This window comes from Eschrichtius robustus, chromosome 10 (assembly GCF_028021215.1).
Source record: "Eschrichtius robustus isolate mEscRob2 chromosome 10, mEscRob2.pri, whole genome shotgun sequence".
In the NCBI taxonomy this organism is placed as follows: domain Eukaryota; kingdom Metazoa; phylum Chordata; class Mammalia; order Artiodactyla; family Eschrichtiidae; genus Eschrichtius; species Eschrichtius robustus.
The window spans coordinates 27,403,299-27,980,014 of record NC_090833.1 but is presented as its reverse complement, the minus strand read 5'-3'; the positions used below and the strand labels follow the sequence as shown (position 1 = coordinate 27,980,014).

At 38.9% G+C, this 576,716-nt stretch overlaps 4 protein-coding genes, 1 non-coding gene and 2 pseudogenes across 15 annotated transcripts; all 7 read left to right on the top strand.

The window, feature by feature from the left end:
- Positions 1 to 139,835: 139,835 nt before the first annotated feature.
- SLC44A1 (solute carrier family 44 member 1) lies at positions 139,836 to 354,572 on the top strand. 3 transcript variants are annotated; one of them, XM_068552739.1, is made up of 16 exons: positions 139,836 to 139,971; positions 186,807 to 186,896; positions 197,924 to 198,066; positions 230,608 to 230,744; positions 243,241 to 243,334; positions 250,294 to 250,463; positions 252,415 to 252,504; positions 256,974 to 257,113; positions 258,336 to 258,522; positions 259,697 to 259,862; positions 260,868 to 261,024; positions 261,713 to 261,796; positions 285,673 to 285,810; positions 292,451 to 292,687; positions 294,489 to 294,569; positions 354,288 to 354,572. In XM_068552739.1, exons 1-16 carry the CDS (start codon positions 139,936 to 139,938, stop codon positions 354,300 to 354,302), a joined length of 1,965 nt encoding a protein of 654 aa, XP_068408840.1. In that variant the 5' UTR covers positions 139,836 to 139,935; the 3' UTR covers positions 354,303 to 354,572. The 3 variants fall into 3 exon arrangements, with proteins under 3 accessions (XP_068408840.1, XP_068408839.1, XP_068408838.1); XM_068552738.1 differs by lacking the exon at positions 354,288 to 354,572 and adding an exon at positions 297,523 to 299,925; XM_068552737.1 differs by lacking the exon at positions 354,288 to 354,572 and having other exon boundaries at positions 294,489 to 294,779.
- On the top strand, positions 194,485 to 195,681 carry LOC137770430 (Y-box-binding protein 1 pseudogene; annotated as a pseudogene).
- A 7,144-nt stretch (positions 354,573 to 361,716) lies between the features above and the next one.
- On the top strand, positions 361,717 to 426,514 carry FSD1L (fibronectin type III and SPRY domain containing 1 like). Of its 3 annotated transcripts, XM_068552433.1 has the most exons (14): positions 361,717 to 361,884; positions 374,856 to 374,951; positions 377,221 to 377,352; positions 384,997 to 385,098; positions 392,886 to 392,908; positions 398,245 to 398,366; positions 402,900 to 403,109; positions 404,317 to 404,415; positions 408,836 to 408,965; positions 409,878 to 409,910; positions 414,507 to 414,607; positions 415,062 to 415,313; positions 421,031 to 421,119; positions 425,631 to 426,514. In XM_068552433.1, the coding sequence occupies exons 1-14, from the start codon at positions 361,870 to 361,872 to the stop codon at positions 425,751 to 425,753; spliced, it is 1,527 nt and encodes a 508-aa protein (XP_068408534.1). In that variant the 5' UTR covers positions 361,717 to 361,869; the 3' UTR covers positions 425,754 to 426,514. The 3 variants fall into 3 exon arrangements, with proteins under 3 accessions (XP_068408534.1, XP_068408536.1, XP_068408535.1); XM_068552435.1 differs by lacking the exon at positions 392,886 to 392,908 and having other exon boundaries at positions 398,245 to 398,287; XM_068552434.1 differs by lacking the exon at positions 409,878 to 409,910.
- An 11,254-nt stretch (positions 426,515 to 437,768) lies between these two features.
- FKTN (fukutin) lies at positions 437,769 to 523,588 on the top strand. 6 transcript variants are annotated; one of them, XM_068552024.1, is made up of 12 exons: positions 437,769 to 437,796; positions 450,611 to 450,797; positions 461,579 to 461,638; positions 465,368 to 465,571; positions 477,459 to 477,736; positions 478,424 to 478,556; positions 485,232 to 485,361; positions 487,304 to 487,437; positions 489,801 to 489,928; positions 504,552 to 504,649; positions 514,027 to 514,136; positions 523,507 to 523,588. In XM_068552024.1, exons 2-11 carry the CDS (start codon positions 450,693 to 450,695, stop codon positions 514,122 to 514,124), a joined length of 1,368 nt encoding a protein of 455 aa, XP_068408125.1. In that variant the 5' UTR covers positions 437,769 to 437,796; positions 450,611 to 450,692; the 3' UTR covers positions 514,125 to 514,136; positions 523,507 to 523,588. The 6 variants fall into 6 exon arrangements, with proteins under 6 accessions (XP_068408125.1, XP_068408128.1, XP_068408126.1 ...); XM_068552027.1 differs by lacking the exon at positions 514,027 to 514,136; XM_068552025.1 differs by lacking the exons at positions 514,027 to 514,136; positions 523,507 to 523,588 and adding an exon at positions 507,164 to 510,004.
- On the top strand, positions 488,945 to 489,051 carry LOC137771081 (U6 spliceosomal RNA). Its single transcript, XR_011075297.1, has one exon. It is a non-coding gene; the product is annotated as a U6 spliceosomal RNA (small nuclear RNA).
- Positions 523,513 to 539,714, top strand: TAL2 (TAL bHLH transcription factor 2). Of its 2 annotated transcripts, none has more exons than XM_068552028.1 (2): positions 523,513 to 523,612; positions 536,670 to 539,714. In XM_068552028.1, the coding sequence occupies exons 1-2, from the start codon at positions 523,581 to 523,583 to the stop codon at positions 536,995 to 536,997; spliced, it is 360 nt and encodes a 119-aa protein (XP_068408129.1). In that variant the 5' UTR covers positions 523,513 to 523,580; the 3' UTR covers positions 536,998 to 539,714. The 2 variants fall into 2 exon arrangements, with proteins under 2 accessions (XP_068408129.1, XP_068408130.1); XM_068552029.1 differs by lacking the exon at positions 523,513 to 523,612 and adding an exon at positions 531,082 to 531,220.
- A 29,057-nt stretch (positions 539,715 to 568,771) lies between these two features.
- On the top strand, positions 568,772 to 574,336 carry LOC137770915 (10 kDa heat shock protein, mitochondrial pseudogene; annotated as a pseudogene).
- Positions 574,337 to 576,716: the final 2,380 nt, after the last annotated feature.

Sequence of the window (576,716 nt, the reverse complement as noted above, 5' to 3'; positions counted from 1 at the left end):
AATCCATTTTGAGTTTATTTTTGTGTATGGTGTTAGGGAGTGTTCTAATTTCATTCTTTTACAGGTAGCTGTCCAGTTTTCCCAGCACCACTTATTGAAGAGGTTGTCTTTTCTCCATTGTATATTCTTGCTTCCTTTATCAAAAATAAGGTGACCATATGTGCATGGGTTTATCTCTGGTCTTTCTATCCTGTTCCATTGAGCCATATTTCTGTTTTGGTGCCAGTATCATACTGTCTTGATTACTGTAGCTTTGTAGTATAGTCTAAAGCCCAGGAGCCTGATTCCTCCAACTCCAATTTCCTTTCTCAAGATTGCTTTGGCTATTCGGGGTCTTTTGTGTTTCCATACATATTGTGAAACTTTTTGTTCCAGTTCTGTGAAATATGCCAGGGGTAGCTGATACGGATTGCATTGAATCTCTAGATTGCTTTGGGTAGTATAGTCATTTTCACAATGTTGATTCTTCCAATCCAAGAACATGTTATATCTCTCCATCTGTTTGTATTGTCTTTAATTTCTTTCACCAGTGTCTTATAGTTTTCTGCATACAGGTCTTTGTCTCCTTAGGTAAGTTTATTCCTAGGTATTTTATTCTTTTTGTTGCCATGGTAAATGGGAGTGTTTCCTTAATTTCTCTTTCAGATTTTTCATCATTAGTGTATAGGAATGCAAGAGATTTCTGTGCATTAATTTTGTATCCTGCTACTTTACCAAATTCATTGATTAGCTCTAGTAGTTTTCTGGAAACATCTTTAGGATTCTCTATGTATAGTATCATGTCATCTGCAAACAGTGACAACTTTACTTCTTCTTTTCCAATTTGGATTCCTTCTATTTCTTTTTCTTCTCTGATTGCTGTGGCTAAAACTTCCAAACCTATCTTGAATAATAGTGGTGAGAGTGGTCAACCTTGTCTTGTTCCTGATCTTAGTGGAAGTGGTTTCAGTTTTTCACCATTGAGGATGATGTTGGCTGTGGGTTTGTCATATATGGCCTTCATAACGTTGAGGTAAGTTTCCTCTATGCCTACTTTCTGGAGGGTTTTTATTATAAATGGGTGTTGAATTTTGTCAAAAGCTTTTTCTGCATCTATTGAGATGATCATATGGTTTTAATTTTCAATTTGTTAATATGGTGTATCACATTGATTGATTTGCATATATTGGAGAATCCTTGCATTCCTGGGATAAACCCCACTTGATCATGGTGTATGATCCTTTTAATGTGCTGTTGGATTCTGTTTGCTAGTATTTTGTTGAGGATTTTTGCATCTATGTTCATCAGTGATATTGGCCTGTAGTTTTCTTCCTTTGTGACATCTTTGTCTGGTTTTGGTATCAGGGTGGTGGTGGCCTCGTAGAATGAGTTTGGGAGTGTTCCTCCCTCTGCTATATTTTGGAAGAGTTTGAGAAGGATAGGTATTAGCTCTTCTCTAAATGTTTGATAGAATTCGCCTGTGAAGCCATCTGGTCCTGGGTTCCTGTTTGTTGGCAGTTTTCTAACCACAGTTTCAATTTCAGTGCTTGTGATCGGTCTGTTTATATTTTCTATTTCTTCCTGGTTCAGTCTAGGAAGGGTGTGCTTTTCTAAGGATTTGTCCATTTCTTCCAGGTTGCCCATTTTATTGGCATATAGTTGCTTGTAGTAATCTCTCATGATACTTTGTATTTCTGCAGTGTCAGTTGTTACTTCTCCTTTTTCACTTCTAGTTTTATTGATTTGAGTCTTCTCCCTTTTCTTGATGAGTCTGGCTAATGGTTTATCAATTTTGATTATCTTCTCAAAGAACCAGCTTTTAGTTTTATTGATCTTTGCTATCGTTTCCTTCATTTCTTTTTCATTTATTTCTGATCTGATCTTTATCATTTCTTTCCTTCTGCTAACTTTGGGGTTTTTTGTTCTTTCTCTAAATGCTTTAGGTGTAAGTTTAGGTTGTTTATTTGAGATGTTTCTTGTTTCTTAAGGTAGGATTGTATTGCTATAAACTTCCCTCTTAGAACTGTTTTTGCTGCATCCCATAGGATTTGGGTCATTGTGTTTTCATTGTCATTTGTTTCTAGGTATTTTTTGATTTCCTCTTTGATTTCTTCAGTGATCTCTTGGTTATTAAGTAGTGTATTGTTTAGCCTCTATGTGTTTCTAGTTTTTACAGATTTTTTCCTGTAATTGATATCTAGTCTCATAGCACTGTGGTCAGAAAAGATACTTGATACGATTTCAGTTTTCTTAAATTTACCAAGGCTTGGTTTGTGAGCCACGATATGATCTATCCTGGAGAATATTCCATGAGCACTTGAGAAGAAAGTGTATTCTGTTGTTTTTGGATGGAATGTCCCAGAAATATCAACTAAGTCCATCTTGTTTAATGTATCATTTAAAGCTTGTGTTTCCTTATTTATTTTCATTTTGGATGATCTATCCATTGGTGAAAGTGGGGTGTTAAAGTCCCCTACTATGATTGTGTTACTGTCGATTTCCCCTTTTATGGCTCTTAGCATTTGCCTTGTGTTGAGGCGCTCTTATGTTGGGTGCATAAATATTTACAATTGTTACATCTTCTTCTTTGATTGATCCCTTGATCATTATGTAGTGTCTTTCTTTGTCTCTTGTAATAGTCTTTGTTTTAAAGCCTATTTTGTCTGATATGAGAATTGCTACTCTAGCTCTCTTTTGATTTCCATTTGCATGGAATATCTTTTTCCATCCCCTCACTTTCAGTCTGTATGTGTCCCTAGGTCTGAAGTGGGTCTCTTGTAGACAGCATATATAAGGGTCTTGTTTTTGTATCCATTCAGCCAGTCTATGTCTTTTAGTTGGAGCATTTAATCCATTTACATTTAAGGTAATTATCAATATGTATGTTCCTATTACCATTTTCTTAATTGTTTTGGGTTTATTATTGTAAGTCATTTCCTTCTCTTGTGTTTCCTGCCTAGAGAAGTTCCTTTAGCATTTGTTGTAAAGCTGGTTTGGTGATGCTGAATTCTCTTAGCTTTTGCTTGTCTGTAAAGGTTTTAATTTCTCCGTCAAATCTGAATGAGATCCTTGCTGGGTAGAGTAATCTTCGTTGTAGTTTTTTCCCTTTCATCACTCTAAATATGTCCTGCCACTCCCTTCTGGCTTGCAGTTTCTGCTGAAAGATCCACTGTTAACCTTATGGGGATTCCTTTGTATGTTAATTGTTGTTTTTCCCTTGCTGCTTTTAATATTTTTTCTTTGTATTTAATTTTTGATAGTTTGATTAATATGTGTCTTGCTGTGTTTCTCACTGGATTTATCCTGTATGGGACTCTCTGCGCTTCCTGGACTTGAGTTACTATTTCCTTTCCCATATTAGGGAAGTTTTCAATTATAATCTCCTCAAATCTTTCCTCAAGCCCTTTCTTTTCCTCTTCCTCTTCTGGGTCCCCTATAATTAGAATGTTGGTGCGTTTAATGTCCCAGAGGTCTCTGAGACTATCTTGAATTCTTTTCATTCTTTTTTGTTTATTCTGCTCTGCAGTAGTTTTTTCTACTATTTTATCTTCCAGGTCACTTATCCCTTCTTCTGCCTCAGTTATTCTGCTATTGATTCCTTCTAGAGAATTTTTAATTTCATTTATTGTGTTGCTCATCATTGTTTGCTTGCTCTTTAGTTCTTCTAGGTCCTTGTTAAACATGTCTTATATTTTCTCCATTCTATTTCCAAAATTTTGGGTCATCTTTACTAGCATTCTGAATTCTTTTTCAGGTAGACTGCCTATTTCCTCTTCATTTGTTAGGTCTGGTGGGTTTTTACCTTCCTCCTTCAACTGCTGTGAATTTCTCTGTCTTCTCATTTGCTTACCTTACTGTGTTTGGGGTCTCCTTTTCGCAGGCTGCAGGTTTGTAGTTCCCATTGTTTTTGGTGTCTGCCCCCAGTGGCTAAGGTTGGTTCAGTGGGTTGTGTAGGCTTCCTGGTGGAGGGGACTAGTGCCTGTGTTCTGGTGGATGAGTCTATATCTTGTCTTTCTGGTGGGCAGGTCCGCGTCCAGTGGTGTGTTTTGGGGCATCTGTGAACTTATTATGATTTTAGGCAGCCTTTCTGCTAGTGGGTGGGGTTGTGTTGTTGTCTTGCTAGTTGTTTGGCATAGGGTGTCCAGCACTGTAGCTTGCTGCTCATTGAGTGGAGCTGGGTCTTGAGATTGAGATGGAGATCTCTGGGAGACTTATGCCATTTGATATTATGTAGAGCTGGGAGGTCTCTGGTGGACCAATGTCCTGAACTCGGCTCTCCCACCTCAAAGGCACAGGTCTGATGCCCGGCTGGAGCACCAAGACCCTGTCATCCACACGGCTCAGAATAAAAGGGAGAAAAATATATATATATATATAAATAGAATAAAATAAAGTTATTAAAATAAAAAATAATTATTAAAAATAAAAAAGTTTAAAAATTTTTTAAAAAGAAAGGAAATAGAGAGCAACCAAACCAAAAAACAAATCCACCAATGATAACAAGCGCTAAAAACTATACTAAAAAAAAAGAGAGATGGAACCCTAGGACAAATGGTAAAATCAAAGCTATATAGACAAAATCACACACAGAAGCATACACATACACACTCACAAAAAGAGTAAAAGGAAAAGAATATATATATCATTGCTCCCAAATTCCACCGCCTCAATTTGGGATGATTCGTTGTCTATTCAGGTGTTCCACAGATGCAGGGTACATCAAGTTGATTGTGGAGATCTAATCCGCTGTTTCTGAGGCTGCTGGGAGAAATTTCCCTTTCTCTTCTTTGTTCACACAGCTCCCGGGGTTCAGCTTTGGATTTGGACCCGCCTCTGCATGTAGGTCGCCTGAGGGCGTCTCATCCCTGCTCAGGCAGGATGGGGTTAAAGTAACAGCTGATTTGGGGGCTCTGGCTTGCTCAGGCTGGGGGGAGGGAGGGGTACGGATACACAGTGAGCCTGCAGCGGCAGAGGCCAGCATGACGTCGCACCAGCCTGAGGCGTGCCGTGCGTTCTCCCAGGGAAGTTGTCCCTGGATCATGGGACCCTGGCAGTGGCGGGCTGCACAAGCTCCTGAGAGGGGAGGTGTGGATAGTGACCTGTGCTTGCTCACAGGCTTCTTAGTGGCTGCAGTAGCAGCCTTAGTATCTCATGCCTGCCTCTGGTGTCCGCGCAGAGAGCTGTGGCTTGTGGCCGTCTCTGGAGCTCGTTTAGTCGGCACTCTCAATCCTCTCTCCTCGCGCACCCTGAAACAATGGTCTCTTGCTTCTTAGGTAGTTCCAGATTTTTTCCTGGACTCCCTCCTGGCTAGCTGTGGTGCACCAGCCCCCTTCAGGCTGTGTTCATGCAGCCAACCCCAGTCCTCTCCCTGGGATCTGACCTCCGAAGCCCGAGCCTCAGCTCCCAGCCCCCGCCCACCCCGGCGGGTGAGTAGACAAGCCTCTCGGGCTGGTGAGTGCTGCTCGGCCCCGATCCTCTGTGCGGGAATCTCTCGGCTTTGCCCTCCGCACCCCTGTTGATGCGCTCTCCTCCGTGGCTCTGAAGCTTCCCCCCTCCACCACCCACAGTCTCCGCCCACGAAGGGGCTTCCTAGTGTGTGGAAACCCTTCCTCCTTCACCAATCCCTCCCACTGGTGCAGGTCCCGTCCCTATTCTTTTGTCTCTGTTTTTTCTTTTTTCTTTTGCCCTACCCAGGTACATGGGGAGTTTCTTGCCTTTTGGGAGGTCTAAGGTCTTCTGCCATCGTTCAGTAGGTGTTCTGTAGGAGTTGTTCCACATGTAGATGTATTTCTGATGTATTTGTGGGGGTAAGGTGATCTCCATGTCTTACTCTTCCGCCATCTTGAAGGTCTCCTGGGTGATTAGTTCTTGATGTATACCTCAAAGCCTCAGACAAGATGAGCTCTTTTTAAATTCACTTATATAATACCTTAAAGTCCTTGTAATAAACCATTCTTAAAGGTCTTTTATAAAGGTTTTACACTTCAAAGTACAGGCTATCATTTTGGTTAAAAATTAAAACTTTACTGAGTGCAAGTATATTTGAAGGGCAAAACTCTTGGTAGGCTTCTTACCAGCTTTGCAACCCTGGCAAAGCACGCTCCCTGTGGCTCAATTTCCTCTTAAGTAGCTACATCATAGAATTGCTGTGAGGATTAAATATTTTTTTAAGCACCTAACACAGTAAAGCACAAGGGTAGCCAGCAACACCAACAATAATTACAATTTAGCTTTAAAAATTAATTTTAAAATGGATTTAAAAAACTTGAAATCAGTCTTCATGGATCCAATATGTTGGAATACCAGTCATTCACATTTACATTATCAGCCACCAGAAAGGTACCACCCAATGGTAATCCACTACTCTCTATCTTAGTTTGTATTACTCTTTTTTCTGAAATAAGCTTCCCTTCTTTTTCACTTGATGAAATCCTAGCTATCTTTTAATGCCCAGATCAAACGTCATTTCCTCCAGTGTTTTCCCCACCCCCTCTGGGCAAAGAGAAGCTTCCCAGTGCCACATACTTCTATGACAACCATCATCATGTGTCATTTCAAATGCCACATTTCTTTATGTTTAGGTCTCCTCTACTAGACCATGAATGTCTTTGTAAGGATAAGAATGAGCACAAGGCCTGGCTCCTGGTAGGTGCTCAGTATATTTTTTAATTGTTTGAATGAATGAATAAGAACAAATAATTTTTCTGCTTTTAGCTGCTATTTAGTAAATTCACTCATTATTTATAACAAGAAGAAAGGGTAAGTTTGAGGCCTTGTGTAACTCTACAGGCTCAGGTGCAATCTAAAAAAAAACTAATCAGTTTTTTAGAAATTCAATCTCAAATAGAAATAGGAAAGAGTTTAGTGATGGTTACTCACTGCCTCGTGACCAGAAAAATAATTCTAACATAGAATAGTTCCAACTCTACATGCTGTTTTATTGAAAACATCAGAAAAGCTTCCAAACTCTTGGGAATCACATGGCTCATCTTTCTAAGTCAAGGCAAACAAGAATAAGAACAAATCCAGGGTTAGTAGACTGTAAGTGCCACCCCAAGCAGGCTTAAAGTTTCAAACAAGTTTGATTGAAAACCATGATTTGGCCTATTTTTTAAGAAAATTATAACTTCGTTGCTCAATTATGGATATTTGAAAACTTAAGCTGAATCACACATATTTATACTCTGGGATCTATTTTCCCAAAATGTGAGGAGTTCAAAAGTTTGAACAGAGCAGGTTTATAGCCATCACTAATTACCATGGGGACATGGGTAAGTTACTTTATCTTTCTGGGTATTAATTTTGTTCACTGCAAAATGAGAGCATTGGAATGGATAATTTTCAAAGTCCCTTATGACTCTCAGCAAAGTCACAGAAAAGGAGAAGCAAAGGGTGTCATTTGGAATAAGCAGAATTGGCATCTGCCAAGATGACATTTTTTGAGAGTCAAAAAGAAAGAACCTCGATCCAAAAATATCTGTCCAAGTAGGACCAAACCCCACAAGGTCAGCAGTAGGGAAGCAGTGAAAAACACAAGAGGCTTTGAAATCAGCCACACCTGGGCTCCAATCCCAACTCTGACACCAGTTTTCTGTCAGTGAGAAAGTAGCCTCTGTTTTCTCATCTGTGAAATGGTAATGCCCAGTCCACACTCTATGATCCAGGGTAGATCAATGACGGTCAAAGTACAGCAGAGCTCTGAGAGTGGCAGGCTTTCCCAGACTTCAGGGTTAGTAATTAGGCAGCAAATAATGAGTTTGTTTTACCAGCCTCTACTCCAACAAAAAGCAAGATGAGAGGGGACCAGTTGCCTTCTGAGCTTCCCTAGAAGAATGGACTTACTCTGGCCCATCAGAAAACCCAGCCCCACTAGGAAAATGAACCCCTCCTAGGTCCAGCCAACATTACTGTTAATCATCTCTAGATAATAGTTGACTGTAGTATTGTTTTAACTGTGGTTGTAGGTTTTTTTGAAGCTGCCATTTCATCCCTACCTGCTAATACCCTCAATGAATTGAGAGTTGACTATAATCACATGTTAAGAGGTGATTTTATAGGTTATTTTACTTTTGTTCAATGGATGCCACAGAAATACCCTTTAATGATTTTTAGTGCCTGGGAGACTAGAGCTCAACCAGCAATTTTAGAGTTGAAAAGAATCTGAGGCCCAAGGCCCTCACTCACAAGCAGAAGACCCAGCCTTCCAAGCACCTTGAGAAATGTGTTTGGTAGAAATAAAAGGAGATATAGCCATGTGATCCTTCCCACATACGATTTTGGACAGGCTATAATGAGATGATTTCTGCAATGCATCTGACATGATGCCTAGCCCTAGGAGTGACTTATTAAATGGTAATTACTATTATTAAACACAGCTGATCTACGTGGTACCAAAGTCTATGACTGTTTTGCTGTGCCACACTGCCTCCCTACAAACACAATGGTCTCTGGACTTTTTGCATCATATATCACACTATAATTTTTTTTAATGTTAGCATACATACCATACTTCAATACATGTGTGTTTATTTATATAATATACATGTGCTACTTTACATGTTAAACCTTACACAAGATAAACATTTAAAAAGCCAGTAAAGTAAGAAAAAAATGCCTTTAAATACCCTTTATTTCATTAATCTCTGGAACCAAAACAACCTGTAAGCAATGCATTTGAATATGCTTTGTTATTTTTAGAATCTTGGTTTAATATTTTGTGTCACAGCAGTTTGAAGGCGTGCAACTAAGTTCAGCTTATATCAACACTTAATTTTAATGGTTGTCATAGCTGGAAAAAGAACTTCACGTGGAAGTTCCAAATGGAACCAAATAGAAGTCTCTCACTGACTGCACTTATTAAATCATAATACTCTTTTATCAGTTCTAGTCACCATTTATACAGAGATTATTGTTTAAGCTTGGCTAATAAATTTCCATCATTCTTGATGCCAAAAAATTATTCCTGCAAACAAATTAGAAGGAACTGAATATTGATATTTTTAACAAACATACCCAAAACTCACTAAAACTCTTTGGGAGATTATTAAACATATTGGAAAATTCTGTTTACAAGTTTATTAAGCGTGCAGGTGACAAACATATATAATTTCTACAACTGAACAATATAACAATAGAAACATTCCCCAAGAGCTATTTTCAAAAATGCCCTCTGGGTTCTTTTTAAAAGCAGTTTGTTTCTCATTATTAAATGTCATTTTTACCATGAAGAGGCAAGCTATTTAATCTGTGCTTATTTTTCTTTTAATTTATCTGCTGGGTTACACACCACCAACAACTACCTGTCATCACATAAAAGGTCAATAAATTGAAGTCTTGTCTTTAACTTCAACAACATTTTTAAGTGTTTGACAAAAGATAAACAGTGAACCTCTATGTTCATGGCTATTCCTCGCTCTTTACAAAGCAGGAGTCAGCAAACTACAGCCCTTGGATCAGATACAGCCTGTCCCTATTTTTATAAATAAAGTTTTATTGGAACACAGTCACAATCATTCATTTACATATCGTCTATGGCTGTTTTTACCCTACAAAGGCAGAGTTGAATAGTTGTGACAGGGACCATGTGGCCTGCGAACACTGACTATCTTCCTCTTTACAGAAAAAACTTGCCAACCCCTGCTATAGATCATTATAAAAGTTTTACTATTAAAGGCTCTGTTTCACAAGATTCACCACACCTATTTAAAATTCCTGGAATTTTAAACACTATGGCTTTGAGTTCTTTGCTGCAATAGCTGTCTATGAATGATGCAGTGATTAAATTTCTCTTGTGGTTCTGTTCCTCTAGTCTTATCCCTTCTTTTATTAAAGAAGTCATTAATATATTTATAATTAATATATTCCTTCCAGGCTATCTTTCCCTCAGTGAAGACAGAGAGAGAAAATAGTTTTTCATGTATTTCATTATTGGAACAGAATCTAACAAATATCATAACTAAGACAAGTTAGAAACATCTGTACTTTCATCCAGCCATATTACAAATTTCCCACACTGTCAAATCTCTCCTAATGTTTGTTTTTCAGATCTTCAGCAATGTTTCCTATGCACTTTCCAGTGATATTTGCCAACAAAGGAACACATTTTTCTTTATTATTTCAGCCAATTCTTACCATGGCATGTATGTAGCTTTTTAACTTCTGTTCTTAAGCAAAAACTGTAAAGTTAGTAAAATTATATTAAGTGAATTTGAGCATTGCCGGACTATAACATCACTGTAAAAAAGGTGTAGAGATTTGACCTACATGTTCTGGATGCTTTGTTTCTAAATATCATGATAATCATGACAGCTTCATGGATAAAACTCAAGCACAGTGTTTACTTTGGGTCACTGTCTATTGTTAACAGTATTAGATTTAAATCCATAGTTCAAGGCTCCATGAAATTTCTAATTTTTTGGACTACTTCTTGTCAGATCTGACTAGATCATTATTTGTTTTATCTCTTAACATAGCTGACAAGGAACTTGTAACAGGAGCAGAAGAGTATACTTGACTATTTTCTCGTTGTTTCCTTGTGTTCCCATTATAGGTATTATCTTCAATTCACAATTTCTTTACAGATATCTTTTTAAGCCTTTTGTCCACTTTGTGAGAGTTACTTTAGTTAAAACCGGATAATATACTACTTTTGTAATCTACATAGGCCCACATAAACTGCAATATACAGTTGATTCTTGAACAACATGAGGGTTAGGGGCACTGACCCCCATGCAGTCAAAAATCCATGTATAACTTTACAGTAAGCCCTCTGTAATATCCATGGTTCTGCATCGCAGATTCAACCCACCATGGATCATGAGTACTGTAGTACATACTTAGTGAAGAAAATTCATGTACAAGTGGAGCCATCTCAGTTCAAACCCATGTTGTTCATGGATCCACTGTGATGAAAGTATGCTGAAAGCCAACACCCACGAGAAAATAACCTGGTCGAGCCTTCCGTGTTGCAGAAGCCTCACTCTTGCATCAGAGCACTCTGTGAACCACACTTGACATCTGACCTATTTGAAGGCGCCAATGTCAATCCCTATGTTACATGTTAGTAATACTTAATTTTTCTTATTTTTTAGGTAAACATGCATAGAAGCCATGATTTTTTTTCATAACCCAGTGGATTGTTTTGTGCAGTCCTCTTCAGAGACCACTGTACTACACAATGATTCTGCTATTTAAAAGAGTACAATATTCACGGGACTTCCCTGGTGGCGCAGTGGTTAAGAATCTGCCTGCCAAAGCTGGGGACACAGGTTCAGGCCCTGGTCTGGGAAGATCCCACATGCTGCGGAGCAACTAAGCCCATGCGCCGCAACTACTGAGCCTGCACTCTAGAGCCCACAAACCACAACTACTGAAGCCCATGTGCAGAGCCCGTGCTCCACAACAAGAGAAGGCACTGCAATAAGAAGCCTGTGCACTGCAATGAAGAGTAGCCCTCACTCGCCACAACTAGAGAAAGCCCACGCACAGCAACGAAGATCCAACGCAGCCAAAAATAAATAAATAAATTTGTAAATAAATAAGTAAATAAAATAAAAGAGTACAATATTCAGAAGAAGGGAAGTGAAAGTTATTCTGTTAATACTTACTGAGCACCTACCATGTACAAAATATCCCAGCATATCAGGTGCTGTTTGAGTATTACAAAGATGAATCAAAATAAATTAAACATGGATCCTGCTTAACCTCTGGTCATTCATTCACCTATTCATCTAGTCAGCAAACAATTGTTAGATGTCTTCCAGTTCCAGGGATGGGGCCATGTACCTGGGTTTGGTGGCATGGAAACTTTCACTTCAGACATGGAAAACTATTCAGCCAACTGGAACTGACTTGAATATGTTGGTCATTATCATGGAAGTTTTTTCATTTTTTAGCCCAGAATTCATCCTCCCTTCTTAGTAGCACTCCAGTTTCCTTTTGGGTAACTACCTTTCCTCCATTATGAGACACTGAACCAAGCTGAAACTATAGGGTCAAAGACACCAGGAATAAGGAGAAATGCATGCTCTGCAGAGAGAAGACCAGAGTGGACAGAAACAGGAAAAAGAGACCAAAGGGTTCCTTAAAAAGAACAGGTTTATGTCCTTACTCTCTATTTCCCTTTTGCAGACCCTCTAAGGCCCAGCTATACTTCTTTTGTTTTCCATAAACATCCATAGCATTGCCTCACTGTCCAGGACATGGGGTGTTATAACCACACAATAAGCATAACATTGTACTCGAGCTAATTTGAGTGTTTCTCTTCCTTGCAACCAAATAGTCCCTAACTGAGAATAATTTGGTCCCAGGAAGAGGAGATGCAAACAATAAACACTCAGAAGAAATTAAGAATAATTATCATAGAAGAACTATGACACTTTCCTCCCTTTCCATCACCATTCTCCACGTTAGATGAGGAACTGAGGTCTAAGATATACAGTGGAGAATCAGCTGGTTAAACTTTTACCTTGACTCTCCAGGCAACCTTAAGCAAAGTATCATTAGAAAGAGGAAAGAAAAAACTCATTTCCAGGTTACCTGACTGGAAATAGACTGAGGAAAAGATCCACTTATTACTGTCCCAGCTTGGGGCTCTGGTGTGGAAACTCCTTCCATCATTTCTCTGAGGGTCTAGGGGTTGCCTTTAGTCTCATAATTTTAGCAGGAACACCATAAGGGGTAGCTACCCAGTGGCAGAAGTAGACAGTATAAGCTGGTAAGCTGGGCATTGCTTCTGCTAGAAGGAAAGCTTCTGAGGATGTCTGATTTAAAATATAAAATAATCAAGGTTTCATGAAGAGTGAACACTTGATCTTCAGACGTCCTGGGAATAGGTAATGTAATATTTTCAATCCTATGAAAACTGCATAGTCAGCTGGCAATGTTTCTGATACAATATGACTCCAGGGCACAAAGACAAGGCCCATCACAGAAGTCTTCTCAACTTATTCATCCAGAGTTTTTGGGTGGTGGCCACTCTTGAATTACTCTTGTGACTCTGAGTCAGTGGCCCTTCTAACTTTGTCACCATGTTTCTTTCATCCTTCACACCTGAAGTTTTATTCCCTCTTTCCCCACCCCCTTCACTGAAGTCCTTAATGACTAGACTCAGGATCATCAGAAAGAACTTTTACAGCGAATGAAAAATCAAAGCAGGGTAAGAAAGGTAAGAAACCAATAACAAACAGTACCCTCCCCACCTTCCTCAAGAGCATGAAAGTACTTTTGAAACAATAATCTACAAAATAATATTCCCTAATATTATTGCCTAACATTGCCTAATACTGCCTATTTCCTGGAGAGGAATGAATATACACTCTCTCTCTCTCTCTCTCTCTCTCACACACACACACACACACACACACACACACTACCTGGAGGAAGGTGACCACCACTCAAAAATGAGTTGTTGGGACTTCCCTGGTGGTCCAGTGGTTAAGAATCCACCTTCCAATGCAGGGGACACGGGTTCAATTCCTGGTCAGGGAACTAAGATACCACATGCCGCACATGCCATGGGGCAACTAAGCCCACATGCCGCAAATACTGAGCCCGCGCGCTCTGAAGCCCACACGCCACAACTATAGAGAAGCCCGTGCACCACAACGAAGAGCCCACGTGCCGCAATGAAATATCCTGCCTGCCGCAACAAAGATCCCACGTGCTGCAACTAAGACCCGATGCAGCCAAAATTAAAAAATTATTTAAAAAAAAAAAAAGAAAATGAGTGCGAGTCCTTCTAATTCAAAATAGTAAAGACAAGAAAATTTGGGTTTCCATTTTGATACAAATTAAACATTAAACAAATAAATATTTATAAACTATAACCTATTGCAAAGCCCTTTCTGCCTGCACATAATGATTTAAGTTCCACTAACATAAATGTTTTTATCGAAAAAGACAGGGGACTTCTAGATATTGGAATGGGGCTATCTGAGAGGAGCCAGAGGGACTGAGAAAGCTTGACCTCTAGGCCCTGGGTAAGTAGAGTTGACTCTTGAACAACACGGGTTTGAACTAAATGGTTCCACTTATACATAGATTTTTTTTCAATAGTAATTACTGCAGTACTACGTGATCCCCAGTTGGTTGAACCCATGAATCCGGAAGCATGGATGCAGAGGAACACGGATATGGAAGACCAGCTATAAATTACATGAAGATTTCCCACTGGAAGGTCAGCTCCCCTAACCCCTGTATTCTTCAAGAGTCCACTATACTTCACTTTGGTAAGATTCCTTCTAGTTGGGAGAACCTGAAGTCACCATACTTTGTGTCTAAGAAACTCGTTACTTTGCCACAGAGGTGAATCTTTGTTATCCCTGATCAGTAGGAGGTAATATTTAGCATAGAAAAATAACTGTTGCATATTGTGTTTCCTTTTTTTCTTTTCTAAATTGTAGCTTTTCATTGTGGGTATTATATTCCTCAATTAGACATGGGTTGCTGAACCAAGAGAAGTAGCATTCAAAGTCACCTGAGAAGAAGGAAGATCTCCCAGAGATTTGGACTTGGCGTTAAATCAGCTGGTAAAGACTACAAATTGTTTTTGATTTGGGGAGGAGGTGAGTCTATTTTAGGGATCTGTATCATAGCTGTGTTATTTTGGCCTAGAACATTCTTGGAATACTATTTTATGGAAGGAGGGTTTGTGTTAGACTGCACAGTAAGGGGTAGATTGTAGGAGACTGTGGTAAGTTATTTTCCCTCCCAGGAAGCTTTCATATGTTCCTTCTGTTAAGAGATTCTACTACCCTGACCATGTGCTGACAGATGATCCAGATATGGCAATTCCCCTGGCAATAGCAGTGGTTCAAGATGTAGTATGTGACACAAGTAAAACCAATTAAAATCCTTCATCAAGATTGAAAAAGAGACTCTGGAAGAAAGGTAGTTTTTTCTTTTCTCTCGGATTCCTAAGCTAGGACTACCAGCAGCCATGTTCATATGGAAAAGTAGGAAAGAATGACACCAACATGCAAAAATGCAAGTAGAGATGATAATGAGAGCAGGAGAAAGAATTCTGGGTTTATGGAGGCCTTAGTTCTAATCCCTGAGGGCCTGATTCTTGCAGTTTTTCCTTAAATTCTGTGAACTACTCCATCTCTGCTTGTGATCCAATAAACCACCCCCCCTTGCCTGCAGAGGCTTGTTTAAATGGGCTTCCATCACCCTAAAGAGTCCTGACTAATAAATGCCCAGAACTATGTGGTACTTGGAGAAATAACTAAACAGAAGTTTAGTTTTTTGTTGGTGTTATTTTTTATTTTACTGAAACTGTAATACATGCCTAGGGTAAAAATTCAAACAGTACACAAAGGTATATTATATAATTATAAAATAAGTCTTCCTTCTACCACCTTTAGAGCCCCTCTGCAGAGGCAAAAGCTGTTAGCAATTTCTTGTGTATCCTTCTAGGAATTTTCTTGAATTCACTTTACAGCACTCTAATGGGACAAGGAGAGAATGAAGGGAGTGAGATGTGTGGTTCCCAGATCTAGCTCAATAAGCAGAGATGTATCAGTATTATCTCTATTTTTCCCTTTTCTGATTTAATGCACTTAAGTTTGCAGTTGTAAGATTGTCTTACCATGAACTTTTCCATTTTTACATTTTTAAGTAAAATCCCAACAGGGGAGTACTAGCTAATGAGTTTTGTTTTGTCATCATGTCAGGCTTTTACAACATACTTTAAAACATCCAACATCTTGAAACAATTAACAAAACCACTGAACTTCACGGAAAATTGGTTTGTTTTCTTAAGGCCTATAAACACAGAGAGATTTATTTTTAACTCTATTATCTATGCTGCCTGCATTGAGACTTCCCTCCTGCAAAATAGTTAAGAGGTCAGACAATCTGTGTTGTTGCTGTGGTTTCATTTTTTTTGTCTTTAAATTTGAGGGGCAAAAGAAATTGCTGGAAGACCGTATTTAAAGGTACTGCTGATTCAAATATATTTTGGAAGTAGCTACACAATATATAAAAGTATGACCAAAAATAGATGCTGCACAACATTGTGGATGTACTAAATGCCATTGAATTGTTCACTTTAAAATGGCTAACTTTCTATTATGTGAATCTCACTTCAATAAAAAAAAAAAGACAGTGTTCAAGAAAGTTCTACATTTTGTAAAGCAAACCTAAATTAAAAGATTTATTAAACTCAACATCTCTGACAATGCAAGAACTAACCTTTGTTGAGAACCTACTCTGGGAAAGACTCTGTGCTTAAAGCTTTCCCATAAACAGTAGACATAATAAGTAAATTATTACAGTATGTTAGAAGGTGATGGGTACTATGAGGAAAGAAGTAGAATAGAGTAAGAATAATTAGAATAGACAGCGGGGCAGAGGACAGTATTCAAAATGGTAGTCCTAGTAGGCCTCATTGAGAAGGTAACATTTAAGAAAAGACTCAAAGAATGAAAGGAAGCTGGTCAAGAAGATATCAAATTGGGACTTCTGGCAGTCAGTGGTTAAGACTCTGTGCTTCCACTGCAGGGGTCACGGGTTCGATCCCTGGTTGGGGAACTAACTAAGATCCCGCATGCCACGCAGCATGGTCGAAAGAAAAGAAAAGAAAAGATATCAGATTTCTGGGGGAAGAATATTCAAGAAAAGGAAACATCCAGAAAAAATGCCCTGAGGCAAAGACATGTCTGACAGCAAGGGCAGCCTGGCCAGAATGGAGTAAACAAAGGGGAAAGTAATGGGAGAGGAGGTCAGAGGTAACTGAGGGCCTGAAGCCTTTGGAGGCCATGATGAGGACTTTGGTTTTTACTCTGGGTAAATTAAGGAGCCATAGCAGACTTTAGGAGTCATGGCTGAAACCAAAGACTGTGTAGAGAATGAAGTGGGGAGAAGAAGAGGGAGCAATAGTAGAATCAAAGAGACCTATTAGGAGGCTATTTCTGTACCTCAAGTGAAAGACATTGATCACTATGACCAGGGAAGTAAGAGAAGGTAGAAAATGGTCAGATTCTCAAGTTATTTTGAAAATGGAACTCATAGAATTTCTGATAGGCTGGATATGAGGTGTGAAAGAAAGAGAAGCATCAAGAATGAGTTCAAGGTTTGGGACTTGAACAACTGAAAGAATAGAGCTGCCATGCACTAAAGTGAAGATGCTTTGAGTGAAGAAGGTTGTAAAAGAGGCACAGGAAGTGGGAGGGGAGGGGGCAGAAATGACAATCAGAAATTCAGTTTGGGAAAAGGTGGATTTGAAACGTCTATTAGAAAGCCAAGTGGAGATACCTCAGAACTGAGGTGGCTTTTGGAAGTCTGGAGCTATGCAGTTCCTGAGCCTCCTTACAAGGCAATAATATTTAGTTATGTCTGTCAAACCCAATGTTTTCTTTTTCCCTAAAGAGTGAGGTCCTGACCTGATCTATCATCAAATTGTAACATAGTTCTTCTATACTTCTCTTCACTGTGCATCCCCTCATGTGCTTTTCTAGGTGGGAACATTAATTTATTTGAGCCAATGTGTATCACTCTTCTTTAAAAGGTACTAATGCAACTTACTGCTATTTTTAAAAAGCTATGACTAAATCTTTTACAACAATTATGTTAAAAGAGTCTGCAAATAGTGACTGCCAAGGTTTATTTTCCCAGACTGTGTAGGACATATAGCCCAGTGAAGTGTGACTCCCAAAAGGAACCTGGACCCTTATGACTGGGATATATCTGACATGAGTTAGACCAACTATATTAATTTCCTAGTGAAACCAAGAAGAATCCTGCAGGAACCACCAAGTACAAAGGCCCTTCCATGTCCCCTGCCTCTTGTTTATAGAAAAACTGAAGTCTCCCAGGCCTCCCTGAGTCATAAAAGAGCAGGCTCAGTTAATGATTAGCACAATAGAGTCACAGAATCTTTTAGTGTCTGATGCACATTCCTGTAGCCATGACATAAGCTGCTCCATCTTGAGCAGTACTGAATCTATGGCTAGCACAATTCCAAGAACGAGCCTCAAGAGAATGGGATTAACACTATTGCTCATAATCATCTGTATCTTTGTGGGTAACAAAATAATGGTAGCTTGCTCTGCCAGTGTATGTAAACAGGCAACTAAAATTGTCAGCAAAGGGATGCTAGAGACCCATGTCAACAACTTCCACTCTAAGAATACAGTGCCCTACATCAGCATGAAGAAGTAACACAAGGGTAGTGCGACTCCAACCACTCAGGGTCCTGCGATTTACATTAACCAAAGCCTCAGTTTGGCCGCCACCACCCAACACACCGATGGAGAGAGGGGTGCCTTCAAGATGGCAGAGGAGTAAGACGTGGAGATCACCTTCCTCCCCACAAATACATCAAAACTACATCTACATGTGGAACAACTCCTACAGAACACCTACAGAACGCTGGCAGAAGACCTCAGACTTCCCAAAAGACGCCCTCAGGTAACCTACATGCAGAGGAGGGCCCAAATCCAAAGCTGAACCCCAGGAGCTGTGTGAACAAAGAAGACAAAGGGAAATTTCTCCCAGCAGCCTCAGGAGCAGCGGATTAAATCTCCACAATCAACTTGATGTACCCTGCATCTGTGGAATACATGAATAGGCAATGAATCATCCCAAAATTGAGGGGGTGGACTTTGGGAGCAACTGTAGAATACATGAATAGACAATGAATCATCCCAAAATTGAGGGGGTGGACTTTGGGAGCAACTGTAGACTTGGGGTTTGCTTTCTGCATCTAATTTTTTAATGGTTTTATGTTTATCTTAGTTTAGTAATTAGAGCTTATTATCATTGGTAGATATATTTATTGGTTTGGTTACTTCCTTTCTTTTACAATTTTATATATATATATATATATATATATATATATATATATATTTCTTTCCTTTTTCTCTTTTTGTGAGTGTGTATGTGTATGCTTCTTTGCGTGATTCTGAATGTATAGCTTAGGTTTTGCCATTTGCCCCAGGGTTCTGACTGTCCTTTTTTTTTTTTTTTGTATAGTTTGTAGCACTTGTTATTATTCATGGATTTGTTTTTTGGTTTGGTTGCTCTCTTCTTTCTTTCTCTCTCTCTTTTTTTTTTAATTACTTTTTAATTTTTAATAATTTTTTTCTATTTTAATAACTTTATTTTATTTTATAATTTTTTTCTTTCTTTCTTTCTCTTTTTCTCTCCCTTTTCTTCTGAGCCGTGTGTCTGACAGGGTCTTGGTGCTCTGACCAGGTGTAAGGCCCGAGGCTCTAAGGTGGGAGAGTCGAGTTCAGGACATTGGTCCACCAGAGACCTCCCAGCCACACAAAATATCAAAACGTGAAAGCTCTCCCAGAGATCTCCATCTCAACACTAAGACCAAGCTCCACTCAAAAACCAGCAAGCTACAGTGCTGGACACCCTATGCCAAACAACTAGCAAGACAGGAACACAATTCCACCCATTAGAAGAGAGGCGGCCTAAAATCATAATAAGGTCACACCAAAACACACTACTGGGTGCGGTCCTTCCCACCAGAAAGACAAGATCCAGCCTCATCCACCAGAACACAGGCACCAGTACCCTCCACCAGGAAGCCTATACAACCCACTGAACCAAACGTAGCCACGGGGAGCAGACACCAAAAACAATGGGAACTACGAACCTGCAGCCTGTGAAACAGAAACCCCCAGACACAGTAAGGTAAGCAAAATGAGAAGACAGATACACAGCAGATGAAGGAGGAAGGTAAAAACCCACCAGACCAAACAAACGAAGAGGAAATAGGCAGTCTACCTGAAAAAGAATTCAGAATAATGATGGTAAAGATGATCCAAAATCTTGGAAAAAGAATGGAGAAAATACAAGAAACGCTTCACAAGGACCTAGAAGAACTAAAGAGCAAACAAATATGATGAACAAAACAATAAATGAAATTAAACATTCTCTAGAAGGAATCAATAGCAGAATAACTGAGGCAGAAGAACGGATAAGTGACCTGGAAGATAAAATAGTGGAAACAACTCCCGCAGAGCAGAATAAAGAAAAAAGAATAAAAAGAATGGAGGACAAACACAGAGACCTCTGGGACAACATTAAACACACCAACATTCCTAATTATACGGGTCCCAGAAGAAAAAGAGAAGAAAAAAAGGGGCTGAGAAAATATTTGAGGAGATTATAATTGAAAACTTCCCTAATATGTGGAAGGAAATAGTCAATCAAGTCCAGGAAGCACAGAGTCCCATAGAGGATAAATCCAAGGAGAAACACACCAAGACATATTAATCAAACTATCAAAAATTAAATACAAAGAAAAATATTAAAAGCAGCAAGAGAAAAGCAACAATTAACATACAAGGGAATCCCCATAAGGTTAACAGCGGATCTTTCAGCAGAAATTCTGCAAGCCAGAAGGGAGTGGCAAGACATATTTAAAGTGATGAAAGGGAAAAATCCACAACCAAGATTACTCTACCCAGCAAGGGTCTCATTCAGATTCGACAGAGAAATTAAAACCTTTACAGACAAGCAAAAGCTAAGAGAATTCAGCACCACCGAACCAGCTTTACAACAAACGCTAAAGGAACTTCTCTAGGCAGAAAAATAAGAGAAGTAAAAGACCTACAAAAACAAACCCAAAACAATTAAGAAAATAGTAATAGGAACATACATATTGATAATTACCTTAAATGTAAGTGGATTAAACGCTCCAACCAAAAGACATAGACTGGCTGAATGGATACAAAAACAAGACCCATACATTAACTGTCTAAAAGAGACTCACTTCAGACCTAGGGACACATTCAGACTGAAAGTGAGGGAATGGAAAAAGATATTCCATGCAAATGGAAATCAAAAGAAAGCTGGAGTAGCAATTCTCCTACCAGACAAAATAGACTTTAAAATAAAGACTGTTAGAAGAGATAAAGAAGGACACTACATAATAATCAAGGGATCAATCAAAGAAGAAGATATAACAAATGTAAATATTTATGCACCCAACATAGGAGTACCTCAATACATAAGGCAAGTGCTAAGAGCCATAAAAGGGGAAATCGACAGTAACACAATCATAGTAGAGGACTTTAACACCCCACTTTCACCAATGGACAGATCATCCAAAATGAAAATAAATAAGGAAACACAAGCTTTAAATGATACATTAAACAAGATGGACTTAATTGATATTTATAGGACATTCCACCCAAAAAGAGCAGATTACACTTTCTTCTCAAGTGCTCATGGAACATTCTCCAGGATAGAATATATCTTGGGTCACAAACCAAGCCCGGGTAAATTTAAGAAAACTGAAATCGTATCAAGTATCTTTTCTGACCACAATGCTATGAGACTAGATATCAATTACAGGGGAAAATCGGTAAAAACTAGAAACACATAGAGGCTAAACAATACACTACTTAATAACCAAGAGATCACTGAAGAAATCAAAGAGGAAATCAAAAAATACCTAGAAACAAATGACAATGAAAACACAATGACCCAAATCCTATGGGATGCAGCAAAAACAGTTCTAAGAGGGAAGTTTATAGCAATACAATCCTACCTTAAGAAACAAGAAACATCTCAAATAAACAACCTAAACTTACACCTAAAGCATTTAGAGAAAGAACAAAAAAACCCCAAAGTTAGCAGAAGGAAAGAAATGATAAAGATCAGATCAGAAATAAATGAAAAAGAAATGAAGGAAACGATAGCAAAGATCAATAAAACTAAAAGCTGGTTCTTTGAGAAGATAATCAAAATTGATAAACCATTAGCCAGACTCATCAAGAAAAGGGAGAAGACTCAAATCAATAAAACTAGAAGTGAAAAAGGAGAAGTAACAACTGACACTGCAGAAATACAAAGTATCATGAGAGATTACTACAAGCAACTATATGCCAATAAAATGGACAACCTGGAAGAAATAGACAAATTCTTAGAAAAGCACAACCTTCCAAGACTAAGTCAGGAAGAAATAGAAAATGTAAACAGACCAATCACAAGCACTGAAATTGAAACTGTGCTTTAAAATCTTCCAACAGGACTTCCCTGGTGGCACAGTGGTTAAGAATCCGCCTGCCAATGCAGGGGACATGGGTTCGAGCCCTGGTCCAGGAAGATCACACATACCGTGGAGCAACTAAGCCCACGCACCACAACTATTGAGCCTGCGTTCTAGAGCCTGCGATCCACAACTACTGAGCCTGTGTGCCACAACTACTGAAGCCTGTGCATCTAGGGCTCGCACTCTGCAACAAGAGAAGCCACCACAATGAGAAGGCTGCGTGTCACAACAAAGAGTAGCCCCCTGCTCGCTGCAACCAGAGAAGAGCCCGCGTGCAGCAATGAAGACCGAACACAGCCAAAAATAAAATAAATAAATTTAAAAAAAAAAATCTTCCAACAGCAAAAGCCCAGGACCAGATGGCTTCACAGGCAAATTCTATCAAACATTTAGAGACGAGCTAACACCTATCCTTCTCAAACTTTTCCAAAATATAGCAGAGGGAGGAACACTCCCAAACTCATTCTATGAGGCCACCACCACCCTGATACCAAAACCAGACAAAGATGTCACAAAGGAAGAAAACTACAGGCCAATATCACTGATGAACATAGATGCAAAAATACTCAACAAAATACTAGCAAACAGAATCCAACAGCACATTAAAAGGATCATACACCATGATCAAGTGGGGTTTATCACAGGAATGCAAGGATTCTCCAATATATGCAAATCAATCAATGTGATACACCATATTAACAAATTGAAAATTAAAACCATATGATCATCTCAATAGATGCAGGAAAAGCTTTTGACAAAATTCAACACCCATTTATAATAAAAACCCTCCAGAAAGTAGGCATAGAGGAAACTTACCTCAACGTTATGAAGGCCATATATGACAAACCCACAGCCAACATCATCCTCAATGGTGAAAAACTGAAACCATTTCCACTAAGATCAGGAACACGACAAGGTTGACCACTCTCACCACTATTATTCAAGATAGGTTTGGAAGTTTTAGCCACAGCAATCAGAGAAGAAAAAGAAATAAAAGGAATCCAAATCAGAAAAGAAGAAGTAAAGCTGTCACTGCTTGCAGATGACATGATACTATACATAGAGAATCCTAAAGATGTTTCCAGAAAATTACTAGAGCTAATCAATAAATTTGGTAAAGTAGCAGGATACAAAATTAATGCTCAGAAATCTCTTGCATTCCTATACACTAATGATGAAAAATCTGAAAGAGAAATTAAGGAAACACTCTCATTTACCATGGCAACAAAAAGAATAAAATACCTAGGAATAAACCTACCTAAGGAGACAAAAGACCTGTATGCAGAAAACTATAAGACACTGATGAAAAAAATTAAAGATGATATCAACAGATGGAGAGATATGCCATGTTCTTGGACTGGAAGAAACAACATTGTGAAAATGACTATACTACCCAAAGCAATCTACAGATTCAATGCAATCCCTATCAAACTACCATTGGCATTTTTCACAGAACTAGAACAAAAAATTTCACAATTTGTATGGAAACACAAAAGACCCTGAATAGCCAAAGCAATCTTGAGAAAGAAAAATGGAGCTGGAGGAATCAGGCTCCCTGACTTCAGACTATACTACAAAGCTACAGTAATCAAGACAGTATGGTACTGGCACAAAAACAGAAATATAGATCAATGGAACAAGATAGAAAGCCCAGAGATAAACCCATGCACATATGGTCACCTTATTTTTGATAAAGGAGGCAAGAATATACAATGGAGAAAAGACAGCCTCTTCAATAAGTGGTGCTGGGAAAACTGGACAGCTACCTGTAAAAGAATGAAATTAGAACACTCCTTAACACCATACACTAAAACAAACTCAAAATAGATTAAAGACCTAAACGTAAGGCCAGACACTGTAAAACTCTTAGAGGAAAACATAGGCAGAACACCCCATGACATAAATCACAGCAAGATCCTTTTTGACCCACCTCCTAGAGAAATGGAAATAAAAACAAAAATAAACAAATGGGAGCTAATGAACCTGAAAAGCTTTTGCACAGCAAAGGAAACCATAAACAAGATGGAAAGACAACCCTCAGAATGGGAGAAAATATTTGCGAACAAAGCAACTGACAAAGGATTAATCTCCAAAATTTACAAGCAGCTCATGGAGCTCAGTATCAAAAAAACAAACAACCCAATCCAAAAATGGGCAGACGACCTAAATAGACATTTCTCCAAACAAGATATACAGATTGCAACAAACACATGAAAGGATGCTCAACATCACTAATCATTAGAGAAATGCAAATCAAAAACACAGTAAGGTATCACCTCACACTGGTCAGTATGGCCATTATCAAAAACTTTACAAACAGTAAATGCTGGAGCGGGTGTGGAGAAAAGGGAACCCTCCTGCACTGTTGGTGGGAATGTAAATTGATACAGCCACTATGGCGAACAGTATGGAGGTTCCTTAAAAAACTAAAAATAGAACTACCATAGGACCCAGCAGTCCCACTACTGGGCATATACCCTGAGAAAACCATAATTCAAAAAGAGTCATGTACCAAAATGTTCATTGCAGCTCTATTTACAATAGCCAGGACATGGAAGCAACCTAAGTGTTCATCGACAGATGAATGGATAAAGAAGATGTGGTACATATATATAATGGAATATTACTCAGCCATAAAAAGAAATGAAACTGAGTTATTTGTAGTGAGGTGGATGGACCTAGAGACTGTCATACAGAGTGAAGTAAGTCAGAAAGAGAAAGACGAATACTGTATGCTAACACATATATATGGAATCTAAAAAAAAAAAAAGGTTCTGAAGAACCTAGGGGCTGGACAAGAATAAAGACACAGACGTAGAGAATGGTCTTGAGGACACAGGGAGGGGGAAGCGTAAGCTGGGACAAAGTGAGAGAGTGGCATGGACATATATACAATACCAAATGTAAAACAGACAGCTAGTGCGATGCAGCCGGTTAGCAAAGGGAGATCAGCTCGGTGCTTTGTGACCACCTAGAGGGGTGGGGATAGGGAGGGTGGGAGGGAGACACAAGAGGGAGGAGATATGGCGATGTATGTATACGTATAGCTGATTCACTTTGTTATAAAGCAGAAACTAACACACCATTGTAAAGCAATTATACTCCAATAAAGATGTTAAAAAAAAAAGTTACAGAAGATGGATCTTTGCTCATAATCCCATAGCAATGGATTTGTAAGCAGCTTTTTGCAGGCAGCTCTACTTCGGGAAGCAACTCTCTGCAGGAGACCCTTTTGTCTTGTCACTTTAGCAAAGCTATATTTTAACTAACCTGCGGCTCAAGCACACCTTTCAAATCTTTTGATCACAGTGCCTCACCTAACTTTTTGGTTCTTTCCTTAGATCAAAGAAATGCAAATGAAGAATAAGTAATCAACGGATGACTAGATCTTTTCCTCATCTTCCCCGTCAGTAACCTTAAGAGCAAACTGTGTGAACGAGACAGCATCTAAAGAAAGATCACAAGGAGTCTACAAGCCTGCACAAGTGGGAGATGGTAACAAATCTGACCCCCTACCTCAATGATTAACTGAGATTACGTCCCCTTTTTCCCCTTTAAAACTTTCATGGCTGAGCAGAATCTTCATGGCTGAGCAGAATCTTCAGAGTTGGTTCTGGGACATGAATCTGCCTTTTCTCTTGATTACTGGCTTTCTGATTAAAGCAATCTTTCCATTCCTACCAGCACTTGTCTCTCGAGTACTGACTTTCAAGCGTCAAGCAGCCAAATCTCAGTTCAGTAACACTAGGAAGCAATATTCAGTATCTGACTGAATGTGCGTTAAAAAAATTGGTAATAATAGAGACAAAATAAACCAATAAAATCCACCCCAAACATTAACCTTAAATTTATCCAATTAATTTCAAACTTTCCTTCCCACCAAACCTCTCAAAGAGCACATTAAAATGAAGACAAAGGGATTTTTAGCTAGGGTATGCACAGGACACTATGGGTATCTCACAGCCATGCAGAGCAGGCAGAGAGGACAAAGCAAAATCCTGGCCCTAGAAGTATACAGTCAGATCTTTAGCAGGAGAAATAGGCCCAGCTGCAAAGGCAAATACCAGACTGGCAGCCAGATGGGTGAGGCACAGTGGCCAAAGGACATAGCAAGCCCAAGCATGATTGAAGCAACTCTTCCAATTAAATGGGTGGAGCACAATGGAGAGGAATCCAAACATCCTGTCTGCCCTCCCCAGTCAGGCAGACGGAAAGGTGGGGAGTTATTTCTAGACAAATTGTCCATGGGCAGCCATAGGCTGGTATAAAGATCCAGGTTCCTGTCCAGGGAGAAGGTTGGCACTGATAGGATATCAGGACCCAGTCCCAGGCTGAGTTCAGGGCCACTGTCCAGTCCTAAAAGGGAATAGTGCCTTTGGGCAGGAGAACTAGAGACCAGTATAAGCCAGATCTATGGCTTGGAACAACAATGAACAGGGAAGAGAACAAATGTCACTTGGGAAAACATGTCATTAGACCATCAAACCCCAAGTTCAGTCAGATGACTGACCACCAAGCCCTACTAATGGCACTGAGGTTGTTGATCTACTTCCTACCTGAATTGGTTTGGACTCAGAAATGGGAAGTGGGGGACAGGGAGGGAGGGCGACTGAAAGTGAAGTGCATCAGTGGGCCCAAAAGGGAGCAGCTGGGCAACATAAAGACTTGGAAATTGAGGCAGGAGACCAAGAGGTTTGAATTATTTTGCTTGATCATGCACCATGCTCACCCTCTGATAGAGGTGCTAATGGAGAAGAAATGGCTACAGTTGGAAATCTAAGCCATTGGAAATCTAAGAGGGTGCATTAAGAAATAGTCATTCATTCCAAAAACACTCCAACAACATTTATTATAGCACCTACTATATTCATAGCTCTTGCTTTGGAACATGCAAAGATGCCAAAAACATGGTGCCTGCGCTCAAGTATCCTAAAGTAGAGCAAACATAGTAAGAGACCCACAAAAATAACTATACGATAAGTCTTAGCCAAATACTTGGAGCACAGATAAAAAATGAAGACCAGCCAAATGAATAGAAAAGTCTCATAAACTTTTGAGAAGAGACCATAGCCATTTTTGCCTGGACTACACAATTCTAGCCATTACTCTATCAGATATTTCAATCACCTCTGGGTGGTGCCAGCTGCATCTAACTCCAGGTCTGAAGTCACAGCCATTTTGACTTTTTCCATATCCCTTTCAATTATCTAAATGTTGGGCATTGTGGTCCTATAACAAAGGGAACTTAGGATTCTGAATAGCAGGACTGAAAATTCCCAGCTCTGTCATTTACTAAATAAGTAGCCATGTCAGAAAACAAACTTACAGTTAACAAAGTATAAAAGGGGTGAGGGAGGGATAAATTAGGAGTTTGGGATTAGCGAATACAAACTACTATATATAAAATAAACAACAAGGTGGTACTGCATAGCACAGGGAACTATATTCAATATTCTATAATAAACCATAATGTAAAATAATATGAAAAAGAAAATATATGTGTTTGTGTATATATATATTTATGTATATGTATAACTGACTCACTTTACTGTACACCAGAAACTAACACAACATTGTAAATCAACTATACTTCAATTTTTTTAAAAAGTAGCCATGTCCACATTCCCTGACCTGCGTGACCTTCAGTTTTACTCCCCAGAAAGTGAGAATAAAGACAACACGTACTTCAAAAGGCTGCTTCCAGTATTAAGTGAAATAATGTATGTGAAAGAGTTTTGTAAACTGGAAAAACATTTATCATTTTAATGAGGTCCCAACTTGAGCCTAAACTGGTTTCAGCCCTGGGTGGTGTGTTTGAGGAACTGGTATGTAGGGTGTCTGGGAGTCACTCCACGTGAGGATGAGGAAGTGGTTTCATCACAAGCCAGAAAAAGAAACACAGATGGGCGGGAAGCTTCAGACATCTGTGCCTGGCCGACACCATGGCGGGAGTCAGAACTCAGCAGAGAGGGGCTTCCTGCAGGAGCCGAGGGGGCTGTTTTCACACAGGACATTACCACTTCAGGGCCTAGGGACAAACTAAGATGCAAAATGGGGCAGAGTCGGGCTTTGGGGGTACAAGTGGGGAGGAGTGGAAGGGGGAGTGCTCTTCCCAGCGTGGGGAGAACTCCATTTGATGCTGCTTAGTCACCTGAAGAGTTTCCATATGAGGAGAAAGTGTTCTCAGTGCAGACAAGAGCACATAAGGTACCCACCACAACCCACCCCCAAAGCTGCCAGGTGATCTAGAAACACTGCCAACATGGGTGTGAGAGGAAGAATGAGAGGGGTACTTGTGAGCAGCTGTGAAATGCTTCTAGGGAACAAAGTTGCAGGAGCAAGAGAAAGCAAAATATAGGTCATTGCCCCTAATAAGATCCCATCATCGATACTCACAGGTTGGTGAGGCCTGGAAAAACTCAAGTCACTTTATCATTGAGTCAGGCTGAGTGTTTGATACATTGTGAGTTCAGGTACCATTAGACGCTGTTCCCAGTCACTTCTATTGCTTCATTTTTTCATTCTCAGGGATTCTGGGAATGCAGGTGTGTTACCCAGGAAGACTAGAAACCCCTTCTCTTGAGGATGACTGCCCAAGAGTGATCTGAGGCATTGGAAAGCATCCAGCTCATGCTTTCAACAAATGCTGCTCAAATCAGCTACAGCATCCAGTAAACCATTTCCCCTGGTTCCTATCAGTGTTTTCAAGTCTGGAAGAAGAGGGAAGATCAGGTGGAAGGATGTGTAAGATTATGACATAGGAGCTTCATGGTGGGTGGCAAAAGAGGGGAGAGGAGCAAGGACTGTACGCCAGCAAGAAAATGTAAAATTTCCATTTTAAGTGTAGATGGGGGTGGGAGGGCAGTGCAGGGAGCTGGGGGCAAAGGTGAGCCGGAGAGAACAAAATGTACCCCCTCTAAAGATACAGCATCATTAAGTCTAGAATTCTGGCCCAAGCATCTTGAGAAGCGCCTTAGATGTGCCCAGAATTGGACACACCACACAGACGCCTGCATTCACTCAGCAAGAAGAGAATAAATAATTCATCCAAGGTCTGCCAAGACAGCTCCCTGGCACTATAATGCTCTCTGAGGTTGAAGGTTGGCTGTTGCCAGACAGGGAGGAGTTAACAACAGGGGTCTACTTAGCAATTTGGGATCTCTGTCCAAACAGCAGCTCACAGGCCACCCTGACCAGTCCAGCAGTGCCTGGCCCCCAGCAGTGTGCCTCGGTTCAGCTTCAGCAGCAAATCGCTGCCTCTGATAGAGCTGATGCCCATTTCTCCAGCCCATACTGGGTTCTGAGTAAAGGAGACACGGCCCCTGACTGCCTTGGAAGAGCTCAGTATTAGAACAGGCTAGGGTGGGAGGCAGCAGACGCATGGGTCCCAAAATGGACAGTGAGTGGCTAACTGGTGAGTGGACAAGTGTGCGTTTGGGAGAGAGTGGGATTTCACAGAGGGGGAGTTATTTCAGCAGAATTTTAAATAGTAAGTAGGAACTCACCAGGCAAGAAAGGAAGTGAAGAGGAGTAACTAACTTTGTGAGAGCTTACTATGTGCCAGGCAATGTATAAAGAGCATTTTGGGCAGAGAGATTAGCTAGCAGATACAAAGTCTTAGAAATGTGAAAGTGAATGATATATTTACAGAAGGTGAACTCGGTCTAGATAATGTTTAGTGCATTGTGGGAACTGTCACAAGATAAGGTTAGAAAAGGCCTCAAAATCTTTAAATAAAAAAAAAAAAATATATATATATATATATATATATATATATATATATTTTTACACATATGTGTGGAATGATATATGCCAATATATTAACATTGGTTATAGTGGTGAAGATTCTGGTGAGTTTCAATTTTACTTTTTTAGGTATCTATATTGTATCTTATTTTATTTTTCACCAAAAAAAAAAAAAAAGAGGCTGAGGAGGTGGGTCTGAATACAGTCTTAGGAAGTGTGCACTTGATTCTGCAGGCACTGGGGAGCCACTGAAAATTCTTAAGGGAAAAACTGAGCTAACCAGGTGTGAGCCATCAAGAGCTGCTTAGGTGGGAGGCCCTTGGTTACTCACTTTGTTCCTCCTTCCTTGGGACCGGCTTCCCTGTGCCACCTGCAGACCCAGAAGTCAAGCCTGCAGGATTAAACCTCTTAGTCCAGGGGATGGGAGGCCTTTGGTAATGAGCAGAGGCACAGTCAATGCAAGTACATTTCTCTGCCCACGCAGAGCTCCCCCAAACTTGACAGCAGGCACAAAACAACCTGGCTCTGCCCCAAGCATGAAAACAAGGGGGGGAGGGAAGGACAGGTGGTGAAGCATTCACAAAAGCTAGAAAAGAGGCAGATCGGGGTTTTTTTTTTTCCTACAATGTAGGAGCTTTTATTACTAGAAAATAAAATCCTGTCTGAGCAAATGCCAGGAAAACGATTAAGGGCTCAATTTAGACCGGGAGGCTTGGCTGGGCACTGCTGAGCAGAGAGCTAAACAATGTCAGCCCCACTCTTTGTGCACATCACGTTTGGGGTGAGCAGCCCAAGGCCCCGCCAGGCCTCTCGCTGCCAGTTCTGCAGAATTACAGTTAAGTTTTGGCCACTTGGTTTCAGTAAAAAGGATTGTGTAGAAGGAAGGAGGAAAGGCTCTTGCGTGCAGACCAGCTACTGCATCTGAGGATTGAGAAGAAATGCAGCCAGGGTGGTGCCAGGCCCTGCAGAAACTCTTCTTTCCTGTGGTTCTCAGGCTCCCCAGCCTGACCCAGAAAGGGCATGAGATGGTAGAGGAGCGTGGACTGGTTTTGGAGTCAGACAGACATGGGTTGGAGTCCCCAGTCTGCCACCTGTGGGAGCTTTCGGAAAGATTTTAATTTTTCCAAGCCCTGGTGTCTTCATGTAGTGAAGTGGAGATAATAATTTATAAAGTTATTATGGGGATAAAATGACATGATATATATAAAAGCACAAACAAAGTAGGCACTTAGTAGTTGGTAGTTTCTTCCTTTTCCCTTTTTTTCTTCAGGGCCTCCTAAGCCAAAAAACTGTGACATAGTGGGAAAGGCATGAGATTAGAGGTTGGGAAACTAGTGTTCTAGCCCTTGATCAACTATGAGCTGTGGTGACCCTGGGCAAGTCACTCAGTCTCTCTGGACCGTACTTTATCCTGCTGAAAAATGTGGCTCTTGGATTAAATAATCCCTAAGGGCCCTTCTATCACTGACTTTCAATATTAATTATGATAACTACCACTATTAAACAGTTGCTATGTGCCAGGCGTGTTGCTCAGCAATGCACATGCATTATCTTATCACGTATTATTATCCCTATTTTACAAGTGAAGAAAATGTGGTTTACAAGAGCCTGGGAACTTGTCCCAGATTGCACAGCTAGTAAGGACAGGCCAGGAAGTGTTTGCCCTGACTCACTTTTTAAAACTAACTTATCTCCAGGGTTCCAAGTCTTTTTACTGAACAGTTAATAAAATCCAACCACTCGGAAAGTTCTAGGTCAGGTTTAAACAGCTGCCAATTCTTGGAACTATAGTTGGGGTTTCAGGCCTGAGGAATACTGATCCACTTGTAGCAACGTGAAACAGGCCCCACAGAGAAAGAATCTTGTATCAGGAGGTGGGAAAGAGGCACTACAAATAAAAGCCCTGGGGCTTTCAATCAGGCCAGAGAGAGGACATTGTGATGGGGACCCAGGGAGAGCCAGGCAGACAGGTGTGTTGCCAACCAAGTGAACAAGCAGTCAGCAGTAAGGGTCAACACAGCAAAGCTGGCAGAGGCCTCACAGTGGCCAAACTTGAGTTCAAGCAAAGATACAGGCTATTTGGACTGCATCACTGTGGAGTGAGTGGGCTAGAGGGAGAGCTGTGACTTGGCAGCCAGCTGCTATTTCTAGACACAGACCTGAGTCTGACTAGCAACAAGGAAGCTCAGGAAGAAATACCAGAGCCCAGCACTCATGGCCAGGCCATGGAGCCCAGGGCTGAGTTAAGTGAACTGCTATTAAGACCCATATCAGTTATCTACTACTCAAGGAAAAACTGCCCCGAAACTTAGTGATTTAAAACAACAGAGATGTATTATTTCTCACAATTTTGCGGGTTGGCTGGACTCAGATGGGCAGTTCTTCAGCTCCATACTGTGTCAGCTGGGTGGCTACGTTCAGCTAGGAGCTTGGCTGGGGCTAGAATACCGAAAATGGCTTCACTCACACATCTGGCGATGGGGGCTGGCTGTCAGCTGGGACACCTCAGTTCTTTGTCACATGGCCTCTTGTCCACCAGGGCCTCTCTCCACCAGAATACACTGGACTTCTTTACATAGCAGGTGGCTTCCAAGAGGGCAACATCAGAAATAGGTCAGTACACAAAGAATCAATTGTATTTCTTTATACCAGCCATAACAATTTGAAACTGAATTTTAAATTTTACAAACAGTACCACTGATAATTCCAAAACATGAAATACTTAGGTATAAGCTACAAACTATAAAACACTGATGAAAGAAATTTTAAAAGAGTTAAATACATGGAAAGATGCACCATATTCATAGATTGGAAGACTCAATACTGTTAATATGTCAATTCTCCCCATATTTATCTCTAGACTTATGGAAATCCCAACATTATGCCAATCAAGTTTTACAGCTATTTACAAGCTGATTCTACAAAAGGCAAAGGAATTAGAATAGCCAGACCAACTTTGAAAAAGAACAGCAACTGAATGGTTAAACGATCTCTAGTACATCCATATAATGAAACACTATTGAACAATAAAAACAAATGAAAGACTGACATACACAACAACTTGAATGAATCTCAAAGACATTCATTCTTTATTCTAAGTGAAACAAGCCAGACTCAAATTTTATATACTACATGATGCCATTTGTATGTCATTCTGGAAGAGACAAAAGATAGCAACTTACTATGATCAAGACCAGGTGATAACGAAGATAAGAAAGATCAATGAAACAGAATAGAGAGGCCAGGAAGAAAACACATATGGCCAACTGATTTTTGACAGAGATACAAAGGCAACTAAATAGAAAAAAGTTAGATTTTTTAGCAATGGAGCCAGAACAAATGGACACCAATATACAACAAAAACATGAATCTTGACCAACACCTCACACCTTGCACAAAATTTAACAAAATGGATTATAGACATAAATGTAAAATGTAAAATTAGAAAACTTTTAGAAGAAAATATTTGTGACCTTGGGTTAAGCAAAGAGTTCTTAGCAGGACAACAAAGCACAATATATAAAAGAAAAATATTGATAAGTTGGACTTAAATTTTTAAATTTTTGCTCTATTAAATGCACTGTCATATCTTCTGGAAAAAGCAAAAATATAGGGGCATAGAAGAGATCAGTAGTTGCCCAGGGCTAAGAGTTGGTGGAGGGTTTTACTACAAAGAGGCAGCATAAAGGATGAGGGAGAAAACTGTTCATATTCTGATCATCTTAGTTACATGGCTCTGTGTACTTGTCAAAATCACAAAACTATATAACAACAAAAGTAAATTTTACTGTATGGGTATTTTAAAAATAAATAACATAAATAAAATTCAGCCAGAAATATATCTAGTCAATATTCCTCCAGACCTACCCTGGAGAGGATACCAAGTATTATCTCCATAGCAAACAAACATTTCAAAATGTTCATGCCCCTGTTAATTAAAAAAAAAAAAATAAAGATTTAATCAAAGAAATGTCACTTTGCCTCTCCGTTACACATATTTTACAGTTTTTAATAATAGTACTGGTATGATAAAATGGGCACAATCAAATGCAATAAAAGGGCACGTGAATCAGTATGTTCTTTTTGGAAGGCAATATAGCAATATGTATCAAGAGCCTTAAAAGTGTTTTTACCCTTAAAGCCACTTCTAGGAATCAATCCTCAGGAAGTAATCCGAGATTTTGATGAGGTTCATTATCTTCTCTGCACTGAAATGCTATCTCCCTCATCACAGGGACAGACGTGCAGCGGCTTCTAAACAAATGCTGCCGACTATCTGGATGGCAACTGACTTCCATAAAACATCTGCTTCCAGCCAGGAGCCTAGTAGGAAGAGAAGCCTCTTCTGCTTGGGCCTGTTTGGTCAGGATGCTGCATTCTGTGTAACAGTGTTAACGACTGTCTACACTCACTGGGAACCACTGCAGTGGTGGTTACATTCCTAATGAGTTAGCAAGTGGTGCCCCTGGCTGTGCCCATAGAGACAGCAGGGATCCTCATCCGGACTGATGTCTTCATGAGAGAAAAACCTAGGAGACCAGATGGAAGCAGTCAAAGAGACAAGAGAGTCAGTTCAGCAAATGCTGGGAGCTGCTGGGAAAGCCCGGAAACTGGGGCTGAGACTACACTTTAAGAGGAAGAAAGACCCTGGCATAGGACACATGGTCTAGGCCTTGTTTCCAGACCCCACCAGTGATGCCCATGCCCTAAAGAAAATTACTCTCTTTAATCTCAGCTAACGTTCCATTAACCCCCTTGCTCCGTGTTATTATCTGGACACTGCAACTCCACTTCCCAATTCTGGCTGAGTGCCTGCCTGTATATACAACAGCCTCTGTCCTGGCCACGGTGCTCCAGGGACCCCCTCAGTCCTGCTACGTGGGCTCTCTCCTCTTCCCCAAGGCTCCTCAGCACCCCCTACCCACCGTATACCCCATGCACACCTCTCATACTTCCTCAGAGGTTATAACAGGCACTGTGCAGGCTTGGTTGATGGCACCAAGTTATGAGGGAAGCAAGGAATCTTTCCATAATAATGTCTCTTAAATTGGAGAACACTAACTCTGGATGTTGACTCTAACACAGTGACCATTCCTAACGTTTGTTTAGTAAGTGCTCACCATGTACTAGGCACTGTGCCAAGTGCTCTACATGCATTATAAATTGTTACAATTTAACTCACCCAGCAACCCTATTAGGTGGATACTGGTATGGGCTAGATACTGCTATTATCATTATTAACATCCCCATTTTACATATGAGGAATTGAAATCTCAGCAAGGAATCTTCCCAGGACAACAGGGCTAATAAGCAAACCAGAGACTTAGCTCTGAACTCATCAGTTAGTTAAGTATTGACAGAGGCCAGATACTACTAGGCATGGGGGCTGTAGGGTGAACAAGACAGGTCCAGTCCCTGCCCTCAAGAAACCCATTGTCCAGGAGATGACGTAAACCTCAATAGCTGCCCTAATTGGCCACAGAGCAAGGATTCAAAGCCACGTTTTCTATACCAAAGCCCAAGCATATAATTACAATATTTTCTGCTTCTCTCTTATAGGAAATAGTCCCTCTGTGAGAAACAAAGTCCTGGAAGTTCTCAGGCTGAGGTGAGCTACATACCTGTATGACCAGATGTTGATGATGAGTAGATGTTGTGTATGAGAGTACAGGATACATGGAATGCTTTTTAAGGCTTTGCTCAAATGTTACCTTCTCAAAGAGGCCACTCTAACCATGTGCCTCCTATCAGTACTGTCAACCTATCTTTCCCTGCTCACTTTTTCCATCCTACTTATCACCTTCTTTTGTAATATTTTATTTATTTATTACTCCTATTGTTTCATATGAGTTTCCTCACACTTTCTTATAAGTTCCCCAAGGACAGAGAATCCTACCTGTTTTGTTCACTGAGGTATCCCCAGTACCTAGACAGAGCCTGGTACACAGAAAGTACCCAGTAATTACTTTTTGTGTGAATCAGTGAAGGTGAAAATTATGTACAGGTTTAGAGGCAGACGGTACTAATTAGACAGAAGCCAAGACAGAGCAAGAAGAATTGAGCTGGGAACTAAGCTCCCAATTGGTAGGATGAGAGTTAACCTCCCGGCAGACAAGACAGGTGTGCTGTGAGAACTGAAGTGAGTGGCCAAAGCAGATCGCAGCCTGAAAACCAGAAGACCCTGCAGGAGGTAGAGTGGCTATGCTTCTCTGTGCTCAGAAGCACGTCAGAAATCTGACAGCCAGGAAGCCAGGGTGGATCAGGAAGTGTACAGCCATCTGTGTTCTGCAAGAACCAGGGAGCCAGGGGGTCAGATAAGCAGTCAGGGGTTGGGGATCAAAGCAGGCAAAGGCCTAAATCCAGGAAATCTTGGAAGGCAAGATAATGGTACCCATCCACCAAAACACAGAGAAGAACCTAATCCTGAGGCAGGAATTGTGGGAACTAAGGTTTCTTTCAAGTTTTCTCCCAGGAGGCGTGTGGTCCTTAGGACTGCAGGAGTGAGCAGGGCGGGGGGTATGGTTTAATGGCATGCTACAGCTACAGACAGCTGATTGTGCATATCTCTTCCCAGCTTCAAGTTTAGTGGCTTCACATTTATAGCATGAAATTGGCCAGGGTGGAAGTATTGACACCATGGAAATTGGCAAATGCTATAAATCAGGAATTGTTTGCTTGTTTGTTGTGTAGCTGGTTGTTAAACATTTACCAGCACACTACTAGTACAGTTTAGTATGGAACTGAGGCTGCAGGGAGGCTCGGTTCTCAGCTAGAAGATAGAGGTCGAATTGCAGGTAGGTATCAATACTTAGGCTAAGGCATACTCCATGGAAAGTACTTGTGCCCTTTGGCAACTGCAGATAGAGCAAGGAGCCAACTTAATAGCAAGCTTCCCTGGGCTTCTCCTATTCAGTATAGAACTTACACAGGAATTCTGTCTCTTAAATTTGGAAGAGAGAGACTTGTTTGAACCCATTTATTCGTTTATTCATTCATTCAACAAATACTAATCAAGGACCTATCATGTGCCAGGCTAGCACTAGACCGTAAGGATAATGAGACAGATTTGTTCCTGCCCTCATGGAACTTACTACCTAGCACAGGAGTCCACAAATTATGAGCTGATGACCAAATGTGGCTTGTAAACTCATTTAATACAGCCTTCAAGTTAGGGATGGTTTTTGCATTTTTAAAGAGTTGTAGGGCTTCCCTGGTGGCACAGTGGTTGAGAATCCGCCTGCCAATGCAGGGGACACGGGTTCGAGCCCTGGTCTGGGAGGATCCCACATGCCGCGGAGCGGCTGGGGCCGTGAGCCATAATTACTGAGCCTGCGCATCTGGAGCCTGTGCTCCCTCCACAACAAGAGAGGCCGCGATAGTAAGAGGCCCGCGCACCGCGATGAAGAGTGGCCCCCGCTTGCCACAACTAGAGAAAGCCCTCGCACAGAAACGAAGACCCAACACAGCCATAAATAAATAAATAAATAATTAAAGAGTTGTCTAGAAGAAGGAAGAGGGGACTTCCCTGGTGGTGCAGTGGTTAAGAATCCGCCTGCCAATACAGGGGACACAGGTTTGAGCCCTGATCTGGGAAGATCCCACATGCCACGGAGCAACTAAGCCTGTGCGTCACAACTACTGAGCCTGCACTCTAGAGCCCACGAGCCACAACTACTGAGCCCACATGCTGCAACTACTGAAGCTTGCATGCCTAGAGCTCATGCTCCACAACAAGAGAAGCCACCACATTGAGAAGCCTGTGCACCGCAACGAAGAGTAGCCCCTGCTCGCCACAACTAGAGAAAGCTTGTGTGCAGCAACGAAGACCCAACGCACCCAAAAATAAATAAAGAAATAAAATATAAAGAAGAAGGAAGAGGAAGAGGAGGAGAAGCGATAGAGACCATGTGTGGCCTGCAAAGCCTAAAATATTTACAAAGCTGGAGGCATAACCCTCCAGACAATACTACAAAGCTACAGTAGTCAAAACATCATGGTACTGGCACAAAAACAGACAAATGGATCAATGGAACAGAATAGAGAGCCCAGAAATAAACCCACCCACCTACAGTCAATTAATCTTCAACAAAGGAGGCAAGAATATAAAATGGAGAAAAGACAGTCTCTTTAGCAAGTGGTGTTGGGAAAGCTGGACAGCTGCATGGAAATCAATGAAGTTAGAACACACCCTCACACCACATACAAAAATAAACTCAAAATGTCTTAAAGACTTAACTATAAGATATGACACCATAAAAATCCTAGAAGAGAACATAGGCAAAACATTCTCTGACATAAATCATACTTATGTTTTCTTAGGTCAGTATCCCAAAGCAATAGAAATAAAAGCAAAAATAAACAAATGGGACCTAATCAAACTTATGAGCCTTTGCACAGCAAAGGAAACCATAAACAAAAAGGTAAGACAACCTAAATACTGGAGAAAATATTTGCAAATTATGTGACCGACAAGGGCTTAATATCTAAAATATACAAAGAGCACACACAACTCAATACCAGAAAAACAAACAACCCAATCAAAAAATGGGCAGAAGACCTAAATAGACATTTCTCCAAAGAAGACATACAGATGGCCAATAGGCACATGAAAAGATGCTCATCATTGCTAATTATTAGAGAAATGTCAATCAAAACTACAATGAGATATCACCTCACACCAGTCGGAATGGCCACCATTAAAAAGTGTACAAATAATAAATGCTAGACAGGGTGTGGAGAAAAGGAAACCCATCTACACTGTTGGTGGGAATGTAAATTGGTACAGCTGTTGTGGAGAACAGTATGGAGGTTCCTTAAAAAACTAAAAGTGGAATTACCATATGATACAGCAATCCCATTCCTGGGCACATATCCAGAGAAAACTCTAATTCAAAAAGATACATGCACCCCAATGTCCATTGCACTATTTACAATAACCAAGACATGGAAGAAACCTAAATGTCCATCTACAAAGGAATGCATAAAGAAGATGTGAGATATATATATATATATATATATATATATATATATATTTAAAAAACACACACACACACAATGGAATACTACTTAGTCATAAAAAAGAATGAAATAATGTCATTTGCAGCTACTAAACAGAAACAGACTCACAGACATAGAAAACAAACTTATGGTTACCAAAGGGGAAAGGGAGGAAGGGATAAATTAGAAGTTTGGGATTAACAGATAAACAACAAAGTCCTATTGTATAGCACAGGGAACTATATTCACTATCTTGTAATAAACTATAGTGGAAAAGAATATGAAAAATAATACATATACACACATATATATATATTTCTGAATCACTTTGCTGTACACCAGAAACTAACACAACATTGTAAATCAACTATACTTCAATCAAAAAAAAAATTTACTGTCTAGCCCTTTACAAAACAGTTTGCCAAATTTTGCTCTAGCAGCTGAGATAAACCTTACTCTTTCACAGCTCCCCTAATCAGCCATTAAAAGGCCAAGGTTTGAATGAGGACTTGACCTGAAGAAAGAACTGTGAGTAGAGGAGGTGATGCTGACACTTATAAGGAATGAGTCTAGATATCTCCTGGGCTACAGCTCAGTGTCAGCTGATTAGACATGGGTAAATATTTGTAAATATTTGGCTGGCTGGACCAAGGATGAGACTGAGGTACACAAGTTCAGAGCAAGGAGAAAGTAGGTTGGGGATTAGCCCAAGAACTCAAGAGGGAACAAAGTCAGATGACCTTTCCTGAGCTGAGCGGTGAAGGTAGAGAACAATAACAACAGCTAATACTTCTAGAATGCCTGCTGTATACCACACATTGTTCCAAGCATTTACATTACTCATAGTAACACATTTAATCTTCCCAACAGCCCTATGAGATTGATCCTATTACTGTTATTCCCACTTGACAGATGAAGAAACTGAGGTACAGAGAGGCAAAGTAACTGCCAACAGTTGCACAGCACAGCTTATAAGTAATAAAGCCAGGATTTAAAACCAGATATCCTATTGTAGGATCTTCGTTTTTGGGGGTTTTTTTTAACATCTTTATTGGAGTATAATTGCTTTACAATGGTGTGTTAGTTTCTGCTTTATAACAAAGCGAATCAGCTATACATATACATATATCCCCATATCTGCTCCCTTTTGCATCTCCCCACACCCCATCCCACCCCTCTAGGTGGTCACAAAGCACCGAGCTGATCTCCCTGTGGTATGCGGCTGCTTCCCACTAGCTATCTATTTTACATTTGGTAGTGTATATATGTCCATGCCACTCTCTCACTTCGTCCCAGCTTACCCTTCCCCCTCCCCATATCCTCAAGTCCATTCTCCACGTCTGCATCTTTATTCCTGTCCTGCCCCTAGGTTCTTCAGAACCAATATATATTTTTTTTACATTCCATATATATGTGTTAGCATACGGTATTTGTCTTTCTCTTTGTGACTTACTTCACTCTGTATGACAGACTCTAGGTCCATCCACCTCACTACAAATAACTCAATTTCATTTCTTTTTATGGCTGAGTAATATTCCATTGTATATATGTGCCACATCTTCTTTATCCATTCATCTGTCGATGGACACTTAGGTTGCTTCCGTGTCCTGACTATTGTAAATAGAGCTGCAATGAACATTGTGGTACATGACTCTTTTTCACTTATGGTTTTCTCAGGGTATATGCCCAGTAGTGGGATTGCTGGGTTGTATGGTAGTTCTATTTTTACTTTTTAAGGAACCTCCATACTGTTTTACATAGTGGCTGTATCAATTTATCTTCCTACCCACAGTGCAAGAGGGTACCTTTTTCTTCACACGCTCTGCAGCATTTATTGTTTGTAGAGTTTTTCATGATGGCCATTCTGACTGGTGTGAGGTGATACCTCACTGTAATTTTGATTTGCATTTCTCTAATGATTAGTGATGTTGAGCATCCTTTCATATGTTTGTTGGCAAGCTGTATGTCTTCTTTGGAGAAATGTCTATTTACATCTTCTGCCCATTTTTGGATTGGGTTGTTTGTTTTGTTGATATTCAGCTGCATGAGCTGCTTGTAAATTTTGGAGATTAATCCTTTGTCAGTTGCTTCATTTGCAAATATTTTCTCCCATTTTGAGGGCTGTCTTTTCCTCTTGTTTATGGTTTCCTTTCCTGTGCAAAAGCTTTTCAGGTTCATTAGGTCCCATTTGTTTATTTTTGTTTTTACTTCCATTTCTCTAGGAGGTGGGTCAAAAAGGATCTGGCTGTGATTTATGTCATAGAGTGTTCTGCCTATGGTTTCCTCTAAGAGTTTTACAGTGTCTGGCCTTACATTTAGGTCTTTAATCCACTGTGAGTTTCTCTTTGTGTACAGTGTTAGAGAGTGTTCTAATTTCATTCTTTTACATATAGCTGTCCAGTTTTCCCAGCACCACTTATTGAAGAGGCTGTCTTTTATCCATTGTATATTCTTGCCTCCTTTATCAAAAATAAGGTGACCATATGTGCGTGGGTTTATCTCTGGGCTTTCTATCCTGTTCCATTGATCTATATTTCTGTTTTGGTGCCAGTACCATACTGTCTTGATTACTGTAGCTTTGTAGTGTGGTCTGAAGTCAGGGAGCCTGATTCCTCCAGCTCCATTTTTCTTTCTCAAGATTGCTTTGGCTATTCAGGGTCTTTTGTGTTTCCATACAAATTGTGAAATTTTTTGTTCTAGTTCTGTGAAAAATGCCAGTGGTAGTTTGATAGGGATTGCACTGAATCTGTAAATTGCTTTGGGTAGTATAGTCATTTTCACAATGTTGATTCTTCCAATCCAAGAACATTGTATAGCTCTCCATCTGTTTATATCATCTTTAATTTCTTTCATCAGTGTCTTATAGTTTTCTACACACAGGTCTTAGGTCTCCTTAGGTTTATTCCTAGGTATTTTATTCTTTTTGTTGCAATGGTAAATGGGAGTGTTTCCTTAATTTCTCTTTCAGATTTTTCATCATTAGTGTATAGGAATGCAAGAGATTTCTGTGCATTAATTTTGTATCCTGCTACTTTACCAAATTCATTGATTAGCTCTAGTAGTCTTCTGGTAGCATCTTTAGGATTCAATATGTATAGTATCATGTCATCTGCAAACAGTGACAGTTTTACTTCTTCTTTTCCAATTTGGATTCCGTTTCTTTCTTTTTCTTCTCCAATTGCTGTGGCTAAAACTTCCAAAACAATGTTGAATAACAGGGTGAGAGTGGGCAACCTTGTCTTGTTCCTGATCTTAGAGGAAATGGTTCCAGTTTTTCACTATTGAGAACGATGTTGGCTGTGGGTTTGTCATATATGGCCTTTATTATCTTGAAGTAAGTTCCCTCTATGCCTACTTTCTGGAGGGTTTTTATTATAAATGGGTGTTGAATTTTGTCGAAAGCTTTTTCTGCATCTGTTGAGATGATCATATGGTTTTTCTCCTTCAGTTTGTTAATATGGTGTATCACATTGATTGACTTGCGTATATTAAAGAATGCTTGCATTCCTGGGATAAACCCCACTTGATCATGGTGCATGATCCTCTTAATGTGCTGTTGGATTCTGTTTGCTAGTATTTTGTTGATGATTTTCATCACTAATATTGGCCTGTACTTTCCTTTCTTTGTGACATCTTTGTCTGGTTTTGGTGTCAGGGTGATGGTGGCCTTGTAGAATGAGTTTGGGAGTGTTCCTCCCTCTGCTATATTTTGGAAGAGTTTAAGAAGGATAAGTGTTAGCTCTTCTCTAAATGTTTGGTAGAATTCACCTGTGAAGCCATCTGGTGCTGAGCTGTTGTTTGTTGGAAGATTTTTAATCACAGTCTCAATTTCAGTGCTTGTGATTGGTCTGTTTATATTTTCCATTTATTCCTGGTTCAGTCTCGGAAGGTTGTGCTTTTCTAAGAATTTGTCCATTTCTTCCAGGTTGTCCATTTTATTGGCATATAGTTGCTTGTGGTAATCTCTCATGATCCTTTGTATTTCTGCAGTGTCACTTGTTACTTCTCCTTTTTCATTTCTAATTCTATTGATTTGAGTCTTCTCCCTTTTTTTCTTGATGAGTCTGGCTACTGGTTTAACAATTTTGATTATCTTCTCAAAGAACCAGCTTTTAGTTTTATTGATCTTTACTATCGTTTATTTCATTTCTTTTTCATTTATTTCTGATCTGATCTTTATGATTTCTTTCCTTCGGCTAACATTGAGGTTTTTTTGTTCTTTCTCTAATTGCTTTAGGTGTAAGGTTAGGTTGTTTATTTGAGATGGTTGTTGTTTCTTGAGATAGGATTGTACTGCTACAAATTTCCCTCTTAGAACTGCTTTGGCTGCATCTCATAGGTTTTGGGTCATCGTGTTTTCATTGTCATTTGTTTCTAGGTATTTTTTGATTTCCTCTTTGATTCTTCAGTGATCTCTTGGTTACTTAGTAGTGTATTGTTTAGCCTCCATGTGTTTGTATTTTTCACAGATTTTTTCCTGTAATTGATATCTAGTCTCATAGCGTTGTGGTCGGAAAAGATACTCGATAGGATTTTAATTTTCTTAAATTTACCAAGGCTTGATTTGTGACCCAAGATATGATCTATCCTGGAGAATGTTCCATAAGCACTTGAGAAGAAAGTGTAATCTGCTTCTTTTGGACGGAATGTCCTATAAATATCAATTAAGTCCATCTTGCTTAATGTATCATTTAAAGCTTCTGTTTCCTTATTTACTTTCATTTTGATGATCTGTCTATTGGTGAAATTGGGGTGTTAAAGTCCACTACTATGATTGTGTTACTGTTGATTTCCCCTTTTATGGCTCTTAGCATTTGCCTTATGTATTGAGGTGCTCCTATGTTGGGTGCATAAATATTTACAATTGTTACATCTTCTTCTTTGATTGATCCCTTGATCATTATGTAGTGTCCTTCTTTGTCTCTCGTAATAGCCTATTTTAAAGTCTATTTTGCCTTATATGAGAATTGCTACTCCAGCTTTCTTTTGATTTCCTTTTGCATGGAATACCTTTTTCATCCCCTCACTTTCAGTCTGTATGTGCCCCTAGGTCTGCAGTGGGTCTCTTGTAGACAGCATATATATGGGTCTTGTTTTTGTATCCATTTAGCCAGTCTATGTCTTTTGGTTGGAGCATTTAATCCATTTACATTTAAGGTAGCTATTGATATGTATGTTCCTATTACCATTTTCTTAATTGTTTTTGGTTTGTTATTGTTAGTCTTTTCCTTCTCTTGTGTTTCTTGCCTAGAGAAGTTCCTTTAGCATTTGTTGTAAAGCTGGTTTGGTGATGCTGAATTCTCTTAGCTTTTGCTTTTCTGTAAAGGTTTTAATTTCTCCGTCGATTCTGAATGAGATCCTTGCTAGGTAGAGTAATCTTGGTTGTAGGTTTTTCCCTTTCATCACTTTAAATATGTCCTGTGACTCCCTTCTGGCTTGCAGAGTTTCTGCTGAAAGATCAGCTGTTAACCTTATGGGGATTCTCTTGTATGTTATTTGTTGTTTTTCCCTTGTTGCTTTTAATATTTTTTCTTTGTATTTAATTTTTGATAGTTTGATTACTATGTGTCTTGGTGTGTTTCTCCTTGGATTTATCCTGTATGGGACTCTCTGTTCTTCCTGGACTTGATCAACTATTTCCTTCCCCAAATTAGGGAAGTTTTCAATTATAATCTCTTCAAATATTTTCTCAGTCCCTTTTTTTTCCTCTTCTTCTTCTGGGACCCCTATAATTCAAATGTTGGTGTATTTAATGTTGTCCCAGAGGTCTCTGAGACTGTCCTCAATTCCTTCCATTGTTTTTTCTTTATACTGCTCTGCAGTAGTTATTTCCACTATTTTATCTTCCAGGTCACTTATCCATTCTTCTGCCTTAGTTATTCTGCTATTGATTCCTTCTAGAGAATTTTTAATTTCATTTATTGTGTTGCTCATCATTGTTTGCTTGCTCTTTAGTTCTTCTAGGTCCTTGTGAAACGTTTCTCATATTTTCTCCATTCTATTTCCAAGATTTTGGATCATCTTTACTACCATTACTCTGAATTCTTTTTCAGGTAGACTGCCTATTTCCTCTTCATTTGTTTGGTCTGGTGGGTTTTTACCTTCTCCTTCATCCGCTGCGTATTTCTCTGTCCTCTCATTTTGCTTAACTTACTGTGTTTGGGGTCTCCTTTTCACAGGCTGCAAGTTCGTATTTCCCATTGTTTTTGGTGTCTGCCCCCAGTGGCTAAGGTTGGTTCCGTGGGTAGTGTGTAGTCTTCCTGGTGGAGGGTACTGGTGCCTGTGTGCTGGTGGATGAGGTTGGATATTGTCTTTCTGGTGGGCAGGACCGCGTCTGGTGGTGTGTTTTGGGGTGTCTGTGGCCTTATTATGATTTTAGGCAGCCTCTCTGCTAATGGGTGGAGTTGTGTTCCTGTCTTGATAGTTATTTGGCATAGCGTGTCCATCACTGTGGCTTGCTGGTCATTGAGTGGAGGTGGGTCTTAGCATTGAGATGGAGATCTGTGGGAGAGCTTTTGCAGCGTGATATTACGTGGAGCCAGGAGGTCTCTGGTGGACCAATGTCCTGAATTTGGCTCTCCCACCCCAGAGGCACAGGTCTGACACCCAGCCGGAGCACCAAGACCCTGTCAGCCACAAGGCTCAGAAGAAAAGGGAGAAAAGAAAGAGAGAAAGAGAGGGAGAGAGGGAGAAAGGGAGAAAGGGAGAAAGGAAGAAAGGGAGGAAGGAAGGAAGAAAGAAGGAAGGAAGGAAGGAAGGAAGGAAGGAAGGAAGGAAGGAAGGAAGGAAGGAAGGAAGAGAAAGAAAGGAGGAAAGAAAGAGAAAGAGAGGGAGAGAGAGGGAGGGAGGGAGGGAAAGAAGGAGGGAGGGAGGGAGGAAGGAAGGAAGGAAGAAAATGTAAAATAAAGTTATTAACATAAAAATAATTATTAAAAATTGAAAAAATTGAAAATAAAAAAAACTTTGCAAAAGAAGAGAGCAACCAAACCAAAAAACAAATCCACCAATGATAACAAGTGCTAAAAACTATACACAAAAAAAAAACCAAAAATGGACAGACAGAACCCTAGGATAAATGGTAAAAGCAAAGCTATACAGACAAAATCACACAAAGAAGCATACACATACACTCTTACAAAAAGAGAAAAAGGAACAAAATATATATATATCTTTTGGGAAGTCTGAGGTCTTCTGCTAGCCTTCAGTCAGTGTTCTGTAAGAGTTGTTCCACATGTAGATGTATTTCTGATGTATTTGTGGGGAGGAAGGTGAGATCTCCACGTCTTACTCCTCTGCCATCTTGAAGGTCTCTGAGGATCTATGTTCTTAACCACACTGCACTCTCTCAGACAGACTGGTGGGAAAAGGAAAGAGAGCAGGTGGAAAAGGAGAACAGGAAAGAGTGTGGTGATCAGTCACATCTGAACCCAAAGGACAAACAAGGAAAAGCAAGTCCAGGCCACAGTCAGAGGTGACAGTGAGCATTTTCCCAATCACTTCCCAGTCATGGCTCATCCTGCTCTGTGCCAGACTCTGTGCCAGACTCTGTGCCAGATGCTGAGGGTACAGAGATGAGTCTGACTTGAGCTAGAGGGGACACAGTCATGAGTTAACAGGCAATACTAATACAGTCTGAATTAAGCCCTGTATAGCACTGTGGGGGCCCAGCAAAGAAAGAAGCTCCACCCAGTATATTTGGAAGCTATACCAGTAAGCTTGGAGCAAGCTGCCAGGGGGATGTGGAGCTTGAGCTGCCGAGGGTCACCTGGATGAACCATCTCCAGATTATGTCACAAAATGACAAGGGTTCAAAGGACCACTGCAGAGTCCAACAAACATCCATGTGCCAGAAGAACAAAGCAAAGGCATAAATCCTGAAGAAAGTGGTGAGTCAAAAGCCTAGAACCTATAAGAAACAGGGGTGTGGTGGTAGGTAGGCAGCTGGGGAGCCCAGATCAACCAGCAGAAGCCAGATCGGAGGAAGGAGAGATGGAACAAGGGGACCTACACATGTCTGGGTCTTCATGCCATGCCACCTTCCCTACCTCACAGCTTTATCCCTCATCTTATTTCCTAACAGCTGACTCGCCACCAGCCTTATGAATCGGGAACTTACTGACTTTGGTGTCCTCAATGCTGGGGAAGACCTGTCCAGAGTTAAGCATTTTATGCTAATATTCCTCCTATACTCTTTCCTACCATCCAGGATAAGCCAATAGCCTTCCTCTAAAAGGAAGTGTTCAACTCCTTCTCTCACTCACATTCCTCCCCAGAAACATTCCATCTAGAGCTTAAGGCTGTCAGTGACCTGGCAGTGTTGGTGCCATTCACATTCTCCCTCTGGGAAATTAAGTGACAGCAGTCATTAAGACCAAGAAAACAGTGCAAGTCTTCAGTGGTTCTTTGCAGAGCAGAGAAATGTCAGGGCTGTTGGGTATCTGAATGGAGCTGCAGGTCCTGGGGTTAACGTAACAGAAAAAAAAATGACAGTGTACAGAGTTGAAGGTTAGTCCAACAATTATCAAGTCCCCAGGGAGCAAGTCTCAATAAAGACTTGTTGACTCTGTTCTAACAATAGGAAGGGTGGTAAGCTACACCATAGTTCTTCCTTCCTGATTTCCAGCATACTGACTGACATGCCTGTACTGGGCATTACCGTGCATGCAGTTGCTGCTGTGCTATTATATTAGACATCCGTGGGACTGTTTGGCCAAAACCCCCTCCTCATGGGAACTACTCACCCCACCCCTATCCACATGGCAAATTCCTATGTGGCCTTGTCTTCCCTGACACATTTGACTAGTTAGAGGTGAAGCGCTTGACCCTACATGAGTTAACCAGAGCCCTTCTTTGTGATTCTCCTAACTGGAATAAGAGAATTGGTCTCTCTTTGGTGGTAGAAGTTGAAAGATACAAACTTTAGGACACTTTAGTGGCTACATTTACAACCATGTGGAGGAATGCTGCCTGCAGGAGAGAATATTAAAATGCAGAAAGAAGCAGAGATTAGGAAGATTAAAAAAAATTCTTGGTAGCATCCAACTCTAAGCACCCAGTTATTCCTGAGGCCAAGTTACAGCCATGCTTCCTGCAGTTTGGTTATTAGAGTCCATGAGGAATTAAATTTGCATTTTTTTGCCTAAGTTACTTCCAGCTTGAGTTTCTTCTAATTGGTTATAACAGTCTAAATCAACCTGGACTTCTGGTGGCACCAACTATGTGGTAGTATGGAAAAGGAGAGTTGTCCAGAAGGCCCCCAGAGACTCCCTACTTTGCTCTCTTAAAGACAGTGTCAGTGTGCAGTGGTGATCAGTCCCCAGCCCAGCCAGACCACACCAAGTCCAGTGTGAGAGGAATAAGGAGCTACCACCTTCTCTATGCTTATCCACACTGCATGCCCCTCTGCTTGCTCTAGCACCTTTCTAACTGCTCATTTGCTCAGCCACTCCAACTGAGGTCTACTTGGTCTGTTTCTCTGGATTCTAACTCACTGCATCATTCCTAGATATTTCTTCCCTCTCAGCATGTCCTCAAGGTATTCAAACCCTCCAACCAGCAAGCTAAGTTAGCCTCTGCTATTCAGCATCACGGGCTGAGCCTAGGTAAGCAGTGTAAATCAGTAAATATTAAACGGTAAAGTATAGACTAGAAATGCCCCCAGGAAGTCAGAAAAGGGAAAAATCAGTGCAGAGTCTTGTAGAACAGATAGTTTAGAATTTGCAGAGATAGAAAGGACATTCCAATCTGGAAAAAAATAAAGACACTGAAGTAGAAAAGAGCTTGAGGACCAGAGGCCTGGAGATAAGAAATGAACCTGACTGGAGTGAGTGCTACAAGAATGGGACCATAATGCCATTTGCAGCAACATGGATGGACTTAGAGATTATCATACTAAGTGAAGTAAGTCAGAGAAAGACAAATATCATATGACATCACTTATATGTGGAATCTACAAACATAAAATGATACAAATGAACTCATTTACAAAACAGACTCACAGACTTCGAAAACAAACTTATGGTTGCCAAAGGGGAAATGTGGTGGGGAGAGATAAATTAGGAGTTTGGGATTAACATATACACACTACTATCTTTAAAATAGATAATCAACAAGGACCTACTGTGTAGCACAGGGAACCCTACTCAATATTCTGTAGAAACCCATATAGGAAAAGGATCTGAGAAAGAATGGATATATGTATAACGTGTAACTGAATCACTCTGCTGTACACCAGAAACTAACATAACACTGTAAATCAACTATACTCCAATATAAAATAAAAAATTAAATTAAAAAAAAAAATGGGGGGCTTCCCTGGTGGCACAGTGGTTAAGAATCCGCCTGCCAATGCAGGGGACACGGGTTCGAGCCCTGGTCTGGGAAGATCCCACATGCCGCAGAGCAACTAAGCCCGTGTGCCACACCTACTGAGCCTGCGTGCTGCAACTACTGAAGCCTGAGTGCCTAGAGCCCATGCACCACAGCAAGAGAAGCCACCACGACGAGAAGCCCGTGCACCACAACGAAGAGTAGCCCCCACTCGCCACAACTAGAGAAAGCCCACGCGCAGCAACGAAGACCCAACGCAGCCAAAAATAAATAAATAAATAAATTTGTAAAGCAAAAAGAAGGGGACCAACATTAGGTAAATCTGAGAGACAAAACGGGGTCAGATTATACAGGGTCTTAACAATAAGGCAGAGGAGATTAGACTTGATATGCCGGCAGGTATTTTGATCAGAGAAAGAAGGAAAATAATGGTTTAGCTATGTATTTCTCACAGAGGATGAGAATCTCCCTGAATTACAAAGAAGATAAAAGGGGGGATAATGCTTATTCTCCCTACCAAAAACATTCTTCATTGTTAGGGTATTGTTCAATATAGTAATTTAGAAAATACAGACAAACAAAATAAAAAATGAAAGTCTCCCAAAACTTCATGTACAAAATAAGCATTAAGATATTTATATACATCCTCCCAGAATAATTTACAGTATGTATTAATTAAAAATTGATTTATGTTATATAAATATGGCTTTTCTCACTTAGCAATATGTTTTCCATTGGTTGCTTTGAGTGGTAAATTCCTCTATTATATTTAAAATATTACCTGATTCAAAAAAATAAAATTTACATGTATCTTTTTTATAATTTTATTTCATAGCTCAGATCAACATTTTCCTAAATTTGTTCTACAGAACAGTTAGAGCTACAAGATATTCTGCCCCAAGTAACAGGGTTATGTTTAGGAGAGGCTTCATCCCTTGTGGAAATTAAAGGTTCTTAGGTGTTCTACAATGAATTGATGAAAGTTAAATGAAGTTTGATCCAGGAAATACCTTCTCAATGAAAATTCATCAGTATTGCTATAATTCTAATTGAAATTAATGTATTCAGAAAGAGTTCAAAACATGGTCCTGGTCAAAATATCCTACACCCAAGGAAATCATCGAAAGAAGGCCCACTTTCTGCAATAGTGGTGATCGCCCCATTACTCAATGAGGCCAGCAGTGGCCATAGGGCCACTTCACAAGGACTTAGACACCAGAATTCAAGCATCTACTTGAGACTACATATGGAATTGTTAAGGTCCCTTTCAACGCCGAGACTCCATGATTTTTGAGAGCATTAAAAAACCTTCTTTCAGATCCACTCACTCATTTGCCAGCCATTTCTCCTCTCCAAGTCTCAGTTTCGTCATCAATAAAATGAAGGATCTTTGTGTGAAACCAGAGCTGCCATCTGACTGTGGGCCACCATCTGAATTCCCTCGGTGCCCCTTCCAACTATAACATACTCACACCCCCCTGGTCTCCTAACATTTATATTCTCACTGAGGATGTCTATTCTTTCTCTTTGTTGAGGAAGAAATGGTATGAGCAAACAATATCATCAAGAGTTGCTCACATGTGCACACAGAGCATACACTCAACAGCTGGAAAACAAAGAAAGTAGGTGAAAGGTGAAGTTGTTTTGCTGAATGGGTGTCAGAGGTTGGCGTACAAATCCACAGGGAGGATGAGAGCTTCACTAAGGCTAACGCTTGCTCTGAAAAATCTGTTCACAGAACTTCCATCCCAGCAGCCCAGCCTCCCGTCCCCCAGCTGGTTTCTTCTGAAAAGTCTAGAGGCAAGGATAGTCTAGTTTTTTTCTCTCTCTCTCTTTTTTTCCAGGAATACAAATAGAAGTGGTTTTTAAAAATGTTTTTAAGAGACTGAGGTTCAATCAGAAAGAGAGCCTTAGGAAAAAAACTTTCAGCTGTCCCAATGCAGCCCTAGGGCCCCACACGATTTGGCTTCTCTGAACCCTGGGTGGGGGTGGGGTCTTGCTGTTTTGTGTGCTCCTCAGAGCCCAAAGAAACCAATTCTGTGCCACTCTTTCTTCCTGGTGTTGAACAAGAATACAGGAAACTCAAGGGGATTTTATCTGGGATATTTTGCAGTGTGGAATAAAATAGCTTTGAGTGGTGGTCCTTTCTTGAGGTGAACTTCCACTCATCTTCCAGGCAAAATATCAAAAAAGACCAACAAAACCTGAATCTAATTAAGTCTGAGAGAGGCACAGAGCTGATTCCCTGGCTGAACGCAACACCCCTGAGGAAGCTCTAAAACTATCATGGCTCCTCACTGGGTGCAGAACTAAGCCCATCGCCCATGCTTGAATAAAATATACAAATTTAACCAAGCAGTCTGGTATTTTGGGTGTCGTGCCTGAGGTCTAGTGTGCCTTTGGTCCTGTGTCTCTTTCCACAGAGGCTTGTCACTTGAACCACTGCCAGGTCGGCTGGTTCCATCCCTATAATATCCTTATGTTCACTTTAAAGAGAACCCATCATGCTAGTGCTGCTTACAGGGCCTAAGGCAGAGAATGGGCCCCCAAAGCATCAAGAATGAGTTATAGGACTGTTCTTGCACCTTCTGGCTAATAAACATTTGTAGCCTTAGCAGAATTTTGTCTAAGACCTCACCTGGTGTAGAGGTTGTAAAGAAGGGGATGTATGGTCCCCACCCACCTGAAACTATCAGAGCTATGAAGACCAACTCATCCTTGTTTGCCCAGGACATTGAAAGTCCCATGTCCCAGGAAACCCCACAATTCTAGGCAAACCAGGACATTGGTCACCCTACATATCTACCAAAATAATTTACCAATTTACCAATGCCAAATTAGCTTGAGTCAAGGCAAAATATCTTGTTTCCCTTAAAATAGCTTCTAAAGACCTAAGTTCCCCCCACCCAAAAAAAAAAGAAAAAAGAAAAAAAAAACCAAAAAACCTAATAGAAAAACGAGATCTAGAGCCTTGCTACTCAAAGTGTGGTCCACAGACCAATAGCATCTCTATCCCCCAAAGCTTGTTAGAAGTGCAGTCTCAGGCCCCACCTCAAACCTACTGAATTAAGATCTGCAACTTAGCAAGGCCTCCAAGTGAGACCTTGTACAAGAGCCCCATGCACCTTAAAGTCTGAGGTGCACTGGCCTAAAGAAAGATATCTCAGAGGGTGACTTTTAGCTTGGTCTTTAAGTCAGTAGGAGTGAGTCGGCAGAGGGAGGGAGCAGAGGCATCAGCAAACAAAGGCACAGAAGATGGCAACGTGTTCATTCACCACGAGTCATTTGTTGTTTCTGGGGGTGAGGGATGGTACATAACCTGGAAGGCAAACTGGGGAGAGACTGTGGAAGCCCTTGAACATAAGACTGAGTAGCCCTGTATCTTCCCTGTTCTCTCTCCTCTCAAGGCTCAGCTACTAAATTCTGCTTTATTTTCTAAAAGCTATAGCCCTTCCCTCCCCCTGACCTATTCTGGCAGTAGCTGGACTCCTACACTGCTAGCTGAGAGGGGGCAGCAGGCCCAGGAAGACCCTCCCCAAGAGCTGCATTCAGGTTCAAGCTCTTCTCTCTGGGGACCTTTGAAGAGTCAGAGTCCTGTGTCTCTGGTTTATGCAACTCCGTCTCTGATGGGGAAAGGCAGAGGAGAGAGCCAGCAGTTAAAGTGATACAGATCAGGATCTCTATTTCCAAATGAAAAGCTGGAAAACTGAGAAGTCTTGAGCAATCTCTCTCTTTCATTCTGAAACATTCTCCAATTCAACCCAAGGGGCCATCTTCATAGATGCTGGCATTTGCAAATACATTATTCTTTGCTAGCTAACATGATCACCAAATATGGAATGCTAATCAATCAAACACAGGGTGAACTGAGACTTACTATGTACATGAGTCAGGGGACGATCAGAGAAGCAGCGCCAGAACGAGTGATATAGAATAAGATTTATTACAGCTGTTAGACCTTAAGCTAAATAGTACAAAGCCACCACACCGTGTATTCCTATGGTCAATTTTGAGAACTTCACCAAAAAACTCTTAGTCCGTTCTGACTCTATTACACCTCTGTAATAGAACTTGTGTCATTTGTGCTCCAACTATTGTGTCCACCTCCTCCCTGGACTCTGTAAGCCCCTTCAGGCCAGAAGCTGTGCTTCGTCTCTTTTTATCTCCAGCTCCTGGCATGGTTCAGGGTATTCAGAGGCACTGGGCAAATGCTTACCAAATAAGTGAATACAAGACAACCACATACCCACAAATTCTGGTTAAGCATCAAAGAAAGAAAGTATTATACTTGATGTCTTTGTGTGGCCTCTGGGTCCTTATTACATACTCAATTATCTTTATACTCTTGAATGTGGAGGTGCCAATGAGTAAACCCAAACAGGTCAAACACACAGGTTTTGTACCATTTTCAGGTTTCTAGAGCCTGGCAGTGTCTCCACACAGAAGATTAGTGATTCCCCAAGTGGTCAAATACATAGTTTTCTGTACCGTTTTAGTGTTTTCGGAGGCTGGCAGTATCTCCACACAGCTGATAAGTGGCAGACTCTGAGATGGATGAGATTAACTTCTGAGATGGCAAGTGTCCAAAATGGCTCAGGAAGCAGCTGCTGAACTCCGCCTGATTTTCAGTCCCAGCATCACGGGATGGCAAGGAGCTTCAGAGGTCACGGAACCCAACCATATACCACTTGGAACTGAAAAGGAGCAGATGCAAAATAACTGTTTTAAAAAACAAGACGTGTCAGTAAAAGAGAGTTTGAAAAAGTAAAAGGAAAGCAAGAAAGGAAGGAGATAGCTGATACAAACTCTTTACCTCATCCTGCTCTAAGAGGTCTAAAATTGTGAGGTGTGTCAGGCTCCCCCAACCAAATGGACCCCAGTGGCCACCATTTGAAGTTGCACAGAGGCCTGAGTTGGTGGATCATAGAGAGATTGTTCTGAACTTTCAGAAAGGACAAAGCTCCAGAGAAATGTTATCCATACAGACGTGCTCCTGTCTGGGTCCAGCCCTGCAATTCCCTGGATTCTGGGCCTCTTCTCATACCCACTTCCTATTCCTTGGTCCCCAGCTCCCCTATCCATCACTACCCTCTGCCCTTGGTTACCTGACGACCTGACTCTGAACCTCCACCCTGGGTCCTGCCTCTCACACCTTCCCTGGTTAGGAGGACAGAGGAAGTGAGCTAAGAGGAGCTGGTTACCTTATATAGGCTACATCATTTCAAATTCACAACAAAATGCTGAGAGGTAAGGATTATTAGCCTTCTCTTTAAGATGAAGTTAGGTATTCTGCCAAAAGTCACAGAGCTAATAAAGGATGAAAGAGGAATAAAAACCCAGGTGTATCAGACTCCAAGCCCAAATTCTTTCCAACATGCCACACATGCTTCCTTTCCACTTTTCCTGGAGTCTCATATGCATCTTCCCTACCTGTGATATTCATTCTGACTCCTTCTTCAACCCACAATTCATCTCTTAAACTCCAACAACTTCCCCCACTCAGACTTTGGCCAACTCACAATCTTCTTCTAATAATCTTCTAAGATAGAAGAGCTGCCCACCACTTGTAATCCACAAATGAAGTGAGGGCACACCTGCTCACACCTCACCTGCCTTCCATGAGTCCCCACTACTATAGGAAGGGTCCAAATATCTCATCATGGCATAAATGCCATTCACAATGTAGTCCCTACTGGTCCTGCTGCCCTCCCCTCTCACCTGGCCCTTCTATCTTCTCCTTTTTTCACCAGATTTCAACTACACTTAACCTCTTCCCCAAACGTGCCTACTCTAAGATCAAGTAGCCAACAGGTTGGCCTACAGTACTTATTATAATAAGATGGAGAACTTTTAATTATTTTGGCATCTGGTACTAAAATTTCTCTTTGGGCAGAACCACCTTTATTGGAAGAATTCCTTGATAACCCCCACTGGTGCAGAAGATGAGGTCCTAGGGCCCCAAGTGAGGGTAGTTTGCAGGTTATGCTCTTCAGAAGTAGATGCTGATATAGAGTTTGGAGCCCAAGATGTTTATTAGGACAACCCAATGTACATCAACTGATGAATGAATAAACAAAAAGTAGTAGATCTATATACTACACTGTGGAATATTATTCACCCATGAAAAGGAATGAAGTACTGATACATGGTATAACATGGATAAACCTTGAAACAATTATGCTAAGTGAAAGAAGCCAATCACAAAAGGCCACATATTGTATTATTCCATTCAGATGAAAGATCCAGAATAGACAAGTCTATAGAGAGAGAAAGTACATTAAGGGTTGCCAGAGGTTGGGGGAGGGGGTAATGCGGAGTGACTGCTAACGTGTATGGAGTTTCTTTTGGGGATCATGAAAATGTTCTGGAATTAGATAGTAATGATGGTTGCACAACTTTGTGAATATACTAAAAACCACTGAGTTGTACACTTTAAAAGGGTGAATATGTATAATATGTAAGTTATACATCAATAAAGTTAAAAAAATTTTAAAGTAACTGTTAGGGATCAATATCTGTGAAAGGAAGGAGGAGGAAGCAGGATTGGGCAGAGGAAGAACCTGACCTGTGATGCAGGCCCAACAAAGCCTCAGCTAACCAGGCTGGGAGCTCTGGAGTGAGCGGTGCCCATCAGAGTGTCTCACATGAGGCTGAAATAGCCCAGCCTTTAATACTCCCACCTCACTCAGTCACTGGATGTGGGTCACCCTGGGAAGGGTGTGGCCTCAGGTGAGATGCCATCCTGCTGCTGAAGCAGACCCTGAAGGAGCTGACAGTGGGAGGCTGTCTGCTGACTCACTCACTGGAGTTGAGCAACAAGTCCTTCTTAGGAGGAGGTCTGAGTGTAAACAAGGAATTAGACCCTTGTTCCAGAAAGGAAAGAGAAGTTGACAGAAAAAAAAGGAGCAAGTAAGACAGAGTCAGTGAGATGGCAGAAAGCTGTGCAGTATGCAATGGGATCCCACCTTATAACTCCTCACATCTTCACTGAAGATAAGGCACAGAGTATAGACCCTTAACATTTTGCCAAATAAACAATTGTATTCTAACACTCTACTTTTTGCTCTTATATTCTCATTTCTTCCGGAGCCTCAGTTATCTGAAGCATTTATTCAACTAAAATTTGTTTAAAGTTTTGTAGGACAGAAGAGCATCTCTTTTTTCCTTCTCTCCACAGATTTGTTAAAAGTCATTAACACTGCAGTACAATTTATGAATTAGGGTCAACACTATGCTTAAAATCTATGAATAATGATTTAAAAAGGAAGTGGTGAAAGAAAAAACAAGAGGAAGTCTACCACCAAAACCAAGGTGGACTTAGGGGTTTCGTCTATGAGCTTTTCATAAAAAGCATACCTGGAAAAGCTGCAAGAAAGACTGTATTTCACATATTGCATCTGGTTAAGACAAGAGCAATGAGAAAACCATAGTAAAAACTTATCTTTGCAAAGGTGCTTTCCATATATCATCCCATTTAGTCCTCTCAACAACTCCCTATAGAAGGAAAGTCAGCATTATTATTATAATCATCATTTATAATTGAGTCACCTGGCGTTCAGAGTTTAAGTGACTGACTTAAGTTTACATAGCAACCAAGCAATGGTACCAGAACTTCACATAGAGCTAGTGACTCCAAAGGCAATACTCTTTCCGTGACTATACCATCCTGTAGCACAACTACCATCACCTCCTTACCCTCCATGGCCAGAGCTGTAACCACAGGTGGACAGAGAGAAACCTGCATTTCCCATGAGGCAACAGCCATTTGAGGATTAACTTCTTAGAGGAAGTTTTTCATTAATTAGCATGCTTTCATCCAACAAACAGAGCTACCCCAGAGATGCGAGGACTCATTTGTGTGTGGTCTTGAAAAAGTTAAACAGTAAAACTCCAGACAGACAACAAGTGACCATTTTTAACTCCAGTGTGGCAGCAAGAGGAATTTTAGGTAGCAAGACAGAAGAAGAAAATATTGAATAAAGGGCTTCCATAGAACAGAGGAGCATTCAGCCCAGGACTTTTCTTTCCCAACAAAAGTCACTACAACAACACTGGGAAATCAAAGGCACTCATGGGCAGTGATGGTGGACAGGGGCAAAGTGATACATCCAGCATTAATATGGATTGTGCAATTAGCAATGAATAAAACACAAGATCCCTTGGACAAAAAATATGTTTCAGAAACTATGTCTCAACCAAGTTAAGTGGATTTCTTTACTCCAGGACTTCCCAGGAGGAAAATAGCTTATGCAGCAATTTAAGATATGGTGAATTCAAGCAATAAAATACAGTCGGTGTCATTTATAACAACTGCAGAGAGAAACGGATCGTTCTGGACAACTAGTTCAGGTATGACAAGTACATGGCTTGTTTGCCTTCATTTCTCCCTCCTGCCCCCATGGCAAGCATGGCTAATTAGTCACTGCACTCTGCCACTGATTCCAGATATAGCCCCATAATCTTTAAAACAACACTCCAAGAAGCTGCTACTAGTTAATCATAAATGATCAGCTTTGAAACAAAAAAGTCGGGCATTAACCAGCATGGGATGAAGAAATGGACTAGATATTCCTCAGGGTGCAACAGATGTCCAGGGTCCAGACCAGGAAGACTTGCTAGCTAACTCCCACAGGAGGAGTTAAGGGCCAGGGACCAGATCCCATTTGTCATTGTACCCTCAGCACCTAGCGCAGTGCCTGACATGGTAGACTCTCTATATGTTTGGTGAATCAATGGGTTAACACCAAAATCACATGATAGTGATGGTTTTACGTAGTATGTAGTCACTATATTTGTATATTGGCCATTAGGAAAAATGTATATAATTGTTCCCCTATTATGAGTCCAGTTTCTTTCTCAGCTACTCTTTCTGCTATCCTTATAAGGACCCTGATAAAGAACCTCATCCAGTATGGTTTAAAGAAGCACCAGGAACCACAAAGACTATAACACCAACAGACCTTGGTTTGAATTCTGAATCTACATTTATTTGCTATATAACCTTGAGAAAATTACTTGATTTCTCCAAGCCTCAGTGTCTTCAATTGTAAAAAGAGGATAATAATAACTACCTTGTAGTGTTGTTATGAGAATTAGGGATTTATTATGCAAAGCACCTAATACAGTTCCTGGATCTTTTTCTATTTACACCTGTCCTTGTTTCCAAAAGGATTTAAAGTGGTTTAAATAGTTACCTATTTCTGACTTACTTCACTCTGTATGACAGTCTCTAGATCCATCCACATCTCTACAAATGACCCAATTTCATTCCTTTTTATGGCTGAGTAATATTCCATTGTACATATGTACCACATCCTCTTCACTCTGTCATACAGAGTGAAGTAAGAAAGAGAAAAACAAATATCGTATATTAACACATATATGTGGAACCTAGAAACATGGTACAGATGAACTGGTTTGCAGGGCAGAAATAGAGACACAGATGTAGAGAACAAACATATGGACACCAAGGGGGGAAAGTGGTGGTGGGGGGATGGTGTGATGAATTGGGAGATTGGGAATGACATGTATACACTAATATGTATAAAATGGATAACTAATAAGACCCTGCTGTATAACAAAATAAATAAAGTAAAATTCAAAACTTCAAAAAAAAAAGCAAATAGCAACTGAAAAAAAATAGATAATAAGAACCTGCTGTACAAAACAATAAATAAAATTCGAATATTCAAAAAAAATTACCTAAAAAAGTTACCTATGATGAAGTAAATAAATTTAAAATAAAGTGGTGGTGAGGCTGCTCAAGATGGCGGAAGAGTAAGAAGTGGAGATCACCTTCCTCCCCAGAAATACATCAGAAATACATCTACATGTGGAACAACTCCTACAGAACACCTACTGAATGCTGGCAGAAGACCTCAGACCTCCCAAAAGGCAAGAAACTCCCCACGTACCTGGGTAGGGCAAAAGAAAAAAGAAAAAAGAGAGACAAAAGAATAGGGATGGGACCTGCACCAGTGGGAGGGAGCTGTGAAGGAGGAAAGGTTTCCACACACTAGAAAGCCCCTTCACTGGCAGGGATGGGGGGGGGAAGCTTCAGAGCCACGGAGGAGAGCGCAGCAACAGGGGTGCAGAGGGCAAAGCAGAGAGACTCCCGCACAGGGTATCGGTGCCGACCAGCACTCACCAGCCCGAGAGGCTCGTCTGCTCACCCTCCAGGGCGGGCAGGGGCTGGGAGCTGAGGTTCGGGCTTCGGTCGGATCCCAAGGCGAGGACTCAGGTTGGCTGCGTGAACACAGCCTGAGGGGGCTAGTGCACCACAGCTAGCCAAGAGGGAGTCCGGGAAAAAGTCTGGAACTGCCTAAGAGGCAAGAGATTTTTCTTGCCCCGTTGTTTCGTGGTGCGCAAGGACGGGGATTAAGAGCGCCGCTTAAAGGAGCTCCAGAGACGGGCACAAGCCACGGCTATCAGCGCGGACCCCAGAGACGGGCATGAGACGCTAAGGCTGCTGCTGCCGCCACCAAGAAGCCTGTGTGCAAGCACAGGTCACTCTCCACACCTCCCCTCTCAGGAGCCTGTGCAGCCCGCCACTGCCAGGGTCCCGTGATCCAGGGACAACTTCCTTGGCAGAACACATGGCACGCCTCAGGCTGGTGCAACGTCATGCTGGCCTCTGCCACCGCAGGCTTACCGCGCATCCGTACCCCTCCCTCCCCCCGGCCTGAGTGAGCCAGAGCCCCTGAAGCAGCTGCTCCTTTAACCCCATCCTGTCTGAGCGAAGAACAGACGCCCTCAGGCGACCTACACGCAGAGGTGGGGCCAAATCCAAAGCTGAACTCCAGGAGCTGTGCGAACAAAGAAGAGAAAGGGAAATCTCTCCATGAGCCTCAGGAGCAGCAGATTAAATCTCCACAATCAACGTGATGTACCTGCATCTGTGGAATACCTGAATAGACAACGAATCATCCCAAATGGAGGTGGTGGACTTTGGGAGCAACGATATATATATTTTTTTCCTTTTTCTCTTTTTGTGAGTGTGTATGTGTATGCTTCTGTGCGTGATTTTGTCTGTACTGCTTTGCTTTTACCATTTGTCCTAGGGTTCTGTATGTACATTTTTTTGTTTTTGTTTTTTTAGTATAGTTTTTAGTGCTTGTTATCATTGGTGGATTTCTTTTTGGTTTGGTTGCTCTCTTCTTTCCTTCTTTCTTTTCTTTTATTACTTTAAAAAATTTTTGTTGTTTTTGATAATTATTTTTTATTTTAATAACTTTATTTTATTTTATTATATTTTTTCTTTCTTTCTTTCTTTTTTTCTCCCTTTTATTCTGAGCTGCGTGGATGACAGGGTCTTGGTGCTCCAGCCGGGCATCAGGCCTGTCCCTCTGAGGTGGGAGAGCCAAATTCAGGACACTGGCCCACCAGAGACCTCCCGGCTCCACGTAATATCAAATGGTGAAAGCTCTCCCAGACATCTACATCTCAACACCAAGACCCAGCTCCACTCAACGACCAGCAAGCTACCATGCTACACACCCTATGCCAAACAACTAGCAAGACAGGAACACAACCCCACCCATTAGCAGAGAGGCTGCCTAAAATCATAATAAGGTCACAGACACCCCAAAACACAGCACCAGACACAGACCTGCCCACCAGAAAGACAAGATCCAGCCTCATCCACCAGAACACAGGCACTAGTCTCCTCCACCAGGAAGCCTACATAACCCACTGAACCAACCTAAGCCACTGAGGGCAGACACCAGAAACAACGGGAACTATGAACCTGCAGCCTTTGAAAAGGAGACCCAAAACACAGTAAGTTAAGCAAAATGAGAAGACAGAGAAATACACAGCAGATGAAGAGCAAGGTAAAAACCCATCAGACCAAACAAATGAAGAAGAAATAGACAGTCTACCTGAAAAAGAATTCAGAATAATGATAGTAAAGATGACCCAAAATCTTGGAAATAGAATGGAGAAAATACAAGACATGTCTAACAGCAACCTAGAAGAACTTAAGAGCAAATAAACAATGATGAACAACACAATTCATGAAATTAAAAATTCTCTGGAAGGAATCAATAGCAGAATAACTGAGGCAGAAGAATGGATAAGTGACCTGGAAGATAAAATAGTGGAAATAATACCACAGAGCAGAATAAAGAAAAAAGAATGAAAAGAATTGAGGACAGTCTCAGAGACCTCTGGGACAACATTAAACGCACCAACATTAGAATTATAGGGGTCCCAGAAGAAGAAGAGAAAAAGAAAGGGATGAGAAAATATTTGAAGAGATTATAGTTGAAAACTTCCCTAATATAGGAAAGGAAATAGTCAATCAAGTCCAGGAAGCGCAGAGTCCCATAGAGGATAAATCCAAAGAGAAACATGCCAAGACATATTAATCACACTATCAAAAGTTAAATACAAAGAAAAATATCAAAAGCAGCAAGGGAAAAACAACAAATAACATACAAGGGAATCCCCATAAGGTTAACAGCGAATCTCTCAGCAGAAACTCTGCAAGCCAGAGTTTAAAGTGATGAAAGGGAAAAACCTACAACCAAGATTACTCTACCCAGCAAGGATCTCATTCAGATTCGATGGAGAAATTAAAACCATTACAGACAAGCAAAAGCTGAGAGAATTCAGCATCACCAAACCAGCTTTACAACAAATGCTAAAGGAACTTCTCTAGGCAGGAAACACAAGAGAGTGAAAAGACCTACAATAACAAACCCAAAACAATTAAGAAAATGGTAACAGGAACATACATATCAATAATAACTTTAAATGAAAATGGATTAAATGCTCCAACCAAAAGACTTAGACTGCCTGAATGGATGCAAAAACAAGACCCGTACATATGCTGTCTACAAGAGACGCACTTGAGGCCTCGGGAAACATACAGACTGAAAGTGAGGGGATGGAAAAATATACTCCATGCAAATGGAAATCAAAAGAAAGCTGGAGTAGCAATTCTCATAGCAGAAAAAATAGACTTTAAAATAAAGACTATTACAAGAGACAAAGAAGGACACTACATAATGATCAAGGGATCGATCCAAGAAGAAGATATAACAATTGTAAATATTTATAGGAGCACCTCAATACATAAGGCAAATGCTAACAGCCATAAAAGGGGAAATTGACAGTAACACAATCATAGTAGGGGAATTTAACACCCCACTTTCACCAATGGGCAGATCATCAAAATGAAAATAAATAAGGAAACACAAGCTTTAAATGATACATTAAGAAAGATGGACTTAATTGATATTTATAGGACATTCCGTCCAAAAAAAGCAGATTACACTTTCTTCTCAAGTGCTCATGGAACATTCTCCAGGATAGATCATATCTTGGGTCACAAATCAAGCCTTGGTAAACTTACGAAAATTGAAATCGTATCAAGTATCTGTTCCAACAACAATGCTATGAGACTAGACATCAATTACAGTAAAAAAAAATCTGTAGAAAATACAAACACATGGAGGCTAAACAATACACTACTTAATAACCAAGAGATCACTGAAGAAATCAAAGAGGAAATCAAAAAATACCTAGAAACAAATGACAATGAAAACACGACGACCCAAAACCTATGGGATGCAGCAAAAGCAGTTCTAAGAGGGAAGTTTATAGCAATAAAATCCTACCTTAAGGAACAAGAAACATCTTAAATAAACAACCTAACCTTACACCTAAAGAAATTAGAGAAAGAAGAACAAAAAACCCCACAGGTAGCAGAAGGAAAGAAATCATAAAGATCAGATCAGAAATAAATGAAAAAGAAATGATGGAAACAATAGCAAAGATCAATAATACTAAAAGCTGGTTCTTTGAGAAGATAAACAAAATTGATAAACCATTAGCCAGACTCAACAAGAAAAAAAGGGAGAAGACTCAAATCAATAGAATTAGAAATAAAAAAGGAAAAGTAACAGCTGACACTGCAGAAACACAAAGGATCATGAGAGATTACTACAAGCAACTATATGCCAATAAAATGGACAACCTGGAAGAAATGGACAAATTCTTAGAAAAGCACAACCTTCTGAGACTGAACCAGAAAGAAATAGAAAATATAAACAGACCAATCACAAGCACTGAAATTGAAACTGTGATTAAAAACCTTCCAACAAATAGGAACCCAGGACCAGATGGCTGGTCCAGAATTCTATCAAACATTTAGAGAAGAGCTAACACCTATCCTTCTCAAACTCTTCCAAAATATAGCAGAGGGACGAACACTCCCAAACTCATTCTGCAAGGCCACCATCACTGTGATACCAAAACCAGACAAAGATGTCACAAAGGAAGAAAACTACAGGCCAATTATCACTGATGAATATAGATGCAAAAATCCTCAACAAAACACTAGTAAGCAGAATCCAACAGCACATTAAAAGGATCATACACCATGATCAAGTGGGGTTTATCACAGGAATGCAAGGATTCTCCAATATACGCAAATCAATCAATGTGATACACCATATTAACAAACTGAAGAATAAAACCATATGATCATCTCAATAGATGCAGAAAAAGCTTTCAACAAAATTCAACACCCATTTATGATAAAAAACCCTCCAGAAAATAGGCACAGAGGGAACTTACCTCAACATAATAAAGGTCATGTATGACAAACCCACAGCCAACATCATCCTCAATGGTGAAAAACTGAAACCATTTCCACTAAGATCAGGAACAAGACAAGGTTGCCCACTCTCACCAGTATTATTCAGCATTGTTTTGGAAGTTTTAGACACGGCAATCAGAGAAGAAAAAGAAATAAAAGGAATCCAAATTGGAAAAGAAGAAGTAAAGCTGTCACTGTTTGCAGATGACATGATACTATACATAGAGAATCCCAAAAATGCTACCAGAAAACTACTGGAGCTAATCAATGAATTTGGTAAAGTTGCAGGATACAAAATTAATGCACAGAAATCTCTTGCATTCCTATACACTAATGATGAAAAATCTGAAAGAGAAATTAAGGAAACATTCCCATTTACCATTGCAACAAAAAGAATAAAATACCTAGGAATAAACCTACCTAAGGAGACAAAAGACCTGTATGCAGAAAACTATAAGACACTGATGAAAGAAATTAAAGATGATACCAACAGATGGAGAAATATACCATGTTCTTGGATTGGAAGAATCAACATTGTGAAAATGACTATACTACCCAAAGCAATCTACAGATTCAATGCAATCCCTATCAAACTACCACTGGTATGCTTCACAGAACTAGAACAAAAAATTTCACAATTTGTATGGAAACACAAAAGACACCGAATAGCAAAAACAATCTTGAGAAAGAAAATCGGAGCTGGAGGAATCAGGCTCCCTGACTTCAGACTATACTACAAAGCTACAGTAATGAAGACAGTATGGTACTGGCACAGAAACAGAAATATTGATCAATGGAACAGGATAGAAAGCCCAGAGATAAACCGACGGACATATGGTCACCTTATTTTTGATAAAGGAAGCAAGAATATACAGTGGAAAAAAGACAGCCCCTTCAATAAGTGGTGCTGGGAAAACAGGACAGCTACATATAAAGGAATGAAATTAGAACACTCCCTAATACCATACACAAAAATAAACTCTAAACGCATTAAAGACCTAAATGTAAGGCCAGACACTATCAAACTCTTAGAGGAAAACATAGGCAGAACACTCTATGTCATAAATCACAGCAAGATCCTTTTTGACCCACTTCCTAGAGGAATGGAAACAAAAACAAAAATAAACAACTGGGACCTAATGAACCTGAAAAGCTTTTGCACAGCAAAGGAAACCATAAACAAGATGAAAAGACAACCCTCAGAATGGGAGAAAATATTTGCAAATGAAGCAAGTGACAAAGGATTAATCTCCAAAATATACAAGCAGCTCAATATCAAAAAACAAACAACCGAATCCAAAAATGGGCAGAAGACCTAAAGAGACATTTCCCCAAAGAAGATATACAGATTGCCAACAAACTCATGAAAGAATGGTCAATATCATTAATCATTAGAGAAATGCAAATCAAAACTACAATGAGGTATCACCTCACACCAGACAGAATGGCCATCATCAAAAAATCTACAAAGAATAAATGCTGGAGAGGGTGTGGAGAAAAGGCAACCCTCTTGCACTGTTGGTGGGAATGTAATTTGATACAGCCACTATGGCGAACAGTATGGAGGTTCCTTAAAAAATTAAAAATAGAACTACCATAGGACCCAGCAGTCCCACTACTGGGCATATACCCTGAGAAAACCATAATTCAAAAAGAGTCATGGGGCTTCCCTGGTGGCGCAGTGGTTGAGAGTCTGCCTGCCAATGCAGGGAACACGGGTTTGAGCCCTGGTCTGGGAAGATCCCACATGCCGCAGAGGAACTAGGCCTGTGAGCCATGGCTGCTGAGCCTGCGCGTCTGGAGCCTGTGCTCCGCAACGAGAGAGGCCATGATAGTGAGAGGCCCGCGCACCGCGATGAAGAGCGGCCCCCGCTTGCCGCAACTGGAGAAGGCCCTCGCACAGAAACGAAGACCCAACACAGCCAAAAATAAGTAAATAAATAAATTAATTAACTCCAATCTCTTTAAGAAAAAAAAGAAAAAAAGAAAAGAGTCATGTACCACAGTGTTCATTGCAGCTCTATCTACAATAGCCAGGATATGGAAGCAACCTAAGTGTCCATCGACAGATGAATGGATAAAGAAGATGTGGCACATATATATAATGGAATATTACACAGCCATAAAACGGAACAAAATTGAGTTATTTGTAGTGAGGTGGATGGACCTAGAGTCTGTCATACAGAGTGAAGTAAGTCAGAAAGAGAAAAACAAATACCGTATGCTAATCCATATATATGGAATCTATAAAAAACAAATACCGTATGCTAATCCATATATATGGAATCTATAAAACACAAAAAAAATGGTCATGAAGAACCTAGGGACAGGATGGGAATAAAGACACAGACCTACTAGAGAATGGACTTGAGGACACAGGGAGGGGGAAGGGTAAGCTGGGACGAAGTGAGAGAGTGGCATATACATATATACACTACCAAATATAAAACCGATAGCTTGTGGGAAGCAGCCGCATACCACAGGGAGATCAGCTCGGTGCTTTGTGAACACCTAGAGGGGTGGGATAGGGAGGGTGGGAGGGAGGGAGACACAAGAGGGAGGAGATATGAGGATATATGTATATGTATAGCTGATTCACTTTGTTATAAAGCAGAAACTAACACACCATCGTAAAGCAATTATACTCCAATAAAGATGTTAAAATAAATAAATAAATAAGTAAAATAAAATAATGTGGTAAAAATTTCAGAGCAAAGGGAAAACAAGTATAGTAAAAAACAGTAAAAGTAGGAATGTGCCTGCTTGCACACAGTGAGGCATAAAATAAAACATTGTTGTTGGTGGTAACAGTCCGTACTAATTATGTTAGTCGTCATTGCTGCTGTCATTATCTCTGCCTGCGGGGTTCCAGTCATCCTTCAACTCCCAAGTAGAAACTAGCTCTACTAGATAGTAAACATAACGTAAAACCTCAAAAAGTAAAACAGTGTGGTACTGGTACACGAATAGACGGACCAATAGAACAAAACAGAATGCATACGAGATTTAGTATATGATAAAGTTGCATATGTATGTGCATAAAGTTTATGATAAAATTTAGTATATGATAAATTTGCAAAATTTTGAAAACCTCAGATACAGATGTATAAACTAAAGCAATGAGACGTTAAGTAACTTGCCAACTTCCCACAGCTAGTAAATTATACAACTGGGATTGAATGCAGGCATTCTGATTCCAGAGTCCATTTTATTAACCGCTAAACAATAATATTAAGTTTAAAAAGCAAAGTTCAGACAAGTAAATATAATATGCTACCTTTGGGGTAAAAAGGAAGGGAGAAAGAGAAAAAATTATTTATGTTTGCTTGTGTATGCATTCAAAATTCTGGAAGGACATGAGAAACTAATAGCCATAGTTACATTTGGAGAGCATGGGGATGGGCAGAAGAGAAATGGGGGTTAGGAGAGATATATATATTTATCAATTTATTTTAAAATATATACATATATATTTGAACTATATGAATGTATAACCTGATTCAAAATTTAAATACAAAGCAAAATGAAAATGCTCACCCTGGGCAAACCTTTTCAGACCCTTTTCCAAACACAGTAAGTCCACCCCTCTCCCATGTTCCTCTATCACCTGTGCCTACATTTTTTTCTGACACACATCATGTTGCACTGCCCTCATTTATGCTCCACTTCCCTGCTCACCTAGCCCCCTCAAGCTCTGAGCTCTTCGAAGGCAAGGCTCTGTTTCTTTCATTCTTGTATCCCCAGCACATAGTGCAGTCCCTGATGTGTGGCAAGCATCCAGTACATGAGGAAGTGAAAGTGGGAAAAGAGAAGAAGGGGGGCAGGCAGACTCGCCAACTTTGTGGCATTAGCACTCTGGAAAGGGGAATCAACGGGGGCCTTCATGTAAAACTGGGAATTTGAAGAGGAAGTGAGGAGAGAGGAAAATACAGCAACCCTTGCAGAAAAGGTGTAGCCAACCCAACTAAGGCAAAGGGGTAAAAAGGGTACTTTGGGCCAGTGCTAATCAGGGGGGAGTGAAGAAGGTGAACCCCAACTAAGGAAGAGATGAGAGCTGAGACCAGTCCTAGAAGGGCAGGGAACGGAGGACAAGACTGAGACCCAGAAGCGAGTACTCTCAACCACCTGAGGTTCAGCTGAAGACTCTCTACCCCTCTGATAACTGAAAAGAGGGCAGAGGGCACGTGAAAGATTGAGGAGACTGAAGGAGACTCTCAACTTGTATATGCCAACCACACATTTGATCTGTTGCTTTCTGTTCATTTAAACTCTTTGCATACACTTACCTGAGGGTTGAAGAGAGATTCAGGGATTGAGTCATGGATGTATTCTCCCCAGCAGAATAAATCCCAGATTCCATACGCAGGGGAACTGGCCCACTGCAGTCAGACCATTCCCACCCCTGCAAAACTGGGCTTCTGTGGATAACTATGCATATCCTGATACTATGATCCACATAAATATTTCATTATTTGATTGTGTTAATCATCAAAACTGCACAGATTCAATAGTCCTTTTTTTTTTCCTGGCCACACCTCGCGGCTTGCAGGATCTTAGTTCCCCGACCAGGGATTGAACCCAGCCCTGGCAATGAAAGCATCAAGTTCTAACCACTGGACCACCAGGTAATTCCCAATAGTCCTTACTTTAGATATAGGCACTGGAAAAGGTAGAAGTGAAGTGAAACAATGTCTGCAATTTGCTTCAAAAAAATAACAAAATAATTTGTAAAATAAGAAGCTTGCATTGTCCAAACAGTAGCCTTTTAGGAAGGGAATGTGTGTTATGCTAAGGATGCTTCCCCTTAAAGGGCAAACCAGTTAAATGAAAAAGTAAACTCCTTCCTAAGTACAGGAAGTGTCTGCAGAAGAAATTTTATTTCATTGCTTCAGCCCTAACTGGTATTAGCAAATACTGAAAAGTAATGAAAGAGGTCATTAGGAAGGAACTAGAAACACCTTTCAATGTTATGGGGGGGAAAACCTTAACATCTTTATTGGAGTATAATTGCTTTACAATGGTGTGTTAGTTTCTGCTTTATAACAAAGTGAATCAGCTATACGTATACATATATCCCCATACCTCCTCCCTCTTGCGTCTCCCTCCCACCCTCCCTATCCCACCCCTCTAGGTGTTCACAAAGCACCGAGCTGATCTCCCTGTGCTATGCAGCTGCTTCCCACTAGCTATCTATTTTACATTTGGTAGTGTATATATGTCCATGCCACTCTCTCACTTCGTCCCAGCTTACCCTTCCCCCTCCCCATGTCCTCAAGTCCATTCTCTGTGTCTACGTCTTTATTCTTGTCCTGCCCCTAGTTCTTCAGAACCTTTTTTTTTTTAGACTCCATGTATATGTGTTAGCATAACGGTATTTGTTTTTCTCTTTCTGACTCACTTCACTCTGTATGACAGACTCTAGGTCCATCCACCTCACTACAAATAACTCAATTTCGTTTCTTTTTATGGCTGAGTAATATTCCATTGTATATATGTGCCACATCTTCTTTATCCATTAATCTGTCGATGGACACTTAGGCTGCTTCCATGTCCTGGCTATTGTAAACAGAGCTACAATGAACGTTGTGCTACATGACTCTTTGAATTATGAAAACCTGACATCTTAATTATATTCTGCCACCTAGTGACAAAGGAAATTTAACATACTTGCTTAGCCAGGCTCCAAGAGAAGAGAGAACTGCCCTCCACCACCTGGAGGCCAGAGCATGGTGTCCCACAAGCGTCTGGTGCACGGCATCCTCTCTGCTTGGGCTCACAGCTCCAGGAGACACTTGCAAATACGTCAACAGCCAAGGGAGCCGTTCAATCTGAGGCTGACAGACTTCACACGGAGCCCAAAGGTCCACCCTCTGCCATTCAAAACGGTCCACTGGCCCCTTTTCTACCTCTTGACAGGTGCCAAAGGTTTCAAGGGAAAACAGCAGAAGACTGAAAAGGCACGCTGAAACTGGCCATTTTCATCCTGAAGTTCCACCGTCAGGAAGGAGAAGCGGAAATACTATTATCTCCTTCCCATGAATTGCATAACTTTTACTCACAAATCTTTGTGCTCATACAAGATGCGGACACAAAAACTCCTATTAATTCCAGAGTGTAAATTGAAGGAGTGTACGTTTTAAAAGGACATTCGGCACACGGCTGTGCGGACGGTTTCTGAGAAGCTTCTTGTCAGTGAGCTTCGTCCCACAGAAGAAGAGCCCCATAATGCACTGCAAGGCACGCAGCCGGGTGGGGGCGGGGCCAGGGCCGGAGGTAGAAGTGTGGCCCCTCTGGCTCGCTCTGGGACCATAGAGTTTCTATGCAAGTAACAGAATTTCAATGTTTTCTCAGAGGTCTTCAGGTTCTGCTGGCATTCCGTTAGCCGTCTCAGTCCATTTGCGGAAGACTATTGTTACCGCAGTAGCATTTAATAAGGAGCTTGATCCTGTACCGAAACTTTTCGTGGACAGGATTAGAGACTATAAATCTACGCAAGCAGCATCTTGAGGCCCTTCTTGGCCCAGAGGATCAGCAAAAGCTGGAGAGGGAGCTTTTCTCAGCTTTAACATGTTTAAGGTAAAGTAGACACGAATATGTTCCCTAACTTCAAATCTGAAGATCCCAAATTTGAAAGCATCAAAAAGCCCAAGTCCTGAAGAAATAACATAAAATTAATCTTGCTGTTTGTTATGTATGGATTCGTTGTACAACTAATTAGTATCAGTCTAACCTTGTAAAAAAAAAAAAAAATAGTGCGTCCAAAGTTATTCATCTTAGATTTATTTCTGTCCCCCATCTCACCCCCTCCAAAAGATTTAAAGGACTTAAAAGTAAGAACATACATAATGAAATTTCAAATTATAAATTAAAGCAGAAACCAGAACACAAAAGGAGAAACATAGCTGAGATACAATTCCATGGTAAGAATGATCTGCGGAGAATTTATTACCAAAATACTATTGATACTCCAGGACCTTGCTGCTCAAATTGTGGTCCCAAGACCAACAGCATCAACGTCACCTGGGAGCTTTTCAGAAATGCAGAATCTCAGGCCCTACTCCAGACCTGTTGGGTCAGAATCTGCCTTTTAACAAGATTCCCAGGTGTATGTATGTAAAGTTTGTGAAGCACTGATCTAGGGTCCCCCCATAAAGACTGAGATTCAGGAGACCTGGAGTAGAGTTTAGGTGCCTGTATGTTTTAAAGCACCCACAGCTGATTCTCATTAGGCTCATTAGGCAAGGTGGGAGTTATTGCTATAGGTGAATATCAAATATAGTTTTGAGCTTCCTAGTATACAAAGTAAAATCAGAAAAAAGTAAGCATAATTAGTTCCTCAATGGGAAGCCAAGCATTTTAAGAAGTTTTTCCTGTGAGACTTTAAGAATAAAGTACATAATGACCCAGTGGAAAATGTTCTCAGTGTCTTCTATTTGTACCCATTGTTGCAACAAACAGAATTTGGTTATGTCTTATAAATTAATAAATCTGAAGGTATAGTATCAAAACAAAGCCTCAGTGAAGGCAGTTGTAAAATGGGGCTAAGCTAGTAGTCTAAGTCAGAGGTCAGCAAACTTTGTGACCTGCCTTATAAATAGTTTTATTGGAGCACAGCCATCCTCATTCAATTTACATATTGTCTATGAATGCTTTTACACTATAATGGAGGAGATAAGTATTTGCAAGAGAGACCATATGGTCCGCAAAGCCTAAAATATTTACTATCTGCCGTTTACAGAAAAAAGGTTGCCAACCTGTGCTCTATATGCTTACCCCGGGAGAACACAGCTTTCAGTCTTCCCAAGAACATCACTTCTCCTAGCCGGCTTCTGATAGGAATTGGAGATTGTACAGTAATGAAAGCATAAGAATTCATTTTTTGAGTTGGTGGTTGATAAGCTGGCACTCAAAAAAAAATATTCCACACTTATGTTTTCCAATTTCCATGGTATAAATCACACCTCAACCTCAGACTATTGACATTTTGAGCTAGATAATTCTTTGGGGTTGGGGGGTGTCTTTTGCATAGTAGGATGTTGAACAGCATCCCTGGCTTCTACCCACTAGATGTCAGTATCAACCCCCCAGCTGTGACAACAAAAAATGTCTCTAGAAATTGCCAAGTGTCCCCTAGGGGGCAAAATCACCCTCATTGAGAAACACTGGTGTAATTACTCCTGCTCTGATCAATTTCATGCTACCAACTTGACATCACTGACCATGGATATGAGAAGAGATGTGTACAGTCTCACAAGCCAGCGAGAACCATCTCCAGCATACAACTGCGTGAGAACGTACTTGCACAGGTAGTAATGTCCTTGCCTTATTTAAAAAATTGAGGTACCTAGCCAAGATCTCTACCTGAATCAAAAGTTACCCCTTTCCCACAGAGATGAATCTACTGGCAAAATTATTTTTTTCTTCATGAAGTGGCCTGGATCCCGCCACACAAAGTTATGTCCCACAAAGCATGGTTGAGATTATTTTGAAAGAGAAAATATCAAAAGCAGATGTTAACTGTCACCCCAATGCTTATTAAAAACTCTCAATAATATATCAGTGAATCATGTGACTGCCTAGTGGATTTGGCTGAATGAATTAGCCCCAAGAAAACTGAATGGCTGGACTCGTTATATGGACATGGGTCCAGTTTTATTGTGATTGTTGTTTTTGTTTTGTTATTTATTTAAATCGATTTTGGGAAATATCTGCTAATGGTAGTGACATTAGCTTTGGAATACTTTGCATCAAAAGCACTGACAATGGTTAATTATTCAGAACCAATTACTGAGGTCACTCTTTAGCCATGGCATTAAAGCCATATCATCAGCACCCAGGAAGACACTTACCCTCCTGTTCTGGGAGGATAAGCATCCATATTTATCTACAGTTTGAGACTCATTAGGATATAAGACTATTTCTATCAATTCTGAATTCGTTAGGGGTATTAACATACAGATTTTGTAGAATTAGCCATAATGTAGTGTCTGTATTAAGCTCATGATACTTAGAGTGACAGATGAGTCAAAGTCAACAATATTATTCTTGCCAGATTTCTGCACAAGATCATTCTGCACAATGATCAACGTTACCACCTCTGTGATTTCGTTTCACCTTCCTAGCTGTGGCCTCCCTGGGTTCCCTGGATGATTAAAGAGACCAAGAGCAATTTGGCTCACAGAATCATAAGACTTTTGTCAACTTTGTGATAGCCCCTAGTATCATGTGATTGACAGTGTGACTGATCAAACACATCTCTAAATTCAAGATGCACGTGCACACACACATATACACACACCACACACATTGAACCATCTACAAATTTGAACTTCGCCTCCAGGCTGGAGCTACTACTTTTCAAGGGTCTCATCTGATTATTTCACCTTCTTGTGGGATCTTGGCCTCTTGTGACATATTGTTAACATCTGCTGACAAGCATCAAAAAGTATCCAGGTAGATTTAGGTGCTCCCAACATTTTCGCCTCTAGATATTACTTAAGTATTTGTATCTTCTCCAATAGAGAGCAACAATAAATAAGATAAATGCCAAAATTTATACATCAAATTTGGGAAAACTGAAGAATCCCAACTTGAATTAGACAATACAACTGCAAAAAATTGAGAAATTCTCATTATCATAAGTTGACCTTTTACAGTGATTTTACATACACACATAAGATGTAAGAACTATAAATACACTGTAGGTTAGGATATGATTGCAAATGCCCCTTAAGCTGGGTGAGTATAACTCACCTCAAATCCATCGGAAATATCCTTTGAATAGCTTACCTCTAACAAATAATGTGGTAAATATGCCTAAAGCCCATTTGCTCTGCATATAAAATTCTGTCCTGGAAACCCAAACAAGAATTTTCTTTAAAATGAGGCTGGCACAAAGACTAAAGGAAAATACAACAAACCACATAAGTAAAAATGGAATTTTGAGGGCTAGAAGCTTTCCGTTTGTAAAAATCAAATGGCTTCTCTTTTGAGTGTGCCTAGATTGAATTGTACTTGAGGAGTTAATGAAAAGTGTTTAATAAGGATCAGAGGTCACAAAGAATAACAGACTTCGAAAAAATACAGCAAAATAAAACCTTTATCTAGAGCTTTAAAATGGATTTGAGAGGAGTAATTAGCAGACTCTACCAAAAATGTAGTGCGAGGTCTACAAAATCTGAGGTAGTTGTGAGGAATAATTCTTCTAGACATCAGTTGAGATCTTTACTTCCACTCTCCCCATAATTATGTTCATTATAGATTCTCAAGTCCAAAGTCAAAGTCTTACAGAATTTATAATACTCAATTTTTTGAATGATTGTATCAATCAGGATAGGATAGGTTTTATGGAGATAACCCCAAAATTTCAGTGACTTAACATTTCTTTCTCACCCACATGACCAAAAGTGGGTTGGTAGGAGGTCTCAGCCACCATAATCACTTAGATGATAGAAGTTTCATCTCAACGTGTACTTCTACCATCTCCAGAGTAGCAGGAAGGGATCATGCAAATTGCACACAACCTCTTGAAGATTCTGTCTAGAAATGTCCCATGTCACATCCATTTGCATTCCATTCATCAAAGCAAATCACATGGCTACATCCAATGTCAAGGGGAGTGATGAGTGAAAGGGGACCTGGAGTAATGGTAAGCAGCCCTAATGACTACCACAGTGACAAGATGTATTTTAGGATATAAATGTCATGACTCTTTGAGTCATCTCCTACTACTTCCCCCTTCAGCTATGTAGAATTCTGTGTTTGTATAAGGCAGACATAAAGACTTTAGATCCCATAAATCCTAATAAACCTCACCAGGAGAACAATTCAAATTGGGCCCCAGTTAAATGTTCTAGGAAATCCAACACTGAAGTGGAGGGTATTACTCAGGATTCTTTGGGCTCCAAGAGATAGAAATCCAACTCAAACGAGCATGGGCAAAAACATTAACCAAATTCAAAACGAGCTAATGGCGGACTTCCCTGGTGGTCCAGTGGTTAAGACTCCACGCTTCCAGTGCAGAGGGTGTGGGTTCAATCCCTGGTGGGGGAACTAAGATCCCACATGCCGTGTGGTGCAGCCAAAAGAAAAAAAGAGCTAATGAGCTAATGGCATACCAGGCCTCAAAATGAGACTGGATTTGGGGACTTAAATACTGTTAGTCCTCCTTCGCTCTGTTTTTCATCTCTGATGCTCTCTGCTTTGTCAGCATCTCTTTCTCGAGCCAGCTTCTCCAAGCAGGGGGATGGAGGGGAAATATGACCCTAGGGAGCTCTAGGCTTACAACCAGAAAGGAACTGAGGGCTCCTCCTCACCAGCTCTACTTAGAAAGATCCTAGGGAAACTACTGAAGTTGTGCACAACCAACTTTGTGATTTTCAAAGATTACTCTGGCTGCTATTTGAAGAATCAGCTGGACAGAAGCAAAAATTCAAGTACCACATGACCTTGCTGGCCAATTCCTTAATGAAATTCTCTCTTCCCTTGATATCTGTGACACAGAAACATTATGGGTCTCTTGTAGAGGCTAAGAAGCCCTTTAGGTTCATTTCTGTTGTTATCACAGATCATCTCTTGGGTTCTTCATGAACTACAAACATTGGGGACAGTAATCCAGCGTATTACTATTCTGAGCCGAGGCCAGAACTCAAGTGGAAAATTTTCACAGACTGATCCTGGGGTATTTCTACTTTCCATACTTAAATCCTAACCTTATAGTTACAACGTACTTCTCTGCTGAAACTGCTGTTACTAATCTGCTCAAAAACATCCACTGCTTCTTCTTTTTTTTTTTTTAAAGACTTGCTTTTTTTTTTTTAATTAATTAATTTATTTATTTATTTATTTATGGCTATGTTGGGTCTTCGTTTCTGTGAGAGGGCTTTCTCCAGTTGTGGCAAGCGGGGGTCACTCTTCATCGCGGTGCGCGGGCCTCTCACTATCGCGGCCTCTTTTGTTGGGGAGCACAGGCTCCAGACGCGCAGGCTCAGTAGTTGTGGCTCACGGGCCTAGTTGCTCCGCGGCATGTGGGATCTTCCCAGACCAGGGCTTGAACCCATGTCCCCTGCATTGGCAGGCAGATTCTCAACCACTGCGCCACCAGGGAAGCCCCTCCCTGCTTCTTAACATTCATTTATTTAAATAAAAACTTCTCAGGTTCTCCACAATACTGCCTGAAGCAGTTTTCCAAGTTTTCCAAGCAGTTTTTTTCCATTTTTACTACCCAAATATAGGTGAACTCCTTTTCACAGAAGACAAAACTTCAGATGTGTACAGAGGAAAATGTGGTAGCCCCCCTCTAGCCAGTTTGGCAGTGAAATGGAGCAGGACCCGATGGTCCCCCCCACCCCATGTCCTCAGCTTACCTTTTGTCTGTAGAAAAACTTTAGTCAAAGAATAAATTTAATCAGAGAAATGAGAAAATGCAGAAACAAAGAAAAAGCAGTCAAACAGGACAAAATAATAATATTTTAGTCATTAAGCAAAGTCAAGGACCTTTAGTTCCTCCTCAAGGACTATAGATAACATCCTGAGCCATATCCTTTGAGCTGTTCTGTAGATACAGAAACCCACACCAGATGGAAGAAGTTAACTACATGATGACCAGACTGTAGCCATGACATAATCTGCTCCATCTTGCACAATTCCGAGAACTGGCCTCAAAGAAATAGGAACAAACCGAGCCTGGAACTGAAGGTTAACTGTACTTAAAACAATCAAGATGATGTTGATCAGACCACCTCATGACTAAATTGCAAGGTGATTGTCAGAACTGACTGTGCTGTTCTTCACGTGGCCCCCTCCCTACGCCTGTGCACCCCTGAAACTCCCCTTTAAAAGCTCTTGCCCAATGATTGTCAGTGGGGAGTCGGCCTTTGGAGAAAAGTTTGCCCTCTCCCCCGGTTGCTGAGCTCCGAAATAAAGCAAATTTTCCTTTCCACCAACCTCGCCTCGTATTGGCTTTCAAATGGCAAGCAGCTGACCCGACTTTCGGTAACAGCGGGTGTTTTTCCAGTCTCCCTTCGATGCATTTATCCTATATACGTAAGAAAATATGGAAGTCTCATTCTATAAATATAACACGAATTATGTAATATGTATTGTTTGGCCAGTTGCCAAATACTCTAACATATGCTATTATTACTTAACATATGCCTTACCTTTCCATTTCAATATGTATAGCTTCCTCGTTCTTTTTAAAGACAAACTGGTACTCATAAGGTAGATACAGTATGGTTAAAGGTCCACAATCCTTTAAATGCAGTTCCAGATTCCAAAACATTCTGAAAACTGAAAGTTTTTGGAAAGTTGGCAGCAAATTCATTTGGTGGTAAAACTTGACTTGAACCGACATGAAGCTTTTTAGAGTCGTTATTTATCTTACTTAATGAATATTCATAATTTTTATTGCAGAAATAATAATGTGTTTGATTAGGGCATGTTGCCCCAGACCCCACTAGTGATGTTGCATAATAAATAACAAATAGTTCTGAAATATGAAACATCTACCCTAAGAGTTTCAAATAAATGATTGTGATCCTATAGTTTAGGGGTTTGGGTCCATGTGTGTGTGTTTGCAGTTTCTTAAAGGAGTTTATGAAATATGTAAAACTTACTACTGCTGCTAATTAACATTTATTGCATGCTCATTATATACCATACACTGTTCCAATGCTTTCCCTAAACTAATTAATGCAATCTTCACAACAATACTATAAAGTAAGTATTATTATGATCTCCATTTTACAGATAAGAAAAACTGAGTTGCAGAGAGGCTAAGTCATTTGTACAACTTCTACAGTTAGTAATTTAAGCAGCCAAAAATGAATCTAAACCAGTTTGGCCCCAGAATTTGTGCACTCAACCCCTTGGGCTATTTTGCCTTTATGCCCTCTGAGAATAATGTAGCAAACACTTAGCCAGATCTTAACATTTTGCCCCATTTGCTTGACATCGTTTTTTAAAAATGAAACATTACAAATATACTAGAAACCCTTGTACCCCTACCCAATCCCATTCTCCTTCCTTCCAGAGGTAACCACTGTCTTCAACTGGTGTTTATCATTGTATGCATGTTTTTATACTTTTATATAACAACATATAATATTGTTTTACATATTTTAAACTTTCCATATGGTAGGGAGTTGGATGCACCTGAAAAAAAAAAAGGCTCATAGGGCTTCAAACTACTAATATTCTATTTCAAAACAGATAGTGACTGTATGTGTTCATTTCCTTGTCACTCTTTAAACTGCAAATGCATTTGCATTTGGAATTTTATACCTATAATGCTTTTAAATGTTTTTTTAATTAGTATTAATATTAATAATATTGTACTATTAAAAATTATACCCAGTTATTCAATCAAACACTAATCTAGTGTTGCTGTGAAGGTATTCTTTAGATGTGATTACCATCTATAATCGGTTGACTTTACATAAAGGACATTATTCTGAATAATCTGGGTGAGTCTTACCCAATCAGTTAAAAAGTTTTAAGAACAGAGCTGAGGTTTCCCTGAGAAAAAAATAGATATTTCTCCCATGGACTTCAGCATCAGTTCCTGCGCCAGAAGTCCAAGCCTGCCTTTCCTGACAGCCCGCCCTGCAAGTCTCAAACTTGCCTAGCAAGCCCCCACAGTCATGTAAGCCAATGTTCCTTGCAATAAAATTTTCTACACACTCATCCTCCTGGACACATATCCTGCTATATATACTACTGGTCTGTTTCTCTGTTGGAACCATGACTGATACAGGACAGAAGAAATATTGGAAGATAATGGCCAAAAACTTCCCAAATTTGGTGAAAAACATTAAGTGAGAGATCCAAGAATCTCAACAAAACCCAAGTAGGGTAAACAAAAAGAAAACCACACCTAACAGAGTTCAAAGCCAAAGATACAGAAGCACCTTATCAACTCACATTGCTAGGACATACAGAAAAGAATCAGATTTGGAGTGCATTCTGAACTGTCCTGTAGGACTTGGAGTGGCAAGCCCACCTGGAGAGACTTGCAGAAGTCCTAAGGCACTGGTCTAATTTAAATAATCTAAATCTCTAGAGGTAATTAGATCCTGAGATAGGTTCAAATCCTGAGAGTCAGTGGCAGGTGCTTCCCCCCACAAGGGAGGAGATTTAGATATCAAAGGTTTAAATAAAGAAACATACCTTAGGATGGAATCAAGGCTAAGAACTGGTATTACATGTCAAGATACAATGCGCTTTCTACTACTCTCCCCCAGAACTTAACCTACCCATCCAATCACAGAGAAATCTGGACAACCTCTGCTCTCACCCAACACATGCCACCTGAAACCTTACATTATGGCAAAGAGTAGAGAAAGCATGCATTCCCAGTGATCTACTAGTTCAGAAGAGAGAAGAAAAAAATGTGCTAAACCACCATGCTTAGTACCTTTGCCCAAGCTTACCAACCACATAGGTTACTCTCCCTCTCTCAGGAAGAATGAGAAAAGAAATAGAGAGAAATGTTCTACCTTGGTTGTAGAGTAGAAATTTCTTCCCCTGTGTAGAAACATGGGGAGAAATAAATTGGTCTTTTCTCCCAACTAGATTTTAAATTTCTTAAAGTCAGAAAACTGACCTTATACAAACTTCTGTGTCTATCACAGTTCCAAGCAGAGAGCTGGACATATAATAGACAGTGAGCAAATATGTATCAACTTAACCATTCTATATTCAATATGTGTGCGTGTTTTGAAGACTAAACATAATTTTAATATATTCTAATTTTACCTATTATTTGAAGAGTGATCTACAACTTATAAAACATTTACATATACATTATCTCATTAAGTCTTCACAGCAACCAGTATCATGAATGAGGAGAATGAGGCTCAGAGGGGTGACACAATTTGCTTGAAGTCACACAGCTAATAAGAACCAAAGTCGAGACTCAAATCCACTTGATCTGACTCTGATCCAATTCTGCCTCCATCATACCGTTGCTATTTATTTGTTAAGCATCTTGACGTCCTTTAAGAAGAAAAGGATGTTGCCCATGAAGCCCAAGGCAGCAGCTGTATCCCCGGCTGTCAGAAATGCCCCCACCAGGTTTGGCAACAGCTGTCTCAGCTTGACATCTCACTGGGTTCCTGTCAGAGCCCCACCTTGGGGAGTGACAAGTTTAATGAAGAAAAATTTAACCTTCCACCTGAACTCCTAGCTTTGCAAATGCAACTGACATCTGACAAGCCTGGAGACCCTCACTGCAGGGAATGGGGTGACCCCAGCCTCTCAGCTCATAGATTATGTGTTTGGCAGCTTTCTCTGCAATTGGCTGGCAACATGTGTGCCCTCTCCAGATCTTACTTCCTCGTCCCAATGCTAATTTAGATGCAATTCAAACAAACACTTACTGAGTATTTCCTATATGCCAGGTACTGGGGATACATAAAGAGATGAGTAGCACACCATTCCCACCTTGGGGGCACTCAAAGCGCTACAGAAGAGTCAGGAACTTTACACGGCTAGTATTTCTATGGAGAAAATACCTCATTGCCGCATTTCTTTTGAAAGAGAAACTCTAATAAGACTGCTCAAAAAATTAAATACCATGTTGACTGTTTCCTTTGGCAAGAACGACAAATTCAGATGTCAGCAAGAATCTCAGCAAGAACCTCCCCCGCCTCCCCGCCACCAGGCAGAGAGCGCAGAGAGAAGGAAAACAGGTGAAGGAGAGGACAAGTCCCTTGGGAATCCCAACATTTGAGAACCAAGTCAGAAATCAAAAACAGGAACCCGAGACCAGACACAGGAGATACAAGAGACCCAGGAGACAGATAGCAAGGGCAGAGAAGGAAGGGTGAGCCATAGCAGCGAATGCTGCACAGAGATCATAGGAGGTTAGAGCTGAGATGGGACCCCTGGATTCGTTCTGGAAATTGAAAGGTCATTAGGTTTAGAACATAAACAGGAGAGGAAGAGATGAAATAAGATTGGCAAAATGTCAATCATTGTTAAAACTGGGTCATAAGTACCTGGGTGTTTATTATATCTCTACTTGTGTATGTGTTTGAAAATTTTTCCTAATAAACGATGGAAGATTTAAAAGATACATATAAAGAATAAAATAAGATGTCATTATCAGCTTCTAATAACTGGCTTTCAGTTGAATATTGAGTAGCAAATGAGAAACACAGAAGAAGTGCAGCTGGTATCAAATGTCATATTTTGAGCTTTGCTGGCAATGTGATGTAATGTTACGGAAGACCTGGGCCTGGTGCCTATATGATTCACTCAGTGTCACTACAGGAAACAGATGACACTCAAAATAGGGTGACTCCCCAAGGGCTTAATAAAGGGAGTATCTATGGTGTAAGAGCAGGGTGCAGGGAAAGCTCGAGGAATACTGCAGTAACCCTGGTTCTAGTACCAGTAGGGTGTTGCCACCCTTCCTCACACAGTCTTGGTGGAATGCAGCAATTAGCATGTACTTCTCCCAGGCTGTGGGTTGACTGGAGATCAGCTGGCTCAGCTGGGAGCTCTGCCTCAAGCTGGTGTCCAGCTGGGCTTGGCTCCTCTGCAGATCAAGCTCTGGGCTGTTCCACATGGGTTCATTCTAGGGCCCAGACTGAGGAGGCAGCAGTGCCAAGGGGAAGGTCTTCTCATGGAGATGGCAGAGGCCCAAAAAAGGCACACAGAAACACAAGATGCTTCTAAAGGCCTGGCCTTGAAACTGGTGTAAACAATTGGTTCCACTCACATTCCATTGACCAAAGCAAGTCACAGAGCCAAGCCCAGGGGCAGGGAGAAATACACCCCTCCTTTCATGAGAGTAACTGCAAAGTCACATCCCGGCAAAGAGCGTGGATACCAGGAGGGACAAAGAATTGGGACCAATAATTTAATCAATCATATAGCTAAGGTCGAGGAAAGGAGTGCTTAGCAGAACTCAGAAAGAATCATGAGAAGAGGGCCCCCTTGGGAGATGCTCCTACCTTCCGTCAGAGAGAACCTGAGGAATCCCACAGGGAAGGCACCAGGGGAATAAACATCCTGACCTCCCCAGGTGTCCTGCCCAGGCTTCTCACCGCTGGACCAGCTGGAAGCCAGGAAGGAAAGGAGCCCTTCAATGGGGTCCAAACAGGCCCACCTCCCAGGGCAGGGAGGAGTGTGAGGAAGAGTGAGAGTGAGTCTGGAGGGACAAAAAGGGGATCTGTGCACAGCACTGGCCGCTTCTTAAAGAGGACACAGTGAAGGTTGGGGGGAGGCTAGTGGGAGACGCTTTGCACATGAACAAAACCCTCATCTTCCCCCAGTACAGCCCAGGAAAATGAGAATCTGGGGGCTCAGAAGTTGTAGGAGGTCCTCTGCCACCCTGCACTGCCACCCTGGGCATCCGATCCAGGGGGATGAGCGGCACCAAGCCCTAAGAAAGAGGTTTTCCCTCCCACGAGACAGAGGCACAGCTGGAGGTGGAAATGGGCAATTAAGTCTGATTGTCTGACTCAGCAAAATAATTAGGCTAGGACAGATAATGATAGTCAAGGGGAGGCAAGTTGCTGGTGGCAGGTGAGATCAGGCAGTCAGTGTGGAGACTGATTCTTGAAAGGACCAGAGAAGAGGCTCTGTGTCCAAGGGCTCCAGGGAGACACCTCCCAAAAGGGCACCTTTTACTGGGGCTGACCCGCACTCCCCTGGTGGAACATAGAAAGCTCTGAATGTTTGTGCTGATTATGTTATGTTTCTGGAGACAAATTAATGCTGAATGGAGCCAATGTAATAATAATAACAATTGACAGCCATTTTCTAAATACAATAGCTGTGTTATTTTATAAGTAAAGAATCCTTAGTATTGGGAGGGGGAATAAAATGAGTCCCTCAATCTAAGTTCTAGATGTTGTATGTCCAGAGTTTCAAATCAGGGCACACTTGCTTTATTAGACAAAACTTACTGCACAAAAAAATTGAAGTAGTGCCCCAAACCAGCCCTAGAAAGGCAGGTTGTAGTAATTCAGAGCATGGATTCTGGAGCAAGCTGCCTGGATTCAAAGCCCAGCTCAGCTGCTTGCTCCAACTGTGAACCTGGACGAGGACAAGTTACCTAATTCTGTGTCTCAGTTTCTCCATCTGTGAAATGGAGGTGATAATCAGACAGCCTAGAGCTATTGCGAATGTAATGAGTTTATAGATGTGAGCGCTTCCTCAAGTGTTGGGCACGTAGTTTGTGCGACTGGACGATTAACTCTTTCTGTTATTGGCAGACTCAGGAACCATCCCCTGCCCCAGATCCCAACAGCATTCCTACCTTCTGCCACTCCACCCTGCGTCACAGGCGGGAGCCTGGGGTAGAGCTTTCCTGCTTCTAATGAGAGCCTAACTCTCACCTTGATTTCAGCCCACCGCTGAGCCCTTCTGAGCTAGAAAGGCACTCATCACCTAAGGCTGGAACCCAGGGGCAATTTCCTTTCTCCGTGAGAGCTCCGACCATCCCATCCAGCTGCTGACTCAAGGTTGAGGAGAACAATTAGAGGACTGAGAAAGAGGTACTAGCAGCTGGAGGAAATCAGCATTTTAATAACAGACAAAGCAAACCTACTAGAAAGACTTGAGTCCCAGGAAAAGGAGGGTTGGACAGAGACAGCCAGCTCCCCGTGGCACTGCGTGCGCTTCAGAGGTTGTTGAGTCTCCCTGTCTCCCTGAAGCTTCTGCCCCTGTACTTTTGCAGGCTGGGGTCTCTCCCCTCCCTGTCTCTCTCACTCATTCTTTCTCCTTCACCTTTCCCTCTATCCCTTCTCCCTCAGCTCCCTCTCTCTCCCTTTTTAAAACCTGCTTCCCTAATCCAATAAGACTATGTCCTTATAAGAAGAGGAAGAGACATCAGGGGTGTGTGTGCACAGAGGTAATGTTACCCAAAAACTGGATTCACCTTCTGGTGGGCGTTGAGCCAAAAGACACAACCAAAGATCAGGAGAAGGAAGGATTTGTTACTACTTGCAGCCAGTAAGGAGAACATCGGGGATCTTTCCCAAAGATATGTCCCCCACAATAGCGAAATTGGGAAGTTTTAAGCTAAGGGTACACGCATATTCATGAAGGGGCTTGGGCGGTAGGCAGAGTCCAAGCTTTAGCTGATTGAGGTCACCAGAAAAGGTCAACATCATCATCCCTTAGGTTCCAGTTATCTGGTGGTGAAGCGCTTCAGGCTAATCTTTATCATTGGAACAGAACTGGGAGTCCTTACAATTGATATATTACCTTTGCTATTGTTAACTTCTCTTGCTTGTTCCTGCATTCTTTTGTCTGCTTAAGATCCTTAATTACTGAGATCTGTTCAAGGACAAGCATTGTGGCCAGGCTTAGATCACAAAGTGGCTTAGGCCAAAAATGGCTTCTCTTATGTCAAGAAAGCCACGCCTGGTTATCTTTCTCCGGGAACCCCCTACGTTATCTGTTTACAGTAAGGCCAGCAAGAAGGCGCCATCTACAAGCCAGGAAGAAAGGTCTCAACAGAAACCAGAAACCAACCCTTTTTGCAACTTTGTTTTGGACTTCCAGCCTCCAGAACTGTGAGAACATAAAATTCTGTTGTTTGAGCCAAAACAACAACAAACAAACAAAAGTGAAAACATGCTTTGTATTGGTTTTTGGTGTGTTTGGTCCTTGGTTGTCTGTGGATCTGTATAATACACGCAATTTTGTTTTTCCATTCAGTTACAGCACCTGGGATCTATTCCAGCTCTGTCACTAACCCACTGTATGATGTTCAGCAATAATAATAGCAAACACATATTTTGCTTAATGGGTGTCATTCACTCTTCTAAGTGCTTTATGTATAAAATTAACTCATTTAGTTGTCAGGGCAACCCATGAGGTAGGGACTTTTATTACCTTCATCTGTGGTAAATTAGATTACTATCCACCAAATATTTTGGTTTCCCTCTCTGCAGGGCTCTGGCTTATAGCAGACTTAAATAACCCAGCCCTGCTGGACTAAGGAGTGACCATATACAGGATTTTCTTTGGTCAATGAAGTGAGGGCAGAAGTGCCATGTGTCATTTCCAGGAAGAAGCTTTGAAAGCCAGTGTGTGCTTTGCCACTGTTCTCTTTTCACTGTGGCATGATGACTGGCAGTGTCCCAAATAGTGGCTGTTCTGTCAGCCTGGGTCCGAGGATGAAAGTGGCATGGAGCAGAGCCATAGCCGACTCATGAAGGACATGTAGTGAGAACAAGAAGGAACCATTTGTTGTTGTCGGTCATTGAGATTTTTTGGAGTCATTTGTTATTGCAGCATAACCTAGCCTATCCTGACTGACAATTTCCCATCTTCAGGTTAAGGAAACTGAAGCAATTAGAGTGGGTCTGGCAGTCTGGCTCCAAAGTCTGAGCTCCTAACCACTATTTTATATTACCTCCAGGAACCCCAATTCCTGGTTTATGAGGTGGGGCAATCTGCACCCTAGTCGAAGACAATGAATGCTGTTTCAGTCTCATTCATTCCATTGGCTGCTTTCTTTTCAGCTTTAAACATGTTAGGCATGTGTATTTTACAGCTGATGCTGGTTAGGTTCAAGGGAACTGGGGAGTTCAGAGTTGCTACTGATGTTGCCATCAGGTTTATAACCAGAGATCCCTCCTCTCCATGTTCCCAGCTCAGGACGCCCTGAAGGAGAGAATTCCCAAACCTCTGCTTCTCCCTGCCAGGTTTTCTGCCAGGTGTTTTTTTGTTTGTTTTTTGTTTTGTGGGGGGGGGGGAATGATGATAATAATTGCTATCATTTATTAAGTATTTTCTATGTTCTAACAACTACACAAATATGATTTCTAATTCTTAAAGCCATACTACAAAGCAGGTATAATTCCCATTCTTCTTGAGGAGGAAACTGAAGCTCAGTAACGCTAAATAAGGTGTCTAAGGTCACATATCTACTATGCTTTAGGCTCCTGATTCTACTTCAGAGCCATCTGACACTAAAGCCTGGGTTATTTCCTACAGGCTGCTTGTTGTAGCCAGCACTGCTCCAGCTGGCCTTCTGGTACATTCTCCCATCATTTGTGACCTTGAAGGTATCAGAGTCTTTCAGTATATTCTATGCTCAATAATATTTAAGATGCTTCTGGAGAAGGAAGTAGAAGGGCAGTGAGCTGAATGCTGACAAGTTCCTCGGAAAGCCTTAATGTCACAGAAAAACAGAGAGGCTAGAAAAACAAACTGTCTAAGCACCTAGAGGTTTTGTATTTAAATAATAAGTGCTGAGGAGTCTTTGATTCAACGCTTCCTGAGAGCTCAACCGAACCTTAATAAAGCAAACCTCCAAGGGAGGCATCCCAATTAGCCCTATTTTCCAGATGATCAGTCCAGGATCCCTGTCCTATTCCTGTCCCTGGTGCTCATCTTGGAACAAAATTATCCCTATTGAGAAGCTATGCGCCAAATACCACATGTTCAAATAACTGCCTGATTTTTGCACAGGCTTATGTGGAGCCATTGATCGTTACTGTGTCTCAATAAATATTTTTTTCCTGATAATGAGCCAATTTACAATCTAAAGCCAGACATTGTCAGGCCTGGGCTCTTTAAAAAAAAAAAAAAAAGTATCATCATAATTATTATTATTTGGTATTGCCATCTGGGTGGCATTTTAAAAAAAAAATAAAAGGCTTTCTTGTGTTTCTAGAAACAACTTCTTCCGGAATACTGTGTCCTCAAGACAACCCCTCGCAGCATGACCTCACAAATAGTGAGTCATTGGTGCAGGCTTGTCAAAACACTAACCCCCAAACTGTAGTACCTTCTTCTTCACACAGCTGTCTTTTACAGAGCACCTGCACTATGCCAGGCCCAATGCCAGATGCTGTGAAGAATGCAGAGCTATACAAGGCATAGTCCTGCCCTTAGCACTCAACCTAAAAGGCATTGAATAAAAATTAGTACTATTATGTGATGTTAAAATTTGGAAGCCGTGTAGGGTATTTTACTTTCTAGAGTGAAATCCAGTTCTGTCCACTTTGCCAAGCCTCATTGTCTCCCCACAATCAAGGAAAGAGGTCTTGCTATGAATTGATCAGGTTTAATATTTTGTGGACCACGGTGCCAGGAAGTGGTGCTGTAAGAAGGAAATAAACTAAAGTGTTAAGCACCCCCCAGGGCTCTTTCTGGCCTCCCTTTGCAATCTTCTGTCTCCCTAGACTGGAGGCTACCTCCCCTGCAGGAAGGACCTTCTATTTCCTGGAGTGAAACCAGAGTGGAGCCTATAGGGAAGCCACTAGGCCTATGTAGGCTGGCAAAAATGCTTTCCTGTTGTCTCCTACAGTTCCACAGGAGAGGACATTGGGGTATGATTGTTAAGAAAAATTATCCAAAACATGGTAAGTTTAAGAAAGTGCACCTGTCCTTTTAATGTAATACTGAATACTGTTTAACAGACCCATCCAACAATTATTTAATTTCTCATGAGAAGGTACCATTCTATGACATTGCTATTTACTATTAATTAAGGCTCAGGTTCAGTGACATTGCAGTTGACTTGTAGATTTGTGGCTAGCAGAAATGCAAATGATTTCTGACTCGTAGCTACAATAACCCCAAAGGTTGTGGTTTTTATTGCCCTGTAGGGCATTAAATCAGTTTTGTATCTAACCCAGTGATCTTATTCTGATGTTCCTTTTTAAAATTGCCTACAATTATCCTGCTCCTCAGATACTCTTTAAAACCAGTTTTACCATCTTACTGGTTCCCTCACTAATGAATAAGTTAAATAAAATCTCTGACATGTATTTATTCCATATTTTTTAAGAGTCATGTTTTCAACTTTTTAAATTAATATATAATTGATTTACAATATTATATTCGTTTTGGGTGTACAACAGAGTGACTCAAAATTTTTATAGATTATACTCCATTTAAAGCTATAGAAAATTGGCTACATTCCCTGTGTTGTACAATATATCCTTGTAGCTTATTTATTTTATACATGGTAGTTTGTACCTCTTGATCCCCTACCCCTGTCTTGCCCCCTCCTCACTTCCCTCTCTCCATGGGCAATTACTAGTTTGTTCTCTATATCTGTGAGTCTGTTTTGTTATATTCATGCATTTGTTTAATTTTTTAGATTCTACATATAAGTGATAACATACAGTATTTGTCCATCTCTGTCTGACTTATTTCGTTAAGCAAAACACCCTCTAGGTCCATCCACGTTGTCACAAATGGCAAGATTTTATTCTTTTTTATGGCTGAGTAGTATTTCATTGGATATATATACACCACATCTTCTTTTCCTATTCATCTGTTGATGGACACTTAGGTTGCTATTGTAAGTAACGTTGCTATGAACACTGGGGTGCATGTATCTTTTCAAATTAGTGTTTTCATTTTCTTCAGATATATACCAGGAGTGGAATTGCTGGATCATATGGTCATATGGTAGTTCTATTTTTAGTTTTTTGAAGAAACTCCATACTGTTTTCCATAGTGGCTGTATCAATTCATGTTTTCAACTTTTGAAATTTATACTTTGATAGAGGCCAAAGATCAGTCCAGTGATAGGGAGAATTCCTTTACCTGGCCTTGTCCTCTGGCATTTATGTCCCTTGGCAACCTCAAAGGGGTATGGCTGTGGCAGGAAAGGATTCCAGCTCCTGGCCAAATACCACCCCCAGGTCATAGAATCAAGACCACAAGCAATATATTGTAAAAACAAACAAGTAAAAAAACAAAACAAAACAAAACACATAAGGTTAAAATCAAATTATGTACAACAAAATTTAGATAATAACCTAAAACATAGAATAAATATTCATGAGTTCATATTGATATTAATAAACGATTGAATAAATAAGTGAATGGAGAGAAAAGACAAATCTCCTGTGCAGAATTCCAAATAAGTACAATATAAAAAGAGTCAATAAAGAGTAACTGTATAATGGAGAAACCTGGCAAACCCTAACTCAGCCAGGTGATCTGGATTAACATCAACAGTGAGAGCATGCACCCTTGATATGATGTAATGAAAATCCCGCTTTACCTCTGTGGTCTTCCTCCCCAAAACACGTAACTCCAGTCTAATCATGAGAAAACATCAGGTAACTCCCAATTGAGAGACATTCTATAAAATACCCGAACAGTACTCCTCAAAACTTTAAAGTTGATCAAAAACAAGAAAAGTCTGAGAAACTGCCACAGCCAAGAGGATCTTAAGTAGACCTATTAAATGTACTGTGGTATCCTGGATGGGAACCTGAAACAGGTAAAAGGTCCTTAGGGAAAAACTGAGGAAATCTGAACAAACCATGGACTTTAGTTCATAATAGTGTATCAGTACTGGTTTATTAATGTGACAAATGTATCATACGAATGGATGATATTAATCATAGGAAATTCTGGATGTGGGGTATATGGGAACTCTGTATTATCTTCACAGTGTTTCTGTAAATCTAAAACTATGCTAAAATTAAAAGTTTATTTAAAAATAAATCATACTACCACATACAGGTGTTTTTTTTTTTAAATCAAATTGAATCCCAATTCCCACAGCTTATTGACTGTGACCTTGGATAAGTCACTTAACCTTTCAAGTCTCATCTATAAAAAGATAATACTATCTACCTCACAAGATAGTTATGAGGCTGAAATGCAAAAGAACCTGGTTCCATCCACCTTGACTTTAGGTTCTATTAAAATGCACTTGAATGAACCTGGAGCAGAAATGCACTATCATTGGCCTGGAAGCATATCGCCTTTGCACCTTCTTGAAACCCTCTTTAGCAATGCCAGGTGCAGGGCCCACTGAAACCGAGCAGGACCCTGTGGGGCTCCTGGGCATGGAAGCCTTTCAAACAGTTGCTAATCAGGGAAGGGAGGGGATGCAGAGACAAGGGAGGAGCAGCCAGGAAACAACAGTGCAGGCTTGGGGCAGGGTCCTGGTTCCCCCTCAAGGGATACACATAACAAGATCTTTGAGCTCTTTTTTTGTTTGTTTTTAAAATAAATTTATTTATTTATTTATTTATTTATGGCTGTGTTGGGTCTTCGTTGTGGCGGTGGGCTTCTCACTGCGGTGGCTTCTCTTTCTGCAGAGCACAGGCTCTAGACGCTCAGGCTTCAGTAGTTGTGGCGCACAGGCTTAGTTGCTCCATGGCATGTGGGATCTTCCCAGACCAGGGCTCGAGCCCCTGTCCCCTACATTGGCAGACGGATTCCTAACCACTGCGCCACCAGGGAAGTCCCTCTTTAAGCTCTTTTACAGAACTAAACCCCCCCCAAAATGGAAGATGTTAGCATTCCTCATTCCAGAGAAAGTCACCATTTGATAACCTCCAGAAGCACATCAGGAGACATCCTGAGGCCAGATTAAAGGAACCAGAGAAGCTCATCAGGAGCCCACCTGAAGCAGATTAAAGCAGTGCAGGCCCTGCACACACCCTGACCCTTATCAGCAACTCTGCTCTTGAACCATTGCTATAAAACTCCTGGCCAAATCCTCCCAGGTTGGGACACACAGGTTTGAGAGGCATGAGCCCACTGTGTCTTCCTTTGACTGGCAAAACAATAAAGCTATTCTTTTCTATTTCACCCAAAACTCTGTCTCTGAGATTCAGTTTGACAGTGGTGCACAGAGGCCGAGTTTTCGGCATCATCACCCAGCACAAAGCTGAATAAGTGAAACCTCAGCAATTCACAAAATACAGCTCTAGTGCCCTCCCAGTCTCTGAGTTTCTTGGTCTACCAAGAAGGTCAAAATGTGGTTGAGCTAGCCTGGCTTACAGAGAAGAGCAAAGCCTGAGTGGGTTATGGGGGGAGAGGGCTGTCCTCACTTAGAATAAGCCTGAAGGGATTTGGAAGGTGATTAACTAGGGAGACAACCAAGCTTCTTCCTCCAGGAGCTTTTGTTTGGATGCAGGGTGGGAGGGGTGTCAAACAGCACATGGGTCTGGGATTCCAGGGAGCAGGCTGCTGGGTAAAGCTGGGGAGCTCCCAGGCATGCCTCTCTGGACCACAGACTGGGCAGGGGGAAGATGTGAATCTTTGATAAGCTGTCCCTTTTCCTTATCCTGTTATTATTAACATGTCATTGTGTGCATTAGGATTCTCATTAGGGAACTTTGGGGGTGGTAGAACTCTTCAGCTGGATCTGCTTTACTCTCAAGAGAAGATTCCTGTGCTAGGTTGGCATCAATGTTTCCACGGTTATGTTAATCAGGATTGGGACAACCAGATTCTTTCTCAGAAAGGGAAGTTGTACTTACACATGCCTGTTTTACCCGAGATCTACACCAGAGGGCAGTATGGGTGCTCTGTTCTGGAGAAGCCCTTTTATCCACGGGCGCCCAGCTGAGTAATGGGTCTTAATAGTATTTTCCTGAGTAATGAAAGAGGAAGGTAGGTGTATTCATTTTCTATTGCTGTGTAACAAATTAACCGAAACTCAGTAGCTTAAAGCAACACCCATTTGTTAGCTCACAGTTTTGCAGGTCAGAAGTTGATTGCTTTCTCAATCACGGATCAGAGGCAACAGTGCAGTGGCTGGCTAGGAGGAGTGATCCAGGAAACTAGGCCATTTCCATTGGAGTCATAAACTTGGTTAGTGAACTCTCTCATGCTACAGCCACTTCAATCAAGGAAAAGAAAAGGACAGGATTTGTAGTGCTTGTGAAGAGCCTAAGAGAGCAGCTCAGTTGGGATTTTACTAGGTTTACAAACTCTCCTGGGTGTTCCTGAAATCTGACTTTAGATCAAAGTTTCATTTCCTGTGACCAGATAGTTGGGATTGTGTCCAATTTATCAGTGCACTGAATTTTTTCTAAGTCTCAAAAAGGAAAAAATCAAAAACAAAACAAAACACTACTGATTCTAGAACTTTTCTTCTGTGGTCTAAACCCCCTTGAGGCTGCTCTTTAACTATTCTCTTTTCCAAGCTGAGAAATAATCCCCAAACAGAAAAATGCCAGGTATAAGAAAACATCCTTGGCATTCTTGCCTTTCAAAATTAGAACAACCTAAATGTCCAATACTAAAGGAATGATCAGTTAAATTATGATCTGCAATGGAGAGAAATGAAATGCAATGGAATATTGTGCAGCCATTTAATGTTTATCTTGAAGGATGTATTGCAGCAAAGAAAAAAAGTTTATGTAATGATAAGTGAAAAAAAGCAAAACAGAAAGTCATATTGTACTGTAATCTACTTATCAAATTGTGTGTCTATACCAACATTAAACAGAGGGAAGGGCAAAGTTTGTGTGCCAGAGGCACAGTGAGACCAACAAACCAAAACATCAGAGTTTGGATCAGACAAATGTTTATTGTAGGGCAAAGTAAGGAGAATGGGTGACTCATGCTCAAAAACCCCAAACTCCCCAGTCCTTTGGGGGTAAAAGTTTTTATAGGCAAAATCTGGGTGAGGGCTGAAATGTGTGTGACTTTCCTCTGACTGGTTGGTGGTGAGGTAACAGGGCAATGCTCCAGGAATCTTGTGCTCAACCTGAAGTTGCCATCCTCCACCTGGCTGGGGGCCTTAGTTCTGCAGAAGAGCTCAAAGATACGGTCATGTGTATTCCTTGAGGAGAAACCAGGACCCTGCCTCAATGCTGCACTATTATTTCTTGACTGCTCCTCCCTTGTTTCTGTATTCCCTTCCTTCCAGGATTAACAACTGTTTGAATCTGCCCTTTGGAACTCAGGGAAGGTCAAGGAGGCTGAATGATGCCTATTTCCTACAAACAAGAAAACGGGGGACATGGAAAGGTTTTGTACCTGGGAGCTCCACAGAGTCCTGCTCGTTTCAGGATACAGGGGAGTCAGGTCAAGGATAGAACCCTGAAGAACACTGCCATCTATGGCATGTTCCAGGAAGGGGTGCCTTCAAAGGAGACAGAAAAAGTGAAGCAAAGAAACCATGAAAAAGAATGAACCAAGGGAGCTTGAGGTCACAGAAGCTAGGAGAAGATGGCACATCCAAGGTGTCAGGCATTTTATATCCATTACTCTACTTAGTCCTCACCCAAAGTGGAAGATCCCATTATAGCTCTTTTGCTATGAGCATACTTTGAGCAAAGTTTCAAGAGGAACTTAGCAAGTTGGACAACACCCCACTGTAAGGGCAAGATGGGATTTGAGCTGAGGTCTCTCCTTAAGCAAAGCTCATGCTCTCTGTTTTACACTGAGCTGCCTCCCTACCCTTTTAGAAATATCTCCTGTGTCCCCCATTTCTTTGATTACAGGAAACAGCTTTCATTCAGCCTCCATCACCTTCCCTGAGTTCCAATGGGCAGATTCAAGCAGTTGTTAATTAGGGAAGGGGGGGAGGGATGCAAGACAAGGGAGAAACTAACAGTCAGGAGAAACAATAGTGCAGCCTTGGAGCAAGGTCCTTGTTCCCCATCAACGGACACACACAAAGATATCTTTGAGCTGTTTTGCAGATACTAAAACTCCCTCCAGGTGGGAGACGTTAACGATGAATGATGGTATGCTGCCCACAAGCACATAGACCCCAGACCAGTTGGAACCTGAAGGTTGATGATGCTGACTCCTACTTACCTCACCACCAACCCATCAGAAGAATGCAAGCCTGTCACTGCCTTGATCTTTATCACCTACCTCCGACCATGAGCCCTGTCTGTAAGACCTCTCCCTATTCCCCAGCGAGGGGGGCACAGTTCTTGAGGTGCTAGCCTGCTATGTCCCTTCCTTGCCTGGCAAAGAATAAAGCTACTCTCTCTTTCTCCTCCAAAACTTTGTCTCCATATCACATTTTGGCATCGGTTACAGAGAGCCAAGATTTTGGCATCAGTCATGGTTTAAGAGGGATCAGTCAGTTGTATTTTCTATTCTGTGTGCAATAGGTTTACACTTCTGATGCAAAGACAGAGGTGGGAGTAGAGGGTGAGCGAATGGACTCCCAGGCGATGGATTATTATGGGGATTGCGAACTCCATTGCCTACAGGACAGGTAAGGTAGACGCAAAAGCCATGTGGCAAATGGGAGAATGCACACACTGTCTAGAGGAGGCAGGAATATGACCCACAGTCGTCAGATATTTCAGTTTCTTTAGAGGAGCCACAGATCTGGATTTCATCTTTTTCTGTGTAATTTTCCTTTTTTTCAAAAAAATTTTATTATATTTATTTATTTATTTTTGGCTGCGTTGGGTCTTCGTTGCTGTGTGTGAGCTTTCTCTAATTGCAGTGAGCAGGGGCTACTCTTCGTTGCGGTGCGCAGGCTTCTCATTGCGGTGGCTTCTCTTGTTGGGAGCACAGGCTCTAGAGCACAGGCTCAGTAGTTATGGCACACGGGCTTAGTTGCTCATGGTATGCGGAATCTTCCCAGACCAGGGATCAAACCCATGTCCACTGCATTGGCAGGCGGATTCTTAACCACTGTGCCACCAAGGAAGTCCCAATTTTCCATTTTTAAATATTAGGAACTAAATAAAAACATTTTTAAGCACTATGAAGACTAAATAAATCTGTGGAGTCAATTGGGCCCAGGTTAAGACCACTGACTCAGTGCCTCTGAAGGTAATTTGTCTCCAGGAACTACACCTTGAGTTGTGCTGATTCTATGCAGAGCCAATCACTAGGCTAACAGGAAATCCCTGAGCAGGCCTTGGGTGGGGGCACTTCTCTTTCCATCTTCCTTCCCCAGCTGGTCTCATTGGGCCCATCACTCAACTTTCCATGATGAATGCTTTGTTGGTTTCTGTTCCATGGAGTTTAAGGACCATGGAGGGTCTCTCATCACAGCCCTTCTTTTCTAGGAAAATAAATGGCCATCTCCCTGGAGTTGGGGATTTTTTATGCAATGACTTTCCTCTATGAGAGTTATTGCAGCAGCTTTGTGAGAGATTTGTAGTAAGTAGTGTTCAGGCTGTAGGTCTTAAATCCTCAATGCCACAGTCATAACTCTCCAGGAAGGAAATGATAGAAGATCACAGTAGCTAATATTGCATTATGATGATACTGTCTCCGCAGAAATGATTGCCATCTTGCTGCTGCTGTCTTACTTAAGAAACGTGAGCTCTTCAAATGTGCTCTGAGATATCTATTCTGGTGGAGCCTTGTGAGATCCAGAAGAACCTATAAACCAGGGGAAGGAAGCAAACATTTGTTAAATGTCTGTCACTCCCCTTTTCACATATGGGAGACTGAGGCTCAAAGAAATGAAATAATTTTCCTAAGGTCTCTACCTGTAAAACCTCTCTGATTCCAAAGCAGATCTTGTCCACTATCCACACAGAACATATTTTTATGTATAAGAGGATGTCTAATGAATCAAAGTTGATAGGCATAAACGGTGAAATATTTTTTTTATCTTTTTAACCTCCATCTATTTCGCTTTTAGATTTAGTGCACAGTGTATGGGGAGTCCAGAGACAAACAATCTAGATGATATCATGAGGAAACAAATCAGACAAACCCAGACTGTGGAATAAAGGCAATCATCCCAGTCACTTCGAAAAGTCAGTCTCATAGTGAAAAATGTCTGGGTACTCTTCTGGACTAAGAGAGACTGAAAGGCAAATTAACAAATGCAATATGTAAGCTTAATCGGATGCTAGTTCCAAATGGAACTATATGAGATATTTTGGGAACAACTGAGGAAATGTGAGTATGGACTAGATGGTAGATGATATTCGAGATTATTATTGGTTGTCTTAAGTGTGATATTGTATTGCGGTTATGGAGGCAACAACCTTGTTCTTAGGTTCAGATATGTGCTGAAGTGTTCAGGAGTGAAGTGACATGCTGTCTGCCCTTTAATTTCAAATGATTGAGAGAAAAATTATGTGTGTGTATGTGTAAGATATCGTCAATTGCCGAATCTAGGTAGGGAGCACGTAGGTATTTATTACACTATTCTTTCAACTTTTCTGTACATTTAAGTTTTTTCATAGTATTAAGTGAAAATATACAAATAAAAAAACTGGATTGGATTAAGCTGCCTCAGCATAATGGAGAGGGAGCTGCTCTGAAAAGGGTAAAAGCAGTTTGAAATTCCTTTAGAAGATCAAAACTGTGGGCAAACTTACATAGCTTAGAATATGTGTTCATGGGACTTCACTGGCGGTCCAGTGGTTAAGACTCCATGCTTCCACTGCAGGGGGCACAGGATTGATCCCCGGTCGGGGAACGAAGATCCTGCATCCTGCGTGGCGCGGCCAAAAAATATATATATGTGTGTTCATGATAGTAAATGTAAAGAATATTTTTAAAAGGATAGGTACATAATTGCAGCCATGTAAAAATACGTTTGCAGGTAGACAAGAATTAGAAATGTATCTGTTGGGTTAATGGAACTAGAGGTGATCTTTTTTTTTTTTCGGAATTACTCTTGCTGTGTCACCTTTTCTATTAACATAATTAACCAAAATTAAGCCCACAGACCAAGATAGAGAAAGGTCACGGCTGTTTGCCATGGTGTGGGGTTACAGATGAATATTTTCCTTTTAAGAATCATACTTGGGCTTCCCTGGTGGCGCAGCGGTTGAGAATCCGCCTGCCAATGCAGGGGACACGGGTTCGAGCCCTGGTCTGGGAAGATACCACATGCCGCGGAGCAACTGGGCCCGTGAGCCACAACTACTGAGCCTGCGCGTCTGGAGCCCGTGCTCCGCAACGAGAGAGGCCGCGACGGTGAGAGGCCCGCGCACCGCGATGAAGAGTGGCCCCCGCTCGCCGCAACCGGAGAAAGCCCTCGCACAGAAACGAAGACCCAACATAACAATCAATCAATCAATCAATCAATCTTAAAAAAAAAAAAAAAAAAAAAGAATCATACTTGAAGCCCTTTGTAAAAGTGTATTCTGTATTTTTATAATTGGTAAATGCTGCATTACTAAAAACAAATCATTGTGGGAGATCCAACTCCATAATTCTAGCATGGTTAAGAAGATTTGGGGAAACTAACCATAAGTGAAAATTAAATAATTAAAAATGCAAAGCAGCTTCAGAAAGTTAGACGTTTGGTTCATGAATGACTGAACAAACAGTTTCATCTAGATTATCAGAACAACTGTCCATAAAATAGGGGACAACAAACACAAGCTGGCCACCTGTCTTTGTAAATAAAGTTTTATTGGAACAAAGCCATGCTTATTCATTTTTGTATTCCCTATGGCTGCTTTAATGATACAATGGCAAAGGTGAGTGGTTTCAACAGAAACGGTGTGGTGTGCAAAGCCTAAAATACCACTACCTGGTGCTTTATGAAAAAGTTTGCCAAGCCCCAGTCTAAAAGTATATATGTACTATATGAAAAAGGATTAAATAAGAATATGGAAAAATAAAGTTGATTTATTATGGTGGAGGTATTATTGTGATTTTTATTCATATTCAATAATTTTAAATATTTGTTACAATGCAGTTTGTTCATTAAATAAATATTTTAAGAAACAAGAATTGAATGAGACATTACTGTTTTTACAATACATGAAATTGTGATAGGGAAGCAAATAGCAATACATATCACATAGTTATTAAAGTCTGACATGAAAATTCTAACCCTTTAGAGTTGAGCCAAAGAAAATAATCAGAAATACAGGAGGAAATTACCAAGATAATTCTCACAAGATTGTTCATAATAATAAAATAGTGAAAATAATAGGGTAACTATTAAATAAATGATGGTGTCTACATGATGGAATATTACACACTCATAAAAAATACTTTTAAAAAAGCATTTATTATTATTATTTCAAAATCAGAAAAAATAACATAATATTTTTTAAAAGTTGAGGTGTTATTCACTGACGATGGAAAATGCTCATGACAGTGACAATGAAGTAAAATAAATTACAGAACATTTAAAAATATCTATCAACATTATCTATATACACTTATAAATATATAGAAAAATGTCTGAAAAGTATAAACTATACCATCAACAGTGATTTAGGAAGTGATAGGTGGGAAGATTTTTTTCTTCCTTCCTAATACAATTCTAGAGTATTTAATTTTTTTCTGAGCATGGATAACAAGAGAAGAAATTATATATGTATATACATCCATCTTTAAAAATAATACTTACCAAAAGTTTTTAAATGACCTAGTTAAATGTTGTGGAAAGCTGAATACAAAATTACAGAGAAAATATAATCTCAACTTTAGGAATAAAATGCAGACAAGAATAAAATGTACCAAGAAAATGTCAAAATATTAAGTGTTGCTTCTGAGTGAGGCATCGTGGATGATTCTTGCCTTATCTTTTTTTTTTTTTTTTTTTTTTTTTATGGCTGTGTTGGGTCTTCGTTTCTGTGCGAGGGCTTTCTCTAGTTGCGGCGAGCGGGGGCCACTCTTCATCGCGGTGCGGCCTCTCTTGCTGCGGAGCACGGGCTCCAGACGTGCAGGTTCAGTAATTATGGCTCACGGGCCCAGCCGCTCCGCGGCATGTGGGATCTTCCCAGACCAGGGCTCGAACCCGTGTCCCCTGCATTGGCAGGCGGATTCTCAACCGCTGCGCCACCAGGGAAGCCCCGCCTTATCTTTTTATACTTATCTCTTTCTCCCTGATCTTTCTACAATGAACATATATTACTTGAATAATCAGGAAAAAAATTGTAAAGTAAGAATTTGTTAACAACTTTTTAAAGGAAAAGAATACTATTATAGCTGTTACCAATCCATATCCCTAGACTTTTGAATCCTTTTATTTCTCTGTGTCTCTGTCTCTGTCTCTGTCTCTCTCTCACACACACACACAAACACAAACGGTGCACCACACACACGTACACACACACAAACGGTGCACACAGTAATTCCTGACAGTAGTAATGACTTCTATTATTAAACTCTACCAGGTCCTCCATTTGTGTTTCACACTTCCTGGCCTCCTTCCCACACAATTCCCCAAAATCTTGTATGTCACTTGAACTCCACAGGTGAGACAGAAAGGAGGAGGAGGACACAAGCACTTAGGCAAGGCTCCTGACACTATGCAAAGGATAAAATACCTAAGCCCTTACTGTGGCAAACAAGGCACACGTGGCCTGCCTCCCCGCAACCAACCTCCCCCCAAACTCACAGTGCTCTGATCTCATCCTTCACTCTCTCTGTCTCTCTTACATTTCCTTCAGGTTCCTTCTCAAATTTCATCTTACCAGGGACACCTGACTTTGGCCTTCACCAACCCCACTGACTTGGTTTCAGGTCTAATCAAATATGCTTTATGAAACCTGAATAAATTTATCATAAAAATGATAAACGCTGTGCAAGTCAGCTCCCAAGATGGTCTCCTGGTAGTCACACCTTTGGAAAGTCCCTTCCCACACTGAATAAGGCTGACCTGTGTGACCATTAGGACGCTGCAGACACGAGAGGGGGGCTTCCAAGGCTAGTCATAAGAGACATTGAGACTTCTGCGTTACTCTCTTGGATGACTTGCTCTGGAGGAAGCCAGCCACCATGCCAGGAGGACGTTCAAGGAGCCAGACAGGGAGACCCACATAGTGAGGACCTGAGACCTCCTGCCAACAGCCAGCATCAACATGCCTTTTGTGTGTGTAAGCCACCTTGGAAGCAAATTGTCCAGCCCCAGTCAAGCCCTCATATGACTGCAGTCCTGGCCAACATCTTGACTATAATTTCGTGAATGACCTTGAGCCAGAACTACCCAGCTAAGGTGCTCCTGATTTCCTGACCCACAGATACTATGAGGGATTAAAAAAAAATCCTTATTGCTGTTTAATCCACTAAGTGTTGGGGGTAGTTTGTTACACAGAAATGATAATTAATACACTCACTAACCTAACTCTTAAGCTCTTTTAATCTATATGGCTCTAATTCCTTCAAGTAACCCACCACACCCCCCCCCCCCCGACCCACATAAACCAACACAAACTCAGGCAAAGTAGACCACTGCCCCTGGAACTCATCCAATGTACCATTCTACACTTCTGGTCCTCTCTTCCTTGCTGTTCCTACTTCCCTGTGTCTCTAAAGCCCACCTGTCTCTACATCTCAGTGAATGACACCCACCTCAGGACTATTATCCTCTTATAGCAGGTTTGGGGCAGATTTCAGCCTCCACCCTCTCCCATAATTCTGTTACTCTCCATCCAGAACCTCAACCTAAAGTCTGGGGGTGGAGACACTTCTCATTTTTGCCCCCCACCCTTACCTCAGGATTCAGACAATCGAGGCTGGCCACACGTACCCAGCCCTGCCTGCGGAAGAGGATGGAACCATTTATGTCAGAAGCTTATCTGAATGAGGCCCCCCTCAAACTGCTGGGTGGGTCAGATTTTGCAACCCAAAATACTGCTGTGAGAGATGACAGCCGCATCTCCACGGAGAAATAATTTCCAGGGGCTTCCCTGGTGGCTCAGTGGTTAAGAATCGCCTACCAACGCAGGGGACAGGGGTTCGAGCCCTGGTCCGGGAAGATCCCACATGCCGCAGAGCAATGAAGCTCATGTGCCACAACTACTGAGCCCATGGGCCACAACTACTGAAGCCTGCATGCCTAGAGCCCATGCTCCGCAACAAGAGAAGCCACCACAATGAGACGCCCGTGCACTGCAGCGAAGAATATCCCCCGCTCACCTCAACTAGAGAAAGCCTGCATGCCGCAACAAAGACCGAATACAGCCAAAAATAAAATAAATAAAATAAATAAATTTATTACAAATCATCATCATCATCATCTCCGGGCCAAGAGAGTCAGTCTTGCCCACTTGCTCTGTTTCATCACTAGTGTTCTTTAGTTCTCTCTCAGCCCCTTTCTGCCTCTATCAACAAGCTCAAGTTTCATCAAGAAACAATCTCAGGAGGTATAGTATGAACCCCTAATTCTAAGACACAGCATGTGTGTATATCTGTATGTATGATGTGTACGTGTGTCTGTATGTATGGGGTATGTATCTGTATATCTCTGTGTGTGTATACTGTATGTGTGCTGTGTGTTTTGTGTGTGTCTATACACATGTGTGTATCTGTATGTGTGTATATCTGCATGTGTGCTTTGTGTGTACATGCTGTGTTTGTATGTATATTAAGTGTACATGTGTGTTCTTCGTATCTGTATTATGTTTTGTGTGTGTACCTCTCTGTTGTGTGCATGTATGTATGTATGATAGGTGTATGTGCTTGTGCACACATCCAGCTTCACCAGCTTGGGATTCATACAATTTCCCTCCACAAGAACACCTAAAATACAACAGATGCTTGCTTTTGATAAGTGTACCATAGTTGTGTAAGATGTTGGCATTAGGTGAAGCTGGATAAAGGGTATGCAGGGTATACAGGAATGTTTCTGTAAATCGAAAACGTTTAGAAGCTATTGCCTGGATTAGCAGGAAATTTAATCCTCCCCTCTTCCTTAGGTCTAAAACTTCCCAGGGGCACTTATCTTATGTCCAAGGCACCGACCTGGTTGTGACATCCTCACCAGTGGAGTAGAGTCAGGCCTGATGTCTACACAACCACAGCCCAGACCAACAACTCTCTAACTTGCCAAATTGTTATTCCTACTTGCTACGCCTGCAGAGTGATCACCAACAATCTAGATTCCCTTCCAGACTTGTATACTAAAACGTTTAAAAGGTAAAAGTAGGGACTTCCCTTGTGGTCCAGTGGTTAAGAATCTGCCTTCCAATACAGGGGACACGGGTTCCATCCCTGGTTAGGGAACTATGATCCCACATGCCGTGGGGCAACTAAGCCTGTGTGCTGCAATGAAGAGCCCACGTGCCACAATGAAAGATGCCACAACTAAGACCCGATGCAGCCAAAAATAAATAAATATATTTTCTTTAAAAAATAAAAAATTCTTAGAAAAAGACAGAGGAAGGAAGCACAAATTGAAGGGCAAGAGGGTAATTTAGGGCAGAACTGCATTTTTAAGGGACCAGGGGAGAAGATGGGTCTTTTGCCTGACTTTGATTGTCCAAATCTAGGCTGGGTAAAGGTGAGGGCCCAGAGGAGGAGCAGAAAGCTGCTTGCTTAGTGGACTTAGGCCTTAGCTATTCAAATCCTCCCTAAAGCTGTGTGTGTTGCCATGGGCTCAACATTTTACAGATGGCTGTTTGGGGTTTAAATATTCTTCCTCCTACCCCCGCCCCACAAGTCAATTAAGATTTCTTCAGAGAACAGTGGGTCTGCCTTGCCCTGCCCTGCCCTTCCCTGCTAGGCTGGAAACAAAGTGCTCAGCTCCTGGGAGGAATGTGGTCCGTCCTTGCTCTCAGCTCACTAAGCAACCTGTTGACGAGCTTATAATTACCAGAACTGTGTGCTGCACAATGAATGCTCTTGGGGATTTTAATGATCGAAGTGAATGAACATGCTTCAACGTTTGGAAACGTGCTTGAGAAGAATAATTGCTTTAAAGTGTTTCATAAACTGTTGCTAGGAAACCATATCAAGATGGGCCTTTTCACTTTCAAGTTGAAGTTCAACTGGCAGGAAATTCTTCCATTCAAAATACAGGTAAGCAAACAGAACAATACAAGAAAGAAAGAAACACAGAGATCTACTAGCTGTCAGAGAAAATCTTTCACCTGAAACAAAAGGGAGAACAAGAGGCAGGACAATATTGACGGCAGTGATGGACTTGCATCTCAGTTCATACTAGTTATATGATCTCGGGCAATTCTTTTTTTTTTTTTTTTTTTGGCCTTGCTGCGGGGCTTGCAGGATTTTACTTCCCCGACCAGGGATCAAACCTGGGGCCCCCGGCAGTGAGAAAACTGAATCTTAACCACTGGACCGCCAGGGGATTCCCTTGGGCAATTCTTTTAATGATTTATTCTCAGTTTCATCAACTGAAAAATGGGGCTATCGATAACTAAAAGGATTGGAGATAAGGAACATATGAAGCTACTCAGCACAGAATTCTCCATATTTTATTTATTTATTTGTACTCACTTGTTCCAGAAGATTTTAAGGTAGCTTACACATTTATTCCCTGTCTTAGCTTCTGTTCCCCCAAAAGCAGCCTTTTACACAAGAAATTGGGAAGAGATGGCTTATTTGGGAAGTAATCTCAGGAAGTTCAAGTGAAACAGTGAAGAATGTAAGACTGGAGAGGGAGAAAAGTCAGTAAAAGGTGCACCAATGGGCAGGAAAGCCCACTATGGATCAATATTGCTGGGAACCCTCTGAAGGACCATGTAGAACGCATCTCAGAATTCTCCCGCTGAGGGTGAGGGGGAAGTCGAGGTATTTATCCATTGACTTTCATCTTTCAGTGGTTGAGGGTTGCTCCCGGGAGCCTTAAATAACCAGCACCTCCGCAATGCCCTGAGCAGTCTGGTAATTTCTGGTGGAACGAGAAAAAACCTTCAGGAAGAGAAGCAGGGAGCTGCAGGCAAGTGAGGTAGGATCCAGCCAGTTCCTAGAACAACCCCCTTCCAGCTGCATATGAGCTCGGGTGGAGCATCGACAGAATCTGCTACACTTAGGGTTCAACAAGGTAAGGTTAACTGATGAAGAAATTGAGGTAAAATAAAAACAGATACTCTGTAAATGTTGCTAAATCTAATGAAAGATTATTTTGCAGAAAGGCTGGCTGCGATAACTGATAACACTTTTTTCTTTTTTCTAGACACAAAATAGCCTGGAACTTGGGCAAGGGTTCCATATCCATGTGGGCAATAAATGGTTGAGCAAATCCTTTATATACGGCAGTCCTTTGTTGACCAAGGTCTAGGGGATCTGGAACATTCTTATGGGGTTCAACTATGGCTGGACTTCAGGCTTCAAACATTAAATTTGAACTTTGGGCACCAAGTTATATTTGGAAATTATATTCCTACTCTGCATGGGTCAGGGAGAAAGTACTGCAATTACTTCCCTACCTCTAGTAGTCCATCCCCTGACTGACAGCAGTTTGCCATCTGGATCATTAGCAAGTCAAGAAGGGCTCAAATTTGGCACTCCCTAACGTGGAAGAACAAAAGAAGTTCAATGTCATCCTCCGAAGTTTTCGCAGCATGTTTTTTCCCCACCCAGACCTGAGAATATCTTCAGCAGCACCATGATGTCTCGTGGGAATGGAAAGCCACGTTGGCAGCATTGACAGAAAGCAAGGGGATAAGGCAGGGCAATGCCCCAGGTGGGGACAGAAAGGCTGGCAATCCCCTCCCCTAGACCCCCAACCTCCAGGTCCATTGCCAGGAAGCAGCAAGATGAGATATGGAAAGGAAAGAAGGAAGGAAGTCAAGAAGGAGGGAAAAACAAGCAGGAGAGAGACAACCAGACATTATATGCCTCCTGGTGGAAGAATACAACCCCACTTACGAAGTAGGCTGGCTAAAAAATTGAGCCTGGGTTTGATCAAGACCCTAGTTTTAACCACCAATGTACAAGAAAGGCATAAGACGGAGCAACATGGTAAATGCCACCACAGGGTTGAATGCAAAATCCAGACTGTGAGAAACTCTATAGAACAAACAACCAGGTTTCAACAAATAAAGAGAAACCTATAGATTAAAAGAAACTTGAAAGATATACAGGTGACCCTTGACCAATGTGAGAGTTACAGGTTAGGGGCGCTGACCCTTACAGAGTCAAAAATCCACAGTCAGCCCTCCTTGTACGAGTTTCTTCTGTATCTGCTGCTCTCCATCCTCAGATTCAACAAACCTAGGATGATGTAGCATTACAGTACTTACTATTGAAAATATCGGCCTAAAAGTGGCCCTGCACACTTCAAACCCATCTTTTCAAGGGTCAACTGTATTAATTAATTGCAATGTGCAAATCATATTTAAATAATAAGGGTGATTTTAATCTTCATTCAAACAAACTATTTTAAAAGTTATGAGGTTATGAGAAAGGAAATTTGAATATTGACTGAATATTATGATATTATGAGTAATATTATATTGTTAATTACTTAAGTCATGTAATAATGGTATTATAAATTTTAAAACTTCTCATCTTTGACAGATACATAATCAAACATTAATGGTGAAATTATATAAGGTCTGGAATATTCTTTAAAAATATTGAGAGGATATGTATAAAATAGATAACATAAGAACCTGCTGTATAAAAACTAAATAAATAAAATTAACTTCTAAAAAAGAATTGAGAGGGATTGAGAGTGGATGGGCGGGCTTGGTCATGAGTTGATGATGGACACCTGGGGCTTTTAAGCTATTTTTGTCTACCTCTGGGTACGTTTGAGATTCTCCACAATAAAATGGTAAAAATATAAAACAAAACAACAACAAAACCCAGCAGGGAAGTAGGGTTCCTTCAGGCATGACCAGGAGACACATGAAATCTGTTTCAGCAGGAAGTGTATTTTAGATCTGGGCATGTGTTCTGCTTGTGAGGAAGCTTTGGTTTTTCAGCTCGGAAAAGGATCAGGGTGAGGTCCAGAGTGAAGGGACGATGCAACTTCTCAGATTGACATGTGATCTTAGGGGATCCAGGTGACTTAGGGGATCCAGCCCCCTGCCAGGTGGCCTTCTGAGGAGACCTTCCTGGGGTTTTTCATTAAAATTAGTTTTCTACCCCAGACATGTGAGAGTGTCAGGAGTTACTCCTGCAGGCCTGACTACATTCTTTTTTTTTTTTGCCGTGCTGGGCAGCTTGTGGGATCTCAGTTCCCCGAGTAGGGACTGAACATGGGCCACAGCAGTGAAAGCCTGAGATCCTAAGCACTAGGCCACCAGGGAACTCCCCTGACTACATTCCTGATCATGACTTTAAAGAGGAACTCATAAAACAATTTAGAGCCATTTAAGTTTCATTACAGTAGCACTACATCATGAAGCTAAAAAAATTCCCAAGAAACTAATATTATAATAATAACCAAAATAATAATGGCAGCTAGCATTTATTGAGAGCTGACTTCAGGCTAGGCACTAAGCTAAACACATTATATGTATCATTTATCATGACATAGCTCTGATGACTATCTTCATTTCACAGGTAAAGTGAGACAGAGAGATTATGTAACTCACCCAAGTTTGCATAGCTGAGATGCAGCTGAGCCAGAATTCAAACCTGCTATATTAGTTTGCTAGAGCTGCCATAACAAAGTGTCACAGACTCAGTGACTTAAACAACAGAAATTAATTTTCTCACCGTTCTGGAGGCTAGAAGTCTGAAAGCAAGGTGTCAGCAGCATTGATTCTTTCCAAGGGCCATGAGGGGAGGGTCTGTTCCAGGCTTCTCTCCTTTCCAGGCAAAGCCTTTTTGATCTTGGAGAACCTCATCTCCTGCCTCAGTCCCCCTGACTCTCAGGCCTCTGCCCTTTGCACAGGCCAGCCTCTCTGCCTGGAATACCTTTCCTCACACATCTGCCTAACTCCTATTTATCTTCCAAAGCTGACAGCAAGAACCACCTCCTTGTGGAAGGCTTCCCTACCCTGCCAGATTCTTCTGAGCTTCCTAATGCTGTAGTTTTGCTACTGGACCTAAAGGTCTCTCATCTGGAGAAAGGGGGCAGTGTCTCCATCCCTGTGGAATCTCTAACACCGGGCCTGGGTTATCACCGTGCTGAGGAAATGTTTGACCATTTGATCCTCAGCCACACTCAAATCCCACAGCACCGGCAGACCCCTGAGTGGTGATTATTTGCCTGGATTTTGAAAAATCTCTGTGGCCTTGACCCCTAGCCTTTATAAGTCGTTGATTGCTATTGTCTAATCATCCTCTGACTTGGGGCTGCCCAAGCCCTGGGCACCATGCCCATTTCTCCAAGCCCACTCATACCCTCAGCCTGTCATGTTACAGTATGATAGAATAATCCTCCTTTTACCTGCCTCTACCCAGTGTTCCTTCTCTATCACCATGGGGAAGCATAGGACAGTGTGTGTGTATGCTCGTGTGTGTGTGTGTGTGTGTGTGTGTGTGTCTGTGAGTGAGAGAGAGAGAGAGAGACAGAGAGAACCAGACTGGCTTAAGCAAAAGGAAAGGAATATCTGGGTTTATGAAACTAAAAAACCCAGAGGTAGTGTTCAGCATCAGTCCAGATGCCAAACTCAACCTCTTCACCAATCTCCACAAGATAATCGCACATGCTGAACATCTCATTCGTTTAGCATATTTGACCAAGGATCTGTGTATCCCCACAAAGGGTTCCATCGTGCAGCAGACACCTCCGCGGTTGCACTGTGGTTGCACACTCTTCCCTCCACCTCCCTGGCCTCCCCCTTCTCTGCCCTACCCGTTCTCTGCCGTCTCTTAGGAGCAACACAATCCGTCTCCTTGTGTCATGCAAAGCAGTTTAGCAGACATCTTTCCTTGATGGACAAGGCCCTTGGGACTTCACCTTCCACCCCAAATGTCATTGCAAAGTATTTCTTCTAATCAAGCGGAGAGCTCTCCCTAAGAGGGTTCTGGTGACCAACATTTTCTCTACCTCATTACTCACCAGTCCTCACAGTTCTGCCATTGGCTGTGGATAAAGCTTGTATCTCCGGCCCCAAACCCGACGAGTGCATGATTAATAGAGCAGAGGGCTTACTTATAGGAAAGCATCCCTTGGGCAGGGAGCCAGTCCAATTTATCCCACTGAGTCGCCACAGAGCCCAGAACACGCAGAATGGATATCTGATAGTGTTTGTGGAATGGAGAGTAGTTTGAGTGATTAACTAGCAACTCTTATGAGGCAGGGAAAAGATGATTCACAGTGCTTGGAGAAAGGCAGGGCCTAGGAGGGCCAGAGTTCAGGCAAGATGTACACAAAGGGGGCTTCCCTGGTGGCGCAGTGGTTGGGAGTCTGCCTGCCAATGCAGGGGACACGGGTTCGAGCCCTGGTCTGCGAAGATCCCACATGCCGCGGAGCAACTGGGCCCGTGAGCCACAATTGCTGAGCCTGCGCGTGTGGAGCCTGTGCTCCGCAACAAGAGAGGCCGCGACAGTGAGAGGCCCGCGCACCGCGATGAAGAGTGGCCCCCGCTCGCCGCAACTAGAGAAAGCCCTCGCACAGAAACGAAGACCCAACACAGCCATAAATAAATAAACAAACAAATAAATAAATTTTAAAAAAATATTACACAGTTGTTATAAAAAAAAAAAAAAATGTACACAAAGAGAGTCATTTACATTTCCTCCCTTGGGTAGAAGGTGATTTCCTGAACCTAAAATAACGTGTCCATTTCTCTGCATTTGGTGCCTTCTGTAACTACATATTTCCTTTAAATCCTTGTTGTTTATTTCGTTATCTGTATTATAATTATATATATATCCTTGTTTTTTATTTCATTTGTTTTGGAAATATAAACCCGTGGGAACTATTTTAGGAGAAATTCAAAATGTTCTGAACTGACCCAAACTAATTTGGTCAGTCAGCAACTACCAGGCTCTTGGGGTAAATGTCAGTAGCGCTAGTGCACACAGGTGGGCTGTGGCATACATCCTCTACCTTACAACTTCCACACCAGGTGAGGACTCAGACCTAATTCTGCCAAAACTGCAAATGTTTACTAGCCAGCAGGTACAAGAACAGTCCTGTGAGACTGGTTCTTGAGGCTTTGGGGGTCCGTTTACCACAAGCAGCAGACACTACAGGCAATGCAAGCACAATCACTTCTCAGGTAGAGTCTGTCCCCTGAGCTTGCTGGAGCTGTACACTCAGCCCTGCAAGAGCAGTGGGGCTTCTATTTCCTAGTCAACCACATGCCTTGTTCCAGCACTCATTTTACCTGTTCAAAAATATTTCTAACATTCCTTATAGGAATTAAAAACCAAGTGAGATTTTGATAAAGGTATTTGAAGTGTTCCGTAGCCACCTCTGGGGTGTTAATTCCTGGTAAGAGAACTTCAAAAGCTAACTGCCTGTCCCAAGGGTATATATCAGAGTTCACTTGTGCACATATGTATTACAACATGTGTAAAAAGTATTTGTAGAGTAAATGTGACCATGCAGAAGATAACATTAAAAAATAGTGTCTATTCCATGATGGGACAGGAGTTGTAGGGTTATAAGGAGAATGTAAAAGGCCCCTTTTGGTAGGGGCAGTAGCAGGAATCCGAGTGGGAGGACCTCAGGGAAAGGGGAAGATGCACAGATGGGCCTGGAATCTGGCTGAAGGTTGGTTGATGATCTAGAATTTTCCTCTGTTTAAACATTAAATGACTTGTGTTTGTTTTCATGTTGGAGGCTGTTCCATCCTCCCTGAACTTGAAAGAACTAATTTCAGCCCTCCTTTTACAACTCCCTTTTTTAGAAGGGGCAGTTTATTCTCCTGCTGTCAGCACAAATGTAAAAATTAGAAACACATCTGATTGCACCTGTAGTTACTCACTTGCAGCCACAGTTAGCCATAAGCAGCCTCCAAAAATGGCAAAAGCAGTTTAAGCATGCCTGCGATTAAGTAATCGTGGGCATCATTAGTTGCATCTTTACTCACATGAGTAACTTTCATGGTCTCCATGGCTACCTTCTGATACTAAATTATCCACCCAACAAGGGAGCACTTGGGCTGAAATCTGACCACACCCCCTCCCATTTTGTGAAAAGTGTGTGCTCTTTTTCTAATTACTTCATACAAGTGAATGGGGAATGTTTGCAAATACACACTATTCATGTCAAACCAAAATGAAATGGTCATCCTGGGTCCTGTGTGTTATCTGTTCATCATTTTTTTTTCCGTTTGACAGACAACAAAGCCAAACTAGCTTTTTTTTCCCCCTGGAAGAATAACTCACTAGTGGTATCTAGGTGACAATACAATCGTTCATTTGAATATTCTGTCCAATAAAGAAGGTTTATTTTATGCCGTAGTTACCATTTCCCAACTTGAATATCTGCTACAAATTTTCAGTTGGAGAGCCTTACTGCTTGTTTGAATGGAAATGATTAGATCTTTGTTCCCAGAGGGTTTTAATATGAAAGGGAAATGGACCCAGACCTAGGAAGAGAGTTCCTGCTTGGAGAATGATGATCTGTGGAAATGTCATTGAGAAATGTATTCTTAATGAATCACCAGCTTGAGAATGAAATATCATGTTCTTCAAACTCCCAAGAAACGTATAATCACATACTAGATCAGAGCAGGGTAGAGAGATGCATGTTTTTGTTTTTGTTTTTTAATTAATGTATTTTATTTTTGGCTGCATTAGGTCTTCGTTGCTGCGCGAGGACTTTCTCTAGTTACGGCGAGCGGGGGCTACTCTTCGTTGCGGTGCGCGGGCTTCTCATTGCGGTGGCTTCTCTTGTTGCGGAGCACAGGCTCTAGGTGCACAGGTTTCAGTAGTTGTGGCTCGTGGGTTCTAGAGCGCAGGCTCAGTAGTTGTGGTGCACGGTCTTAGTTGCTCCGCGGCATGTGGGATCTTCCCGGACCAGGGCTTGAACCCGTGTACCCTGCATTGGCAGGCGGATTCTTAACCACTGTGCCACCAGGGAAGCCCGAGATACATGTTTTAATTTACATTTATTTATATAATTTCAAAATGCTTGATATAACAACAGATTAATCATCCCTTACTAAGTAGCATGTTTCAGATTTACCCATCCCAGAGGTGAGGGGCTAGGACCTATTCATCCCATCTAAGTGTTTAAAAAGTATGGAATAGATGACTGAACAGCTCATATTTCATCATCTGTCTGTTAGCCTCGTTTGCCATTTGAAGAGTAGAAAGATTCTATGAGGGATTCTGACCCCAGCAACCTTGGCTAAAGAAGGAAATCTGGCTCTAGAGCAATGCTGTCCGTCAGAACTTTCTGTGGTGACATAAATGTACTTTATCTGTATTGTCCAATCTGGCGGTCACTACCCATATGTGGCTAGTGTGTGCTTGGAATGAGACTAGAATGACTGAGGGACTGATTTTAAATTTTATTTATTTTCAATTAATTTGAATTTAAGTAGCTACCTAAGGCTAGCACCTACCATATTGTACAGTGCAGCTCTAAAGTGTATGGCTACAGCCAGAAAAGGGAATCAACAATGGCTCCTAATATGATTTATTTTAATGTGATAAGTGGACAGCAAAGTATTTGAATCCAAAATCCCAGGCCCATGGTTTTGGCTTCACCACCTCTTAGCTAAATGATCTCCGATAAAACACTTGTTTCCTAGCACAAGTTACCTTTTAAAGGTAGCGTGCTGATGGTAGGGTGGAAATTGGAGAGAAATCAGAGAAGATCACGGTGAACCAGCTTGTTTTCCTGTTGCTGGATGTGTACGGTCTGTACTAGAGAAGACTGTTGAGGAGAGAACACTGAAGAAGTGAGACAGGAACTGTTCTTACACAAATTAGGAGCCTCTTGACTACAAGTGGCAGAAAAACCCAACCTAAACCTACCTTAAGCAAAAAGGGATACTATGGGTCCACATCTTTACTGAGAAATCCAGACCTAGGGCTGGCTTCAGGTAAGTGGATTCAGGTTTCAATTGAAATCATCTAGATTTAGTTTCTCTCCAATCTCTTGACTCTGCCTTCCGCTATCTGGTTTCAGCCTTGGGCTTTATATGGTAGCAATATGGCAGCAGCAGGCCAACTCCCTATAAACTCTCAAATCTACCTTCAGTGTAAAGAGTGAGAGTCTCTGTCTTATGTGTCTTATAAAAATCCTTCATTATGGCTCATTGACTTTGCAACAACTAACTAACCATGTCTGAAGTCCATGGTCCCCTCTGGAGCTTGGCATTGGCTTAACCTTGCCCAAGCCACAGGGGCTGAGAATGGAGGAGGGGGTAGGGGTAAAGGAGAGTACTTCTAGAGGGAGGGTGAATTGATGCACTATGGCAGAAAACAATAGATGTCCTCTAGAGTCTTGTTCCCAGGACCTTGAAAGACAAAAACTCTGACCCCTTGAATAATCACAGAAGAAGTCAATCCAATTCAATTAAATTTGACTCATTTCAACAAACGCACCCTAAGACTACCTGGGAGCCCTCTGCTTCTAAACCCATGCCTGTGGTAGCCATGAAAATGTATTTCAGCCATTTTGGAAATGTATCTGGTCTTCCATCTTTATACATGATATCGCTTATACTATCAGAGTTAGTATTTTCTACTGGCTGTGTTCTAGGATTTTGTATCCTTTAGGGATTGTGCTAAGAATGGACAGTAGTTCTTCAGAAATTCAATTTCCACTTGATTGAATTATTTGAGTGGCAGGGATCCCAAAGGTCATTCATTCATGCTGATACTACTTCTTGGAAACCCCAAACACATTCTGCCAATTTGCTTTCTTTACTCCCTGCTATACTAGGGAGAAAAGGAAGAATCAGGGAGTAGAGTAGCTGTTATTGGTTTATTTATTCATCATATTTATTATGACACTACTATGTGCTAGGAATGGTACTTGGTGCTGAAAGAGCCATTAAAAAGTCAAATATTACAAGAGAGAGTTGCCGGTGAAGAAAGCACTAGCCTTCAAGTCAGAAGACCTCAGTTCAAGTTCTGACTTTGCTAGCAATTATCACTGTGATTTGGAGACAAAGGCTTCACTTAAGAGACTTTGGAAAATCCCTTGAGCTGGAAAACTCTCAGAGGCCATGAAAGGTTAGATCTCCATTAACATGACTAAGGCTTGCTGCCTGACCTTTGAGAGCTAAAAGAAAAACACTCCCTTCACCCTCAGAATTCAGCGCACACACCTCCGCTGGGATTCAAGCTAAGAAGATCAAATTAAAGTAGGAGACACAAAAGGAGCTTTTCATTAACTCTTAGAAATTGTTTCTCTCCTTGGGACCAGCTCATTACAAAAGAATCCCTAGGAGCCAGGGCACACCCCTCCTGCAAAGTGGGGTTCAGAGAAAGTAGGGTCTTGCAGGAGGAGCAGGAATTTGACAGGTGGAGAGGCATGGTGAAGGACACTCCAGGCCTTTGACAGTCCAGTGGGGCAAGGCAGAACTGGAGCCAGAGGCTGACAGCAGCAGTAGTGATCATTTATCCCTCTGGAGCTCAGGCCTGGGAGTGAAGGAGGACTGGTTCCCAGAGGTGACCACACTTTCCCAGGTTGGTTTTGTGTATCTACAGTCTCAAGTTTTCTGAGTTCCAGAATCCTATATCCAACTGCTTACCTAAGATTTCTGCAAAACCTCCACCCTGCAAGCAAGCTGGAGAAAGAGTTATCGGGTCTCCAGTGTTCTTGGCCTGCCATGCCTTGGATAGAGACTCCACCTATACATGGGTTTTGGTGAAACTGAGCAGGGCCCTGTGGGGCTCCTGGGCATGGAGGCCTTTTTGTCCCCTGTTTCTTCTAGGCAAGACTAGAGCCTCCATGACCTTCCCTGAGTTCCAAAGGGCAGATTCAAACTGTTCCTAGTCAAGGGAGGACCAGCCAAGAAACCACCTGAGGCAAGACTAAAGGGAACAAAGAAGCTCATCAAGATTAGGAGACCACCTGAGACAAGATCAAGGAAGTGCAAGCCCTGCACACACCCTAATCTTGTCAGCAACCCTACCCTTGAACTATTACTATGAATCTCTTCATCAAATCCTCCCGGCTTGGGGCACGTAGTTCTCTCGAGGGCAGGAGCCTACTGTGTCCCCCTTTGCCTGGCAAAGCAATAAAGCTATTCTCTTCTACTTCACTCAAAACTCTTGTCTCCGAGATTCGAGATTTGATTCGGCACCAGTGCAGAGCTTTGGGCATCACTGGGTGGAGGAAGGAAGCCCCTCACCTCTCAGCCACACTCCCCAGAGCCGCGGCATGAGAGATACTGGTGGCCTGCTCCTCCACATCCCTTGACTGGGAGCTGAGAGGAGAAGGAGCTTCATTTTTCTCGGTGATACCTTCCCAGATCTGAGCTTCTATCATCAAGCTGTGATGGGAAGCAGGGAGGGAGCAGCTTGTGCCACAGACTGTTGCCGTTTTTACCAAAATCTACTAATAGAATTTCTTTAATAAAGGTTTCTTCATTTTGAGAGAGGACAGAAAGGGGCAGGACACAAATGCTAGATAATGGAGAAGGGGCTCAACTGTTGGGATGCGATAAAGACTGGCTGGAACTGGCTGAAACCAAGGTGGCTTTGAGAATAGTCCAGTCATTGACATTTAACTCATTATACCTTCATTGTAATAGTAAAAACCACTCCCCCTTACGCCATGGCAGTTGCAAGGCAGACCATATAAGGCCAAAAAGTGGGCAGTGGCCCAATCCCCACCCTTCCCCAAAATAGCAAGATTATTCCTCCCACTCGTTAGCCTATGAACTTACTTAACCCATAAAAACCTACTCCCCCATGCCTGGGGGCAGCTCTCACTTTCTGAGATGACCCCATGCCCTGGGGCCACTCACATTCTGAGCCTTCTGAGACTGAACCACCTTCGGCCTACGGAATGTGTTTCTCTAAATAAACTTGCTTTCCCTTTGCTAAGGCTCGCTCTTCAATGTTTTCCTACACAAAGCCAAGGACCCTCAGTTGGTGGTCCGTCCTAAGGACTCCTGTGGGTCCCAGGACATGACATCTCCCTCTCCTGCAACACTTTACTACATGGCCTTAGGACAATCTCCAGAGATTTTAATGGTTGGTTTATGTATACATATATATAATAAAAAGATTACTAGTTACGGTTGTTTCTGAGGAGTGGGTCACTGTTCCATAAGTGGAGCTCCTACAGGTTTTAAACAGGAGTTTTAAGCATTATCAAAATGTTACCAAGGCTGTTGCCACAGGATCATGCCCCTTTCCCTCCCTCAAATGGAAACCAATTGCTCTTATCTGAGTTTCAGGAGGAAGCTGCAAAGAGAAAAACAAGAACTGGTTAGAGCCAACCAGGTCCAAGATGGCAGAAGATTTGACTTCTAGTGGACCCTGAGCCTCATTATATGCTTATTGTAATACATTAACATGCTAAATGACACACCCATCAGCGCCATGACAGTTGACAGTTGCCATGACAACAAACTGAAAAGCCCATACAAGGACTGAAAAGGAGTGTTGCCTCAGTTCCAGGTCTGAAGCACACCCCTGTTCTTGGATAAGTCAGGAATATTCCTCCCACTCTCTTCATTTCCCTCCTTTTTACCTCCATCCCCCTATATATGTGGTGTCTCCACCAGAATCAAGTTAAGAAGTTAATTTGCAAACAAGTTCCTGCTTCTCCATTCTTTGGCCATTATAATGCTTGCGCCGTTTCAGTCTCAGCATCACTCTCATTATTGGCTATGCAAATCTGAGCAGAAAAAGAACCTCCCTGGCCAAGACAAGGGGTCTCGGCCCAGGCTAGGACCCAGGCACAGGTTCCAGGTGGCCAAATTAGTAACAGAAAGGTTCTTCTGCCTGGATCAAAGGGAGATCAGAGTGTAAGCAGACACGTCAATGAGGAGATAAACAGAGTTGCCCAAAAGAGACATGTGGTGATGTGGAGATGGTGAAATGGACAGGGACCATATCAATCTTTTGTTCATCATTGTAACCCAAGCACCTAGTACACTAGCACATACTCAGTAAATATTTGTTAAACGAGAGAATGAATGAGTACTCCCAATTTACAGCTTTGGAATTAAATTTATACATTTTCAAACTTGCCACCCCTGACTTCTCTTTTACTCTGATTCTGGAATATGGCAAGACTTGTTTTGTAAAAACGGCTGAAAAGTTAAAGTAACAATTCTGGTCTATTACGAAGCCTTTGTTTAAACTCATGAGACAAGAAAGGGGCAGGGCACAACCTTTAAAAGAATAACAGCCATTGAGGACATGACATAAACTGGTTAAAACCAACTAGGTCCAAGATGGCAGATGATTGACTTCCACTTGACCTTGAGCCTCAGTATACGCTCATTGTAATACATCAGCAAGCTAAATGCACACCCCAGGCACCACGACAGTTCCGAGCTCATTCCATAAAATGTCAAAAAGTGGGTGATGGCCCAATTCCTGGAAATCCCTGCCTGTTACGCAAAATAGTTGGAATAATCCTCCCACTCGGAGAGCAGACAGCAGAAGCAAGGAGAACTACAATCCTGCAGCCTGTGGGACAAAAACCACATTCACAGAAAGATAGACAAAATGAAAAGGCAGAGGGCTATGTACCAGATGAAGGAACAAGATAAAACTCCAGAAAAACAACTAAATGAAGTGGAGATAGGCAACCTTCCAGAAAAAGAATGCAGAATAATGATAGTGAAGATAATCCACGACCTCGGAAAAAGAATGGAGGAAAAGATCGAGAAGATGCAAGAAATGTTTAACAAAGATCTAGAAGAATGAAAGAACAAACAAACAGAGATGAACAATACAATAACTGAAATGAAAAATACACTAGAAGGAATCAATAGCAGAATAACTGAGGCAGAAGAAAGGATAAGTGACCTGGAAAACAGAATGGAGGAACTCACTGCTGTGGAACATAATAAAGAAAAAAGAATGAAAAGAAATGAAGACAGCCTAACAGACCTCTGGGACAACATTAAGCACAACAACATTCACATCATAGGGGTCCCAGAAGGAGAAGAGAGAGAGAAAGAACCCAAGAAAATATTTGAAGAGATTATAGTCGAAAACTTCCCTAACATGGGAAAGGAAATAGCCACCCGAGTCCAGGAAGCACAGAGAGTCCCATACAGGATAAACCCAAGGAGAAACATGCCGAGACACATAGTAATCAAATAGGCAAAAATTAAAGACAAAGAAAAATTATTGACAGCAGCAAGGGAAAAATGACAAATAAAATACAAGGGAACTCCCATAAGGTTAACAGCTGATTTCTCAGCAGAAACTCTACAAGCCAGAAGGGAGTGGCATGATATAATTAAAGTGATGAAAGGGAAGAACCTACAACCAAGATTACTCCACCCAGCAAGGATCTCATTCAGATTCGATGGAGAAATCAAAAGCTTTACAGACAAGCAAAAGCTAAGAGAATTCAGCACCACCAAACCAGCTCTACAACAAATGCTAAAGGAACTTCTCTAAGTGGGAAACACAAGAGAAGAAAAGGACCTACAAAAACAAACCCAAAACAATCAAGAAAATGGTCATAGGAACATACATATTGATAATTACCTTAAACATGAATGGCTTAAATGCTCCAACCAAAAGACACAGGCTTGCTGAATGGATACAAAAACAAGACCCATATATATGCTGTCTACAAGAGACCCACTTCAGACCTAGGGACACATACAGACTGAAAGTGAGGGGATGGAAAAAGATATTCCATGCAAATGGAAATCAAAAGAAAGCTGGAGTAGCAATACTCATATCAGATAAAATAGACTTTAAAATAAAGAATGTTACAAGAGACAAGGAAGGACACTACCTAATGATCAAGGGATCAATCCAAGAAGAAGATATAACAATTGTAAATATTTATGCACCCAACATAGGAGCACCACAATACATAAGGCAACTGCTAACAGCTCTAAAAGAGGAAATCGACAGTAACACAATCATAGTGGGGGACTTTCACACCTCACTTACACCAATGGACAGATCATCCAAACAGAAAATTAATAAGGAAACACAAGCCTTAAATGACACAATAGACCAGATCGAGTTAATTGATATTTATAGGACATTCCATCCAAAAACAGCAGATTACAGTTTCTTCTCAAGTGCGCATGGAACATTCTCCAGGATAGATCATATCTTGGGTCACAAATCAATCCTCAGTAAATTAAAAAAAATTGAAATCATATCAAGCATCTTTTCTGACCACAATGCCATGAGATTAGAAATGAATTACAGGGAAAAAAACGTAAAAAACGCAAACACATGGAGGCTAAACAATACGTTACTAAATAACCAAGAGATCACTGAAGAAATCAAAGAGGAAATCAAAAAATACCTAGAGACAAATGACAATGAAAACACAATCCAAAACTTATGGGATGCAGCAAAAGCAGTTCTAAGAGGGAAGTTTATAGCTATACAAGCCTACCTCAAGAAACAAGAACAATCTCAAATAAACAATCTAACCTTACACCTAAAGGAACTAGAGAAAGAAGAACAAACGAAACCCAAAGTTAGCAGAAGGAAAGAAATCATAAAGAGCAGAGCAGAAATAAATGAAATAGCAACAAAGAAAACAATAGCAAAGATCAATAAAACTAAAACCTGGTTCTATGAGAAGATAAACAAAATTGATAAACCATTAGCCAGACTCATCAAGAAAAAGAGGGAGAGGACTCAAATCAATAAAATTAGAAATGAAAAAGGAGAAGTTACAACAGACACCGCAGAAATACAAAGCATCCTAAGAGACTACTACAAGCAACTTTATGCCAATAAAATGGACAACTTGGAAGAAATGGACAAATTCTTAGAAAGGTATAACCTTCCAAGACTGAACCAGGAAGAAATAGATAATATGAACAGACCAATCACAAGGAATGAAATTGAAACTGTGATTTAAAATCTTCCAACAAACAAAAGTCCAGGACCAGATGGCTTCACAGGTGAATTCTATCAAACATTTAGAGAAGAGCTAACACCCATCCTTCTCAAACTCTTCCAAAAACTTGCAGAGGAAGGAACACTCCCAAACTCATTCTATGAGGCCACCATCACTCTGATACCAAAACCAGACAAAGATACTACAAGAAAAGAAAATTACAGACCAATATCACTGATGAATATAGATGCAAAAATCCTCAACAAAATACTAGCAAACAGAATCCAACAACACATTAAAAGGATCATACACCATGATCAAGTGGGATTTATCCCAGGGATGCAAGGATTCTTCAATATAAGCAAATCAATCAATGTGATACACCATATTAACAAACTGAAGAGGTAAAACCATATGATCATCTCAATAGATGCAGAAAAAGCTTTTGACAAAATTCAACACCCATTTATGATAAAAACTCTCCAGAAAGTGGGCATAGAGGGAATCTACTTCAACATAATAAAGGCCATATATGACAAACCCACAGCAAACATCATTCTCAATGGTGAAAAACTGAAAGCATTTCCTCTAAGATCAGGAACGAGACAAGGATGTCCACTCTCACCACTATTATTCAACATAGTTTTGGAAGTCCTAGCCACAGCAATCAGAGAAGAAAAAGAAATAAAAGGAATCCAAATTGGAAATGAAGAAGTAAAACTGTCACTGCTTGCAGATGACATGATACTATACATAGAGAATCCTAAAGATGCCACCAGAAAACTACTAGAGCTAATCAATGAATTTGGTAAATTTGCAGGATACAAAATTAATGCACAGAAATCTCTTGCATTCTTATACACTAATGATGAAAAATCTGAAAGAGAAATTAAGGAAACACTCCCATTTACCATTGCAACAAAAAGAATAAAATACCTAGGAATAAACCTACCTAGGGAGACAAAAGACCTGTATGCAGAAAACTATAAGACACTGATGAAAGAAATTAAAGATGATACCAACAGATGGAGAGATATACCATGCTCTTGGATCAGAAGAATCAATATTGTGAAAATGCCTATACTACCCAAAGCAATCTACAGATTCAATGCAATCCCTATCAAATTAACAATGGCATTTTTTACAGAACTAGAACAAAAAATCTTAAAATTTGTATGGAGACACAAAAGACCCCGAATAGTCAAAGCAGTCTTGAGGGAAAAAAACGGAGCTGGAGGAATCAGACTCCCTGACTTCAGACTATACTACAAAGCAACAGTAATCAAGACCATATGGTACTGGCACAAAAACAGAAATACAGATCAATGGAACAGGATAGAAAGCCCAGAGATAAACCCACGCACTTATGGTCAACTAATCTATGACAAAGGAGGCAAGGATATACAATGGAGAAAAGACAGCCTCTTCGATAAGTGTTGCTGGGCAAACTGGACATCTACATGTAAAAGAATGAAATTAGAACAGTCCCTAACACCATACACAAAAATAAACTCAAAATGGATTAGAGACATAAATGTAAGACCAGACACTATAAAACTCTTAGAGGAAAACATAGGAAGAACACTCTTTTACATAAATCACAGCAAGTTCTTTTTTGATCCACCTCCTAGCATAATGGAAATAAAAAGAAAAATAAACAATTGGGACCTAATGAAACTTAAAAGCTTTTGCACAGCAAAGGAAACCATAAACAAGACGAAAAGATAACCCTCAGAATGGAAGAAAATATTTGCAAATGAATCAGCAGACAAAGGATTAATCTCCAAAATATATAAATAGCTTATGCAGCTCAATATTAAAAAAACAAACAACCCAATCCAAAAATGGGCAGAAGACCTAAATAGACATTTCTCCAATGAAGACATACAGATGGCCAATACGCACATGAAAAGATGCTCAACATCACTAATTATTAGAGAAATGCAAATGAAAACTACAATGAGGTATCACCTCACACCAGTTAGAATGGGCATCATCAGAAAATCTACAAACAACAAATGCTGGAGAGGGTGTGGAGAAAAGGGAACCCTCTTGCACTGTTGGTGGGAATGTAAATTGATACACCCACTATGGAGAACAGTATGGAGGTTCCTTAAAAAACTAAAAATAGAATTACCATATGACCCAGCAATCCCAGTACTGGGCATATACCCTGAGAAAACCATAACTCAAAAAGACACATGCACCCCAATGTTCCTTGCAGCACTATTTACAATAGCCAGGTCATGGAAGCAACCTAAATGCCCATCGACCGACGAATGGATAAAGAAGATGAGGTACATATATACAATGGAATATTACTCAGCCATAAAAAGGAAGGAAATTGGGTCATTTGTAGAGATGTGGATGCATACGGAGACTGTCCTACAGAGTGAAGGAAGTCGGAAAGAGAAAAACAAATATTGTATATTAACGCATGTATGTGGAACCTAGAAAATGGTACAGATGAACCGGTTTGCAAGGCAGAAATTGAGACACAGATGTAGAGAACAAATGTATGGACACCAAGGGGGGAAAGTGGGGGGTGGGTGTGGTGATGTGATGAATTGGGTGATAGGGATTCACATGTATACACTGATGTGTATAAAACAGATGACTAATAAGAACCTGCTGTATAAAAAATAAAGTAAAATTGAAAAATTCAAAAAAAATAATAAAATAAGTAAATAAATAAAATGGATAACCAACAAGGACCTACTGTATAGCACAGGGAACTCTGCTCAATATTATGTAACAGCCTAAATGGGAAAAGAATTTGAAAAAGAATGTATATGTATAACTGGATCAGGTTGCTGTACACCTGAAACTAACACAACATTGTTAATCAATTATACTCCAATTAAAAAAAAATCCACTCATTAGCTTATGAAATTACCCTCCCCTATTAAAGCTGACAACTCCATACCCTGGCGCCTCTCACCTTCTGAGATGGCCCACACTCTGTCTGTGGAGTGTGTATCTCCCTGAATAAAACTTCTTTCACTTTACTGTGGCTCCCTCTTGAATTCTTTCCTGCGTGAAGCCAAGAATCCACGCTTAGTGGCTGTCCCAGGGACTTGCCTGTGTCCTGGGACGTGACCATCCTCTCCGGCCCCACTTTCTTTCCTACAACACTCAGATGGCTCATCTCACCTGAGGCTGCAAAACTTCACAAAAGAGAGGACATTTGATCAGGGCCTTAAAGAGTAACACTGGCAATGCTATAGAGGGAAGGGGGGAAATCTCAGACTCTGCTGACTACTTTTTTTTTTAGAGGAAGGAATCGTTTTAATTAGCAGAAAGCCTCTGGAATATCGGAGCACAAAGGCTCTAGAATTTATAATCCTAGTAAACTTATCTTTGTCATTTCCTCACTGTCCTTAAATGTGAATTTAGGGGATAAGTGATCTGATCTGCACAGATCCAGCCAGTTCTAACGTTCTAAGAGTCTATACGCATCCATGAATGGAAATCTGCGAGGAATAAATTATGAAGGGAAAAAAATGCTCTTCCTACCAGATACTAAACTTGAACTAGTACCAATGCATTTATTTGGAATATACATATGTTGTTTCCCTCTTACCCTTGAACTTCACACACGTGGAACTTTAGTATAGAAGAGAACAGGGAAAATATGGTTTTATTGAGCAAATCATCATTATTTTAAATCCCTGTCATTGGCAGGGATTTTAAAAACTCAGCAACATCTAAATGAATAAACACTAGACAGATCTGCTGCCCTCTTCCTGTACTTGTTAACTTTCTAATAATAATTTGCACTTTCAATTGCTTTTTTTAAAAAAATAAATTTATTTATTTTATTTATTTATTTTTGGCTGCTTTGGGTCTTCATTGCTGCACACGGGCTTTCTCTAGTTGTGGCGAGCGGGGGCTACTCTTTGTTGCAGTGCACAGGCTTCTCTGTGGTGGCTTCTCTTGTTGCAGAGCATGGACTCTAGGCACGCGGGCTCAGTAGTCGTGGCGCACAGGCTTAGTTGCTCCACAGCACGTGGGATCTTCCCGGACCAGGGCTCGAACCCGTGTCCCCTGCATTGGCAGGTGGATTCTTAACCACTGAGCCACCAGGGAAGCCCTCAATTGCTTTTTAAACATGTTTTGGAAGTCAATGAATCCTTTGAAAATCTTATGAAATTTGTGGGCACCCTCTGACACACACATAGCAAAATCCACTTATCTACAAAGTAATGAATGCAACTTGAGAAGGTTCCCCAAACCTTAAGGGCCCAGGTTTCCTGAGTAAGATTATGTTGTGACTTGCAATTGATGAGGTACAGGGCAGGCTGTCCCAAGATATACCACTCTGGCACACAGAGCTGAAATCAAGCAAGACCCAAAAGACTCAGGAAGAACCTTTGAACTCCCCCCTAACTGCCTAAAAGAATTTAAGACAGAAGACCTGTTCCTGGAAGGAGCTATCACCATAGGTAACTATAATAAAGTATGAACTAGGTGTGGCCGACAGGGAGGAACCTAGCAAGGCCTAGTGATCAAAGTCCTCTCTGTCCCATTGTCTCTACATGTCCCAGCAAACATTTATTTATCAAATATCATTTTCATCTTCCTGTGAATTACCTTATTTCCCTTTGAAGTAAGGAAAGGGAAGACCCCTACCTCATTCTCCTTAGTCCAGAATGACATACATACCTAATCTTACCTTACTGTCTTTGGAATTCATGTTTATGTGAATTCCCCTTTACGTATGTGATAAGTTTGATTTTCTCCTGTTAATTTGCCTTATGTCATTTTCATTGCCATCAGAAAGAACTTAGAGGGTAAAGAGGGGAATATTCCCCTCCCCACAGTTTGCATAGCCGGCAGGATTCAGCTTTACTGGATCCTATTCACCTCAAGACAGCTGCCACTAAGAGATCCTGAGAAAACTGACAAAAGCCAGCAGAAGATAAGAATTCTTACCATGTTAGTCGGTCTCCCAGATCTCTGCCCTCAGGGTCTGTTGGTAAGAATCCTTTCTCTTGTTTCTAAAATTAGATAAGCAGGAGAAAATATTTGTGCAGCAAGTTCCTTGGATTTAAGCAACTCTTGGCAAATTTGATAAACTTTTATTTGATTTTTTCTCCTGCTAATCGTCTCATGTCAATTTAATTCTTAGACCAGCCAGAACTTAGATGGGTAGAGGAAAATTTCTTCCTCCTAACACAATTTACAAAAGGCATTTTAAAATCCTGTTTATCACTTATAGCTCTGTGAGTGAAGCAGTCTCAGCCCCATCTTAAATATAAAGAAATTAGACCTTAGAGGAGTTGACTACTCATCTTTTTCCAGGAAGGTAAGAGAAAACACTGAGGCTGCTTTTTCCCCAGAGTGTTGACGGCAAGGGCGGGGGAAATCAAAGCCCAGGTCCTGTCCAAGATGGACTCTAAGGAGAAGCCTCTTCATCTCAAAGAAAATGGGGCCTCAAAGTGTCACACCTCTCCCCGACTTCAGAGGCTGTAAGAAAATTGTGTTGTTGCTGAACCCCAGGTCAGGGAGGGAAAGACGGAAAAGTTGCAACAAGTTACCTCAGATTTGCAGCCTACATTCACATCACTGAATTTGGTTGGTCCAAAAATGTGCAACTTCTGAATTCATTTTATTTTATTTTTAAAATTAATTTATTTATTGAATTATAGTTGATTTACAATGCTGTGTTACTTTCAGGTGTACAGCAAAGTGACTCAGTTTTATATATATTCATACACATATATCTATTCTTTTTCAGATTCTTTTCCCATATAGGTTATTACAAAATATTGGGTTCAGTTCACTGTGCTATACAGTAGGTCCTTGTTGTTTATCTATTTACATATAGTAGTGCATCTATGTTAATCCCAAGTTCCTAATTTATCCCTCCCCCCCACCCCCGAATTTATTTTTAAATGGTTCCAAATTGTCAATGCCTTTGAGCACCTGGCAAAATCAAATGTATATTCTCCCTAGAGGAAAATACCTCCATCCTAGACCACAAGGGATCCCACATACAATTTTTCAAATGGTGAGCAGCACACAGTCAAATATAATCAAGCACACAAACAAGGCACCATGAGCAAGAACCTTTTAAAACAATAGAACAAATAGACAACATGAAAAGACTCTCACAGATTTCTGATGTCTGAATTATGAGACCCAGGCTATAAAACAATTATGCCTACTATATTGTTGTTGTTTTAATAGCTGGGGTAGAGGTATTAAAAAAAAAATTCCTGGAGAAAACTCACTCCTTTTTTTTTTTTTAAATTAATTTATTTAATTTATTTATTTTTGGCTATGTTGGGTCTTTGTTGCTGTGCGCAGGCTTTCTCCAGTTGTGGTAAGCGGGGACTACTCTTCGTTGTGGTACGTGGGCTTTTCATTGCGGTGGCTTCTCTTGTTGTGGAACACGGGCTCTAGGCATGCGGGCTTCAGTAGTTGTGGCTCGCAGGCTCTAGAGCACAGGCTCAGTACTTGTGGTACACGGGCTTAGTTGCTCCACAGCATGTGGGATCTTCCTGGATCAGGGCTTGAACACGTGTCCCCTGCATTGGCAGGCGGATTCTTAACCACTGTGCCATCAGGGAAGCCTGAGAAAGCTCACTTCTGATTGGAGAAAAAAGAGAAATAAGGAACAGGAAACTATAAAAAGGCACCTAATATATTTGAAGAAAAAACAAAAAGAATGTCTCTGAATAAAAATTGCAATAACCAAAATTAAGTACTCAGTAACAAATTAAATATAATTGAATACACATAAATGAACTAGAAATAAGCCAGAAGAAATTACCCAGAATGTCACATGAAAGGTAAAAATATGAAAAATATGAGCATTAAGAGACATGGAGAATATAAATAAAAGGTCTGATGCATGTTCTATTGAAGCTCCAGAAGAGACAGAATGGTTGATATGCCTCTTATATCTCTTTATTTTTTATTAGAAAATTATTTAAACATACATGAAAGAAAGAAAATAGAGGGAATAATACTATAAACCCCATATGCCCATCATCCAGATTCCACAATTATCAAGATCTTAACACATTTCTTCATTTTCTTTCTTTCTCTTTATGTCTCTCTTTGTTGGTACATTTTAAGGCAATTTCCAGAGTTCATATAATTTTACCCCTACAGGCAATATTTGAATATTGAGTGGCTGAGAATTTTCCAAAACCAATAAAAGATACCATCCACACAGATTCAAAAATTTCTACCATTCCGAAGCAGGATAAACAAAAAGAAATCCACTTCTGAACACTTTGTACAGAAGTCACAGAAGATAAAGACAAAGACAAACTCTGAAAAGCAACCCAGGGATTACATAACTCTCTCACAGCCATATAGCCTCCTTTAGTTCTAAATTCAGCATCTTTCCTCAATACTACCTTAAGCTTCTATACTCTAAGCCCCTTGCTCAGTCACCATTCAGAGAGTTGATACGTTACATCCTCCTTCAGCACTGGGACCAGAAGAACTAATACCCAGTCTTTACTGGTCTGTTTTTTTATTTTTATTTTTTTTAAATGTGACGTATATATATATTTTTAATTTTATTTATTTATTTATGGCTGTGTTGGGTCTTCGTTTCTGTGCGAGGGCTTTTCTCTCTAGTTGCGGCAAGCGGGGGCCACTCCTCATCGCGGTGCGCGGGCCTCTCACCGTCGCGGCCTCTCTTGTTGCGGAGCACAGGCTCCAGACGCGCAGGCTCAGCAGGTGTGGCTCACGGGCCCAGCCGCTCCATGGCATGTGGGATCTTCCCAGACCAGGGCTCGAACCCATGTCCCCTGCATTGGCAGGCAGACTCCCAACCACTGCGCCACCAGGGAAGCCCCCTACTGGTCTGTTTTTATTTAAGGATTAAGACTAGGCAGAGATTTTAGAGCTCAATGACTTTCTGTCTTCATTTATAGATGAGAAAAGTGAGTCTACAGTGAAGAAATACACTGAGGATCCCACAGCTAACATATTATGCCTGGATATCCAGGAAGCTTATGCTTGTAATGAAAACTGCTAACCATGTCCAAAATTTCTGGAGAGATCTTAGCTATGAGGAAGAAATTTTTAAAAGATGGGAAAAAAATATTCCATCTGTTTGGAGAAAGTTAGGCTGTGTAAATATTTCTTTCTTTAATTTCTTAATGAGAGAAAGGAATTGGATGTCTTTTTTAAAAAACAGTTGACACTGTAGAAAAAAAAAAAAAAAAGGAACAAGCTTGATTTGATGCAAAAGCCATGAGATAACTGGCCCAAAGAAAGTGTGGAGGAAAGAGAAATCCTGGGAATTAGAAAGTAAATGGGTAACTGGGTGCTTTTTGGGGTGGAGTGGGTGTGAAACTATGTACCTCAGATTGGGACTTGAACCCACATGCTGGGACTCAAACCCAGCCAAAACCCTGATTGGGACTTGAACCCACGAGGCTGGGACTCAAACCCGGCCAAAACCCACAGTCTTCCAACTGAGATCACACACCTGGTTTCAGGACTTAATGAAGCTCACGTTCTTGATGTCTCATGAAGAAAGAATTCAGTGAGAGACAAAGTGATAGGTAAGAAGTGGATTTATTTAGAGACAAAAACACTCCACAAACAGATTGTGGGCCATCTCAGAAGGTGAGAAAGGCACGAGAGTATGGCGTTGTCAGTTTTTATAGGGGTGTGTAATTTCATAGGTTAATGAGTGGGAGGCGTATTCCAGCTATTTCAGGAAGGGGTGGGGATTTCCAGGAATTAGGCCACCGCCCACTTTTTGATCCTTATGGTCGGTCTTAGAACTGTCATGGCACCTGTGGGTGTGTCATTTAGCTTGCTGATGTGTTACAGTGAGCATACTGAGTCTCAAGGTCTAGTGGAAGTTGACTTGTCCGCCATCTTGGACCCGTTTGGTTCTAATCAGTTTATGTCATGTCCTTGGGCTATGTCATTCTTTCAAAGGTTGTGCCCTGCCCCCTTCCCGCCTGTTTCATTGGTGGGCACATATTACTTAAATGAGGATTACTATGTATGAAGAAAGCATTTTAGAAAGCATAAATCATTATTTAGCCTTGCAGTAAATAAATAAAATTATAAAAAAATAAAAAGCAGTCACAGAAGTAAATGAATGCCATCCCCCTGGGAAGGTTAGGAGCAATAAAGAATTGGTAGAATAAAAGCCACTAACAGCTAAGGATTAAAGGAAATATGAGGGAAGACAACAAAGTGACAGTTAATTCCAGCCTAGTACAGGTGTTGTTGGAAAGTGTGAGCTGTATAGAACATGTTAATCAAACTTGGTATAAAAGATCAGCATTCAATGATTGATCAGTTGAAGATTCACCAAAAATTTATCAGCATTTTCTAAAGCAACATTTTTTCAACTTTTTGGAAGTTACACATTCTTATTATAGAAATTCCAGAAAATATTGAAATATATGTACAATAAAATAAGAATCACCAATAGTTCAGTAACAAAGAATTAACCATTGGTGACATATTATTGTTTCCTTCTCATCTTTCTCCCATGTACATAAATATATGTTTTTACAGCTATCACTCTGATAAATGTCCTCATTCATAAATCTTTGAAAACAATTTTGTTCATTTCCTTTGAATGAATCCCTAGAAGAGAGGTTATAAAGGTATAAAATAACAGAGTTGTTAAGAGATTGGGCTTTTAGTCAAACAGAACTGTATTTGAATCCCAGTTTTGCCACTTATGAGCTTGGGCTTGTAACCTTGGGCTACTTATATAACGTCACTTCTCTAGGTCTCAACTATCGCTTCTGTTTAAAAAAAAAAAAAAGAAAGAAAGAAAAGAAAAGAAAGAAAGAAATTTGAAAAAACAAAAAAAAAAGTGAAAAATGAATCTACTGCCTAAATTCATAGTAAGGATTAGAATAATGGAATGAATGTACAGCTCCTGGGATACAGTAAGGGAATCAATAAATGTGTGTTATTGGTGTATAACATGACTACAGGGGATTTTATTGCTTTTTGTGTTCTTTAAAAAATACTTTTGTGGGCTTCCCTGGTGGCGCAGTGGTTGAGAGTCTGCCTGCCAATGCAGGGGACACGGGTTCAAGCCCTGGACCGGGAAGATCCCACATGCCGCGGAGCAACTGGGCCCGTGAGCCACACCTACTGAGCCTGTGCGTCTGGAGCCTGTGCTCCGCAACAAGAGAGGCCACGACAGTGAGAGGCCCGCGCACCGCGATGAAGAGTGGCCCCCGCTTGCCACGACTAGAGAAAGCCCTCGCACAGGAACGAAGACCCAACACAGCCAAAAATAAATAAAAAACAAAAAACAAAAGAACTTTTGTATATTTTCTAAATTAAAATGCATCTATTGATGTTATTACAGAAGAACATTACTCTTTTTAAAAGATAATGCTACTTCTTTAAGTCATATTTCCATGTCTTTGTTTTTCTCTCTCTGCAACACAAAAATAAGACCCTAGAAATCTTTCTGATTTCAAAAGACTTGCATGCTGGGACTTCCCTGGTGGCACAGTGGTTAAGAATCTGCCTGCCAGCGCAGAGGACACGGGTTCAATTCCTGGTCCGGGAAGATCCCTCAAGCCGCGGAGCAACTAAGCCCGTGTGCCACAACTACTGAGCCCGCATGCCACAACTACTGAAGCCCGTGCGCCTAGAGCCCGTGCTCTGCAACAAGAGAAGCCGCCACAATGAGAAGCCTGTGCACCGCAACGAAGAGTAGCCCCTGCTCGCCGCAACTACAGAAAGTCCGCGTGCAGCAACGAAGACCCAACGCAGCCAAAAAATAAATAAATAAAAATTTTAAAAAAGTACAATATTGTAAAAAGACTTGTGTGCCAAGTATACACTGGAAACTGTGCAGTGGTGTGCCAAGGGTGGGGCAGGGGCAGTGGCTGGCCCTGTTGCAACAATAGAGCATGCACTGTCTGGAGAGAATTTTAAAAACCACTCAAGCCTAGCCTGTCTGCTTTTTATTATCATCATGTGCTCACAATTTTAAACAATGTTGGTGATAAAATGCTCTTCCCTAAAACAGCTTTGGTTGGTCTATCTACTAAACTGCTGTTTTAACAATATGTGTATATATTATATAATATGTATATATGTGTATGTATAATAAACATATACTTATAAATTTATTATATAATATGTGTATATAATACTTATTATAGAATATGTATATGTGTCTGTGTATGTATGTAAACTTCAAATTCTCTCTTTTTTTTTTTAGACATGAGTAGTTTCTATTTGTATAACCAATATTAGTATCTTGAAGCACTACCATGTAGTTTTGTTTATGTTCTATGAATCAAACCATTCATTTATTCATTCATCATTCAAATTGTCTCTTAATCCGCATTGTACTCTACGTGGAAGATAATTGAGAGAACCCCCAGTTACACAGGCCACCCTGACACATGTGGACGCAGCTTCATGGGTTTGCTTCGAGAGTAAGTTCATCATAGCTAGGAATTGTTCAAGCTCACTTAGGGCACTGTTCATGTCTCCAAGCCCTGTGGTACAATATATCCCTACATTTAAACAGTAAATATGAATAAACAATGATAGCACACTGGTTCTAAAGACAAAGAAACAAAACTGGATTAATTTAATTCAATCATTCCACTGACAATTTGATCTTTTAATTAAAGTTTAAAACTTTAAACAGTAGAATGGTGAGCTGCAAAGTGTAATACCTTGTTTAGTAACTGTGTATTTTAGTTCACACAAAACATACATTTTAGTTCTTAAAAATTAAATTTGTTCTTTTTAATTGTAAATTGTTTTGAAACTAAGGAATAAATTAAGAAAATGATTATTACTGATAATAATTTTCGCATCTACAGGAATGAGTTAAAAATGATCTGTTGCCAGTGTCAAACATGCCAGGTATACCACTGTAAACTTGCAAAGTTAGATTTTCCTCATTTAATAATCACGATGCTATGTCACAGACGAGGACACGGGCTCTCAGAGAGCTTATGTAACTTGCACAAGGTTCCATAGCTAGTAGTATGCTATGCTGGTTATCAAATCCACATTTGTCTTGACTACAGAGCCCAATATGGCAAGCAGTGTGTCAGGATGTTTGAGTTGCTAACAAGAGAGGGAAAGTAAGAAATAAAATTTGTTATGCTTCAGGCTCCTTTTGAAAAAGAAACTTGCTTTGGGAAGTTCATTACTTTTGCCATGAACCTTGGAACCAAAAGTTATTAATTATCTCTACCAATACTCTCCTAAACAATCATCCAGGGGCCTGAAAGAGTTAATGCGCCTTTCCGTAGCAAACAATTTACTTTCCTTTCCCAGGAGGAAAGGGCCCAGTAGGTTTCTAAAAAGACATTTTTCCTAACACCTGGTTGCTTTAATAGATGTTTAATTCTTTTTTCTAAGTAACATTAAAATAATATAGAGGACCTATTTTCAGAGTTTAGGAGAGGCTACAATGGTGAACCAAATGGGTTTTCTCAGTAGGTTAATACCTGAAGGCATTGGTGCTCACTCTACATTAATACGACTTGACATTTACTTCCTAGAGAGGCTCCAACATTTCCATTGTTTTTAAATGTGAAACTGCTCTCAAGCCACAACTTTTAATTTTACTGTGACATTATCTTTTCCTTTTACCTGAAGTCATGAATGAGTTGTGCTTGGCAACACATGAAGGAAATCGCCGATGTCAGGAAAAGGACTTGTAATAGAATCAGAACTTTAATGCTGGAAGTGTTTTAGATCAGGTTACTGAAGGCTTTCCTCTGGCAAAATTTCAACTACAACTTTCAGCGAAAGCTCTTACTATGGAAGGACTTACATCCTAGGAAGGCACCTGCGTGACAGAAAGAGGGACAAGAAGACCATTCGTTGAGAGAGTGTTACAGGTCACGAAGGTCTCATGCTTTTAACTTCACAGTGATTTAATGAGTTTTAGTAACTTCTATTTTATAGATGGGAAACCTGCTCTTAGCAGAGAGGCTAAGGGGCTTGCCCAAGACCTCACAACTAGGAAGTGGCAAAATGGTTAGGCAGACCCACCTGTCACAAGTCCAGGTATCTTTCTACTATGCTATATTTGTTTCCTATGCAATGGCTACTTCTATCCCCAAAATGGCATTATGAAGTGATGAAAATACAATGGTTGAGACTCCCCTGGTGGTCCAGTGGGTAAGACTCCACACTCCCAGTGGAGGGGGCCCAGGTTCAATCCCTGGTCGGGGAACTAGATCCTGCATGCATGCTGCAACTAAGAGTCCACATGTCACAACGAAGATCCTACATGCAGCAACTAAGACCTGGTGTGCCCTAAATAAATAAATATTAAAAAAAAAAAAAGAAAAGAAAATACAATGGTTAAGAGCATGGGCTTTGGGGTCAGGCAGCTTAGATCTGGATGACAATCCTGCCATCTAATAGCTATGGGATGGTGGACAAATTATTACCTTATAAAGCAGTGACAGTAGTGCTTACCAAATATTCCATTTCTTCTCCAGTTCCTCCCTCTTACTGTTATGTGAGACATATGACTAGTACTAGTTAATGAAATGCACGCAATGCAATGTATGCCATTTCTGGGCAGAAGCAGTGAAACATCCATGGATAATTATCCAGTTCTTTCTTATCTCTGAGAGATTGAAAGACTTCCAGTTAAACAGGTTGCAGTTACAATATCTTGGAGCCTCTATAAGCCTGGGTACCTGAATGACTGTATGGAATAGACGCTACCACTCATCTCTCTCCAGCCAGGCCAATTGTTGTGCCATACAAACTGTGAAGGAGAAATAAACCCTTGTTCTATGAAACCACTTAGATTTGAGGGTAAATTTATTGTAGCAGCATAACCCAGTCTATCAAGACTAGTTTTTTCGTACCTCATTTTCCTGAACTCTAAAATAGTGATAACAGTTTTGACTTAATAGAATTATTGTGAGGATGAAATGAGACTTTTCAGGTTGCACCTGAATACATTGTAAAACTAGCAAGAGGCAGGAGGAAAGAATGCGATGTGTGGCAATCTTGGTGAATCACTGTCTCTCTGTTTTTTCCAAAAGTAAAGGAAAATAGACTGCATGATCTCCAGACTTTCCTTGCCACCAACTAGGATGTTCTGCTATTTCTCACATCTAAATTTCTCTCTGACCTCAGAATTCAGTCATTCAATTGTTTGACCCAAATTTGTTGGTGACTATTCTGATGTCAAATGCTGTGCTAGGAGCTGGCCTCAGGAACAGATCTTGAGAAGGGGCAATGTGGATTTTCTCGAAATCCACACTGAGGACAGGGCATACACTTTCTGGAGATGGTCTGGAGAACCTTAGCAGAGTCTCTCTTTCCTACTTATGAAAAAGCCATAAACGAAACGCTCCAGCAGTGAGCCTGGGGAGACTGTGATGGCTGTAAGACGGCGGCCCTTCGGGAGGGGAACTGCATGTCATTTTTGCTTTAGTACTCTCTTTAAATGTCTTTCTACATCCCTGCAACTAGCTGAGGGGGAGTAAGAGAGCAAAGCTGTCAGACCAGCAGCATCTTAATTATGGAGATTAGAAATATTTTATGCAATTGACACAGCCTCTTCTAAATTACATAGTATTAGGGAAAATGACTCTGTCTAATGCCAATGAGAAAGGAAGAAAGGAGCTCTGAGAAAAAGAACAGGTGGATTTTGACAGTTTGTCCAATAAAATAATAATAGTTGGGGGGAAAAAACCTTTAAAAACCAGACTAATGCCACAATTTTCATTGCCTGACAGAAATCTCTTAAGAGGACTTGAGGGAAGCTGAGAATGATGGTAGGTGAGCTTCCAATTGCTAGTCCAGCCAGACCTCACAGCCTGTCCCCTCCCCTTTTCCTTCATTTTGTTCTTCACCACCACACTAGGAGACAAACTATTGGAACACTTGGGAAGTGAGTGAGTCGGTGGTCAAATCAGGCTTCATTCCCAGGTAGTATATGTCCTTTGCTCAGTGGGAGAAATACCAGTTAGTATCCCCAAAGTGGTACCTTGGTATTCTCATAAAGTTCAATTACTTCCCATGGCCTAGTTATTTCCTGCCAGGCATAGGAGTATCTAGTTCTATAAGAATTGAGGCCCATTGAGAGCATCCTGAAGACTGAAGGCTTTGGTAAGGATATGGAGGACTCCTGTCAATCATATTTAGGCATCATTTTGCTGAATTGAGCAGGGGAGCTGATGAGTAGGGGCAACAGCTTTAGCACCCACTGTTTTTATTATTTAATCTCTCCTTCCTCTAGACCTCCTTGTAAGATATCATCATAGTGATCTTTTTAAAGCAAAAAGCTCCCTTTATTACCTTTTTGCTCCAAATTCCCTGCTCCTTTTGTCTGTAGGAAGTACAAACTCCAAGGCTTATGGATGCCAGTGGGTAATGTAGATGGAAGAAGCTGACTCCTGTCAAAAAAGACTTGAGAGAGTGTTGGGAACCGTAGTAAATTGGAGAGCTCCTGGCACGGCTTCCCAACTTCCCATCCCACATGCTCTCCTTACAACGTGACATTGATATTTCTTCAGTTGGGGGTACGGTGGTGGTGGCATCTATAGTTTCTTCCCTTGAATCTGACTGGACCTGTGACTACAGCAAAAGTCATGCTATCTGCTGTCTGAGGTTAGGTTATAAAACGTAATGCAGTGTCAGCCTGGTTCTCTTGGGATGCTCACCCTTGGAACCCAGCCACATGCTGCAAGGCAACCCAGGTCACACGGTAAGTATTCTGGCTGACAGCAACAGCCAGCATCAGCTATACCAGACATGTGAGTGAGAAGACTTTGCAATGACTCCTGCCCTGTCCACTGTCTGACTGCAACCACGAGAGCTGCCCAAGAGAGAACTGCCTAGCTGAGCCTACTCAGTCCCCAGAACTATGAGAGGTGATCATAAATAATTGTTGTTTTGAGTCACCAAGTTTTAGTTTGGTTTGTGATGCAACAATGGATAGCTGGAACAGCCAACGGATCTTACTCATTTATTTATTTATTTTTTGGCCATGCCATGCGACTTGTGGGATTTTAGTTCCCCAACCAGGGATCAAACCCAGACCCTCAGCAGTGACAGCTCAGAGTCCTAACCACTGGACCACCAGGGAATTCCCAGATCTTATTTCTAAACCTGCACTTTCGCTTAAGTCATTTTGTGCCTTTGAACCTACCTACTGTTCAAGGACCAGCTCAATACCTTTCCTAAACATTGATTAATAGTGATCTGTTCTTTCTCCATATTTTCTCCATGATTAATAGGTGATTTGTGAGGACCCTATCCCCCTGCAGTTATTTTATTAAAATATTCTAATATAGTTTAAAAAACAATACCTGCTTTTGTCAAAACTACAAACAATACAGAAAACAATAATCCAGAAAGTTATTCTGTCTTGCTCTATCTCACTCCAGTTTACCCCCATCCCCTCTCCAAAGGTAACAGCTTTAACAGAGTGGTACATATTCCTCACAACCTCTTCTGCAAACACATACACACACACGTACAAACTATTCACATAAACAGGATTCCATCACAATACTGTTTTATAAACTGCTTTTTCAGTTGATGGCATATTTTAGTTATCTTTCTGTCAGTAAATACCAATCTATCTCATGCTTTTTAACAGCTGTATAGTATTTCCTATTATTTAACCAATTGTTTAACTAATATTCTCTTTGTAGAAATTTAGGTTTTCCCCAACTTTTCCATATTCAAAACAAGAGTATATTGCTGTTGGATACATTCCTGGGAGAAGAATTGTTGAGATTTTTTTTAAAAAGCCCCTTTTAAGTTTGGTATAAATTCTTAAATTCTTCTTCAGAAAGAGGTAACTATATTCCCATGAAGAGTATATGAGAGTACTGTGACTTTCTCTGACACTGGGTATTATCAAGCTTTTAAATCTTTGCCAGTGTTTCAGGTAAGGAATAATAGCTCCTAAGTTTTTTAACTTACAGTTTTATTATTAGTGAAGTTGAGCAGCATTTCACATTTTATTAGTCCCTGTATTTCTTTCATTGTAGATTTTGTCTGCTATGCCCTTTGCCCATTTTCTTTCTTTTTTTTTTTTTTTTTGTAGGAGGTTTTTTAGTATTATGGATAATAAATGTCTTAATCCATTCAGGCTGCTCTAACAAAATACCATAGACTGGGTGGCTTATAAAAAATTTCTGTGAGAAACAGAAATTTGTTTCTCACAGTTCTGGAGTTTGCAAGTGCAAAATGAGGGTGCTGGCATATCAAGTTTTGGTGAAGGTTCTCTTCTGGGTTACAGATCACAACCGTGTCCTCACATGGTAGAGAGCTTTCTGGAACCTCTTTTATAAGGCACTAATTTCATTCATGAGGGTTCCATCCTCATGAACCCAAGCACATCCCAAAGGCTTATACCTCCTACTATCATCTTTGGGGTTAGGATTTCAACAAATGAATTTTGGGGGACACATTCAGACCACAGCAGTAAACCATTTACATATTGCTTTGCAAGTATTACTTATCTGTTTGTTGGTTGTGTTTATTTACAGAACCTTTTGCATCTAGGAGTTTTAAAAGGGTTATGTAATTGATCCTATCTGTCTTTTACTAAGGTGTTAGGTTAAAGTGTCTTCCAAAGAAAGACACTTTCATACTTCTAGTGTTATATAAGTAAATATTTTTTATTCCAATTGCTTTATAGGAAAAAAAAAAGCCAGTAATTGTTTAATGTTTCAGATAACCTTTTCTTTGAGACATTCTAGTAGGCATTTAATTTACAAATCTAAATTTCCAGGAACTCATACTGAGAAAATTCATTCATTCATTGAAGAGATACTTATGACACATTCCTGGGTACCAAGCTCTTTTCTAGGCTTATGGTACCCAGTGGGAACTTGTCTAGTGGAGGTAAGAAAAAAAGGGGAACGGGAAAGAACATAACGCAGCAATTTTTTTTTTTACAAACAAAATAATCTGTGGCTTCTGAGCTTATATAGCATGTGGACTCATTCTTCTCATTATATTTAAACATAACATACTCTCATTCTTGGCTTAAATGTCTTTCCACCTCACTAAAATGTAAAACGACTTAAGGGTGAGAAATGTCCTTCATTCATCTTTGAATCCTTGGCATCGAGCTAGTATCTGGCTCATTATAATGGCTCAAGAACTACATTGTTAAATAAATGGATTTCCCTATTTTACAAATTGCCTCTTTCCTTCTCAAATGAATATTCATAATCCTGCCTTCCTTCCCCTCCTTCCTCACCCATCACCCCAAAATAAAAACGAACACTAGTTTTATGTTAGGTCAGATCCCTGGGACTCATGTTTGCATACATGATACTTAAACATGCTTAGCTCATAAGAGGGACTCAATAAAAACAAATTGAATAAATGAATAACTACAGATTTAAAAGAAATGTCTTTCAGAAAAGTCATAGGGAAGTGCCACACCCCTGTGAACACAAGTTCACAGCAAGTATTTTTAGAGAACTTATATGTTGTCTGATCTTGCAAAGGAAATCCAAGTGAAAATAAATAAAAGCCAGAGTTATTAATTAACACTGGAGAAACATCAACTTACAAGTGTGGGCAGGAGTAAAGTTGCACAGCTAAGGAATTAAGATTCTCACTGGAGTCTTGCTGGGAACAATGTTGTCTTTTTCTGCCACATGCCTGAGTTCAGGGAAGCTCTTTTCAGGGGTTTCTAACTTCAGGGTTTAACTAGGACGCTGGGATACATTTCAGTCTTCTCAAATAGCGACCTGCTCTTGCATCTCTGGTAATGAATGAACAGTTACAGCCCTTGGTTACAATTAGTTTTCACTTTTGGAGCATTTCCCAGGGGGGATATGCGAATAGCTTGAAGGAGGAGGTTGTGAGGCGGACATGGAAGCTAGGGCTCTGCCGAGGCAAATGTGCTCGTGTGGGATGCGGCTGTGAACACAGTATGCGCTAAAATGTAAATAACACAGCCAAAGCACCAAATGCCATGCTTTAAAAAAATTGTTTTTAATAGAGGACTCTTCTGAGCGATGAGTCGGGCTTTATTAAAATCTCCGGAAAGACCATTAGTTCAGTGTTTTCCCTCGGTGAGTGACCAGCACCAAACCCTCCATTTGAAGCTGGAAACCCTGGAATTCACACGGCCAATTATGCAATACTAGACCACTGGGAAGCATTTCTGGCTGGCTCAGCTGGTGATCTGATTTTACCCTGCAGCATCAAGATTGATAGACCTTGTAATTTTATCCTGGTTAGCGCAGATGCTGTTCTTACATAAGTTTTTTTTTTTTTAACCCCCTTTTTCTTAAAAGAAAAAGAAAAACAAACCCAAGTCTTTCCCAAGTGGTTTGCCTTGATGACACCTCATGGGGGTTAAGATCAGTACCCTGATCACTAGCTAGCGGGAAAAAAATTCCCTCTCAGGATTTCTGAATTTGCTGTAATTTAATTTCATTGAATGCTGTGTGTGCTTGTTTATGAGAAAGAATGAAAAGAAGCAGTAATTTGCCCCCCTCTAAATCATTCCTTTTATGAGGCTTCTTTGGGTAGGGGGAGGGGTGGTAAAGAGACTCATTCTTAGAAGGTACAGAACATCAATTTGGGAGCTGTTAGTTTCTTTCATGCTAATGACAAGGTATAACTTAAAAATATAACATTCATATGCATATATGGTGCATATATACATAATTAGTATATTGACAAAGCACCTAGCAGAACCTTAGAACTCTTAGTTCCATTAACCCTTAAAGGGAAAACTGGAATTCAGATCAGTCAAGCACAGTGGAATGTACTCCCTTTCAATTATATTCACCCATCATCCTTGTCGAGGAAAGAGACCTCCCAAAAAAGTGAAATGCATTTTATTTTTCTGAAGCACTGTCACAGTCTGTTACGTGTTTATCAGTTTTTGCAGTTCTAATTACAAAATAAGCACTAGCTACTACATAGAATAACTACACTAGCCAAAAAGACTTTTATAATCTGAGAGAAATGCTCCCATATTGACTCTGCTAAGAGAAACAACTGCCCTTTCCTTGATTATAAAGAAGGAAGACAGATGGCTTCTTGTTCAAGACTGTAATTTTACTTTCAGCCTCCTCCCTCAGTTAAAAACAAGATGTACTTTGAGGCTTTGAGGGAAAATCTCAAGGGAAAGTTTTTTATTCCTGGCTGCATTGAATAATTCAACAAACATTTGAGAGAGCTGAGAAAGATACAAAGGAGAAAATGCTTTCCCTTGTTCTCAGGGAGTTTACAATCTAATTGTGGAGTTTACAGTCAGAATTGGGACCAGAGCCATTAAAGTTTTATTTTTTTCACTTCTATTTAATGGCCTAATGGTTACTGGTAACACACTTAGGATTCACCAGCCCAGTGGTATGGTGGACCCGCTGATCAAATCTGAAGGGAACATAAGGAGAATGCAGAGGAAGAATAATCTCAAGCAGTACTTACTAAGTCCTTACCGTCCTACTAGCTACTTTCAGGTAGTATTTAATCTTGACAACAACCCTTCCTGGTCATCCTTATTACCCATTTTTCACAGACCAGGGGAAAGAGGCAGAAGTGATGCATCCCTGGTCACAGACCTAGGAAATGGTATTGAAACACACCAACTGGGAATTCTTCTTTGGCCTTTTCTTTGGCTGTCCCTAGGTTCCCATCTTGACTTTCCTTTGCTTAGATTCCCTTTCAAGGCACGTGAAGTTAATTTACTTCTGTGCTATTTTTTTTCCTCTTAGTCTTTAAAACTTGCTGTCTCATTTGGCAAGTCAGGCCTTCTAGAGTCTCCTTTGCAAATACTCTTTCTTTTTTTCTTCTTTTCTAACTGATTTTGTCTTTAAGACATTCTTTGACAGGATGAAAGGAAACATAAAAAGGTGCCTCATAAGTGGTTCTCTTAATATTAAGCAGGATCTTTAGTTTTATTCCTGCCACATTTTAACTGTTCTCATCTCACACGATTTCTCAAGGACTTGGGTTGTACACTTCTTGAAGGTGGTGACCGCACCTACTGTAACTTCTTGATACTGCATAGCGTATTCGTGTTTCAACAGGGACTTGTAAGAGAGCAGAAACTTTGGTTCTTTTGTTCACCTCTTTGTTCCCAGTGCCTGTAAATTACTGGAACTTAGTGTGCCCTCAGTATACATATGTTTTAACATGATGAATTAATACTCGCTTATTGTTTTTTGTGTACTATTCGGTATAAAAAGTTTCGTTTAGATCCAATATGGCTCTGAATTGAAAGACCTGTAGAATTTTTTGCCTTTTCCCTATTTTCGGCCCTTTATAACAATTTCGACCTTGGGTGCGTTCCATTAAGCTCCTGGTGCCCTTCAAGGCTCAGTTTCCACATCAGCAAAATGGGGCGAGTAGCAACAGTTGCTTGTTTCTCGTCTTCAATCAACTACTACTTCTCCAGGTGTTTATTGCGTACGCTTTCCCCTGGATAAAATCAGCCACCTGAGAGGTAAGAAACCAGCGGGGTCCTCGGGTTGCGCGCCTACTGGGGATAGCAAGCAGCTCCGCAAGCCTCGCCCGTGCCTCCCAGGTCCGGAAGCAACCCGACCCCATTTCGGCTGCGAGCCTGTCCAGCCCTCCGGCACCCCAGCCTCAGGCGCCTTCTCGCTCCGAGGTAGCGCTCTGCCTCGGTGCCACCGCTAAATGGGCTCGGCACCGCGCAGGTTCTGACGCGCGCCGAAGGGCCCGGCCTCGTTTTGGCCGCAGCCGCCCGGCCGCCCGCGCGGCGCTGCACTGGGGGCGGGGAGTCTGATGGGAGACGCGCGTGGCGCTGAGAAGGCGGCGGCCCGGGAGAGGGAGCGGGAGAGGGACTGGGCGCGGGAGGCCGGAGGCGGGGTACAGGGGGAGGCGCCGCCGCCGCCGCCCGCCCCTTTCCGCTGGGGAACAGCTGCAGCAGCAGGAGCGGAGCAGGAGCCGCGCAGCCACTACCGCCGCCGCTGGGGGATGTGGTCGGCGCCCGCCCCGAGCCGCGCCGCCTCCTGAGTACCCGCCGCCGCCCGAGCCGCCGCCGACGCCGCCGCCGCCGCCGCCGCCGCCGAGCCGTGCGGAGCCAGGCCGCGCCCTCCCCGGGCGCCCGCCGGCTCGCATGCCGAGGGGCTCCGGGGCGTAGCTGCGCGCCCGGCGCCGCCTCCGGGCTCCTCCGGCCCCGCCATGGGCTGCTGCAGCTCCGCCTCCTCAGCCGCGCAGGTGAGGGGCTCCCGCCTCCCGGCCGCCCGCCCGGATGCCTCCCCGCGCCGTGCCGCGGGCGCCCGCAGCCTCCCACTACCTGCGAGCGTCCCCTCAACCCGCCGTGCACTCCAGAGACCCCCACTCCCGCCTCCCTCTCCCGCCTCCCCCTGTCCCGAAGATGCCCCCGCGCTGGCTCCCAGGGCTGCCGATTCGCAGGCGCCTCTGCGCGGCCCCCGGGGCGCCCCTAGCTCTGCCCAGCCCCTTGCCGACTTGGCCGCCTCCTCCCAGTCACACCTGAGCGGCCCGTCCCGCCAGCCCGCAGGTAGAGGCAATAAGGGCGTCTGCTCTCCACGCCTGGTGGCACCCCCTTCCCTCGTCTTCCGGGCCTGGCTCCTCTCTTCCTACCTCCTTGGAGTCTTCCCCCTCCCCATCCACAGACTATTTTCTGTGCTCCCTGGAGGAGTACCCCCAGTATGGGCTGTTCACCCTTCTCCCACCTTATTACAGTTTCTGCTCTTAGATATTCTGTCCCTTTTCTCTTGCCCGCCGCCCCCCGTCCGGGTTCAAGTGTTTAAGCGGATCCCGGAGCCCTTCTACGACCCGCTTCCCCGATTCTAGCCGCTCGCCTCCCACCCCATCCCATCCCCCCTTTGTGCCTTGACCCCGGGCACCGCGGCCTCTTCGCACCCCGAGGCCCCTGCGGGAGCGCGGGGATTGGGCTGAGAAGGAGATTGGGCACCTGGTGGGTGACGGGATCGTTACGGAGACTCCCTCTTTGTTGCTAGTGTAACAGGAGGAAGAGGTGCCGAATTTAGTTTTTCTGTGTGCACTGGCTGAGTGTTGTCGCTGAGGGCTGAGATGCAGAGATTTCTCCCAGCTTCTACCCTGCCCCCATCCAGATTTCGCTAACCTCCCTCTCTTTTGCCGATCCCAGCCCTTAACCTGGATAGAAATGTTTAGACAACCGTATAAGGATCAAACGTAATAGGACTTGACTGCTGGCCACTAATAACTAAGAGGACCTGTTTGTAAATTACCTAATTTAGTGGATTAGTGAGTGTATTTACAAATACGATAAAAAGCAATCAGGAATACTGCATCAAACTGTCTGGTGGCGGTGTATGAAAAATAGGCTCTGACAACGCCTGGGATGTAATCTCACAGTTTCATTAGTGTAGAATGTAACTGTGGTCTTTGATTTGTTTGTTTTGGGGGGATACAAGGGCTCTTGTTTTTAGAAATAAAGGCTGGTCCGTTCTTGGTGAAGAAAAACGCTAGTTTGGAAAAAAAAAATTCCTTCAGAGATCTAGCATCTGTGATAATGCCAGAAGTGTTTTGCTGCTTCTAAATGACTATATATAAATCAGTTTTAAATAACCTGCATACTTGTTCTGAAAATCTGAGATCTGTTAGAGAGAAAATGACTAGAATTGCAGATGAATGGAGGACATTTATGTTTTATTACGTATCCATCCTATTTGTCCACTTCTTTTTTGGGTGTTTGCTTACTCTTTTTTTGATTTTTTTTTTCCTTTTCCTATTAAGATCGCAGTCAGGCTGACTGGGTTAGTTAGTTAAACCTTCCTGTTCAGTTAGAATAACAGAGAAAAACTATATGTAGTGGTGTTAGGAAGGAGAGGTCGATAGACCACAGTTTTCATATTAACAGATAAAGGTGTGGAATCACACAGTACCTTTCAACTGGTTAGAGATTTTTGGGGAGAGGGAGGAATCTAGTTTGGTGCTATTCGTCTGATATTTACTTAAATATTATTTTCACCAAAAAGGTATCTTTCCTGTTGCCTTTCTTTTAAGAATTGGGTTATTTTGCATCCTCTTTTGGAGATAAAATGCCTTTAAGACAGGAAAGTATTGGATAGTTTATGGATGGCTTGTTCAGTGTTTAATCGATTAAATTTGGAAGGGATGGATGCTGGACCAAAACTCTGCTTAACAGGTCTTGCATTTGACTAGCTCTACATCTTACTTTTCAGAATGCTGTCCCATATATTTTCCTTGCCTCTTCCTCCTCTTGCAGCCACTGTTTCCTTCATGCTGTGCTCTACAGACAAGATGCATGTCATGCACTCCAAAGGGTGCATTTTTTTTTCTGTGGATTCCTATAACCAATCAACAGCTGTCACATGCCTTTAAGTTCAGCTTTAGGGACTTGTAGTGTAAATGGAGCATTGAGGTTTCGTGCCAAAGAGCTGGTCATCATTTTTTTTTTTTTTTCCTTATTTGAGATTTTGGCATCATTCTTCATTTGTGAAATGTTACCAATCTGCTGCATTTTAATGCTCCTTTCAGGAGCATCGCCAGTTAGGATCATATAGTATCTGTATGAGTTGTGTTGAAACAAAATAGGGATGCAGCTGCACATCTTCTCTAAATGTGAACCTTCACATCACTTTGAACTTCTCTTAGAGGCCTCGATTGTATTTTCAGGCAGAATGTTTCTTTCATCCCATCTACTGAATTGTAAACTTCTTTTTTTTTTTTTTTTTTTTTAACTTCTTGAGTATAGGAATTGTTTTTATTTTCCACACGTTTGTATCCATTGCAGTGCCTCACTATACCTTGTACATAATAGTTGCTCAGCAGTAGTCAATGAACAGAATATAGATACACAGATTGGAACATTTGAACATTTGGCTGGCGAGTAACATTTAATATGAATCCAGCCCCGAACTATGTGCTGTTTTACTTCCATGAGCTGGTTGAGTAATGCCACCACACCACCCTCTTCAAAGCTCAAATTTGAACTAAGTTAAAATTCACCTGCTTTTCCCACATTCCTTCCTATTCTGTCAATGGTACCGTCAGTTTGCAAAATTGAGCAGGTTTTTTCTTTTCTCCTGGTGCTCTGCTCAGTGCTTATATTTTAGTTGGAGCAGTGGCTATAACATCTTAAAAGAGCTTGTCTGCAAACTCTAATGATAACCTGCACAGCACATCAAAACAATGCGCTTTGAGGTAATCTGCAGTTCAGCTTAGCTTTTCTCAGTGGTATCGTCAGCAACTTTAAAGCCCTGGCAGGTTTTATCTATGTAAATATCGTGTGTTTCCTCTTTGTAGTAGGAATTCACTTTTGAAATACATATAATTTATTTTCCCTCATAGTCTCTTGCTATGTTGTAGACTCTCATAAAAGAGTTTATTGACTTCCAAACTTGTAGTCTGTTCTGGTATTATTTTCATTTTCTTGGCAGTGTCTGGTTATCATAATTTGCCATCAAAATAATTATCCTGTTTTTGGATTTAGATAAAAGAAAAGCATCACATTCTATACTTACTTGTATTTTACTGTTGAAGGAGGAAATTTTTGGCAAAATTATTTGTGCTGTATCAGATATGTGTTTCTAAGAATCTTAAGAACTCTTAGATATATTTATAGAACTCTTAATTATTTTTTTATCTGTGGCCACTACAAGTTACTTGCTAATATTAGTAATTGCTCAACACAAGCCAATACATGATAGCCTTTGCCTAAAAATCTCTTTGAAGAGAACATAAAAGTGAGATAGTCATGAGTTTCTTTTTACAGCACTCATCCTCCCTAAGATTCTTAAAATTTATTCCCAACTCTCCATAATTCGTTTGTTCTGTTATAACCTGACATAATTTCTATTCTTGTAATGTTAAACTTCAAAGTTCAGTTGTAAATCTTCAGATTTATGAAATGTTCTTTCCCATTGACAAACCAGTTTGAATGAAGGAGGCTTTTGAAAGATTACTTAGCAAATTGCCAAAAGTCTTTGTCGTTAATGGCTAGATCATCATTTCTCACAGCAGCGCTTTGGAGGCCAGGAGATTTCACAAGTGCTCTGAAGTTCTGTGTCCTTTGGTTCTAACCTTAGAAATTGTGAGAGGGATGGAGGAGAATCTTTCTGGTTGAACAAACTGCCCCTCATATCTCTCTGACTTTAGGAGAGATTGGTCTTGTCTCTGGTCTCGTCCCATGTCTTCAAATTGAGAGCTAAGTATTTAACTGTGTTTTTCTAGCTCTCATATCTTGTCTCAGGAGTAATGAAAAACAATCAAGTGGTTCACAAATACTGGTTAACTTTTGAGAATGTTAACTGTTCTTTAACAGAATTTTATTAGTACTGTAGTCTCCTTCTGCTTTGTGAACTTTGAAGTCAGAGGGTAAAAATGAAATTTGAAGAGTGTCCAGCAAAGTAGACCTGCTCTAACTGGAATAAAAAAAAACACAGCATGAAGACAATTTATTTTTTTCTTCTTCTTCTGAATACTATGCTATTAGCATAGAAGATCCATTCCTCCAAATATGTAAATCAAAGTTAATATTAAAATTGGCTGGAAAGTAATGTAAAAATGGTGAGAATTTTTGTATACCTATTTTTCACAGCCATTTTCATGTTTTAATTTCTCTAGTAACTCTGAAGTTGACTTTACTTCCATTTTACAGGGGAGGCAGTTGAGACTTGGACATTAGTTGAGACTTGGCTGAAGTCTCAGAGCTACTAAGGGATCAATCCAAACTTTACCCCAGGTCTTTTGAATGTGAGTCCTGTGCTTTACTTTCTATGTTCACATACATGCTTCCCATATCATAAATTGCAGTTCATTTTATCTTTAGAAAAGGTCCACTCAATAACATTTTGAATTAAGGAATGTCCAAGTTAAAGTCATGCCTTTTTGAACTTGCTGCAGTTACTAGCTGGAGAACGACATAATATAATACAGCAAAACTAGTCCAGTTAGAAAGTTCCCAGGCTTAACATATACTACCAAATACTATTTGATGTGTTAATCCTATCATTTAGAAATGTTATTGGCTTGGAGGATATTTATTTATAGAAATATATTCTCTGTTCTATTACTGGTAATTGGTTAGTAGCTATTTTACTGTCTCCTTCCTCCCCAACCCCCCCCCAAAAAAAGAAGTAAATATTTCAATTTCATAATTTGGCTCAGATTTGGGGGGCTCTAGTTTATCTCTATTAGAGATAAACTAGGCCTACTGTCTCTTTTATATTGAGCTAAACTAGAATGTAGAGATAAGAAGTAGTCTAAGGTCAGAGAGATACATTATGAGGTAGCTAGGACTAGAAACCTACTTAGTCGCTTAATCTCTTGAGCTTTCTATAGTTAGTGTTAATTCTTAATGTCTTAGGTCTTCTTATCTTTGCGACCTTGGCTCCACATAGGAAACACTTAGAGAACTTGAAAAAACACGGATTCCTGGGTCCTCCTTTCAGAGGTTCTGATGTCATTGGTCCAGGGGTATTTTTTAAAGTTCCCCTGGTGATTTTCATGTTCTGCCAAGGTTAAAACCCACTCTTACACACCCTTTCTTTAGATAATTCCATCTCCTTCTATGGTTTCAGTTACAATCCATATGCTGACAATTCCCAAACTGACTACTGAACTGAAACCAATTTTTTCCTGGCTTCTGAGCTATATATCCCCTGATTACTTAGCACTTCCACTAGAATGTCTTGTAGGCAACTCAAGCTCAGCATGTCAAAACTGAACTCAAAATTTGGAGGCACATACACACACATCTTTTTCAGTATCTTTGGTTCACTGAATGATACCAATATCCTGGTGTGGAAACTGGAAACCCGAGGCACATAGGAAACCTGCCTCTCATGATTCCATATCTAGTCACCATATCTTGCCTCTTTTACCTTCTAAACTCCACTACCAACCCCCTAGTTTAAGCTTCTGTCATCTCTGGCCAGAACCTTGCTTCCATATCTCCCGATATTCATTCATGCTTCCTTCTAATTTTTCTCCACACCGCAGTCTTAGTGATCTCTTTAAAACAATCCAAAGCTGTGTGGGGATTGTGTCCCCCACTTACTTGAAACCCTTTAATGGTTTCTGATTGCTCTTAGGACAAAGACCAGAATCACTGACCCTAGCCAACAATGCTGCATGGGCTGGTCTCCATCTCTCTCCAGCATCATTTTCACCTCATACCATGCTTCTCCTTACTCTGTGCTCGCTCCAACCTCACAGATTCTTCAGGAGACTGTATTCTTCTTTTAAAGCTTTTGCACATGCTTTTCACTTGTTTGGAAGGCTCTTTGCTTTTCTCCCTGGCCTTTGGCTGCCTGATACTCATCCTTTAAGTTTCAGCCTCAGAGTCACTTGTTTGGAAAAGGCTTCCTTGATCCTTCAAACCAGGCCATGTCTCCTCATTAAATTCTCACAGCCTTATGTATTTTCCCTATGAACACCTAAAGCAATATGCAGTTAATGTCTAGACTAGGAGTTGGCAAAACTACAGCCCATGGGCCAAATCTGGCCAGCTACCTGTTTTTGTATGGCTTGCAAGCTAAGAATGCTAAAAATGGTATCTATATATTTAAATGGGTGAAAAAAATTGAAAGAAGATCTTTGCATGAGAAATTTATTTCATAAAAATTATATAAATTTGAATTTCATTGTCTGCAAATAAAGTTTTATTGATACAACCACACGCATTCATTTATACATTGTCTATAGCTGCTTTTATGCTACAGTGGTAGAGTTGAGTGGTTAGTTGTGACAGAGACCTTATGGCCTGCAAGTGTAAATATTTATTCTGTGGCTCTTAGGGAAAATGTTTACTAACCCCTGGTCTGGACTGAGTTGATGAGGAGAGGGACCATGACTGCTTTGTTCATTGCTGTTATTCTCTGTGCTTAGTTGGTACCTGGTACCTGGTAGGTGTTCGTGAAATATTGGAACAAATTAGTGAATTTGTTCATATCTCTTTCCTTTCATGGATGGATGTGGATAAACTCCAACCGTAGTGACTCTGATGTTTTAAAATTCAATACAAGGACTTCCCTGGTGGTCCAGTGGTAAAGAATCCGCCTTCCAATGCAGGGCACATGGGTTCGATCCCTGCAGGGAACTAAGATCCCACATGTCGGGGGGCAACTAAGCCCACATGCCACAACTACTGAGCTCGAGCGCCTTAAGGAGAGAGCCCATGTGCCGCAAACTACAGAGCCTACGTGCTCTGGAACCCGTGCGCCACAACTAGAGAGAGAAAACCCGCATGCCGCAACTAGAGGGAAGCCCGCACACTGCAACAAAGACCCTGTGTGCCACAACTAAGACCCGACACAGCCCAAAAAATAAAAGAAATAAATTTTTTAAAAACGAAAAGTAGTTACTTATTAAAAAATAAAATAAAATTCAATATAAAAATTTTTTAGGGACTTCCCTGGTGGCACAGTGGTTAAGAATCCACCTGCCAATGCAGGGGACACGGGTTCGAGCCTTGGTCCCAGAAGATCCCACATGCCACGGAGCAACTAAGCCCATGTGCCACAACTACTGAGCCTGCGCTCTAGAACCCATGAGCCACAACTACTGAGCCCACGTGCCACAACTACTGAAGCCCGTGCGCCTAGAGACTGTGCTCCACAACAAAGAGAAGCCACTGCAATGAGAAGCCCGGGCACCGCAATGAAGAGTAGACCCCACTTGCTGCAACTAGAGAAAGCCCACGTGCAGAAATGAAGACCCAACACAGCCAAAAAAAAAAAAGCCAAGGGCTTCAGTGTAAAAAAAATTTTTTAAGAACAAATACTTTTTTTTTTTTTTTTTTGACGGTGCCTGGCGGCTTGCAGGATCCTAGTTCCCCCACCAGGGATTGAACCCAGGCCCAGGCAGTGAAAGCACTGAGTCCTAACCACTGGACCGCCAGGGAATTCCATAAAAGGACAAATGCTTTCGAAGAAGATTCTCATCAGAAGTTTTAGCAGCTGTCTTAAGCAGCTTGTCTGTTGCAGGTATACGTCTCCTGTGTGAAGCAAGTGTACTTGTAGAGGTGTAAGTTAGGGGGTATTTTTTTTCCCCTGATGGACTCCTCTCTGATTTCATATCAGCTGTATAGTAAGATTTACTTAAAAAAACATTTGGTTGATAAACTACTGGAATTTTTTTTTAATAATATTACTTTTTTTTAGCTGCTCTCTATAACATCCTGCAATCAAATATTTAGACATTTATTTAGTAAGGAAGCCATTAAAAGCTATTTTTATCCTAATCTTTAAGGTTGCGAGATACACTGAAGATTGCTGAACAGACGTGTTTGATTTCTGGATACATCTGTATAATGTAAAATAAGGAAAACAGCAAAAAGATGGAAAAATTGAAAATATATGTTTACTTCAAGATGTTCAAGTAGCAGGGAAGGTATTAAAGTTTGCTTCTTTTTTTTTTTGGTAGCATTATGATAATGGTAATGATAATGATCTTGTAAGATTTTTCATTATGAATCACTTAAGGATGATTCAGCTTTAAGAAATGAAAAACCTTAAATCTAAATAGCTAATACATGAAGGAAAACTTACTATCTCTTACAAGTTGAGAGGTAGGGTGGCTTCCAGCTTGGTTAATTCAGTGGCTTGATGATGTCAACAAGGACCTGAGTTGTCTCTTTTTGTCATTTAAGGAAGTTAGTTTTTCCCTCACTTAGCTCCCCTTGTGATCCCAAGATGGATGTGACTCTCACAGACTCATGCTGAGCTGCCGATCTCCAGTGCTTTTTCTTTCAGTAGGAGTTAGGGAGGGCTGCATACTCATCCCTAAACAATCTCTAGCAAGGGGGAGGCAAGGGCACCCTAATTGGCTTAGACTAACCAGGATTTCCCTCTGAGTCAAGTGGAGGGTGGAGCAATACCAGAGCAAAATTAGGGCTCCGCCACTAAGGCTTGGGGGTGCTGGGGAGAGTGGTGACTGAGTAGGCAGCCAATGGTATCTGCTACATAGCTTGTCATTTTCTTCTGCCTATAAAATCACACTTGTATGGTGTTTCCTAACATTTTGCTTATAGCTCCATTATAAAACCTCACAGTTCGTAGTTGAAAGTCACACAGTTATCTTCCTATTTCCCCAGTGCTACTGCTCTAGCCACTGCTGAAGCCCCGTCTTTCTCTTTTCCCCACCCCTACTGCTTCTTTCCCATTCTGAGGCAAGCATAGCTTCTGAAAAAAGAAGAGCATTTAAGGTTGGAATAATGGTTAAGTAGGTAATCAGTTTTCCCACAACCAGTGGGACCCAAGAGAACCTTGGGGCTTACTATAACCTCTTCCCTTTCAAGCTCTCAATTTCCTTTTCTACCTCTTCTCACTTCTTTGTGTGTTTATCTCTCTCTGTCCGATTGGTACTCATGTTTTCTTTCTTTTTCCCTCCTTTCCCCTAAAGTTTTCTTTTTCGTCCCTTTTCTTTCTACCCCTACCTGATGCACTTAAGGGGCCATAATACTGAGTGGAATATGCTAGCATAGAAAAGGAGAAAGAGAGTGTCTTTTTTTCCCTCCTGTTTAATTTTGGGGTTTTTTGTTTTTGTTTTTTGGTATAGCAATAGTAAAACTGAAGATTCACATCATTATTTAGAATACCTCTATGATGTAAAGAGCTCTCACAGTATAAAAATTGCTTCTTTACAGAAGGAGCATCAGTAAACTAATATGTAAATATGTTCAGTCTTGCTAATAATCAAATCAAATTAAGGGTACATAGACACCACTTTCGTCTGTAACTTTGGTAAAATTTAACAGAATAATATTAATTGCTCATGTGGTTTCAACTCAAGTATACTTTATTGATTTGCTGAATAAATGGTACGACCCTCTTGGGACACTGTTTGATGACATACATTGAAAGCCATAAAAAAGTTGACACCCTTTAGTAATCCAAAGTATGGTAAATGCTAGATGACATTACATGTGGCATTATTTGTAATAGCAAAATAGTTTAATTTTAAACATAATATTGCTGATGTAAAATTTTCTTAATATAAAATTCAGTTGAATTCAGTCTGCTATATGTGTCTCACTTAACCATCCCCAACTAAATGATCCTCCCTTAATGGGTAAGTAGCCTTCTGCCATCCTTTAAAGAAATCCTTTCCCTACTGCTGCTCTAAAAGGATATTAGAATCTGAGAATTAAACACCGTCTTGTACTGGCAGGAGTGTGGGCTGTATAGCCAGACCGTATGGCTCTGTCACCAGCTGGGTTATTTGGGCCAAATTATTTAACATTTTGTGCCTCATTTTCCCCAGCTGTAAAATGGGAACAATAATAAAACCTATCTCACAGGCTTGTAGCAAACTGCACACCCCATGAAAATATCTTAGACATTATGATATTAATGTAAACTAAGGCTCTTAGATGTTCTCCTACCCATTAATACCCCCCTAAAAAAATCCTGTGTTTGGGTTTTGGAAAAGGGACCTCGACTTCCAAAAATTTTAAACTGTGCCTGGAAGATGAGTGTTAAGGGTGAAATGAACAGCAATAATGAGAGGCTAAATTGGGTGGTTAGGAGAAGTTAAGAAAGGATGGACTAGTTGGAGAGTGGGCTTCCTGAAAATCATCCTTGATTTGGCTTTGAAGAATGGGTTTAGAAAATGTGGGAGGATAGACAGATTTTAGTACAAAGCAGGGCCAAGAGAGGACATTCCAGTGAAAGGAACAGCTTGAACAAAGGCAAGGAAGCCTTTAACTGACTGCGTGTCCGTTTGGAAAGGAGACCTGGCCAGAATAAAGAGAAATGTAACATGTAGGGAAGACTACTATTCCAAGGGGAGAGACATGGACTGCCATGGAGGGTTTTTCAGAGCAATGTAAGGAGGAGTAATCGGAACCTTGCCTATGCCTGAAGTGAGAGAAAGGGAAACAGGCCACCCTGGAAACTGTTCAGTAGCTCGAACCAACAGTGTAAATGGGAAACAGAAGAGACATTATAGAATTGAAATAGGACAGATTCTCCTGACTTAATCTGGATATGTGGGATAACGGAGAGGGATAAAACCGGTTTAGAATACTGTATAGTGGAAGAAGGGTATTATAATTGACAGACATGGGAGTTGAAATGGAGACTAGAATATGGGGAGGGGAAGATGAATTTAATTTTGTGTGAACTGAGTTTGAGATGATATTAATACTCCATGTAGCAATTTCCCATAGGCAGTTGAAGATCCAGAACTGGATTTCAGAAAATGTTCTAAGTCATATGCATAAAGGAGATGCTGTAAGGATGGGTGGTCTCCCAGGGGAAGGAAAGGGCATGGAATATGAGAGCAGACCACTGGGTTTTCCCTGCTTTCATTCCCTAGTTGTCTGCCCTCATAGAATAAATTTCATTTTATTCTTGCAACTCTGAGATGGGTATCAGTGTTAGCCCCATTTTACTGATTAAGAAACTGAGGCTCGGGAATTCCCTGGCAGTCCAGTGGTTAGGACTCGGTGCTTCCACTGCCTGGGGCCCGGGTTCAATCCCTGTGGAATCCCTAAGATTCCACAGTGTGGCCAAAAATGAAAAAAAAACAAAAACAAAAACAAAAAAACTGAGACTCCTTTTGCTGCAACATGGATGGACCTAGAGATTATCATATTAGGTGAAGTAATCAGACAGAGAAAGACAAATATCATGATATCACTTATATGTGGAATCTAGAAAAAAAGTGATACAAATGAACTTATTTACAAACCAGAAATAGACTCACAGACATAGAAAACAAATTTATGGTTACCAAAGGGGAAAGGGGGAGGGGATAAATTAGGAGTATGGGATTAACATACACACAACTATAAATAAGATACATTAACAACAAGGACCTACTGTATAGCACAGGGAACTATATTCAATATCTTGTAATAACCTATAATGGAAAAGGATCTGAAAAAGAATATATATATGTGTTCTGAATCACTTTGCTGTACACCTAAACTGACATTGTAAATCAACTATACTTCAACTGAAAAAAAAAAAAGAGAGAGAAACTGAGGCGCAGAAGCTTAGGCAGTTTGCCGCAAGGCCCCCAAAGTAGTGTAAAGCCTGGGGTAGTTCAAAATGTGCGTTTCCTGCTGCACTGCATTCCCTTCCTTCTGCTGTACTGAGAACTATATTTAAATAGTGTATTAAATGTAGCTTAGATACCACTTTTCTGTCACTGAAATTCAGAGACTGTGTGTACTATTTACTCTGGCTTTAAAGTGTATGTGTGTTTGTGGAGGGGGGGGTGTTGGTTTTCAGTCAGTGCACCCTAAACCAGAGGTAAGAATGTAACACTTTGCAGCAGGGTCTGTATAAGTGGTGGCTATAAACTGAAGACTCCTGGGACCCTTAACTGCTGTGCATTTCCTCCTGCGCCCTTCTGCATTTTCTTCTAAGAACTTAAGTCTGAACAAGTCTATCATGGCAGTAAGTTTACTAAAAGTGACTACAATTGTGTCCTTTCCCCATAACTCAGATTCTCAAGAATAAAGTTTTAATAAGGAATATATATTCATATATTTAGTCAGTCTTTGGAGACCCATGGCCTCTGAAAGGGTTAATGTAATTGATACTAACATTATTTAATAGTATCAGTAAGGCTCAGGAGAGCAGTAAGAAAGGAAAGGGTGAAGAAAATGGCCGTGGTGAAGTAGGAGGACTGTGGCACAAATGATTTGCATGCACATGGGGATCAAATTACAAAGGCAGAGATTTTTACCACTGGAGCAAAGCTGGAGTTTTTTGTTTGTTTTAACTAAACTGCGCTTTAAAACCTCAGTTGTTTTCAAACTGATTTTGCATGTGATTTTGTATTTTCATAAATTCTAAAAACTTCAACTGTTGGAAGACAGTTCTGAAAACATCAAGTTTTAAAGTCTAGCATATTAAATATATTTTGAAACTAGCCGTACTTTTACATCAAGAAAAACATTTCGGAATGGACATTGGTGGTAGAAGTAGATTTCAGTTATGAAGGTATGGAAATAGTAATAAGATACTTCATTTTAAAATTAGATGCAGTTCTAGTTTTGGTGATAATTTTTTTTTAAATTTTTTAATTTATTATTTATTTATTATTTTTATTTTTGGCTGTGTTGGGTCTTCGTTTCTGTGTGAGGGCTTTCTCCAGTTGCGGCGAGCGGGGGCCACTCTTCATCGCGGTGCGCGGGCTTCTCACTATCGCGGCCTCTCTTGTTGCGGAGCACAGGCTCCAGATGCGCAGGCTCAGTAATTGTGGCTCACGGGCCTAGTTGCTCCGCGGCATGTGGGATCTTCCCAGACCAGGGCTCGAACCCGTGTCCCCTGCATTGGCAGGCAGATTCTCAACAACTGCGCCACCAGGGAAGCCCTTTGGTGATAATTTTTAAAGGTTTATTGTTTAATCTGAGAAAGTAAACCAAGACCAAGTGGAAACACACGTTTCTGTTGAGGTAGTGACAAGCATACAGGGTAAGGGAGCCTCCGCGGGGGAAGGAACATTTCCCCATCACCTGCTGCTCACTAGGCTCTCTGCTCTGTAGGTGGTGCTGCACATGCCCTCCCATTTATGTAAGAATACTGTAAGCAGGGTTTCCCCAAGTATGTGCTCCCGTAGCACCAGGGCTACAAGATGGTACTCCAAGAAGGGGATCTGAGGTCAGAAAAGTTTGGGAAGTTCCTGCGCATTCCATACCCAACCCACTCCCCCAATTTGTGGAGCCACAGTGCTTATCAGCCTGTTTAAAAGCGCCACATCCCCACACCTGAAACCAGTTTAACTTGGCTTAATTGACCTTCAGTCAATTCATTTGTCCTTAAAATTTATTTTTTTTCATTGCATCTTGAGGAACTGTTCTCCTACAGGACACACTTTGAGAAACAGTGCTTGAAATATTCCTTCTCAATTTCCTCAAGTGAGAACAAAAGTGAGTGTGGTAGCAAGAATGTTGTTCATCAGGTAACCCTTAGTAGGAAGCGCTTAGCAGATTTGAAACTGAGTTTGAGCACATCACAAACTTCAACATGTTCTTTACAGTATTGGCAAAATAATGTAGATAAGTATCAAGTCACTCAAGTATATTAGGAAAATGTAAAAGCCTTTCATGTGAATAATTTCTCAGATTTGTAGTTTGAGATTTCCAAGAAGTTGGGAAGGTTAACAGTTTACAAAAGGATCCTTCAACTTTGGAACTTCAGAATAGAACTGCTGTGAGGCCAGCTGGGCCAACGGCTAGAGAGGGAACCAGCCATCTGCGCTTGGGGTTTTCTTCTCCTTTTGCCCGGGGTCTGCGGTAGAGACTACAGGGGTAGTTGTAGTTATTGCTCAGCATTCCAAATGGACATCTGCAGATGGGACCTGCTCATCGAATGCTGACTATCTTTTGTTAGCGAAAGAATCCAGAACAGAGGTGATATTACAGGGGCTAAGCAAATAATAGATCCCAAATAAATGTTTATTGAATATATGTGGCGGGGGCATGGGGTATTCAGAGACTAGAATTTTAGTTTATGATGCTAATGATTCTTGTCAAAATTACTATTAAAACAAAGGTAACCTGTCAGTGGAAGGAAATGGGAATGAACCTGAAAATTAAGCCACTATTTGAAATGTTTTAAGTTAATTCTGGTGATTTTGAACCTGACCTTGTTAGCATGTTTTCCCACACTATGATGAAGTCTTGGTAAAGACATTAATACTAGCCAGTCAGGAAAAAAAAGAGCATATCATAAGCTAGAGACCAGTGGGCCTCATCAGCCCTGGTCAATAGACTTATAAGAACAGAGGCTTACCTTTCCTGCTGCCACCTGTGCCCCCCTTCTTTTTTTTTTTTTTTTTTTTTAACTGGCCCACAGTACAGGATGTACAGTGAAAGCTCTTCTGGCTCATCTTCTCATGCCTGCCTGGGAGCAGAGTGGGTAGAGCTACAAATCCTGCTTATTTTGTTCAAAGTGCGGCCAGAAGGGTGAAGAGCAGCCTGCAGCAATGGCCCGTGCCTGTGACTGGCACTCAGGGGTGAGGGGAAGGCACTGAAAAGAAAAAAAGAAAATCAAGAATGTTAGTAGAATAAAGAGGAAATCCCAGGCTAGTCACATGCTTTGGTTCGGTTCAGCATTTATTGACCAGTACACTGCTTAGGGTGCTAAGTACTGGATTCAACCAAGAAGGAGACTTTCCATCTAGAAGTGTGCAGTCAGTTAACGGAGAGAAGGTGGAGGGGCGTCCACAGAGTGTCGGGGCTCACCTGAGTCTCTGTTTCTTAAGTAGCCAAAAGTCACACAGTTTACAGGGTACACAGTGCTGATAATTTCTTGGTAGATTCTAAACTAAGTTTTAAAACTAAGAACTAGAAATACAAAAGTGTCCTGAGGGAACATAGACATTTTTTAAAGTATGATCCATGTCGGCTCTTAACTGGTAAGGATGGAGTTTAGTAAACTTTGGGATAAATTTATTGTCTCTGTAGTCATGACAGTATTTTATTAGACAGAGGGAAAGAAAAAATACTGGCCTTGAGTAGAAAATAACATAAAGCTTCCCTGAAGCCTGTGGACCAGTCACACTCTTGAGGTGGTCCCGTAAAAAAGATGGGACCTATAATGTGTTTAATATTTTAATTTCCACGTTGAAATGACCAATGTTGAAGCTGAGGTGTGATTTTTTTTTTCTTTGATAGCACTAGGTTCTAGGAACTTTATTTAAAGTAGAACAGTTCAAGTGTCCCTGTGCTGTTGTTCTCTAATCTCAGGTGGCTCTCTTGCAGCTCGTCTGCATCTAGGGACTGAGCCACAGATCTCTGCCCTTTCACTCTGCCAGGAAGCCCAGGTGCTCTTGCCATGGCCCCAAGGTCTCTTACCTAACTGGGCACTGTGACCTGTTTAATGTCCCACTGCCACCAAACCAGACACAGGACCCAGAGTGGATTCTTCATTTCTTACCACCCATCACACCATCTGCGTGTTTCTTGTCCAGCTTTCTCCCACTCAGACATGCATTTTCTCTTCACTCTTTTTTTATATCTCATCTTCCAAAATATTTTTTTTAATTAATTAATTTATTTTTTATTGTTGGCTGCATTGGGTCTTTGTTGCTGCGCATGGGTTTTCTCCAGTTGCGGCGAGCAGAGACTACTCTTCATTGCGGGCTTCTCATTGCGGTGGCTTCTCTTGTTGCGGAGCATGGGCTCTAGGCACGCTGGCTTCAGTAGTTGCAGCATGAGGGCTCAGTAGTTGCGACTGGCGGGCTCTTGAGCACAGGCTCAGTAGTTGTGACGCACGGGCTTGGTAGCTCCATGGCATACGGGATCTTCCCGGACCAGGGCTTGAACCCGTGTCCCCTGCGTTGGCAGGCGGATTCTTAACTACTGCGCCACCAGGGAAGTCCCTGATTTGTAATGTGTCCTAAGTACCTCAGCTGCTTCACCTACCGGTGTTTCTAGTCCCACTTCAGAAGGTACTAATTCAAAGGAGACGATTACCTGGAATCCTTTTACAGAATCCCCCAGCTGGTGGGGGCTTAGAGGCCTGTATTCCAGCCTACGAGGGTATGACGTCCACTAAGTGGTTTTGTTCAGGCTCTGCTTAAATACCTCCGTCAGCAGAGAACTCACTGCTTCCTGAGACAGTTCACTCTACTTTCAGGTAGTTATGAGAAATTTCTTCTTTGCACAGCTGACCTCACTTGTCCATGTAACTTTATTGTTGGTTCTGATTCTGCACCCACTAGCTATATAGAATAACTGAACAACTGAAGGTGAAACAACTGAGATCAGCCTTCATGTGTGCCAAGTTGCATGTGTGTGTGTGTGTGTGTGTGTACATTTAAACTTAAAAACCCTTAGTTTATATAACCATTTCTAAGTGTCATGATTCCAGATCCTGTACTATTCTGCCCCTCCCCTTTTTTTTCTTCTTAGGCTTTGATTTTTTAAAGTTTATTTAGTTTTTATTTTTATCAAAGCTATACATGCATATATTTTTAAAGAGTCAAACATTAGTAGCACGATTGTTATTTTCTTTTTAAAGCCTTTCCCCCATTTTCTGCTGTCCTGAGGCTATCACTTTTAAATCTTTGAACTGAATCTTTTGCGATTTCCCTCTGTATCTCTAACATGCTTCTATTGCTAGCACCTGATTCTTCAGTTTTCGGCATTAATTTTGGCCTCCGCTATGGAAGATGGAGATTGCGCTCGCTTCCAGATGATTCTTTGCCCTGATTCCGTGTACATGCTTCCAGTCCCCCTTTTCCTACTGCAGAGATAATCACAGTTCTGTCTGGATTGATGTTCAGTCTTTCCATTATGACTATGTAAATGCTCTTCACAGCTGAGTCATGTAGTATTTCATCATTCCTCCGTAATCCCGTGTTGCTCTTGGAGATGATAATTGTCTTGTGTTGCTGTTTACCTAGTTTTCTGTGTACTTAGTGAGGACTAATTGACCTCTACATTCTTGCCTGGTTGTGTGAATTTCTTTGAGTCAGCACAGATGCCTTAGATAATCTTTCAATTTCAGTTTCCTGACCAGACTTTTCCTATAGCTCCAATCTGGGCTGGCCACTTCTCAGGCCTGCTTCAAAGTTATCAACTTGAGATCTCTCTTCACATCACACCAAGGATTTCCTTTGTCTTTCTTATGCTGGTGTCCCGATTATCTGGAACCCATGTACTTAAAAAGAAATTTATAAAAAACTTTTATTTTTGGCTGCGTTGGGTCTTTGTTGCTGCACACAGGCTTTCTTGAGTTGCGGCGAGCAGGGGCTACTCTTCGTTGTTGCACGGGCTTCTCATTGCGGTGGTTTCTCTTGCGGAGCCTGGGCTCTAGGTGCGCGGGCTTCAGCAGTAGTGGCACGTGGGCTCAGTAGTTGCGGCACGTGGGCCCTAGAGCGCACAGGCTTCAGTAGTTGTGGCGTGCGGGCTCAGTAGTTATGGCTTGCGGGCTCTAGAGTGCAGGCTCAGTAGGTGTGGTGCACGGGCTTAGTTGCTTCGCGGCATGCGGTATCTTCCCGGACCAGGAATCGAACCCATGTCCCCTGCAATGGCAGGCAGATTCTTAACCACTGCGCCACCAGGGAAGCCCCTAGAAAACTGCTTTTTTAAAAAAATGGCTAGGTAGCTTTCTTTATTTTACAACTCTGTGTAAGGAAAATGAAGGAAAGGAAGGAAGAAAAAATGGTGAAATAGAATTGGAGGAAGAAAACTTGTATTCTGCCTTCAAACTCGAAGGTCTTGCAAGTTCAAAACATCTGTGTTTGGAATGAGACCAATGAATCTAGTCAACTTGGTGGATTGAACACAGGCACTTATCTCTGCTCCTTCCCCAAACTCCTTGGCAGAGCATAAATACAGACTCAGAACACCAGGAATCTAAGGCCCAGGGATCTCTGAGGGCGTGGGTGAGAAGAGAGGCTGAAAAACCACAGAACTGGCTGATAGTCTGTAACTGCAGTAAGCAGACCCTCAGATCACTTCCGCAGCTAAGCAGCAAGGTGACACACTGCCCTACAATATTCTATTTTCACGTTTGACACTTAGGTCTAGAATCCATTTTGAGTTCATTTTTGGATAAGGTTTGAGGTATAGGTTGGGATCTTGGCTTTGTCTGCATATGGTTATACTTTTTCCATTGAATTGCCTTTGTACCTTTTCTAAATATCAACCATATATGTGTGGGTCTCTTTTTTTTTTTTTTGGCTGTGCCGTGTGGCATGTGGGATCTTAGTTTTCTGACCAGGGATTGAACCTATGCCCCCTACATTGGGATCATGGAGTCTTAACCACTGGACTGCCAAGGAAGTCCCTATTTCTGAACTTTCTATTTCATTGATCTGTTTGTCTTAACTAACACCACATGGCCTTGATTATGGTAGCTTTATAGTATATATTGAAATCAGGTGGTGTGAATCTAACTTTTATCTTTTTAAAAAACTATTTTGGCTATTCTAGTTCTTCTGCCTTTCCTTAATACATTTTAAAATCAGTTTATCAATATCAACCCCAAAAAATCCTGCTGGGATTTTGATTTGGCTTGCGTTGAAACTATAGATCAACTAGGAAAGAATTTGTCAAATAATATTGAGTCTTCCAATCTGTGAATGTGGTGTCCTTCTCCATTTATTTAGCCTTTTCTTTCATCAATGTTCCTGTCCTGGTGTTTTCTTTCTTGGTTTATTCCCTTAATTTGGTAAAATACCTCCTTTAGTAGGTTCCTGAGAAAGGATACATATAATTTTTTTGATACCTTGCATACTTTTATTCTTACTTCATACATATTTAATATTTGGCTGGTTTTAGAATTCTAGATTGGAAATTATTTCCTCTCAGAATTTAAAATGAGTTTTTCCTTTGTCTTCTTTCTGCTAGGGTGGCAGTTGAAGTCTGATGCCATTCTGATTCTTGCCTTTTTTTTTTTGTATTAAACATGTTTAATTCTCTCTGGAACCATTTAGGATCTTCCTTGTGAACCATGTTCTGACATTTTTCAGTGACGTGCCTTTTGTGGATCTGTTTTAATCCATTATGCTGGACACTGTGGGGTCTTTCAATCTGGAAATTTACGTTTTGCAGTTGGGAAATTTCTTCCTGAATTCTTCTTTTATTCCTTCCCGTGTTTCCCCTGTTCCTTAATTTTCTTATCTTTTCTTTCATTTCTGAACACCTTGTCTTCTAATCCATATTTAATCAGATTTCCTCAACTTATCTTTGTCCTTCTATTATATTTTTATTTCTGCAATGAGTTCTTAATTTCATATGGTATTTTACATTGTTCTCTTCAATATTCTTTTTTATTTTTGCACCATCTGTTCTTCTCTCTCTGTGCTATGTGTGTGCATTTGTTTTAAGTTCGCTTCTCTCTGTGTCTGCCTCATCTGTTTCTTCCAACTTAGTTTCTTCTGTTTGTCTCTGCATTCATGTTAAAGATTTTCTTAAATGTCTGGTGATCCTTAGCTATCTGCTCATTACTTAAGTGTTGTGCTCCAAAAGGTTGCTAAAAAGCACTGTATTCATTTGGGGATGGGATTGTTGACTATGGGGTTCACTGTAGGGTGGTCTGGCTGGCCAGTTTCCTTGGGAAACACCCAGGGTAAGTATCTTTTGGTCTTTTCTCTTAGACTGGTCAGATTTTCCCAAAGAAGTCTCATCTAGACTCCTGGTGGGGATTAGTCTGGCTGCCAGAGTTCTGGGACCCAAGCAGGGAAAGCACACTGGAGTGGAAGTTGGTCTCAGTATTTACTATGTACACTCGCACTTATTCCTTTTGTTTTCTGCCCTTCTGTCTGCAACTTTTCTGGGTAGAGGAGGGACAGTTAGTTGCCTACCTGCACAGAGAGTCTCACAACTCTTAATGAATCCTCCCATTGGTAGCTCCACTGTAACCTGTAGTTCCAGAGATATCATATACCACTAATTCCTGAAGTTTGGGGGAGTTTTGTGGCATAAATTGGTTTGCTTCTTGGCTTTTCTCACCTAGGCTCTTGTCTTTATTTACATATCGTATCTGACATGTGCCAGCTTTGCCGCCACCACCCTTTCCAAGTTAGCCTCTTGTGCTTGGTGCCTGTAGTCGTTTCTCCACACAGCAGCCTCAGTGATCAAAAAGCAACTCAGATCCCATCTTTCTTGGAGCTTGGAGCCCTCCAGTAACTTCCAGCACACTTAAATATGATATCCAGGCTTCCGCTCTACCTTTATCTGGTTCTGCCTACCTCTTCTCCTCCCTTCTTACCATTGTTTTAATTCATTATGTTTTGGCCCAGTTCCTTGTTTGCAGGCTTGTCCTTGTCAGGCCCTTCCTCTTCTCTGGCTCTACCCTCAGATCTGCCAGACTTGCTCCCTTGGTTCGGAAACAGTCCTTCCAGCCCAGCTGTGTCATTTTTTTTCTTTACTTGGCTCTATTTTTCTTTAAGCTGATCATCATCTGAAATTATTAATGTATTTTTATTGGCTTTCTCCTTCCATAATCTCCATGAGCAGGGATTTGTGTATTTTGTTGATTGCTGTATCCCCAGTGTTATACTAGGGCCTGGCACCTAGGAGATAGATGGTCAGTCAGTGTTTGTTGAATGAATGATGCGTTATAGTATCAGTTTACATTGTTTCTTCTACCCTTCCATTTTTAGTTCAAGACCCTTCTGTTGAGAACTTCTATGAGATAAGACAGTTTCTGGGCAAAGGCATTCTTCCAGACTTAATCAGGTGCCCTCTGGTAGAGTTAAGTGCTTAATCTTTGCAGTGTCTTAAGATTGTAAAAAACTAAATTCTGTTCTTTTTTTCTTTTTTGGCTGCATTGGGTCTTTGTTGCTGTGCGCAGGCTTTCTCTAGTTGCAGTGAGCGGGGGCTACTCTTTGTTGTGGTGCATGGGCTTCTCATTGCGTGGGCTTCAGTAGTTGTGGCACGTGGGCTCAGTAGTTGTGGCTCACGTGCTCTAGAGCACAGGCTCAGTTGTTGTGGCTTAGTGCTCCGCGGCATGTGGGACCTTCCCGGTCCAGGGATTGAACCCGTGTCCCCCGCATTGGCAGGCGGATTCTTAACCACTGCGCCACCAGAGAAGTCCTGAATTCTGTTCTTTGATGCCATCCGTGTAACCAATGGTTAACTTTCCATATACTTCTTAGTCCTGTTGGAATAATAGATGAAAATACCAACTGTGGCTTTAAGGCCTTAGGTTTCATAATCCCTAGATACATTTCTCAGATTTCTGCTGCTGGGTTTTTTGTCATTTTTATTATCCCATAATCTTGACAGCTTTCTCTTACCTCTTGGATTCTTCATTCCAGACCTTGTTAGACTCGTTCATTTTCTCTTGTAGCATGGGATGATGTTTTTCTAGAAGATTCTGATGAATTTTTAGTCTTATAGTTACCTTCTAGCTCCTTTAGTACAGATTTTGCATTCCTTTCCTTCTTTCTGTTTGTTTCCTGGTATCATTTGTTGTTGTTTTAGTCACCTCCCTTAATTCCAGCTTGTTGTGGGAAAGGCTTTGTGAAGGAAATGGAATGGAATTTGGTCTTGAGGATGAATAATAACCTCAGTAGGAGTAAAGGAACTCTAGCCCGAAGGAGTGGTGTGAGCAAAAGCACAGAAGCATACAATGCTTAATATGTTTGGCAAAAGTGGTTTGGAATGACTGGAGTATTGTTTCTCTATAGTGTGAGATCTGGCTGAAAGGTAGATTGTGACCTTAAATGTTAGGCTCAGGATTATGGAGAGTCTGTACTCTAGTCTCATGATACTTTTGTATTTCTACTGTAGGAATTATTTTTTTTCTTTTTATGTATTGGTTAGTTGGAGGTAAGGGACTTTTAATTTTTTCTCCTGTCTTCAATAGCCCCTATATGGTAGCTTGCATATAATAGGTGTTCAATGTTGAGTTGAATTCTGATAAGAGGATTTAATTTTTTCAAGAATCTAGATGGCCAGACTTTTTCTTTTCTTTTTTTTTTTTGAATTTTTGAATTTTATTTTATTTATTTTTTTATACAGCAGGTTCTTATTAGTTATCCATTTTATACATATTAGTGTATATATGTCAATCCCAATCAGACTTTTTCTATTCAATTAATCTAAAAAAAGACTTGTATAATTTTTTTATTGCATACCTTATATGAGGTTGCACTGTGGATATTCATTTTTTGTCTTCTTTGCATCTCCCACATCATTGTTACCATGTATAATTTGTGATCCCTATACCAGGCAGTGCTGGCAGCAAGGAGGGGCCTGTGGAACATTTGGTTTCCTCGGTATCTCCAAGTCCCCATTCTTGATAAGACAGCTAATATTTTCATAATTTTCAGTGCAGTACTGTGCAGAGGCATCTTCATGCACCCCCTTCCAGTCAGAGAACTGCCTCTGATTCTTATGGGGACACTTTGTGTCCTTCAAAGAAGAAAATGAGCCACCATTAACTGTCCTGTGTTAGATACAACTATCCTATTTACAGATGAGAAAACAAGTCGATAGAAGTTAAAAGTCTAAAAAGATTTAGCTGGTAAGCAGATTGGGAATTAGAACACAGGTCTTATGTTATTTCCTTTCCTCTATTTTTTAGGTATCTCAAATTCCATTGATCGCCTATGGGCCAATTGAAAAACAATGCAATTTATGCAGCATTGGCTAGTACATATGCTGAAAGTATGCCTTCCCCATCTGCTAAGCGATACAGGCAAATTCAAAGCCTCTGGCCTTTCTTGTGACATATGAATGAAAATAGGTAATAAAAAGAAAAATAAACATGATTTTATACCACATTAAATATTATGTTAAAATACAGTAATTCCTTTCAACATATTTAGTTTTTAATTTTCTTTCCGATATTTTCAACGTTAACATTGTAATTCTCAAAAGGGCCTCCTCCATTTGGCATAAATTATTCCTGTTGGCTGGTAATTTTGATTAGAGTAAGAGTTACCCCAAATTTACTTCTAGGGCATATAATGTTGATGAATTAGAGGTAGGGGTGTTATTCCTTATTGTCACTGTGGTTAATATGGACTGCAGAGATGAGTGGATTACATTTTGCTTTATTAATACTTGTCAGGGAATTCCCTGACAAGTCCAGTGGTTAGGACTCCGCTCTTTCACTGCTGAGGGCCCGGGTTCAATCCCTGGTCTGGAACTAAGATCCCTCAAGCTGCGCAGTGAGACCAAAAAAAAAAAAACACTTGTCAGCTAGGTGTTTTCCTTTTTGTTTTTTCAGTTCTGATTGAACAGGTGCCCACTGATTTGAAAAATCCATATGTAAACTCAGGATGCTGGGCTCTTACACCATTTCATGGTGGATGATTTGTGTAAAATTGCAACTGAGTGAATTTCATTCAAGTAATAGGAGTCTTGAAGGTGTGAGTCCATTTTGAAAAAGTCTTATGTTCTGTGTATATTGCCTGATTCTTTACCAGCCATCACAGAGCAGTGATAGTTCATACGATTGTACATATCAATATCATAGTTCATTAACCAGTTTGGCATTGCTTTGTTTTTCCCTCAACAGAATGTGCCTAAATTTTTTGTTCTTAGTAATATTAATAATAAAATACTTTTCCTGGTTCTGATGGTCTTCAGAATCAAACAGCATTTTTAACTTGTAAGGAACCCTCAGCCCTATGTCTTCTGCATTTTATCTACACCCTCAGTCACATGTGAACATATACAATAGTTTTCCAAGTTATTATTTCTCTGTGCATACAAATACATTTCACACCGCTAAAAGACAGGATTGGGTGGGAATACCGACATTGATGTTAGAGATAAAAGTAGTGAATAAAGCTAATAAAAAACAAAGGATCTATCCACTGGTAAGACTTTGCTTATGCTCATTATAACAAACTCTTATTCATGCATTCATTAGATAAACCACTAATTCTCATTTTCCTGCATGTTTTCCTATAAGCAGTATGAAGGTTCTCCTTTCCCACTTTTATTCTGTTTAGCACAATATCCTTTATACCAGCATTATATTCATAGTTCTCTCTGGACTCTGCCCTCGGTTTATTCATCTGGCATTTGCCCACTGAGCAAGAACTGTACTGGAGGCATACTTTTTGAATGAGCATCTTTACTCTGGCCTCCCTGCTTTTACTTATGATTGTCTCCTTTTTGGAATTTTTCTCCTTTCTGTCCAAATCCTATCCTGATGAGCCAGCTCATATTCTTTCCTTTCAAGGAGACTTTCTTTCTTTTCATCTTTCTTCCTTTTTTTCCTTTCCTTCTTTCTTCCTTTCTTTTCTTTCTTTCTTCCTTTCTTTCTTTCTTTCTTTTTTTTCTCTCTTTCTTTCTTTCCTCTCTCCCTCCCTCCCTCCTTCCCTCCTTTCTTTCTTTTAAAGGTTACGAACTACAATGCTAGTTCTTTTTTTTTTTAATTTAAAAAAATTTTTTTATTTGACTGCACCAGGTCTTGGTTGCGGCACCCAGGATCATCCTTGCTGCGCACAGGAACTTTAGTTGCAGCATGTGAACTCTTAGTTGCGGCATGTGGGATCTAGTTCCCTGACCAGGGATTGAGCCCGGGCGCCCTGCATTGGGAGTGTGGAGCCTTAGCCACTGGACCACCAGGGAAGTCCCCAAGAAGCCTTCTTTTTGGTCAACACTGATCATTCCCATCCCTGAACACTTAGCACTTAATCATACACCATCCTGGATCTTGTTATCTAAGTGTTTCACATCATCTCTCTATAGAAATATTGACCCTTTTTAAAGAGGGTCCTGTCATTCTGGGCATGAAACAAGTTCTCATAAGAAACACCTATCAAAAGTTTACTTTGCTATATAGTGCTATGTGTTTTACACATATTATCATTAGTCTCAATGTTACAGATGAGGCATTAAGGACACATTGGTTAACTGAGTTGCCCCCAAGGTCAGACAGTAGTTTCTTTTTAGTAGAGCCGGGATTTGTAAACAGGTTTGTCGAGCTTCAAAATCTGTGTTCTTTGTATTCTGTGAAATTCTTGGTGTCTATAGTTCCAACGTGTGTGTATGTGAACAACTAGGAGAATTAAGTAGAAGTCTAAGTTTCTCTGAACACGATTTCCTTCTTTGATAGACATTTACTCAGTTCTGCTACCCCATGGCATTATCATGAGTCCAAGTTGTGAAGGATAATAATTTAGCTGTTCCTGTTCTCAAAGCTCTTGAATCTAATGGGTAATTTAGACATATATATTGTTTCCTACATATAAGGCAGGATGAAATAAGATCTATAAAAGGAAATTAAACAGGCATGTGGGTCCGTGGAAAAACTTATCACTTCCACCTGGAGGAATTAGGGATGGTCGTAGAAGTTAGCATTTGTTCTGGGACTTGATGGAATGATAGAAGTTGGCAAGAAGATTGTGTTCAGAGTTTGGACTTTGAAACTTAGAGATTGGGGTCCAAGTTCTTACACCACCACTTACTAGCCAGGTAACCTTAGGAAAATTAACTAAAACTCTGACTTTTTTTCATTTAGTAGTAGCACTTACCCCTAGGGGTTGGTGAGAAGACTATAGGGAAAAAATGACATGTAAATCTCTTAGCATTTTGCTTAGCATAAAATAAGCACTCAGCAAATGTTAGTTAAAGTAGGTAATTTTATTAATGAGAAGGGCATGAACAGAGGCTTGGAGGAAGCTTGATGGTGGGTATTGAGTTTGTGGAAGGGTTTTTTCTGCTTTAGTCAATAGGTAGAGCCATTAGAGTTTCTGTGGTTTTGTTTCGACAGAGAAGTGATGTGTTGTGACCTGAATTTTAGGAAAATAGCTTATAAGAATGGGAAAATAGACTGAAGTTCAGTGGAGGAGTGTAGGGAGACTGTTGATGCAGTAGACAAGGGGAGAACTGGTCAGAGTCCAAACCATTGCAGGTGAGAGAGGACAAAAGCGGAGCAAGAGCGTGAGAACTTGCAGGATCAGAAATAGCTTCCTGTTATTTTATCTCAGTATCACGTGGACTAATACCAAAATGTATTATGCTTATTGTTCAGATTTCAAATCTTTATACGGCCATTGTAAAGAAAAGCTTAAAGGATAAGATAATCCTTTATAATTCCAGCACATAGAAACAACCACTGTATGCTTTAGTTCCCTTCCAAATTTACAACGCCCTTCATATCCCACGTTAGTTGAAATAATGGTTTATTCTAATCTTCACTGTCACTTCAAGTCTATATAAATGTGATCGTTTTTGTTATTTTGAGGTGGTTTTCTTTTATGTGTCTTTTATATTTTGTTGTGACAGAGCAATGGAAGATTTTTTGTTGTTGTTCAGTGAATCTATTTTTGACAACTTGCATATTGAGAGTAGCTGAAATTCCAGATTTCTGTAGCCTTTCTTGATTCTGTATCAATAACTAAATGAAACCATCTTTGTGACATTGGCTTTTTTTTTAATAGATCACCCTAAAATGGCTAAAAATTTTTGTTGTGTTTCTAGAGTTTTTAATTCTAGAATTAATTTTAATTTTGAAGTAATTTTATTTATTTATTTATTTATTTATTTATTTATTTATGGCCACACCGCATGGCTTGCAGGATCTTAGTCTGTATTCCCCAACCAGGGTTTGAACCTGGACCGCAGTAGTGAAAGCACAGAATCCTAACCACTAGGCCACCAGGGAACTCCCTTGAAATAATTTTAGATTTACAGAAGAGTTGCAAAGAGTATGAAATTTTCCTATATTCCCTTCATCCAGCTTCTCCTAATGTTAACATCTTACATGATATAGTACATTTATCAGAACTAAGAAATTAACATTGGTACAATACCACTAACTAAACTACAGCCTTTATTCAGGTTTTCCTAATTTTTCCACAATTGTCCTTTTTTTTTTTCTATCCTAGGATTTAATTCCAGATCCCATATTGCATTTAGCCATCATGTTTCCTTAGTTAACTCCTTCAGTCTCTGACAGTTTCTCAGGCAGTCCTTATATTTCATTCCCTTGTCCCTACTGAAAAGTAAGCACCTATGTTTTTAAAGTGATGAATTACATAATTTGAAATCCATATATGTGTGGGCCCATGTGAAGTTTAAATTCTTAACAGTAATGAAATAAAACAGATCTATAATATGATTTCAAAATTAATCAAAGTCAGTTTGAAAAACAATTGAATAAACTTGTTAATCCCCAAAGTGCAGTTACAGGCCTGGAGCTACTCGTATAGTGTTCTTGATCTAATAAGAGGAAAGTGACGCTTAAGAAACAACCATATTCTGCAACTCTAGGTGGATAGTGAGGCATATTTCAATTTATTATGACTCTAGGTTTACATCACAGATGGTAGCTCCAGGGTTGATTTCAACACTTTCATGAAAAAGAATAGGTTTTCACAGCATCAGGGATAGAAAACCGAGTTGAGCACATGTGAGCAGTTTTAGGATTGTTCTAAGCTTTGCGAATTCATCTTCAGAATGTCATGAATATTGACTTTTTGTTGGTCGGATTTTGCTTTCAGCTCTTGCATTTTGTTCATGAAAATGTGAGCCATGCCAGTGGGACAAATGCGTGATGATTCAAGCCTATCCCCGAGGGATGACCTTCAAAGGCAACCACAGATACTGACAGCGTGATTTCTTTTTAAAATGTGTGAATTTCTTTTGAAATTGATTTATAAGATTCTTCACTTTTTAAATGCAATGATTTCGTTGAGTGCGGGGCTGATCTGCTGTGGACAGTGAATGCGGTCTCCAGCTGCTTGATTCACATGTCCAGTTTTAGTCAGAACGCTCGTATTTCCTTGGTCATGTCGGCAGTGCTTCTGGGTTTTCTTTCCCCCTGCAGTCTCAGTTTTGGTGTGTTCAGAAGTCTTGCCACATCATAGAAGAACAATCTTGTGAGTCGCTGGGGTGTCTGACAAGTCGAACCACTCAAAACCCTTTCATTTCAAGTGTCCTTGATCTGAGGAAGCTGCTCAGTAAATCTCTTGAACAAGTTTTCACAACCTAGCCATATGACTGCATTAAAATAAACTTCTGTGCACTGCTCACCTTCTCCCAAGTATTCCTTGAATTTGTGATGGTGAAGGCCATAACCTGGAGTCATCTTTGTCACTTCCTTCATCACACCATGCTGTGAACCTTATTCAGTCACTCCGCAAATAGTTATTGAGCGAGAGCTATTCTAGGTACTGGGGATGCCGCAGAGAACATCAGGCTTCTTTTCTAGTGGACAGGGCAGGTACAGAAATAAGTAAAATACATAGTTTTAGCAGATGAAGATACATTCTGCTGTGGAGAAAATTAAGTTAGGGAAGGGGGATAGGGAGTGTGTGTGTATTTGCAGTTTACAATATGGTGGTCAAGAAAAGCCTCTCTGTGGTGATGGTGTTTGAGCAAAAACCTGAAGGAAGTGAGGGGCAAGCCACCTTGATTACTTAGGAGAGGAGCGTTCTAGGCAGAGGGAACAGCAAGTGCATAAGTCAGGAGATGGAAGCAGGCCTGAGAGGCTGGAGAGGCTACAAGGCCAGAGTGGTTGGAGCAGTGTGTGGAGGGAAGGGAACAGGTCAGAGGTTGTTGGTGCCAGAGCGACTCGGGTCTTGTAGGCCATTCTAAAAACTTTGGCTTTTGCTCTGAGTGAGGTTGGAAGACATTGCGGGCTTTTGAGCAGAGGAATAACGTGATCTGGCTTTCCGAGGAAAAGGGCCTCATCTTATTGAAACTGGTGTTGAGGGGACAAGGATAGAAGCAGAGAGAAATCTATTGCAGTAACTCAGGTGAGAGATAGTGGTGGTAGCTGTGGAGATGTGAGGACACATGGTCAGATTCTGGACATGGTTGGAAGGTTGAGACAGCAGCATTTCGTGATGAATGGGGCATATGGCATGAGGAAGAAAGGCCATAATGAGGCTTTTAGTCTGAACGCCTGAGAAGGTGGAATTACTGTTTACAGAGAAGGGGAAGGCTGTTGGTGGAGCAGATTGTGCAGGAGAATATCAGGAGTTTGGTGACAGATGTTCACTGTAAATGGGACAGTGGAGCCTGAGTGTGGCCAGCCTCTTCACGTGAATATACTTCAGAAATTTGCACACCCCCTCTCTTCACTGCAGGTACTCCATCTATGAAAAATGATTTAAACTTTTTAATACTTAACTCAATTATCTTAGATTCCTTGATGGCAGGTACTTCGTGTCTATTAGCTGCCTGGGTTAAAAAAAAAAAATCTCAAATCTCAAGTGGGCTGCACTGTGATACGCGGGTTGCATTAGACCCGATGGTTCTAGGAGGAATGCAGATGTTTCTCTGCCACCCCCAGGTTCCAGGTGAACCTGGAAAATATGAGAAAGCAAAAACAGCAAGATTAAACCCTCAACAACAATTTAAAAATAAAATAAACTCATGTTGTGCAAATTCAGGTGCTAAAAACAACAGGGCTGATGGAGAAATAGAGTTGGGACAGAACACTTAAAACTAAGGAATTTTGTAACCAAGTATAGTCCTAATAGAAGTACAAAGGGAAACAAACAAACAAACAAAAAACCCAGCACAGTTTACTGGTGTTTGCATCCAGTATCACAGTCAGAAAAACCCTGTAGCCTTCAACCCTGGAGCTTAGTGCTCTCTTCTTTGAGAAGTAGGTCTTGTAGGATATTTCCTTCTGTCAGAGACCTTTTCATCAGAATTAAATATCTGGTCCAGGACAGAGCCTTCTTAATTAATCCATTGTTTTAATACAGGGAGCAATGTCTCTGCAGCTTTTTCAGCTGTATTTGCACCTTTGCCAGGTAGCTTAAAAGAAGGAAAGTGTAATGATTTTTTCGAAGCCACTAAATCAGCCATCATTTAAAAGTAAGTCACTTCTGTAGATTTTTTTAGCTTTTTTCCCCTGCTGAAGGTCTTAGATTGCTAAAGCTTTCTCTTAATAATCATGAGGAAACTTGAGTGTGGCTACTTGGAAACATTAACATGCTGGGGAAAATTGCACGTGAGCCAAAGTGACTTCTCCATTATACTGACATCATTCATCTATTTGCCAGTTGTGTGTGAGGTAATGCATGTCAAAGAAACACATTTTTTGCAGAACAGACCGTACTACTGACCTAGGATGCCTTATAGCTGACATACACACCAGGACCAAACTCAGACCTACCTCCCTATTGGATAGTCTAGAATTTTTCTGTTTCAAATAGGAAGTTGGTAAGAAAAACCCTAAAATTATCTCAGTGGTATGCTCAGAAACATGTGAAAGTTCAAAGTCTCCTCCTTTATAAAGCTATTTTAAAGCTAGGAGGTAAAGACTACAGCTTTAATAAGATCCACTGCCTTGAACCAACAGCCAATATTATACTTGACAGTGACACACTAGAGGATTTTCTCTTTACTTTGGGAGCACATAAGCAAGCCTTCTATCACTATTAGCATTGTTCTAGAAGTTCTGACTGATGCAATAAACCACAAAACAAAAATAAGTATAATGATCAGAAAGGAGACAACATAACAAAACCCAAGAAAATCACCTAAAATTATTAATAAGGGCTATATTTGGTAAGTATACAAAAATCAGTAGCTTTCCCAAGTGTCAACAATAACCAGTTGGAAACATATAATGGGAAAAATATCCCATTCACCTTAGTAACAACCAATACAAAATACCTAGAAATAAGCCTAACAAGAAATATGTGTGATCAAAATGAAGAAAACTATAAAACTTTTCTTGAGATTTATAAGATAAAACTTGAACTGGAGGAATGTACTTTGTTCCTGGAGGCAAAAAATGGAATATTGACATGATGTCGTTTTTTTCCCAATTAATTTATAAAGTTAACATGGTCTGAGTTAAAAATACATATATTTTTAGAGGAGCTTGGCAAAGCAGTAAACATAAAGGAGAGACCAATATCTGATAAAAAAAGCTGTAGCAATCAGTAATGTGTTACAGTTTAGCAGAGTGGCAGTGAGTTTAGGTGTTGGAGGGAAAGTATTTGGATTTCAGTTTTGCCGCTTACCAGACATGTGACCATAGCTCAGTGACTTAATCTCTCCAAGCATGAGTTTCCTCATCTGTAAAGTGTGAGATTAAATGAGATAATGTAATTAAAGAACTGAGCAAATTCTGGTACATGGAAGTACTCAAAAAATGTTAGCTACTATTGTTTTGTTGTTGACACAAGAGTAAAATAGGTCAATGGAAGAGTGTAAATGTAAGACCGTAGTGTAAACAAGGATTTATTATTTGTTAAAGGAGCCATTTTGAATCAACAATTGATTAGCTATGATATTTAGTTAAAAGGTTTTGGATAACTCATACATCAAAGTTAATTTCATGAAACCATAAACAAGTAGAAGAAAACAATATTTATCAAATAATTGAAGAGTTTAAAAGCAGTGAGAAAAGGTCCAAAGTCAAATTTATTTGGCTATGTGAAAACTTATTTCTATATAAAAGAAAAACTCAAATTAGACGACAAACTGAGGCACAAGCAGTGGTGTACTGGTTAATGTTTAACAATCAGCTCTGCAAGGGAAGAAAGAAAATGCCCAGATTTGTCACATTTGCTGATTTCCACCATATAAATACTCCCAGCAGGCTACCAACATGAAGCGGGTGAGCAGGAGTTGGGAAGAGATGTGCTTTGCTGGTGCTCGGGAGCTGGTGCACGCCGGCTGCAGCAGCCCGTACACAGACGTGCCAGAGCATGCTGAGAAACCACCTGGAGATCAACCTCAGGCCAGAGCACATTTCTGCTTGAAGCTCCCTTCCCCAGGAGGCACACAATAGAGACAATTGGGAATAAACATCCACTGTATTGTACCGTGGAGGGTTTCTTGAGCTGGACTTGCCCCAGCACGGGGTGCTGGACCTGCGAAGGATCTCTGGGGTGGAAAGATCCCAGTGGGGTGGTTGGGACCTACTCTAGAAGTAGCCCCTTTGGGGCCAAATCATACAATGGCTGAGGACTAAGGGGAGAGGTGTTACTAGCCAAACGCTTGGCAGAAAAAGAAGAGTTGGACCAGAGCAGAGGGTGTTTTCCCCTTGATTTCTTCTTCTAAAGCCCATGATACTCTTGGCAGTGGTGCATGTGTTTTGCTGTCTCTGCATATTTATATTCTCATCTCTGTTTTTCATTCTCCCTTTGATACTGTTCAATTACTATGACAGTTTTCATAAGTGAAAGCACAAAATCTTGTGTCTAGACAGTGATAAGGTGACCTAAGTGATATTTATAGTACACCAGCAGGCCAAAGATGGGTCTCATTGTGGCCAAGGAGCCATGGTATTGTCAGGATTGGAAGCAGCTAAGTATGGAGCCTTGGAGTCCTATCTCATGTTTGTTGGATGGAGGGATTCTATCAGGGGCTTGCACTTTTATTCCACAACGGATTACTAGCTGGTCATTTTGTAACCCAGTCTTAAATGTACCATCTTAGAATAGGTTGTTTCTTTGTGATCATATCTGTAGTTCTAACAGAAGATTGGTTTATTATAAGGTCGACTTTGTGTAAAGAAGCAGGATTTAACTGGATTTCAGAGAAGTGGCTATCTACTGAAGATGGGAGCAGTGTTGTTAGAAGTTGTATAGTTGTTTGAAGCCTGTGATTGAGAATCATTGCTTTGGGCAGTACAGAAAGAACCAATTGACATAGAGATGGGAATAAAGGTGTGGAGAGAGAGAAAAAAAAGTAGTTACTCTTAAGGGGTTAATAAATAATTAATCTTAAGAGAAAAGTAGCTTTAACAACCACATAGAGGACTGACTGATGGGAAAGATAGTTTGCCAGAACTGGATACAAACCAGTTAAGATATAAATGACGTCTGCCTGAGCTTGAGACTTGGCTTTGGAGGTGGACAAAAATGGTTTCTTATGAGTGGGATATTTTAATGACTCATTGGGCATGGAGATTTACAGATGCTCATGTTTTCAGAGCATTTATTTATTCAAGGTTGGTCCATTAACATTCATTATTCTTGGTTGATTTTCTTTTTTTTAAGAGCAAGTTTAGTATCTGTCATTTATAGGGCTATTAATTTGATGATTCAGTGTTCCTCCTCACTTATTTGGATGTTTCTAGTCTTTGTGTGAGTTTTCTTTAATCACTTTAGGTCTTTAACTGGTTTTCATTAATTCTGCTTCTCCTGGAAACCTTTGCTGATTGTGAAACCATTGTATCTCAGGATTGGAAGGGACTGCAGTAGTCTTCTAATCCAACAGTTAATTTAATGCTTGATTCCCTTGTATTTGTTCTTTTCCATTTCAGACTTAAATAACTGATATCTTGATTTTGAGTAGTTGGATTTACCTAGAAGTAGGATTTGGGGGCTTCGTGACAGCATAGCGTTAACAGACCCAGTAGTCATTTGGAGATAACCAATTGGCCATACTTTGGGGTGGCTGAGGGCCAGCTGGTTATCTGATGATGAAATAGTGGCACCATCCAGTGGCTACTACTACAGGGTACTCCGACCTTTAATTTTAACCCCCCGGCTGAGGATGGGAATGTAGTTGGATTTAGGATCCAGACTCTAGGGCCAGGCTAAACCTAGGACTCTCATGCTCCTAGGGCTTTCTCCATGATTCTGATCTATTCACTCACAGGGAGAGGGTGTTGGTTGGTGGTAGGATAGAACCAGCCTCTTTTCTTTCAAAGTTAGTTGGCTAAGGCCAGTCTGCAGTTCAAGGAGCTGCCTATTTGTAAATTATGCTGAAATGCTGGGAAACATTCTCTAGACGGATTCTAAATTATAGTTCTTTAATATTTTCTGCTTATAGAATTTGAATGCAGGGTCCTTGGTGTAGTTCAGGTTTTACCAGGCTGAACCTGGAAGCTTGGCCAAGTATTGTTTTTAGAATTCACCAAGCCCTGGGGCTTTAGAGGCTCAGAAACTTGATTTTGCTAGTACATTAAGAGTAGATCCTTTCGTTAATAGTAGATTCATGTAAACCAAAGTCTTAAGAGACGTGCATCGACTCAGGAGGCTAATTTATTAAACTGACATACAAACCAGAAGATTTTGTCAGCTTAGCTAGTATTAAGGTAAAGCCAAATTATTATTTAAGAAGTATCATATTTATTCCTAATAGAAAAGTAGTGTGGTTATTAAAAAATCCAATCCACATATGGACATGTATAAGTAGAGAGTCCTTTTTGACCCCACCTCATGAGATAACAATTGTTCACAGCTTAGTCTATATACATTCTTCCCGACTCTCTGCATATGCAATAACCTCTATTGCTCCACTGCTTTATTTTCTATAGCTCTGTAGTTATGTTATGCACACTGCTTGTCAACTTGTGGGAAGCCAGAGGACAGTGAGGAGGTCGCCTAACGTCACGGAATCAGATGAAGGGGAATAGGCTGGATGACTCACAGCACAGCAGCTCAGTATCCTGAATTGTCTATTCAGCATTCTAGAGTCTGCTGCCCTGGTACCCCTTCCCCAAGACAGTTTGGCAGGACAGTGTCAATGTGTATCTTTTAGACCGTTATTTCTCAGTGTAACTGGCCAATTACAAATCCTGGCACCTAAGAGGTGCTAAATAAATAGTAGCTTTGTGTGTACCTTCCCTGTCTGGTCCCTTTTTTCTGACAAGTGCATTCTTTCTGTAGCTGTGTTTATACCACAGTCTAGTTTTTGCCTTGGTGTGTGTGTTCTTTGGTCTCTTCAAAAGATGACTTTCCTCTCTCTGCTTGGTCTATTTTACCTTTTATTTCAGTTTTCTGCAACCTTGTTTCTCTTTTCCCCTTATGCTACCTACAGAGGAATTGAACTATTACATGAAAATCAGCACTTTATCTAGTAATTCTTGTAACTTCTGATTTCTCAGAAAAATGTTTTCTTTCATCAGATTTCATTGTTATCCAACTCTTTACCTTAGTTAAATTATTCTGCTTTTATCTTGTCTATCTAATGGAACTGTATTAAAAGTGTTCGTATGGAGTCTATCATGAAATCAGTAGAACTCCATATGTGAGTGGCCAGAATGACCCCCTTTTCGCATGATTTTTCTCATACATATAACAACTTTATTGAGATGTAATTCATATACCATACAATTTACCCATCTAAAGTGTACTATTCAGTGGTTTTGAGTATGTTCGCCGAGGTTTGATCATCACTACAGTCAATTTTAGAACATTTTCATCATCCCCCAAAGAAACCCCATAACCATTAGCAGTTATTCCCCATTTCCCCTTAACTCCCACCCAATCGTAGGCAAACACTAATCTATTTTCTGTTTCTACAGATTTACCTATTCTGGACATTTCATATAAATAGAATTATATAATATGTCCACTTTGGCTTCTTTCACTTATAAAGTTTTCAAGGTTCATCCATGTTGTAGTATTGTATCACTACTTCATTCCTTTTTATTCCAAAATGTATATTCCATGCTATGGACCTACCACATTGTATGTATCTGTTCATCAGTTGATGGGCATTTGTATGTGCTTTCCTAATAGCAAAGTAGCATTTTAAGTACTATTACTCTTGAAATCCAAACAAGTGTTATGCAAAATATAGATGGAAGTTACAGAAGGCTAGGAGGAAACAACAGTTTGTTTCCACCTGTTAAACACCACTGCAGGTGTTTTCTTCAAATATCAACAGTAATATTTGGACATTTGGAAATTATTTTTGAAATCAAAATACAAAATACGTTAATAATATCTTATTCTTGGTTATGTCCTATAATTTTCCTGTAAGAAGAAATATTAACCATGCAAAACATCAGTTTAGATAAAATAAGCCACAGAATTTACTATAGTATTTTTGCTGTGCATTTGACCCTTGAACAACATGGGTTTGAACTGCGTGGGTCCACTTATTTGCAGATTTTTTTCAACAGTAGATACCACAGTTCTACACGATCCATGGGTGGTTGAATTCTCAGGTGCAGAACCTCGGATAGGGATCCACATAACCTCACATATGGATCCACGTAACCACAGATATGGGGGGGCTGACTATAAAGTTATATGCAGATTTTTGGCTACATGAGGATAGGTGTCCCTGACCTATGCATTGTTCAAGGGTCAACAGTAATTCTTATGCCTCTCATTTTCCTCCTCCCTTCTAACACCCATCTATCCACAGTGTCCATACAGGACAAATATTTTTTTAATTTTTAAAAATTTTTAATTTTTTTTATTGACATGTAGTTAATTTACAATGTTGTCTTAATTTCTGCTGTACAGCAAAGTGACTCAGTTATACATATTCTTTTTTATATTCTTTTCCATTATGGTTTATCACAGGGTATTGAATATAGTTCCCTGTGCTATACAGTAGGACCTTGTTGTTTATCCATTCTATATGTAATAGTTTGCATCTGCTAATCCCAAACTCCCAGTCCATTCCACCCCTCCCCACCCTTGGCAACCACAAATCTGTTCCTTATGTCCACACAGGATGTGTTAACCATAGTAAGCAAGGCAGAGCGGGGTGATCATGGGCCTTAGGGCCCAACTACCTGCTTCACATCCCTGCTTTTTTAGTGCTTATTGGCTGTATGACTTGGGCAATTTACTTAACCCCTCTTTGTCTAGTTTCGTCATCAGAAAACTGGGAATAATATAATAGGATCGACCTTATTGGCTTGTTGTGAAAATTAAATGAGTTAGTATGGGTAAAGTGTCTGGCACATGGCTTATGCTCACTGATACTAGCTATAGTCTGCATTTAGTGTTACAGTCATTAAGTACTCCAGATGAAACAGATTATTTTGGTAATCTTCTTAAGGTTGATCCATGACCTTTTTCTACCTTCAATAAACATACATTTTTGTCTATCATTTCAGCAACCCTCACATGTGAACTCAGATGAATTGTTTATGTATAGAAGGGAGGAGAGAGAAGGTAAAACCTAGAGATGAGGAAGGTAAATTAGCAAGAGGAGAACAGTAGAAAGGTGAAAGTAAACTAATGGGCTCTCGGAGTTCCAGCCTAGTTCTTTTCAGGTGGAACAATTATTTATTGAATGCATGGACTTTTTTTTTTTTATAATTTGGTTAACTGTGGTTTTAGGATTGATGTTTTCTTCAACTCCCTTTAAAAATTTATGATATAAGAAGTCATTTCAGTTGCTCTTATTGTGTTATCATTTGAAAGTTACTATTTGTTTCTTATGTTTATCTCGATTATCTATAAAACTGTGCACTCAATTTCTCCCGGTTGTATTTCCTTTACAACTCATTTTTCACTTTCCAAGCACACATTTTAGAATGTATACAATATGGGAGCAGTTTTAAAATGTTTGAGATGATTGTTTGCAAGAATTCACTTTTTTTTTTTTTTTTTTAAATAAAGTTGGGCTTATACTTTTTTTAAAAAAATTAATTAATTAATTAATTTATGGCTGTGTTGGGTCTTCGTTTCTGTGCGAGGGCTTCCTCTAGTTGCGGCAAGCGGGGGCCACTCTTCATCGCGGTGCGCGGGCCTCTCACTATCGTGGCCTCTCTTGTCGCGGAGCACAGGCTCCAGTCGCGCAGGCTCAGCAGCTGTGGCTCACGGGCCTAGTCGCTCCGCGGCATGTGGGATCCTCCCAGACCAGGGCTCGAACCCGTGTCCCCTGCACTGGCAGGCAGACTCCCAACCACTGCGCCACCAGGGAAGCCCCTCTTTGGGTTTTTTAAATGCATCACCAAATTACTTTCCAAAGTGTCGAACCAATGTACATTGCGTTCAGTTTCAGCATAGTCTTTTTTTTTTTTTTAATTGAAGTATAGTTGATGTACAATATTAAATATTACAGGTGTACAATATAGTGATTCACAATTTTTAAAGGTTGTACTCCATTTATAGTTACTGTAAAATGTTGGCTGTATTCCCTGTGTTGTACAATATATACTTGTAGCTTATTTTATACCTAACGGTTGGTTCCTCTTAATCCCCTACCCCTATATTGCCCCTCCCCTGTCCCTCTCCCCACGGGTAACCACTAGTTTGTTCTCTATATCTGTGAGTCTGCTTCTTTTTTGTTATGTTCACTAGTTTGTTGTATTTTTTTAGATTCCACATATAAGTGATATCAGTATCTGTCTTTCTCTGTCTGATTTATTTCACTTAGCATTAATACCCTCCATGTCCATCCATGTTTTTGCAAATGGCAAGGTTTCATTCTTTTTTATGAGTTTCAGCATAGTCTTAAACAGTGCTACCAGCCTTTACTTCTGAAAGTGTTTTTCAGTGGGAGCATCAATCCTAACCATGAACCCTTATGCTCTGGTTTCCAGAAATGTATTGTGAGAGAGGTTGGCACTGTCTGTATTCACGTCTCCCAGTCAGTGTGTGACCAGATACATTTTGGAGAGTCTCACAATAAGGTCTCAGAGAAGTCCTGCTCAAAAGACTAGATTTCATTAACTAGCATTTCCAAAACCTAGTTAAATCTGGAATTTATTTTTCTTATAGAACCTACTGACCAACATCTTTGGGAAATGTTATACTTTACAATATCTGTGGGAAAAGAAGCCAGCCTGTGATGCAATAGAATGCTTTTTAAGGAAATGGTCTCATGCAGGAGAGGCAGTGAGGATGTTTGCTCTAACATCATGCTACTTGAATGGTAAAAGACCTCCCCTTATTCATTCATCCATTAAATAAATTTGCTGAGAGCCTATTATGTGCCAGACACTGTTCATCTACTGGGGATATAGCAGTGAATAAAACCCAACAAGTCCCTGCCCGAAGTAGGCAGTAAGGTAGGAAGAATGGCCATTATATGTTCAACCACTTAGGGCAAGATTCTAGTTTCATGTGGAATAGGCTTTCACTTGAAGAATATTAAGTACTTACTGATCCCTGATTTAAACAAAAAATAGAAACATTATCCTTACCCTCAAAAAGTTCGTAATCTACTGGGGAAGCAAATAATTATAATGTGAAATAATAATTATGGTGATGGTGGTGTGTACATAGTGTGTTATAGGAACACAAAAGAAAGGAATGTAATCTATATTTTTATAAATTATTTAACTGTAATAAGTATTTGTTCCCTTGAGAGTTCTTGGGCACAGCCACAGAACTGAACATATATTTATTTCTGTGCACAATTGCTATGGACTGAAAACTCTTCATTGGCAAAGATGAGATCTAATTTTGATTTAAGACATAAATTTACTCTTTCCACTCACCTATTAGCTATATATATGATCAGTGTAGTCTTCATGTTTCTTCTCCGTAAGTCATCATAGTCTTCATAAGTCAGTTCTTAGCCATTCCATCAAGGAAAGGAAGCAAGATTGGAATGATAATCCTCTTTTGAGTACCTATGAATTCCTGCTTTAAAAGAAAGGGTTACAGTATAGCAAGAAAAGTCAGTAAATCCATTAGCTATATGGAAACTGGCTGTACTGTAGCAGGTTGGAGGTGCAAAGTACAATTCTGGTGCTTTCGGTCTGCCCTTGGTGTCACCAAGTACTGAAGATGTTCTGACACTTGTAGGATGTGATGGGGGGAATGAAGCCCATGAAAACTGTATAATTAGAATAAAACCAAATAGTAATTTTAAATTAAAAACATTGCTTACAGATGATTCAGAAGAAAGGCAAGTTAGAAATACTATTAGAGCATTACAGACAAGGCTTATCTGTATAACTTTGATCGTGTTTCATTGGTCATGGAGGTAAAAGATGCTATTAGCTATGTTGCAGGACAGGAGGAACGTGGCCTCTGCCCAGTAATTATCATGTGCTTGTGTGCAAGAAAGACAGCCCCTGAGAAGTCTGATGGAAGAAGGACAACTCTAACAGACCCACAGTTATTTTTTTTTAGGGCTTTCAGGGAAAGAATGAAGTCATTGGCAACATATCTCCCATGATCTTTCTGTCACTGTGTAAATACATAACTTAGAGCAGCTCTAGTTGCCATTTCCCCCTTTTTCCTTAAATAGATGAATGTTTGTGATTTAGCATAAAGTTCATGAACTAAGAAAAGCAGTTGGACACAGATGCCTGTATCTTTCCACTCAATGTATCTTATTACCTTTAACTGCCTGTTAAAATCACAGCACTTATTTTTACCTTTCAAATATGAATTGCCATCACCAAGCTTAGCAAATGAAATGGATTACTTATGGTAACTGTAAGTAGTTATGCACTCCAAATCCTTGAGAGAACTTTCCCAAAGGACAGGCAATGTCTTTCAAAATCCTATTACAAGATTTTAGTTTCAGGTGCTATGAACAGAAAGTTGAAAGCCTCCATGTTTTATTGCTACCCAACTTCATCAGGTCTGCTCACTCTATTCAAGAGTGTGGCAAAAATGATACACATCAGCTCTTTTATTTTGTTAATACTCTGCACAAATAAAAGCATTTTGGGGGACTTAATGAACCAGTATGTCCTTGGAGGGAGCTTTGAAGATTTGGAGTGTATGACTATTTGTCTTTAATATTGGAGGCTTTTGTGTAAAACAGATGGGCATGAACAAAATGAAGTCCTCACAGATAGCCCAATGCTTGCGACATATGTACTTAGATCACAAATGTCTGTAGCAGTGACCTTGGAGATGCAGTCAGTGACTGCTTTAGAGGCTTTCTAGTTGTGCCATGGAGTAGCTGGGAAATGAAAACTAAAGTAGAGCCGCTGGACAAGGTACTAGGTAAAGACAGTTGTACTAGGTAAATGACAGGGAGCCTGTAGTCCTTTAGCCCATCAGAAATTCCAATTTACAGCAACTCTGGATGTATGCGACAAGATAGTACTTAACTCAGTATTAGTAGGAATCTCACCAATGACATCAACATGAAATTATTATTCTAGTAGTTTAGTTAAATATAGCCCTGCACTAATTGTGCCAGAAAACAAAGGAAGATACGTTTTCTCTTTTCCAAAGCTGAAAGGCTCCTTTCTAACTGGAGCAGCCATAAAATGTAGTACAGAGAAATTTAATGGGTATAAAGTGAGGAAAATGGCTGATTTTTGTTTTTTTAAACCAACTTAATGTTCTGTTTGTTTACTACTAAACATTTCTGAGTGGAATAATTCTTATTTGGCGGTCAATATTTCCCCATCATAGCTAGCAAGAATTTGTAGTATGTTTTGGGCACAAAAACACATTCTATTTTAGACAACAGAGGATCACTTTTTAGCGTTTGCTTCAGAAGTTTATGAGGTAATTTCAATAAATCTTGCAAATGTTTGCTTAATGGTTCCCTATCTCTATTCCTGCAGTACTTTTTACACATCTCTATTTTGGCATCACTCACATTATCAATCCTTAGTTTGCCTCTCTTGCTAAACTAGAGCTCTGTAAGGGTAGGGGCTGTCGTACATGGCTTTGGATCTCAGGTTCTTTGTGTGGTGCTCAGTATTTATTTGAAGAACCAACAGAATGCTTAAGGGTATTACCTGAAAAATTAAGTAACTTCTTAGTATAACTGACAATACCATTTTGTTTAGCACATTTTTCATTATTTTCAAACCATGTTTACAAAAATCTGGTGTATCAAGGAAAGACTCACAGCATTAGGTAATACTGTTACTAGATTACGATAAGAATCTTTTGGGAATCTTTGTACATCTGTCTTAATTAGGAGAGAGTCATACAGACAGTATGCAGAGTATAAAAAGAGGGCAGGGAGCATTCGATCTTTGCCATTAGGTATCACCTGGATCTTCTGACTTCCTGGATTTTGGACCCCACTTGTTTCCATATTTGAGACCTAGCTGACTCTTTTTGTCTTAACTCCAGATTGTTGCTGTTGCCTCTCTGATCCTTTTATATCTTCCTGATCCAACCAGCCCTGCCTACTTCTGTGAACTAGATTCACATCTGCCAGACCTTTTCCTACCTGATTTGTTCCCTGGCTTGGCCCACCCTGCCAGCCCTATTACTGCTGATGCCCTCCAGTGATGCCTGACTTGACTAACTGATTGTAACATATCACTTGTCAAAATCTTTGTGTGTGACTATTATCTAAAAAAACAGTTACTCAACAACTGTGTGTTCATTAAGAACAACATGGGAATTTAAGACAAAACTTTTTATAGGTTTATTTCCTAAAAAAATACACACCCCTATCATATCAAATTCACCAGAAGGCCTTGGTTTTAGCTATTAGGGTTCATAGTGAATGTGAAGTCTAGGATATATATAGTTGCCTGTACTATGACTTCTGTAAGATACTATGGAAAAAAAAATTTTTTTTTAATCTATGATGTAGAAAATGTAGGAAGGAATGTGAAGATGTTAAATATTGTTCCTTCCTCACTTTAAGGATATGAATATAATACAAACATAAGGCATACATCAGCTGTGGTCTGACTTAGATTTATTTTTTATGGTCTAATACTAGCGTTAAAAATTGTAATCCTGCTTTCTAGGTTATTAATCTTGTAGAGTGTGCAAGAAGACCGTAATGTGAATGTTGTTATACACATATATTCACACCCTTATTTTTAAAATACTTTATTATGGAAAATTTCAAAACTTCATTTTACAAGTCTTTATTTCTTTGTGTATATCCAAGTTTGTCTTGTATCATATTCTTTCGGCCTGAAGAACATTAACATTTTTTGTTCTTCAGGTTTGCTGCTGATAAATTCTCTTAGGTTTTCATTGAAAAAGTCTTCATTTCTGAGAGACATTTTCTCTGAATATAGAATTCTGAGTTAATAATGTTTTTGTTTTTCTTTTTAATTCTTTCAGGATTTTAAACATGTCATTCCATGGTTTTTTGCTTTGCATAGTTTCTGATAAGAAGTTTGCTTAATCGTTGCTTCTCTGTTTATAGTGTGCCTTTTCCTCCCTCTTGCTGCCATCAAGATGATGTCTTTATATTTGGTTTTCAACATTTTGAATATAGTTTGTGTAGGATGTGTTTGTGTGTGTGTATGCAGGCATGTGTGTGTTGTAGTTATCCTGCTTGGGATTCTCTGAGCTTCTTGGATCTGTGCTTTGATTTCTTTTGTTATTTTTGGAAAATTCTCAGTCATTATTTCTTTATTCATTCCCTATGCTCCCTTTAATCTTCTTTTGGGATTCCAATTACACATATGTTAGACCGTTTGCTATTATCCTGTAGTTCTTGGATGTTCTGTTCTGGGTTTTTAATTTTCATTCTCTTTTTCTTTGTGTTTCACTTTGGATAATTTCTATTGACCTATCCTTGAATTTATCGATTCTTTCCTTGGCAGTGTCTAGTCTACTGATGAGCCAGACAAAGGCATTCTTCATCTCTGTTACCATGGTTTTTTATTTTTAGCATTTTCTTAACTCTTATAGTTTCCATCTCTCTGCTAGAGTTTGAGGACTCAGGTTTCAGTACTGAATTTTCCACTTATTTTCTTTGAACCTTGGTTTTCTCTTTTACAGAGCAGAAAAACTGGGAATATATAATAACAACTAACAGAATTGTTTTGAAGATCAAAACAATTGATCTTGGGCAAGTCAAGCAAGTCCCTTCCTTTCCTTTCCCTAGGTCATTTAAAGGCTTAGACTGTATGATTACTTTGGTCCTATTTAGTTCCTGAATTGTAAGATTCTGTGAATGGAAAGGAACCTAACATTGATTGACAGCCTTTATTAACCTCATGTAGAATTTGAGAAAGGGATAAAAATCACATTTAAAAAGTGCTTTCGCAAAACATTTTACTTTTGCTAGGTCTATGTGGATTTTAATTGGAAGAAACAGACAGCATTAAATCCAGTTACCACTTGGTTAAGTCTGTTAAAGAATCATTAAGTTCTTTCAACTGTTGGGTTTCCTGACTCGCTTGAAAAATTTCATGGCTCATAAAACATCTCTCTTTTTCTCTGTGCCTATAGGATTTTAAATTATTGGGTTGGCTCCCAAATTTTGCAGTGTGAGGAAAAACTAATGGAGGTTTTTTTGCTCTTTACTGACTAGTGCAAAATGAACGATAGTCTCATCAGATCTGGTTTTGTGGCCACAGACGTGTGTTCAAATCCTGGTTGCGCAGTTGTGAAACCTTGGTCTGATTACTTAAACTTTTGAGCCTGAGTTTCCTTAGCTGTGAAATAGGGATGATACGTACATCAGAGAGCTAATTTGAAGGTAATGTGTATAAAGCTTTGGGTATCGTGCCTAGTTAATAGTAATCAATAACTGAAAGCATTAAAAACAGTAGCTAAAATGAAAGACGCCACCATTAAGTCAACATTTTCGTAATAGAAGGGGAGAAGGTGAATTTAATATTCTTTCTGTCCTTTCAGTGGAAAGGTCCACCTGGTAAAGGGATATTTTTACAATAGCGAGAAGGTTAACTGAATAGTGAGTATTGATAAATAAGAATTATAACCAAGAATTAGTGCTTACTGTGTGACAGATGCTCATATTTAATCCTCAGAATAGCCTATGAGGTAAGCTGCCCCTCCTGGAGAAGTCTTTCTTTATCTGAGTGAGGTGACTACCTCCTTTTTTTATATTCTTCTACTCCGGGTTGTACTCTGTGACTATTTTTTATATGTAACCCCTACCCCTTCTCCACTTCTCATCCCCAGTGAAAGGTTTCCTATGTATTTGGCCCAGAAGTGGCCCACAGTAAGTTGACTGTTAAGATATTGAATCTTTGTGTTTTTCTGGTCAAAATGAAATTCTACCTTCTTTATGTTATAGGTAAAAATTTAAGCATTAAAAGCTGAATGTTGGTCTGAAGTAAAAATACGAAGAAAATAGTTGTGGATAAAGAAAATGCTCAATCAGTCTGAGACTCGTCCCCCCCACCTTCCCCTAATACATACTGTTTGTTAAGATAAACAAATATAGTATTTCAAAGTAGCCATTGCTCTGGAAATCACCTTAGAGTAAATGTAATGAATTTCAAAGATGTGTCCAAATTCTGTGTTTGTAAGTAATTTTACTATAATGGGTATTATGCAAGCTTGAAATTATTTCATACAAAGAAACATTCTTTATTCATACTATGAACAACTGTCTTCCAAAACACAGACCACAATGCATGCATTCTTATTTGAATAACACAGGGAATGATGTCAAATTATTTTTGCAGTTTTTTGGTCATTGCACAAATTTTCACAAAACTGCATTCCTGACCATAGATTTTTAGAGTTGGAAGGAACCTAAGAGATTTAATCTCACTTCTTCCTGCCACCCAGGGAGATGAAGTGTTTTATCTAAAGTCATGTAGCTAACTAATGACAGAGCCAAGGAGAGGACTGTCCTTTATCCATTTGCCATAGTGTTATATTCCTCTGGAAAACACTGCCTACTCACTTTTGCTTTTTAATGCTAGTTAGAGTCTTGGGGTGAGGTTTTTTCCATGACTAACTAGTGCTCTTTTGTTTTCTTGTGTGGGTGTCTGGGAACAAGCTATCAAGGGTGGTGGTTTCTGTTGTTGTTTGTGAAAAACTAACAGTGTATAAGACACTAAAGAAGGGAAAGGCATTTGTCTGGTTAGCATTTAGGGGTCAGGAAGGAGTGGTTGTAGCTCCAATGCTTTGCCCTCAGTGTCCATAGGCAGGTATTTTAAAGTTGAGTTTCATAACCTGGGGTCTGAATTCCCTAAACTTTTAAGAAAATTATGCAACTGTATGCTTATCTCCTAAGAAAAGAATCTGTAGCTTTCATCAGGTTGTCAAAGTTAAAAACTGTTTTAGAAGGAGAGAAAGCTAAGCAAACCTGATTAAGAACTGGGTCCCCACTCTTGAAATCTATGTACTAATTATACTAGAGGGCTCTCTTATCTCCTTATCACACCTTGTGCTGGTGACCTTTCCGACTGACAAGCCTTCTCCGGATAGCTTCCTGGATCTTGTCATGGAAGCCACTGGAGGCCCTGGCCTTCTTTTTGCAGGAACTTTTCCCATAAGTTTCCCAAGGCTACCTTCTCTCTCCCTTCTCTGCTTACTGTTTCCAGGAAAGGGTGTGAGACTCAGGGATTTTTGTTCATTAGAAAGCTCAAGAGTGTTATTTCAGTTACATTCTGGTTAAAGGGAATTTGTGAACTGACTTGAGAACTTAAGACTATCGCTGTATGCAAAAAAAAAAATGCACTCAATTCCAATCAATACTTTGCAAGTTAACTTTTAGAATGCCTTTAGTTTTTTAGTTAGGGAATCTTTGTGTTTGATCTAAAAACTCTTTACACTTTCTAAAAACAGAATGAAAATCTGTGGATGGTGGTTTAGGAGTTGCCCAGATCTGTCTGTAAAAGTGTTTTAATTTAGTTTTTTGTTCCTGAATTTTATTAGACTTAGAAGAGTCTACCCCCCAATAGGAATTCATAATTAATGAGCTTCCTTCCTAGATGAGAACATGTAGAAAGCACGTTCTACATTTTTAAGTCTAGCATCTGGACACACAAAGAAAAAGCTACCACCAGGATTGATGTTGGAAGAATTCGTTTGTTTATTAATTTAAAAAAGCCCTTACTGAGTATACACCATGAACCCTCAAGCATCACGTTAGACTCTGGGAAATGAGAAGTGGTCTCTTCCCTTGCAAAGCTCATGCTCTGCTAGGGGCACAGCTCAATCAATAATAATTCAGCATGCTAACTGCTCTAATAGAGGTACCAAAAAAGCATTGGAATCAATCCTGGCCAGGAAGAGAGGTGGGTGTTAGGGTAAAATTCACAGAAAGGTGACACATATTTGAGGTTCCTATTGAACTCAAAGGTTCAATAGGAATTTGTCAGGAAAAGAAGGGATCTAGGTATCGATGGTGTATTTGCGCCTTCCTAACTTTAACTAAAATTCACATTTACCACTCTCTTTGTGTTTTCAATTAGAGCTCCAAACGAGAATGGAAGCCACTGGAGGACCGTAGCTGCACAGACATACCGTGGCTGCTGCTTTTTATCCTGTTCTGCATTGGGATGGTAAGAAACTCACAGATCCTCAGAACCTGAACTCATGATCCGAGGGGATGATGGGGAGTTAGTTTAAAGAGGGAACTTGTTATTTATTATTTATTTATTTATATTTGTAAATAAATAAATAACCCCTCTTGAATTGCTTATACCTGGAAATCCTAGGATACCATTGAAGCAGGTTATTTTTCCCCATACAGTTAAGTGGTATTTGGTACCCCTTGACTGTTTTTTTTTTTTTTTTTTTTGGTTTGCATGAAAACTGTGATCAGAATTAAGGAATAATTGAAACTCTATCTCTTTGACTAGCCCATTTCAGAAAGCCACGTCATTTGACCAAAATATCCGTGAACTATGATCTTGATGGGGTGGTGAGCAGAGCAATGGTCATGGAGTCGAGTCCTGAGTATTTATCCAACCCAGTCACACAAACCTGATGGTTATTTTTGTGCCATTCAGTTTCCTTTCTGGGACTTGGTGTCCTTTTCTATAAAATTAGAGGTTTTGCTAGATGATATCTACAATGGTTCCAGTTCTGACATTTTTTAGTTCTTCCTAGAAGGAGGCTGGTTTCTCCCTGCTTCTTCCTCCTTCGACCCATACTAGGCTCCTGCTGCCTGCTGTGTCTACTGTAATAAGTGGCATCTCTCAGTCAGAGGTCACGGGAGCTGGTGATTTTCCAGTGGGTATGGAGGATGGAGGAGCAGAGTGCAAAGTGCTGGGGCTGTGCTTACTCAGATTGCATCCCCGCTCTACCCTGCAGGAGTTTCCACACAGGGTTCAGGGACTTTAGTGTCAACTGCCAGTGTGCTGGGCTGGAAAAAAGGTAGAAAGCAGCTGTTTTAGAGCTAGCCGATATTTCGAGCTAGCAAGGACTTAGAAATCCTCAGCTGGGGCATCACCCTCATTATATACGTTAAGAACATCAGACCCCAGAGATGATAATGACCATCCCAAGGCCACACTGTTAGTGAATGGCAGAGCTGGGAACAGAGCCCCAGGACTCTTTACCTTCCAGGTCAGTGCTCTTTTCTGCCACTTAGTTTCCTCTCCCTTGAGGGGATCAGGGGATCACGCAGACAGTATTGTTCTCTCTTTCCTTAGTCTTTGCAGCTGGAAACAAAATTATGCTACCTCAGGTACCCTTTTTTTTTTTCACTCAAGTGTGAGTGTATTTAACCTCCTTTTTCCCATACCTTTTTTTTTTTTTTTTTAGGAATCTTGTTATTTTTTATTTATTACTACTTTTTAGGTAATCTTATTCTGTGTCTCTCTGCGGCTGCCCACCTCGAAAATGTCATTTGAGAAACACAGAACAACCCTATTCATGGCTAATGGGCATAAGTGTAGGCACCAGTCCAGCTCCTGAATCAAGGAAAAGAAAGCAGTGAACTCTGATGAGATATAATAAATCCAGTAAAATAAAGAGTGTTAGTTTTAAAGATAATAGACAGCTCAGTTTCATCAAATCTAGGATATTTAGAAAACATCAAAATACCCATTTCCTAACTTAGGACTTGTAAGATGTTGTTCAAGAGTCTACTTAGTTTAATGGAGTCGCAACTGAAATGCAGCATCAGAGTGTGGAGAACATTCTTTGCTAACAGAACTAGTCCACAAGCTCTCCCCACCCCCGAATTTCACCCTGGGACAAATAGCAGCTGACCTTTCAAAATTATGTTTATAAAAATATGTACCTGCCACCCGAGGTGCTTTTGATTTTCTGTGCTAAAATAGCTCAGGAAAGTGCAATCATTAATGTTAATAGGCTGATTTGGGAGTGACCAGAGAGTAAGGAGCTATTTGTTTACTGAAACGTTGTAATGCAATGGTAATTAATATAATGCTAATTTCAGTGTGATGGTAATTAAGACCCACTGTGTGTACTTTTAAATGCAGGTGTAGCATTATTTGTTTTGGAATGATTCTTTTTATGGATTACCATCTTGGAGCTGAGCTAACATCAAATTTTTCCATGTGGAAACTGGAGAAATCTCAAAGTTCTGTTGCACACCTTACTGGCACAACAATAGACCAAAGTTTTTTTTTGGTCTTCTGAGTATGCGTTTTGTATGTTTTTTAAAAGTTGTATTTTGTTTTTGCCTTTGGATTTCATTCTATAGTACCTTTAAGAGAAACATTCAACAAATATTTTTTGAGGATTATCATGGGCTTGATGCTTTCATACATGTATTTATCTCACTAAATTCTCCCAGTTACACTATGAAATGGGTTTTATCCCCAGTTTACAGGCAAAGTGTAGTGAGATTAAGTATTAGCTTATCTAAGAATATACTGCTGCCCGTGAAAGGCAAAAATAGAATAGGAACCAGAACTTTCTGCCTATATTCTTTTCACCTAGTGGCCCAGTTGCTCCTGCTTTTATAGTCAATCTTTGCAGCCCATTACTCAAACCATATCTTTACTAACTGCCCTTACTTGCAGTTCTTTGCTCACTCCTTGGTATCTATTCTGTAGTTCTGAAATATTTTAAGATCTTTTCATCTTTCACTCATCTTCACCATTAAATCTTTTTATTTACACATGTTCATCTCGTCATAAATACTTGTACTTCTATTTCTTCCCTTACTTTTAAGGTTTTTCCATGCTTGAATTGTCTAGAACTTAGGGTATTTTTCAAAGTAAATTGCTATCAGCCTTTGTGAGAGCTATCGTCTTCCAGATTCGAACTTATTCAATATTTTGAAATTATTGGACATATGCTTACCCTGTTCTAAAAAATTACATGTAGCATTGTACTTCTAAATTTCTGTTTTCCATTAAGATAGTAAAAAAGTGGTTCTTAACACTAGCTGCATATTGGAATTAGCTGGTATTAGAATAAAAATACTCATTCCTGGGCCCCACCCCAGTGAATCTGATTTAATCTCTGTGATTCTAATGTTCAGCCAGTGTTGAGACCCACTGTTGTAGGCACTGATAAACTACTGAAGAGTTTTAAGCAAGAAATGATATGGCTGGGTTTAGAAACATGGCACTGGTAGCCAAAATAAATGTAAAGTCATTGTAAAGAGGGAAGAGATTTCAGGCCACCAGTTCAGAGGCTGATGCAACAGTTCAGATGAGTCTAGATAAGAGGTGAAAAACCTGAAATAAGGAAATAGTAAAGGAGAGGAGAGAGATTGAAGGAGTGGGATCAATAATATTTGGTGTCACCAGTGTTGCGGGCAAGTGAGAAACAGATAAAGGATGACTGAGAGATTCTTGTTATGGGTTCCGGGTAAGCTTTTTCAGCTCAAATCCTACTCCAGCTCCTTTTGTAGGTTCCAAACCACAGTTTCTGTGCACATGAAGGAATAAGAGTGGGATGGATAAACAAAGTACTACTGTGTTAGTAGCCAAGCAGTGACTTGATTATGCCCAGTAAAGAATTCCTTGGTAAACATGACCAGTGGAATGAAGCTTGGCCCACATGGACTCAAGATTCTTCCCACCTTGGATAGTCTGACTTCATTCTGTCCCAAGCAGAGGTATATGTGAGAAGAGGAAAGAAAAGAGATCCACCTGGACCAAATCTGCCCAGATCATCTTACCTCAAAAGTCAGGAAAAAGAGGAGTCTGGATGGTCCTAACAGGAGTACGTACCTTGGAAAATAGAAGACACAGATACGTCCTCCAACTTACCCCTGATCATTATTGCTGCTTACTTATGGACTAGGTACTGTTCTCTGCACTCGATACAGATTTAATTTTCACAACCGCTCAATGAAGTAGATACTATTGTTATCATCATTCCCACTTTACAGGTAAGGAGGCACAGAGATATGTTGAATAACTTGTCTAAGATTACACAGTGGTGGCAGCATTGAACCCAGGGGAGAAGAGGAAGAAGGCAAGGCCTCAAGAGATAGTCAGTCCCTTCTTTGTTGCCCGGAATTGAGAACAACAAAAGAAGTTGCTGTTAAGAACATGGACCTGTAGGACACAGTAACCTCACCTGCCAGTTAAATGTGGTCTAGTCAAGGGCTTCCCTGGTGGCGCAGTGGTTGAGAATCTGCCTGCCAATGCAGGGGACACGGGTTCGAGCCCTGGTCCGGAAAGATCCCACATGCCGCGGAGCAACTGGGCCCGTGAGCCACAACTACTGAACCTGCGCGTCTGGAGCCTGTGCTCCGCAACAAGAGAGGCCGCGACAGTGAGAGGCCCGCGCACCGCGATGAAGAGTGGCCCCCGCTTACCGCAGCTAGAGAAAGCCCTCGCACAGAAATGAAGACCCAACACAGCCATAAATAAATAAATAAATAAATAAATAAATAAACCCAAAGTTAAAAAAAAAAAAATGTGGTCTAGTCAATATTTCAGACTCTGAGCAAAGAGTTTAGCATTCCTGCTTCCTCTAGTACAGAGTTAGGATGCTAGAGTCTTCTCACTCCATATCCTAGCTGTGCAGTCTAGTCAGGAACGGTGCTGCTAATGGAGATAGGGCGTATGCAGGAAGGGGAAGTGGTTTGGGGAAATGTGGAAGGAGGTGAGTTGTGGACATGTACAGTGTGTGGGTAGGGATAAGCAGTTGGAAACACAGAGCTGGAATTTTGGAGAATGATCTGGACTAGGGCTGGATTTAGGAGCCCTTATAGGTCTGCATAGGTCGTCCCTGCAGACTGCTTTCAAGGACCTTTTCTATTTTATAGCCTTAGTCTAGTTCTTAGCGCACAGTGTTTCTACCTCATTAACTATTGTGGAGTATGCAGCACAAAGTGAAAGACTCAAAGACTCACTGCAGTGTTTCATCACCTGTGTGATGGGCTGTGCTGTGGCAGGATGATAGAATAGGAAGAACAGCATGCCAAAAACTACCTTAAGGTCACCTGATCCAAATGACTACCTACTTTCTGTTAAATCTTTTGGTTTTTCTTTTTTTTTTTTTATCATTGTGGTAAAATATACATAACTTAAAATTTATTATTTTAACTATTTTTAAATGTACAGCTCAGTTAAATCCATTTACTTTTAATCTACATCCCCTCCCGCCCCTTCCCCACTCAGTCATTATAGTGGATCAAAAGGGCCTATACTTCTCCCTGGAAGTATACCTTGAAAAAATTTGCTCTGTGTGTACTTTCCCTTAGAATCATAACATTTTGGAAGTGGAAAGGGCTTTTGAGATTAATCTAGTCCATTCTTAGTGACAGGTAAGGAGACTGAGGCTCAGAGAATTTAAAGTGACTTGTCTGGGATCATGAGTATTTGCAAAAGAGCTGGGTTCAGTTCTCAGTACATATTCTTTGTCTGTGTTTTCTTTTTCATTGCTCGAGCTGCCCATCAAACTGAACCTCTCTGATTTTGCTCCCTCATGCCCCATTATTTTTTTCTTTTGAGAACACTTCCGTTCTTTCAGGGTGAACTTTACGTATTATAACCCTTTGTACCTTGCATGGCATCTTGCGTTTTTATGTGCTCAATAAATGCTTATTGAGTGGATATTTCCTAGACTTCAAACCATTCTTGTTTTTTTCCTCTTTCCTCTTTCTTAGAGTAATGTATCCTATTAAACTTTAAAGAAATCCAGAAATCTGGCAGATTGGCAAAGCTTTTAACTTTGTTTTTGAAATTTGCTTGCATAAGTATTAGTTCTGCATCAGACATTCTAATTCTATCCCATCTGCTGGGTCCTAATAGCCCCCTTGTCTCAGGGTTCTCAGAACAGGAGGAAGAGAAGCCAAGTGTTACTCTGAAGTCTGACAAATTAGTTATTAGCAGACTGACTCCAAGTGTTGATTGAGATAAGAGAGGAAGTCTTTGAGAAAAAAGCCTGGATATATTTTCATTAATCCCCGGGAGAAGGCTGTAAGCCTAAGTCTTTTTCCCCCATCTTTTTATGTTGAAGCATAATGCCATATTCATACCCCATCCCCACCCCTCATGCATGTTTTGTTGACTTTTTTTTTTTTTCTTCAGAGAGAAACTAAGGCCTCTGCCTTGCTCAGTGGCATGGTAAATGCTCCACGTGTGAAATCCAAACATGCTTGTGAAATAAAATATGTCCCTTCTTTTGACTGATAGTGAATGAAACTAAGCCAAAACTCTTACTTAAGTTGAACTAAACCTTGTGATGTGAAGGGGAAATGAGCACAGTTCATTAATTAGCAAATTTTCTTTCTCTGAGGTAGGCAATAGGTACTTATTAGTTGCCAGATCTTGCCTGTGATCTACCATCCCTGTATCCCTTTATCTGATTTGAGTCACCTCCTGTTTGTTATTAGATTTGTCTGCTCCTTCTCTCTCTCTTCAAATAGCAGTTCTGAAAGCACTTCAATAGCTTAGTCATTTTAAGATTTTAGCCATGATTCTCTTCCTTACTAATAGGCTTACTTTCTCTCTAGTGATTGCTCCCTACTATAGGTGTATAAAAGCTTTCCTCATCCCCCTTATCATTTGCTTCGTTAATGTGATTTCCTTCTGTTGAGTACGGCCCCCATCTGCCTCATGGAGCCATTAAATTATTGAGTGCATTCTGTAAAATTTCTCTCAGCCTATTTTAATTTCATGTACCACATTTTTTCTCATTTGAAACTGTATTGCTTCCTGCATTTGGATTTCACATTTTTTAAAAAAGGAGATTGTCTTTTTAATTATATTTGGCCTAGTTCTCCATTGTCACTACTTGTACCATATGGGAAGTCTCTGGAATAACAGTCTTGGTTTCTTTCTATCTTATTAGCTTCCTATTCTCCTTCCTTCTCCCCTGCAGCTCTTCACCCTCTCCACTCTAATGCTTTGGGAAGCTACTAAGAAGTTTAAATGGCCTATGTGAAAATATGTCAGTGTCCCGTTTTACCATATATATGTAACATTTATAATTTATACCCTGCCTACATCCCAGAGGGATACGAGGTGGCTTATGATTTTTTAAAAAAAACAACACACACACACATGCACAAAAACCGCATGTCCAACAGGTATTGTTAAAAATAGTCATAAAGGGAAATCAGAAACCATTTAAGGCAATCTGTAACACAAAGTACTTATCAAACATAAGAAGAACATTTCTATAAAAAGTGAAAGAAGAACATAACCTTTTAATTATGCAAGGGCTTTCCTATTTTAGGCTAGTAGTGAAAGAAGATTGTAATTGTGGTCTGAATGTTTCTGTGTCATAACAAAATGACTGACAATATTTCTCACTTCCCCTGACCCCTTAGAAAGTCTTGTCTAAAATAGAGAACTGAAGGGGTTTTTGGTTTGTCCCCAATTACTGTTGTCAACCTCTTTAGTCTGACTTTCTCACTAACAGGCACCATATATTGACCACCTGCCATGTACCAGACCAGCTAGAAGTCAGAGATGCATTATGTCATTTACTCCTCATCATTAGGCTGTGAAACAGTTGATATTACTTTGTGTCAGAGATGAGGAAACATCTAAGTAGGTAGCTGGATCAAAGCTTTACAGGTAGTAAGTGGTAGAATGAGGGTGTGAATCCAGAACTTTCTGATTCCCTTTCTATTACTCTGTGATCCTTCTTGTTAAAGAACTGTATTGGAAAAGTTAGCCATGAAAACTCCAATATTTACCTCCACCTCCAGTTTTGTTTAGTGTAGGGCTTCCTAATGTGAAGTTCAAGGATATGCTTAAAATGGCATGCTGGGAGAGCGGACCACACAGAGCCCGGACCACCGCCACCGCTGCCACCGGCCTAGTTACCATCACAGCCCGGGAGGAGCCGCAGCTGCCGCAGGGGGCCCCAGTCACCGTCGCCGCAACCAGGAGCAGCGAGGCCGAGACCCGCTGCCGACACCACGCCCTGCACGACGGGCAGCGGCGGCGCTGGGCGCGGCGGCCCGGGCGGCCTCACATCGGCAGCGCCTGCCGGCGGGGACAAGAAGGTCAGCGCAGCGAAGGTTCTGGGAACAGTAAAATGGTTCAGTGTAAGAAACGGGTAGGGCTTAATCAACGGGCATGACACCAAGGAAGATGTATTTGTACACCAGACTGCCGTAAAGAAGGAGAACCCCAGGAAGTACCTTCGCAGCGTAGGAGATGGAGAGACGGTGGAGTTTGATGTCGTTGAAGGAGACGAGGACGCGGAGGCAGCAAATGTTACAGGCGCTGGGGGAGTTCCAGCGCAAGGCAGTAAATATGCCGCAGACCATAACCATTATAGACGCTCTCCACGTCGCAGGGGTCCTCCCCGCAATTACCAGCAGAAATACCAAATTAGTGAGAGCAGGGAAAAGACGGAGGGATCCGAGAGTGCCCCCGAAGGCCAGGCCCGACAGCGGCGGCCCTACTGCAGGCGAAGGCGCCCACCTTACTGCGTGCGGAGAGCCTATGGGCGTCGACCACAGCGTTCCAACCCTCCCGTGCAGAGAGAAGTGATGGAGGGTGCTGACAACCGGGGCGCAGGAGAACGAGGTAGACCAGTGAGACAGAATATGTATCAGGGTTGTAGACCACGATTCCGCAGGGGCCCTCCTCGCCAGAGACAGCCCGGAGAGGACGGCAATGAAGAAGATAAGGAAAATCAAGGAGATGAGACCCAATGTCAGCAGCCACCTCAACGTCGGTACCGCCGCAAATTCAATTACCGACGCAGATGCCCAGAAAACCCTAAACCACAAGGTGGCGAAGAGACAAAAGCAGCCGATCCACCAGCTGAGAATTCGTCCGCTTGTCTGCTCCCGAGGCTGAGCAGGGCGGGGCTGAGTAAATGCAGGTTTACCATCTCTACCATCATCCGGTTTAGTCATCCAACAAGAAGAAATGAATACGAAATTCCAGCAGTAAGCAATGAACGAAAGATTGGAGCTGAAGACCTTAAGTGCTTGCTTTTTGCCTGCCGACCAGATAACTAGAGCTATCTGCATTATCTATGCAGCATGGGGTTTTTATTATTTTTACCTAAAGACGTATCTTTTTGGTAATGACAAACGTGTTTTTTTTTTTTTTTTTTTTTTAAAGCCTGGTTTTTCTCAATACACCTTTAAAGGCTTTTAAATTGTTTCATATCTGGTCAAGTTGAGATTTTTAAGAACCTCATTTTTAATTTGTAATGAAAGTTTACAGCTTGATTTTTTCAAAAAAGCCAACAAACTGCAAGCACCTGTTAATAAAGGTCTTAAATTTTTTAAAATGGCATGCTGATTTGCACATGTATATGTATGTTGGGGATTATACATATTTTTCTCATGTCTTAGTATTGGCTTGAAGTTCTGATGTGGAACTAATTGCCCTGCAGTCTCCTTGGAGGAGTCAGGAGAGAGGGAGAGGGAAACCAGGGTGAGGGTGAATGAGTGAATACTGACCAGCCTATGCCTAACTCCAGTGCTAGCAGTTAGCTGTGCTTTGAGGCAGAAGGGTACTAACATGTACTGAGACAGACATTTTACATTATTATTTTAGATAATTGTCAAGCAGCCTTAGTGGTAAGTGGTTTTAGCCCCAACTTAGAGATGGGTAAAGTGAGGCATGGAGAATTAAGCAAGTTTGTCCAAGGTCACGTGAGTAGAAAATGGACTCATCAGTATTCCACCGATCAGTGCAGGTTTATCTGACTCGAAAGCCCATGGTCTTTCCCTTACAACATGTTCTCATTTCTAGCGACTGTAATAGCCAACATTTATTGAGCTGTTACTATGTGCCAAACAGGATTCTTACCCCCTTACTGGATTGTTTCATTTAATCCTTACAGCAGCCTTAAGAGCGACACTCATTATCTTCATTTTACAGGTGAGTAGATTGAGGCACAGAGAATTAAAATAACTTGGCAAAAGGATCAGAGGGTGAGAGGGTAGCGAATCAGGCATAGTCTCTGCTCCAAGTCCACTTTCTTACAAAGCGTAGTTTCAAGACGTTTTTACTAGGTAGACCTACACTCTCTATGCTTCCCCCTTCATTTTCCTTACCTGCACGATAAACATAGAGGAGCTATTTAGAAAAAAGAGTTTGTTTGCCTTTTTAGGAAAGTAGGTTTAAGAGGGAAATCCTTTGAGGCATTGCATATGAGTACAGTATTTACCAGTGTAGACCTGAGCTCTAGCAGGGCTGCTTAGGTAAGTACTACTCATGATACTTGGCTATGATGAGTGAAACAGTGATCATCTCTATTTTCATTCGTCACTTTAATAAAGATAACAAAAAACTCAGCCTTTTTAATGACCGTGTTGCAAGAATATTTCTTAACCCCCATCCTTTCTCCCAATTCAGTCAGTTATTAGTAGGGACTCACCTTATTTCCTGTTCTTATGCCCAGTAGCCTGAAGTTGAGTGTAGGGTTTTATTGCTTTGCTTTGGTCAGTGCATCCTCAATTTAGCAAGCATGATGCAGTTCTGAAGGAAGTACCATTTGCCTTTGGCACTGTGGCTAAGCATATTCCCATGAAATGAAGTGACCTTTGCGGCACACGGACCCAGTGCCTCACTCTCCTTGAGTCTCCAATATTCAGAGCGTGGTGGTGCTTCATGGTATAATTCTTTGGCTTGTATTCAACTTTACTGCGGGAAGGGAACAGAAGTGTTGTGTGTACTGAAGTGATAGTAATTCAAAACCCACGTACCTATTGTTCTTTGAATTTTTGTCTTTCATCTGTTGCTGTTGTTCATTTAACAGAACTCTTTTACAACCAAATAAAACTAAAGAATGAAGAAAGCTGGGTCTGAGTCTATGCTCTGATCTTTACTAGCTTCTATGGCCTTGGGCAACTTATTTATGCTCTCTGGGCCTCAGTTTCCCCATCATCAGGATTAGAGAAAATGTATGGTAAGCATCTGGTACAGATCCTGGCATTGAGCAGATGTTCAATACAGAGAAACTGCTATTATTATTATAAAATGCAAAGACAGTCTTATGATGTAAAAGCTTGAGATTTGTTATTGTAGTAAATAGTGTTACCCTGTGGACTGCTTTGTATATAGCTTATGTGAAATCCAAGGAGAACAGTGAAACAGTGTTTGCAAAAGGAAAGATAGCTCTTTATTCCCTTCAAGGGACAAAAGCAGCTCATTATTGTATCAAGTAGTGACTGTTGCTATTGAAATGGTTTATTTGTATGTTTTTTTCTGTTTTTTTCCCCTAGGGATTTATTTGTGGCTTTTCAGTAGCAACAGGTGCAGCAGCAAGACTAGTGTCAGGATACGACAGCTATGGAAATATCTGTGGGCAGAAAAATGCAAAGTTGGAAGCAATACCAAACAGTGGCATGGACCACACCCACCGGAAGTGAGTAGACTGGCTGAATGGTGAACACTGGAAACTTTGAAGGGGAGGGGGCATCCTGCTTTTCTTACTGTTATAAAGATAATATCTTACGGAATATTATTTTTGTATGCTTCCTGTTGATGTTTTTTATTTTCTTTTTCACTGTCCACTTGAATCGTTTCTGGTTTTGGTCTATAAATACATTTTCCAGGAAACAAAATTAGGTGCCATGTTAAAATGGGCTACCTTGAGGTTTTAATGAGTAAATGCGTGATTTGAGAGGGTTACTCTTGTACTCTGTTTTCCGACTCACCTTTAGGCTGTACACTAAGTTTTAACACAGAAAATAATATAATATTTTTCTTCCTAAGAGTGTACTTGATGGAAGGCAGAGGGATAATGGATTTTGACACATTAAAGTTACAATGAAGCATTTTGTGCTGCATCATTTATAAGTACACATTGATTTCCAATTTTATAAGAAATATATTTTCTTTGTCAGACTTAGAAATTTCTTTTGGTTCTCAAGGTTCAGCTTTTGGATTTCATGAAATTCCTGACTTAATCGCCTCTTTTCTTCAAAAGAGCTATTTTTCATTTTTAATGTCTGTGAGGAAAATATATTTCATCAAACATTTTATGTATGATAGTATGTTTGTTCAAACTGTGTATTTATGCCCCATCAAACTTTATTAGACAGGTCTAATAAATAAATACAGGTCTTCAGAATTAACCGAATTAATTTTAAGGTAACAGGTTAACCAATTCCATTAATGAACTTAATAGGAAAAGGCTAAAGCAGATAAAAACATTTTTTAGACTGTAGTTCTATTATATTTGGGGGGATATAATAACTATATTTATTGTTAGATAAATCTGTTGGTTAAATCTGGGCCCCTACTTAAGTAGAAGTTTCATTTGATAAATGCAAAGACTTGAAAAAAATCCAAGTAGTTCATCATATCTTAGAGATATTCCTCCATTTAATGAAGGAATAATGCAGTTCAAATAAATAATTCTAAATAATGATAATGAATACTTGTATAGCATGCCATAGTCAAAAAGTATATAATACCAACCTGTGGGGTAGGTGTAGCAGAGGCTTAGAGAGATCGAAATGACTTCCCCAGAAGTCTGGTGGGCAGTGGATGTCCAAGACAGACCATGGGCTTTTCTCTTGATAGGTACCTGCATCCCTTAACAGAAGAAGTGAAAATTGGACTCTTAGAGCATAACTTGGAGAATTGTTTCATTTGTCCTTCTTTTTGATTGCTTCATGAAATTAACACAAATTTTAGGCTTTGTGTTATTTGTTGTAGCAAATCTACCCATACTTCTTATTTTGAAATAATTTTAGACTCATAGAGAAGTTGCAAAAATAGTATAGAGTTCTGCATATATATATATTTTTGAAGGTAGTGTCAAATATTTGTAACTCTTTAATGCTGTTGACATGTACCAAACATGAAATATTTCCATTTAGATAATTGAGACAGGAGGAAAAGGGCTCTACTTCCTCAGGTCTACTGCTGAGATGAGGTCATGATCTTTCTTATGGCTCCCTTTTTAACTTGCTGATAACTCCAAGCATATTCTTACCATGAAGTTTGTGTAACTGTCACTTCATCCTTAAGCTTATGGAGGTTCATTTGGTCAGTTTTTAATTTCAAATCCTCAGATTATTCTATGTACATCTTGGCCTCTTGCAAAGAAAGCCTGCTTATTTTTCCGAAAAAGTGGTTCCCTTTCCTTGAATGCTTAGTACAGTTGAGACACATTCATGGATAGCTGTAGGGTAGTGTCCCAAGTATAGCTACGCCTTAACTCATGTATATATGTTTAAAATTTATTTTTGATCTCTACTTCTTCTTCTCTGCATATGAACATTTTAGCACTGAGCCATCTAAGTATTTCTATCTATAAGTAGTAATTTTTTTAATAAATGAATGGTACTGTTTTGAACGTATCTTTCTCAGGTAAGTCTATACTATTTGGATTTGAGAGGAGGTAGAAAATCTTTGTGTTTGTTACCTATACTCCATCCTTTTTTTTTTCCTGCCAAATGCATTGGTTTCCTCCTTTTTCACACATACATCTTTGGCTTTATTATGAATACCATGCCCTTCCATTCCTATAGAAACTTTTATACCTGTTTTGTCTGCTGTTACCTCAACTTGACCTTGATCATTTTCTCCCATCCCTTATCCTCAGCCCCTAGTTCCTGGTACTTACTAGAACTTCCATACATAGTTGTTGAATAAGTTAATGAATGAATCCTCTAAAATCTTGAATACAACTCTTTCTTGCCTTCATGAATATTGTTTCCTCTATCAGAAAAAAAAAAAATCCTCTTATTCTTCATGTGGCTAAATTCTATTCATCCTTCAGCTCTCAGTATAAATGTTACTTCCCAGAAAGGTCTTTTTTAAGCTCATAATTTGTCTCATTTTATCCTGTAATATGTGCAATTATACATTTATTTTGTGATTATTTGTTAAATGTTAGTCTCTTCTAAGTTCCATGAAAGCAGAGGTGAGGTCTGTTTTGTTCACTGCTGTATCCTCAGTACCTGGAATGTAGTAGGCACTCAATTAAACGTTTGTTGAATGAGTAAATAAATTTATTTATTGTTTTGAATATGTTCTCAAAGTGAATTACTGAGTCTGAGGATCTGAATATTTTAAGGTTATTAATGCATATCACTAAGTGCCTTTCCATACAGTCTGTTCCATTTACATTCCCACCAACAAAGTGTCTGAGATTGCTTTATCTTTGCTAGTATTATTAGTTTTTGTACTAATCTGATCAACCACAAAGTGGTGTTTTATAGTTTTAATTTGCATTCCTTTGATTATTCATGAGTGTGAAAGCCCCCCCCCCCCCCCTTCACAACAGATGAAGACTGTTGTGCCAGCATATCTATTCTTGGTCTTCTTATCTCTAATCTTCTCCATCCTTTATACTGTGATAGGATTAAGTTCTTTGAAGCACTTTTTACTGTCATTTCCCTGCTCAAGAGCCTTTCCTTTTGTGTGATTACCTACAGTACTGAAAATGAGCCCACTTAGCCCTACCGTGACCTAGACCCAATGTACCTCTTCAGTCTTAGCTCACTGTTTCTCAGTGTAGCGATACTATTGTCCATGGTATTCAGTTTATTCTACCTCTGTGCTGTCCCTCTACCTCTCTGCCAATCTGAATTCTTGAAAGAATGTGGGTCTCATACCCTCTCTATGGTATATTTCAAAACTAACTTTATCCCAGAACTTTATACTTGGATTTCTATTGCCTTTAAGTTGTTCTCTAATTACACCGTGCTTCTTATCTGCTTGTATTAATGATCAGTTGCTAGGTAACAATATTTCCATAAACTTAGTGGCTTACGACAGGAGACATTTATTATGTCACAGTTCCTGTGGGTCAGGAATCTGGATTTGCCTTAGCTGGACTCCTGCTTCAGAGTCTCTCAGAAGGCTGCAATCAAGGTGTTGGTCAGAGCTGGCGTTCTACTGGGGAAGTTCCCCTTCCAAGCTCAGGTGGTTGTTGGTAGCACATACCCCTTGAGGATTGTTAGACCGAGAGCCTTAGCTCTTTACTGGCTGTCAGCCAGAGGCCACCTTCGTTGCATGCTACGTGGGCCTGTCCACATGGCAGCTTACTTCAAAGCCAACAGGGAGGGAGTCAATACAGAGAGCCTGCTAGCAAGATGGGAGTTACAGTCTTATGTAATGTAACTATGCAGGTAAGATCCCCTCACCTTTGCCATATTCTACTGGTTAGAAACAAGTCACAGGTCCGACCCAAACTTAAGGGGAGGGGTCTGAATTATAGGATGTAGGGATAATTAGGGCATCTTAGAATCTGAGTGCCACACTACCCAACTCTGTCACCCTGGAGCACCATGTTTTGTATGACTCCCAAATTTCAGAAACCAAGTGTTGTTTCATAAGGGCTTATTGAATTGCAATAAAATAGGAAGGAGGTAAGTCAAGAGAGTCATGGGAAGGGAAATGTCTTTGACCTGTTCTAACCAGAAAATTTAAGATACCAAGACGACCGTAAGAATTCTATAGTAGTAAAGAAAAGGCTGTGTTTTATTTTTTTAATCATTCTAATTATAATTGTTCTTTTTCTCCAAATAATATTTACTGTACTAATAAAGATGTATAGGAACATGGCAGACAATATTTTATGAGATACTGGAAGGCCTCAACTTCAAATGGATTATGTTCCCAAAGTTGATTTTTAAGTCAGTTGCTTGAGATGTATAAAACTTTTCTGCATAGAAACAATGCTATAAATAAAGTTCTGACTCTGGGTCAATGTAGAAAAGATCATTTATCTTAGAACCATAAAATGCCAGAGATGAAAGGGATCTTTAAGATTATCTAATAGGTAACCTCCTTAAAGCATTGCATCAAATATTTGTGAGTGCCAACTAAGGCCCGGAGAAGAAAATGACTTGTATTTATAGCTGAGCTATGGTATTAATGGTACTGTAAAGCACGGGTGTGGCTTATAGCCATTTTTTTTTGGTAGTGGGGATTGGAATGGTAATAATATATTTTGAACTCTGATTGGCAATTCCCAAAACATATCTCTTCCGCCACATTCTAGATTGCCTATCATTTTCAAAACCATAAAGCTAGTCTTAGGGCTTCCCTGGTGGCGCAGTGGTTAAGAATCTGCCTGCCAATGCAGGGGACATGGGTTTGAGCCCCAGTCCGGGAAGATCCCACATGCCTGGGAGCAGCTAAGCCTGTGCGCCACAACTACTGAACCCGTGTGCCACAACTACTGAAGCCCACGTGCCTAGAGCCCATGCTCCACAACAAGAGAAGCCACTGCAATGAGAAGCCTGCACACCTCAGCAAAGAGTAGGCCCCGCTCACCGCAACTAGAGAAAGCCCGCATGCAGCAATGAAGACCCAACACAGCCAAAAATAAATAAATTTAAAAAAAACCCAAAAAAATAAAAAATAAAATAAAGTTAGTCTTAGAGTGTATGTGTCAATTTTTAGACAGAGAATCATTATTATTATAGAAATTGTTCCCAGAAAGGAAGCCCCATCTTTTTTTATTTTATTTAAAATTTATATTTATTTATTTATTTTTACAGTAGGTCCTTGTTGGTTATCTTTTAAATATAGCAGTGTGTACATGCCAATCCCAAACTCCTAATCTATCCCTCCCTCCTTCCTTCCCCCTCTGGTAACCGTAAATTCATTCTCTAAGTCTGTGAATCTGTTTCTGTTTTGTAAATAAGTTCATTTGAATAATTTTTTTTTAGATTCCGCATATAAGTGATATCATATGACATTTGTCTTCCTCTGTCTGACTTACTTCACTTAGTATGATAATCTCTAGGTCCATCCATGTTGCTGCAAATGGCATTATTTCATTCTTTTTATGGCTGAGTAGTATTTATATATATATATATATATATATATATATATATATATATATATATATACCACATCTTATTTATCCATTCATCTGTCGATGGACATTTAGGTTGCTTCCATGTCTTGGCTATTGTAAACAGTGCTGCAATGAACATTGGGGCGCATGTATCCTTTCAAACCATGTTTTTCTCTAGATATATGCCCAGGAGTGGGATTGCTGGATCATATGGCAACTCTATTTTTAGTTTTTTCAGGAACCTCCATACTGTTCTCCATAGTGACTGTGCCAATTTACATTCCCACCAACATTGTAGAGGGTTACCTTTTCTCCACACCCTCTCCAGCATTTATTTTTTGTAGATTTTTTGATGATGGCCATTCTGACTGGTGTGAGGTGATATCATTATAGTTTTAATTTGCAAAATGAAATCATCCATCAAATCTCTGCTTTATCCTTATCAATTTGGATAAAGCAGAAATGCTTCTAGTTCTAAGATACCTGAATTAGTGTATATGAGGACTATATGGGGGCAAAGCATCTAGCTCTGTTGACCCCTGGTAAGACGATTGGAGGAGGGGAGGTACTGTGTTTCCTCCACAGATAGTCCCCTTTTCTGGTTGCTTGGGATGGGAGAGGCTAAGGCAAGGTGGCAGTGGCTCTTAGTATACATAGGCTATCGTAAAGCCGGGTGAGGGTATGTAGGGAACTGCTTTTAATCATTTTGATATAGGCATTATATTATTAATAGAACTCTGTTCTCCATTCTGCAAACAATCCTAACACACAGCTTAGTGTCCACTTTCTTTGTTGCTCTAAGAAATTTTCTCAGCTTATCTCACTTATCAATATTGATCTTTCTGCAGAGGTTCTGAAGGTACCTCTAATACACAAATTTTTTTTGTGTGTGTTTTTTTTGCACAAATCTAACGTTCTTCTTTATCTTTTTGGCTTTTCTCTAAGGAAGCCATTAAAGTCCCAACCACTGATAAAGGCTCTGTGGCCCTAAAATGCCTCTCAGATTTCAGATAAATCCGTGTCAACAAGATGTACAGGAAGTAGAGGTCTGAGGAGGTTGATGGCATGCATGTGTGAGTAAAATCCATAGGGGGCATTTTATTTGAGACCTTTTTCAGTTACCTTCATAATCTTTAGCAGGGTATCTAGTGTGAGTTTTACTTCTTTTCTTTAACTGTCTCATTCCCCAGAAATCCACAGCTTAGAATGTTTGTGCTGGAAGGGCCCTTGAGATCACTGAGCCCCTTCATTTTATAGGTGAAGAAACTGGGGTCTAGGAAACATCAGTGACTTGACAAAGACAGTAATACCAGGACTAGCTCTCCACTCTCCATGCTTAGTCTAGTGCTCTTTGCATTATATGCTATACTGTCTCTGGTAAGCTACACAGTGATTCTACTTTCTCACCTTTTTCGCTTTTGGGGCCTCTCCCTTCCAACATTTAAAGATGAAAGAAACTTTTAGTAGAACATGCAAAGAAGAAAGGGCAGGTTATATAAATCAATAAAGTTATAACTAAAGAAACTTTGTGAGGAACCAAAGCACCTATACAGTCTCTGAAGGCTTTGAATAATTTGGAGGCAATCTTGTGTGTTTCTTTCTCTGTAAGATAAAGAATATGAATTTTAATGATGAAATGCATTATTCTCATTTCACATTTGTATATTTTTACCATTTGTATGTGTTAAATATTCATTGAAAAACATGTAGCTTAAAACTGGCAATGTTACTTTCTTAGTAAGATCATTGATTATTTAATAGGCAATAGTCTTATTTTAAAGAAACTGTCTATTTTTATAATCTCTACATGGATACAGAATAGGACTTCAGGGAATTCCCTGGTGGTCCAGTGGTTAAGACTCCGTGCTTGCAGTGCAGGGGGCCCGGGTTCGATCACTGGTCAGGGAACTAGATCCCGCATGCTGCAACTGAGACCTGGCATAGCCAAATAAATAAATAAATAAAATATTTAAAAAAAAAAAAGAATAGGACTTTAGTGGCCACTGAATCTCAGAATTCTGTAGGTTTAGTGTCTGGTTCAGTCTATCCCATGATTGCTCATTACCTTATTAACTTTTTTCCCCTGGTTTCTTTTTTTTTTTTTTTTTAATTGAAGTATAATTGATGTACAATACTATATAAAGCTTATTAACTTTTATGATGTCTTATTTATTATTTAGGGGGTTGGTAGTGATATTATACCCATATGAAGAATGTGTTCACATTTTAAACTACTCATGACCAGATTGCCCAGCTTTCTGGGCCTATACTATGCCATATAACCATATATTTTAGGAAGAACTTAAAAAAAAATTAGTTCTCATATAAAACATAGGTCTCTTTTGAAGACTTTTTAAAGAGTTATCAAATCTTGTTGACTATGCATACCTGTCTCTGTTTGAAAAAAAAAAGACTAGAAAAGTAAAGATAAAATTTGCTAGAATATTCACTTTGAGGATCCTTTTATCAGCTATGTACAGTTCTTCATGTTTACATCACTAGGGCATATTTCTTTTCCTCCCAATGACTTAAATCAAATTACTGCCCACTGAATGACTATCCTTCACCATTCTTTAAAATTCTGTTTATTATTTTATTTAGTCGTCAGCAAACATTTATTGAAAATCTACTGTGTGCTAAAAACCTCTATTAAGAATAACAAAATAGGAAACAACCTAAATGGCTGAAAAGAGGTTTGCTTTAATTAATTAATTCATTCATGAATTATATTTCTTGGCCATCTTCTTTGGGTTAGGCATTGGAGATTATACTCCTGAGAAAAATAGGCACACTCTTTTATCTCATGGAAATTACAATCTAGTAGAGAAAACAGAACTTAATAATATCATCATACAATCACAAATGTTATTACAGCTGTCAAAAGTGTTATGAAGGGCGAGATATAAGGGCACCAGAGTGGTTTTAACAGGAGGACCTGGCCCAGTCTGAATACTATGGAACGGTAAAAATGATGGTATAGAATTATGTCCATTGACGTGGAATATCCACATAACATTATTAAGGGGAAAATAAAGTTATAAATCAGTATATATAGTGTGATTTTTATTTATATATATGAAAAATACATGTACATAATAAAGTACAGAATGACATGAAAATATTAACAGTTGAATTATTAACTGTTGAATATTAACTGTTGAATTATGGGTCATTTAAATTTTCTTTCATGCTTCTTTTTTCCCTAAGTTTTCTACCATCAGTGTATATTATTTGGGCAATGAAAAAAAATTAGAGTTAAAAAAAAAGGAATTCACAGTCCCTGTCCTTGAAGAGCTTGCGTTCTAGTGAGAAAGACAAAATACACAGATAAACTATGACAGTGCAGTGTGGGGCATCCTATAAAAGTGTTGTATATTGAAAGCTGGGTGACTCCAGTTTCCTGGGTTCCTAACTGCAGGCTGGTGGGGAAAATAAGGCAATTTGGTGGTAGCACTGGGGGCACTATTGTGTTCAGTTCCACTGCTTCTGTAACAAATTGCCACAAACTAAGTGCCTTAAAACAATAAAGTTTTGTAAATCAGAATTCTGTGCACAGCACAGCTCAGCTGGTTCCCTGCCCCAGGTTTCACAAAGCTGACATCAGAGGGTTGGCAGGGCTGTGTTCCTTACTAGAGGCTCTGGGGAATGAATCTTCTTCCAAGTTCATTCAGGCTGTTGGCAGAGTTCAGTTCCATGTGGCTGTAGGACGAGCTTCCATTTCCTTGCTGGCTATCAGCCAGGGGTCATTCTCAGCTTCTAGAGGTAACCTATGTATTCTGTAGCCTATATATCCTGTGGCTTATGGTCCCTTTCCTTCAACAACAGTGGGTCAAATCCTTCTCATGCTTCAATGTTTTTGACTTCCCCTTCTTTAAGGTTGCCTCTTAGTTCTAGATTGTCCATGTGGGTTGGAGAATCTCTCACCCAATGACTGGGGGTTCAGGAACAGAGTCATTCAAAGTAGGGTTTTTTTAGAGCCCCAGTTAGGTGAGTTGGGGGTTCAGAGCAGAACTTGCATTCTAGCAGGGGAAAAATCAAATAAAGTAGATCTGTGGAAGGAGGGCACACATAGTGATGATGGTGCAGGAGGGAGCTGATGATGGATGGTCATGTGGGTTCTTGGGCCAAGAGGCAGCTCCAAGAGCCCACCTGTAGTGAGGATGAGATTCTGATTAGAATGCTAAACTTGGTTCTTGTTGGCTGAAGAACATCGTCTGCAGGTTGGAGTTCTGCAGGCCAACCTAAAGCCTGATGAAAACTGGTGCACACAGTAAGGAGCTCCCAGCTCTGTCTTGTGGAGTTGTAGAAACTTAGGAGAACAGAGGTAGCACATTTATCCATTGTGCTGGGTTTTACGTAGTGTCCCGGGTATTCTTCAGAGCAGCCCAGTAGATATCTGCTCATTCCCACACTTAGGGATAAGTTTGAACAAATGGAGATACTTTGAGCCTTTTTTGAGTTTGCCTTTTCTTCGAGGGAAAGCACTCTCCTCTGTGCCCTCCTGTCAGATACTCTCTGACTGCAACATTAACCTGCCACCTGTCCTAGTTTGGCTTGACACAAAAAAGAGCAGCCTAGATAGATACTTCACTTGAACTTGCATTTGTGGACTCATTTGCCCACAAATTTACAAGCATTTGGAAACAGTAACATTTATGGTGTTCTATGGAAATTTACTGTATTATTTATGCAGTTTTTTCCTAATTTTTCATTTTTCTCTCGTGGAAGTTGTGAAAATGATAGTTAAATTTTCAGAAAGCAGATTTATGATGGCAACTTTGGAAAACAGTTTTTGTCATTTCATGATTACACCCTCTTTATCCTGAGTTTTTAAAACACTTTTTACGAAGTAATGTCTGTATTGCTAGTGAAATTCTTCCTTTAGGAAAATACTTACTCTGGATAATACTGCTAGCAATTTGAAAGAAGAGATCCAACTTCATGCCATAGGAAATTCAGGACTTGAAAGTCAAAATGTTGAGCAGATTCTAAATAAGGAAGTAAAAAGCCACTCAACAGAATTAGATGATAGACATACACCTAGGCAAGGGAGGGATGATTGGTTTCTCTGTGTTACCTGCCTAGGTTGTATACTTGACATATCTAAGTTAAACAACTGATTACACATCCTCAACCCAGAGTCTTACTACTTGGGTTGGTTCCAGGTTAACCAGACAGCTGTAAAAGTTCTTTGTTATTTTGTCATTGTACATAAGCTTATGGATATGACCTTTGCAATATACTTTAGGTTATTATGAACCACTTCAACTGAATTTTATAGTCATCAATTTGCAACCTACTTATGTTTATCTGGATGTGAGAGTTGAGGGCAAGTGCGAAGTTAGAGGGTATACAGTCCACACATGACCACACTCACTCCTGACACCAAATGCAAGTTCAGGGGTCCACAAGACCACCCTTAGGTTCGATAGTTTTCCAGAAGCCCTCACAGAACTTACTGAAATCTATTACACTCACAGTTACAGTTTATTACAAGGAAAAGCAAACAGATATAAGGAGACGCTAACAAGAGAAGCTGGTACTGTTGTTCTCTCCCCCTGGAGTCAGAGCATGTTACTTGCTTGGCATTGATGTGTGGTAATATGCATGGAGTATTGCCACCTGGGAAGCTCAGCCAAGCTTCAGCATTCAGAATTTTTATTAGGGCACCATTATGCAAGCATGATTCATTACCCATGTGGCTGACTCAGTCTCAGCCCCTTCTGGTCAGGCTAATACCATATGATCCAAAACTCCTGGTCTATATGACATTGCTGATCTTTCTAAGAGTGGTCAACTTCCACCCTAAATCCTATCTGGTGAGGCCCACCTCCAACCTTCACATTGTTGACTACCTGCCATAACCTAAATCCCCAGGCAAATAAAGACACTCCTACAAAGCTTAGAGATTAACTCCCAAAAGCCCAGGGCAAAGTCCAGACCTCTTTCTGAGTAGGTTAAATTTGTTACTACCCACTGGGACTCTTTAGATTAAGTTGGATTTTGTAAAATGCATTTTCAAGATGAAATTTAAAATATAGTCTTATTGAGGTATAACTTACGTATAATAATTTATCCATTTTAAGTGTACAGTTTTGGTAACTATACAGTCATGTGCTCCCCATCATAATCCATACTTCTTTTACCCCCAGAAAATTACCTCATGCTCAGTTGCAGTCAATCCATGTCCCATCCTTGTCCCCAAATAACCACTGATCTGCTTTCTGTTAGTATAGTTTTGCCTTTTCTAGAATTTCATATATATACATGGAGTCATACAGTGTGTAGTATTTTCTCACTTTTTTTCACATAGCATAATAATCTGAGATTCATCCATGTTGTTAAATATATCAGTAGTTCGTTCCTTTTAAATTCCTGAGTAGTATTACATTGTGTGGGTATATCACGTTTTGTTTATCTGTTCACCAGTTTTTGGATGTGTGTGTGTGTGTGTGTGTGTGTGTGTGTTTTCCATGCTTAACATTATTTTTTTCTATTGTGAATAACACTGCTTTGAAAATGTGTGTATATGATGTTGTATGAAGGTCTGTTTCATTACTCTTGGGTAGATACCTAAGATTGGGATTGCCAAGTCATATGGTGAGGCTATGTTTAACTTTATAAGATATTACCAAACTGTTTTGCATTCCCGCTAGGAAAGCAGGAGAGTTACAGCTGCTCCATCTCCTCACTAACATTTCATATTATCAGGCTATTTAATCTTAACTATTCTAGTACATGTGTAGTGGTATGTTACTGTGGTTTTAATTTTCATATGTCTAGTGACTGATGATGTTGAGCATCTTAAGTGCTAGTTGACCATCCATATATCTTCTTTTGCAAAGTATTTAAGTCATTTACACATTTTTAAATAAATTGGTTTGTTTGTTTTAATAAGTTATGAGTTCTTTATGTATACTAGATAAAAGACCTTTGTTGGGCATGTTCTGTAAATATTTCTCTATTATGAGGTTTTCCTTTTCATTTTCTTGATGGTATCTTTCGACAAATGAAAGTTTTTAATTTTGATGAAGTCTAATTTATCCATGAGATAAATTTTAAAAACATCACACAAAAATTGTCTTTTTAATGGTTCATGCCTTTTCTGTTCTAAGAAATCATTGCTGTACCCCAAAGTCACAAAGATTTTTTTGTTTTCTTCTGGAAGTTGTTTTTTTTTTTTTTTTTAATTTATTTGTTTATTTATTTATTTTTGGCTGTGTTGGGTCTTCGTTTCTGTGCGAGGGCTTTCTCTAGTTGTGGCGAGCGGGGGCCACTCTTCATCACGGTGCGCAGGCCTCTCACTATCGCAGCCTCTCCTGTTGCGGAGCACAGGCTCCAGACGTGCAGGCTCAGCAGTTGTGGCTCACGGGCCCAGTTGCTCCACAGCATGTGGGATCTTCCCAGACCAGGGCTCGAACCCGTGTCCCCTGCATTGGCAGGCAGATTCTCAACCGCTGTGCCACCAGGGAAGCCCCCGGAAGTTTTTTTATTTAGCACTTATGTTTAATGTTTGTGTACAGTGCGAGAGGTCAAGGTTTGTTTGTGTTTCCCATACAAAAATCTAGTTATTTCTGCAGCATTTATTGAAAAGATTATCTTCCCCATTGAATTACCTTCGCACTTCTGTCAGAAATAGATTTCATTTTAAGTCTGAGGGCATGAGGGAAGTTTATGGAGTTTATAGTAGTGGCAGGTACCAATATTATGGAGAAATAGTCTATTTAAAATTAAACATAATAAGGATGTCACTTTTTTTATAGTATTATTTTAAGTAAATAGTTGCAACAAATCATATAAAAGAGATAAGTGAAATGTGTGTAGGTCAGTAGAGAGAAAAATAAGGCTATTTGTCAATGACTAGGGACTGTATCCTGAATGTTTAGGAGATTCAACAAAACCATGTCTTGAAATGAGATGCTTAAATCATGGGTTATAAAAATATGCCTAACTGAATTCAGTCATTTATTTTATCAGTAGACAAAACGTAATGAAAAAGATAATACTTGTTTTATTAAAAAATCTAACAAGATATAAGGCCAAATACAGAGCATTATAATACTTCAATAGGAAAAAAGAAAACAAATAGTAAGAGAAATATAGTCTACTCCTGGTTGAGTGGTCTTAATATGATAAAAGCGACAATACTAACGAAGTTAATTTATAGATTTAATATAATACCAGTTAAGATCCCAATAGGATGTTGAATTGAATTTGAGTGATAGTATAAATCACACAGTAAAGGAGCAGGCAAGAACTTCAGGGGACAAATGTTTTTAAAAGTTATTCTTGTTCATAAAATTATTTGAGACGGTTAGAATTAGGTCCATATATTTTAAGATAATTAAATGAAGATAAAGATCAGGAGCCATACCATGGAAGTAGAGAAAAGATTAGACCAGAAATCTAGGTTAAGTGTGGTTACTGAAGTTGATCATCAAATTAACTGTGAACTTTCTGGCTTTGAAGGCAGAAAGGGGAAACTCGTAGGTTTTACCAGAAGTTGCAATTCAAAGGCCTTTAGGCAGACACTGTTAGTCACTTAGGTGGCCTGGAATAAGACAACAGGGAATGTTGGACACTTTGAACTTTATATGTGTGTGCCCATATGAAGGAGGGGAGGTAGTGGCTGATTGATTCTAGCTAATTCTTGGCATGTGGGTACATGGGCCCAGTGATACTAATTTTTCAAGAGAAGCCGGAAATTTATAGGCATGCTTAGGACCTAATCACCTCCCAAAGGCCCCTATACCTCCTAATACCATCACCTTTGGGGGTTAGAATTCAACATGTGAATTTTGGGGGGACACATTCAGACCATAGCACCTATCATCTACTGATTTTTATTTTATTTATTTTGCTTAATTAAATTAATTAATTTATTTTTGGCTGCATTGGGGTTTTGTTGCTGAGCGTGGGCTTTCTCTAGTTGCGGCGAGTGGGGGCTACTCTTCGCTGCGGTGTGCAGGCTTCTCATTGCGGTGGCTTCTCTTGTTGCGGAGCACGGCTCTAGGTGTGCGGGCTTCAGTAGTTGTGGCTCACGGGCTGTAGAGTGCAGGCTCAGTAGTTGTGGCACACAGGCTTAGCTGCTCTGCAGCATGTGGGATCTTCCCGGTCCAGGGCTTGAACCCATGTCCCCTGCATTGGCAGATGGATTCTTAACCACTGCACTGCCAGGGAAGCCCTACTGATCTTTAAATACTGGCAATTAGTGTACTGGCCAGACAAAATGTGTAGGGGGAAGGGGTTACTCATTGTCTGAGTAAGGGTTATGTGTGTATAGTTGTCATTATCTAATTAAGGATTGTGTAGCTTAGAGAGGAACAAAGGGAGTTTTGCCATTCAAGACCAAAACCTATTCCAAAGTATATTAACAAGACTACCTGAATGTGTGTTAATAATAGTGATGGAAACAAAATAGAAATATCAGAAATAAACTCATAGTGGTTTAATATATGAGAAAAGCGATCAGTGTTTAATAAAAAACATTGTTGAATGATAATATGAAGAAAACTGCATTTAGCTCTATCTTAATCTCATACCATGTGGAATAAATCCCAGATGAGTTAAATATTTTTAAACAAACATTATGTACTTACCTTTGTTATGGAGAGGAGATCATTTATACATTGCTGAAGCAGTAAAGAAATAAAATAGTACCAAGGTAGGCATGTTTGATTATCAAAAACTTTGATTCTCTGATATAAAAAAAAAATCAATGCAGTGAGAGTAGTATTTGTAGTTTTTCTCTGATAGGTAAGATTTTCCATGAAATTGGGATGTATCTATAAGTAGACAGGTAACCAGTTATGGTTTACACTGTAACCAAGGATGGTTTGCACTAGAGAGAAAAACATGAATATGTTTGGCTTAAAGATCTTCATTTGTAAAGTGAAGATAATAGTAGTACCTACTTCCTAGGGTGTTTTGGAGGAATGACTATGATAAATGATGTCTACTCCTTAGCACATTGCCTGGAACCATAAATGTTAACTGCTATTTATTATAATCATCTTCATTATTACCATCTTCCAAAACAAGTTTCAAAGTTACTTATCAAAGCTTTTAACCCAGTTGGGGAAAACACAGCTATTTTAACCAACCTTACATTTGTGTAGTTTACAGAGCACTTTCACATCTTCTGTCTCATTGATTCTCACCCTAGATGTGGGAACTGTTTTAATTTCTTCTCAGTGGGGGTTTTCAGGATTCACTGTTCAGTAGTCACAACTTCATCTTCATCATCACCCTTAAATCAATTCAACCTGATTCAAGAATTCCCCATTCTGACCACAGCCTTCTCTCCTTCTGGCTTGGGTGTTCTTCTTTGTCCACTGGAGTCATTCTTTCACTTCTAGTCCTTTGACTCCTGTACTTTCTAAACACTCTTCCTTCACTACTTTTATCCTTATTTTTTCTTCTAATATAATTTTTTCATACTGTTGTGATAGTATCTAGTACCTTTCTCTGCCTTATTCTGTCTTTCTCAAAGATTAAAAAGAGATCTGTGATGGGCAAAGGATTTGAATGGATATGTCTCCAAAGAGGAGAGATCAATGACCAATAAGCACATAAAAAGATGCTCAACATCATTTGTCATCAAGGAAATGCAAATCAAAACCACAGTGAGTTACCACTTCACATCCACTAGAATAGTTGTAATAAAAAAGGCATACAGTTAAATGTTGGCAAGAATGTGGAAAAATTGGATCCCTCTTACATTGCTGGTGGGAACAAAAAAGGTGCAGCTACTCTGGGAAATAGTCTGGCAGTTCCTCAAAATATTAAACATGGAGTTACCATATGACCTAGCAATTCCACTCCTTGGTATCTACCCAAAAGAAATAAAACCATATGTCCACACAAAGACTTGTATACAGATGTCCATAGCAGCATTATTCATAATAGCCAAAAAGGGAAAACAACACAAATGTGTACCAGCTGATGAATGGATAAATAAAACGTGGTATATCCATACAAAGGAATGTTATTTAGCCATCAAAAGGCATGAAGTACAGATATATGCTACAACATGGACAAACCTCAAAAACATTGTGCCAAGTCAAAGAAGCCAATCACAAAAGACCACATATTACATGATTACATTCATATGAAATGTTCAGAATAGACAAATCTATGAAATGAAAATAGATTAGTGGTTGCCTAGGTCTGGGGGTTAGGGAGTGTGGGGGGATTGGAAGTGACTGCTAATGGGTATAAGGTTTCTTTTGGGGGTGACAATGTTCTAATATTAGATTGTGGTGATGGATGAACTTGGTAAAATGCACTTAAAAACATTGAATTGAATTATACAGTTTACAGGTGAATTTTATGGTAAGCAAATTATATCTCAATAAAGCTTAAAACTAAAAAGAAAAATAAATTTCTGGCCTTTGGCTCTTAGCAGATAGGATTTATTTTGAGTACTGGAACAAGATGATTTTGAGAATCATCCCTTTGTGTAGTGTTGACCATGAACTTGGGTTTAGGTATATTCTTCTAGTTAACTAGATTAAATAGAAAACTTTTTCTTGTAGCTCTTATGAAATATTTTTAAAAGGCTGTTTTAATTTTCTTTCTGTCTTAGTTTAGTATAAGGAACACAATATGATATCTGACTCTTGGTTACCATTCTTGCAATTGTTTCTCCCTTTAATGAACAAGTATAAGGAGGAGACAGACACTGTAGCTAAATGGGAGAATCATTTTTTCCCCATGGTTTCCAGGTCCATGCCTTTGTTTTGCAATGTTGGTACCTCTTTTGGCTCTTTGCTCATCTTACTTTACTCTTAGTTTTAATCTCTTTGGGGGCTTTTGACAATCTGTTCAAAACTATGAACTATGAAGTCTCTCTTCAGAAAACTACACGTGAATTTGTACCAAATTTTGCTTACAATTTCAGGAGGGTCACAGATTTCACTTAGGATAAGAATCTTTACCCCATACACTCACTTTAGTGATCTCATGCCCTCCTAGGGGTGAGGTTATCATTTATATGCTGATAATTCCAAAATCTCTGTCTCTTGTCCAGATTTCTCTGCTAGAACAATACAGCCAACTGTCTAGGTCCACTTGGACACCCCACAGACACCCCTGACTCAAATTGTCTAAAGTTGGAACATGGTCTTTATCCCTCCTTACTGTCCTCCTCCTCCTGAGTTCTCTGTCTTATTGAATGGAACAAGAGCCCAAACCAAGGATGCCTTAGCTGCCCTGCCCTAAATCAGATGCTAAGCATCCTTCTTAATTTCTTCCTTTCCCTCTCCATGTTTAGTTACCGGGTTTTCTTAATTATGCCTATGTGCTCTTGAAATCTCCTTTTCATTCCCTTTCTCACCCTAGTCCAAGTCATCCTTTCTTGGTAGAGATTCAGTAGCCTCCTGACCAGTCTCCTTACTTTCTCTCTTGCTCATCTTTAATTGTCTCCCCATGGCAGCTGATGAACTCTCAATGGCTTCCTAGTGTCTTTAGAATGAACTCCAAACTTTCTGACGTCTTTAATAGCACTTGCAAGGCCCTATGTGATCTAGTTCCAGATGGCCTGTCCAGCCATCTGTCTCTTGCATCACTGTCTGTATCAACCTTCCCGACCTTTTCCATTTTCTCAGTAATGCCATGCTGTCTCTCACTTCATACGCCTCTGTGTGCTCTCTTCCCTCCCTGCTCCCACCCCTCTTCCTCCACACCTTGCTAACTCTTACTCACTCTTTAGGTTCTGGCTGTAGATTTTCTTTCTTCTGGACTCCTATCCTGACTCTCCATTCGTAGGGCCCTTTTGATGCATCCTCTGCTATCCTCTTTTCTCTGTTAAAGCATTTACACACAGTTTTGTCATTGCCTCCCTACTCTCTAGGCTATAAATGCTGGGAAGGGAGACACTGGTTTGCGTTGGTCTTACTTTTCACTGTATCACTAGTGCTTATTTAGCCCTGCACCTGGCAAAGTGTTCAGTAAATTTCTGTTGAATGAATGAGAGTTGTCTCTTTTTACCTAAAATATCTTCTTCCTTACCTTCCCTCTACTCTTGCCACACTTGGTAAAATCTTACACACTTACCACCCATTTATTAATTCAACAAATAAGAATGAAGCTCTTTTCTTATTCCAGGCACTATTGTAGGCACTGAGCATATAGTGATGAATTAAACAGTTAAATATCTCTGCCTTCTGGGAGCTAATACTCTACCAGTGGAGAAAGATAATAAACAGATAAATAAGTAAAATATACATTGTCTTATTGAGTGTAAGTGTTGAGGAGAAACAAGGCAAGAAAGATGGATAAGGTGCATCAGAGTAGAGAGATGGCATTTTAGATAGGGTGGTCAGGGAAGGCTTCTTTGAGAAGGTGACTTTTAAGTGAAGGCTTGAAGCAAGTGGAGGAGCTAACAATAGCCATGCTGCTATCTGAGGAAGGAACATTCCAGGCAGACAGAGGTGCAAAGGCTTCATGTGAGAGTGTGCTGGGCTATTTGAGGACAGACTGGAGACCCGGGGGAGTGAGGTCAGGGAGGTATTTATTCTCTGAATATCAATTGCTGCCTCAACCCAATCCCCGGGCTTCCTCTATAGTTCTAAGTTTTTCCCAGCTCTCAATGCTATGAGTTTCCCAGGAAGGACTCTGAAAATTTCTCTTCTTAGCAGTGACCTGCGCATCAAGGGCTCTGGCGGTGCTGGCGTAGAAAGCTGCCGTGCTGGTGAGGGTTCAGTTGCTTCTTTGGAGGCTGGTGAGGTGCATTTCTTTAACAAGAACTACCTCTTTCTCAGGACGGTTTCGCCATTTTCTCATTGGGATTGGGGGGGACAGTGGGAAAGTGGGACACCACTGTCATCAGCCTCATGTGTTGGGCTCCCCACAGTTCACCTCAGGCCTTTTCTGTTCTCTGGTCTGTCTTCGTGGAGTCTCGGGGGCTTTATAAAAATTGTACAACTCTTGTCAGCCACCATCGGGAGTTACAAATTTGAAGTCCAATGGCTGCTCTCAGCTTGTTTCTCTCTCTCCCCTTAGCTTTGTCCCAGTAAAGTTGTAGTTAATTATGTGTTGCACTTAGTTGTGTTGGGTTAGGTTGGGTTTCACCGACATTAGTGTGCTGGCCCCGTAGCGCTATTCTTGTATAACACAGCTCTTCGTGGGGTAATTGGGTCCCCCCCACCCCCACCACCAGCTGGGATGACTGGACTTGCCGTGCTGGCATCCCGCACAGGAAGTAAGAAGCCTCCTCTGGGCGGAATTCCTCTGTGACTGGAGTACAGACCCGGGGTTCTCTGCAGTCTATATTTAGCAGAAGCCTCTGCTAGGCCGTCGTGTTTTCCTTTTGGTGTGACTCACTAATGGCAGCATACTCTGTGGAAAGGGGCTATAAATTGTAAATTGATATGAGGTAATAATTGGGAAAACGATCAGACTCCATTTTTATTCCCCTCTGGGGAAAACACGTGTCAGGAATCACTAAAGTAGAAGCGGCGGAGGGATTTTTCAGCCGGCTTTCCAGTTTTAGTGCTGCAGGGCTTCCATCCTGATGAGAGAGGAGAGAAGCCAAATTTGGCAGGAGGCGGCCAGCAGACCCAGTATCTGCTTGCCACCTTTTGCTCCAAAAAGCCTTGCTGCAGAGAGTTGCCATGGCAGCGAGAGGCAATTTAATGGCAAAGGCTCATCTCTGGGGCAGCGCGCTGCTGGTACTGTAGCCTTCCCCTCTCTGGCCTTCAACCCAAGAGGCTGGTTATACTAGGGCATCACTGTGTCGTGGCCATTTGAAAGCAAGTTGTCTAATGGGGTAGAATTGAAAGATTCTCCCAAGTCTAGGGATAGCTATTTCTTCCAGCGCCTGCCTCTCCTTGGTGCATAGCCCTTTGATGTCCCATCCTGTAGTCCACTTTCTCAAGTTATTTACAATTCCTTAAATATGCTCTTTCATGCTTCTGTGCTTTTACATATGCAGTTTCTTCTCCTAGAACGCTCCCTTCCCCATCTGTCTGGAAAATTCCCACTCACTTTCAGAATGTGGCTGAGCTACTGCCTCCTGCTCTGTAATGCTTCCTCTAACCCCATATCCTCTGCGGAATTACACTGTTTCCTCTGCCATCCAAACCCTGCCGCGTATCACGTGATTTTGAGATGACTGTATTTTTCTTTTCTTCTCTAGTTACTTGCATTCAAGAATTTTTTTTGTGTGGTTTTTTTGGTGAATTTAAAAAAATTTTTTTATTTGTTTATTCATTTTTTGGCTGCATTGGGTCTTCCGGGCTGAGCGCAGGCTTTCTCTAGTTGCAGCGAGTGGGGGCTACTCTTCGTTACAGTGCGCGGGCTTCTCGTTGCGGTGCGCGGGCTTCTCGTTGCAGTGGCTTCTCTTGTTGTGGAGCACAGGCTCTAGGCGCGCGGGCTTCAGTAGTTGTGGCACGGGGGCTCAGTAGTTGTGGTACGCGGGCTCTAGAGCGCAGGCTCAGTAGTTGTGGCACACGGGCTTAGTTGCTCCGCGGCATGTGGGATCTTCCCAGACCAGGGCTTGAACCTGTGTCCCCTGCATTGGCAGGCGGAGTCTTAACCACTGCGCCACCAGGGAAGTCCCTGTTTTTTTTGTGTGAATTTCATATCCCCAGGACCTAGCCCAGGAGTGGGCACATAGTAAACACTTATAATGTTTGTTGAATGAATGAAGTGTTTTCATATCAACCTATTTAATCCTTGTCATGGGGGTGTTGCATACCACGTAGCGGACAACACCGTCATGTCCAAGTAGGGGTTCATCTGTTCTGGGATTCTAGAGGATTGACCCATCTTAATTCACTGATTTGATTGCTCTGTAACTCAGTTTCCATTGCATTTATTCTCACTTTCCAATTTGAATTGGAATAGCAGTGGTGGAAAGAGCAACCCTTGGGAGTCAGTCTCCCCAGGGCTCGTGTCTGTGTAGCCTTTGGTTAGTTGCCCATCTTGTAAGTCTCAGTTCTCTCTTGTTGAATTAGGACGTGTGAGGACAGCGCCGACATGCTTTGTGGCCCAAAGTGAGTTCTTGGTAAATCTTACTGTTTTTACCTTGCCCTATCTTCCATGAGGCAAAATAGAAGTTTAACTTCTATTTGTGAAGTTAACTTCTATTTTGTGACAGCAAAATAGAAGTTTAAACTAGGTTTGAACCTTCTCTGGCACCTTTATCTGCATCAGATTGTTCACTGTTCATCTTTTTGGCCCTGAGCACAGCTTTGAAAGTCACCCCTTTCTGTGCCTCTTGTCACTTTCCCTGAGCTTCCCTGTGTTAGTGCCCCTCCCTTTGCCTCATAGCCCTAGTTTTCATCTTTGGTGCATCTGTCCCCTTGAGTTCACTGTGTAGATAGATATTTCATTTAGATATCTCTCCTTTCCTCCCCTTTTGGGGATACCTTGCTATTGCATTTCAAGAATTTCAGTTTTAAATGAATTTATCTTTTTCTCTCCGTCGATAATTCCCAGAAACCACTTCGACCGTAATATATATTTATCTGTCTTAACTGCTGTCCTCTCTAATGTTTGCATTACAGTTTGGTTTGAACATTTTTCTCCCTTCTCCTAACTTTTAGGTTCAAAGCTCGCTTCGGCTGCTTTACAATTCTCTTTGCAAATGTGTTCTTCTCAGGATCATGCTGTGTGCGTGTTGTATAGGCCAGTGCCTGCAGGTGTCTGGGCTGTTTCATTTGTGGAGTATTTTTCTCTTGGTGCTTCTCTTCTCTCATTCCCACTTTTGCTATTTTAGTCATTCTAGTTCCTCTAAAGAATGGGAAGCTTATATCAAGCTGTTTTTAAGTTATTACTAGGTCTAGTAAAAGATTCACTGAGGATAGCAATGAAAATTTGCTTTTAACTTAGGTTTATAAATTATCTGTGACAGTGGTTCTCCGCCCTGAAAGGATGGGGCATAGGAGCCAAGGCGTGTAATTAGAGTTGCCTGAGATGCTTTCTCAAAATTCATATGCCCCATCCCTTTCCCGTCCATTTGCCTGGTGGCAGAGCGGAAGTAGGATGTTTTAAGAAATCTTTGTAGAATATTTTATAGCTTTTTACCCAGTATCTCTTGCCTCCTCTCAGTTAAAAAACACTCATCTGTTGATTTGTTATTAAAGTCTGCCAATGCCATGATTATTTGAGAGTTGGTTATTTGTTTCATTTCAAAAAAATAAAATTGCCACATATAGTTCATTTTGTTTGAAGTGAAAACTGAAACTAATCTAAGGATTTATTTACTAGGCTAAGGGCATTTTCAAATCAAAAGGCAAGAGAGTGCAGTTTTAATGAATCCTAAATTTGTCTGTTTAATAGAAGCACATTTCCTACTCTGTAAATATTCAATGAAATACCAATTAGTTAAAATATAATTACTTATAGACATGTTGCCATGGATTGGATAAACTTCAGAATGCTGGAAACAATATTCAGAATTAATATAGGACAGTTAAAATTATTAATTGTATTTGTGGGAAATATTTTAAGACTAGAGCAGATAGGAAATAGAGTGAAACTCAGAATCAGGACGAGGTTTGATTTCATAACTCTTGACACCTACCTACTGGCTCTCTTGGGCCATGTAGTTAGTCCCTACTACAAAACTGAGTTCATCTCTGTTTTGTCCTCTGTGGAAGGTTAAGCCCTCCATCTCAAAAAGTTGTTGTGAGGATCAAATAAAGTCATTAGCGTGACAGTTCCGAGCACCCAGACATTCAGTAAATGTTGATAGAATCTAAATCTAAGGCCTACAAATTATTTTAAACATTGAGTGTGTCTACATGTGTTATGAGTATATGCATTTGAATATGGGAAATGTGTAGGGAATTAAGTTTATTATGTTCTTAGACTGTGGAGTTGGGTGACTTTTGAGTTTAATGACGTGTATGTATGTGAGTGTAATTCCTGAGGATACCATTTAAAGTTATTTTTGTAGTTCTGTTGAAGCAGATTCTTCTGAACCATATACACAGGGTAAAAAAATGTGCAGTGTTTTACAGTATTATAGTCAGTGTAGAATTCTTCTTTCCCTCTTAATATTGTTTGCCTTGTGCTAGATCAGTTCTGGAGACCTGCTTAGTTCTTATCAAGGCTAATGCCCTAACAGTCATGACTACACCTACACAGATTTTTCCTCCAAATGAAAGCTAAATACTAATATTGTAGTCCTGTTTTATGTCCATATCAGAAGGTGTTGAATTTAGTGCCTTACTATGAAATGTAAATTTTGTGAAAGGCAAGTCAGTTTCTTAATGATATGAATCACTGAGTATATACTGCCTGTTAGATGCTTTATGTACATTGTCAATAACATTACAACAAATAAAGTAAGTGGTATGCAGTTTTACAGGTAAGGAAACTGAGGCTCAGAAGGATAAATATATTCCCCAAGGCCAGAGGACTATTAAGAAAGAGAATCAGAAAGCAAGCTCAGATTGGTCTGACCCAGGTGTGGTATAAGGCAGCTGCCCAGTCACTAGTGTAAATCAAGGGAGTGTGCTTTAAGATATAAAAAAAGTTGGAAATAAAGTGAGGGCACTCCTGGCCTTAGAGGGGGCAGAAGCTTGCAGGACTATCAGACAAGGCATCTGTTCTCAGGAAGCTGTAAAAGGCACTGTCATTGATCCAGCCTAGGCCCAGCTATCTGCAAGACCCTGGAAACCTCTGGCTTTCTCTCCTTTTCCCCAAGCATGTTTTTTGTTTTTTTTAAACTGTCATGAGATTCTCCAGATATTTCTTAAGGCATTGCTCATCACAGTTAACTCCTGTACCCCACCCCAGTTCTGCTGTCCACACCCTTCCCACCCCAAGCACATACCTAGAAACACACAACAGGATTGTTGTGAGGATAAATGAGTTAATATGTATAAAGAGTTTAATACAGTGTCCGGTACATAGTAAGTACTCAATAAATGTTGGCTACCATTATTTTCATTGTTAATAGTATTATTATTAGTGGTGGTGGTAGTAAATGATTCAGTGGTTCTAGGACACCTTCCTCAAAGACCAGCATGTTCCCTGCCTAGTGGCTGGCTTGAGCAGTTCATTGCACAGGGTCCCAGGCATGGGCATGCCCAGTAAGATGCACAGGATAGATGGAGGGAGAGTTAGTAAGGGAAAGATTGCTTCCACACAAAGGGTGCCAGAAAGTTTTCTCTGTGCCCTAGATCCTTTGTTACCAGTGAATCCACTTCCAAACCACATCTTCCTGCCTGACTTCTTTCCTTTCCTTTTATCTACGTAGAACATTAATGGTATTGGAGTCACTAACAGAGTTACAAAAAATTCATTTTTTTTAGTTTGGTGGTTTGTAGCTTATACTTGGCCTGCATGCTGGGTTCCTGGTCCCCAGCTCCATTGAAGTGTTCAGTGGTTACTCCACCTACAAAGGCCTTCCTGGTCTGTCATAGCCACCACTCCCAACTTTTTTTTTCTGTTTAATTTTTTTTCTGATATCCCTTTATATGATCCATCTGAGCACATATATTGACTTTATCTTTTTGCTTTTCAGTTTTCTCACCTAGTTCTTGTATTCGGTTATATTTCCTGATTTGAATCATATTTTGTAAAGCAACAGAGTTTAACAGCGTGAGAAAGGTATTGGAAGATATATTATTTTATAAAACTTTCCATGGACCCAGTAGAGTAGAACCCAGGGCTGGAGGTTCTTTAACTCTTATTGGGAGAAAGTATCCCTACTTGTACTCTCTCCCTGGATCAATAATATTAGACTTTGTTTATCTAAGTTAAGAGTGTTTGGCTCTTACCGTCTCTTTGAGCAAATGATAACATCTGCAATCTTTGTCATCTCTTCTACCTTATAACATTAAAAAAAAATGTTTTAGTGTAATTTCTAATTAATTTTCTCTTTCCTAAAATATAAATGTACAGGAAACCAAAGGATAATTTAGGATTTGGGGAGTATTTTGTTTACATGAAATGGACATTTTTAGAAAACAACATTTATTATTATAGTCATCTCAACTCAAAAGTAATTGGCATTCATTCTAGAAAATAATAATTTTTTTTTAACATCTTTATTGGAGTATAATTGCTTTACAGTGTTGTGTTAGTTTCTGCTGTATAACAGAATGAATCAGCTATATACATACATATATCCCCATATCCCCTCCCTCTTGCATCTCCCTCCCACCCTCCTTATCCCACCCTCTAGGTGGTCGCAAAGCACGGGGCTGATCTCCCTGTGCTATGCAGCTGCTTCCCACTAGCTATCTATTTTACATTTGGTAGTGTATATGTGTCAATGCTACTCTCTCACTTTGTCCCAGCTTACCCTTCCCGCTCCCTGTGTCCTCAAGTCCATTCTCTACGTCTGTGTCTTTATTTCTGTCCTGCCCCTAAAAGTAGACGAAAAAAATTAAAATCACTTTATTCTAACATCCAGAGATGACTGTAGTTGAACTGGTGGTGTATTTTCCTCTAGTCTATATTCAACTTTATATATTAAATTTTATATAATTTTATAATGCATTTTTATAATAATATATTCATTAGCTCAAGTTTATATGTCCTTCTTTCAACTTTTTTTACTAACACCAGAACATTCAGATGAATCAATGAAACAAAATAGAGAACAGAAACCCATATCCTCTAGTGTAGAAGAGTGACAACATGCTATGAACAGGAAATAATATTTTAAAAACAGCACTAGGACAATTGGTTAATTACTTAGAAAATTAAAGTAACATCTTTTCTCTCTTTTCTGTACACCAAATTGTGTCTATGAAACATTTGATATGAGAATGGGGAGCTACTTTTTGAAGCATAAAAAAGTAGTGAACTAATTACAAAATAAAACAGAAAAGATTTGATGACAAAAATAGAAAACTATTTCAAAGTGACAGTTGGCAAATCATGAAAATACTTGTATCAGCCTTAACAAATATTTAATACCCTTAATATACAAAGTTTTTATGATTCAGCGAGTAGTAGAACACCTCAATTTTAAAAACAAGCAAAAGATACAAAAATTTTGAAAATACAAATGAACAATATATGAAGTAATGTTCAAACTCATCAAAAATGCAACTAAATCAGTAAGATATTATTTTTTACCCATTAATTTTTTGGGGGGGGGGCCCTGCTGCATACCTTGTGGGATCTTAGTTCCTCGACCGGGGATTGAACCTGGGCTCTCGGCAGTGAAAGTGCGGTGTCCTAACCACTGGACTACCAGGGAATTCCCTTTTGTTTTCTTTTTTTAATTGAAGTGTAATTGACATACAACACAATGTTAGTTCCAGGTGCACAGCATAGTGACTTGATATTTCTATACATTACAAAATGAACACCATGATAAGTAGTTACCATCTATCACCATACAAAGATATTACAATAATATTAACTCTGTTCCCCATGCTGTACGTTTTGTTCCTGTGACTCATTTATTTTGTAACTGGAAGTTTGTACCTTTTAATCTCCCTCACCTATCTCACCCATCCCCCACCTCCCCCAGCCCCTCTGGAAAGCACCTGTTTGTTCCCTGTATCTATTTTCTGAGTCTGTTTCTGTTGTGTTATGTTTGTTCAGTTGTTTTGTTTCTTAGATTCCACATATGGAATCATATGTGTATTTGTCTTTCACTGTCTGACTTATTTCACTTAGCATAATACTCTCTAGGTCCATCTATGTTGTCACAGCTGGCAAGATTTCATTCTTTTTTATGGTTGAGTAATATTCCATTATACATACATGTATATAACACATCTTCTTTATCCATTTATCCGTCAATGGGCACTTAGGTTGCTTCCATATCTTGGCTATTGTGAATAATGCTGCAAATGAACATAGAGGTGCATATACCTTTTCGAATTAAGTGTTTTATTAGTTTTCTTTGGAAAAATACCCAGAAGTGGAATTGCAGGATCATATGGTAGTTCTATTTTTAATTTTTTTAGGAACATCAGTACTATTTTCCATTGTGGCTGTACCAATTTATATTCCCAGTAACTGTACACGAGGGTTCCCTTTTCTTCACATCCTCACCAACACTTGCTACTTGTTGTCATTTTGAGAATAGCCATTTTGACAGGTGTGAGGTGATATCTTATGGTTTGGGTTTGCATTTTCACTCATGATTAGTGATGTTGAGCATCTTTTCATGTCCCTGTTGGCCATCTGTATGTCTTCTTGGGAAAGTGTCTGTTCAGGTCCTCTTCCTATTTTTTAATTGGGTTGTTTGTTTTTCTGATGTTGAGTTATATGAGTTTTTTGTATATTTTGGGTATTAACCCCTTATTGGACATATCATTTGCAAATATCTTCTGCCATTCAGTAGGCAACCTTTTCATTTTTTTGATAGTTCCTTTGCCGTGTAAAAGCTTTTTAGTTTGATGTAGTTCCATTTGTTTATTTTTGCTTTTGTTTCCCTTGCTTGAGGAGACAGATCCAAATAATTTGCTACGACCAATGTCTAATAGCATATTACCTGTGTTATCTTCTAGGAGTTATACAGTGTCAGATCTTACATTTAATCTTTAATCCATTTTGAGTTTATTTTTGTATATGGTGTGAGAAAGTAGTCCAGTTTGATTCTTTAGCATGTGGCTGGCTGGTTTTCCTAACACCGTTTATTGAAGAGGCTGTCTTTTCCCCAGTGTATATTCTTGTCTTCTTTTTCATAGATTAACTGATCATAAGTGCATGGGTTAATTTCTGGGCTCTCTATTTTGTTACATTTTTCTATTTGTCTGTTTTTGTGCAAGTACCACACTGTTTTGACTACTGTAGCTTTGTAGTACAGTTTGCAGTGAGGGAGCATGATACCTCCAGCTTGTTCTTCTTTCTCAGATTGTTTTGCCTATTTGTGGCCTTCTGTGTTTCCATACAAATTTTAGAATTATTTGTTGTAATTCTATGAAAAATGCCATTGATATTTTGATAGGGATTGCATTTACTCTGTGAATTGTGTTGGGGAGTATGGTAATTTTAACAGTATTAATTCTTCCAGTCCATGAGTATGGTGTATCTTTCCATTTGTGTCATCTTCAGTTTCTTTCATCAGTGTCTTAGAGTTTTCTGAGTGTAGGTTTCTAACCTCCTTGGGTTAGATTTATTCCTAGGGCTTTTTTTTTTTTTTTTTGATGCAATTGTAAATGAGATGTTTTCTTAATTTCTCATTGTGATAGTTTGTTGTTAGTATATAGAAACATAACAGATTTCTGTATATTAATTTTCTTATCCTGCAACTTTACTGAATTCATTGATGAGTTCTAATATTGATAGTTTTTGGTGGCGTCTTTAGGATTTTCTGTATGTAGTATCAAGTCATCTGATATCAGTGGTAGTTTTACTTCTTCCTTTCCAGTTTAGATTCCTTTTATTTCTTTCTCTTGTCTGATTTCTGTAGCTAGGCCTTCCAATACTATGTTGAATAAAGTGGCAAGAGTGGGCACCCTTGTCTTGTTCCTGATTTTAGAGGAAATGCTTTCAGCTTTTCACCTTTGAGTATGATGTTAACTGTGGGCTTGTCATATGTGGCCTTTATTGTATTGAGGTATGTTCCTTCTATGCCCACTTTGTTAACAGTTTTTATTGCAAATGGATGGTGAATTTTGCCAAAAGTTTTTTTCCACATCTATTGAGATGACCATGTGATCTTTATTTTTCAATTTGTTAATGTAGTGTATCACATTGATTGATTTAGAGATGTTAAATCATCCTTGCATCCCTGGGATAAATGCCATTTGATCATAGTGTATGATCCTTTTAACGTATTGAATTCTGTTTGCTAATATTTTGTTGAGAATTTTTGCATCTATGTTCATCAGTGATATTGGCCTGTAATTTTCTTTTTCTGTGACATCTTTGTCTAATTTTGGTAGCAGGGTGATGCTGTCCTCATAGAATGAGTTTGGAAGCATTCCTTCCATTTCAATTTTTTGGTATAGTTTGAGAAGGATTGGTGTTAATTCTTCTTTAAGTGTTTGGTAGAATTCACCTGTGAAGCTATCTGGTTCTGGACTTTGGTTTGTTGGGAGTTTTTTGATTACTGATTCAATTTCCTTACTAGTAATCAGTGTATACATATTTTCTGTTTCTTCCTGATTCAGTCTTGGGAGATCGTATGTTTCTAGGAATTTATTCATTTCTTCTAGGTTGTCCATTTTGTTGGCATATAATTGTTCATAGTAATCTCTTGTGATGCTTTGAATTTCTGTGGTGTTGGTTGTAACTTCTCTTTCATTTCTGATTTTCTTTATTTGGGCCTTCTCTTTTTCTCTTGATGAGTCTGGCTAAAGGCTTATCAATTTTGTTTGTCTTTTCAAAGAACCCACTCTTAGTTTCATTGATCTTTTCTGTCATTTTTTAGTCACTATTTCATTTTATTTTTGCTCTGGTCATTATTATTTCTTTCCTTTTATTAACTTTGGGTTTTGTTTGTTCTTCTTTTCCCAGTTCCTTTAGATGTATGGTTAGGTTTTTTATTTGAGATTTTTCTTGTTTCCTGAGGTAAACTTGATCACTATAAACTTTCCTCCTAGAACTGCTTTTGCTGTGTGTCATAGATTTTGGATTGTTGTATTTCTGTTCTCATTTGTCTCCAGGTATTTTTTGATTTCCTCTGTGATTTCTTTAGTGACCCATTGCTTGTTTAGTAGCATATTGTTTACCCTCCACATGTTTGTGGCTTTTGTAGGTTTTTTTTCTTATAGTTGATTTCTACCAACTATGGTCTCATACCATTGAGGTCAGAAAAGATGCTTGATATGATTTCAGTATTCTTAAATTTATTGAGATTTGTTTTGTGGCCTAGCATGTGATCTATCCTGGACAGTGTTCTATGTGCACTTGAAAAGAATGTGTATTCTGCTGCTTTTGGATGGGATGTTCTCTATAGATCAATTAAGTCCATCTGATTTAATGTGTCATTTAAGGCCAGTGTTTCCTTATTGATTTTCTGTCCATTAATGTAAGTGGGGTGTTAATGTCCCCTACTATTCTTGTGTTAATAATACAATTAGCAATTAACAATTAATAATACAAGAAACTGTGTCAATTTCTCCCTTTGTCTGCTAATATTTGCTTTATGTGTTTAAGTGCTCCTGTGTTGGGTACGTATGTATTTACAATTGTTATATCTGCTTCTTGGATCAATCCTTTGATCACTATATGATATGCTTCTTTGTTTCTTTTTACAGTCTTTGTTTTAAAGTGTATTTTGTCTGTTCTAAGTATTGCTACCCGAGTTTTCGTTTTGTTTCCACTTGTATGGGATATCTTTTTCCATGCCCCCCACTTTCAGTCTGTATCTGTCTTTAGATCTGAAGTGCATCTCTTATAGGCAGCATATAGATGGGTTTCATTTTTTTATTGATTCAGCCACTCTATGTCTTTTGATTAGAGAATTTAGTCCATTCACATTTAAACAATTATTAATAGGTGTGTACTTATTCCCATTTTGTTAATAGTTTTCTAGTTGTCTTGTAGTTCTGTTTTGTTCCTTTCTTCTTCGTTTACTCTCTTCCCTTGTGATTTGATGACTATCTTTAGTGTTACATTTGGATTCCTTTCTCTTTTTTGTGTATCTATTATAGATTATTGATTTGTGGTTATTATGAGGTTCATATATAACAACATATATTTATACATGATTATTTTAAGTTGATAATCTCTTAAGTTCAAAGACATTCTAACAAGGAGGGTGCAATTTTAACACCCTCTTCCCCCTGCAATGTTTAATGTTTTTGGTGGATGGGCCTGGGCCCTGGCATGGCTGACAGTGGGTCCCAGGGGGTCCGGGGCTAATGTCAGTCTGCTGGTGGGCAGGGCTGGTTCCCAGCATGGGTGGCTGCAAAGTTTGGTGAGTCCTGGGGCAGGTGCTAGCCTGCTGGTGGATAGGCCTGTGTCCCAGCATAGCTTACAGTAGGTCTTGGCCCTCTGGTGGGTGGGAGTAGGTCCTGGGGTAGCTCTCTATGGTGCCTGGGGCTGGTGTTGGCCCATTGGATGGTGAGACTGGGTCCCTGCATGGCTGGCTGCTTGTCCTGGGTTGGGGGGTGTCCTGGGCCTGGGGTAACCAGCTGGTGGGCGGGTAAGCCCCTGGTGCTGATAGGCTAGAGGGAGGACTCCAGAATGGCGCTTGTCAGCACCAGTGTCCTTGTGGTAGAACAAGTTCCCCAAAATGGCTGTGACCAGCAATCATGTCCCCAGGTGGGTTGAAATTGCCTCCTACCTGTCTAGGAGGCTCTCCCAAGATCAGCAAGTGGGTCTGACCCGGACTCATTTCAGATTACTATATCTGTGCTGGGTTTTGGAGCATGTGAGATTTTGTGTGTGTCCTTTAAGAGTGGAGTCTCTGTTTCCTACTGCCCTCTGACTCTCCAGTGTGCAAACCCTGCTGACCTTCAAAGCCAGATGTTCTGGAGGCTTGTCTTCCTGGTGCAGGGTCCCAGGGCTGGGTGCCCATATGGGGCACGGATCCCTCTCTCCATGGGGAGAACCTCTGCAATTGTGATTATCCTCCCATTTGTGGGTTGCCTACCCAGAGGTGTGGATCTTTCCTGTACCACGTCTCCACCCCACTATTCATCTAATTGTGATTCCTTCTTTATATCTTTAGTTGTGGGAAATCTTTTCTGCTAGTCTTCAGATCATTCTCATCAATAGTAGCTCTTGTAATTTTGGTGTGCCCATAGAAGGAGATAAGCTCAGGGTCTTCCTACTCAGCCATCTTGGCTACACCTTGTATATATCAATATATGTTCATTTTTACAATGATATACTTTATATATGATTATGTATTCATTAAAGTTTATGTTTAAATTACAATTCATGTTATATAACAGTATTTCAGTAATTTGGGGGATACAACTTTGTCAAAAAAATAAAACTAAAGTTAGTTATTTAAAAAAAAACTAAAATAGATAATTTCTGATTATAAAATACACATTGCAGAATTTTAAATATTAGAAAAATAGATCATGAAAAATATGAGTCCCGTATTTCCTCCATCCCCACTGTTAACAGTATATTTATAAGCAATTATTTTTTTTAAAATTCATGTTTGATTAGATTTGTGAAATGTTTGTTCATCTATGATTAAATTTGTGAAGGGGAAATGAGATGTTCTTTGCTCTTAGGTTTATTCAAATATGCAGTGAACCAGACTGTATTTTGTGAAATAATATCTCAATATTTTTCTTCATGCTTTAGGTACGTATTCTTTTTGGATCCATGCAATCTGGACTTGATAAACCGGAAGATCAAGTCTGTAGCACTGTGTGTGGCAGCATGTCCAAGACAAGAACTGAAAACCCTAAGTGATGTTCAGAAGTTTGCAGAGATAAATGGTGAGACAGTAGGCCATCCAAGTCTACAGCCCAGTCACTGTTAAATATTGTGTTTGCCTTTCAATATAAATTTGTCCTAGCATTAAATAAGTCATCAAAGAACCTTAGAAAGAAAAAGAGAAGTGAAGGTGCTTTTGGACTTCCTTGATATAAATTATTATAGTCACCTAGGGAGCTGTTGAAACTCCAGATTCCTAGGCCCTACCCAGGGAAATTCTGATTGTGTAGGTCTTTGGGCTCTGGAAGTTTGTATTTTTTACAAATGTTTCAGGAGATTTTGATGTAGCCTGTTTGAGTATTTGGGAATTATTAGATTACTCTATGGGAAATTTGGGGGTTTTTTCCACCTCTTCCTAAGTATAGGTTAAAAGTATTTCAATTAGTTTATTTTATTTTTACCCCTGGATGTAATATATGTCTATGATAGGAAATTTGAAAAGTTCAGAAAAAAAATAATGAAGTAAAAAGGAAAATTCCAGCATTTTTCAAATTTTGTGTTTTGCTTTTTTAATTAGACATTATGTCTTAACCATTTTTTGAAGAAATAAGTTTTGAGAAACTGAGGTTAAACATATGGGAATTCCCTGAGAAAACAAGCATAGTCAATTTCCTGAACTCTAGCTCTCTTCTCTTGGGTTGCTAATCTCCAGGTGCTATCCTCAGCTCCATATGACTCACAGCATTTCTTTTCAGAGAATTTTTTTTTTAACCTCTCTTCGTGGAGGGCTGCATAGTGATAGTTCTTCAAGCCTGTATTTTTCCATGAGGTTTCAGGTTTGTATTTTATGTATAAGAATCCTCAGAGCTGCCTCAGTCCTGCCCAAACTCACAGGCTAGTTCTAGCCTTGGAACAAGGGCTGACTCAGGCGTCCACCTGGTGTAACTTCTGGCTGGGTGGAGAAACAGCCCAGGGACATAACTATATACATACCAACGTGGCTCCAGAGTGTTTCAGATGGGGGTGCTAGCCTTCTGAGGGCAGAAGGACTGCAGCCTTCCAGACTGACAGTATTCCTGTCCCATTGCTATATGCCCTCCACATAAGATAGTAGGAAGAACATGGGATTGATTTGGATCTGGATTCTACTTCTGCTTCGGTCACTGATGGGCTCTATAATTAGGGACAGAAGGTATAGCCTCTCTGAGCCTAGATTTCCTCAACTGAAAAAAGGTTTTAAAATAATGCCCCTCTCTTAGGTTGGTGTGAGGATTAAATGAGATGATGCATGAAGAATACTGGGCACTTGGTGGGCATTGAATAAAGAGGTACCAACTATTCTTTAAGATCTCATTTTCTAGTCCCACATGATATCCTCACATGTGTTGATTTGCTGAGTCTAATAGCAGAACTATCAGCTCTGTCATCAGGTTTCAGGGGTGGATGAGTTATTCCTTAAGTGTTTTCCTAAAATATTAGACAATGTGAGCATATGTCGTGTACTCTGAGAAGTGGTATCATTGAGTGGTTAATAGTAGAGACTCGGGAGCTAGGTTATCTGGGTTCAAATGTTGGTCCTGCTACTTAATATCTGTGAGACCCTGGGCAAGTTACTTAATCTCTCCATGCCTCAATTTCCCCATCTATGAAATAGGGATAATGTTTTTACCTAAAGTACCTCATAGAGTTGTTATGAGGAGTTAATACATGAAAAAATCATTAGAACAATGTTTGGCTAATATACGTTGTTAAAAAAAAATGTTGGCTACTGCTGTCACATCATCATCATCATCATCATCATCATCATTATTATTATTATTATTATTCTACCAATGAAATGTAATACTCTTCCTGTCTCCAGTCTCTAACTTCTAGTGCCCTTACATACTGCTGCCATATTAATATTCCTAGAGCTTCAATCATGTTAATCTCTTATTCAGAAATCAGTGGTAAGAAAATAAAATAAAAGTCTATATGTCTTACCCTGCATTCAAAACTATGATCTAGTATTGAACTAACTTCTAACAAGTTCTCTTGGACCTACCAGATGTGTCTTGGTCCCTTGAACCTGACATATCATCTGGAGGGCCAGAAAAGAGCCAGTTCCTTGTTGGCTGTATTGCCTGCTGTGATGATCCACTGGGGAGAAATGCTCCATGCTGCCCTGCTTTTATGCTTTGTTTCCAGGCCCCTATCCTGGGTGAATATGATACCGAGTATGGCCTTAATAGGCCCTGATAAGAAGCCCCTTCTGGTGAGTTTTGCAGCTTTGTATTACCCATAGTATCTTGCACAAAGTGAGTGTTCAGGAGTATTAATGAATAAACATTATTTCAGAAAACAGACCTCTTAGATTGGTGCCTAGTGACAAAGGCACCCTTAGGCTTTTGAGGCAGCTGTTTGCAAAATAAGTTAACAGATTAGGCATTTTAAAAGGTAATAACAATGGCAGCATCAAAAGGCATGGCAGTGGAGGATGGAGAAGATAATAATTTAAAAAGGCAAGTAGAAAACTATAAAACTGTAATAGAGAGAGAGCCTTTGGTGTAGCGGCCTAAACACTTTGATTTTAACAGCAACCCTAAGTTGAAATTTCTAAATTTCTCAAAAGAATCTATATTGTTTTTTGGATTGGTGACTTAAAACTGGAGGTACATATTGATTTGGAAGGAGCAGATAATTTTTATTGTTATCTGTGTCCATTTGTTATTACAGCTATATTTCTGTTAGAAAATACACAGTTCTTTGACCTCAAATATATATAGCTCTCAGTCATTAATTTCAGAGAGTTATATCTTTAGAAGATAATTTAGGTTTAAGTGGGAACTTTCCAAATCTGTAAGAGAATTGTTAAACGTCCATGAAAGAACCCTAATGCATGAGAAAACTGCAAAGCTCCTAAAAGAAAACATAAGAGAAAGCTTCCTGATATTGGATTTGGCAATAATTTCTTGGATGTGAACCAAAAGCACAGGCAACAAAAGAAAATGTAGATAAATTGAACTCATCAAAATTTAAAACTTCTGTGAGTCAAACACAATCAACAGAGTGAAAGGCAACCCATGGAATGGGAGAAAATGTTTGCAAATCTTTGTATCTGGTAAGGGGTTAATATCCAGTATATATAAAGAACTCTACAACTCAACAGCAAGTAGAAACCTACAACCTAATTAAAAAAAGGGGCAAAGGACTTGAGTAGACATTTCTCCAACAAAGATATATGAATGGCCAATAATAAGGATATGAAAAGATGCTGAACATCACTAATCATAAGGGAAATGCAGATTAAAACCACAGTGAGATACCACCTCACACCCATTGGGATGGCTACAATAAAAACAAAAAAAGAGAACGTAACAAATGTTGGTGAGGATATGGAGAAATTGGAATCCTTGTGCACTGTTGGTTGGAATATAAAATGGTATGTCTGCTATGGAAAACATTAGGAGGTTCCTCAAAAATTAAAAAAATGGAATTACCAAGAGGATTTCTAGGGCAGTGAAAATACTTTATATGATACTATAATAATGGATACATGTCATTATACATTTGTCCATGCCCATAGAATGTACAGCACCAAGAATGACCCCTAATGTAAACTATGGACTTTGGGTGATTATCACTGGTCATTGTAGTTTTATCAGTTGTATCAAACATACCACTCTGGGGCGAGAATGTTGATAATGGTGGAGGCTGTGCATATGTGGGGGTATGAGGTATACAGGCACTCTTGTACATTTTTCTCAGTTTTGCTGTGAACCTAAAACTGCTCAAAAAAAAAAAAATTAAGTCTTAGAAAAAACTAGATTGCTATATGACCCAGAAATCCCACTTTTAGAAGAATTGACAACAGGATTTCAAAGAGATATTTGCAGACTCATGTTCATTGCAGCATTATTCTGCCAAGAGGTAGAAGCAACCTAAATGTCCATTGACGGATGAATGGATAAAGAAAATGTGGTATATATCAATACATACAATGGAATATTAGTCATCCTTAAAGAATAAGGAAATCCTGTCATATACTATAACAGGATGAACCTTGAGGATATTATGCTAGGTGAAGTAAGCCAGTCAAAAAGACAAACACTGCATGATTACACTTATATGAGGTATCTAAAGTAGTCAGATTCTTTAAAGGTAGAATGGTGGTTGCCAGGGGCTGGGGGGGAAGGGGAAATGGGAAGATGGTGTTCAATGGGTATAGAGTTTCAGTGTTGCAAGGTGAAAAAATGCTGGAGATCTGTTGCACAACAATATACATATAGGTAAGACTGCCATACACTTTAAAAAATGCTTAAGATGGTACATTTTATGTTACGTGTTTTTACCACAATTTTTTTTAAAAAACAAGGAAATTCTGACGCATGCTACAATATGGATGGACTTTGAAGATATTATGTTAAATGAAATAAGCCAGACACAGAAGGACAAATATTGTATGAGTCCCCTTATATGAGATACTTAGAGTAGTCAAACTCACAGAGACAGAAAGTGGAATGGTAATTTCCAGGGGCTATGGGGAGAAATGAATGGGAAGTTACTGTTTTATATATAAAGAGTTTCAATTTTGCAAGATGAAGAGTTCTGGAGATGGATGATGGTGATGGTTGCACAACAGTGTGAATGTACTTAATGCCACTGAACTGTACACTTAGAAATGGTTAAGATGGTAAATTTTTTGTTATGTGTGTTGTACCACAATTTAACAGTTCATGAAAGAGAAGGATCCTGTTTGGGGTAGTAACGTTTTTTTTTCTTTAATTTATTTATTTTATTTATTTATTTTTGGCTGCGTTGGGTCTTCGCTGCTGTGCGTGGGCTTTCTCTAGTTGCGGTGAGCAGGGGCTACTCTTCGTTGTGGTGGTGCGAGAGCTTCTCATTGCGGTGGCTTCTCTTGTTGCGGAGCACGGGCTCTAGGTGTGCAGGCTTCAGTAGTTGCGGCACTCAGGCCCTAGAGCGCACAGGCTTCATTAGTTGTGGTGTGCGAGCTCAGTAGTTACGGTTTGCGGGCTCTAGAGCGCAGGCTCAGTAGTTGTGGCGCATGGGCTTAGTTCTCCGCGGCATGTGGGATCTTCCCAGACCAGGGCTCGAACCTGTGTCCCCTGCATTGGCAGGCAGGTTCTCAACCACTGCGCCACCAGTGAAGTCCCTGGGGTAGTAACTTTTTAAATGATACTTTTAAACCTTATTTTAAAATGCAAGGTAAAATAACATTTTTCTTGCCAGAATGAAAAGATAATATAAACCCTTTTCAGAGTTTTAAGTTTCCATGACAACGTTTGAAGGTACTTTTTAGCACTTAACCATCCATTCATGTGAACTTTTATTACCTTTACCAACTATTTAAAATCTTTATAAGGAAAAGCTCTTAGTTCCTGTAGTAATATAAGAAATGCATTTATTAGGCAAATAATATTTCCTCAATTCTTTGTTTCTTTTAGACAAGAAAGAGGAGATGTTTTCTTGGACACTTAAGTTCGTGGAATGCTTCTGTCAAATATGTCTGACTAGAATAGAAAGCTTGGAAGAAATAGCTGGAAATTAGATTAGTTATGTGAAGATGCTGCCATATTACAAGGAGCTTTAAAAGACAGGCAGAAGATTTCAGATGAATATAAAAGTATAAGTTTTAGTACATGAATTGAGTGGTAGGTGTATAAATGTGCGTTTTATTATTTTGGTTCATAGTTTATATAGACACAGATCATAAATATATGATGCTAGAGAATAAAACAATTTAACAATTGCCTTTAAAAAATTAGAGTTGCCAAATACCGTAAGGACTCAGTATTAAGCTTCTTTGGTTCTTTGTTTATCATCTTGCTGCAGTGGTGCATGAGTTTCCTGGGGGCAGGATCATGCTCTATTCATCTCTGAATATCTAAGCCCTAATATAGGACCTCACATAGCAACTATTCATGTTTTTTGAAAGAATAATAGACTGAATTTCCCTCTTCATCTCTATTGCCACTTAATAATTTCTCATTCTCTTAACATACTATCCTTTGCTCAATTCTGTATCCATGTGAGTTGCCACCAGCAGGCAAATTGTTTAGCTTCAGTCTAACTAGAATTGCTGTGAAATCAGTTCTTTTTATTCATCTCTAAATAATTCATCTTATTCATTCATTTATCTCTCTTATACATACTCTCCAAGGATTATTCATGCCTTTTATTCTCTTAAGCTCTCTTGTCCTTCCTCTTTCCTAACCTTATGCCCTACAGAGGAAACTAAAACCATCTGGTGAGAGCTCCCATCTGAGTTCTTATTTTCAGCAGAGCATGAACCCAGCAATGTTTCTTCCCTCCGGTTTCTGATGAAGAAGTTTCTTTCCTCCTTTATTATCGTTATTTTTGAAAACTCAGTAATGTATACATTGTAGGGGGGAAAAGAATCACCCTTCTTCTGAAACTAACTTCAGCTTTACGTGAGACTTTCATCTCAGCCCAGCCAGACCATGACAGGTGGTGAAGGGAAGGGAAGATAATGCCTGCTCAGATGTTCTTCCCCTTCCTCTCCCCCTTCCCTAATTCTGGCCCTACCACCGCCTCTGGCCTGTAGTCCACCCTTCCCTTTATTCCACTGTCCCCATTGCTCAGCATGGGCATCTGAGTCTGAATAGGTAAATCAGACTTAAGCCCTGCGTTTTGTTTCAACATACCATTTATTGGTACCTACTTTGTGTCATGCACTGTGGCAGATGCTTTACATGTCATTTTATTCTTTCCACATGCAGTCTAAATTCTAAACAAAAGTTTAGAAATGAGAATAACCCGTAGGTTGGGGGCTGGCTGCATGTTCTCAGTTGGTGCTAATATTTTACATGGAATTCCTTATTTTCTTTTGTATTACTCTTATCAAACTATTGTGTCAATATTTATTTTGTTTTCCCTAACACAGTAGTGAGATGACAGAATTATTATTTTCCTTTTGTTTGTGTCCCTTTTATAGCACTCCTATTTAAGAGTGCTTCTTCAGTGTACTGTATTTTGTATAAATTCTGAGAGCTTTATCACCTGCCAATTGGACCATGTTCACATTTTGAGTAGAGCCATGCAGCTTGGTGCTTTCTCAGTGATCACTGCTGAAAATCATGAAAGACCATGTGATCCATTCGTGTAAGATTTATGAATACTAACAAGCCTTTTGATTATCGTTATCTGGTTGGTAAGTGTAGAGTTAGTATGAATGGATGATCAGATTATTACCCTATTTTTTTACCTGGCAATAACACTATAACTTAAGCCACAGAGAGTATGGATTCTTTTTGGCCACAGTGAATCAAAAGATTGGTCTTGATATAATTTATAAATGAATGAAACATACAACCGTAGCAACTGATTTAATTGCCTCCAAGTCAGAGACCAGCAAGGGAAACTTGATTGTTAAAAAGGGGAGGAAAAAATCCTTAAATTTAGTAATGCAATTTTAACTAATTCCTTTATTCAACAAACAATTATGTGCCAGAGAGACGAAAACAAGGTACAGTCTGCCCCACGTTTAAGGAGCTTGCATTAGAGTAGGCAGTCAAACTTCTCTTTGTCCTCCACAATACCTAGTAGAAGTCTTGTACATAGGTGGCCAAAGTTAATTCACTCAGCAAATATTTCTTGTGTGCCTACTGTGTGCCAATAGTGATTGACAGATGATGTCTTATATCCAGCTGGTTAATGGTGCTTCTTTGGAATTGCAAATACGTCCATCCTTTTCATTGGTTACTAGAACTTGAAATTGGAAAATTGTCTTGCTTTCTTCTGGCATATAAATATATAATGCTTTCCTAATTGGAGAGAAAGGGGTTAAATTCATTAAACTTCTCATAGCAATGTAATTTGTTTTTCATAATGAAAACTGTTCTGCATCAAAAGTTTTTCTTTTTTCTTTATTTTTAATTGTATTGATTGATTGATTGATTGATTGATTGTTGGCTGCATTGGGTCTTCGTTGCTGCGCGCGGGCTTTCTCTAGTTGAGGCAGGTGGGGGCTACTCTTTGTTGCGGTGCATAGGCTTCTCATTGCAGTGGCTTCTCCCGTTGTGGATCACGGGCTGTAAGCGCACAGGCTTCAGTAGTTGTGGCACGTGGGCTCAGTAGTTGTGGCACATGGGCTTAGTTGCTCTGCGGCATGTGGGATCTTCCCGGACCAGGGCTCGAACCCGTGTCCCCTGCATTGGCAGGTGGATTCTTAACCACTGAGCCACCAGGGAAGTCCTAAAGCATGTTTTTTAAGGACTGTTTTTTCTCTTTGTATATCCTACAAGTATTATTGAGATAGCAAATCAAACAAAATTTTTAAACAAGAATTAGCTTCCAACTTGCCAATTCTTTGTTTCAAATAATTTGATGTTTTAGACCAGTAGATCTTAACTAAGGGTGATTTTGCACCTGCCACTGCTGCCCACCCTCCAGCCCCCCACAAGGACATTTAATAGTGTCAGGAGACGTTTTTGGTTGTCACAGCTGGGTGAGAGGTTACAGGGAGGCTGCTGGCATCTAGTGGATAGAGACCAGGGATGCTGCTGAACATCCTGCAAATGCACATGCCAGCCCCACACAGCCACAAATTGCCCAAGAATTGCATTAATACCATGGTTTAGAAATCCTGTTTCAGATAGTGTACTTTGTAGTCAATGCTGAAAAGCATATATCATTATATATAACATGTAACACCAAAATATAAGAGATTAAAAGTAGTTATTTCTGTCTGTTTTATTTACCAGATGGCTTTTGAGTGCTGTCTGTATGCCGGGAGATAGGAGTTCCAGATATTTTGAAGGCATAAGGTCCCAGTTCTCAAAGAGCTCGCATTCTAAAGATAGAGATGATATGTAAACTAAAAAATTATACAATAATATGCTAAGTTTTATAATAGAGCTAAGAAGTAAATAGCTTTGTTTGGGTGCATCAGAGAAGACTTGACAGAGGAGGTAAAGCTTGAGTAGTTTGTAGAAATTCTGCTCAAACTTGGAACACTCATTCAGATGCTAGTTAGGAAAGGACAGCCCAAGCAGAGGGAACAGCATGTGGAAAAGCCTGGAAGTTTGTGAAACAGCAAGAATTATAAGTAGTTTATTATGCTTAAATGAGGCTGGAGTTTTAGGAAGAGGCCTGCCTTAGGAGGGCCTTGAAGCCAAGGAGTTTGGAATTTTCCTGAGGGCAGGGATGTAATACAACTGATGCCCAGTTTACAGAAATCATTCTGAAGGTTGTACACAGGATGGAGTTAAGAAGCCCTCTGAGAGAGTAGTTTAACTGACCCAATAAGAGATTGTGATGGTCTGAAATAACACAGAAAGATCTGATTGTCGGGACTTGGTATCTTGAATGTCTTGAATAGTGTGGGAAGACGTAGATGGAAGATGTAGATTAAGAAGATATAGGATGACTTCCACACTTCATCTTGGGGATTTTATGGGTGGTGGAGCCATTAACCAGGGTAGAATTAACACGGGAGGAGACAGCAGATTTAGAGAGTGGGTGATGAAAAAAAATGTTTTCAAACATGTTATCTTTGCAGTACCTGTGGACCATATGTTTTTTGCCCAGGAGCTTATTGAATATGTGTCGATTATGATTATTAGAAAAGACACAGAAGAAGCATTGTAGCCTAGGAGTAAAGAATTCTGTTTCTTAGTTTGCCAGTGATTGCTTAAAAGGCCTTGGAAGTATGACTTATTTTTTTCATCTGTAATGTTTGGAGCATGGCAATGGAAACATACCTCTTAGGGGTGTTGTTATAAGTGATATTGAGCTAAAGAATAAATAATTGACTATTAAAAGGCATTTGATATATTGTAGTAGTTAAACATTCTGGGGACTATAGCAACCATTTACCAAGATAAATGTTTATATACCCAAGTTAGGTTCCTACGATCACTCATTCTGATGGCCTTTGAATAACACTGGCTGAATTGCATGGATTGCCTCTGGTGTGGTTTAGATAAGCTTTTGTTTTTTGTTTTAGACTTTTCATTACTCTAGCATGGTTTTTCCCTGCTTTTTGCATTAGAAGAAAAATTTTGTCTTGCTGTTTATAACCAAACATTGTATGTTTATACTTCTACTATTAAAAAAAAAATAAAATAGATACTACCTTAAAAGAGTTCACTAAAAATGCATTAGCTAATAAACATGAAAAGAAAAACAATTGTAAAACATTGGCCATTTCTGGGTTGTTTTAGTGTTCTTCATTGAGGCTTCTCTGTCCATGAACCCTTTGAGCAGGAAGCAATATAAGGTTTCTTCTGATTGTTACTACTAACACATTGTAAAGATCTTTTTTCTTTAATCTGTTTAGTACAGGATCTATTTAGTACTGGCCTCTGTCCCAGAATACCATCAGAGATAAGGCTATTATCCTTTCATTGAGCATTATCCTGGGAAAGTCTTTATAAAATTGAACTCTGTTGCACCTGCTGACCTCCTTTTTTAAATGAAAAAGTGGTGGGGATGGAGATTATGTTCACTGAATTCAGATGGAGCCGTGTGTTTGACAGCACTGACACAATATGCTTTAGTTAGGGCCTTTTATATTGTGCAAATCGATTCCATCTTGGACTCTGAAAGAAATAAGTTGACAATTCAGATCAGGAAGTTGATGATCACGTTGGGTGCTCTGCAGTTATTGGCACAGTTGCTATTTTTTCATGAGCAATTCTATAATAGGGCTCCCAGTTATTTTAGAATTAATCTAAGGTCTTTAAACACGAAAGCCTAATTTTAGAAGAGTTAGATGCTTAATATTCATGTTTAACTTAAAGAAAAGAAAGTCACTAAAATGGAAGAGAATGATCGAAAACAATTTCAGAAACTTAGTTTTCTATCGAGTCTATCTTAAGAGCTGAAGAAACTTGAAGAACAGTGCCGTGTAACTTTCAAGTGTCTCTTTAAAAATATTTTACACTGTCAAATTACTTGAATTATTTTTATATAAAATAGATGCTACATGTATTTATATAAATGTGCTATTAAGGCCCACGTATTCAAACACTTAACAAGTTGGTTGCTGGTTTAGGGGCAGCATTACTGAATTAAATGCAGGTTTGTGGCTTTCTAAAAGTGCTTTTGATTGAAAGGACCAGATATAAATGAAACAAATCTCCCAATTTTGTTGTCCCAACAACTCTTTTTTTTCTATATTCCCTTCTAGTTCCTTCTCACATCCTCACGTGATGTTTCCATAATTAATCCAATGTTAAAGTCTGACTTCACATTATAATTTAAACATTTTCCATGGTGATACAGTGCAAAATCTCATTATTGCTATAATATAAATGCAAAGCTATTCTATTTGTATTTAATAATGAAGTATTTGACCAAATTAGTAACCTCGTAAGCACTTCAATTAATGAAATACAAACAGTTTACGTGATATAATGTAGTAGGTCTCAGCAAAATTAGAAATAAAGCCTAGATCTCCTTAGTTAACAATATCTGTTGTACAATGAATCTTACAGTATTCTAGTTGCTATGTTATAAAATTAGCAGGTCAGTTAAATAAGACTTATCAAAGATAGGGTGTACTGTATCCATTTGAATTTTATGTATTATTTAGATATATATTAGCCATATAGTCAGAGAATAACCAATCTAGGACTGAATTTAAGCTGTTTTAAACTATCTGAAAACAGGGAATCCTTTGATCAATTTATTGATTTTATCAATTAATTCAGTTTATTTACAGTTACTGTTTCCTGCCTTTTAAATAAGGAGAAAGTAATATATTATCTGAATGCATATGTGCTATATGCAATAATTTTAAATATTTAGTAATGGATAGCATCAGAAGGAGAGATGAAGATGGGTTTCGTAGTCAAAGAGATCTAGGGTTTAACCCCAGCATTACTGGCTTAGCAGCTGTGCCATCCTGGACAAGTTATTTACCTTGTCTCTTGGCCTCTATTTTCTCCTCCGTCAAGTGGGCTTAAAAAGGCCTGCCTAATGGAGTTATAGTAAATGATATAATTTATATATATGATGAGAGGAGAGGCTCACCGCACTGCATGATAGGAGGAAAGACCAGGTCCTCTATCTATCCCAGCCCTCCTCTTGGCGTGGGGAAGAGAACCAGCCTCAGGAATGGGCTGCTTTCAGTCTAACCCTCAGAAGCACTGGGGCTGGCAAAAACTCTTGGTTTCTTCAAGAGGATATTTTTATCATGTTTCTTTGGTTCTGTTGTTTGAAGACATTCCTAGACACAGTTTGGTCAGTTACAATGAAAAGTTGACTCTTTATTAAAAAAAAAACATGTGTATATGTATGTCATCTTGTATAGGGCCTGATATATGGCACTCAATAAAAGTAGCTCTAGTACTTATTGTTATTACCCTTAATATTATTAATTAAAATTTGTATATAAGTTACCAGAGAAAAATCTGTTTCAAATGATTGAGAATTGATACTATAGACCAAATCAGACTCTTATTAATTCTATAATGTTTGAAAGTTGTATATGTTGAGTTAATATTAACCTATAAAATAAAGTTAAAGTGAATTAATAGAAGAATTTATTTGGACTCTGTTCTGCTAGCTAACATATAGCTTTTCTTTCAATAGGCTCAGCGCTATGCAGCTACAACCTAAAGCCTTCTGAATATACTACATCATCAAAAGCTTCTGTTCTTTGCCCCAAACTACCTGTTCCAGCGAGGTAAATTTTACTGTATTTTGTTAACTTGTGACTTCTGTTTTTGTAGGTAGATTTTAAACGGTATATGTTTTTCTGAGAAAAGAGTCACTTGATGATACCTGTTGCCCAGTTTCAGTACTTTTACAACAAAATTTTAAAAGTAGTAATAGAAATGACATTGTGAATTTCACATCATTTTAAAACACACACACACACACACACACACACACACACACACAGGCAAACAACTTTTCTCATTCTCAGATATTTTAAATTTCTTTTGGGGGCTCAATTTTTTTTTTTTTTTAATGCCATAGTTTTTAAGTATACAAAGCTGCTGAATCATTATAAAACCCACAACAAAATTTGAAGCCAAGTCTCACACTCTCCGAAGAGTCTTTGAAGTTGGTCGTACTTATTGGTATTATTTTAAAATTTTCTTTGTAAGTTTAAAAAATATGCCAGTGATTATTCTCCATAGTTTATTTCAGGCTATATCCTTTAGGTACATTCTCTATAGTAAGCTGTTTGTCTTAATCAACAAACATTTATTGTTAAGTACCTACTGCGTGTAATGGATGCAAAGATGAAACAAGAAATGTTCTTTGTTTGGAAGGATCTCACAGTAGTTTTAAGTAAAGCAAATTTTAAAATTATAAATTGATTTTTTTAAAAAAGGAAATAAATTCTCAAGCATTGAGGAATATATCCTCAGAATTAGGTATATAGTTTTTGGAGCATGTCTGATCTTGAGAACCTTAGCATATATCACTAACCATGTATGACATGAGTATTTCCCAGGAATATTGAATCAAAACCACTTTTTACTGTATCTCAGTATGTTATACCAAGCTATTAGTTAAAATTCTTATCTTATGTCTCCTTTCCTTCAACTTGCTTATGGGTGTTACTTGTGCTTTATTAACTTGAATTTGAAATTTTCTGTTGAAAAGTCGACAAAGGATATATCAGTTTAATTGATTTCCAGCTCTTTTAGTCCTGTCAAGTTGCTATTGAAACTAAAATTTAAAACCTACAGACATAAAAATAATGGGACTGTTTTAAAAGATACTAAGTAGGAGGGACCTACAAATTATGGGCTTAGACCAGTAGGTAGGGAAACTCCATTCATGAAAATTGAGAATATTAGGGAGGCTGAGACAGTTAAGAAAGGAGGTTCTTTGAATAGAGAAAATTATCAATGTAAAAACAAGAAAAGCTCTGTTCTCTATTCAACTGCTAAAGCCTATTTTAAATGCATACTTTGAGTATAGAGTCACTATTTTAAGGCATAAGTATATTATAAAAGGATAACCAGAAAGCCGTGGTATGAGAATGAGGTTGCTCTGCTCTAGTATAATATGGGTGGGCAGTTCATACTGCAAATCCTCCGGCACCTCTGACCTCTGACTCTACCATGTTGAGGACTGCCTGTTCCTGGTTATACTGGCTGATCCAGTCTTGGCTGCACACTCATGGACGTCTCACATACAGCATCCTAAGGGCATTCACTAGGAGACAAAACGTAGTATTAGGGGCTTGGGTTTTAGAGATGGACAGGCTCGGCTTCTAACAAGGTTATCCACTAATGTTTTAGTAATCCAAGATGCAACGATGAACCTAAACCATGTGAAAGCCGGCTATATACTATATTTACACTGTATTTAAAGATCCTCACATTTTACGTATCTTAGTAGTTCACAGTCTGTCACTTTTGTCTGAACTCACATTGTTGGAAGGTAAAAGAGAAGCAACAGTTGATAGAAGGAAGGCAAATCAAGATCTTGTAAACAGCATCATCTGGTATTTGGCAAAGCGAAAGGATCAAAAAACAAGAATAAATTTGTTTTAATAAAAAACTTAGGGCACTACCCTGTTTCACACACAGTATTAGATTAGATACCAAATCTCCAAAGATGAGTAAGATCTCGTCTCTGTCCTTAAGAAACTCTGTCCTTAAAAAGAGTAGGCACTATGCTTTGATTGACTTTTCTATATGCACCATAAGGCCAGCACTAGGCAAACCTGTGATGCAGGCAGATGGCCCTCAGCATCTTTTATGTCTCCTTTGCTGTCCCTCTGGGAGCACAGCAGTGGGACAGAAAGAACTGAACTTTGAGTCCAGATAGGCCTGGGGCTGAATTCTGTGCTACCACTTTCTATTTGTCAGCTTAAGCAAGTCTGTTAAGCCCTCAGTAAACCAAGTTTTCTCATATGTAAAATGGGAATATCAATACCTCTCCCATGGAATTGTTGTAAGAATTAAGTAAGATAATATGTGTTAAATATTCATTATTGTGCTTGGCATTTGGCTTAGGGACTATTATTTGTCTCAACTTCTAGAGCCTTCCAACCTTCCTGGGTACCCAGGAACCTTCTGCAGCTTGAAGGTACCTGTTTTAAAGAAAAGCAGTTGTAAACTAATTTGCAATAAAACATTAGTGCCACATAATTGCCAAATGGTTACTATTCCTAAGAGCTTTTGAATTTTAAAAGCAAATGCCTAGAAAGGGCCATATTGTATCCAAATTCAGAACTCTACTGGTGACATGCTAAACATAGTAGCAACAGGGAGTCTAGCCAGCCCTTATACTTAGAGTGCTTAAAGGTTTGGGTATAGCTAGAAAAAATTGCAATACTAGAAACAGATTTCATAAGTTCAGTTTATTCATCAGACATTTATTTTGGTACCTCCAGATGCCAGAAAGGATACTTGGTGTTGAGGAATTAACATGATATGGAAATAAGAAAATAGTAGCCAAGAAAAAAAATATTATCTATCTATATTTTTTTAAGTGAAGGATTCAAGGTGAATTACCATTTATAAATCATCTATTGGAAGCCGAGTACCATATTATGTTTCTCATATGTACTATCTCACTTAACCCTCACAAAAGCCTATAAGGATATTGTCCCTAATTTATTGATGAGGAAATAGAAGATAAGAGGTTAAATGGGTTACCCAAGGCCACACAACTAATGGCTGGGAATCAGAATTTGAATCTAAGATCTTGTAAAGTCTACACCACAGTTAGTTTGAAGGGAAAAAAGGGAGTATAGGAATGAAAGAGGAGAGAAAAGAAATAAAACGAAATGTGTGAAAATCACTGCACATTGCCATTAGATTCTTGATTACTTATCTCCTGCCTTTGCTGTGCTACAGAGATATTGCCAAAACCCTTTATTTTTATTCTTTCTTAAATAAAACTTTTAATTAGAAGCCTTGTGTAATTGCTTATTTATAACCTGAAGTTTTAAAATAATTGTGTGAAGTGCAAACTCCTATCTTCTCTTACAAAGGCATATGGACAAGATATTAGGCATTGTTTGTCATCATTCTTTGAGGGAGCTCATTAACTGTGATAGTCTGGACTTAGAGGCAAATGGGCAATATGTTTGCCAAGGTAAGAGACAATTTTCCTATGAGTGGCTAATTTTAAAAACATCTTTAAAAGACTCATTATAAATTCATTTTGTTCTTGTTGACTAATGTTTCAATAAAGTGAAACAGCATCTGTTTCTAATGGGACAGCACTGACTTCTTAAAGATTCAATATTCTGTAGGCTTCAAAAGGTAGAAAAACTTACTGTAAATAGAATTCTTTATGCTCGTTCTCTGAATTAAGAAGCACAGAGTGTGTCATTTAGGTTAGACACTAAAGTAGAAGTGATCTCGTACACTAGGTTCTCAGAAGGCTTATTTTCTGAGAGGTATATGAAATCAGGTAACATCTTAAATTCATCATATCACATGGAATTTAAATGGTAAAATATAAGACAAACCATTTCAATGCCATGATTACTAAAATTTTTTTAAATAATAAAATAAAATAATTCAAACAAAATAATTCATGACTAGTCAAGTTGTTTCTGTTTGGGAAAGAGTTGAGAAAAAGAATGACAAGGGAATCTAGTACTTTTTACTTTAAAGCTAAGTATTTAATTTCATTTTTGCAGTTGTGTCCAAATATTATCTTCGGTTTTGTTTGCCTTCTATTTCTGTTATTCCTTACCACTAAGAGCAGCTTTTGACCATTTTGACCATCAGCTAAACAGTGTAGTTAATCAGTTTGTGCTATTTTTGTACCTTTAAATTTAGAACTGTCAGGTTTTTTTAACTGACATAGATTGAATTATAAGGCAAGGGACTGTTATTTTATTCCAGTTCTTTGAAGGATACTTGTAAAAGTACTCTTTCTAATTGGCCAGGTGTTTATATACAGTATACAAATGACTTGAAAGCATAAGTTCAAAACTGATATTACTCAGCTTTTCCTCTTAAATACAAATGAAAGATTAGAATTTTAAGACTATAATCCTTCCCTTTTCAAATCAGCTATCCTCATTATAAGTATGAAAAGCAGAAAAATACTAAAGCTACTGGGCATCCTGCTTCTACTAATTTAGAATCATTGATTTGTGGGTGGACATTATTATTATTATTATTATTATTATTATTATTATTATTAAGATGTGAAAAGACTTATAGAGGACTTACTTCTACCCTTTCAGCTAACAGAAGGACGGACTGAGAAAGAGAGATGAAGTGACCTGTGTAGTGTTAGGAGAATCACCCAGGGCTTTTGAACCCAAGTCCAGTTTTCTTTTCTTTATCACAAGTTCCACTCTCTTTTGGAAATGATGTATATTTCTCTTTGAGTATAAAAATACATCAACATCCTGTTAGGATATGGGAGATTTAAGTGGAGCCACCTCTGGACAGAGGATAAAGTTTACGGTTATATGACAGGAAAAAGGAAACAGGGGAGCAGGACCAAAAAAAATTGGTGGGTATTAAAAACAGAACATCAGTATCCTTAAGGTGGATGTATTTTATGTTCAAGGTTGGAGGCAAGTGAGTTAAACTGAGATGACATCAGAGATGTAGGGTAATAAAGCAGATGAAGATGTAGACAGTCACGGAGCAGAGACGACTTTAGTTTTGAAGGACAGAGAACCAGGCTTTTAGTTAAAATACGGTTAAAAGTCCTTAGACAGGAACATTAACCAGGCAGGGATAGTATCTAGACAGTATCAGGAAAAAAATAGTTGTAGGTCACAACACAGTTGTCAAGTTTAAAGGTTTCTGTCCCAAGTTAGCCTCCATTGAGTAGGAACTTGTAGTTAATCTTTTTTTATTCTTTCCTGTAATATTTCTAACTAAATCCATTTCACCTAAAAGTATTCTGTAATTTAATGTCTTTTTTAAATCATTAGTAAAACAACTTTCGGTCAAAAAATGGTGACTTACATACCTGTAATTCAAGCATTACTCAGAATGCTCTGGCTTTCTGCAGTTTGTGACAAAATATCAAATCTTTGGTATTATCTTTCACCAACACCATTTTGGAGGTGTATACAAATACACCCACACATCACAAGAGGCAATTTTTAAAAAATGAACATGCATGTCATCATCATTTTTGGATACATTTTACTTTAGAGCATAACTAAGGTAAGGCTAGATCTTTAAAATTATATTATTTTATTGCTCCATGAAGTTTAACATCACGGAAGATGTTAATTATTCTTACTCCCAACGGTGCTCATGTACCAACATTTAAGGAAAATCAATATATAGTTCACTTATATTCTTACTTGAAAAGAAATATTCTAATTGTTTTTTGAGGAAGGAAACAAAGGTAGTATTTCGCTTTGCGTTATACAAAGTTGCTTTGCTGAGATTAGAAACCTTGGGATTTTATTTGGTGTTCAACCATGTAATCTTATTCACTAATTTGACCAAAATACAGTGCCAGTCAAGAATGAGAACACACTTATTTCAGTCCAGTCAAAAGTGTTATGTTAGACTGTGAATGATAGTCCTACAAATAATTCTGACAATGTGGGATTCGTGTTAGTAATGACTAAATTTTAACTTAATGCACACATAAATGTGTGTTTGTGCATAGGCGCATGTATGGGCTCTTTTAGAATCCACATAAGTCACAACTGAGGGCATGTTCATAGAGCTTGGCTTAAAATCTCTCACTGATTAGTGCATACATGTTCTCAGAAGCTAAAATAGAACCATGTTGTAACAAGCTATATTTATGTCATGGTTTATACATAGCTATGTTCCTTCACAAGTGAAAGCTGCAGTCAGTATAAACCTGATATAATTGATTCCCTCTTTTTTGGACACAAATAATCTCATAATAATAATAACATACAAAAGGAAAAGAAAATGGCCCAGAATCCCATGACCCTAACAAATCAGAGATTTTTCATTTCTTTATATTTTTTCCTGTTCTCATTCTTATGTATATATCTTTTATACAGAGATGTAATCATCACATTAGATATCAATTTTTGGGTTTTTCCCCTTGTACTATTAAATCATAAGTTCTTCCATACATTAGTATTCAAAGTTATTGTTTCAAATAGCTGCATATTATGCTGTATGTTGATGTCTTGGTATGACTACTTTGTATGAGTTATTAAGCTTGTGCCCCAAATACCTTTTTTAATCTAAGGTTTTGTATGCCATTCTGAGAGAAGAAATACTCTATTAATGGTGGCATGTTTCAAGCAAAAGTATGTTTGTTTTTATTTTTAGATAGCTTATGGCAAAAATTCATTTTCAGTTCAATGAAGTATATGTTTGTAAGTTTTGCCATCTGCCCCTTGATTGATAGATGTGTAGGCTGAGGAGTTTAAGTGTTTGGTTTTGCTTTTAGTAGTTGTGTATGTGTGTATGTGTGTGTATGTGCGTGTGTGTTTCTTTTCAGAAGGGGAGGGTAATGTCTTCTGTTGGAATATGCACTCCACCCTCTTTGATAAGGCTTGTGGTAAGATGTGCATCATGCCCCATGACGGTCATCTTCATAGCATTAAGCTCACAGCTCTTAGCTCCCATATGACGTGTGGAGGGTGGACTGTATTGCAGTCATATTCACCTTTCATTTGTGTGTTTGATGTGGCATTTATATTAAGTAGGAGTAATTTTTTTTCTGATTTTTTTTTTCTTGTGTCACCAGTGCACCTATTCCATTCTTCCATCGCTGTGCTCCTGTGAACATTTCCTGCTATGCCAAGTTTGCAGAGGCCCTGATCACCTTTGTCAGTGACAATAGTGTCTTACACAGGCTGATTAGTGGAGTAATGACCAGCAAAGAAATTATATTGGGACTTTGCTTGTTATCACTAGGTAATTGTTTTTCTCATTATTAGCTATTGCATAGTACTGCAGTAGAAGACTGTTCTTTTAACCAAAATATGAATACTGCTGGGGATACTTGTAAATTGTTTAACTTCCCATAGCCAAAATAATTGTTTCAGAATATATATAGTTATAAATAGATACATATTTTAAAAAGAATATATATATGTCTGAAACTCATTTCCCGTCTTTTTCTCTCATTGGAGAAAACTGGTGTATTCCCAAACTTTGATTACAAAGTCTATAATAACCTTTAATATGATAATAGGAGGTTTCTATTATCAGCATCCCTTTGTTTTTAGTTTTGATTCCAAAAGGCTTACTTGCTTATAAAAAGAGGCTACATATTCTCTTTTATATTTCCATCAAAGAGCATAGATTTCTGATATATTATGTTTGGATTATGTAATTTTTTTCATTGCTACAATTAGTATCTGTATTGCTTGAAAAAGTAGGAAATCTCCACTTGTTAGCCATTTAGTTTTTTGGTCAATAAATAGATAATAAAATAAATAAAAGCAAATAAATGTTATTTTCAAAATGTAAATTCCCTATATTATCCGAGAACTATATGTAGCCATATCAGAATTTATAGACTTTTTTAGTTGGGAGAAGTAAACTGTAGCAGGAACCAAACAACTCTTTTGTTATATAAGTAAAATGAGTGTTTATGCCTGTTAACACCAATTATAGTCATTGAGAAGTCTAGCTATATTTCTGTCTTGTCATTAGAGAGTATTTTCTTTTTGCTTAGGTAGTACTTGACTCAGTTGAAATAATGCTGTCCATATGAAAAGCTATTTCTGTGATATTTGAAACGCTCCCATCTGTTTTTGGTTCCTGTACATTTATTGCAAATGTGAATACCTTAATAATGTTACCTAGTCACAGATCCCAACAATTTATTTGGCTTTGCAAATGGTCCAAGGAAACTTGATTATTAGTCTAGCTTTATATAAAAATTTTTTGATTTCTGAAATAGTTGAATACTTGAACCAAGAAAAAAAAATCCAAACTTAAAAATAGTGTTAATAATGTTGTTAAGCCATTGGAATTCCATTTTTTATTAGAATGGTTTTCTTTTGAAGTTTTAAGATCTTTATTCATTTGTTTGTGAAATGGGACTTTAGATAATTAAAGATGAACAAATTATGATTTCAGCAATGAATTTCCCCATGCAAGGGTTAAATCTTCTCAGTTTCTTTTGAGATTTTCACTCAAGATTTTGGCATGTTGGAATTTAGCTTGGGGTGGGTAGAGGAGTTGGTTAAATAACTCAAACTAAGCTTTGCTCCTTTTTTGAAGAGCTTCTTAGTCAGGACCCCTGACCTCAGTTGAGAAGTAACGTCAGAGGAATTTTGGCTTCAGTAGTTTTCAGGATATTATTCTATAGGGTCAGACCATCTCTTGGAGTTTTAGAAGAGAAACAACTAGAAAAAGATAATATACCATCTGGCTTGTTGACCGAACATCAGAGAAGTTGGTCCTGAAACGCATAGGTGACTCAAGGAAGTGTAGCACCTAATTTAACTGATCTCTGTCTACGTGTGGTAATTTTTCCGGTCATTAACATGGCATGTCATCCTCTACACTTTGTGTGTTGGCATCTATGTTTGCATGTGAGTTCTGATGTCTTCCTGTAGCAAATCCACAACAGTTCTGTGCTGTTTTTGAGTCACCATATACATTTGCATGTATTCTTTTCTGTGATTTATAAACCCAGTTAGGTGCCTTTGGTTTTAAGTGATGCTGTTCAAGTGGTACAAGTACCAAAGTCAAAGTACAAAAGCAGCCAGTTTCCTTTCTTACCTAAATTGGAGTCATGAACTTGTCAATAGCAACAAATTATTTCCCTAGGAGAAAACAATTGAAAGAGTTCCTCTTTATATTTTCTAAAGTTTTCAAATGATATTCTGTGTGTTCTTTATCTTCCCTGCAGTTCTGTCCATGATTTTGATGGTGATAATCAGGTATATATCAAGAATACTTGTGTGGATCTTAACAATTCTGCTCATCCTGGGTTCACTTGGTAAGCTGCTTATTCCTTTGTTTTTTAGTGATTAGAATTGAGAGTTAAATTTTGCCTTTAACAATCCCTCAATTCAGAACTATTTTGGTTATTTTAAATAATTTTCCTCTTGTAAGGCCTGTGAATTCATTGATAAAATGTAAAGACAGGTGAGTGGATTACATTTAAGTTAGTTCACTGTGAGATCACTAAATCAAATAAAATGGGAAGGTCAGTGGCTTTTGGAATAAGAGCAAGTGAGATATTTTTAAATGGGGACTAACGTTTTTCTGTCAATATCAGTTTGAGGGGGAGAGTACAATTGAAAAGAAAGGAATTGAGCCTCTGTTCTGCTCCTGCTTTTGAATTTTCACTTGATTCTTCCAGTGCTCCCTGCCTGGCAAGTGAAGGGACCCTTTCTTTTTATCTTGCACTTTTTTAAGGCCTGAATCAGCCATTCTAAGGTGTTGAAATTCTTTCTGGTTGAAAAGTGTTCCTGGCAGGATAACTCTGTCGGGGGGGGGGGGGATGTGTGTGTACATGTGTGTGTTTAAAATTTTGTTACTCGTTTTTCTGTCTATTGACATTCTATTTTGTTTTTATTTTAGTGTTTCTAATGAAACCTTCTGGGTTTTCTGTGTTTATTGTCTTTAAAAAAAAATTTCCCCCTCCCAATTATAAATGTCATACCTACTCATGGTATCTAACTACTTCCATGGTAGAAAATAGAAATATAGGAAAGAAAATAAAAGTTTTATTTCACATGCTACATCTTCTCTTTAAAGAGTATTTACCTTTGCCTTTAAAAATGTCATAATTATAGGGACCCACCTTCAGTTCACCAGTGTTAGCATTTGGAATCCAGACCTTGATATTCATATATATATGTATGTGTGTGTGTGTGTGTGTGTATGTATATAGTATAAAAACGTTTTAACCCAGTATGAAACTCTTTCAGTAGGAGAATTTGTCACGTTTACCTGGTATGTTTGGTCTTACTGATGTCATCTGTTTTATGTTTTCCTTAAATTTATGCTTCCTTATTTTGTTTTCCCTATCTTTGCTGTATGGAATTGTGTTTTCTTTGGTTATTTTCACCATTGCTTTGGATGGTATAATTTTATTTTCACTTCTTCAGTTGGTAACCTAAACATTTTCAGAAAATATTCTTCAGTCTAGAATTCTATAATTATTAAAGGCTGAAATGAAACAATATTTGTTGAGGTCCCCCCCCCCTTTAAATTTAGCATAAACTTTCCTTCCTGTCTAATCCTACTCTCTTCTGCCCACTTGCACTTTTTAGCTCTTGTTAAATATTCTGAGTGTTCATATTCAGGTTATTATTAAACTTAAAATATTATTTGTTGTACTATATCTTTTCAAAGAATTTTGCTTACCTTTGCCTTGAGAAGTTTCATAATTATATTTAAGTTTATTTAAGTTCTCTCCTGTCCTGATTTTAGTGAGAACTACTGGTCCTGTTTTTACTTCTATTTTTATTTTTTTTTAATTTTTATTTTACATTGGAGTATAGTTGATTTACAATGTTGTGTTAGTTTCAGGTGTACAGCAAAGTGATTCAGTTATACTGGTCCTGTTTTTATAAAAGTTCATTCTTGAGTTCTAAATTTCAGTTCATATTTGTTTTGACTGGAATCTGAGTTCAAGTAACTTATTCATGAAAGACTTATGGGTTGTAATGTTCTGAATTCTTGGTTATCTAAGATTGCCTTTGCCTTCACATGTGAATATTGAATTTGTTGCATATAAAAGTCTTAAGATACAGTATATTGCCTTATGTCTGTACTTCATTTCAGAGAAGAACTTTGAGACCAGTCTAAATTTTGTTCCTGTGCCCATAACCTATCTCACTTACCTAGATGTTTATATAATTTTTAACTTATCCTTACAACTTAAAATTTTTATCTGGTTCAGAATCTTAACTCAGTTTGCCTATGATCTCTTTTTTGGGGAATCTTTTTCAACTTTGAAAAGTTTACTTTATTTCTATACTTGTTTATTGTTTCCATCCTGGTGGTTTTCTCTTTAAGATCCTTGTTACTCTCCTGCTATCATCTTCTAAATTATCATTTTAATCCTTTTGTCATTTTCTTTACATTCAGGAAGAACTCTTCAAGTTTATCTACCATATCACTGATTTTGTTTTCCTTGGTGTCAGTCTGTACTTGGCTACTTAATTTTGTTATTCCAATTTCATCTTATTTGTAGGTCTTCCTTCTCTCAGCCATCTTCCTTTTCATTTCAGTTTGTAGCCTTCAAATCTAATTCTGTGTTTAGATGATGTCTTAGTCAGTTTGGGCTGCTGTAACAAAGTACCACAGACTGGATGCCTTATAAACAACAAACATTTATTTCTCACAGTTCTGGAGGCTGGGGAGTCTCAGATCAAGGCACCAGCAGATTCGGCATCTGGTGAGGGCCAGCTTCCTGTTTCCGGCCATCTGATTGCTGTGTCCTCACATAGCAGAAGGGGGAAGGAGCTTTCTGGGGTCTCTTTTATAAGGGCACTAATCCCATTCATGAGGGCTCCACATTTATGGCCTCATCATCTTCTAAAGGCCCCACCTCCAAATACACCATATTGGGGATTAGGATTTCAGTAGATGGGTTTTGAGGAGACACAGCATTCAGTTCATAACAGATGGATAGCTTTTATAATAAAAGTAGATTTGAATCCCAGCTCTCCCACTTACCAAGTATGTGACATTTGGCATGCTGCTGAAATTTCCTAAATTTCAATTTCATCATTTGCAAAGTGGAGCTAATAATACCCACTTAATAGCATTGTGTTTAAATGTGGTTGCATCTATTTGTGCTAATTCCTGGCACAAGTTTAAATGTTTAATTAATGATATCTACTGTGGATGTTATGAACAATGCCCTTGGTAGGTAGTCATCATTATCATCTCATTCTATTTTCCTTGAACTTCAGGCTTTCTCTCAACTTTTTATTTCTGTTTGTAGAGAACGTATTTTATTCCATTTTTTGAGGATATTAAACAGTTTTCCAAACAATTTTCTTGTACCTTCAAGATTCCAAAATGGAAGTAGCCTTTCCCTTTCTCTGAAATATTCTTCATAGACTCATGGTTGTTTTGGTTTGTTTAATCATCTTCCATAGAAGAAAAATTCATGCTTAATATTTGCCAACAGGTAGTTGGAATTTCCCTTTGACACTATTCACTCTTGACTTGAGTGCACATGGAGGTCAGGTTGATTTGCATAGATCTCAGCCCAGTTGCTTCTCTCCCAGGCATTCATCTCATCCACCTATACATACACATCTCTACTCTGAATCTTCCATTTCCTTACCGTGGCCTACAAGGCCTTGCAGTATGATCTGGTGCCCAGCTCCCTCTCTGCACACATCTCTTACTGCTTTCCCCATTGCTCATTGCCGTAGCCACAGTGGCTTCCTCTTTCCTTGCCTGCCAGGCATGGCCCATATCAGCATCTCAGAACTTGCTGTTTCCTCTTGCCTGGAACACTCTTAGATCGTTTCATAGATTGCTTTCTCCCTGTCTTTGATTCTTTTGCTCAAATATCGTCTCACCCCAGTGAGGCCTTGCTTATATACAATTGTAATGCTTTCCCAGCCCTAGCACTTTCTATCCCTTACTGGCAACTTTTTTCTTAGATTTAATATACTCTATTTTCACTTGTTTCCTTGTTTTTTTTTGTTTCCCCATTACTATATATGCTGCATGAGAGTTGATGTTGGTTTTTCACCACTCTATCCCCAGCCCCTAGAACAGTAGGTGCTGTAGGCACTCAAAGTGTTTGTCGAATGGATTGAATGAAGGTGTCCAATGCAGCTGTCTTATATGGAGGCAGGTCTGCCTCCCTCTTCAGTCTAGATCTCAGAATCTCTGAACCAGTCATGGAGATAAAAATTCCCATCCCTAGTGCCCACCGCTATCCAGCTATCAAAGATTTCCTATCTTTGTTCCTACCTTTGGTGGGAACTACTCATTTGATCTTCATTTATTCATTGTACAAATATTTCGTCAACTGCATGAGTGTCTCCTCACTAGGCACTGGGGTTACTGTACAACAGAGAAGATCTTTGCCTTCCTCAGCTTCATTGCTGATTTCTGTAACCCTTACTTGCTTCCCACAGGCTCCTTAGCTTAAACAGGCACTGAGGCTCTCTTCGTGACCAGTTTCTCTCAGGGGTATCTGTCCTTGCTGGCTCTCTCTCAGCTTCAGAGTTGATAATAAGTACAGTTAAAGGAAGTTTATTTGATACAGTGAGAGATTTGTAAGTGCCTAATGTGGAAGTTGTAAGTGGAGTCATTGGAGTTCCCCTTATGCTGGCAAAAAGTTACAGCCACGCACCTCCCAGCCAAATGGATTGCTGCTGTGTTAGTCCACGTTGATATATAGGAAGGGTCCAGAAAATTGAGGATTTATGTTACACATTTTCTTGTGCCAATAATTGCAAAAACAATTGGTTTTTTTGTCTCCAGGTGGCACAGGTGTACTATGGTGGCTATATGCAAAGCAAAGAAAGTCTCCCAAAGAAGCAGTTATCCCTGAACAGCTTCAGGTAGCTGAAGACAATCTTCGGGCCCTCCTCATCTATGCCATTTCAGCTACAGTGTTCACAGTGAGTATAGGCCTTGGTGTATCTTTCAGGTTTATGTTTTTATTTATAGATCATTAATGAAGCAGAAACTCACGCTTAGCCATTGCATGCCTAACCATGATCCCTATTGGATAAAATCTCTGCCCCACAATGTATGACATACTCAAAAGTCTTCAGAAGGCTCCCCTAAATGATGAGTGCTATTTGATGTGACATTTTGTTCTGTACTGCCTGCTTTTTGAGAGGGAATTTTCACCTAGAATATTAATTATCATTTTCTAGTAAGAACATACATCTTATTGTCATGAGATAGTGTAATTATTTTTAAAAAACAGTTCTCTTTACTATAGAAAAGTCTATTAAGAAATAGGCTACCTAGTGTAAATCCATCTACTTAGTCACTAATTATTTTCCCATTTTTCCCTTTTAAACTTTTAACAACATTATTTTAAAAAGAGAGGTGAGCTTCACTAACTAGTATAATTATTATAATAATTGCAGTAAAATTATTCATTAACATGTGGTTCAGTAATCTGTATTCATATCTTTGGTTCATCTCCTTCTCCTCTCTGAAAAAAGGGGAAAAAAATCTCAGTCCACTTCTTGGAGCAATCCCAAGCTTTTCATTGAGCATTAGAAACTAAAAATAAAGCCATCATAAAACCATTGGTGCCAAAAGATTTTTGTTTGCTATCATTGTACAAATATTTATTAATCATCTTTTAAGTACAATTCTCTGTGCCAGGTGCCAGGGCAGAGTGGGGAGTGACAAAGGATAAATGTGACATGGACCCTGCTTGTAAGGTGCTTTTGGTCCAACAAGGGAGATGAGGTATAAGTTCTCTGTGCTTTTGTGGTCATAGCATATCGTCTTTTCCCCTATTTTCAGAGTGGCAAGCATGTATCTATTTAAATAAATTAAGAGTCTCATCCTGATGACAAACAACACGTTTTGATTCATAACGAGTGGGAAAAGGGAAAGTAGAAGAATTAATACATCTAGGATGTATTAATAAATTGAGAAACTCTTTTATGTTTAGCTTTAAAAGACATTTTCAATATATAATGAAAAATAAGGGCTGCAAGAGAGATACAGACTGTTAAAGTGTTATTGGGATTCAGAGAATGATACATCCCCATTTTGGAATGAAGGGTTATGTTAAAAAATTTCCACCATTGTTCAGTTTCTGTTTTTACTGCTTAAAACAGTAGCTGGAATCTTTCCATCTGTTCTCTCCTACAGGTTATCTTGTTCCTCATAATGTTAGTCATGCGCAAACGGGTTGCTCTCACCATCGCCTTGTTCCACGTGGCTGGCAAGGTCTTCATTCACTTGCCACTGCTAGTCTTCCAACCCTTTTGGACCTTCTTTGCTCTTGTCCTGTTTTGGGTGTACTGGATCATGACACTTCTCTTTCTTGGCACTACCGGTAAGAAGACATGTTACTTCTTTCTTTTAGTGATGAAACTGATTTGCATTAAAATATTTTAAAACATCAGAGAGATATAATTCTTAAGACATTTATGGACTAAGGTCTAACAACCATCAGAACTAGCAATGGTTATGGCTCTTCAATAACATATTCCCCGTTCATGATTTTTAGAACATCCCAGCAAAGTGAGTCTAAACCAGGTAGGGCCTGAAATCATACCCAGTTTCAAGATGGTTATGGATTTGAAGTAAGCTCCTGTACTGACTCAGACATTTGGATTCATTCTAAGATGAACTAATGAATACAGTGCTGCTCTGGAATTGCCTCAAACTCCAGTTATAGCCAAAGATCAACTTGCTTCCTTGGGACTTTCTAGTTTGGAAATGACCTGAACCTATGTAGAGCTAGTAGTGATACAGTTCACAGTTAGACTCTCAGACTTGCTTGTAGGCATACTTAATATCAAAGGTTATGTATGTCTAAATGGAATTAATTATGAGGAGTGGTTTAAGGATAGTAAGCTTACATGTAACTTCTCTGGCCATTCAGCACACCATCACCAATTGAAAATAATATTAATTTCTGTACTTTGCTAATAATTTAGGTCTATAATTATTGGACAAGTAATACCTCTGAAAAAAAGTTGAAGTGTTTGAAAATTCATGCCTACACTAAATAACTGATAATGTGGTAAGAACTATATTCAGGGACTTCCCTGGTGGTCCAGTGGCTAAGACTCTGAGCTCCCAATGCAGGGGGCCCGGGTTCGATCCCTGGTCAGAGAACTAGATCCCACATACCTCAACTAAAGATCCTGCACGCGGCAATGAAGATCCTACGTGCCGCAATTAAGACCCAGTGCAGCCAAATAGATAAATAAATAAAAAAAATTTTTTTTTAAAAAAGAACTATATTCAAATAGAACAACTTTTAAAAGCTATATATGATGCCTTTGAGGAAACAAATGCTTAATTGTACAGTGTTTGTCTTTACAAGTTCTTAAGTGATAATTACTTTTGTCCCTTAATGTAATAGCACTGTGATCATGAAGTCAGTGGTTTGGGGATAGGGACATACTGTTGGAAATTAGATTAATCTCTTAGATTTAATAGCCATACTTATTGGTTTATGCTTTATGTGCTTCTTCTTTCCTTCTTTGATATTTTCCTAGGCAGCGCTGTTCAGAATGACCAAGGCTTTGTGGAGTTCAGAGTTTCTGGGCCTCTGCAATACATGTGGTGGTACCATGTGGTGGGCCTGATTTGGATCAGTGAATTTATTCTAGCCTGTCAACAGATGACTGTGGCAGGAGCTGTGGTAACATACTATTTTACTAGGTGAGAATTTATACTTGTCAGAAAACTTAACTTGTAACTACCTGGATGGACCTAGAGGGTATTATGCTAAGTGAAATAAGTCAGACAGAGAAAGATAATAACTTAACTTGTAACTACACGGATGGACCTAGAGGGTATTATGCTAAGTGAAATAAGTCAGGCAGAGAAAGATAATAACTTTGTATAGTGACCAATGATAACTAGACTTATTGTGGTGATCATTTTGTAATGTATAGAAATATTGAATCACTATGTTGTACACCCAGAACTAACATAGTGTTGTAGGTCAATTATACTTCAATTAAAAAAAGAGAGAAATAAAGAAAACTTAAGATCATCTAAGTGATTGTGTCTAAAGGAAATGGAACTGAGACCGGTAAGAGTTCCATTTCTTCAAAAAGTAATTGGAAGTGAATATAACAAAATGTGTAGTTGATCATTCTGTGAGGTAGGAAAATGGGAGGTTATTATTTTATTCTTTATACTCTTCTGTAGCTTTCTCAAAAAATTAATTAGAACCTCAGGTCATGCTACACTTAAATTACATTTAGCAGAAGAACAAATCTTGTAGTAGTGTCTTTTGTACTTTTGCTTTATATAAACGTCCATCAAAGGATAACAAGTCTTTTTAATTTGTATGGATCAGAACAAGTATTGTGACTTCCTTTCCTAACTTCATAGCTGAATATACACTACAATAGCCTTATAATGAGGTGCCAGGTCTAACATCTTTTTAAGTTCCATTATCTGATTCTACAATTAACCCCATAACTATTTACTAATAAGAGCTTTCAAAGCACAGTTTTATTTAACTTAAAGTATTACAGCATAAGAACCCCTTGAAACTACCATAAAGAAATGAAACATTAATTTTACATGGTACATCTGTAGCATTTGTATTACTTTGCCATTTTGTCATAGAGCTAGAATAAGAAAAATGAACTAATTTTTCACTCTTTTGTACTCTAAACCATTTCTCTGTTTCCATCTTGGTCTTTTATATAGGGATAAAAGGAATTTGCCATTTACACCTATTTTGGCATCAGTGAATCGCCTTATTCGTTATCACCTTGGTACTGTGGCGAAAGGATCTTTCATTATCACATTAGTCAAAATTCCACGAATGATCCTTATGTACATTCACAGTCAGCTCAAAGGAAAGGTAAGGAAAAACCCTTTTCTGGACTTTCTGTGGGCACATTCCAGAACTTCAGTTCTGCATGTAGCAAAGTTCCCAGCGATATTAAGTCCAAGTGCAAATGTTTTTTTCAAAGTCCTTGCCTAGTAGAATCTAATTCTTCCCCTTTGTCTCCCACTCTTGCACTCTGTAGTTTCCCCAAATGTCCTGTGCTTCTCTTCCTCTGTGTGGACTCAACATGCTTTCTTCCTTGGAACCTCCTTCCTGTCCGTGACTGCAGAAATACCATGCATTTCTACATAGCTTAGCTCAAATGCCCCTCTTCCTAGAAGCCTCCCCTGAGTCCTCTCACCTCCCAAGTGATGTCTTCTCTCTCTCTTCTCCACTCTCATAGCACTAGTATCTATATCATATTCTGATTCTAATTGTTGTTATGTTTAGCGCTTTTTTTTTTCTCCTACTAGATTATAAGTTCCTTATTGGTCTTATATACCTTATATCTTGTATGCAATAGGTACTAAGTAAATGTTGAATTGAACTGATTAAAAATAATTCAGCCATTACATTTTGAGGAAAAAAAGGGTGAGTGTGGAGGCTTTGAAGCATAGGTTGTGATTTTTCTTAATTTTTATTTTTCTAAAATTTAGAATATTCTGTATGATATGGTTTGATTCTTTGGTCTTTAATTATTTCCATTTTTCATTCTTTCCAGGAAAATGCTTGTGCTCGATGTGTGCTGAAATCTTGCATTTGTTGCCTTTGGTGTCTTGAAAAGTGCCTAAATTATTTAAATCAGGTAAAATGTTTTCTTGGTTTTTTATTTTTTTGTTTGTTTGTTTTTAATTGTCATATCCTTTCTATGTTTCTTTTTTTTTTTTAATTGGGGTATAGTTGTTTTACAGTGTTGTGTTAATTTCTACTGTACAGCGGAGTTCCCTGTGCTATACAGCAGGTTCTTATTAGTTATCTATTTTATACATATTGGTGTATATATGCCAATCCCAATCTCCCAATTCATCCCCCACCCGGCCCCGAGGTAAAATGTTTTAAAAATACATTTAACATTCACTTTCAAAGATAGGTTCATTGTTTCTTCTTCCAAGATAAAGTTATTGAGCTTAAGTGAAAGATGTTTTGTTTTTCTCATGGTGTTATACATTGTGCCTTGATCAAGTATAACTGTTTCAATCATATCCTTGTTTTTAAACGTAATATGTGTTCTTACCAAGGCTTATTATTAATTACTTGTAGTACATTGATAAAATATCATTAGGGACCATCTTTCAGGAAAGACATTTATCTCTTATCCCTTAATTCACATCTTTTCATCTTTGATTTTCTCTGAGAATCTGTCTGCTCTAGCCATAGTTCTTTAATTCTTTTAATGGTTTTTGAAAGCTTTAGTGAAAAGCTGTTGTGACACTTGCTCCTTTTTGCAACTGTCTACTATTGTTCAAAACTAGCATGCTCTGTATGCCGTGGGGTTTTTTTTTGTTTTAATTTTTTGTCTAACTGCTGAAGACTATGATACTGGCCTGGAAAATATTATCAAAGGAAGTGCTATTTCTAAGGTCAAATGGAGGGATTGATACTTACGGGGTAACAGTTCTTAGTGGAGTGGGTCTTTCTGTATCTGAGCATGTAGGACTCTCGCTGTGAAGTACTCTGTTCATCTGGGTTGTTTGTTTTTTTTTTTTAACCACTTTTCTCCAGTCGCTGAAAATCAATTCTAATGTACTGATGCCCTCATCTAATAGACCAAAGATAAAAATTGACTTTCTCACCATTTACCTTTAAGTGATTGCAGGGTAGCATTGCACTTTCCATTCACTCACGGGTAGTCAAAGGGTAAGAGTCCTGTGGTGATGGTGTTGAGCTTGCCTGGAGTTTGCTTTATTGGAGTTTTATGGTTACTATGATAAAGTAGGTATGACATGTCATTAGCAAAATACATTCTTGTAGCTCATCATACTCTATGGATGTAAAGCATTTGGAAGGTTATTATTAAAATAATTAGTAACAACCACAACATTCTGAAAAATTATGTCCTTTAAAATTTGGTTTGGGATCAAGTCATCTTCATCAAAAAAGTTGATGGATGCACTAAAGATAATCATCATTACATTTTGTATCTGTCACTAAATAGCTTATTCTCAGAGAGATGTGCTAACCTCAGCTCTCTGTTTTCAGTTCCCACAGGCACCTTTTGCTCTCGCAATTTCCAAAATGTGCCGGGAATAACTTCCTTCCAATGCTTGACTGACTCCTACTGATCCTTACTGATTCTGCCTGAGCATCACCTCTAAGGAACGTTCCCTCATTACCCCAGCCCCTCCTCTGACTTTCCACAACACCAGTTCATACCTCTGTGAAAACACTAAGAACACTATATGGGAGTTGTCTGTTCACTTCTTCATCTCATCCTTTAGACTTTTACATCCTTAAAGGCAAGATCTTATTTTTTGTCTCTCCAGAAACTATCACAGTGCCTAGTATACAGTAGGTGGTCTTTAAATGTTTTCTGAATGAATGATTAGTTAATCAATGAATATTTGGACTAAAAAAGACTGAGACGGTGATATAAAACTCTAAGAATCTCAAAAAGGATATGTGCAGTTATACTACAGGAAGAAAACAAATCACATCATGTCAAGATGGTCAGTAACCAGGTGCAAACATCCAACGTTTTCAGCTCATTCCAAGCTAAACATTAGTCAGCAGTTTAGTCCCAACAGTCCTGAGATGTATATCCAAACTACAAGTTGGTCTTTCTTTTACAGGTTTTGTCCATTTTGCATCCTCATTAGGTAGGCATGATGTCTGAAGATTCAAAGGAAGCATCAAAATAGTAGTAAATCAAATATGGGAGCAAAAGGTTTAGGGAGAGTGATTCTGAACTCATACCTGGTAGTTCTCTTTGGGAATATGAAGCGTTGCGATATGGGAACTGGTTACCACTGGAGCTTCATGTCTCTTGTTTTCATAGGAATTTTATCTGAAATGAGGTCAACATATTGAAGACATTAGAATACTTCCTGCCGTGACAGGTTAGGCATAAGTACCAGTTACCAGTGGAATTTTTTTAACCCTTGTTCCCGTGAAATGTTTCAGAGCTGGGTGGGCACCCATCTGTTTGAAGTGTTTAAGATGATAGGGCTCATGGTGGTACTGAATAAATGAGCTCCAGAGACTTTTCTAAACTTTGAGAAAACAGTAGGCTATAAGAGTATGATCTACTAGTGCAAGAAGGGACATTTTTAGTGCTATCACACACATTCGGCAGTTGTCAGCTCAGTGCTCTGCTAGAGATGAAGCCATAGCTGGCACCAAGATGATGGAGTCGACTCACACCTTTCGTTTTGTCTCCTGTATTTTATTTATCATTGCTTTCTGCAAATGAAGTTCCTTTTCCCATACACGTAGGATTAAGCCCACACTTTTATAGCCTTGTTGGAGAAGGTACAGTGGGTAACTGGGGGGAGGCCCAATAAAGAGAGCCCAGATGTTGAAGACGTGTTTCAATCCCCAGCAGTGTAACTGTTTGGCAAGCTCAGTGAAAGCTCTGAGTCTCAGTTTTCTTCTTCAGTAAGTGGAGAAAAATATACCTGTCCTCACAGGCTTTAGGTTAGGATGAAATAGAATGCAGATAAATCAGCTCTTCCAGTGTCTAACTCTTGGCAGACACCTAGTAAGTGTTATCGCTCTCCCTCCACCGCATTTTATTTTTTTATAAAGAACTCCCTATGTTTTTACTCTAAGATAACAGAGCTATGACAAAGAAAATTCAAAAGGTAGTTCTACAAATGAATCTATTTTCTCTAAAAAATAAATGTAATGTAAGATACTTAAGATTTTGGAAAACCAAGACAAGAACAAAACATCACCCATGATCTCACCATGCTAACATAACACTTTTGTTACCGGCCAAACGGCAATTCCTCTGTCCTTGACCTCCGGAAGGAGAGAACTCAGTCGAGAGACATAGAGCAGTTTTAAGCAGCAGAAGTTTTATTAAGCAAAGCGAGAATATACTCCCAAGAGAGAGAGAAGGGGAGCAGGCCGTCCGGAAACCAGAAGCAGCCCCCAACGGGCGTAGGGCTGGTTTTTCAGAGTGGTGGAAAGTCCCTCCTTGTGTCTTGCGTCATTTGACTGCCGAGGTGATTGACAGCTTTAGGTTATATGACTTTTCTCTTTGTGCGTAGGCGCTTACCCACAAGCACCCAAGCGAAACCCCGGGGGAACTTGGGCAAAAACCGCAATGCTAATTTATTATAAATACGGCATAATGAACCCCGGGTTTTACTCTGAGGCACCTTTTAGGTCTTGGTGGGCCTGCGTCAACCTGTGCTGGCGGGTTCGTCTTGTTTGGTCTCGATAAGGCTGGAATCCTAGCGGTCCTTGACTGCAAAAGGGGAAGATCTCTGGGCATGTTCTGATCACCCGTTTCCAGGTCGGGGAGGGAAAGATGACCCCGTCCAGGACAGGGCGAGGAGCCGCTCATGTCTAACTACCTACCACTTTCATTAAAATACTTATCATTAGCTTTGAGAAAAAGTTTGCAGTATTTCACTTCAATTAATGTCTGATAAGCTCCAAACCTCATATGTAAAATGGGGCTAATAAGAGTATCTGTAGTGGGACTTCCGTGGTGGCGCAGTGGTTAAGAATCCGCCTGCCAATGCAGAGGACACGGGTTTGAGCCCTGGTCTGGGAAGATCCCACAGGCCACGGAGCAACTAAGCCCATGCGCCACAACTACTGAGCCTGTGTTCTAGAGCCCACGAGCCACAACTACTGAGCCCGCATGCTGCAACTACTGAAGCCTGCGCGCCTAGAGCCCGTGCTCCGCAGCAGGAGAAGCCACCGCAGTGAGAAGCCCGCACACCGCAACGAAGAGTAGCCCCCACTTACCGCAACTACAGAAAGCCCGTGCGCAGCAACAAAGACCCAACGCAGCCCCCAAAATAAATTTAATTAATTAAACAAATTTAAAAAACAAAAGAGTATCTGTAGTGCCTGTTACCATGAGGATGAAGAGAGTCTACAGTGCTCTAAGCATGTGTTCAGTGAGTGGTGAATCTTATTCTATAGTACTGTCCACAGTTAATTTCTTTTACATTTTTATAATGTGCAGCAGTTAAATTTTTTATTTTCTCTTGTCAGTTCTGTTTAACTTTTCTTTCATGGTTTCTTACTTGGCTTTTATACTTAGAAAAGTTTTCCCCACCTCAAGATTAAATAATTATTCTAGCATTTTTTCTTATAGTCCTTTAGAGATTCCCCCTTTTTATCTTTTTTTTTTTCTTAAGTTTTATTTATTGATTGATTGCTTGATTGCTATGTTGGGTCTTCGTTTCTGTGCTAGGGCTTTCTCTAGTTGCGGCAAGCGGGGGCCACTCTTCACCGCGGTGCGTGGGCCTCTCACTATCATGGCCTCTCTTGTTGCGGAGCACAGGCTCCAGAGGCGCAGGCTCAGTAGTTGTGGCTCACGGGTCTAGTTGCTCCGCGGCATGTGGGATCTTCCCAGACCAGGGCGCGAACCCGTGTCCCCTGCATTAGCAGGCAGATTCTCAACCACTGCGCCACCAGGGAAGCCCCTCCCCCTTTTTAAAAGGGGAAAAAAATTAAAAAACCATTTTAGTTTATCTGGGATTTAATCAGTTGTCCCAGGACCAGTTAATGATTAATCTATCCTTTCTTCTGCTGTGAAATGTCAATTTGATCGTGTATTAAACTCTTACATATCATACTTGAGTCTGTCTTTGGGCTTTCATTTCTGATCTATTCTTCTACTGGCACTGTTTGTTTTTAATTTTAAAAATTTTTTGAAGTATAGTTGATGTGCAATATTATATGTTACAGGTGTACAGTGCTGGAATATTTAATTATACTTCATTATATATCTCAAGTATCCTGTGATGCAAATCTCTCATTCTTATTTTTCAGAGATTTCTTGTCAAGTCACCTGTTTATTCTCTGAGGTTATCTTTAGAGTATTCAATAGAGTACAGTGAAAACATAATACTAATTATAATGCCAGCTGACACTTACTGAGCCTTTACCATGTGCCATGCACTGTGGCTCACACTTCACATGCAGAGTCTCTCAGTTGGAGTTCTGTTTTGTGTAGTACTCTCTGGAAATGGTTAACAATGAGTTAGTTAATGTCCCTTTGCATCATTTTCCTCCTATCCTTTCTTCTGCTGTCAACTCCTGATGTCAGCTTGCAACCCACAGTCAAAAGCCTGGAGCAGGACTGGACAACACAAACCCCTGCAGGGCCGGTTGAAGTCCGTTACATCACTTCTGTAAGTGAGTGCAGCAGCCAGGGTCTAAAGCAATAGGGAGCAGTAGAGAGTGGTCAACTGGAGAGCTCATTTTCCATCCAAAGAGGGCCATCACTACTTAGCTCTGGGATACTGTTTGCCATGTGAGAATTTATAGATAGTTTCTAACTCTTCCAGTTTTCTAAGAGAAGCCAGAATTCTGGATGTTTGCATTTTATCTCCTGCTATTAAAATGTTGACAACTAATAAAAAAAAGAATAACTCTGAGTGAGCCAAAGCAAACACTGTGTTGTCTTTGGGCCCCACAATGTCAGCTGCCCATAGGCCACCAGTTTGTTGCCACTGCCTTAGAGGATGTAGAGGATAATAGAGAGGGGTGTTTACGTGGAGGCAGGGTAGACCAGAGTCATTGTGCAGCACACTATGAAATTCCATAATCCAAAACCATGCTTCAATGCTAAACAATGTGGAAAATACAGCTGGCTTCAAAAAAAGAGCTTTAGATTTTTAAAATAAGCTATTAACTATTTACAGCATAGGTGCTAGAGTTTTGCAGATAAACAGAGTGAACTGTGAACTGCTCTTTGTTTCTGCAGGTGCTTATCTTAATGTGACAGGAAAGTGATGGTACATCTAATCTAACCTATAGAATTCACTTTAGGTAGAAAGATTGTTACAACTAGAATCTGTTACATTTGGGCATTGGATTACTCAGGCCTTGATTTACTTTGACTCCACTTGAAGATAGTACATTTAACACTGGAGGGTATCTGCTCTCTGGCTGATAAGCTCTTAAGATTATAAAGCTTTTCTCTACATAATATGAGTGGGAGTTATTTTTTGAGCACCTACTTAAATCCTTGATAGTATACAAAGCGCTTCATATATATTATCACTTTCTCTACACAACTCTGTAAGGAAGGCACATTTCCTCTGTTATACATGAGAAAATTGAGCCTGGTACCTTGTGGTAGATCACATGACCTAGAGGTGGAAGAAGTTTCTAATCTAAGTTTACCTAGATCTTACCATGACAATGCACAGCTTCCTACAGTTGACCCTTGAACAACATAGTTTTAAATTGTGTGGGTCCATCACAGATGAACTTCTCGCCCACCTGGCGAGAGGGATTTAATTTTAAAGGGAGGAGGAGTGAGGCTATTGATGGGGAGGCACATGCATTAGTCTACCAGGCAAGGGGCAGGGCTTTTTCGAGGGAGTGGGGTGCCACCCCCTTTTTATCCTGTTTTGGTTCTTAATGTACAGTTCTGGCATGGGTAGGTGTGTCGTTTAATAGGCTAATGTAGTAAAATCAACATAGAATGAAAAACAAATTGTGCGGGTCCACTTATACGCAAATTTTTAAAAATAAATACTACAGTACTACACAATCCACTGTTGGTTGAATCCACGGATGCTGGAACCACAGAAAACATAGACTATAAAGTTATATGCGGATCTTCGACTGTGAGGGGGAGTTGGCACCCCAGCCCCTGCGTTGATCAAGGGTCAACTGTATATACATTTTTGTGAAACTTAAAGAAAACTAAAGTATAGTTTATTATAGAGAATATGCAAACATCTCAAACTTTCATGTTTCATGCTGTAAACTAAGATAAGTGATGGTTTTAAAGACAGTCTATTTAAATTAAGATTTGCAACATATTTTTAATTCTTTCTTTTTTTTTTTTAAGTAATTTATTTTTATAATGGGGTTTAGCTGCTTTTCACTGCTGTGTTTATGCCGCTTTACACCCACTTGACACACTTACAGAGAGATATCAATACATAGGTTTTAAGATTCTTACTAGTCAGATATATTCTTTTTTTTTTTTTTTTCACACACACACACTGTATTTTATTTTTACGAGATAAATAGACTGACACCAAGCATTGTACATGGATGACCACAACAAAAGCAACAATGATTGCAATTACCAAACATGAAACACACTCATTCTATGTCATAATATTGACATTCAGTCCAGTAATCCTCCACTGTAACAGCTCCTTTACTTTGCAGTGAAAATTGATTTGTATATTCTTTGCCTCTGAGTCCTTGTGGGATTTTTTTTTTTTTTTAATTCAGACAGAAAGTCACAAAAATTATACTCATCCTCATCAGTTCACTCAGTCCCATGTAATTAAATTTTTTTTTTTCATCTTGATCTTTTGTTAGCACTTTTATGAGTTCATCAGTTTTTCATTAGAGTTCTGAAAATGCTTATTCATTCAGTTCAGCAGTACAGTCAGTTACCAGAAACCTGTACTTGTCAGAGTCTTTTCCATGAATTTCTTAAAGATGAAACCCTTTTATAGGAACATGTTTGCAAAAGCATCAGAGTACACCCAGAACTGTCTGTAAATGACAAAAGACTTAAAAGTGACCACAGTTAAAAATTTGAAGAAAGTTCATAATAATGCAGTTGACAAGAAAATTAGTTATTTCTGAGATATACATTTTAAGGTAATAACTAGGATTATGACTTATAACATTATACCAGAACATATAAGATTTTTAGAAATTTCATGTAATGTCTGAAACATTTATATTAACATATTTCCATACAAATAACCCAATGAAAGTTTAGTATTAGTTGTTTTGTTTGTTTGTTTGTTTATACTGCAGGTTCTTATTAGGCATCAATTTTATACACATCAGTGTATACATGTCAATCCCAATCGCCCAATTCAGCACACCACCATACCCACCCCACCGCAGTTTTCCCCCTTGGTGTCCATATGTCCGTTCTCTACATCTGTGTCTCAACCTCTGCCCTGCAAACTGGCTCATCTGTACCATTTTTCTAGGTTCCACATACATGCGTTAATATACGATATTTGTTTTTCTCTTTCTGACTTACTTCACTCTGTATGACAGTCTCTAGATCCATCCACGTCTCAACAAATGACTCAATTTCGTTCCTTTTTATGGCTGAGTAATATTCCATTGTATATATGTACCACAACTTCTTTATCCATTCGTCTGTTGATGGGCATTTAGGTTGCTTCCATGACCTGGCTATTGTAAATAGAGCTGCAATGAACATTCGGGTGCGTGTGTCTTTTTGAATTACGGTTTTCTCTGGGTATATGCCCAGTAGTGGGATTGCTGGGTCATATGGTAATTCTATGTTTAGTTTTTTAAGGAACCTCCATATTGTTCTCCATAGTGGCTGTATCAATTTACATTCCCACCAACAGTGCAAGAGGGTTCCCTTTTCTCCACACCCTCTCCAGCATTTGTTGTTTGTAGATTTTCTGATGATGCCCATTCTAACTGGTGTGAGGTGATACCTCATTGTAGTTTTGATTTGCATTTCTCTAATAATTAGTGATGTTGAGCATCTTTTCATGTGCTTCGTGGCCGTCTGTATGTCTTCTTTGGAGAAATGTCTATTTAGGTCTTCTGCCCATTTTTGGATTGGGGTGTTTGTTTCTTTAATATTGAGCTGAATGAGCTGTTTATATATTTTGGAGATTAATCCTTTGTCCGTTGATTCGTTTACAAATATTTTCTCCCATTCTGAGGGTTGCCTTTTCGTCTTGTTTATGGTTTCCTTTGCTGTGCAAAAGCTTTGAAGTTTCATTGGGTCCCATGTGTTTATTTTTGTTTTTATTTCCATTACTCTAGGAGGTGGATCCAGAAGGATCTTGCTGTGATTTATGTCAAAGAGTGTTCTTCCTATGTTTTCCTCTAAGAGTTTTATAGTGTCCAGTCTTACATTTAGGTCTCGAATCCATTTTGAGTTTATTTTTGTGTATGGTGTTAGGGAGTGTTCTAATTTCATTCTTTTACATGTAGCTGTCCAGTTTTCCCAGCACCACTTATTGAAGAGACTGTCTTTTCTCCATTGTATATCCTTGCCTCCTTTGTCATAGATTAGTTGACCATAGGTGCGTGGGTTTATCTCTGGGCTTTCTATCTTGTTCCATTGATCTATGTTTCTGTTTTTGTGCCAGTACCATATTGTCTTGATTACTGTAGCTTTGTAGTATAGTCTGAAGTCAGGGAGTCTGATTCCTCCAGCTCCGTTTTTTTTCCCTCAAGACTGCTTTGGCTATTCGGGGTCTTTTGTGTCTCCATACAAATTTTAAGATGATTTGTTCTAGTTCCGTAAAAAATGCCATTGGTAATTTGATAGGGATTGCATTGAATCTGTAGATTGCTTTGGGTAGTATAGTCATTTTCACAATATTGATCCTTCCAATCCAAGAACATGGTATATCTCTCTATCTGTTGGTATCATCTTTAATTTCTTTCATCAGTGTCTTATAGTTTTCTGCATACAGGTCTTTTGTCTCCCTAGGTAGGTTTATTCCTAGGTATTTTATTCTTTTTGTTGCAATGGTAAATGGGAGTGTTTCCATAATTTCTCTTTCAGATTTTTCATCATTAGTGTATAGGAATGCAAGAGATTTCTGTGCATTAATTTTGTATCCTGCAACTTTACCATATTCATTAATTAGCTCTAGCAGTTTTCTGGTGGCAGTTTTAGGATTCTCTGTGTATAATATCATGTCATCCGCAAACAGTGACAGTTTTACTTGTTCATTTCCAATTTGTATTCCTTTTATTTCTTTTTCTTCTCTGATTGCCGTGGCTAAGACTTCCAGAACTATGTTGAATAATAGTGGTGAGAGTGGACATCCTTGTCTCGTTCCTGATCTTAGAGGAAATGCTTTCAGTTTTTCACCATTGAGAATGATGTTTGCTGTGGGTTTGTCATATATGGCCTTTATTATGTTGAGGTAGGTAGGTTCCCTCTATGCCCACTTTCTGGAGAGTTTTTATCATAAATGGGTGTTGAATTTTGTCAAAAGCTTTTTCTGCATCTATTGAGATGATCATATGGTTTTTATTCTTCAATTTGTTAATATGGTGTATCACATTGATTGATTTGCGTATATTGAAGAATCCTTGCATCCCTGGGATAAATCCCACTTGATCGTGGTGTATGATCCTTTTAATGTGTTGTTGGATTCTGTTTGCCAGTATTTTGTTGAGGATTTTTGCATCTATATTCATCAGTGATATTGGTCTGTAATTTTCTTTCTTTGTAGTGTCTTTGTCCGGTTTTGGTATCAGGGTGATGGTGGCCTCATAGAATGAGTTTGGGAGTGTTCCTTCCTCTGCAATTTTTTGGAAGAGTTTGAGAAGGATGGGTGTTAGCTCTTCTCTAAATGTTTGATAGAATTCACCTGTGAAGCCATCTGGTCCTGGACTTTTGTTTGTTGGAAGATTTTTAATCACAGTTTCAATTTCATTCCTTGTGATTGGTCTGTTCATATTTTCTGTTTCTTCCTGGGTCAGTCTTGGAAGGTTATACCTTTCTAAGAATTTGTCCATTTCTTCCAGGTTGTCCATTTTATTGGCATAAAGTTGCTTGTAGTAGTCTCTTAGGATGCTTTGTATTTCTGCGGTGTCTGTTGTAACTTCTCCTTTTTCATTTCTGATTTTATTGATTTGAGTCCTCTCCCTCTTTTTCTTGATGAGTCTGGCTAATGGCTTATCGATTTTGTTTATCTTCTCAAAGAACGAGCTTTTAGTTTTATTGATCTTTGCTATTGTTTTCTTTGTTTCTATTTCATTTATTTCTGCTCTGATCTTTATGATTTCTTTCCTTCTGCTAACTTTGGGTTTTGTTTGTTCTTCTTTCTCTAGTTTCTTTAGGTGTAAGGTTAGATTGTTTACTTGAGATTTTTCTTGTTTCTTGAGGTAGGCTTGTATAGCTATAAACTTCCCTCTTAGAACTGCTTTTGCTGCATCCCATAGGTTTTGGGTTGTCGTGTTTTCATTGTCATTTGTCTCTAGGTATTTTTTGATTTCTTCTTTGATTTCTTCAGTGATCTCTTGGTTATTTAGTAACATATTGTTTAGGCTCCATGTGTTTGTCTTTTTTACGTTTTTTTCCCTGTAATTCATTTCTAATCTCATAGCATTGTGGTCAGAAAAGATGCTTGATATGATTTCAATTTTCTTAAATTTACTGAGGCTTGATTTGTGACCCAAGATGTGATCTATCCTGGAGAATGTTCCGTGCGCACTTGAGAAGAACGTGTAATCTGCTGTTTTTGGATGGAATGTCCTATAAATATCAATTAAATCTATCTGGTCTATTGTGTCATTTAAAGCTTCTGTTTCCTTATTTATTTTCATTTTGGATGATCTGTCCATTGGTGTAAGTGAGGTGTTAAAGTCCCCCACTATTATTGTGTTACTGTCAATTTCCTCTTTTATGGCTGTTAGCAGTTGCCTTATGTATTGAGGTGCTCCTATGTTGGGTGCATATATATTTATAATTGTTATATCTTCTTCTTGGATTGATCCCTTGATCATTATGTAGTGTCCTTCCTTGTCTCTTGTAACATTCTTTACTTTAAAGTCTATTTTATCTGATATCAGTATAGCTACTCCAGCTTTCTTTTGATATCCATTTGCATGGAATATCTTTTTCCATCCCCTCACTTTCAGTCTGTATGTGTCCCTAGGTCTAAAGTGGGTCTCTTGTAGACAGCATATATATGGGTCTTGTTTTTGTATCCATTCAGCAAGCCTGTGTCTTTTGGTTGGAGCATTTAATCCATTCACGTTTAAGGTAATTATCGATATGTATGTTCCTATGACCATTTTCTTAATTATGTTGGGTTTGTTTTTGTAGGTCCTTTTCTTTTCTTGTGTTTCCCACTTAGAGAAGTTCCTTTAGCATTTGTTGTAGAGCTGGTTTGGTGGTGCTGAATTCTCTTAGCTTTTGCTTGTCTGTAAAGCTTTTGATTTCTCCATCATATCTAAATGAGATCCTTGCCAGGTAGAGTAATCTTGGTTGTAGGTTCTTCCCTTTCATCACTTTAAGTATATCATGCCACTCCCTTCTGGCTTGTAGAGTTTCTGCTGAGAAATCAGCTGTTAACCTTATGGGAGTTCCCTTGTATGTTATTTGTCGTTTTTCCCTTGCTGCTTTCAATAATTTTTCTTTGTCTTTAATTTTTGCCATTTTGATTACTATGTGTCTCGGCGTGTTTCTCCTTGGGTTTATCCTGTATGGGACTCTCTGCACTTCCTGGACTTGGGTGGCTATTTCCTTTCCCATGTTAGGGAAGTTTTCGACTATAATCTCTTCAAATATTTTCTCTGGTCCTTTCTCTCTCTCTTCTCCTTCTGGGACCCCTATAATGAGAATGTTGTTGCGTTTAATGTTGTCCCAGAGGTCTCTTAGGCTGTCTTCATTTCTTTTCATTCTTTTTTCTTTAGTCTGTTCCGCAGCAGTGAATTCCACCATTCTGTCTTCCAGGTCACTTATCCGTTCTTCTGCCTCAGTTATTCTGCTATTGATTCCTTCTAGTGTAGTTTTCATTTCAGTTATTGTATTGGTCATCTCTGTTTGTTTGTTCTTTAATTCTTCTAGGTCTTTGTTAATCATTTCTTGCATCTTCTCAATCTTTGCCTCCATTCTTTTTCCGAGGTCCTGGATCATCTTCACTATCATTATTCTGAATTCTTTTTCTGGAAGGTTGCCTATCTCCACTTCATTTAGTTGTTTTCCTGGGGTTTTTTCTTGTTCCTTCCTCTGATATATAGCCCTCTGCCTTTTCATCTTGTCTATCTTTCTGTACCTGTGGGTTTTGGTCCATAGGCTGCAGGATTGTAGTTTTTCTTGCTTCTGCTGTCTGCCCTCTGGTGGTTGAGGCTATCTAAGAGGCTTGATGGGAGGCTCTGGTGGTGGGTAGAGCTGACTGTTGCTCCATATTTTTAATTCTTATGCCCCTTAAAAAAATATTTGCAACCAAACTGAGTGAAATATATGGTATAGATTGGACTTTGTGCCCCCTCCATCCCTCACTCAAAATAAGAAAGGGATCATTTTACTTACCATTTCCCTTATTTAATGTATAATGATCCACAAAGTTGTACATAACTGTTCCCCTTTTCCTACCATTGCTGTCTAGCTTGCCCCTATTAAGTGAGTTATTATGTAAAGATTTTAAACTTTAAGAGAATTTCTAGGTCCTTCAGTGAACAAAAGAAAGAATGTGTAAAAATGTAGAAGCTGTTGTCTGACCGGTGGCCAGGCAGGCCTGCGTTACCTGCCCGGCGATCCTCTGCCCTAACATATTTTCTTCCACATGACCAGTACTTTTTCACAAAAATGCACACACCAGGGACCACTTGGACTAACAGGCATCCTTTTAAAAAGATTCCTGGATGGTGATCATCTTTTATCTTGCTTCTGAGAATTGAATAGTCTCTAAGCCTGTGTCCTACCTGAGCAGATGTTGTGCACAGGCTAAATGTTAATCATCATGCCTGTCTGTGGGCAGTTTCGCTCAAGATCAGGAAGGCTGTCTGGGAAGCAGGTGGGTGGGCTCTAAAAATCTTAACTAAGTGGTCTGCAGAAAGCTCAGAGAACAGTTATTAGGCAAAGCTACAAAGGAGTGAGAATCTCTTGAGAACCTTAGCATGAATCCTTTAGACTAAGAGGTATAGAAGCAGAGGGAAATTTCAATGGCCTGCTATGATCTTTAGCACATTGTTCTTCCTGAAGAGGTCATCTTGACCTTTGTGTATCACATGCATGTCATCTTCCTGCCTTGAGAGAGGGAAAACGTTTATAAAATATCCACCTACTTTTTTCAGTTAGGTTGAATATAAAGGAGTTGCATAGATCTGTAGGAATATTGCCAAGAAGGCTAAATTTCTATGAGCATATCCAACCCTGGAACTGAGGAGTGGAGAAAAGAAATCATTGCTGCCTCCTTTCATGTCTACAAATAGCCTTTTGCTCTAAAAGTAGATGGAATGGGTGGAGCTGGGTGGGGAAGAGAAGAAAGAAGCAGCAGAGGAAGAATAATAATTGTCAAATGAACTGAAGCTTCTGAAAATTAATGAGAGCAAAAAAAAAACTTTTGTAGTTTAGTTTGGAAGTGTTGGGTCTGCTCCTAGACTCAGCTGGTCTGATGATAACAGAGAAGAGAGATTGGAGGTGTGTGGATCCTCTCTTGCTTCTGTCTCTTCTTTCAAGGAAAGTTATGTTCAAACTGGAAAGGGGAGAACAACATAGTTAAGAGTTGTTGGTCCTCACTGACGGGGGTGGGATTTAAGACAACATCTAGTTGATTTAAATGGGTCATCCAATATCCTTGATTCTAGACATTATAATGATGCTTTTTTATATCAACATTAATAATATATATGTATATATATAGTTAATATGGTAGGGTATTTCCCTCTGAAAACCTTTTATTAAATAACTGGCTTATTAGCCCCTGGATCATATCTTAGAATAGGGGAAATAAGGTTTTTCTCTTCAGGGAAATTGTATCTCAGATCACCAAGGACGTTTGTCAATTGTTGAACTGAAGAATTATAGTAAAAAATGCTACAAGTCTGGAAGTTGTGGAAAAAGGTACTAATAGACTGGAAATGAGCAAATGTGCTTTGTATTTCGAAAGGGATGAGAAGGTGGGTTCCATAGCCTGTAAGTGAGGTTGGTATTGATTCTTGGCGTTACTCTAGAGCCGGGGTCAGCAAAGTTTTTCTGCAAAGGACCAGATAGTGAATATTTTTGGCATTGTGGGCCATATAGTCCCTGCCACAATTGCTCAGTTCTGCCATCATAACATGAAAACAGCCAAAACAGTTTGTAAACAAATGAACATGGCTGTTTTCCAATAAAACTTATGTACAGAAGCACAGATTTAGCCCACAGGTGGTAGTTTGAAAACGTCTGCTCTAGAATAAATTGTTAAATAGGGTTTTTTCGTGAGTACATAGGGAACTGGTGAGAACTGGGAACTAATCTGGGTTCTTTGAGAATAGACCAGGCTTGGGAAGTTCTTTATCATTTTTCAGCTGAGTTACTGTTATACAAGATTAGATGTATAGTTTATTTCGATGTCATGAGGGCTTTGGCAGAATGTTTCAAAAGAAGCTTTGTAGAAGATGAAAAAATGTGAAGCACTGCAGTTAGGTGCCTGCTGTCTTTTAACTGATAGAAAGCACTGGCAGATGACAGTATAAGTGAGCAAGCAGCAAATGAATGCTACCAGGACAATTTAATAGTATGATTTCCTTAAAATGTTGTATATATTAGCTTTCAAGATAAGAAGACCTGCAAACATGATATAGTAGTATATTGTGATGTTATGCCAATTTGTATGATGGAATTTCATATATCACAATCATACTATATTTCTCAAAGAGCAACATAATTTCTTGCTGCTCCATTACTGAAAAAAGTTTATGAACCACAAGTAGTCACCTACTCAGTACAGTACTCTCTCCTTGGCCCTGAAAAGTTCTGCATTTTTAACCAATAAAATTAAGCATATAATGGCAAATTAAATTTTTGATAACTCAAACCTCATCTTCATACCAGTTTCTTAGTAACTAACAAGCGTACAGTTGGAACATTCATAAATTAAAGACCATCTCTCCTGGGCTCAATATTTAAAACTTTTCAGACAACACAGTGTAAAGTAAGCCCTTCGTGTCCTGCAGTGTTTCAGCAACTTCCATATTTTGGACTCACCAACAATTTCTTAAGTCAGCACAAAGCCAAAAATTCCTCAGGACCGTAAGTTTTTGGGGTTTTTTTGTCAGAAGGAAATTATTATTAGAATGATGAAAAATACCAAATCCATAAATCACTAAATGTGTATACATAAATATATACATCACTGTATTTTTTTTCACATTTTTTTTTATTCAAACAGAAAGTCACAAAAATTATAATCACCCTCATCAGTTCACTCAGTCCAATGTAATAAATTTTTTTTTCATCTTGATCTTTTGTTAGCACTTTTATGAATTCATCAGTTTTCCATTAGATTTCTTTTTTTTTTTTTCCACACACACACACTGTATTTTATTTTTACAAGAGATAAATAGACTGACACCAAGCATTGTACATGGATGACCACAACAAAAGCAACGATGATTGCACTTACCAAACATGAAACACACTCATACTATGTCATAATATTGACATTCAGTCCAGTAATCCTCCACTGTAACAGCTCCTTTACTTTGCAGTGAAAATTGATTTGTATATTCTTTGCCTCTGAGTCCTTGTGGGATTTTTTTTTTTTTTAAATTCAGACAGAAAGTCACAAAAATTATACTCATCCTCATCAGTTCACTCAGTCCCATGTAATTAATTTTTTTTTTCATCTTGATCTTTTGTTAGCACTTTTATGAGTTCATCAGTTTTTCATTAGAGTTCTGAAAATGCTTATTCATTCAGTTCAGCAGTACAGTCAGTTACCAGAAACCTGTACTTGTCAGAGTCTTTTCCATGAATTTCTTGAAGATGGAACCCTTTTATAGGAACATATTTGCAAAATCATCAGAGTACACCCAGAACTGTCTGTAAATGACAAAAGACTTAAAAATGACCACGGTTAAAGATTTGATGAAAGTTCATAATAATGCAATTGACAAGGAAATTTAGTTATTTCCGAGGTATACATTTTAAAGTAATAACTAGAATTATGACTTATAACATTATACCAGAACATATAAGATTTTTAGGAATCTCATGTAATGTCTGAAACATTTATATTAACATCTTTCCATACAAATAACCCAAACAAAGTTTAGTATTAGTTTTTTGGGGTATTTTTGAATTTTTGAATTTTATTTAATTTATTTTTTTATACAGCAGGTTCTTATTAGTCATCAATTTTATACACATCAGTGTATACACGTCAATCCCAATTGCCCAATTCAGCACACCACCATCCCCACCCCACCGTGGCTTTCCCCCCTTGGTGTCCATACATTTCTTCTCTACATCTGTGTCTCAACTTCTGCCCTGCAAACCGGTTCATCTGTACCATTTTTCTAGGTTCCACATACATGCGTTAATATATGATATTTGTTTTTCTCGTTCTGACTTACTTCACTCTGTATGACAGTCTCTAGATCCATCCACGTCTCAACAAATGACTCAATTTCGTTCCTTTTTATGGCTGAGTAGTATTCCATTGTATATATGTACCACAATTTCTTTATCCATTCATCTGTCAATGGGCATTTAGGTTGCTTCCATGACCTGGCTATTGTAAATAGTGCTGTGATGAACATTGGGGTGCACATGTCTTTTTGAATTATGGTTTTCTCTGGGTATATGCCCAGTAGTGGGATTGCTGGATCATATGGTAATTCTATTTTTAGTTTTTTAAGGAACCTCCGTACTGTTCTCCATAGTGGCTGTATCAATTTACATTCCCACCAACAGTGCAAGAGGGTTCCCTTTTCTCCACACCCTCTCCAGCATTTGTTGTTTGTAGATTTTCTGATGATGCCCATTCTAACTGGTGTGAGGTGATACCTCATTGTAGTTTTGATTTGCATTTCTCTAGTAATTAGTGATGTTGAGCAGCTTTTCATGTGCTTCTTGGCCATCTGTATGTCTTCTTTGGAGAAATGTCTATTTAGGTCATCTGCCCATTTTGGATTGGGTTGTTTCTTTAATATTGAGCTGCATGAGCTGTTTATATATTTTGGAGTTTAATCCTTTGTCCATTGATTTGTTTGCAAATATTTTCTCCCATTCTGAGGGTTGTCTTCTGGTCTTGTTTATGGTTTCCTTTGCTGTGCAAAAGCTTTTAAGTTTCATTAGGTCCCATTTGTTTATTTTTCTTTTTGTTTCCATTACTCTAGGAGGTGGATCAAAAAAGATCTTACTGTGATTTATGTCAAAGAGTGTTCTTTCTATGTTTACCTCTAAGAGTTTTATCGTGTCTGGTCTTACATTTAGGTCTCAAATCCATTTTGAGTTTATTTTTGTGTATGGTGTTAGGGAGTGTTCTAATTTCATTCTTTTACATGTAGCTGTCCAGTTTTCCCAGCACCACTTATTGAAGAGACTGTCTTTTCTGCATTGTATATCCTTGCCTCCTTTGTCATAGATTAGTTGACCATAGGTGCGTGGGTTTATCTCTGGGCTTTCTATCTTGTTCCATTGATCTATGTTTCTGTTTTTGTGCCAGTACCATATTGTCTTGATTACTGTAGCTTTGTAGTATAGTCTGAAGTCAGGGAGTCTGATTCCTCCAGCTCCGTTTTTTTCCCTCAAGACTGCTTTGACTATTCGGGGTCTTTTGTGTCTCCATACAAATTTTAAGATTTTTTGTTCTAGTTCCGTAAAAAATGCCATTGGTAATTTGATAGGGATTACATTGAATCTGTAGATTGCTTTGGGTAGTATAGTCATTTTCACAATATTGATTCTTCCAATCCAAGAACATGGTATATCTCTCCATCTGTTGGTATCATCTTTAATTTCTTTCATCAGTGTCTTATAGTTTCTGCATACAGGTCTTTTGTTTCCCTAGGTAGGTTTATTCCTAGGTATTTTTTTCTTTTTGTTGCAATGGTAAATGGGAGTGTTTCCTTAATTTCTCTTTCAGATTTTTCATCATTAGTGTATAGGAATGCAAGAGATTTCTGTGCATTAATTTTGTATCCTGCAACTTTACCAGATTCATTGATTAGCTCTAGTAGTTTTCTTGTGGCATCTTTAGGATTCTCTATGTATAGTATCATGTCATCTGCAAACAGTGACAGTTTTACTTGTTCATTTCCAATTTGTATTCCTTTTATTTCTTTTTCTTCTCTGATTGCCGTGGCTAGGACTTCCAAAACTATGTTGAATAATAGTGGTGAGAGTGGACATCCTTGTCTCGTTCCTGATCTTAGAGGAAATGCTTTCAGTTTTTCACCATTGAGAATGATGTTTGCTGTGGGTTTGTCGTATATGGCCTTTATTATGTTGAGGTAGGTTCCCTCTATGCCCACTTTCTGGACATTTTTATCATAAATGGGTGTTGAATTTTGTCAAAAGCTTTTTCTGCATCTACTGAGATGATCATGTGGTTTTTCTTCTTCAATTTGTTAATATGGTGTATCACATTGATTGATTTGCATATATTTAAGAATGCTTGCATCTCTGGAATAAATCCCACTTGATCATGGTGTATGATCTTTTTAATGCGTTGTTGGATTCTGTTTGCTAGTATTTTGTTGAGGATTTTTGCTTCTATATTCATCAGTGATATTGGTCTGTAATTTTCTTTTTTTTTTTTGTAGTATCTTTGTCTGGTTTTGGTATCAGGTTGATGGTGGCCTCATAGAATGAGTTTGGGAGTGTTCCTTCCTCTGCAATTTTTTGGAAGAGTTTGAGAAGGATGGGTGTTAGCTCTTCTCTAAATGTTTGGTAGAATTCACCTGTGAAGCCATCTGGTCCTGGACTTTTGTTTGTTGGAAGATTTTTAATCACAGTTTCAATTTCATTACTTGTGATTGGTCTGTTCATATTTTCTATTTCTTCCTGGTTCAGTCTTGGAAGGTTATACCTTTTTAAGAATTTGTCCATTTCTTCCAGGTTGTCCATTTTGTTGGCACAGTGTTGCTTATAGTAGTCTCTTAGGATGCTTTGTATTTCTGCCATGTCTGTTATAACTTCTCCATTTTCATTTCTAATTTTATTGATTTGAGTCCTCTCCCTCTTTTTCTTGATGAGTCTGGCTAATGATTTATCAATTTTGTTTATCTTCTCAAAGAACCAGCTTTTAGTTTTATTGATCTTTGCTATTGTTTTCGTTTCTATTTCATTTATTTCTGCTCTGATCTTTATGATTTCTTTCCTTCTGCTAACTTTGGGTTTTGTTTGTTCTTCTTTCTCTAGTTCCTTTAGGTGTAAGGTTAGATTGCTTATTTGAGATTTTTCTTGTTTCTTGAGGTAGGCTTGTATAGCTATAAACTTCCCTCTTAGAACTGCTTTTGCTGCATCTCATAGGTTTTGGATCGTCGTGTTTTCATTGTCATTTGTCTCTAGGTATTTTTTGATTTCCTCTTTGATTTCTTCAGTGATCTCTTGGTTATTTAGTAACGTATTGTTTAGCCTCCATGTGTTTGTGTTTTTTACGTTTTTTTCCCTGTAATTGATTTCTAATCTCATAGCATTGTGGTCAGAAAAGATGCTTGATATGATTTCAATTTTTTTTAATTTACTGAGGCTTGATTTGTGACCCAAGATGTGATCTATCCTGGAGAATGTTCCGTGCGCACTTAAGAAGAAAGTGTAATCTGCTGTTTTCGGATGGAATGTCCTATAAATATCAATTAAATCTATCTGGTCTATTGTGTCATTTAAAGCTTCTGTTTCCTTATTTATTTTCATTTTGGATGATCTGTCCATTGGTGTAAGTGAGGTGTTAAAGTCCCCCACTATTATTGTGTTACTGTCAATTTCCTCTTTTATAGCTGTTAGCAGTTGCCTTATGTATTGAGGTGCTCCTATGTTGGGTACATATATATTTATAATTGTTATATCTTCTTCTTGGATTGATCCCTTGATCATTATGTAGTGTCCTTCCTTGTCTCTTGTAACATTCTTTATTTATTTATTTTTTTAAGAAATTCACATTCTTTTATTTATTTATTTATTTATTTATGACTGTGTTGAGTCTTCGTCTCTGTGCGAGGGCTCTCTCTAGTTGCGGCAAGTGGGGACCACTCTTTATCGTGGTGCGCGGGCCTCCCACCATCGCGGCCTCTCTTGTTGCGGAGCACAGGCTCCAGATGCGCAGGCTCAGCAATTGTGGCTCACGGGCTTAGTTGCTCCGCGGCATGTGGGATCTTCCCCGACCAGGGCTCGAACCCGTGTCCCCCGCACTGGCAGGCAGACTCTCAACCACTGCGCCACCAGGGAAGCCCCACATTCTTTATTTTGAAGTCTATTTTATCTGATATGAGTATTGCTACTCCAGCTTTCTTTTGATTTCCATTTGCATGGAATATTTTTTTCCATCCCCTCACTTTCAGTGTGTATGTGTCCCTAGGTCTGAAGGGGTAATTATCGATATGTATTTTCCTATTACCATTTTCTTAATTGTTTTCATAGGTCCTTTTCTTCTCTTGTGTTTCCCACTTAGAGAAGTTCCTTTAGCATTTGTTGTAGAGCTGGTTTGGTGGTGCTGAATTCTCTTAGCTTTTTCTTGTCTGTATAGCTTTTGATTTCTCCTTCGAATCTGAATGAGATCCTTGCTGGGTAGGGTAATCTTGGTTGTAGGTTCTTCCCTTTCATCACTTTAATTATATCATACCACTCCCTTCAGGCTTGTAGAGTTTCTGCTGAGAAATCAGCTGTTAACCTTATGGGAGTTCCCTTGTATATTATTTGTCGTTTTTCCCTTGCTGCTTTTAATAATTTTTCTTTGTCTTTAATTTTTGCCAATTTGATTACTATGTGTCTTGGTGTGTTTCTCCTTGGGTTTATCCTGTCTGGGACTCGCTGCACTTCCTGGACTTGGGTGGCTATTTCCTTTCCCCCGTTAGGGAAGTATTTGACTATAATCTCTTCAAATATTTTCTCTGGTCCTTTCTCTCTCTCTTCTCCTTCTGGGACCCCTATAATGAGAATGTTGTTGCGTTTAATGTTGTTCCAGAGGTCTCTTAGGCTGTCTTCATTTCTTTTCATTCTTTTTTCTTTATTCTGTTCCGCAGCAGTGAATTCCACCATTCTGTCTTCCAGGTCACTTATCCGTTCTTCTGCCTCAGTTATTCTGCTATTGATTCCTTCTAGTGTAGTTTTCATTTCAGTTACTGTATTGTTCATCTCTGTTTGTTTGTTCTTTAATTCTTCTAGGTCTTTGTTAAACATTTCTTGCATCTTCTCGATCTTTGCCTCCGTTCTTTTTCCGAGGTCGTGGATCATCTTCACTATCATTATTCTGAACTGTTTTTCTGGAAGGTTGCCTATCTCCATTTCATTTAGTTGTTTTTCTGGAGTTTTATCTTGTTCCTTCATCTGGTACATAGCCCTCTGCCTTTTCATCTTGTCTGTCTTTCTGTGAATGTGGTTTTTGTTCCACAGGCCGCAGGATTGTAGTTCTTCTTGCTTCTGCTGTCTGCTGTCTGGTGGATGAGGCTATTTAAGAGGCTTGTGTAAGTTTCCTGATGGGAGGGACCTGTGGTGGGTAGAACTGACTGCTGCTCTGGTGGGCAGAGCTCAGTAAAACTTTAATCCTCTTGACTCTTGTTGGGTGGGGCTGGGTTCCCTCCCTCTTAGTTAGAACTGTAAGTTTTAGTTACAAAGTCCATATACGTTCCCTTCTAAGACTCAGGCATATTTCATGTTATGTTACTTATTCACATTTCCCAGAAAATGCCAATGCTGTTCTAGAATGCAATGTAAAAAAGAAGGAAAAAAGTCAGAGTGGTCAAAGAAAACATGGGGCAGCAGAAGCAGGTATGACTTAATAAAAGTATGTCAGCTGGGGACTCAGTACTACAAGGGACAGAAAGCCAACTCAGTCTGGCCTAAAAAAGAGCAAGAGTGAGAAGGGGCTGGGGGAGAGAGGAGAAGGGAGAGATTCTTAGCTATTTATTAGCTTCAATAACTAAGAAGTCCAGAATCTGGCTAGTTCCTAATCATGCAAACATTGTCACCCAATGCGAGTACCTGTTTCTCTCTCTGTTCTGACTCCCATTATGTTGGCAAAACAGCTATGGCAAATTCGTACCCTCACACCTTGGTGTCCAGCAAAATGAGAGAGCTGCTCTGTCAGGAGCACCTATGGAAGAGAAAGGAAACATCTTTTTTTTCCCCTGGAAGCCCCAGGGAACATCTTTTACTTTCATAGGCTCTGATTAGTTTATGTACCAATCCCTGAATCAGTCGTTGTAGGTAGAGTATGTTGATTGGCTTACATCAACCAAGGCCCACCCCAAGAGCTGGAGGTAGTGTCAGTCTCACTCAGACTCCAAGAGAATGGGGAAGGTCTGTTTTCTTAAAGGGGATTTAGGATCCTGCCCCAGGAGGGAGGGGTATAAGATCGGCAACAAACAGCAATCTATTGCAAGAACTATGAGATAAGACAGCATAGAAGAAAGTACCAAGGAGGAGGTGTTCCAGTTAAAGCAGCACAGCAGTCTGATGCCTTTATGTGTGTGTGTGTGTGTGTGTGTGTGTGTGTGTGTGTGTGTGTGTGTGTGTGTAGCTTTTAAAGCATCACTGAAGTGGTAATAATGCATCACTGATATGCATGGTAATGAACCCAAGATATCTAGGAAAGTTTAAATTATGGTTTGATTTACTAATATATGGAAGAAGTTAATGGATATTGGAAAGGTTTATGTGTGTTTTAGTAAATATCAATGTTTTTAAAGGACCTAAACTAGGCCAAATGAGAAGCTCTCATTACCATATCAGGTTTTTTTTTAATGTCTCATATTTCCTTGTGCTTAATCTAAATCTGTACCTCACCAAAGCCATGGGTTTAACTGTGAAATATTTTTACAAGCTATGCTTTAACTATGTTTGGTTTAAATCTTAAAGGTTACATTTACTGATGAAAAGTTGTTTTTGCTTTTGTCCAGAATGCATACACAGCCACGGCTATCAACAGCACCAACTTCTGCACCTCAGCGAAGGATGCCTTTGTCATTCTCGTGGAGAATGCTTTGCGAGTAGCTGCCATCAACACAGTGGGGGATTTCATGTTATTCCTAGGCAAGGTAATAAGACCAAGTATATTATCTGAGACAGACAGTAAATTTTTGCATATGCATATAGTTGCTCTTTAATTTCAAAAATATATGTAGCCCACAAAAAAACTAAAAGTCACATAATATAAAGCAAGCACTTACAAAACCCTTAATATGTGTCAGGCACTGTTCTAAGTACTTTTCATGTATTGTGCTCATTTAATCCTCATAATAAGTTTGTAAAGGAAGTACTATTATTATCTTCATGTTTCAGATGGCGAAACTGAGGCACGGAGCAGTTAAGTAATTTGCCCATTACATATTTTGAATTAAGAAACAGTCCGTGTAGTGATTAGGGGCAGTGCATCTGCAGCCTGACTGCCTGGATTTAAATCCTGGCCTGACTAGCTGTGTGACCTGAGGCAGGGTATATAACCACTCTGTGCCTCAGTTTGTCCATTTGTGAAATTGAGGTAATAATAGTGCCAAACCCCTAGAACTGTGAGGGTTAGACTGATTAATAACATGTAGGGTACCTAAGATAGTGCTTGACACATTGCAAGTTCTTGATGAATATTAGCAGTCATCGTTACTATATATAAACCCCTTAAAATAGAGATGTTAGGGAATGAGACCTAACTGTCCTCAAAAGTGTTTTTCTATTCTGTGCTATTAAAATCTGCAAAATATTAGATAACATAATAATTGAGGACTCACTTTATCTTTGTATCTATATTTCAAACCATAACATACTCAGAAAATTTGAAAAATTGAGTTAAGAAAACGGCACCACCACTATAACCTAATAACTTATTTTTATATTCCCTCCCAGTGTTTTTTCACAGGCTTATATTTCTATAGTATAACAATCCTGGTATACATAGCTATCTGTTCTGCTATTTTCACTTCATATTCTATCTATACATTTTTTGTATTACTTTGATAATCTTCATAATTACTCATTATCATGATGGCCACTATTACATCAGATGCTATTCTCTTACTGCTGAACACTTAAGTTACTCCAACCACTGTGCCTTTAAAATGTTTTTGAAAGGGAATTAAATATTTGATGTAGAAAGGCATTGATTAGCACTGTGTAACGTAGTTTTAAGTTCTCAGGCAATTGTCATCTAAAAAGAATTATAAAACCATACAGATAGTTATTTTGAAAATTTGTAATTAAACGTACATTATGACTCCTGGATTTGCTTTTGTCACGTTTTAACAGTAAGAGGAAATTTTTTATAGTAAAAATTGAATGAGTTAATTCATGTTAACGAATGAGTACAGGTCTGACCCTGTCACTAACCATTGCTATTATTTATGTGCTATGTGACTAACTCAGGAAGGCTTCAGATTTTTTGTTCATTTTTTATGTATTTATAATTGACCCCTACTGCTAAGAAAGATATGAAGCAACTTAAAATAAAAACATATATATATGCAGAGCAATTAAAATAAAAGAGAAATAAGAAGACATATAAAGAATAACGGAGAAAATTATACCAAGTGGCAACATTTGATCACGATGATGATTTTAGTAACTCTGATTGAGACACTTGCTGGGTACCAGGTACTGAGGGCAGTGCTTTATGTGAAGTGTTATATTTGGTCCTCCCCTGTAAGGAGACCTACTACTATTATCTTCATTTTACAGAAAAGGAAACCAAAGTTTAGAGAGCTAAGTAGGTTGTCCAAATTTAGAAAACTCGAATGTGGCAGAGCTGGAGTTCAGACTCAGATCTGTCTGACTTCAAAGTTTTTAATCACTATGTGCTATAATTGCCTCAACTGACATTAATTTTGTCCCTGGGCTTTTTTTTTTTTTTTTTTCCCCTAAAGCCTTTTGATTCTGATGATGGTAAACTACTGGAGATAATTCTAAATACAGCATTACTTATAGTAGTGACTAATTGTAAACAATCTACTGCCTAACAATAAAGGTTGGAAATAATAATCAACAGACTATTCACCTCTTAAACCCTGTTTTTTTATTTTATTTTTTTAACTTTTTAAATTTTTTTTGGCCACGCCGTGTGGCTTGTAGGATCTTAGTTTCCCAACCAGGGATTGAACCCGGGCTCATGGCAGTGAAAGCGCCAAGTCCTAACCACTGGACCACCAAGGAATTCCCTAAACCATGTTTTTTATTGAGTTTATAATGTGATAATGTGTATAATAAGTGGAAAAGCTGAGTAAAACTACTAGACCATCACAGAACCATTTAAAAATGTGTGTAAAAATGTGCATAAGAAAGAGAAAGAAAGTTAATATCTCAAAATGTTTTTAATAACGATTGCTTTGGGATATTGAAAATATGAGGGATTCCAAACACCTCTCCCCAGTTTATCATATAATGGTAAAGTTTCTATGATATGATAGAAACTTTGATAAAGTTGATAAACTTTATGATATGATAAAGTTTCTATATTAAGTATGCATTTCTCTTATAATGGAAAAATATATACATGATAAAATACAGTGTTTTAAAATTGGCTTTGAGTTTTTCAGCAACCTAACGACCTGTCAAAATTTTTTCTTTAGGTTTATCATAACCTTTTAGTCATTCAACAAATATTTATAGAGTACCTACTGGTAATGTACTAGGGGCTATTCTGGGTGCTGCTTATATACTAGTCAATAAAGAGAATTTAAAATCTGGTAGAAAAGGAAGTTTTGTATCCCTTTTTTCACTTCGTGTTATATTATGAGCATGTCTCATTTTATTAAAAATGGTTATATAGTTGTTGTATCATTTATTTAACAAAGCCTCCGGGATTTTTTTGTTTTTTTTACAGTTGAACTTTTCTCAATTTTTTACTATTATAAAGTGAAACTTTTGTATACCAGTTCTTGCCCACATTAATACTTATTTCCTGAGGCCAGAATCCTAGAAGTGGAGTTAATGAGTTCAAATACATAATAGGATTTTTGATACATATTTCCAAGTTGCTTTCCAGAAAAATATAATTTTGAATAACATAATATTTCTAATGTTGTAAAAAAAGACTTTTAAAACCATAAAAGGTAAACACTTTTTAAATTGAGAAATCAAAAAAGGAGAAAGATAAGAGGAAAAAAAAACTTCTGGGTTTCCAACATACTAAGATAAATTCTTGTTTTCCTTTTCCAAAAATATAGTTCTGATCACAGGATACAATAAATCTTTTAAAGAGTTTCTTTCATTACAATTAATGAAATTAATGTCTACTAGTATGCAGAAATAGTTTTTGATCAGATAGTTCAACTAGGTAGATCATAATAAACATTATGAAAGTGTCAGGAACAAACTACTAGTACATGGAACAACCTGGATGAATCTTGAGGGAATTATGCTGAGTGAAAAATGCCAATCCCAGAAGATTAAGTGCTGTATGATTCCATTTATATAACATTCTTGAAATGACAATATTTTATCAATAGAAATGGAGACCATATATGTGGTCACCCAGTTAGTGATAGGGGAGGGGGGAAGTAGGGATATCTATAAAAGGTTAAAGCGAAGGATGCTTGTGGTGATGGAAATGTTCTGTATCTTTGTCGTATCAGTACGAATATCTGGGTTGTGACTTTGTACTATAATTTTGCAAGGTGTTACCATTGAAGGGAACTGGGTAATGGGTACATGGAATCGTTCTGTTACTTTTTATAACTGCACGTGAATTCATAATCTCAAAATTTAAAATTTAATTTTCAAAACCTTGATTTTAGAAAGAAAACAAAAGACAGTGTCTTGTATTCCATTTCTATGAAGCCCCAATGATTTTATGGAATGGTAAATTAGATTTGGAAGAGACCTTAGCTCCTCTAGTTTAGTGGCTTGTGACCTATGATCATTGGCCTACAGGATCCTCAAAGATTAAGAATAGTGATTTAGAAGCTTTTTAAATATTTTTAAGTCTAATAGATATTGCATTTTAAGTCTAATAAATATTGCATACTGCATATTTATTGCCAATAAAACTATACCAAAAAAATCCCCCAAATCTTGTTTCTTTGCTTCTGTTTGAAATTATTTTACCTCTATTTGATAATACTTTTTATGACAATTAGATGTTCTAGCTGATAATTTAATCTGGCTTCAATTATTAAAAAAATATGAGTTATTTGTTGATGCTATTTTGTTGGTAAACAAAATCTTTCAAAATATGGGTTCAATGGGGGAAAAAGGCATCATAAATGCAAGATTTATGATGACCAAAAAAAAAAGAAAGAAAGAAGCTAAGTTTGCCAGTCACTATGTTAAATGCTTTCAGAATGCTTATTTTAACAATTACGAGATGTATGTCCTATTGTGTCTCTCTTAAAGATGGAAAAACAGTCTCAGAAAAGTTAAGTGAACTTGCTTAGAGTCACAAAACTAAGAAGGTCTAACTCTGATTCAGTCCTACATCTTTCTGACTCCAAAACCAGCATCCTTTTCTTCCTGCTTCTCACATCCTACTCTGTGTATGAATCTCTTCTACTGCATCACAAATAATTTATCCTTTATAACAAGAGTGTCTAAACCTTTAAAATCAAACATCCTATTACCAAAAAATAATTTGAGCACATTTCCCCAATATATTTACATTTATTTATTAATGACATATGTATAGCTTTCACTAATATATGCTTTATAAAGTGTAAAATTTTAAATGTATGAGAAATACAAATAGAAGTCCCAGGTGATTCTCTTGAACCTTCTCTTGGCTAGGTGTACTCTACCATGGAGATCAGTGATATAGAGCAGTACTCCTTATAGGCTGTGGACTTTCTAAGAATCACCCAGGGGTTCTTTTAAAGTGAATATTGCTGAGCTTCATATTAAATCCAACCAATCAGATTCTCTGGGAGCAGGACCCAGGAATCTGCATTATTCACAAACTCCCCAAGGGATTTCCAGCCCCTCTAATAGTTTGAGAACCACTAATGTATCTTCTGCTTGAATGAGTGCATGATACCCTTTCCTTATATTGGGGAGTAATTATTACATTTCTTTGACTTCTTAAGGTAAATGTCACTAGTTTTTGAAGTTGGTTCTCATGTGACAGTGTTCTACCTTAACAGTTTTTGTCTCAGCATCTACTTGTCTGAGCCACATCTTCTGCCTATAATTGACTTTAACATTTCAAATGTGGTTTAACTTTTAGTGGCATAGAGAGAGTGTAAAGCAGCTGAGTTCTCCCATAGGGTGGATGTAAAAACATTGAAGAAGAGTATAAGAAATACCTCATCCTAAAATTGAAACAGAAGAGTGAAAAAAAATGGACCTAATTAGCTATTTGTGGACATGACCCCAGAAAATAAGTCACTGTGAGAGAAGATTCATAGGTATATTGCCACAAAAAATGATGGGAGGGGAGCAGACCCAGATTTGCTCCCTAAAATCATCTGAGAGAGGGATCAATTTATAGCTTAACCAATATATCCTCTGATGCATTAAAATTCCTGGTTAAGATAATGGTGAGTGAGAGATGTTTTGGTGTTGATAAATAGTGGGGGAAAGGCAAAAGAAGAATTCTCAGTCTGCCTGTCCTCAGCACTGGGCAAGGAAAGGCTGCTGCGGTTCTAGAGAACTCTTTTCCTTTGTTATTTAAAGCTTGATGCTAGGCCAGGTAAAGGGCTGGGGAAGAGTGTGACTAGGATTCAGTGTAATCTGTTACGGTGATATATCAGTATCCAAGTATTTGCTGAATTTTTACCTGGAAAGAATACTGGTGTTGGCATCATAAGACCATTTTTTGAATGGTATCTGCTCTTTATTCTACTCTGTGGCCTTGGGCAGATCAGCTAGCCCCTCTAAGCATGTTTCCCAATCTATAAAATGAGGGTGATAATGCTTGCCATAAGGCATTCATAGAGTTATTGAAAAACTGAAATAAAAAGTATTAAAAGGAACACAGAAAATTTAAAGTGCTGCATGTACAGTGTTGAAGCATCAGAGTAGGTGGTTCTTGACAGTAAGCAAATGGCTATTTCTTTTCTTTTTACAGCATGAGTGTGTTTGGCAACCTCTTTCTCCACAAATAGTCCAAATCAACACTTCATGGCAAATCATATTAAATTTAGCACGTATTCTATGTGAAATAAAATATGAAACAAAGAAAAAGCTCTTAGAGATGTTTGTTGCAGCATTATTTATATCTGAAAACAATATGTCTCCAAGTATAGGAGAATGGTTAAATAAATTTTAAATCACCCATAAAATGTAAATATGTAGCTGAATACATATTTATGAAACATTTATGATGTATAAATATTAATGAAGAGCTTTTAATGATATGTTTATATACTACTATTTCATATATGTAAAAATGCTTAGAAAAAATACATAGCAATACCCTGCAATGTCAATAATTTTCTTCTGAGTGCTAACAGTGTGTATAATTTCTTTTCTAATATATGTAGACATTTACCTTAAAAATTGCCACAGATGCTAAATGAGTGAAGTCTTAGGAAACAAGCATAACATTTGGAAAACTTGATTATTTTTAGTGTCAACAAGGATGATATTTATGTTATGTGATATACATGTATATGGGTATTTATGGATTATGCTTTCTAATGTGAGGTGGCATGGACTCATGCAACCATCATTTATAAATGGTAAAGTCTGCAAATGATGAAGAAATCATGGTTTTCTGCAGGAGGTTATTAAACGTGATCTTTGTTCTCTCTGCTTCAGGTGCTGATAGTCTGCAGCACAGGTTTGGCTGGGATTATGCTGCTCAACTACCAGCAAGATTACACAGTATGGGTGCTGCCTCTGATCATCGTCTGCCTCTTTGCTTTCCTAGTCGCTCATTGCTTCCTGTCCATTTACGAAATGGTAGTGGATGTATTATTCTTGTGTTTTGCCATTGATACAAAATACAATGATGGGAGCCCAGGCAGAGAATTTTATATGGATAAAGTGCTGATGGTAAGTACCACAAATGCCCTCTACTGCTTTAAGGATAAAAATACTAATATAAATATTTTGTAGACCATTCTCTGTATTTAATTCCCATTATATGAAACTGAGTAATTCAGAATTAAACCTTCAGCACCCGTGAATGAGGTTAGTCTTGGGGAAATCAGGGAAGAAGATCCTCTTGGCATGAACGAGACCATTTCAAATCTACCTAGCTAGAGCAGTTTCCCATTAATAGTCCTGAGTTCACACTATTCCATACTGCTCTCTCCATCTCTCCAGTTAGATACACTTGAATAGACTTCTTTAGCCCTTGAACTGGAACATTGGACAACTGGTGTTCTAAATGCCTTTTCCTGAATCAGAGCTCGAAGACAAAAAGTTTTATTTCCCAGGTTGTAGTGCCTATCTGTATTTCTCCATCCACCACCTTTCCAAGTATTATTGCTGTCAGCCCTGTTAAAACTCATTATCCTAAGTATGCCAGGCCAAACTGAAGGAGTTTTGTAATGAATACAGATTATCAGACCCATGACTGGTAGATGGTATTGTTTTCCATTAGTCAGGATCTGAACCTTTACACAGATATTATATTCAGATTCTTTATAGTGACGTAGCCTCTGCAGCCTCCCTATATTAGAACCTCAATTAAATTTTTTAAAAAATTTAGAAACCATTCTAATATGGTTTAAATACTAGTATCAATGTCAAATGCTGCCCAATTAAAGATGTGTTTTAATAAAGCTGTAAAATATTCCTGTCTCAAGAATGGATAATATTTAAGATTAAACATTAGACCTTGAAATAACAAACCATCTTCCAGAAACATGGTTTATCCAGTTAAATCTAAAATAAGTGTGTTAATAAATAAGCTAGATTCTTTTTTTTTTTTTTCAATCTCGAAAATTCCAAGTGATTCAACTGACCTATTTGGTACTCATTATCTCTTTTACTAAGAACATTACCAGCTACATTTTGGACATTTTCATAATCTCAATTACAATCCTAACTGACTGTTTTCGTAATGGAATTTGACCTAGAAGCATCGCATCTCTCTTGTGATTAAGGCATTTAGGAGGAGAGGTTTGTTTTTGTTTTTTAAGCCGCTGAAGAAAAGCAGAGTAAAAAATATAGTTTTTATTATTTTAGTTTTCTCTATAAGAATGATGAGGTATTGAACGAGGAAGTGCTCCGTAAACTTTGACAGGAGAAAAATGTTTCCTTCAGGGCATAATCCCATTTTAACTACTTCTGTCCACTGGTTCTGGTTGTTACTCCCTGTCTTCCTGCTTTATGGAGTAATTTCAAGGCCAGATAGACTTTTTGTTTTCAAGTAGCTTATTTATGGCTTGGGTAAAAACAGTATACTATACTTAGTAGTATCAATGCTTTCTTTTACCTCCTAGGGTTATTTTAAAGAGGAGGCTTATAGAGTAAAATGTTGTTGCTTTTCCATTTAACCTTGATATGGAAGAAGTAACACAACAAATAAAACAATATTCTAAGTGTGGAAAGATAGTCTTTTCTAAAAAACAAAAGATATTTTCTCTTTCACATAGAACTAACATCTCTTTGAGCCTAAGTGAGACTGTCACAAGGAATGGTGGGAAAAAAGGTTTTATATCAACAGATTGCATCCCCACAAATTTAGCTGCTCTTGTGTGTGGTACCAAATATTACTTATTGCTGTGTTTTTAGGCCATCCGTTTACCATTACTGAGTCAAAAATGTAAATGTTCTTTAGAAATCATCTACCAACTGAAGTCTGAAAGGACCTAAGAATTTATGTAATTTGGTCCCTGTTTTGCAGGAGTTTGTGGAAAACAGTAGGAAAGCAATGAAAGAAGCTGGTAAGGGAGGTGTTGCAGATGCCAGAGAGCTGAAACCGATGGTAGGTGGAGATGAGGAGGTGGCCGCCCTCCAAGAATTTCACTTTCACTTCCTCTCTCTCTCTCTCTTCACTGACTGCACTTCTTCCGGAGAAGCTTTTGTGATCTGTGTCACGCAGGACGTGCTGCTCTTTCTGTTTGTGTGTTTACCCATCACTTGGATGGCAGAATTCTTGTCACAACTGAGACCACCTTCTGTAAAAGTAAGCTGAAAGGAACAGTGTTCATGGCGGGGCAGGGGATATTTTTGTCCCTGAGGTGAACTTGGCAGTTTCCATTTTTTTCTTTTTAACTGTCAGTGTTTAGTTTTCATGGGACTGAACATTTGGTTGTGCACTTGAACTGACGGTTTGATACTTATTTTAGAAGTGATGATAGCAATTCCTTTCAACTTGCTGAAATTCATATTCCCCCCTTCCTTTAATATTGGTTTGTTTATGTTGCTGTCTTTTCCCCTTTGCTGACTTTTTCTTCTGTTGCCTGGATTGTACTTTCTTTGTTTCTTAAGCTATTTTTCAGTAGCAAACAAGGCTATTTCCATCAACACCCACATTCCCACTCAATAAGACAATCTGGTCTTCTCCAGCCTCAGCTTAATTGTGAGAAAGATAAATTACCTCTGGTCAGTGATATATATAACCACTCTCCTTTCATTTGATAAAAGCAACTTAAAGTTAACCAGTGTAAGAAAATCCTGAGTAGCTTTTCCCATATATGCTCTTACCACTGCATAACGACAGATGTCTTTAGCTATATTGGTCTAATTACTGCTTGTATTACAAGTGTATTATTCTTAAATAGCATGTTTATTTCAGAATATTATATAATTGCCTACATCCTTAAACACTTAATTTTAAAACAATGTGCCTTCTATTTGCATATAATGTCCAAAAAAAGGAGAGGTGAGGACTCTCTTTTCTTTCTCCTTTATACTTTAATAAATGGTTTGATTTGTAGGTGTCCAACTTAAGAAATATGTAGTATAAAACAAGCCCATTTAAGTATGTAAGAATAAAGGAAATGGCTTCATTGCAGGGGTGGGGGGGGTGGTATATGTACATGCAAAATAACTGCATATTCAACCTACATTAAAGCCTCAACAGAATGTTTGGATATAAACTCTTCTCTGTAACCCCATCCAGTGCCTGTTTTGGTGTTGCTCTTAATAGCACTGATGATGATAAAGTCAAAACTTCAGTGTTTATATTCCCAAGGCACAGATCACTCTAATCATAAGTAAGAGCATGTAGAATGGCCATGTAACTCTTATTTTTAAGTGTGCATCAGACAGAACTGGATGAACAGGGAGGGGGCGCTAATCACCAGTCCCTCCTGTCAGGTTCCTTGCCTCCCTACCCTTTCTTTCTGCATCCCTCTTACTTCATATGGGCTGAGGGGGACCACAGTGAAAATTCTGCCAACCCTAAGATAGCCTGGAAAAATGAGGAAGGTTTCCTTCTTGCCACTGCTTGGTTGTCCTAATTGTTCAGAAAATAAGGTTTCAAACCTAAAACTTTTAAAAGACATATAAAATCTTAAAATGTAAACCACCCTTCCCCCCTTTTCTGTCTTTCCAGTGGTTGAAGCGTACATTAAATCACTCTTCAGTAACAAGCATTTAAAGAAAGGGAGAAATAATTAGAGGTTTAGGACTAGCTACTTTGACCATGAATTGGCATGTATTTCTGTATTATTCTTGAGGGAAAGATAGCTGAATTGTGGTAGACCAGAATGCAAATATACCCTCTCTTACCTAAACCCCTGATTCATAGGTATTAATAGTAGGAGAATTGCCTAGGTTATGTGGCATTCATCAGAAGCCAAAAATGTAGAAATGTTTTCCCCCTAATATTACTTTCAGCTTTAAATTAATGTCCCTTAATTCAAACACCGCGTTAAAATCTTCATTCCACTTTTACTTTTATTTTATGTCATTCGTTGCTTGCAGATTAATGGCAAAGCCCTCTGCCGTCTCCCAAAACACATCTTCTATGTGCATTGTTTTTCTGGTGCTTTGGACATTGTAGCATTTGATCTCTAAGAATGACGTTTTAAGTGGTTCAGAAAGTCCCCATGAGAGATGTGTGAATTGTTGCTCACAGGATAGTTAAATCTTTCAAGCATATCAGTACCTCTAAATCTGCTCTCTTTCGAAGTATGCATGGTAAGAGTTGACCCGTAATACCACCACCATCTTGTGTGTGTCCCTAAAGAAGTACCTGAGAAACTCCCTCCTAAAGTTTGGGGATTGGTAGAATTTACGATTGCTTATTTGTATTTGCTTGGTTTGATTCACATGTTATTCCCATAGATGAAAGTTCTGTTAACAGAGCGTCATAACTATTTTGCTGCATCTGTAGAAACACTGCTGTTGGAGTTCACTGTCTGTCTCCTTAATGGGATAGTTTAATATGGGTTTTTTTTTAAGTCTATAAAATAATGTTCAGAAAAATGAGGTTTAAATTTTTACTTTTGACAGGACATCACTAAACTAAACATAAGTACTTCCAGTTTTCCTCTTAGACTTTTTTTTTTGAGAGAGCCTCACTAGTTAAGGAAACTTTGAAGGTTTGTAAGGTCTTTCTATAAATCTTTGAAAATTATTTTAGAAAAATTTACCAAATGTGATGTAGAGGTTTAAGAAAGAGACATCTGGCCATCTGCTCGCTATCATACAGGAAAAACTTAGAGAAAATGGAGGAAAAAACCTGGACACTATAACAATATAGACTAGAGATGAATTCTCTGCATATCTCAAAGATGACCCAGAGGGAAGTGTGACTTTCAACAGTCACAGGAATTTCAGCCCCTGGAATTTAGGTCTGGGGGAGAAGGATTCTCAATCCATTTTGCTTTACTGCTGTTTGTGACCATCTGTGTATCTGTAACATCATTCATGATCTCCTTTTAATGGTAATTGTCTAAGATTATACTCTGTATGACTTTGTTTTCTAGGCTTCGGGAGCAAGTTCTGCTTGAACCTAGCCGACCGTTATGGAACCCATTGACATTCCAAAACAATATATACACATAACTATGTATTTGTGTGTGTGGGTGTGTGTATATATGTATATGTATGTGTGTATATATATGTATATGTATATACACACACACACATAATCAGCCAAAATCAGAGAACAGGAACAGGGATTTAATACCTTTTTTATGCTTATTTTTGTCAAACATGTACTCCTTTCATACGGGTGGCTTTTACAAGGCAACTGCCGTCATTTAATGTTTTCAATTGTAATTGTCTTAATGGAAATGTTAAGATTCATATCTGATTAACGTTTTTAATAACTTAGAGGAGATTTTAACTTTAGTTATTTAAATTAGGTAAAATTATTGTACCGAATTCTCTGTCTAAAGTTCATTCAGGGGTGATTTCCCTGATGTGTGCATAAAAATCAAGACCTTATTTTACTGATGCATAAGTCCTAGTGGGATGAGACTAGGCATATGCTTTCAGGTAAATAAGGAGTTACTCCATTCAGTTTTCCCCAATCAAAGAAGCCATGTCGTTTTCCTTTTAGAAACATACAAGTGGACCCAATATGGGAATTTTCGTAATAGCTCATGCATTTGTCAGCCAACATTAAAAAGTAACCAACTCCTCAGGTATTTGTAGTTTACCCTAATGCTTCTATAAGAGAGTAGGTAAAAAAGGAAAGGGTAGATAATCTTTCTTATGCAAACTTTTCTCTTATATTTTGTCTTTCTTTCATTTTGACGTCAGTAGCATCCTCCACACATTTGTGTGCCTGATTTGAAAGGAAGCTGGGGTACCCAGCAAGTTTAGCCTTTAAGTTTCTGTGTATAGGTTTGCAGACTAAGTAATGCTGGAAGGAATAAAAAAGGGAGAGAAACATGAAACACAAAGCATTGAAAATTCTGGTACCTGGGTTTCTGCTTCAGAGGAACTTCAGTGGCTTAGGGCTAAATAGCCATTTTATTCAAATGCTTGCTATAAAATCTGAAAACATACTGGCAGGTGCTCCTCTCCTTGACAATTCATTAAGTATCCAGAATTCTACAATGTTTAACTGAAGAATTGGTTAATGTTTTGATCCTCAAGTGTTGAACGTTCTTTGTGTTTGGGGATGGGTTTTGGGTTTTGGGGGGTTTTTTAATTCCTGAAGCTTACCAGATACGAATGGCTAATATTTCATTGTTCTGCTTATTGTAATGGTGAATGCTTTAAGAAAAAAAAGTGTAATTTGCTAAGAATAACTCATGATCTGTTTATGCGATAACTCCTTTTTGTTACAATTTTTTTAAAAAAAGCTATTTTTGTTAATGTAAAGTAAATATTTCAGAGCAGATTTTTTAAACTTATTGCACTAAATATAGGCTCTGTACAAAAAAAAAAAAAAAAAAAAAAGCCTCAGCATTTTATCTTTCCATGGAAGGAGAATCTTTTGAAAGAAAGCATTGCCTCCTACCAGAATTAGACAGTGAATTAGACCGGTATTATGGAAATGTGTACAATTAATGTCACTAGGGCTTAATAAGCAGCTGTTTGCTAATGTGCTTCCTTTCAAAGGGTTGGACCTTTAAATTTCTGCAAAAGGTAAATTGTATTTTTTTTTAAGTATCCATGTTCTTTACTCTAGCTAGGCTAAAATTTGCTAAATGCCTCGGTTTCTTTTCAAAGCTCATGTAATATTTCTGATTTTTCAGAATATTTGCAATAACAGTCCAGAATTTTTTTTTTTTTTTTTAAAGAAACAGGAGCTCACGTCTTGGCAAGATCATAGAAAACAATATTGTGAGAGTAGCTATTTTGAAACAGTTAATTCTCCAGAAGTTAACATTCTAACATGTGATGTCACTAAACGATATCATTGTACTCTTTTATATCATTTGAAATGGAATAAATATAATTACATAACTAACAATTATCCAAATAGGTGAGAGAGCAAATCATGTAAGAAAATTCAGACTACCTTCAGTTTCCTAGCCACACAGATTGTGGACATTAAGAAACATTGGGAAGTAAATTTAGGATTGGCAAAAGTATGGAAGATGGGTATCAGAACAGAAGACATTCATTACAGGAGCTACTTATCTTAGGAGGTGTCCCTCCAGAGTGACCTGGTGGAATTATTGAATTTGGAAATTAGCTTCTCCTCACTTGGACGTCCCGGCACCATGGACTCCTGCTGCTGCCTGTTCCCTATGCTCGCAATCTCAGCTGTTTGGAAGCCAACAGGAATGCTTTCTAATTATCATTTGCAACTAGAACTGTAATCAGAAAGAAATTTTGTATTTTTGTATAACTTGATTGTGTGCCATTTTATATAACAGGTCCTGTTTTACAAATAAATTTTGTTTTACTAACATTGTGTTTAGCAATTATGATCTATGTGTAACCATGTCATTTGAGTTCCAAATTAATTGCCAGGCTGTTTCCCCTAAGTGAATATGTGTGCCATATAGGTAGATATATGCAGATATGCATATATATTACACAGACACTCACAGAGAGATATTTGACTTACAGGCTATCACTCTCTCATGAGCTTCATTCGTTGATGCATTTCAGAGAGCCTCACAGAGGCTTTTAGCGATATTTGAATGTTTTGAGGCTATGTTCGGATAGACCTGCTGCCGCTGTCATTCTTCGTGAGCCGTTCTTCAGCTGGCTCTGGGCTGCCTTATTGCTGTTCGCTCACTGCCTCCATCTCTGCCCAAGTGAGAATAGATGAAGGACCAAAATTATCTGTGAAATGTGGTTACCTGAATACTTTTATCAACCAGTGACTCTGTGTGGTGGGTTCTGTCTCTTGTCTGCGGTGGATCTTCAAAATTGTGTTCAGGACGCCTACTTCCAGAGTTAAGTTAGCATCTGCAGTTGTCAGTGGTGATCACAGTGAGAAGAGAATCGTGATCGTTGCTGCCATTGGAAAATTAAGGTTCTGGTGCCTGATTTAGACTTTCTAGGCTCCTGCCTCAAGAGTAAGCTCTGCCGTATATGATATGCAAGGGAAAAGGTTATATTTCGGTATAAATCCAAGAGACCCATCTTCTGTGGGAGGCTTACCAGTACGTTAGGTAAACATTAGGAATTTAGCCAGAGCGCTGAGATTGTATAATCTCTGCACCGACGAGCACAGCTCAAAGCAGGCTCTTCCTTTAAACCATTTAATGCAATGTTTAATGTTTAAGGATCAAAGCTTTTATCCTATCCTATAGCATAAGTAAGTCCTAAGTTACTGCAATATAAGTAGCTTAACTGTGTGTTGGTCCCTAAACTTTTTGCATAATGGTTGAGGAGGGGGCATTCACTGAGTCTATTTAAAAATTAAGCTGGAAATAAGTTTTTCCTTTGTAGAGATGCTCCCTTACTCTAATTTTGTCTTTTTTTTTTCAGCCAAGTGCGTTAAGCTGCCAGTTCCCAATACCGCTGACCTCGGTATCTGCCAAGGGCTCCCTTATCTTCCCAGGGCAGTTTCAGGATTTCACCCCAGTAGGGGGTGGTGAGGAGATGACCCCTTTTATAGTGGTCCTGAGCCCCTTGAAACCTGAGTAATGCTCCTCTGCTCCACCCTCTCCCTTAAAATAGCTGCGGAAACTAACAGGCACCAAATATTTGTGAGGCCATGTTAGTGCCCTCAAGACCCCGACCATTTCCACCAAGCACCACTAATAGCTAATAAAGGCCATTTCAAGAGGGCTCCTGGCCTTCAAAGTAGAATTCTGGGGTCAGTTCTAAAACCAGAGCTGCCAATTATGGTGACCTGAACATTTTATCTTATTTTTCATCAGTAACCTCACTTGAATTTTTGGAGTTTCCAATAGCCTTTAACACAGCCTCTGAGAAGTTTCCTTCAGAAAGGTCTTTAAAAGTTTTCACCTTTCAGTAAGTTCTCTACTGCATTTTTACCGCTACTTAAAAAAACAAAAACAAAATCCTCAGAGACTGGAGGCTTATCAATGCACTTGCCACAGTTAATCTCTGTATTCTTTTCATATATTCCATCTGATAGATAAAAGTGCACTATAATGGCTTGCCTAGAGTTTTTAAGATGTGGTCTGTGAATATATATTGGAAAATTGTGGGTTCATAAGTAAATGCATAAAGCAAAGCTTTGTGTATTATATAATCACAGTGCAGAATGCCTTTTGCTTTAAATGCATATTCATGTATCTTTGTGTACTAAGGAATACATGTTAGCCCATTTGAAAAGTAGGCACTCTTCATATACAGTGGCTACTTTCAGAATAAGCTCATCTTTTTAATGACACATAGCCCAAATTGTGAAAAAGCAGGGTGCTTGAATGTGCCAAGAGAAAATATAAAGCTAGCAAACTTAGAAAACAAAATAAAAAGCTAAACATGTTGTACACACCGAAAATTTTTAAATAGCACACTTTCCCCCATTCACATTTCATAAATTTGAGTCAAATTCTTATTCTCCAAGTTTTAATTTAAGAGGAAATTTTTAATCCAAGATTTAAATCTTTGAAGATATCTTTCTTACAAAAAACTTCAGTGCAGCGTTTTTAAACTTGAGAATTTCTGTGGAAAACCTTTCTTTTCTATGGAAATATTATAGTACCTTTTCTTCCACCCCATCTCCTTGATTTTTATATGTGTAAAAAAAAGACAAATGATGCTTCCATTTCAGTATCACGTGAACAGCTATCACTTTTCTAAATTAAATGAGCAGGATTTAAGTTGGATATTTTTTAAAGGAATTCATTAGTAAATTTGTGGAAAAGATATGCAATTGTTAGAGACCCAAATATTAGGCTATTTTCTTCAGTTTTGATACTCAGTTTTACAATATAAATGATTTCCTGAGGAATAAACATTCTAGACCAGGGAATTCAGAATAGTAAGGCTTTCAGGTTACTCATGGTCTAGGCAAGATCTAGCTGAACATGAAAACGTTGTAATTTCCAAATGTTTCAGAAATCTTTCACTTTTATTTTCTAAGACCCGAATTTAGTATTTGATATTCAAAAGCAGGTTCTTAATCTTTTGAGGGGACCAAGGGCCCCTTTGAGAAGCTTATGAAAGCAATGAACTACCTTTCTCTCAAAGTCACATAGCCTACTTAGGAACATTTAAAATACTAATAGAATTTCGGGACCCTCAGACTGCCAGTCTCCACCCAGCCCCCAGCCCCTCAGGGCCTAAGGAACACAAGTCAGAGGCTGCTCTAAAGTTGGTTTGATAATGTGTTTTGAAATAAAGTAGTGATTAGGCCTCCACTGAAGATACTTTTAAGATGGTACTTACCAATTTCAGACCTGGAATCGTTTTTTTTTTAATTGAAGTATAGTTGATTTACAATGTTGTGTTAATTTCTGCTGTACAGTAAAGTGATTCAGTTATATATATATACTTTTTTAAAATATTCTTTTCCATTTTGGTTTATCATAGGATACTGAATATAGTGCTCTATATTCACTATAGTGAATATAGTGCTATACAGTAGGACCTTGTTGTCTGGAATCCTTTTTATAACTTGAAAACTTCTAGTACCAGCTTTGAAAATCAAAACCACACTAATCTGAATGAAAAACAGGACGTCAACACTGAATCTTCAAGACAGTAAGATTTCTCTCCTTGGAGGTGTGAGGTTGTATGTGTCCTACGATGAATTTTTGGCAAGGTACCAAATTATTTGCAATGGACAAGAAAATCCAAGAAGAAGTGAATAGGGAATCCCTGTAATTATCCATCTACCAAAACACTAGATTCTTTATTATTGTCACTCAGCTATGACATCTGTAGCATAGTGTTATCAGTTAGATCACTGTCTAAAAATATACCTCTGTCAACACGACCAAGAACATTTGAAGATGGTGATAAATTAGCAAATTTACCGTAGTCCATAGCTGACAAAAAACTTGTAGTGGAAAGTTGGAGGAGCAGATGCTGGGGGAACAAATTCAAAAGTTATTTTTTTCTCCTTCGTAAATCAGTGAGGCTTTCCTCCTGTTTTCCGGTCACCACTAGAGCAGCCTTGGACCACTGCCCATGGGACTGTGCCTCCACTCCCCCCCCCATCCACATCACCTTCTTTCTTTAGGGAGCATGTGGGTTTCTTCACATTTACACCTTACTATTAGGTAAGCTTGCTGCAACTATATGGAGGGTCCTCTGGGCCCTTGAAAAAGCAGGCAGACATCCTTAAAGGAATTTGAAGTTTTTTAAGATTTGATTCCAGGCGGTCATGACCTGTAGTCAGACATCAAACTATTACCTACATTTTCAAGCTGAAGAAAGCAGTGGAAATGTCTTAATTGGCTGGTGAAGAAAATAGAAAAGTCAGCTCTCCTCCCCACCCCCCAACCCCAGAAGAGCTCTATTGAACCTTCCACAGTAGCAAAGGGAGAGACCACAGGTGGAAGTTCCCATATTGGGTGGAAAAGGGCCTAAGTCCGGTGTAAGTATCTATATTTGATAATGTCTTTTTGTCATAGAAGTGTATGACCTAAAGGAAATGTCTTGACTTTCACATAGGAATCTGATCCACCCATCCCATCAGCTAGGAAATTAGTTTGAGTTAGTTATTTTTTTTTTTTTAACAGATGCAACTTTATTTATCTATTTATTTATTTAATTTTTTTTTTGGGTGTGTTGGGTCTTCGTTTCTGTGCGAGGGCTTTCTCTGGTTGTGGCAAGCGGGGGCCACTCTTCACTGCGGTGCACGGGCCACTCACTGTCGCGGCCTCTTGTTGCGGAGCACAGGCTCCAGACGCGCAGGCTCAGTAGTTGTGGCTCACGGGCCCAGTCGCTCCGCGGCATGTGGGATCTTCCCAGACCGGGGCTCGAACCCGTGTCCCCTGCATTGGCAGGCAGACTCTCAACCACTGCACCACCAGGGAAGCCCCAGTTATTTTTTGAGGAATAATGTGTTAAACCATTCTATGTGAGTAAAGTAAGCACTGAAAAGAAGACTTGAGGGACTTCCGTGGTGGTCCAGTGGTTAAGATTCCGCGCTTCCAACGCAGGGGACGTGTGGGTTCGATCCCTGGTCAGGAAACTAAGATCCCACATGCTGCACAGTGCGGCCAAAAAGAAAAAAAAAAGAAAAAAACAAAAAAAAAGACTTGAGGAATGAATGGACACAGGACTGGAGTGAACGTCCTACCAGCATCCTGCAGACCATTCTACCTGCCACTAGAAAGTGTGAGCACTTCCTTCATTTACCACATGGATCATTAAGACAGGATTCTTTTCAAAAATTGTATGCAGTGATTCATAGGAATGAAACAATACTAGGACAGCTTTGGGACTGATGATTGGAGACAGAGACTACTGAGTAAATTTTCCCCTTCCTCTGGGTTCTAGCAGTGTTCTCCCAGAACTTTTTGGCCCTCTTGTTTTGGCTAGTTTTGATTTTCAAAGACATCACGGGGGGGATGTTACCTTTCTTCTACTATATTGCCTTAGTGCTACTAGATTATGTTGCTGTTGAGGTTCTCTTGATTTTGTCCATCCTATAAAAGGGTACTGGGAGCTCCATAATGAAGTTTCAGTTACACTGTCTCAGAATATTCTTGACCATTGAATGCACTTCTCATAGATGTGGTACCCAGTGTAATAAATTCAGGAGGTTGTTAGCTGATCTGATTTGTTACAACTGACACAGGAGTGGGGAGAAAAGTGTAGAGGGCACCTAAAAAAATGACAGGTGCTCTGGGAAAACAACCAAAGACAAAAGCATATCTTTTGAAGACCTAAGGTCCAACTTTAGGTACTTTCTGGCACAGCCTTCCTGAACTCCTGAGTTTAGAATAGGCTCCTAGAATAAAGCAGCCAAGTTTGAAAGATCAGTCATTGCAGAGGGACCTGCTCTTTGTCTCTCAGGCTCTGAGCCTAACATCCCATCCAGTCAGATCCCATCCAGTGTATGGGGTGATTTGAACAGAAAATGCCCATCAATGTGTTTCGACATCTCACTGCTGTGAAATCCAGCATGAGAAGTATGTTGTGGTGCCACATATTTCTCAATCTGAGGCCTTTTTTGTCTTTTTGGTTTTGCTTTGTTTTACTATTTGCATCCTATTTCACAGTGTCAAAATGAATTTTGTATCATGTCCAGTCTTTGTCCATTACAAACTATAGGATCATGGTTAAGCCTTCCATGAATTCCCTGGTTTGGGATCTTTTACCTTAGCATTATCTTGAGCTTTTTCCTTATTATTATTTCTTTATTACAGTGTCACTACACTGTATTCAGGTGGGGAAACAAACATGTAGGTGCTTGAACATGCCCCGCAGACATGGTCATAGCCCTGTAGTATTTGTGACTGTCATTGACACAGTGCAGACTTTACAGAGTGTTGTGCTCTCAGAGGACTTTAAAAATATGTATATTAAGCAATTAACTTTCTGGAGTTATCAAATCTGGCTGGGAAATTAACTTCCAAGAGCTCTGAATTGGATGGAATTCCATCTGGCTTCAGAGTACAATGAGCCTATATGAAATGGAGCTTTGAAATGTTTTCCTTGTGCAGAAATATGAACTAGAAAAAAAAGTACTGATCTAATGCTAAGTTTTCTGTGTACTGACTCAGTTTCCAGAATTATAACGAAAACTGTATTTTAGTCTAACAAATGTATAGAATTTTTTTATGTGATAAATAAAATTTTATAGGAAAGAATGTCATTGTCTACTGTGTCGTAGCACTTTCCCATGCCCAGGGTGGTGATGAATAGTGTAGGGGAGGGAAAATAATTGTCCCCCCTACCCTTCTGAGTTCTTAGCTGAGACTCTGTAATAGAAGACACATTAACAAGGGAAAAACACACAGAAGTTTATTAACATGTATACCTCAGGTATACATGTGAGATACCCAGGAAAAATGAGTAACTCCTCAAAGTGGCTTAGAATTCAGATTTAAATACCATCTTAATAGGGAAAGGGGAGAGAGGATGTAGGCCTCTTAGGGGAGAGTAAATGATTTTTAGGAAAGATGAATGGACCCTTAGAGGAATAGCTGGGCGGCATGATAGCTTATGGCAAAGTGTGTCTGGGTGTGGTGTCGACTTCTAGGCTCTTCCTCTGTGATAAGAGTCAATCTCCCCTGGTTGATGATACTCCTGAGAAGGGGATTTATGACATTTGAGTTCTTTTTGGAGAATCTGTCCAGGGAGATAAGGAGAGTTCAGAGAATACCTCACCCACATTTGCTGGTTTTCAAGTGCCTTCAGCTCGCAGTAATACAACAATGCGGCATTTTTTTGAGGTGGCATGTCCTGAACTCCTGCAGTCATATTTGGGGGTGGCGTATTCTGCTGTGCTGCAATAGAAAGTGATTGTGGGCAACACCTTGTTTTCAGATTAGGTCAATATGCTGCAAGGGTGCCCTGGAATTGGCCAGCTGTTTCTTTCCAGCATCTCTCAGCATGTTCTAGGATCCCTGAAGTATGAAACATAAATGTACTAAATAAAACCTAATTTCCGAAGTACAAAGTTCATCCACTGCCCAGCCAGGCTTCCTAGCTGGAGTCTGAGTCACTCTGTGAATGCTAAGGCTGCAACTGAATTCAATCATCAGGCAGAGAGGAAAAGCCTGTTAGATAACGTTTACCATGGAAATCACTCGTGCTTGGTACAGTGCCCTGCACATAAACTGAAGCCTGGATCTGTGCTAAGTTGGTGAGCTGGTGGAACTGTGGTGTGCCATAATTTAGGCAGTAAATTATGGAAAAATCAAGCTTGTTGATTTTTCAACAAGCTTGAGAAGTTTGGAAAAATCAAGCTTGTTTAAAACTAATCCTATTTTAAATGATATTGGGGACTAAGAAAGGGGTGTTCTTAAGTGGAAGACCTTTTGCAATACCAATAAATCTCTCCCAATTTGTTTTTTAATTTTGGATTTTTCTTGAGAGGCTGCTGTACAGACTGCTTTTCATTAGCAAATGTGAGTAATGCCCAGATCATACCCCTAGTTATTTATCTGTAACTTGCTTGCCAAAAGAAGTTGTTAGAGAACATTTGTGAGGAGTCCTCAGACACTACAGGTGTTTGAGATACTAAAGAATATTAACCAATCTGGACTGTTAATTCTTTTTGGAGGTGTGGTCCTGATGCAAATGTACACAATTCCTTGTTCCATAGACCACCTAGTGATTAAAGAGCCTGTGAAAAGCCTCACATCTCCTAAAAGGTACCCAGATATTCTTTTTCTGTTTGGCTATGAAAAGTATAATCTGTATTCAATCTCAAATTTTAGACAGTAAAGAAAAATCCAGAGGGTCTCTTTTAAGAGGCATACTGCTTGTGAACTTTAGGATAATATCTAAGTTGTGATTGAAATTTCAGCTTCAGATAGTACTCAAAGCTCCTAGAGGTGTCGAAAGTTTCAGAAAGAAGCCAGCGTCCTAATGAGGCCCTCTGGCCTCCTATTTTTGACCAGGTGTTGTGGAACTAACCCACAAGGCCAGACCTCTTCACATTATTGTTAATTTTTTTCAGTTGTTGCAAGTAGCAGTGAAGGTAAGGAATACTTTGTGCCTTTAATTTGATATTGTGCCTCCTTTACTGTCCAAATCCTGAGAAAAATAATTTTAGAAGATATACCTAGGTTACATACTGGAGTCCAGAAAAAGCAAAGCTAAGCTATTAGACCACTTCCTGGGCTTATCAGCAATTTCAATAGAAGTCTTAGAGCTCTCTAGGTAGTTATAAGCTCCCTGGCCAGTTATGTCAGACCAGAGAGGCAACAGTGAGGAATTGCCTTCAAGGCAAAACAAAAGGGCTTTCAGTCAACCAAACTCATACTATAACCTCACACTTGGAGACAGGATATTAGGGGTTTGTGTTTGGTCTATTCTCTCTGCCAGAAGGGATTCTCCCAACTTACAACAAGAAACAATTTTAACACAAAAATTTAAAAAAAAAAATTTTTTTTTAAAGCAGGCATGTGAAAATTGAGAAAAGGAGATTAACTGTATAAGAAGGCTGCACATAAAACTAAACTCCGAGTTTTCTGTCAGTCCCGCGAAGAGGAAATCAAGAAAGGTACATAGTTTTATTTATTTTTTTTTTAACATCTTTATTGGAGTATAATTGCTTTACAATGGTGCGTTAGTTTCTGCTTTATAACAAAGTGAATCAGCTATACATATACATATATCCCCATATCTCTTCCCTCTTGCGTCTCCCTCCCTCCCACCCTCCCTATCCCACCCCTCTAGGTGGTCACAAAGCACCGAGCTGATCTCCCTGAGCGATGTGGCTGCTTCCCACTAGCTAGCTATTTTACATTTGGTAGTGTATATATGTCCATGCCGCTCTCTCACTTTGTCCCAGCTTACCCTTCCCCCTCCCCATGTCCTCAAGTCCATTCTCTAGTAGGTCTGTGTCTTTATTCCCGTCCTGCCCCTAGGTTCTTCATGACCTTTTTTTTTTTTTTAGATTCCATATATACGTGTTAGCATACGGTATTTGTTTTTCTCTTTCTGACTTCACTCTGTATGACAGGCTCTAGGTCCATCCACCTTACTACAAATAACTCAATTTTGTTCCTTTTTAATGGCTGAGTAATATTCCATTGTATATATGTGCCACATCTTCTTTATCCATTCATCTGTCGGTGGACACTTAGGTTGCTTCCATGTCCTGGCTATTGTAAATAGTGCTGCAATGAACATTGTGGTACATGACTCTTTTTGAATTATGGTTTTCTCAGGGTGTATGCCCAGTGGTGGGATTGCTGGGTCATATGGTAGTTCTATTTTTAGTTTTTTAAGGAACCTCCATACTGTTCTCCATAGTGGCTGTATCAATTTACATTCCCACCAACAGTGCAAGAGGGTTCCCTTTTCTCCACACCCTGTCCAGCATTTATTGTTTCTAGATTTTTTGATGATGGCCATTCTGACTGGTGTGAGGTGATATCGCATTGTAGTTTTGATTTGCATTTCTCTAATGATTAATGATGTTGAGCATTCTTTCATGTGTTTGTTGGCAATCTGTATATCTTCTTTGGAGAAATGTCTATTTAGGTCTTCTGCCCATTTTTGGATTGGGTTGTTTATTTTTGGTACATAGCTTTAAATGCCTAATAAAAGGAAACATTAAATAGGACTTCTGCAGGAGGGTCTGGGCAGGCATTAAAAGTGTTGTAATCTTTAATGACTTGAAATAATGTCTACAATATAGTCAGTGAAAAAGGGGATAAAGCAGTATTTATAGCATGATCTCATTTATGTAAAAATCAATATTTTTATACATTTTTAAATGACTGAAGGTATAATACATGCTCTCTTAACCAAGTCTGTGGGCACTGGTAGCTGATCGGTTAATTGAAAAATTTGGTTAAGGAGGAGAATCTTTATAAATGAAATGTTTTTTAAAACTACAACAAGTAAATAATCATTGGCCAAACTTTGGCATAGTTATTAGTTCTACTTATGACTCTTTGAGTCCTCTGAAGTTGTCTGTTGTCTTTTTTTTTTTTTTTTTTTTGGCAGCATTAAACATACCAATAATGTAACCACCAAAAAATGTAAAAATGTGAAATACTGGTTTCTTTAAAATGGATCAAGAATTTAGAGAAGCTAAATAATGAAGCAAGCTGAGTATAGACTCCTAGATTTTTATTTCTTTCCAATGTTTATAATTCTCATGTACACATAATTTGCGTAATATTTTTAGTATCTTATATTTATAGAGTCTTTCCAAAGCATTCAACTTACTTTTCTTAGAAATTACTCTCTTCATACTCATTGTTTTTATCAATATACATAATATTTAAATAATCATACCATTTGAATAACCACTGCACCTGGCATAACATGTTGGAATAAACACACCTGACTCTTGCTAAGCACAGTCCCGCTGATGCTGAGAACAGTGCATAGGCCGCCCTCCTGGACCATTCAGCCTGCTATGGACATCAGCCAGCACATTCTACCGAGGACTAGAGGTGTCAGTTAATCTGGCAAGATGGTTAAGTGGAAGTCAGCTACCACTCTTGTTACATCAAAATGATAATTATCGTTATCTCTGGGACATGGCATTAGGGTAATTTAATTTTTTCTTTGCTTATCTGTATGTTTAAAATATTCCTGTATTGTTCTTTTTTTTTTTTTTTGAAGTAAGCTCTATAGTTTTTTAGCATGAAAAAATATAGTTAAGTTAAAAAGCAAATATCCAGGTACGTATAATAAGATGACAGCAACTAAACCCGAGTGATAATAGGCCAATAGGGTAGAAGAGAATTTCCCCAAAACAAATTCTATTATTTATAAGAATTGAATAAGAGCTAAGGCTACACCTCAAAATGAATAAGAAAGGAAAGAATTCATTTAATAAACAGTGTTTAGGACAATTGGCTTTCAGTTTGAAAACAAATCTAAGTCAAATCCAAATGGAATAAGGAATTCTTTTTTTTAATTGGACAGAGGAAAGAGTGGGAAGAACTTAATAAATGTAGAAGAATTGAGGTGGGAGAGGGGGAAACATCAAGCTGGTGGAAGTTGGTGAGGTCCACGTCTCATACTCTGGAAACTGTTATGAGTGAGGCCCGTTTCGTGCGCGTTCACTGTGTCTACAGCAGTGTGCTAAGCATGTCCACGTCCGATCAACAATCATTTCCTGAGACCTGCTCTGGTCAGTAGGATTTATATTCTGGGGACTCTGGTAACTTCACTCCCTGATCTGAAGTAGCTCACAGCCTAATGAGGGAGACAGACAGCAGTGAAGGTGCTTCAGGAGCACATAGGGAGGTGCTGGGTTATTAGGAGAAGCTGTCTGAGCTGTGTCCTGAAGGATGAGCGGGAATGAGCCAGATGATGAGAGGGCAGGAGGGAGGAAGGGAGAAGATTCTTCCCAGAGGAATAGTGCAGGCCATCATATAGCAACACGAGGACACCTCAGTCGTTTAGAAAATCCAGAGCCAAGAATGCGTGGATGGGCAGCAAGAGGTGACCCCGGAGAGGATATGGGAGTTTTGCGCATTCATTCAGACCTAGAGCCTGTGGGAGACTAGGGACAGAGGGGGAAGGGGGAAGGGGAAGATCCCAGTGGGAAATTTACAGACCTGGTGACTAATTAGACCTGGGGGGAAGGGAAAAGGAATCGTGGAGGTGTACGCTCAGTGTGGGGTATGCCATTTCATTTAAAGATAGGGACTTGCTCCAGATGGCCAAGTTCTTCCAGGCTCTGAGTCTCTAATTCACTGAATACTGGAAATGTTTACCTTTTCTTCTCAGTGCCGTCTGATGCAAAATCTCTGTAACGATAAGAAGGAGCCATTTGGAGAAGAGTTTGAGGGCCTGAAAATATTTCTCTGTGCCAACAAAATTTTTTTCCACTCCCTCATGAAGGAAATCTACCTAATTTCTGGTTTTCATTTAAGAGACCCCAACCTAACAATGGCTTGTACAGCTAAAGTAACTGCAGACAAACTCTTTCTCAATGGCTCTAACTCTGCTCTTCTGCATTGTCACCTTAACAATCTGTGTGTTTCTCTGCTAACAAGAAATACATACAATGTATTTTTAGCATATATATTTACATATTTATGCTCCACTTTTTTCCAAAAAGGCTTATGTACAGTAAGATTATTAAAATAAAAATAGAAAAGCAAAGACATAAACAGGAAGAAACAAATATGCTAGACTCTAGGACTAATATAGTTACAGAACAATGAAGCATTAAATACTTTGAGTGTCCTAGCAACCTAAAGAGAAAGAACACTAAGATTTATATAGAATGTTATCCTTTGATGGAAGAAGGTATATGCATTCTTCAAGTTACTGTGAAAACAAAAATAATCTGCGTATGGCTCTCAAATGGGGCTTGGGGAGCTGAGTTGGTAAAGTCCAAGCATATAACTTCCTGATTCTTTAACTGAATTTGTTACCTCATCCTTATGTAGATCCACTTCTGTTAGGACTTAAAGGACATGTTCGTAAATATAAATAAAACAGAAAAGTAGTCTTTATTCCAAAGACATTTATGAAGTCTTATATTCACTAAGGATACAGAAATGAGAGACCTAGTCTTTGCCTTCCAAAACCTCATGGTCTGTTTAGGAAGGCAAAGGGGTAAGCAGGTGATTGCATTCTAGTGTACCAGCTGCTCTGAGCGGTAACTCAGGAGTAACACAGAGACTGCCTGAAGTGGGGAGGGGCAGGGACACAGGGCTGTGGCAAAGAAGCCTTTTGGGAAAGGGAGGTAGTGCTCCCAGCGGAGGGAACAGCATGTGTGGGGAAATGATGTGTCTGTGACTCTAGGGTGTGGGGACAGGAAACTGGAGAAGTCAGCGGGTATCAGACACTCTTGAAGTGTCTTTGGGCCATACTGAGGGACTTGATTTCATGCTGAAGAAAATGGGGACTCACTGCAGGACTTTTAGCAAGGGAGTGCTTTATGATATTTGCATTTTAGGAGGAAAAAAATCACGTGACAGCAGTGGGGGAAACTTAACCTGATAAAGCGTGTTTACCAAACACTCACAGCTAACATCGTACTCAATAGTGAAAGACTGAAAGCTTTTCCCCCAAGATCAATAACAAGACAAGCATGCCTCTCTTGCCATTGCTATTCAGTATTGTACTGAGAGTTCTAGCCAGGGTAATTAGGTAAGAAAAAGAAATGAAAGACATCCAAATCAGAAAGAAATAAAATATCTCTCCTCAGATGACATTACCTTATAGGTAGAAAATCATAAACAATTCATACAGACACACACAAGTAGACTTAATAAACGATTTAAGCATTGTTGTGGGATACAAGATCCACACGCAAAAATCAGTTTTATTTCTATGCACTAGCAATGAACAATCCAAAAAGGAAATGAAGAAAACAATTCCATTCACAAGGGCATCAAAAAGAATAAAGTACCAAGAAATAAATTTAACCGAGGAGGTACAAGACCTTTACATTGAAAGCTACAAAATACCATTGAAAGAAATGAGCAAAGACGTAAGTAAATGAGAAGACACACATTCATGGATTGGAAGAGCAAATATTGTTAGAATGGTAATACTACCCAAAGTGATCTACAGATTCAGTGCAATCACTTTCAAAATCCTAATCGTCTTTTTTTTTTGTAGAAATGGAAATGGTGATTCAAAAATTCATATGGAATTGCAAGGAAGCCCATATAGCCAAAACAATTGTGAAAAAGAAGAAAAAATTGGAGAGCTACCATTTCCTGAACTCAAAACTTACTAAAAAGTTATGGCAATCAAAACAATGGGGTAATGACCTACAGGTAGATATAGAAATCAATATTAGAATAGAAAGAATTAAAAGGACAGAAATAAAAGTGCGTGTCTGTTGTCAACAGATTTTTCAACAAGATTGCCAAGACTATTCAACGAGGAAAGAATAGTCTTTTCAATAAATGATGCTTGTACAATTTGATATCTACATGCAAAAAAAGAGGTTGGACCCCTACCTCACATCATATACAAAAATTAACTAAAAATGGATCAAAGAGCTAAATACAAGAGCTAAAACTATAAACCTCTTAGAAGAAAACATAGAGGTGAATCTTCATGACCTTGGATTTGGCAATAGCTTCACGGGTATGACAGCAAAACACAAGCAACAAAAGAAAATTGGACTTCATCAAAATTAAAAAATTTTTGCTTCAAAGGATACTATTTTTTAAAGTATGAGAAGGCAACCCACAGAATGGGAGAAAATATTTGTGAATCATATATCTGATAAGGGTCTAGTATCCAGAATATATAAAGAACTCTAACACTCAACAGCAAAGATAAACAACCCAAAGCCCTTGAACTCTCCTATATACAGCCCTCCATACTGCCATGATGTGTTTGCTGGGCTGCCACACTTGCTCTCCTGTCTTTTAGGTCATATCTCTCATTTTTCTTCAGCGTAAGCCTGGTTCTGGGAGCTGATCCTGTTTATCCAAATTACAAAGGACAAGACTCTTAGGAGCTAAGCAGACCTGAGCAGGTATACTGGTGGAATAGTCATTAATTGAAGGACCAAGCCCAAGTCTTGCTAATTAATTTCAACCCAAGGGAGGTTCCAGTAGAGGAGGCCAACTCCAGATGTGAGTAAACAAAAAATCCCAAAACAACAGTTGCCAAAATAAGACAGAAGTTTACATCTCTCACACATTGCCCAAAGGCAATGCATTATAGTGATTAATTAGGAACATGAGCTCCAATTCAAGCCCACTTGTATCCCTTATGAACTATATGACCTTGGGCTTCAGACTCTCGAGGCCTTTGTTTTCCCACCTATGTGTAATATAGTATAATTATACATAATTATACTATATAATTATATAATAATTATGTATTATTATTAATAATACATAATTATTATTAATAATATAATAGTGCCCAACTTCCCCACAAGCATCTGAGTTCAAGGCACGCTCTGTATGAATTGACAGCAGGCTGTTTCAGGTCAGGGAAGTTATAATATAATAGTGCCCAACTTAAGAATGTTTTTGTGATGATTAACTACATTATTACACGTAAAATGCATAGGGCAGTGGCTGGCACATAGTAAATGCTCAATCAATATTATCTCCTATTATCGTTGGTGTTTTTTGCCTTCGTCTTGGATAGTTTAATGTTTTTACCACTGACGTGGATGAAGAATGGAAGGAGTGGCCAAGACTACAGGTTGTCTCCCAATATCTTTTTACTTAATCTTTGATGACAGCAGTCACCTGGTTTTTAAATGGATATGTAGCCATCCTGAACAAAGACTGCATTTCCCAGCTCCCCCTTACAGCTAAATTGTGACCATGTGACTCAGTTCTGGCCAGTGGCATGTAAGTGGAAATGACATGTAACTATCAGGAAATGTCTTTAAAGGGAAGGGCCATTACTCCTTCCTCAATTTCCTTTTCCCTGCCAGCTGGAATTCAGATGTGGTGGCTAGAGGTTCAGCAGCCATTCTGGACAACAAGGTGACCTTGACACTGGAAGACATGCATGATGGAACAACAAGACAGAAGGTGCCTGCATCCCTGACACTTCGGCATATCATGTCAACTTGGCTAACAACTTCCAGACTTTTGAATTAATTTCTGTCTTACGTTAGCAGCTATTATTTGGGTTTTTTTTTTTCATTACAGCTGAACACAATCCTAACTAATACCAAAGATACATCATATTTTAAGGTGACTTAGAGCTAAAAATGCTAGATATATAGTCCATTGGGTAATAATCAGAGCTCAGGAGCAATGGACTAAATCTGATAGCATGGAGGATGGAGGTTAGCAGTGATAATGTAAAGTGCTTCCTTGGGTCCATAAAAGCAGGCTTGCAATGGCTAAATGAGGTTGATATGGCCTGGGGGGGGGGGTCTTCTGAATGGATGCCTTATAAAGGAGATGGTGGGGTGCCTGTCACAAGGTAAATACTCAGTGATGTGTGCCCCCCTTGGTCCTACCCCTTCCCCACAGGCATCTGAGTTCAAGGGGTGCTCTGTATGAATTGACAGCAGGCTGTTTCCGTTCAGGGGATTTTAGGCTCTGTTAATAATAGTATGGTGTACAGCAGGAGGAAGGAGATGACTCTGCATTACTTTTTATAGGTCAGGCCGCACCTGGAATATAAACAAATGGGAGTGTTTTCAGAGACAAGCCTGGAAAAGACATCACTTGGAAAAGAGACATCTTGAGATGGGGAAAAGGAAAAGAAATGATCACAGTGTGCAAATATCTGAAGGGATGTTACAGAAAAAGAAAAGAGTTTCTATAATCCTGTCCTAAGCCCATAAAGGGTTCTAATGGTTAGAAAGACAGATTTCATCCGTCAGTTAGCATATTAGTCATCTGATATTACTCTCAGGCTGTGGCAGTGACTGCTAATCGCCCTCCCCAAAATCTGTCCCAGCCTTCTTCCTCGTGGATATAACCCAGATATTGTTCCGGTCACCAGCTAAAATACCCACCGTCCCATACTTCCTTGAAGTTTGAGGTGGCCATGTGACAGAGTCGTGGCCAAGAAGGCCACGGCTTCTCTCACTTGAGTTGTCTTCTGGGCTTCCTGTTACATGAGAAGAATTAAGCCCTGCCTTGTTTAAGGCACTGGATCAGGTTTCTCATCAATGCAGCCGAGATGCCATCCTAATCCAGGCTCCCTGCTCCATTCTAGGAGGGGAAAGCCTTTCTGGTGAAAACAACAAAACTGGCTTTTCCTGCTTATCAGACAGGATGTGAGGTAGAAAGTGCTAAAAACTGGAACAGTCCCAAGATGGGCTGAGCTCCAGGGAGGCAGTGATCCTCTTGACCCACAGAGGAATAGAATGCATGCAGAGGCTGTAGGGCACTTCTGCAGCTGCGATGTTATAAAGCAGTATTGAGTGTGGACTGAAAGGTCGGAGTTAATGACCTTTAAAGTCCTTTCTAGAACAAAAACTTTTCTGATGGTCAGAAAGTTAAAAATAGGTGAACTCTGGCATAGTAAGTTTTGGTCACTGAACAGATGGTGTTTTTCAGCTGTAGCCTGAAAAACTACAGTGGGATATGCAATTTTCATTATAGTTTCTAAAAAAGCGCTCTCCCTCAAATCCCCCGGGGTAACCATATCATGGTGATTTAAAATTTCTAATGGAATTTTAGTTTATGTTTTATTTATAGTAATGTAATTTATCCCACTGTTTAGTACCAGGATTTTTATTTATCTTGGACTTACAAAGTTAACATGGCAGTGAAACATACTCAGCAGCATTTTGATTTTCCGATACACATGGATTTATTATTTTTGTCTGTGTTTTTAAAGCCATGGATTTATTATTTTTGTCTGTGTTTTTAAAGCCATGGATTTATTATTTTTGTCTGGGTTTGAAAGAATCAATCTTGGTAACAAGATTCCTTCCTAACTATATCATTGGAGTGTTTATATCCTATAAAATAACCATTAGGGATCAATTTAGAGGCAGGATTTCTGTAAACATGGCGGTGTTCTTTATGCGAAAGGGGGGGCTTTTTCCCCTATCATGGTGGAAGCCAGGTTCTTTGATGGGGGTGAACATAAGAAAGGATAGGCTAAGTCTTTACTGGATTCTATGATTGATCCCTTGATGGGGATCTCAAGCCTGAGAGAGGAAGATGAGCTACGTGACTTTGTGAGGGTGCCCAGTGGTGACTGGCAGGCTGTAAGGACCCAGTAGGTGTTTGACGAATGAATGAACAAATGAGTCCCCTTCCAGCCTGTCTGAGTTGAGGCTGTGAGATGATATTGTACAGTCTATGTAGGTGCAGATCAGTGTTTCTCAAAGTGCTTCACAGTGGGAGGCTGGAGGGAGAAGAAGATGGTGCTTAAGATGAAAATTACCCCGGGCCCCACTCCAGACCTACTGAATCGGAATCTCCACAGCTGCAGCTCAGGAATCTGCATTTTAGCAGGATTCTCCTGTATGATACACTTTGAGAACTGCAGGTGTGCATACTGGCTGTTCCAGCTGAAGCTTCCACAGAGGGATAGGATCTTGGGAGGCAGCAGGAATTCCACCTGGAGCAGGATTTGGGTGATCAGCCTCAAGAAGGCAGCCATAGCAAACGCGCTAGTCTCTGACGACACCTGCTGGTTGAGAGTAACAATTAGCAAAGGCTCAACCCCTCAAAGTATTGATACACCGGTGTTTTCTCTTAAGGGGCCCAGATACTGAAGGTGCTGCATTTTAGTGTCTGAATTCTAACAGCGATATTTAATATACCCAAAGCCCCAGGTATCTAGGGGATATGCTTTTATATTTGTATCTTCTTTTCACTAGCTTCAGGTAGAATCAATATATATTTGAATGTTATCCTTCAATTATCTTACATGTTTCTTAGAACAAATATTCTTATTTCACATTTACTTGAAACATTACCAACTCTTGGATTTCCTCTGAATGGATTTACTGAACTCTTCGGCTGGGGAACTTATTCTCTGTGGTTGTTTTAGAGGAGAAGTGAGAAGCCAGCTTTTATCTCTCATTGATGACTCCAGGCAAGATTAAAAAAAAAAAAATGTTTCATGATATCTTGGTTCCTTCTTTTTACTGAGCACCTACTTATGCCAGCCACCCTCTCAGAGAACTCGGGGCTCAGGGATGGAGAGGGTGCAGGCGTGGTCCCTACAGTGGAAGTGTGTGTGATGCGGAGAAGCAGCGAGAGGAAGGGGTGGAGTCAAGGAAGAAGGTGAGATGTGGGAAAGATTCGTTCTTCCAGATCCTACATGGACATTACCAGGTCCCAAGCTCCCAGAAGAGAGACTGGTATGTGCTGAAACACAGAGGTGTGAAATGGCATTCAGGGTGAATGTCACAGGAAAGGGGTAACCTCCAAATAATTTGCCCTTATAAAGTGTGAGGCTGGAAGTCAGTGATGGGTGTTGGGCCAAGGAGTCAGGCCAAACCTCCCCCACTTGCCAAGGTTAGGTTTCATCCTGTAGGTTGTGACTAACCACTGAAGAGCTTAAATTTAAGATGCGCTTTTTATCAGATTGTTTATTCCATTGGAATAGCAATACACAAAGCAGAGTACCTCCTTTTTATCTGACGGTCGACAAATTTAACTGAGTCCAAATTCCTGATTAAAGTTCCCTGGTGGTCCAGTGGTTAAGACTCCATGCTCCCAGTGCAGGGGGCCTGGGTTCAATCCCTGGTCAGGGAACTAGATCCCACATGCCACAACTAAGACCCAGTGTGGCCAAATAAATAATTTTTTTAAAAAAATTGTATCTAATAGTTGAGAATTTCATACATATTCAACACACAAAAAAGCCCCAGTCCATTTGAAAAGACTTTTAGCATTCTGGTAAATAGATTTGGCTTGTGTGCTATAACAGAGGTTTGGTGGGGGGGGTTTGGTTTGTTTGTTTCTTTGTTTGTTTAGTGTAGCTATTAGTCAGAGCAGGCTCTCCATGCCTTTTATTTTGAAGCTTCTGCACTGCCTCCTCTTCCTGTGCTAACAGGGCCTCATACGCAGCAGTGCCCATCACACAGACCCCCAGGAAACTCCCACAGGTGTCCTTAACAGGGCCAAAAGCTGAGCTCTGGTTTATATTCAGAGCCTGAGGCATGAAATAAACCAATTCATTATTTTGTGCACAGGTTTTCACCTTGAACATATAATAAGTGATAATGGATATATTTGCATGTTGCTTTTCACAACAACAGGAGGAGGTGCTTACCTTGGGTCCATGCTACACAGTCAAGAAAGATGGACAAACACAATCTCTTTGTTTCTTCCCCCTCCCTTCTGCTTGGTCTTCAGCCACGCCATGCATAGCCTTACCCGCTTGGCATAGTCTAGAGGAAAAAAGCATGAAATTTGAAATCCAAAGGACTTGAATTTGAATCTCGTCCTTCCCTGCCCCACCTCCCACCCCATTATGTTGGCAAGTCACTTAACTTTTCCTCTTTCTCTACCTGGCAAAGGGAGTTAATAATACCTTCTCTTGAGGATTGAATGAGAAAAAATATGTATAGAATACCTGAGAGCAGTGCCCAACACACAGCAGGACCTTAGTAAATGTTAGCTTTCCCCCCTTTTTTTTCTATCCTTCCCTTGATACCAGTGAGTCATCAAAAGACCAGGAAGCACACGGCCTTCAGACTGCAACAGTGGTAAGTGGCCATTAGTTCCTGCTGTTCTGTGCTGTTCTATGGAGTCTACCTCTGAAACGGGTTAATTAAATTAGAGACCTTTTCTTAGCTTACAGATTTCCTGTCCCAATCTCTCTGTCTAGAGGTTAGGACTCGGCGCGTTCACTGCCATTGCCCGGGTTCAGGGAACTGAGATCCCGCAAGCTGCGTGGGGTGGCCAAAATTAAACACAAAAGCAAAACAAAAAGATTTTGAGCTCCTTCAAGTATGGAGTCGGACGGTCATTAACCAGCCACCCACCCTCCTTGCAGTTCCAAGAGGGATCCAGTTCTGTCAATATTTGCTCACCACAGGACATGGACCACAACCCTGATGTGATGCCCGAAGACAGGCTCTCCTGACCTGTGGGCGGGGCTGCCCCCATCTGCACAGATAAGCAGACTGGTGCCTGACTGGCCCGACCCCAAATCAGGAGAGGGTCTCTTAGCCACTCATGCTGAAGTATGACTTTCCTATTGGTAGATATTACCTAACAGACCAAGGTTTCTTACTCATCGGCCAAGTCAACAGCCTAAAGAACATTACCCTCAAAGATCTGGTCCAAAGGTAATCTTTGACTTAAAGGGACAGTATTTCAGGGACAGTTCCCATCACGCATATTCTGTTCTGTTGTACTCGTCTACTCTTAATATCCTGGAAATGCCGAGAAATTGGCAAATTGTGACTAAACACAGTATGGCAGTGAACATGACAGTCAAAACAGAGCCAAATGACACAAGATTGAAAAGCCGCCAAAGAAAAAGACTCACAAGCTGAAGAACCCTTGTGTTAGCATAGAAACTTTTGGTGAGAAACATGCTAGTTTGCACAGCTTTTGTACTTGGAGTAGCGCTGGTATAAATGCCTGCCCAAGGGTGGCTGCAAGACAAAGCTGGTGACTGATGTGGGGAGATAATGATGATGCTGAAACATTACCCTGCTTTATTTGTACTTGAAGGAGTTTTTAAATCTGATTTTTTAAAAAATTTTATTGAAGCATAGTTGATTTTATAATGTGTTAATTTCTCCTGTACAGCAAAGTGACTCAGTTATACATATATATATATGTCCTTCTTCATATTCTTTTCCATTATGATTTATCACAGGATATTGAATATAGTTCCCTGTGCTATACAGTAGGGCCTTGTTGTTTATCCATCCTATACGTAATAGTTTGCGTCTGTTAATCCCAACTCCCAGTTCTTCCCTTCCCTATCTCCTCTTCCCCTTGGCAACCACAAGTCTATTCTCTATGTCTGTGAGTCTGTTTCTGCTTCGTAGATATGTTCATTTGTGTCGTATTTTAGATTCCAGTTATAAGTAATATCATATGGTATTTGACTTTCTCTTTCTGACTTACTTCATTTAGTATGATGATCTCTAGGTTCATCTATGTGGCTGCAAATGACATTATTTAATTCTTTTTTATGGCTGAGTAGTATTCTATTGTATATATGTACCTCATCTTCTGTATCCATTCCTCTGTTGATGGACATTTAGGTTGTTTCCATGACTTGGCTATTGTAAATAGTGCTGCTCTGAATATAGGGGTGTGTGTGTATCTTTTTGAATTATAGTTTTGTCTGGGTATATGGCCAGGAGTGGAATTGCTGAATCATATGGCAACTCTATTTTTAGTTTTTTGAGGAACCTCTACACTGTTTTCCATAGTGGCTACACGAACTTACATTCCCACCAACAGAGTAAGAGGGTTCTCTTTTCTCCACACCCTTTCCACCACTTATTATTTGTAGACTTTTTAATGATGGCCATTCTGATCGGTGTGAAGTGGTACCTCATTGTAGTTTTGATTTGCATTTCTCTAATTATTAGTGATGTTGAGCATCTTTTCATGTGCCTGTTGGCCATCTGTATGTCTTCTTTGAAGAAATGTCTGTTTAAGTCTTTTGTCCATTTTTCTATTGGGTTGTACTTGAAGGATTTTAAAGTATCTTCAAAGTAATTTTTATTTTGCTTTTAATGAGCTCAAAGAGTAGGAAAGAAAATTGTATCTGCATTGTAGTTTTACAAAGGGAGTATCAGAAAATACACAAGTCAGGAGAAAAAGCCTTTGGACAGGTGATCTGTCCCAATCTGGGATTTAGAAGGCTTGAACATGCTATACTCCAGGAAGCTTCCTGATTGCTCTGGATCTCCTAATTTGCAGGTACAGCCAACCACTAATTATTAGTAGAAGTTAATTTAGTAATTCCTATCTTCTAACTGGTTCAGAATCCTCTTAGAAGGCATCGTGTTCCCATGCTGGCTGCCCTGATGGTTAGAGAGCAGGGTCTGCTGCCTTGCCCCTTCCACACGCTCCCTGCTCTGTCTTCCGGAACAGCTGGTGCCTGTGTTATTTGACAGCCTTTCTATAATTTTATCAGAGGTCTCTTTTGTCTGCCATTATTTAGGACAAATGCTGCCTTCGCCAGAGCCCTTCCCATCCAGGATCCCCTGATCCTGGTGGAATATGCCCTGTTGCCTGCAGTACCTCCAACATTTTGGCAAGATGAGAGAGGAGAGACTAAATGTCCTATTTTACTCTTTGTTAGATTCCTAGGAAGAGGGAGGAAGTTAAAGCACTTGGTTAAATAAAAGTCATGGTTGTCTGTAACTTTTATTGTTTAAGAAATGTTGGCCTCCTATTGGGATTCAAAAATTAAAGTTATCACAACATTCTTTAATTTGTCCTGGAGACATGTGTGCACGGTGGGGTATGAGAGAGAGAATTAGAAAGACTCTTTCCTTCCCCTGGAGAGCACATATTCCTTTTTTAGACATCTCTTTCTTTTCTTCCAAAGTAAGGAAGTCTGCAAAGTGCCAGAATGTTGAGTTGATTATAGTCAGTGCAATGCTTGTTTGAGTAGGATGGTCTAGATTGATCTGCTGTTGTATTGCTTCAGTATCCTACTGAGAAAAGAATTGCAAGAGCCCGTTCAGAAAGACACAGATATATAGCATAATTATGGTAAATAAAAAATGTTCAGCAATTGTGGAATAAACTAATAAATATCTAGAGTTCCAAAGATTTAACCACATCTTATATTTTTAAAAGGCAGTTGTTAATTCTTTCCAAAATCATTTTACTCTATTTTTCATTACAAAACAATACCTGGAAATGATTCCTCTGGCTTTCAAATAGATGGTCTGATTAATAAAATGCATTAATATTTTATGACTCAGATGTGGTATGATGGTGTACACTGTTCCAGAAACAGCCACCACTTACTAAACACTAAGTGAAAGCTACTATGGGCTTTAGGTGCATTATCTCCTTAAATGCTTATAAGAATCATGAGACTAGAATGTTGTTTCCATTTTAAAGATGTGAACACAATGACTCAGAGACTTAGGTAGCTTACTAGAGGTCAAAGAGCTTCTAGCAAGTTACTTAAGTAAGTAAGTGTTAGAGCTCTGGATTACAGGGATTTTCTAATAGCCCATGTTTAAAAAGAGAGCAGTGGTACTCATGATCAAGGCTTGTGTTAGGTTCACAATACTCCAGGAATCTCCTTTTAATTTCTTGGACACATAAGTACACTGTCATTATTTTCCAGCCTTTCAAGGGGCCTAAGTCTCCAATGACTGGTAATAAATATGGTGTTATGTGTGCTGAATGAAGTCTTTCACTAAGTGCCAGTTGAGAAAAGATATTGTTGTTGGTTTGGACACTCCTATCTGAATTACAACAATAAGGAAGTCCACCTGTGCCTGTTTTAACTCAAGGTCATGGTTAAATCTAGCTACTCAGGTGTTCAAACCAAGTAGTATGGGATATACTCTCAGAAAAAGACATTGGGGGTTGGCCCTAGTGTGCACAGAGAGGCCTCATGCTGGGAACTCCCGCCCTGACCTCTGGTCTCCTGCTCCATCCTTCTCTATCAGCTCCTAGGAGACAGACCCCTGGCTAGGGCAACCCTACCTCAAAGCCTGGAGAAGTGATGTGGCCATTGGCTAAAGTGTAAAATTTGCATAATATTTTAAAAGCTCATTGGAAAATGATACCCTCTAAGTTACAGTTCTTTGGGGGCAAAGCCTGGTCTCAGTGTCCTATTCGCAGTCTGCTCAAAGGTAAACATTTTTTCTTCCAAATTCTTAGAGTGGCATCACCAACCTAAATGAAGAAGGAATTTTAACTAATTTGGCCTGCTATCCAGAGAGAAAGAAGTTTGTGGGTGGGATATCCAAGTCATCCAATTCAAAACTCTAGCGTCTTCTATAGCTCTTCCTCTCCCAGTCACCTTGCAGCCCCCAGCAAGGAACAAAGCCAGATTTATCTCAGGCCCTGTGTGGGATATAGTAGGTACTTGATAAAAGTTTAGTTATTGAATGGACAAAGGAAAAGTGGGAAGGAGAGAAGGAAAGAAAAAGAGGGAGCGTACTGAGAACCTCAGTATTCAAAATATACCCTAATATTAACAGTGTGAGGAAACAGCTCTTTCAGAACTTATTTGGCAATGTGTATTAAAAATCTAAAGAATGTGCACATCCTTTAACCCAAAAATTAAGTGTTTAGAAATTAAGGATGTGTGAAAAGATTTTGCCATAAACCAGAGTATTGTTCCTAGTTATAAGATATTGCAACCAACCTAAATATCCAAATATAGGGAATCAGGTCAACGAATTACGTTACACCTACACCTGTTCTTCCCCGGTCTTTCTCCTCTCAGAAAATAGCACCACTGTTAAACCAGTTGCTCAAGCTGGAAACCTAGAATCATTTTAAAATTTCCCTCCTTCTCTTTCAACTTGTCATTCCGAGTCCTATCATTTTCTAAAATATACAGGGTATCGTCTTGTAGATATATTAACTTAAGCAGGTAATAGATGCCATCAAGCCTAAAAGCCAATATATAAGGAAGGTTGAATGCTTTCAAGGGTTTATTCACCACCGATAGAGGAAGATGTATCCTCTGCACATCCCTGGGAGATGACTAGAAAAAAGAAAGAGCTATGAAAGGCATTGTTTAAGTAGCCAGATAAGTGGGCGTTGATGACTCTGCAAATATCGTGGAAGATGAAATTAATCTGAGAGCCACGGACAAGGAAGAATTAGAAAATAGTGATATAGGATTTTACATATATACAGTACTATACTTTATGGATAATTTAAGAGGTTTTTCAAGGTTAATTTTGACGGGATGGGATCAGTACCACCTTAAGATCCTGAGCCTCAGGGTCCTCACCCTTGCCCTCTTCCCTCTGGACCCCTTCCACAGGGCAAGAAGTCAACCCAAAGCCCACTTCTTCCCCCTGAGACTACAAAGGACCCCAGAACTCCCTCCTCAAACAAGGCTTGCATGGCTCTCTTCTCCAGGTACTTCCTCCTAAGGGTGGATCCTGGCTATGGCAGGTGGTGTGGTTGGAGCTTGGAGTAGTGGGTTCAGGTACCCACAAGCGAGTGTTAGGGCAAGCGGTGGGGAGAGAATGGGAGAAGGGTCTTGTTTTGTCCTCTTGTCTCAGCCCTGAAAATGTTAGCAGCCACCCTGGATGCAATATTTACCGCTGACTATTGGGACTAACCAACTCCCCACGCCGTTATATCTCATATCCAACTATTAACCTCTACACTACTCCAAGCCCCCAGCATCTCCGGTTTGGGTTCTTGCTGTACTCCCCTAACTAGTCTCCCATCTTCCACTGTTCCCCCTCAATGTATTCTTCAACACGGAACGGGCAGAGTGAGCTTTCTAAAATAGAAATCAGAGCATGTTGCTGCCACAGACTGAAAGTACAGTACCTACTCCCTGCCATGGCAGAGAAGCCCTCCAGCTGCATCTGTCCCAGCCTCATTAAGTGCGAGCCACAGTGAGCACCTTTCAGTTTCCAGTGCTTCCTAAGAATTTGTTTCCACCTCAGGGCCTTCAAATACACTGCTCTCTCTGCCTAGAACTTTCTTTCTCAGTTTTCACATGACAGATTCTTCGTCCTTCAAGTCCAAATTTTTTCCCTCAGGCAGACCTTCTGCAACCAACTTGGGTACCCCTATTTTTTTCTCCTAGTATCCATTTGTTTCCTTCATGGCATTTCATCACAAATCAGGCTTCTATATTTCTTTTTCTTGTTTATTTGTTTAATGCCTGTTTCCCCCTCATCAGATTGTAAGCACCATGTTCATAATGTGTATATCAGAAGTTAGAACTGCATAGTACATCTATGCAATTAAGTAATCTATCAGTATATAATGGAATACTATTTAGTCAACAAAAATAACGTTTTCTATGGATATTACTGGCATAGAAAATTGCACATGATAGAATTTTAAATGAAAAAAAGGTCATATAGTAATATAATCCTGTTTTTGTTTTTATAAATGTGAATGTATGCTAACATATGTTTACATATGTATTATATGTGTGTGTGTGTGTTTAAAAACTCTGCAAGGTGTAACAGTGGTTATCTGGGTTGGAAAATTGTGACTGTAGTTTATTTTCTTAATTTGCTTAACTTTTAAAATACTAATTGTGTATTACCTTCATAAGAACATATTTTAATTTTTATAAATAAATAAATACCTCATATCTACCTGTAAAGAAACTATCGCAGTAAACTGACATTCTACCTGGAAGCAGTCTAGATGTCCAGCATTAAGGGAATGTTGAAGCAGGGTATGGCACGTCCGTTCAACAAAATGCTAGGCAGCCATTAAAAATCATTGTGATGAATGTCACAGCGTGGAAAATCCTAATTATATAATATTAACTTAGAAATGAGTAGAAAATGGGATGAAATAATAGAAATAATTTTTAAATGATGTCATTGCTTTCAGATGACAGAATTCTGATTTTTTGTTTGTTTGCCAAATGTCCTGTAACGTCACTTTCTACAGATAACTTTTTTATTTTTAAAGGAAGTATGTGCTTGAACAATTTATGTATGATCTCACCTTGTTACATGTTATTTTCTTTTGTAAGAATATTTGTGTAATTTAGTCTTTCTATACCAACTATGTAAAAAAACCAAAAAACAAAAAAAAGACTCAAATTTCCTCGGATATGTAATGCATCACTAATTCCACAAGGTGGCAATGTCATAGTTATTAAGCAGCTTTAGAGAATTTGCTGGGGTTACCTCATGCATTGCATTATTCCTAACATTATTTTTCCTCATGTTTGATCTTGATTTGCATCGACATTTGCATTCCTTTAAGGTCCCAGGATTGTAATATCTTTTATGTTTTTTATTTTTAAATTAGAAATTAAATAACTCCCTTGTCTGGGAAAAAATTCCTCTGCCTTCACTACTACTTTGCTTCCTAAATCTTTTCCATTTTTAAAAATAACAATCAAATAATATCAACTGCTGTTTCCTGAAAGCCTTTTTATGAGTGAGTCATCGTGTTGGGTCTTTATATACATTTCCCCATTTACTCTTTTTTTTTTTTTTTAACATCTTTATTGCAGTATAATTGCTTTACAATGGTGTGTTAGTTTCTGCTTTACAACAAAGTGAATCAGTTATACATATACATATATCCCCATAACTCCTCTCTCTTGTGTCTTCCACCCATCCTCCCTATCCCACCCCTCTAGGTGGTCACAAAGCACCGAGCTGATCTCCCTGTGCTATGTGGCTGCTTCCCACTAGCTATCTATTTTACGTTTGGTAGTGTATATATGTCCATGCTGCTCTCTCACTTCGTCCCAGCTTACCCTTCCCCCTCTCCATGTCCTCAAGCCCATTCTCTACATCTGCGTCTTTATTCCTGTCCTGCCCCTAGGTTCTTCAGAACCATTTTTTTTTTCTTTAGATTCCATATATATGTGTTAGCATACGGTATTTGTTTTTCTCTTTCTGACTTACTTCACTCTGTATGACAGACTCTAGGTCCATCCACCTCACTACAAATAACTCAACTTCGTTTCTTTTTATGGCTGAGTAATATTCCATTGTATATATGTCCCACATCTTCTTTATCCATTCATCTGATGATGGACACTTAGGTTGCTTCCATGTCCTGGCTATTGTAAATAGAGCTGCAATGAACATTGTGTTACATGACTCTTTTTGAATTATAGTTTTCTCAGGGTATATGCCCAGTTGTGGGATTGCTGGGTCATATGGTAGTTCTATTTTTAGTTTTTTAAGGACCCTCCATACTGTTCTCCATAGTGGCTGCACCAATTTACATTCCCGCCAACAGTGCAAGAGGGTTCCCTTTTCTCCACACCCTATCCAACATTTATTGTTTATAGATATTTTGATGATGGCCATTCTGACTGGTGTGAGGTGATACCTCATTGTAGTTTTGATTTGCATATCTCTAATGATTAGTGATGTTGAGCATTCTTTCATGTCTTTGTTGGCAATCTGTATATCTTCTTTGGAGAAATGTCTATTTAGGTCATCTGCCCATTTTTGGATTGGGTTGTTTGTTTTTTTAATATTGAGCTGCATGAGCTGCTTGTGTATTTTGGAGATTAATCCTTTGTCAGTTGCTTCATTTGCGAATATTCTCTCCCATTCTAAGTGTTGTCTCTTCGTCTTGTTTATGGTTTCCTTTGCTCTGCAAAAGGTTTTAAGTTTCATTAGGTCCCATTTGTTTATTTTTGTTTTTATTTCCATTTCTCTAGGAGGTGGGTCAAAAAAGGATCTTGCTGTGATTTATGTCATGGGGTGTTCTACCTATGTTTTCCTCTAAGAGTTTTATAGTGTTTGGCCTTATATTTACGTCTTTAATCCATTTTCAATTTATTTTTGTGTATGGTGTTAGGGAGTGTTCTAATTTCATTCTTTTACATGTGGCTGTCCAGTTTTCCCAGCAACACTTATTGAAGAGACTGTTGTTCCTCCATTGTAAATTCTTGCCTCCTTTATCAAAAATAAGGTGACCATATGTCTGTGGGTTTATCTCTGGGTTTTCTATCCTGATCCACTGATCTATATTTCTGTTTTTGTGCCAGTGCCATACTCTCTTGATTACTGTGGCTTTCTAGTATAGTCGGAAGTCTGGTAGCCCGATTCCTCCAGCTCCGTTTTTCTTTCTCAAGATTGCTTTTGCTATTCCGGGTCTTTTGTGTTTCCATACAAATTGTGAAATTTTTTGTTCTAGTTCTGTGAAAAATGCCATTGGTAGTTTGATAGGGATTGCACTGAATCTGTAAATTGCTTTGGGTAGTATAAGCATTTTCACAATGTTGATTCTTCCAATCCAAGAACATGGTATAAATCTCTTGTCTGTTTGTATCATCTTTAATTTCTTTCATCAGTGTCTTATAGTTTTCTGCATATAGGTCTTTGTCTCCTTAGGTAGGTTTATTCCTAGGTATTTTATTCTTTTTGTTGCAATGGTAAATGGGAGTGTTTCCTTAATTTCTCTTTCAGATTTTTCATCATTAGTGTATAGGAATGCAAGGGATTTCTGTGCATTAATTTTGTATCCTGGTACTTTACCAAATTCATTGATTAACTCTAGTAGTTTCTGGTAGCAGCTTTAGGATTCTTTATGTATAGTATCATGTCATCTGCAAACAGTGACAGCTTTACTTCTTTTCCAATTTGGATTCCTTTCTTCTCTGATTACTGTGGCTAAAATTTCTAAAACTATGTTGAATAATAGTGGTGAGAGTGGACAACCTTGTCTTGTTCCTGATCTTAGTGGAAATGCTTTCAGTTTTTCACCATTGAGAACGACGTTGGCTGTGGGTTTGTCATATATGGCCTTTATTATGTTGAGGCAAGTTCCCTCTATGCCTACTTTCTGGAGGGTTTTTATCATAAATGGGTGTTGAATTGTGTAGAAAGCTTTTTCTGCATCTATTGAGATGATCATATGGCTTTTCTCCTTCAGTTTGTTAATATGGTGTATCACATTGATTGATTTGCATATATTGGAGAATCCTTGCATTCCTGGGATAAACCCCACTTGATCATGGTGTATGATCCTTTTAATGTGCTTTTGGATTCTGTTTGCTAGTATATTGTTGAGGATTTTTGCATCTATATTCATCAGTGATATTGGCCTGTAGTTTTCTTTCTTTGTGACATCTTTGTCTGGTTTTGGTATCAGGGTAATGGTGGCCTTGTAGAATGAGTTGGGCAGTGTTCCTCCTTCTGCTATATTTTGGAAGAATTTGAGAAGGATAGGTGTTAGCTCGTCTCTAAATGTTTGATAGAATTTGCCTGTGAAGCCGTCTGGTCCTGGGCTTTTGTTTGTTGGAAGAGTTTTAATCACAGTCTCAATTTCAGTTCTTGTGATTGGTCTGTTTATATTTTCTATTTCTTCCTGGTTCAGTCTCGGAAGGTTGTGCTTTTCTAAGAATTTGTCCATTGCTTCCAGGTTGTCCATTTTATTGGCATAGAGTTGCTTGTAGTAATCTCTCATGATCCTTTGTATTTCTGCCGTGTCAGTTGTTACTTCTCCTTTTTCATTTCAAATTCTATTGATTTGAGTCTTCTCCCTCTTTTTCTTGATGAGTCTGGCTAATGGTTTGTCAATTTCCTTTATCTTCTCAAAGAATCAGCTTTTAGTTTTATTGGTCTTTGCTATTGTTTCCTTCATTTCTTTTTCATTTATTTGTGATCTGATATTTATGATTTCTTTCCTTCTGCTAACTTTGGGACTTTTCTGTTTTTCCTTCTCTAATTGCTTTAGGTGTAAGGTTAGGTTGTTTATTTGAGATGTTTCTTGTTTCTTGAGGTAGGATTGTATTGCTATAAACTTCCCTCTTAGAACTGCTTTTGCTGCATCCCATAGGTTCTGGGTCGTCATGTTTTCATTGTCCTTTGTTTCTAGGTATTTTTTTCTTTCCTCTTTGATTTCTTCAGTGATCTCTTGGTTATTAAGTAGTGTAATGTTTAGCTTCCATGTGTTTGTATTTTTTACAGATTTTTTTCTGTAATTGATATCTAGTCTCATAGCATTGTGGTCAAAAAAGATACTTGAAACAATTTCAGTTTTCTTAAATGTACCAAGTCTTGATTTGTGACCCAAGATTGATCTATCCTGAAGAATGTTGCATGAGCACTTGAGATGGAAGTGTATTCTGTTGTTTTTGGATGGAATGTCCCAGAAATATCAATTAAGTCCATCTTGTTTAATGTATCATTTAAAACTTGTGTTTCCTTATTTATTTTCATTTTGGGTGATCTGTCCATTGGTGAAAGTGGGGTGTTAAAGTCCCCTACTATGATTGTGTTACTGTCGATTTCCCCTTTTATGGCTGTTAGCATTTGCCTTATGTATTGAGGTGCTCCTATTTGCGTGCATAAATATTTACAATTGTGATATCTTCTTGGATTGATGCCTTGATCATTATGTAGTGTCCTTCTTTGTCTCTTGTAATAGTCTTTATTTTGAAGTCTATTTTGTCTGATATGAGTATTGCTACTCCAGCTTTCTTTTGGTTTCCATTTGCTTGGAATATCTTTTTCCGTCCCCTCACTTTCAGTCTGTATGTGTCCCTAGGTCTGAAGTGGGTCTCTTGTAGACAGCATATATACAGGTCTTGTTTTTGTATCCATTCAGCCTGTCCATGTCTTTTGGTTGGAGCATCTAATCCATTTACATTTAAGGTAGTTATCGATATGTATGTCCCTATTACCATTTTCTAAATTGTTTTGGGTTTTTTATTGTAGGTCTTTTCCTTCTCTTGTGTTTCGTGCCTAGAGAAGTTCCTTTAGCATTTGTTGTAAAGCTGGTTTGGTGGTGCTGATTTCTCTTTGCTTTTGCTTGTCTGTAAAGGTTTTAATTTCGAGTCTGAATGAGATACTTGCTGGGTAGAGTAATCTTGGTTGTAGGTTTTTCCCTTTCATCACTTTAGATATGTCCTGCCACTCCCTTCTGGCTTGCAGAGTTTCTTCTGAAAGATCTGCTGTTAAACTTATGGGGATTCCCTTGTATGTTATTTGGTTTTTTTCCCTTGCTGCTTGTAATATTTTTTCTTTGTATTTAATTTTTCATAGTTTGATTAATATGTGTCTTGGTGTGTTTCTCCTTGGATTTATCCTGTATGGGACTCTGTGCCTCCTGGACTTGATTGGCTATTTCCTTTCCCATATTAGGGAAGTTTTCAACTATAATCTCTTCAAATATTTTCTCAGTCCCTTTCTTTTTCTCTTCTTCTTCTGGGGCCCCTATAATTCGAATGTTGGTGTGTTTAATATTGTCCCAGAGGTCTCTGAGACTGTCCTCAATTCTTTTCATTCTTTTTTCTTTATTCTGCTCTGAAGTAGTTATTTCCACTATTTTACCTTCCAGGTCACTTATCCGTTCTTCTGCCTCAGTTATTCTGCTATTGATTCCTTCTAGAGAATTTTTAATTTCATTTATTGTGTTGTTCACCATTGTTTGTTTGCTCTTTAGTTCTTCTAGGTCCTTGTGAAACGTTTCTTGTATTTTCTCCATTCTATTTCCAAGATTTTGGATCATCTTTATTGTCATTACTCTGAATTCTTTTTCAGGTAGACTGCCTATTTCCTCTTCATTTGTTTGGTCTGGTGGGTGCTTACCTTGCTCCTTCATCTGCTGCGTGTTTCTCTGTCTTCTCATTTTGCTTACTTTATTGTGTTTGGGGTCTCCTTTTCTCAGGCTGCAGGTTCATCATTCCCGTTGTTTTTGGTGTCTGCCCCCAGTGGCTATGGTTGGTTCAGTGGGTTGTGTAGGCATCCTGGTGGAGGGAACTGGTGCCTGTGCTCTGGTGGATGAGGCTGGATCTTGTCTTCTTGGTGGGCAGGACTGTGCCCGGTGATGTGTTTGGGGGTGTCTGTGACCTTATTATTATTTTAGGCAGCCTCTCTGCTAATGGGTGGAGTTGTGTTCCTGTCTTGGTAGTTGTTTGTCATAGGGTGGCCGGCACTGTAGCTTGCTGGTCGTTGAGTGGAGGTGGGTCTTAGTATTGAGATGGAGCTCTCTGGGAGAGCTTTTGCAGTTTGATATTACGTGGAGCGGGGAGGTCTCTGGTGGACCAATGTCCTGAACTCGGCTCTCCCACCTCAGAGGCACAGGCCTAACAGCCGGCCGGAGCACCAAGACCCTTTCAGCCACACGGTTCAGAAGAAAAGCGAGAAAAAAAGAAAGAAAGAAAGAAAGAAAGAAAGAAAGAAAGAAAGAAAGAAAGAAAGAAAGAAAGAAAGAAAGAAAGAAAGAAAGAAAGAAAGAGAGAGAGAGAAAGAGAGAGAGAGAGAGAGAGAGAGAGAAAGAAAGAAAGAAAGAAAGAAAGAAAGAAAGAAAGAAAGAAAGAAAGAAAATAATATAAAATAAAATTATTAAAATAAAAAATAATTATTAAAAATAAAATAAATTTAAAAGTAATAAAAAGGAAAAAAAAACAGACAGAACCCTAGGACAAATGGTAAAAGCAAAGATATACAGACAAAATCACACAAAGAGGCATACACATACACACCCACAAAAAGAGAAAAAGGAAATATATATATATATATATATATATATCTCGTTGCTCCCAAAGTCCACCCCCTCAATTCTGGGATGATTCGTTGTCTATTCAGGTATTCCACAGATGCAGGGTACATCAAGTTGACTGTGGAGCTTTAATCCGCTGCTCCTGAGGCTGCTGGGAGAAATTTCCCTTTCTCTTCTTTGTTCACACAGCTCCTGAGGTTCAGCTTTGGATTTGGCCCTGCCTCTGCGTGTAGGTCGCCTGAGGGCGTCCGTTCTTCTCTCAGACAGGACGGGGTTAAAGGAGCAGCTGATTAGGGGGCTCTGGCTCACTCAGGCTGTGGGGAGGGAGGGGTACGGAGTGCGGGGCGAGCCTGCAGTGGCAGAGGCCCGCGTGACCTTGCAACAGCGGAGGCGTGCTGTGTGTTCTCCCGAGGAAGTTGTCCCTGCATCACGGGACCCTGGCAGTGGCGGGCTGCACAGCCTCCCGGGAGGGGAGGTGTGGAGAGTGACCTGTGCTCGCACACAGGCTTCTTGGTGGCGGCAGCAGCAGCCTTAGCCTTTCATGCCCGTCTCTGGTGTCCGCGCTGATAGCCCCGGCTCACGCCAGTCTCTGCAACTCGTTTAGGTGGTGCTCTGAATCCCCTCTCCTCGCGCACCCGGAAACAGTGGTCTCTGGCCTCTTAGCCTGTTCCAGACTTTTCCCCGGACTCCCTCCCGACTAGCTGTGGCGCAGTAGCCCCCTTCAGGCTGTGTTCACGCAGCCAACCCCAGTCCTCTCCCTGGGATCCGACCTCCGAAGCCCGAGCCTCCGCTCCCAGCCCCCACCCGTCCCAGCGGGTGAGCAGACAAGCCTCTCGGGCTGGTGAGTGCTGCTCGGCACTGATCCTCTGTGCGGGAATCTCTCCGCTTTGCCCTCGGCACCCCTGTGGCTGCGCTCTCCTCCGTGGCTCCGAAGCTTCCCCCCTCCGCCACCCGCAGTCTCCGCCCGCGAAGGGGCTTCCTAGTGCGTGGAAACCTTTCCTCCTTCACAGCTCCCTCCCAGAGGTGCAGGTCCCGTCCCTATTCTTTTGTCTCTGTTCTTTCTTTTTTCTTTTGCCCTACCCAGGTACGTGGGGAGTTTCTTGCCTTTTGGGAGGTCTGAGGTCTTCTGCCAGCGTTCAGTAGGTGTTCTGTAGGAGCTGTTCCACGTGTAGATGTATTTCTGATGTATTTGTGGGGAGGAAGGTGATCTCCACGTCTTACTCTTATGCCATCTTGAAGGTCTTCCTCCGCATTTACTCTTGCAGGGTAGATGTTCTTCCCATTTTATAGATGAGAAAACAGAGGCTAAGGGAAGATTGGTAATTTGCCCAAAGTCACACAATTATTTTTTGCCAGAGTCAGAATTCAAGCCCAGTCTTTGTAAAGAAATTGTTAAATGGGTAAATTGGAAAATAAACAAATGAATGAGTAAATAAATAAAATTGCTATACATAAATAAATGAGTGTGTGTGTGTGTGTGTGTGTGTGTGTGTATCTATCTGTCTGCCTATCTGTCTGTCTACTATCTATCTGATTCAACTCATATGCAAAATAAAGGTTATATGGGGAGTTCCCTGGTGGCATAGTGATTAGGATTCCAGGTTTTCACTGCCATGGCCCGTGGCCCGGGTTCAATCCCTGGTCGGGGAATTGGGATCCCGCGAGCCATGTGGTGTACCAAAAAAAAAAAAAAAAAGGTTATATGAAACTAATATAACATTGTAAATCAACTATACTTCAATAAAAATAAAAGGTTACAGTAAATAAGATACATACTAAATAATCTGTAATTAACATATGTTTAACATGATATATGCTTCTGCTTAACATGATATATGAGAATTTCCCCATGTTACTGAAATTCTTTGGAAGTTGGACTATTAATATTATTCTTTCATTTGAACGTACTATATTTTATTCAGTCTTTCTTCTATAATTGAATTAAACAGTTGCCTCTCAAAATTAGGGGATTATTAACAATGCTAAAATGATCGTCTTTGTATAGAAATCTTTGTCTATATCTCTGCCCATTGTTAAGGATACATTCCTAGAACTTCAATGACTTGTTAGACAAAATGAAATGAACTTTTGAAAGGCTATTGTTTGTTATCATTTTTATTCCTGATCATTAAAGTAGCACATTTTTATTTTAAAATACATAGCAAATGTTTCCAGAAAAGACAGAAAAACCGTGTGCATCCATCTAACCGGAATAACTACTTTAATGATTTTTGTGTATTTCCTTCTATATATATTTGTGTATATATATATATATCTACATATTTATACTGATTTTATTTATCTACATATCTATACCGATTTTCACAGTTGATAATAAAATATAGATATATAGAAACTTTCATATCCTGTCCTTGTCACTTAACATTATATAACATTATATATATCATATATATGTATAAAGCATGTTTCATATCATTAAATATTCTTCAAAAAAAATGGTCATGAAGAACCAAGGGCAAGATGGGAATAAAGATGCAGACCTACTAGAGAATGGACTTGAGGACATGGGGAGGGGGAAGGGTAAGCTGGGACAAAGTGAGAGAGTGGCATGGACATATATACACTACCAAATGTAAAATAGCTAGCTAGTGGGAAGCAGTCGCATAGCACAGGGAGATCAGTTCGGTGCTTTGTGACCACCTAGAGGGGTGGGATAGGGAGGGTGGGAGGGAGGGAGACGCAAGAGGGAAGAGATATGGGGATATATGTATATGTGTAGCTGATTCACCTTGTAATAAAGTAGAAACTAACACACCATTGTAAAGCAATTATACTCCAATAAAGATGTTAAAAAAAACCATGATTTTTACTAGTGGATTTATATTCCCTTATATTAATTTTTTATTAAACTTTTATAGAATATTTATATATATATTTATTTATTTATTTTTGGCTGAGTTGGGTCTTCGTTGCTGCGTGCTGGCTTTCTCTAGTTGTGGCAAGCAGGGGCTACTCTTCATTGCGGTGCACGGGCTTCTCATTTTGGTGGCTTCTCTTGCTGCAGAGCAGGGGCTCTAGGCGTGTGGCCTTCAGTAGTTGTGCCTCGCAGGCTCAGTAGTTGTGGCTTGCAGGCTCTAGAGCACAGGCTCAGTAGTTGTGAAGCATGGGCTTAGTTGCTCCACGGCATGTGGAATCTTCCCAGACCAGGGATCGAACCCGTGTCCCCTGCATTGGCGGCCGGATTCTTAACCACTGTGCCACCAGGGAAGTCCCTAAATTTTTAGATTACTTATAACCCTTTTACTGTAGAGATATATTTGTCACACTGCTGATTATTTCCTTAGAATAGACTTCTGCAAATAATATTACTAGATGAAAAGGTGAGGGTACTTCTTTATGAAGGTTGATACATTTTGCTAAATCACTCTCTAGAAAGGTTCTACCACTTTGCATTTGTACTAAAGTGTGTGAATGTCCCTGTCTTCCCATACCTGGCAGATACTCATGACATTATTCTCATTCACCTTTGATCAACCTAAAGCAAAAGTTGACAGTCCTTGGTTGTTTTCATTTGCCTTCTTTTATTAGCAAATTAAATATTTTGCATTTATTTATCAACCCTTTTATTTCCTCTTCTATAAATTCTCTATTCATGTCCTTTGCCAATTTTGCTACTGAGATATCACGACTTTTCTTACTGTTGGATAAAAGATTTTTATATATTAGGACTTTTTCACTCACATTTATGGAAAATATTTTTCCTTCTGTATAATTTGTCTTTTAATATTGTTAGTGATGTTTTTACCTGTAAATGATTTAAATTTCATGATAAACAAATTGATAATTTATTTTGTGTTATTTTCTCCTATATTTTTTTCTGTTCAAAAGTCTCTCCTTAAGCCCCTAAATCAGTAAAATACTTATCTATCTTTTCTTTGATTTTTTTCAATTTTTTTCTTTTTAAAAATAAGGTATAATTTATGTTCTATTTTTAATAGTTTTATGTCTTTATCTTTCATATATCTTAATAGCTGTAAATAATTTTAGGATGTTATATGAAGTGAGGACTGTGGATGGGCTCAAAATGGTGGAGTAGAAGGATGTGCACTCACTCCCTCTAGCGAGAGCACAGGAATCATAACTAACTGCTGAACAATCATAGACAGGAAGACACTGGAACTCAAAAAAGATACCCCATATCAAAAGACAAAGGAGAAGCCTCAATGAGATTGTAGGAGGGGCGCAATCACAATACAATCAAATCCCATAACCGCTGGGTGGGTGACTCACAAACTGGAGAACAACTATACCACAGACGTCCACCCACTGGAGTGAAGGTTCTGAGCCCCACGTCAGGCTTCCCAACCTGGAGGTCCGGCAATGGGAGGAGGAATTCCTAGAGAATCAGACTTGGAAGGCTAGCGGGATTTGATTGTAGGACTTCGGCGGGACTGGGGGAAACAGAGACTACGCTCTTGGAGGGCACACACAAAGTAGTGTGCACATCAGGACCCAGGGGGAAAGAGCAGAGACCCCACAGGAGACTGAACCAGACCTACCTGCTGGTGTTAGAGGGTCTCCTGCAGAGGCAGGGGGTGGATGTGGCTCACCACGGGGACAAGGACACTGGCAGCAGAAGTTCTGGGAAGTACTCCTTGGCATGAGACCTCCCTGAGTCTGCCATTAGCCCCACCAAAATGCCTGGAGCCTCCAGTGCTGGGTTGCCTCAGGCCAAACAACCAACAGGGAGGGAACCCAGCTCCACCCATCAGCAGACAAGTGGATTAAAGTTTTACTGAGCTCTGTCTACCAGAGCAACACCCAGCTCTACACACCACCAGTCCCTCCCATCAGGAAGCTTGCACAAGCTTCTTAGATAGACTCATCCACCAGAGGGCAGACAGCAGAAGCAAGAAGAACTACAATCCTGCAGCTTGTGGAACGAAAACAACATTCACAGAAAGATAAACAAAATGAAAATGCAGAGGATTATGTACCAGATGAAGGAACAAGATAAAACCCCAGAAAAACAACTAAATGAAGTCGAGATAGGCAATCTTCCAGAAAAAGAATTCAGAATAATGATAGTGAAGATGATCCAAGACCTCGGAAAAAAAACAGAGGCAAAGATTGAGAAGATGCAAGAAATGCTTAACAAAGACCTAGAAGAATTAAAGAACAAACACCTAGAAGAATTAAAGAACAAACAAACAGAGATGAACAATACAATAATTGAAATGAAAAATACGCTAGAAGGAATCAATAGCAGAATAACTGAGGCAGAAGAATGGATAAGTGACCTGGAAGGCAGAATGGTGGAATTCAGTGCCACAGAACACAATAAAGAAAAAAGAATGAAAAGCAATGAAGACAGCCTAAGAGACCTCTGGGACAACATGAAACACACCAACATTCGCATTATAGGGGTCCCAGAGGAGAAGAGAGAGAGAAAGGACCCAATAAAATATTTGAAGAGATTATAGTTGAAAACTTCCCTAACATGGGAAAGGAAATAGCCACCCAAGTCCAGGAAGTGCACAGAGTCCCAGGCAGGATAAAACCAAGGAGAAAAACACCGAGACACATAGTAATCAAGTTGACAAAAATTAAAGACAAAGAAAAATTATTAAAACAACAAGGCAAAAACAACAAATAACATACAAGGGAACTCCCATAAGGTTAACAGCTGATTTCTCAGCAAAAACTCTGTAAGCCAGAAGGGAGTGGCATGATATATTTAAAGGGATGAAAGGGAAGAATCTATAACCAAGATTACTCTGCCCAGCAAGGATCTCATTCAGATCTGATGGAGAAATCAAAAGCTTTACAGACAAGCAAAAGCTAAGAGAATTCAGCACCACCAAACCAGCTCTACAACAAATGCTAAAGGAGCTTCTCTAAGTGGGAAACACAAGAGAAGAAAAGGACCTACAAAAAAAAATCCAAAACAATGAAGAAAATGGTAACAGGAACATACATATTGATAATTACCTTAAATGTGAATGGATTAAATGCTCCAACCAAAAGACACAGGCTTGCTGAATGGATACAAAAACAAGACCCATATATATGCTGTCTACAAGAGACCCACTTCACACCTAGGGACACATACAGACTGAAAGTGAGGGGATGGAAAAAAATATTCCATGCAAATGGAAATCAAAAGAAAGCTGGAGTAGCAATACTCATATCAGATAAAATAGACGTTAAAATAAAGAATGTTACAAGAGACAAGGAAGGACACTACATAATGATCAAGGGATCACTCCAAGAAGATATAACAATTCTAAATATATATGCACCCAATATAGGAGCACCTCAATACATAAAGCAACTGCTAACAGCTATAAGAGAGGAAATCGACAGTAACACAATAATAGTGGGGGACTTTAACACCTCACTTACCCCAATGGACAGATCATCCAGACAGAAAATTAATAAGGAAACACAAGCTTTAAATGACACAATAGACCACATAGATTTATTTGATATTTATAGGACATTCCATCCAAAAACAGCAGATTACACTTTCTTCCCAAGTGCACACAGAATATTCTCCAGGATAGATCACATCTTGGGTCACAAATCAAGCCTCAGTACATTTAAGAAAATTGAAATCATATCAGTCATCTTTTCCAAGCACAATGCTATAAGATTAGAAATAAATTACAGGGGAAAAAAAAGTAAAAACCACAAACACATGGAGGCTAAACAATACGTTACTAAATAACCAAGAGATCACTGAAGAAATCAAAGAGGAAATCAAAAAAATACCTAGACACAATGAAAACACGATGATCCAAAACCTATGGGATGCAGCAAAAGCAGTTCTAAGAGGGAAGTTTATAGCAATACAATCCTGCCTCAACAAACAAGAAAAATCTCAAATAAACAATCTAACCTTACACCTAAAGGAACTAGAAAAACAAGAACTAACAAAACTAATAAAGATCAGAGCACAAATAAATGAAATAGAAACAAGGAAAACAATAGCAAAGATCAATAAAACTAAAAGCTGGTTCTATGAGAAGATAAACAAAATTGATAAACTATTAGCCAGACTCACCAAGAAAAAGAGGGAGAGGACTGAAATCAATAAAATTAGAAATGAAAAAGGAGAAGTTACAATGGACACTGCAGAAATACAAAGCATCATAGGAGACTACTACAAGCCACTCTATGCCAATAAAATGGACAACCTGGAAGAATTGGACAAATTCTTAGAAAGGTATAACCCTCCAAGACTGAACCAGGAAGAAATAGAAAATATGAACTGACCAATCACAAGTAATGAAATTGAAACTGTGATTTAAAATCTTCCAACAAACAGAAGTCCAGGATCAGACGGCTTCACAGGTGAATTCTATCAAACATTTAGAGAAGAGCTAACACCCACCTTCTCAAACTCTTCCAAAATATAGCAGAAGGAGGAACACTGCCCAACTCATTCTACAAGGCCACCATTACCCTGATACCAAATCAGACAAAGATATTACAAAAAAAGAAAATTACAGACCAATATCACTGATGAATATAGATGCAAAAATCCTCAACAAAATACTAGCAAACAGAATCCAACAGCACATTTAAAGAATCATACACCATGATCAAGTGGGATTTATCCCAGGGATGCAAGGATTCTTCAATATACACAAATCAATCAATGTGATACACCATATTAACAAACTGAAGAATAAAAACCATATGATCATCTCAATAGATGCAGAAAAATCTCTTGACAAAATTCAACACCCATTTATGATAAAAACTCTCTAGAAAGTGGGCATAGAGGGAACCTACCTCAACATAATAGAGGCCATATATGACAAACCCACAGCAATCATTCTCAGTGGTGAAAAACTGAAAGCATTCCCTCTAAGATCAGGAACAAGACAAGGATGTCCACTCTCGCCACTATTATTCAACACAGTTTTGGAAGTCCGAGCCACGGCAATCAAAGAAGAAAAAGAAATAAAAGGAATACAAATTGGAAAAGAAGAAGTAAAGCTGTCACTGTTTGCAGATGACATGATACTATACATAGAGAATCCTAAAGATGCCACAAGAAAACTACTAGAGCTAATCAATGAATTTGGTAAAGTTGCAGGTTACAAAATTAATGCACAGGAATCTCTTGCATTCCTATACACTAACAACGAAAGATCAGAAAGAGAAATTAAGGAAACAGTCCTATTCACCACTGTAACAAAAAAGAATAAAATATCTAGGAATAAACCTACCTAAGGAGGTAAAAGACCTGTACTGAGAAAACTATCAGACACTGATGAAAGAAATCAAAGATGACACAAACAGATGGAGAGATATACCATGTTCTTGGATTGGAAGAATCAATATTGTGAAAATGACTATACTACCCAAAGCAATCAACAGATTCAATGCAATCCCTATCAAATTACCAATGGCATTTTTTACAGAACTAGAACAAAAAAATCTTAAAATTCGTATGGAGACACAAAAGACCCTGAATAGCCAAAGCAATATTGAGAGAAATAAATGGAGCTGGAGGAATCAGACTCCCTGACTTCAGACTATAGTCTAAAGCTACAGTAATCAAGACAATATGGTACTGGCACAAAAATAGAAATATAGGTCAATGGAACAGGATAGAAAGCCCAGAGATAAACCCATGCACCTATGGTCAACTAATCTATGCCAAAAGAGGCAAGGATATACAATGGAGAAAAGACAATCGCTTCAATAAGTGATGCTGCGAAAACTGGACGGCTCCATGTAAAAGAATGAAACTAGAACACTCTCTAACACCATACACAAAAATAAACTCAAAATGGATTAAAGACCTAAATGTAAGACTGGACACTGTAAAACTCTTAGAGGAAAACATAGGAAGAACACTCTTTGACGTAAATCGCCGCAAGATCTTTTTTGACCCACCTCCTAGAGTAATGGAAGTAAAAACAAAAATAAACAAATGGGCCCTAATGAAACTTAAAAGCTTTTGCACAGCAAAGGAAACTAGAAACAAGATGAAAAGACAACCCTCAGAATGGGAGAAAATATTTGCAAAGAAATCAATGGACAAAGGATTAATCTCCAAAATATACAAACAGCTTATGCAGCTCAATATTAAAAAAAAAAAACAACCCAATCAAAAAATGGGCAGAATACCTAAGTAGACATTTCTCCAAAGAAGACATACAGATGGCCAAGAGGCACATGAAAAGCTGCTCAGCATCACTAATTATTAGAGAAATGCAAATCAAAACTACAATGAGGGGGGCTTCCCTGGTGGCGCAGTGGTTAGGAATCTGCCTGCCAATGCAGGGGACACGGGTTCGTGCCCCGGTCCGGGAAGATCCCACATGCTGTGGAGCGGCTAGGCCCGTGAGCCACAACTACTGAGCCTGCGCGTCTGGAGCCTGTGCTCCGCAACGGGAGAGGCTGCGGCAGTGAGAGGCCCACGCACCGCGATGAAGAGTGGCTCCCGTTCACAGCAACTGGAGAAAGCCCTTGCACAGAAATGAAGACCCAACACAGCCAAAAATAAATAAATAAATTAATTAATTTTTTAAAAAAAGAAGAAAAAAAAACTACAATGAGGTATCACCTCACACCAATTAGAATGGGCATCACCAGAAAATCTACAAACAACAAATGCTGGAGAAGGTATGGAGAAAAGGGAACCCTCTTGCACTGTTGGTGGGAAAGTAATTGATACAGCCACTATGGAGAACAGTATGGAGGTTCCTTAAAAAGCTAAAAATAGAATTACCATATGACCCAGCAGTCCCACTCCTGGGCATATACCCTGAGAAAACCATAATTCAAAAAGACACATGCACCCCAATGTTCATTGCAGCACTATTTACAATAGTCAGGTCATGGAAGCAACCTAAATGTCCACTGACAGACGAATGGATAAAGAAGAAGTGGTACATATATACAATGGAATATTACTCAGCCATAAAAAGGAACGAAATTGAGTCATATGTAGAGATGTGGATGGACCTAGAGACTGTCATACAGAGTGGAGTAAGTCAGAAAGAGAAAAACAAATATCGTATATTAATGCATATATGTGGAATCTAGAAAAATGGTACAGATGAACCGGTTTGCAAGGCAGAAATAGAGAAACAGATGTAGAGAACAAATGTATGGACTCCAAGGGGGACAAGTGGGGGTGGTGGTGGGATGAATTGGGAGATTGGGATTGACATATATACACTAATATGTATAAAATAGATAACTAATAAGAACCTGCTGTATAAAAAATAAAATTTGAAAAAGTGTAAAAAAAACTAGAAAAGAAAACAAAAGACTAAATAAAGTATGAAGTGAGGCACATGGTGAATATTTAACAAATTTTTCACCGATTTATTAGGTAATTGTTCCTTCCCCCATTGATTTGTGAACATATTTTACCATATGTAGTAGATCCTTAATATTCCAAGAAGTATAGTAGCTAATAGATGGACTATGTGATCAGCACATCTGGGTCCAGATCCTGGCTCTGCTGGTTTTTTTTGGTCTTGAGCAAGTTACTTAGCCCATTGAATCCTTGGTTTCCCCATGTATGAAAGAGGGATTGTAGGGAGGATTACGTTACATGGTGCATGCAGAGCATTTAGCATGAGGTATATAACCTGGAAAACCTCCAGTACGGTACATATTAGCTACTATGATTATGACTATGATATTGGTAAAGTTATTGCATACCTCAATAAATCTTGATGGTCCTGAACAGTGTAGAAAGCTGTAATGAGATACTGGGAATTTGACTGAAAAATGAAATGAAGCTGCATTAATATCTTCACAATGGGCATTAGCTTGACTCACTCACAGCCAGGTGATACGCATCCACAGAGCACACAATTCATCTCATGCCTTAGAAGGGAGATCTGGAAGGATATAAAACTAGATTATCTCGAAGGTTTGAGGGATTTGAAGGTAGGGTTTTCTGTATTTAATTTCTTGACAATAATTATGAATATTGAGGGAAAAACAATAAAGATGTTTCTGGGAAAAGTACATACCTCAAAGTTAGAGATTAATCTTCATCCAAAATTTCATTACAAATAGTGAAAACATCACAGTTAAATATGCAAATGCACAGAGGCCTTTTAGGAACCATTTCAAGGTATATGTCTAGTTTCATCCATCTCTTTTGGATTTCTTGTGCCAGTTTTATTTATTGTAGTTTTAGATTGCACTTTCATATCTGTAAGGACAATTCCCTACATTAATCTTCACATTGAAATGTTACTTAGCAACGCTTGCCCATTTTTCTACCAGATGAAATTTAGATTCACTTTAGGCAATTCCAGTGGCCTACCTGCCATCACCATGGATTTATAATAACTATGTGTCACTTAACATTCCCAAACCAAACTCCCTTCTCAGTAAACAGCAACACTGACCTTCCATTTGTTGAGAATGAAAGCCATGCGATGATCCTTGACCACCCTTTTTCTCTCATACCTCACATCCAGTCCAGCAGCAGTTCGGACTCTATTTTTTCATAAAGATTCATAATGCAATCACTTCTCACCTCCTCCACTGCTGCCACCATTTACTTCTTGCCTGAAAAATTGCAGTAGGTTCCTAACTTGTCTTCCTGATTCCAGCCTTATCCCCCTACCTATTCTCAACACAGGAGTCAGAGTTATGCTTTGAAAATCCGTCAGATCCTATAACTCTTTTGCTCAGAACTCTCCAATGGCTTGTCATCTCACTGTGAATAAATTTCAGAATCCCTACATGATTCACACCCACACACTCATCTATTACTGCTCTCAAATCATTTCCTGCTAACTCCTCTTCATTCACTCCACTCTAGCCACCAGACGCGTTGGCCCCTTGCTGTTCTTTGTATAAGCAGGCATATCTCAGGGCTTTTGTACTTGCTGCCACGTCTCCTGCCCTCACTTGCTTCATGTCTCAGTACAGATGTTACCTCATCAGTGAAGCCTTCCTTGAACTACATATGTAAAAGTGTAACTAACTCCACCACCGTATTCTCTGTCTCGGTTAATATCTTTCATTTTTCTGTATAATACTTTTTATCCTTTGGCATAAAATCACTTATCAACTGTTTACCATCTGCCAAAAAGGCCTCTGCAATTTTAATTAGAACACCATTAGGTATATAAATTAATTTGGAGAAAATAATTTTTAAAATAATTCTTCCCATGCAGAACTTTGATTTTATATCAATTTTGTTTAAATCTTCTTTTGTGTCTCTTTATGTGTCTGTGTTTGTGTGCTTTAACTACAGTTCTTATCATGTGGGGCTAAATAATTTCTTACTAAAGTTTTTCATAGGTCTTTTCTCTTTTTTTTATTCAGATATAATTTACATATCATAAAATTTACCATTTCAGTGTACTATTCATGGCTTTTAGCATAGTCACAAAGCTGTGCAACCATGACTATGATCTAACTCCAGAACATTTTTCTCATCCCAAAAAGAAACCCCATGCCTTTTAGCAGTCAATACCTCTTTCCCTCACTCAGCACCAGGCAACCACCAATCTACTTTTTTTCTCTATGAATTTGCCTGTTCTGGATATTTCATGTAAATGGAATCATACAATATGTAGACTCTTTTGTCTGGCTCCTTTAACTTAGCATAATGTTTTAGAGGTTTAACCAAGTTGTAGCATATACCAGTACTTGACTCCTTTTTATGACTGAATAATATTCCATTGTATAATATACCACATATTGTTTATTCATTCGTCAGTTGATGGATATTTAGGTTCTCACCTTTTAACTATTACGAATAATGCTGCTATGAACATTTGTGTACGAGTTTTTGTGTGGATATATGTTTTCAATTATCTTAGGTATATACCTTGGAATGGAATTGCTAGGTCATGTGGTAACTTTGTCTAACTTTTTGAGGAACTGCCAAACCATATTACACAGCAGCTGCACCACTTTACATTCCCAGCAGCTATGTACGAAGGTTCCAATTTCTCCATCTTTGCCAATATGTGTTATTTTCCATCTTTTTGATTGTAGCCATCCTAGTGGGTGTGAAGTGGTATCTCATTTTGGTTTTGCTTTGCATTTTCCTAATGACTAATGATTTTAAGCACTTTTTCATATATTTATTGGCCGTTTGTATATCTTCTTAAGAGAAATGTCTATTCAGGTGCTTTGCCCATTTTTTAATAGGATAGTTTGTCTTTTTGTTGTTGAGCATAAAATTTCTTTCCATACTCTGGATACCAGATCCTTATCAGATATCTGATTTGCAAATATTTTCTCCCACTCTGTGAGTTGTTTTCTTCTCTTTCTTATAGTGTCCTTTAAAGCATAAAAGTGTTTAATTTTGATGAAATCCAATTATGTATTTTTTCTTTGGTTGCTTTTTCTTTTCTTGTCATATATAAGAAACCATTACCTAGGCTGTAAAGATTTAGTCTTTCTTTTTCTTCTGAGAATTTTATAGTTTTAGCTTATATATTTAGATCTTTCATCTATATTTAGTTAATTTTGTGCATGGTGTAGGGTATGTGTTCAACTTTCTTCTTTTGTATGCGGGTATCCAGTTGTCCCGTCACTCTTTGTTGAAAGACGATTCTTTCCCCATGAAATGGTCTTGGCATTCTTATCAAGGCCAAAATTAATTGACTATGGATGTATGGGTTTACTGCTGGACTTGCAGTTCTATTCCATTGGAATTTATGTCTTTGCTGAGTTTTTGATGAATACTGGAGTGAAATGAGTACATTTTGTTCTCTAACAAGTACCTGAAGTATAGTTGAACACTGGCCCATGCTTCTTACCTGTTGCCTGGCGTGGGTAGGAGACTGACATCTCCTCTAAGACGTGAGGGTCATAAGAGGGACACGCACCTGAAAAGAAGGTGGAACTCTAGTCTGCTTAGAGACAAATTGACAAATTAGGCCCAAATTCCAGCCCATATAGTGTGGATAAAAGAATTTGAAGCCTTGTCAATTTTAGGCAAATATAACTCCATACACTCATCTCAGCCTCCTCAAATTCATCTGGTAAATATTTATTGAGCCCCTCCTCTGTACCATGCACGATAAAGCAGCTTTGATTTGAGGCCTTTTATTTCTGGCCTACCTCCAACATAAACTATTTGCAAAGTTACCAAAAACAGTACACTGACTGTATGAGATTATCTTTTTCTGGTCAAAAACAGTTGAATGGTGGCTCTAGTTTGTGAACAGTTGATTATAGCCCTTCTCTTTGTCAATAATTAGCTAGTAGGCCAACTACAGTATCTGTTCAGGCCACTCCTTGTTAAGGGTAATAAAATCTTATCATTTGTATATAATAAAATGCTTGTCTTTCTGTTCCACTTTGTTGACGATAGGGGCACAGGAATATTCAGGATTGCATAAAACATCCAAAATGATATCAGATTATTAACAAGTGATGTATAAAGAAAGGGGTAGAGACAATGATTCCCTGGGCCTGGAAGCTTTGTCCGTCTGTCTTTAGAGATCAAAGCTTTGTTGCAGTATGGTCTGCTAGAACAACCAAAGACTGATCCCTCTCTTCCTCTTTGCTGTTGCCTGTAGTAGCATAATATAGTTTGTGTCTGGTAATGTTTAATCTTGATGACAGCTGGAACAAGAATCATCATCCTGAACCCTGGAGCAAAGATGGTTTTCTGCTCAGCATAAGTTTTATTACAGTACATTAAAGTGAACTCAGAAAGACGGACCAGACTTTTAAATGAAATCATTCCTTTTTAAGTTGTTTAAAAGTGAGCCTTCCATTGGACATTATAAAAATCAAAAACTTCTGTTTGTCAAAAGACAGCATTAAAAGAGAGAAAACGTAAACCACAGACTGGAAAAATACTTGCAAAACGCACTTAAAAATGGACTCACCTAAAATGTATAAAGAACTTCTGCAAATCAAGAAGATAAAGACAGGTAACCCAAATGGGTAAAAGACTTGAATAGGCACATCACAAAAGAGGATAGTCCAATGTCCAATGAGCATATAAAATGATGCTTAACATCTTTAGTTATTGGGGATATGCAAATTAAAACCATAATGAGATACAACTACCCACCCACCAGAATGGCTAAAATTCAAGGTGTTGACTAGGTTGTGGAGCAACTGGAACTCTCATACACTGCTTGTGGGAAAATAAATCAGTACAAGCACACTGGAAACTTGTCTGGCTGTATGATTAAAGCTAAAAATAAATATATGTCCTAAGATCTGGCAAGCCCACTCCTGGTCATGTACCTGACAGAAATGCATGCACATGTGCACCAAAAGACAAGTTCAGTGATGTTCATGGAAGGATTATTTGTAAGAGCCTCAAACTGGAAACACCTCAAGTTTCCACAACAGTTGAATGGATTAATAAATTGTGGTATATTCATATGATGGCAAACTACACAGAAACGAAAAATAATGAACTACAGCTAACTTGAAACAATATGAATAAATCTCACAATGTTGAGCAGAAAGCTAGACACAAAAGAATACGCACAGTGTGATTTAATGTTTAAATCAAGATTAAGAACAGGCAAAACTAATCTATGGTAAAAGATATCAGAATAGTGGTTACTTTAGGGAGTACTTTGACTGGAAGGGGTCATGAGGGAGTCTTCTTGGGTGCTGGAAATAGTCTATATGTCAATCTAGATGGTGTTACATGGATACATACATGTGTAAAAATTCATTAGTCATGTAAGATTTGTGCACTTTATTGTATTTAAGTTATAATTAAATTTTTAAAGGTATGCTAAAAAAATTAATTTTTCCAGACACCATCCTCTATTCTGTGAAGTCAGGCCCCTTTTCATCCCCAGCAGACAATTAGGGGGGGAATCTCTGAAGAGGGTAAAACAGGACGTAGGGTGGCATCCGAAGCAGGGAACCATAGTAAAATTTGGGGGTTAAGTGGAAGTCTACATACTGAAAGTAGAGGACCTGTGGCCTCCTTCCCCCTCTGAGCTCGCAGAAATCTAGCAACCAGGCCTTCACCCACCAAGCATGAGATTGGAAGATTATTCTCTGGGGAATCTGACTAGGCCAAGGGAAAATACCTAAAGATGTTGACGCCCAGAGTTCTCCAACTAAATGGCCCAGCGAGGTCATCCTGTAGTAAAGCTCTTCAATTTCAAAATCTACCTACAAATAAAAAGCTTCCAATTAGTTTTTAGTGCCCCATTCTTTTGTTTTTTTTTTTTAATTGAAGTATAGTTGATTTACAATGTTGTGTTAGTTTCTGGTGTACAGCAAGGTGATTCAGTTATATATATATATATTGTATATTCTTTTTCAGATTCTTTTCCATTATAAATTATTACAAGATATTGAATATAGTTAGTGCCCCATTCTTAAATAAGAATTACCAGACCCCTGAGGCAAGTCTCTACCGTGAAAGATAGAGGCCAAAACAAAGAGAAAACAACAACAACAAAATGACTTGGAGGAAACAGACTGTAAGATGCAAGAACACTTTTTAAAAAATTACTAAATTAAGATACATAATAGGGCTTCCCTGGTGGCACAGTGGTTGAGAATCTGCCTGCCAATGCAGGGGACACGGGTTCGAGCCCTGGTCTGGGAAGATCCCACATGCCGCGGAGCAACTAGGCCCATGAGCCACAACTACTGAGCCTGCGCGTCTGGAGCCTGTGCTCTGCAACAAGAGAGACCGCGACAGTGAGAGGCCCGCGCACCACGATGAAGAGTGGCCCCCGCTCGCCGCAACTAGGGAAAGCCCTTGCACAGAAACGAAGACCCAACACAGCCAAAAATAAATAAATTTATTTAAAAAAAAAAAGATACATAATAGAGAAGATTGTATTCATTAAAAAGTTTGGTTATTTAAAAGAGGAAGATTCAGGGAAAAGAGGTTGGAGGAGGAACAGAGGGCGGGAGAGAGGGAGAGAAAGAGAGAAGGGAAGGGGAGAAACATTATACATAGAAAAAGGATAAAGAATCAGAACAACATTGGCTTTCTCAAGAGAGCACTGAGAGCTACAAGAAAATGAAAAGACAATTTCAAAATTCAGAGGGAAAATGATTTCCACTGTAGAACTCTATAATCTATACAAACTATGAAATAAATGTGAGGGTAGAATAAAGACATTTCAAATACACAAGGGATTTACATGGAATCATACCAATCATCATCAAAGAAAATTGATCACTCAATGTTTTCTACATAAAAAAGAGAAAATAATCATAATAAACTTTTTATTTCATGGAGGTAGAGTGAGAAAAATTAACTAGTCAAAAGAAGGCAAGATGAAATTTGAAAAATAATAATAATATATGAGTAAAAATATGAAACCATTTGAATTTACTTTTTATTCAACAAATATGTATTGAGTGTCTACTTTTTGCCAGCATTGTTTTAAATGCTGAGGGTACAGAGGTGATGAATACAGAAGTCTTTGCCCTCATAGAGCACATTAGGGAAATGTTTAAATAATAATTATACATCTGCTTAATGAAATGTTATGTAACCATTGAAAAATTACATGAATACCAGAAGCACAGGGAATGTGTCTAAAATAATGCAAGGTGAAAGGGGCACATGCTGTGGACAAAGACAAAAGGGGAGTCATAAACCTGAAAACAGGTATGTGAGGATGGCAGAATTACAAATTAATTTTTCTTTTTTCAAAATTCCCTTTAATTTTATATTGGGTTTTTTTAACAGACAAGGGAAACATCAAAAATTTTTTTAAATAAAAGTGATAAAAATCCTATGTTGCCTATTTAAAATTCTATGCCAAGTATTTCATTTGGAAAGCTTTGTTGTTACTTTTCAAATATTTTTGTTATCTGAAATCTTTATAGCTATTAGCCCTTAGCAGGATGCTAAAGGATATTGTACTTAAATTCAGGTTCCATCTAAGAAATTTTTCTAGGAAGTGGTATTATCTCTCTTCCTTAAGAGAGAGAATGGGAAATTACCCACTCCTGATGGGAAAAACGTGGCCACTTGTTTAAATGTTATCATGAACTTTTTCTTTCTACTCCAGCTATGCAGAGAAAGGTGAGGGTGTTGGAAAGAATGCAGATCCAGTGTCAAATCGGTGGCTAGAAAGAGCGATTAAACATTGCCTGTTGGGCTTCCCTGGTGGCGCAATGGTTGAGAATCTGCCTGCCAATGCAGGGGACACGGGTTCGAGCCCTGGTCTGGGAAGATCCCACATGCCGCGGAGCAACTAGGCCCGTGAGCCACGATTACTGAGCCTGCGCGTCTGGGGCCTGTGCTCCGCAACAAGAGGCGGCGATAGTGAGAGGCCTGCGCACCGCGATGAAGAGTGGCCCCCGCTTGCCGCAACTGGAGAAAGCCCTCGCGCAGAAACGAAGACCCAACACAGCCATAAATAAATAAATAAATAAAGGAGTTCCTTTAAAAACAAACAAAAAACATTGTCTGTTAATTGGCTCCATGAGCTAATGAGCTCTGTGAGTGGGGTAGGTAGACTCCCTATAACTGAATGAGAGAAGAGTCTCCGCCTGTTTAAGGGCAGTTGATACCACAATTTTCCATACAGGACACTAGTATTCCTGGCCCATGCGGGAATAATACAGTGGTGATGTTTCTGAGGTACTTTCCACAGGTGGTAGTGAAAGCCCATTTTACCACCATGTGTTTGTGTCAAACAAGAGATTTCAGGAATCTCCATGTGAGTTACTGTGTAGAGAATTCCTTTACATTGTATAGGAAGCAAAGCTTTCTTGGACCAGCTAATTAGATGTAGTCTTGGACATGAAATCTGAGAAGGCTGTTCTGGGTTCCCAAGGGATCTGACACAAGGAGAAAACTCAGGATAAATGTTCTAATCATGCCTGGGGATGAGTTAGATGCTGTGAGTTTTTTCGTGTTCAAGGGTAGTGGGAAAGATATTGCATCAAAGTGTCATATAAAATCTTATTCAGTTAGACTATACACTTTGTTTACATTTGGCTTTAAAATAATATTCTACAATTTAAAAATAGGAGGAAAGCTAACTGTAATGTGGTCTCCTGGATGGAATCATGGAATAGAAAAGGATATTAGGAGAAATTAATGAAATACGAATAAAGTATGGAGTTTAGTTAATAACTATGTACCAGTGTGGCTTCATTCATTGTGACAAATGTACCATAGTGACGTAAGATGTTAAAAATAGGGGAAACTGTGTGTGGAGAATATGGAAACTCTTTATCTTTGCAACTTTTCTGTAAACCTAAATCTATTCTAAAATTTAAGTTTATTTAAATTTAAAAATATATAGGAGGAAAGAACTATTATCTCAATCTCAAACAAATCACAGTTTTGGCATAAGCTTAGTGCTCAGGCCACATGACTGCAACTAAACATCAACCACTATCGGGTATCAGTTGAATCCCAGGTTCTGTTATTTTCAGCGACAGGGAACAAAGCTGAAACTGCAAATCAAAATACATAAAAATCAGAAAATATGGAACTGATAAGACAGCAAGGTTTAGATTTGGGTTGTGGAAAATAGGAAGCCATTGTAATTTCCTGAGTGAGGAGGTGATGTAGTGAGAGCGACAGTTGAGGGATTTATTCTGTGAGCAGTTTGCAAAATGGGTTGAAGTTGGGGAGAAGTTGAGGCAGGGGGATCAGCAAAGAGGTGACAACTGGCATGGGAAACAAAAATCTTAAGACTAAAGCCCTAAAATGGAGCTTATGGCAAAGGTTTCAAGCAATGTTATTCTTAGTGCCACATACAGCCTGTTTTAGGCACCTGGGGACAAGCAGAGCCTCCTGCGGAGATGGCTGTATCAGACGATCTTAGTTTGCCTGGTTCCATTAGGTATTTGAGTCACAGAACCACTTTCCTTGTTCCAGGTCCAGGCTCTCCTGGTGTCTTGTCAAGACTGTGCCTTGTCCCCTCTGCTTGTCCTGTAGCGGCCCAGTGCTTGCTTGATCGTCAAACTTGAGTCAGTGCTTCTTTTTATTTTTAACCCATCCTAATGGGTTTTTTAAAACTTATCTGGAAATGATTTCAAACTTACAGAAAAGCTGCAAGAATAAGAATTGTACACTGAACACCATAGACTCTTGTTACACCTATTGTTAAACATTTCTCCCTCTCTCTCTCTCTCTATATATACATATATATATGTATGCACATCTAGTATTTTTTAACTACTTGAGAACAATTTGCATACAGCATGACCCTTTAGTCCTAACTACTTCATTGTATATTTCCTAAGAATTAGGATATTCTGTTCCTTGAATTGAACTACGGGACCACCCATCATCCTGGTCTGACCTCTCCCACCGCTGAGTCATGGGAGTGAAAAATCCAAAGTTTTATTTGAATTTTGGGTTTGGGTCTTTGACTGTACCACAGAATCAGATTTTTCAGATTAGTTTTGAATTTGATTCATTATGTGTTTGACTCAGTTGTTCAGCTATTCTGAAAACATCTTTGTGAATGAGTAATACTGATACCAAATAATGGCAAACACTAACCTAGTATTCATTACTAAGTGTCAGGCACTGTTCTAAGCACTGTCTACGTAGTAATGCATTTAATCCTCACAAAAACCTTAAAGGAACTTACCGTGATTATCTTCATTTTATAATGGGGAAATGTAGGCACAGAAGTAGAATCACTTGCCCAGAAATGAGCAGCTGATAAGGGGGCAAAACCAGAATTTGAACCCAGGCTCTCAGATCTCTTTCTTGTCTGTTAACCTAAGTGTGTGTGTGTATGTGTGTGTGTGTGTGTGTGTGTGTGTGTGTGTGTTTAGCCTTCTTACATTTCACAGTGTCTTCTCTAAAGATGATCCCACACTATTTCTTGTTATTGATTGCTTCTCATTGTGTCATGTTCCCCTAGGAGCGATGCATTCATTTTCTTGATGTGTTTATTTTTCAGTTGAGGGGAAGGTGACTGGTCCCATGAGCCCGGAGGAATGAACTCAGAGGAAGCTGTTTACACGAGGTTCTCCCGCTCACCAGCTGTTGAGAGTCTGTGGATGGAGAGCAGGATCTTATTACTTCAATGGAAGCCTGGGACCATGTTCCCAACCACCAACCCACCAAGAGGATTTGGTACAGTGGGGCTGCCTAATAAATGATTCATCAGAAGCATTTGATACAAATGTGTCTTGCAGCAGCCTCTTCAAATTTAGTGTTGCCTTCTTTTCTAGCCTTGCATGTGTTTAATGATCCCACTGCCTCTCACTCCAGCGCCAGTACTGACCTGAAGGCTGGATCCACAATGGAATTCTCTCTTCATGCAGGCTGGGTCTGTCCTGTTTGACAGCTATTTATAGAGCCAGTGTGGGTTAGTAACTATTTATTGAGTGCCAGTTCCATGTCAATTGTTAGGCTGGGTGCTTTACAAACATTTAATCCTCACAAAAACCCTGTGAGGTTGAACCTATTATCTCCATTTTGCCGACGAGCAAATGGAGGCTCAGAGAGGTTGTGCGCTGTGTATAAGGTCACACAGTTGGTAGAGTCAGGGCTCAAATTGAGATGAAATCCAAAGCCCCTCCACTTTAACACGCTGCTTTGCCTATCACTGCTCCAGAGATCACTAGCCCACCATATCATCACTGGCATTCCTCTCATAAATAGAGGTGGGGATGGCAGCGTATGTGATGGGAAATGTCTGAAAGGGAGGGTCAGGGAGCTTTAGAGGCACTGAAAAATCACAGAATTATTCTCTAAGAAAAATAACACAATGCTCTTTTAGATCAGAAGTTGATAAACTGTGGCCTGTGAGTCAAATCCGCCCCCAACCTCTTTTTGTAAGTTAAGTTTTAGGGGAACACAGCCACACCCAGTCCTTTATGTACTGCCTAAGGCTGCTTCCTCTCCAAAATGGCAGAGTTGCATAGTTATGACAGAGGCCATGTGGCTCTCAAAGCCTAAAATATTGATTCTCTGGGCCTTTCTAGAAAAGGTTTGCTGACACCTGTTTTAGATGACTTAGGAAGAGAGCCAATAGTTTTTATTAAGGCCAATTAATTATTTTTTTCATTTGACTGAAAAACCGACTTAAAGATTCGTACTGCTAAGGCCATCACTGGTGGTGGAGTGGGGCATGAGGGTGGGGCTGTAGGGATCCAACCAGGGGAGGTTAAGGGACAGGGAGGAGAAGGGGGAGGCCTGGGCTTCTGGGTCCCCACTCAGCTCCTCCCCCAAGACTCATCCCACTCATGTCCTTCCGATTTCCCCAGCCAAATCAAGTTTCCGAAAATAACTCCGCTCATAAACTTGTAAGTGGCTTCCCACTTACAAAATGCTCAAATTCCAACACCCCAGCTGGGAATTTAGAGACCATAACAATCTGACCCCTATGAATCTCTCTCTCCACCCCTTTTATTCTTTTTTTTAATCATGAGGAAGTCACGCCAAGTTTGGGTTTATATTTCAAAGCCAATGTACTTGTCTTTGATTCACTTTTATGTAAGCAGAAAAGTAAACATATAACAGTTGTAGGTGATAATAGGAAACCAGGCTGAGCTTTCTCATACATGATGTATTGATACTTCACCTAAGCTAAAAGTTATATCAACAGGGACTTCCCTGGCGGTCCAGTGGTTAAGACTCCGTGTTTCCACTGCTGGGGACTCAGGTTCGATCCCTGGTGGGGGAACTAGGATCCCACATGCCTAGCAGCGCAACAAAAACAAAAAGTTATAAACAGAAGAGAAGTTTACAAATGTTTCAGTTACTTTTCTACAGAAGGCATTATCCAATTGTGTTTAGAAAAAAAACTATTCCAGCTAAGGTTTTTGTTTTGTTTTTAAATTGTATTATCATAAGCTCTCTCCCACGTTGCTGTGTATTTTTCATAAAGATAATTTTTCATGGCTGAGAATATTTCATCTCCTATATGTTCTAGAATTTTCCTAATACTGCCCGGGTATTTGGGCATTAAAGGTTGCTGTTTTCATTTGTTTCAACTCCTATCTCCATTCCCTCTAGTTATTCTTCTCCTTCTTGTTCACCTTTGCTCAGGCTGTTTTCTTGGCTTGGGAAGGATCCTATTGTCCTTTCCCGTCTGCTTAAGTCCTGTCACCTTCCCTCTTCAATCTCTGATTGCTAGGAGAGAGTTCAGATTTACCTTTAGGATGAGGGACAGATTTCAAGAGACTCACTTCCCTAGAAGGTGCTGACATGGTACCATCTGAACTTGACTGCAATGGCACTGCAGTATCAAAGGGCTCAGAAACCATTATTTCCTGGTGCTGTACTCAAGAATGGTTTATTTTAGAAAAGAATAATAGATAGCGGACATATACTATGTACTTTCCATATGTCAGGCATTATCGTAAACACTGTATATACATTGTCATTTATCTTCCCAACAACCCTTTCAAGTGGGTCCTGTTAATACTCTCATTGTACAAATAAGAATATTGAGGTACAGAGAGGTTAAGAAATCACCCAAGGCCACACCACTGATAAGTGGGAGATTTGGCATTTGAATTCACACAGTCTGGTGTCAGAGTCCTGGAGCTTAGCCAGTGAAATAGAAGTGCCGTCAACTCACAACGGCCCTCTCTCTCCCTAGTCTCAATCATGCAGTCTCAATCGGGCCCATACCATCTTCAGAGCATATGCAGAGGGAGAGGGGCTGCTGAGCAATGTTCTTACTAGCAACAGTGAGTCTGCTCTGCTGTGTTGGAGAGACCTGGCTGGGGGCCAGCATCCTTTCACACAGAGGAGCTCAAGAGGCAGATAAATTTGCTGTGTCCTCGGTCATTCTCTGAACATGATGGATCCAGGGGCATTTCCAGAGCCAAGGTAGGATGTGATGGAAACACCTGTGTCTTCCAGATCTCACTTATCTCAGTGTCCCAGGGGCCTAGCATAAAGCAGGCCATCATTCATGGAGAAGGGCTTGTGACCTAGTAACATCATAACGGCTACAGTTTAGTTAACTGCCCCTCTCATGCTCTCTCCCAGGAAAGAGTGGGACCTCTTGTGATGGATCTTATGAGAGTGAGGGTGGGGAGAAGAGATTCAGGGTGCATTCCAAAGGTGAGTACAATTGCAAAGCTGAGTCAGAAAGGGAATGCATAGTAACTGGCCTCTAGTTTGAAGAATGAAAGAACCTCAGGGTTCGGAAAGATGTTAAAGGTTATCTCTGCCAGTTATTTTCCAGTGCCTGATCCCCCCCCCCGCCCCAGGACAGCTCTGACAAGGAAAGGCCCAGCCCTCTGTTTGGACACCTCCACTGATGGGGACCTTCCAACCAAACAAAAATCCATTCCAGTTCGGTATGGTTCTCTTAGAAAATTGGACTTTTTGTTGAGTGGAAATCTATCTTCCTGTAGCTTCCACCAAATTGGGTCTAATTCTATCTGTGGGAGGCTAGAGGACAAGCCAGATTCCTCCTCCCCACAACAGCCCTAGAGAGATTCGAAGTCTAAATGACTGTGTCCTCCCTGAGTTTTTCCTCTCCAGTCTAAATACTCACAGGTGCTTTAATTGTGTCTCTTCTCACATGGTTTCCAGGCCCTTTGTCAGATCTGTGTCCACTGACTGCTTCCCGCTTTGCTTAGAGCTCTCCAAGTATGGAGCTAGACCACCCCACAGAGCACAAGCTCACGTCAGACCAGAACCATCCCTTCCCTCCTATGAGAGCTTCTAGGATCAGAAATTAGTACTCCAAGTTCCAAGGGGTTCCAGGGATTTTGGGTGAATTTAATTTTGGTCAGAAGGGGGCAGGAAAAAAAAGAGTGAATTAGATTTCTGTGGTTGGGAAGAGATGATAATAGATAATGTTTTTTGAATGCTTATCACATGCCAGACACTGTGCTTAACGTTTAATATGAATTCTCTCATTTAATCCACTCAACCACCCTTACAGGTGGTACTGTTATGATGCCCATTGCACAGCTGAAGAAACTGAGGCTTAGAGAAGCTCAGGGTTTTCCGAGGCTATGTGGTGTATGTCAAGACTCAGGCCAGATATTAACAGGGAGCCATGGGTGAAGATTTGGCTTCAACAAAGAGCAGCATCTGGCCAGTGATTATGCTTCAGAAAAGCCAGGTATGACAGTGAAAACTGGTCAGGGGTGAGAATAGGACTTCTAAGACCCCAGAGATCAAGAAGCAGAAAGCCATGCCATGGTGGCACAGAAGGATATGATGTACAAGGCAGTAATAACAGTAGCAGCTACCATTTGTTAAATGTGTCTAAATCAGGCGTTTTGCATACATAATCTCCTTTAATCCTCACAACAACCCTAACTGGGAATGACTACCACTATGATCGCTATGTTACAGATAAGGAAATTGAGGCTTATTGAGGTTAAATGACTCACTGAAGGCTACACAGCTGGTAACCAGCAGTGGCAGGATTAAAATTCGGATGGCTGACTCCAGGGCGATGGCCCTACACTGACTCCCAAAGGGAAAGACTGTTGGCAAGAAACTTAAGGGAAGAAATTTTCTCTCCCAAGAGATGGGGGAATCCCAGAACTTACGAGGGAACTCAGGGCTGCAGGTGATGCCTGGCAAGAGAGAACAGGAAACCTGGTTCTGGAAGAGACAATTTTGCCAGACTCTTTAAATCAGCAGTGCCAAGACTGAGGCTATCCTAAATTGGGATTTTGTCAGAAAGGCTGTCCTGAAGGCCGAGGAACCTCATTCAAATAAATATCTATGACCAGATATGCTATCTCAGAATCAGAAACCTGTGTTGAAAAGTCATCTGTTTTTGTGCTTCTGTAGTTCCCTTTTTCCTTTTTTTTTTTTTTTTCTAAACAATTTGCTTTCTCTCAGTTCAATGGCGATCAAACTTTAGTGTGCATCAGAATCACCTGGAGGACTTGTTAAAACATTGATTACTGTACCCCCCTCCCACCCCCCGGAGATTCTGATTTAGTAGGTCTGGGGATGAAGCCTGAGAATTTGTACTACTAACAAGTTAGCAGGTGCTGCTGATTCAGCTGGTCTGGGGATTACATTTGAGAACAAGGGCTTTGGTTTATTAGAAAAGCTACTTTTGAAAATTTCTAAACTGACTTGGCTGTGAAGAGGCAGAGGACTTGCCCACAGGCCAGAAGCAGCGGGAGTGGGTCGGGGAGCAGACTTAGTGCCCAGCTAGGTGAATGCCTGCTGTATGGGTTGGGGAAGACAGAAGTCACAGCTAGAAGAAACTAGCTGTTTACAGATGAGAATGAGGGAAACCAGAAGGCCCGGGAAGCTGGGCAGGGAGCCAGACTGGCCAAAGGAGACAGAGATCTGGCGAGAGCAGAAGTCAAATGGGGTAGCACTCTTGTCAAAAGCTGCAGGCTCTTGGCTGGGCTGCAGGGAAAGAACTAGGGGAGCGGGGAGGCAAGGGGCCAGGAGTGAGCTCCTGGGATGTGGCCTGGGACAGAATCTGGAGATCGCATTTCAGCTGTGACTCACTGTCTCCAAAGCTTCTTTCTGCGCCTCCTTTGGGGGTTAAGCCCATCAGTCACAGAGTGCCCAGGAGTTACCCTCTGACAGTAGTGAGGTAAAGTCCTTGCAGCAAGAGAACTGGGGACAGTGCTAAATGCTGTTTCTTCTTCACTGGGTCACACAGTGGCAGGCAGGTGCAGGGCTGGGGAGCTCACAGTAGGGTGGTTTGACTTCTGATGTTCTCCAGTCCCTAGGCTGCATTTCTCCCTCATGGGAAACTGACTCAGCTGCAGTGCGCGTGCATTGTGGAGAATGGCCTGCGTGGCTGCAGCGGCAGGCTAGTCGCTGGGTGCCCGGCTGGTCTCATCTCTCCTCATGGAACTGGGGCAGCTTGGAGAGGAGGCTCCTTTCCCTTGACACGAAGAAAAGGAGCATCTCTCTGCAAGGCTGCATGCCACTACTTTCAGATGCAGGAGCAAAATTGTGCACATAGGCCCTGGACCCTGGTCTTCAAAAACAACCCACCTAGCCTGAACTAGTTTTTCCTTGTTCCCTTCATCCCGTTTCTTGTACATGTCTGGCCATTTAAAAGAGGATTTATTGAATGCATACTAGATGGCAGGCCCTGTGCTGGCGATACAGATATGGGTAAAAGAAATTTCGACCCACAAGTATAGTCGGGGAGATCCATCTACAGAGATAATCACAGCCTTGTAGGATAAATGCTGTTTCTTAAACATAGAGACCGTGCCCTCTCAGGACCTTTGTATTTGCTGTTTCTTCTATCTAGAATGCTCTTCTCCAAATGTTTGTATAGTTATTCTCTCACTCTCAGGAGTGACCCGAGAGAGGCCTTCCCTGACTCTCCTACCGAACATGGAGCCCACACAATTCTCTGAGTCCATTTATCCCATGTAATTTTTCTCTGTAAAACGTCTAAACTCCTTACATTTTATATATATATATGTATGTATATAAAATGCCTTGTCACTGCTGATTCTCAGTCCGTGGAATTGGTACCTAATAGGTACTCAATATATTTTTCCCTTTTGTTCATTCACCATAAATGATTGCCCAGTTGAACTTTTCTGAACCTCTTCAGTCATCGAAATGGAAGATGAGGCCTGTCCACTTGGGGAAGAACATTTTGAATCGTGCCTTCCCAAGCTTTCTCGTCTCTATTGTCTCCTCAGTCCAGACTGAGCAGGTTCTAGCTTCCCACCAATAACTATAATTACTGAGCATTAACTATGTACTGGGCACTTCCAATACGTTATTTAATCTTCATAATGCTCTGCGAAGTCAGAATTTTTTCTTATTTTACCAAAGATGAAACAGGCTCTGGGAGAGTAGTTGCTCAAAGTCACAGCGAGCAAGGTTTCCAGGGGGCTCTTTGGGAAAGGTCTACCAGGCTCCACAGTCTACCCAAGTTTCTGTCACGTTCCTACAGGCTTTCCCCATGTTTCCACTACATCCCCCTCCCAGCCATTTCCTTCTCACTGGACCGCTGGGCCTGTCTTAGCCTGGCTGCTTCTCCAAGGCTAGCATAAGGAGGTGCTTCAGATGTTTGCAGGATGCAGAAGGGGCTGATCTATCTCCAGGGCCAGAGCTTTCCTTCCGCTGCCCTCCCACGGACCCGGCTGCTGGATGCCCAGTGGTCCATTCCAAAGCCTGCAGCAATCGCGCGCTCTGGAGGAAAAAGGATGTGGGAAGGAGGGCGAGGCTTCTTCAAACGACCGGCGGGACCGAGGGGCGAGCACTCCTCTCTCTCTGACGCTCCGTCGCTGCACTGGATAACCAGCACCCCCCTTCCACCCCTCCCCATCTCCTCTCGCAGCAGGGCGCGTGCGCAAGGCGCTCCTCGCCCCCTCCCTTCCGCGGGCCGCCCTTTCACCCTGGCAACGGCGGCGCGACTGCGGCGCGCGCGGGGCTGGGCGCGGACGGGGCGCGGCCGGGCGGCGCCGGTGCGGTGTGAGGCTGAGGCCGAGGCGGCGGTGGCCCAGGAGAGTAGCTGCCGCGGGTAGCCGTGTCGGCGTGTCCGACCTCCCTCCGTCTCCTCGCAAGGTTCTTCGACGCGGTTTTGGGTCTAGCGGACACAGCCCCTGGCCATGGACTCCCAGAAAGTAAGCGCGGGCGGGGGGCGCTGGGCCGCCGAGGCTGGGCGGAGCGCCCCGGCCGGGTGGGCGGTGGGCGAGCAGGGCTGGCCAGGCCAGCCTGGGGCTGGGCTATGGCCGCGGAGGGCGAGGCCGCCAGGCCGCTTTGCTCTTTCCCAGGAGCAAAGCGGCGCCCGCCGGGCTGCGGGGACCGCGCCCCGTGATCCTGGATAGCTTCTGTCCTGTACTTGGTCCTGGGTCCTGGGCCCTGGCTCCTGAGGGGATAGCGGGAGCCGCCCCCAGTTTTTCATCATTTTTTGCAACGGTCTGGGCCCCCTTTGATTCTCGCAGCCTCCCGGCGTGCTAGTGAGGGTTTATCCATCCTTAGCAGAAGAGGAAGCCAAGGCACATGGGGGTCTACCGGCTGACGCCGAAGCTGACCCCTCTCCTCGACCCAGTCTTCTCCTATCTTGGCAAAATCTGTGCCTCTTTAGGTCGGGAACCCGATCTCCTTAGTACCGCCCCTCGCCCCAGCCTTGTCCACCGCCCAGCCCTCCTCGGGACTAGTTCACTAGAACGTCTTGGTGTTTAGTGTTGGTTGAATTGAGAGAAAAGACTGACAGTTGTCAGAGCAGCGGTCCCACCCTCCGACCAGTTCAGTGTTGCTGGTCAGTTACCTTAATGGTTGTTTTGGCATGTTTTGTACTTTCTGAACAAGTTCAAGAAAGGGTATACAGAACTAGCCGTTTATATTAACCAAAAAAAAAAAAAAAAAAAAATTTAGAGAACATAGCCAACGTTCTGAATACAATTAGAAGTGTTATTAATATTTAGTTATAATCCCTGTATAAAAATCAACCACCGTGCTCTCTTTGTTAGATTATAGTAATCGAAATATAGTGCAGTATAGGAAGGAACACAGTGTTACTAATAATGTAGCAGGGAAAAACAAGGGCATGTCCAAGAGGCCATTCTTTTCTATTATTAGATAGAAAGCACTGGAAAAAACGTTAGAACATTGTTTTCTATAATTTTGCCTGGATTCACTTCCTCGAGGAGCACTGGGGGCACGAGAGAATAGTGTAGTGATGTGTTTAGCGTTAACTATTACAGTATTTAACACAAGTCATATGATTTCGTTGTATGTGTGCATCTGGAAACTCAGGTATATTCAGGTTTTTTATTTGCATGACTATTAGTAAGACATTTTTAAAACATTACACTTCGTGTGTTTTGAATTTGTAAAACATTTCAAAGCTTATTTAACTTTTTAAATAAAAGTCATGTGGTATCTGAGTGGCCGTCAGTTCAGAGCAAATGGAAGGGCAAAGACTTGGAGTCCAGAGACTTGGGTTCCATGCTGCTATATGTAGCTCTGTGATATGGAGCAAATCACGTAACTAGGATTAATCGATTTCCTCATATATACAGTGGAAATAAGAATATTGTATAGAGTTACTGTAAAAAGCAGGTAATATAATTAAGTATGAATTATGTACTTTAAAGTACAGTGCCTTAAAGTTTGCAAAGAATGAGTACTAAAATACTCTGTGTGCTGTAAACTATAATTTTAAAAAGTATTTTAATGTGGATCATCTTATTTTGCCAGGGCATGAATTGTCTCTCATTTTAATGAGGACTCAGGAGTTGGAGTGAGTCCTGCAAGGTCATACCACTAGCCATACATAAGGCTAAGGCTAAGACCTGGACTTGATTTCATTCCAAATCTTGTATTTGAGTACCTACACACACCGTGTACAGTTTTACCAGAGGTCGCGAAGAATGAGCTGTTCTTTCTTACCGGTACTAATGTATCTTAGATAACTTAGAGAATCAACTTCTCAATATTAGAAAATACGTTGAACTTCATTGATGGTCTCAAATAATATTTCTAATAAAAAACGCTTTGCTTTATAGCTTAAAATAAGCATCATGTGTTGATGCTTATAACCAATTCAGTGCTCTGAATTTGAGCATTCTTTTCTCATGAATTACTGCAGAATCAATTATATACCTCAACTAATAATGAACTGAGCTGGTTATGTATTTCTCTTGAAATAAGACAGTAGTAGTACACCCCTGGCATGATTTTTCTTTTCTATTATAGAATGTTACAACGAAAATAATAGCAGGGATGATACCTTAGTCAGCATAAGGAAACATAGTTACTGCAAGTGGCAGAGGGTGAGAGTGGCTTGAACATATACCCATTTGTAAGGTATTTGGGATTTGGGCTTTAAATTATTAAGAGGATGGCTTCAGAGTCGTCTCCAGTCCTACTATTTATGAACTGAATGAGGTTGGGCAATTTGCTGTCTCCATTTCCTCATCTTTAAAGTCTCCTTACCTCAAAGGGTTATGAAGATCGTGTTAATTTTTAAAAATCACTTGGTGCCTAGCACACATAAGTACTATCCGTTAGCTATTAGTAATCTCATAATCTCAACTTCAAAATAACTTTATCCCTTTGTTGATAATTTGTATAACCGTTTTTCTAATCCAGTCTAGCCATTTCTTACCTTTGTCCTTAAGTTTAAAGCATGTTTTCTGCGTTTATGTCTGTAATAAGTGTTTCAAATGATGGTGCCAAAGAAGAGTTGTTAAATCCTAATTGAAAGAGGATTGGAAGTTCTGACTCATGCAATCTGACAATAGAGGTTAAGTTAACTGGACAGTCTTACAGAAGCTTGATGGTGGCTAGTCAGCAAATGGATTAGCTTGACCAGCCGCTTTTTTGTCTGTGAAAACAACTTGGACTTGTGTTAGCAACAGATGCTCTGTTTGAGTAGAGGAAGAAAACATAATTACCTTGGGTATGTAAGGTGTACTGTTGGATACAGAAAACCACAGTATTATCTTCTGGAAATAAACAGAGGGATTTTGTCCATATCGACTTTCTGGGACACTTGTGAACAGGATGTGTTATGGATAGGTGGCTTTATTTGATACTCAAACCTTTTGATTATGTCCTTAAGTGGTTTCAAGATAAAATCCCAATGGTTTCTTTACCTGATAAAATGTGTATGTTCAAAGAAACCATTGAAACAAATAAGACATTTGCACCTTTCTAGAATCTTGGTGCTTAGAATTTGATAGTTTCAGTTAAATTCTTGTGCAGGAGATCATTCATATTCATAGGGGTTGCTGTTTCTAGGAAGGGTTTGTGCTGTAGGAATAATAAAGGTGGAGAGGAAAGGGGAAGGGATCCCAGAGGAAAGATGTCATCAAGAGCATACATTGTCAGTTGTTTGCTTTTCCTCACTTTTCCCCGCATATTCTACTTTCTGCTTGGAAAGGAATAGTGACAGTCAGGCAAGGCTTGATGTGCAAGACTGGACAAACCTAGACTGAGGAGATTGAACTGAGTAGGGAGAGTTTTAAAGCACAACACAACCTGCAACCAGTAGCATGTCTAGACTTGGCTTCCTCATCCCAGTTTCTTCCTCTGCCCTGGTATTTGCTACCCTTTGCCTTCTTGTTGTACCCTAACAGTTCGGAGACCTCCACCATATCCAGATAACCAACCGTCTCTCATGTTCCAAAATTACGCCTTTTTCTCAGTTCTGAGGAAAGGAAAGAGGAATGAAATTTGAGTATTGTTCTGTATCCAGTATTGTATTAGACTGCTTTAAATTCTCACAACAGCTGTTATTCCTATTGTAAAGATATGGCAGATGGAACTGAGAGAGGTTAAATAACTTGTTCAGAGTCACACAGCTAGCAAGTGGTAGTCTGGATTCATACCAGGTCTTTCTTCACAGCTCAAGCTTTTTTCATTACCACCCTTCTTGGCTTGCTCCTTTGCCTTTAAATGGTGGTATGATTAATGTTATTAAAACTTAAGATATTAACTTAAGATATAAACTTAAGATATATCTTAACTTAAGATATATCTTAAGATATATCTTTATCTTAAGGTATATCTTATATCTTAAGATAAAACTTAAGATATAAACCCCTATAAAGTAGTTTTTTGTTTGTTTGTTTGTTTGTTAAGAAACTAGTTTAGTCTAGTAAAAATCGTTATTAGAAAGTATAGAACATGATTTAGATAAAACTCTGGAATTTGGTCTCCATTGCTGCTACAAATCATTTTTCTGTAGTATATGTATCTCCCTTCTCTCCAGCTCTCTTTCTTTTTTGAGGGAAGGTCTTTGCTTTCTAAAATAGAGGTGTGAACAGGAAAGTATAACTGGGGTTTTATACACCCCAGCCAAGCACAACTGCAGTCATTCCCGTGGAGTGGATCAGAGTAATCTGGGATGTACAAGGTACGAAGTACCCTCTTCAAAGGACCATGCTGACATACTCGTATCACTGTGTTTAAATACAGACACCTTCATTTTTATTGAACTTGACAGTTTAAAAAGACTAGAAATATAGTGAAACAGACCTAACTTTAAAAAATTTTTTTAAAGACAATGGTTCTTTGCAATGCCTGGCTGAACGTAAGCAGGATTATTCATGCAGCAAACACATATTGAATGCCGTAGTGATAGATATTCCACTCCAGTGTAGGGTGGACAATACTTTGAAGTTAGTGGATTTTTTCTACAGCTTTCTTTTTGTATGTTTTATATCCTCAGTTGGCACTTCTTCCCAGCCACAAGGTTCTGATGAATCTGGTCTCAGTTATTGATATTTGTTGATGATAGCTAATTATATTTTGAACTAATTTATAATAGTGTTAGCACTGCCAGCCTGTGCACTTCTGTTGCATTATAAATATAAGTAATACAAGTTTATTGTAGGAAATTAGGAAATATAGATAAATGAAAAAAATAAAATAAAAATCACCCATAATCCTGCCACCCAGAGATAACTTCTTTTAACATTTGTATATATTACAGTCTAGTCTTTTTTAATGCGTATAGAAACTTAAAAAAACTATGGTATCATGCTATGTATAGTGATTTATAATTTGCCTCTCACTTAATATGTAATGATATCTTTTACCATGTTAATATCATTCTACAGCACTTTTAATGATTTAGCAGAATTCTTTAATATGGATATATATTACGTGATTTTTTTTTTTAATTTTAATTTTTTTTGGCTGCGTTGGGTCTTTGTTGCTTCACGCACGCTTTCTCTAGTTGTGAGCGGGGGCTACTCTTTGTTGCAGTGCGCGGGCTTCTCACTGCGGTGGCTTCTCTTGTTGCGGAGCACAGGCTCTAGGCACACGGGCTTCAGTTGTTGTGGCATGTGGGCCTCAGTAGTTGTGGCTCACGGGCTCTAGAGCGCAGGCTCAGTAGTTGTGGCGCACGGGCTTAGTTGCTCCGGGGCATGTGGGATCTTCCTGGACCAGGGGTCGAAGCTGTGTCCCCTGCATTGGCAGGAGGATTCTTAACCACTGCGCCACCAGGGAAGCCCTACTTGATTTTTAGTTAGTATCCTTTTGTCATACGTTTATGTTGGTCCTAACCTTTTAATATTACAAATAACAGTAAGGTGAACATCTTTGTCGTCAAGTCTCGGCTTATACTCTTTAATTATTTACTTAGAATAAATTAGTAGAAATGGAATTACTGAGTCATTGTGTATATGCTTTTAAATATCTTTTGATGTGAATTGCCAAGTCGCCCTTCAGAAAGGTTATGTCAGTTTATACTGCTACCAGTGGTACCTGAGAGTACCCCCATCTCTACTTCCATTCCACCTCCCTTAATTAGATGATGGGACCTCTGGTTTCCGTGGCCGAATGTGAGCCTCCTAGACTTCATTGGATGGAACAGCCAGTTCAGAGGCTGTGAAAATGGGTGAGGCTTCCTCAGCCTCTGATACACTGTATTTCCTCAAATCCTAGTTGGGAAAGAACCTCTTCTTCTGCCCTGATATCTGCAGCTGGGCTCAGGGCGAAAAGACAGTATTCCCCACCAGGTCTTTTATTAGATTTTTTTTCTGTGGATCACCTCAGTTGCATCTGTATACAGAGGTAGTAATCCCAGCTGTTTCACTGTTACAGAGGGCGTAGCTTTCTACCAGGTAACTATTTATGATTATCAGATTCTTGAATTCCTCAACAATATATAATTCTCCTTTTCTAGCTCGTTGCATCACTTTTGAGCACAATACTCTTGTTATGTGTTGCCATAGCTATGGTCAGCTGGTAAGATTCTGGTTGTCTAACTTACCAGCTGGATAGAGCATTGTGGATTTCTATTCATTACCTGATTCCAAGGAGAGGTCTTTGGTGTGGAGTGGTACAAGTGGCGTAATTCCTGGTGGCATTAGGATTTTTCACTGATCCCTTTGCTCTGGTTGCAGGAACCCTGTGACTGTTTTGTACAGTCCTCTGCAGTGTATGCAGCCTAGAGTGGTGTAAAAGTACAGACTCTGGAGGCAGCTTCCTGGATTTGAATTGTGACTGCCATTTGACAGCTGTGTGATCAAAGGAAGTTTCTTAACTTCTTTAACCTTCTCTTTCTTCAACCATAAAATGCAAAGACTAATACTACTTTCTATTGTGATGATTAAAAAGATAGTCCATGTTAGAAGCTTAGCATAGTGCCTGGCACATAGAAAGTGCTTAATGAATACTAACCGAAATGGCTATAGTAATAGTTTGGCCCCTTTAAATTGTAGATTGATTAGTGATATTTGCAGTGGTTCTAGATTCGTGTATCTCAGCTGTCTGGAATACTAATGTAGAATTTGAATCAGAAATTTTCTCCTGGTCTGAGTAGACGCTGGTGGGAAACCCATATATCACAGTGTCTAATTATGGCCACTTGGTTATTGATGCCTTTGGATTCAGAGTAGCATATAAACACGGGTATAATGGTTTTTTGCCACTGGTTCTAAGAACAGGAAGTTTCTGCATCATAACTTCAGGGGCTTATTGCACTGGATAGTTTCCAGTTAAGTAGCCCGGTTGGCAGAGTTTTTTGTTGAATGCAGAATTAAGACTCACATTTGAATTTGTCATATTCACATATATTAAGCTAAAACCAGTAGAACCATGCCATTTCAAATGGTGACCGTCCTCATGTTCTCGGACATAACGATCATACGCCTGTGGTAAGCATAGCTGTTACTGTTGCCCTTGTGTTCGGCAGGGTGGCGCATGTTACCGCTGGTTGCTCATCCCTAGTTTTTTCCAGTCTTAAAGAAAATCTTAAGTCCTTTTGATGCTCTTAGATGTTGACTTTCTTTTCATGGACCTCTGATCTTTGCTTTCAGGTAGTACAGTGCTAATTGTTAAGAGCACAGACTCAGGAGTCAGACTGTCTTAATTTGAATTCTGGTTCTGCCACATACTAACTCTGAGGTCCCGGGCGAGTTACTTAACCTCTTTATACCTCAGCTTCCAAACTGGAAAATGAGGATAACCAAGTATCCTACTTCATAGGATTCTTGAGAGGATTAAACAAATTAATGTATGTAAAGAGCTTAAGATAGTGCTTGGCCCTTAAGCGTATAAAAGTGTTAGTTATCATTATTTTGCTTAGAGTCAGTTGATTGTGCTTTTACTTCACATGATTTATAGGGACTATAAGCATAACTTTAAGCTGTGCTGCTTTGAAGACGGTACCTCGTGCCTTGTACACCCCAGATTACTTTGAGCCGTTCCATGGGAATGACTGCAGTTGTGCTTGGCTGGGGCGTGTCATTCCCCCCCTCCTTTTGTGAACATAGCAGTTACCTTAGACTAATTCCATAGTCAAGTAATTGAGAGGCTTAATTTTGATAGTGTAGATTTTCTTGAGCTCCTGGTGACTGAGGTGCGTGACCAAAGGATAATGGCTGAGATTGCCTATGCATACTGCCTCTGGAGACATACATTCTATATATTTTGCTGTGATCCAGCAGAATTCGTATTTGTCAAAGCATATCTTCAGACCTGTATCACCTAAAGCTTTTAGTCATGGCCACCTGAAGTCTTGCAAAATCAGTTATATTATCTAGATAAACTTCAGATAATTTATATTGCCTTTATCCATCTATGTTTATCTGTCACTTTATCCATCAGTATTTGGAGGGTAATGGGAGACTTGAGATCTGAGATGAAGTCTGAGAGACCCTGGTAGGCATTCTTTTAGGTTGATAGAGTCCCAGTTGAAAGTTGTCTTTGCCCTTCTTCACCATCAGGCTTTGATAATAAAAGAAATGAAGCAAGTGTGCATGTGTGCGCGCGTGCGTGTGTGTGTATGCTTAGATATATAGAATGGGCTCATTCTATACTTTTTTGGAACTTGTTTTAACAAAAAATTGGGTATATGTTTTAGAACAGGAGGAATTGATAAATGTGAGGGTTCCCAGGTGGGAAGCAAAGCATATTAGAGAAACTCACAGCAGGCTACTGCAGCTGGAATACAGCAAGAGAGAAGAAGTCTGGTGTGAGTTGAAACAGGTGAGGTAGGCAATGGGAAGATCATGCAGGGTCTTACAGATTATGTAATGTCACGTTTAAGGTCATGTTAACAGCTCATGTTAAAAGATTTTCAGTTTTATCCAAGGACTTGTGGCAAGACGATTAAGCAGGAAGAGTGATGCTAACATATTACTCTAGCTGCAATATAGAGAACTGATTACTGGGGAGAAAGAATGGATCAGAGGCCTGTTAAGAAGTTTTGCAAGAGTATAAGTTGCGATATGATACTGACTTGTGGTAATAGTGATTACAGAGTTATTTAGGGGGTAAAATCTACAGAAGTTGGTGACTGCGTGTAGAGCACAAATGAAAGGAAAGGATGTAATGATGATGGCCTAGGTTTCTGGGTTTTTTTTCCTTCCAGTTTTATTGACATATATCACTATATAAGTTTAAGGTGTACAGCGTAATGATTTGACTTACATACATCATGAAATGATTATCGCAGTAAGATTAGTGAACATCCATCATTTCATGTAGATAAAAAATAAAAGAAAAAGAGAAAAGTATTTTTTCTTTGACGAGAACTCTTAGGATTTACTCTCAACAACTTTCATATATACTAGGCAACAGCATTAATTATATATAACATATAGCAGTGTTAATTATATTTATCATGTTGTGCATTATACCCCTAGTACTTGTATCTTTTGACTACCTTCATCTACTTCTGAGTCCCCCCACCCCCTCCCTGCCTCTGGTAAACACAAATCTGATCTCTTTTTCTGTGAGTTTGTTTTTAAGTATAATTGACCTACTCTGTTAAGTCCTGTAGGAATTAACTATGTTAATCACACAACATAGTGATTTAATATTGCTATGCATTACAAATGATCACCCCAATAAATCTAATTACTATCTGTCACCATACAATGGTATTACATTATTATTGACTGTTTTTACCACACTGTACATTTTATCTCTGAGACTCATTTATTTTGTAGCTGGAATTTTTTACCTTTTAATCTCCCTCACCTACCTCACCCATCCCCCGACCCCTCTCCCTTCTGGCAACCACCTGTTTGTTCTCTGTATCTATGACTCTTTCTGTTTTAATATGTTTGTTCATTTGTTTTGTGTTTTAGATTCCACATATAAGTGAAATTATATGGTATTTATCTTTCACTGTCTGACATATTTCACTTAACATAATACCCTCTAGGTCTATCCATGTTGTCGCAAATGGCAAGATTTCATTCTTTTTTATGGCTGAGTAATATTCCAGTGTATATATCTCACATCTTCACTAATCATTCATCTATCGATGGGCGCTTAGGTTGCTTTCTTATTTTGGCTATTGTGAATAATGCTGCAGTGAACATAGGAGTGCATTTATCCTTTTGAATTAGTATTTTCAGATTAGTATTTTTGTTTTCAGGTAAATACCCAGAAATAGAATTGCTGGATGGTATGGTAGTTCTATTTTCATTTTTAAAGAAACTCCCTACTGTTTTCCATAGCGGCTGCACCAATTTACCTTTCTACCAACAGTGTGCAAGGGTTCCTTTTTCTCTGCATACTCTCAAGAGCTTGTTATTTGTTGTCTTTTTGATAATAGCCATTCTGACAGGTGTGAGGTAATATTTCATTGTGGTTTTGATTTGCATTTCCCTGATGATTAGTGATGTTGAGCATCTTTTCATGTACCTGTTGGCCATCTGTACGTCATCTTTGGAAAAATGTCTGTCAGGTCCTCTGCTGATTTTTTAATTGGGTTTTTTTGTTTTTTTTTTTCTGTTTTTGATTTTGAATTGCTAGGTTTCTGGTTTTACAGCTGGTAGTGCCATTGGCAGAGATAGAACACTAGAGGAGGGCTCAGGTTTAGTGGAGGACATTATGACATGTTGAGTTTTGAAGTGCTTTTGAGAATATCCGAGTGGAGATTTCAAGTAAGCAGTTGGATTAAAATGGTCTGGAGCCCAGAGATAGGTGCTGTACACAGCTTACATCACTTTCATTGAGACTTCTGGCTTTGCACTTCCTCCTCAGCTTCTTTATCAATTACTTGTGTCTCCATTATAAAAGCTAGTGATTAAATTTGGAGGCCCTGGAGGGGTAGAGTAGGGTAGAAAACTCCATGCATTATGGTATCTTTTAGTTCTTTTTTGCCTCTTTCTCAAAGTTTCTTATCCTGCCCTGGTATGTTGCTTGCCATATTTAGAAAATACTTAAAAAAAAGTTCTACTGGACTTGCCTCCCCTTGCATATCTCCTATATTAGGAACACAGTATCCCTGTATAGATCTCTTCCCTGGGTCTTACCACCTAGAGGAAACTTTAACCTCATGTCACATACACAGGCTAGGGTAAAGTTTCAGAACTCAGCTTATGTAGTCCTGCTTTCAGAACTTTTTTCTTGGAATACCAGAATTTCTATATGTGTTTATATTATGTCAGATTCTTGAATTATTTTTTTAAAATGATACTCCTGTCTTTTTTTTTAAACATTTATTTATTTATTTGGCTGTGCCGGGTCTTAGTTGCGGCACACAGGATCTTTTAGTTGTGGCATGTGGGATCTTTTAGTTGTGGCATGTGGGATCTAGTTCCCTGACCAGGGATCGAATCCTGACCCCCTGCATTGGGAGCGCAGAGTCTTAGCCGCTGGACCACCAGGGAAGTCCCAGATTCTTGAATTATAATAGCTGTATGTGGATAGAAGTTAAAATGTTACAATCCAGTTCCTTTGCCAGAAATTCACTAATTTCAATGGACAAAGCTTAAGCTCAAGCTGTGATTCTCCAAGAAAACTCCAGTGGTTTTATATGTCATTGAAGAGTCTTAGCAAACCAAAATATTAAAACAATATGTAATTTATTGTATGGGTGTTTCATATAATGGGCAAATTGAATTGTTAGGTTTAGAGGCAGTATTCTAAAGTGGTAAAGAGCATGGGCTTTCGAGATAGACTGAACATAATCATTACCTTACAAGCAGTGTCACTTTGGGCCACTGATTGAATCTCCATTTTCTCATCTATATAATATGGATGTAACCCTACCATTGGGAGGGTTAGAAGAGGATGCAGATAGTCAGTCTGTTAACCTGAAAAGCCCAATCTTAATTGAAGCTTACTGTACACAGGCCGAGGACTGGCAGAACCATTTTTACTGTTCCATTGTGTTTTTTAAAGTATATAGAGAGTCTGTCTTGGAGGAATACTCGAAAGACTCTTAAGTCTTCTACCCTCCTTTTCTACATCTCTGTACTACCACTCTCGTCCCTCCAGCTGTGCCCACCCCTCCCCCAGGTACTGGCTGCATTCTGCGTTGTCTTTGTATTCAAATCTCCATGTACCTGTTTCTGGAGGGAACACCGAGAGGATAAACAGCTAACTCTTTCATAGCATAACTTCATTGTGTTATTATACTAAAATAACAGCAGTGGTGAGGATGGGAAGAAATAGCATTGGTAAGTGAAGCAGAGAGGCTTAGTCCGGCCCAGGGATGATACTACCTACTTATCTCCAGGGATTGTTGGGAGAATGAAATGAGAGCTGTAATTATTTTAATTTTTTTACTATAATGCTTTATGAACATGTATATGAAATGTTATCCCGTTATCAGATTATTTCCTGAGCTCTTTATATTTAGCCTTTTATCAGTTTTTGATAATATTTTGAGGAGAAACTTTATTACACAAAATCTTACCGGAAATTATTGAAATATTTATGTTTGTAGGTGCTTATGGAAATAAGGCTTGTACTTCTGGGAAAAATTATAAAGTGGAAGTACTTGCTTTTGATTTTTACTGAGAATGCAAGTACCTTGTTTGGATTTTGCTTTTACTACCCATGAAGAGTTATTAAACAACTAGACCTGTGATGTACAATGTGACAGCACTTGTCACATGTGTAATAAAAAGTGAAATTAATTCAAGTTAAAATAAATTTAGTTCCTCAGTTGCTCTATCCACATTTCAAGAGCTCATTAGCTTCATGTGGCTAGTTACCACCATACAAAACAGCACATATATAGGATATTTCCATTATAGCAGGAAATTTTGTTGGACAACACTGAAGTAGAGAGTATGAGAAAGTTAAATAATCAAGTGTTTTATTTAAATAGGAAGCATTATCAAAAAGTCTGAGGTATTTGCTACTAAAATTACCTTATTTATTATGGTTCTATAGCATCTGTAACTATTGCAATGAATGTTGTAATTTTAACTGCAAATTTATTATCTACTTTCATACTTCTAAAATATAACGTTTTTAATTTTTATAAATAAATAAAATGTCAAATTTCAGTGTCTCTGCTTTTATTCCTCATTTCCTGATGTTGATTAGAAGTTTCCATTTATTTTTGCAATGTTTAAGGATTTGGTTCTGTTCGTTTGCCATGGCCTTATGACCTAAAGTAACAGTCTTTATGTTAAATAATATTGATCATCTTCATTGTGAAAGATATGGTGGTAATTAAGTTGTACACTAGGAATAAGAGGTTGTAAAACAGTACCAATATATATCCCATCTTTTGTAATTATAGCGTTTGAACAATGAACAGTTTTACATTGCTCCTGTTTATTATGTAATATACTGTTACATACAGAGTTTTGAGAATTGTTGTTATAAAGTTTATAATTCTCTTTTAATAAAATATAGTGTTAAAATTTTTTTTTTATCCTAGGAAGCTCTACAAAGGATCATTTCAACTCTGGCAAATAAAAATGATGAAATTCAGAACTTTATTGATACACTAAATCACACACTAAAAGGAGTTCAGGTATGAATCTGTTTTAAAAAAAATTTGTGTGAATATGTCACAATTAATGATTGTTGGGTCGAATCAGAAGTATAAATATACACTGTCAACTATAGATTATAAACTAATGGAGGTGAGAGCAGGGGTTTTAAATGGCAGATAAATAAAAATGCTTTATTTGCTATTCCCACATTCTCCATGGAAAGATCGAATAGTAAGGGAAAAAGAAAACTCTGGAATATTGCTAGGAATATTATAATGCTCAGTTTTCTTCCTTTCCATTTCATGTTTGTCTTTTCTAATTCCAATTAAGAGCAAATTGTGCCTTTCCAAAAGTACTGGGAAGCTAAACATTTCTTTTACTGTAAATAGTAGAAGGAAAATGTAGATGGTAAAGAGGTCCACTTGCAGAACTAGATGAAAGTAAGATATAAAAGTAAAAGGTAAAGTGCCCATTGAGGAGAGAGGGGAATACTTAAGGAAATGGTCCCAGGTATAGGTGGATAATCCATACTGTAAATAATCAAATGTTGATTGTGGAAGAGACCTTAAGATAAGCTGGTGATGCTTTCCATGAATGTGCCTTAATTAATTTAAGGGTCATTTCTTTGCGAAATAAACATAGAAGATTTCCAGGATACTTGTAGACAGTGAATCCTTTCCTGTGGTTTTTGTTTGGTTCAACCTAGGTAATTGCCTGGCCTGTTAAACCTTATGGTCTTGTATTTTCTTTACTTCTGAATTTGCTGTAGTTGAAGTTAGTTAATTATAATCTTCACCAGTTTAACTGTCTTTCTCAAACTATTTTATTGGAAAATTTGGTGAATCCACTAATCCAGTTTCTTTAAATAAGCAGAGCTAGTGGTTCTAAAACTCTTGGTCTATGGACAAGAGAATCATCACATTTGAAATCTGTAAAAGGGTACCTTTAGATAGAGCTAGCTCACACTGTTCTTCTGATTGACAGATTATTAGGACTTTACCTTAGCATCCATAAAAAAAATAGAGGGGGAATTAAGCTACACCCTCGTCACTGAAGATGGGAGCATAAGCTGTAGTGGACGAGAGACCATAAGAATCTGCCAGTTGGTTATTGAGGGGGAAAAGAGCAGTCCAATTCCTTTTTACAGATGAAAAAATTGAGGTCCAGGAATTTAAGTGGCTTGTCCAAGGTCACACTGTTACTGAGTGGTTAATGTGGAATTTGACTTAGGTCTTCTGCCTTCCAGACTGCACATTTCTTCCTCCACGTCATGTTCTTACTACTGTAAAGAAACTAGTAAAATGATTAACACCACTTTTGGTAAGACTCCAGTGAGATGATGTCTGGTTTTTATAAACATTTTAAGCAGAAGTTTGGATTGTAATATTACAGTAGATATTGTGTATTGGTTTTGTAAACCAGTGCCAATTTTGCTTCTCTTAGTTGAATGATTCATCTATGTTAAAAAATGCCTTAAGATAATTTCTTCTATCTCATAATTATTGCAAGTGTGAATATCGCTTATCTAGGGATTTCACAGATATTTTGTTATTTCTTGTTGAAATAGCATCATCTTGCTTAATGAGGCAGTGAGGAACTCTTGGAGGTCAACAGACTTTATAAACAGATTTTAGTTTATAAAATTTAGAAGTTTGACTACAAATTCTAGTCAGTAGATGATTTCTGAGGTTCCTCCTAGCACCGAAATTCGGTGTATGATAAATCTCTTAGGACCCAGTAAGGAATTGCTTAGTGTTTTAATTCTGCTTATCTTATGTAAATGCAGTGTTTTAGGCAACCTGAAAGATTTAAAAATTTGCGCAAAATCAGCCCCATCCCTATATGCCCAGACTATTTCTCAGAGTTACAGAATCAAAATCTCTGGAATATTTTATTAAAATCTGCTTCACTGATGATTCTGATGCACACCAAATGTTGAGAACCACTGGCTGAGGGTCTGCCTTAGAGCCTAAAGGTCTGGACAAAGTTGACAACCTAAAACAAATTTTCACATTGTCCTGTGGAAACAGTCTTATAAAAGGTGAGGAGAGTATGGGCTAGTTCTTAAAAGGCTGCTTAACTCATAGCATTGCTGAAGTAGAACTATCAGCATTAGCAGCCAGCTTCTTGGATTTATCTGTTTTTAAAGGTGTATGTCAAATATTAGAATTTTAATTATTTTATGATATTAGGCTGATATTAGATTCATAATATGAATCTATTCTCTTCTTTGGTAAGTACTATATCTTTTAGTTTTTTAATGTTTGACTGCTCTTAAGTAAAACCTTTGTTTTGTTTATTAAACAGGAAAATTCTTCTAACATACTTTCAGAGTTAGATGAAGAATTTGATAGTTTATACTCCATATTGGATGAGGTAAAAGAAAGTATGATTAACAGTATCAAGCAGGAACAAGCTCGTAAATCACAGGAGTTACAGGTGAGATCGTGCAAGTATTTAAATATGAATAATTTTAGTCTGTATAATGCTTGATTTATTGAAAGCAAAAATTAGTGAATTTTTTGTATAACTGTACTGATATCTTGTAGAAGAATGATTCTTAACTTTGTTTTGGTCATAGATATCGTTTTTTTAAAATTGTGATAAAAAACCTAAGATTTACCCTCTTAACCATTTTTAAATGTACAGTAGTATTAACTATATTCACATCGTTGTGTAAAAGATCTCTAGGACTTTTTCATCTTGCAGAACTGAAACTCTATACTCATTGAACAACACCCCATTTGCCCTTTTCCCCCACTGCCTGGCAACCACCATTGTATTGTCTACTCTAGATATCTCATATAAGTGGAATCATACAAGTATTTGTCCCTTTGTGACTGGCTTATTTCACTCGGCATAATGTCTTCAGATTCATCCATCTTGTAGCATGTGTCAGGATTTCCTTCTTTTTTATGGCTGAATAATATTCCATTGCATGTATTTACCACATTTTCTTTATGTGGTATGTCCATTTATCTGCCTATGGACATTTGGGCTGCTTCCATCTCGTGGCTGTTGTGAGTAATGCTGCAGTATACGTGGGTGTATATTGAAATTTTGATAGTGATTGCATTGAATTTGTAGATCGCTTTCGGTACTATGGTTGTTTTAACAATATTAAGTCTTCCAATCCATGACCATGGGATGTCTTTCCATTTATCTGTGTCTTTAATTTCTTTCAGCAGTGTTTTGTAGTGTTCAGTGACTAGGTCTTTTGCCTCCTTGGTTAAATTTACTGCAAAGTATTTCATTCTTTTTGATGCTATTGTAAATGGGATTGTTTTCTTTCTTTTTTTTTTTTTTAACAAAGGAATAATATTTATTGTTCATATGGAAAATTTAGAAAAATTATAAAATAGAAAATAAAGATCATCCATAGTCCTGTCACTCAGAAATAGTCACAATTTTTTTCTTTTTTGTAATATACATTTAAATATACATATATAATACACATATATAGGGACATTTTTAATAGAATTAATATCTTATGTATAATTTTTAACCTGGCTTTTTAATCACTTATTATGCCAGATACATTTTCCCGTGCCACTGAAAAGTCTTTGAAAACATTCTTCTTAATATTACCTATCAAAATTTGTTAAACCAATTCCCTATAGTTAGGTATCTAGTTATTCTGTTTTTTGCTACTGTAAGCAGCTCCATGTTGTACAAGTATTTTGTATTTTTGTGGACATCTCTGATGATTTCATCAAGATTAAACAACATTTTTCGTGTTCTTTATACTGCCATATTGTCTTCCAAAATGGTTGTATTCCTTTACCCTCCCTGAACAAGATGCAAAAACGATCTTTTCACTGCTGGGTAAGGATATATATTTTTTAAATTTCTACCAACTAAATGGAGGGAGGAAAGCATGTTATTATTTGAAGTTCCTTCATTATTAGGTTGAATATTTTAACATGCTTCTTGATATTTTTGCCATTTATGAATTATCTTTTATGTTCTTTCCCTTTTTTGGTATTGGTATGCTTGACTTGTTGATTTTATTTATTTATTTATTTTTCCCGAATTTTGAATTTTATTTTATTTATTTTTTTTATACAGCAGGTTCTTATTAGTTATCTATTTTATACATATTAGTGTATATATGTCAATCCCAATCTCCCAATTCATCCCATCACCACCACCACCACCACTACCCACCCCCCTCCTTTCCCCCCTTGGTTGTTCATATGTTTGTTCTCTACATCTGTGTCTTGCAAACCAGTTCATCTGTACCATTTTTCTAGATTCCACATATATGCCTTAATAGACGATATTTGTTTTTCTCTTTCTGACTTACTTCACTCTGTATGACAGTCTCTAGGTCCATCCACGTCTTTACAAATGACCCAGTTTCGTTCCTTTTTATGGCTGATATTCCACTGTGTATACGTACCACAGCTTCTTTATCCATTCGTCTGTCGATGGACACTTAGGTTGCTTCCACGACCTGATTATTGTAAATAGTGCTGCAATGAACATTGGGGTGCGTGTGTCTTTTTGAATTATGGTTTTCTCTGGGTATATGCCCAGTAGTGGGATTGCTGGGTCATATGGTAGTTCTATTTTTAGCTTTTTAAGGACCCTCCATACTGTTCTCTATAGTGGCTGTATCAATTTACATTCCCACCAACAGTGCAAGAGGGTTCCCTTTTCTCCACACCCTCTCCAGCATTTGTTGTTTGTAGACTTTCTGATGATGCCCATTCTGACTGGTGTGAGGTGATACCTCATTGTAGTTTTGATTTGCATTTCTCTAATAATTAGTGACGTTGAGCATCTTTTCATGTGCTTCTTGGCCATCTATATGTCTTCTTTGGAGAAATGTCTACTTAGGTCTTCTGCCCATTTTTTGTTTGGGTTTGTTTTTTTAACATTGAGCTGCATGAGCTGTTTATATATTTTGGAGATTAATCCTTTGTCTGTTGATTAATTTGCAAATATTTTCTCCCATTCTGAGAGTTGTCTTTTTATCTTGTTTATAGTTTCCTTTGCTGTGCAAAAGCTTTTAAGTTTCATTAGGTCCCTAAATGGGATAGTTTTCTTAATTTCCTTTTTGGATTGTTCATTGTTCATATATATAAATGCAACTGTTTTTTGTGTGCTGATTTTGGTCACAGATGTCTTTGAGAATCTGAAAGCTATGGAAGAATACAAATGTTCTCTTTCTCTTACAAACATGCTGTACACACACAATTTCCCAGTATTAAATACGCTTTCAAGTCTGTCCATTCTTCCCAGGTTGAGATTTGTTGTTTATATTTAGGAGGTGGGAGTTGTATTGCAGTTGAACAACGTGGGTTTGAACTGTGAAGGTCCACTTATACACTGATATTTTTCAATAGTAAGTACTGCAATACCATACAGTCTGTGGTTGGTTGAATCGTGGATGCAGAAGAACCACAGATATGGAGGGTCAACTCTAAGTTATATATGGATTAACCCCCCCATTGTTCAAGAGCCAACAGTACTTAAATCATTTAAAGGTAATTAGCTTAGTCATAAAGTATCCATAAATTTCAATAAATAAGAAATTCATTCATTTAAAAAAGCAAGATTGGAGAATAAAGGAAAACTCAGCATCTTCTGAAGATCTCACCCATGACTCATCCTGTGGAGATCTCTGTTCTGTCTTGGGCCGAAATCCTTCATCATAGCACCAGTTTGGAATACCCTTTAAGCGTTCAGTTGCTTAATCTCTAACCTTCCCTTCTCCCTCCCCATACTTTTTCTCTGCCAGAGCAGCTCTAATTATCGTCATTGTATTCACCAGACACCATTTCTGTCAGCCTGGCCTATATACCACATTTTAAATTTGCTACCAAAATGGTCATGAGTCATATTTTTTCTCCTACATTTTCCTCTTCCCATCAAGTGACAAAAATCTCATGCATATTGAATGTGCATTATCAGTTCTTATCTGCCACCTTTAACCAGCCCTGGCGTGAGTGATGCTCCAGTGCTGCTATTATTTTTCTTCTCTCTTACCTGTAAGTTTCAAATACCTGGTTGGTGCCTTTTTTTGTTGGCACCTTCTTTCTGCTTAACTGTGCATGCAGTTTATTTTTCTGGCATTGTTAATAGGGAAGCTAGAAGCAGCCAATAGACACAATTTTAAAAACTTGCAACTGGGGAGTTCCCTAGTGGCTTAGTGGTTAGGATTCCAGGCTTTCACTGCTGTGGCCTGGGTTCAGTCCCTGGTCGGGGCACTGAGATCCTGCAAGCCATGCTGCATGGCCAAAAAACAAAACAAAACAAAACAAAAACAAAAAACCTTGCAATTGGCTAAATAAAATTGAACTGTTAACACCCTTCATTAGAGTAGAAACTTTTCCAAGGAGGAAAAATACTTCCTCCTTGTCCCATATTATTCACGTATCTTATTATATTGCTAGGTTTTAAATAATGGCAGTTGACTTGCTTCTCTTAGGTCCTTTTCTCTCTACTTTTCCCTTTCTTCCTCTCCTCAAAATTCACATACACTGGAAACAAAGCTCATATGATAATAGCTTTAGAAATGCATTATTAGACATTGAAGTCATAATTATCATTGGATTTTTAAAAATTATTTTATCATCTTCATTATGTCCTGTTATGCTTACTCTAAAGATAGTTTAGAGTCATAAAAGAATTTGAAAAACCTTGGAATGTTCCATATCTTTTAATGTTCCACATTCATATTTGAGAAGCTACTTTAATAATTTATGGGCAAGTCAGTGATAATATTTGATTGCCAGTATCAAGATTTTATGCATTCATTCAGTAAAATTTGAGTTAGGCTATGCTGGATTTAGAGTAAGTAGTAGTGAGCAAAACAGTTCCTGCCCTCATGCATTTCACATTCTCATGGAGGGTAATTTGCAAGAAATGCAGAAGAAAGGAAAATCAAATTCTTTTGCCAAAGAGATTAGAATTTATAAGAGTAAGCAAAAATGTATGTAAGATATAACCGATTTAAGAATAATGTTAATGTAAACACTCTACAGCTGTATATAATGCAGAGGGATCATGAAGGGAATTGAGTTCAGGAGCAATTCTTAGAAACTGATTTGAAGCACTTTGAGGGAGGGAAAAGCTTACTTAATAAAGGGAAGAGAGGGTATTCCAGGTAAGAGGCAGTTCAGTTGTTAAGATAATCAAAGATTAAAAGTCTAGAAGAGTCTTAGAATCATCTTTAAGCCAAGTCACTGCTGATTTGGAGGAGAGATCTAATATTCATGTCATGGCATGTGGATTTTGATATTTAGGTGTGCTGTCCTTAAGTCAAGATGTTTGAGATTTTCAGAATTAGGTACTCTCTGTCCATTGTGGATTTTTGGTTTAAAATATGTCCTTTGACTTCTAGAAGAAGTGTGATATTTTCATATCAGAACTTACTTTCTGGCAGCCCTATACAGAGCTAGGTATATGTGTGTACACATAAAATCTATAGTGCTCATCTTAAAACAGGCTGCATTTATTGCTCTTGTAAACTATTGAATTTATATTTCTAGTTATTGGCTAAATTCCCAGTAACGAATAATTGGGTCATATAAATTTATTTAACCTTTTTTTCTCATGGAGTCTTAGATGAACTTTGTCCACTTTGGGTTTTGTGACTCTTAATTACAATGCTAATGAACATAATTATTATTATTATTTTTGCAACTGATCTGATTCATGGAAGTCTTCCATGCAAACTGCATTTGGGCTCTTTTTAAATGAGATGATGTTACTCTGATTTTTTGATCAAGTATTCTATCAAATTCATCATTAGTTGTTGAATATTGATGGGGGATTCAAAATGTTGCAGAAAATGAGAGGAACAGAGTTCTAAATACTCTTTGGAAGTGGTGACTGCAGAGATGTTAGCACCATCTTTTCTTCCTTATCATCATTTCAGATCTTCATTTTTTATAGCGATTCCATTTTTTCCATCCTTTTATTATCCTTTGTGATTCTTAGTACTTGACTTTTCTTCTCAATGGCACAAAAATTTTCACAGTTTTTTTTAATGTATTTTTTAAAAATAAATTTATTTATTTATTTATTTATATTTATTTTTGGCTGTACTGGGTCTTCGTTGCTGTGTGCGGGCTTTCTCTAGTTGAGGTGAGCAGGGGCTACTCTTCGTTGCAGTGCGTGGGCTTCTCATTGCGGTGTCTTCTCTTGTTACGGAGCACAGGCTCTAGGCACGTGGGCTTCAGTAGTTGCAGCATGCAGGCTTAGTAGTTGTGGCTCATGGGCTCTAGAGTGCAGGCTCAGTAGTTGTGGCGCACGGGCTTAGTTGCTCCACGGCATGTGGAATCTTCCCGGACCAGGGCTCAAACCCGTGTCCCGTGCATTGGCAGGCAGATTCTTAACCACTGTGCCACCAGGGAAGCTTCTTTCACAGTTTTTTAATAGAAATGGTTATCTAGGGGAGAGCACGGGATATTGAGGGGACAGTAGGTTGTAAAATAAAACTCTTATGTTATTGAGATGTAAGCTTAGTGAACATAACTTCATTCTTCAGTATGTTCTTGTGTTATGGTTCAAAGGAAAACCTATGGTGATCTCAAACCGTAAAGCTTTCTTGGGGTAGTTTGAAAACCAAGTATTAAAAAGAATCACAACTTGGCTACTGATGCCATTTCTTTCTTTATTTGGAGTTAATAGAGCATCTCTGTTCTTTCTTTGGGTTCACAAACTCAATAGCATGTTGTTTTTATTAAGGTATTTTAATAATTCCTCTGAATAACTAAGTGCTCTTTAAGTTGTAATCCTTTGTTCTCCCTTTTTTTTTGCTTTCCCTCTTGACTTCAAAGCAAATTTATAGCATTTTCTTAGAATAAGATTTTTTTTTTCAAACTTTGACTTCAGATTGGTTTTTTTTTTTACTTTAATAGTTCCTTGAGATATATTATTTATTCTTCTTGGTATTTTTTACTTTTATACTACATTGACTTACTCTGCCCTAGTGATCCTGTATGGACCATTTATACCTACCATCTTATTCTCAGTGATTTTGCTTTTATAAAGCTCTATTTCAAATGGTGGTTTGTTAATTCTTTGAAACTCGTAAGAGGCTTACTCATAGGAAGAGCAGTATTTTTATGAAATTGTAGTTAGGTTCTTAGAATGACACATGAAAACTTATTCTAATCCAAACTATGACTGAACTATTCTACTTTTCCAAAGTAAAACAGGACACATCAGAAACCAATAAAATCAGATGTAGTTTATCTTTAGTTTGTATCAGAAGGGAAAATTAAGTGGATTTGAATATGGAATAGATATTAATAAATATTCTGAAGAAGAATCTTGGATACATTTAAAAGCTTAGAAATGGGTCCGTTTCTTTGTTTAAAGGTATCACTAACAATATTTTCACATAATTGGGCTTAGTTTTAAATCTACAAATGATAATGTGAGAGAAGGGGGGAGGGGAGGGGAGAGAAAGAACTGAATAAGAAAGGTTGTGTTAGGTGAAATTAACACATCACTATAACAGAGCTTATCACTTTAACAGTTACCATTTTTTGTTCCTATTTGATTTTTTTGAAATCTAGGCACTTCCTGTGTTATCCAGTTTTGGAAACTGTAAATTAGCATTTATAGGAGTATGTATTACTTGAGTAACGTGATAAGTGGAGTACTAAGATTGTGCTCAACTGAATGTACCTGTAACTTGATTCATGAACTTTAGCTTAATTAAATATCATCAAGAAATTTTGTCTTCATTATAGAGGATGTTGCCTGCAGGTGGATTATTTTGATATTTTACTTTAAATTTTCTGACTACCTGATTGAGAAGAATCTTTAAATAAATTTGACCCCAACCATTTATAATTGCTTTGTTTTCTTTTTTGTTTTTAAATGATGAGTATATCTTTATCTGTATGTAATTAAGCTGTTCCGGACAAATTATGGACAGTTTAAGATAATTAAAATTTGTTATATATATGACTAGTGATTACCTTGCTTCAGTACCTCTCTAAAATGTTTGTTCAATTATTGCTATTAAGATTGTAACATTCATTGTAACAAGATATATTTAAGATTCTGATGACAATAGGAAATTCTATTTTAATGATTTTTTGTTATTATTATTTTTAGAGTCAGCTTAGTCAATGTAATAATGCCCTGGAGAACTCGGAAGAACTACTAGAATTTGCAACAAGGTCATTAGATATAAAGGAACCTGAAGAATTTTCAAAGGTACCAAAAAACTAACCAAAAAAATGAAACTAATCCACTTAAAAAGGAAAGTTTTGTTGAAAAGAAAATGGTGTTTTCCCGTTTGATTTTGGATTCATTCAGTCATTTCTGATACTAGAAAAGGCTTGGCAGTTCTTGTTAAGTAAAATGCTAGCTGTTCATTTATTCCAAAGCATATACTTAGAAGTGTGTGTCATTGGGGTCACGAACAAATTAATTATTTGTTTAATGCTCAATTCAGATGAATGACGTTACTCTTTTTTTCAGTTACTTCCCCCTTGGTCATTTATTTTAAAGGTACTTGTATACTTCAGCTGAGTCATACCTTTGTTATAAACATTTTATAACTAAGGAAAGGAGATTGATATTGCTATTAACATTCATAAAAATCTAAGTTGGTGTTCCTTTCAGTGAGCTGATTGGGGAAACATCGTCACTTGATGCATATGAAAGCATTGTGAAACTTACTAAATTTGTTATTAAATGTCCCAGTGTTCAGCTTAAGTAATTGTTTGAATGCTTTATTAAAATATGAAAATGTAGGTCCCTAAGGGGTATATTTGGTGTCAAGATACAAATAGTAGAGCAAGAAGACTGCTAATGTTTTAACCTAGATCCTGGTGTTTAAGAGATTCTGAATTCTAGATTCTTATTCTTACTTTAAGTAGAGTCATTTTTAAATGATTGCCAGTTTATCAAATCATTTGATATTTGATATAGAATAAGTATGTAGACTATATAGAAAATGGCGTGAAAGAGTGTGAAATAAAGCTATATAATTAGTAAAATATATACTGTGAAGTAGTCTTATCAAGATAAGATATTTGAGTTTGATATTTTCTTGGTCTTTGTGGACTGTGTAGTGAGCTGCTTGAAAGGTAGCTTTATAATCCATGTGTGCCCACCAGTGATTTCATTTTATGATTTTTCTATGAACTTGAGGGTAGAAGAAACTTCCTTGAGAAGATAACATTTGCTGACTTAAATCCCTGCATCTTGAAAATGAACTTTAAAAATTAATTCCTTTTGACTAAATGAATGGAAATTTCTTTTGCTGTAAACGAGTTAACTAATTAATTCTCGAATTTGGATGTCGGTTGTAAGAAAATTCATCTTTGCACTTTGTAAGACTTATTATATAAAGGAATTATGAGGGAATAGTATCATACTTTAAATTATTCTAAAAGTATAGATATGTCACCTATTCAGAGGGCATTTATGTGATAACCTCAAATACCTGGAACATAGCCAATAAAACATGCAGAAAGCAAAAGATGGCTGAGTCAGCAGAATCAGTGTCGCACAGTTCGTGAGTGGGAGTTAATATCTTCTATTCATGATAGTGTCTCAGAATCTGTTGACTATTAGTATGTACATGGTACTACTAAGTTTTTCGGGTTTTTTCCTTTTTATTTCCTGGTTGTCAACAGATTCCCCTTCTAGTGGAGTAGGGTAGCTGTTAATGACAGACATAATCATAGCAGCAAGAATTAACAGCTGAGCACCTGAGAGCGGAAGAAGACAGGAAAACTATAAAATGTGGACATAGTACTCAAAAATAGCTTGAATCCAGTTGGATTTAAATAGGACCTGATGCTTGGAAAAACTGATAAAAGTTTGTTTCTCCCAAGTTTCTCTTTCCATTGACATTTTCAGAGTCCTTTCTTCTTCCTCTCAGAAGATTCTGTTCTCTCTTTCTCTCTCCTTTGTTCTTTCCAGCTTTGTTAAAACTTGTTTCCAGTATACTGTAAATTGGAAAGGTTCTGATAAAATAAATCACCTTGTGGTTTAAATATATTTTCTTCATGTGCCACTTTGCTTCTTATGTTACTATTTTGGTCTTGTCTTCCAGCATTTTGCAGTACTTCCTAGTAGCTTGATCCCTTTGGAGATGTGTTGAAATGAATTATTTGTCAGTGTTTCCTAGCCAGAAATCTGAGTTTATTGTTCAAGAAAAATGCTGAACTGAGAGTTACTTGCAATTATTTTCTTAGTATATCCAAATAGTATCCAGATAATGTTTTGATTCCAAGTCAAAAACTAAATGTACTTTCCTAACCAGCTGCATGGACTCCAGGCTTGCCTCAGATACCTAATTGCTGACAGAGTAGGGAAAGATGACTTGGAAGATTAATTATTGGACTAGGAGTATGTTGTTAGATATTTGGAAACAATTCTTTTAATGTATATTATTTGCAAATATCTCATATTAAAGTGATTAAAGCAGATTAATATGAATAACTCATGGGGACAAAAAATATTGTAGGCTGAAATCTAGGCCATGAGTCTTTTTAGACTTCATTATCTTCAAAAAGAGTATTTTAAATACTAATATTTAAGTGATCATGTTGCAGTACATCAGCATGAGAATTGAACAGAAAGCTATGCTAATTATTTACCAGCGTTGGACAGTCTGAAAGTGAACAAGTAAAAATAGCACAAATGGAAAAGGATTTTAGAATAAATTTTCACTAATTTTTTTTAACTGTTAGAAGTTTGGTTGATACTAAATATATGCAGGAAGATCACCAGCAAATGAGTTCTGGATCATTAGCTTTATTTCTGGATGAACAAGTAGCCAAAGCCCCAGCAGACTTGGTTTTTCTGCTAATAACTGGCCTGCAGAACACTGCATGGATCCCTTAGCAAAATTAATATTCCCACCAACTCCCCCTCTCCTCCGAATTTAGAACTTGAATTTTACTTATGAAAAGAATTTAGAATTTGAACTTGAATTTTAGAACTTGAATTTTACTTATGAAAAGAGCTGAGTTTCTGGGACATTTTCCAAGTCAATATAACTAACCACTTCATCCCAATCTTGCCACACATAACTCAGTTGTCAGACAAGGAGGGAGGGAATGGTTTCCTGCCCACAGGTGCTTACACTGGAGAAAAAAGTACAGAGTAAGGTGAAAGGGAAACAGTCTTCTAGATTAGATCACAGATGAAAAGGGAGAAAGGATTTTGTGTATTTCCAACTTCTGACTCACAGTAACTCACCATTAGAATATTATTCAGCAGGTGTCAATCTCTGACCACTGGAAGGAGCAAATAAGGAGAGGGGTGGAAGCTCACTCAGTATCTTCAAGGGAGCAGAAGTAGTACTGGCAGAAACTGCTTCTGTGGCTGCAGTCAGGAATTCTGGGAGAGGAGAGGACCATCAACAAAAGCGTGAAGGGAATTCCCTGGCGGTCCAGTGGTTAGGGCTCTGTGCTTCCATTTCACGGGGCATGGGTTCGATCCCTAGTCGGAGAACTTAGATCCTGCAAGCTGCTCGGTGTGGCAAAAAAATAAAAAAAGCATGAATGTTTCAGTTATGAAGGCAGTTTAAAAACAAGTCTAAATATTTAAGAATAGCTCAAACTATAAGTTTTCACCTTTACTTCGTTTGTAGGTGTTTATGTCTTATAGAAATGCAGTCTCCTATTATATAAATGTACTTAGTCATAGAGTACAGATGTATGTGGTACTGTATTCCATGTTTATTTCAAGTTATTTACTAGGGTTTTGTGAAGAAGACTTTTAAATGATCGTGTTTTTGGAAAATAGTGCTTTTTATAAACAGATAAATATATGTATAGGAAATATAAAACTTCTAATGTTTGGAATCAACCAGTATGCAGTAATTTTTTTTGAAATCTAGTATTTTTTGCCTAAGGGAAAATTGCACTTTGAAACGGTCTCTTATTTACTCTCTCTGACTGAGTCCCCTTCACTTCCCAAGTTATTCCTTAATATGGTATTTTTGGGGTGAAGGTAGAAGTCTCAGTAATATATTGTAAAAAGTATTAAATATTTGCCCCCTAGTCATTTTCAGATTGTCTCAAGGAAAGATTGCAAAATTATCTGTCCCAAATCTAATAGGATAATCTGAAGTATGAAACAATGTGAACATATAGACATAACTTGAAAAGTTTCCTCAGTGTTGTGTGGCATTCACATTTTTACTAGGAACTCTATTGGACTTTACTGCAAATCAAAATCAAGATAAATCTTCTCCTGAAAATGTGACATCTAGCCTTTGCTACATTCATTGTTTTGACAATGTTAGTATATTTTTCTCTCAGCAGTTATCATTCAGAAACAGATATATTCTTATTTTTGTTGCTGTTTATCAGTGCTCTGATTTTAACTAACTTTTCCCTTGCTACCTTTCTCCATTTCAGCCTGTATTTTGGAGAATTAGATTGTTAAAATGTTTAATTTATTTTAGATAATTTTAAAAAGTCATTATCTACACATAAGATGGCTTAGGATGGAGTTTAGGGTTCAAAGATATCATTGTGCTCATCATTTTATAGATGAGATAATTGAGTCCTAAAAGAGTTAAGTGACTTGTTGGTTAATGTGATGGGCTGAAACTCAGAGCTCTTAAAACTTGGTCTAATACTCCTTATTTTTAAAAAGTTTAAAAATTTCTGCTGGTTGGGAAGAAATTTGGAAATCTCAGATTTTGTTCTGTTTGGGTAAATGATTCATTGAGTACAGTAAGCAAGATCTAAAACTTCTTTATTATTCCTATTTTAATTGTGTTTAGGAAAGACTATTTAATTAGCTCCTCCATATATGGACCTATTTTAGAGTACTTTGCTTCTAATGTCTTTCTATAAAAGGAGGAAAATGAAGATATTAAGAAGAAATATAGAAACAATAAGACCTTAATCTTCAAAGGGCTGAAATAAATTCACTGAGGAAAGTAGTTTCTATATCTACTCATTGCAGATTGGGAAAAGATCTGGTTTGAATACTTTATATTTAATTGGTAGTGATAAAGAACCATTTGTGATTACTCCTCCATTATTATTACAGTTTTATTTAAGGAAGTGGTCTCAGGTGACAGATTCACGTAACTGGTAAAATAAAGGGTCAGAATTGTAGGATTTATTTTAAATAACATTTGAGAGATGGAGGAAGGGAATCTCAGAGAGAGAGAGAAAGGAGCCATCTCTGATGATAATAGAGAGAAATGAATTGTTGGCAAACAGGATTTCAGTAGAATATTGAAATCGAAATAGTGATTGAAATTGAAATAGAAAATAGTGATGTTGAGCAAAGTAATATGACTAATGTTTCTTGAAGGCTTTCCAATAGTGTACACTGTCATAACCTAGAAATCTAAGTATTCACTGAGACCTCTTCATAATTCATGAAGTGGTATTATGTAGATACAAATAAATGTATTGGAGACAGAGCAGTGGTAAATCCTGGGATCAGGTGGTACTCATTAAGTAGAGATGTTCAATTGACAAAAATGCATCACTCTTGAAACTGAAACTTAGAGGAATCAAGCAACATATTAATGTGTATCTTTTGGACAGCTTTCTGCTTTGGGAGAAGAAATTCCAGAAAAAAATTAAACAATCTATTTTCCAATTTAAGACATTTCTTGAAGTTGGGCCCTTTTATTGAAATACCTGCATAATTTGAGACTTTCTATCCTTTTCTTATTGCACAGTATAACTTCTTCAACCCCTCCTGCATTTATACAGTATATATACTATAAAATTTGAACCTAAATGAAAGAGGAACCATGGAGGGTCTCCAGTTTTACCAACTGGGTGTATTTATATATATATAAATACATGGGGCAACAATTTTTCCTAGATTATATGGCTTTTCATCTATTTATTTTCTGGTTTGTCATGAACAGCCTAGTATATTAAACAATAACATGAAAGCTTTACATGCATGTGTACATGTGCACACTTGCACACAGATGCACTAAAAAAATGGCACCTTACTAAATTAATACTAGACACAAAATTGAATCATTATGGTCAGCTTTAAAAACAGTAATGGTCTTTATATTGTTGGGTTATTTGGGAGTGACTGGTGAGTAACATTCCTTTAACCAAGTTCTAAACCAATTGGGAAATAAGACAAAACAATAAAGTTGATAAGAGGCCAAATAAAATGATATTGGAGAATTTGGCTTATATCAATGGGCACACTTCCTAATATTGAATCCTAGAAGTAGACAGACTTACCCCACCCAGGGATGTAAGTACAGGGCTACCTCAGGTCTTTGTGTGTGAGGGGAGCCTGTTTCAATGAAACTTACTGAATAGAGGGAAAGAACCGAATATAGAATATATGTTCTCTGTGGGCAAGCAAGCTGCCAGAAAGAGGGAAAGGTGCTGAGCTACTTATTTCTAGTTTGTCCTTCCAGACTCATAATCGGATTAAGTCATATCATCTTCCCAGGAGAAAATGAGGGAATAGAGAGTAAGGCTAGTGGCACTTTTCTCCACGTGTAAAGAAACATCAAGTGCAGAGTCGAGTCTCCTCTTCCCCTCCTTTCACACTTGTATAAAAATCTTTGGTTATAATTCTAGCTATAATGACAATAATTTTTAAAAAATCAGTGTAATTAACTTTTTAAAGGTAAATTCAACATACAATATTAGTTTCAGATGTACATGTAATTGACTTTCTTTAACATTTCTTATTCCTCGTACCAAAGTAGGTACTTTGTACTTTCATGTATGACTTAAGGCACGTATTATAGATGCCACAGAATTGGGTTGTTTGCTGTAGTATTTGGAGCTTGGAATGCGTCTTTAGAAGCATTAAGGACCAAATAGAATGATTAGTATACAAGGTCATGGAATTGATTATGATAGTGCTGTGATGTGCTCATTTTCTAAATCTCAATTCTGTTCTTTTTGTGTAGACAGGTGTGCAGACCAGAATATTTTAGGATGGGTATAAAAATGACCAATACCAAGTAAGAACAATATTAGAACTGAAGAAGAGAGACAACAGAAACATTGCTGAATACATCTAATTAATGTTCAATTAACTTTAGTAGTCATTAAATATTACTATGTGCCAAGCTATGTGCTAGACACTGGGGTTAGAATATCAAGCATAATAGCCATGTTCTACATTAGATGTGTTGTTAATTATGATGGTCAGTGTGGGGAAAAAACCTTTTGTTGGACCTATTATATGGTATGTAAATTTAAAGGGGACAGCAGTTTCTGCATGTATTTTTCATCATTTTTCTGTGACATACAGCACCGAGTAATAGCTGTGCCCTCTTCCTAAGCTTGTGCTAGCATTCTCAAAACAAACAAACAAACAAACAAAAAGATATCTTAAGTAGCGTAGGTTTAAGTCGGCAGCTTCTATGAAGTCATCTGAGGGAAAGACCCTATTGCTAGAAGTGTTTCTTTGGTTTCTCCTTGTCTGAATTTTTGCCATTACAACTTCATTTTTTGGGGTAAAGGATTGTAGAACTGCAGCCTAGTTTTATATGTTAGCAGGCAAGCTCTCAGAATACAAAGTCCTTGCCCAGTGAAGGCAAGTAGAGAAAACTTGGAAGAACCATTATGAAGTGGTGAAAGAGATCTCTGAAGAAAAATTGAAGAGCAGATTTGAAATGTATAAGAAAACCATCAGAATGCATAGAAATGTGTGCCCCGTGAAGGAGATTGATTGTTCTAGTTGAAGAGTGTCAGACTGAATGAAAGTGGAGGTGTGTGTTGATATCTTAAGGTAAGAAAAAACATTTATAGTCATCTGGAATTAGTTTGAAGTGTTAAATTTTCCTCCTTATTTTAAGGTGATTTATATCGGGACTGGATTTCCAACTATAGTTCTAACATCACATTATGCAAGCTGATGTGAACTGTACAGATTTCTTGTAATTTATCTTTTGGTGAATATGAACTAATCTATTTCAGGGTTTTTATCCTAACTTTTCTTGCATGTCACTGCCATTGAAACTTGCATGAAAAGCACTAACTGCCTTCTTTCTCTTCTCCCTGATTTGCTCCAAGGCTGCCAGACAGATCAAGGATAGGTATGGTATAAAACCTACATTTTTATTTAAGTATCAACATTGAAGTCAGAAATGAAATTCAAGAAGTTTCTTATTAGAATCTCGTTAGTTAAAATAAATATACCTAATGGCGAAGTGCAAAAAACAAAAGAGAAAAAGTCTTCTGCATATATTCCGGAATAAACAGTATATCAGCAAGATTTTTAAAAAACATAGTTATTGACAATTATGTACTTCCAAAAGAATTTCATTTCTGGTATAACATAGTTTTAGTACAGTTCTTAATTAGCTATGCTAGTAGTTGGGGAACCATTTTGAATAATTAAAAACATATATATTCCTGAATGCATTTTTTGTTGTTCTGAAATTTTACGAATATAAGCGTGTCTTATTTTTTGAGAAGTTACAGCCTTATTTCGTTCCTCAGGAGCTAAAGCTCTCCTTTTTTGCTCCCTCCTGCAGCTGGCACAGCCCTAATAAAGCCTTGCCTGAATTTCTTGTCTGGCCTCTAGTCAATTTCTGTTGATCTGCGGTGGAGGGTGGGGGTGGGGTGGAAGGCCAAGAACCCTGGTCGGTATCACAACCACCACAACAAAAGCCAGCCTGATGATAACTCGTTATGTTTGTGATCTGTGTCTCAAATGTACTACTTGGACTCAACCTACTGGACCTACTGGGTCAATAAAGTCCTTAAAAGCCACACACACACAAAAAGAGCTATTGCTCTCCTACTTCACTGCTCTCCTGTTTAACACCTTTGTATTCTCATTCCGTCTTGTTCCTGGTGCCATCTCTATTTCTAATGCCACTACTGTCTAGTTTGTGGAAGGAGAAAATTAAAGAAAATGATGATAGACTTTGGCTTAAAGGTCTTTACCATTGGTAGAGCCAGGATTAGCACAGGTAATTTAGTACTTGCTGTAATGAATATACGAAAGGGCTAAAAGAGCTGTTGGCAATTTTGGATTGGGTTATCACAGAAGGGATGATCTGTTTTGATCTGCTTGGCTAGTCACTAAGCATTGACTGTAGTGAAATTATCACTTAAACTTTCTTCATTTGAGGAAGATGAAATTCTCTGAAAGGCACAGCTCTTCAAAGCGCCACTCTTGAGTCCTAGATTAAATTATTCATCAGGTGATTCACAAAATTATTCTGTGTGTATTATGTGAAAACCAGTGTTGCTATTGTTAATCTTGGCTGAAGACTTCAACTCTTGTGTTTTTCTAGTGGCCTTTTATTTGACTAGAGGCAAGATTCACATGGCAGTCATAGCATTCTTAGCACAAATATTAATTTTTCTATTTTTTGCATATTTTATTTTTTAAATTAATTTTTATTGGAATATAGTTGATTTACAATGTTGTGTTAGTTTCTGCTGTACAGCAGAGTGAATCAGTTATTATACATACATCCACTCTTTTTTAGGTTCTATTCCTATGTAGGTCATTACAGAGTATTGAGTAGAGTTCCCTGTACTATACAGTATTTTTTGTATATTTTATATCAGGGAGTGTTTAAAGACTTGGATCATTCTTATAAATCCTGGATATAGAAAGGAGATTATGAGAATTTGAAAGTGAAAAGTATTGGCTGTATGAGGAATGGATGCTAGGTAGGTCAGTTTTCTGGATAAGGTATATGTGGGTTATGTGTGCTGGAATTTGCTATAAGTAATCCATCTTCCACCCTGGCTAGAGTATTCTTCTGTTTAGCCACCTACTGCACAAAATCCTGCTCTGGTCCGTGATTTTCTGGATTAGAAGTCACTTCCTAATCAGGCTTTGGGCCGTCCAAAGACTTTGAGAGAAACCTTGCAGTTATTTTCTCTTTGCAAAAATAAAACTAGGAGGAAGAGATCCTTGTGTTCAGCTTGTACTATTAGAAATGAACCTAATGGTACATATATACGATGGAATATTACTCAGCCATAAAAAGGAGCGAAATCTGGTCATTTGTAGAGATGTGGCTGGACCTAGAGTCTTTCATACAGAGTGAAGTAAGTCAGAAAGAGAAAAACAAATATCGTATATTAACGCATATATGTGGAATCTAGAAAAATGGTAATATGAACCTCTTTGCAGGGCAGGAAGAGAAACGCAGACGTGGAGAATGGACGTGTGGACACAGGGGTGAAGGGTAGGGTGGGATGAATTGGGAGATTAGGTTTCACATAAATACACTACCATCTGTAAAATAGATAGCAGGTGGGAACTTGCTATAAAGCACAAGGAGCTCAGCTTGGTGCCCTGTGATGACCTAGACGGGTGGGATGGTTGGGCGAGGGGAGTCTGAGAGGGAGGGGATATATGTATACATACAGCTGATTCACTTCATTGTACAGCAGAAACTAACACAACATTGTGAAGCAATTATACTCCAGTAAAAAAAATGGGCAAGGTGAATTAAAACATTCCTAACTACATGGATCCTGTAATGTAGAGAATTATCTGTGGATTTTAGATTGTTAGTTTGGGCTTTGAGGCACAGTTGTCTAAATATATTCAGTTTAAAAATAAAAAGTTCAGTCTTTTGGAAAATTATAGCATTGTTGTACATCTAACTTGATTTATGGAGACTGAAATTTTCATTGTCTAGAAAATAAAAGTCATTATTCTTTTTTTAGGCTTTGATAGGCCTTTCTGATATATCTTTAGGGGATATAATTTTTCTTTGAGGCCATAGTGATATTTTTTCCCCCAGATTTATCTTGAAGAGTGTACATACTATGCTTTTGTTTGTTGGGTTTTTTTAAAATTGAAGTATAGTTGATTTACAATGTTGTGTTAATTTCTGCTGTACAGCAAAGTAATTCAGGTATACATAGATGTATACATTTTTAAATATTATTTTCCATTATGGTTTATCACAGGAGAGGCCATAATGGTTAAATCAAGTTTTACAGATAAAGTTTCAGTTTTAAATTCCTTAAAATACGTTCAGATATTTTTCTCAGCAGTTCTCAACAAACTTTTAAATCATCAGGTTTCGAAGCAACCAAGTAAGTTCAAACCTGTTCATTGATTTAGTGGGCATTTACCAAGTACCTATCTGAATATAGCTCCTTAAGAAGTCTTTAAATCAAAAGATACTTGGGCCTGTCAAGAACAACATATGTAAGATTTAGCCTTTGTTCCTAACTTCTTATTAATGTAATCTGAAATTTTATTATTGAGAACCAAGAGCTTCAAGTAATAACGTGTGAAATGCTCAGCGTTATACTTGGCATTCAGTTAAGTGTGAGTTCCCTTCTCCATAAATTGTTTTTTAGTATAGCACTTCCTTTTTTTTTTTTTTTAAATTAAAGTGTTGTTGATTTATAATGTTGTGTTAATTTCTGCTGTACCGCAAAGTGATTCATTTATACATATATATATTCTTTTTTTATATTCTTTTCCATTATGGTTTATCACAGGATATTGAAGGTAGTTCCTGTGCTATACAGTAGGACCTTGTTGTTTATCCATTCTATTGATATATATAATAGATTGTATCTGCTAACCCCGAATTCCCACTCCATCTCTCCACAACCCCTTCTCCCCCTTGACAACCACAAGTCTGTTCTCTCTGTGTGTCTATTTCTGTTTTGTAGGTAAGTTCATTTGTGTCATATTTTAGATTCCACATATAAGTGATATCATATGGTATTTTTTTCTCTCTGACTTACTTCGCTTAGTATGATAATCTCTAGTTCCATCCATGTTGCTGCAAATGGCATTATTTCATTCTTTTTTATGTCTGAGTAGTATTCCATTGCATATATGTACCATATCGTCTTTATCCTTTCATTTGTCAATGGACATTTAGGTTGTTTCCAAGACTTGGCTATTGTGAATAGTGCTGCCATGCACATAGAGGTGCACGTATCTTTTTGAATTATAGTTTTGTCCAGATACATGCCCAGGAGCAAAATTGCTGAATCATATGGCAACTCTATTTTTAGTTTTTTGAGGAACCTCTATACTGTTCTCCATAGTGGCTGCACCAATTTACATTCACACCAGCAGTGTAGAAGGGTTCCCTTTTCTCCACACCCTCTCCAGCACTTGTTATTTGTAGACTTTTAATGATGGCTATTCTGACCAGTGTGAGGTGGTGCCTCATTGTAGTTTTGATTTGCATTTCTCTAATAATTAGCGATGATGAGCGTTTTTTCATAGCACTTTCTTCTTGATAAATTGATCAGCTGTTGTTCACTCTTTGTTACTACTAAAGTGACTACTTTCCTAGTTTTAAGATGAAAGAAAATGACTGAATACAGCAACAGTGTGACATTTTTCATCCCCAAGTAGCTGAATACAGCAACATGTTTGATACCTTTCATACCATTGATCTTTAGGGTAGTTTGGTAGATCTGAATGACTAGGCCTGGTATTCCCTTTGTTCCTGCGGCTCTATTTACTTCCTCTGCCAAATTCTGTCCTAGGAGGACAACATTCATGAATCGCATTTTTGTGTCATTCTTTGACCAAAGATAATAAGGAGAGTTACTTTGTGATACACGTGGAAATCTACTGTAATATGAAAAATTGAAATTTGAGATAAAATAACAAATGAATAGAATATGAGAATTTCTTTTAATCTCTAGTTTTAATTGACAGACAGTTTCCCCCTGCTTTGGGTAAAATGACGTCTGGTATGGCTTCTTTCTTTTTTTGTTTTGTATACCACATTCATCTAAAATATATTTATTGAGTTTCTATTATTTCCATGGCATATGGTTTCACAGGGCTGTTTCTTCTTGTCTCCTTCCATTCAGCCGATGTTGATACATCAGAGTGATACCTACGAGCATGGTATTCAAAACTGTAATTTTACTTCTCTCCTTTCTCATCCATGGCCTATAGCAGCTACCAAGCTATGCAGTATTTGGTCAGTGTACCTCTACTTTTATTTAAGGACACATGGAATAGCTGTGACAGCTAGGCAGAATGTTTGAATCAGGGTATATTTACAGTTCATTATTTGGCATATGAAAAGGAGTGAGGCTGGCATCAGGAAATCAGATTGAGTGTACAGAGGTTCAGATGACTGTTGGGTCTGTTAAAGATGATTTATCTTGGATATTTGTCTCTTGAGTTATTTGTAATTTTATGCAATTTTATAAAACTGGCTGCAGGAAAGTTCTTTAAAGGTTATCTTAAATGACTTTAAATTTAAAAAGATTTTACAGTTTTTTATTAAGTTAATTTTCAAAAGATCTAAAAGCAAATTTCTATTTAGTTTTGTTACCTTTGTTAATAGCTTCTGAAATCACTAGAGCGAAGTAAGTTCTATTCGTTTTATAAGTTAAATAGGATACGATACTTCCCATTCTTTTATTTTTAAAAGAATGTTTATGTTTGTGTTTTCTGTAGGGTGACAATGGCTTCAGCTTTTCGCCTTTCTTTGAAACCAAAGGTCAGTGACAACATGACTCATTTAATGGTGGATTTTTCTCAGGAAAGACAGATATTGCAAACTTTGAAGTTTTTGCCAGGTAAGTTAGTACATATATTACATATAAAGTTATTTATAAAACCTTTTTTTTCCTTCAAGATTTTTCTGTAATGAACATTAGAATGTAAATATTAAGGAAGTATAGTGTGATTTTTTTTTTCTTCATTCAGCTAAGGAATAACTAAATTTGCTAGTCTTTATTTTTAGAGAATTATTTTACTGATAGTAAAGATTCCATTTTAAGAATCCCAGAAAGGGATACCTTTTGTTGCTGGTTTGGCAGAGAGAAGCAGTATGCCATGGTGGTTCACAGTGAGTCGTGGGGCCAGACTTCTGGATTTGCATCCTGGCTACCACTTACTTGCTGTGCAGCCTTAACAAGTTATTTAACTCTCCCTCATTTCCTTCATCTTTACAATGTGATGTTATCCTTCTGGGGTTTTTATAAGGATTAAATGAATTGAGACCTCTAAAGCACTTGAAATAGTACCTGGCACATAGTTAACACGCAGTGAATGTTAACGGTTATTATTACCATTATTGTGGTGGTTGCTGGTTCAGATGGAATTTTACTTCCAGTAATAATGTGTTAGCATTGGTTTAGTAGAGTATTAGTATGAGGGTATTCCAGCAGTCAGAACCATTTGAAATTGAGTCCCAAGTTATTGTCCACAGGTGTGAAAGAGCCAGGTAAAGACCTTTCGGTCATTATTCTCTTTTTACTAACATCAAGTAATGTGGTTAGGTTGATAGCTAAAACAATTTGGACATGGTGATTTGGGGGATCAGGAAACCTCTTGAAAGCGAAGTGTTTTACTTACAGGCTTATGGTTTTTGGAGGTTAGCTGTTTTTGAGTAGAGAATGTTGATCATATGAAACCATTCTTTTCTTCTCTGAAGATTTGGTCCAGGAATTTAGAATATGATTGGAAAGACAAAGTTAGTAGTCATGAAACTATAATGGAACTAGTAATGGTAGTACAAGTGAAGTATTAACTTGTGTGGTATAGATCAGAAGTTCTAGAGGAGTTTAGAGAAGGAAAAGATGAGAGAAGGAATCATAGTTGTAGAGGAAGGAAGTATACATACTTGTCAGTGGATACCTACCTGTAAATTGGCCTTTCAGAATTCCTAACCATTATATTTTCTTTCACACTACTACTCAATTCAGAAGGAGAGTCAGGAGTGGTAGATTGTGAATATACACATGAGTAGTAGTAGTTTGATTTAAAAAAAAAAAAAACTACTAAAAAAGTAGTCCTCTCACCATTACTTTCCTTCTCTTGGATTTTCAGTGATGGCTTAACAAACCACGGCCATGTCTGCCGTACAGTCAAGTAGATTGCATGCACAGTTAGGATTTCCTCTTTTGCAAACTGTTAAGACAGTCTGAAGGAATGAGGTATAATGAAAAGCAAGAAATCCTTTTGTGGAGGAGTTTCATCCTGAAGGAAGGTATAATAGGTTGTTAAAATTTATGAAAGGTGAATTCATATTACTAATTTTTTGTATTCTGCTATAGCATAAAAATTTCCTATAAGATCCAATCAGATTAACTTAACAATGAATACCTTCATCCCTTAATAATTCCTTCTGTAAACACTGCAAAAATCAACTCTATACTGAATTATGTATAGTAATGAGTTTTGGACTTATCTGAGTCTGAAAATTGTAAGTGATGATGATGGATGATAATAATTACAGTCATTTTCTTCTGCTCTAAGCCATTATTTATACATTGAAACTTAGAGTTTATATCCTTTCTGAGCCTTTGCAGCCAAGAAGAGAAACATGTTTGTGGCAGTGTTGATGTCAATTGTCCTTTTACATTCACATGCAGAGAAAAACATTAGCAGAATTCTTACACCAATGTCCACACAATTTAACTGTTGCTTTATGGAAGTTGCTGTGAATTGCTTTCCATTCTCATTTCTAAAGAGAGTTCTGCCTTTCCTAATATTTTTATATTACAAGTTTGCGAACATTCATCTTCCCCTGAACTTTTATTCCACATTTGTTGAAACTCTTCTCTTACTTCTGTTTAGAATATTGGGTGAACTTCCTACATATCAGATCCAAGTCACTCTTAATTTGACCTACCACTCTTTTTTTTAAATTTAATTTTTATTTTATATTGGGGTATGGTTGATTTACAATGTTGTGTTAGTTTCAGGTGTAAAGCAAAGTGATTCAGTTATCCATACGCATATATCCATTTTTTCAGATTCTTTCCCCATATAGGTTATTATAGAATATTTGACATACCACTCTTAAATTATCTAAATTTTCTTTTTCCCTCCCAAGTTTGCTTTCTTCTGGGGCCATTATTCACAAGAAAGAAGAATCTTCTTGCCAGTACATTCTTACTGGAATGGTAGCTGAATTTGGGAGATAGGTAGTGGGGAGTTAGCTGGACCCACTTACAAATTAAGTGATTCTCCCTGTATACAAGCCTCTTGAGACATTCAGTACAGGTTTTAACTCAGCAAAACTATAAAATTACTACATGCCATAGGCTGTTACATTTCCTCACATGTAGGCACTGCACAGCATATTAAATTTATGAATGCCTCTATCTCTTCCCATAGCAATGAATAATAGTAGTCTGTATTGCTTATGTTCCGGTAACAAGAGACTAACATCTGTAATGTATTCTAGGGACGAAACCCCTACAGACAGATGAAGGAAATGAATCATAATGAGAAATGATAAATATTTCTTTGTCTGTTGTCTTACTGATAAGATATATCAGATTCCAAGTATTTATTGTACAATTACTTACATGCAGTAGTTCAACTTTGAAGACTATAGCTAATGGAGATCAATTGTCCCACCTCTCTCCTTTCCTCCCTTTCTTACTAGTTAGGCTTGAAGATTTAAAATGTATATCAAATTCCTTTCATCTTGGTCTTGATTATTGTATCTAAGATATTTGGTTTACTTTGTTATTTGTTAGGTCTCACATTGCTTTGAATTTTCATGTGTAGAATTCCTTTGTTGTTATTGTTATAGTTTTTTACAAAATTAATACTTTGTTTTTTAGAACAAGTTTAGGTTTATGGAAAATTGAACAGGTAATACAGAGAGTTACCATATATTTCCCCTCCTCCCCCACATACAGTTTCCGCGGTTATTAATGTCTTGCATTAGTGTAGTACTTTTGTAGTAATTGATAAATTATTATTAGCTAAAGTCCACAGTTTACATTAGGGTTCACTCTGTGTTATACAGTTCTATGACTTTTGATAAATGTATCATGTCATGTATCCACCACTACCGTATCATACAGAATAGTTTCACTGCCCTAAAATTCCCTTGTACTCTGCCTGTTCATCCCTTGTATCCTGCAGCCTTGCTATAAGCTTGTTAGTTCCAGGAGTTTTTCTGTTGATCCTTTGAGATTTTCTACATAGACAATCATGTCATCAGTAAACCAAGACAGTTTTATTTCTTCCTTCCTAATTTGTATATGTTTTACTTCTTTTCCTTGTCTTATAGCATTTAGCTAGAACTTCCAGTACAGTGTTGAGTAGGAGTGGAGAGAGGGGATGTCATTGCCTTAGGAGAAAAGTATCTACTTTCTCAACATTAATGTTAACTGTAGGTTTTTTTGTAGATGTTCTTTATCAAGTAAAGTTCCCTAGTTTACTGAGAGCTTTTGTCATGAGTGAATGTTGGATTTTGTAAAATATTTTTTTCTTCATCTATTGATATGATCATGGAATTTTTCTTCCGATCATCTGATTTTTCTTCTACTGATGTGATAGTTTACATTAACTAGTTTAGAATGTTGAACCAACCTTACATACTTGGAGTAAATCTTTTAAAACTTTTTTTTAGCAACAAAAGGTTTAAATACAGTACTTGCAGTTTCACACATTTCAGACACATCTGTATCACTGGAGGACAGTGGATTCTCCAGTTAGCCTGCTATTTAAATGGAACATCTGTTAATGTCGAGGAGCTATGGAAAACCTCTTTCATGGAGAAGAAATTGATTAATGTTCATTCATGTTAATTGTGATTCATTTACCTCAGTTTGTTTTAATGAATCATAGAACTCTTTGGAGAAACATTTAAAAATTCTTAAATATTTTGTGGGATTGCGGAGTTCATTTTTGTTCAGTGTTGAGAAATTACAGTTATTTTATAAACTAGGTTTTTTAAATACATTGAAAATACCTTGAATTATTTTAATCTTTGGATTCAAAGCAAGTTATTTTATTTTGTCAATAGTGATTTAGTTTATATTCTCCAGCTGTTTGAAATAGCAGATTAAAAACGTGTTGAGCAGTAACAAATCATTCTTGATTCTTTATTCTTAGCATGTTTGAATTGCTTTTTGCTAACTAGGGTTTTAATATACTTTGAATAAGTCTATGAAAAACTTTGAAATATGAATTTTAAAACAGAGCTATGAAAAATGGTTATTTTGCATTTATAAGGTATCCCTTCTCTTAGCCTGATTCAATTGAACAGTTTAAAAGCGACATGAAAAGCGTAATTTGAACGACAAACGTAAATACTGGATTAGTACTATAGTGAGAAACGAGCTTTTTTTTTTTTCCTTCAGTCCCCAAAGCTCCAGAGATAGATCCAGTAGAGTGTTTGGTGGCTGACAATTCTGTAACAGTAGCTTGGAGAATGCCAGAAGAAGATAATAAGATTGATCATTTTATACTGGAATATAGGAAAACTAATTTTGATGGACTTCCACGTGTAAAGGATGAGCGATGCTGGGAGATAATTGATAATATTAAGGGTACTGAATATACACTATCAGGTAAGATGACTGCATTTCATGAATCTCATTCTCGGAAGATAGATGTAATTGTGAAAAATATTTTGAATGACATTAAAAGATGAAGTTATTAAGTTTCTTTAGCCAAGCTGACTTTTTGTATATTTATCATGGAAATGAATTTCTCTTAAAATATCAAGAAAACCTTCATTTTAAGTACTTCTGGATATTTGCAATCTGGTAAAACAGTGTATTTAAAACAAACATGAAGGGATGTTCTGGAAACTGTATTTCAGAGTGACATTTAATTTTTACGTTGGTTTTCTAACAATAAAAAAAAGCTGTCAATTTTCTAGATGTATACACTACCCCGCATTTCAGTGATACTGTAAAGACTTGCCTTTACCCTTTTTTGATAACCTTCACGATAATACTTAAAGTTAAGCTATGACTTGGTATTAGAAATTTGTGTGTTGGCCTTTTGATAGTCTTTAAAAACCTATCTCCATGTATAGGGGACTTTGGGTATCTGAAATGGCCAAATGTTGCCTGAGTTGTTCAATATGTGTTTTATGTGAGCAGTAACATTACTAACGTTACCATTACTGAGCACTTAACCATTTGTCAGGAGCTGGGCTGAAGTGTATTACACAGTACATCTCATTTAATCAGTACAATACATCTCATTTAGTCTTTACGGTGAAGAGGTTGGTTTTCTCTTTTCTATTTTAACAGATACAAAACTGTGGCTCCGTCAAGTTGTTGAAGGTCCCATAGCTAGTAATTTTTGGATTGAGATTTTAATCTAGACCTGACTGACTTCAAAGTTTTGCTATTAATCCTTATGCTTCACTTTCTCTTTAAATTCATTTTTCACGTATGAAACAATGTGTCATAAATATAAAAATTCTATAGTGTCTACTTTCCAGAAATTGAATATGTTATTTTAAACTGTAGTGTCTCTCCATGAATGAAACCTTACTTATAATGAGGCTTGAGAGTATCTTTTTATTGCTAGGTTTAAAAAGCCCAGTGATAAACTGTATAATTTATTTTGAAGAAAATAATAGATAAATCATGATTTCTCTTACTTCAGGCATTATCACCCTTTTTAACATAAATTTGTACCCTTCCTGAGTAAAAAGATAGTTCCAGGGAGGGAAAAATGTCTGTTTGAAGGTTCATACTCATACTTTTGGAGTAGATTCCTTTACTTTTCATATCTGAAAGCCATTTTTCATTTTTTCAGGCCTAAAGTTTGATTCAAAGTATATGAATTTCAGAGTGCGGGCTTGTAACAAGGCTGTGGCTGGAGAGTATTCTGATCCAGTGACTCTAGAGACCAAAGGTAAGATCAGTAGCTACTTGTACAGCATGAAACAGAACTTGACATCAGTAATTATTCCAGACTTCGTGACAGGAAACATTTCATGTATAGTTGCCTTCCTTCCCCACCTTGATCCCCCTGCCTTCCCCCCACCCACCCTGCAAAGGAATTCTCAACAGGAGGAATTTTAAGATGGGAAAATTAGGACTACAGTAGTGGTTTTCATTAGTTTTTCTTTTACCGTGGTTTCAGATGGGTAAAATAGACTGATGATGGTGTTATGTTCTCTCATGCATACTTACTTTACAAATTTCAGTCTAGTATAAATACATTCGCATGACTGAAGTTTGCCCAGAGTTTTCCCAGAGAATGGATTATGACTCAATAATGGGGAAGTACGTATTCAGTTTAGTTCAGGTTCTTTTTGTTTTCTAAAATCTTATTGTAGAAATTAACATTTATATATTTTATTAATGTTTACAAAGCTCACAAGTCTTCATTTGATCATTGAAACCATCTTGAGAGATCAGTAGAATAGATATTATTGATATCCATTTTTCAGGTGAAGAAAGTGAAGTTAAAGTCTGTTCCTAGAACTAGCTTGGAAAGTTGTGAATAAGAATCGATTTACAAGTTCTGTGCCAGCCCTTATTGTGGGCCTGGAATGTAAGTGCTTCTAGTCTCTGAGAACAGTTTGGATTTACTGTAGAATAACATATTTAAACACAGAAGATTTTTCAGGTATTTACCAATTTGAAGGCCACAGTGCTAGAGGTCTTTCCAGTTGTGAGGTGATAATTGACTCAGTTTACTTCCAGAATCAGATTCTACACATTGTTGTTAGATAGTTGGGCCTTAGAGTGTTCCACTGACCTCTGGTTCATACAGCATTTAAATAGGGTTTGAATGCCAGAAGTTTGATATGATTTGGAGGCTGATATAAAAATACCATATTAGAATAAAGCAAGATATGAGGTTCATAAGTTATTGACAAGACAAACTCATAAGAATATGTTTGCATCAGAAAGATTAAAAGAAACAAAACTAAGTCAAAGTAATTTGGATTAGCAAATGTTTTTATTTGAGAACTACAGATAACTTAGCCAAGAAATGCAATTACTCAGAATTACTTGTTAACAAACTGAGATGATACTGTGGTTTCTTTAGAGATTTTTACCATTTCACAAATAGTCATATTTACAGGCAGATAATCCTTCCTACATAACTTGAACTGATTTTAGCCCTTGTCAGGTAAAATTGCATTATTATTAATATCCTCCCTCAAGAATATTATATGTTTTTTATTTCTTTTGTTCCTTCTCATTTAGTTTTTATGTTTAGTGACCAAACTTGGGCCTAAATGTGGTGAATTGTAGATTTCCATTCAAATTCCATAGATTCAGGAAAATGAATAACTGGCTTGTAGTTTCCTTGGAGCTGGGCTGTCTGCTCCTGTTAGCAATGTCTAGATTTTACCAGTCAAATTCTTGGTTTTAGGGTTTGTAGGGAAAGACTAAGTTGATTCTAGTCCTTTTGAGCAGTTCTCTCTGCGGGGTAAACCCCCTGGGGTTGGGTTAGACTGATACTAAACGCTGCGGCCCACTGAATCTTCTGGGACCTTCTGGGAGACTCAGAGTAAAATTATCTCTCTCTCTTTTTTTTTTTTTTTTTGGAATTCCTTTATTTTTTTTTAATTTATTTATTTATTTATTTATTTTTGGCTGTGTTGGGTCTTCGTTTCTGTGCAAGGGCTTTCTCTAGTTGCGGCAAGCGGGGGCCACTCTTCATCGCGGTGCGCGGGCCTCTCACTATCGCGGCCTCTCTTGTTGCGGAGCACAAGCTCCAGACGCACAGGCTCAGTAGTTGTGGCTCACGGGCCTAGTTGCTCCGCGGCATGTGGGATCTTCCCAGACCAGGGCTCGAACCCGTGTCCCCTGCATTGGCAGGCAGATTCTCAACCACTGAGCCACCAGGGAAGCCCTAAAATTATCTCTTAAGAAACTATGGGTCACAGGTTTTCTAGGGTTATTCCATACCACTGGAGTGGCCACTAATGACAACAGGAGCTCCAGAGAAAAGTCAGATTTTTAAAATGCTGTGTTAAACAGTTGTTTACTAATTTTTTGACTTGTTGCAGCCCTTTTTGACTAACCAGTAGAAATAAGTATATGAGCAACGAACTGGAGGGAAAGGGAGAGAGATGGAGATTTAATAGTTGAGGCCTACCAAAACTTCATATCCTGCCATTTGTGGTGCTTGGTGTGGAAAATAGTGAACATTGTTAATATCTGTCTCTCCAATTGTATGTAACTCTATTTCTTCTGTTATTGGAATTGTCAAAAGTGATGAATAATATTTCTTATGACCAGAATTTTTAAAGTACATTATCCCTTACTTCCTTGTAAAGATACATGATGTGATATTAATCACCAGTTACTTTCTAGCCTCAAATGTTAGTGTCTATGATATAATTTTACAGTGCCTAGAAAGCAGCCACCAACACAAACTAAACACATGAAACATATCTGTGTCTGTGTTCTGATTTTTTTGGTACTTTGTTTTCACACTTTTAACGATATGGAAACTAATATCTGGCCATATTACAGGGCTTATATGAGAGACAGGACTAAAATTTGAGACCTCACTTTTGAGGCCAGTCTTTTATTTGCTTTTAAACTGCATGGTATTATCCCTCTTACCTTAGAGAGCCTCTATGATTTAGTTGAGGCCTCATAAAAGGACAGTGTCCAAAAAAGAAGAGATAAAAGGTTGCACCCCTGGGACTGGAACCCATGCTTTTCTGTTTGGGTGCTGTGGTATTTGATAAATCTGGTCTCAAGCGGCTTGGGGGTGATACCTGTTTTTGCCACCCTTGACTCTACTCATCTCTCCATCATCAAACACAGGGAATAGCTTTAGGATTTGTTTCTTCCCTTAGGATTTTAACAGGCAACTGAGAGTGATGGCACCTTAGAGTTATATCCAATTTTTCTTTCTCTCAAAAATGCAGATGCCCTCACATGTATTAACTAATAACTAATATAGAGGTTAACCCTGTTTTCTTAAGGCAGTTCATTCTTGGTAATACAGGGTCTCAGTTTTGCTTAATCCTAACTTTTTAGTAACCCACCTGTTGAGGAATTCTGTTTCCGTTTTTACTGAAAAGCTGTATTATTTCGTCTTTCAGTAAGCTCTTATCTGTTTACATGCAGATTTTGAAAGCTATTAACTTTTTTGCATATAGTATGACACTTTCTAAAAGTGGTTATGGTCAGTAGATTTGTATTTAGAATATTTAAAATACACTGAGCAATGGGTCAGATGCATAGGTAAAATTAAAGTGCTCTTTTCGAAACAGTAGAGTATGAAAGGATTCTTGATTCACTAGGTAAGCACTAGTTCTCTATATGAATATTTTGTTGTTTGATGATGTATATTTCACGGACACACTGAAACCTTAGCTAAATCACGTATTATCCTTAAGTGAAATGGGGTATTGTAAAGGAATATTTCTTCAGTGAGTACTTACCAGAAATTTCAACTTTTGGAGGGAAGTATAACTAATAAGCAGATTTGTTGGTAACTATGTAGTAGATAATACCTTGCTTAAGACCCAGTTTCTAGGAATTGCATATTAAATAGGGGGAAATGTGCATTACTCAGCTGTGAATCAATACATTTCAACGATTAACCCTCAGTCGGTATCCAAAGGGAGAAGGTAATACTGTGTTACACTGATTTCCTAAATTAGCAGTTCTGAGTAAGTCTTGTGAATAGTACAGATAGTTCCCCCGATACCAAATAATTTGAAAAGCATAGTTTTGGTTTGGATTTTTAAAATTTGATTTCATTTAAGTAGCCCCTCTCCCCAGTCTGTTCTTTGCCATGTATATCATCTTTAGCTCTATCAGATGGGTTAGTTCCCTTGCTTCTACCATCATGGCCTGTTTCTCTGTGGTTGCCTTATTTTGAAACTACTAAGAGTTTAAATATGAAATTATTAAGTGTTAGAGCATAAGAGAAAAATGTGTGTGTGCCAGGCTCTATAATTTTTTACACCACATCACTTTCTCCTCATCCTTAATTCTACCAGCTCCTCTTCCTATTTAGTCATAACAATCAGCTGATGCTCTAATAACAGGAAATTGAGTTTATTGATTCCAGCAGAAGGAATAGCAGAAAGACCAGTGGCCATGAAAGTACATTGTATTTGGTTGGAGTACAGGATAGATATATAGAGGAGAATAATGGGAAATACAGTAGGAATTAGTAGATTACGGCTTTATCGTTGTAGACTTTAAATTTTAGGATTAGGAATTGGAACTTTATTCTCTATATACAGTGTTAAATCCATTGAGTAGGAAAACAATGTGATGATGGTTGTGCTTCAGAAACTAGAGATATGCTACATTTAAAAAAATTGAAATATTGTTTTGGTTAGCACTTAACTTCAGTTTGGATAACTCATCCTCCCATTTGAACCTGAGAGTTGAAGATACCTGTGTAGAGTGGGATCCTACTGGAGGAAAAGGTCAAGAAAGTAAAATTAAAGGAAAAGAGAACAAGGGCAGGTAAGCTAGTTTATTAAATCTATTATCTGAATAAAATGCTTGTAAATTGATTCTTACTTGACAATAACTTAAAATGAAATTCTTGGGAAGGGTAAGCTGGGGCGAAGTGAGAGAGTGGCATGGACATATATACACTACCAAATGTAAAACAGATAGCTAGTGGGAAGCAGCCACATAGCACAGGGAGATCAGCTCGGTGCTTTGTGACCACCTAGAGGGGTGGGATAGGGAGGGTGGGAGGGAGATGCAAGAGGGAGGAGATATGGGGATATATGTATATGTATAGCTGATTCACTTTGTTATACAGCAGCAACTAACACACCACTGTAAAGCAATTATACTCCAATAAAGATGTTAAAAAAAAAGAGAAATTCTTATTAGTAACACCAAAGTGAAGAATATAATATTATCAGTACTTGAATTTGTCATTAACATTTTTCATTACTTTTTTTTAGTTTCTTTCCTAATCCTCTTCTTACTTACACCTTTTATTTCAGTATTCCATTTCTTTAAAGTTATATCTACAGCAGTTTGAACTGCTTAGAGAGAAATTCCTAGCAATAGTTCCTGAATTTTAGACTTATAGATCACCTGTCTTACCCGAAGGTCTGCAGTGAATGACAACTATTACCATGTACAGTCCCAGTGTCTGGCCCCTGATCAGCAGCCTTATGAACAAAGAGGCAGGCTTGGGACCTTTTGTTATTGTAGGACTTATTTAGATAGTCTCAAAGTATGGGGGCCTCTTTAAACAGAGATAAATTTTGCTCAAACTAAAATAAGGTAATCACTGTGAGTTAAACAGTGAATCAAAAGAAATTCCTCAGCAGGCTTTTGATCTAATTTTATTATAAACTGTTAAATTTAAGTTGTAAAGCAGTCTCTTAACAGTTGCCTATTTTTATCTGACAGTGCCCATGTTACTTCACTGAAGAGACATACAAGGTGATGATCTATGTCTGTATAGTTCTAGGACTTAGTATATCTAGCTTGGCTGAATAACTTAACGTTTTTCTTTAACCAATAAGCAGAAGCCATTGCAGCAGCCTTCATAAGCTAAAATATTGGTCTGTGTAGACTGTCTGTATTGGTGGCTTATGTTTTGAATTTACAGCATTATAATGTGCTGTATATTATTTGGATTATGTTGTATACAATAACAAAACAATAAGCTTTGCTTTAAAGTCTTTCTTGAATTATTTTCCTTTATCTGATTTTTTTCTGCATTTACTTATACTTGGCACCTTTCTTGTTGTCCTGTATTCAATATATCTAACATTACAGCTTTGCATTTATATATATTTGACATGAGGCAGGTTTGAAGTGTCCTATGTTTTATAATAATCATGCAGTTTCAGAAGCATCAAGGATAAAAAATAAAGGTCTTTACTGAAGTTATTAGGACGGTGCCAGAAAGATGAATCACTTCAAATTGCACAAGTAATAATGTGCTAATCTGAAGATACTTCATATCTTTCCCAGAAACAGAATGTGTTCTGTTTTCAAAATTATCTTTTCTTTTTTCTAGTTTATTTGCTTATTATTGGTGAAAATGGTTTCATAGTTCGTGTATTATAAATTGTAAAGTGCTGCTGGATTTAATAGGATCAGTGAAGTTTCATTTGGTCATTTGGAGATTTTTAGACTACTTATATGTAGAATTTCATCATGTTATTTCTCTTTCTCTCTTCCCTCCTTTTAAGAGTAATTTTATTATGTAGGCTACTTCTGGAATGTTATATACATTTATTCTTTCCGTAAATATTTGTTCCCTGCAGGATGTCAGCTGGATGTTTTGGAGTTTATAGGGATAAACACTGTCCCTGCCTTCAAGGAATTTGCCCTGACTTACGTAGATGAGATATATCTCTCTATATAAATAACAATAATACCAGATAGAGATTATGTGTAATAGTATGTGTGAATCACGGAGTTTAGAGGAAGAAAGATTTCCTGAGCTGCCACATGTTGAAGTGGTCAGTTAGGACAATAAGCCAAACCGAAAGTAACAATCAAGACTTCATGCACTTACTGTGATAGTATAAGCAAGAGGCCACAAAGGAAAGGGTGTTAGCTCCCCCAGGGTTCCACTTTTCACAGCAGAATGGCTCAGGGTGAGGGTTAGGTAAATGAGAGCAGATGGCAGATGGGTGAATGTCTGAGGATCATCTCACTGGCCAGGAAGGCCCAAGCAAAAGGCTTCTCCTATTGTTTTATGGACTTGAGGCCAAGGAAATGAGAGAGGGGGAAAGGTTAGGAGTAGAAAAGTATTGAGACAGAGTGGAGAAAAGTGTCTTCAGACTGCTTCCTGACCCCTGCCCTCTTTAAGGAGGTCTCTGAAGAGGCAGCTGGAAAGGGTCTCAGCTGGGGGCCCCCTGCTGTAAGGGGGCCTCTGAATACAGGTGCCCAATCTAGGAATGCAGACATGCATATGAGCATGGGGTTGCAGGGGGTATTGCAACTGCTTCTAGGAACTGCAGTGAACTAGCTCTGCACCAAGTCTGGGGTAGAGAAGGCAAGCATTTATAATTGCTTCTTGTTGGGCCTGAAAGATCATACTAGGATTTTGGCCTGGAGCTGGACTCTTCAGAAAAGTTTTTTAGCCTGGTGGGATCTGGGAAACCTTCATTAGTGAAATGGTATTTAGATTGGTTCTCAAACAAGTGGAAGAATGTGTAGCGTTCGGACTTGCAGTGAGAGAAGGAGCAAGGAGAGGAAAAGGCGCTGAAGCAGATTGCCTGAGTTTAAGGAACACTTGAGTGACTATATTTAGCTGGATAGTGCTCTCCAGAGGTGAGAAGGCTGGAAAAGCAGAGTGGGCCCAAATCAAGAAGAACCTGAAAAGCCAAGCTAAGTCGTTTGTAGGCAGTAAGAAAGTGCTTGAAGATTTTAAAGTAGGACAATCAGTTAGGTTTATCTCGTAACAGTGAACAAATGAATTGGGTAGCAGAGAGATCATCTGGGAAGCTGGTAAAACAATCCAGAGTAGAGGTAACAAAGAGCCTTAATTCAGATAGTTGAGTGACTGAGGTGTCGTTAGAGGATGGGATCATGTTTGCTTTAAGACAGGGGGTCCCCAAGCCCCGGGCCTGGCCGTGACCTATAACGGTCGTCCTGGGAGGGGGGGCGCACAGCAGGAGGTGAGCGGCAGGTGAACAAGCGAAGCTTCATCTGCAGCTCCCCATCGCTCCCCGTTGCTCGCCTTACCACCTGAACCATCCCTCCCCCGGTCCATGGAAAAATTGTCTTCCAAGAAACAGGTCCCTGATGCCAAAAAGGTTGGGGACCGCCGCTTTAAGACAATAACAGCTGTTGTACTTCTTGCAAAAAGGTACTTAAGGTTGGAAGTCTAGAATGCTGCAAAGGAAGACATCTCCTTATTTAATTTTTCTCTGAAATTTAAGCTGCCATTCTTAGTAGTTAACATCTGTTTTTCTTTTTGCCATGCTTTCCCTTTATTTCTTTACTACTGGTAAGTTATACATTTTTTTTGTTTTATGAATGCAGTGATTTGATATAATTGAAATGTTATTTTTTTAAACATGTTTGGGATCTGATCTATTTTGAGTTTTGGGGAGTTAGTGAGAGGCCTTAATACTGTCCAGTTTACCATATCATATAATTTGATAAAGGGAGGTCAGGTTGCATCTTGTCCATTTTAGTAGAAGAAGTGCTTTATAATACTTGATATTATCCTGTGCCTGGATTTGGGTAATTGCTATTTTTCTTTTTAAGAAGAAAAGATACAGAACAAAAATATTGGGTTGGCCAAAAATTTCTTTCAGTATTTAAGTAAAAATAAAATACCTATTTTTCATTTTCGCCCGGAACTTTATTGAACAACGTATTCACCATTTTGTTCCGCTACCTTCTGCCATTTTTCAGGCAATGTCATAATTCCATCTTCCCAAAACTTTTTATCTTTCTGAGCAAAGAACTGTTCCAGGTGCCTTTTACAGTCTTCCAGGGAATTGACATTTTTTCCATTAAGAGAATTTTGTAAAGACCGAAATAAATGGAAATCCAAAGGTGCAATGTCTGGTGAATACGGCGGATGAATCAGAACTTCCCAGCCAAACTGTAACAGTTTTTGCCTGGTCATCAATGAAACATGAGGTCTTGCGTTATCCTCATGGAAGATTATGCATTTTCTGTTGACTAATTCCAGACGCTTTTCATCGAGTGCTGCTTTCAGTTGGTCTAACTGGGAGCAGTACTTGTTGGAATTAATTGTTTGGTTTTCTGGAAGGAGCTCATCATAGAGAGCTCCCTTCCAATCCCACCATATACACAACATCACCCTCTTTGGATGAAGACTGGCCTGTGGTGTGGTTGGTGGTGGTTCATTTCACTTGCCCCACAATCTTTTCCGTTCCACATTATTGAACAGTATCCACTTTTCATCGCCCGTCACAATTTGTTTTAAAAACGAAACGTTATCATTACGTTTCAGTAGAGAATCACACGCAGAAATATGGTCAAGAAGGTTTTTTTCACTTAACTTACGTGGAACCCAAACATCAAAGCGATTAACATAACTGAGCTCATGCAAATGATTTTCAGTGCTTGATTTGGATATTTTGAGTATGTCATCTACCTCCCATGTTGTTGATTGTTCTCAGTTAATGTCTCGATTTGATTGCTATCAACTTCAACTGGCCTACCCAACCGTGGCACATTATCCAGTGAGAAATCTCCAGCATGAAACTTTGCAAACCACTTTTGACACGTTTGATCAGTCACAGCACCTTCGCCATACACTGCACAAATCTTTTTTTGCGTTTTTATCTTTCTTGAAATAATAAAGCATAATATGCTGAAAATGTTGCTTTTTTTCTTCCATCTTCAATATTAAAATGACTACACAAAAATTCACCGATTTTGATAAGTTTTTTTTTTAAATGCACACTGATATGATAGCTGTCACAATACAGGCTAACAAAACTGTTTCGAATGAAGTTAAAGACAACTAAGCGCTTAGTAGAGCCATCTTATGGAAAAAAGCTGCACGAACCTTTTGGCCAACCCAATACCTACTGCTTATAAAAAAGGTTATTTAGTTTTGATTATAATAAGCCTTAAAAAGAAAAATAGCAATTACCCAAATCCATGCACAGGATAATAACAAGTATTATAAAGTATTTCTCCTACCAAAATAAGACTTGCTTTTCATTTAAATTTAACTGCAAGAAATGTAAGCTATAATCCATTATCTTTCTTGAGTTCTTTTTTTTCCCTTGAGTTCTTTTTTTCCCTTTTTGTATTGTCTCCTATTTCAACTGTATGTTCTTTGTACAAGCCTTGCTCAGTCTGCATGGTATTAGTGTTTTTAGCATGCTTTATGTTGATGACTTCTTACATTTAAGTGTTATAATTGACAAATCTGTTTAATAATAAATAATTCAGATAAAATTAAACGTTGCTATTTGTGCAGTGTGATTAGAAATCTTTAGAAAGGTTCATTTCTTGATTTGTAATTTTAGTTTGTGAAACACGTGCAACACAGAATATTTGTTTTTCTTTTTGTTCCTGTTTATCTAGAAGTGGTACACCATCCCCTAAACGGACATCCACAGGCTCCAGGCCACCAGCAGTAAGAGGCAGCAGAGATCGTTTTACTGGGGAATCATATACAGTGCTGGGTAGGATAAACATAGTAGTTGTTCATTATCTCAGATTAAAGGCATCATAGGCACATTGGTGGACTTTCCACTCAGCGGTGGAGTGGCTGCCTATGTATTGAATGAATCGTTGCCAAAGTTTCTCCCTCTTGAAGCTTAATTACTTTGGTGGGTTTTCAAATTGTCTTTTTATTGATATGTTTTAAATTCTGCTTCAGTTTACATAGTGCTCCACATTTATAACTCTTGAGGGGATAGTAAGGAAGAAAAGTTCTGAAGCCTTTTATATTCAGAAAAGTTAGCAGTAAATGTACAAGTCATTATAGCAGATACTCTGCATTTAGTGTCTGTGTGTTAGCATGATTTTTCTCCTGAATCAGATTTTTTATGCCATTTTGTGGGGCAAGATATAGGTAAAACTCTGTGACTCATAAGGAAGAAGTAAGAGTCAAATTTACCTTCTGATCTTTTGTAGGAGACACTGCTATTGAAAGTGGACAACATTATTGGGAGGTCAAGGCCCAGAAGGATTGTAAATCCTACAGTGTGGGAGTAGCATACAAGACTTTGGGGAAATTTGACCAATTAGGAAAGACAAACACTAGTTGGTGTATCCATGTCAACAACTGGCTACAAAACACATTTGCAGCAAAGCATAATAATAAAGTCAAAGCCTTGGATGTTACTGTTCCTGAAAGAATAGGTGTATTTTGTGATTTTGATGGGGGTAAGTTTACTGATTTTCTCCTAAGTTATTTCATCATCGTTGCTTGTATTTCAGTACTTTTCATTAGTAATCATCTCTACAGAATTTCCGTAAGTATTGTGGTAAGGGTATTTTGACCTTCTAGGATTTGATCACAAACATAATTTCAGCCCTGTAATTGACTGAAAGGGCACGTGATGTCTGCTTGCAGGCCTGCAAAAGCACTCATCTATAATATACTAAGTAAGTCTGAAAAAAAGATTTTGCCAATTTTAGTCTTGAGCCTTAAAATTTCTTATGCCCGTTTTAATTCCTCCTTTACCTTGTTTTATTACTTGTTAAGAGTGGTAGAGTCAGATTTTTTGAGTTGGAATAGACCTTAGAAATTACCCAATCCACTTGCCACATAGTGTAAAATCCTTATTACATTATATCTGCAAGTAGTTGCCACTCCTATGCTTGAACTTTTCTATGTGAAGCTAATTGTCTTAGAAGGCAGCCTGTTTCGCTATAGGATAACACTTGGTTAGAAGGTTTTTCTTAAATCAACTCACTTTGTCTTCTCAGTAACTTCTGAGACTGTTGCTCTTAAATTTTGTCATCTGAAGAAACACAGAATTATGTTCCCTAATTCATACTTACATTACAGTAAGTCCCCTACATATGAACCTTCAAGTTGTGAGCTCTCAAAGATGTGAATGTGCGTTCGCATGTCCAATCATGTAAGTTAGTTCAAGTGTCTAGCGTACATTGTCACGTGTATACGTCCTCTACAAGTGGTTGTGCTTTTGTGTACTCTACTGTACAGTACTGTATAGGGTACAGTAGTAGAGTATCTTTATTTCAAGCCCAGGATGTCAGGAAGCAAGCCTAAAAGCAGCGGTGATGTAGCTGGTACTACTAAGAAGAGCCAAGTGATAAGGATGGAAACAAAAGTGAAAATAATTGAGAGAGTGGAGCAAGGTGAAAAGATGGTAGACATCGCTCATTCTTATAACACGAATCGTTCAACCATCAGCACAATTCTAAAGAACAAGGACAAGATCGGACATGTGAAGTCTGCTGTGCCGAAGATGTCGACAACGATATCGAAGAAGCGTGGAAAAGTGATGGAGGAGACGGAGAAACTTCTCAGTGTGCGGATGCAGGACCAGCCTCAGCGTCGAGTCCCGCTCAGCTTAATGCTGATTCAAGAAAAAGCTAAAAGCCTTTATGAAGACTTGAAGAAGAAACATGGCAAAGAATCAGAGGGCACACCTTTTAATGCCAGCCATGGCTGGTTTCATTGGTTCAAGGCTAGCGCCAACCTTCACAACATAGAAGTAAGTGGCGAGGCAGCGAGTGCAGATATGGTAGCTGCTCGGGAATTTTCTGAAACGCTTCGAGAAATTGTTGATGAAGGCGTGTATTTACCCAAGCAGGTTTTTAATGTGGATGAGACAGGACTGGACTGGAAGAGGATGCCAGACTGAAGTTACATCAGTAAGGAGGAAAAGGTGATGTCAGGCTGTAAAGCAGCAAAGAATAGGCTAACTCTGTTGTTTGGAGGCAATGCTTCCAGCGATATGAAGCTGAAGCCTCTCTTAGTTTTATCATTGAGAGAACCCAAGAACCCTTAAACACATAGCCAAGGGCTCTCTTCCTGTTTTGTGGAAGAGTAACCCCGAAGCCTGAGTTACACAGACCATTTTCCAGGACTGGGTTTCCCACCACTTTATCCCGGAGGCAGAGAAATATTGCTTGGCGAAGGACATCCCATTCAACATTCTTTTGCTGCTTGACAGTGCGCTGGGCCACCCCCTATTCATGGACAACTTTCATCCCAACCTCAAAGTAGTGCATCTGCCACCAAATACTATGTTGTTCATCCAACCTATGGACCAGAGAGTTATACCAACTTTCAAGAAATATTATTTACATCACACTTTTCATCAGGCAGTAAAGGCGAGTGACGGATCAGGAACAACCTTGCAGCAATTTTGGAAGGACTGTAACATCTACAAGGTCATAAAAAATACGGACTTTGTTTGGCCGTCACCATGAATGAGGTTTGGAAGAACCTTTGCCCACAGTGTGTTCACGATTTTCATGGATTTGAGAAGGTGGATGAGGAGTCCAAAGAGGTCTTCAGCAACTTAGTGACCCTCAGTGAGTAGCTGGAGCTAGATCTGCAAGAGGACGACTTCATTGAATTCCTTGCTGTGCAACACGAGGAGCTTACTAATGAAGACCTGATGGAATTGGAGGCCCAGAGAAAGGATGAAGAGACAAGAGGAAGAAGAAGTAACTGAAGAACTGAAGAGATTCATGACGCAGGAAGTGGCAAGGGGATTTTCTTTATTCGAGGAGGCACTGTTAGTTTTTGAGGCACAGGACCGGAATGTAGAACGGTATACAAAGGTTGCAGCAGCCATTCAGAATGCAATCCAGTGCTACCGTGTCATCTATAACGAGAAAAAAAGAGCTACTACCCAGACATCACTGGATTGTTTTTTCAAGAGGGTAGATAGAATTGAATCCAGCAAGGAACCAGGACCTGTGCCATCAGCGTCAGGCCTGAGTGAAATTGCAGCTTGCCCTCCATCTCCTATTGCTGATGATCCTTCAGCTCTGCCATCTCCCACCTCCTCTCCCTCTTCCAGTCAGTAACTCTTCTTGCCTGTTCACTTGATGCCACCCCCTGTATGCCAGCTGTTGTACTGTACAACTGTACTTTTCAAGGTACTGTACTGTAAGATTTAAAATGTTTTCTTTATTTTTGTGTTTGTTTTTTTATGTATTATTTGTGTGAAAAGTATTATAAACCTGTTACAGTACAGTATTATATAGCCAATTGTGTTAGTTTGGTACCTAGGCTAATTTTGTTGGACTTAGGAACAAATTGGACTTATGAATGCACTCTCACTCAGAATGGAACTCATTTGTATGTAGGGGACTTACTGTATAATCCTTATTTGTTTAAAAACTACTAACACTGCTTCTCTTGCCCTGTTTTTCCAGACTGTACATTCCCTATACCATTAGCTGTTCCCTTTATAATTTAATTTTTCCAAACCCTTATTATCTCCTATGGTTGTATGCTATGTCTATATATATTTTAAAGATTGGTTCTCAAAGTAGAACACACAACTTCTGACCATCACAGGTTAGTGATTTGGCAGCATAATTTCTAGTAATATGACTTAACAGCACTGTAGCTCAATATTGAGCTTGTAGCCACCTAATCTACTAGATCTTTTTCCATGGAGTTCTGTCAGATTATCTTTTTTCTCTGATATTGTCAGTATAGGGGTGTTTTTTTGTTGTTTATAACTCAAATGGAGAATATTATATTTGTCCTTAAGTTTCATCTTAATAGATTTGGCCAATCTTTCCCTCCTGTTAAGGTCATCTAAAAATTAACTTGGTGGGTTTTTTTTTTGCAAAATGTCCTTAAGCTTTTTGAGTTAGGTATTTGATAAGTATCTTCTCTACTGTCATCTAAATATTTATAAAACTTTTGAAGATGAGGTACTGTTGAACTAGGGAACAAAAGTAATTCCCTAAATGCTTCTCTCCAAGTTGACACTTAAAGCTAATAAAACCAAATTTTACCGTTTTAGTTAACATTGTGTCCAGATGATTCCACGAGGCATCAGCCTGGTTACTCAAACAAAAAAGTAAACAAACTGATTTGGGTTTGATTTATTTTTAGTGATAGTGATGACATGTCAGTTTTGCTGCATCTTTTTTATTTATTCCTTTTGAATCAGATAAATATTTTCCTCAGGATAACTAGTAAATTTATTGGCATACATTTTTTTTTTTCTTTTTCAACTACCAAGATAGCGTTTGCTTATCTTCTCTTTTCCCATACTTGGTGGTTCCTTAAAGATAGTAGTAAGAAGTATAATTGTTAACCTAGAGCATAGGGTATAGGAAGAAATTGTAATGTAGGATGGGATCAGATTCTGAGGGCCTTGAAAAATAATAATAGGCTAGTCTTTTTTTAGTAGTTGCGGGGGGGGGCTTCTGTTCATTTTAGAAAACTGAGGTCATATGATTGTAATATAGTTTTAGAAATATTAGAGAGTAAATGGTTAAATGTGGAAGAGACTGCAAACATTGATAGGGGAAGACTTCAAGGAGGTGGTCTTTAAGCAATATAGACAGGACCATGTCTGTTTTGTTAAGTATTATGTCCTTATTGCTTGGCAAGTGCTTCACATAGTGAGCCCTTAATAAGTATTTGTTGAGTGATTAGTGGTAAGAGGGGTCTGAGCAGTGAGGAATCAAGAAGAATGAATTTGATGGTGTGAAAGTAGAATTCATAGGACTTGATAACTAAATATGGATTGGAGGGAGAGACAAAGAAGAACTGAAGGTGACTGAGGTTCCATCCAGTGTGATCAAGAGGGTGATAGTATCATCAACAGGATAGGGAGCGTAGAGTCCTGGGGAAAGATGAGATGCCAGCAGGACAGCCATGTGGCATTATTTAGTTGAAGCTAAATATTCGAGATGGCATCACAGAATGGCCACTTAATATTGCACAGAACAGTTAAGCGTTATTGCTCTGCTGTGCGCTAACTCTGTGACTATGTATAGGTTGCTTGATATTTTGAGGTAATGTGTATAAATCACCCAGTTCTTTAATAGTAGGCATAGATGTTAGTTTCTTTTCTCTTCTTCTCTGTTTAGTGGCAGCAGTGGGAGCATTGTAGAGAGAAAGAGCCTGGACAAGCATCTACGTTTATTTTTTTTTAATTAACATATGACTATTTTGATAGCATCACTGAGAGTTCCCACTAATAGAAATAGTTGTCCATATTACATGTTGGGTATGGATTTAAGCTCCTTTTGCATATTGTTCTCACTTAATCCTTATAACTATTCTAAAAGGTCAGAATTATTAATCTCATGTAACAAATGAGGAAACTGAGGCTCAGAGAGGTTAAGTGAGTAGCATCTAGAAAGATGGGTTTGAAAGAGCAATGAGGTGATCTTTTTCCTCCCTGGGAGTCTACCCACTGTTGATGCCCCTGTTTCTGGCTTTAAGCATCTACATTTAGAACAGGAGAAAAAGAGACAGAAGATATCCTCAGGATTAGGAAACAAACCAAGAGAATAGTCATGAGAGAAGAGTTTGAAGAAGTGATAACAGTTGTGAGGATGCCATCAGGTTGGACAGTTAGGTGGTCAGAAAGAGTGATTTAGTTGCATGATCATTGTTGAAAGACGGACTGTGAGGAGATTTTAAAAATTAACAAAGCTGAAGCAGTGATAACTATACCATGATTTCAGAAACTCAGGTATAAGCATGGCTTCAAGTAGTTAGAAGACAAAGTTTCATGGAGTAAACCTTTAAATGGTGATAGGATTTGGGTGGAAAGGCTGATTATATAATAAAAATGAGGAAGAAATAACCATGGCTTTTACTGGGCTAAGGAAGCCGTTTGTTAAATAATGATAAAATAAATAGTCTATAGTTGAGTAAGTAGACTAGCGCCAGATTATGCAAGCACTATGGAGATCTTGAAAACCAGGGACAGAAAACTGGATTTGGGCTTTTTCTTAAGCATGTTTACTACTGATTTGCAAGTGAGAATTACTAAGTCCAGTCCTCATAGTGACAAAAAAATTAATGCCAAAATGTACATTTGGTTATTACCTTTATGCATGGTTTTATGTTAGACTTAATTAGATATTATACGTTTCTTCAATACTAAATCAGACATTTTCTTTCTCCTTCCTTTTAGGTCAACTTTCTTTCTATGATGCAAACTCGAAACAGTTGTTGTATTCCTTTAAGACAAAATTTACTCAGCCAGTACTACCTGGTTTCATGGTTAGTACGTAATTTATATTTTATTTGGTTTGGCAGCTTTAAGGAGAACAATCTATGCTGTGTATTCGGGGAAGCACAGTATCTTATTTTTTCTTTATATTCCTCTCCCTTTCCCCAGTCCACCTCTCCCAAATCTGTGTTTGTCTGTATGTTTTTGGCGTACTCTATTGAAATAAGCGTTAAGACACAGAAGTCTGCAAATCATAAGCGTGTGGTTTGATCCATATTCATAGGACCGCACTCATTTTTGTAACCAGCATCTAGGTCAAGAAATGGAGCATTGTGCCATTTGCAGCCCCTAATGGCCCTCCTCCAAAGTGGTTACTGTCTTGAGTTTTAATACCATAAATTCATTTGCCTTCTTTTCAACTTTGTATAAATGGAATCACACAGTATCTTTCTGGCTCAATATTATGTTTGTGAGATTGATCCATGTTTTTCTGTGTGGTGGTAGTTCACATAGTTTTTTCTGTTGTATGTATATGTATAGTTTTCCATTACATGACGACGTCATAATTTATTTACCCATTCTAATTTAGTTGGATACTTGGGTGGTTTCCCGTTGGAGACATTTACAAATAAAACTTCTGTAAATATTCTTGTTAACGTCTTCTGGTAGATATGTGTATGTATTTCCAATGGGTATATAATTAGGATTGAGCTTGCTCGATCATGTGGAATGCGTGTAACCAACTGTAGTAGAGTTTTCCAAAGACGTTGGTTGTGCTAATTTACCACCAGCAGTATATGAGAGTTTGAATTCCTCCACATCTTTATCAACACTTGGTATTGTCTTTTAAAAAATTTTTGTCCTTCTAATGGGTGTGATACATTACATTGTGGTTTTCGTGTGCATTTCCTTGGTGATTAGTGCTGTTGGACACCTTTTAATATGTTTATTGACTGTTTGGATATATTCTCTTGTGAAATGCTTGCTCAAGTCTTTTGCCTGTATTTCTGTTGGGTTTTCTTCCTCTTTCTTATTGATTGTTTTGGAGTTATATCTGGCAGAAGACTCAAGACTATAGAAGTGTGTATTGCAGTTATCTTTTCCACTCTGGCTTTCCTTTCCCCTCTCTTATTGGTGTCTTTTGATGAACAAAAGTTGTTAATTTTAATGCTGCTCAGTTTATCAGTTTTTTCATTTATGGTTAGCACTTCTTGTGTTCAGTCTAAAAAATTTTTATTCACTCCCAAGGTCACGAAAATACTGTTCTTTCTTCTAAAAGCAAAATTTTCCTTATACATTTAGACATAGACTGCATTTACAATGCAAGTACAACATAGAAATGATACGTTTGGTATGATGTTAGGGTTGAAATATATTCTTTAATTCCATATGGATAGCTGCTTATTCCAGGACCATTTACTGAGATCATCCTTTTTCCACTGCAGTACAATCTTTGTAAAATATTAGATGACTATCTGTGTGTGGTAGACTGAGTATATGTATGTCTATATACACGTATATAATTTCAGGACTACTCAATTTCAGAAAAAGCCATGATTCTCCACACAAAATGAAACCTGGTTTTGAATTTATATTTTTATTAAGGAAATATTACTGCTTCTCCTAATTCCTTTATCTGTTGCATTTCCCTATAAGCTTAGGCCACTGTGGGGAGTTCTGCAATCCAATTAGGATCATCATTATTCTGGCTAGAAGTTTCCTTAATTTGGGGGCTGCTTCTACAGATCAGGATGGTATATCTCCATTGCAGACTTGGTGGAATGTTTATATGTGTGTTCTTCCACAGTCACCCCCAACTGTAACTCCTAAACTGTAAGGATAAAGTACTCAGGTTATATGTGGGTTTAAAATACAGTACTTTTAAATCTCACAATTGATAATGATTATTTACCCTAGATACCCTAAGGTCATAAAATAAGTTTAAAAGACTGCTAATAACCAAGACTCCTAGATTTCCCTTAAAAAGTAAAAATGATTAGTGAATAAAGTTATTGTTTGTAGTACAATACTTAGGGATATTGGAAAGGTTATTTTCTTTTTAACTTCTGCATATGATGTATTTTTGGCTGTTTTTCCAAATTGGTCACTCAAGGACAATATTTTTACCATGTGGAATTCAAAGTTATTTTTCCCCTAAGTCTCAGATACGCTTTTTAAAAGGGTAGATTTCATGTTTAATTTGAGTCTATCTCAGGAAAGTACGTAGTGAGTTTATTCGTTGTTTTCTCATTCCAAATGATGAAACTATAATTACATTAGTGAATGCCATAAGATGCTTTTTTCATGTGCTTATTTGCCATTTGTATAATTTCTTTGGTGAAGTATCTTAAAATCTTTTGCTCATTTTTTAAAATTGGGTTACTTGTTTCCTTATTAGTGAGTTTTAAGATATCTTTATGTATTCTGGATAAATCCTTTATCAAGTAAATGTTTTGCAAATATTTTCTCCCAGTCTCTGATTTTTTTCCATTTTCTTGACATTTCAAAGAGAAGTTTTTCATTTTGATTAAGTCTAGTTTATCGATTTTTTTTCTTTTATGGATCATGCTGTGCCCAACTCAAGGCCACAAAGATATTTTCTTTTGTTTTCTCCTTGTAGTTTTATAATTTTAGGTTTTACATTTAGGTCTGGGATCCATTTTGAGTTAACTTTTATATATGGTATAGAGTATGGTTTGAGATCTATTTTTTTTTTAACATCTTTATTGGAGTATAATTGCTTTACAGTGGTGTGTTAGTTTCTGCTTTATAACAAGGTGAATCAGCTATACCTACACATATATCCCCATATCTCCTCCCTCTTGTGTCTCCCTCCCGCTCTCCCTATCCCTTTTTGCATATGAATGCCCACATGTTCCAGTGCCACTTACTGAAAAAGACTAACCTTTCTCCATTGATTTTCCCTTCCACCTTTGTGCTAGATATTTTGAGTAAATATTTTTTTAAGTCAAATAATTTTCAATAAAGAAGATAGTAGTTTTGTAATCAGTTGCTTTTGCATTTTTTAGTTTATTTTTTATTGAAGTATAGTTGATTTACAATGTTGTATTAATTTCTGCTGTACAGCAAAATGAGTCAGGTGTACACATATATACATTCTTTTATGTTTTTGCCACACAGCTTGTGGGATCTTAGTTCACCAACCAGGGATTGAGCCCAGGCCTCGGCAGTGAAAGTGCCAAATCCTAACCATTGGACTGCCAGGGAATTCCCCTATACATTCTTTTTTATATTATTTTCCATTATGGCTTATCCCAGGATATTGAATATAGTTCCCTGTGCTGTACAGTAGGATCTTGTTGTTTATCCATTCTATATATAATAGTTTGCATCTACTAACCCAAAACTCCAAGTCCATCCCTCCCCTACCCCCATCCCTCAGACATAAAGAACAGCAACCACAAGTCTGTTCTTTATGTCTGTGAGTCTGTTCCTGTTTCGTAGATAGGTTCATTTGTGCCATATTGTTTTTTTGTTTTTTGGCCACGCCACGTGGCATGCAGGATCTTAGTTCCCCGACCAGGGATCGAACCCATGCCCCCTGCCCTGGAAGCACAGAGTCCTAACCACTGGACCGCCAGGGAAGTCCCATGTTTTTGTATTGTTTTGTATTTTAAGAGTTATCATTACCTTCTGTCATTAATATTTTAGAATGTTAATTATATAGTTATACATTTCACAGGTCAGCAAATTCTTTGTAACTATACTATACTCAGTAAATATTGAATACTTTAGGATATAGTTGAAGTTGGGAATACTTAAAAAATTTCTAGACTCTCCCTCGATTTATGCTTATGTCTGCTACATAAATGGCAGTTGATGATAGTTTAAATGATTCATATTTTCACATTTTAATTCTCTTGACTCTATTCCAAATAAGTTATAGTTTACTTTACTGAATGACAGCTGCTCTGTTCACAAGTGAAGCAGTTTTATCTTTCATAAACTCATTCACATTTATGATAATAGAATATGGCAAGTGTATCTGGATATTGCCGTTTGCATTTTTCTCTGACAACCTTAAAGAATTATAAAAGAGTTCTTACTGTTAACAAGCTAGGGAAGAAACTCATGGAATTACTCTGTTAACAGAGGGGTGTTAGATTCCTATAGTGTCAGGCCACACCTCGTTATCAAAATCTAAAGCAGTAACTGGGGTAAAGAAGTTGACTCTTTGTGCACTTCTCTTGGTTGTGAACATTAGCATCAATAATGATAATGTCTTTTGCCTAGATTAATCCAATTTAGCCTCTGAATTTCTACAGCCCTTACTTCCCTTTCTTGTGTGCAGCTCCAGTGGGTTCTGCTGTCATAAAGACTTCCTTTGGTCTCTTGGAAAGTCTAAAAGACTTCTTTGGTTCTAGAAGACTCTTGAGTTAGCCTTTCCACTTCCCCTCAGTTCACATACGAAAGTTACCAGTTTGGAATTTGATGATGTTCACTTATGTGGCATTTTGCCTTTCAAATGGAGATACAAGGATCATTTAAGTTTTCATTTGATTTGAAATCTGACTGAAGCTTTGTTTTTGGCCTTTCTTAGGTTTGGTGCGGTGGACTTTCTTTGAATACTGGGATGCAGGTTCCAAGTGCTGTGAGAACACTTCAGAAGAGTGAAAATGGAATGACTGGTTCGGCTAGCAGCCTAAACAATATTACTCAGTAATGCCTGTTCAGAATATGTTTACCTTCCCTCACCCCTTTTTGATTGGGTGGCCTTTTCTGTGCAGTTACTAATCACAGAAATTTATGAGTGGTGGAAATCAGGTTTGCTACATTCTGCTTTAAGGTGTGGAATCTGTTAGCGTCAAGCATCTAGTACGCAGCATTCACAGGAACCTGCTGAGCAATATCAGGGAAGCAAGCAGACATCGAGCAAGAAACTGACGTTTTGCAGAGTAAATGGGGAAAAAAGTCAGTGTTTAAGTAGTTACGTAGAAACTCATTTTTGTGTTGCTTGGATTACTTTGGTTCTTCTAATATGTTTAGTTACGTATGGTAACCCTAGGACCTGAGGGAAAAACATTTAAATCTTGTCTTCTTTCCTCTGTACTTTCTCTTTTTTAATGTCATCACTGCCTGCTATTTAGTTCTTACACTGAAGCTTGAAAACTGTACAGTCCTCCGTGGCTTTCTAAAAATGGAAATAATTGGGGGTGCTAGAAAGGTTTTCTTACGACAGTTTATTTTTCCCCTTTTATAAACAAGCTGAGGTTTGCTAAATTATCCTCTTTTGTTTATTGACTGGACTGAATATCATTTTCTCTTTTCCAAATATTGTGATATTTCTCTTATGGTTATAACTCAAAAAAGAGAGTGGATAGGAAGAGTTTCTAGACAAAATAGCTTAAAATCACCCAAATTTCAGTTTTTTACCTGCTGCAAAGGGATACTCTTTATATGTTATCCTGTTTAATTAGACTTTTCTTTCCGTCATTTTGGATGATGGGTAAGATTTTTTAAAGCTTTATGTTTTCTGATTTTTTGTCTAGTTTAATACTACCTTTAATAGTTACCTTTGGTAAATTCCCACTTGAATTTGGTAATAACTGATTTTTGACATTTCTAGGAAGATGAAAGTTTATTAAAGCTATATAGTAAGTAGAGAAAGCTACCTATTCAAGTTTTATCTACGAGGAATAGGTTATAAAGGGAGGTGCCTAAAACTATTCTTTACTGAAGTCATTTAAGTCTGCTTTTTAATAAGATGGAATGGTTTAAACAACTGTTTTGAAAAACTGCAAATCTCTGACTTATTTGGCACATGAGTTTTTCAGATATAACTATTCAGAGGTGGTTTTTCTCTCAGTCTTTTTGCTACATTCATTTGCTTTCTAAAGGGTTGTAATTCTTCCAAAAATCAGCATAAGTAATCTTACCAAACTTAGGGAAAATGTGTTAAACAAAGAGTAACACCCATGGTTATTGAGCAGAGTATTTATATTTTTAAAGTTGATTAAAATTTGTAACAAGTCCTTTGAGCCAAACTGAAAGTTGTAGTTACAGTATTTAAGAATCCCTTGAGCATTTTAAAGAGGTCTGGATTTGTATATTCCTTAATTTTTGAAACTTTTACTTTCTCATGTTGACTTTCTTTCGTTCACATTTTAAGTATATTGTGTTATGACAACCTCCCTAGAAGTGACCGTGGCTGCTTATTACATTTGAATTGCTTTCTACAGAAAGCCCTGTGGAATAGGAACAGCTCGTTCTCTCTTAAAGTTTACTGATAGGATGTTTTGTTCATTGTAAAACAAATCTAAGTGAGGAATTTCATTTGAACTGGGTATTATTTTTTCAGAGGACATTCGTATCGATACCATTGTCTGATGACATCTTTTAAGGACTATAATGAAGTTTAGAGAATGACATTGTCAATAGATATTCTTTTGATTCTCCAAATAAATATAATTTTGGTTTTTGTTTCTGCTAGAGATTTTGAAAGAAACTTTTGGATGTCCCTACAGCAGGGTCATTCCAGGACCTAGGGAAACAGGAAGTTATAATTCTTTTTCATAGAGTTAAACCTGAAAGCAGTAAGTTAGTGGCGGAGCTTTATGTGAACTGCTTTTTGTGAACAGTTACGTATATTTTAACAAAATGACACAGAAAAAGGCAGAAGTTCTTGTATTAAAAACTTTTACTGTTACGTCTATATAATCGTATCCTCTCTTTAATTTTAAGTGCCTTCTTCCTCTAAGCATGCTCTTGCTCCATTCCCCATGCAGTGTCAACTGATGTTGAAACCAGAGACCATTATGTTGTACTGGTAAGGGGCTTCTATTGCAGGGGCTTGAGGAAAAGGAAATATTAATCAGGGGCTGGAGGAGTGCATATTATTCTTCCTGTGCTCATGCCATCATTTGAAACCCTTTATATAAAATTTTCTAACATTCATTTGGAAAATTCATTTGAGTAATACTATATTATACTTCAGAATAAGAATCTGAGGTTTTCCTCTTACTGTGCTTCTTCTTAAAAGTCTCTAAAAAAAAAAAGAACAAAATGTGTGGGGTTTTAGCTTAACTGATTTACTTTTGTTTGTGTTAAGTTAAACTGGAGGAAGTTTGCCACCCTTATTTCAAACTAGAAAATAATCTAACTGTAGTGCCTATTTACATAGTCTCAAATTAAGGTAACTATTAACTTGACACACAGTTATATAACATTCTCTTTGACATTTAAATTAAAAAATATTGCGATTTTTTGCGCTCAATTGAAGACATTATGGAAAGTTGGTATACCTTTTCAAATATTCTTTATTGTTTTTTTTTTTACTCTTCGTTTTGACAGGTCAAACATGATTGCTTTCTGTAAAAGAAATGCATGAGAGGTTGACGGTAATGTATGTTATCACAGGTGTAAAAAAAAGTATGTTTTATAAAAACGTGCATTTAGTATTGCCTTTCTCTTTTAGCAGTTGAATCCCAAAGCAGTTTTAGTAAACTGGATAAAGAAATGAAGGAATTGCCTTAAGCACTTTAGAAAAAGAATTCTTGTACAATTCATTTTGACTCTTTGGACTGACTGTGTCACATACATCTTTAACTTTTCATAAATATGTGTATACCAAGCATTTACTAACTGAATGCACATACAAATTTAATATACAGTAATTCTTTGAATGTTCCAGGTGTAGGTAAACAAATTGAAAGTATTAAAGGCGTGCCTGTCTGTACATGGGTTTAACTGATGGCACCTGTACCATTTTGACAAACCATGAACTGCTGCTGTACAGCTAGACTTGACCGAATTTGTTCTGCAATCATTTTTTCCCCATGTTATCATCTAAAGAGACATACTGGCTTGGCTTTATTTGCTCATTTATGAAATTAAGGTGTGTACAGTATCATGTATAATTTGAATTTTTGAGACTAATCCTTGGTGGTATAAAGAATAAATAATTTGTAATGAAATCTTTTAATTAGGCTAAGATACTGTATTTCATGACTTACCTAGAATGATTAGTTTTTCTATATATACTTTTCCCATAAAATTATTAAGTTACTTAGATAGTGTCTTTTGGAAACATGGGAAAAAATTGGAAAAGGCTATATATGGAAAATGATTGTTTCAGAGTATTAATTTTAAAGAGACAGTGCAGTGTAGACTTCTATAAAATACGTGAATCTAGGCTAAATAAACTACAGACTATATTTAAAAATCATCATGATAATTCTTTTTAAAAAACCCCATATTTGTAAGGTCAGTGTTCATTCATTGGCTAATTCATACAACAAATATTTAAGTGTCTGGGATATGACAGTCATACTTTGTATTTGGATTTCCCAAATTAGTGAAGTGTGATTTTCTGTGCGTATAGTAGTTTTGCTGCTTTTGAGTGCTAAGACATAGTTTGCCTCTTAAAAACTATGTTTTTGCTAATAAGTCAGAAATTTTAAAAAGTAAATGTTAGAGTTTGTAAAAAAAATTCTAATGAACTGCATATAAAATGGTTCACGTATATGTAGTCACATAAAATGTGTCTGGAGAAGTTTCTTCCCTGATTTTATTTTTACACCGGATATAGGGAAGTGTATGGTCAGCATAAATTTACTCAACATCCAAATAACCGTAAAGTTATTTGTTATTTTTAACTCACATTTCATAATGCCAGTACTAGAGCACTTATAAGAGATCATGAATGTTTCCTTAATCACTGCAGAAAGGTTATCTCATATTCAGCGTAGTTTTAGTTTCGCGTGTATCTTACAGTATTCATATTATGCAAATATTTGTGATCTTGATATGTCACATATGATAGCTTTGTTACCTGGAATATTTGATTAATGTAAATACTTCTAAGTTTTTTGAGTAATTTGGAGGTTAAGTGGATTACATTTGGTACATGTTTTTGTTGAAAAGATATTGTTGGGTATGCCATATAAAGGTTAGTATTGGCTTATAAATATTGAATAGATATCAGAGATTGTCATAGTACTTTTCTCCTCAGACTACTCACTTATTAAATTAAAACAGTATTTGTTATTTCTGGGTCAATATAAGGTACTGACTTTTGATTCGTAATCATTTGAGCTATGTTAAATTGATATATTTTCTTAATGGTACCCGTTCAATGTAAGTTGGTCCTTGGGAAGAGACATATAGAGGATTTCACCGTATGTAGGACAGCAGGTAGGTGAATGTGTTTGCTTTGGCTTGGAGCTTCTTAAGTTTGGGCCGGTTTTAAAATAAGTCAAATTGTAAGTGATTGGTAAAAGGCATTTTTATTAGTATTGGAACTTTTTGGAGAGCCTAAGTGTTATGAAAATGCTTTTTTTTTTTTTTTTTTTTTTTTTTAAACATTTCCAGTATCTCTAAGGTACCAAAGCATTGAGTCTAATTTACCTTTTAAGGGAGACTCTTTAAAATCAAATTTATAACTAATTCATACTGTAAGATAATAGTAGCTAAAGTTAGAGTAATTTATATTAAAAACCACTAGTCTTTAAATTTTCTGGATGTGACAAAAAATATTTTGGCTTAATTTCTTTTAAAGTATTTAAAATTAATCACCTTAGCTCTACCATATACTAGATCTGTCATCTCTACATAAATCATTTATCATCTTTGGGCTTCCATTGCCTTACTTAAAATATTGTAACTTGTTCAGCCTACCTCACAGGGCTGTTGTGAGGAATAAAATGAAATGGAGTGTGTGAAATTGCTTCAACAACAGTAAAATGCTATGTAAATGTAAGGTATTACTTTCAGTTAGTAATGGACTTAAGTGTTTGGATACCTCTAGATGCCATTTACCTTGACAAAGCATGTGTTTAAAGTGGTATCACCAGGACATGAAACATGATTTTTTTTTTAAAAGAAGAAAGCCTAATTAAAATATCCTTTAACATTTTTAGTTTATGCATGACTTGTGGCCTTTTTGTATTTTCTCATCAAGCCTGTTACTCTATTAAGACTTACAGAACTGTAAAATTTTTCCCACAGCATTAAAGTGTGTCAGAGTAGAATAGTAGCATAAATAAATGATTTAAGCTATGTTTCCATCCAGGCATTTGCACTTTCAATTTATGACTGCTGAGTGCCACATGCAAAGACTGAATTTGGCCTAAATAATTCTTTCCGAAACAACAGTTTTGGAATGGTTCAGCAGTTTGCTGTCATCAGATAAATGATAGAAGGTGTACGTGCCCACTTAAAACGTTTGACAACGTTTGTTACATTGTCATTTTTTTAAAACATGATGAGGCATTTCAAAACTCTGTCAAACTGGATATCATTTGGTATCTCTCCTAACATACTTGTTTTGCTTTAAATTGGATTTAATGGTTTACAGGTTGTCTTGATCCACAGATTGTTTGGTGTTTCTATCATCTGGACATGGTTTTGCTATGCAGTTCTGATAATAAAAATTCTAATTCCTCAGGTTTAACCTTTAAGTTAAGGATGAAGAACATTAATGGACTACTTATAATGTACACAGTGCTGCAAACTAGTGTTTTATAATAAGCATTTTGCCTCATTTTCCTTGGAAACAAGACAAAGCTTTTAAAATGTTTTTTTAAACTTTAAAATAGAGTATTCAAAGTGGAGTAACTTGTATGTTGAAATGATTGTATGTTGTGTATAGAATGACCAAGTTAAGTTCTTTAAAAAGCACCCGGAATATCTCACCTAAAAATTAAACTTTTTTTCCTGCTGTCTTTTGCTTCAGTGCTTGCATTTTTATCCACTCTCATTAGATATCTACAATGTGCTGTTGAGCATGAGAAGATAAAAGTGTCATAGTACTTTTGCCCCCAAAGATTTTTATTTTAGAGCAGTGCTGTTCAACACAATTGTATGCAATGAGGGAAGGTTCTGTATCTGAGCTGTCCAACACAGTAGCCACTAGCCATAGGCAGCTGTTGAGCACTTTCTATGTATGTGGCTAGTTCAGCTAAGGAACTAAAATTTTTATTGTAATTTAAATGTAAAGAGCCACATCTTGCTAATAGCTGCTGTTTGGTACAGTGCAGCTATAGATGGAAGATGAAACATGCCATAAGTAACTATAACATAAACCAGGAACTTAGTTTCTGTCTTTGGAGCTTGTCACATCTTGCATTACATTTTGGTAGATGGTAGCTAGAGAGAACCAGAACCTAAGATTTTTTAAAGTTTATATTCTAACTTGGAACCAGTTTAGGAGAAAAAAGAAAACCAATCTACGACCAGGCGAGACTGGATCTCCTGTAACTAAGATCATTTTCACCAAGAGAAGAATGAAGAGATACTGGATAGTCTTGAGTCACAGGGAGAAGAATGTGACAAAAAGATATTGAGAAACCAGTACCCTCATATAGAAGATGGAGTGTGTGAATGGGTGCAACATTTCTGGAGAACAATTAAGTAATATCAAGGTATTAAATACACATACCTTTGAAAAGTTGAATTCCATTTCTAGGTATTTCTCTTACATATATACTCACAAACAAGTACTCATTGCAGCATTTTGATAGCAAAATACAAATAACCTAATTGTTAACTGAACAATGGGCTTACCAGGATTCTGAAGGCTCCCCTTTTCTAAGTTGCTACACAAGTTGTTATATACTTGTCTAGATATATTCTGCATGCCTCCCTCCCAAACTGTTATGTAGACCATTATGGGAATTGGCTTCCTCAATTAGAGAACATTTTCCTTGGTATACCAGTCCTACTGTGCCTCACTGGATCTCTGGGATGAGAGCTCAGGAAATTTTGTGCCTTCTACTTTTCTGTCCGAGTGTTTCCCTTACTACACCTCATTTTACATTTATACTCCATGGTACTAGTAGTATGTTTCTGCCCATTTTGCACAAGGTCATGGGATTAAATTGTGATGCTCCCAGGTAACCCTACACAGCTGATTCAGAATATGCTATTAATGGGTTTTCATGATACTATGAAATGGAAAAAGCAAGTCCAACGGTATATATAGCATGGTACCATGGGGGTGTGTGTGTATACTTAGACTTGGGCAAGAGGGGTTCCCTGCCATGATCCTCACTCTCTGGCTGTACCTCTCCATGGAATGAAAAAGTGAAGGAGCCAAGAAATCACGCCCACTTGCAGTCTGTGTTCCTGGCTATGAACCAGATAGCTAGGACCCGGTAATTCCGTGTCCCACCAGCCCGAAGCTTGCTTACACAGCACATGCAGGCCTCTTGCCCAAATCCATCCTGCACTGCACTACAGGTGTATACCCCTAGACTCAAGGGGAGGCAGTTTGGGAGGAGTGTGGATGGGGCTTGGATGTGCAGACTGGGGTGTCCACCTTCATGCTTACCAGGACCCTCGTGGCAAGCTGTAACTAGACGTTAAAAGGAAAAAGACCCAGGGACTTGTGGGGAGAACAGGCCAACCTTGTTCTCATGTTATCACTTTCCAGCACATGTCTGAGAATTCAGTTTTGAACCTAGATTTCTTTTCCTTGAGAATAAATATTTGTCAAGATAGAAGTGTGTGTATGTATGTATATATGTGTATATGATTGACTCTTACCTATTTAGACACTTAAAATATATGTCAAGTTGGGCCTCCATTTCTACTCTTGCCCCGGGCCCCACAGTGTTAGGGTGGGCCAGGATGTGTATGTGCTTCAGCATCTGAATAATTTTTAAAAGATGGATGTTTGCTTATACTAGAGGCTGTTTTTACCAATCCTTGTACCCCTTCTCCAGCTGGACTGGCTAACCAGGTTAAAGCATACTGACTAGGAGTCATGGTGAGTTGAAGGCTCACAGCTGGGCTCCCCTTGTGTGCTGGAGGAGTACCGCTCCCACCAGTTGCATGGTATGTGTACCTCTAGTTAGCTGTTTGTTCCCAAACTTGTTAGGCCAGTGGCATTGTTGTAATTATATAATTTAAATATTACATAAACCAATGAAATTCAAGTGGAGGGAACTTTAGCGATGAAGAGCAAGTGGCTGACAAGTTAGTTGTGTCCAAGATAATTGTAAATTACAGAGGATTGCAAAAAAGAGAAATACAAATCTAGGACTCTGAGTTGAGATTCCTTCACTTGTATCTGTAAGTTCCTGGTCCACTTTAAAGAAACATACCAGAAACTACAGGTGACCTATTATGTCTGTGGCTTATGTAAGAAAAACTAATCAGTTGATCCACACTTAAAAAGACCATAGTTCAAATCAAAAGATTGGCCAATGTTGGGAATTCCCTGGTGGTCCAGTGGTGAGGGCTCTGTGCTTCCACTGCAGGGGGCACAGGTTTGATCCCTGGTCAGGGAACTAAGATCTCGCATGCCACGCAGCACAGACAAAAGAAAAAAATAAGAAAAAAAAAAAAAAAAATGGCTAATGTAATCCTCTGCTATTACTGCATTTTTTTAAAGCTTTACATGGAACAAGATTTGTTGTGCCCTTTACATTTATGAACCTGATAATTTTTCCCTTTTCTTGTTAATTTATCATGACAATTTTCAAACATACAGAAGAGTAGAGAGGCTATTGATAATGAACACCTTTATGCTCATCACCTAGATTTATCAGTTGTTAACATTTTGCCATGTTTGTGTCATTTTTCTTAAGTTTTAAGAAGTTTCACTCATAAGTAGTACTGTAATATGCATCAATGATGACTTTTTCTTTTAAACACAGCCACATTCCCTTAACATTCCTGGCGAAATTAATATTGTCTAATGGCCCAGCCCATATTAAAATTTCAGTTGTCTCAAAAATGTCTTTTTATGGTTGCTTTATTCAAGTCAGGATCCAGACAAGGTCCATGCATTGCATTTGGTTATTATGTCTCTTAAGTCTCTGATTTTGTATTAGTTCCCTCCCCCACCTTTTAAATGCCATTGATAAAGAAGCTGGGGCATTTGTCTTGTAGAATGTCCCACATTCTGATCGATTCTCTATAGCCTTTGTTAAATCTAGAGTCATGGTTAAACGCAGGTTCAATTTTAAGGCAAGAATCCTTCACAGGTGGTGCTGTGTAATTTCTGTTGCATCACATCCGAAAGTGCATAATCGCAGGTTGTCCCACTTAAAAAGATTGATCAGTGGGTTCAGGTGGTGCCAGCCTAATCCGTCTATTGAAAAGTTCCCCATCAACGTTTCAACTTAATTTTAGCCTCTACTGATGAGGGCTGTCCTTCATACTTCATTAGGAGTAGCAATGATTGTTCTATCGTTCATTCTTCATTTATTAGCTGGAATTCTCATTAGCATTTTGGTTACACTGAAATCCTGTTCCAATAAGAAAGGCCGGATAAATGCTTGATATTTTTATCAAGTTTCAGGATAGTGAGGTGGTGCCCTGGCAATCTTCAATCATGACTAATGAGTTTCATTTTTAAGGAATCATGAAGTCAAGAATTTTCATGTATTTGATGTGTTTTAATCAATAGCAATTATTCATTTTGATGTTCAAAATTTACCATCTTTGGTCCCTCAGGTTAGCACCTGTGTCCAATGATCCTGTTAGTCTTTGGTAACTTCCTTCCTCTGGGTGCTACCTACTTTTTTTCTTTTCCTTCTTCTATGTCTTTTTTTTTTTTTTAACATCTTTATTGGAGAATAATTGCTTTACAATGGTGTGTTAGTTTCTGCTTTATAACAAAGTGAATCGGCTATACATATACATATATCCCCATATCCCCTCCCTCTTGCATCTCCCTCCCACCCTCCCTATCCCACCCCTCTAGGTGGTCACAAAGCACGGAGCTGATCTCCCTGTGCTATGCGGCTGCTTCCCACTAGCTATCTATTTTACATTTGGGAGTATATATTAGTCTGTGCCACTCTCTACCTACTTTTTAAATTAACCTACCAACTACCAGTTCTAAGCAATAAGAGGACTCTACATAAAACTGAGTTTCCTAAAACTGAGTTCCTCTGCTCAGTTTATGATTAACCTCTCTATCCCAAACCTTACTTCCTTTCTTGTTCCACACCTCAGGATTGAGGAGTATCAAAGAAAAAGGGGTATTGTAACCAAGCAGGACCCTATGGGGCCTTCCTGGGACAGACACTCCCCCCCACCCCCATGTCCTCCACCTGCCTCTTGATTGTAGAAAAGCTTTAGTCTCCCAGGCCTCCCCTGATTCTCAGAAGGCTGGCTCAAGAGTGAATGATTAGGAAGTAGGAAGATGTAGAAACAAAGAATAGCTGTTGAGCTGGGAAACTGGCAACAATTTAGACTATAAACCAGCCACATAGAATCATCAAACTCCCCGTTTCCCTGAAAGAGATAAATGAAGGTCTGACACACAGTCCTAAGTTATTTTAACAGGAAGCAGACCCCCACCAGATGAAAACTGCTGACCACAAGCACATAGACGACATACTGGTCGAAACCAGAAGATTGGTGATGCTGGAAACTTCACCTTGATGCCAGCCAATCCAAGACCTGTGCACAAGCTGATCACGCGCACTGCCCCCTCCCTCACACTGCCTTTAAAACCTCTTGTCTCCTAACTAGCAGCTTGGAGATGGTCTTAGGACATCAGTCCACCATCGTCCCATGTTGCTGGACTCCTGAATAAAGCAACTTTTCCTTTTCCACTAACACTTGTCTCTGGAGTACTGGCCTCGTCTGGTTACATACAGCATAAACTTGTATGTACACAGAAAACTTCTGGAAGGAAAAACAAGAAACTGATAAGGATCATAACTCCTGGGAAATGAGAAGGAAAAGGACTTTTCATTTTATACTTTTCCAAAAAACAGTTTAGATTCCATGTGCTTTATTGAGCATACATAATGGTACGTGGCGTTGTGCTAGAGGGCACAAAAATGTATATATCATGCATCAAGTTGGAAACCAAGTTAGCCCACTAAAAATAATTCAGGGTGTAAGAAAATGTATATACAACATTATGTACTACAACAATAAATGTATGTTATGTATACCAGCATTCTCTACTATTATGATAAAATGATTTCAAAATGCAAAAAAAAAAAAAAAAGTTTAGAAAACAACTCAAATATATGAGGGGAGTATTTTCAGTTTTCACCATGGGCTGATAATAGTAATTTTTGTAGAAAGAACTTCAAATTACAGTAATTTGTTTAGTGCTTTATAGTTTTCAAGATTATGTCAAAATTGATTCGTCTGTGATCCTTAACAATAATTCTTTGGATTACGCAGTTAAACAACCCGGTCCGGAATTGAATGTGTGTATATTTCCAGTACTTAACAGGAGTATAACAGTCCGCGGGAGCTTGCACGTCCCACAGACACCTCAACCTCAAGAGCAATATTAACTCGGCTACTGTTTCCCACTCTATCTCCCATCTCACCCGATGGTACCCAAACCAGAGTTCAGGGAGTTATTCCGAATCCCTCTGCAAAGCACACTCAAAAATTATTCGTTGTTTATCTGAAATTCATATTTAACTGGCATCCTATATTTTATCTGGCAAACTGACACACTTTGGGAAACACAGCTCAGCTGGTGCCTCTCCAATTCTAGGAGCAATTCCTAAAATCTCAGATCGCCTCAGTGCCCTGCTGTAGTTGTTACCTAGGCAACAGATAAAAAGAGCTTTGCCTACGTGTCTAAATCCCCAAACCCAGGAAATCGCCGGGCTCCGTAAACTTCGGTGAGGAAGCAGCGTGGGCAGTAGACCAGGCGGAGGCCGGGGCCAACGGCTGCGACACCAACCCAACCGGTACGTAAAGGCTCCGCGCTTGACGGCCCCTTTTGCAGCGGTTGCTGTGAGTGCCGTAAAGCGGCGTTGCCGCTGGTGTTGGAGGAGGTAAGGTGTGAGAGGCGCGGCTTGGCCTCCGGGGATGGGTGGGCGCCTCAGGCGGGTGTCGCCGGTGGCTCGGGTACCGTCACTGGGCATTCCCCCAGCCTAATGGGCATTTGCCTCGGCCCAGGCGGGCCATAGGTCGAGCGCGCTCCGGGCGGGGGATACTCAGGCAGTCCACGAGCACCTCGGGGTGGATGTGCGCTTCGGCGTCCCTCCCACGCTCTTGGGCTTGTCAGCAAGTAAAATCCTCATCCCGGGACAGGTCCGGTGTTGGAGGCCGATCGAGACCCTTGTAGGACCCGGCTGGGGTAGTGACGTTTGAGTAGGGTCCTGAGAGCTGTCTCGGGATTTGCAAGAGGATCTCGGGGGCAGGGGTCGGCGGGAGGGAGGAGAGCATTGCAGGCTGTGGGGCCCGTGTGTGCAAAGGTGCAGAAGCATGAAAGGGACCACCAGGTTTGGGCAGCACTGCGTGTTAGGGTAATGGCTGGAGGAATGGGTGCGGAGACGGGAGGGCCAGAAATGTGGTGGGAGCTACCGTTGGGTCTCAACTGGAACGAACCTTGATGCCCCATGAGAGAGTGTGGAGTGCTTCCTTGGGCAGTGGGGGAGCTACAGCAGCTTTCTAGAGAGAGGGTAATTTAATTAACCATCCCTTTCTTTTATGCTTTCCCCCTGGGTTCAGCTTTCAGTTCAGTTGGAGGAGTATTTACTGAAGCGTCCCTTTTGTGTGCCTAATAGTGGGGTGGACACAGCTAGCCATGCTAAATAAAGTTTCATGTGGCTTTGACGTCTGCCTTTTGCTTGCACTATCAACTGGGGGATGTCGGGAAAGTCTGATACACACACACACACACACACACACACACACACACATAGAGAGAGAGAGAGAGAGAGAGAGAGAGAGAGAGAGAGGAGAGAGGAGAGAGAGATGACCAAAGCTTTGGATAGGAATCTGGGGAACTGAGTTCAGATTTCATCACCATCACCAATTTCTCAAGTAACATGAGAGAAGTCGCTTCTCTCTGGGCCTCAGTTTTCTCAGATGTAAACAGAGGACCTAGATAATAACAGGTTCTTTCTACCTTTGAAGATAGCAGGTTTCCAAAGAATAAACATCAGCCTATGAACAAATATGAAAGTGAGTGACGGAGCAGTGCATTAGGAATTGGGAAAAGTAGAAAAGGCTGGGATTGAGCTGTACTTTAAGGATGGATAGGGTTTGAGTCATCAGGAGCTATCTCTGCTGAGCACCGTGGATAAAGATACAGAAGACAGGAATAGGCATTTGAGAGTATATTTGCGGAGGTAGGCTTTGAGAGGATGGAGGATTTGAGAAGTATGGCACTAGAGGTTGAAGGAACCCCAAGTGGAAAGAGAATGCAGTACGTTCTGAAAAGGAAGAAAAAAGGAATGACAGAAATGTCAACAATATACAGTACTTGATTTCTTGGATCTAGGCGATTGTTGTTTTGAACGTGTGTTTCTCAAAAGTGAGTTTAAGTGCTGTTGATAAAAATGAGAATTCTATCAGAATTTTAGCATGTGATAAGGTATTGTGATAATGTATTTAGCATGTGATAATGTAATGTATTTTAGCATGTGGTAATGTATTGGGAGTAAGGTGATGCAGATTGTAGCTTTGCGTTGCCAATAACTAGCCTCTTGGGCTGTCATTTATTTCTTCCAGATCCTATTCTCCTCTGTAAAATGATGTTCTTGGATTAGGTGGTCTCTCTTCTCTAAAACCTGTAAAACATGAGTCTGTGAGGATGGAGAACTATTCTCTTTGAAGGGGGCAGGGAGATAGTAGATGGAGAATAAAATTGTTAACTTTGAGGCGTAGGAAATAGAGTTGGATATATAGACAGATGGGGTTTATAGACTGAAACTTAAGTAGTAAGTTTTCTCTCAGGTGGTATTTAAAATCTTGAAAATGAGTTTTCTTTGAGGGAGAGATTGTAAAGAGTAACTATAGGGTGTGCGCATAGACAGGAGACTAGAGAAATCATTGAAGGAGACATGTAGATCTCAGAGCTATGAGCTAGGACTCCTTTTCAAAAAGGATTACATTTTGGGGGCCAGCATTTTTATTAAAATAATTTAACAGTATTTACAGTCAATATTAATATTAAGCAATCATTTTTGGGAACTCTAGCAGAAAATAATTCAAACAGATACAGTCTCCACTGTCGTTCTGATTGTCTATTCAGGAAGTAATATCATTTACATGCTTATTTATTCAACAAGTACTTGTGTGTTTCAGGCACTGCTGTGTGCTAGGGATGTACAATGAAGAAGGCAGATGTTGTTCCTATCGTCCCTGGATGTAAAGGCTGTAGTGTCCAAATCAGTGCTTTTCAAATTTTAATGCAAATATGAATCACCTGAGGATCTTAAAATGTAGATTAAATGTAGGTTCTGAATCAGTAGGTCTGCAGTGTGGCCTGAAAATTCTGCATTTTGACACACGCTCCAGCATGATGCTGGTGCTGCTCGTCTGAGGACCGTACTTTTAAGTAGCAAAGATCTAGATCCTGTCTAGCAGGTATTAAGCCACTACTACTACTAATCAGCTGTCTTTATTAATAATTTTATTGTCTTTATGAAAATAATATATGCTCATTATAAAAATTTGGGGACAATATAAAAAAGGCATAAAGAACAATGTAAAAATCATGCCAATCCCCACACCTAGAGATGACCATTATTGATATATTGGTGAACATCCATCCAGATTTTATGTATGTACGTATATTCACACTTTATATTTTGTACTAAGTACTTGATGCTTGCTGAGCCCTATGTTTGATTCTGTTTGTTTGGTTAGCTTTATAGTTTTACTAAGATCAACACCCAGATATCCTCAACCAAGCAGTTAAGTACTTGCATTCTTGAGGGGAAGACTTTACTCAGTTAAAAATAGCTTGGTTTAACACTATTCTGTTACTCCAAAAATTGGAAGATAGTAAGATGATTAAAGCTTATAATGTGTGTGGGCTGTAGTATTTGCTAATTGAGCCACAGAATGAGAGAATTTTTTAAAAGTTTTTTTGAAACTTAGTATTTCTTCTTTCCTCATTACAAAATCAATCGGTATTCACATAGGATAAATAAAAAGGAAAAAGAAAAGCACCTACAGTCCTCCCAACCTAAAGACAGCCACTGTTTTTACACTGGTGTGTATGCTACTAAGGTAGCTCTTAAATGACCCATGAAATAATGTATGTAAATAATGTTTGGGTCAAAAGAAATCCTTGGTTCCTCAACTTTCTGCTGCCTTTGAAATAAACATAATCTATTGTTTGTACTGTAGAGTCTTGTGACAGGGAACAGCTAGCAGGTTGCCTCGTGTCTATAGGATGTACATAGTGCTCAGCGATATTTGTGAACTTAATGGAAAAATGAATGAATGAGAGAACAAACCAAACTGACTTGTGTGACATAAACCCTGGCTGTCACTCTTCACCTGCAGTTGCTCACATTCACCACTTATCTCAAATACTTTTGTATACTCTTCTGGGCACACAGAGCTCTTGGGGCAACAGAGGTCCATCATAAATCTTTTAAAATCTATGTCTGTGCTTGAATTCTACTGTGGAAGACTACAGAATATGGAATGCTGGGGAATATGGAAACATGTGATAGCCTCCTGTCTAAAGGAACTATAACGAGTTAAGACTGACTGCAAAAATAGTACAAATATACAATGCTGTGTGGATATAAAAGAGGGAGCCTTTAGTTGTCTGAGAGCAGAGGGAGTTCCTAGTAGGCTTTTAAGGTGACAGTTATTAATTATTGCTGGCATTTATTGTATAGTTATCATGTTCTAGGTACTGTTCGGTGCTTTACATGTATTAATCCGTCAGAACAGCCCTGTGAGTCAAGTACAATTTATAGATCCACTTTAAAGATGGGGCATAGAAAGATTAAGTAACCTGCCTAAGGACATACATATAGGCTGCAAGTGGCAGAGCAGGATTTGAACATAGCAGTCTGTCTTCGGAGCCTATGCTCTTAACTACTCAAAAGACAGTGAGGGGGCAGGATGTGGGGGAGAAAGCACTGTAGAGAGAAGGAATAGCATAGATGAATGCACCAAGGTGAGCGAGCGCTGTGTCGATGGGTTCATTTAGGGGATTAGTACTAAATAAGCCATAGAAGTTCTTAAAGCAGGGGAAAGTGACACAAAGTGGTACTATAGAAATGACTGGACTTTGGTCCCTAAGATGGTATTTTGAGGAAAGCCTGGTGGTAGAGTACAGATCTTCCTCAATTTGATAAACCCATCGTAAGTTGAAAATGCTGTTAATACACCTAACCTACCAAACATCATCAGAGTTTAGCCTAGCCTACCTTAAACGTCTTCAGGACACTTACATTAGCCTACAGGTAGGCAAAATCATCTAACACAAAGCCTACTTTATAATAAAGTATTGAATATCTCATATAATTTATTGAATACTGCAAATGAAAAGCAGAATGGTTATAAGCGTCGGTTGTTTACTCTTGTGATCACGTGGTTGGCTGGGAGCTGTGCCTCGCTGCCACTGCCCAGCATCATGAGGGATTATGTGGCATTTATTGCTAGCCCAGGAAAAGATCAAAATTCAAGTGCGGTTTCTACTGAATGCTTGTCACTTTTGCACCACTGTAAAGTCAAAAACCATAAGTCAAACCATCGTAAGTCAGGGACTATCTGTACTCATGTAGGAGGCTTTCTATTTAGGCAGAGTTAATAAGGCCTTTAAATTAGGCTAACTATACTGGAAATGGGAAAGAAATAACAGCTTTTAGAGGCACTAAGAAGAATGTAAGTTTGGTGACTCAGATGTGGAATTAGAACCACAAAAACTATTTTGTTTTGAACATAAATAATTAAGAAAATAGGGATAACCATTAACAGAATAGAGGGGCGAGTAATGAAAGAAATCTGGTTTGAAGGTAGACAGTGATTTGTTTTAGGTGCTGGTGGAATGTTCAAGAGGACATCACCAACAGTCTGGTGAAATATAAGTAGTAATTAGCCAGTTGATATGGGAGGTATATCTAATAAAATGATTAGGAGCAAGAGAATATAAAGAGAACATCCATCCAGATTTCATATCAAACACAGAATAGTAGGCATATTAGGCAATGCCACTTCCTTCACCCTTTTACTTTGCCCCTGTAATATCAGTCCCTTCCTGTCTTCACTTTCTTTCTTATCTAGGTCTTTCATTTCAGACACTCTCTAAAAACTCAGTACTCCATAGCCATTTCAAAAGGAGTCACTATATATTTATGATTTTTCTGGAGTATCAAATGGAGAGACTAATTTTTTAACCTTCAAGTGTCAGCATTTTGAGAGAGGGTTAAGAAGTGAATGAGCGGTAAGCAGATAAAGACACTTCTTAAACCCTTACAGTCTAACCTTTGCTTCCAGGCTACTGACACTCTTTTGCAAAGTTAGCAATGAAAGGAATGGAAAAAGAGCAGCAGTATTTAAGGAAGATGGGTAGCATCTGTTGCTGCTGGGCTTTTTTTTGGCTTAGAGCAGCTGAAAATGTTGATTTTTTTTTTTTTTTCATCTTAACTCTGAATACCTCTTCAGAAGCATTTTCTCTTTATGCTTTCCAGTCTGCTGCCTTATCTCAAAACGTGCCTTTGCCTATTTACACTACCCTCTTTCTTCTCTGTAGTTTAGCCTCCTGTTTTATTTTGCAGTGCAGGGCATATTTGAATCTCAGTTCTGTCTGATTCATAGCACCTATACCTTCCTCTCACTCCCCAGTGTTCCTGAATAAATTGGATCTAGCAGCATTGAGGGGACCAGGCTAGCACACATCATCTTACGAGCCTAAGTTCAGTGTCAGGGCTGATTATTTCTTGTCCAAGGGCCTCTGATATCGAGAGATGATCCAGAAGGCAGTAGTGGGGAGAAGTGGGATAAAAAAATCAGGCCGTTTGACATTCTTTCAAACAGATCCCTACCAAGATGATTCTTAAAAAAGTAGTTGGAGGGGGGATGTCAGGTTAAGCCAGGTGCCAAAGTTTTTTGTGCCATTACCATCAAAGAACAAATGATAATGTGAAAGGGAAATGGGAAGCTGAAAGAATATGAAATACTGCTCTTGGCTGTAGCATGAGAGCTATCTTGAACTTCCCATTCTGTACATTTTTCCTTCAAATTTCTATATGGCTTTTATCTACCACTGGGTTTTTCCAACCTTTCTCATGCCTTGACACAAAGCAAAATTGATAAAGGACGAAAGAAAGGGTAAAAGAATGTGTTTGTTCTTGGCTGGAGGTGACAGTCTTGGACTCTAGCTACCCCAGGCTCAAAGACTGAGAGGATTGATAGCTCAGACACCCACAACCTGTTAAAGGTTCAGCTGGGAAGCAGATCTGCCCATTCCTGTCTTCTTCATTGCCAGATCCTAGTTCATGCACTAGCTAGAGCCTGTTTCCAAGTCATCTAAGACTAATTCTATGCTGTAATATACCATACTTATATTAACCTCATATTTGCATTAGAACTTGAAGATACTTGGGTACTTAAACCTGGTAACTCCCCTTAGAGTCCCCATTACATCTCCCCTCCCCCTCATTTAAATTTACATCTCTGCAGTACTCTTTCGTCTTTGCCATTATACTGTTTTCTTTAGGAAGCTTTACCTAAGTATATGTAAGAAAATACATTACTTGTCTTCTCTAGCATTTTTATTATGATAGCTAAAATGTCACATATAAAGAGAAATGTATACACAGATAATATTTTTATTTTGGTTCCATGCTATATTTCTCCATATGTTATTTTAAAATGTTTATTGTTCAGGAGTTGGAACCAAGTGTAGGCTTTAAACTCTAAAAAAATCACTTTTTCGTATTTCATATTCTGTTTTATTACGATAGTTTCTGTAGGACAGAGAACTTTTTTAAATAAAAACTTTTTTTTAATAGTTTTGTGTTCTCTTGAGCATTGTGCAGTGTCTTTGAGTATGCTTAGCATACTTATTTCTTGATAATAATTCAACCAGTTTTAGGCTGGTAGGGGAGATGATTCATGCATTCTAATAGCTATAATTCAAAATAGAAAGTAGTAAAAGCCTTAGGGTTAGTTTCCTCTCCTTGTGCTCCATAGTAACCTGTATTTACTCCATGACCATTACACTTGATATTGTCTCTATATTTATCTCTGATAGAGTCTATCACAAACTAGAACAGTGGTTCCTAATAGATGTGAGGGTGGTAAGGATGGTGCTTGTGCATTTTGGAAAAAACTTCCCATGCTGTTCTTTAGCACGTCATACCCTCTACCACCATTACCATCACCATTCTTCTTTTGAAAACTCTTATATACTCATCTCTAACATCTTAGAAGATAGGGAACTGTATCATTTTCTCTCCAGCTTAGCATTTTATTGGCATCTCTGCCTGTTAAGGTAGACAGTAAATATTTATTCCCTTCAAGAAGGTAAGACTAGGAATTTAGAGCTAGGAGAGTTCACTTCTGACTTTGAAGAGCATGAAAGACTTCATAAAAGAAGGGTCACTTGAGAGGAGTGATGAAAAGAGGTGTAGAACTGGTTCTGTGGAAATGGATGAGAACATTTCAGACAGGAGGGAATGAGTAAAAGCAAAGAGGCAGGAAAGGTCGTGTGTATTCCAGGAATACCTGGGCAAAAACCATAGAGTGTGTAAAGTGGGAGAAAGACTAGAAAATTTGCGTGTGTTCAGTCAGATTGTGAATACCCTTGAATGCCATTACAGTTGACCCTTGAACAGTGCAGGTGTCAACCCTCTGTCGACTGAAATAAAAACACACAACATGAGAGCTGTGAGTTTCAGTTTTATTTGGGGACTTACTGAGGACTATAGTCTGGGAGACAGTCTCTCAGATAGCTCTGAGTAAGAAGAGGTAGTGGGGGAGGTCAGTAGATACATGATTTTGGCAAAGGGGTACGTGCACTCAAGCACACATGTCTGTAGAAAGTTGCTGCTAGTCACGAGGAGCACATATCTCAGTTAATGATTTTAGTGCTTTTCTAAGTATGGGAAGATGCAAGGGTCCAGGTTCATAAACTGTTTCTCCTGAAATATTTCTAAGTATCTAAGGGCCTGTTTTGCCTGTTTTCCCGGAGCACAGAGTGCCTCATCCCGATCTTCACCCTGAATTCCTTTCAGATGTGTTGTAGGTCAGCAACTGCAGTGGCTAATGACTTGATTCTTGTAGAACTGGATGGTGGGCACCATTCTTTATTTTACACCTCCCTGCAGTCAAAAATCTGCATGTAGCAGAGTCAGCCCTCCGTATCTGCAGTTCCACAACAAAAGATTCAGTCAACAACAGATTGTGTAATACTATTTATTATTGAAAAAAATCTGCATATAAGTGGACCTGCGTAGTTCAAACCCGTGTTGTTCAAGGGTCAAATGTATGTGGAATTTGAGCTTTATCTGTAGGTGGTAGAGAACCACTGAAATATTTTGATTATGGTGTAATTTGATTCATTTATCAGCAACTTGGTATATCTGTCAATGTATAGGTAAGATTATGAGTAGGCAGAAAGTGGAACCTGGGACATCAGTTACAATTAAGACATTTTTACAATTAGAGTTTAAATTAGAATGACAGTGAAGAAAGAAGAGGGAGTTGGTGCCAGAGGGATTTTAGAGGCAAACTCAACAAGCCTTGGCCTGTCTTTTTTAAAGTATCCCATTATTCATTTTAAAGTGGTAACTCCATTCCTAATGAAGAGATGGTGTTAGCAAATAGGAATGTTTTGACAGGCTAATATTCTTCCTTTGCAATAACTGCCTTGGCATTTATAGAAAATAAGTTATGAAGTAAAGTTAATTGGATATCATCTTGATAATAAAAATGTAGTTGTGATTGATGATATATTCTGGAGGTTTATTTCATTTAAGAATTAACTGTAAGTTAGAGATATGTCCAAAGAAAGAACAAGATATTAATTTGGACTTTATGTTTCTGTAGTGGTTTATATAGGCCTTTCTTTCCACCTGTTAATTCTGGCACAGAAAAGGCTGGGTTATATAGCACACTCCAAATGCTACTTTACATTTCACTAGGAATCAGTGTACAATGCGCTGATGCACTATTTACTACAACTACAAGAAACTGAGCTGAAATACTGAAAATGAAGAATATTCTTTTTGTTATCTTGTGAGCTGTCCTTATCAGAATACATATTTGACTGTTTTATTTTAGCAAGGTTTAGCTGACAGCAAAACTAATGCCATCATCAATATTGTTTTATGTTGCTAGTTTTTACAGTTTTAGGAGATAGAACATGATCATGATTTATTCCGTTATCTTTGCTTTATGCATTATCTGTAAATCAAGTAGATTACTCACGTCACTGGTGATATTCCTCTTAAGTAGTTTGTTGACTTTATATAATATCATGTAGTGTTTGCTTTATATAGGCTTCCACACTGGAAGCTCGTTTGGATTGTTTTAAAACCCTAAGACTTCTGATTTAAAGATGACAAAGTAAAGACATTTGTGCCTTCTTCTATCTGAAATTACCCTGAAACAGCAAGGAGAATGAGAGACAGAGATGTACAGTTGACCCTTGAACAACATGAGTTTGAACTGCTATATGTAGATTTTTTTAAATTGTGAATACTGCAGTACTATATGACCCCTGGGTGGTTGAATCCACAGATGCAAAACCGCATATATGAAGGAACCGCAGATACAGAGGAACCACGTATGTATATGGAGGGCCAACTATACGTTATATGCAGATTTTTAACTGTGCAGAGGGTTGGTGCCCCAACCCCTGCATTGTTCAAAGGTCAACTGTAATTACATCTTTGATGGGACTAGAGTCCTGTACCCCAAATTGAAATATTTGAGAAATATTTGTCAAATGTAAGCAGAAAGAGATTAAAAAAAGAGCATTCTGGCAGAAAGAGATCTCAGGTAGAACTGACAGAGCAATGAGAAATAGATCTTCTGTTTACAGTGGTGTCAGGAGGCATAGAAAAGCAGTGGGAGAAGCTTCCTTGGAATGTTTGGCAACATGAACTAGCAGGAAGGGAAGAGCAAATGAGAAAGCACACAGGTACACAATCTTTGCACACAGATACACAGTCTTTGCAGGAAGCACTCTCTTGGTGAGGCAAGAAATAATGGCTAAACAACTTTCTCTTGCTTGTTCTCACATACATTCTCTCTGTCTCTCTCACGCACACACATGCGCAGAGCACCCTGTATCATAAAGAGCTTTCTTGTGTACTAAAGAGACTACCTTCTAGTCCAGAACACAGCCTTGCTTCTTCCTTCCACAACCCTCTTGCAAATAGCTGGCCTGAGTGGAGTTCATGTCATTCAAAGATTAATAATAATAAAAAGGAAATGAGCACAGCATCTACACAAAAATGTTACAAGAAGAAAAGCGAAAAGAAACGGAAAAACAAGTGACAAAGAACCCATGAGAAAACTGTATTGGCCTAACAAATTTAAGGAGACAATCACTTCTTTAAAGTAATAAAGAAAGTTCATTGGCTAGGAAGAAATAGTAAGACAACAGTAAATGGTGAGTAATAATTTGGCAGAACTCAAGAAAGAAAAGAAAGAAAAATAAAATCAGAAATAAAAGGCCAGGACTTCCCTTGTGGCACAGTGGGTTAAGAATCCGCCTGCCAATGCAGGGGACACAGGTTCAAGCCCTGGTCTGGGAAGATCCCACATGCTGTGGAGCAACTAAGCCCGTGCACCACAACTACTGAGCCTGCGCTCTAGAGCCCACGAGCCACAACTACTGAGCCTGTGTGCCACAGCTACTGAAGCCCGCATGCCTAGAGCCCGTGCTCCGCAACAAGAGAAGCCACCACAATGAGAAGCCCATGCACCGCAATGAAGAGTAGCCCCAGCTCGCTGCAACTAGAGAAAGCCCACGCTCAGCAACGAAGACCCAACACAGCCAAAAATAAAAATAAATAAAGAGTCAATGGGAACATCGAGGAGTGGTCCCTTATAAAAAAAAATAATAATAAAACGCCACATAAGAGGCAAAAAGGAGAATTAACACTGTTGAAAACTCAGTAAGGGACATGACGACAGGCTTTTGAAAGTTGAGCAAAGTGAAATGGGAGTGAAAGGAGATGAAACACATGATTAATTGTAGTTCTAGAAATAGAGAACAACGTTAGAACAGAAAAGTATTCAAACATATAACTTAAGAAAACTTGCCGCAGAGAAAGAAATCTTGATTCTACAGATTGAAGGTGCACATAATGAAGAAAAACTAATATACAGTCATTAACATCATTACATAACCTAGTTTTTAAAAAATTGGATTGCAAAGATAAGGAATGTGTTCTTTGCTCATCCCATTAAAAAGATCAGCTTATCTATAGGGGAGTGCCAGGGGAAGGATCAGATATTGTCAAGGGAGTATTTAGCATTGCAGGACAGTGGTACAAATTCTATAAGTCATCAGAGGAAAGAAAGTGTGATCTCAAAGCCAAACTATTAGTTGACACCCGTTTTTTTGTTGTTTTTTCATAAATTTATTTATTTATTTATTTTTGGCTGCATTGGGTCTTCATTACTGTGCGTGGGCTTTCTCTAGTTGCGACCAGAGGGGGCTACTCTTCGTTGCGGTGCGCGGGCTTCTCATTACAGTGGCTTCTTTTGTTGCGGAGCACAGGCTCTAGGCGCACGGGCTCAGTAGTTGCGGCTCACGGGCTCTAGAGCGCAGGCTCAGTAGTTGTGGCACATGGGCTTAGTTGCTCTGTGGCATGTGGGATCTTCCCAGACCAGGGCTCGAACCTGTGTCCCCTGCACTGGCAGGTGGATTCTTAACCACTGCGCCACCAGGGAAACCCGACACCCGTTTTTGAACAATGCAAGAACTCAAGGTAAATAGTGCCCACAAGTCCTAAGGAGAAGATGAATACCAGCCATCCAGTAGCTGAACAGAGATGATACAGCAAAAGGATTGGCAGGGAATATAGTAGGAATAAGACTGAAAAAGCTGTGAGATTTGTATTGCAGAATGCGATAGAACGATAGCAAAGTAAACTAATAAAAGTCAGGATTGAAAGAGGAGAGATGCAGAAGGTAGATTTTCTCTTATTTTTTAGCTGGAGAACTAAAGACATACAAAGTTTAGACATCAAGTAATAGCGGTGTTAGTATATTTAAAGGAATAAAGATAAACATTTGAAGAACTGAATTTAATATGTTTGACCAAAATCAAACAGTGGAGAGGAGGTAAGAAGAAGTAGAACTATATTAAATTTCTTGTTCTAAAGAAATAGTCAGATGGGACCAAAGATGAAAGAACAAAAATTTTTATCATGGCTTTTTTTTACACTTGCAGAAAACTGAAAATGTATATGGGATATTTATAAAAACTGACCACATCGTACATAACAAAAGACAAAGAGCTATTACACAGATGATGTTCCTTGACCAAAAACTTAATTTTTTTCTATGGAAGTGGTTCTTAGTATGTTCAGCAGCATCAGCATTGCCTGGGGACTCATTAGAAATGCAAATTCAGAGGGCTCACCCCAGTTCTATTGAATCAGAAACCCTGGGGGAGAAGCCCCGCAGTCTCTTTGGGTCAGTTTTTATAGATATCCCATTAATATTTTTTGTTATTTGCAACTGTAAAGAATGCTATGATAAACTTTTTTGTTCTTTCAAGTGTGGTCTCATATTTGATTATTTCTTTAGGATAGGAAATTACCAAATCAAAGAAGGTTCTCTTGAACTTTAGATAACTTTTTCTTGGTTAATAAAGGTAAAAATTAAATACAGGTTTTTGTCTCTTTAGAAATATCTTTTTGTTCACAGAAAACAAGATTATCTTCTTACCCAAAAAGATGAAACCAACTGGGTTACTTTCAAAAGACAACCAAGTGAGCACCGCAGACTAATGAGTAGGATCAATAAGAACGTGATTTTGGCGCTTTTAACTTTGACGAGTTCTGCATTTCTGCTGTTTCAGTTGTACTACTACAAGCACTATTTATCAGCAAAGGTAATTTTTTTCTTCCTTCCTCATTATTAGACTTCATTTTAGCTGTATATTTTCCTAACATACTTCCCTTTTGCAGTACATAAAATTAATCACAGTTTTTAAAATCCTTGCAGAAATAGTTCTTTGAGATTCTCATCCTCATGAGTGTGGCAAGCAATTCAAAATTACAGTTAAATGTTATTGTAATAACATGCTAAAAGTCAGAGGTGCCACGTTTCAGTGATGTTGAAATTTTCTGATAGGGTTATGTGAAAATTGTTATTTTTCCAAACAGATCATCACTCATTGGAAAGAATTCAATGATAAATAATTTTGATAAAATATTAGAATTAGTTTATTTTAGTACAGAGTATATTTTAATATAGTGTCTAACAGGGAAGTGTAGCATTATAACTTACCTTTATTATAAATCTATAGGTATAAAGATGTAGAGACAATAATTTGGAATCTGGTAGCTTCTGAAGATCATACAGAAGTCCAGATAAGAAATTCCAAAGTTGAGAAGGTATTGCTGAATTGTGAAAAGTTGCCAAACAGTCCCACTGGGGTTAATTATAATAATAGCTACCATTATTGAGAATTGTGCTAGATACTGTCTGTGCTTAATTTAACCCTAAAAACATTTTGGGGGGGGAATATGTTTTTTGTTTGTATCGTCATTTGATAGTTAGAACTATTCTTCAGAACCAGTTACTTCCCTTTCCCTCCCAAAGGGTATGATACTTCCCTGCCCTAGTTAAGCTTGACCATGAGACTTACTTTGGCTTGTGGAATGTTATAGACATTTGCAGAGATTTCAAATGGGCTCATATGATGTGACTTGCCCTTTGTGCTCCCCTGACCTGCCAGGAGAAGAGTGTGCCCTGGGTAGATGCTGACCTCCAGCCTGAGCCCTGAATTAGATGTACGGAGCAGACCAAACATAGCTGCCCAGCTGACTCATACATCTATGAGGGAGAAAACAAATGCTTAAGACTTTAAGATTGAGAGAGGTTTATTATGCAGCATTATTACATGAGGTTTCTAGACCTCATTTTACAAATATGAAAACCAAAACTCTGACAGAGATGTTAGATAACCTACCCCACTTACCCAGTTTCTAACATGCAGGCCTGACAGGTGTACCTAACTCCATTCTTTCCAGGCTATATTATTTTTAAAATAATTGACAAGTACTAAGGCTACCAGCTGTCTTGGCTGTTGATCCAATGAATGTCTTTGTGTTTCATCTTCAACCCTTTGCTGATTATTTTCTTAGGATAAAGTCCTAGAGTGGAGTTTCTGGGTCTAAGATGTACATTCTAGATTTTGTTACATATTGCAAAGTCACCTTTCCTAAGGATAAGTAGTGTGCCTGATTTCCTATACCCTTTCCAAATATGGGAATAATAACAACAATAACAATAATTATGGCATCTGTGTCATGCTTTTGAGATGCTTTTGGCTAATAGTAGCTTAAACAAATAGAGGGTTATTTGTCTCTTATACCTTTCAGTCCAGAGCTTCCAAAATTCTCTTGACATTTCCCTGGTGCTACAGTCCAGGCTGGAGGAGGAAATAGTGCATTCTAGGAGGCTTCTTCTTTTGTGACATGGCCAGCAGATTCCCAGCTGTAAGAAAATCTGGGAAAGCAAGATTTTACTATTAGTGTTAATGCTGTTGTTAGTTAGGTTTTCCAGACTTTATATTAGAGATCGCAAAGGAGAAGGGGTTTGGGAGTGGGTGTTAGGTCAACTTACCTATCGTGTCTGCCATAGCAGTTCACGTTTTTTTGGTGTGCTTATAGGCTAGGCACTATGCTAAGCACTTTACATATATTTAATTCTTATAATGACAAATTGAGTAGATCCTGTTGTCCTCATTTTCCCAGCGGAAAAAACTGAGGTTTAGAGGAACTTAACTAAATTTGTCCAGTGTCACACAATTATTAAGTGAGGGAGATAGAATTTAAACCTGAGGAGTCTACCCCAAGAGCCCTTGTTCTTTATATTTCTGGTATTTTTGATGTTCAAAAGCCGAAAGATATTAAACTCCATTAGAGGCCATTTCTTTCTAATGAGGTTAAACATCTTTCCATATGCTTTTTGGTTCTTTTTATTTCTTTATTATAATTTCTTTTTATTCCGATCTGCATATTTTTCTGATGTTGTTGACTTTTTCTGTAGCTGTTCTTTATAGTTTTAAGGATATTAAGCATTTACCATATATATTTCAAATATTTTCCCCAGTTTATTAATTTGCCTTTTACCTTTATATTCACAATGTACCCCCTTAATACACTAGTGTTCTATTTAATTTCTAAGTAGACAGGTATCAAGATCTTTCTCCCTTAGGGCATCTGGTTTTTATGTCATAAGTAGCCCAAGATTGTGGAAATATTCACCTGTATTTTCATCAGATACTATTTTATGTTTAAATTTTTATACAAAATATAATTTATTTTAGTATGAAGTATGAGTTAGATATTTAATTTACAGTTTTACCCAAATGATTAATCAGCTGTCCCAATGTCACTTATTGAATGACTTCATTAATTTAAAAATCCCATCTTAATTATATGTTAAATTCATGTAAATAACTCCTGTCTTGACCTTCTTCCTTGGGAAGCAATGTGGCATAGTTGTTAAGAGCATGATCTCCAGCCTAGGATTAAACCTCATCTGTCCTGCTTATTAGCTGTGGGATCTTGGGTAAATTACTTGACTTCTGTTACTTGACCTCTACTTCCTCATCTACGGAATTGGGACAGTAACAGTACCACCTATGATACTTGTGAAACTTATATGAATTAATATACATAAAGCATTTGGAACAGTACAAGTCACATAGAAAGAGATCAGTACATATTAGCTATTATTTTTATTATTATTATCTTCAGTTTTATAATGAAAAATAGTATTTGTTGTATTGAGTCCATGGCATACAAACTGCTTTAGTAATAAGTGCCATATTCTTTAAACAAAATAGAATATTTTGAACAAAATAAAGCGTTAAATTAAATAAAGTTCAGTTAACCTTTATATACTATTAAATTTGTGAAATTTGCATTATCTGTACTAGAGTTCTTGTTTTTTATGTTTAATTTTAATGATAGGTGGAAATTACAACATCTAAGTTCTAAATACCAAAGGTTATTTTTATTTTATTGAAGAATATGGAAATTATATTAAACTATTCCTAGGCAAGTAATTTTGCATTCTTTAAGATGGAATTTTAAAACTTACTCATTAATTCAGAAACTTTTATTTAAAAGTCATGTGTTGGGCATTTTGCTAAGGTGATAAACAGTGATTGGGAAGTGGTCTCTTTCCTCTCTATATTTATAATTTAATTGGGGACAGATGCTAATGGGACAATAAATGTTTCCTATATATTATTAATGTGAAGGTAAGATACTCTGTAAGGAATACAAGTAGTTTCTCTATACTAACAGGAAAAAAAAAAGCTTTATTTAAAAATAGGGTTAGACTAACTGCTGAAGCTACCAACTTTTAAAAATTTTTTAGTTTTGTTGTGGAAAAACTTTTAACTTTTGGCTTTTTATTAAACTTCAAGATTTTACTTACATACAATGTTTTTGAACTCAAACTTTAGGGAAGTACAGATGCATCCTCAGTAATCTAATACAGATTGTCCTGACATAGGAGGAGAACCCAGAATTTTGTGAACTTTGTTTATTGATCGTATCTGAATTGTATTCCTCATTTGCTCAGTGAACAGAATTTTGGGGGGATAATCGTAGATAAATAAATAAAGTTCACACGAAAATGATTTTTAGTTCAATCAAATTTGTTTGATTTGGCAAAAGAGTACATAATAGTAGCCTTGATCAATACTAACTAATAGGTCAGAATCATCAACATAAAAACCTTGATTCTAGGTCATCCTTGAACTTTGAGGTGATTTAGAGAGCCCCTTGAGATTATGTATTAGAACTAGGGCAGGGATGAAAAATGGGTTTTATCTTTGATCCCCAACCCATATCTAGTGTAGTAAATGTTTAGGACTACAGAGTTTTTCAGGCTCTTCAATAGAGAGAAATACAATATCTATCATTGGTTAGGGAAGAAGAGCTATTTGCTTTCTTGGAGTTAAGGAGGACTACTTCTGTCTATCTATTTCTTGGGCCTCACCATGGAATTCCTTTTGACCCTAGCTGGTTATGCAAGTTTAGTCTTTCAGTGGTCTCCTAAATGAGGTCTGAATAATCCAGTTATCTGATAGCATTGAAGATAGGAACTAACAGATTATATCTGTTGGGTCTGGTAAAATTCCGTTGATGGATAGAGTTCACTCTTCAGATTCCATAACAACCATCCAAGTCTTTGAAATACAAACTCTTCCAGTCCTTCAAAGGAAAGGACTTGTCTCTAGCACCCTCTAGGGAATGTCAGTTGTTCATTGTTTTTTACTGAGTCTAACAGGATAGTGTGATTATGATTCTGTGTTGCTCATTCAGTCTGTATTTCTTGACTATGTGTTACATAAAGGGCACTTGGTAGGAATACAGAGATAAATAGAACACAGGTCCTAATCTCAAGGAACTCAAAATTTGATAGAAGTGGTAACAGCAGTAATTCTCGAGTTTTGGGCCTAGATAGTCCTGAGTTTGAACCCTCATTCAGTTGTTTGGCTGAGCCTGCACTCTAGAGCCCATGAGCCACAACTACTGAGCCCATGTGCCACAACTACTGAACCCAGCACGCCTAGAGCCCGTGCTGCACAAGAGAAGCCACCACAGTGAGAAGCCCACGCACTGCAACGAAAGAGTAGCCCCTGCTTGCTGCAACTAGTGAAAGCCTGCGCACAGCAACGAAGACCCAACACGGCCAAAAATTTTTTAAAAAATAAAATAAAAATAAAAAATAAAATAAATAAAAGAATACATTTCAAAAAAAAGATTGCTAAGTTCAGTTCCTAAAGCTTGTGTCTTCACTCATAGGGCTATTCCAACATGTAAATACAAGTATGTTCAAACAAAATACTATAACATTGATAAGAAGATATGAAATGAGATAGCTTTAAGGAGTTCTGCATCCCAATTGGAAGTCATAAAATATTGATGCCTCAGTGGAAAGAAGGCAAAGCCAATGAACCATGTTTGTGTAAAGCACTGAGTGAACAAAACCTTAATGATGTCCTTGACTTACAACCGTAAACTGCACCGCTGCCTGTAGTAATCAGTTATTCTTATTACCTAGAAGGCCACTTACAGTGTTCTGTGCTGTGATATCGTTCTTTGCATTATATTTAGTAACCTGTGTGTGTTTGGTTAGAAGGCAGGGGAAGGAGTTGAAAGGGGAATTTGGATTTCAAATTTGGCAGTAGTCATTCACAGTGAACAATTTCATAATCCATTATTAGAAATGGAAATTAATCTTATAACCATTTAGATCATGTGTAACAGGTTTTTGAAGTATTTTCAGTTCATCAGTTACTGAAGCATGATTTTTCTTAGATCTTCTTTGACTTCTGGCTAGTTCCGTTTTTTTCTGAAGGCTAATGTCTAGGTCATTGCTGAGAAAGAATATCATGCTTGATAGTCTGATCTGGTATGGTAAACTTTGATAAATGCTACTGTTCCCCCTTCCCATCCTTCCCCCAACCCTGCCACTCCTGCCATTATCCAGGAGAGATGTGAAAGAATTTCTTTCATTAGAATGAAAGGATATTTAAATTTTTTTTTCGTTTATTCCCAGACTTTAGGCTGTATAAGTTTCTGGCCAAGCAGCTTTGATTATTAAGAAACACAGCTTTCCCACCAGTTATTGAAGACGTAACAAAATTTCTTTAAAGTATTACCATTAGGTCCAATAGGCATGGTTAATTATCATGCTGAATTAAGAATTATTTTTTGGTGTCTGTAAGAAACTGATTGTTGGCTACTATCTTTAAAAAATGACAGGATCATTTAAATCTTTACTTCTGTTTCCTGAATGCTTTTTCTTTGATGGCATATCTTAATTTGATTCGTTTATCAGTGGAGTTCAGTAGCCACCAGACTGTTTCTACCAGTCCTATTTGGGATCTGATTCTATCTCTCCATTCATTTATTCATTTCACTTAAGTTTTCAACACAAATATCTCATAGGTAGTGTTTCAGAATATCTTTAGACATTTTTAAGCTCTTGACTTTTACCCTATGGCTTTTCTTTTAGAACATTCAGTCATTCATTTGTCAAGTATTTGTTGAGGGTTTACTATGTGCTAAGCACAGTACTAGGCTATGAGACAAAATGATGAATCAAGTGCAGTCCTTGCTGCCTAGGAACCCACAAATTGGGGGAGTTTGGGGTTGAAGGGGAAAGGGGAAAAGAAATATATAGAGACATATAAACAAATGGCATCAATATGATATGTTACTCCTTCAAATCACACATCATAAAACACTGTTCTGCCTACTTTACTACTTATAGCTTAAGAACTCTTCTTTATCTCTACCCTTTGTAATGCTCTTCTGGCAAAAATAACAGCCGTCAGAGTTATTTTTCTTAAATACAGATCTGATCAAGTTATTCTCTGCATAAAATACCTATGGAATAAGATCCCAACTTCTTACCATGGTGTGGTGGATAGTCTCTGTTTGCCTCTCCAGGTCCTCTCCTCGCCATACTCTGTGCCTTGGGAGGCTGACCTCTGTGGACTACATTAGCTGAGCTCCCTTGCTCTTTATTTTCTGTTTGGGTTCAGCCAATGGGAAGCATCAGCTGGAGACTGGAGACCAGAAGGAAAGAGGCCAGGTTATTTATTCTCTTGGTTCTCCATTTGTAGGGTCATTGGTTGATAGTGACTGCATTCCTCCTATACAGCAAAGTTGTAGCCACTGCATACCATTAACTGTTCCTTCCGAGGTGGATTAACCATTAAGATAATGAAATTTAAACTGCAGCTCCCCTCACTTCCAAGGCTCTTGGAGGAGCCTTAGGAATATGTTACAAAACTCTGTATTTTTGTAAAGTTTGCAATAGGTATTTATTTGCATTTTTTTTTCTGAAAAAGGACCACCAAAATTGTATAATCTTCAAGCTCTATAAAACTGGATCCTCTTATGTCCCTATCCTTGACTCTTTGAGCTTAGATAAGTGCAAAGTTTTCAGGGAATGAGGAACTGCTGAATAACCTGTTTGGGAAGGTTATGATTAAATATTTCATGGATAAAATAATATTTTGGGTTGGTCTTATAGGATGAGTAGGAGTTCTCCACGTAAAGAAGGATGGGAGGGCCATTACAAATAGAGGAAACAGCCTATGTAAAGGGAATGAGCTATGTGTATGTTTAGAAGAGGAGTACACTAAGTAGAGACCAAAGGAAGCACAAAGGTCCTGAGGCAGGAACTTGCCTGGCAGTTTTGAAAACAGCAGAGAGATCACTGTGGCTGTAGAGGAGTGAGAGAGGAGAATAGTAGGTAAGGTCAGAGAGTTCTATATTTTTTATGGCCTTGTAAGCCATTATAAAGGCTTTGGCTTTTATTCTGAATGAGATTGGGAACTCTAGGAAGGTTTTGAGATGAAATGTGACACGATCTGACATTTTTTAATAAAAAGAAGTAGTGCGGATGCTCTGTTGAGAACAGATTGTAGGGGCAAGGGCTGAAACAGACCAGTTAGAAGGTTTTCTAGTAATTTACATGAGATGGTGATGGCTTGGACACAGGAGCTAGTGGTGGAGTTTGTGAGAAATGGAAAGCAGAGTTATCAGGATTTGTTGATGGGCTAGATGTGGGGTATGAAAGGCAGACAAGAATCAGGGATAACGCTAGGTTTTTTTGTGTGTGTGTGGCTGCATTGGGTCTTTGTTACTGTGCGCGGGCTTTCTCTAGTTGTGGTGAGCAGGGGCTACTCTTCTTTGCGGTGCGCAGGCTTCTCATTGTTGTGGCTTCTCTTGTTGCAGAGCACGGGCTCTAGGCATGCGGGCTTCAGTAGTTGTGGCACACGGGCTCAGTAGTTGTGGCTCGTGGGCTCTAGAGCGCAGGCTCAGTAGTTGTGGCGCACGGGCTTAGTTGCTCCGCGGCCTGTGGGATTTTCCCGGGCCAGGGATCAAACCCGTGTCCTCTGCATTGGCAGGTGGATTCTTAACCACTGCGCCACCAGGGAAGCCCCAACGCTAGTATTTTTGACCTAGGTAATTGGAAGGGAGAAGTTGCTGTTTAACGAGATGGGAAAGACTAGAGGAAGCAAGTTTGAGGAATGGTGAAGATCAGGAGTTTTTTTGTACATACTAAGTTTGAGATGCCTATCTGACATCCAAATGAAGAAGGTGAATAGACATTTGAATATATAAGTCTGGAGTACAAAGGACTGATGTGGTTGGGAATATAAACTGGGGGTTGTAAGCATATAGATTGTATTTAAAGCTATGAGTGGATGAGTTACCAAGGAAGTAAACATAGAGTAAAAAGAGAAGGAGAAAAATCTCATGGTCTGAGCTTTGGGACCCTCCAACATGTCAGGGAGCTGAGAAGAAGTAGCAAATGGGACCAAGGAGTAGCTGGAGAGAAATAGCAGGAAACCAGAAGTATGGGGATCCTGAGAGCCAAGTGAATGAAGTGTTTAGGTGAGGCAGAGGTGATAAATAATTCTTGATAGATCAAATAAGACAAGAACTCATAGTTGACCATTGGATTTAGCAATATGGAGGTTACTGGTGAACTTGATGAATACTTGGCAGAGTGAACTTAAGCTCAAGTGAGTACATGACAGGAGAGAAATTGGAGGGAGTGAGAACAGACTACCCATTAAGAGTTTTGCTGTAAAGGGGGACAGAAAATTGTTAGTTGGGAAAAGAGAAGTCAAGACGGGTTTTTTGTTTTAATTATTTAAGATAGGAGAAATAATATCATATTTGTATACTGATGGGAGTGATCCAACAGAGAAAACAAATTAAACAACTCAGAAATTTAGTCTTATCTACTAATGTAGGGCTATGGTGAGCAACAAGTGGCTATATTATAGAATTTGCAATCTTTTTTCAAGGATGAGGATCGCAAAGCTGCCTCTGATGTTGTTTTGTAAATATCCTTGGTATATTTTCTTTTTAAAAAATTAATTTATTATTCAAATATAGTTGATTTACAGTATTATATTTGTTTCAGGTGTACAACACAGTGATTCAATATTTTTGTAGATTATACTCCATTTAAATTTGTTATAAAATATTGGCAATATTTTCCTGTGCTGTACAATATATCTTCATAACTCATTTATTTTTTACATAGTAGTTTGTGCTTCTTAATCCTCTACCCGTATCTTGCCCCTCCCCATTCCCTCTCCCCACTGCTAACCACTAGTTTGTTCTTTATGAGTCTGTTTATGTTTTGTCATATTCATTCATTATTTTTTAGATTCCACATATAAATGATATCATATAGTATTTGACTTTCTCTGTCTGACTTATTTCACTAAGCATAATACCCTCTAGGTTCATCCATATTGCAAATGGCAGGATTTCCTTTTTATGGCTGAGTAGTATTCCAGTGTGTGTGTGTGTGTGTGTGTGTGTGTGTGTGTGTGTGTGTGTGTGTGTATGTGCCACATCATCTTTTTCCATTTATCTGTTGATGGGCACCTAGGTTGCTTCCAGATCTTGGTTACTGTAAGTAATGCTGCTATGAACATTGGGATGTATGTATCTTTTCGAATAAGTGTTTTCATTTTCTTTGGACATATAACCAGGACTGCACTTGCTGAATCCTAGAGAAATATTCCTTGGTGTTAAAATGTTATTGTTTAAGTTGCAGAGCTTGTGAGGAGAGACCAGTTCTGGTTCTACCTTAATCACTCAGTGTATCTTTCTTCCTTCCTTCCCTCCAATTAGCAAACTGTTATTAAGCACTTTACTAGTTGTCAAGCACTATGCTAGATACTGGTGATACAAAGGTGGATTGGATTTGGTCCCTGCCCTTGAGTTTACAGTTTACTGGGGAAATGAGTCTCCTGTTTAGGAACTTGGAACACACTTCATTTTCAGGGTGAGGATATTCTTACTGCTTTTCAAAATCCTTCCATCTAACAGATAAAGAGCACATTCAAGGCATAAGAAACTTCTTTGAGCTTGAAACATTCTTCCTTTTGTCTGTAGACCATCAGACATTCTTTCTCCTGTGACTTTCAAAGTGTTTTGTTGATTAACAGATGAAAAACTGATAATGCTTTTTTCCTTCTGATTCTCTAGACCTGAATGTTTTAAAAAATATTCTTTAAAAAATAACTCAACATTTGCAAGTATGATGTATGTTATGAAAAGTGTGGGCATTGGAGCTCTCTGTGGAACAGAAATAATAATGCCTACTTTGCAGGATAGTTATGCGAGATAGATGAGAATACATAATTCATATGTGGAAGTACACTTAGGAGCTGCTCAATAATTATTATTATACTTTCTTATCACTTTGCCAAGGTCTGCAAACACTAACTCAGTGTGTGGAGGTAAGCTGAAGTTAGGGATATGGAGCTAAATGGATAAACACTAAAGAGATAGCAAGGAGTTTACTATTCATTGATGGAAATTAATTGGTTCAGAGATGTTGACCATATTTATTTAATTAAGTGATGGCACTTAATTAAATTATAGCAATCTGTCAGTGTTTTTCATCTTGGGTAGTTGTATTATGTAATTGTAGAATTCTTAGCTCATGACTGTATGAAAATAGGTATTTAGATAATGCTTTTTAATGATTATGAACCAGTTATATAGGTTGAATCTCATACCTACCCTAAATGTAACGTTGCATGCTGGGCTTTGAATTTACTACAATTTTTTTTTTTTTTTTTAATCTTCCTAGAATGGAGCTGGTTTATCAAAATCCAAAGGAAGCCGAATTGGATTTGATGGCACACAGTGGGTATGTATGATAATCAAGAAATTCCTCAATTGCCGTGTTCATTTAGTTCATTCATTTATATACTTAATAAGTATTTGTTGAATGATGACAATGATAATAGCTAGCTTTGTGAAAACAGGTAGTAGGTGATAGAAAGGAAGAGGCAGACCCTGTGCCAAGTGCTTTACATGCAGTATCTCATTTAGTCCTTATGCAAACTTTAAGAAGTCAGTACATATGTTTATCCTCAATTCACTTAGAAAGATTAAGGTGGTTGGCTAATAAGTCCAGATTCTAACCGCTTGCCTCCAGAATCCTCATTCACTGAGCTGTGGTGCTTCCCCAAGTGAATAAGTATGTGAATCAGAATCGAACCAAGAATGAAGGTAAATTTACCTAGTAAATAGGAGTTTAGGAGTAAAAATCTATTCAACATGTTTTCTATTTTTTTGGCTGTGCCGCAGGGCTTGTGGGATCTTAGTTCCCCAACCAGGTATCGAACCCAAGCCCCCCGGCAGTGGAAGCACAGAGTCCTAACCACTGGGCCACCAGGGAATCCCATGCTTTCTTTCTAAGATAAGGGAAACTAGCAATATGTACAATAAATCCCTGTTTCACAGCCTGTACATTTATAAAATTTATAAAATATATTTTCTTACTTTTTTCTAATCAAATTTAGAATGAAAAACCATGCTAAAAATTTACATTTATCCTGCTAGCATACATATTGGATAAGACTAGTTATTTCTTGTGGACTCACTTCAATCTTTGGCTTCTCTTTAACCAGAGACATGAGAGGCTTTAGATTAGAAGTGAGTTTTCAAATCACCAAGCAGCTATAAAGTAGTGATAATTTTAGATCATTGCTGATACCAATTGGATTTGAACTATTGTTTAAAAAGTAAAGTCTGGGATATCCTATATCAGGCTCCTCAACTATCAGGTCTAGAAGTATCAATGTAAACTTTTAATTTATTAAAAGTAGCACTTTTGCTTTGTGAACTTAGGGTAGTCTGAGGGGAAAGGGAAGCCCTATCTTTTTAATTCAGGGAATGACCCTTGAGGTGGGAGAAAATAACAGATTTTTTTTAAAGGGTTGACTTCCAAGATAAATGAGCAAAAAATTACGGAGCAGCTTACTACATTCAGTGAGTTCTCTTTGTTAATTACATTGCAGGGTTCTGAAGATCACTCCATATAATATTTGCAAAGTCATAGGGAAGGGAGAAGTAGTACTAAAATACTTTTGTTCTAATATTTTAGAAGGAACAAAAAAGTGAAGTGTGATCAGTAGATGTGATACTGAACCCTGATAAAATCCTAGAATGAGTTATTAAACAGGTAAGTTGAGGGGCTTAGAAGAGAAAATATGATGATTATTAGGAACTAGCCTTTCACTAAGAACATGTCCTGCCAAGCCCTTGTAGAAGAATGGACTGTTATAGTCTCATTGTATCCTTTTTTCAACAAGACGTTTTTCTTTCTTGTAAACAAAATGAATTACTGAAGGTCAGATGATAATAGTCATGTTGATTAAGAATTAATTGGATTTAGAGTCAGTTGGACATCTATGTCCAGGGAACCTTGATGATTGCATTGATAACAACCTGGAAGGCATATTTAGAAGGTGAGTTGTAGAATCTCTCCTTGACCCTGCCCTAATCTATATTTATATTAATAATCATAATGAAGCTGTGTGTTCATCAAGCTGAAAGAGATTCATTCAACAAACATTTATTAAGCACCTTATATGTACTAGTATCTGTCATCTCATCATCTTTCTTCCAAAACCCTTTCTTCCTCTTTTATTCCACAGAAAGTAATAGCCATGAAAGAAAAAAATTTTGATAAATTAGACTCTCAAAATTTAAAACTTCTGCTCATCAAAAACCACCATTAAGAAAACGAATAGCTAATGCCACAGATTATAAAATATTTGCAAAACATATATGTGATGAAAGATTGATATCAAGGATAAATGAAGAACTACAATTCAGTAATAGACTTTTTTGTTCATAATCTTTATCAAATTCAGCAAGTGTTGTATTCCTGATTTGCTAAGAGGTTTTAATCATAAATAGATATTGAATTTTGTCAAATACTTTTTTGTGTTGAAATTATCATAGAGTTTTTCCCCTTTATTCTGTTGATATGGTGAATTTTATTGATTGATTTTCAAATGCTGCCTTTCATTCCTGGCATAAACCCTACTTGGTCATGATATTTCCTTTTTTTTTGGTCCTTTTTTTAAAAACTACAGGAATTGATTTTTTAGTGTCTTGTTAAGTATTATTGCATCTGTGTTCATGAGGGATGGTGGTGTATGATTTTCTTTTTTTGTAATGTCTTTGTCAGGTTTTGCTATTAGGATTGCACTGGCCTCATAAAATGAGTTAGGAAGGATTTCCTCCTGCTCAGTTTTCTGAAAGAGTTTTTGTACACTGGTATTATTTCTTCTTAAAGCTTTGATAGAATTCACCAGTGAACCATCTGAGTCTAGAGTTTTTTCTTGTTGTTGTTTTGATGGCAGGTTTTTTTTTTTTAATACATAACAAATTCAGTTTAGTTAATAGTTATAGGGCAAGTCAGATTTCCTGTTTCATCGTGTGGTAGTTTTCTTAATCATGTTTTAAAAGAAATTTGTCCATTTCATCTGTTATTGAATTTTGGGGCATAATTGTTTATTCTAACTTTTTACTTAGTTGGCTTTCCCACTAAGAGATAATAAACTCCTCTAGAATAGAGATTATTATATTCTCGGTATTTGCATAATACTCTACAGTAAAAACAAAGGATAAGAGACTGATTCCTGCGTTTATCTCATTTTAAAAATTTTTATAATTCTTGATACTCTATTTATTTATCTTGTATATGTTTTTATAAGTTTCCTCAGATTTTGTAAATAAGAATTTATCCTTAATTCCCTGAAACATCTTTTTTTGATGGCATACGTCCCTTTGAAATCATTATTGCTTTCACTAAAGTAGGCTTTTAAGCAATAATGTATTACAGTTATTCTATTTATCTTGACTACTCTTAGGTATTATTTACTCCTAAGTGTGATTGTTGTTTCAATTCTAATTTTGAAATTTATTTTTTCAGTAGGGTGTTCTGCTTACTGCTCAACAGAATTATGTTTTTAAGTATTACAGTATTATTAGAAAATCAAACTGTAGATAGGAATGGTCAGGCAGGCGATGTATTTTAGTTTGTCTTTTGACTGGCAAGATTATTTAGCAGTATTTCAAATATGAAGGAAAGTGGCACATACAACTGATTTTTGGTTTCAGAAAGGTTGACATGACTGATTTTTAAAAACTGAAAAGGCTGGTATTTCCTGTCCCACTTTTGCTTGAAAAGATTTAGCTACTACCAAGGGAATAATTTGTAAGCCCAAAGTTCTCATTTCAGATACTACTTCGTCTATGAAGATTTTGTTATCCTTTTGATGTACAGTTAATTAGTGGCTATTGTTCTGTACTTTATAATATGTTGCATATATTTTTACTATAGCATATTTTACATTGTGTTGTAAATATTTATTCTTCTTCCTCAGTAGACTCTGTACTTCTTGAGAACAGGGACAATGTATTATTTATTTGTGGGGTTTTTTTTTAGCAAAATAATAAGCATGCAATCTACTGAGTAAGCAGTCTAGATATCCTTATAAAATTAATGAATAAAAATTTAATAAGATAGATTATTGTATTGGTTTAGAAGAATTAAGGGGATTCTTTTCCTCTCAAACAGCGCACAGTTAAAAAATTTATTATGCTAACATCCAGTCAAAATGTACCTGTGTTCCTTATTGATCCTTTGATTCTGGAATTGATTAATAAAAACTTTGAACAAGTCAAGAATGCTTCTCATGGCTCCGCTTCAGAATGCAAGTTTTTCTGTGTTCCAAGAGACTTTACTGCATTTGCACTACAGTATCACCTATGGAAGAATGAGGTAAGATGATTTGCTTTCAGATAATGGAGTGTCTTTTACAAAACAGTATGGGATTAAACCAATTTAAACTGTAAAATATTTTAAAATTTTCATAAAGACTTTTATAAATTGTATCAGGAGTGCTTTCAGCAATAAGTAACAAAACACAATCGTGGCTTAAGCAAATAGGGGACTTATTTTTCTGATATAACAAGAGGTTAAAATGTTGGTGGCTGTTGGTATTAGTGGAGCTGTCCACTGAAGTCAGCATGTGCATCACTGAAATTCTTTCTGCATTTCTCTCATCCTCACAAGGTAGCTGTTGTAGCGCCAGGGTATCATAGTGACACTGTCTATTTTTTTTTTAATTACTAATACTGGTGTTTATTATCACCACAAAAAGATGAGAGTACCATTTTTTTGTACCTTTTTAAAAACTGACTTTTTTCAGCCATTGCATGAAGAGCCATCTTTTATGTCAAGTTATATACGTGAATAGGCCAATTGTGTCTCATCCAAACTTTGTCCAAAATTTGGATGTCTAATCATTTTTTTAAAAAATTTCTTATTAGTCATCAATTTTATACATATCAGTGTATACATGTCAATCCCAATCACCCAATTCATCACACCACCACCCACACCACCCCGCTGCATTCCCCACTTGGTGTCCATACGTTTGTTCTCTACATCTGTGTCTCAATTTCTGCCCTGCAAACTGGTTCTTCTGTACCGTTTTTCTAGGTTCCACATATATGTGTTAATACACGATATTTGCTTTTCTCTTTCGGACTTACTTCACTCTGTATGACAGTCTCTAGATCTATCCACGTCTCTACAATAGACTCAATTTCGTTCCTTTTTGTGGCAGAGTAATATTCCATGGTATATATGTACCACATCTTCTTTATCCATTCGTCTGTCGATGGGCATTTAGGTTGCTTCCATGACCTGGCTATTGTAAATAGTGCTGCAAGGAACATTGGGGTGCATGTGTCTTTTTGAATTATGGTTTTCTCAGGGTATATGCCCAGTAGTGGGATTGCTGGATCATATGGTAATTCTATTTTTAGTTTTTTAAGGAACCTCCATACTGTTCTCCATAGTGGCTGTATCAGTTTACATTCCCACCAACAGTGCAAGAGGGTTCCCTTTTCTCCACACCCTCTCCAGCATTTCTTGTTTGTAGATTTTCTGATGATGCCCATTCTGACTGGTGTGAGGTGATATCTCATTGTAGTTTTGATTTGCATTTCTCTAATAATTAGTGATGTTGAGCAGCTTTTCATGTGCTTCTTGGCCGTCTGTATGTCTTCTTTGGAGAAATGTCTATTTAGGTCTCCTGCCCATTTTTGGATGGGGTTGTTTGTTTTTTTAATATTGAGCTGCATGAGCTGTTTATATATTTTGGAGTTTAATCCTTTCTCCGTTGATTCGTTGGAGAATATTGTCCCCCATTCTGAGGGTTGTCTTTTCGTCTTGTTTATGGTTTCCTTTGCTGTGCAAAAGCTTTTAAGTTTCATTAGGTCCCATTTGTTTATTTTTGTTTTTATTTCCATTACTCTAGGAGCTGGGTCAAAAAAGATCTTGCTGTGATTTATGTCAAAGAGTGTTCTTCCTATGTTTTTCTCTAAGAGTTTTATAGTGTCTGGTCTTACATTTAGGTCTGTAATCCATTTTGAGTTTATTTTTGTGTATGGTGTTAGGGAGTGTTCTAATTTCATGCTTTTACATGTAGCCGTCCAGTTTTCCCAGCACCACTTATTGAAGAGACTGTCTTTTCTGCATTGTATATCCTTGCCGCCTTTGTCATAGATTAGTTGACCATAGGTGCGTGAGTTTATCTCTGGGCTTTCTATCTTGTTCCATTGATCTGTGTTTCTGTTTTTGTGCCAGTGCCGTATTGTCTTGATGACTGTAGATTTATAGTATAGTCTGAAGTCAGGAAGTCTGATTCCTCCAGCTCCGTTTTTTTCCCTCAAGACTGCTTTGGCTATTCGGGGTCTTTTGTGTCTCCATACAGATTTTAAGATTTTTTTGTTTTAGTTCTGTAAAAAATTCCATTGGTAATTTGATAAGGATTGCATTGAATCTGTAGGTTGCTTTGTGTAGTATAGGCATTTTCACAATATTGATTCTTCCAATCCAAGAACATGGTATATCTCTCCATCTGTTGGTATCATCTTTAATTTCTTTCATCAGTGTCTTATAGTTTTCTGCATACAGGTCTTTTATCTCCCTAGGTAGGTGTATTCCTAGGTATATTATTCTTCTTGTTGCAATGGTAAATGGGAGTGTTTCCCTAATTTCTCTTTCATATTTGTCATCATTAGTGTATAGGAATGCAAGAGATTTCTGTGCATTAATTTTGTATCCTGCTACTTTACCAAATTCATTGATTAGCTCTAGTAGTTTTCTGGAAACATATTTAGGATTCTCTATGTATAGTATCATGTCATCTGCAAACAGTGACAGCTTTACTTCTTCTTTTCCAATTTGGATTCCTTTTATTTCTTTTTCTTCTCTGATTGCTGTGGCTAGCACTTCCAAAACTATGTTGAATAATAGTGGTGAGAGTGGGCAACCTTGTCTTGTTCCTGATCTTAGTGGAAATGGTTTCAGTTTTTCACCATTGAGGACAATGTTGGCTGTGGGTTTGTCATATATGGCCTTTATTATGTTGAGGAAAGTTCCCTCTATGCCTACTTTCTGCAGGGCTTTTATCATAAATGGGTGTTGAATTTTGTCGAAAGCTTTCTCTGCATCTATTGAGATGATCATATGGTTTTTCTCCTTCAGTTTGTTAATATGATGTATCACGTTGATTGATTTGCATATATTGAAGAATCCTTGCATTCCTGGGATAAACCCCACTTGATCATGGTGTATGATCCTTTTATTGTGTTGTTGGATTCTGTTTGCTAGTATTTTGTTGAGGACTTTTGCATCTGTGCTCATCAGTGATATTGGCCTGTAGTTTTCTTTTTTGTGACATCTTTGTCTGGTTTTGGTATCAGGGTGATGGTGGCCTCATAGAATGAGTTGGGGAGTGTTCCTCCCTCTGCAATATTTTGGAAGAGTTTGAGAAGGATAGGTGTTAGCTCTTCTCTAAATGTTTGATAGAATTCGCCTGTGAAGCCATCTGGTCCTGGGCTTTTGTTTGTTGGAAGATATTTAATCACAGTTTCAATTTCAGTGCTTGTGATTGGTCTGTTCATATTTTGTATTTCTTCCTGGTTCAGTCTCGGCAGGTTGTGCATTTCTAAGAATTTGTCCATTTCCTCCAGGTTGTCCATTTTATTGGCATAGAGTTGCTTGTAGTAGTCTCTTAGGATGCTTTGTATTTCTGCGGTGTCTGTTGTAACTTCTCCTTTTTCATTTCTGATTTTATTGATTTGAGTCCTCTCCCTCTTTTTCTTGATGAGTTTGGCTAATAGTTTATGAATTTTGTTTATCTTCTCAAAGAACCAGCTTTTAGTTTTATTGGTCTTTGGTATTGTTTTCTTTGTTTCTATTTCATTTATTTCTGCTCTGCTCTTTATGATTTCTTTCCTTCTGCTAACTTTGGGTTTTGTTTGTTCTTCTTTCTCTAGTTCCTTTAGGTGTAAGGTTAAATTGTTTATTTGAGATTTTTCTTGTTTCTTGAGGTAGGCTTGTATAGCTATAAACTTCCCTCTTAGAACTGCTTTTGCTGCATCCCATAGGTTTTGGATTGTCGTGTTTTCATTGTCATTTGTCTCTAGGTATTTTTTGATTTCCTCTTTGATTTCCTCAGTGATCTCTTGGTTATTTAGTAACGCATTGTTTAACCTCCATGTGTTTGTGTTTTTTATGTTTTTTTCCATGTAATTCAGTTCTAATCTCATAGCGTTGTGGTCAGAAAAGATGCTTGATATGATTTCAATTAAATTTACTGAGGCTTGATTTGTGACCCAAGATGTGATCTATCCTGGAGAATGTTCCTTGCGCACTTGAGAAGAACGTGTAATCTGCTGTTTTTGGATGGAATGTCTTATAAATATCAATTAAATCTATCTGGTCTGTTGTGTTATTTAAAGCTTCTGTTTCCTTATTTATTTTCATTCTGGGTGATCTGTCCATTGGTGTAAGTGAGGTGTTAAAGTTCCCCACTATTATTGTGTTACTGTCGACTTCCTCGTGTATAGCTGTTAGCAGTTGCCTTATGTATTGAGGTGCTTCTATGTTGGGTGCATATATATTTATAATTGTTATATCTTCTTCTTGTATTGATCCCCTGGTCATTATGTAGTGTCCTTCCTTGTCTCTTGTAACATTCTGTATTTTAAAGTCTATTTTATCTGATATGAGTATTGCTACTGCAGCTTTCTTTTGATTTCCATTTGCATGGAATATCTTTTTCCATCCCTTCACTTTCAGTGTGAATGTGTCCCTAGGTCTGAAGTGGGTCTCTTGTAGACAGCATACATATGGGTCTTATTTTTGTATCCATTCAGCAAGCCTGTGTCTTTTGGTTGGAGCATTTAATCCATTCATGTTTAGGGTAGTTATCGATATGTATGTTCCTATTACCATTTTTCTAATCGTTTTGGGTTTGTTTTTGTAGGTCCTTTTCTTCTCTTGTGTTTCCCACTTAGAGAAGTTCCTTTAGCATTTGTTGTAGAGCTGGTTTGGTGGTGCTGAATTCTCTAAGCTTTTTCTTGTCTGTAAAGCTTTTGATTTCTCCATTGAATCTGAATGAGATCCTTGCCGGGTAGAGTAATCTTGGTTGTAGGTTCTTCCCTTTAATCACTTTAAGTATATCATGCCACTCCCTTCTGGCTTGTAGAGTTTCTGCTGAGAAATCAGCTGTTAACCTTATGGGAGTTCCCTTGTATGTTGTTTGTCGTTTTTCCCTTGCTGCTTTTAATAATTTTTCTTTGTCTTTAATTTTTGCCAATTTGATTACTTATGTGTCTTGGCGTGTTTCTCCTTGGGTTTATCCTGTATGGGACTCTCTGTGCTTCCTGGACTTGGGTGGCTATTTCCTTTACCATGTTAGGGAAGTTTTCGACTATAATCTCTTCAAATATTTTCTCTGGTCCTTCCTCTCTCTCTTCTCCTTCTGGCACCCCTATAATGCGAATGTTGTTCCATTTAATGTTGTCCCAGAGGTCTCTTAGGCTGTCTTCTTTATTCTGTTCTGCAGCAGTGAATTCCACCGTTCTGTCTTCCAGGTCACTTATCCGTTCTTCTGCCTCAGTTATTCTGCTATTGATTCCTTCTAGTGTCGTTTTCATTTCAGTTATTGTATTGTTCATCTCTGTTTGTTTGTTCTTTAATTCTTCTAGGGCTTTGTTAAACATTTCTTGCATCTTCTCGATCTTTGCCTCCATTCTTTTTCCGAGGTCCTGGATCATCTTCACTATCATTATTCTGAATTGTTTTTCTGGAAGGTTGCCTGTCTCCACTTCATTTAGTTGTTTTTCTGGAGTTTTATCTTGTTCCTTCATCGAGTGCATAGCCCTCTGCCTTTTCATCTTGTCTATCTTTCTGTGAATGTGGTTTTTGTTCCACAGGCTGCAGGATTGTCACTGTCTATCTTTGGAAGGAAAATTTTTCTCAGGAGCTTCTGGTAAACTGCTTATAGCTCACTGTCTAGAACTATATTCATATGTCTCCGTGCTGTGAAGGAGGCTAAAAAAAACGGGTATTTAGCATTTTCATCAGTGTAGGCAGGCAGGTAGGAAGGGATTTGGTGATGAATTTTCAGTATCTGCCACATAAGGTATACATGAGGGTAGTATTCCTCGTCTGTAGCACTATTCTTGACAGTTTGTAAGTGCATAGGACTTGTTTGATACTCGAGAGGAGTGCTTCTTAGGTGTATCCAAAAATTCATACTTATATTTTCATCCTGTTTAAATGGTTACAAAGCAAAGGTTAGACGGTAGTCAAAAAAAAAAAAAAATAAGATCTCAACCAAACATGTCAAAAATTTGCTTACTTCTTTATTTGGAATATCTCTAACTTTTCAGTGTCACTATTTTTCATTCTGAGGAGTTATTCAAATAAGAATAAGAAAATTAGCATCAGATTAAATGAGCTCAACTATTTAGTCAGCCACCCATGATAGATGTGCACTAGCTCTGCAGTGGATTGTTTTAGTTGTGTTGACCCCTCATACGTGGGGCTTATGTTCCAGGGTGATGGTATAGTCTGGCAAAGCAGTATAAGCTGCATGTTTCCTTGATTGCCCAGACTCTTAGACAAGGTCTCAAGAGAGTGAGTTTTGACTTTTTTCTGCCTATGGTTCTTCCCAGGCAGCGATGCAGGTGATGAAACAGATAACATGTTTATATAACATGATGTTTGTTTGCTTGTTTTCTCTTTCCTCCCAATTTTATATTGATATTTTGAAAATATTTAAACTTATGGAAAAGTTAGGACATGGCATTTTAATCAAAAGAATATTAGTACTAGGTTTAAAAAGTCAGATACTAAGGCAAAGCTCATAATGAAAAAGATCAGTATCTGACTCTTCTTTCCTCCCCACCCCTTATTCCCACTCTTAGAGCCAACCACTTTCAACTCTCTCTACCTTGTTTATCTTCTCCTTTATAAATGAAATGTTTATGCTTCTATTTTTTAAATATTTCATATTTAGATTATGAATTTTGAGAATTTAGCTGTCATATCTATTTTGTCTCATGTAGACACACACAAACACACACACTCTCTTCTCCCATTATCATGACTGTATCACATTTTGTAGTTAAATCAATAGTCAGTGTTTATCTTACTATGAATATATAGATAATCACATGAATGCTACCTAGTTTACTCTGAATATTTTCCTTTTCTTATATGACTCTCTTTTTCTTTTTTTGTTTGCTAGTTTTCTATATAGTTATCAATAATCCATGTATGAACTCTGCAACAGAAACATAAACCTCTCAGTAGGATCAAATACATCAGATCATTTCTCAGTTCCTTTTTTTTTTTTGCTGGAGACATCCCTCCTAGATCTCGTGGTCTTTCTGCCCTAACAGTCTGATCTGCTCTGCAGATACTGTTGTGTAACTCCTCATAACAACATTTTAGGAATTCTCTTTGGAGAAATGTTGAATGGGAGGTTGAAACCTTGCATATCTGAAAATGTTTCTTTTTACCTGCACGTTTGATTTCTAATTTGCTTCTGCTGTATAACAGTTGTCCCCAAATTTAGTGGCTTAAACAACAACCATTTATGTAGGTTATGATTCTGTGACTTAGCAATTTTTGTAGGATTCAGCTGGGCAGTTCTTCTGGTCTCAGCTAAGTTCACTTATACAGCTGCCAGTCAGCTCGGCAGCTCTGCTTCTTCAGGATGGCTGGCTGTCAGATGGGGCAGTGGAGGTGCCTGGGCCATGTGTCTTTCATTATCTAGGTTAGTCTAGGCTAGTCAGAGAAAGCAAAAGCATGCAAGGCCTCTTTACATTGTTAAAATATGAAGAGTTCTTATCCATGAACATGAAATATATCTCCTTTAATTCAGGTGTCCTTTGGTGTTCTTTAATAGAGTATTCTGTATTTTTCTTACAGATTTTGTGCATCTTTGTAAGATTTATTTCTTGCTACCTTATAGTTTTGTGTGCATGGGGGGGGTGTTAATGTAGATACTTTTCCTCTTCTTTTGCCAATTCATTATTATAGGTGAATTAGAATGCTGTTGTCTTTTGTGTTTTGATCTTGTTTTCCAGCAGCTGTACTGAACTCTGAACTCTATAGGTAAACTCCAGTAGTTTCTCTCTCCTCCCTCAATCCCCTACCTCCTTTTCCTCCCTCTCTTTCATTTTCTCTCTCTTTGAGTGTAGGTCATTGTATTCTCTGCACAAAAAGGTAATTTGGTCTCTTCCTTTCCAACTCTTATGCCTAATTTCTTTTTCTTGTCTTATTGGTTTAGGTAGGATCCCCAGGATAATGTTGAATAAAAGTGTCTTTCTTTCTGAACTTTTTATTATTTGGATGTTGGACTTCCAAAATTTCATTTTCTTATCTTTGCTCTGTGATTTTTTTTCATCTCTTTTGTTAACTGTTCTACTTTTAAACAAAATCTTCAACAATGCCATTGATTTTTTTCATATTTTTGCTTGAAATTTAATATTTTTATTTTCTAAAAGCTCTGTGTACTCTGTTTCTTATAGTAGCATTCTTATTTTATGGATGCAGTTTTGTCTTTTTCCCTCTGCAGATTTTAAAAGTTTGGTGTTTTTCTTTTTTTTAACTTTTTTTTAAAAAATTAATTAATTAATTTATTTATTTTTGGCTGTGTTGGGTCTTTGTCGCTGCACGCGGGCTCTCTCTAGTTGCATCAAGAGGGGGCCAACTCTTCGTTGCAGTGTGCAGGCTTCTCATTGTGGTGGCTTCTCTTGTTGCGGAGCACGGGCTCTAGGTGCGTGGGCTTCAGTAGTTGTGGCACACAGGCTCAGTAGTTGTGGTATGCGGGCCCTAGAGTGCAGGTTCAGTAGTTGTGGTGCACAGGCTTAGTTGCTCCACGGCATGTGAGATCTTCCAAGACCAGGGCTCAAACCCGTGTCCCCTGCATTGGCAGGCAGATTCTCAACCACTGCGCCACCAGGGAAGCCCCAAGGTTTGGTGTTTTTAAAAGAAAGTCTTTTGCTCTCTACTGCATTTTGTTTTTGTAATTCCCTTCTTTGTGGGTGTTTGGTTTTTGGTATGGTTATTTTATTTTGTCTGTTTTTCATGATACAGGTTTTCTACAATGTTCATTGATCTTTGTTCATATTTAAGAATGAGGCACTGAATACCAATTGGAAGCTTTTTTTCTGGTCAGGCCTCATTAACTGGTGGACTTCACTATAGGGTAATAAGAGTATGCCAGCTTTTTCACTGCAGAGACTCCTAAATGTCAGTATTTGTAGGTCATTCCCATTGGACTGTTTGAGTTCCTCATAGAAAAAGCCTACAAAGCTTATAAACCTTTTTTACGACAAGTATTTTATCATTCCTTTATTTTCCCAAAACGAAGTCTATAGAAATTATAACTTACCTACATACATAATCTCCCAAATCCTGTAATGTCTCAACTATAGTATAAAGTAGAAATGAAAGGAAATGTATATTTCAGTGTGTAAATACCCAGGCATGACTACACTGGAAGACATAAGGAAGAAATTCGGATGCTTGCACTTATCCTACTTATTTAGTAGGAGCACTGAATGTGATGACTTCCAATATAGACTCTATTATGAATGATACTGTTTTTAGTAATATATTTTTCCAAAACAGTAAACAAGTTTCCAACAGCAGAAAAGTAAAATTGTCTCTCCTTTAACATGGCGATTGTATTCCTCAGAAGTGGAGGCTCACATAATTACAAATACGTTTTTCACTATGTGACTATCTGATAGAACATTTGAAATTATGCAGGACACAGGATAGATTTTCATATTTTGGATTTTAGGATGTCTAGTGTACCTGGCCTAGACCTCTAAATGCCAGTTGTGTCCTCAATCATTATGATAACTGAAAATATCTCCACGAATTTCTAAAATGTCTCTTGGTTACAGTACCACTTGCCTTGAGAACCAGTACTTTAGAAGAAGGAGAATATGCCATAATTGGCAAAACCAGAAAGACCAGAGTCAGAAGCAAAAGGTCAGCAACACCCAGAATAAGCACACAAGGTCATGTTTATCATTTTATATAAATGACATCATACAGAGCCCTTGGATAGTCCTCCCAAAACCTTCTTCCAAGGTAGAGCTAATTCATTAGATCACCAGATCTAATTACTATAGACTTAATTTACCTGTGATTTTTCTTTATTAATACCATTACCATGAAGTGAGCAAACTACTGCCAAGGCAACTGGGAGTAGATTTGTGCAGTATAGTCTTGACCTAGGCCTTTGCTCTGTTTGATCAGAGCAACTACTTTGTTCTTGACTTTCCTCTGTCATGATTATAAAAAGGCAAGCCATTGCATAGTTCTGCCAATTTTGTCTGTCAGTCTTTCTTCCCACAACCCAAGGTCTGATTCCTCTTCAAGTTCTGTCTGGCCTTTTAAATTTTTCCCAAATTTACCAAATTATAATGCTTTTCTTTCATCCTATACAATAGATTCCTTCTCTGAGTTGGCCACTCTTACACTCATCAGTACTTTCCACCTCTTAGGTTTATGAAAAAGGGGAATCCTACAGTTGATAATTCTAATATAAGGAGTACCAAGGTGAAATTGTATTAGCCAGGCTAAGTTACATTAGTTGCTACTAAAAGCAACCCTAAAATCTCATTGGCTTAGGGCAAAAAAGGAGTAATTGTCTCTAGACAAAATCCAGTGTGGTTATTCTTGGTCAGCGATATTCCTGGATGACTTTCCTCTAAGCAGTGACTTAGGGATGCAGGCTGTTTCATTTGTGTGGCTTCCCCATCTTGTAGTTCTTTGCTTCCCTACATACAGATGGAGGAGGGAAAGCAGGGAAGGTCTTATGGGACATTGTAAGGCCAGGCCTGGAAGTGGTATCTGATACTTCCATCCACATTCCTTTGACCAAAACACGATTTCACTCTATATCCAGAAAGGAGAAGACAGTTGTTATTGATACTGGTTAGCATTCTTTACCAGAATGGTCACTTTCTCTTGTTTAACAATATAAACAACAACAACAGGTATCTATTGAGCACCTGCTGGTACTAGCCACTTTGTTGATTCTTAAGGTTGAGGAACTTGCCGTCTATTAATGGAGTTTAAACAACTAAAAAACAGTACAATCAATACTATGATAAAGGTTTGTGTGTATTATAAGAGCATAAATGAGGACACAGCTAATCCAAATGACAACATTCAAAGACAATAATTGGTGTAAATAAAGTACTCTTGAAAAATGTTTATGAATGCTGTGGCTCGTAAGACTTTCAGATGCACTTCCATCCTTTAATAACTTTAATGTCTGGTATTACCACTTTATTTTCCTTAACTGTAGACTAGGTATAATATCTTCCTTGCTAACCTCACATAATTTCTATGGACATCAGATGAGATAATTAATGTGAATGAGCTTTGTACACATTATATAAATATAGACTTAAAGAAATAGTGTTGTAGAGTAGAAAGAACCTTGTATTTGGTTAGATAAGACCTAAATGCTGGCAGTGGCTTTGCCTCTTATTAATTTTGTTTCTTTGGACTTCTGTGAGTCTGTTTCTTTATCTATAATATCTGTGCTACTTACTCTATAAGATAGATGTCATATGTAAATGCAGTAATGTTTATAAAAGTTCTTTGGAAACTGTACATTTCTATTCAAACATAAGGTGTTCTTAATAATTAATACTAGTTAATCATCTAAAGCACTGGTGTCAAGATTAAGATTAAAAATCTACCCTATAGATTAATCTTGTTACATGAGAGTTATACTATAACTAATGCTGTTGGAAAATGCACCTTGTTTTATAGTACATCTCAGTCTATTTTCTAATGATGTGCATTATGATAGGCTTCTATTTTAGTAGCAGTTTAAGGTGCTGGGATATAACTATGAGATGAAAACCCTGCTTTTATGAAGCATTTTTGAAGGTTATTAGAAGTTAAATTGAAAATTACAGGTTTAATTTTAAGTGCTATCCTTATATTAACATTTACTTTATAGATACTAACCAAAGAACACTATAATGAGTGGGCATTCTCATTCCAAGGAAGAAATTTGTATTAATTTTCATAAAGAGAGTCTTTGAACATGTCTTCCGTGCTATGTGGTTTCTCTTTTTGGTACTTTCCTTTATTCTCCCACTACCACCTTTCCTTCCCCACCTTCATTTTTTAATCTTCAGGCAAAGAGCAGATTAGGACAAAAATATGTATGACTTAATTCAGTGTAAGAATCACTTTAGTTTTACTACTAGTATTTGGTTTTAAATATTCAAGCTTGATGTTTCTTTGGTTTTAGGAAGGCTGGTTTCGGATAGCTGAAAATATGGGATTTCAGTGCCTAAAGATCGAGAGCAAGGACCCCCGGCTAGATGGGATAGACTCACTTTCTGGAACTGAAATCCCCCTGCACTACATCTGCACATTGGCCAGTCATGCTGTCCACTTGGTGGTCTTTCATGAGAGGAGCGGCAACTACCTTTGGCATGGCCATCTACGGCTCAAAGGACACATTGACAGGAAGTTTGTTCCTTTTCGAAAGTTACAGTTTGGTCGTTATCCTGGAGCTTTTGACAGGTAAATTCAGGGTCTAAAGGGGAGATGTGAAACCTGTCTTGTTCAGTCATGAATTCTTATTCTTTCTTTTACATTTAGTAATTAAATCTAAAATGTAATTCAGGTAAATCAGTTTTGAAATGTAAATATTCAACAGGAAGCAACTCATGCACATGTGCCCCAGGAAATATAATATATATCAGAATGTTCATAGCAACATTGTTCTTAATGCCCCACACAAAATGTATGTGCACCCAGCGAAGAATCGAAGAATCGTAGGGCAGGGAAACAAGGAACTCTGAACTCGCGCTCTGTGCAACAACAGAGATACATCCTACAATGTTGAGTGACAAAAATGAGGCATAAAAGAATACAAATCTTTCTATATATATAAAGAGTTCAAGCACAGGATAAAGTATGTTTGTGGATTTACATACTTGCAAGTAAAAGTGTTCAAAATGTACAAACTTCCAATTATTATGAGATAAATAAGTTCTGGAAATCTGATGTACAGCATGGTGGCTATAGTTAACACTGCTGTATTGTATATTTGACAGTTGCTCAGAGAGTAGATCTTTAAAAATGATATCTGAGGTAATTGAAGAAAATATGCTTGATGTTTAACTATTTGCTTATATTGTATATTTTGAAGAGGCTGCCAATATTCTGAGTTAAATCCTTATAATAAGTCTTAACTTTTGTTTTCAGGCCAGAGTTACAACAAATTACTATTGATGGATTAGAAGTTCTCATTCCAAAAGATCCAATGCACTTTCTAGAAGAAATACCACACTCTAGATTTATTGAGTGTAGGTATAAAGAAGCTCGAGCATTCTTTCAGGTTAGAGATAACCAAATATTGTACTTTTCAAATTAAAGGAAGTGTATTTATATATTTCTGGGGGGGCGGGAAATGAAGGAACTTATGGAAAGTAAGTAAGACAACATCTTTTCTGATTTGTCTGTTTTCTTCTAGATGGTTTCAATTTTTTTTAAGTAGATTAAACATTAACCTTAAGGAACAATTTCTTCCCCGGTTGAATGGTTTGATATCTATGGAGACCTTGTTTTATTTGGATAGACTTTGACAGGTTCAGCATTGGCCTCCGCTTTTAGTTAGGATAGCCCATGAACTTTATAAAGATGGTACATTCTGTTCTTGAAGCAATCCGAGTAGGATGAAGCCATGGAGAATATGGACCATGCGGATTTAGAGAGGACTTCATAGAAAATACAGTTTTTCTCAGAGGGTTGGCACTGAATATGAATTTTTTGTGTTTATGAAGGTTTTTGAAGATAAATGCTACACAAAGACCAAGTGCTTTTGAACTCTACTTTATTCTGCTGCTTTAGCTTTCAATTCAATAAACATTTATTAAAAGCCAGCTTCCCAGGAACTCTCCTGACCCTGGGGATATAAAGATGATTTTAAAGGACCTGAAAGTTCAGCTGTAAGAAATGACATGAAAGAGAGATACAGTGAAAGCAGTCAAATTTATGGTGGGGTTTTGGTACCCTAATTTTTCCACTTGCCCTTTATTCTCTGGGGTTCCCTTCCAAGAAAGCTGTGTACACAAGGACAGGAGTGGAATGGGAAAATGAAGTACCAGCTGTATCATCACTGGCCAAATGCCCAGCACCCACAAATGCAAGGTTTTTTTCTGGTAGGCTGTGCTGGCACCCAGGGCCTAGACCTGACAGCCTGGGCGGGCCTTCGTAGCCCTGTTCCCTTAAATCTATAGTTATGTGACTGTGAAGCATACCCAGTCAGCCTCATGGATGAAAAGCTGGAAAACTGCATGTGTGGCTGGGCCAGCATTATTAGGCAAGTGCTGCCCATCATATCCCCACCACAGAGTAGCAGGAAGCGGAAGAGATGCAGACTGGTGCTTGCACTTGACCATTCATTCACTGTTCCTGCCTCAGGGGAGTTTTTTTCCGGTTGCCACCTCTGTCATAGCAATTATCACAATTAATTGTGAATGTCAGTCTAGTCCCCCTACAAGATTATGTGAACTCCTTGATGGCAGGCATCTTATTTTACTCACCTCTATAGCCCCGGTATCTAGCACAGTAGCTGGCGCAAAGAAAAGCTCCTATAGTGATGGAAAAATGCATGAAGAATAAGGTGCTCATCCGAATCAAATGGTTTTTTTCCAGGATACTTATTAGGGCTACTCCATTACCTAGCAAGCATTTGCCCAGACTCATTTTATTGAACTTTGTGAGAAGGCAGTGTAAGATGTAAAATGTTTCAAGATACTGAGAAATCATGAGAAGAGTGTTATATTTTTTTAATTGCATATTTGCACTTTTGCTTTTTAGATTTTAAGGGCAACCATTGACTCAGCCTTAGAGTAAAGAATATGGATGATAGATGCTCAGAGGGCTAATCAGCTTATCATAGCCTCATACTTTTGGTGTTTAAAGTGCCATCACATAGCAAGGCTATAATGCTATTGACAGGTTTCTCTTCATAACAGGATCAAGTGGAACTTTGCATTCATTCTTTTTTTTTTATGCTAAATCTGTTTTTTGTTTTTTAATTTTATTTATTTATTTTATTTTTGGCTGTGTTGAGTCTTCGTTGCTGTGCGCAGGCTTTCTCTAGTTGCAGCGAGCTGGGGCTACTCTTGGTTGCGGTGCGCGGTCTTCTCATTGAGGTGGCTTCTCTTGTTACGGAGCACGGGCTCTAGGCTTCAGTAGTTGTGGCACGCAGGCTCAGTCGTTGTGGTGCACGGGCTTAGTTTCTCCACGGCATGTGAGATCTTCCCGGACCAGGGCTTGAACCTGTGTCCCCTGCATTGGCAGGCGGATTCTTAACCACTGCGCCACCAGGGAAGTCCCAAACTTTGTATTCATTCTTCATCATGTTATTTGTGTCCTCCACTAGTAGCAAGACAGACTCGTGATTACTGATTTGTTTTCCTCTTCTGCTAATGTACTGTTATTACTGATGTAGAGTACCTAATGGGATTGATAACTTTTTTTAATCCTTACCCTCGTAAATGTTTCATTCTTCATCATTTCTTACGTTATAACCACAGGAAGGTCAGTTTTCAAATTAAGGTGAACATACATAACTTTGAACACTTGATGGCGCCAAACAGTCTTAAATACAATGCCTGGTGTTTTTTAAAAAAAAAAAATCAATGAACTAATCTACTAGATCTCATAAAGCAGCCTCCTAACTTTCTTTCTTTTTTTTTTATAATAATTTTTGGAAACATTTTCAAACTTTCAGAAAAGTTACAGATGCAATACAAATAATTCTTTTTCCTGAACCATTTGCAAGCAAGTTGTCAACATCTGCCCCACGACTTCAAATAATTTAGTATTTCTTGAAAACAAGAACATTCTCCTACATGTCTTAGTACAAAAATCAGGAAATTAATATAAAGATTATTACCATTTAATCCTCATTCAAGTTTTGCTAATTATCCCAATAATGACTATTGTAATAAAAGGATTCCGTTCAGAATCACATGTTGCATTTAATTTTTCTGTCTCTTTAGTTTCCTTCAGTCTGGAACAGTTTCACAATCACTTTTTAACTTTTATGACTTTGCTACTTTTGAAGATTACAGGCCAGATATTTTGTACATTGTCCCTTGTTTGGGGTTTGTTTGGTTTTTCCTCAAGTTAGATTTAGGTTATATACCTTTAGTAAGGAATAACACAGAAGTGATTCTGTGCTTTTACTTCATCCTGTTGGGTGCTGCATGATTTTGATTTGTCCCATTACTATTGACTTTTACATTGATTACGTGATTAAAGTGCTGTCTGCTGGCTTCACCCTGGTAAAGTTTCTATTTTTCCCTTTGTAATTAATAGGTATTTGGCATGAAGGTACTTTAAAAGTCTGTAAATATTGTCAATATCTTCCTCAAACTTTCAAGTTTATTTGTTTATATCAATATGAACTCATGATTTCCTATTTTCTTCAATGAGTTATAGTGCGCTATTTTCATCATTTATTTTGATCCTCAAACTGTTCCATATTTGGCCAGTGGAAGCCCCTTCACGTGACTTCTGTGTCTTTTTGACATGTCTCCATCATCTTTTGAGCACCTTCTTGCTTTTTGGCTCAAGATATTCTAGGTTCATCTTGTAATTTCCCTGCTACACTCCTGGAATCAGCCATCTCTCTGGATACTGATTCCTTTTAGAAGCCAAGCCTGGATGCCAGATTTGCTTGCCTGCAGGGCCTCTCAGTGACAGGAGTAGAGTGTGTGTGTGTGTATTTACTTCTGTATCTGTCTATCTATCACGATCCATGAATCCACATTGATGTCTTCAGTCTAATTTATATTTCAATTAAACAGCATAGGGTTCATTTCCATATTTATGACTCCCCTCTCAAACAGTGAGAAGCCTGACTTATATTACCCTTAATATATGTACTTATTTGTTCAGTCTCCCATTACTTCTGCTGTTCCCTCTCCCACATGGATGCTATCCTCATCCTGCTTGGGTGTTGCTCTCCCCCACTGGGCTACTCCCATATATAGACACACTTCTCATCCTGCTCAGGCTCTGGCTCCCCACACTGGACTCTCCTCCATGTGGATGCCCTTGACGCCTTCTCAGGCTCCGATACCCAGGCCAGGCCACCACTGTGCGCTTTCTTGCCCTGCCTCATCTAATGGCTCTAGTTTAGAAGAGTCCAGGGAGGGAAGGAGAACAGAGGCGAAGTGCTCTCCTGGCTTACTTTATTTACTTTAATTATTTTCTCAATCTACCAAGAAGTTTAGGACTAGGATAATACACATTTTCCTGCACTTGATTTTGTTTCAGCAGTAACCATCAAAAAATAATTGATGAGCTTCAGGTTGTTGAGTTCCAGTAAAAAACCAGAGGGGAGTATGGAAATATCTGGACCCCTGGCCCAGGAATATCTAGAAAGCCACATTCATATCCTCTTTCTTCTACTAAGTTGCTCTGAGACCTGGGGCAAATTTCTGAGCCTTAGTTTCCTCATCTGTGAAATGAGTGGACACCTTCTGTCATTTTATTATTTTTCATCTATATTTTGGGGAAAGATTTGGGGAGAGGTTGCCTGAACAGGGAAAGATCATATGGACTGGTATTTAAATTGGGATTTGGTCTTTTTCTAAGAGGCCTGGTAATCCCAAGATTTATAGGAGGCATTTTTAAATGAAAAAAAGTATGTATAACTAAAATTTTTAAAGTCCATAACAGATGTATAAGGTGCATAGGTATATACATGTTTATACTTTAACGCATATGAGGGTCAGTTCTAAGAAATGGAATTTCTGGGAGTGTCATGTTATTTATTAAAGGTATGTCAGAGCTGGGAGTGTGTCTATGCAGGGGCAGCCTCAGTTGGACATAATTGTCAGAGTAATATTTTTGTAGAACACAAAGTTTTCATTTCTGTTACTTAATTTGATCCTTTCAGTTACTCTGTGTAATAAGCCAAGGATTCACCATTAACTGATAAGAAAACTGAGGTTTCAAGATGTAAGTTACACAGTCATTATTGGCTGAGCATGGAGTAAATTCTGGGTCTCCAAATTTCTAGCTCCAGGCTTTCCCCCCTACAACAGGGATATGAACATGCATCTCTCATGCCAGTCATATGTTCTAAGAGAATTGTGGCTCTGAGGATGTTTTCATGTTGAAAAGACCCCACATACTTTGTGTATTCTGGAGAATGTAACGTATCTTCAGGAATCCATCTTTTTTCCTAGGGATACTTTTTGCTTGAGATATATGGTCCCTCTAGGAACTATATTTCCTCCTGCTATATTGTAAAAGAATGCCAGGATATTTTAAGATACTGTGGGATGGGAGGGGATTAGTCAGTTATTTACTCATTTATGCATTTATCAATATGTGTTGCTCACATATTATATACCAGGCACCATTTTCAATTTGTACATACAGTGATGGAGAGATTCAGTACCTGCCTTAAAAGAATCATGTTTACAGCCTATTGGAGGAAATATAAATAGAATCAGCAATTAGAATGAAATATGATAAGGGGGATGGGTGAAATAGGTGAAGGGGATTAAGAGATATAAGCTTCCAGGTATAAAATGAATACGTCATGGGGATGTAATATACAGACTAGGGAATATAGTCAGTAATATTGTAATAACTCTGTATGATGACAGATGGTAGCTAGAGTTATCATGGTGATCATTTTGTAATGTATAAAAATATCGAATCACTATGTTGTACACCTGAAACTAATATGATATTGTATGTCAATTACAATTCAATTTTAAAAAAAGACTTTGATCTTTTGTTCTGGAACAAAAAGAATTAAATATGACAAGAATTATAATAAAAGTATATATAAATGGTAACTGTTATAAGCTCACTGAACAGATTATTTTATTTGTCTCTGTCTATATCTAGTACCAAACGTAATTTCTTGCTCTTTAAATGTTGAGCTGAAGAGGAGCCCTGGGAGAATAAATACGTTTGTGTTCCTGGGAAAATCAGGGAACGTTTTTCAGAGGGTGGAACTGAGACCTGAAAGATTTTGTTAGTCAAGGGCATTTCAGACAGAAGAAACATGTTGACACAGAGGCTTGAAAAGTTGTGATATATTTGGGGAGTGAAATATGAGAAGGGTGGAGATAAGGCTGGACCAGTACTCTTGGCCCTAAACACAGTGTCCTTGTCTGCCATGCCAAGAAGTTTAGATTTTGTCCCGTAGGTAGTGAAGCATCAATGAAGAATTTTTAGTGCTTCCTTCAGTTCCAGAACACCCTAAAAATGAAGAAAAGCAGAAAAGCAAAAAGACTATAAGTAAATGACAGTAATATTTGTATAGAATTTCAAAATTTGTGAGACATTTTTCTGTCATCAGTTATCTCATTAAATCTTCACAGCAGTCCTGCAAAGTATAATTATTATTCTTTAATTATTGACGAGAAAATTATATCTGAGAGAGGTTTGTTCTTTGATTCTCTCATTCATTCAAGTACTCTTTTAGACATTGGAGATATAGTGATAAACAAAATGAAGTCACTTTCCTCGTAGAGCTTATATTCTTCTGAGGCGCTATGCCCAGGGTCATAGCTAAAATGAAGTGAGTTTAGACTTGAACACAGTCTGATTCAAATATCCCACATTCTTTGTACTATACTGTTTGTCCTAAAGACCATTTGCACCAGTGAATGATGAAAACGTCACTGAAGGCATTGTGCTTCAGATATGCCTGTAGCTCTCTTAATTAACCTTCTTTTCCCCTAACTACCCAATCTGCTAAATTGTGATGTAGAGGACGGAGTTGATAAAGGTATAAATCTCATCCTTTGAGAATCCTGGTTATGGTCCTTCCCCTTTAACTTGTCTCTCCTAGAATCCACTCTTATAGTCTTATTTTCATGTGTGACTAACAAGGAATTATGAAACTTGATTTTTATAATCAAAAAATGTATAATACGGGGTTAATTTTCAAGTTTAGTTTGGATGTCACAGAAATATTTCTGGCAACTTAGAAATGGCTATAATAGCTGACTATTTATTATATCTGTAGCAATACCTTGACGATAACACTGTGGAAGCTATGGCCTTTCGGAAGAGTGCAAAGGAATTGTTGCAACTAGCAGCCAAAACGTTAAAGAAATTGGGAGTACGGTTCTGGCTGAGCAGTGGAACTTGTCTAGGTAAAATTCTTGTTGCTTTACATTTGTCTTTTTGACGTTTCATCCTCTTTGGCTCTAAGGATGACTGCTTGAGATGACAAAACATCAGTGGTATTCGAAGCGTCATATTTATAGAAAGAATAAACATAGTGCATGGAGCAAGGATTTATTGATTTTTTTAAAGAAATAACTTCAGAAGCATAAAACAGAATTAGGAAGGCCATGTCGTGTGTCCCAAAATTATAAGTAATTTGTATAAAATTTATATCAGAACATGTAGACTACATGTGATTCTCAGGTAATCTTTAGATTAGCATTTTATTATTTCTATCCCAAAGGTTGTTATTACCTTAGAAAAAAAAAAACTGTATTCTGTTTCTTTACTTACACACAATACAAATAACTTGCATCGCACCAACAGTTTCTGAGAGGAAAGGGAATGTCATAAGGTCTTCCACAAACCTTTTCCAGATCATGATTGCACATCACTGTCTTACCACATTCTGTTCATTCTGAGATGGGGAAATGTAGAATCCAAGAAAGATTTCTGGATCTCTTTCCATTGTGCATTAGCTCAAACTCCTTTGGATTTTAGAATTATTTAGAATTTAACATTTTTTTGTTTTTATTCCCTCTTGTTTATAACTGTAGTTGATTATATCTATATTTGTTCTTTCTTAATTATAACTGTATTTGTACAAAAATTAATCTTTCTCTTGCTTTTATAGGGTTACCATATAATTTATTGTCCAATTCAAGAGACTTTTTGAGAGTGAAAGGAGTGCCATTAGTAATTATGTTGGTACAACAGGTGTAAACAGGGATGTATGGTTATCCTGTCAATTAGGCTTTGAGGAAAATTTCCATGGTTCTTCCTGTCAAGGAGCTTCCAGCTAGAGTAACCCCCACCCCCCCAAAAAAGAGTACATCTCATTTATGTGATACATGCTTTAAGGTTTAACTTTCTGGAGTAAGATTGTTTTATAGACTGTCATCAAAAATATTTCGTAATCATTTATCATGATATCTTTTGAGTTCTTAGCCCCATGGTTTTCTTAATTTAAGGGCATTTATAAAATGAGGGAGTTGGATTAGATGATACGTAAGGAGCCTTCCATTTTTAGTAGTTCATGATTCTTTGTTAGATGTGGATTGTAGATTTTTCTTAAACTAGAGGTGAGATCCCATGCTAGGCTTCTAAAGATCTATGTTAAAATGAAATTAAAGTTTAGAATTCCAAACAGTATTTCCCAAAGATAATCGTAGACATTTATTTACTTTTTGAATACTTTGAATGGAAGGATTAGAAGGATAATAAGAGAAACTCAGAGCCCTTAGCAATATTAAGGTATAAATTTTGCCTTTTTAGAACATTATTATAGCACCCAATTTAGAAGTAGATACATAGTAAATATGTAGAAGTATCTTTTGACAGTATGCTGAAAATTGAGGCTGGTACTGCTCTTCTTTTTTATATGACCCATCAGACATGAGCTGTTCAGAGCTGTTAAGTTCTTCAAATTACTGCTCAGGAAAGGGATATTGCTTAAGCAAAAAAATTATATTTTTTAGCATATCTTAAAAGCAACCTTCATCATAAGAGATTTATGATTAAACATTTTAAAAAGTAACTTAATGTTTTAAATGGATGGCCCAGTTAACAATTATTAAAGCTAATAGTTTATTCAGAAATTACAGGACATCATGAAAGTTTTTGAGGCTGCTGAGTGCTCCAACCAGTAAAAATGAAGGAAGGAAGGAATAAAAGAAATGTTCTTCAACAAGTGGCTCCTATAATCATAGATATTAAGTTGGGATCTAATTTTTTTTAATTTTGGTAAAGCACACTAAGTCTAATCCTGTGAAATAAAATACACTGTTGCAAAGACTATCCATTATAATAATGACTAATTTTTTCCAAACTTAAGTTTTTAAAAAAGTTTTCTCATTCCTTTTTTTTTAGGATGGTATCGGCAGTGTGGCATTATTCCTTATAGTAAAGATGTTGACCTAGGAATTTTTATACAAGATTACAAATCTGATATTATTTCAGCATTTCAAGATGCAGGACTCCCACTCAAACACAAATTTGGGAAGGTCAGTAATAAAAATATGATTTACTTCATTAGTAACATGTCTCAAAAGTAAAGTTTATATTAAGCAGCTCAGAGATGTTTAAAAGCACTGTATGTAGCATTTTATCACTCATTATCGCCAGGATGAGTTCAGCAGAAGATTATTACCACTTGTGACTTCTGCACTATTTAAGGAAAACTAGAAAATCTGGCTTTCTATTGACCATGAGAAGGCAAAAAGGAGCTTGGACTCTTGCAGAAGAATTTATTGCCATTATATTAGGCAACAATATAACATAATTAATTAATATAATATATGATTAATATAATAAGAATCTCATATACCCTACCTGAAGTTATGTTGTTTCTCTTGAGTCATTTAATTTTATGTTCACGTAGGCATCATATTATTATCAACTTGAAACATTCCATTGATTGCTAAGAATTAGAAATACAGGGACTTCCCTGGTGGTCTGGTGGCTAAGACTTTGCCTTCTAATGCAGGCGGTGTGGGTTCAATCCCTGGTTGGGGAGCTAAGATCCCACATGCCTCTCAGCCAAAAAAAACCAAAACAGAAGCAATGTTGTAACAAATTCAATAAAGACTTTAAAAAATGGTCCACGTCAAAAAAAAAAAAAAAAGCTTAAAAAAAAAAGCAATATGGAATCATTTCAAACAATACTTGGGTTTCTTGTTTATTTCACATGTCCTAGGCCATACCAGTCTTCTCTCAGGTCAACTAGGAATAGGTCATTGTGGCTTAGATGAAATCTCCTTTTAGACAATTTGATTCCTATGCCCTAAGCCTATGATCCTGGCAATGACCTTACTCTTAATTTGGTTGTTCCCAGGGAGGTGTTGTCCTGGAAAGCAAGTAGAAGTATGTTTAGTTCCTGGAAAATTACTTCTCTCATCATAATCATTCTAGTTTATTTAAAAATTTAATAAAATATCTTTCTGAGGTGAAAGGCAAAGCAATAGAACTCTAGTCATTCAGCAATTGTTTCCTTAACACTCAGTCTCTGCCTGGCACTGAGCTCTGCACCCAGGACACAAAGATGAATAAGGTACAATCCTTATCCTTGAGGAGTTCACTGTTTAATTGGCAGAAAACAAATTCATAAACAATTAAGTGATTAGTGCTGCCACAGACAGATGCACCAAGTCCAATGGGAGCATAATTATTTGTAGGATAAGTTTCTTAGGGAAATGCTCTCAGAATTCTTTGTACTTTTTAACTTCTTTTTTCTTTTTTTCATGTATATAATGTAACGATATATGGGTTTCTATGCCACATTTACATAAGTACTCATTTATTGATTGTGATGAGAGACTTACTTCCTGATAGTTTTACTTGGTTATTAAAGGGAATAATTATTCTTTGATTACTTTCCTTCTTTAGTCAGAGAGGGGCTCAGGAACAGGATGTTTTGCAGAGTGACCATTTAACTACTATAAGTCATTTACTCTGAGTTGTCATCAGTTGTAAGAAGCAACATTATTTTATGTGCATTTAAGAAAGAAATCAGTGCTCGCTTTGGCAGCACATATACTAAAATTGGAATGATACAGAGAAGATTAGCATGGCCCCTGTGCAAGGATGACACGCAAATTCGTGAAGCGTTCCATATTTTTGCAACCTAAGTGTCCATTGACAGATGAATGGATAAAGAAGATGTGACACATATATACAATGGAATATTACTCAGCCATAAAAAGAAATGAAATTGAGTTATTTGTAGTAAGGTGGATGGACCTAGAGTCTGTCATACAGAGTGAAGTAAGGCGGAAAGAGAAAAATACTGTATGCTAACACATGTATATGGAATCTTAAAAAAAAAAAAAATGGTTCTGAAGAACATAGGGGCAGGACAGGAATAAAGATGCAGAACTAGAGAATGGACTTGAGGACACGGGGAGGGGGAAGGGTAAGCTGGGAAGAAGTGCGAGAGTGGCATGGACATATATACACTACCAAATGTAAAACCGATAGCTAGTGGGAAGCAGCCGCATAGCACAGGGAGATCAGCTCGGTGCTTTGTGTCCACCTAGAGGGGTAGGATAGGGAGGGTGAGAGGGAGACGCAAGAATGAGGGGATATGGGGATATATGTATACGTATAGCTGATTCACTTTGTTATATAGCAGCAACTAACACAACAATGTAAAGCAATTATACTCCAATACAGATGTTAAAAAAAAAAAAAGAAATCAAACGATGGTGTGCTACTGATGCATCCCAATTTCAGAAGTGCTCCAACTTGAAAAACAGTATCTTGAAACCTATACTCTCTCTATATAAAACATAAGAATCTTTTGTTTTTTTAATTTAAAAAAATGTACTTCCTTTGTTTCAGTCTGTGAAGATTTTCATCTTCTCCCTAGGTAGAAGACAGCTTGGAACTATCCTTCCAGGGAAAAGATGATGTAAAACTTGACATTTTTTTCTTCTATGAAGAGACTGACCATATGTGGAATGGAGGCACTCAGGCCAAAACAGGAAAAAAATTTAAGTATGAATCAGATAAGTACTTACAAAAGGGGCTATAGTAATAACTGCAGAAGGTAGAAATAAGGAAGTAACTGGAAATGGGGGGAAAAAAAGACTGTCAAGTCTCACTGTTAGCTGATACTTTCTCAGCTTTCCCAGAGAGCCCAGTTATGCTTGAGAAGTGAGGACTACCTATAAGGACAGTCCCTGAGGAGGAAGTGCCCCTGGGTTTGTCAGTCCATAGAGTCATTGTGATTGGAAGCCCTTGAGTCATCAGAAAGGGAAAGCCAAAATAAGGAACAGAAAAATCAGGCCCAGAGCCTGAGCCAAAAAACTGATTGGCTGTTAGAGCTGTAGGAGCTTGATAATTTGATGAGAATGGGTAAGGGTCTGTAAGAAGGAGATTGTTAAGGTCAAGTGAAGTTTAAGTGAGGAGATTTGGTTTGGCTGGAGCTGAGGTCATGAATGCTGGGCAACCTCTGGAATGTGCCTTTATCACAGACTGAGGGCTAATCCTTAAAGGATACTGATCGGGCTTAACAGGTACCATATTGTCAAATGTAAGGTGATATGCATTGTAAGAAGTACCATTATTTTATGTGCTACCAAGAAAGGAAAGACACTGCCATTTATAATCTTAAGACATATGATTCAGATAGAAAATTGCAGGGGGAGAGTCTCTCAATTCTGAATTAATTGATGGACTGCAATATGTTAGATTGGCATTTTGAACATTTTTTCTTTTAATACTGCCATAGTCAAACTCCTTGATGACGAAAGACAAAAATGACGTTAGAGTAACTGAGTGCCCTTTATGATGCAGTTGGCCTGTTCACAGTTCTGAGAGAGAGAGAACGAATGCGAAAGAGAACCCAGAGAGCAAGGGCTCTGGAATCAGGCAGACCCGGGAAGCCTCAGCTTCACCCTAATTACGGCCTTTAGCTTTTCTGAACATTAATCTCCTCATCCATTAAATATGAGTAGTACTACTGTGTACCAGGCACTACTATGAACATTTTTCATGTATTAACACATCTAATCCTCATAACCACCACAGATAGTCTATGAGGCACTGAGAATTTAAGTCATTTGTTCAACATCACAGTGAATAGGTCAGACAGCAGCCTGTCTCTAGAGTTCATACTTTTAATCACTACCCCCTACTGCCTCTCTAATACACCTGACAGTATGAGGCACTTAGCGGAATGCTTAGCACTTATTAAGTTATCAGTAAGTGGTGGTTACCATTGTTATTATTATTTAATATTATTAATATTATGATTGCTAATGTGATTGCTGTTGTTGTTGTCATTCTTATGGTTGTTATATGACCAGTAGCATAAATTTCCCTCACCAACTAGCTGAGATTGGGGCTCCTATCATTGAATAAATTTGAGCCATTGGGCGCATTGGGGAATGTTCTACATAGCATAGAAGAAGAATTCCAAACTTGGACTGGTTTCTCCTGGGTACTTAGACATACCCTACTGGGATCACTGAATCTGTCTGAAGGCAGGGAGTCTCCGTGTAAGGTTAAACTTGTTCTGGAGGTTTGAGAGTAATCCAAACCTTTTTCTCAAAGTCATAAAGTATCCCAATTGACCCTGATCCTGGAGCATAGTCCCAAAACTCATTTATTATAAAAAATTATTTTGCTTTATGACAACAAACACCTTCATGCTGAGTAAGCTCAGATTATAAGACAGAAATTAGTAAGTTAATGAATTTGTAATTGACACTCTCAACTATGGCTAGGTGAATAGGGAGCTAAGTGTTTTTGACATTTAGCTATAGTTTGTTTATTCAAATATGATAATGATGCCAAATTTAACACATAATTTAGAGGCTTTTTTTTAAACTGGGAGATAGTGTAGCATAGAAATTAAAGGCATGGAGCCAGTCTGCTTGCTTTTGAATCCCAGCTCTCCGTTTTACCAGCTATATTATCTGTACCTAAGTTTCCTCAAATGTAAAATGGGAATAATAATAGAAATTCCTACATAGAATGGTTTTAAGAACTAAGTGAGTTAATACACAAAAAGGGTGTTGAAGAGAATTAAGCATGTCCTGAGTGCTAAGTAATTATTAGCTGCTATTATTAATACTCTCTGTAGCAGTAGTATTTCTCTTCTTAGTCTTATAAGAAATTTACAAATCAGAAACCTATATAATTATCTCAATATTAAACTGCCACACCTATTCTTAGAGAACTCATATGAGAATGTCACCTTTGTTCTAAGAAAAGTAACTTCTGAAGCTTGTATTATAATCATGTTAGTCTTAATTTTTCTTCTAAGGCTTTCTTAGAAGGATTTCTTTCTTCTCACTGACATAATCCCATGTCAGACCTCAAAAGAACTATGCACTTCTAACCACTACATCTCTGGCTAGAAAAGTCTTCTTTCATTCTGCTTTAACTGCTCTTTATGGTAGCAGTGTTTGGGAAGTGGAAAGTGTTCTGATTATTTAACGAGAGAAATGAGCAGTGATAGAACTGCCTGGACAGATGGTGTGAGTCTCAGATTTTCTATCATGTTACCGTAACCTTAAAAGGCAGAGAAGAGAAAAGGGGATGGTTGTGTGGAGTAGTTTCTTTGGAAGATTCCCCCAGCCATATGCCATTTTCATACTCTTCAGTACTATTTACTTTAAGGAACTGTAGAATTTTCACCACTATTGTTCCTAGAGGGAAAAATCTTTAAAGCTAGTCTAAGGGTCTTTTTATCTTTATAATATTCTGCGTTTTATTCATGTGTAGTTTATTCTGAGAAAAAGCTTAATAATAGTATAGGATGCTTACTATTTTTTAAAAAGGTGAAGAGGAATGAGGAAGGAAGAAAAAAGTTTCCCCTTTCAAAACTTTATTCTGCATGCCTTCAGAATGATGTTTTTGGGCATAAGATTTAATAATAATTACAATATTGATAGCAATGATAAAGCTGTAGCTACCAGGTGTCAGCTAGATATCAGGCACTATGATAGATAATTTATTATTTAATCTCAGATCATCCTCACATTATCCCTGTGGGTTAGGTGTTCTCACTCCCAGTTAGTTACGAGGAAACTAAAGCCCAGAGAAGAGAAGTAACTTGTCCAAGGTTCTCTGGCCATTAATGGTAGGGCCAAGATTTAACTTCAGACCTGTTGGATTCTTAAGCCTAAATGCTTCCGTCTAAGAGTTAATAGGTTAAATGAGTTAATATATGTAGTAATGCATTTAGAACAGTACCTGCCACATAGTACTGTGTAAGTATTAGCTACGGCTGCAACTATCATTACCATATTATTATTCTATTACTATTACTACTCATGTGTTGCACTGGTGCAAAACATTGGACTTTCAACACAGTGGTAACCTGGATTAGTTACTCTTTGGGCAAGCATTTTCTTCCCAGGTCTCATATTTCTTCCATCTCCAATTCTTACTCTAAACCCATACTTTCACCTAAAATCTAAATTCCATTCTTAAATATTGTCTGGATTTTTAATATTTATTTTTCTTCTCCAAGTTCCAATCGCCAATAATAAAAAGTGATGAATATATTAACTATGCCTCCAGATGTGAAATTGTCATTCCAGAACTTCACAGTTCTTACAGATGCTGCCCAGATTCCTTTGGGTTATTTCTTTCCTTCACATCTGAATCAACTGATGTAAGTAGAGGCCAGAAGTTTAAGAGGCAATAATAATGGTAATAATAAAAATTAACTTTTATTGAATATTTACTATGTGCTTGGCACTATGCCAAGCTTTTATATGCATTATCTCATTTAACCTTCACCACAAGTTTATAAGGGAGATTTACTGTCACCTCATGATATGGATGAGGAAATTAAGGCAGAGCTAAGCCTCAGACCTAGGGCCATATCACTTCAGAGCTCGTATTCTTACCCATACACAATGTTAGTGTCACCACAATCTCTATCATATTGTTAATACTCCCTCCATGAAAGTAGCCCTTCTATTTATCGACATTGTCAGAATATTACAGCTACCTCTGTATCCTCTGATAGGAAATCTGCTACCCCTAGGGCTAGCTGTGGGTTACTTAGGCCTTCTGATATATGCAGCTTCTGCTTAGTGTATAGATCTTCAAAAAATTTGGATTTGTCCTCTGTGAGACTAGACTCATCCAAGTGTGACTCCTGTATAATTTAACATTTCATTTCTGCAAAATTTATTTACTAACTGCTGTGTGCTAAGGATTCTGATGTGAATATAACTTAGTTTCTGCTCTCAAGGATCTCATAATCTAGACCATGAAACAAATATTAAAGTACTCTGTCAGCAGGATGTGATTTAAATAGGTGTCATGTATAGTTGAGATACAAATCAACTATCTAGAAGCAGCGACAAGGAAGTGTGGCATAAAAAATAGAGAAGTTTGTTAGGGAGACTTAGGAGGAATATGGAGAAATGTCTAATAATAGGTTTATATAACTATTATTCTATTTAGATTATTCCCATTTTTTTATTATTAAAAAATTCTGTGAACATCTTTATATATAAAGTGAAAGCTTTATTAGGGGTTGTTTCTTTGAATAGATTCCCAGAACTGGAATTATTATTATTGTTTGATTGTGCTATTTGAGAAAAAGAGGAGTAATTGGTCAATGTTCTGATAACAGTAAAAGTACAAGATTTTACTGCTCAGTGTCCTGTATTTCCTTTGACTCCTTAAGGCTCTTTGCAGCTGTACAGGCCTCCTCAGTCATCTTCGTCAGCTTGCTTTATTTTACTTGCCTTTTTTCCCCCTATTTTTTAAAAATACATTTCTAGTTTTGTGATAATTTTAGATTCACAGAAGATAATACAGATGAGTTTCTGGATACAGTCACCCAGTTTCCCCTAATGTTAACATATTGTTACCATGGTACATTTGTCAAAACCAAGAAACCAGCCTCGGTGCATTACAGTTAACTAAACTCTCAATATTATCTGTACTTCACCAGTTTTTCTAATGTCCTTTCTCTGCTCTAGGATCTAATCCTAGATACCACAGTGTATTTAGACCCCAGCCTTTTGAAACTTGATTTTAGTCCGCGATTTTAAGTATGTCACTAGTAGTGCCAGGTTATTAGACGTCATCCCATGTCCCAGTTCTGCCATTCAAGGGCATTGAGTTGCCTCCATTTTGAGGTTGCTCCTCAGTACCTCTAAGTGGAAATAATCTCCCCTTCCTCTGAATTCCCATAGATGTTTCTTTTCCCTTTACCTCTCATGCTGTATTTGGGTACTTCTGCTGATTTTTCTGTCCTGTCTGAGTTATATGTAGAATCAGTCCTGATAAATCTGTCAGGCTGAGTGAGACCTGAACCCTACTTGAAACTAAAACCAGCTCCACTTAAGCACAGTTTACAGTGTTTCGTTAAGATGAAAGGGTGACACCAGACTGATGACTTGATCCAACGTAGCACCTTTGGAGAATCAAAGCCATAAAGTTAAGTCACCGCAGTTGTTTTAAGTCACTGCTTCAAAAGAAGTTAAAGACTGGTGTCGGTTGTTGAATCCCCACTCATAGACTCTCTCAGCTCCATAGAGTGATACTATGCGTCCATAGTTCTAGCTCTCAAAAAACACATTTGTCTTTTAAGTACTTATAGCTGTGAAGCTAAAAGGCAAATTTGAATAATTTCTTTAAATGAGTGCATTTAAAACATTAGCTTTTCTAAAAATGGTGTCATATTTCCTACTCTGTTTATACCTTCATATTTTACAACATTTAGATTATGTCTTAGGTCTCCTTAGTAACACCTCCAAACCATGGAGGGAAGAACATTGAATGCATGTTATATGGTAATTGTATTCTTATACAATATATAGAAGTGGCAGTTCTTTATATAGTGAGCTTTATTTGTTTTTTTAAGAGAAGATTACCTCAGAATGAATAAACAGCGGGCCTTTCACTTATATGAAGTAAATTTGGTTTTTTAAGGCTGCGATATGTTTTGTTGTTTGAATATAATTCTGTAGGAGATTCTATATGGTAGTATTCTGAGAGAAATAAAAGCAAATTTTCACTAAATGACTTCTACACAAATGTTCACAGCAGTTTTATTCATGGTAGCCAAAAAATGGAAACAACCCAAATGCCCATCTTTTGGTGACCAAATAAACAAATTATGGTATGTTCAAACAGTGGAATTCTACTCAGCAACAGAGAGGAACCAACTACTAATATATGCAATAACGTGGATGAATCTCCAAAAGTCATGTTACGTGAAAGAATTCAAAAAGGAAGAGTAGGCACTATGTAACTGCATTTATTTGTAATTGTAAAGCAGGCAAAACCAATCAAGAATGTGAAAAGGTCATTGATCACCAGGGGCCAGGGTGGACTGACTGCATGCCTGCCAAAAAGCACAGGGAGCTTTGGGAAGCAGGGTGGTAGAAATGTTCTGTATCTTGATTTTAGTACCCAGGTATATGCACCTGTCAAAACTTAAAATGGGTGCATTTCATTATGTGTAAATAGCAGCTTGAAAAATTGATTTAAGAGTTTGAAAGAGAAAAAAATTCTGTGACTTAGAAAATTGATACTAAGAGAAAAGAGCCCAAGATCACAAGTAGAAACAGAAGGATATCTGGGACCAGAAGCCATGAATTTGATCAAGGCATACCTAATTGCAGTGATAAACTTGGAGCCGTTTGCATCTGCTTGGACAAATTAGATAATCTGAGATCAAAATAAACGAAGCTTTTTGTATTTAGTATGAAATTTGAAATCGTAATTTAATCTCCTTTTTTCATTATCTATTATATCCAAAAAGGAATCCTATAAAAATTGTCTGAGACAAAGCAAGCACAGCTGGAGTCTAATTACTTGTTGATGAGCTATAGATATAGTTTTTGGAAGTTATGCAGTAGAAATAAAAATGCCTCGAGGTTTTTCCCTCTGGCCTTAAAGAAAAGTCTTGTGCACGCTTTAAATGAATAGTTTTTGATATGGTCATTAAGTATGTGCATTCAGGTGTTAAATGATAACTATCCATACAAGCTTTAATTTGTCTACTCATTGGTGATATAAATTTCTTCTACTTCACTAGTTCTGTCCTATGGAGATTGCATAGGAGAGTTTGTCAGTAAGATAGATGGAATCACTCAACTTACAGTGGAAGTCAGAAGAAAACCAAGGTTCAGTGGGTAGAATTTTATCTTATAAAACATGTATATGCTATACGTATATTGATTATGTTAGAAGTTTGGGACAGGATTGGCGTATGGGATCTACAAAGACCTCAGAGAGACTATATTTCTGTCCAGTCTCTGCAAAGTATGTTAGCCATTCCTCTATTACCCCTTTTGCTTCTGTATAATCCGTGGTAGGATTGTGAGAGGTTTAGTGGAAGAGATAGTTAAAAAAATACTAGTCAGCATGCTGTAACTTTGGTTTTCAAGAGTTGGTTTTTAGGGAAGATCCAGTGGTTAGGACTCCACGCTTCCACTGCAGGGGGCCCAGGTTCAATCTCTGGTCTGGCAACTAAGACCCTGCAAGCCACGTGGCATGGCCAAAAAAAAAAAAAAAAAAAATCAAAAACAAAAGAAAACAAAGAGTTGATTTCTTAGAAATGCTTAGAAAACTATGGGCAAAATTGATGCTGATGACATATAATTAATGTGGCACAATAATTCCTCACCTTGCCATATTCCCTTTGCTCCAAACACAAATCACTGATGAATATGTCTAAAAGACATAACTGAGCTAAAAGAGAATGAAGTAAATGATGAAGAAGGAGTATATAAAGAGAATTTCCAAATTAAAGACAGGCAGGCAGGATAAATAATAAATCTACATCTAGATACTTCTTAAGGAAACAGTAATACCAAAACCAAAAAAAATTTATAGGCTACCAGAGAAAATAGATTGCTCATAAAGGAATAGCAAGTATACCTCGGCTACAGTAGAGGACAGAAGATAATGGAGTAACGTCTTCCAAAAGCTGAGGAGAAATAAATGTCAACTAAGAATGTTACATACACTTAAAACTAGTACTCAAGAGGGAGGTCAAGATAAAGGCATTTGCATATGTACAAAGACTAAGAAAGTTTATGTCTCACAGATCCACACTTAAAACTGTATTAAAGAACACAGAAGGAAGATACGATATATGTGAAAAAATGGTGGACACACAAATGGATAAAATATGTCAGTAAATTTGTTAGCCATTACCTGTGTAAAGTAAAAAAAAGACGTGTCAAAAATAAGTTAAGGGGCTTCCCTGGTGGCGCAGTGGTTGAGAATCCGCCTGCCAATGCAGGGGACACGGGTTCGCGCCCTGGTCTGGGAAGATCCCACATGCCGCGGAGCAGCTGGGCCCGTGAGCCACAGTTACTGAGCCTGCGCGTCTGGAGCCTGTGCTCCGCGACAAGAGAGGCCGCGATAGTGAGAGGCCCGCGCACCGCGGTGAAGGGTGGCCCCCGCTTGCCGCAACTAGAGAAAGCCCTCGCACAGAAACGAAGACCCAACACAGCCATAAATAAGTAAATAAAAAATTAAAATAGCTTTACCTGAAAAAAAAAAAAATAAGTTAAGGAGGAGGCGATTTGTTAAGTGTTCAAGGAATAGAGTATACTAAGTCCCATGTTTAGGAAGAGGATAGAGATTCTGTATACATTTAGTCTTTATTAGAAAATGTTGTAGTGAAATATGTTTGCTGAAAAATAAACAGTAAATATTACAAACAGTAATTACTACTGGATAGAAATATTATTTAAACCTTCTAAACAAGCAGAACAAAAGATAATTTACAAACCTTTATCATTCTAAATGAAAGTAGGAAAGGTAGGGCAAAGAAAAAGTATGGTAAACTGAAAACATGTAAAAATAATCATAAAACTAGTCAGCATTGTTATAGCACTTACTATGTGTGTTAGATACTATTCTGAGCACTTTACATTTATAATATTTTTCATTCTATGCTAACAACTCTCTGAGGTACTGCTAGTACGCTCATTTTATAAATGAGGTTAAGGCGCAAAAACATTGACCAAGGTCACACACGACAGTAATTGGTGAAGCCAGGATTTGAGCCAGACAGTCTGGCTCTAGAGTTCAAAATACGTCCAAATACATAATTTATTACAATAAATATTCACAGATTAAGCTAACCTACAAAAAGATAAACAGTATCAAATGAGATAGAAAACAACATTTAACTATAAAATACTTGGAAGAGGCACACCTGAAGCAAAATCACATGGGAAGGTTGAAAATTACAGGAATGGAAAAAATATACCCCAATATTATTAGCCAAAGAAAATTCTACTGTCATTTTACTATCAGACAAAATAGAATTTTATTGGGTTGTGGTAGGGGAGAATGTTAAAGGATTAAAAGGCCCACTACATAATTTTACAAAGGAATAGTTCACCAAGAAGAAATAATATTCATGACCTTTATGACTCTAACAATATAGTCTTGAAATATATAAATCGAAAACTGATGAAATTCTGATGAATATTTGACATGTCCACAATTTTGGTGGGGTATTTTGGTATACTTTTATTTTAAAAACTGCTGGGTCAAGCAAAGAAGAAACTAGTAAAAATATTGAAGATATGGACAAAATCAACAGGCTTGATCTATTTGACATATATATATATATATATATATATAAATATTCATCCAGCAAATGGTGCATGTACTTTCTTATCCACTATAAATGGAGCATTTACAAAAGTTGATCATGTACTACAACATGAAGGCAATCTCAATACATTTGAAAGCATTAATAAAATCCTTATGAGGTGTGTGTGTATGAGTGTAATTCTCCACATTAACAGATTAAAGGGAAAAAAGAACTGGTTATTTCAGTAGATGGCATTGTAGGACCACAATGGAATTGAATTAGAAATCAACAATTAAAAGACATCTTTAAAAAGTGTGGAAACTTTAAAATGCCCTCTTTAATAACTAATGAATTAAAAAGGAGATCATAGTGGAAATTACAAAAGTTTTAGGATTCAAATAGGGTGCAGTTAAGAGGATAGAGGTAAACTTGTAGCCTTAAAAACAATAAGTATTTCGATAGCTGTTGTGAGGTACCCCGTATGGGGGCCTCATAACCCAATTCAGACTCACCCCCACCCCCCACCCCATCCTCTAAAAAGTAGGGCGGAGGGAAGCTCATCGGTGGGGCACAAGCTGAGTGCATTTAGTCACTCCATCCCATGTCCCTTGGGAAGGTCTGAGACTAGGAGAAAAAAAAAAAACAAGTGTGAAAGAATAGGTTTGAAAAAATTAAGCTACCAACTGAAGAGATTAAAAGAACAGCACAGTCAGTCTAAGGAAAGTGAAGGAAGGAAACCAAGAGAAGAAATTAATGAAATAAAAAACAAACAGTATCATGGGAATTCCCTGGCAGTCCAGTGGTTAGGACTCCGTGCTTTTGCTGCCGAGGGCCTGGGTTCGATCCCGAGTGGGAGAACTTAGATCCTGCAAGACATGTGGCTCTGCCAAAAAAAGAAAAAAAAGAAAGAAAAACTCTCAAAGATGAACAAATCCAAATGCTAGTTCTTAAGACAACAAATTATAAAAGTAGTAAACTAAGTAGACATCTAGCCAGATTGATCCAAAACAACTGTGTTACACTGACTCAAAAGAAAATGCTATGGACAACTAAGACAGCAGTCTAAAATGCGGTATCAGATAAAATGTGAAAATGACAAAATTTTAACTCAAGAAGTTCTAAATAACTTATACTCATTAAAGAAATTGAATTACTAATCAAAAATCCTCCTTTCCCCTTTTTTTCCCTACCAAAAGACCTAGAAAGTTTACAGGAAAGTTTTACCATGCCTTCACAGGATAGATTATTCCCTATATTATGTAGCTTATTTTGGGGAAAAAAAAAAGAAAACTGCTTTAAGCAATTCATTTTATGACTGATAGCAAAACTGGACTCGGACAGTACCAAAAAATAAATTTTAAGGGAAATTACTGTCTTAGTGGACACAGATGAAAATATCCTGAATGAAACACAAATGAATAGAATTTTGTAGTGTGTGTGTATTAGTGTAATTCTCAACACTTAAAAGATTAAAGGGAGAAAAAAGTACGTGATTGTTTCAATAGGTGACATTAAAAACGTTTGATACATTTCATAATTAACAACAACAAAAGGCCTTTTAGTAAACTTGGAGTAAAGGGGATCTGAAATTTCTTTAACCTAATAAAGGGAATATACCAAAAACCTAGAGTGAGCAATCGTATTTAATGGTAAAACTTTAGAAGCCTTTCTGTTAAAATCAGAAAAAAACATAAGAATGCATGCTGTCCCTGCTTTAATTAAGCAGTATGCTGGAGGGCTATTGCACTGGAATAACACAAGAAAAAGAAATTAAGAGTTAGAAGAAGAGACAAAATTGGTAATGAGAATAAACTATTGTGTTGTTTTGCAGGAAATTCTTGTTTAAAAAAGCTCTGCTGTTCCAACTCTAGAGTTTAATGCAAACTTATGTTTAAAAAGGTCAGATTCAGTTGTCATTGATGATGTCTCTCTCACTTAGCCTAGCTAACTAATTAACAGTAAAAACAGTTTTTCATTTAGCAATTATGTTTTTAGGTGGTACAGTTAAACTGATGAAATTACTTTATCCAACCACCAAAAAGTAGTTTTACAGATTTTAAGGATGTCTGTGAGGGAAAAAATGGTCTTCTCCAACTAACTCTTAATTCTAACTACTGCTTTTTGTAAAAATAAAAAGAAGTAAAAGTGGTATGAACTAGAAAATGAATGGAAGGATTTTGTGTGTGTGTGATAAGATCCCTTGAATTTATATTCTGATTTGGGGTTGTTTAGTCTGAATTTAAATCTGTTCACATTTTGGATCCTATCTCAGAGCTTTAAAGTACAAACTGCTTAGGAGAACTTAATGTGGGCTTTAAAAGCTAAGGGAACATTGACTCTAATTATAGTCTTAGTCATTATTTACTGGTAACCTGGACAGGGTACATGGCATGTGCTGTTCTGAGTCACTCACCCCCCCTTTTCCTCTCCACAATCCCATTTTACCATCAGTTTTCACATTTTATTGTTTATCTTCCCTCTTCTCCTAGGAAGCTGGAATTTTCTTTTTGCTGAAAGGCTTGAAAATTATTTGGTGAAAAGAAAACCACAAAGATGGTTTAGGGATGTTTTTATTTAGGGCAAACATTAACATTTGAGTTAGATTGTCTTTGAGTAATTTTAAGATTGCTTATATATTTTAAATGTTTTGTTTTTGTTGATAAACCTTTCATTGTTCAATGAAAGCTTTGAACATTTCATTTTATAAAAGCTTTTATAAAATTTGTAGTATTCTCATCCATTGTATCATCCTGGACTTATGGTTTTTCTTTCTTTCATCTCTTTGATGAGACTGTAGAGGATTATATTTAAGAGGGAAGTTTCCCGGCCTATGTTACTAGATAGACCATGATTTCTGCCTCATTTCAGCTTCAGTGTGTCAACTTGATAGGATGGGACAGGTGGACATTCTGCTGACCAGCATCTTGATTGGGGAGGGTGTAGGCTGATGATGGATGGATATGTCTCATGACAAAATAAGCAAGTCCATGAATATGAGCATGCGGAGTAAAATTGGGACCAGCAGATGGTGGAGCTGTGCTGTATCCTATTTCTTCCTCAGCTTTGAGATTTGCTGCGGCCTTCTTTTCCCAGAAGCCAGCTGGTATTGTCTATTAACTGCCAGCACCTATTGGTCTGTGTAGAAGGGACTTGTTGCTTTCTTTAGAAATGTTCAGCCTCTCATTTTCATCTGTGGCTGTATGTTCATCTGGTGGTAAAATAATATTCAAAAGCAAAATATCTGAGAACTGACCTTTCCTTGGAGAACCTCCCAGTTAGATCCCATTTCTATAATCTGATTACACTTTGACACCTGGTTTTTTCTCTGTTCCTTGTTTCTTTAATCCTCTGATATTTTAAATTTCTTTAATCTCTGCTATTGCCACTTTAAATCTCATTACTGAAGGTTCTTGCCATGTTGTGAAGAGAAGGAACATTTCTCAGAAAGCAACAACACAGAATATAGAACTAAAATATAAACTTAAATCTAACGAACCTGCTAGTTTTAACTTTCCTTTGTAATATATAGAATTTCATTTACTGATCCAAAGTACCTTTAAGAAACATGGGTTTTTTAGTATAATTTCTGAAACTTACTAATTGAAATAATTCTGCTGTAAGTTGAGTTAAATTCAGTATAACTAATGGGCTAGCTTAGAGATATTCTTCTACATTTGAGATGAAAAAAAGAAAGGCCAAAAAAAAAAAAAAGGTGGGTTCACGTGAGGGATGGAAGCAAGGGAGAAGCCTGGGAGAGCATCTTGGAGTTGTGCTTGCTCTGTTTCCCCAGAAAATCCGTGCTGTGAAGGAAAAGAAGATTCACCTTACACATGTGATGCTTATTTTGGTTTTCTTTAGTTAGGTTCTTTTAGTAGCAGTTTGGATTTGATGGAGATTTAATGATGTGTAACCTATTAAAAATAAGCAAGAAAGAAGTAAGTTTGAGGCTGAGAACAGAAATTAAAAAGGGGAGGTGATAAAATAAAAGGCAGAGCAGGAAGAAGGTGGTTTGTATAACTGTTTCCTTTAAGAGAAGTATTGTTGAAGTACAGTACATCCAAGCATTAGATCTCTATTCCTGCATCTGAGGAGGGGGTGGGTGTGAAGCTTTGCTCAGAAAGCCAACATATAGTGGGTCTTACCATGTTCACGTATTGTGGTGTGAAATTCTCACTACTGTGCGAGTTAGGAAAGGAGTTTGAGAAATATCCTGACTGATCCTGGGAATGTCTCCTTCAGCTGTCTAAGGTCATCAAAAGCCATCTGGGACCACAGTGAAACCCAGGAAACAGGAAATAACATGTCCTCTCACAAACACACAAGCATTTATGATGCTATTGTTGGAGAATGTCATATATTGCCAGGATTGATTCAGGTTCTCTGGCTGACTAGGAGGGTTTTATTTCCTCTCTCACTGCTATATGTGCCTCCCTCCATGTATTACGAATTCCAAGTATTAGAAATGTAGTCAAAAAGAATATTTATATATTTATTGGTATTTAAGGAATAGCCACAGCCAAATCCAAGCACTTCCCCAGGGTTTTCTGACCTCTATCATTTTCCTCCATCTTTTGGCAACTTTTTGCTTTGACTTCATTCTCAGACCGGCTCTCCCTGCTAACAGCAAAGATGGCCACTAGCAATGCTCAGTTTCCATCCTACAGCTTAGAAACCTCAGCAAAAGAACACTACTTCCCCTGATAGTTCCAAAAGAAATTCTAAGGCTGATTTTCATTTGCCTAATTTGTGTAAATTTCCATCCCTGACCCAATCACTATAATTTTCTGGTTAGGCCTGAGTCTTTTTTACCCATCTCTGGGGCCTAGGGGTGGGGTCAGCCCCTCCTGAACCATATGGACTGGGAATAGGGGAGATAAATTGGGGTGCTATTGCCATTAGAAGAAGAAAGAGATACTGGACAGTCAGAAACAGCAAAATGTCCCCTGTGTCTATCCCCAAAGCTATTTAGTGGAAGAGGACTGTCCTTTAGCCAAGAGTACACTAGTTGTGGGTTCTTTAGCTAACACTTCTGCTGTTGGAGCCTAACGCCTCTCCACGTTGCCTGTTTTGCCACAGATACCTGTTTCCCAAGTTTACACTGTGCTGGACCGAGTTTGTAGACATGAAGGTTCGCGTGCCCTGTGAAACCATCGAGTACATCGAAGCCAACTATGGTAAGACCTGGAAGGTTCCTGTGAGGACATGGGACTGGAAGCGCTCTCCCCACAATGTGCAGCCCAATGGAGTCTGGCCCGTTTCTGAGTGGGATGAGGTTATCCAGTTGTACTGACACAGTAGGTTGAAATGGTAGAATTCCCCTCCTGCACAAAAGGGAGATGACTGTTTAAAAAGATACGTGTCTACTTGTCAAACATAAGTAGGAGCCAAAGAAAAATGACAAGTTTGAAGATACAGAGAGAGTCCTAACTCCTGAGCCAACTGATTTAATTCTCTCATTTTACATTTATTAAAGTCTCCATGTACCAGGTACAATGCTAGGTTACAGTGGAGAAGCAGAGATGAGTGAGACAGATGCCTGCCTCTTTTCCCCCTCCCTTTGGTAAGCACCCTAATTTTCCTTTGATGGAAACACCCTCACCCTTTGAAGAGCTTATATAGAATATGATATGTTCTGTAAGTGCTTTCAAAATGTTAAATAACATTTTGGAAGATGGCTTACCAGGTGCAGCTAAGGAAGGATATATTAGTAAAAGAGAATAACCTGTGTAAGCTTGTATGTTAGGGCTACTTTTAAGGTGTGGAGGCTGAGTTAATATTCAAGTGATCAGACTTCAGGTGACATCAAGAAAAGATGCTAGCAGATTCCTGTTACAAGCAACCTGATGCGGAATTGGCTTAGAGCACAGAGCATTATATAAGAGAATGACAGCTTATTTCTAGCCTTGTCAAAGATACGTAAATTTCCATACACCTTCTATTTTCATATTTGAAGTGAAAAGAAAGCTTATGCTTGTGTGATGCTTAAATTTCCAGCCATTGTGAGAATATTTTCACTGACCTGATGGTACTTGTTTGACAAATCATTCAAGTGAGACCATGCTACCAGGCATGATATCGAAAGGGTGGTGATTTCATAAAACATATTTTCCTTATTTCATTCTCAGTCAATAGGTAAAGTATGAGCAATTCATGGTCATTTAATATTTTCTGAATTTATAATCCTTGTACTCCAATTTTAATGTTAACCCTAAAATATTAATAGAAATACCTCTACTTTTTCTAAATGTACTCCTCAGTGTATTCATTCATCAATCACAGTTCCATATCTTTCACTTATAACCTATAAACCAGTTTCCATGGTATGTAAACCTGCCTGTTCACTCTCCTCTTCCAGCACTACATCAGGACTCCGAAATACAGATAAGTGGCAAACCTGAGAGCTGTTCTCCACCCCAGATCATAGTATTTGTAAAGTTTGTATTGGTTCCTAGTTGTCCTATCTATTGAATATCAATGGGGCAAGAACTCAGACATCCCTGCTTTGTCAAGTACCACCAACTCTGAAACCCTCCAGTTTCCTTTTTCCCCTCAAGATATGTCCCTGAGTGGACTGGGATGGCGGTGTCTCCCCATCACGAGTCACTTTAATTATGTATTGTAAGTGACAGGTAAAGGGATATTAGGCACAGAGCATTGCTATCTTTTTCTTTGTCCAGGATAGGAAGCTAAGTCTTACATTTTATCTAGGTTGCTTAGGACTACTTTCTGGACCAGATTGGCAGATTTTCGCGAAAACTAGAGAATAATAGGAATGTCAGAAATGGAAACCAGAAGGTCTGAGAGAACGGGCTGATAGTTTCCCTAAAACGAAGTTGGGGAAACCTACAACCTACAACCACCCCACTCCAAATTTTAAAAACAACAAAAACTTTTTTTTGATAAGTGATAACCAATGACCTTCCTCTCTTAGGATGAGTTTTCAGTGCATAGTCACTGGGTCTTCTTATAAAAACCTAACATAATTTAGGTTTTCAGGTAACCTTTATAGATTACCAGTAAACTTGTCCCCAAATGACAGGCCATTGTAACCAGCTTTCTTTTTGCTAGAAAATCAGCCCATGGAAATCATACCCAAATTCTAAATAGCTGAACCTAATTTTTTTTTTAATGGTTGAAAAAATGTAACAGGTAATAATAGTGTTCCCAGGCAAAATCCACCCTGTTTATTGAGGACCATTTGCTCGTACTTAGTGTCTAAAAGTGCATACACTACACATTTCTGCCCATTTCAAATTGGGACTCCCACTGTTTGCCAGGGGGTGTCTTACCCACCCCCTGTTTAGGTTATTTCTTTTTATCTGTCCCCAGAGTCCAAGGTCTTGAAGCATTCAAACATCTAAGCTGTCTTGGCCGCATGGACAGAGGTTCCATATACATCCCTCGGTAGACCACTGGCTGCTAGAATACCTTTTTTGACTGCCTTCTGGTTTCACAGAGTTCAGATCTCGGGTCCTACCCTAACTTGGGAGAATGAAAGCCCTTCCCAAACTCTGAAAGCCAGGCTTGCTCTGTTACAGATTCAGCTACACTTCATCCTATACTTCTTAACTGTTGCACTCTGCTGAGTGTCCAGAGACCTTGGCTCTACCATCAACACCTCATCAGATCACTTTTCTTTCCTCACCTGAGTGTTCCAATAATAATTCTCCTAATCTGTCCACTTCCAGGTACAGTTTGCCTGGCTTACCAGGAGAAAACCTCTTATATTAACTTGTTTAGCACCCATGGATGTCCCCAGAGAGGTCCTAAGCATCAAGATTGACAACCTCTCACTTGACAACCAGGTGACCACTCAGTCCTTCTCTAAGCAGGGAGCACTTGTCCTTCTCTCCTCTGCTGCAGCTGCTGACATCTGGATCCTGGAATAAAACCTCAGTTCTCCAAATTGAGCATCCCTGAGAAGCTGGGCAGTGGGGCAAACCCTGAAATATGACCACTAGATGGCAGAATGTGTGCCACCATTCCCCTCCAAACAACTTAACACTCAAGTGAAAATCATCTTGCTCTTGAGTCTTAAAAGCCAGAGGGGCCCTCACTGCAACACTCAATCTAACCCTTTTATTGTATAGCTAAATAAATAAGCACAGAAAGGAGTGATTTGAGCAAGAAAGAGTTGAGGCTCTAAGGGTGCCATGACTCCCAGCACATGCCTGTTTCATTGATCACAGCACAACATCTTTAGCCCTGCTTGACATGCTTGACAGAGAAGTTTTCAGGATGTTTTTGCCATCACCCACTTAATATCTTTCTGCTCAAATTTAGAGTGTGAGGTGACAGAGGAGGAGTGTTTTGTCCAAAATGCTTACACTGTCTTCATACCTTTATCTAAAACATGCCTTATCTCCAAAAGGTGAAATAGTTCATATTTGGAGGCATCAGCCTTTGGTCATTATATTTTTAATATCCAGGAGTACCTGATTCCCTTAGGCTCAAGATGTGTCCCATTTCTGCTTACCTCTCTACTTCCCCAGGAAACCATTAGCACCAATCTACTAAGTGCCCATCTCTGAAGATTCCCTCCTCTTCCTCTTTATTGATACTCTCTTATGGAGGATCCAAGAAATTGAGAATAGATTATGCTCATTTCTCTTTTTTTTTTTTTTTGGTGACCCTAAACCATTGTTTCTAGCCTTACAGGCTATAAAGCTTCAAATGGCACATAGGACAGCAAGGTGTTACACAGGAAAGCAGGGGTAGATTGGGGACCAGAGCTGCATCTGGGAAACACACTTGGAATGAATTCCCACACTCCAATAAACCCTCACCCAATGTCACAAGCCTAAGGCTGCAAATGTTTCTAAGTCTCCACCTAGTTTCACCTTCTGAAAAATGAACAGTTCTCTCATTCTTAGTATTATAAATCCCCAGGGGAAACTTCCCCTCAAAACACGGTCAGAGAGAGTGCCACAGTCCCACCTTCTAACACATAGCCATCATTTGTAACAACTTTAAAGCATGGGAAAAACTCTAGTTCTTGACCATTCAAAAGGATTTCTCTGAAGAAATGCCCCAGCAGCTACTTCTCTTTCCTCCTCCTCTTCCTCTGTCACTAAGACCCGGGCTAAGTCACCTCTAACATGCCACTTAGGGAAAGTGCCATGTTAGCATAACAGGGCACAAAGTTTTGAATTAGGCCTGAGTTTGAATCCCAGCTTCATTGTGTGGGATTTATGGTGGGGACCTCTTAGCCTCAATTTCCACATGACTGAATTGGCAAAATGAAGAATACTTCTAAGGGTTTTTAGTTAGGATTAAGTGAAATATAAAGTGCTTAGTATCAGGCCTAGAATTAGGTAATACTCAAGAAATGTTCCATTTCTTGTTTCCAAATCCTTTTTCTAATTATTCTTCAAATGGGATTAAAGAAACTGTGGTAGGACATAAACCTTACTCAGAAGGTTGCATGACTGAATTTGCTTAGGGAAAAAAAATCGTTTCATTATAACAAGGCATTAAAGGACAAATTGTATTGTTGATGAATTCAGAGACATGACCAAGTTACCTCCTTCTCTAAATAGAACAAATATTTTCATTTTATTGGTGAAGCTGTTGTCCTCTAGGGTCTCCTTGTGCTATCCCCATATGCTACCTAGTTCCCGGGTCCCAAGCAGGTCACTCTCTGCACCTCCCTAGATTTGGTGCCTGGTCTGCCCTGGACTTCTGTTTCAGTATTCTAGCTTTTCATGGAGGTGAACCCTCACCTTCTTGTTAGTAAATCTCTGCCAACCAAAATCAGATATAAGCCATGATTTGGAGAGGGAAAGAATTTGGAATACTTTGTGTCACTTAATTATCTGTGCCGATGAATTCTTATGTCAGTATTAATAAAGGGGAATTGAAAATACTCTTTTCTACCTTCTTCCCCCAAATTTGTGTTTCTGTCTCAGCTAGGCAAGAATCAGCAGGGTATGTGATACTATTTTAAGCTGCTCCACATCAGACTGAAATCCTAATTATAGTTTATAAGTCAAATAGACCAATTCAATAGTGATGCTTTTTGTACGGTACCTGTGCTAAAGTAGACAAGTATACATTTTTCTAAGAGACATCTGTTTCTATATTCTCAGAACTTATATCTTAGAATGCCTTCCTTGCCATCCCCCAACCCAACCAATGCAGAGATTATGTCGGAACCCATGAGCCACCCAAGCTGCTGTGTTCTTATGCATAGCTCTCACAGTGGGGTTGAAAGGCAGTATGAGGAGAATTAGAAGTGCTGTATTTTGTTCTATAAAACAATAAACTACTGTCTCATGTACCATTAAGAAAATTACAAGAGTATGCAGACTTATGATGACTCATTCAGAGCATGGGGAATATAGTTCATGTGTTTGTTAAATGAAAATCATATGTAGCTATTTATGTATCCCACATCATAACCAGAAAAACGTGTTTGTGAATTTTCTAAACAAAGTGATATTTTAAACATGAGTAAATTTCAGTGTATGCTTACCAGTTTACTATTTGACTTTATCTTCAGGTACAGATAGTTTGTGGTACTACTGAAAATGCCTTTAATATTATTATTTTGATCAGAATTTGTAATATATAATCCAGTTTGGGACGATGAATAAAATTTTTCTAATCACTTGAGATATTTTGTGTTTATTTTTGAAGCTTGCAGTAGAAATAATAGCCACTAACATTCATAAGCAATCTAGTAAGATAGTAATCTTGCCACAAGTACAGTACTTCTAAATTAAGGTGAGATATGTTGTATGGGTGGACCCTAATCCAATATGATTGGTATCCTTATAAGAAGAGTTTAAGATACAGACAAGCACAGAGGGACGATCAGGTGAAGATTTGGGGAGAAGATGGCCATCTACAAGCCAAGGAAAGAGGCCCTCAGAAGAAACCAATCCTGCCAACACCTTGATCTTGGACTTCTAGCCTCCAGAACTGTGAGAAAAGAAATTTGTTTTAAGCCATCTGGTCTGTCATACTTTGTTAGGTAGCCCTAGCAAACTAATGCAGTAACCAAGGCAGAATGGTATTGGTAGAGGCATAGACACACAGATCAATGGAACAGAAAAAAAGAACTTAGAAATTGGCATACAAATATGCTCAACTGATTTTTGACGAAAGTGCAAAAGCAATTCAATGGAGGAAGGATAGCCTTTTGAACAATTGGTATGAGAGCAATTGGACAGCCATAGGCAAAAAAACCCCCCCAAAAAACACCTCATACTTTATATAAAAATGAACTCAAAATGTATCATGTACTTAAATGTAAAATATAAAACTATGAAACTCTAAGGGGAAAAAGAGGAGAAAATTTTCATGATCTCGGGCTAGACAAAGAGTTCTTTCTTAGACTTCACACCAAAAGCACAATCAATAAAAGGAGAAATTGATAAATTGTACTTCATCAAAATTGAAAACTGCTGCTTTGCAAAAGCTTACAAGAAGAGGATGAAAAGTCAAGCTACAGACTAGTAGGAAATATTTACAAACTACATATCTGAAAGAAGACTAGTGTCTAGAATGTATTAAAGAAACTGAACACTCAACAGTTTTTTAAAACTCCGATTAGAAAATGAGCAAGAGATATGAACAGACATTTCACTGGAGAGGCTATACAGATGGCAAATAAGCACATTAAAAAGATGTTCAGCATCGTTAGCCAAATAGCCAAAAGCAATAGCCAAAGCAATCCTGAGAAAGAAGAAAAAAGCTGGAAGCATCACACTTCCTGATTTCAAGCTATATTATTACCATATACAATGCTGCAGTAATCAAAACAGTATGGTACTGGCATTTAAAAAGACACATAGACCAATGGCATAGAATTGAGAGCCCAGAAATAAACCCATGCATATACAATCAACTAATATTTGACAGGGGAGCCAAGAATACTCAATAGAGAAAATATAGTCCCTTCAATAAGTGGGGCTGGGAAAATTTGGATAATCACGTACAAAAGAATGAAACTAGATCCCTATATCACACCAGTCAAAATTAACTCAACATGGATTGAAAACCTAGATATGAGACCTGAAACCATGAACTCCTAGAAGAACACATAGGGAAAAAGTTCCTTGACATTGGTCTTGTCAGTGATATGACACCAAAAGCATACTCAACAAAAACAAAAATAAACAAGTAGGACTACATCAAACCAAAAAGCTTCTCAGCAGAAAACAACAAAATGAAAGGCAGCCTATGAGTTGGAAATAAATATTTGCAAATCGTATGTATAATAAGGGGTTAATATCCAAAATATATAAGGAACTCATACAACTCAATAGCAAAAAAACATCCAATTTTTAAAGTGGGCAAAGGAACTGAAACATTTTTCTAAAGAAGAAATTCTAATGGCTAACAGATACATGAAAAATTGCTCAACATCACTAATCATCAGGAAAATGGAGATCAAAACCACAGTGAGATATCACCTTACACCCGTTAGAATGGCTATTATCAAAGAAGACAAGAGCTAACAAGGGCATGTGAGGATGTGGAGAAAGGAAAACCTTGTATACTGTTGGTGGGACTGTAAACTGGTGCAGCCACTCTGGAAAACAGTATGGAGTTTCCTCAAAAAATTAAAAATAGAACAATACGATCCAGCAATTCCACTTCTGGGTATATATTCGAAGGAAATGATATTACTATCCTGAAGGAATATCTGCACCCCCTGTTCACTGCAGCTTTATTTCCAATAGCCAAGGTATGGAAATAACCTAAGTGTCTATCAACAGATGAATGGATAAGAAGATGTGGTATATATATAGAATGGAATATTATTCAGCCACAAGAAAGAGGAAGTCCTGCCATTTGTGACAACACAGGTGGACCTTGAGGGCATTATGTTAAGGAAAAAAAAGTCAGATAGAAAAAGACATGCTGTATGATTGCATACGTAGAATCTAATAAACAAACTCAGAGAACAGATTGGTGGTTGCCAGAAGCAGGGAGTAGGGGCTGGGGTAATTAGTTGAAGGTGGTCAAAAGATACAAACCGCCAGATATAAGTAAGTTCTGGGGATGTAATGTACAGCATGATAACTGTATTTAGCAATACTATATTGTATGTTTGAAAGCTGCTAAAAGAGTAGATCTTAAAAGTTCTCATCACAAGAAAACAAAAATTTCTAACTGTGAGGTAATGGATGTTGACTTATGGTGGTAATCATTTCACAATATGTACATATATCAAATCATTGTTGTACACCTTAAACTTATACAATGTTATATGTCAGATATATCTCAATAAAACGGGGAAGGGGAAGAAGTTACAATTTTTCTTTGTCATAATTTCTCCCATGAACACATCATGTGATCTTCCTGAAGTAAATATTAATAAACCAGATCTTGCTCAGATAATAGTTAGAAACCATTTTCTGTGTTGTCACTGGTATGAGCTTACAGGTGTTCAGCTGGTGTCAGCTCTGCCACATCATACTTTGTGTTTTGGGCTCTTATTTGTTTTCTTTGGACACAAAAACACAAAATCTGCTGAATTTCAGCATATTCCTCTTCCTTAATATATCATTTTCTAGAAATTTTGTGAAAATGTCCACCTTTACTGAAAATTACTACTCCTTTTATTTCTTTTTCTTTTTTTTTTTTGGCCACGCCATGCGGCTTGTGGGATCCTAATTCCCCAACCAGGGATTGAACCTGAGCCCCAGCAGTGAAAGCACAGAGTCTAACCACTGGACCGCCAGGGAATTCCCTCCTCCTTTTATTTCTAATCTGAATTGGTATTTTCCCAGTTACTCTTTAATAAAGTTTCCCTTACTAGTCCCCCTGTAACAAATATCAAAACTATATATAAACTGCTAAGTAAAGGTGGTAAGTGTAAAAACATTTTCTGGAAGGAGTTAAAGTTGTCATTAATGATAGAGAAGTAAAGATAGAGGACTACAGTACTGATAACTAATAAACTTAAAAAAAATGTTCAACATTGTTAACCATCAGGAAAATGCAAATTACAACCACAACGAGATATCACTGCACAGCTGTTAGGATGGCTAAAATTTTACATAGTGAAAACACCAAATACTGTAGTTGTCTCTCTTATGGTTTCTTTTTGAATGTGTTCTTTGCACCATTGTTTGACTATGATTTTACTAGAGTGTCCTTAAACATTTTATAAACGTTCATAACATGTAACACTCTCCATAATAAAATTAAAAGGAATAATCTTGTCTCAGTTTTTGGAAGACAGATTTTTAGCCTTTTGTTCTGTTTTTCTCTTTTTCTGCTCCAATTTTTATTGATTTACTCTGTAAATTTAATAACCCTCTTTAAAATTTATTTTCTCATTATTCTTTTGTGTCCTTTATAGTTGACTTTTCCCCAAGAAGATTTATCAGCAAAAGCCCTTTAGCAGCTGGTGTCATTGTTCTTAGGTCTCTAACTTTAATTAATTTCATATTTATCACCAGTTTTTTAAATTTAAATTCTTTTTTTTTTTCTAGTTAGTCTCAGTACTTTGGAGAATATTTTCTAGAGAATATTGCAGGAAAGGTGGCTGGGTGACGAATTTTCTGAAAATGTATTACCAACAAATGTCTTTCAGGTGTCTTAGAAGAACGATCGTCTCATAGTTGGAGTGTGTATGAGTTTGTTTTGGAGCCTAAACTGTGCAACTGTTTAATCCAGCCAGATCCTGCTTAGAAAAACCGAAGGGTGAGCTCACAAAGCAAAATGCTTTTAAGCATTTTAAGAAGCTGTCCTCTCCTCATGTCATGTGGTCACAATTTGCTAGGAGCCAGGTTTCGCCTGTATCCTAGTGGAAGACCAGAGAATATCTACAACAGTGCTGTCAAATAGAGCATTCTCTGATACTAGAAATGACTCTACCTGCACTGTCCAAGACAGTAGCCACGAGCCACATGTGATCTTGAGCACTTGAAATGTGGCAAGTGCAAATGAGGAACTGAATGTTTACTTTGATTTTTTTTTAACATCTTTATTAGAGTATAATTGCTTTACAGTGGTGTGTCAGTTTCTGCTTTATAACAAAGTGAATCAGTTATACATATACATATGTCCCCATATCTCTTCCCTCTTGCATCTCCCTCCCTCGCACCCTCCCTATCCCACCCCTCTAGGTGGTCACAAAGCACCGAGCTGATCTCCCTGTGCTATGTGGCTGCTTCCCACTAGCCATCTATTTTACGTTTGGTAGTGTATATATGTCCATGCCACTCTCTCACTTTGGCCCAGCTTACCCTTCCCCCTCCCTGTATCCTCAAGTCCATTCTCTAGTAGGTCTGCATCTTTATTCCCGTCTTGCCCCTAGGTTCTTCTGACCATTTTCTGTTCTTTTTTTTTTTCTAGATTCCATATATATGTGTTAGCATACGGTATTTGTTTTTCTCTTTCTGACTTACTTCACTCTGTATGACAGTCTCTAGGTCCATCCATCTCACTACAAATAACTCGTTCCTTTTTCTGGCTGACTAATATTCCATTGTATATATGTGCCACATCTTCTTTATCCATTCATCCGTCGATGGACACTTAGGTTGCTTCCATGTCCTGGCTATTGTAAATAGAGCTGCAATGAACATTTTGGTACATGACTCTTTTTGAATTATGGTTTTCTCAGGGTATATGCCCAGTAGTGGGATTGCTGGGTCCTATGGTAGTTTTATTTTTCGTTTTTTAAGGAACCTCCGTACTGTTCTCCATAGTGGCTGTATCAATTTACATTCCCACCAACAGTGCAGGAGGGGTCCCTTTTCTCCACACCCTCTCCAGCATTTACTGTTTGTAAAGTTTTTGATAATGGCCATTCTGACCAGTGTGAGGTGATACCTTGCTGTGTTTTTGATTTGCATTTCTCTAATGATTGGTGATGTTGAGCATCCTTTCATGTGTTTGTTGGCAAGCTGTATGTCTTCTTTGGAGAAATGTCTATTTAGATCTTCTGCCCATTTTTGGATTGGGTTGTTTGTTTTTTTGATATTGAGCTGCATGAGCTGCTTGTATATTTTGGAGATTAATCCTTTGTCAGTTGCTTTGTTTGCAAATATTTTCTCCCATTCTGAGGGCTGTCTTTTCATCTTGTTTATGGTTTCCTTTGCTGTGCAAAAGCTTTTCAGGTTCATTAGGTCCCATGTGTTTACTTTTGGTTTTATTTCCATTTCTGTAGGAGGTGGGTCAAAAAGGATCTTGCTGTGATTTATGTCATGGGGTGTTCTGCCTATGTTTTCCTCTAACAGTTTTACAGTGTCTGGCCTTACATTTAGGTCTTTAATACATTTTGAGTTTATTTTTGTGTATGATGTTAGGGAGTGTTCTAATTTCATTCTTTTACATGTAGCTGTCCAGTTTTCCCAGCACCACTTATTGAAGAGGCTGTCTTTTCTCCACTGTTTACTTTGATTTTAATTAAATTAAGTAGCATCATATAGCTAGTAGCTAGCATACTGGACGATGCAGATCCAGAGGATTTGATGGGACCAACAAGAGCTTTGGAGTTGTAGAGATCTAGACTCAAATCCAGGGCTGTCACTTCCTAGGTTTGTGATCTCAGGCTGGTTATTTAACTTCTGAGTTCCAATTTTTTTTTCAACTAATGGGGCTAAAGTTAATACCTGCCTGTAAGAGTTATTATAAGAATTATAGGAACTCTGGTATACTGCTTAGTACAGAGTAGAAGTTAAATAAATGATAGCTATTAATATTATTATCTTTACTTGCTTTTATTTCAACCTTTGGCATTAATCCTCTGAACTTGTATTTTCCTGATAATCCCAAGTAATTTTTCTGTAAGATTAGAGCCTTTCTGTATTTCAGAGTATTCCTGGTGAGAGGGCCCTGTCCTGAGGACTGGTGATGAGAAGTGAGAGTGGCCTCAAGGGCACAGGTACAAGGCCTGTCCTTTGGGGAGACAGGAGGTAGGATTAAAACATAACACTTGGGTACGGCTTCAAGATGGCGGAGGAGTAAGAGGTGGAGATCACCTTCCTCCCCACAAATACATCAGATACATCTACATGTGGAACAACTCCTACAGAACACCTACTGAACGCTGGCAGAAGGCCTCAGACCTCCCAAAAGCCAGTCGTCAGGGCTGTGCCTCTGAGGTGGGAGAGTCAAGTTCAGGACACTGGTCCACAAGAGACCTCCCAGCTCCACGTAATATCAAATGGCGAAAATCTCCCAGAGATCTCCATCTCAACGCCAAGACCCAGATCCACTCAACGACCAGCAAGCTACAGTGCAGGACACCCTATGCCAAACAACTAGCAAGACAGGAACACAGCCCCATCCATTAGCACAGAGGCTGCCTAAAATCATAATAAGGCCACAGACAGCCCAAAACACACCACCAGACATAGACCTGCCCATCAGAAAGACAAGATCCGGCCTCATCCACCAGAATACAGGAACTAGTCCCCTCCACCAGGAAGCCTACACAACCCACTGAACCAACCTTAGCCACTGGGGACAGACACCAAAAACAACAGGAACTACAAACCTGCAGCCTGCGAAAAGGAGACCCCAAACACGGTAAGTTAAGCAAAATGAGAAGACAGAGAAACACAGAGCAGGTGAAGGAGCAAGGCAAAAACCCACCAGACCTAACAAATGAAGAGGAAATAGGCAGTCTACCTGAAAAAGAATTCAGAATAATGATAGTAAAGAAGATCCAAAATCTTGGAAATAGAAAGGAGAAAATACAAGAAATGTTTAACAAGGACCTAGAAGAACTAAAGAACAAACAAACAGAGATGAACAACACAATAAATGAAATTAAACATTCTCTAGAAGGGATCAATAGCAGAATAACTGAGGCAGAAGAACGGATAAGTGACCTGGAAGATAAAATAGTGGAAATAACTACTGCAGAGCAGAATAAAGAAAAAAGAATGAAAAGAATTGATGACAGTCTCAGAGACCTCTGGGACAACATTAAACGCACCAACATTCGAATTATAGGGGCCCCAGAAGAAGAAGAGAAAAAGAAAGGGACTGAGAAAATATTTGAAGAGATTATAGTTGAAAACGTCCCTAATATGGGAAAGGAAATAGTCAATCAAGTCCAGGAAGCACAGAGAGTCCCATACAGGACAAATCCAAGGAAAAACACGCCAAGACACATATTGATCAAACTATCCAAAAGTAAATACAAAGAAAAAATATTAAAAGCAGCAAGGGAAAAACAACAAATAACACACAAGGGAATCCCCATAAGATTAACTGCTGATCTTTCAGCAGAAACTCTGCAAGCCAGAAGGGAGTGGCAGGACATATTTAAAGTGATGAAGGAGAAAAACCTACAACCAAGATTACTCTACCCAGCAAGGATCTCATTCAGATCTGACAGAGAAATTAAAACCTTTACAGACAAGCAAAAGCTAAGACAATTCAGCACCACCAGACCAGCTTTACAACAAATGCTAAAGGAACTTCTCTAGGCAGGAAACACAAGAGGAGGAAAAGACCTACAATAACAAACCCAAAACAATTAAGAAAATGGTAATAGGAACATACATATCGAGAATTACCTTAAACATAAATGGATTAAATGCTCCAACCAAAAGACATAGACTGGCTGAATAGATACAAAAACAAGACCCGTATATATGCTGTCTACAAGAGACCCACTTCAGACCTAGGGACACAAACGGACTGAAAGTGAGGGGATGGAAAAAGGTATTTCCATTTTAAAGTAGCAGGATACAAAATTAATGCACAGAAATCTCTTGCATTCCTATACACTAATGATGAAAAATCTGAAAGTGAAATTAAGAAAACACTCCCATTTACCACTGCAACAAAAAGAATGAAATATCTAGGAATAAACCTACCTAAGGAGACAAAAGACCTGTATGCAGAAATTATAAGACACTGATGAAAGAAATTAAAGATGATACAAATAGAATGAGAGATATACCATATTCTTGGATTGGAAGAATCAACAGTGTGAAAATGACTCTACTACCCAAAGCAATCTACAGATTCAATGCAATCCCTATCAAACTACCACTGGCATTTTTCACAGAACTAGAACAAAAAATTTCACAATTTGTATGGAAACACAAACGACCCCGAATAGCCAAAGCAAACTTGAGAAAGAAAAACGGAGCTGGAGGAATCAGGCTCCCTGACTTCAGACTAAACTACAAAGCTACAGTAATCAAGACAGTATGGTACTGGCAGAAAAACAGAAATATACATCACTGGAACAGGATAGAAAGCCCAGAGATAAACCCACGCACATATGGTCACCTTATCTTTGATAAAGGAGGCAAGAATATACAATGGAGAAAAGACAGCCTCTTCAATAAGTAGTGCTGGGAAAACTGGACAGCTACATGTAATAGAATGAAATTAGAACACTCCCTAACACCATACACAAAAATAAAGTCAAAATGGATTAAAGACCTAAATGTAAGGCCAGACACTATCAAACTCTTAGAAGAAAACATAGGCAGAACACTCTGACATACATCACAGCAAGATCCTTTTTGACCCACCTCCTAGAGAAATGGAAGTAAAAACAAAAATAAACAAAGGGGACCTAATGAACCTGAAAAGCTTCTGCACAGCAAAGGAAACCATAAATAAGATGAAAAGACAACCCTCAGAATGGGAGAAATATTTGCAAATGAAGCAACTAACAAAGGATTAATCTCCAAAATTTATAAGCAGTTCATGCAGCTCAATACTAAAAAAACAAACAACCCAATCCAAAAATGGGCAGAAGACCTAAATAGACATTTCTCCAAAGAAGATATACAGATTGCCAACAAACTCATGAAAGAATGCTCAACATCATTAATCATTAGAGAAATGCAAATCAAAAACACAGCAAGGTATCACCTCACACTGGTCAGAATGGCCATTATCAAAAACTTTACAAACAGTAAATGCTGGAGAGGGTGTGGAGAAAAGGGAACCCTCCTGCACTGTTGGTGGGAATGTAAATTGATACAGCCACTATGGAGAACAGTATGGAGGTTCCTTAAAAAACGAAAAATAAAACTACCATAGGACCCAGCAATCCCACTACTGGGCATATACCCTGAGAAAACCATAATTCAAAAAGAGTCATGTACCAAAATGTTCATTGCAGCTCTATTTACAATAGCCAGGACATGGAAGCAACCTAAGTGTCCATCGACGGATGAATGGATAAAGAAGATGTGGCACATATATACAATGGAATATTAGTCAGCCAGAAAAAGGAACGAAACTGAGTTATTTGTAGTGAGGTGGATGGACATAGAGACTGTCATACAGAGTGAAGTAAGTCAGAAAGAGAAAAACAAATACCGTATGCTAACACATATATATGGAGTCTAAAAAAAAAAAGGTTCTGAAGAACTTAGGGGCAGGACAGGAATAAAGACGCAGATGTAGAGAATGGGCTTGAGGACATGGGGAGGGGGAAGGGTAAGCTGGGACGAAGTGAGAGAGTGGCATGGACATATATACACTACCAAATGTAAAGTAGATAGCTAGTGGGAAGCAGCCGCATAGCACAGGGAGATCAGCTCAGTGCTTTGTGACCACGTAGAGGGGTGGGATAGGGAGGGAGACATGGGGACATATGTATACATATAGCTGATTCACTTTTTTATAAAGCAGAAACTAACACACCATTGTAAAGTAATTATACTCCAATAAAGATGTTAAAAAACAACAACAACGTAACACTTAAAGGAACTGAATTTCAAAGATCAGGCTTAGGTAGGGGAACCAAAGATCCCATACTTTGTAGAAGGTGGCCTGAGGCTAGAAAAAACTCCAGGAAGGAGGACAGGGAGAGGGACAGTGAAGTTCAGGTGGATCTTAAGTCTTAGCGAACAGAAAATTTGAATAAATGAAGAAAGGGAAGAAAGCATTCTTGAAGAGAAGGAATCAGTACAGTCACAGAATGGGCTTTATGGGACATTGAAAAAGACCATCTGTCTATATATGGATAAATAGTAAAAAATACAACTAGAAAGGTGGGCAAGGAGCAGACTGGGAGGGCACTAAATATCCTGCTGTAAAGTATGGATGAGAGAAAATGGAGAAGGTTTATTTGAATCAGAGCATGATGCCTTCAATAAACACTTCTGACTAGATTACTACTCACAGCCACAGTGCTAAGGGCCGAGGTTCATTCATTGACTCAACAAACATTCATGAAGCTCTTTCAAGGGCGGAGTAGGGATTTGGGGAAATTTAGGTTCACACAGACTCATCCCCAAAACCCTGGGATCCCTACAGTGGCAGGACAGAGGACAGAGACTTAACCAGGTGGTCATAAGCCACTCAGGTGGCTCAGGTAAGGTCAATCCTAGGAATTACCAGCCACTGCCAGGCACGGACACAGGGAGTCCAGGGGCAGGAAGTGCTTGAGGCTGAGGGGCACTTGGTGTTGCTCTGGGAAATGGGGCTCAAGATCAGTGCTGCCGGCCTCAGAAAAGCACGCTGGGACCAGGGTAGGGTCTTATCCAGGGGGCTCCAGGAATTAGAACAGGCATTTGAGGGCAGAGGCTCAGTTAGATGAATTGGGGCAGGGGAGTCGGTAGTGAGGTCCTAGGCTCTGGGGAAGTCAGGGTTAGGCCTGGGCACCACAGTGCAGGCAATGTGAGAGCTGTGGGGAAGAGGCTGGAGCTATTTCTACACCTGCTGCTTCAGTCAGAAGCCAGGACAGGATGGGCTCTCCCTGTGGGGACACCACAAGGCCTAGCTCTGGGATCTGGGGAACTGAAGCCAGGAAAGGAGATGGGCCCAGTAGAGGTGTTCAATTCTGGGTCTTAATCTGGTCCTCATTTCCCTATTGTCTGTTCATCTCTGAAGACTCTGGTCTCCAAAGGGTGAAGAGGAGGTATTCTAGTTGTACTAGGAGCACAGCTTTGCTAACAACTGACATCACCCTCTCCACCCTACCTCCTATCCCCCCAGGAAAGCTTGAGACCCCATCTGCTGGGATCATAGGGCTGGTGAATGGAGGGGAGCCAAGCAGAGGCGTATCTTGTTAAACAGTCTGCTTCAGCTACAGTGTAAATCTCAAAATCGGGTCCGAAACCTCAGCTGATAACCCACTTGTTTCAGACAATTTGCAAAGAAACCAAATCACCAGCTAGAAGAGATGGATGTGCTCTTGGGTAGTGCAGAATTATCTGTGTTATGAAAAGCAGAGGTGAGAACTGTGGCGAGAAGTCACGGTTTCCTCTGAAGGTTTTTTATTGGTTAGGTTTAAAGTAACATCCTTTAATCTTCCTAAGATGCCCCAGGGGAGCCTCCTGAAAACATCTGCTGGATTTGAAGGGTCAGGGAGTGCCTCCCTCATCCCCTCAGTATATGTGTTTGGTTTGGGATTTGTCAGTCTGGGAAGCTGAGGGCTCTGGGCAGCTCAGGCCTGGCAGATTTCCCCCACCTGCCTAAAACTCAGCCCAGGGAGACAGAGGACCTCCCCAGCCCAATTCTGTACCTTCACTCTCCAGCCCCTGGAGCTGTGGCCTTTATTTCAAGTCCTGGTCCCCCGGGGCTGCATGGGGAATGAGGACAGCTGATAAGCCTGACATTATTGACTTTATGGGGAGTATTCAATGAATTTACTTTCTGCAAGAAGGCTGCACTCTTTATCTGCTGCCCACAGAGCATCTAAATCCTCATCTAGGGGACCCGTTGATGAATCATGTCTCATACACAAAGAGCAGAGAATGTAAAGTGGAAAAGGGGAGTCGCATCCCACCCCTTTCTTTTCTCCAGTACCTGGTTCTGCCCACCCTCACCACCCTTGCTTTCGCACTGCACTTTGGTTTATTGGCTGGAAATAGAAGCACTCACAGCTCCAGGCCTACAAAGTTGAGGCCAAGCCAGCCTGGTCTTGAGAGTGTCAGCAGCTGGGCACACCCAGGGCTGCGCGTCCCGCTAACTGGTAACTAAGGGAAGAAAAGCCCACTCACTTGAGGCAGTTACGTGTCCTGGTTTTTGCTGCGACGGTCAACATTTGCTCTGCACAGAAATACCCGCCTGGCCTCAACACCAGGTGTCTTGGTGGAGAAATGTGTGTGTGCGGTGGGGGGCAGTTACCAAGGGGTACTGGGTCTGGGGAGCTGGAGAGCGAAAATTAACTGGAAGAGAGAGCCTGATGCTCAAGGCAAGCTTTTCTTTCCCCCCTTTCTGATATCTCCTTAATCCATCCAGCCCTGGGATGTTGGCTTCAATTAGTGGAAGGAAATAAATGCTTCTTGGTAGCACAGGACCCAAAGCAACTGGAAGGAGAGAGGTGAGAGCCAGGATACTGAGTTGGACAAATGAAAGAAAAATATCGAAGTACCCTTTGGAGGAAAATTAGAGGCATGTGTTCATATTCCCCATCTCGTTTTTGGATAGAGTTTTCTGGTAATAAAATGATTATTTATTGAGCAACTATGATTTTATTAGATGCCTGTTACCACCGTTTTAAAGCATTTACTCCCAGTCACTAACTTCATGTACATTAGTGCACTGAGTCTTTACAATAATCCATGAAGTTGATATTATTTCCAGTTTACAGCTGAGAAAATTGAGACTGGGAGAAGTTAAGTAACCTGCCCAGGATGGCAGCTGGTGTCAGAGCAGGAATTCAAACACCAGTCTGCCTCCAAAGCCTAATGAAAAGCCTCTCAGCTTCTGTACAAAAACTGCTTTCCATTTGGTATTTCTCAGTACCTTTTCCCACTTAGTCCACAGCACATCAATGAGTATTTATTACTCCCATTTTATAGAAAACAGGCTCAGAAGAGTAATTTTTTTGTTTTTGCAATTTGACCAGCTTTTTATTTCTTAAATAAGTGGCAAGTGTAATTGAGAAAGTTACAGTGCAGCAGTGAGCCTCTAGACCAATTAACAAATTCCTCTACTTAAATGCAAACCTCATCATTGTGCTTATCCCGGGCAAGGCACCGGGTTAGCAGACAGAAAAGAGGGGAGACAGGAAGAAAGGGCATCAACGGGGCAGATGAACAGTGCTAAACAACAGTACAGGGAACCTTTGCAAAGCTGATTCTGGATTGTGGTTGGATCACTCTCCCCACCCCCACCTTCTTTATTCAAACAGGGCTCCTTACATGTGGATCCAGTTGAGGACCATCCCTGAGATTCAACGTTCGTTCGCTACTTCTCAGATGGAGGATGTTTGGTAACAGGCTGTGGCAAGCTTCCAAGTAAGGGTAACTTATTTACAGAGTAATATTGTTTCTCCTCCTTTGTCACTGAAAGTCACAGTGTGCTGCGGGGGTGGGGGGGGGGAACCCAGTGGACAGCAGGTGTGCTTCCTCCTAAATCGGTATAATTTTTTTCCTTTGTTGTTCCTATCTATGAGTGTGTCCAGGGCCATGAAACCTGTGTGCCTCGGGGACTCTGGTCTAAAGATTCTAGCATCTTTACTTTTCTGTCATGACTAGGGAATGACCTCAGGGAAGTCCCCAAATGATGATGAAACAGCCAGATCTCTCTTTCCTCAGGAGAGAAGACCAAAGCTCTCATCCCTCCCAACGCTCGGGTAAAGATGTGGGCCACATCAATGTACTTCTCCCTTCCACGTGCCCTGGTTTCCCACATCACCCGCTTTCATCATAGAGCAGTTACTTGCTCTGTTATTTTTTCATTCAGGGGAGGTTAGAGTAGGGGAGGCGGGAAGAGGAGGTGAGCTAATCAGTTGTTTGCCCTGTGGGTCCTGTGAATGGAGTGACATTAACATCCATGAGAATTTATAGCCTCTGCTGGCTCTGAAAAGATGTTTGTGTAAAACTTGCTGGTAAAACAGAGTCAGCTGCATTTGAAGGCTTGTTTCTTTGGGCATACATTTTAGAATTTAGGTAAATACTAAATTTATTTGGGAGCTAAATTGTGGGGGAGTGATATTTTGTTTTGTCTAGGATAACACCTTGTTATGTAACTTTATAATGAAAATATATAATTTCTCATATTAAATGAGAACATTGGGTGCAATGCCTAGCGTGACACCTAGTACTTAGTGCTACATAATAGGGGTAGAGAATTCAGTGTGTGGCCCAGAGTTGGTGCTCGATGCCACCCCCTAGGTCAAGCCATCATCCTCTTTCGTCTGTATTCCTGTCACAGCTTCCTAGTCTCCCCACATCATTTCTTGGCCCCCTCCATACAGCAGCCAGAATGTTCTTCTCATCTCCTTAAGAAACAAATTAAGCAATCACCAGAAACTCCTTCCATGGCCTTAGAAGCATTCATTTCACAGAAACAAGCTATGTGACTTCTGACGGAAAGCAGGGCAAGCTGAAGGCAGCTGTTTGGAGAAATGAGTCAGTGCTGTCTTGCATTCATTCATCAAAAGCAAGTAAACTAGAATGAGACTTGCTTTAAAGAATTCAAAATGGAGATGGGGGCTCTTTTAAAAAAACAGAGGATTCAAAGGAATTTAAATTTCCCAAATAAAATGTCACAGAAAGATAAAACCTGTGACCGAAAGTAACACCCGCATACTGACAAATTTAGTTGTAAAAGAATTGGCACAGTTTTATTTGGAAAATGCAAATTTAAACACAGGAGTTGTAATATCACAAAACAAAATGGAATTCATGAGAAGAAGCAAGGCAAAGAGGATCACTTTATGTTGACACAGGGCACAATTCTCTTAAGTCAATAAAACTTCCAAGAGCCTTTATGTGCAAAATGCATTGTATCTCAAGGTGTAAAGATTTAAAGCAAACACTCTTGGAAAAACCAAAAGGAAGGAACAGACACAAAACAGTAGAGGGAGATTTTCACATAACTCTCTCTAACAGATCAAATAGACCCAAACTCCCATGAATATAGAGGGTCAATTTAATGGATGTATATAAAAATTTTTTTATTTTTCAAACAAAGGATATATCTCCTTTTCTATTACCTAGGGATCATTTATAGAAGTTGATCATATGTTTTACCTAGAGAAGCTCTTAATAAATATCCCAAAGCAAAAACAATATGGAGCATACCTTTGACTACACTGCAATAAAATTAGAAGTTAATAGCACATGGTTACCAAAAAATACAACGATAAGGAAATTTTTTTAAAGTTTCAAAAAGAAAAATTAAAATAAACAACAGATGTTAGAGGCTAATGGCAAAGATACTGCAAATGGAAGTGAAGGATGACACCAAAGGTATATCAGAAGAAAATTCATAGCCTGAAATGCTTTTCTTATTAAACAAGAAAGAATGAAAATTAATAAACAATCTAAGAATGGGAGATGGAGAAAGAACAAAATAAACATAGGCAAATGAAAAAGCAGATTTAATAAAGATATGGTAGAAAGTGAAATAAGTCAGACAGAGAAAGACAAATACAGTATGATTTCACTCATATGTGAAATATTAAACAAGCAAAAACTAAAACTTAGATGAAGAAAATGGAATAGTGGTTACCAGAGGGGAAGGGGAGGGGGCGAAATGGCTAAAGGGGGGTCAACTGTATGGTGACAGATGGAAACTAAACTTTCAGTGGTAAGCACGCTGTAGTGTATACAGAAGTTGAAATAGAATGTTGTACACATGAAACTTATATAGTGTTATAAACCAGTTACCTCAATTAAAAAAAAAGATGAAACCTAGAAAGTCCAAAAAATAAAAATAAAGATACAGTAGAAATGAATACATTAGAAAATCAGAAAAATGATGAACCACAGAGGTAGTTTTTTAAGAGAAAAATAAAATGGACAAGCTCTGCAAAGCTAATAAAAGAGAGAGAAGTCCTAAACACATAACATGAGGAATGAGAAAGTTGATAATGTAAATACAGAGATATTTTTGAAAGCATTTGTTACCGACCAGGGTTCTTGGCCTTCCCCAATCAATGAAAATTGACTAGAGGCCAGAGAAGAAATTCAGGCAAGGCTTTATTGGGGCCCCTGCTGCAGCAGCGGGGAGTGAGAACAAACCACAGATTCCTTTGTTTGCTCATTCCCTGAGGGGGGGGGGGGGGCGAGCTTGTTCCTTATATGGGGCGAGGGTAGGGTTGTGTCCAGGGGTCGGGCCGGAGGGGTGGCTTAGGTGCTTTGCCCACCCCTTAGGTGGTGGGTTTTTTAAATTTTTAAAATTATTTTAAAAATTTATTTATTTTTTATTGGGGTATATTTGTTTTACAATGTTGTGTAGTTTCTACTGTACAGTGAAGTGGAGTTCCCTGTGCTATACAGCAGGTTCTCATTAGTTATCTATTTTATACATATTAGTGTGCAGAGGGCATGAGCAGTACCCTGCTTTTGCTCCAGGCTCCTCAAAAGTGGCAGTTGGGTACTTTGGTCTCTGTATCTTTTGTCCAGAATTTGTCCCAACTGCACATGCACACAGTTATTTTTAGTCCCAGACAGTTTCTTTGTATTTTGCTGCTGGAGGAGAGGTGTGCCCAGGTGGAAGCATTGCAGCACTGCAGCAAAGGGGCCCAGGTCCCAGCCTGTCTCACTTTGAATAACTGTATATAACACTTTACTAATGAATGTGAAAATGTCAAAAGTTCATATGTCAAAGTACCAAAATTGACTTGCAAGGTAGCACACTTGAAGGAACAAAATCTATCTAGGATTTACTAGTAAATTTTATTAACTATCAAGAACCAGCTAATTCATGTGATGAATAAATTGATGGAAGCTTAACAACAGATGGATGGAAGGGGGGCTGAATGTATGACTGGATAAATGGAGAAATAGATGGATGCTTTGGGGCCTGGATATGCAGATTGGGGATATTGGGGATTGGGAAGGGGGTTGAGAATGAGCGGGGAAGAAGGGAGTTTTAAGACTAGATAGAGCTGACGCTTGACCTCCAGCCAAAATGACTTCGGTCCACAACCACCTGGGCTCACAGGAGTCCCTTCTGAAAACCTCAGGTTCGTCTTTTCTGAAGCTAACAGCCCCAGCACACAGGACTAGAGATCCAGCATTCACAGGCTAATCCAGACAGATCAATTAAGACAGCAGAACCAGAGAGGCTGACAATGCCCCAGCCCTCCTAGGGACCTGCTCTTCTCTCCCCAACCCTCTGGTCCCTCCCCAGGAGCCCGCAGGTGCAGTCTCTCCAGGGGGCGGTGAGAGCCATGAATAGTAAGGGTTTTAGCTCAAGCACACAGAGGCGTTTAGCTGCCCAAACCTAATCCCCCAATAATCGGATTATGTAAATTCCTACTTCAACCCCTTCCCCTGCAAGACCTCGCCCCTAAACTCTCCACACTGGGAGACCAGGATGGGAGAGGGCCCATCACGCTGAAGCATCACTGCTAGTGGAATGCTGCACCAAGACGGTTTCCCCCATTTCAAAAATTATAGAACCAACAATAACATGGAAGAAACTTCAGAGAAGAAAACAAATGTCGACCCTGGTTGCACTGTGCCAACACATCTGTGCTCCCTTCTCCACAGTCCTCATCTTTCCCCTCGTCCTGTCGCTCAGTACTCGTTCACTTGTACACAGATCCTATTTTACACTTACTGTTGCTTACCTTAGCCTCACACATTTCCAATCTTGCTTCCTAGTTGGTACACTTCTTTTTTACAACTGTAGAATGTGCCATTAAGAATATATTACCTCTCAGGCTTTTGGCTGAGAGGAAGGGTAATGTAGGTTCTTGGTTTAAATTCCAACATGCCCTCTATCAGGATTGAGGTACAACAGGTAGGGTGGGAGACATGGGCACCATGAGGCAGCAGTTCCCCTCAGTGGCACACAGAGACAGATGGCAGAAAGGACAAATCAGGGCTGCTCACTGCAAATATTAGAGTATGTTCCCAAAGGCCCCTTTGTGCCTATGCATAATTGACCCATTCATTCTCTCCAACCCACCCTCTAATCCATCCGCTGACTGCCACCAGAATGAGCCTTGTAACTGTAAATCAAAACATATCACTCCCATGTTCAAGGCACACAGTTGCCTTCATATGGACTGCCCTCTCCTCCACTCATACGTGTGTAGTTCCTATCCAGCATTTCCCACTTTTGCACCCAGGTGATTGGGGCCCCTGCCTTGGATTCTGTGCTTTAGATGGACCTGCTCTGGTCCTCCTCCAGTGCCCACCAGGTGCCCATTTTCCACATTCTAGACCACACTCAGGGTATCAGGGACCCCTGAATTTATACCACACTCTGTATATCCAGAACCCCTGCATTTCTGCTCAAATGGCCCTGAGTCTATTTTCAGAACCTTCACAGGGCTCTTCCTTAGGTCCGTGTGGGCTGGGGTTCCACGTCATATACACAAGACCCTTCACAGAGAAGGGGGTGGGAAAAGAATGGGAATGGAGATGGGTCAGGAGTCTCCATTTGTACCCTTTTCCCGAGCCCCACATATGTCAGAGGCAGCCCTGCCTCAAGGCCTAGTTTAAATGGCATCCCTCCCACTAGCAATTGCTGATCCTCCAGCTAGAATCTTTGCCTCCTTAACTCCAATTTCATACTCTCTGGCACTCAGGACTGTCTATCTTGTATTTAGTCATCTGTGTCATATCCTCTTCCTCCCAAAGACTGTGAACTCCTTAAAGGCAGATACAGAATTTTCTTCACTTTCCTGCCCTCTGAGAACTAGCAGTTTGTGCAACAGCTTTTTTATTTATAATAAGAACTGTATGCATTTTTTTTTTGAGGAGGGAGACAAACAACCCCAAAATCTCAGTGGCTTACAACAGCAAAGATTCATTCCTCACTCATGTGACGTGAAGGCTGTGGTTGGCTATGGGTTTGCTTTATGGCTTCCAGGCTGAGAGAGCAGCCCCAAACATTACTTTCTCATGACTAAGCCCAACCAGCAATCACTCTTTTTTTTTTAAACATCTTTATTGGAGTATAATTGCTTTACAATGTTGTATTAGTTTCTGCTGTATAACAAAGTGAATCAGCTATATGTATACATATATCCCCATTTCCCCTCCCTCTTGCGCCTCCCTCCCACCCTCCCTATCCCACCCCTCTAGGTGGTCACAAAGCACTGAGCTGATCTCCCTGTGCTATGCAGCCGCGGCTGCTTCCCACTAGCTATCTGTTTTACATTTGGCTGTTAAAGCTTCTGTTCTATCACCACCATGTCGAGTCTGCTCACATTCCATTGGCTGATGCAAGTCACATGGCCAAGCCTGGAAGGGAGTGAGGAATTGCTCTCCCTTCACCTACAGGGAGGCACTGCCAGTCACATGACAATGGGAAGGGCTATATAATCCTCTCACGAGGAAGGGAGCCAGTAGTTGGAACAATAATACAATTTACCACAGTAAAATTTATACTAGTCTGACTGTGTACTAGGTACAGTGCTAAATTTTACAGATGAGGAAATTGAGGTAGGGAGAAGTTACATGATTTACCTAGGGTCACATAAATGGCTACATCAGGGATTTCAACCTGGGTAATGCAAATCCAGAGTCCTTTGCTCTTATCCACTAAGCTTTAATGCATTTGTGAATTTATTGTGCCAAATCCTATGCTGGTACCTTCAGAGAGTGTGATGCCTAGAATTTTATTACTTACCCATTCATTTATCAACCAACATTTGAAGAATGCCTGTTCACTGGGTTTGAGGAGGAGGCAGACAAGATAAATGGGTAAAATATTACTAAATGGGGGTGAGTGCTAAGGAGAAGAATAAAGCAGGGCAGGAGGATGAAGAGTCCTGTGTGTGTGAACGTGCAATTTTAGATATTGTGGTCAGAGAATCCTCATTGAGAAGGTGACATTTGAGCAAAGACCTGAAGAATGTCAGCTCCTTGAGGGCAGAATTTGTGTCTGTTTTGTTTGAAGTTGTATCCCCAGTGCCTATAACAGGCACTGGCCCGTAGCAGACACTCAATAATAATTTCTGAATGAATGAAAGGAGGTGAGGGAAGGAACTATTTGGATAACTTGTGGGGAAGAGTGTTTCAGGCCGTAAAAACAGACAATGCAAAGGCCCTGAGGCAGGAGGGTGCCTGGAGTGTTCCAGAGCTGAGTACACCCCGGGGAGTGAAGGAACACACGGGGTCAGGTAAAATCTGGGAGCCATTGTTAAGACTTCAGCTTAACTCTGAGTGAAATGGGGAGCCAGGGGAAGGCTTTGAGTGAGAAGTGACAGGAACCTGACTTGGGTTTTCATAGGATCATTCTGGGTGATGTTGGAGAATGGACGGAAAGAGGAAAGTACAGAATCAGGAAGACCAATGAGGAGGCCCTGAAATACCAAGTCCCTGGGGCACTCTGGAAACTGGGATGAATAAATCCGGGGATCTCTTCAGTGCAGTGATTTTTAAATTTCTTTGTGCATCTTCATCTGCGGGGATACTTAGTAAAAACGCAGATTTCGGACCCCATCCCCAGAAAACCTGATCTGGTGGTCTGGGTTGTGGGTATTGAGATCTGCCTCCCCTCACCCATGATTCTGAAGCAAGTGGTTCTTGAACTACAGTTGGAGACTTACTGGGCCTTAAATGATTGACATCTGATGAGTTAACCACGTGGCATGGACTTTCTGAGGTTTGTAGACGTAGAAGAGGGTGGGTAGGTCACACGCCCAGCTTTGCCGTGGCCGGGTAGGTGGCAGGACGCCTCCCGTCCCCAAGCCTTACGCAAAGCAGGGTTCTCCTTCCGCCTCTGCTCCGTTTCTAGAACACAGGGAGGCTGGTCCCAGGAAGCGGGCGCGCGGTGGGGGGAGGGGGGAGGGAGGGACCTGCGGAGTCCGGGTCAGAAAGGGGCCCCGTGGGTCCCCGAGACAAAGGGCGGTGTCCTATAAAGACGGTAGCGGAGGCGTGGCACCCAGGCGAGGGCGACAACTACGGCGCGGGCTCCTGGATCTTGGAGAGGAGGTGCGTGGACTCCGAGAGGGACGTGGGCACTGCCGGGGCTCGTGGGGCAGCGGGTCTACGGCGCAGCTCCCCGAGTCCGAGCCGCACTCGCTGCGGAGGGCAGGGGTGTGGAGTTGACTTGGTGGCAGCCACCAAGGCGACTCGGTGAGAGAACCTGGGGGCTTTTCGCGGAGCAGGGGCGGTGGTGCGGCTCCGGGGGAGCCTGGCGGGTCCTCTAGCGCGTGTTGGCGGGGCTGCGGCGCCTTGGTGTGCGATGCCCGGGCACCCCTGGATGTGCCTCCGAGGGCCGCTTAGGCAGCTTCTGCGTCGGGATGAGCGACTCCTGGACACCTGGCAGGTGCGAAACTTTAGCCGAGATGCTTTCCCGGACGCCTGAACTTCATCGCAAAGCAGGCGCTGCCGGCGAAGGGGAGCAAAAGTCATACAAAGAAAAAGGGAGAAGCCGGGAATGAAGCGGTCAAGGGCAGCAGGTTGGGCGGGGTGGGCGGCGAGGCGCGGGTGTTGAGCGCGTTCTGGAACAGGTGGCGCTCCCAGTGCGCCGGGAGCGCTCCCAAAGTCCCGCATTCATAGTTAATGTACTTACTTAGAAGAGTTGTCTAGTGAGAAAAGTAATTGCATAATAGTATGTATTCTGATTTTTAAAGGATACATACATTTTATATAAAAGATATATATATATATATGTGTGTGTGTATATATATACATATATTATATATGCACACGCCAAACTGGCTACTGCTGGGGAGTGAGTTTGAATAGGTAGGTGGATAAGGGTGGTCTTTTATTTTTTGCTTTATCACTTGTGTCCTGCTTGATTTTTTTTTTTTTTCTTAAGTTATCATGTGTTATTTCTATAGTAACTTCAAAAGGCAAAGCTGTGCCTCGTGTTGGAGGTTAGGCACCTTCCCCTAGCGCAATTGTATAAACCACCCTTCACTGCCCTCTTTCTGGACATTGTTTCCGCTTACTTTTAAAAGAAAGATGAAAGAGACAAATACACAGGACCAAAGGCCAGAAAGAGAAATTTAAAGTTTTATGGAAAAAGAGCAGTGTGAGTCTGAATGCCTGGGACAGGCCACCATAGGAATGTTAGCTGTACTTCTGTGCTGCAACCTTTCTAGTTGACCTGGGCTCTGTGTCCAGGAAACACCCACACGAAAAAGCAGCACCTTTTCTGGGGGCATAATTGTTCTTTTCTCCAGTAACCTGTTACCTTCTGTGGTGACAGTATAAGTAGAAGTTTGTGCACACCTATATTCCTATTTAGTTTACTGTTACATTCCTCCTATCCAGGCATTCTTAGCCTGGGGCCCATGACACACACCCATTCAGGTGTGTGGATAGAATTCAGGCGTTCTATATATTTAGGTGGGAAAAAATTACATCTTTATGTCTACTGACCTTTAGTTTAAATGTAGTATTTCCTTTATTTATGAATGTGAGTAATAAACTACTTTGGCACTAGTAGTGCTGATGATGACTTTGTCACCAATAAAAATCATACTTTCAACTCATGTTACAGATGTTGCAGATCTTCTGAAAAAATCATTTAAATATCACTACTTAGAAATGATGGTAACAAATCTATTTAATGTGTTAGGAGTGAAGCACAGGTATTACTGTCTTGCTTTTTAGAATTATTTTAATACCTATGAAGTATAATTGGCTATTTTATGTGTCTATTTTAATTCATACATTTAAAATTCTTATTCTGAGAAGGGAACCAAAGGCTTTTTCCTTTATGTATTTGAAATCATTGTTCTGAGATGAAATCCGTCCCTAGGCTTCCCCAGACTGCCAAAGAGGTCCATGGCACAAAAAAGGTTATGGACCCTGACTCAGCAGGAGTCAGTGGTGACATAGATGCATAAATACTCAGGCTTGGGACACAGGCTCTGCCACACAGGGATGTGTGACTTGGGACAAAAAAACTTCACGCCTGTTTCAACATCTGTCAGATGTTCTCTGATTCTGTGGCATCTGGGGTACTTTTTAAGTTCTTAAATTACTCTGAATCAAGAATTAGCAGCCATCAGTCCTTGCAACAGGAAAAACACTAAATGCCATTTTCCTTTGATTTAATAAGTCCTTAGCAATTTTCCAGTGACCTCTACTTTGAGTTTTTCCAGCTTGTTAAATCACTGATTTCTGTTTGCCCCTGTGGAGAAGGAGAGTAACACACTTGAGGATAAGTCAACAAGTAATTATTAAGCACGTCCTAGGATGGCAAGGCTACGTTTCAGAAGCCTTCTCTTCTCCCCATTTCCTCTGTCTGCTTCTCACAATAGGATGGAGCCCTCTCAGAAGAGAACACCAGTTAGTTTATCCTGCCTAATCTTTTCTTCCCAGCTTGAAAAAGACCCCCCATGGGACTAGTGAATGAGCTAAAGCCTCTTTTGACAAGAGAAGCTTAAAAGTGACTTTGCTGCCACAGTCCTGGCTGCAAAGCAACCAGCCTTGGTGTGAGCAAAACTGAATAGCTTTTTAAATCCCCTTAATTTAGGTTCAAACTTTCATATTTTAGGTAGAGTTGGATGCAGGTCTGACAAAGCTCATATTTTCATTGTATATCCAAAGGCTAGGTTATTTAGAAATAACTTAGGTAGATAAAAGGCAAGGGCAGGGCATTGTGGCATTTCAGCATAGAAAGAGGCCTTGGGGATCACCCCCTTCAGTTTGGAAGCCCCCTAGAGTGCCTGAGTTAGGTGCTGTTTCTCTGCTCCTACAGCCCCTGTGCTTCCCTCTCTGTGTCACAGGGCAGTGGGCTCCTCAGTGTCCAGCAGTGAGCACAGTGTCTGGCACGTAGAGTCAGTAAGTGTTGATAGTAAAGCTTAGAGTGCATGTGACTGTCTTGGATCATGGGTCCAACTAGGAGTGTCTCCACAGAGCGAGGAAATAGACTTAAGCGGCTGATGGAGGGAGCCTGAGGCCAGCCGGTGAACTTGAGCCGCCATGATTCTGCTCACCACTGGCTTCTCAGCACAGCACTGGCCTCTCCAACCCAGGCAGAAGCAGGAAAGGCAACAAGCACCTGAATGGGGAAATGTCCTGGGGGGCATATCTCCTTGTAGCTTATTTTATACATGATAGTTTGTACCTCTTAATCCCCTAGTTACTGCTTCCTTCTCAAACATAGCTTTGCTAGGTCTCAGAACTCCTGTTTGGAGAGTACGGCAGTGTTCTCAGCATTGGGTGCACGCGGAGATCACACAGGGGTGCGCTGCTTGGATCTCACTTCAAGAAAAAACTTGCAGTTCAGCTGCAGGGAGTGCAGTTAGCTGACAGCCTTCAGTGGCAGTGCCCTCAGGATGGGGCCTCCGTTCTTCCGGCAGCCCCCAGCCTATGAGTGAGCGTGGCAGCGCTGCCCGGATCTGGTGATTTCTGCCCAGTGGGGTCTCCTCTGCAGTCACTCCTTGCCCTAGAGCTCCCTGTTGGGTTGACTGCCATTTTTCCAGGTCTGCATCACAGCCCACTCTTTTGTACCATATGTGCCAATTTTTAACCCTCCAACTCCTTCCTGCAACGTGGGCTGTTAACACAAACAACAGGTGTGGAAGGACACTGGCACTTTGAGAGGCACCTACCAAGTGCCTGACATTCTACATGGTGCTTTATATAACTTTTCTCAGATATTCGGGATGTTTACCTACAAACTCATATCCTCAGGAAAGCCCAAATAAAAATAGGAGATTGGGATTGACATATATACACTAATATGTATAAAATAGATAACTAATAAGAACCTGCTGTATAAAAACATAAATAAAATAAAATTCAAAAATTCAAAAAAAGAAATAGGAGAAAGGTAGAACTTAGGGAAAAGTTCAATGGCGTTGACCCAATCATTTTGGTCTTGACATGGTTCTTTTACACCTTTCTCTAGTCAGCAAGTGTAGCTCTGGATTTGGCCCTTGGTGTGTGGGACCTTCTGCTGTGATTTTTAAGTGCTTATGTATGTGCCGCCTCCTCCACCAGACCATCCAATAAGCTCCTTGAGCACCAGTACCCAGTCCAACCATGTCCACAAACCCATGGAACAGAACAGGTCTACAGGAAGGGTTAAAATAAAGCAACAAAGTCAGCAAGAGTGAAGAGATTACAGTAAGCTTGGTTATAGGAAAACAAGATATCACCCCCCCAGGAATATTCAGTACCTCACAAGTCATTTTTATTTATAAATATATTTATTATTTTGTTGTATTTATTCCCCAACAATTTTATAGCCATTACTCTGTGTCAGGCACTGTTACAGTGATTTACAAATATTAACTTATTTAATTCTCCTAATAGCCTTTGTCTTCCACCAGTGGCTGTGGGCATGGGGGGCTCTGGGATGGCCTGGAAGCCTTTATAGGAATGAAAAGGAGGATTTGATCTGCTCTTTAAAGAATGTGTAGAAATAGGCAAGAAGACAGCGAGGAGGGAATTCAAGGGACAGAAGATGGCATGTGTGAAGGTGTGGAGTTAGGAATATTTACTACTCTTTGGGGGCACAGGAAGGGGCCCTCTGCCCAGGTTGCTGAGACTGGAGCAGGCGGCAAACTGATAGCCATGAGCCAAGAGCACCAAACGTTGGGTGCTGGGCTTTGGCTCGTTTGCTGATGTGCCATAAAGGTTCCCATTAACGTAGGTTAATCCAAGCCACCTGAACAAAGGGGCCCATGCCTCTAAAAGTTAAAAAGGGCACAATTAAGAATTGGCAATATGCGATAATAATCACCTCTCCCAGGGTTGGAAAGGTCATCCATATTCAACCTTGGAGAGCCTGGGTGTCTTCCGCAGCATCCACGCCAAATCGTCACCCCCCACCTGCCCCTTTTCTTCTTTTGTCACGCTGAACAACCCCACTTCTGCTCCTCACGCAGCCGGGTTTCAAGGCTCTTCATCACCCTGTTCATCCTCCTCTAAATGTGGTCCAGTCTAGATATTTTAGCTCTTACACAGCGGGCCCAATCCTGCAGATGAGGTCGGCCGGCTAAGAGGAGAGTTGTGCTATCACCTTCTTCACTCCAAATATTATCTCGTTAATGAAACCTAGGGTCTCAGCACCCCCCTTTTTAAAGAATCTATGTTCAACTCTCTATTAGCAAATATATGTTTTATTCACACATGTACTCAATCCTACACTGTGCCTGATTCTGAACAATTAGGAAGAGTTGGTTATAAAAGAAGTAATAGGGGTATTAGGATAAAACCACCTCTTAACTGGAGGCTTCAAAACAACCAGGGAGAGGAACGCTGAAGGAAGGTGTTCTTATCCTGCCCTTTCTTCTGCCATGTTCTCTTCCCTTGTCAAAGGAAGATTCAAAGCACCTGGAAATGAGGCAATGCATTTCCTAAGATCTGGGTGGAGAAGATTAACATCTCAAGTTCCTGGCAGGACATGTGCTACCCAGCAGGCCTCTGACAAGGTATTGGCCCTCAGTGCCCTTTCTCTTTCTCGTCTCAGGAACTCCAACATGACCAGAAAGATCTTCACAAACACCAGGGAGCGGTGGAGGCAGCAGAACGTCAACAGTGCCTTTGCCAAGCTGAGGAAGCTCATCCCCACTCACCCTCCCGACAAGAAGCTGAGCAAAAACGAAACGCTCCGCCTGGCGATGAGGTACATCAACTTCCTGGTGAAGGTCTTGGGGGAGCAAAGCCTACAGCAAACGGGAGTGGCTGCTCCAGGAAATATTCTGGGCCTCTTCCCCCAAGGACCCCACCTGCCGGACAGGACTCTCCTTGGTGATTACCAGGTTCCATCATCCGGCCCAAGCCACCACATTCCGTAGTGGGGCTCTGGCTGTGGTCACCCCAGGCAGCACTGGTTCAGAAGTAACTAGCTGTCGACAGCCTTTTGCATGTTCCAGAGTCAATGTGATGAATAATTTGTGAGGCATGAATTTAAGCTTCATAGGAGGTGGCTCAGGGTCGGCTTCAGGATGCTGAAAGGAGACCATGAGGAACGTGGCTTGGGAGTCTGTCACCCCCCACCCCCAGGGCTTCAGTCAGATCAGCCTGTCTCTGTCTATGTTATAGATCTGGGCTCTGCATAAGATGTTGTTTGAAAAAAAAAAAAAAAAAGACCCTTAGGTTAAAAACTGGTTTGAAAATCACCGTTTTACTCAGTATGTTTTCAGTTATAAGAAAGTTTTCTCAAAATGGATCTCAGATGGATGAGTAGAAAATGCTTCCCTGCGAACATATTTTAAGGTTTGTTTTGAAAAATGAGGCATATTTGATCAAGGGTGAACAACGTTAAGACAAATGAAAAGATAGCCCTTGCAGAAACCAACCTGGAGACTTGCAGGAACATCTGTGAAGAAAAGACCCTCCTGACATGTGAGGACCACAGGAAGGCAGCAGATACCTGTGGAAGAGCTCTGCATCCTTTATCTCTATGGACATGTGAGGTGTCACTTGCATAGGGCTGTGTATATATATGTTATCTCTAAAGTCAAATGGTGGATTATACCTGTGAGAGGAAAGGACTTGATAATTTACGAGAGTTCATAGTTTTCTTATGAAAAACAGCTAGCTAAAATAGGTTTTCTAAGCCCTTAGTTTCACATGTCAGGTATCAAAACTTTTAATTTAGCCTGAGTTTCTGCTGACTTAAGACCTGTAAAATCCAAATATAATGATGAAAATCTAAATATTACCATTTAACAGCTCATTTAACAGAGAGCTTAACAAAAGATTTGGAGTAGACAATAGGAATGTTAATACCAGACTCTAATGAATTAATGAACATGTGATTTGTTTTCCCTGCTATGGAGCGTTAGCTCAGTCTTACGCTGAGAGAGGTGGTACCCACAAACGAGTGAAACAGCGTGGATCTGGCAGAACTCACCACCATGTGCCACCCTGATGATGCTTAGATTCAAAAATGAATCCCATAGTTGAGCCCAGAATACAAATAATGTCATTTGATTGTCTCTGGGACATTTTATTTCCCCAAAGTTCTTGGTGGTACATTGGTTTTAAAACCATCTGAACTACAGGTAGGAAATAGATGGATTTGAGATTATGTATACACAATAGAGGAATTTAAATTTTCTGCCACTCTAGAAGGAAGGTATTTGATTTATGAAAGGCTGAAATGAGCCTCTTTGGTTTGGTGATTAGAAGAAATCTGGATGAGGCGCCCTCAAAATCTCATTCTCCCAAAATAGCAAGGTCATAATGTCTTTAAACTCTACGTGGCATTGACACTTGTAGAACAACACATGTATCAGAAACAATGCATTTTCCGTGTAGATCCTTTCTTTAAACTGCATTCAATAAATGTCCCCACAGACCCAGAATAGTCCTGGGAAACACATAAGCACAGAGACCAGGGGATTTCCCCCGAATTTGCATTTCTTTCTCATGAGCTTATGTGGACTTAAATTTGTCCCCAAACTACCAGGTGATAGTACATCTCAAAGCTTTGATGACAGTTTGTCAGTTGAGTAACATTGCTTATTCTCTCATCTGGCATTAACTCAAAGTAACACTTTTGACAGCATTTTTATATTAGCCTCACGTTGCTGAGGAAGGCAGAGAAGACCTCTTTGCCTGAACACAGGATTTTACTGCTCTTCTCAGAATGAGTGCACTTCTCTGCTGCTGGGGCCATGTCTGTTGTGCACAGAGGGCCTTTCCACTGAAAAGTAACCGAGTACCGCCAAAAAGTCGTGAGGAGATTGAGTATCATTAAACTAAATGAGGGAACAGTTATTTAAAGAAACCCTATAGGAAATTCCTACGATAAATGAATAAACATTTAAAATATTACTCAATGTAATTCATCTCTTAAATGATTTCTTTTGCAAGTTGGATTTTGGCCTATCAAGTTGTGTTAGGTTAAAGTGACTGTCAAAAGGAATTGTAGTTATATGGACCAAAACCTTGCCAAGGTATCTGTGAGATTGGAAGCTAATTCTAAAATCACTCCACAGCCTTCTTGGTGGCCTGTACTTACGGCTTGGTGATTACAGTAGTAAGAATTTATGGTTCAAATGAATTCTAGTTCACTGATGGTACATCTCTTTATGGACCATTTGAACCCAAAAGAAAAATTTAGACAGGTTATATCATTTATGCTACTCTGTTACTTGAAAACAAGTGTTTGTTCCGCTATGGGCACCACTGGAAACTTCCGGAAGCCAAGTATAAACAGGCCCATTTATTTATACAGATCATTAGATTGGCTAATTCTACTCCTCCTTTTACAGAGGAGAAAACAGTCCAGAGGGTTTTGAAGTGACTTTCCAGAGGTCACATGGACAGTTAGTGCAACCCAGGACATAGTGTGAGATCTTCTGAGCCAGCGCGTCCAGCCTTTCTACAGCCCTGTTCAGCCACTAAGGATTTTAGGATTGAAAATGGCCAAGCACCTCATTATTAGGCTCATCTCTTTTCAATAGTGTTAGTGATCTTCATATGCCTTTTAATTGAAATTGAATTATTGTGCTTTGTAGAATGTGATTTGAGGTACCGACCAAAGATTTTATTTGGTGATGTGTTTTGTGAGTTTGTAATCATTGATTCTAAATTGCTATTTAACTATTAATTTATTGAAAATAAATTATTTAAGAAAAGAAATTGTTTTTTTTTTTTTAGAAAGTATTTCACAAATTTACTAAGCACATCCACCCATTCTGTCCATCCTTTGAACCCCACTCCCCCTGTTATCTTGAGTCTAAAAAAAAAATCTAGGGCTTCCCTGGTGGTGCAGTGGTTAAGAATCTACCTGCCAATGCAAGGGACACGGGTTCGAGCCCTAGCCCGGGAAGATCCCACATGCCGGGGAGCAACTAAGCCCATGCGCCACAACTACTGAGCCTGAGCTCTAGAGCCCGCAAGCCACAACTACTGCGTCCGCATGCCACAACTACTGAAGCCCATGCACTGCAACAAGAGAAGCCACCACAGCTAGAAGCCCACGCACTGCAACGAAGAGTAGCCCCCGGTCACTGCAACTAGAGAAAGCCCGTGCACAGCAACGAAGACCCAACACAGCCAAAAATAAATAAGTAGATAAATTTATTTTTTAAAAAAATCTAGCATCCCCTAATTAGTCCCTCCCTTCGCTTCATCTTTCACACAGCTTCCTAACTGTCCTTCTCAAATCACAGCTATGGTCAGGTCGTCCCCTGCTATCCAACCTTCAGTGTCTTGTCCACCAGACTGAGACAGATGCCATACCCCAGCAAACCAGGCCCTCTGCAGCCTGGCTCAATGTACTATTCCCTTTACCTTCCACAATTGCCTAAATATATTACGCATGCTAATGAAACCACTTGACTTGTTGGTCCAACAGGCCAAACTCTAATACCTCTGACTTTACTCTTGTGAGTCCATCTGCTTGCACTAAATTCCACTTGCTAAAATCCTTCATGACTGATCTTAAATACCACTCCTTCAGGAAGCTTGACTCATCTTAAACACCATCTTACATGAAGTCCTCCTAGATTTCCACCACTCAGTCTAATGTCTCCTTTTGTAGAATCCTCTTATATGCTTCAAGACCCTTACTTCCTCTCCCCTGTGTTATATACATCTTGTGCATAGTCTGTCCCCAGCAACAAGATAAGATCTCCTTGAGGGCAGTGACAGTTTATAACATTGAGTCTTCACAACAGCCCTGCCAGTGACCTCACTTTTAAAATGAGAAAACTGTATCAAGACTAGCTCCATTAAGAATACTCCTCTAGCCTCCCCTGAAAGATGACACTGACATGCAACTTGAACAGGCTGAATTTTCCTGAGAAATCGCAAGTCTAAAGCTCTTCTTTTTTAAAAAAAATTTTTATTGGAGTATAGTTGATTTACAATGTTGTGTTAGTTTCAGGTGTACAGCAAAGTGAATCAGTTATACATATACATATATCCACTCTTTTTTAGATTCTTTTCCCATCTGGGCCGTTACAGAGCATTGAGTAGAGTTCCCTGTGCTATACAGTAGGTCCTCATCAGTTATTTATTTTATATATAGTAGTGTGTATGTGTCTATCCCTAAAGCTTTTCTTAAAAGTTTGTTTCTCAAAATATCCATTCACCAAGGCCCTTGCAACACCTGCCTGATGAGGTTTCACCAGCCAAGAATGGCTTGAGATGACCCAAATATGTATAAGTTACGCACAACAGGCTTTGTCCTTAAAAGGCCAAAGGATGAAAGGGGTCAGGAGAATGGACAGCTTAACTGCTGACCCACAGGCCAAAGGTTAGCTAAGAGTCATATCCTTAAATAAAAAGGTCAAAGATAAGGAGGAAATCTAAAAGCTCAATGGCAATGCAAAGTGGGGGATTTAAAGTGGCAGGTGTTAGGAAGGAATGCCAAGGGGAGAGTGTGGGTCAGTATTATAAGAAGCCAGGGCGTGGGCTCCTGAACGCACCCTCCCTTCTATGACTATTGGAGTTTACTATAAACAGGGAAATTTCTGTTCTATTTTCTCTTTATTGCTAATGACCTATCGTTAGCATTAAAAATCACTAGGTTTAAAAGATTTTTAACCTAGATTTTAAAAAGCACTAGATTTTTACATAAACCTTAGTTAGGTTTGTAATCTACCAAATAATGTTTACTCTAATAATTTAATTTCCAGAGCTGAAGGGGGTAGTCGAATGAGGCAAGCTGTAGACTTGCCTTTTCTGGATAATTTTAAAAATCAGGGTTATCCAATATGTTCATACACTTGGACCTAAGTAACTCTCCTTCGAGGAAGCTATCATAAAGAAATAATCAGAATTATGGTCAAAGGATTATATATATGGGTATCTATTTCAGAATGGTTTACAATACAGTGTAAGTAAAAATAAAGTAAATGTATGGTAATAAAAGTCAGAGCCAAGATTTGCTGAGTGCTTACGATATGCCAGGCACTGTGACAAGAGCTTCCTGCATATCAGCTCACCTAATCTTCATGACAATATTATATTGCTAATATAATATCAATTATATGTATTGTTCTCACTTCACAGATGACAGAACTGTAATTTAGGAGATTTTTTCTTTTAAAGGGTGAATTTAGAAAATTTCTTTTAAATTTTATATTGGAGTATATTTGATTAATATTGTTCTGTTAGTTTCAGGTGTACAGCAAAGTAATTCAGTTATACATGGACATGTATCTATTCTTTTTCAAATTCTTTTCCCATTTAGGTTATTACAGAGTATTGAGTAGAGTTCCCTGTGCTATACAGTAGGTCCTTGCTGGTTATCGATTTTAAATATAGCAGTGTGTACATGTCAATCCCAAACTCCCAATCTATCCCTTCCCGCTCCCCACTTCCCCCCGGTAACCATAAGTTCGTTCTCTAAGTCTGTGAGTCTGTTTCTGTTTTGTAAATAAGTTCGTTTGTATCATTTTTTTTTAAGATTCCACATATAAGCAATATCATATGATATTTGTCTTTGTCTGGCTTATTTCACTTAATATGATCATCTCTATGTCCATCCATGTTGCTGCAAATGGCATTATTTTATTCTTTTTAACGGCTGAGTAATATTCCATTGTATATATGTACCACATCTCCTTTATCCATTCATCTGTTGATAGACATTTAGGTTGCTTCCATGTCTTGGCTATTGTAAACAGTGCTGCAATGAACGTTGGGGTGCACGTATCCTCTCAAACCGTGTTTTTATCAGAATATATGCCCAGGAGTGGGATTGCTGGATCATATGGTAGCTCTCTTTTTAGTTTCTTAAGGAACCTCCATGCTGTTCTCCATAGTGGCTATACCAATTTACATTCCCACCAACAGGGTAGGAGTGTTCCCTTTTCTCCACACCCTCTCCAGCACTTATTTTTTTGTAGACTTTCTGATGATGGCCATTCTGACTGGTGTGAGGTGATATCTCATTGCAATTTTGATTTGCATTTCTCTAATAATTAACAATGTGCAGCATTTTTTCATGTGCCTGTTGGCCATCTGTATGCCTTCTTTGGAGAAATGTCTATTTAGGTCTTCTGCCCATTTTTTGATTGGGTTGTTTGTTCTCTTTGATTTTGAGCTACATGAGCTGTTTGTCAATTTTGGAGATTAATCCCTTGTCGGTCACATTGTTTGCAAATATTTTGTCCCATACTGTGTGTTGTCATTTCGTTTTGTTTATGGTTTCCTTTGCTGTGCTTTTGAGTTTAATTAGTTCCCATTTGTTTACTTTTGTTTTTATTTCCATTACTCTAGGAGATGGCTCGGAAAAGATATTGCTGCGATTTATGTCAAAGAGTGTTCTGCCTATGTTTTCCTCTAAGAGTTTTATGGTATCTGGTCTTACATTTAGATCTTTAACCTACTTTGAGTTTATTTTTGTGTGTAGTGTTAAAGAATGTTCTAATTTCATTTTTTTTACATGTAGCTGTCCAGTTTTCCCAGCAGCATTTATTGAAGAGACTGTGTTTTCTCCATTGTATAATCTTGCCTCCTTTGTAGTAGATTAATTGACCATAGGCGCATGTCTGGGCTTTCTATCCTGTTCCATTGATCTATATTTCTGTTTTTGTGCCAGTACAATACTGTTTTGATTACTGTAGCTTTGTAGTATAGTCTGAAGTCAGGGAGCCTGATTCCTACAGCTATGTTTTTCTTTCTCAAGATTGCTTTGGCTATCAAGATTGCTTTGGCTATTCAGGGTCTTTTGTGTCTCCATACAAATTTTAAGATTTTTTCTTCTGGTTCTGTGAAAAATGCCCTTGGTAGTTTGACAGGGATTTTATTGAATCTGTAGACTGCCTTGGGTAGTATAGTCATTTTGACAGTATTGAGTCCCCCAATCCAAGAACATGGTATATCTTTCCATCTGTTTGTGTAATCTTGGATTTCTTTCATCAGCATCTTATGGTTTTTGGAATACAGGTTTTTGTCTCCTTAGGTAGGTTTATTCCTAGGTATTTTATTCTTTTTGATGCGATGGTAAATGGGATTGTTTCTTTAATTTCTCTTTAGGAGATTATTTAACTTGCCCAAGTTTCCACTGTTGGAGCCAGAATTCAACCCTTGTCATTTTTACTCAAAATCACTGCTTTACACAGACAGATTTTTTTTTTTTTCCATCAGAGTTCTTGATTCTTTTTGAGCCTAACTACCTTAATAGAACCTCACAGACCAGGCATATTATCCAATAACATTATTGGGTAAACAAACACAACTCCAAAAAAACCAAGCTTCCTGTTCAGAAGCACCAGGCTGGGGGTAATACAATAAGTCCCCGGCAGGTAGACTGTCCTATAGAGGCAGGATTGAATGTGAGCCCACAGCGCAACTGGTCTGTGCCACAGTCTGGACTTGATGGGGTGTCAACATGAGCTGGCTTCATTTTTTCTCAGTCACTGTGGCAAACTAAAGAATGTCGCTCACCATCTGGTTCTACAAGAATGAAGTCACTAGCCACAACAGTCACTGACCTTTAACACACCCTGAAAGGAGTTCAGAGTGGAGATCAGGAATGAGGCACTCTGTGCTTTGGTAAGAACTGGGAGAACAGGCCTTCAGATAGTTTGATATTTTCAGGAGAAAATTTTATGGACCCAATTTCTTTCATCTTCTTTTACCTAGAAAAGCACTAAAATCATTAATGGAGACATATGCTAAGCCCAGCAGCAACCTTCTACTGAGATGTGTGCTTGATTGCACATACCCGCTTCACCAAAATCACATATATATTGACCTCCCCCCCTTCTCTTTGGAGAAGTCCCTCAGAGCTATCTGAGAGGCTGTTTCCGGGCTATAGTCTTCATTAAGCCCCCCAATAAAACTGAAGTCACAGCTCTCACACTGTGCATTTTTTTTTTTTTTTTTTCAGCTGACACTGCCTTCAACCATGCTCTGCCTGATCTTCCTTTTCCATGCTATAATGGCGTTTGGGCAGAGCCCATGCCTTTCCAGTCTTTCAGGAATAAAAAGACCAGTTCAGGCCAATTCAAAAGCCCATCTCATCTCCTTCCCTCCTCCACCATATATTGTAAAATACTTGGGTGTAAAAATTAGTTTTTAGAAGACAGTCACATATATACTTGCAAAGAGAACTTTCTAAGCAAAAGTTTAAAAATACACATTTTCCAAGGTGTAAACATCTTCTTTCTTTTCCTAAGCACTTTTGTTTAAAGAATAAATGTGTAAGTGTTACATGGTCAGATAAAATGTTTAAGTGAATGTGCTAAATGTGTATAAATTTTAAAAGCTATACATTTTCTCATTTGTGGTTATAAGTATACTAAATTTAAATGGACTCAATTCAGCTGCCATGCTTTTATAAATTGATAAAGTATTCTAAAATCTATAGTTTTTGTATTCCAGAAGTAATGCTTTTAAAGATATGATTGACATAATGGGGGATATGGTAATATGCTCAGAAAATGGTTATCAAAAAGTTATTTTCCAAAACTATTTTTAATGAAAAAAATGGAGAGTGGAAGTGGGGTTAGTACAGTAGTGTTTATTCTTTTAAAAATATTTTTGAGCTCTGCAAAAGACAGTGTCAAGAGAAGGAGAAAGCAAGCCACAGGCTGGGAGAAAATATTTGCAAAAGACACACCTGATATAGGACTGTTATCCAAAATATACGAAGAACTCTTAACACGCAACAAGAAGAAAACAAACAACCTGATTAAAAAATGGGCCAAAGATTTTAACAGATACCTCACCAAAGAAGATATGCAGATGGAAAATACACCTATGAAAAGATGCTCCGCATCATATGGCATCAGGGAAATGGAAACTGAATCAATGAAATACCACAACACACCTATTAGAATGGCTGATATCTGGAACACTGACAACACTAAATGCGGGAGAGGAAGGGGAGCAACAAGAACTGTCATCTGTTGCTGATGGAAATGCAAAATGGTGCAGCCACTTTGGAAGGCAGTTTGGCAGCGTCTAACAAAACTAAACATATCCTTCCATATGATCCAGCAATTGTGCTTTTTAGCATTCACCCAGAGGAGATGAAAACTTATGTCCACACGAAAACCTTTGCATGGATGTTCACAGCAGCCTTATTAGTAATTGCCCAAATCTGGAAGTAACCAAGATGTCCTTTCAGTAGGTGAATGGGTAAATAAATTGTAGTACATCCGGACTACGGAATATTATTCAGCACTAAAAAGAAATGAGTTATCAAGCCATGAAAAGATATAGAGGAACCTTAAATGCATATTACTAAGGGAAAGAAACCAATCTGAAAAGGCTACATACTGTATGATTCCAACAATATGACATTCTGGAAAAAGGCACAACTATGCAGACAATCAAAAGATCAGCATTGCCAGAGGTGGGAGGGGGAGGGATGAATAGGCAGAGCACAGAGAATAGTGAAAATACCCTGTATGATACTATGATGATGGATACATGTCACTATACATTTATAGAAACCCTTAAAATGTACACCACCAAGGGTAAATTCTAATTATTTTTCAGTGGGTCTTTGTGCAAATATATTATTTCCTCCTTTCTTATATCACCTTGCTTTTTTCTCTTAACACTATATTCCGGAGATCTTCCCACACCAGAGAACTTTCTCATTCTTTTCAATATCTGCATGTATTATATCATATGGATATACCTTAGTTAACCAGTACCTTATGAGGGACACAGGTTTTTTCCAGTCTTTTGCTGATACTAACAATCCCATGATGAATAGCCTTCAACATACATGATTTCCCAATTTTGCAGGTATATCTGTAGGATAAATGCATTCTCGGCAGCAATGTATGGGAATTCTTTTTTTTTTAATTTTATTTATTTTTTTATACAGCAGGTTCTTATTAGTTATCCATTTTATACATATTAGTGTATATATGTCAATCCCAATCTGTATGGGAATTCTTGTTTCCCCGTGGATTCACCTACAGAGTATGCTGACAATTGCTGGGGTACTTGCCAGTCTGATGGGTGAAAATGCTATCTCAATGTGGTTTTAATTTGCATTTTTCTTTATTTATTTAATGTATTTATTTTTGGCTGCATTGGGTCTTCGTTGTTGCACGCAGGCTTTCTCTAGTTGCAGTGAGCAGGGGCTACTCTTTGTTGCGGTGCGTGGGCTTCTCATTGCAGTGGCTTCTCTTGTTGCAGAGCACGGGCTCTAGGTGCACAGACTTCAGTAGCTGTGGCACGTGGGCTCAGTAGTTGTGGCTCATGGGCTGTAGAGCGCAGGCTCAGTAGTTGTGGCGCACCGGCTTAGTTGCTCCGCGGCATGTGGGATCTTCCTGGACCAGGGATCAAACCCGTATCCCCTGCATTGGCAGGCGGATTCTTAACCACTGCGCCACCAGGGAAGTCCCTGTGTTTTTCTTTTATGAGTGAGGCTGACATCACATGTTTATGGGTCATTTTCTTCCCAATTTTCAAAAGTTCTTTTTATATACAGGAGATCAACCTTTTGTCTGTGATGTGAATTACAAGTATTTCCCCCCAAATTTTCATTTGTCTTATGACTTTATTTATGGTGCTTATTTGCCATGTAATAAGAACTTTAATTTTATGTTGTGCAGTTTATCAATTTTATGGTTCTGGGTTTTTGAGTCACAGCTAGAAAAGCCTCCTTCACTCTGAGGTTTTATCCTTCTAGGTTCTCTTTAAAATCTTGCCATGAGACCTCATCTCTGAAGTTTCTGGGGTAAGAAATGGGGGGGTGGTGCTGAATATTCCCTCCTTTTTAATAAGAAGGACTTATTAAGAAGTTTAACATTACATATTTCAAATAAATTCAAATTGGATAAAAATCGCTCCTTCACCAAATTCTAAATTTTCCTCTAATAAAGAGAAATTTCAAAAACTCACTCCCTGGAACTCTGACAAGAGGACGGGAGGAACTCAGGGCCCACCAGGTCTGAGGCAGATTAGCACCCACAATCCTGACCTGGCAGAGCTAAGAGCACACACACTCTTGGGCTGGAAGAAAAACATCCAAAAGGTAGGAAGGAAAAAACACATAATAAAAGTTCAGAAGGACAACTTTCTCAAAAATGGGGGCCCCAGAGCTTCCCTGGTGGTGCAGTGGTTAAGAATCCGCCTGCCAATGCAGGGGACATGGGTTTGAGCCCCCGTCCAGGAAGATCCCACATGCCGTGGAGCAACTAAGCCCGTGTGCCACAACTACTGAAGCCTGCGCGCCTAGGGCCTGTGCTCCGCAACAAGAGAAGCCACTGCAATGAGAAGCCCTCGCACTGCAACGAAGAGCAGCCCTCGCTCGCCGCAACCAGAGAAAGCCCGTGCACAGCAACGAAGACCGAACGCAGCCTATAAATAATAAATAAATAAATCTATTAAAAAAAAAAAAAAAACGGGGGCTCCAGAAACGGACAGCTGAGTTAAGGTGGAGTCAACATCTCCTGTGACCCCTGGTCTCCCCAGTGTAACTGGAACCCAGCTCAGGTGTGGCCATGAAGAGGGGATGCCTGACAGGCCAGAGTGGTAGAGGCCGAGATGTGTGCTTCCTGGGACACAGAGCAGGGCAAAACCTCCACTGCCCCCTCCCCCAAAGAAGGACCAGGCAATACATTTTAATGAAAGGTTTTCTGAAATCTACTGATATTGATATGAGATATATAATATTAATACATTGCCTTGCCTTGCTGGAATAAATCTTTACGTGGTCATGGTATAATTGTATTTTCATATACTGTCAAATTGTGTGCCCCATCTATATCTTGACCATGATATAAGGTATCTCTGAAAAAGTCAGACTTTTTCAAAAGGAGCCTTTACTAAAACCTAAGTGGGTATGCAGAGCACCTTGTCTAAGGACACCTTGTGCCATTGCCTTTTCTGCCACTCCATCACTCTATGTAAGAGGATGTGTGAAATGCAACTGTTTCAACCCACAGCCCAAGAGAGACAGGGGCTGTGAGAGCTAATCAGTTTCTCAGGCCTTCCTTGATCTGCTTCTCACCCCTTTCTCTGGATATCAGGCCTCCAGATCCCCAGATCACACTTAAGGTATTTTGCATGTTCACTTTGGCTTCTGGCAGATAGAAATTCTTTTCTTACCTGCCTCCCTAGACTAAATTTCTTCCCTAAGCTCCAGAGCTTCTGAAAACTGCCTTGCACTGTCTCCTTTGTCCTGCTCTGAGAGGCTGTATGACTCTAGGCTCCAGGAGGAAAGATGTTCCATCACAGAAATTGAGAAGGATGGATGTACTGGTGAAAAGACAGAGGAGATAAAGTAGAGAAAAGACAGCTCTTGGGAATAGAAAACTGCACTGTGCTTGGGTATCAGGATACATCTACTTGGACATATAAAGAGAACTGAATACGGCAAGTTGGGGATGGGGACGGGAAATATAAATGCCTCAAGGAAGGGTTATTAATATTCACTGAGTGCCTATTACGTGCCAGGCATTTTATAAATGCTACCTTTGATACTTCTAACCTTTTAATGGAGGTATTTGCTTTAGTTTACAGTCGGGGCAATTGTGGCTTAGAAGATTCTAGGAGACCAACTTGAGATTCACGCAATGGGCAAGCAGCAAGGCTAGGCTCTGAATCCACGTCTGCCTTTCAGCACAGGCCAAATTTCTCTGTGTTCTTCTACCTTGAAGAATAGAAACCTCCCATGAAAGAAATGCTCACTGCAGGTAGGCAATGATTGAAATGGATTTTTTCTTTTTAAAGCACAGAGTAATTTGATTGGTGATCTAGGTTTTCTATCCAGAAGAATTCTTTGATAGACCATAAATTATCCAAAGGAAATGATGGAGGTTCCATTCCTCTCAGCATTTAAATTATGTTGAACAGCATTGCAGAAGATGTATCAACAGAAATGAGCCTTCACTAACTGGCCTTCGATGTTCATCATGTTGTAAGTCAGGCTTAAACAAGGTTTCCTTTTACTTCCATAGTCAGACACATTTAGATGTTCTCTGAGCATCACGTAAACCGGTGCAGATGATGGTTGGTCCCCAGCAAGTACATGGACATCATCTCAGGACTCCTTCATCTTTAAGGGTAAAAAAATCTTTCTTCCAGGTAAGAAGGATAGAAGTAATCACTTGCTTGAAACTCAACATTTACCACACATATAGATTAGAGTCCTTCTTAGTTTTCAAAATAATGAAAATTTCAGTTATACCCATCAACTGTCTATAGCAGAGAAAGGTGCACTCAGTCAAAAAATTCCCTGGCTTCCCCTATTTTAACAAGTTGATAGTTGAGTTTTTCTCTGGTGGTTTCTAAGCACACATCACCCACAGGCCTAAAGCAACTACCACCTCCCAGCATTTTTGTTTGTTTGTTTTCTTTTCTGGAAATAAAGGAAAGAAACAGAAGTCCAATTCAGAAAGTACTGAAATCAAACATCCAGTGAACTTTGTTCCCTACAAGTAAACCCCTTATCAGTCTCTTGCAGAGATTCTAAAACCCTTATCTCAATAGACCTGATTAGGGGGCTGACCCACTCGCAATGCTGAGTAGGAATCAAACGGGCTTTCTCTTCTGTCAGCAAGCCCCGCTTTGCGATCCAGATAAATCAATTAATGGATGCAGAGCCGCTGTCTTGCCTTTCTCTTCCCCATGCTTACCTCCCCAAGCTCCCCCGGACTCCTCAGTCCCCTGTTTAATACCATCTAAGAGTCCTTATTTATAAGAGGGCTTGTGCAGGTGCAAGCTTTCAGGCCAGCAGCCCAGGAGCAATTGTCGCCCCTCCCCTTCCAAGCTCCAGGCTCCCCTCTTTGTGAGACACTTTTCTTTTCTCTGCTTTTCAGACCAAAAAAAAAACGCCCCTCAGCAGCTCATCTAATCGGATTATGCTAATTTGTACTTCATGAACCTAAACAGCATGACTAGATCCGCAGAGAGCTAGGGCCAGGAAGAGAGGGACAACAACTTTGTCAGTAAACCTATCCCCCAAAAGTACCAAAAGAAAGTACGTCCTGTGTTCAGCTACACAAAGCTGCTAGTCCGGGAATGCCCACCAAGCTCTTGACAACTTAGAGTGTCCAGAAGCCGGCTGCGTTCAGAATAAAAAAGGCAGCACAGTGAAGGCACAATAAGGACCACAATGACAAGGCTGTTTTCCCCATTGTAAAGTAGGGTTTCTCTTTTCCTTCCTTCCCAACTTGCTCACATTTACCCTCTTGGCTACTCAATATATAAGGCTGGAAGCTGAAGCCAGGTGGTAGAGTTCAACAAACATTTACCGGCACCTACTACCCATTAAGGATGACAGTTGGGGGTACGGGTGGTGCAAAAGTGTCTAAAACTTAATTCTTGCCCTTCGGAATTTGCACTCTGGTAGGGAAAGATATTCTAGGTACAGAAATTAGAAAACACCTCAATGAGGCGATTGCAATTCCTCTATTTGTTCTCTGCCTCGTGTTTGCTGACCCTGCTAGGGGGCATCTTCCAAAATCTTCCACACATGATTTTTAAAATAATTTATGTTCATATAAAGCTTTATGTTTATTCAAAATATGTAAGTGTATAACTTAATCTTCATAATGGACAGTGAGATCAACAAAACTGGTATTTTCAAGCCCATTTTCAAGTGTCAAAACTGAGACTTAAGAAATGTTAAAGGGCTCATCCAAGAAGAATCCTCCAGTTAATGACTGAGCTTCTGATTCCAAATCCAGTGTTCCCTGCCCCCACCCACTGCATGCTGCCTCACATTGAGCGGACAGGACCTTAGGAGGCCAACTTCTCCATTCTGTGAGTAAGACTGTACACAAAATGTTAACATTTTATGCTAATAGCTTCAAAAAAGCCTTCATGCAGAACACTCTTATGACATAAATCACAGCAAGATCCTTTTTGACCCACCTCCTACAGAAATGGAAATAAAACCAAAAATAAACAAATGGGACCTAATAAAACTTAAAAGCTTCTGCACAGCAAAGGAAACCATAAACAAGACGAAAAGACAACCCTCAGAATGGGAGAAAATATTTGCAAATGAAACAAACTGACAAAGGATTAATCTCCAAAATTTACAAGCAGCTCACGCAGCTCAATATCAAACAAACAAACAACCCAATCCAAAAATGGGCAGAAGACCTAAATAGACATTTCTCCAAAGAAGATACACAGATTGCCAACAAATACATGAAAGGATGCTCAACATCACTAATCATTAGAGAAATGCAAATCAAAACTACAATGAGGTATCACCTGACGCCGGTCAGAATGGCCCTCATCAAAAAATCTACAAACAATAAATGCTGGAGAGGGTGTGGAGAAAAGGGAACCCTCGTGCACTGTTGGTGGGAATGTATATTGATACAGCCACTGTGGAGAACAGTATGGAGGTTCCTTAAAAAACTAAAAATAGAACTATCATATGACCCAGCAATCCCAGTACTGGGCATATACCCTGAGAAGACCATAATTCAAAAAGAGTCATGTACCACAATGTTCATTGCAGCTCTATTTACAATAGCCAGGACATGGAAGCAACCTAAGTGTCCATCAACAGATGAATGGATAAAGAAGATGTGGCACATATATACAATGGAATATTACTCGGCCATAAAAAGAAATGAAATTGAGTTATTTGTAGTGAGGTGGATGGACCTAGAGACTATCATACAGAGTGAAGTAAGTCAGAAAGAGAAAAACAAATACCCTATGTTAACACATATATATGGAATCTAAAAAAAAAAAATGGTTCTGAAGAACCTAGGGGTGGGACAGGAATAAAGACGCAGATGTAGAGAATGGACTTGAGGACATGGGGAGGGGGAAGGGTAAGCTGGGACGAAGTGAGAGAGTGGCATGGACATATATATACTACCAAATATAAAATAGAGAGCTAGTGGGAAGCAGCCACATAGCACAGGGAGATCAGCTCGGTGCTTTGTGACCACCTAGAGGGGTGGGATAGGGAAGGTGGGAGGGAGACGCAAGAGGGAGGAGATATGGGGATATGTGTATATGTATAGCTGATTCACTTTGTTATAAAGCAGAAACTAACACACCATTGTAAAGCAATTATACTCCAATAAAGATGTTTAAAAAAAGGCTTCATGCATTGTGAAATTGGAAAAGCCAATTTGAATTTTCAAACAGGTAAGTGAAATTGTTCTAGAATAATCTAGACAAGTGTTTTCGGTGTACTTCAGCTCATTTTTAGCCCTAAATTTCCTGCCACAGTTTTTGTATATTTATACCATTCACTTTCCTCCTTTCTTGGTCAACACATAGACAAATGCTCCCTGAATTGGTCTCTTCCACCCATTCTGGAGTCTGACCCTTTCACTCATCACGTTCTTGCTGCCCTAGGTGGTTAGCACTCAGTTCTTGTGCTAGTTAGTTTCTAAACTGGTTACACCCTTGGATGATGAAGCCCCAGCAGTTGCAGATTTCTTCCCTGGAGATTGCCACATACCTGTCTCTGTCACAACTTTCTCTTATTCCAAAGCCCTCATTCCCTCTGAGATCTTACACTGAGTTCCCGTATCTGATCTGAGAAATGCTTGGGGTTTTGTTTTTTTTTTTAATCTGCGTCAGGTCGTAGTTGCAGCATATGGGATCTTCCTTGAGGCATGCGGGATCTTTTGTTGTGGCGCATGGGCTTCTCTCTAGTTCTGTGGGTTTTCTCTCTTTAGTTGTGATGCGGGGCCTCCAGAGCATGTGGGCTCTGTAGTTGTGGCGCACGGGCTCCAGGGCACGTGATCTCTGTAGTTTGTGGCATGCGGGCTCTCTCATTGAGGCACGCAAGCTCAGTAGTTGTGGCACTGGGGCTTAGTTGCTCCGCAGCATGTAGGATCTTAGTTCCCCGACCAGGGATCGAACAATGCAGGGATCCCCTGCACTGGAAGGCGGATTTTTTACCACTGGACCACCAGGGAAGTCCCCGAGAAATGCTTGTAATTCACATTTATTTACAGAGATGAAAAGATGGACTGTCCTGAAATTAATGAATGATTGAGGCCTTCTCAGTTCACATACTCACTTCTCCACACCTCCATCTCCATCACCCCTAAGCTAGCCTAAATATGCAGCAGTAATGTTTCTGTCAAGAGAAGAAAAGCAAGGCATATTTCATCTCTGCTGTCCCCTCCCTCCTTCCCTCCGCCCCCACTCTTTGCTGTTTTTTAGGTTTTTTTAAAAATAAATTTATTTATTATTTTATATTTATTTTTGGTTGCGTTGGGTCTTCATTGATGCACGCGGGTTTTCTCTAGTTGCAGTGAATGGGGGCGACTCTTCGTTGAGGTGCGCAGTCTTCTCATTGCAGTGGCTTCTCTTGTTGCGGAGCACGGGCTCTAGGCACGTGGGTTTCAGTAGTTGTGGCACACAGGCTCAGTAGTTGTGGCTTGCAGGCTCTAGAGCACAGGCTCAGTCGTTGTGGTGCACGGGCTTAGTTGCTCCACGGCATGTGGGATCTTCCTGGACCAGGGCTGGAACCCGTGTCTCCTGCATTGGCAGGTGGATTCTTCACCACTGCGCCACCAGGGAAGTCTCTCTTTGCTGTTTTTTAAAAGCTAAAAATATTTTCTTATAATCTCATAGCCTCAGATCCTGGTTAGGATGGAATGTGGAAGGGCAGAGGGTTACAGGTGGAAAATTTCAGGTGTGTTTAAATAAATCATTTCTTACCCCCAAAATGTTTTTCTTACTCAACTTACAATTGATTTAAGATCTTTTTTGTCTGAAAAGTGTCCACCGGTAGTTTTGAATTAATTTTCTTATACAGTTGAATATTATAGGCCAATTTCAGACTTCCTTTTGCTAGCAGTTTAATAGTCAGCAACCTAAACAATAATGCATATTTAAACATCTTAACCTTGGTGTTAATTTAGCTGCAAATGGCCTTCTTTTGCCACTGTAATAATGCCCTATTGGATTTTTAGTGCTCCATCCATATTCTTTCATCAAATTCTTATAATGAACTAAGGGTTAGGGGTTAGGGTAGATGTGGGCTGAAGTCTTGGGACTTTGCCAAGCCAACTGCCTTGATCTCATTCAAATCAAGTATCACAGACATAGCTTTGTGAAAAAGATGACTTCTTTATGAAAATTGTAGGGATAATAGATTTTTTTTAAACCTAGAAGATTAAAAAATTTGGCTAACATTAAGAAAACAATGAATAGGAAATGCTTAAAGTTGGATATTTCATAAGATATACTAATATACATTATTATTATTATGGTAGAAAATTATTTCTGAGTTCATGCTGGCAGTTTTTCCCCTATGTTTTGTGTAGCCCTCAGGATTTCCTAAAGCCAGCACCCAGCAAATCTCTGAGTGTAGAATACCATGTGAATGAGCCTCTCCACTCCAGTTACATGGCAGATGCACTCTCTAAGAGATGCTAATGCAAATATGGGAAAGGAGTTTTATATCAGGTTAGAATACACAGGATACCAAAACAAAATCCAAATACCTTTGAGTGTTTTGCCTAGGATCAAAGTTTCTAAGGTCACAATGGAAATTACCAAATGCAAATGCAACATAAGAAACAAAGTCCATTGTCACATCTGGGGTTAAAGCCAGAGAAAGTTAACTAATAGGAAAGATCAGACGAGTAACATCAGCAAGAGGGTAGACAGCAGGTTCCAGACCTTGTCCTCCTCCCCAACAGAAACATCAATTTACAACCATCCGTGAATACCTTTATTAGAGCTGTGGAATCCAGTGAGAGGTCACAGCATCCCAGTGGAACACAGACAATAGAAAAGATGCAGTGAAAGGGTAAGAATAACAGTTTCACTTCATGCATGTCACCCGTCCCCCAGGCCAGCACAGCACAATACTGAAAGAGATCCCTTGTCCACCATGGGGGAAAGAGAGGGCAAAGTGAGAGCCCGATTTCCCCTGCCTTTTAGGCTTCTACTTGGGAGGCCGTCTTCTGTTGCACCTCACCCAGAACCCTGAGAGAACTGGCAAGGCTAGATCTCTGGGGAGTAGCTAAGAACAAAGAAAAGGGGTGGAAGGGTCTCATCAACCAGTGCACAGATCTCAACAGCTGGCTTGCAACCCCCAGTAGCAGATCACACTTGATCTCTGGGACCAGGCCCATCTGCCTGTGGACCCCACCAGCTGGGCTATCTGCAGACCCCAGTAGCCAGCCCACACAGAATCTCTGGGTGGGCTAACCGGTGGAGGGCTTTCCCTGACAAAGCCAGTCTGTAAAATTTGGAAAAGGTGATGGTTTCTTTATATGTGCAGACACCAATGGAAGGCTACAAGGATCATGAACAAACACCACCAAAGGAACAAAATAAAGCTCCGGTAACTGACCCTAAAGAAAAGGAGATCTATGAATGGCCTGACAAAGAATTCTAAACAATCATCTTAAAGAAGCTCAGTGAGCACAAGAGAACACAGATAAACAACTAAATAAATCTGGAAATCAATACATGAACAAAACAAAAAGTTAAACTAAGAGAAATCATAAAAAAGAACCAAACAGAAGTTCTAGAGCTGAAGAATACGACTGATCTGAAAATTTCCAAAGAGAGCTTCAACAGTAGACTCAATAAGAATCAGAAAACTCAAAGACATGTCATTTGAAATTATCCAGTTAGAGAAACAGCAAGAAAAAAGAAAGGAAAAGAGTGAGGAAAGCCTACAGGGCTTATGGCATATCTTTAAGAGAACCAATGTATGCATGGTGGAAGTCTCAGAAGGAGAAGAAAAAGAAAGGGGCAGAAAACTTACTTAAAGAATAATGTCTGAGAATCCATTGATGAATGGATAAAGAAGAGGTGGTGTATATACGTACAACGGAATATTATTCAGCTTTAAAAAAGAAAGAAATCCCGCCATTTCCTGCAACAACATGGATGAACATTGAGGACATTATGCCATGTAAAATAAGCCAGACATAGAGGACAAATACTACATAATATTGCTAACATAAGGAGGCTAAAATAATCACTCATAGAAGCAGAGAGTAGAATGGTGGTTTCTGGGGGCTGGGGGGGAGGGGGAAACGGAAGTATTAGTCAAAGAGTACAAAGTTTCATTTATACAAGATGAGTAACTCCTAGAGATCTACTGTACAATTTAGAGCCTATAATAATAATACTTATTGTACTATACTTAAAAATTTGCTAAGAGGGTAAATGTTAAGGGTTCTTATCTCTCACACACACACACAAATAATAATAAATAGGGTGGGAGGAAACTTTTGGAGGTGATGGATGTATTTATGGCATAGATTGTGGTGATGGTTTCATGGATGTATACTTACCTCCAAGCTCATCAAGTTGTATTCATTACATATGCACAGCTTTTTGTATGTCAATCATACCTTATATTTTTTTTAAATAGGAAAGATCCAATAGTTGTCAGATCTAGTGGTTCGGTGTATTCGGGCTTCTTATAAAGATATGAAGTCCCAGCCCTGTGACTGTCTTTCACTGTGCGTAAGACCCAACCCTCTGGACTGGTATGTGACACTGGCTTCCGACCATGGTGTTCTTTCCTGCAGCTCTATGCCAGTTCTTCAGCCTAAGTAGTGGCTAGGCTTTGGACTTGCGGGAAGGTGGTAGTAGAAGAATCTCATACATTTGAAGTATTGCAGAAGTTGGCAGCAAATTTTCAGTTTCACTCTTTGGCCATTTTCCCAACTCCCAATTCCCATCCACTAAATGCTGCAATCGCTCTGCTACTAGCGGGAGTCCTTGAGCTCCTCACTATTCTGTAGGATGTAAAAGATACCTGCTTTCTGAGCCTAGTCTTTGGTAGATGACTACGTCATGGAACAAGGGCCATATGCGGTACCAATAGACATAGCAGTGGGCCTTACAGAGCTCTTAATATGAGGCTGGGGGTAGGTGGGGGGAGCATATGAGGAGTGCTTGGCCCATGGATGTATAAACAGGAGCATGAGAATTAGATTGCTCTACAACAAAATAGGCATCAAATAATGGTGACTTGCCTGCAAGACAACTGTTCTTCCACCTACTTTAAACAGAAATTGTTGCATGAGTTCATGGACTTGCACTTGGGCTTCTAGGAGACAGCTGTTACAAATAGCTTGTAGACCAGAGTCCTGATCAAGTTCCAAGTCTCTTCTTTTAGTTGGAAGCTAGATCTGGGAGAATATCTACTGTTAAGATCTGGGAGAATATCTACTATTCAGTGGCCTAATTTGCTGCCATGTGATTGGCTAGGGGCCTCCTGAAAGGAATCCTCTGCTTCATAGCCAGGAATGGCAGGCAAAACACTGTGGTGTACAAAATGGGGTTAGGACTCTAGTGCATTTGCTAAACAACTATTTCCCAGACTTTCTCAACCTTCTGAGTCTGGACTAGAGGCTCCTCCTCCAAGACCTCTCATAGTACCTTGTGCTTCCTGCTGTTATAGTACTTACCATGCCATGTAATCTTTGTTCATTGGTCCGCGTGCCATTAGAGCAAAGCTCCTGAGAGCCTGGAGGTGTTCTTCATCTACACATAAAGTAGTTCACCTACATATAAAGATGCATGAACCAGCCTGTTGGAGTTTCCTCACAAATATCTCACAAGAGCCCAATGTAGAGAGTGGTGATGATGGTCATTTTTCATATAACTATTGAACCATTCACCATTCCCCTTCTGAATGGCAACCTTTGGGCAAGTTGCTGTGTTCTCATCCCCACCCTCACTGACTCTCATGACTTAGCAGCCTGGTGGAGAATAACCGTTTAATGAATTTTGAGCCTGACTTCAGGTTCCCTTGCCACCCAGCTCTGAATTGGAAGTACCCAACAAAATGTGCATGCCTGGAGCCCAAATTACATTTTTTCAAGCAGCAAGACAAGACTCTTACCCCTACTTAGCTAAAATTACTTCCATTTCAGGGAGGAGAAGAGATCCCTTATAACATGCAGAGGCACACAGTTGAGGGGCCCCACAGCAGACTTGGTGTCTGGTGACCGTCCCCACCCCTCACCCCAACTCCCACTTTTTAAGCAGCTCTGTCCCCAGTGTAAAAAAAAAAAAAGTAAATGATTCAAGGAGCCGGTCATTCTCTTTCTTTCCTTCTTTCCTCCTTCCTTCCTTCCTTCCTTTCTTTCTTTCCTTCTTCCTTCCTTCCTTTCTTTCTTTCTGCCTTGGGTCTTCGTTGCTGTGCATGGGTTTTCTGTAGTTGCGGCGAGCTGGGGCTACTCTTTGTTGCGGTGCGCGGGCTTCTCATTGCGGTGGCTTCTCTTATTGCGGAGCATGGGCTCTAGGTGCATGGGCTTCAGTAGTTGTGGCACGTGGGATCAGCAGTTGTGGCCCACAGGCTCTAGAGTGCAGGCTCAGTAGTTGTGGCGCACGGACTTAGTTGCTCTGCGGCACGTGGGATCTTCCCGGACCAGGGCTTGAACCCATGTCGCCTGCATTGACAGGAGGATTCTTAACCACTGCACCACCAGGGAAGCCCCTGATCATTCTTAAGGCCTGAAATTACTGGCACCTAATGATTATCTCCAGGATGATTGTTATTAACCTCATCTGCTCTGGAAGGAATTCTTTAGAAAAAGGAGAGTATGGAACTAAGAGAATTGCATAGAGCTTAACTCTTGTGTCTCAGGATTCCAGAAGAAACCTCTGATGGAGCTGATGACATAACAATGCCTTTGACTGGACTCCAAAAACTTAACATGAATTAAGATAGGCTTTCATACCTTGGCTCACCATGCTGCTCCCGCAGAGATTGGGCTTCTTCTGGAGAGACAGAAAACCTAGTCAGGGCCAGACTGCCTACCAAGCCCTAAGCTACCTAGTAAATTTGTTAGAAGATGTCATTACTCCTCTTTAACTGAAATTTTTTGAAGTATAAAATATGTATAAAAAGTGCACAAATCATACCAATGCAACTCTATGTATTTTCACAGTGAACACACCAACATCGTAAAACAGAACCAAAACTCCAGAAGCCCTCTCCCCATGCCTCGAAGAGCATCCACAATCCTGACTTCTAACTCTGTAGATAGATTAGTTTTACCTGTTTTAAAACTCCATATAAATGGAATCATGCAGAATGTCTTCTTTTTTTTAATCTCTGGTTTCTTTCTCTCAACATTATATTTGAGATTCGTTGATGTTGACGCAGGTAGCAGTATTTCATACTTCTCATTGCAAATATATTATTATATATGTACATATATTGTCAGTATATAACACAATTTATTAATTTTATTCATTCATATTACTTCTGATGAACATTTGGGTTATTTTCAGTTTGGGCTATTTTAAATAATGCCTCTGTGAACATTTGTGTACATGTCTTTTGGTAAACATATGATCTCTTAGGAATGGAATTGCTGGGTCTGAGGCTATCTGTGTTCACTTTTAGCACATACCACCAGTTGTCCAAAGAGGCTGTGTCAATTTATACTCTTACCAGCAGTGTAAGAGAGTTCAAGCTGCTTAACATCTTCAGCAGCAGTTGGTATTATTTCTTTTTTTTCATTTTAGCCATTTTAATGAGCAGATGGTAGTATCTTGCTGTAGTTGTAATTTGCATTTCTGTGATGACTATTGAAGTTGAGCACTCTGCATATGTTTATTGGTTATTTGGATATCCTCTTTTGTAAATTACCTGTTCAAGTTTTTGCTCAGTTTTGTACTGAACTTAAAAAATACTAGTTGTGGGCTTCCCTGGTGGCGCAGTGGTTGAGAATCTGCCTGCTAATGCAGGGGACACGGGTTCGAGCCCTGGTCTGGGAAGATCCCACATGCCGCGGAGCAACTAGGCCCGTGAGCCACAACTACTGAGCCTGCGCGTCTGGAGCCTGTGCTCCGCAACAAGAGAGGCCACGATAGTGAGAGGCCCGCGCACCGCAATGAAGAGTGGCCCCCGCTTGCCACAACTAGAGAAAGCCCTCACACAGAAACGAAGACCAAACACAGCCAAAAATAAATAAATAAATAAATTAATTAATTAAAGAAAAAAAGATACCAATTTAAAAAATTAAAAAAAAAATACTAGTTGTCTTTTACTTATTAATTTATACGAGTTCTTTATATTTTCTGGGTAAGATTCCTGTGTTGGAGATAAACACAAGTAGCAAGTATCTTCCACTTTGTGCTTGCCCTTTTATTCTCTTAATAGTGCCTTTGATAATTGGAAGTTCTTAATTTTAGTGTGATCCTATTTATCTATTTTTTTCTTTTATAGTTAGAGCTTTTTCTGAGAAGATGTCTTTTGAATAGCAAGTCCTTTTTGGTGCAACTCTTCACCCATCTGGGAGAAATTTTTGTTTGGCTCCTGCCAAGTGCTAACATCAGTAGTTTTACTGTGGCTAGTCAGCCATACCCTGTCACCCAGGTGTTCCTTGCTTCATTGGCTTGACTTTTTTCACCTGACATTTTTGCTCTGGTAATGTTTGACTTTGTTCCTGCTTAAGCCTGCTGACTAAACCTCATCTGGTCCTCAGGTTGGATTTCTTAGTCTCAGCTACAATCTGACTGACCAAACTTGCCAATTACTCACTCTAATTAGCTAGTCTCAATATCCCTACATCTAATTTTATCCTCAGCCCCTCTCCTGGTTATGGATTTGCAACAACTGTTGGCCCAGTTGTCCTAACCTCCGTCTGGTAGGGAATGTTCCCAGCTCTTCTTTAGAATATGCCCTGGCTAACCCTTCTTCTTCTTTTTTTTTTTTTCACTTTGGTATGTCAAAGTTAGGTGAATTTAGAGGATTGGAGGCCCTGCCAAAGACTTTTCTGAACTGAACTAGTAGATTTCAATGTAGATGATTTCTGGCTGAAAGAATGTAATAAGGGGACTCCTCAAAGACCTCAAGAACATGCCTTTGGTCAAAGCAATAGCATCACCTTCATGTATTCAGGGAAGCATTATTGTTATTTTTATTTGGGCACACATTATTACCAGGTATAGTGCTAAAGAGAAGGAAATAAGAAGAAAAAACAGAACACAAAGCCAAAAGGGAGAAAAATAAAGGAGAAATGCCTATACCTGTTCTTGGAATGCTAAAGACAATTTTACTGAACTTTAGTAAGTCTTCATCCTTTTTTTTTTTAATATATCTTTATTGGAGTATAATTGCTTCACAATACTGTGTTAGTTTCTGTTGTACACCAAAGTGAATCAGCCATATGCATACATATGTCCCCATATCCCCTCCCTCTAGAGCCTCCCTCCCATCCTCCCTATCCCAACCCTCTACGTCATCGCAAAGCACCAAGGTGATCTCCCTCTGTCATGCTGCTGCTTCCCACTAGCTAACTATTTTACATTCAGTAGTGTATATATGTCGATGCTATTCTCACTTCGCCCCAGCTTCCCCCTCCCACCTCATGTCCTCAAGTCCATTCTCTATGTCTACATCTTTATCCCTGCCCTGCAACTAGGTTCATCAGTACATTTTTTTTTTTTTTAGATTCCATATATATGTGTTAGAATATGGTATTTTTTTTCTCTTTCTGACTTACTTCACTCTGTATGACAGACTCTAGGTCCATCCACCTCACTACAAATAACTCAGTTTCGTTTCTTTTTATGGCTGAGTAATATTCCATTGTATATATGTGCCACGTCTTCTTTATCCATTCATCTGTTAATGGACACTTAGGTTGCTTCCATGTCCTGGCTATTGTAAATAGTGCTGCAATGAACATTGTGGTACATGTCTCTTTTTGAATTATGGTTTTCTCAGGGTATATGCCCAGTAGTGGGATTGCTGGGTCATATGGTAGTTCTATTTTTAGTTTTTTAAAGAACCTGCATACTGTTCTCCATAGTGGCTGTATCAATTTACATTCCCACCAACAGTGCAGGAGGGTTCCCTTTTCACCACACACTTTCCAGCATTGTTTCTAGATTTTTTGATAATAGCTATTCTGACCAGCATGAGGGTGATACCTCATTGTAGTTTTGATTTGCATTTCTCTAATAATTAGTGATGTTGAACAGCTTTCATGTGCCTCTTGCCCATCTGTATGTCCTCCTTGGTGAAATGTCTATTTAGGTCTTCCACCCATTTTTTAATTGGATTGTTTGTTTTTTTGATGTTGAGCTCCATGAACTGTTTGTATATTTTGGAGATTAATCCTTTGTCTGCTGTTTCATTTGCAAATATTTCTCCTATTCTGAGGGTTGTCTTTTTGTCTTGTTTATGGTTTCCTTTGCTGTGCAAAAGCTTTTAAGTCCCATTTGTTTATTTTTGTTTTTATTTCCGTTACTCTAGGAGGTGGGTCAAAAAAGATCTTGCTGTGGTTTATGTCAAAGAGTTTTATAGTGTCTGGTCTTACATTTAGGTTTTTAATCCATTTGGAGTTTATTTTTGTGTATGGTGTCAGGTAGTGTCCTAATCTCATTCTTTTACATGGAGCTGTCCAGTTTTCCCAGCATCACTTGTTGAAGAGGCTGTCCTTTCTCCATTGCATGTTCTTGCCTCCCTGGTTGTAAATTAGGTGACCATATGTGCGTGGGTTTATCTCTGGGCATTCTATCCTGTACCACTGATCTGTATTTCTGTTTTTGTGCCAGTACCCTATTGTCTTGATTACTGTAGCTTTGAAGTCAGGGAGTGTGATTCCTCCAACTCCGTTTTTCTTTCTCAAGATTGTTTTGGCTATTCAGCATCTTTTGTGTTTCCATATGAATTGTAAAATTTTTTGTTCTAATTCTGTGAAGAATGCCATTGGTAGTTCGATAGGGATTGCATTGAATCTGTAGATTGCTTTGGGTAATATATTCATTTTCACAATATTGATTCTTCCAATCCAAGAATATGGTATATCTCTCCATCTGTTTATGTCATCTTTGATTTCTATGACCAGTGTTTTATCGTTTTCTGAGTACAAGTCTTTCGCCTCCTTAGGCAGGTCTATTCCTAGTTATTTTATTCTTTTTGTTGCAATGGTAAATGGGATTGTTTCCTTAATTTCTCTTTCTGATTTTTCGTTGTTGGTGTATAGGAATGCCAGAGATTTCTGTGCATTAATTTTGTATCCTGCAACCTTACTAAATTAATTGATTAGTTCTAGTAGTTTTCTGGTGGCCTCTTTAGGATTTTCTATGTGTAGTATCATGTCATCTGCAAACACTGACAGTTTTACTTCTTCCTTTCCAATTTGTATTCCTTTTATTTCTTTTCTTCTCTGACTGCCATAGCTAGGACTTCCAAAACTATGTTGAATAAGAGTGGTGAGAGTGGACATGTTCCTGATCTTAGTGGAAATGCTTTCAGTTTTTCACCATTGAGTATGATGCTTGTTGTGGGTTTGTCATATATGGCATTTATCATGTTGAGGTAGGTTCCCTCTATGCCCATTTTCTGGAGAGTTTTTAATCATAAATGGGTGTTGAATTTTGTCAAAAGTTTTTTCTGCATCTATGGAGATGATCATATGGGTTTTATTCCCTAATTTGTTAATGTGGTGTATCACACTGATTTGCATATATTGAAGAATCCTTGCATCCCTGGGATAAATTCCACTTGATCATGGTGTATGATCCTTTTAATGTGTTGTTGGATTCTCTTTGCTAGTATTTTGTTCAGGATTTTTGTATCTATGTTCATCAGTGATATTGGTCTATAATTTTCTTTTTTTGTGATATCTTTTTCTGGTTTTGGTATCAGGGTGATGGTGGCTTTGTAGAATGAATTTGGGAGTGTTTCTCCCTCTGCAGTTGTTTGGAAGAGTTTGAGAAGGATCAGTGTTAGCTCTTCTCTAAATGTTTGGTAGAATTCGCCTGTGAAGCCATCTGGTCCTGGACTTTTGTTTGTTGGAAGATTTTTCATTACGGTTTCAATTTCAGTACTTGTGATAGGTCTGTTTATATTTTCTAATTCTTCCTGGTTCAGTCTTGGAAAATTGTCCCTTTTCAAGAATTTGTCCATTTCTTCGTGGTTGTCCATTTTATTGGCATATAGTTATTTGTAGTAGTCTCCTATAATCCTTTGTATTTCTGCAGTGTCAGATGTGATTTCTCCTTTTTCATTTCTAATTTTATTGATTTGCATCTTCTCCCCTTTTCTCTTAATGAGTCTGGCTAAGGGTTTATCAATTTTGTTTATCTTCTCAAAGAACGAGCTTTTAGTTTTATTGATCTTTGCTATTGTTTTCTTCGTTTCTATTTCATTTATTTCTGCTCTGATTTTTATGATTTCTTTCCTTCTACTGACTTTGGGTTTTTTTGTTCTTCTTTCTCTAGTTGTTTTAAGTGTAGGGTTAGATTCTTAACTTGAGATTTTTCTTGTTTCTTGAGGTGAGATTGAATTGCTATAAACTTCCCTCTTAGAACTGCTTTTGCTGTGTCCCATAGGTTTTGGGTCATCGTGTTTTCATTGTCATTTGTTTCTATGTATTTTTTCTTTTTTCTTTGATTTCTTCAGTGATCTCTTGGTTATTTAGTAGTGCACTGTTTAGCCGCCATGTATTTGGTTTTTTTTCAGTTTTTTTCCTGTAATTGATTTCCAATCTCATAGCATTGTGGTCAGAAAAGATGCTTGATAGAATTTCAATTTTCTTAAGTTTTCTGAGGCTTGATTTGTGACCCAAGATGTGATCTATCCTGGAGAATGTTCCATGTGCACTTGAGAAGAAAGTGTATTCTGCCACTTTTGGGTGGAATGTTCTATAAATATCAATTAAATCTGTCTGGTTTATTGTGTCATTTAAAGCTTGTGTTTCCTTACTTATTTTCTGTTTGGATGATCTGTCTATTGGTGTAAGTGGCATGTTAAAGTCTGCTACTATTATTGTGTTACTGTTGATTTGTCCTTTCATGGTTGTTAGCATTTGCCTTATGTATTGAGGTGCTCCTATGTTGGGTGCATAAACATTTATAATTGTTATATCTTCTTCTTGGATTGATCCTTTGATCATTAGGTAGTGTCCCTCCTTATCTCTTGTAACAGTCTTTACTTTAAAGTCTATTTTATCAGATACGAGTATTGCTACCCCAGCTTTCTTTTGATTTCCATTTGCATGGAATATCTTTTTCCATCCCTTCACCTTCAGTCTGTATTTGTCCCTAGGTCTGAAGTGGGTCTCTTGTAGACAGCATATATATGGGTCTTGTTTTTGTATCCATTCAGCCACTCTCTGTCTTTTGGCTGGGGCATTTAATCCACTTACATTCAAGGTTATTATTGATATGTATGTTCCTATTACCATTTTCTTAATTGTTTTGGGTTTGTTTTTGCAGGTCTTTTTCTTCTCTTGTGTTTCCTGTCTAGAGAAGTTTCTTTAGCATTTGTTGGAAAGCTGGTTTGGTGGTGCTGAATTCTCTTAGCTTTTGCTTGTCTGTAAGGGTTTTAATTTCTCCATCAAATCTGAATGAGATCTTTGCTGGGTACAGTAATCTTGGTTGTAGGTTTTTCTCTTTCATCACTTTAAGTATATCCTGCCACTCCCTTCTGGCCTGCTGAGCTTCTGCTGAAAAATCAGCTGATAACCTCATGGGGATTCCTTTGTATGTTATTTTTTGTTTTTCCCTTGCTGCTTTTAATATTTTTTCTTTGAATTTAATTTTTGTTAGTTTGATAAATATATGTCTTGGTGTGTTTTTCCCAGGGTTTATCTTGTATGGGACTCTCTGTGCTTCCTGGACTTGGGTGACTATTTCCTTTCCCATGTTAGGAAAGTTTTCAACTATAATCTCTTCAAATATTTTCTCAGACCCTTTCCTTTTCTCTTCTTCTTCTGGGACGCCTATAATTTGTATGTTGGTGTGTTTAGTGTTGTCCCAGAGGTCTCTTAGATTGTCTTCAATTCTTTTGATTCTTTTTTCTTTATCCTGCTCCTCGGCATTTATTTCCACCATTTTGTCTTCCAGCTCACGTATTCGTTTTTCTGCCTCAGTTATTCTGTTATTGATTCCTTCTAGTGAATTTTTCATTTCAGTTATTCTGTTGTTCATCTCTGTTTTTTTGTTCTTTAGTTCTTCTAGATCTTTGTTAAAATTTCTTGTATTTTCTCAATCTGTGCCTCCATTCTATTTCCAAGATTCTGGATCATCTTTACTATCACTATTCTGAATTCTTTTTCAGGTAGATTGCCTATTTCCTCTCCATTTATTTGGTCTTATAGGTTTTTACCTTGCTCCTTCATCTGTGACATATTTTTTTGCCATCTCATTTTTTTTTTTTTTTTTTTAATGAGTGGGATTGTGTTCTTGTCTTACTGCTTGTTTGGCCTGAGGCTTCCAACACTGGAGTTTGTAGGCTGTTGGGTAGAGCTGGCTCTTGGTGCTGAGATGTGGACCTCTGTGAGAACTCACTCTGATAAATATTCCCTGCGGTCTGAGGTTCTCTGTTAGTCCAGTGGTTCCGGTACAGAGCTCCCACCACAGTAGCTTTGGCTCAACCGCCTGCTTGTGAACCAAGATCTCACAAGCCGCGTGGGGTGACAAAAAGAAAAAAAAAGAGAGAACAATAACAAAGTAAAAAATAAAATTAGACAAGGAAACTAACAGATATGTTAGAAAGAATATAGAAATAAAAATATAGATGAATCAACAACCTGAAGGTACAACAGTACCACAGTAGTAAAAAAGAAGATGGGGGAAAAGAGAAAAAAAGAAAAAAAAGGGGGGAAAGGCCTTGGCTGTGGAGGGCAGGGCCTAAGCAAGGGTGAGGTTTGGGCTGTGGGTGGGGCCAATGATTAGGACCCACAGGGCTGGAAAAGGTCCTGGGGGCCGTGGGGGTGGGGCTTAGGCTCAAGGAACAGAAGGGGCCCAGGCGTGCCCCTCACCCCTGGTCTCAGAGGATGGGGGACCTCACCTGGGAGCCCAGCAGGCTTCCTGGGCTCATGTGGGAGGGGCAAACGCCCTCCTCTCCTCTCCTGCTACTCTGGTCTGGAGGGCCCCTCTCGCCTGCCTCTCCTGAACTCCCCTCGGCTTCCTTCCTATGCCCCCAGGACCAATGTGTGTGTGGGGGGGAACTTGGAGGGCAGGGGACTGGCCTGGGAGCTCAGCAGGCTCCCCAGGCCCGAATGAGTGGGGCAAATGCCATCCGCTTCTCTCCCACTCCTCCCAGATGGCTCCTCCCTCCTGCCTCTCCTGATCTCCCTGGCCTCCCTCCTATCCCTCCAAGGACCCACAAGGCCTGGAGGGGCCTTGGAGGGCAGGGCACCAGCCTGGGAGCTCAGCAGGCTCCCTGGGCCCGAGTGGGCGGGGCAAACTTCCTCCGCTTCTCTCCTGCTCCTCCCAGAGGGCCCCTCCTGCCTTCCTCTCCTGATCTCCCCGGCCTCAGGGGCGCTGATCCTGTCTGGCCTCCACTTCTCCTCCGCCCTGTGTCACCCCGCGTCCTACCGGTTCACTTGGGGGTTCCTCCCGTCTCCTTGGGTGTCACGGTCTCCCACCAGCGGCTGACAGGTGCCCTAGTGGTGGGGAGACGCTAACTCGGTGTCTTCCCACACTGCCATCTTCTGCGTCCTTTTTCTATTGCACACTGATCATTCTGTTCCTTATTTAGGTCAATGCACTAGAACACAAATTTGAATGCTTTTATGTGGTAGGTATTTTCCATGAAATTAGGTCCAGATTGAATTCTATTCATAAGAGAAAATTAAAGTACTTATTATGTTGGGTAAGTAAATTCTGAGTAATAATAACTGACATTGATGGGATTTCTATGTGCTAGGCACTGTTCTTTACACATCTTAACATATTTAATCCTCACAAAACTCCATGAGGTCCAGTGTATTATATTCACCATTTTAGAGATGAGAAAACTGAGGCATGGAGAAACTTGCAGAAGGTAATTCATGGAGCAAGGGCCAGAGCCAGGATTTGATGCAGGACATCTGGCTTTAGCAACGGCACTCTTAACCACTATGTCTCTAAAATTAGTGTAATCTCTAAACTTTAGAAGTTAAGAAAGCAGTAGGAAAGGAACTTCTAAGTTCCTTTTAAGAGATCTGAATATCACAGGAGAAGAGTCATAACTAAAATTTATCAAGCAGGCACCATGTGTCAGGCACTGTGCCAAGCAATTCATACGTATGCTCTCTGAATTGTTTTTTCCTCAGGTCCTGCTTATCTGTCAGGTCAGGTTTTTTTGTTTGTTTCCCTTAAAAATTTTTTTTTACACTTTTCAAAGGTTACACACCACTTATAGTTATTACAAAATATTGGTCATATTCCCCGTGTTGTACAGTATATCCTAGCAGCCTATCTTACACCCAGTAGTTTGTACCTCTCACTTCCTCACCCTTATATTGCCCCTCCCCTGACTGGTAACCACTAGTTTGTTCTCTATATCTGTGATACGCTCTGTTAACTTTGAAAACGACACTGTGAAGTAAGTACTATTCTTCCTAGGTTAAAGATGAAGACACAGGCTTATAGAGATTTAGCAGCTGCTTTCTATAAGGTTACACAATAAGTAGAATGTCTGACTCTAGAGACCGTGCATTCTGTTACCACTAGTGTACACCACCTCCCAAGATGAGAAAGTTTCTCAAATGAGCTCCTTGGTATAAAGTCAAAAATATAATTTGATATGTTGCTCTGGCTGGCTAAGCCTAACAGAGAGGTAGCTGAAGAGGTGGAGGGAAAGACTTTGCTGTTATGATCTGATGGGCCCCAGCTGAAAGATGAGATACATATTTATTGAGTGAATGAACATTATAAATAACCTGATGGTGCAGCTGACTATAGTGGAGATAGGAAAAGCTTTCTACAGGGTTCTCAAGCTGGATTTCCAGTTTGGTGAACTGTTTGGAGGGGAAAAAATAGATTTCCATGGTTAAGCACTTTGAGAAATTATCCCATTCTAAAATAATTATAATGCCTATAAGAAGTTGGACTAATATTAAAAATATTCTCTTTAGCTTTTTTAAACTAAAGAAATATTACTATTTTTGTATGTATAACTGTAAGAATACTTGGCTTCATAGATAACAAATACTAAGAGATTTTTATATTTTAGAGACTTTACATCTTCCATGACTTACACAGGTTTATAGACATTGAAGGAACATACAGTGATTGATGCAGTCCCTGGAATATATGTTGTATCTATAGATACACATACAATTCCACTAATTGAACACTGACTTTAAAAAAATAGACGCAGGAGATAGGTAATGTAGATACATTCTGTATGAAGTCTGGACAACTTCGGGCTCAAGCAATGGAGTATGTATTTATTGTCAGTTGTCATATACGGAATTTACATTGCAGTGATTTCCCTCCGTGATTGTTATGGGTCAGAACCCACCTGCAACTGCATCTGACCTCTCTGTTTGTACTTATGGAGCTCACTGTTATTTGGACATATTTATGAACCTCTAGGTAGGTAAGATTCCTTTTGTTTGCCCAAACATCAGGTGCACATTGTCTTCTTGCTGCTAATGTTTTGGTTTATTCAACTCATCTACGTAGATCACTGATATTTTGTGAGTTCCTAGCCTTAGCTACATGAATTTTCTTTTAAACCTCACTCATTGACCTTGTTTTTTAAATTTCTTCCCTTTGCCCGTCTTTTGGTGTAACAAGATGTTAATTGGGATTATCTTGGAATTCCAGGTAGAGCTCCAAAGACAAAAGATGTTACCTTCACTCTGTAAAGAGAGGAGCTAGGCTGTCTAAGTGGGACTTAATTAAAGATAACAACTAGTCCAGAGAACTTCACTCCCAACAGCCCAAGAGATCAGAAATTTTAAAGGAAATTCATAGAAGGGAATTCAAAAGGTTAGAGTGCTTTTTCTACTCCTCTCTGTACGAGGAAGGCGGTGCTTCTCTTCCCCAAGCCAATTCAGACTCTATTTGAATAGATAAAGGATTATTTTTTCTCACATAGCAGTAAGTCTGAGAGAGCTGATACCTTCAGTTATCTGCTATTTTCTTGAGCCTTCTCCCATGGTCACAGGGCATGCCCCAGCTCAAGGCAGAAAAAAAGGAGAAGGGCCCATCTCAAGGGCATAGTCACTTTAATAAGAGAAGCCCCATTGTTTTCATCCTTCTATTTGTCTGTTCTTTTACCAATCCCACACTGTCTTGATTACTGTAGATGTACAGTAAGTCTTAAGACTGAGTTGCATCAGTCCTTCAACTTTGTTCTTCTTCATTTAGTTTTCGGAAGCATGTCAAACAGATTTCTTCATTTTCATTTGCCCATATTCTAACACATGGCCGCCGCTTGCTGAGAGGCTGGAGAAAAACATATTTAATGTTTTAACTCAACATGCAGAGTTGGATATGCCTTTTTGGTTAGCCATCTGATGGTATCTGCAGTTCCTGACAACTGCAGGTGTCAGGAAACCTTGCTATGCAGAGGTCCATGGCATCATTGTGGAGCCCGCAAAGGTACCCCATGAATGAGTCAGCACTGGGAGCCTGCTATAAAGAAGAATATCGATAGCAAAAAGAAAAACAAAAACCATAACAAACCCCTGTGAACTAGAAGGCCTTTTGTTCCTTTTCTATAATTCCCCTACCTACTACCTTGACCCTGGAGGACACAGATGGTGGAAGAGGCAGAATAGGAGGAAAGGTTGAAAGACCACCCCACGCCTCTTTCCCCCACTGCAAGGCTCTGAGCCAGGCAGACCTGAGCTGATGGAGTGGGAAAAGCTCTGAATTAGATGCAACACTGACATTTAAATTGGATTGGACTTTTAATATTTTAGTATCTTAAATGATGAGGAAGTAATGGGATCTGCTGAGATAAAGTTGAAGGATGGGAAGGGGAGATCTGACATAGGATCATAGTTGGGGGCTTTGTCTGGTGGATGATAGATCCACTTCCTGACTGTGCCCCACTGATTTCAGCCTCTTCAACAAACTGGTTATGCTGGAAACTACAGACTCCTTTAATCCTGGCTGTTGACACACAGTCCTTACTCCTAATAGGTCTTTCTGGCTCTCATCCAGTAGCCTTTTCATTGCTGTGGGGATGCTGGATCTGTCAGTAAAAGGCAACTTTAGGAGAACATTTTGGGTTGCGTGGGACCAGAGAAAGCCCAGTAGGGAGATTGTAACATGATAATAACAAATCCTGGTCTGTCTCTGCCTGCCTTTGTGATCTCTCTCTAGCTCTGAGTTTCCTACTCTGAAACAAATGGTCTAAAGAAAATGATTGTAATAGATACCTCTTGTGATGGCTGTGTGGCTCCCTCCATTCTCAGACATTGCCTCTGATACCTAGAGATGTGACCCAGCATCCCTCCAGAGCTGATCAACAAGGAGAGGACATCTGTCCCAGGCCAGGGCAGGCTATCTTTCCTGGCAGTACTGAATAGGGGGACACAGAGACTGAACAATATTAACATTGACTGTCATTAGTAACTGAGGGTAGCCCACATCTACCTACTGCTGCTGGCCTCAGAAATGCCCAACTTCTTGCTCTTTTTGGGGATTGATGTCTGATTCCCTGGTAGCCTTTCCGTAAATCCGTCACTTTGCTTAAGCTGCCCTGAACTGTTTTATATGACTTGCAATCCATGTTACTTTTTTTAAAGGGTCCATTCAACTTCCACAATTCTCTTATTCTTTGATTTAATGGTACCTGTTACTCTTGAACAGAGATGAATTATAACTTTGAGTGCTAGTAACCATAGACACCTGGCAACTATGGCACCAGTGGGTGACTGCAGTTTTGGAAGTCTTTATACTGATGAACACTGGAGATATTCCTTTTCATAACATCAGATATTTTAAGTAGGTAAATTTGTACTTGTTACACATGGAGAATATTTTTAGTTTAATAGCTCATATTAGAGGTATAAGTGATGTTTATAGAAAAAGATTTTAATTTCCAGTGCAAGAAATAAGTGAGCCAAGTTATATTTTTCAAGTCACCATATCAGTGTGTATTATTAGATACAAAGAGTCTAAAGAGTTGAGTTTATAACTGAATTGGTTTATCACTTAAATCTCATGTGCCAGGATCTCACTGTACTGATTGAATTCAGGACAATTGGTGCTCATTAGTTAATCCTCCTTGATAATGCTGGCCATTAAAGAAATAGAAATTAAATTTAACATTTTATCTTAAATGTCATATTTTACTACACTATAACTGGAAAGGGCATAGTTATCAAATCCCTATGAAAATAACTTTAGAATGAAAATCCCTAACCAGAATACTAAAGTTTAGAAGTGTAATTGGCTCCTCTAATATGAAACTTCCTCATTATGGACTCTTCATGGTTTTTAAAACGTTATTGATTTCCCAAAGTGAAAGGCATGGCAATCAGTGGATAGAAAGCAGTATTGCAGAGAAGAAATAGCTAGGATTACCTTTGTGGTACTGGGTTTTGGGATGTTGCCAACTTGATCTGAGGGATGGATGATCAAGCTGAGACCAAGAAGGGTTATGTAGAATTAACTTGATGATTAATATTAGATGCATAACCATAATGTTTGTACAAATAGAGGAACATACTGCCAAAAAATTTATTCATTTATAAAGTAGTTCTGAACTAGGGGCGATTCCCCACCCCCCAAGACAAAAATGTCTGGAGACATTTTTGGTTGTCACAATTGGTGTGTGTGTGCGCGTGCTACTGGCATCTAGTGGGTAGAGGGCAGGGATGCTGTTAAACATCCCATAACACACCCCATAAGACAACTAAGACTTGTTCAGCTCAAAACGTCAATAGCATTGAGGTTGAAAAACCTGGTTTATAACAATTATTTTCACATGTTTTTGTACTCAAAATGCTTCAAATATGTTTAGTCAAAATTCTTTCCCATTTCCGGAAGGGGGGCTAAGGGTAAGTATTTTCACCTCGGCCCGCGGCCTAGAAAAGCCTAGAAAAGCCTCCTCTTTCCTTCCGCCTACCGGTCCGCGAGTCAGTGGCCTGCGCGGAGCCCAGGAAACGAATCGTGGCGCGCGCTGGTGCGGCCGCCTCCTTCCGCGGGGAGGGGCCGGGGGCGAGGGCGCTGGGAGGGCTTTTCTCGAGTTCACGTGGCCAGAGGGTCAGACTTCGGATCTCTCTTTTGCGATGGCGGCCGAACAGCAAGAGTATGAACTGCGGCAACCGGAGTCAAGGCAGGACAGGCCTTTAGAAAGTTTCTTCCCGTATTTGACCGAGTATTAGTTGAAAGAATTTCAGCCGAAACTGTAACCAAAGGAGGCATTATGCTTCCAGAATAATCACAAGGAAAAGTATTGCAAGCAACGGTAGTAGCTGTTAGATCAGGCTCTAAAGGAAAGGGTGGAGAGATTCAACCAGTTAGTGTGAAAGTTGGAGATAAAGTTCTTCTCCAGAATATGGAGGCACCAAAGTAGTTCTAGACGACAAGGATTATTTCTTACTTAGAGACGGTGACATTCTTGGAAACTACGTCGACTAAAATAAGTCTATTGAAATGGCATCACGTGAAGCTGCCCGTTCCCCAAATGGCATCACGTGAAGCTGCCACTGAAGTTCTGAAATCTTTCATCATGTAAATAATTTCCCTGTTTTTTTTTATAATAAAGTAATGATATCCAAAATTTACTTTATAAATAAAGTAAATTTACATCAAAATAAAGTAATGATATATTTTATTTTGATATAAAAACAAAAAAACGAAAAAAACCCCTTTTCCAGATATTCATACAGTTAGACCACTTTTGCTTTCTAATAGATAAGCAGTACTTTATAATTTGATTTGTTTTATCTGCAATAATTATGTAACTTTGTAAACTGCTTCCAAAAGTCAGGGCAGGTTTTAATTTTCGCACATAATTTCCCCAAATCTTGCCTCTCCCTGTTATCATTTCAAAGCCTTCCCTCATTTTATTGCCCACTTGCTTCTGTTTGGCCCATTTCTTTAGACTAAATAACTGAAGCACTGACCAGAAGCAAATATAGTGAGCACAGTTAACGTTTAGATAGAACTTGTCTTTTTGTGAGGTGATATCATTTCCCTTAGATGAAAAAAAAGGTATTCTTTAGGCTCTAGGCAGATGGGGATCCAGCTGATTTTCACAGTTTGGAAATGAAACAAATTTCAGATTACTCGTAGAGTCTGAGATGATTAATTCTCTTCTGTTGGAATTAATATGTTTATGGAAAGCAAAATATTTGATTTATCTTTTTTTAAAAAAATTCTGATGCTTTTCACTATTGCCATATTGGTGTTAATAATGAATTTAATTATACCCCAGAATGATACTGGCATAGACATATGATTTAGAGATGTTATAGTATTTTTTTTTAAGTCCAAGGACAAAACACATATTTTGTGGAGTCTAATTAAAGACTTTAAAACTGTAAAATCTTTTGGGAAATAACATCCAAGTTCTGCCCCTAAATTCACAAAGCTAAAGAAATGTATAAAAATTATGAAAGAACAAACTGAAACATCAAAGTATAAATATTCACAGCAGTTGCTTTTTTTTCTTTAGTTTGGCTAGAGGTCTAAAAGCCTTTCTCTAATAAGAGGTGCTTGCTTAGAAAACCACATATGAAAAGTATCTTAGCAACTCTATTCTTTCTTGATAAGTAGTGAAATGTAGAGATTTACTTCAGTTTTCCCCACATTTTGAACACTTAGGGTTTAGGGCAGGGCCTCTGATATCCAGCAAAATGCCTGGTACATAGCAAAAAGCACTTGTTAAACTAATTAAAACGAACAGACAAATATTCAGATAAAAAAAATCAATGCAAGTCTGCAGTTCTTGCTCCCACGCGGCTCTTACCTAGCTAGCAGCTCATTATGTTATTTCCAGTTTCCTGGTGTCCGCATGATCTGTTGACACATCAAATAAAAAATGTGCCAAACTAAACTTGTTTTTTCTACCCAAGTCTGCTCCTCATTCTTGTTTCCTATTTCTCTGAATGTAACCATAATTCTCCTACTCACCCATTCCCCACATCCTTTTTTGACAGGTTGAGGTGACACCCAGCCTATTCTGGTTCTATTGCCTCTTTCCCCATCCAGTTCCCTGCTCCTAGTGTCCTCAGCCTCCACTACATTTTGTTTGGAACTGTGAATATCCTCCATTTTCGCCTGTCTTTAGTCTCTTTTTACCAAACTTTCCTAATCTTGTTGCTTGATTGCAACCCTCCCTCCCACCTCACCCCCCCCCCCCCCCCACCGCAAAAAAAGAAAAGCGCAGTTTAGCATAATGGTTGAGAGACTGGATTCTGGCTCGGATTTGTCTGAGCATAAAATGTAGTGATCAAGAGCTTAGACTCTGGGGCCAAACCACTTGGTTTATGGTCTGCCATTCAAGGACTTCTTTTCTGAGCTAATTTCTCACTTCGTAGTCCAGCCAAAGTACTTCCCTCCATCTTTCCCTTAGCTTTTAGAGGCTAGTTTGCCTTACCACTTCCCTGAAATAGCCTTCCTCTTCTTGGAACTTGCCCTATCACTGCACCTATACTTATTATTACCCGCTTTGTAATCTCCCTTGGGAAAACACGGTTCTTGTGGGCAGGATATTATCATATTATTTTTTATATCTCCAATAAGTCACGGTGTGATTTGCATACTGTGGTTCCTCGAGAAATGTTAGGTGAATGAAATCAATTCACAGAAATAAATCCGGCTCTGAGCGTCTCCCCTTGTGGACTGCGTTTATCCAAAATCATAAAACTTTACACTAAAAAACGGTGAATAAAATGTATGTAAATTAAACCTTTAAAAAAGCCGACTTAAAATTTTTTCTTGAGGATCCCAGAGAGTCCTGAAGACTTTTATGGGTTTCATGTATCAATACTTAGCATATTAGAAATAACTGAGA

Bases quoted from the DNA above. Each gene is read 5' to 3' on its own strand.
- FKTN (XM_068552021.1), top strand. From the start codon at position 450,693: ATGAGTAGGATCAATAAGAACGTGATTTTGGCGCTTTTAACTTTGACG. The intron at 450,798-461,578 runs GTAATTTTTTTC...TAATCTTCCTAG, and splicing joins AGCACTATTTATCAGCAAAG to AATGGAGCTGGTTTATCAAA. The intron at 465,572-477,458 runs GTAAGATGATTT...CTTTGGTTTTAG, and splicing joins ATCACCTATGGAAGAATGAG to GAAGGCTGGTTTCGGATAGC.
- FSD1L (XM_068552433.1), top strand. The intron at 377,353-384,996 runs GTGAGATCGTGC...TATTATTTTTAG, and splicing joins GTAAATCACAGGAGTTACAG to AGTCAGCTTAGTCAATGTAA. The intron at 408,966-409,877 runs GTAAGCTAGTTT...TTTATCTGACAG, and splicing joins GGAAAAGAGAACAAGGGCAG to TGCCCATGTTACTTCACTGA.
- TAL2 (XM_068552028.1), top strand. From the start codon at position 523,581: ATGTTTGGTAACAGGCTGTGGCAAGCTTCCAA. The intron at 523,613-536,669 runs GTAAGGGTAACT...TTCTCGTCTCAG, and splicing joins AGGCTGTGGCAAGCTTCCAA to GAACTCCAACATGACCAGAA.
- SLC44A1 (XM_068552737.1), top strand. From the start codon at position 139,936: ATGGGCTGCTGCAGCTCCGCCTCCTCAGCCGCGCAG. The intron at 258,523-259,696 runs GTAAGAAGACAT...ATATTTTCCTAG, and splicing joins TCTCTTTCTTGGCACTACCG to GCAGCGCTGTTCAGAATGAC. The intron at 261,025-261,712 runs GTAAGGAAAAAC...CATTCTTTCCAG, and splicing joins ACAGTCAGCTCAAAGGAAAG to GAAAATGCTTGTGCTCGATG.